The sequence below is a fragment of the Phocoena sinus genome, chromosome 18 (genome assembly GCF_008692025.1).
Source record: "Phocoena sinus isolate mPhoSin1 chromosome 18, mPhoSin1.pri, whole genome shotgun sequence".
Taxonomy (NCBI): Eukaryota; Metazoa; Chordata; class Mammalia; order Artiodactyla; family Phocoenidae; genus Phocoena; species Phocoena sinus.
In genome coordinates this window covers 47,861,959-48,438,674 of record NC_045780.1, presented here as the reverse complement: position 1 = coordinate 48,438,674, position 576,716 = coordinate 47,861,959, and the positions used below count along the sequence as shown (strand labels likewise).

Below are 576,716 nucleotides of genomic sequence, written 5' to 3'. Positions count from 1 at the left end.
TGTTCACTTATAAAACGATACCCTTCCTTGCCAATTAAATTAAGCCATTGTAAAATTTGCAAAGCACCACAAAAAAGATCCAGATGTTTAAAGAAATAAAAAGCGTGGGGTATTATGTGCTTGTTGCCTTCATTTCTTGGATTATTTGCTTAAAAATACTTTTTTTGCTTGTTAAATCAACTGGGGTTAGCAGTTTCTTCTCTAGGTTTTATAGACCAAGAAAGCTATTTCTAAAAACAGGATTCACTTTTGTTAAATTCAACTGTTGATTCACTCTATATTGTTGAGTTCTTAGTCTGTGCCAGGCACTGTGCTAGTTTTGAGAATATGTTCAGGAACAAGACCAACATGATTGCTGACTCATAAAACAACATATTTTTCTTTTTACTTAGTTACAAACAAATTTTACACTTGTGCAGACTTTATACACTACTATTTTATTTGGACTATCAATTTTTCTCTTTTTTAATTACTACTATTTTTTTAATGTTTATTTATTTATTTTCTTACTAGTCATTCACTTTATACATATTAGTGTATATGTGTCAATCCCAATCGCCGAATTCATTCCACTCCCCCCACCCCCCACAACTTTCCCCCCTTGGTGCCCATACGTTTTTTCTCTACTTCTGTGTCTTGATTTCTACTTTGCAAACCAGTTCATCTGTACCATTTTCTAGGCTCCACATATATGCGTTAATATACGATGTTTGTTTTTCTCTTTCTGGCTTACTTCACTCTGTATGACAGTCTCTACAAATGACCCAATATCGTTCCTTTTTATGGCTGCATAATATTCCATTGTATATATGTACCACACTTCTTTATCCATTCATCTGTCAATGGGCATTTAGGTGGCTGGCTATTGTAAATAGTGCTTCAATGAACATTGGGGTGCATGTGTCTTTTTGAATTATGGTTTTCTCAGGGTATATGCCCAGTAGTGGAATCGCTGGGTCATATGGTAATTCTACTTTTAGTTCTTTAAGGAACTTCCATACTGTTCTCCATAGTGGCTGTATCAATTTACATTCCCACTAACAGTAAAAGAGGGTTCCCTTTTCTCCACACCCTCTCCAGCATTTGTTGTTTGTAGATTTTCTGATGATGCCCATTCTAACTGGTGTGAGGTGATACCTCATTGTAGTTTTGATTTGCATTTCTCTAATAATTAGTGATGTTGAGCCGCTTTTCATGTGCTTCTTGGCCATCTGTATGTCTTCTTTGGAGAAATGTCTATTTAGGTCTTCTGCCCATTTTTGGATTGGGTTGTTTGTTTTTTTAATACTGAGCTTCATGAGCTGTTTATAAATTTTGGAGATTAATCCTTTGTCTGATGATTCGTTTGCAAATATTTTCTCCCATTCTGAGGGTTCTCTTTTCGTCTTCTTTATGGTTTCCTTTGCTGTGCAAAAGCTTTTAAGTTTCATTAGGTCCCATTTTTTTATTTTTGGTTTTATTTCCATTACTCTAGGAGGTGGATCAAAAAGGATTTTGCTGTGATTTATGTCAAAGAGTGTTCTTCCTATGTTTTCCTCTAAGAGTTCTATAGTGTCCAGTATTATATTTAGGTCTCTAATCCATTTTGAGTTTATTTTTGTGTATGGTGTTAGGGAGTGCTCTAATTTCATTCTTTTACGTGTAGCTGTCCAGTTTTCCCAGCACCACTTATTGAAGAGACTATCTTTTCTCCATTGTATATTCTCGCCTCCTTTGTCATAGATTAGTTGACCATACATGCGTGGGTTTATCTCTGGGCTTTCTATCCTGTTCCAGTGATCTATATTTCTGTTTTTGTGCCAGTACCATATTGTCTTGATGGCTGTAGCTTTGTAGTGTAGTCTGAAGTCAGGGAGTCTGATTACTCCAGCTCCGTTTTTTCCCTCAAGACTTCTTTGGCTATTTGGGGTCTTTTGTGTCTCCATACAAATTTTAAGACTTTTCGTTCTAGTTCTGTAAAAAATGCCATTGATAATTTGATAGGGATTGCACTGAATCTGTAGATTGCTTTGGGTACTATAGTCATTTTCACAATATTGATTCTTCCAATCCAAGAACATGGTGTATCTCTCCATCTGTTGGTATCATCTTTAATTTCTTTCAACAGTGTCTTATAGTTTTCTGCATACAGGTCTTTTGTCTCCCTAGGAAGGTTTATTCCTAGGTATTTTATTCTTTTTGTTGCAATGCTAAATGGGAGTGTTTCCTTAATTTCACTTTCAGATTTTTCATCATCAGTGTGTAGGAATGCAAGAGATTTCTGTGCATTAATTTTGTATCCTGCCACTTGACCAAATTCATTGATTAGCTCTAGTAGTTTTCTGGTAGCATCTTTAGGATTCTCTATGTATAGTATCATATCATCTGCAAACAGTGACACTTTTACTTCTTCTTTTCCAATTTGTATTCCTTTTATTTCTTTTTCTTCTGTGATTGCCATGGCTAGGACTTCCAAAACTATGTTGAATAATAGTGGTGAGAGTGGACATCCTTGTCTTGTTCCTGATCTTAGAGGAAATGGTTTCAGTTTTTCACCATTAAGAATGATGTTTGCTGTGGGTTTGTTGTATATGGCCTTTATTATGTTGAAGTAGGTTCCCTCTATTCCCACCTTCTGGAGAGTTTTTATCATAAATTGGTGTTGAATTTTGTCAAAAGTTTTTCCGGCATCTATTGAGATGGTCATATGGTCTTTATTCTTTAATTTGTTAATATGGTGTATCACATTAATTGATTTGCATATATTGAAGAATGCTTGCGTCTCTGGGATAAATCCCACTTGACCATGGTGTATGATCCTTTTAATAATGTGTTGTTGGATTCTGTTTGCTAGTATTTTGTTGAGGATTTTTGCATCTATATTCATCAGTGATATTGGTCTGTAATCTTTTTTTTGTAGTATCTTTGTCTGGTTTTGGTATCAGGGTGGTGGTGGCCTTATAGAATGAGTTTAGGAGTGTTCCTTCCTCTGAAATTTTTTGGAAGCATTTGAGAAGGATGGGTGTTAGCTCTTCTCTAAATGTTTGATAGAATTCACCTGTGAAGCCATCTGGTCCTGGACTTTTGTTTGTTGGAAGATTTTTAATCACAGTTTCAATTTCATTACCTGTGATTGGTCTGTTCATATTTTCTATTTCTTCCTATTTCAGTCTGGAAGGTTATACCTTTCTAAGCATTTGTCCATTTCTTCCAGGTTGTGCATTTTATTGGCATAGAGTTGCTTGTAGTAGTCTTTTAGGATGCTATGTATTTCTGCAGTGTCTGTTGTAACTTCTCCTTTTTCATTTCTAATTTTATTGATCTGAGTCCTCTCCCTTTTTCTTGATGAGTCTGGCTAATGGTTTATCAATTTTGTTTATCTTCTCAGAGAACCAGCTTTTAGTTTTACTGATCTTTGCTATTGTTTTCTTTGTTTCTATTTCATTTATTTCTGCTCTGATCTTTATGATTTAGTTCCTTCTGCTAACTCTGGGTTTTATTTGTTCTTCTTTCTCTAGTTCCTTTAGGTGTAATGTTAGATTGTTTATTTGAGATTTTTCTTGTTTCTTGAGGTAGGCTTCTGTAGCTATAAACTTCCCTCTTAGAACTGCTTTTGCTGCCTCCCATAGGTTTTGGATTGTCGTGTTTTCATTGTCATTTGTCTCTAGGTATTTTTTGATTTCCTCTTTGATTTCTTCAGTGATCTCTTGGTTATTTGGTAACATATTGTTTAGCTTCCATGTGTTTGTGTTTTTTACGGTTTTTTCCCTGTAATTGATTTCTAATCTCTTAGTGTTTGGGTCAGAAAAAATGCTTAGTATGACTTCAATTTTCTTAAATTTACTGAGGCTTGATTTGTGACCCAAGATGTTATCTATCCTGGAGAATGTTCCGTGTGCACTTGAGAAGAAAGTGTAACCTGCTGGTTTTGGATGGAATGTCCTATAAATATCAATTAAATCTATCTGGTCTATTGTGTCATTTAAAGCTTCTGTTTCCTTATTAACTTTCTGTTTGGATGATTTGTCCATTGGTATAAGTGAGGTGTTAAAGTCCCCCACTATTATTGTGTTACTGTCAATTTCCTCTTTTAGAGCTGTTAGTAGTTGCCTTATGTATTGAGGTGCATATATATTTATAATTGTTATATCTTCTTCTTGGATTGATCCCTTGGTCATTACATAGTGTCCTTCCTTGTCTCTTGTAACATTCTTTATTTTAAAGTCTATTTTATCTGATATGAGTATTGCTACTCTAGCTTTCTTTTGATTTCCATTTGCATGGCATATCTTTTTCCATCCCCTCACTTTCAGTCTCTATGTGTCCCTAGGTCTGAAGTGGGTCTCTTGTAGACAGCATATATATGGGTCTTGTTTTTGTATCCATTCAGCAAGCCTGTGTCTTTTGGTTGGAGCATTTAATCCATTCATATTTAAGGTAATTATCGATATGTTGTTCCTATTACCATTTTCTTAATTGTTTTGGGTTTGTTTTTGTAGGTCCTTTTCTTCTCTTGTGTTTCCCACTTAGAGAAGTTCCTTTAGCATTTGTTGTAGAGCTGGTTTGATGGTGCTTAATTCTCTTAGCTTTTGCTTGTCTGTAAAGCTTTTGATTTCTCCATTGAATCTGAATGACATCCTTGCTAGGTAGAGTCATCTTGGTTGTAGGTTCTTCCCTTTCATCACTTTAAGTATATCATGCCACTCCCTTCTGGCATATAGAGTTTCTGCTTAGAAATCAGCTGTTAACTTTGTGGGAGTTCCCTTGTATGTTGTCATTTTTCCCTTGCTCCTTTCAATAATTTTTCTTTGCCTTTAATTCTTTTTTATATTTTATTTTATTTTATTTATTTATTTCTTTTGCGGTATGCGGGCCTCTCACTGTTGTGGCCTCTCCCGTTGCGGAGCACAGGCTCCAGATGCGCAGGCTCAGCGGCCATGGCTCATGGGCCCAGCTGCTCCGCAGCATGTGGGATTCTCCCAGACCGGGGCATGAACCCGTGTCCCCTGCATCAGCAGGCGGACTCTCAACCACTGCGCCACCAGGGAAGCCCCTGCCTTTAATTCTTGTCAGTTTGATTACTGTGTGTTTCAGCGTGTTTCTCCTTGGGTTTATCCTGCCTGGGACTCTCTGCGGTTCCTGGACTTGGTGGCTATTTCCTTTTTCATGTTAGGGAAGTTTTCAACTATAATCTCTTCAAATATTTTCTCTGGTCCTTTCTCTCTCTCTTCTCCTTCTGCGACCCCTATAATGCAGATATTGTTGCATTTAATGTTTTCCCAGAGATCTCTTAGGCTGTCTTCATTTCTTTTCATTCTTTTTTCTTTATTCTGTTCCACAGCAGTGAATCCCACCATTCTGTCTTCCAGGTCACTCATCTGTTCTTCTGCCTCAGTTATTCTGCTACTGATTCCTTCTAATGTATTTTTCATTTCAGTTATTGTACTGTTTATCTCTGTTTTTTCTTTAATTCTTCTAGATCTTTGTTAAACATTTCTTGCATCTTCTCGATCTTTGCCTCCATTCTTTTCCAATGTCCTGGATCATCTTCACTATCATTATTCTGAATTCTTTTTCTGGAAGATTGCCTATCTCCATTTCATTTAGTTGTTTTTCTGGGGTTTTATCTTATTCCTTCATCTGTTTCATAACCCTCTGCCTTTTCATCTTGTCTATCTTTCTGTGAATGTGGTTTTTGTTCCACAGGCTGCAGGATTGTAGTTCTTCTTGCTTCTGCTCTATCAAATTTTCTATGTGAGTGAATGTCAAATCTCTCCATGTCTATCTGAAATTTTAATGCAATTATAATCAAAATTCCCATATGACTGTTTCAGAATTATCCATTGATTATGAAGTTTTTCTGGAAAATAAGTGTGGGCAACTAACTAAACTATTTTGAAAAGGTAGAATAATGGGAGTAGACATGCCCTATGATATCAAAATACAACACAAAATTCCAGTAATTAAAGGTGTGGTAGCGGTGCAGGCCCTGATGACTAGAAATATCTAGGAATAAAGATTCCAGAAACAAATTTGTGTACTTTTTATAAAAGATAGTGGGATTCAGATACTTACTCTGCTCTTTCCTATGAAAATTACCAAAACATCTGAAAATCAAAACCATAAACTATTTGAAAAAAAAACAAACTAAAAATATAGAGAGGGCTTCCCTGGTGGCGCAGTGGTTGAGAGTCTGCCTGCCGATGCAGGGGGCACAGGTTCGTGCCCCGGTCTGGGAGGATCCCCCATGCCATGGAGCAGCTGGGCCCATGAGCCATGGCCGCTGAGCCTGAGGGTCCGGAGCCTGTGCTCCGCAACGGGAGGGGCCACAACAGTGAGAGGCCCGCGTACCGCAAAAAAAAAAAAAAAAAAGAATAGAGAGAATATTTATCCAAACCCAAAGAAAATACCACAAGTTAACTTCCTGCCCTCCAAATCTTGGTTAAAGTATAGATTTCTCTAAAAAGAAAATTAGAGCACCCCAAGAGGCTAGCCAACATTTTTTTAAGTGTAACTACAAGAACTGGGATAATGGGTGGGGGAGGGAGAGAGTGAAGGTCAAATTCTACACTGTCAAGTGATGGGGGGTCATAAGAGGATAAAACCTATGTAGAAATACATATGAAATACCACGTAGACACCCATATTAATTCTCTCTGTACTCTCACCCAACTAACACTAGAAAAATAGCTTTCAGGTGTGGAGAGGTAAAGCAGAGAAGGGAATCAGCAGGCAGAATTAATTAAGCAGAGAGAAATCACCACATAAATGACCTGTGAGCTATAGGGCTTCACAGTGGAACTTGGTGACCTCCTACCTCTGTGATCTGCCCATCCTGAAACGTAAGCTCCTGAAGTGAAGAAGTGAGTGGTGGGGTCCTCAGACAGAGTAGACTCTGGCAGAAGATTGTTCTGAAACAACAGACCCAAATTGAAGCTGTTTCCTAGTTTCCCAAGATCATGCTCCCCGGAGTTATAGTATCAGCCGATAAAACTGCCCTGCCTCTTTTCAGTGCTCAGCATGACTAATCATCAGGGAAATTCAAATCAAAACCACAATGAAATATCACTTCATACCTGTTAGAATGGCCATCATCAAAAAAATAAGAAGTAACAGGTGTTGGTGAGGATGTGGGAAAAGGGAACCCTCAGGCACTGTTGGTGAGAATGTAAATTGGTGCAGCCACTATGGGAAACAGAATAGAGATTCCTCAAAAAATTAAAAATACAACTACCATATGATCCAGCAACCCCATTTCTGGGTATATATCCAAAGGAAATGAAAATAGGATATTGAAGAGATACCTGCAATCCCATGTTCACCGCAACATCATTGTTTACAATAGCCAAAAATATGGAAACAACCTAAGTGTCTATCAACAGATAAATGGGTAAATAAGATGTGATATATATACATATATGAATATTATTCAGCCATGAGAAGGAAATCCTACTGTTTGTGATAACATGGATGGATCTTGAAGGCATTAGGCCAAGTGCAATAAGCCAGACAGAAAAAGATTAATATTGCATGGTACCACTTATATGTGGAATCCAAAAAAAAAGGTCAAACTCTTAGAAAAAGAGAGTAGAAATGTGGTTTCCAGGGACTGAGGGATGGGGAAAATAGGGAGAGGTTGGTAAAAGGGTACAAAGTTTCACTTATAAGAGGGTTAAGATCTGAGGATCTAATGTATAGCATGATGACTAGAGTTGATAACACTTGTGTAATTCAAATTTGCTAAGAAGGTAGCACTTAAATGTTCTCACAAAAAAAATGTGTGAGGTGATGGATGTACTAATTAGATGAGGAAATTCTTTACCAATGTATACGTATATCAATTCATCACAGCTTATGCTTTATCTAACAACTTTATTTATCAGTTGGACCTCAGCAAAGCTGAAAACAAAACTTCCTCTTTTCAAATCTAATATTGACTCCATTAATAGACCCAGGCATATAAATGAGACCTAATAACCTGTTACAATATAGAATGTAAGTGTTACAAACCATGAGAACTAAAAATATATAAGAAAAAAATGGAGGACTAGGAATGTGTAAGGAAGAATAATTGTGCTAATTTCTTCTTTTTTATGTTAGAGAATTAATGATGTCCTGTAAAGTTTATATGTCAAGGAAATTAGGTTTAAATAAATTAGTGTTATAAAAGTAACATTAAAGACTACATTACAGGCTGCAGAGTTTCCAAGTGACCCAAAAGGTGGAGGAGGACTAAAAAGAAAAATAACACATAAACCAAATAAGAAAAAAATAAAATCAAAGGAAGCATTAAAAACAGAAAATATAACATTATATTTTTTTTAATGACTATATGTGTTGTATAAGCTTTCAGTGATAGCAGGTTACACAAATGAGAAAAACTGAGATAAAATATTTTAAAGAATCTTTTAACAAACGGTATTGGAGAGGTAATAGTATAATGACTTGCTTTCCAGAGAAATCTAGAATATGAGAATGCAGAGAACTAAGGAAAATACTCAAAGCCATTTTTCTACACTATAATCAAAATTAATAACAAAGCATGAGTTCACCAGCAACTGAAACATAATGAAAGAAAGACTTATTAGCCCGGAAGTTTCATCAAAAAATTACCAGAACAATGCATCGAGAGACAAAAAGTTGGAAAACGCAGAAGAAAAAGATATAAGACTTATAGTGAGAAAGTTCCAGAATAGGAGGAAGTTGAAGCAAATGCAAGATTTAAGAGATAATGACTGAGAAACTTCCAGAACTGATGAAACATGTTGGATTTAAGAATCAAGTTAAAAAAGAAAAGAAATCCACACTTGAACACATTTGAGTGGAACACATTTGTGGAAAACCAAAGAGAGAATGCTTGAAAGCAGCCAAGGAAAATAGATAGATTACCTTCAAAGAACAACTTAGACTGAGAACTGATTTCCCAAGAACAACAATCTTACTCAGAAGACTGTAGAGTATTTCCTTCAACGGACTAATCTGAATTCTATCCACAGCAGAAATATCATTCATTAATAAATTGAAATAAAGACAATCTCAGAAAGTTAATAGACAAAGAGTAAAGAATTTTTTTAAAAATTTTAATGTAAAATGTACTCACCCATAATTCTCCAATCCTAGAAGTTCATCTTAAAGTAATAATAGGACAAACATTAAAATATATATTTACAAGATGTATATACATTTTTATTGGTTTCCTTATTTTATCAAAAATATGGCAACAAGTGAAATGTACATTAATAGGGAACTATTGAAATATAATATGATGCATTCATAATTTGCATTAAGATTTCACAGATCTTTGTGTATTCACGTGGAAATATAATCTCAGTATTACAATAAGTAGGAAAAAAAGAAAAAAGCATACTATGGAGAAGCAGCTTTCATATGATTCAATATAGGTTAAAAATTATAAATTTCTATTTGTTATAAGTTTACATATCCAGAAAAGTCGAAAAAGTTGAAAAAGGCATATATATATATATATATATATATATATATATATATATATATATATATAACTATTACTGGGGTGTGGAATGCGAGGGAAATTTTTCACATTTTGTTTTATTCACTTTCTTTACCACCAACATTTTCATTTAGAAAAACAAAGAACAAAAGCTTTTCAGGAGTATCACATATTTATTGAGACCTTTACTAGAAACATTACATTTATGCAGCTAACGGCACGGTGTTTTAGAGCTAGCCTCGTTCTCTCGTTTGGGTAGGCCACGATGGTAATAAAGCCTACTCTGAAGTTTGCTTCCTGTGTAGGTCAGTTAGCTCTGCACACAGAACAAAATGACTCTTGCGCATTATCCATCAACCAAGGAGGCAGGCTTTCAAGTCCTTACTTTTGTCTCATGGTAAGAGAATTTGTGTGGATGTTACAAACCATAGAAAATGGAAAACAACTCAAACCATGTGAACCCAGAAGGGGAGCAGTTAGTGTCACTTTCACCTACAAAGAAGGACTCATATCTTCCTTTGATATTCCCAGACCACTGCGTTTCCCAGGTTACAAGTCCAATCAAAACAAAACTGCATTCAGCAAGAAACTCTCATTTTTTAGAGCTCCCTTTCCATTTGCCTCATTGCTTTCTCCCACTTTCTCTGCTCAAGAGGATTTCCCCATATTTACCATATTCATTCTCATAACAAATGACCTCAAGAAATAGAGGCTGACCTAACCACTCTCCATGGCCTCAAAAAAGAATTCTAATTTTTTTGCATTATGGTGAGGAACACCAACAGCTGGGGGATTCTAATCTCACCATTTTCTGGCCTGCAGTTTTACCCCTCAACTTTACACCAAGTAAATCCTCGTAACAGTTTTTGGAGGTTTACCTCTTATGAAACCTGCCATAGAAACATACAGCTTCATTCCAATCTGAATGTATCATTGTCAGCTTATAACCCGAATCATGGAAGGAATTTGAGCAGCTAGTTGGAATGTTTATACTAAATACCTGGAGAGTTGGGCTTATACATTCCAGCATATCATTGTAAATGATGTACTAGGTAAAATTCTAAGCAAATCATTTTAGAATTCTGAGTATTGGTTTGTTTCACTGGAAAGAATATTGAGGATATGGATACATTGTAAGGAGGAAGGAGATCTTACTACATTATCCATGTTCCTTTTGTAACATGTCCTGGGCCTTTTGTTAGCAACTAACAACTTTTCAGTTGTCTTTATTTTATGAAAGGTGTTTTACACATTTATAACAGTCATACTACCAGTAGTGCTTGTAGGGCAATGTTTTTCTTACAAAACCTATTTTCTAACATTGATATTCTGATAACCAAGAAGAGAAATAAATAAGTTCCCAGAAATTTATGATTTGGGTTTTTCTCTTAGAAATCCCTGGGTATTTGTTAAACATTTTCTTCTAGGGAATATGGAAGAAATATATATGGTAAATAAAATCATTGTCAAGGTATTTTTTTTCAAATATTCTGATTGCTAGCTAGATAATTAATATAAAGCCATAAATTTCCATAGAAAACTACTCCAGAGATGAACGTGCTAAGTGAATTCATTGTCAATCAATCATATTTATTTTTGAAACACTTCCTGCTGTCAAGATTGGTTAAGACTTCTTGCTACAGAGGATTTTAATTAGGGTGAACATACATCTGGCTTCTGGAACAGTCCTGATTGGTTTAAGTCCATTGCCCCTGTGTGGGGGCACTAACTGTTGATAGTGTCCCTTCTCATTTTCAGAAGTCGGAAACAAGAATTACATGATCACTCTATTTTAAGAGTTTGATAACCCATTTTTACAGCTTTCCCTTCATTACGTCTCTTGATGTACACTCCTCCGAGAAAGTCAAGATAAATGAAGAATGCAGAAGCACTACTACCCACCCTGGTCCTCCGCCTAGGGCATCTGCTGAGGCTCAGTCAGGCCTACCTTGTTGCCCAGTTCTCAGGGGTGCCCTTCACACCATGATCTGTATGACCAGTGGCCCCCACTCCTTTTCTTGGACTTATCCTGTTAGGGGAAACATGTATTTACATGGATTCAGCTAAGTTAAATAATCGTTAACTCTATATCTCTTTCTTCTTTCTCTATGTGCAACTGTGCCCCAGCCCTCAACTCGATCCCATGTGAACAGAGTTTATCATCTCTTTTTAACTAATCTCATTTTCCAAATGAAAAAGCCTTTCCAAATGTCATGTTAATGGTAGAATCTGGTGTCACGTGAAAAAGTCTGGTGTTCGTGTTTGGCTATTTTTTATTCTAATTTCAGTCCAAACTAACACTGTTTTGTGTACATAGACTATGTTCCTCCATTCTAGTGATATTTTAGTAATCACTTACTTAGGTACAACATTATCTTAAATACATGACTGAATTTCGTTGTATGAGAAAATCTGAATAACATATTTCTATATACATAGTACAAACAAGGTTTAACTACGGTATCCTCTTTCTAGCACACTATATATGGATAAAATAGTCGTAAAAGATGTCTGTATAATGTAATACACAAAGTTCGTAATAAAAATTGTCATGGGGCTTCCCTGGTGGCGCAGTGGTTGAGAGTCCGCCTGCCGATGCAGGGGACACGGGTTCGTGCCCCGGTCCGGGAAGATCCCACATGCCGCGGAGCGGCTGGGCCCGTGAGCCATGGCCACTGAGCCTGCGCGTCCGGAGCCTGTGCTCCGCAGCGGGAGAGGCCACAACAGTGAGAGGCCCGCGTATCGGGGAAAAAAAAAAAAATTGTCATGGATGTTTCTAAATTTATAATTTAAAATAAATAGGGCTTCCCTGGTGGTGCAGTGATTAAGAATCTGCCTGCCAATGCAGGGGACACGGGTTTGATCCCTGATCCGGGAAGATCCCATGTGCCGCAGAGCAACTAAGCCCGTGTGCCACAACTACTGAGCCTACACTCTAGAGCCCACGAGCCACAACTACTGAAGCTCGCGTGCCTAGAGCCGGTGCTCCACAACAAGAGAAGCCACCGCAATGAGAAGCCCGCACACCGCAGGGAAGAGTAGCCCCTGCTCGCCAAAACTAGAGAAAGCCCACGTGCAGCAACGAAGACCCAGCACAGCCAAAAATAAATATGTTTAAAACAAATTTTTTTTAGTAAATAAATAAAATAAATGAACATCTAACTTGTGACCAGTGAATGAGCAGGCAGGGGCCAGGTTATGCGGTGCCCTTTAGGCATTGTGAAGGAAGTTGGATTTTATTCTAGGTGCCAAGGAAAAGTATTGAACAGTTAAGAGTAAGAAACATAGTTTGACTCACACTATTGGATTCACGTGGGCCAAATACATAGCAAGGAGTTCATTTAGGAGGTTGTAGCAGTAATTCTGGCAAAAGAAGATGGTGGCTTGGGCAAAGACATGGAGATGGAAAGTTTTGGAAGAATTGGGATCTTTTTTGGAGTGAAAACTGGCAAGACATGCTAATGGATTGGCTGAGAGCGGGGAAACTGTGGAAGGACAGTTTATCTGGCTGTTCCTGAGTTATATTCTTTCATAATAGAGTGATAATCTAGTAAAAAATGAAGTAAAATAAATGAGCATCTAAACATCACACACACACACACACACACACACACACACACACACACACACATCAAAGGCAGAAGCCATAAAGGAAAAGGTTTATATGTTTGAATAAATTGATTTAATTCCAGTTAGACTTGGCCAATGGAACAAATGCATTTTTTAAGTACCCAACCCCCCTGAAAGCAGATTAAATGGATTTTCTTTAAGGTATAAATCCATACATACATAAAAGAGAGAATGACAAGGACTTAAGAGTGTAAAAGAGACCGTAGAGGGAAGGGGAGGGTTCTGCAACAAAATAGCCAGGTCTCCAAGAGCTGGCCCCATCAGGCAGCAGGTTCTAACCACACACACGTGTTCAAGGCCTTTCTTAAATATAAAGTTTTAAAGCTTTTCTGAAATTTGAGGAAAGCATCTAATTTCATAATAAACAGAGACCCAACCGTACAAAAAGGAACTCAAAGGAAACAAAGATATGATAGGATTAAAAAAAAACATTAAAGGTCCTAAAATTATTATCCTCAGAGTTTTAAGGAAAGATATTGCATCCGTGGAATAATTACAAGATACAAAAGAGGAATAATCAAAGAACAATTTTATTTTTATTGTAAAATAAAAATAAGGTTGCTAAAATTAAAAAGTCAACAGAAGTGTAAGGAGATAAAGTGGGTCCCAGAAAACATAATAAAAAGACAAATATACGAAATATTGGAGTAGAAAAATAAGGTAATTTAAAAAATGGTTTAGGAGATAAAATACCCAATAACTTGAGTTCAAGAAAGAGAATATATCTGGGGGGAGGGGGGAATAAGAGAGAAAGACATTATCAAAAATTATTTCAAGAAAATGTTTCCAAAATTTTAGAATATGAGTTTGCAAAATGAGTCTCAACAAAATAAATTTTAAAATACCCATTTTAATGTGCATCTCCTTGAAATTTCATCCAGAGCACTAGAGATAAGTAAAATACTATAAATAAATTTTGAAAAAAGTTTCTGCGATCAGAATATTACCAGACAACACTACAACCACATTTGAAGCTAGAAGATGATGAAACAATGCCTTCATATTTCTGAAAGAAACTTTTATTAAACCTAAAATACTGTTCTCAACCAAACTATCAGTCTATGTCAAACCAGCAATCAAGTATAACAGTATATTAAAACATTTATAGGGCTTCCCTGGTGGCGCAGCGGGGGACGCGTGTTCGTGCCCCGGTCCGGGAGGATCCCGCATGCCGCGGAGTGGCTGGGCCCGTGGGCCGTGGCCGCTGGACCTGCGCGTCCGGAGCCTGTGCTCTGCGACGGGAGAGGCCACAGCAGTGAGAGGCCCGCGTGCCGCAAAAAAAAACATTTACAGACATGCAAGCCCTAAAAAAAATTATCTCCCATGCACATCATTTTAAGAAGTTCCTGGACAATGAGGACATAAACTAAAATAGAGGAAGAAACCAAATCTTCAAAACAACGGACTCAGAACAGGAGAAAGGAGAAGTTCCAGGTTGACAGCTTTGTGTTAGCTCTGAAGAGAAACTAGTCCATATTGGAGCAGAAGGATGAAGAGCTCCAGCATGGACGCTTCCAAGGGCTGGGGGTAAAAATTGATAAAGCACCACATGTTTTTGACCATATGGAACCTGGAAACCAAAAGGGTCTTATTGATCAGTTGGAGAGTGTGATATAATGATTGTGATACATATATAAACCTAGGCAAACAAAAATAAAAACAAAGTTATTATTAACTCTAGGTAAAACAAAAATTGCACAAGACGGAAAATATAATTATAATATTTGGCTCAGCTCTGAACAACACTAACATAGTCATAGTAAGATAAATACTGATCATGAATTCAACAAAACTAATTGATAAGACTATGTATATTGAGACAATAGAAAAAAATATGAAGTGAGGTAAGAGCTCTAAATCCTCATCTCACAAGAAAAGATATATAATAACTAAAACTGACAAGTTAAGAAACAACACTATATGGGCTTCCCTGGTAGCGCAGTGGTTGAGAGTCCGCTTGCCGATGCAGGGGACACAGGTTCGTGCCCCGGTCCAGGGAGATCCCACAGGCCGCGGAGCGGCTGGGCCCGTGAGCCATGGCCGCTGAGCCTGAGCGTCCGGAGCCTGTGCTCCGCAATGGGAGAGGCCACAACAGTGAGAGGCCCACGTACTGCAAAAAAAAAAAAAGAAAAAGAAACAGCACTGTAAAATAGAAGAAATTAAATGCCAAAAGAAATAGCCAGAAAGTTTGTGAAGGAGAACACAGGAATAGGAAATTTGGGGCTTGGGGAACTATTTTTCAATATCAATCTTGTAAAGTTATTTGACTGTTTAAACTACTTATGTTTATTACTCAGAAAAAATAAAAACAATATTTCAAATAGAAATGATTTAACTTAGAAGGAAGGAAGGAAAGAAGGAGAGAAGGAAGAAAGAAAGAAAGGGAGGGTGATTCCATCCATGTATTTCATTGTATCAATCAGTTAAAAGAGATAATATGAATGGTCCGTTCTATAGATGCTGAAAAAAAATTGATAACATTCTGTACCCATTGCTGATATAAATAAAAGAAGTCTCATAACAAAATAGCTTCCAGAAACCCACAGCAACTGCTATGATATTAAAATGACAGACAAATGAGAACAGTTGCTCTCAACACTAAAATTCAACATTGTACTCACAATCATAGCCAATGCCACAAAGAAATTTTTCATGTTGTCATGAAAAATGGCCATAGTAAATTGTTAAATGGAAAAAAAAGCCTTAGTATGCTCCCATTTATATGTGTGTGTGTGTGTGTGTGTGTGTACATAATATTAAGAAGAGATATGAAACAAAATTTAACAGGTTATCTCTGGGTAGAAGAATTGTAGGTGACTATTAGCTTTTATTTGCTGATATATGTATGCATTTTTTCTACTATCTCAGTGTTTTCTAAATTTTCTACTATGTGCTACACATAAAAATTACATTTTACACATACAATTTTTATTAGTACCACCCTCATTTTAATTATAAAAACTTTCTTATTTTATTACTTTCTTGAAAAACGTGTTCTTATAACCAATCTCCTTCTTCTCTCTTCTTTCCATGTTTGTTACTAAATAACTTAGGATTATTACCAAAACATTGAATTAAAATATTTATTTTTACATCAGTTCTTTATATTGTTCTGCATTTTGGAGAAGGATTGATCCTGGGAGTAACTGTAGAATAAGAGAAATTTGTTTTCAGTGGCTCCCTATCCCCCCTTTATTTCTGTCTCTCTTACCTCCATTTCAGTTTTCCAGGGTTCTCTTGTACTCCCCACTATTTCCTCTCCCATCCTAACTAAGCAAGACCAATTCTACTAAAGCTATTATAATTTCACGTTTCGTTAAGCTTGTTGTTGTTTACACTTAGTTTTTTAAGTCTCTCTCATCCCATAGTTGATGCCTCCGAAGGTTCTGACCTGAGCCCTACGTAATCTAGTATCAATTGTTCTGAGACTCTGTGCCCATAACATCTCATGCATACCTTGGTTTTAGTAACGAGGAAGTTTTCTCAATGAAACTCCAATAATATACCTAAGCTAAATGATTGATATTATGCATTCCTTTGTCAGATGTAATGGCTGATGTCCAAAGCATGCTAAAATCTCCCAGCTTTCAGCTGTTCTCCAGTATAACCACGAACTTCTGTTCCTACCAGTTGGGTTGTATGTTTCCAAAAACTTGATAACATTTCTTCCAAACCAGTCATCTTTGCTATTTTAATTACATAATTAAATTTGATGTTGGAACTAATGAAATACTCTATGAAAAGAGAGTTGTTTTGTGATAACATATGTGCATACTTTTAAAAGACTGGATAAAGTTGAGTTGTTAAAAAATAATACTGTTGAATTAAGTATTAGCAAGGTAACTCAAATACTCATTTACAAAACTAATACAACCCCAGGAGGATCTGTGCTCATTACTTTGCATGTTTGTCTAGTTTCTCATTCCACTTTAAAAAATACAAACATTAAACCACATACCTTGCATTATGTATATGGTTTATATAAGAAAAATCATGAAAAGAAAAGGCTTTGACATATCAAAAGATCAGTGAATGTACAATTTTATCTTTTAAATTAAAATATTAAAAGGCACTTTAAAATTCCCTCCTACAAGCACATTTTTATTTGGTTAATAAATCAATTTCTAGACCAAATTGCATTAGATAAAAGAGCTTCAACTGAATATAAAAAATCACTTATTTGTGTATCCGTCTCCCCTAGTGGAATGTTAGCTCCTTGAGAGCAAATATCACAACATCTTATTATTCTTTGTTCTCTAGGACTAATGAAATGCCTGGGCAATTAATAAATGTTTACCTCTTAAAATTTTTCAATGGATCTTCCTCAAATGAATACTGTGAAATTTTTTATTTTTACATTCAAGCGTCCCATGAAATTTTTAAACTCCATAACCCAAATCGAAGCCCATAGGCCAACAGTTTTTGCTTGACTTCCTTCAAAAATAAAAAATTTAAAAAACAGCTATTTATCTGCCTCTCCTCATGTGGTTCTTCTACTTGGAATGCCCTCACCAACTTCAATATCCTATCCAACCCAAACCCTAATGGAGACAATCACCCAGAATGAATGATTCCTCCTCTTAGAACACTTCCTTGACTCCTTCCAACTGACATGATGGTTGGCTATTTTCATATTTTAGTATTGAAGCGAAAGTCATGATAAGTCAGGACCTGTAGAAAATTTGGGGACTGGCTGATGACCCAAACACTGGACTGAGAGAACCGACTAGGCTCAGAGCTAAATACAGAAGTTCAGAGATGCCTGGCAGCATTATAAGTTAAATCATATTTCAGACAAGAACCAGCCCAAGATGTCCAAAAATCCCAGAGCATAGCAAAGACGTTCATAAATTAAGGAACACAATAATGAACCTGGATGGAAGGCTGCCGTCATCCCTTCGTTGCCTTGTGAGCTTACAGACCTCAGTAGGAACTCAGACCCTGTGCAGGCTACAGGACCACGTAAGAGGTGTGACCTCTCTCCTCCCAGCCTTCACTGGGCAGGGTTACCGGCCCAACTTCGGTGCTTAGAGAGCAGTGCAAAAGCCAGATCAAAATTAGCTACACAGGGGCTTCGCTGGTGGCGCAGTGGTTGAGAGTCTGCCTGCTGATGCAGGGGACACGGGTCCGTGCCCCGGTCCGGGAAGATCCCACATGCTGCGTAGCGGCTGGGCCCGCGAGCCATAGCCGCTGAGCCTGCGTGTCCGGAGCCTGTGCTCCGCAACGGGAGAGGCCACGACAGTGAGAGGCCCGTGTGCCACAAAAAAAAAAAAAAAAAAAAAAAAAAATTAAGCTGCACAGGCCTGTGAGCCGGCAGACAGCCAGGACTTGAAGGTAACATGGACACATAGTGGGATCCCAAGGGAACACTGGATTTCAGGTCTGGAGCCCAACAGAAATAACGATTATTATAAGAGCTCAAACAACCAACCAGATCACCAGGTCCCATGTGTGGAGTAGTGACTAAAGCATAAACCAGAAAGAATGGGGAACTAAAAAAGAGGCACTGAAGCTATAGATACTACTCTCTGTATTGGAAAACGCACAGGAAATGGCTGGAACATACCTTGCATGGAAGGTATCTGTCCTGCCACATTTTATGACCTTGGAAGAGATGTAGATGGGGAAAATAGCATTGCCTCACAGTTAAAAACACTTTAACCTAGAAATGGCTGATGTTATTTTGTAGCATAGCTAACCCAGAGATTAATGGGCCAGTCTTCTAAAGTATATTTTAAAATACAGAAGGTTTTAGAACCTTTGAACAGGTTTTGGTGGTAAGAAGTTGGGTAGAGGGACGCATAATTCTACTGAGCTGAGCACCTTTCAAGAAGTTTCTTGATTCACCAAAATAACTTTTAAAAATTTGTCAGTTACCAAACCAGCAGGTTTTAGAACCACGTGTCTGAATTCCTAGAGAATGTCGTTTCCTGTGACTTGATAAAAACCTAAATCAACCACTTTCAGGTTCTTTAGCTATTAGTTAAGAATGGGAAGGCAGTCTTTCTAAACTTATTGCACTAATGTTTTGAGTTTTTTCATTCTCAATTTTAGAATTTTGTCACCCCAAGTAATTTAGTAAAGGATATATTTTAGCACAATTCTTACATATACAGCAAAAACCTACCTTCTTCCACAAAATACTATCTGGTTTGAGGCATGTTTTTAAGACCTACAGATCAATTTCACTTATTTAATCAAAGAATTGGAAAAAATATATCAACACTACAGCTTGGTCCTTATCTTTTTATCTTGGTTTTATTATATCTGTTGCTTAGTGTTAGTTGCCTCAAATCTTTTTAAACATAGGCGGGTGGCAAATAATAATGTAGTTAATAATTATTGGGCATTTATGTGCAAGAATTTATGCTGGGCACTTTACATTATTAAATCTAATCTATACAAAATTTCATCAAATACACACTCGTACATCTGCCATTTTGCAAATGAAGAAACGAAGGTCCATGTAGGTTAAGTAACTTGCCCAGGATCACACAGGTGGTAAGAGGTAGAGCTGGGATTTTTAACGCAGGTCTCAAATTTTTAACTTGTACATTTAACCACCGCAGTGCATGTGCGTGTGCGTGTGCGTGTTCAAGATACTAAAATGTTCTCTCTTTCCTTCATTTTTTTATGTAAATTTTATTTTCTCTCACAGAAGTTTACTGAGTATTTTGTGCACTAGCCAATATACAGGGTATTCAATAGGAGTCAGAAAAGGTTAAAAATCAGTCTCAGTGCTCAGAAGCTTATAGTAGATATTAAATATTTTCCAATTAAAATGACAGCTTTTTAGTTGGAAAAAATAGAGAGGACTGAATGTTTGGCCTTCAGAGTTAGCCTAGGAGATTCAGATATCACAGGAAGGAAATTAAGTGGCTCTCACTGCAGTTCACAGAGAATAACTTGAACATTGTAAAGAGCAGAATCCAGTATCTATTGAATACAAATGGGGTTTGTGTCATTATCCTTGGCTGTGGAACATATTTTTAATATGTTTGTGGGTGTGATAAGATTGTAAGTTCCTTAAGTGTTGAGCCTCTTTTTATACTTCCACACTGCCACAAAGCCTGGTGTGCTGTTGTGTCACTCAAGATTGTATTTAATTAAATTGAGATAGGATCTCTTATCAGTATTTAGTGCATTTTCATGAAATACTTGGGAAATTTTTCATCTTTCTTTCTTCCACAGCACTTAGGCCACTGCAAAGATAACAAAGCTAGAGTTTGCCCACAATTCTCCTTCCCAAGGCAAAATTAAACTCTGCCCCTTCTCTCTTTCTTAAGGAAGTGATTCATACACTTTTTTTTATATGACCCTTTCCCTGGATTATAACGGGCCTTTTCCATTACACTGAGAATTATGAATCCAAAAGATTTTCTGACAACCCATTTTGATAAGAAAGTAGACGTTTGAAAGATTACTATTTGAATTTAGGGACTCTGCCTTTCAACAAGATGATATATAATCTCCTTACTGTTATAATATCACTACCAAAAATATTAACATTAGAAAACTTCTCAGACAAAATATGCATCATTTTTTAAAATATACATTCAATTTTGTAGTGCTTTATTTTTCTTTCTTTGCTAATTACACATGATTGGTGATAGATTGGCCACCAAGAGTTCAAATCCTTGAAGCACCATATTACAGCACTCTGAATGATCTGTTTGCAAGATTATGTTACAAGGTTTTAGAGCCAATTCTCTCTTGAGATTTCAACGGTATACTTTGGACAGATTTTACAGCAAAGAGACAATCTCTTTAATGTATTTGATTCTACTAACCGAAACTTGTAGGATCACATTATTACTGTGAAAAATATATATATATACATATGTTTTTCAATGTGTCATACCTCTTGACCTAACCAATGAGGGTCTTGAATTTGAACATTCATAATGTCAAAAGAGAATTAACTTTTTTGAACTTAACTAATAGCTGCATTTATTTCTTTTTCTTTTTCTTTTTCTTTATTCTATAAATTCTTTATCCTGTGTTTTTGTTCATTGAGCTTAAGGTAAAAAAAAACATCCGATTTGGGGGTTTGGGGATGGCAAAAGTGGGTGAAAGGTCAAAGGTACAAACTTCCAGTTATGAGATAAATAAATTCTGGGGGCATAATTTACAGCACGGTGACTATAGTTAACGATACTATACTGTATATTGGAAAGTGGCTAAGAGAGAGAATCTTGAAAGTTCTCATCACAAGAAAAAAGTGTAACTATATGAAGTAATGAATGTTAACTAAACTTATTGGGGTAATCATTTTGTAATATATACATATATCAAATCATTATGCTGTATACCTTAGACTAATTTAATGTTATATGTTAATTATATCTCAATAAAATTGTAAAAAAAAGAATGTCTAATTCAATGCGGAGTCAAGATCTGTAAATACCTCCGACAAACATACTTATAATTCACTTAATCTCTTGGAGGACAACAGAGCCGCATAGCAGGAATTATATTTTCTACTTTTCACCATAGGCTCAGATGGCAAAGTGAATGACTTTGAATTAAGAGATTCTTATAAGATAAGAAAAGAAAAGTTAAATAAGCATATGCCCTAGTGGTTTGAAAAGTAAACAGGCTGTCACTTGATTTGAGGATGCATGGAAACCTCTTTCTAGCATTTCCTGCATGACCTGTCCTGAGGAACGAGGACCATTGTACTTCCCTGTCCCATACTGTGTGCCGTGTATGATATATAAGGTTTGCAAAGCACAAAAGTTCATTAGTTCGTTATATTATTATTGGCAAAGAGGCAGATGCAAAATGTTTAGAAACTCTTGAAGACTGGCTTTAGATTCTTAACTGTTCTGGGTTTTGTTCTAACGCACAGGGTTAAATGAATGACCAATGTGCTGTGTTGTACTTTGTTTTGTTTTCTGTAATCCTATGCATGGTGAGCCTGCTGTCTCCCAAAAAAAACAAAGTATAGCTTAAACTACCACTTACCACAGACTCTTTCATTCTCATTCTAGAATCAACACTTTATATTTTCCTTGTTAGAAAATTAGCAATGCAGGTCCTATCCCTTGGATCGGTGGATGAAGGGAAGAGAGTATGTGTATAGATTACTCAGTTTCCTGTGGGGGAATGCAAACACAAAGAGAAGTGAAGGATAGAGAAGGAAAATACCAGAGCAGCCAGAAATAAATGGGCCACTCAAAAGTGGTTGCCTGGAACGTGGGGAATGAAAGCCTGTGGTAATTGTTTGAAACTGAATAAGTCAATTGTTTGATACCATTTTAAAATATTTGAAAGTTCATAACCTCTAAGTAAAGTCAATGTTTTTATAACCAGAGTAGTGCAAAGCCAACACTCTTTCTAAAAACATTTAAAATATAATTATTATAGTTAGTTTATAAAATATGTTGTGTAAAGCATCCATTGTCAATTTTTTAATGTATTCTAAAATAGGAAGTGGCCTCTAATGGGGAATGAAAACAGGTGAGACCTTCTTTCTTGACAACTATATTCTTAGGTTGTATCATGGTTGGCTACCATTATATAAACTTGAAGATCTGGGTAATGAAATAGATCATAACCAAGAATAGGAAGAAAAGAAAGAGAGAAAATGATCTCTTCAGTATGACTATTTAATTCAGATGTCCTATGAACAAACCTGTATCTTGTGTCATCTCATATAAGACACTACCTATGAGATAACTGGGAACAGAGTTCACATTTGACAGCTCTTTCCCACTACTGTAATATTAAAATCCCTACAGTCTGGAGGAAAGACTCATCCTTTTACAACCACCATGGCCCTTCATCCTTAGTGTAAGCTTCAAATGCAGCTAAGCGTGTCCTCGCGTTCTGAGACCAGAGTTTCAGTCTCTAGAATTGTTTCAATTCTGTTCAGTTCTGCTATAAATGATATATAGAGAGAACCAAGGCCTTTCTCTCTGTCCACGTGAGGGTCAGGAAAGTTACATGGGCAGGTCAAAGGAAGTTAATCCTTAATCGTACATGGTTAGCAAAGCTTTGTGTGTTTGTACGGGTCCAAGAACATGTTTGCTGAGTCAGAGCCAGTCAACATAACTTTTTAGGTAATTTTTTTCTTTACTCAGTACACTTGGGTAGAAAGAAGGTCTCACAACTCAGAGCCCGCATGACTGACTGGACCTCTCAAAAACCTCGGTCTACATGTCACCTTCCCCCAAAGCCTAGTAAATCTCAGACGTAAGCATTCCAGTTGTCTGAAAGAGTTACTTTTCATTTCACACCATATTTGTTCATAAAGAACTTCATCTGACAACATTTTCTGATGCAGTAAAATCTGCTGGTTGTCTTAATTATGAATTTATTACACTGGCTTAATTTGACAAACTGTATTTACTGTATTCATTCCACTCTGAGTAAATTTGCCGTCAGTCTATGCCCCCCAGGAATTTACCCTCTAGCTGGTGTAGATGACCACGAGGGAAACAACTTTATAGGATATTTACACAGCAAAATATAACCAAGGACCAAAAACTATAGGGCAGCTATGTCAAGGTCAAGGGAAGTTCACTTTCTAAATATAACAATCAAGGATAAATGGGAAGATAACTCGATGGTCATTTTCTGTCATCAGTGTATGCCCAGTGATTTATTTTAGACTGGCTCTGGCTTTGTAAAAAGCCCAACAGTCAAAGGGCTGGAGAGATTCCTGAAGTTTGCAATAGCAGTAATAAACTTTAAAGAAGTTGCTAGCAAGATGCTACAGAGACCAAAGTAGCCCAAATATCCCAAACATGCAGCAATGGTGGTGTAATCATCCACCCAACCACAAATTCCTGAAGTTCCTCCAGATGCCACACAGAAACCTGGGTTTCTGAATCATCCAAGTAATAGCCAGCCTCATAACACAAAATAAGATCTTCAACGTGTTTTTAAATCTGAAAATTGCTTAAGATTTAGAGAAAAATGGAAGTCATTCAATTTACTCCTCAAAACTACAGAGAATTCACCACAAATGGTAGGGTGAGATTTCTAAAAATCTAAATAATTTTAGTGGGAAGGATTTTGTGGTTGACAGGCTTTCAAACTCAAGGGGAAATGAATTGAGAAGAATGATTTTATAATCACTTATAAGAAAACCAAGAAGAGTTCTTACAGGTATTTTTATATTTACTAACAAAGTGTTTTTGAAATGATAGCTATCATTTCAATGTTCTCCATGTGCCAGGCACTTGGCATACATTTTCTTGGTTTTTACAATGACACCAAGCAACACCGCTATTGTCTGGATGAAGTTTTAAAACCTGCCCAAAGTCATACATACAGTAAATAATAAAACTAGGGTTGTATCACTTCAAAGCCCATTCTACAGGAGAGATGATGGGAGCACTGCAAGATTTCATATAATATACTTCCCATAATATCTCCATGCTCTTCCGGAGTTTCTTCCGTAAGCTTTTCAGAAACAACGTCCATGTCGTCTCCATGTCTTCTTTTGAACGTCTTTCTGCATCCAGTCATTCAAGCTTTGCTTCTTCTGAGGCTCCACCTATGTGCTGTTCAAAGTAGAGTCTTCAGGGACTGAATATTGATAAAGATGTTTTAAAATTGGCAACTGCCTCGTATATCGTTCAGTGGGAATGGCTGGGTGATACTGCAGCTCTCTGCCCCTGTAACCTGACTGCTGGGTCGGCCCTCTACCTTGCAGTCGAGTTTCTCTGCCATAATTAATGTCCTGGGTCCTGTGAGTAGGAGAAGGGCATTTTAAATCTTTGCCAAGGAGAGTCACTTCCTGCTTATACTCCACCAAGCTGAATACAGATTCTCACATTGCATAGAATCATAACACTTCCTGTTTTTCACCATCATACATCTCAATGGCGGCTGCAGTTTATCAGCATTACCTTTAACTACCTTATGCTAATAACCAGGTTGCTTGGATCCTAACAGGAATCACAGTGAATCATAAAGGTCTTATTAAAAAACTTTTTGTTGGGGAATTGAGCCTTGATTTTTACTCTTGGTGCTATTAATTTGTAAATCTGAGGAGGGAAAAATCTCTCTAAAAAGAAGTAGTGTTCCATCCAAAATTCATTTTGTCACCGTCTTTTTTATTAATGTTAATTGCAGTATTGTTTAAAACAGCACATTATAGAATCTCAATGAATCCTAATGAATCAGAGGATTTATTTCAGTCTAACAATGGCTAAGTACTTTTCTTTAAATTGAAGTATAGTTGCTGTACAACATTATATAAGTTACAGGTATACAATATAGTGATTCACAATTTTAAAGGTTACACTCCATTTATAGTTACTGTAAAATATTGGCTATATTCCCCGTGTCGTACAGTATATCCTTGTAGCTTATTTTATACCTAATAGTTTGTACCTCTTACTCCCCTACCCCTATATTGTTCCTCCTCCCTTCCCTCTCCCCCCTGGTAACCACTAGTTTGTTCTCTATATCTGTGAGTCTGCTTCTTTCTTTGTTATATTCACTAGTTTGTTGTATTTTTTAGATTCTACATATAAGTGATATCATATAGTATTTGTCTTTCTCTGTCTGACTTATTTCATTTAGCACAATGCCCTCCAAGTCCATCCGTATTTCTGCAAATGGCAAAACCTCATTCTTTTTTATGGCTGAGTAGTATTCCATTGATTATACCATATCTTCATTTTTTTTTTTTTTTTTTTTTTTGGCGGTACGCGGGCCTCTCACTGTTGTGGCCTCTCCTGTTGTGGAGCACAGGCTCCGGACGCGCAGGCTCAGCAGCCATGGCTCATGGGCCCAGCCGCTGCGTGGCATGTGGGATCTTCCCAGACCGGGGCACGAACCTGTGTCCCCTGCATCGGCAGATGGACTCTCAACCACTGTGCCACCAGGGAAGCCCCCATATCTTCTTTATCCATCCATCTGTTGATGGACACTTAGATTGCTTCCATATCTTATTTTTACACCATCTTTTTGCATCTGGTCTTATTCCAGGGTGGAGAGAGCAGAGGTTCTCGAGCAATAGATTGAAATCTGCAACCTATGAACAATGACTCCCAAGCCAATTTTCTCCAGCCAGATCTTACCCTCAGCTCCAGATTTGCGTTAGTATTTGCAAAGGTGTATCATCTCCCAGATACTGCCATGCATTCTTCAAACTAAATATACTGAGAAATAAATGCCAAAATCAACTAACTACCTCTTGGTGTCTTAATAGAACCTCATCTAACCTATTCATGTGAACCAGAAATCTAAGTGTTTAAATAGATCATTAAGTTCTATTCTGTCATTCCCATCTCCTAAATAGCTTTCAGTTAAATCCCTTCCTACCTTCTGCCACTTCTTTTGTTGGCAATATCATTACCGAACATGCGAGTCATGCTGCCTGCCACGCCCACACAGACTTTTCCCACCCTGCCTCTTTTATGAAAGAGGTATTAGCCCCTTTTTTGAGCAAGGGCTGCCAGTAAATGGACCAGAGCAGACACACCTGTGCCAAGAGTCTAGCAGGTGATTAATGAGGTCACTTAACTCAGAACATTCTGTTCAAAAAGAGGCAGCAGCATCTAGCAGATTAGTTCCTGCCATAATTTGGATGTGGACCCTGGGAGGAACTGACCTATCAATAGAAAGAGGAGGGCAGAGCAGACATTGCTGAGTGAAGCCAAGAATTTTGTGTCAGAAGAACAGAGCGAGATATTGGTCCTTAGAGGTGCTGTATCATAGACAGATTGACGATTGCAAATCTGGCACACAAGAACACGTCAATGAGCACTCATTTGTATTAAGGTAATTAGTCTTTTATTAAGGAAATAGTTTCTCTGCCTTGCAACCAAAAGAAAGTAACTAACACCACAAATAGAGGGGTCAGGAGTATCCTTGCAGTCACAGTCCCTTACAGGGGGTGCGGATCTGTTGGTAGGGCTGTGGAAGACTGGACAACCTGTTCCAGGATGGAGGAGCAAGCAATCCATGTGTGGCAAAGGTAAAGTGGATTCTGTCCTGGCCAAAGCAAGGCTTGGTGCTTTTGCTTTGGAGAAATTCCAAGGAAATGGGAAACGCAGGTGAAATTCTTCCTCTCTCTGTATCTTTCTCCTTGTACTGACCTTTCTAGAAGAATAGGCACCAAGTTGTTAAAGGTGGTTACTTTTGGATGATGGAAATATAAGAGGCTTTTAAGATCTTTCAAGTTACCTGTATTTTTCCCCAACAATGTACATGCTCTGATTTTTGATAAAGAAATAAGAAAGAAAAAATGAAAAAAAAAAAAAGAGAGAAATGAAATTCAAGAATCCCAGAGCTGGACGACCGCCTCTCATACGATTAGACGGTTGCATTGGGAAAGCACATGCTCTGGTCCAAGGTTGCCTGGTTGAAAGCAGATAAAGAAACACAGGGCCACCACATGACTTGGCTTCAGGAAACCCTTTCTATGTGTAATCGGTATTCTGAGACCACTTAAAATCAGATCCAAAACTAATAGTATCCACTGCTGAATTGCAATGTCAAGCTGAATTGTCTGACTTGCCAGGTTTCTATGGTTAAAATTAATGCCCTGCTTGGCAAAGACTGTCACACTAGCAATAGGAACCATCTGAGAGGAGCCAACGCAGTCTGGATTTCCCGACTCCTGGGTCCCTTTGAATTATACCTCTGCATTCATCTGCTTCCCCCAAGAGTGGAATGAGGTAGAGGCCAGTCATAAGGATTCAAACACAGCATTAGATCCAGTGGTGTGCTAAATCCGAGTGTGGGAAATAAAAATACTATCAAAACTATTATAGGAGTTGTCTGAGGAGTATGGGGGAGAGCTTCATGAGAATACGTAGAGATGCATTTTACATTTGCTTAACCAAGGGGTACAAAACATTGTCTGAGAAGATCTAGCCAAATTCATTCCAAGCTTGAGATGAGAAAGGAAGGGGATGAAGGGAAAGCAGAGGCAAATGGTTTCACCTCTCCAGGCACATGTGGAGCTCTGTGGTAGGTTGTGACCAACACAGACAGAGGGCTGAAGTACGCTTGCAGACAACAGATCTTTGGAGGAAATGTGAACTTGGTTGCGGGGTTGTGGAAGACTGAGGAACCTTGGGGACAGTGCCTACCAAACATTAGGTTGGGATCTGCCATCTATAGTCAATGACTCCTAAGTCAACTATCTCCAGCCAGACTTCTACCCTGAGCAAACTTCTGTGGTTCCAAAGGTTGCTGGGATCAGCTGAGACCCAGCCAGTAACAGTGAAAAGCCAGACCACCAATGGTTCGTGTGAAAAAGGTTTACAAATGATGCAGAAGATAGGAATATTTGAATGCTTCTCTATCTTTGTGTCCTACTGAACTGCTCCAAACTAGGCTCCCCATTTGGGCTGGAAGACACACCCTTCTCCGAATCATTAAAAAGAGTATAATAAGAGAAACCATCTTGGCAGTGAAAACTACTTTCCTGATGAGGCTTCACAGACAGGGAAAGGAGACAGCTATTTAAAAAAACCAAATAGATATTGTGAGTAAATCTGCACTAAATAAAATAGTAGCGCCCAAGTAGGTATGGCATTCTGGTGCTGTAGGATGAAGCCTAAATCTCATTTGTCTATGCTTTGAGATCCAGGACTATGAAGAATCCAAATTAAAAGAAAGTTCAATGAAGATCATCCTTGTAGGGAAAAGACTAATATGCAAAACATCTTCTAGAAATTGGAGTAAAGAAAATGGGAAGAATGGGCTGTTCCATGGAGAGGGAGAGTGTATAACCACAGAGAGAAGGAGAAACTTTCAATGAGATTGAACTCATGTCACAGGCATGAGATTAGCCTGTCTTGATGGTTTCTGTGTTCAGTTTGCTTATTAAGACATCCCCCCTTTTTTTTTGAAAAAGATCTGAGTGAGTCTGATTTGGACAAACCAAAGATCCAGGCTAGCATCTGTCATTAGGTCTTATGTAAGCTAGTCTTAACGTTCTTTTATCTTCAGTCTTTTCCCACTCTACCTGCCATGTAACTTCTAGAATAATATTCATCAAAAATAAAAATCCAGTCAGGTTATTCTGCCTTCAAACCCGTCTATGACACTCAGTATGATCCTGCAGAATTTTCCCGTTCCTACTCTTCACACATCATCACAGAGGCTCTTGGCTCTAGTCACGGAACCATCTCAAATCGCTTAAGCGTATCAACTCTATTGCCTTGGTAAACTTAGACCTAGCTTTTCTCCTCTCCTGGCTTCAGCTCCTGCCTGATTCTCCCAGCCATGCTTGGTGCACACTGCATGACACAACACTCAGTCCAGAAGATCACTGCCTCCTTACAAAACCCTTCACCGACTAGACCTAGAAATAGATGTTTCCCTTCTTCTGTTCTTCTAAAGCTCCCTTCACTCTTGTTAATGGCACCAATTCCATTGTGTCTTTGTTTACCCTCGTGCTTCTCCCACTGCAATGCAATCTCCTTAAGAGTGGGAAGAATCCCTTTGAATCTGTAAATTATCTTTAATTATCTTGAAATGCCCAGCACTTGGCACAGTTACTAGGATGCTATAATGTTTATTGAAAGAATGACTAGTGATCATTACCTACCAGATGTCCCCAAAAGGCACAGGCAATGTCCTAGACAGAGCTTGGGGTTGTTAAGATGAAGTCTCTGTGTGGAGTTCAGGGGCAAGCACCCCACCTCAGCCCCGTCTATTGTATCCCATCCTTTTGAGAAGCTCAGTGACTCCTCAAAAGTGGATTAAATTTGACTTCCCTTTCCCAAGGCAGACTCCTGTGACTTGGAAAACTTCCTATCTGACCATTTACTCAGGGCTTGATTGTCAATCAACATGGTCATGACTCTCTTACCTAATTCATTTATTTCATCTATAATATTGGGCAATGGAACTGAAGTGCTTGAGCCACCAAGTGTGGAGCAGATTTGCAGGTCCTGTGCATCCTAATTCTGCTTATGTGTCTATTTTTGAAATGTGACATTTTTTAAAGCTCCCTTTAATATTTCAATAAGCCTTTATTAAGAGTGTACTATATGCCAGGCATGATTTTTATTGTCACAATTTATTGGGCATATGGCAGGGCCAATTTACGCACTACCAGTCAGGTGTGAAAGAAATGTAGTTTATTTTCTACATCTAACTTAATTTTGCTCCCAAGCTATCGCACTGCTGGGTACTGAGAGAAAACATGACTGTTGAATGACAGTATATAATCTCTTTGGGGCAGTCACATTAGAGTAAATCCTCGGTCCTTTTGTTCTCTACCCTCATTCCCAGGATGGGTTCTGAATGTATGGGGGATTTTCAAGGCCATGAGTTACTGGGACAGAAGACACTTTGAGACCACCCCCAGAGATCCCGGGAATGGATGACTTGTGGTCCTTATTGACTTCTACAGTAATGTCTGCCAGTCATGGGCTGTCCTATGGGCCCATGGTACTGATCTCCTGACCAAGCACACTTACTTCTGGGTTTCTCCCATGGCCCATGCATGTGGAAGGAGTTGGAGGAGAGTGAGGAGTCTGACCTCCAGCCCTCTATCTCACCCCTCGCTCAGCCACTTGTAACGTTTCCTTCAGGACATCACTCCTCAAACTATAGTGGATTCCCACCCCTGCCCCCAATCCACAGCAGACCCATATTTTTGTAAAGTACAATAAAAATCAATTACTAGACAAATAAAATAGTAAAAAGGCACACAATACAAGCCCCAGTTTTTAAAAATAATTATTTGAGTCAAGAGGTATAATATCAGTTGTCTTAGTACATCTGGGCTCCTAAAAGAAAAATATTATAGATTATGTGGCTTATAAACACCAGATATTTGTTTCTCACATTTCTGGAGACTGGAAGTCCAAGATTAGGGCACCAGGAGGGTCAGTTCTGGTGAAAGCCCCCTTCCAGGATGCAGACCTCCAGTGTCTCATGTTATCTTCACACGGAGGAAAGCAGAGTGGAAGCAAGCGCTCTCCTGACTCTTCCCAAGGGCACTAACCCCACTCATGAGCTCTCCACCCTCATGACCTGTCTCATCCTAATCGCCTCCCAAAGGCCCCACCTCCTAATGCCATCACATTTGGGGATGGGATTTCAACCTATGAATTTGGGGGGGACACAAACATTCAGTCCATAACACTAGTCTATCAAATTGGTATAAAAGTTTCTAAATGCTTACTCCCCATTTCAGAACTGATCTCAGTGTGGACTGGAGGCCAGCACCTTCTCAGGACCACACTTTGAGTAGCACAGGCCTAGAATGTGCCACGTTGGGCCAAGAACTTGTCTAAGGTGGTCTTTAGTCTTAGGCAGTGCCCAGGGAAGGGAAGAGCAAGTCCCACTACACCAGAATTCTGCACAGTTTCTCTGTTTTATTTTGTCTATCAGCCTTCAAGTGCCACGCCCAGCTATACTTACTTTCAACATGCCCCAGGGTTTAGCCTCAGGGGTAAGAGAGGACACCTTCTTTCCTGACCCTGGTCCCTCTTGGCATCTGCTTCTCTGACCAGGAGCCTCTCCATTTTCTCCCCTTGCTTTCCATCTGCTTGGGGATGATAGACAAAACCCTCTGTCTTTACTTTTGATATGTGACCAGTAGGGATTTTTTCCCCCTTCTCTTGTTCTTCTTTCTTTCTTGTTTTCTTTCTCTCTCTCTCTCTCTTTTTTTCTTTTTGGCATTCTAGAAAACACTTTTCAGTCTCTAAAAGGCTCAACCCTCTTGCTGGAATTTTTTTTTAAGTTGGCTTTGGAACTCAAAGCTGATCAATGCCCTCTTTGTTCCAGCTGGTACCCGCCCTCCTTCTGAGAGGACAACTGCCATTGACAAAGTGGGTGGGGAGCCTCGGAGGCAACAACAAAAAAAGTACAGGGTATGAAAATATTTCATAAAGTGCCTATTACACTGACATCTGGGTGATACAAATAGGAGTAATTAAGAAGGATTTTAAAACTCTTCATCAGATCAACATATACACACTACTATATATAAAATAGATCACTAATAAGGACCTACTGTATAGCACAGAGAACTCTACTCAATACTCTGTAATGACCTATATGGGAAAAGAATCTAAAAAAGGGAGGATATATGTATACGTATAACTGATTCACCTTGCTGTGCTGCAGAAACTAACACAACATTGTAACTCAACTATACTCCAATAAATTTTTTTTAAATTAAAAAAACTCTTCATCACTATTACGTGATACCTGATTGATAATTGCATAAAATGATGCTTTCGATGCAAACATTTATACATTCCTTTACTGTACCCTCATCTCACAACAAGACAGGAGGAGTTTTTAGGATACATATCTTTATATGTATGAAACCAAAAGTAATAGCACTAGTAGAAAATACAGTAAAAATTGTAAAAGTTATTCAGTGTGTGTGTGTGTGTGTGTGTGTGTGTGTGTGTGTGAACAACTGGCAAGAGAATACATTTTTAACTGAGGGATCTTTATGCACTCTTGGGATTTTAACTCACATACAAATTAACCTCTGCTTTACTCTCAGGAAAACTGAGTTGCCCAAAGAAAATTGGATGGTTCCTCCTGGATATTCTTATATTTCAAAAATTATAATTTTGTAAATATGCCTGCAAACTTACTTTATAGAATTCAAAATAACCATCAAAAGAAACTAGACAATCTAGACAGTGTTTGTACATTTTTTTCTTCCTATTATCAATTATTTATTATGACCACATAAATAATTCTAGTCATTATTTCTATTTCAATAGCTATTACATACTTGAAAATGTTGTAAAAACTAAATTCCAGTTTCCTGAGATCTTATCTCTTTAAGACTTAGAGATGAACACGGGTCTCATTCACTGCACTATTTGAAATTTTTGCTCAGGGCCTGGAATAGCAAAGAAACCAAATAAATCTTCACCAAATTAATTATTAGAAGTGAAAGCTCACCTTCCCGTAACTTCTACTGGAAACACTATCCTTCAATGTGTGCACATTTTAAATTAAACTAACATTTTAAAAGAGGTAGGAAACACAATTTTTTAAAAAAATTCTAAACAAATGTTGCTATATATATCTACAGTATCTTTCAATAATGGTATTAGTCAGAGTCTAGGTAGGAAAGAGATGGCACAATCAAACTGTATATTTGGGGAGAATTTAATTAAGGGATTACTTTCAAGGATGTGGTCTGGATTTAGGGAAACTACAAAACATAGTGCAGTACCACAGAGCTAGTTACCAGGAGCATTGCTACCATCCTCAAACTAAAGAACCCCAGGGGAGCTGAACCCCAAGACGGAGAAAGCTTCATAAACTGACCATCCTCTGAAGACTCCAGCAAAAAATGGAGAAACCAAGCTAAAGAACATAAACATACATTTCTGTTACAGATACAAGTAGCATTTTAAACAACATGAACATTTAGGTTGTTTAAAGGTCCATCAACAGATGAATGGATAAAGACGATGTGGTACCTATATACAATGGAATATTACTCAGCCATAAAATGAAGGAAGTCATACCATTTGCAGCAACATGGACAGACCTAAAGATTATCATACTAAGTGAAGTCAGAGAAAGACAAATAACATATGACATCACTCATATGTGAAATCTAATTTTAAAAATGATACAAATGAACGAATCTACAAAACAGAAACAGACTTACATATATCAAACACAAATTTATGGTTACCAAAGGGGAAATGTTGGGGGAGGGATAAATCAGAAGCTTGGGATTAATTTACACACACTACTATAGATAAGATGGATAACCAAGGACCTACTGTATAACACAGGGAATGCTACTCAATATTCTGTGATACTCTATATGACAAAAGAATCTGAAAAAGAATGAATATATGTATAGGTATAACTGAATCATTTTGCTGTACACTGGAAACAAACACAACATTGTAAATCAACTGTACTCCAATAAAATTTTAAAAATAAAACAAACATGAAGTTTGTTCTTCTTTCCCACTACTTACTGTCACCTCTCATTGACAATATTGTAAACATTATGTGCCTTTGGATCGAGGGATGCAACCAACCCAAAGTGATCCCTGCACCCTGCAAGAAAAGAGCCTGGGGAATAAATATCTGTCTTTACTCTCCTTCTTCCCTCTGATGTCCTGCTGAGGGTTCCCACTGGAAAACTCGACCAGAAGTCAGGTTAAGGAAGTTGCTACCTTCAGTCAAAGTCCTAGTCTCCAGAGATGGGTGGAGGAGAACAGAAAGTGAAGATTGAGGGAAAAACACAAGACGTCTAACACACTCAGTGCGCTGTCTTGCAATGTACACATGGTTGTGTTTGTGCTCTTTAAAATATTTTGTACCTGATATGTGCTTAAAAAGTGTGAAAGAGCTAACAGAAGGATATAGGCATACTTATCAAGAGTAACCTAATTTATCTCATTTTCTTTTCATAATACCTGTGGTAACAACAGTAAATACATTTCTTGAGCTATCATTAAGTCCCAGGTACCATACATTTTCGGATTGTAGTAGGTCTGTCATGCTTTGTAGTCACCAGCCATAAAAAAATCTCCTTAAATGTATGGACTTTCCCTCTTTGTGAGTCTTGTGGTCAAAGCCAGGGCTGAGTTTCTCAGCCTCAGTCATGGAGCCCAGGTTAGGCTAATCAGACTCCTCCAAACAAGACTGGGTTTGGAAGAGAGCAAAGAGAGAAGGAGACTGCACAGGCCGCCCCGTCCCCGGCGCTCATGGTGTGTCAGGGCACAGAGGCGAGAGGAACAGGGTTCATAGCAGTAAGTGTCCTTTGCTCAGCCTGGTAGCATGGACTGCTGGGCCCTCGCCCAAGCCGGGAGTGAATTCAATATTTTTCTTGGCTATGAGGCCGCCATGTCTGATTTTCTGGCCTTTCCAAAGATTCTGTAAACCATCTTTAATAACTTTCTTCTCTACTAAAACTAGCTACATTATGTTCTGGTTTTTGTAAATGTTTTTTTAAAACATCTGGCGGATACAAATTTTCAAAAACATTTTAATACAGTCTTATGAAATGTTGCTGCCAATAAAGAAATGGGAGCTTGGAAAAGTTAAGATTATACAACTCATAAGCAGCCAAAGGGCTGACCACAGAAATCCACTCCCCACAGTGGCCTCTTTGCCCCCTGTGCCAGCTAATTCACCTGCAGAGTCAACGACAGACTCCACAGAAGAAGGGAGTCCTGAAGGAGATGCTTTAGAGAGAGTTAAGGAAAGCAGATAATTAACAGTTGAGAGATCAACTTGTCTATGAAAAAGAAATAAACGAATCATTATTTTTCAATGGAAGTAGGAAAGGAATGTCATCCGGGAGTGACAGCCACCTCAAACTGAAAACATTAGAGTTTCTTTTGTCTGTTTGTTTGTTTTCTTTCCCCTCTCTTTGAGTATCTTAGATGTCATCCAGACTCCTATTGGCCCTTGGAGCATAACATATATTTGGTGTCATCTCCATTCATTCAAATTGGCAAAATTGTCCATAAAATTCTGTTCCATTCACTCTGTTCTGGTTCCTGAATTCATACATGCTCACTCTGTACACAGAAATCACCCCCTTCACCTGTTTTCACTACTCCTTTTGTTTAAAAAAAAAACTTTATTGGAGATCTGTGGGCACATTAAAGGGTTACATCGTGTATCACGCAAAATTTTCACATCTTACCTCCTTTATTTTTTTTTAATTTATTTATTTTATTATTTTTGGCTGCGTTGGGTTTTTGTTGCTGCACATGGGCTTTCTCTAGTTCCAGCGAGTGGGGGCTGCTCTTCCTTGAAGTGCACGGGCTTCTCACTGTGCTGGCTTCTCTTGTTGTGGAGCACAGGCTCTAGGTGCGTGGGCTTCAGTAGTTGCGGCACGCGGGCTCGGTAGTTGTAGCTCATGGACTCTAGAGCGCAGGCTCAGTAGTTGTGGCGCACGGGCTTAGTTGCGCCGTGGCATGTGGGATCTTCCCGGACCAGGGCTTGAACCCGTGTCCCCTGCATTGGCTGGCGGATTCTTAACCACTGTGCCACCAGGGAAGCCCCTTACCTCCTTCATTCTTGTCCTCCCTTCTTTCATCCTTCCTTCACAAATTGCCCCCAGTTCTCCAAATTATGTTCCCTTCAGGAAAAAAGAGAAATGAAGTCATTCCCTTACAACAAACATTTATATCCAGACCCATTAAAATGTTCAGCAGAACAAAAGATCGTCATCCACTTAACGAAACCCATGTCCTCAGAAGGCTAGAGCAAAAGTCAAAGAAATCAAGCTGAAGAACACAAACATACATTTCTGTTACAAATACAAGTAGCCTTCTCAACCATTTAATAAGGATGCATTAGCAATCACCAGGATTTTCCCTCAGACAGAAGAGACCAGAAGAAAGGGAGAGAATCGAAATCCTAAGGGCACTGGGGCAGCGGGGGAAGTGGCCGGGATTGGAGGCAATGTCTAAGCTTAAAATCCTGGCTTCCTTCCACATCTTTACTAGCTCTTTAAGAAGAAAGGTTCCTTAAAAGCGTTTTCAATCTGATTCTAACCTAGAAGCCTATCTATGTTGTGTGTGGGTCTGCGGTAACAACATTTGAGAGGTGACACCAAGTAGTGGGAAATAAGAATAAGCTTCATGTCAACAAAATTGGTTTTCTTTGAACATCTATGTATTTTAAGAAGTTTTCAAATTATATGGAGGAGTCTATAGATTTTTCTAGCTGCCCCAAATGTCCACGGCGTGAAAATAATCTCAACATCGCAACTTTTTTTAACGAAAGGCATCCAAATGCAGATAATAGCTTTGCCATTGAATTGGCAACTTGGACCCATTTTATAAGTGTGTCGAACTACAGAAACACAAAGTAATGAAACCTAGCTCGTGACACATATGGAAACCCACGTCATTACCTTGTAATTACATCTCACACTACGTGAAGCCGAAACATAATAGACATTCATAAATCATATTACAGAGCGTCGACACCTTACAAGTTCATAATATCTTTTTAACGGAGTCAGTGGGGTTTTTAAGATATGCAGAAAGTGATTTTTGTAAAGTAAAACTAGGGGCTGTATTAATACTGGAAAGGGAAGAACAGGCATCCTAGACTAGTTTAAACTGTAACTTCCACTCCTGGGAGTTTAACATACTGTGTTTTTTAAAATACATAATGTAGTTTGTAAAAGGAATTGAACTGGAACAACCAGTTAAAAGCAACCTCTGGGGAGGAGAGAGGATACTAACTGATTACTTGGTTTGAGTTTCTTGTAGGCCCAGTGTTGGTAATTTGCTACAGTTTTCCTTTTTCAAAAAGAAAGGATTTTGTTTTGTACACTCATTTTAATAGCAGCAGTGTTCACAATAGCCAAAAGGTGAGAGCAACCCAAGTGTTCGTCGACGGATAAACGGATAAATAAAAGATAAAAAGGAGGACGGTTTTTAAAATAAAAAAGAAATTAATCAAATAATTTTAAAAAATGACACTGAAAATAAACAAAGAAGATCTAACAGAGATAATGGGAAATCCCTATAAACCACAAAACCAAGTAAAGAGAATCGTGCTTAAAAATTATATTTCAAGAAATCTACCCTCCACCTAAAAAGAAAGAAAGGATTAAAATGTAGTCAATATCCCAGGTTCTCGTCTTGATTCGTTCTTCTGCTCTCTGGGGAAGGACACATCCCTCAAGTGCTCATCAGTTTGCTGCCTTCTGTTTACAAGTCTTAGTTATCAGAAGTTCGAGTGTGTCTGTTGAGGTTTGAAAATAGACAACGAACCGAAAAGCCCTGATGTCCAGTCAACATAGGTGATTTGAAGTGAAAGGGGAAAATCTCAAACCTTAACAATTTCTTTCAAAAACTGGAATCATAAAAATTCAAAAGAGGGAATTTAAATCATTTGTTTCTCCAGTGGAACTGGTGAAGATAAAAATTATTATTACTGGGGGAGTAATATTCTACAGTTTCTATATACCAAGTATCTGCCCTCAGTTGGCCAGTCTGACACTCAAAGAGGTTCTGTCTCAAGGGTGTTAAGGCATGACGCCCTGGTGTGAGTCAGGGGCTCTGCACCTCCTAGCCTGTCCTCTACACAGGCCTGTGGACAGAGCTGGGCAGCCCCCCCAGTGAGAATTTCTTCAGGGCCATCCCGGGAAACTCCGAGAACACTTGTCTCCTTGTAGCAAGAGACCTCCTGAATCCCAGATGCAGAAACATGTGCCTCTCCTTAATCTGAAAGGAATTTGGCTTTTTGTGAGGCGAGCATCTGCAGCTGGAGAAGCAAGAGCAGAAACGAGCCCCTCCCAGGACGGCATCACGAAGCTCGGGAGCTAGATTGTTAAACACAAGCGGGAAGAAAACAAATGTAACCCAACCGAAGACAAAGGTTTTCAAAGCTTTGGGTATTTCTCTCCCGTGGCATTACGAGTGGACAAGAAGAAGGAAAATTCTATCTTGTGATGAAGCAACAATAAAGGAACTTTAGCGGCGGCTGAGGCAGATAGGAAATGATAAATCAGACACCTGTATGCCCAGATGCCAAGCTCTTTGACTCTCCTTGCTAATTCCAAAACGGAATATACTGCTTGTCACATGCTTCACATAAAACCCTTTGAAAAGGGAATTCATTAGAGAGAGAGTTCACAATATAATGAAGCAGACATTTATTGCTAAAATGATTGCTGACCCGACTTTTCAGTTATTTTGGTTCACATTAAGATACTCCTGGCTTCTGGCTTCAAAAGCATATTGAGGGACTTTTCCGGTGGCACAGTGCTTAAGAATCCGCCTGCCAGCGCAGGGGACACGGGTTTGAGCCCTGGTTCGGGAAGATCCCACATACAGCAGAGCAACTAAGCCCGTGAGCCACAACTGCTGATCCACATGCCACAACTACTGAAGCCCACACACCTAGAGCCCATGCTCCACAGCAAAGAGAAGCCACCGCAATGAGAAGCCCGTGCACCTCAATGAAGAGTACACCTCGCTCGCCACAACTAGAGAAAGCCCGCGCACAGCAATGAAGACCCAACACAGCCAATAAATAAATAATAAATAAATTTATTTTTTTAAAAAAAAAAGCATATTGAGTATAAAGTAATGGGCAGTGGTGCCATATGCTTCCAGAGGTCACATGCAGAGCAACCCCAGACCCCGATAACACATCTGGGAATCCAAACATAAGTGGAGAAAAGGGTCTTTGAACAGTGAAGAAAACAGTTGTCACAAAGCTAATACCTTTTCTTCTGGAGGTAGGAGAGAGTTGATATGGCCATTGGAACAATGAATCCCAACTGTGCCATATATATATATAGCCTATCAGTAAAATTTAACAGTAACATGCAAGTCATAATATCTACCGCTAAGGTCTCTATAAAGATTTAATCAGGTAATGCATACACACATCTATCTGAAACACAAAAGATACTTAATAAATGGGAGCTATTAGAAGTTAGTATTTTGAAGTCTAAGAACATCTTTCATGCCCTCCTTCAGTTGATAAAATGTTAATTAAGGAACCAGATTAGAAGCCAAGAAGATATTCACGTACACAAAAAGCCACAGCTGAAAGAAATTAAGTAGCCAGAAAAACAATAGAGGCACAGTATTCAGAAACCAGTCCCACTCCTGGCAAAAAGCCTCTAGGCCTCACTACTCTTTAATGTATCACCGCATTAGAGCACAGAATTCTTGTCCATTATGATGACAGCTAAACGTCAAAGGACCATTAGAAGGATTAACCTGTATATAAGTTGTACAAGAGGGCTAGAGAAATATGCCATATATTCTTGAATGATTTCTGTAAAATTTTTTCAGTTAAAAAACCCTATTGCTTCTTCAAGGGATAAATTCCAAATTTATACTAAGATATCTTTTTCACCTATTAGATTTGCAAAGATCAAAAACTTTGGTACAGGGACTTCCCTGGTGGCACAGTGGTTAGGAATCCGCCTGCCAGTGCTGGGGACAGGGGTCCGAGCCCTGGTCAGGGAAGATCCCACATGCCGCGGAGCAACTAAGCCCGTGTGCCACAACTACTGAGCCTGTGCTCCAGAGCCCGTGAGCCACAACTACTGAGCTCACGCACCACAACTACTGAGCCCGCAAGCCACAACTACTGAAGCCTGAGTGCCTAGAGCCTGTGCTCCGCAACAAGAGAAGCCACCGCAATGAGAAGCCTGCGCACCTCAACGAAGAGTAGCCCCTGCTGGCCAGAACTAGAGAAAGCCCGCGCACAGCAACAAAGACCCAATGCAGCCAAAAATAAATAAATTAATTAATTTAAAAAATTTTTTTAAAGTTTGGTACAGTGCTGTCATGGGCGTAGGTGAAAGAAGAACTTTTAAATATTATTGGTGGGAGTGTGTATTGTTACAACTCCTGTTATTACCTTCCACAGGAAGAATTTGACAATATCTATGAAATTACTGATGCATATACTTTGACTGAAAAATGCTTTAAAATGCATACGGCCAACATACTCTCAAGGATGTGAGATGATGAATGTGACCAGGTTACTCTTTGCAACAATATTTACATACATACAATGTACATACAATGTACATACATACAATAGCAAAATATCGGAAATAATGATGTTAATCAGTAGTGTACTAGTTAAATAACTTATGGCACAAAGTGTTTGGTGGAATATTTTGCACACAGTAAGCAAAAAAGAATGTGGAAACTCCTCAGGGACTGGTCAAAAATAATCTCTGATATAACTTGCTAAGAGAAAAAAAAAAGAGGTGTGAAAAGTATTATAATAGACATTGGTGGGTGGAGAAAATATACATGCATATGTTGCTTGTATATTGCTGGAAGGATACACCAGAAGTTAGCAACATTAATTGTACCGGGTATTTGGAGAACTGACGTGGAAGAGGGATTTTTCACTCTTCTGTACCTCTTGAATTTTGAACCATGTAAATACACTACCTATTCCAAAACAAAAGCAAAACAACTTTTTGTTTCAATAGTCTTCTGTGTGAACAAGCCTAGAAAAAGAGGGTGACTGACATGGAGGAAGTTGAAAGGCAGCTGTTGAGTAGGGGTGGTTCCACATACAAGGTCAGGTCCATGGAGTAAGGGAGGTGCAGATGTGTCCGTTGCCATCGAAAGAAAGAGAGAGGCATCTCACTGCTATGAAGAAGAACATGTGTCAAATACAGACATTGTTTAGGAAGGAAAACTGTTGATCTCAGGTGCAGTTTTATTGTCCTTTCGTTCATCTTAACAAAACAAATGAAAAATTGGTTCTTCAATTTTTTTTCTCTTACAAGTCTACCATTGTCTATAATTCATTTATGCCCTGAAATTACACAGGAGTCTTGGCAAATATTTTTTTTTCCAAAATGTGTTCAATAAAACAATTGTCCAACAAAAGGATCCACTAGAAAGAGGGTTCCGTGATCAAATAGGTTTGGGAAATCCTGAATATTAGTCTTCATGCTTGGATATTCAGGAAGCACAGATATATTTTCAAAGTTATTTATGCAGGAAATTCACTTTTTGCTTTTAAGCCGAATACCTATTAACAGTTCATGGAAAATAATATTCAAAATTCTGGTTTAGAGAAATTGGCCCCTGTTAACTTTCTCAGATATTACCGTCATGTTTTTGACAGGCACGACAATTGAGCCACAATTTCATAGATACATTTTTCTAAAGGAATAATAACATTTTTCAATTATACTTACAATTTAGTAAAGACTATGGGATTTAGAGCCATAGAACATTCCATTATTGAATTTATCAACTTCATGGTATTTTAAGAAAAGTATTATGACACTGAAGTAATGCAATTCTGATGTAAATTTTCTGTTGTATAGTTGATAGAATTTTGATCTGTTTTGGTCACCAGTGTGTCCTCAACTCCTAGAATAGTGCCTGGCATATAGTAGGAGTTAATAAGTATTTGTCAGACAAATAAATGACAGCATGAATAGAATACACTAATTAATATACTTTTGTGATGCACTAATTATCTAACAATTAAGTATACAAAACACCAAAACTATATTAAACCACTTTTTCTCTTCCTATTTTTGTTATTCCAAAGATATTCCCAGACCTTCTGCTACCTCAGAGGGACAGCACTGTAAACATTGTGTTTGTTATATAGACTTTTTCTAAAGGAATTATTGTCATTTAGGAAGCTCATTAGAAAGTCACATGTATTGCATATTGTGAGCAATGTGAAATAACTGTATTTTCTTCTGGCTATGCCCCAATCTGCAGCGACTCTCAGCACCTTGGGACTGACCTGGCTTGGGTTTGTCAGTGTCTAAAACCATGAAATGTGTCAGAGTTGGGATCATGTCAAAGTCAGAGGGTGCCCAAGCGGCTTAGCATATCACTGTCAGATGCTGGAACGAGGGTTTGCTGAGTCATCCCGGCACCCTTCAGGGAGCAGGAAAATATTATACAACCTCTGTGGCCCCCAGTCATCCCTGGGGTAAATCAAACTTGGACAAATTAATTAAGTCGTATGTCTATTCAGTCATTCGTTAAATATTTACTAACTATCCACTATATTCCCAGTGGAATGCTGGGTATTAAATCATTCCGTATAAGCTCCCTACTAACAACAAAATTTCATCAGGGGTTACTATGTACCTAGACTTGTGCAAGAATTTTACATGATATCTCATTTAACCCCACAGCAACCCTCTGAGATCACTACTCTGTAAAACCCATTTTACAAATGAGGATAGGAAGGTACACAGAGGTTATATAGTTTTCACATGGCCACAGCTAGTAAGAGATGGCAGGATTTTACCCAGATTGACTAACTGCTGAGCCTACGGTCTTAGTCTCAGCAATAACGGACTCTGCCCTCCCTAGAAGTAAACATATACATCAACATTTTTTTAATTTTTATTTTATATCGGAGTATAGTTCATTAACAATGTTGTGTTAGTTTCAGGTATACAGCAACATTTTAACATAAGGGGAACTAAAATTTGTTAAGCATCTTCTGTGCGCAGTCCTGTGTTTTTCATTTTTTGTATGGTATCTCATTTAATAAACTTACACATTGAAACAGTAAAAAGCAGAAATTAAGAGGACGAGACCAGTTAGCTAAACTCCTGGGTTCAAATCTCAGCTCTTTCACTTACTGGCTATGTCCTTAAACAACTTCTTTCATCTCTCTGTGCCTCAGTTTCTTCATGTGTAAAAGAGGAAAGTGCATACCTTATAGAATCAATGTTATTAAATGAGTTAATACATGAAAAAAACACTTAGAACGTGGCTGGCTCAAAGTAAGCACTATACTTCTTAACTATTTTTCTTTTAATTTAGGTAAAATGTAATTTAAATAAACAAATAAAGGCACTTTAAAAAAAAGGTGGGAAATGCGTGGGTCGGTGGAAAACCAAAAGATAATTTCTCTGCTGTACACGCCACCATGGGATGCTGTGTAGCCAATGTCCTCAGCTCCGACATCAACTAGATGATACGTCTCTAAACCTCAGGATGCTTTTTGTCTCCATCTAATGCACCCTCCACCATCACCATCATCAAAGGGGCTGAGAATTTCCAGCCACTTTGCCCCAAGCTGTCCCAGGATCCAGGGATACTGCTTGGTCTTTTGGGGAGGACTCTAGCCCAGGACCCACCTATTCATTCTATCACATCTGCAAATAGGGCTCTGGTTAAGTCTTCATGGTCTCGTGTAAATATCTGGGAAGGGAAAGATGGCTAAGGAAGAAAAATTGAACCTACTAAGCTTTAAGTGAAATATTTTACAATTGCCACAGATTAAAATGAACGTATGCCAGCAAAAGAAACTGTTTACAAATCTTAAAGCATTGTAGTTTCTTATATAGGTGTCTCAAGGGGAATAAAACTTTTTTGAAAATATGGTCATCAGGATTGTGTTTCTGAGTTATTTGTTGTGTTCATTTTTTGAAGAGTCTGGTGATCGCTGTATGATTGCACACTTGAAAGAAACAGTATCAATTAGTGTGTATAAAAACCTCAGTACTTTAAAGTCCTTCATCAATCATGAGTCATAGGGGCTTCCCTGGTGGCGCAGTGGTTGAGAGTCCGCCTGCCGATGCAGGGGACATGGGTTCGTGCCGCGGTCCGGGAAGATCCCACATGCCGCGGAGCGCCTGGGCCCGTGAGCCATGGCCACTGAGCCTGCGCGTCCGGAGCCTGTGCTCCACAACGGGAGAGGCCACAACAGTGAGAGGCCCGCGTACCACAAAAAAAAAAAAAAAAAAAAAAAAAAATCATGAGTCATAGCAACAATCTTAGCTCATCACTTTTCTGATTACAAAACTCCAGGGGACCTACAGCAAATTCAAGAGGTCTTATGAGTCCAAGACATTAGTCTGGCCAGTGTTAGCACCGTTCCAAGCTGAAAGCTCCAAGGCTATCACTTGACCCTTGCTACCTCTTCCCACTGTTCTCTGCAACAGCTCAAACTTCTTTGGCCCTAAACTAAGCCTGTCAACTCACAATGCATAGTAAGCTGCCATATGAAGCTGATCAAGTCAGAAATAAATATTGTTGACTGACTGAAATGTTTACTGATGAACTAGTTACTGCATTTGCCAGCCTCACTCCATCCTTGGTCTCGTGCGTTGTTTTTGAGGCCTCTCTGATTTAAGTTTATTGCTCTAAATTCTGAGACTATTTAGGAACACTGGGGGATGAGAGAGAAAGATTTCAATAAGGAATTTCTTAGTAATTGACTGCACAGGAGCAAATATTTATTTTGTTGTATGTAGTTTGTTGCTCAGTGCAGCTTAAAAAACATATTGGCACACGTGTAGAATCTATTGGGAAACTTGACTCCATCTTGCCTGTCCTAGACTAGAATAGTAAAGATAAACATTACACAGTCGATAAGTTCCTAAGAGCATAGGGCCATATTTATCTACATCGCTAGTACCTGATTAAAGAGGCACTTCAGACATACTTTTTTATGATGGTGAAGTGTTTACGACAAATCACTATGTAAAATTCGCACCCACTTTGTACTTCAGTAGTAAAATATCCAATCTTAAATAAGTACAGTACAGTAAAAAATTACTGTATATTTTAGACAAATACTGTAGTGTTTCTACATAAAAACTGATTGCAAACTTAACTATTGTTTAAAAACAGAGCCAATAAAAATATTTTTATTTCTAATTTGGCCTTCTGGTCAACAGTATTCTATCGGTTATTGTGCTACTGAGTACTGTGTCTCCCAGCTCCAGTAGATTGTTGCAGCCTTCTGTGAACGCAACCATTAGCCTACTATGGATAACACTAAGCTTGCACGCTAATTACAAAGTCTCCAGTAATTACGGTTTATCTCTGCATACTTTTGAACATTTTATAATGGAGAAAATATTTGCTGGGGGAAGTTCTCATCCAAACATTATTTGCAAGAATGCTGCTTACACAGTTCTTTCTCAATGCATATTACTGTGTTCCATAAATAACAGTGTTAAATATTGCAGCATCCTTGGAAGGTAGTCAAATGGGAATATATTCATTTTTTTATGGTTTGGAAAAACTAAAACTTTTCCTGTTTTACCGTATTGAGTTAGCCACGCCCATTGCTGAGCTTTCATAGCAGTTTGTCATCCCTGAAAGAAATCATTATTATTGAAGTACAAAATTTGACATAGAAGCTTTTCTGATAAGATTATTCTTCAACTAATACGCTTTGTCTCTGAATGAATAAAAGAAATGTACTGCATAAGCCCGTTTTACCACTCAGCCTATTATGTATGTCTGTTATATGTTTGAACAAAATGGAAGAATTATTTTATCAGTTGGAATAGTATAGATAATTTAAATATCAGTGCAAGAACTAGAAATAAAATAATTTACTCTCATTTATATTTAACAAGATCTATTAAGTATCTACTACGTACCTGATAAGGCATTGGAGAGATAAAGATGGGAAATTATGGTGTCTGTCTCTATAATCTAGCAAGGGAAGAGCTTCAGAAATAAATGAAAGCAACAATGTAATAGCTGTGATGATACTGCGGGCAATGAGAGGGGGAATGATCCTTGCCTCTTGGGAAGAATCAAGAGTGATTCCAAGATGGGTGACAGCTCATAAGTAACATGTGGTTGACTGTTACGATTCTGCTATAACTCAGGCATTGTGCTCAGAACTGCCGGAAGTGGGATAGTACAATGGAAAACTTTAATATCTATTCAACAAATGTTTATACTTTATTCACTGTAACATAATAAGTTATAATCTCTCTGTTCTTTCTTTCTTTTTTTTTTTTTTTTGTGGTAGGCGGGCCTCCCACCGTTGTGGCCTCTCCCGTTGCGGAGCACAGGCTCCGGACGCACAGGCTCAGCGGCCACGGCTCACAGGCCCAGCCGCTCCGCGGCATGTGGGATCCTCCTGGACCGGGGCACGAACCCATGTCCCCTGCATCGGCAGGCGGACTCTCAACCACTGTGCCACCAGAGAAGCCCTATAATCTCTATTTTCAAAAAGTTACAGTTTAATTTAGGAGACAAGACATATACATCAGTGAGTGTGTTTGTGTGTGTGTGTGTGTACATTGGTGTTTCAACACAGAAGTATTTGCGTGCTAAATGAACATAGTGCAAAGAAGTGGTAAAGGAGGGAGGGAGTACTATGAACTCAGCTGACACAGGAAGGATGCAGGGTGATGGCAGAACTTGAGTAGGCCCTAGTCAGTGGAAAGGTGGCTATTTTCTTTTTTTTTTTTAAGAATTTAAAAAATTTTTTATTTATTTATTTTTCACTGCATTGTGTCTTCATTGCTGCACGCGGGCTTTCTCTAGTTGCGGCGAGCAGGGGCTACTCTTTGTTGCGGTACGCGGGCTTCTCATTGCGGTGGCTTCTCTTGTTGCGAAGCACGGGCTCTAGGAGCACGGGCTTCAGTCGTTGTGGCATATGGGCTTCAGTAGTTGTGGCTCGTGGGCTCCAGAGCGCAGGCTCAGTAACTGTGGCACACGGGCTTAGTCGCTCCGCGGCACGTGGGATCTTCCCGGACCAGGGCTCGAACCCATGTCCCCTGCCTTGCCAGGTGGATTCTTAACCACTGCGAAAGTGGCTATTTTCGTTGGAGAGAATGCCAAGGCAAAGACCTGGGCACAGGATTATATCACTTAGGATATTTCAAGCGCAAGAAACAGAAACTTAAGACGAATTGGCTGGAGCAACAAAGGAAATTTGTCCTCAGAGTACTGAAGAGTGAAAAGGTAGGGTAGGCTTTAATGCACTTGGTCCCAGGTCTTCGGCTCATTTCCTTGTGCTTCTCTCAGTTCTGCCATCCTCTATATCCTGCTTTGTTCTGGGCGGGGTTTTCTCAGAGTGGCAGAAATGGCTACCGTATATCACCAGGGAAAACATTCCAGGCATAATTCCTGAGATTTGTCCTACCTGGGCTGGCTCAGGCCATTTGCTGCTTCTGAACTTGTCCTTGTTCAGGGAGATGGAAGGTGCTGACTAGATTAACACTGGTAGAGCCAGCTTCCCAGGAAACACAAGAATTTTTTGATACAAAAATAAGGGGACCGTTGGCAAGTGAGGCATGGATATCAGATAGGCAGTCAATGAGTGGCAGCTACAGCTTGTTCACAGGATGCTTCCTTGACTTTGGGACACATTGTCACCATCCTTTGTGCCATCATTGCCAAGTGCCACGTTCATATGGCTTGGGAACCTGGAACCTGGTCACTCGCATTGTGTCTGGTTCCTCTGGTAGCGTGAGAACTTTCTGAGGGCGGTGACCGTAAGTCCTGCTCATCTTTGTATCTCCAGCAGCAAGCAGAGGGTAGGCCCTCAGTAGGTCCTCAATAAATCAGTGCTATTCAATAAATCAATGTACCAAAGAACTTTAATATGGCTTTGGCAGGCACAAAAAGAAAGAGAGACCAAAACTAAGAGCCCGTCGTACACTTGAGGCTTGAGTTGAAAATGGTTTGCTCAAGGGCAGCATTTTCCAAAGTGTGTTCCAAGAAATACAGTCTCACATTGTGTTCCTGGAAAAAGAGTCAGTGGTCAAAACAGTTTGGGAATTACTGCGTTCAAATTCCCACCCCTGCCCCAACACGCTTCCTAGGAGGCTTGTCATGTGTATTAAGGTATGGCCTACATATTACATCATGCGGAAGAAAATGCTTAACGCATTTAACCAAGCACTTCTCAAACTTATCTGACATATACCCATTCCTCATGCTTCTCCACATAATGTCTATTAATGTTTGTGGAAGCAGTATCTTGGTTTCTATAAGGAAGTTTGTCACTTGTTTCTTTACAGGAATGCCGAGAGCATTTCTTTCCCTGTGCATTCTTACCTGACAGCAAAAAGGAGGTGCTCTTCTTGGGTGCATAGTCCATCACAGTTAGAGGGGATTCTTGGCTTCCCCCAGTGGCTGGTGAAGACAGGGAGGGGCTCCCGATCCCAGGCATTCCTTCCCCTCGCCTTCCCCACCAAAAAAGGTAACAGAAAAGCATTCTTCCCCTCACATCCTCGCTGAGGTACCAGAAAGTGAAATAAACCCTGGCTCCTCCCCCGGGATCACTGCAGCCTGGGGCAGACTATAGTATATTCTAGGTTGCTTGAACAGATTCAAAGCTAGTGAAACAGTACTACGATTAGCTCAGCCTCTAATTGCGTGCTAACCGTGGACAGAGAAAATAAAATCACCCATGGACAAAAGTGACTGCAGCTTTATGCGTGGGTCTCTAAAAGCAACCCCTTACTAAGAATGCCTAAACTAAACAACTAATACAAGGAAAGGGAGTTCCCCATTCGTGTGTTTGCTCATTTCTAAGGCAATGAATTTAGATGATATTTTTTATTGTGGAAAATTTTCAAAAAAATAAAAGCAGAAGGACAAAAAAAAAAAAACACAGGACAGTATTAAAAAAAAACAAAAACAAAAAAAGTAACAAACCACCTTTGTACTCATCACTCAGCTTGAACAAATATGACATTTGTCAATTTGTTTTTATTTTTACCCTTCCACCCTTTTTGTTTGTTTCCTACACTATCTTAAAGCAAACTCTGAACATTAAGCCATTTCCACTGTAAATTCTTTTTTCTTCATCTCTGATTTATATAATTTATATAGTGGCGTGATATCTATCTCTCTATAGATAGATATCATGCCACTATTAAATCTAACATAATTAATAGTAATTTCTTAATATCATCTGATAGCTAGTTCATATTCATGACCCCCAGATTATCTCAAAGATACATTTATACAGTGTGTGTAGTCAAATCAAATCAAGTCCCAAACAAGGCTCTCATTCATTTGGTTGTTATTTCTTATGTCTCATTCTCAATTTTAAGTCCCCTTTGCCCTTTTTTCACCTTTGTCATTATTTTCTACATTTCTTTTATGCTAGATGCATTTTTAAGATATTTTTCATCACTTACCATTCTAACATACGTAGTCCAAGGACATGAAAAAATCAAATAGGTAGATCATCTTTTAAATTGGGGCAGAGAACAAACAAAATTAAATGGGCTTTATATTTTACCCTTTAGGTTGTGAATGTCCCTTATATATCCTCAGATATTTCCATGTAGGGGAAAAAACCAATAAGCTCAGGAAGCATAGTTTCTGAGTAATAGTTATATTTTATGATTTTACATTTATAATTTATTTTATGATTTTATATTTATAATTTATAATTAATCATTCCTGGAGGTGAGAGGAGACAATCAAACAAACAAATCTACTCATTTGTGGGATAACAACACCCATTCTTGATGAAATAAGACAAAATCTTGTGTTATTCTCAAAAGATTTGTCTATATGCACCTCAATTTCTTAATTTATTTTAAATTATTAGAGTTGTTTAACTCATGCATGTTTCAGCTTTCCTATGCCATGATTGGGAAGAAGCTCAAAAAACATCTGATAATGATTTTCAGAAACAGGATCCAGCCTTCTTAAGAGTTTTGCCAGTTAGTCACCTTTGTTTCAGAAAAGCTGCATGCTAAGTGGGTCACTTCATTGGCAAAGGCAGTCATTTCTGAAGCTTTATTTAGAAGAGATGAGGAAAGAAAGATAAATTGTGAAGAGAATTAGTAACACAATTTTTCAACTGCAAGTATTTCAATTGATTAACTGTCAGACCAAGCATTTCCCTAAACTCAGCAAACCAACTCAATCTGTCTTTTGACATATTCTTTGCAATTTGTTAAGGCTTTTGGCCCAATCAAGAACACCAACCACCAACTATTAGTTTAGGTTTGATTTGTAGGTTGGAATTATTTTCCTTAGAGAAATCTATATATTGCATGTTAATTGCACAACCCAGTTAATCAAAATTCTTATAACAACAACAGCAAAAAAAAAAAAACTCTTATAACATCCAAGGAATGTGCCAGAAAGTCTTAAAAAAGCATACCAATGATTTGTAAAGATATCTTTATTATTTTCTTGCCCATTTGTTGCAACTACGATACTCTTTCATGCTCTGAACTTTTAATAGAACAACTCCCCTGTAAGCCATTCCTTTCTAACAAGGGTAAGAAACTTTCTCCTCCTTTAAGTACAAGCTAATTATGTAATCATTCATCATTACCAGATGCTGATTTGGGGGACTTTTTGGAAAAGAGAGGTTGTATACCTGCAGTCTCATTGCTTAGGACGTATTAAAGTAATTATGAGTTAAAAGTTCTGTGCACTCACTGAAACAAAAAAGAGGGATATAGCGGTTGGTTTTCAAGTCACATGGAATTCTCCAGTGTTGATCTCGATAAAGCAACCTCAGTTTCATAAACCACTGAAAAACCAGAATTTAACTAGCTGACAGAAGAACCGTGGCATCAATATGTCTTTAAATGGAGGTCAGGGAGAAGTTAAATTATTGACCAAACGGGTAGAAATCTCTCCCCTGACATATAGCCTAATTTTTTTTTTTTTTTTTTTTTTTTGCTGTACGCGGGCCTCTCACTGCTGTGGCCTCTCCCGTTGCGGAGCACAGGCTCTGGACGCGCAGGCTCAGCGGCCATGGCTCACGGGCCCAGCCGCTCCGCGGCACGTGGGATCTTCCCAGACCAGGGCACGAACCCGTGTCCCCTGCATCGGCAGGCGGACTCTCAACCACTGCACCACCAGGGAAGCCCCTAGCCTAATTTTTTAGTACATCTCCAGGCAAGATTGTGTGGCTTCATTCATTTAAATCATTTTGCTTCATACTAAAAGGAGGATGGGTAAGATGTGACATTGGTGCTCAAAAAGGACAGTTATATGTAAGTAAGAGCACCTTCCCTGACACAGTAGTGTTTTCAGAGAAGCCACCATTTCTCCTGCAGGGCGGATACAACCAATCAAGTTGAATGTATACATGAGTCACCTTACGGTTTTATTCATCTCTGACAATAGGCATAGCTCTCAGCCTCTGCAGTTGTAATGGCACCTGTTCAAATGGGCTCTCACTACACACGTGAGGCTTTCTTGGCTCTCTCTTCCTCATAACCAGAGGCTTATGGGTCATGGAATCTAAAGTCTTTGGCAGGAGGGACCTGAGTGTTAGGTCTGATGGTCCAGACTGGCAGCCTAGGTTTGTGCTGTGCCCAAGGGAGATTCAAAGGACTAGAGAAGTTTGTAGCACATGGAGCATAGTAGACACTCAATAAATACTACTGACCAGCAACTGACTGTATATAGTATCTATAATCTCATTTTTTAAGAAAAAGGCAGAGGTTGTATTTTTTTAAATCAAAGGAAACACTAACTAAAGAGTAACAGATTATGTTCACAACACTCGTGGTGGGGCAAAAATGAGATACCAGTATTTCCAGTGGGTTACTAGTGAGCAAGGTATTGCAGGAAGACTCTGGGACTGGAGATGGTCAAGTGGAAGAACTTCCCCTCACACAGGGGTTGTCCTGGGCTCCGTTTCAACCTATAGATTGGGGTACATATAGGAATGAGAAAACTGTCTTAAAACTGAGGAGATGAACCAGCCTCTACTGATAAATAAAATAAACACTTTTATAGTGAGATGCTCTTTCTTCTGTGACATCTTCATTCGATTTTCTAAAATTTAATACTAACTCGAACCCTCTGTTCTTGTGAGTACCACAAGGAAGCACGAGGAAATCCTCTAATCTTTCTAAGGCAGAGATGCTCAAAACAATCAAGGTGTAAAGATATCACCTCCCTTGCTCTTTTTTTTTTTCACCGCGGGCCAGCTTCAGCCTGCTTGTACAGTGGCGGTACTTGCTCTTGTACTGGGTGCTATTCAAGCAGAGCCCTTGCTCTCATGCTCTGTGGATCCCACATTCCTTTGAGGAGCCTGTCAAAGTTGAGAACATCTTCCTGGAAAATTTCTCTCTCCACCGACAGTCATTCACATAAAATCTCAGGGGGATCCTGGACCCTCCAAGCCCATGCATGGCCTTGAGTTAAGAACCTTTGGATGGGGTAGGTGATGCCAAAGGGCTGGCCCAGCTCTGCCCTTAGTGGAAAGGTAGTGTGGGGCAGTGGTGTGAGCATGGCTCTAGAGCCTGCGGCTCGGGCTCCAAGCCCTGTTCAACCCATCTCCCTTTCCTAGATGCTATGGCAGACACTGCTAAGTGTTGCCCTCTCATGCTTGTTTGGCTCTTTTTCCTTTTAAGTGAACACTGATCGTTTTCTGGCTTGCAACGCATGTAAAGAAAACACTGCTTTTCCCAGTCACACTTGCACCAGGGGACAACGTGATGAAGCAACAGTCCACTGGGTGGAGCTTTTGGGGAACTCCGCACACAGGGACACAGTCAGCCAGAGTACATCCTTTGCCCTTTGATCCTCCTCTTTGACCTTTATGGAATATGCACCCTGGTTGGTGGCTCTGAGGTGAAAGCCATACTGTCTTATCCTGGCTGCTATAACAACATATCACAGACTGGGTGGCTTATAAACAGCAGAAATGTATTGCTTATAGTTCTGGAGGCTGGACGTCCAAGGTCATGGTGCCAGCATGGTAGGGTTCTGCTGAGAGCCCTCTTCCAAGTCGCAGACTGCCAACTTGTCGTATCTTCACATGGTGGAAGATGGGAGGAAGCTTTCTCAGGCCTCTTTTAAGGGAGCTAATCCCATTCTTGAGTGCTTTGCCTTCGTGACCTAATCACCTCCCAAAGGCCCCACCTCCTAACAGCATCACCTTGGGCATTAGGTTTCAACATAGGAATTTTGGGGACACACAAATGTTCAGCCTGTAACACATACATTAAGAAAAATTGCAGAACAGAAAGCCAGAAGGAACTGACAGGCTGGTGGCATTATAAAATGCTATATCATTAGTGATATAACAACTGACTCGAGCTTTCTTATGTTAGAAAATAAAAGTCCTAATGTATTTAAACCTAGGTTTTAGAGGTTTCTCTTGCCCACAGTCAAACACAATCCCCAAGTGTATTTCAATTGTTAATATAATGTACTGCATACATTAGATCATTAACATTTGATGATCTAAAATCCCCTGGGGTAGGAATTATTATTACAAAACCAAAGTGAATCACCTGGCATCAAATCTGTTAGTCATCTTGAATTTTTCTCTCTTAAATCATAAATCTGATTTCCCCCAAGTCTTTCTGGCCTCTCTTCTCCACCTGCACCATCACAGCCTTAGATCAGGCTTTCCTCACCTGAACTGCTGCAAAGACCTCTGGTTTATTCTCTCTTCTTCCAGTCTCATTCGTTCATTTACAACTGCAGCAACTCTTTATTAAATGTCAAGTGCAGTAGTAGATGCCGGGGGGAAAAGTAGTGAGGGAGGTGTGGCTCGTGTCAGTAAACATCTCAGATTCTTCCTACTTAGAGTCACCATTGAGCCTCCAAAAATGTATATATGATCACATCATTCCCTGTTTAAAATCCCAAAATGATTACCCATAACTTATAGGTAAAATTAAAACTTTATATTTCATGTAAGATCTTTCAGAACCCTGCAACATGCTAACTTTCCAACCTCATCTTACCACCTTCCATCACCTTTTTCTCCCAGGTTCCCTATTTTCAAGTTCAGTGAACCTCTTGCTAGGTAATGTATTTAAAGCACCTTATGCAAGGCCGTCAAAAATAGGCACTTAGAAAATGTAGCTTGCTTTCCTTAGCCCTTCCTCAAGCACACCATACGCTTTCACACCTTCTGAGTTTGCCTATAATTATGTCTGAAATTGTTCACCTTGTTCACTTTCCCTCCCAGAAGACTTTCTATTCAGAGTACAAGATTCAGCTTCAATACTATGAACTCTAGGTGTCCCTGATGATGTGGAGAATCAATTTTGATGCTTAGTACCTTCCTTCCACATCCTAGAACAGGAAAGTTATGAAAAATGTTTAAAAGAGTTACTGATAAGTATACTTACTTCGCTTCAAATAAATTTGGTATCGATCATTGGTAGTAAAGCACTGTTAGATCAAGGAAGATTCTTTAGAGTTGGCTATCGTGGGAAGCTGATTGTATTAGATTCCCAGTAACCCAAAGGTGGCTAAAATGCTCAGCTCTACTATGGTCTTAGGCAATGATATCATCTAATACAGGAAGTGCAACTAATTAATTCTATATTATTAAGTACCTAATGCGTGGACCTCAGTGGAGTTGTTGACAAAGTAGACAGATTGATATAAAGCGGGAGTTTTCCTGGAAAGTTGGGGAGGAAAAGGTGTAAGTATAAAGAGGCAAGAGAATGGAGAGTAAGATAAGAGAGTAAACTATCAGGTCCCCGAGTTTAGGTTAGATGTAAAAGAAAATGAACCTCCAAACAGACTGACGAAATTGGGAGAAAAATCGAGAGATTAAACACCTGAATGTCTGAATACAATCAAAGAATCCATTTAGTGGATGTAATAGGTGAAAATACTAGAAGAGGAGACAGTGATTAGAAAATAGAAAACAAACTTATGGTTACCAGGAGGTAAGGGGGAGGGAGGGACAAATTGGAAGATTGGGATTGAAATACACACACTACTATATATTGAATAGATAACTAATAAGGACCTACTCTATAACACAGGGAACTCTACTCAATATTCTGTAATGGCCTATATGGGAAAAGAATCTAAAGAAGAGTGGATATATGTATAACTGACTCACTTTGCTGTACACCTGAAACTAACACAACATTGTAAAGCAACTATGCTCCAATAAAAAAAAATTTTTTTAAAGAAAATGGGAAATCCAAGTTCAAGGTTTCAGTGCCAAAGCAGTCCCTGGGGATTAGCACTCAAGTGTTTAGAGTGGAATAAGATTGCCAGACGTTGACGTGAGGAAGACAAGGCACCATGACGTTAGAATGGTGGGCTTGTCCACATGGACCGCCAAGCCATCTAGAATAATGGCTAGACAAGGGGTGAGGATGAAGAACTTAAGTCGGATGAAAGCTTCTAGATCATCTGTGAGGAAACATAGAGGGTACACAAGCTGAATGGTTTAACCCTCACAGGACAAAGGGTATTTACACAATGATGGGAGAACAATGCTTTCCAGCCATCCTCGGGATTCCCTCCCCTTCCAATCACTCCCACGTATGCACCAAAGCCTAATGCTGAAAAGGAGGAATGATTGGTTTTAGTGAAAACGGCTAAGGGAAATTGTATTCTTGGGAGAAAACCAGGTTTAAATCAAATCAGGAAGGTGTAATGAGTCTTCTGTTGAAGATGATTAAAATGATGGAATTTTTCATCATCATGAAATGAGATTTCTTGAAAATGTAAAATATTACAAGACAGTTTGATAGCAGGGGGCTGGCCGGGGGAAGGAAACACAGAAAATCAGCAATATAAAAAATGTGAAGAGACCAGATGGCCCGAGGAGTTTCCTTTTTTTATAAGGGTGCTGGGTTGTGAGGCACAGTGAATTAGCTGGCGTCAAGGTTTTAAGGAAACAAGGGGACAGGTGCTTTGAGGGCTGGCTCAGGCTAAGCTTCATGTATGTCCTAGGACAGGTAGGGTAAGCCTTCCATGACTTTTGTTCTGGGTTCATATGTGAACATTATTGAGAAGTTGTGGTGGTGTCTTCTATAAGGAAATTCTAACCCAAGTGGTTTAGAACTGAAATCACCTAGGGTCCATATACTTACCTTCCAATGACAGGGATGGCTTAAGCTTTGGAAGGAATATTCTGTGGCCTGGATTGGATCTCATCTTGGGGATGCCCCCGGCAGCATCCATCAGAGATGAAATCCAGGAAAAGGAGATCCTCATTCTCAGAGACATAAAAAGGTCAGAAAATCAACTAATCGTGTGGCTGACACATGAGAAGAACAAAAAAGAATTTGTTGAGTGAATTAATATGACTTAATTTAACAGTAAGTTTTAACACTCTGTTAGAAAATAGAAGCTTTGATAGCACATTTTCAAGCTGTTTAAAAGGACAGTAGGAAATACTTCTCATTCTTTCTGGCTGCTTCTCTGCTTAGGGGAGTTCCCATTTTATGAGTTAGAGGTAGAAACTAATGACAGCTCCTCATTTATCCCAGCCTCCCTTGCAGGACAAGAGCATGCATGAGACCTAGGCTCAGCCCAGAGAGATGCAACGTCCCAGGCTTTACCCTGGGATCTGGAATGTGGAATAGCAAAGAAGTATTTCTTGTGGCAGCGGCTGTGGCAGCAGATCAACCTCCTAGAGTAGTATTAGTCAGTGTGGCAGTGACAGCACTGTGTACTCCATGCTGGTGACATCAGCAGGCTGAGCTGCAGGTTGTTTTCACCCAGCCAGTTTTGCATGTGCTTCATGCCGTTGTTCCTGATACACCCTCTCCTCCTGGTCTTGCATGCCCACATGATTCCTACCCACTATTCATTCAGCAAATTCAATTTCTCCTTAAATCGGATAGATCTGGTTTATTATTCTGACAACTAAAAACTCTACTGATACAGATGTTTGATCCAGAAGTGGGGTACCGAAAGCAACAGAACATAAAATGAGGAATTGGGTAAATGGTAGTGAGGAACCTGACTGGTAAGATAGTAACTCTTTTTATGAGGCTGTGAAGCAATAGGTTAAATTATCCATTGCTCTTGAACACAGATCATGGGCCTAGGGAGATTTCGGTATTAGTGGAAATGGTAGGAAGATCAATGGATGCCTTTCAGTGAAGTTCCATGGGAAAGAAACAAGTTAAAACTAAGGATGAACTACCTTAAAGAGGGAAGCAGGAGATTTAGCAACAGCTGGTAAATTTGAGCCAAAAGACAAGTGTAATCTGTCAGACCTGTCTCAAACAATTTTTATAAAGTTGTTTCTGCCTGATGAAGAGAAAAACCCAGATGGCCAAGACTGGATTTTGAAGATTGCCTTTCTACCCAAGGTTATTGTTTTAAACTGCCTCGGGGCAGAGGTCATTAATCTGAGGTCTAGGAGGACTGGCACCATGTAGAAGTCCCTGGCATGGAGTCACGAATTCTCAGGCTCACAATCTATTTCTAGAAAAGACCTTTGGCTGTGTTGTTAGCCCATGGAGTTGACTGGAAGCACCTGAAGCCTACTGAGTTCTTACAGGAATTGTATTACCAAAGAAAGTCCAAGGTTAATAAACAATGGCTTTATTGTTTATTAACTTTATTGTTTATAAACAGTGACTACTCCGTCTCTAAGGCAAATCCCTGAGCTCCTAAACTCCCACCAACAGGATATAGAATAATACACTGTGCAGCCCCAGTAAGAGCATTTTCCCCAATGTTCATCTCTAATGTCGCTGTAAAGGAGAATTATATTGGTACAGGTAGGGTGACTGCCATAATAAATAGACCCAATATTTGCCATAACAAATAGACCCAATGGAAATTTTATTTCTTTTTTTTTTCTTTCAAATCTTTATTGGAGTATAAATGCTTTACAATGTTTTGTTAGTTTCTGCTGTATAACAAAGTGAACCAGTTATATGTACATATATATCTCTATATCCCCTCCCTCTTGAGCCTCGCTCCCATCCTCCCTATCCCATCCCTCTAGATTGTCACAAAGCACCTGAGTTAATCTCCCTGTGCTATGCAACAGCTTCCCACTAGCCATCCATTCTACATTTGGTAGTGTATATACATCAATGCTACTTTCTCACTTCATCCCAGCTTCCCCTTCCCCCCACCCCATGCCCTCAAGTCCATTTTCTATGTCGGCTTCTTTATTCCTGCCCTGCAATAGGTTCATCAGTACCGCTTTTTAGAATTCCATGTATATGCATTAGCATATGGCATTTGTTTTTCTCTTTCTGACTTACTTCACTCTGTATGACAGACTCTAGGTCTATCCACCTCATTACAAATAACTCAATTTCGTTCCTTTTTATGACTTAGTAATATTCTGTTGTATATATGTGCCACATCTTCTTTATCCAGTCATCTGTCAATGGACACTTAGGTTGCTTCCGTGACCTGGCTATTGTAAATAGTGCTGTGATGAACATTGTGGTACATGTATCTTTTTTTTTTTTTTTTTTTTTGCGGTACGCGGGCCTCTCACTGTTGTGGCCTCTCCCCTTGCGGAGCACAGGCTCCGGACGCGCAGGCTCAGCGGCCATGGCTCACGGGCCCAGCCGCTCCGCGGCATGTGGGATCTTCCCGGACCGGGACACGAACCCGTGTCCCCTGCATTGGCAGGCGGACTCTGAACTACTGCGCCACCAGGGAAGCCCGGTACATGTATCTTTTTGAATTATGGTTTTCTCAGGGTACATGCCCAGTAGTGGGATTGCTGGGTCATATGGTAGTTCTACTTTTACGTTTTTAAGGAACGTCCATACTGTTCTCCATAGTGGATGTATCAATTTACATTCCCACCAACAGTGCAAGAGGGTTCCCTTTTCTCCACACCCTCTCCAGCATTTATTGTTTCTAGATTTTTTGATGATGGCCATTCTGACCAGTATGAGGTGATACCTCATTGTGGTTTTGATTTGTATTTCTCTAATGATTAGTGATGTTGAGGATCTTTTCATGCATTTGTTTGCCATCTGTATGTCTTCTTTGGAGAAATGTCTATTTAGGTCTTCTGCCCATTTTTGGACTGGGTTATTTGTTTTTCTGATATTGAGCTGCATGGGCTGCTTGTATATTTTGGAGATTAATCCATTGCCAGTTGCTTCATTTGCAAATATTTTCTCCCATTCTGAGGGTTCTCTTTTCGTCTTGTTTATAGTTTCCTTTGCTCTGCAAAAGCTTTTAAGTATCATTGGGTCCCATTTGTTTATATTTCCATTTCTCTAGGAGGTGGGTCAAAAAGGACCTTGTTGTGATTTATGTCAAAGAGTGTTCTTCCTATGTTTTCCTCTAAGAGTTTTATAGTGTCTGGCCTTACATTTAAGTCTTTAATCCATTTTGAGTTTATTTTTGTCTATGGTGTTATGGTGTAGTCTAATTTCATTGCTTTACATGCAGCTGTCCAGTTTTCCCAGCACCACTTATTAAAGAGGCTGTCTTTTCTCCATTGTATACTCTTGCCTCCTTTGTCAAAGATAAGGTGACCATATGTGCGTGGGTTTATCTCTGGGCTTTCTATCCTGTTCCATTGATATAGCTCTGTTTCCATGCCATCCATACGGTCTTGATTACTGTAGCTCTGCAGTATCGTCTGAAGTCAGGGAACCTGATTCCTCCAGCTCCGTTTTTCTTTCTCAAGATTGCTTTGGCTATTCAGGGTCCTATGTGTTTCCACACAAATTGTAAAATTTCTTATTGTAGTTCTGTGAAAAATGCCATTGGTAATTTGATAAGGATTGCATTAAACCTGGAGATTGCTTTGGGTAGTATAGTCATTTTCACAATATTGATTCTGCCAATCAAGGAGCATGGTATATGTCTCCATCTGTTTATGTTACCTTTGATTTCTTTCATCGGTGTTTTATTGTTTTCTGAGTATAGGTCTTTTGCCTCCTTAGGTAGGTTTATTCCTAGGTATTTTATTCTTTTTGTTGCGATGGTACATGGGATTGTTTCATTAATTTCTCTTTCTGATCTTTCGTTGTTAGTGTATAGGAATGCAGCAGATTTCTGTGCATTAATTTTATATCCTGCAACCTTATCAAATTCTACTGGTTCTACTAGAAAACTAGTTCTACTAGTTTTCTGGCGGCATCTTTAGGATTGATTAGTTCTACTAGTTCTACTAGAAAACTAGTTCTACTAGTTTTCTGGTGGCATCTTTAGGATTTTCTAAATCATGTCATCAGCAAACAGTGACAGTATTACTTCTTCTTTTCCAATTTGTACTCCTTTGATTTCCTTTACTTCTCTGATTGCTGTGGCTAGGACTTCCAGTACTATGTTGAATAATAGTGGCAAGAATGGACATCCTTGTCTTGTTCCTGATCTTAGAGGAAATGCTTTCAGTTTTTCACTATTGAGAATGATGTTTGCTGTGGATTTGTCGTATATAGCCTTTATTATGTTGAGGTAGGTTCGCTCTATGCCCACTTTATGGAGAGCTTTTATCCTAAATGGGTGTTGAATTTCTCAAAAGTCTTTTCTGCATCTATTGAGATGATCGTATGGTTTTAATTCTTTAATTTGTTAATATGGTGTATCACATTGATTGTTTTGTGTATATTGAAGAATCCTTGCATCCCTGGGATAAATCCCAGTTGATCATGGTGTATGATCCTTTTAATGTGTTGTTGGATTCCGTTTGCTAGTATTTTGTTGAGGATTTTTTCATCTATGTTCATCAGTGATATTGTTCTATAATTTTCTTTTTTTGTGATATCTTTGTCTGCTTTTGGTATCAGGGTGATGGTGGCCTTGTAAAACGAGTTTGGGAGTGTTCCTCCCTCTGCAATTTTTTGGAAGAGTTTGAGAAGGATGGTTATTAACTCTTCTCTAAATGTTTGATAGAATTTGCCTGCGAAGCCATCTGGTCCTGGATTTTTGTTTGTTGGAAGATTTTTAATTACAGTTTCAATTTCATTATCTGTGATTTGTCTGTTTATATTTTCTAATTCTTCCTGGTTCAGTCTTGGAAGGTTGTACTTTTCCAAGAATTTGTCCGTTTCTTCCAGGTTGTCCATTTTATTGGCATATAGTTGCTTGTAATCATTTCTTATAAACTTTTGTATTTCTATGGTGTCAGTTGTAATCTCTTTATCTCTTTTTTCATTTCTAATTTTATTAATTTGAGTGCTCTCCCTTTTTTTCTTGATGAGTCTGGCTAAAGGTTTATCAGTTTTGTTTATCTTCTCAAAGAACCTGCTTTTAGTTTTATTGATCTTTGTTATTGTTTTCTTTGTTTCTCTTTCATTTATTTCTGCTCTGATCTTTATGATTTCTTTCCTTCTACTAATTTTGGGTTTTCTTTGTTCTTTTCTAATTGCTTTAGGTATAAGGTTAGATTGTTTATTTGAGATTTTTCTTGTTTCTTGAGGTGAGTTTGAATTGCTGTGAAATTCCCTCTTAGAACTGCTTTTGCTGCATCCCACAGGTTTTGGATCATTGTGTTTTCATTATCATTTGTTTCTAGGTATTTGTAGTTTCCTCTTTTATTTCTTCAGTGGTATCTTGGTTATTTAGCAGCACACTGTTTAGCCTCCATGTATTTGTGTTTTTTACTCTTTTCTTCCTGTAATTGATTTCTAATCTCATAGCCTTGTGGTCGGAAAAGATGCTTGATACTATTTCAATTTTCCTAAATTTTCCAAGGTTTCATTTGTGACCCAGAATTTGATCTATTCTGAAGAACGTTTCATGTGCACTTGAGAAGATAGTGTATTCTTCTGCTTTCTGGTGGAATGTCCTAAAAATATCAGTAAAGTCTATCTGGTCTCTAGTGTCATTTAAAGCTTGTGTTTCATTATTTATTTTCTGACTGGATGATCTGTCCATTGGTGTAAGTGGGGTGTTAAAGTCCCCCACTATTATTGTGTTACTGTTGATTTCTCCTTTTATGGCTGTTGGCGTTTGCCCTATGTATTGAGGTGCTCCTTTGTTGGGTGCATACATATTTATAATTGTTATGTTTTATTCTTGGATTGATCCCTTGATCATTATGTAGTGTCTTTCCTCATCTCTTGTAACAGTCTTTATTTAAAGTCTATTTTATGTGATATGGGTATTGCTCCTCCAGCTTTCTTGTGATTTTCATTTGCATGGACTATCTTTTTCTATCCCCTCACTCAGTCTGTATGTGTCCCTAGGTCTGAAGTGGGTTTCTTGTAGACAGCATATATAAGGGTCTTGCTTTTCTATCCATTCAGCCAGTCTGTGTCTTTGGTTGGAGCATTTAATCCATTTACATTCAAGGTGATTATCAATATGTATGTTCCTATTACCATTTTCTTAATTGATTTGAGTTTGTTTTTGTGGGTCTTTTTCCTCTCTTGTGTTTCCCGCTTAGAGAAGTTCCATCAGCATTTGTTGTAAAGTTGGTTTGGTGGTGCTGAATTCTCTTGGCTTTTGTTTGTCTCTAAAGCTTTTGATTTCTCCCTCAAATTTGAATGAGATCCTTGTTGGGTAGAGTAATCTTGGTTGTAGGTTTTTCCCTTTCATCACTTTAAATATGTCTTGCCACTCCCTCTGGCTTGCAGAGTTTCTGCTGAAAGATCAGCTGTTAACATTATGGGGATTCCCTTCTATGTTATTTGTTGCTTTTCCCTTGCTGCTTTTAATATTTTTCTTTGTATTTAATTTTTGATTGTTTGATTAATATGTGTCTCAGCATGTTGAGTGAGGGTGTGTGGGTGGGGTTTAGGCCCAGCGTGTTGGAGGGGGTCTCCGAGTGTAGAGGTGGGGCCCTGGGTGGGGGGTTAGGGGTGGGGCTTCGGCTCTGCTCTGCAGGAGGGAGGCTCCAAGGGCAGAGGATTAGGCCCAGGAGCCCAACAGGCTCCCTGGTGCCTAAGTGGACAGGGAAAGTGCTGGCTGCATTCCGTTCTGTTCCTCTGCACCACCCCCATCTCTCCCAGGGTCTCTCCCATCACTACTTGGAACCCTAACAGTGTGTGGGTCTCACTGGGTGTAAGAACTCCTCCCCTCCCCCAGCCACCCCTCAGCGGTGCCAGTCCTGGAGGTCTGGCCTTTACATTTGTTCCCCCTTCCCTCCTTCTCACTCCCTCTGGACCTGCCTGGCTGGAGTGGGCCTAGGTGGGCAAAGGATCAGGCCTGGGGTCTCAGCAGGTTCCTGGGGGCCCAAGTGGGCAGGGGAAACCTGGCCATGCTCCCTTTTGATCCTCTGCCTTCCCAATTTCCCCCTTTGGGTGTGGGATCCCTTCCCCTCCCCCAGCCGTCCCCCAGAGATACCAGTCCTGTCCCACCTCCACTCCTCCTTCCCCTTCACTCCTCCCATGCCCCACGTCCTACCCGGTCGCTGGGGGTTTCTCCTGTCCCCTTAGGTGTCCGTGGTCCCCCACTGGTGCTTGGTAGGTGCCCTAGTTGTGCAGAGACACAAATTCCACGTCCTCCTAGTCCACTATCTTGACTCCACCCCCTGGAAATTTTCTTTCTTTCTTTTTTTTTGAATTTTATTATTATTATTTTTTTATACAGCAGGTTCTTATTAGTTATCCATTTTATACATATTAGTGTATATGTGTCAATCCCAATCTCTCTTCTAGGTGTTTGTTCTTTAATTCTTCTAGGCCTTTGTTAAACATGTCTTGCATCTTCTCGATCTTTGCCTCCATTCTTTTTCTGAGGTCCTGGATCATCTTCACTATCATTATTCTGAATTCTTTTTCTGGAAGGTTGCCTATCTCCACTTCATTTAGTTGTTTTTCTGGGGTTTTATCTTGTTCCTTCATCTGGCACATAGCCCTCTGCCTTTTCGTCTTGTCTGTCTTTCTGTGAATGTGGTTTTTGTTCCACAGGCTGCAGGATTGTAGTTCTTCTTGCTTCTGCTGTCTGCCCTCTGGTGGATGAGGCTATCTAAGAGGCTTGTGCAAGCTTCCTGATGGGAGGAACTGGTGGTGGGTAGAGCTGGGTGTTGCTCTGGTGGGCAGAGCTCAGTAAAACTTTTTTATCTGCTTGTCTGCTGATGGGTGGGGCTGGGTTCCCTCCCTGTTGGTTGTTTGGCCTGAGGCGACCCAACACTGGAGCCTACCCGGCTCTTTGGTGGGGCTAATGGCAGACTCTGGGAGGGCTCATGCCAAGGAGTACTTCCCAGAACTTCTGCTGCCAGTGTCCTTGTCTTCCTGGTGAGTCACAGCCACCCCCCCCACCTCTGCAGGAGACCCTCCAACACTATCAGGTAGGTCTGGTTCAGTCTCCTATGGGGTCACCGCTCCTTCCCCTGGGTCCCGATGTGCACACTACTTTGTGTGTGCCCTCCAAGAGTGGAGTCTCTATTTCCCCCAGGCCTGTCAAAGTCCTGCAATCAAATCCCACTAGGGGGCTTCCCTGGTGGCGCAGTGGTTGAGAGTCCGCCTGCCGATGCAGGGGACACGAGTTCGTGCCCCGGTCTGGGAAGATCCCACACGCTGCGGAGCGGCTGGGCCCGTGAGCCATGGCTGCTGAGCCTGCGCGTCTGGAGCCTGTGCTCCGCAACGGGAGAGGCCACAACAGTGAGAAGCCCGCGTACCGCAAAAAAAAAAAAAAAAAAAATCCCACTAGGCTTCAAAGTCTGATTCTCTAGGAATTCCTCCTCCCATTGCCGGACGCCCAGGTTGGGAAGCCCGACGTGGGGCTCAGAACCTTCACTCCAGTGGGTGGACTTCTGTGGTATAAGTGTTCTCCAGTTTGTGAGTCACCCACCCAGCAGTTATGGGATTTGATTTTATTGTGATTGTGCCCCTCCTACCATCTCACTGTGGCTTCTCCTTTGTCTTTGGATGTGGGGTATCTTTTTTGGTGAGTTCCAGTGTCTTCCTGTCCTTGATTGTTCAACAGTTAGTTGTGATTCCAGTGCTCTCGCAAGAGGGAGTGAGCACACGTCCTTCTACTCCACCATCTTGAACCAATCTATTTAAGTAACAGGACTGAGCAACTGAAGAAGTGGGTGGCACAGCTTTGACCTCTGCAGTAATTTGGGGATCCAGGTTGAAAGAGGTTCTACCATATTCAACATCATCTTTTAAGCTTATCTTCTCAGGTATCTCCACTTGAGATACTTGATAGTGAGCTGGAAGGAGGAAAAAAAAGACATGCAATCATCACACATGCTGGTGGTTTTATGAGCCCAGCCTGGAAGTGATGCATGGCATTTCCACTAATATTCTATGGGCTAGAATTCAGTCTACATGGCTACAACTAAGTGCAAGAAAGGCTGAAAAAGGTGTCCTAGTTGTGTGCCCAGGAAGAAGAAGAAGCAGGTGTTGGAGAGCAGCTAACCATCTCTGCCACAACAGAGAAAAGAAAGACCAGTCCTGAGAGTAACACTTGGGCTGTACAATTGGATGACCAAGTACCTCTCTCTACTGCCGGGATAAGAAGCCTTGCTACTCTCATCCAGCAGAATGTAAGCGCTAGGGACCAGTGACTGTTGTCAGGTGTTTCTACTCTTTCCTTTTCAGAATTGGAATTGATTTGGTGAGAGGATAAGGGGAGAATTAATTGTATTTTACGTTAGGGATTCTAGTGATGAACATTTGTTTTTAGCCATATGTGCACAGACTATGATAGAAGAATAAAAGTCTAGAAATCCCAGATGTAGATTGGGTGTATTGACAGGTGAGATTTTGGGCTGTCTCCCATTCAGAAAGTAGTGGGTATATTTTATGTAGGTCTGAGCATTTTTTACCAAGTCTGAATGGGACAAAGTGTATATATTTAGCTGATGGTTGGGCAAAGGGTAAACCTGAGGAGGCATTTTTTGAATTACTAGCCCACCATCAACTCCCCTGTTTCCCCCATTTTTTAAAGAGCTAAAATTTTGTTTGGGTAGCCCATTCTCTTCTTCTTTTTAAAAAATATTTATTTATTTGGCTGCTCCGTGTCTTAGTTGCGGCACGCGGGATCTTTGAGTTGCGACATGTGGAATCTTTAGGTGTGGCATGCAAACTCTTCGTTGCGGTATGTGGGATCTAATTCCATGACCAGGGATCAAACCCGGGCCCCCTGCATTGGGAGCATGGAGTCTTAGCCACTCGACCACCAGGGAAGTCCCTAGCCCATTCTCTTCTTGACTTCAATGAGTCAACTATGGTCATCTCATCCCCTTTTTCTGCAGTACAGCAAAGGATACGTGATGCAATTATAGTTGATGAAACATTAGGAGAAATCTTCTGAATGGCTTCAGAAAAAAAATTTTCATTACTAATAAAAGGAGACTCATGGGGAAAAAGAAGTCTCTTTTTCCATTTGACCTTGTTCTGCATGTGCGCAATACTTGGACCGATGCCAACACTGTGTGACCATGAAGGGAGTTGGACTGAAGCTAAGGCCACAGGAACAGAACAGAACCAAAAGATGGGAAGAACCTCAGTTGCAATCCCAATATCTTTAAGCTACTAAACTAACTGGGTTTGGAAACACCCAATAAGAGGCTACAGACTTCTTATTACAGAACAATACATTTTTATTAGTGTTTAAGATATTTTTGAGTCAGGTTTTTCTGTTACTTTTAGTTGAAAACTTCCTAACTAATAAAGATCCTTTGTGTTATCCAGTCCAAACATCTCTCATCATACATGGGGAACCTAAGGTTTAGTGTCTTGTCATAGAAAATACACTGTCTATATCTGATAAGTGTGTACTTTCCTCTGTAGACAAATATAGTCCTGGGAGCACATGTCAGTAAAGAATGTGTGTGTGTGTGCGCTCATGTGTTTCATGAGGGTGATAAATTTGGATGGGTCCGTCTACATTTTCTCAACCAGTTCTCCTCGTAACTGAGAACATGTATTTGATATCCAGTTGACTGGGGTCAATGGTAGAGTGCTTGGTTATGAAATGGATTGAAGTTATGTCAGCACAGAACACATTGTCCTGGACCCATTAGGATGTTGGGCTAAACGTCAGAAGTTTATGCTCACTCTGAAAGTAAAAGGAAAAAAACTGCATTATAAGCCCTGTAACATGGAAGGAATTGAGAATTCTCCTTCAGATTCTATTTTACACTCACTCTATTTCTTTTTCTTTGAATTTTATTTTATTCATTTTTTTATATAGCAGGTTCTTATTAGTTATCCATTTTATACATATTAGTGTATAGATGTCAATCCCAATCTCACTCTATTTCTTTGGACCAATAAGTAGCAGAAATAAAGCTTTGCACATGTGGGTGGTTTAACATGGTATTTTAGGATCCAGTGTTTGTGTTGGGGTTTTTTTTAGCAGCTGAACATTTCCTATGAATGTTTCTGAAGTTACTGCAGATCATTTTCTTCCCACTCTAGTATATTATACTCTGCTTCCACCTTTCAATTATTGTGAATATGTAATGATGAAAATAACTACTATAAAGAATGCCTTGACTTTTTATGTCTTCTTTCCAACAAAGAGAAAAATTCATGCTGAGCTGCAGGGAGAACAGGGTGACAGCTGCTGCCATTTCTCAATAGGCAAAGATGTATGGACCATTTGAAAAGAAGCAGTTTGTCCTCCTATTTCGGATGAAATGGGAGGGACTGTGGGTAGTAATCATCTCGTTCCACAACTGCACCATCACCCCCATTTTTAACATGGGGATTCTCCTAACTGAAGGTGTAAAAAGCTGAGAATGACAAAAGCAGTGTCCCTTTGCTTTTCCTTCTCTCTCAGGAGTTAAGGGTCTTCAAGAAGGTGATATTGGTGACAGCATGGATTTGCCCAGCCTTGGGCAGGAAATGCAATAGTTTTACTCTTTGAGGCAGGGCATTAATTGAGTACAATCTTAGCTCACCTTATTCTCAAGAGATGGATCATTCTGGAAGCAACATGGAATTTGGAATCAGGAGACCCGGGACAAAGCTCCAGCTCGGCCACGTATGAGCTTAATAACTTTGCTCGGGTAGCTTCACCTATCTCTGAAATTAAGACAATAATAGCCAAATTATTCTTTCATTCATTTCTTTATTTTCTCATATGGATCCTCTTTAAGAACATTTGAAGCGGATTATGAAAAATTATATGTGCAATAATCACCTGGGGCTGATGAAAGAGAAATAGAAAAGCAGAACAGAGAAAAAGGAGAAAGCGTTCTAACAATAAAGGTTGATATAATAGCCATAAAGATTCATTACATCAGAATCTGAGGTTCCTAGAAGCCAGGGCGTGAAGGGAAAAATGAGGGTACATATACTGGGTTTTCATTAAGGAAAGTGAACATCAGTTCCTCTGAGGACATACAGCATGTTCCTGGCACTGCATTCTCCAAGAAATTGAAACCGTATAAGGAAAACAGTGCCAAACTCCCAGGGTTGTTAAGTGCGCTAAGTATATATAAAAGCCTTTATAAATTGCAAACTATTATTTAACACTAATTAACACATAAATATTGATTAAACCTATTTCCAGAGATAAGTTGAAAGCAGAGAACAGAGTTTTAACATCTTACTCTTTTTTAGTGGAAAGAATTTCCATAACATACTCTATACTTTCCTATCTTCGTCTCTTCTAGAGCAGAACACACAGGGCATAATATCACTTTCAGAAGGGATTTGAGAGTTCATGGTTATAAATATCAATGATAGTAATTTGCAGTACATATAGGTATAAATACAGATGTGAGAAAATTATGTGGCATATAGGGATGAATGGAAAGGACTCCACCAATGAGTCTGACACTTGCTTTCTAGGGAAAACATCACCAATCTTTGTTTGCTTTTAAACAATTTGACTCTCATAAAGGTGGAGTGAAAAATGTGCAGCTGTTGACACTTTGGGCAGTGTAACACAGCTGCTTTTCTGTAAAACTAATTAGAGAACTAAAGTTGAAGCAACTTTAACTTTTGGGCTTTCTCCCCAGTGATTTTCTCACCCCCGCAGACAATCTTCACAGTCACTGTGTCTCTTCCTCCTCAATGACATTCAAAGCATCATTCTTAGTTTCTTGATCACAACTCTATGGTCCAGGAGTGTCTCCTTGTCAGCTCAACGTTCGTCTTTTACCTCATGTACCCAGTTTGAGGATGCTGCGGGTACAAGGAGCATATCTTAGTACTTGAAGAAGTTGTCCAAGGGCAAAGGGTATAGTCTATTCCAAAGCCTGTTGACAATATTAACAATACCTAACAGTTGTATATCAGTTTAATAGCTCACAGAATACTTCTGTTACTGAACTAAACATGGGTCCACTCGCCCAAGTGCAATGTACTGACACTGAGTTGTGTGTGGTGAAGGAAAGTGCAGTGTCTATTGTAAGGCGCCAATACAAGCAGAATGGGTAGCACAGTGGCTCGTGCTCAGAAACCCGAACTCCAGAAAGGGTTTCAGGGAAGCATTTTTAAAAGCCAGGTGAGGGAGGGGCATCGCAGGCTATGTGACCGGCTGGTGCCCAATTCTCTGATTGGTTGATGGTGAAGTAACAGGGTGGTGTCCCAGAAGTTAACATTATCAATCCTTAGGCTCCAGTAGGTCTGGGAGCTACATACTCACGGCCATCAGGTAGTTAACTTCTTCCATTTGGTGGTGGTTTTAGCATATGTAAAACAACTCAGGAAATGTGTATCAGATACTATTATCTAGATACTTCAGAGAGGAATTAAAGCAGAGGACCCGGGGGGAAGCGTCTGTCCCAGAAAGCCCCCATAGAACCCTACTCAGTTACACTTCCTTATACATAGTTCCATTTACTCTTCACAATTTCTCCATTTTGCAGATAGAGTAAGACATATCTGAATTTGAATCTTGTTTCTGCACCTTATTAGCTATGGGAGTTCAGGCAAACTATTTAATATTTTTATGAATCTATGTCCTCACCTATAAAACAGGAATAAAGACTGAATAAGGTAATATCTGTGACATATCTTCAGAGAGTCAGACATAGAGTAGGTACATAATAATGGAGATTATTATTGTTGTGTTTCCTGAACAGAACTCTTGTAGCTACAAAAAAATTATAAGTTACATATTAAAATGCTACAAATATTCTTGAAAGTCACAGTTGTGTTCTATTAAAATCTTTCCTCGGGTAATATAATTTTCCTAGTAATACTTTGATCCATAGTTTGAATTAATGGACAACACTGGTTTAAAAAGAGTCCCCAAACATAAACCTACTTCTTCAGAGTAAACCATAAAATCTTCTAGGACTCTTCTCATGAAGCTACCAAAAGGTGATTAAATCAGTGAGAATTCCTGTCTAAAGCCAGGGTTGGTTTGTGCTCTGTACTCAGTAAATACAAGGCAGCTACAATGCTCCAGGACTATGAATTTTAATCCCTAATATTTTCATATTATAAGAACCTCAACCATTGGTGCACAAAGATCTTTTCTTATTTGATTCATCCCAGAGACATCAGATTATTTTCTAGGTATCTTCTAGGTTAGAATTACCAAAATAGCCCAACCTCTTCAGGCTGGTAAATTGTTTAAAGGTGATTTCTTTGAAAACAAGTCACAATTATTTTTCAGCAGCTTCCTAATGTGCTAAGTCTTTGTCACTAGTTACTTCCATTTCTAATAGCACACCTCATTCTAAATGGCCAGCCCCAGCCTTGAGAAAGTGCACTAACTGTGGCCGCCGTGTCTGCTGATATAGCCCAGCTTTTCAGCCAGCACTGGGTCAGACTTGGGGAGTACTTTGATCTTTTCACTGAGAGGCACATGGTCTCTTTGTCAAATATCACCAGTGGCACTATTTCACAAGTTGTCGTGCCCAAGTTGGCATGAGGACTGGACAGGAGTTAAAACTCAGAGTCAGAGATAGGTGTACACAAGCAAACACAGAGAGCCAAACACGCCGGTGCCAAAAGAGTTGTAATACAGGGAGCAATATAAGATACAGAGTCCAGTCCAGGGTGAGAGAGAACAGGCTGCACAGCGGCTAACACTGCCATCCCCTTGCTAAAGCTGTTCATATTGGACCACCTGCAAGTACAGTGACTCACATAAAGGGGCCCACAGTGTCTCACAGACGCCGCTTACAGCAGAGATGGTTCAGGATGCAAAGAATTTGAACTACCGTTTCAAAGCCTTGCTATGTTATCAGGTAAATACACCTAAAACTCGTTGGCTTAAGGCCAACTCAGCCAATGATAAAGTCACTGATTTGTATATGAAATGAAATATTCATTTCATTTTTGATATAACCATTCCAACCAATTTTGGAAATTTTTGAATTCTAATAATGTTTTTTTAATTACTGGTTTTGAGTCATTTAAGGATGCTTAGCCAGCTTGTCTAAGCATTCTTTCACTTTAATGTCATATTTTTAAAACATACTCATGGTAACTTTATAGATGATTCATTAAATGCATCCTTTGTGAGTGTCTTGCATTCCTTAGTGAATACTTCTACAAACTGTATAAATTGATTAAGTAGATTAACAAATACCTTGCGTTTGCTCCCTTCTAATGAAGAATTGCTGTTTTGATGATAATAAAGAGAAGATCTGTTATGATTGTATTATGTAGATATCAGGAACAATGAAGTGCAATGGAGGATTAAATTCAATGGAGAATTAAATTAAATATGAGATGAAGTATAAAATCACAGTACCTGGCATACGTTAGCTACTTCGTTAATACTAGTTCTTTTTAGAGAAATGAGAAATTCATTCTCATTACCAAATTGACTTGGTTGAGATTTCATATACCTCAGACTCGCCAAATACTACTAGTCTTGTTTTTTATGATATGAAGAAGTGTGAAAGTAGATAAAGAAATATTTTTTAAAATCTGTGTGGTTCCAGTTTTTTTTAATTTGTTTCCCTAACTCCAATTAGAAACAGCCTCTGGGTAAAGGAGCTATTTCCACTTGACCCTATACTGGTTCCAATGTTCTTAACACTAAACCTCTAACCTTTTGTCTTCTCCCTGCTGGCCTCTGTGAGCAAAAACGGGAGGTATACCAGATGTTCCAAGGCTTGCCTCTCAAGGAAGCCAAATCAGTTATGCCCTAATGCATTCTTTGCTTGAGCACCTCTATGAGGTAGCTGGCCAGAGGACGAGTCAGAGAATAAAGAGAAAAGAATTAACAAGACACAGGCTCAGAGTGTGTGAATGTGGAAGAAGAAACTGGAATTTATTAGAATGAAAGCATTCAAGGTGTTCAAGAAAAGGATCAATACATAGTTCTAGTTTGGTGAAAGAAAAAAATATGGCTTTATTTGCCTACATTTGCTTCTGCATAATGACAAAGGCACGACATATCGGCCGCAAATATCTATGAAGAGAAAGCATGGAGACAATCAAAGTGTACGTTGGGCAGGGGAGCTTGGGTGATATAAATCAGTGAGATAACCTGGGCTTCAGTGAGAGAAGAGCCAACTGTTGGTGCATATATTTGAAAAAGGTTAAAGGCATGGAGGAATTCCAGTTAACTGTTAAGTATCAAAAGTGCAGTACTGTGTATTCAATATTAGAACAAAGTCAATGGTGAGTCAGAGTCTAAAGAACGAAACAAATCTGAAAGGTAATTAGTAGACACAGAAAAGTGGGGGGGAAATCAGTGCAGAAATAGGATTAAAGATAAAATAAATAATGGAAACAAATGTTGGGGGGAAAATGTATAAAAAGTGCCATAAAGAGGACTTAACTACTATATTGTTTTCTCCAACAGAGATGAGCTTTTAGTTTTTAAGAAGAAAGTTTTATACCTTCTCTAGATTTTGCCCATATAGGTCTCTTAGACGTCACAAGTCTCTCTGTTAGTTGTCGACCCAAAGGTCATTATGCCTTTCCTACATACTGAGAGAAACACCATTTTGAGTGGCAGAGATCTGATATCAGGCAAGGTAGTATCCTGACTTGGCCCCAGGGAATGAGCCATTATTGGTCTAGGTCATTTATAATAATCCCGTCCCCTTGTTAGTGGGTCTGGTCCCAAAGTGGCATGTGAACCAGTTCTGGTCAATGAGACATCAAGGGAAACCTGGCATTTCCCTTTTTGCCTCAAAAGTAGTGTACAGGAACTTATCCCTTCCTGTTTCTGATACCAATGTAAAGACATAATGCCTGGAGATGTGGCAGCTATCTTGAAACCATGAGGCTACAAATACAAAAGGATGGCAAAGTAGAAGGGTGGAAAAAGTCAGACTCCTGGCTGATCCCATTTAATAGTTGGGTCTATTTTAGCAACTGCCAACTACCAGATGTGTTACATGCATAAGCCATAATTTAGCTGGATTTTCTGTTATTTAAACCCCAAAGCATTTAGTCTCTCAATCACATCTGGACTGGGCAATCAAGCTATAACCTTCATTGCATCTTTTAGGCTTTAAAAGAACACATTTGTTTAGTAGTTCAGGAAAGTATTTAAATAAGCCATCTCAAATTAACATATTTAAAAATAATTTAGCACATTCTCTTGTTGTCCCAGATCCAGAGAACTTAAGCATGACGAGTTGTTCTACCTATTTTCATGTGTTATCACCTTCCACTGGGGATACAAAAAGAAATATACAAGAAAATTGAAATATGAGTAAATTGCAGTAAAAACCTAAGTATATGAATAAATACAGATAAATAAAATAACATTGCCATGTTGACTCCTGATTAATCAAGTTAACTAAAATTTATTTAAGAATATATAAAGTCTTAGAGAGCAAGAAGGCCATAAACATGCTTTTATTTTACCTTGGGAACAAAATAGAGGGTTTGAAAGATCTAGCAGTGATCATTCAACTAGACAGCAGCCAGCAGGACTAGAATGTAACCCTTCTTTCAGGCCGAAGCCTTTCTGCTCCATCATACTGGCTTCCAAAGGAGACATAGAAACACTGTCATAATTGTTAAAATCTGTTCACTAGAAAGCCATGGCCAGATGTGGCCTCTCCTGAAATGCACCTCTTCTTGCTCTTCAATTCTTTCCTTATTATTTCTTGCTCTTTTTCTTATGCGTCATGCTGATATTTCTTCTTTTTTCATTTTTCTTTCTTATCTTTTTCCTTATTTTGTTTCTTCTATTCGGATGACCTCAACTTTCCCTCCCCTCTTCTTCTGATTACCCCTTCTCATTTTACCTACTTCCTTTCACTCTTATCTCCACTCTTCCACCAAATCCTGGCATCAACTCCACTCATCCACTTTCTCTTCTGAATATAAACTCATAGGACTTTAGCAGCTCATTTACTTTCCTTGGTTCTTTTTATTTATTGTTGCCTGGTTTCTTTGGTATAATCTATTTTCATTTGGAAGCCCTTCTTTTACACATGCTTTTAAAAATATAATTCTAAATTCATAATTAATATTTTATCCAGTATACCCTGTCATTTTTCTATGTTAATAGAGCAGTAATAGTCATAAGGACCTGGACCTGGCACTCTAACCAATGCCACTGCTGACCTGTAATTCCACACTTGACCTGCAGACCTCTGCCAGGGATGGAAAATAAAGATTGAAAATGCTGACGAGGGTGGTGAGGAGAAGCAAGCAGATTCCAAAGAGGTAAGAGAGCAATGAGGAAGAGAAATAAAAGAGAAGAGCAAATAAACAGCGTTATACCCTACTATTTCAGAGCCCTATTATTTCACAAACACACACACACATAGGCAAGCTTCCAAGTTGTTAGGATGAACTTCAGGAGGAAGACACAGGGAAACCCAAAATTAAGCTTTGGGCTTATTTTACAAACCAGACCTGAAGAGGTCAGTGCTAGGGCTGAAAGAACCTGGGTTAAAAAGCTTAAAGATAAAGGAGACATTGGTCAAGGTCTCTTCAGCGTTGATCAACCTGTGTTGCCAAACTCGAGGGTTCTTTTGTAGTGTCATTCGTCTACTGTGTTTGAGGAGGAGAGGGACATTGGACAAACAGCCGGGAGAAGGAGAACGTTATTTTGTGAGATTAACAGATGACTTAAACACATAACTTACATCCTTTAGAAGAAAGGCTCAATGCTCCTAACTTTGCCGTGATTACATGTTTCATTGCTTTGCAATTTTATAGCAGAAAACTCTCTCTTTTGAAAATGGAAGTAATGTCTTTTGCTGCCACTTTCCCCGTGTTCACTCCACCATGGAATTTGTGTACCTTATTATAATTAATTCTACATGATAGGAAAAATATTTTCTTATCAAAGAAGTTGCCAAAATGATAGAAATGAAAACACGTTGATTTAAAGTAGAATAATTTAAAATTGTGTCTTCAGCTTAATCAGGGAATGAAAAGAGTTATTTTGAATATTTCTTATGACTCCTCCTGACCCTTGAGTCTTTATCTGTGGGTCCTTTTGGGTGTGTTGTTTGTTTATGTATCAGGAGTGCTTGAAGAAGGAGAAGTGAGGAGAAATGAAAACTAATCTCTATTCAATTGCTAAGCAAATAACTGTGCAGCCCATATTTCCATGGGCCACCCTTGCCCGGATCTAAAATTGAGGAATATGGTGATGTGTTAGTCTCCTAGGGAGGCTATGGCAAATTGCTACAAATTTGGTGGCTTAAAACAAGAGAAATTCATTCTCTCACAGTCTGGAGGCCTAAAGTCTGAAATCGTGGTGTTGGCAGGGTTGGTTCCTCCTGGAGTTTCTGAGGGAGAGTCGTTCCTTGCCTCTCTTCCAGCTTCTGGTGGCTCCTGGCAACCCTTGGCATTCCTTGGCTCGTAGCTGCATCACTCCAATCTCTTTCTCCACCTTCACATGGCTTTCTTCTCCTGTGTCTCTGTGTGTGTCTAAAGCGCACCTTCCTTTCTCTTATAAAGATACCAGTTTTCGGATTTAGGGCCCATCCTAAATCCAGGATGATTTCACCTTAGAACTTTAACTAATTACATCTGCCAGGACCCTGTTTCCAAATACAGTCACATTCTGAGGTTCTGAGCGTACGTGAATTGGGGGGGACACTATACAACCCACTACAGGTTACAACAGCAGTTCTTAAAATATGGCTCAGCAAAGACTAACAAATTTGCAAAAACTCCAATTCAACCATCTTTCCCAAATCCTGCTAGTCCAGTTTAATGAAGCCTCACCAGAATGCATCCAAAACACCCTGGAGAAGACATATGGGAACATATGTATATGTATAGCTGATTCACTTTGTTATAAAGCAGAAACTAACACACCATTGTAAAGCAATTATACCCCAATAAAGATGTTTAAAAAAAAAAAAAAATTTTTACAGCTGAGGAAATAAAAATTATAAGCCCTCCAAAAAAAAAAAAAAAAAAAACAAAACACCCTGGAATGTCCCAGACAGACGCACTCCCTCCCTCCCACAGACGTCTCCCATGTGAATGACGTGGCGTTCTATTCATCCTGCCACTTGTGGTTCCATCGAGGCTGCTGCCCTGCTCTGCCCTGATGGATGCCTTGGTGAAGAGGGTAAGAAGGAGCTTTTGCGTCCTCATGGTGGTCAGAACTTTAAAAATTTCCACAAACAGTGAGCTTTGTGTACTTGCACTTTAGGTTAATTAGAGCTGACCAAAACCTGACTGAAATTCAAACATTCTGGGTCAAAAGTTCTCTTGAGTCAACTACTCAAAATTAGTCCTCCCACTGACCTCATCCAGCGTGTCCCCCACTTTCCATTTCCCCCAACTTTCCTACGTTTCTTCGCTTTACAGTCCATATGCTTCTAAGACTAAGGAGTGAACCCAGTAACCTGATTTCTCAAGGTGGGGCTGCAGGGAAGGAGCCCAAAGCCTAAGTGACCCTCATCATTTTTTATCTCCCTCAGGTTCATTTGGCATTTACATAAAGAGATTTTGTTTGTTCTATGCTCTCTGCCCTCTGGAAAGGCCTGGGTAACTACATAGATTTAGGCTGAGACCTTCCATTAAAAAACAGAAACATCGCTGTAGACAGATGTCCTAGTTCTCTTTTCTCTGCAACAGAGAATATACAAGAATATATCCCACATGTTTATATTTAGGGAGCTTTTAGTTACAAGGTGGTGTAAATAAGATTGGTATGAGAGACCTACCAGCTGGCTATTTTAGACGGAGTTCCATTGGGTGTTAGTGTGTCAGTGGGGTCTCCATGGGTCCAGAGTTTCATCTTCAGTGTTCAGAAGGAAAATATACATGCAAAGAGTACGGGAACATGTGCCATCATGCCATGGTCCTACACTAAAGAAGACACTATGTTCCTTACATTTTTAAGTTCTGCAATCGGATTTTTTCCTATTCTTGTTTTTCTTTTTTTTTTTAATTTATTTTGTTGAAGTATAATTGATTTACAATGTTGTGTTAGTTTCTGCTCTACAGCAAGCTGATTCGATTATACATATATACATGCATATATTATTTTTCATATTCTTTTCCATTATGGTTTTTTACAGGATATGATATCACTTATATGTGGAATCTAAAATATGTGATTTTATATATGAACTTATCCACGAAAGTGGATGAACTTATCCACGAAACAGACAGACTCACAGATATAGGGAACAGACTTGTTGTCGCCAAGGAAATGGGGGTGGGGGAGGGGTGGACTGGGAGTTTGGGCTTAGCAGATGCGAACAGTTATATATAGAATGAATAGACAACAAGGTCCTACTGTATAGCGCAGGGAACTATATTCAATATCCTGCAACTGGATTTTTAATTCTCTCTGCTGAGCTGATCCACATTAATCAAATTGCAAAGCATCGATAAGCCAAAATTCCAATTTATTAATTTACACTGAAAAATGTTACTGCCAGGTGGATTGCAATACTCACTATGGCTAGTTAGAGTACTACCTTCTCAACAGAAATGTGTTCTTGAGAGACAAAATCAAAATTAGAGGATATCTTGGATGATTGAATGAGAGTAAAAGAAATGAATGACCTTAAGGCATATAGCAACTTCTCTACCTTGGGGTTACAGGCACCATGCATCAAAATTCCTCAGTTGCTCCAGAGTATGTGCAAGTATTAATGGAATGTATGCCTTATCCGGCTCTCAAGTTTCAGTGTTGTTCATTATTGTGCAAAAGTTTCTGTGACTAAAGTTGCACTTAGTGTCAGAATTTTCGACATTATTACATCCATATCTCCCCCCTTGATCTTCAGAATGTTTTTAGTTTCGGGTTTCCCTGATGGGAATTCAGGAAGGTCGCATTGCTATCTTACCTGTGACACTCTCATATGACTTATCTTAATGTGATTTTACATTTTTATAAAAATATCCTTTCCAAAAGGCTACACTCATTCCCTTGTGTGAACTGTTGTTATTTTAATCAGACTGAAGGGTGCACCCTTTTTTGGAATCTGCAGTCCTTTGTATTTGCCACACAAGGTCTCAAGGACACATGTGGACAAAGTGGTCTCCAATGTACTTAATTCCTAGAAAGAACATGGCCAGTGGGATGTGCAAAGAACTAAGCTTCAGGATATCTGGGTTCTGGTCTCAGCTCTGCCTCGAAGTGCCTGAGGCATAGGAAACTCATGCCTGTTTCCTTGTATTTAGACATAGAACTGGGGTAGCTCATTTTCCACTCCCTCTGACTAGCACACAATAGATGTTGGTTAATCAACCAATCATCTCTAATAGCTCTTTTAACTCTAAAAATTTTACTAAACCTTGGTGAATTAAAACCCAGATTGGTGAATGACTTTTTACAAATTTGTTTTTTCTCTAATAGATTTTCATTTATTCATTCAGTGAACATTCACTGCAGGCAAGATCCCTGACCGTGGAGAGCTTATTGAAATTAATGATTTCAAGCTTTTTTCCTCATATCCTACATCCTTCTTTCCCACACTCAATACTCAATGTCCACACATGATCTTCTTTTCTTTCGAATAATCTGATCATCTCTCTTTACAACCAACTCCCTCTCTCCTCCGTGTTTCCCTTTCCCACGATCTCCCCAAGATTTATTTTTCTCAGGGACTCACTTGCTTTGAACTCTTTTTCCTCAAGAAGTCTGCCGACAGCTTTGTAATCCAAGTTCAGAAGTTTAGGAAAAGCAGATTCTAACCAAAAAGCAGGCGTCTGAGTGAAGGATTCCAGTGGCCTTGCACTAACCTAATCCCGGAAGGTGAGTTGCTCACATCTGCAACACTGGAAGGTCACGCAGGCTTCTTCATCCTCGTGGAAGATTGCTCCAAGAACTCAGCACCTCCCAGGTCGCCTCCATCTTACACCCCCCTTGAAAATCCCCTACAGGGTGGCTGGGAAGGAATCCAGCCCCACATCCTGCGGCCACACATGTGTCTTCACTCATACTCCAGCCCCCGCAGGTCGCCAGCCTCCCAAGGACCTCCCAGACCACCCACAGGGCCCTCCCCTGGAGTCCTGAACGTCTCCTCCCTCGCTCTCTCATCTCGGCCATGCCTGAAACTGCAAGGTCTGTGTCTGGGCTCCACTTATTTCCACCAATGTCGTTATGAAGATTTTAAAGAGAAACACTATTTTAAATGTCATAACACTTCATATTGAATAAGAGCAAACCAACAAAGTGCGGCAGAGACAGCAGCAGCTCACACAGCAATGAATACGAGAATGAACCCACAACAACCTACTGTATAGCACACGGAAATATACTCAATATTTTTTAATAACCTGTAAGGGAGAAGAATCTGAAAAAGAATAGATATGTATGTATGCATAAGTAAATCACTGTGCTGTACACCTGAAACGAACATAATATTGTAGATCAACTATACTTCAATAAAAATTTTAAAATTTTAAAAAAGAATGAAGAGGGGAGAGGCACAGGAAACTAAAAGGGGGCTGTCCCTAGGGCAGGGAAGGGGGTTGACTGTGAGTTTACTTGGTGAGTGCCATCAGAGACAGCAGAATGTGTACAGACTCAGTAGGCATCTTCCCTCGTGACAGTTAACCAAGACCCAAGACAACCGGAATCCCAGATCCCCTGTTTAATGGTTTTCTCTGATCCAAAGAATTGGCCTATTCCAACATGTTGACCTTCTCGGTCTAGTATTTTAGGGCATGATTAATGACAAGTCTGGGGTAAAGTTCAGGATTTTGTAATGGAGCCACAGGAAGCCTAAGGGATCAGGCAGAATATGGCCGTAATTTGACTATCTCCAGCAACCCCTCTGAGCGCCTCGTTTGCTCTGTACTGGTATTTGTGTCCACCATGTTGTGGGCTGCTGCTCTACACCGGGGAGTGGGGCGGGGGGACGCGGTAAACTTCCATGCCCTCCCCGACAAAAGTAAAATCAGGGCTACAGGAAGCATGTTTTTAAAAATTCAACTGTTGTTTCTCTAAGTAATCAGCTCCTGAGCAGTAGAATAATGTGACTTTACAGATGCCTTCAGCCCTGCTCTGGGGCCCTTGGCTATAGAATCAGGTAAACCAGTGTTTGATTAGATGAGTTCTGCAAGCTCTCTGCAAGTTCTGCAAGTTTTTTTATGACAAGAAATCTGTCATAGAAAGACAATTGGGGGGAAAAGGGTACATGTATAAGAGTTTTATTACAGCATTTTATATATTTGCAAAATTTGATGGATAAACCAAATATCAGTTGATCCATAAATTGTCATGTGTACATATCACAGGACACTAGACAATCATTAAAAGTGTATATCTTTATTCACTGATAAAGAAATCCCCTGTGACTCACTGTTAAATGCACAAAGAAAGTCAAAAAACAACATGTATGATGCCATTTATGATAAGTTTGTACTAACACACCCACCCCACACAGATACAGAAAGATATTAACCAAAATACTGAACACTCCCTGAGATATCCCCAAAGTGGAATTTCAGATATTTCAAATGTTTTTATTCTATTTTTCTGTATTCTTTGAATTTTCGACAGTAAAATAAATAGTTTTTTAGGATTGAGGGAAAAAACTTAATTAGCTACCTGTATTTTGAGGATAAGAAAAGGGAAGTATATGGACTTTAGAATCAGACTGAGGTGATTTCAAATCCTGACTCTCATTTACTTGTTATATGACCCTGGGCAAGTTATTTGACTACACTGAGCCTCACGTGCTTCACTTATATCGTTAGTTATTCCCTACCTACCACGAGGGTTGCTTCAGGATAGTATGAGAGAGAGTGGCAAAATGTTTTGAAATATTACCCGATGTATCTTTCTTTTAACTCTTTTTCAATGCTAGAGCCCTTCCGTCACTCAAACTAGATGAGGAAAGCAGAGACTCAGGAAAAAGAGGACATAAAAGAAAATAGTGAGAAAAATATGTTGGAATCAGCAGTCACATTTTTGTCTTTAAATTCTAAAATTATTGAAATTTTTAGAAGAGACAAAAGACTTGAAAAGCAAAGTGCCATTTAAACAATTCCTTTCATGCTTTTTTAATGTTCTCATATTGCAAGTACTACTCTTGAAATGAAATATCTTTAATTTTAAAAGAAAATAGTTGAATCTCGAACCTCCAGACAAATCTCCAAATAAACCAAGTTCAGTTACTTGTCACAGGACACAACACTTCATTCATTCATTCAGCAAATTATTCTTTTCCAGGCATTCTTCTAGGCACTGGGAATGTAGTTGTGAGTAAAGCAAACAAAAATTTTGAATTTTTAAAATTTACTTGGTACAATAGGCAATATACTCTTATGATACATACACACATAAAGGGGAAGGTATAGAGCGGAGAGGACGGGAAGAAACTGGAACTGATGTATTGCTGATGGCTGATTCTAAATGGATTCAACTCCTGTGGAAGACAATTTAATATTATGCTGCAAGGTTGAATGTCTGGTACTCTATGACACAGCAGTCCCACTCCCAGGTATATGCCCGAGAGAGATAACTTGCACACATGCTGTCAGGAGACTTATACAAGATTGTCTGCAGCAAAGATGTTCACAAGAGCAAAAGACGGAAAGCAATCCAAATGTTCACAAACAGAAGAATGGATTAGTAAAATGAAGTGTTTTCAGACAATGATGAAAACAGATAAACCACAACTTACTTTGGAAAGGTAATTGTGGCAGAGGGTATTTTTCAGAAATGGCCACCATATTAGTTCTGGCCCCAAATGTTCTTCCAGAACCTTCTCCACCCTCCCCTCCACCTCCCATTAAGAGGTGGAGTCTGTGTTTTCTCCCTTTGAATTTGGGTGGGTCTTTGTGACTGCCTCGACTCATACAAGACAGAAACTATGTGACTTTTGAGGGCTGGTCATAAATAGGCAATGTAGTTTCCTCCTGGCCTTTGGAGCCCTAAGCTGCTCTGTAAAGAGTCTGATGACCCTACAGCCACCAAGCTGGAGAGACCCCATGGAAAGAATGCATAGAGAAGGAGATAGAGGTAGCCCGAGAAGCTGGGCTTGTGTTACCAGCCCAGGCAGCAGGAATGTGAGTGAAGATGTCTCAGAGATGACTCTGGCTCTAGAAATCATTTGACTCCAAAACACATAAGAGACTCTGAGCCAGAAACATGCTTCTCTCAAACTCCTGAATCCAGAGATAGCACGAGATGTCTGCTTATGTCCATCAACTACAAATGACATTTGTTGTTTTAAGCCACTGAGTTTTGGAGTGATGCATAAGGATAGATGACCAGAACGATGACAATGGGTGAAAACAAATAAAAAGTCCCAGAAAAGTTCTTACTGTATAATATCATTTTCTTAGTGCTCAAAAATAAGTCAAACAAAACAATAAAACTACTTTTTAAATAATTGAAAAAATAAATGCAATATTTTTTAGATTTTGATATTTCTGATTTCATTGCAGTTGAATCAGAGAATATTTGTATTCTTTCTACTTTTCAAAATTCATTAAGGTTTTCTGTGTAGCATAATAGGTGATCAATTTTTGTGAATGCGACTTGAGCACTTGAACGTGTGTTTGCTATTTTCAAGATACAACATTTGATGTATACATCTGTAGGTGTAAATCAGATCTACCCTACTAATTATACTATTTAAGTCTTTTAGTCACTTAATTTTGATGTGTGAGAAAGGTGAATTAAGGACTTGTAGTGCTAGTATGTTTCTGCCTCTTTTGTAATTTTTTAAATTTCTGCTTTATTGCTATTCTGCTTTTGTTTTGGGTGGAGCACAGATATCCATACCTCTATCTCCCCTGTGAGTTATAAAACTTCTTAGTTTCATTTAATGCTTATGGGCCTGAAACCCCATAACTGATACTAAGATCATGACTCTTGCTTTCTTTAATTTTTGTTTGTTGAAAGGTTGCCCAGCTTTTTATTTACAATCCTTTTTTTTTTTTTTACATCTTTATTGGAGTATAATTGCTTTACAATGGTGTGTTAGTTTCTGCTTTATAACAAAGTGAATCAGTTATACGCATACATATGTTCCCATATCTCTTCCCTCTTGCATCTCCCTCCCTCCTACCCTCCCTATCCCACCCCTCTAGGTGGTCACAAAGCACCGAGCTGATCTCGCTGTGCTATGCGGCTGCTTCCCACTAGCTATCTATTTTACGTTTGGTAGTGTATATGTGTCCATGCCACTCTCTCGCTTTGTCACAGCTTACCCTTCCCCCTCCCCATATCCTCAAGTCCATTCTCTAGTACGTCTGTGTCTTTATCCCCGTCTTACCCCTAAGTTCTTCATGACATTTTTTTTTTCTTAAACTGCATATATATGTGTTAGCATACGGTATCTTATCTATCGGATGAATGGATAAAGAAGATGTAGCACATATATACAATGGAATATTACTCAGCCATAAAAAGAAACGAAATTGAGCTATTTGTAATGAGGTGGATGGACCTAGAGTCTGTCATACAGAGTGAAGTAAGTCAGAAAGAGAAAGACAAATACCGTATTTACAATCCTTTTAAATCAGAATGTTTTAGGTATGGCTCACTCATAGCATAGCTTTGGCTTTTCTTCGAGATCGGTCTGAAATCCTTCTTTCATAGAGAATGAAACTTATTTATATTTATTAATGAGAGATATCCTAGTTCTGTCACTTATTCAGTCAGTTAACATTTTTTGAGTTCTTCTACTCCAGGTATATATAATAGGAGCTGGAAATACAGAAGTGATAGATGGTAGATAGATAGATAGATAGATAGATAGAGCCACCATTCCAGGCATCAGAAATGTGAGTGAAGGAGGATTATCTAACTATCTATCTACCATCTTTCTATCTACAGCCACTTCTGTATTTCCATTTCCATGTAGCTTGCAGTCTAATGGGAGGAGAGAGACTAAACATAATATCATGTTTTCAGTTTTATAGGCTACTTATTTAAACCTTTAACTCTATCGTCTGTATTCTTCATGTCTATGTGTTTGTGCAGTTCTTCTATTATTTAGAAATGTTGTATTCTTACACTAGTGGAACCTTATAATTATGACGATATAATATCTTTAGTTTTTCATTTCTTTAGACAGTCCCTGTTAACTTTCTATTATGAGCAATGATAAAATTAGCATGTTTCCTGTTTCCTCTCTCCTCTCCCTCTCTGTCTCTATTATCTTTTTAAATGTTTAATAGTATGGTTACGTGCTTACATTTCTATCACTTGATCTGGCAACTTGGAATGACATCTCCTCACTCTCAACTATTATAGACGAAGCAAACTGACGCTAACGCCCATTTCCCCTTTTCCTCTCCAAATTTTTATTAGTTAAATACTTTTTAAACTGTTAGGGCATATAACCCATATGTCTGTTCTGTCACCACGTTCCAACACATTTGGTTTAATCTTTGCCTGTAGTTAAACCAATTCAATGCTCCCTGCCATTGCATCAGCCAATGTTTCCAAAGTCCTCTCCAGGAATTTCATCAAGAGGCGTTAATTAGAACAATATTCCCTGTGTGCCTCATGTTCAAAACAGCCTGGACAGACTTTAGTCTTTATATTCGAAGGATAGTTTGGCTGGATATTTAATCTTTCACTTACACTTCCCTCTGGGAATATTGTAGAAGTATTCAAAATATTGACAGTTCGATGCCTGCTCTTTATCTGCTGGGAAGATTTGCTCTTCTTCTTCTTTTTTTTTTTTGCCGTACGCGGGCCTCTCATTGTTGTGGCCTCTCCCATTGTGGAGCACAGGCTCCGGACACGCAGGCTCAGCGGCCATGGCTCACGGGCCCAGCCACTCTGCAGCATGTGGGATCTTCCCGGACCGGGGCGCGAACCCGTGTCCCCTGCATCAGCAGGCGGACTCTCAACCACTGTGCCACCAGGGAAGCCCTGCTGTTCTTTTACATATTTTTCTTTCTTAGAATATCTTTTCATGATGCTGTAGCACTTGAGCTTTTTCCTGGAGGTCATGGAGTCTGGAAGGCTAGCCTGGAGGATCTTCCCAGCAGGAACATTTCTTCCCCTGTTCTAGCACAGAGGGAAGCTAATTTCTGCAGTTATGGCTCATCTGTGTTTAATTCTACCTTTTCTGTTTATCTGAACCACAAGGATCTAAAGGACCTCTACTACAGCCCTGCACACCCCAGTTCCTGACCCCTTCTTCTAAACGAATGAAGTAGTATCTGCACTTCAGGAGAGCCCCTTATCTTCAGGAGGTGGCTCAATCCGAGTTCTGGAATTTTCTGGGCTTCTTGTCTCCACCTCGTCCTGTGACTTTTGGTCATTCTTACATGATTTTGAAGTTAGCAGATTTTAGTGGATTATATGTGTAATTTCATGAAAAATTAAGTTTGCAAGGTCCATTTTTAATGCCTTAGGCTTTTGCCTTTTTCCTAGGAGAAGGGGCAAAAAGCTGACTTATGCAACCCTTTTTTGTGTCAATATTTCAAAGCACTTTTGGTTTGCCAGAATTGGACTTAATGAGAAAGAACTGTAATGAGAAAGAATGATGCAAAAGCAACAGCATTCCTCCCAATGCAGATTATCCCAGAAAAGAAGGAAGGACAGGAAGGGAATATTCAAGTGACTAAATATTTAACTTGATTCGGCCACACAAAAGTTGTAAATGACTGAGTCACCTTGAATTGCTCAGATTATCTTCCTACGACCTTTAAAAGGGGAGCTTTAGAACTGAATTAAGTGCAGTTCTAGAAAAATAAATACTATTAGAGATTTGCACCCATAGGTTAATGAGTGTAAAACTTTAAATCTGCTACATTTGGGGGCTTGCCTGAAATTCCAAGGAACATTCATGTAAAGCATACTTGCACCATGAACCTTAGACAAGAACTGGAGCAATTCAAGAACTGGTCAGGACCATGATGCTATGAGAGAACTGTGTGCAGAAAGCCAAAGTTTGGATCCCCAAACTGTGATATTAACTGTGACTCGGACACGCCAAAAGAATAAATCTCCTACTCATAGAAGGAAGGCTGATTCTAGGGATACCAGTCCTGACCATAAATGTGGTGATGGTGGATATTTGAAGAGTTTGACTTTGGAAGAAGAAACAAGCTGTGAGGAGAACTCATAGCTAGTGATGTAGAAACTCAATAAACTAGGGAGGGGGTCCTTGAGACCTGGAGAGTGGAGACACCATGATATTGCAAGAGCCAAGGATTGATTAGTCAGTGTCTATCATCCCTTTAACCAGATTGCCTGGACACAGTGATGGGAGAGTCACTACTCCCGGGAACCAGTGGGTATCCCAGGAGATTTAGACTGGGGGGTCCTACACATCATTTCATATAACCCTAAGCAGACACCTTAGTTATCCCAACATCATGATAGCACCTTTTGTAGTACAGACTACCTCGGAGCGCAAAGTGAGCAAAGAGAAATTCTTGGGAAAGCAGTGACGATCTTCCAGTGGAAACGAGTGACAACTTCACTCATGATCCACATGTAACTCCATAATCTCAGAGACTCTGGTGCGTAGATTATGGGTAAACAAAATTTGAACAGGGACTTAGCTATGATACTCTTAGCAAAATATTTCCCTTCATAGGAATGCAAATACTTATTAAGGGGATAAAAGAAAGAAGATAATATTTTTGAAAATTTAATTAATACAATTTATGTTTGTAGTCATTCTTTTTTTTTTTGGATGTTTGTATTTTATTTACATTTCTAGAACTGTTTAAAATACAGAAAAACACAAAGGATTAAACAATAAATACCTATATTCCTATCATCCAGAATTAAAACTTTAAAAAAATTTTTTTTAATTTAATTTTATTTATTTTTTATACAGCAGGTTCTTATTAGTTATCTATTTTATACATATTAGTGTATATATATCAATCCCAGTCTCCCAATTCATCCCACTGTAGTCATTCTTAAGTTCTCAATAGTCTCAAGACTTTATTTACTGAATAAATAGTATTCATTGCTGTAGGAGGGGACCAGATCCAATTTAGAAAAAAAAGTCACCATTCCATTTGCTGGTAGAAACTTAAAAAAATCCCAGGTAGGCAAGCAAGAGGGTAAATTCAAGAGGATCAGTGATGTCTAGAAACCCAAGATGGGGGGCAATAGGTTCAGGGGTGAATCCTAGGAGAGCAATAGCTTAGCTTCGCCAGGTAAAGCCCACACACTGAAAATTTTCTAGAGGTTTAAATCCAACATCAAACCGAATGCTGTTAACTAACAGTGGTTGAATAAGATCTCTGAGTTCTTGGGCCTTTGAAGTCCCTGACCTGAGTGTGGTGTGGAGAAGGCCATTGGCAGCTTGCGTTGAGAGAACTGGTGGACCAAAGGACACCTCGTGTTTGGAACAAGGAAGGTGAAGAAAGCCTGGTTTGACAACTGGGGGCCACTGGAGGGATATGGATCAACAGTGGACATACAGATACTTAAGTCCAGGCAGGACCGGCTATAGCTTACTGGACCAAACAAGCACAGAGGATAACACCTGGATCAGATGACTCATCCCTAGGCCAGAACATCTTTACCAGTGTCTCCCTCGACCTCTTTCTGACCCAGGTCTTAGTTCACCCTCTGTCTTCAAACAGAATGAGGGAGAATCACTGATTGACTGATTTGAAGCTTTCAATTGACCACATTGAATTCAGGAGATCACTGAGTAGATTTGAATTGGCAATACAAAAATTTCCACATCAGAGAGACCAGGAATTCTCAAGTTTAAGTAGTTTCAGTTATGGAGGAAAGAAAATCACTTTCATATTTAACACCCAGATTTTGTGACTATGTGAAAATTAAACCCAATGTATATGTTAAGAGTGACAGGTATATAGCAAACATTTAATAAATGATAGCTGCTAATAGTTATATTATTACATCTTTCCATTGTTATCTAAAATTTATGCTTTGGTCCTATCAACTTTTAGGTCTTAAGAGACTTCCATAAAAGCAAACATCTTTAAAACGTCCTGTTAGTGTATCAGGCGGCACAAAAGTACTGGCAAATAAAATCTTTGGTTCTTAGGGTGGAAATACAATTACGGGAACGGGGTGGAGTAATAAAAGGCAGAAGGTAAAGACGAACGTCTGAGAGGGGAGCATTCTAGAAATTTTGCCTGGATAGGAAAACAAGCTCATCTGGCCCCCAAGTCACACATGAATCATTTGTACCAGGATGACATTTAAATAATTAATAATGAGAAACTTAGCTTAATATTCTGGCCAACCAGCTGTATTGAGAAATCAAAAATTTTTAAGTGGCTCGCTAAATCTGGGATCAGAGTAAATGTGTTGGGTGGTCTTGCAGGCTATTTTCAACACATTGTAGGAGCCCAGTGGCCTGCTTTTTTCTCCATTAAAGGACTGTACCACAGCATCTATTTATATTCCAAAGTCAAGCCACCCGCTTTCTTGGAAAATGCTGCCAAAAATGGAACACTGCCATTATGAATTGCCTCTTCTTATACTTTAAGAGTGCCACCGCTTCTCACTTTGTATTTGTTCACCTCATCTTTTTATTTTCAACATGTATTTTTAAAACACTGCAAATTAATTACAGATTTTTAAATTCCTAATATTTTTGGTTGGTTCCATTGATCAGCAGATATAAAGAGCTATCTTTATTCTTCATGTTGTAACTCCAAGCCACCCTGGTGGTAGATTCCTTCTGTCAAGTCAAGCTCCTGAATCATGTATTTATAAGTTTCAATCATTTCCTGGTCAGAATTTCTTACTATTCCTTTGACTTTCTCCTAGGTTTAGGGATTCTCCTTAGTTTGGAGTTTGTAGAGTTTGGCCTATTGACTATAAATGCCTAATCACATTTTATCTAGTTAGGATTCCAACTTTAAACGTAAATTATGATATGAAAATGCCCCCATTTTTTTCCTGCTCTCAAGACTTATTTTTCAGAACTATTAATCTTCAGTCTTCTCTCAGACCCTAAAGCCAATTCTCTATCCACACTTGTAATCGCCTAAACAAGTTTATATTCATGGAACTAACTGTGAAAAAAAAAAAAAAAAAAACACCTCACCACCTATTATAAATCCTAAAATTAGTTGTCAGGGATGGAGGACTACTATTTTCTTATGTTACAACTGATTCATAATGATAACAGAAATTTTGTCTTTTAATTCATGGAAACAAATCTCTCTTATTTAAAATACTAATGCTCCGTGTATGAGTGTTCATGGATGGTGATATTTGGGTGGGAAGAATTCCTTCAACATGTATTAGAGAGGTGTTCATTAGTTCGTTCAATAATGAATTCAATAAATATTTATTAAGTGCCAACTATATTCCAGGCACTCTTCTAGCGAATACATTAGTGAACAAAATAGACACAGATATCTGTCCTTCCTGAGATTACAACCTAGTGGGGAGGAGAGAAAAAATAAAAAATGAATGAATGAATGTTTACCATTGATGTTGATATATGGAGAGAAATAAAGCAGGGAAGGGAGGTGGGACAGGGTGGGGAAGAAGTGCTGTCGTTCAAAAGGTGGTCTGGGAAGGCCTCCGTGACTGGGTGAGCAGACACCACAGGTGAGAATGCTCACCAGGCACAGATCTCAGGGCAGAGCGTATCAGGCAGAGGGGGTAGCAAGTTCATGGTCCCGGGGCAGGGAGGCCTGGTGTGTTCAGGAACAACCAGGAGACCAGAGTGGGTGGAAAAGTGTGAAGGAGAAAAGTGGGAGATGGGTTTTGGAGAGGCAGCAGGTAGCCCTGACATAACCACTTTGGAAGCCTGTGTGAGGACTTTGCTTATAAAGAGTGAGAGGGGACACCACTGTGAGGGCATTGAGCCATGGAGTGATAAGATCTGACTTATGTTTTAAGAGGTTCCCTCTGGGTAGTGTCCTGAGAAGTGTCCATAAGGAGGGGAGGATGGAAGCAGAACGTCCATTTAAGAGGCTTCCACAATCACCTGGGTGAAAGGTGAAGGGTAGTAACAAAGAGGTGGTGGGATAGAACTTGAAAGAAGAATCAGTAGGACTTGCTGGCTGATCATACACGAACCCTAAGAGAATGATTCAAGAATGTTATTAAGTTTTTTACCCTAACAACTGGGGAATAGAAGTAATTGCTATCTACTGGGATGAAGAAGATGACTAGCAATGGTTAGGGTTAGGGTGGGGACAGGTAAGATCTGGAGTTGAGTTTTAGGTAAGTTAATTTTAGGTATCCATCATACACGTGAGTGTAGCTATAGAATAGAGAGTAGACTATGTGAATCTGGAGTGAAGGGCACCCTGAGATATACATTTGAGAACAATCAACATAGAGATGCCATTTAAAGCCATCAGGACTGGATGAGATCGCCAAGGGAGTGGGCAGAGACAGTTGAGAGACTGAACAGCGAAATGTGGGCACTCCAACACGAGGAAACTCAGGAAAACAAAAAAAGAATGAGATAATGTGGTGTTCTGGGAAGCAAGGGAGGAAAATGCTTCAAGGAGGAGAGGGTGTTTTACTCTCTCTTTCACTTTTGGCTCGTGTTTGTGTTAAACTTCATCTTCTTGACCTCTCTGTGCCACGTGCTGCTGATGGGTCAAGATGATGCAGACTGAGCATTTACTACCAGATCGAAACACCGGATTTAATTTTTGTTGACCTTAAATGCAGTTTTGGTAGAGCGGTGGGGATCAAAGCCTTTGTGACCGCCTGGAGGAGGTGGGATAGGGAGGGTGGGAGGGAGGGAGACACAAGAGGGAAGAGATATGGGAACATATGTATATGTATATAACTGATGTATATACATATGCATCACTTTGATTCACTTTGTTATAAAGCAGAAACTAACGCACCATTGTAAAGCAATTATACTCCAATAAAGATGTAAAATAAAAAGTCTTAATGGAATTGTTTTCAAGAGAGGATGGGAGAAGAGAGATTGAGTACAGAAAAACATTGAGCACTTCTTGGCGGGCTTTTGTTCTAACAAAGAATAGAGAAAGGGGGTAGGAGCTGGAGGGGACTGCCAGTGGTCACAATGGTTTTAAAATTCATTTAGAAAACTTGGTAAATTACAGGACGTTGTATGCTAAAGAAATTGATTCAGCAGAGAAGGAAAAACTGGTGATGCAGAAGTGAGGAAACAATTAGGGAGCAATATACATGAGTGGGTGAGAAGAGAAGGAATTTCATGCTAAAGGGGGAGGAACTGGCTTTAGATATGAGAACCATGGTTTATCCATGGTACCAGGAGGGAAGGTGGAGCTGTAAGAAGATGGGTAGCTGGAGCGTGTAAGCCTATATGAGGAAAATTCATTCCTGAGGGCTTCTGTTTTCTCAGGGAAGTAAGAAGCAAGACTCACAGTGGAGGGTGAGGATGGAAGAATAGTATTGAAAGAGGTGAGACAGGAAGTGTAAACAGTCAACGGGCCAGGAAATGTCCTAGGATTGGTGGGCAGGACTTACACCCCAGAGGAGCATTTTGGAACTCAGGTTGCTTGGGAAAATATTCCCAGAGTATTAAAAACATGTTTGAAAACCAAGTGATTAAATATTTTGGAGAACTACTGTATGCTCTGTCGGCCCTGTCTTCCAAAGTCACGACGTCAGTTACGAGGTGAACAGCAACTACAGCATCCTCTTCAAAGAAAGATGTTTAACACTGTATCATCAAAATTTTCCCAAATGTTTGAGAGCACAGAACTCTTTGTGTCCCATTACCTATCAGCATCCTTCAGGACAGTGTTCCATGGACCCCAGTTTGGAAAAATCACTGTCATAACTACAGCATCACCAAAGGTGTTCATTAATTCCCCGAGAGAGGCTCTCGCAGTCACTGCTATGCCACCTATAAGGGGCAACATCTGAACCAGATGCAAAATTTAAGAGACTCCAGGTAGGGAAGAGCTCATTAACTTTTTCTGAAGTTCCTCACTCATGAACCCTAACGGGGTATAGAAAGCCTTCAAGGACAATTCAGTCTAACGGGAAGAACAATGTGCTGGGATCCAGGAACTCAAAGCTGAAGTGCATAGACTTGGCGATTTCGGCAAGTACCCAGCACTCGAGTATCTAAATGTCGACTAGCAAGTTTCCTCCACCAGTTGTGAGTACAGAATACACAGTGATTAAGAAGACTCATCTGCCATCCGTCAAACCAGGGACAAATCTTATTTCCATCTCCTACTAGCTGTGTCACCTTGGAAACAAGTTAATATCCATGGATCTCAGTTTTCTTCTTTGCAAAACAGAGAAGACGATATCACCTACCTCACCGGCTCTTATGAGGATTAAATGAGAAAAAAACACCTCACTTAGCACATTGAACTTTTACCTGTATATTGTAACAAGCAATAACTGATAGGAAGCACTTTTCTAAATTAAAAGTATTGTAAGGCAGCGTTAGTTCTGTATTAACAGTGTGGCAAAGGAAATTAAGAATGTTTTTAAAAGAAAACATATAAGTGGCTGGTTTTGTTCTGAAAAGTATGAAGTCAACACACTGCTCCTTCCTAGTCTGTTTTCTCTTCAGTATTTTAACAAAAGTCTACATCAGAGGTTTATTGAACTTGTACTGCATTATTGCAGAAAGGAATGGCTTTTCTGTTGGGGATAATAATAGTAATAAAATAATATTATTTTAGATTTGTGGTCTAGCATTTCCTTTACAAGCAGGTATTGTTCCTAATGGGAAAATAAAGATTACGAAGGGTTAACTGACTTAGTAAAGGTCAACAAAAAAAGTCACAATTGGTCCACTCATAGAGCGGCAGGAAAGTCTGTATTTCTGACATATTTATAACTCTATGGTTAAGATGTTTGTTTAATGTTCTCTTTTATTCAAAGGTCTCTGACCATTTAAACCTTTCCCCCCTTTAACTTAGATGTGCTTTGTTAGTTATTAGCATCCTTTAAGTACCTGCTTCATGCTCACTTTAAGATCTGGACCTACCAATTTTCAAAGACTTCTACTTTGACAAAATTCCAAGATAATTACAGCAATTTTAAAAAACATGTTCTAGTGAAAAATAAAACCTTCCTTTAGATTTGAAATTTCAAAGAATTAAGTTTGCTTGCTTCTTGTAAGAAGATAATTCTTAGACTTTGTGATACTAAGACTAAAAAATACACTATATTTTGCATATAGGTTTAAAATGTGTTTGAGTATGTTTGCTTTAACCATGGAACGTGATCCAAGACCAGACTCAGAAGTAGGAGCTAAAAATCTGAAATCTAGGTTTTATTGTCAAATCCATGGAGGATTGCATATCTCCTTTCTAACTGATACTTCTAGATAAAATGGCAAAATATTTCATTGCCGCTTGATTACATGTTACTAAATAAAAGTGGTATTTATAAGTATCGTTGGGGTGAAATTATATAAATATTTTTATTAGCACATGATTGTAAGAGATACAGATCCCAAATGTAGATGTGCATGAATGACACAAGTCAATACACACACACAAAAAGAGATAGAATTACGAATGGTGTGCGTCTAGATTTTCGCAGCCGACCCAGCCATATGTTTCTTGTCTAGGTGGCTGCCCAGGGAACTCAAGCATGTGGATAACAGTTCTAGCGGGCAAGAAGCCATATAAACAATGAACATAACTCAAAATGAAACAAAGAAGCATGCTAATAGCAAACTGTATCATTGTAGAATACTACTTAACCAAACTTTTTTGATGAGTGATAAATGGATAAATGATATAGAATCATCCCAATGAAAAAATAATTGTGATGGAATAACCACATAGCATTTTGTGCTGTAAGATGTGACAGTCCCATTCTCTCTCTGATTTTTGTCTACACTTGCCTTCATTGTAACCTCCCCGGAGCCAGCCAGGACAAACACAGTGCCTGATACCCAGTGGTTAAATTCTACGAAACATTTTGTTTATTTTGTCACTGTGATAGGAAAGATCTGCTTCCAGCTTCAAAGAAATAAACAATGGAATTTAAATTCTTTTTCTTTTTATGTAACAAATAGAATGTATACTTTCTGTTAGTTTGTGGGTGGGGTGGGTAGTGTAATAAAGTTATAGGATTTCATTCACGTGGGAACATTTTGATATATTAAGAGTAAGCCTTATGTTTTACCTGATGCTTTTTCTGAGAAAATAGTCACCCTGCTTAATTCAATGAGAAAAATACTTAATAATTGATGAGGATTTGTGGAGTTCAAAGTTGTAAACAAGACAGTATTTCAATACAACAGCTCTAAAATAACTAAACAGACTTCCTCTGTTGAATTTATTTACCCTTTCTATAGCACTTATATCTTAATACTTAGGCATAAAAGTACCAGGCATAATGTGAGAATGAAAATATTATGATTCTGTCTAATTTTTCTCTCTCAGTGAGTTAAAATACAGTGTTCAACCATACATTTATTCCCCTTTGTTACACTGCTTAGTTCCTGAGACTAAGGAATTCTTTATATACTACAAATATGCAGTGATTGGTGTGAAAGAGAGATGAAGGAATGACACTGTCTATTCAAAAATCAGTCAGTAGTTTAACTACAAATAGTGTACAAAAATGCAGGTATAGTAGCAGTACCGAATGGCCATGTATTCATTTTTTTCTGTCCTGGTTTCATTCTCATTTTTGAAGAAACTCTCTCTCATGATCTTGTGATAACCAGTTAAGTTCCTGAGACCAATATTTATCTGCTGGGTCTGTTGAGAGGTTATCAAGCTCTTTCATGTCAACAAGATATATGGGAAGGATTTATATCATGACAATTAATGACAAATTATACATCAAACTTATAATAGTTTTAAAGACAAAGTGATACTAAAGCATCAGATGCCTCAGAGTTCTCATCTGTGCAATGGGAATTGTGTTGATACCCAAATATTTGCTGAGTGCCTACTACATTCCAGGCACTTTTCTAACCCAATGGGCTGCAACAGTGAACATGTGAGAAAAATCCTCTGCTCTTGTGGAATTCCTACTCTAGTGGTGGGGCAGATAGACAGTAAGCAACAAAAATAAAGCAAAATATGTAGTGTATTAGATGGTGATAAGTGCTGTACAGAGAAAGATAAAAGGAGAGGAAGATCAGAGTGCTCCGTGGGGCTTGCAACTTAGTTGCAATAGTTGGTGATGCTTGCCCTGAGGAGGTAAAAACAGTAGTAGAGGTTCGTAGAATTCTTGGTTAAGATTGAATGAATTATATGCAAAATGCGTTGAGCAGTGTATGGCACATAGTAGAGGGTTAATAAATGTCAGGTTGAAAAAGAGGGTGTGATACTTAGGGTTATCTTGAGGAAGGTTTTTGTTTGTTCTGCAGACTTTCCTTTATTGGCCATGGCCATTTTTATCTGGAGTTAAGAATGGAATTGTATTTGACTTTTGCATAAACATTCATAAAGCTAATTTGTAAACTGGATAAAAGTAAAGAACTGGAAGACCTAGGTCTTCATGGATCAGTTATCCACATTTTGTCCCTGTCTTAAAAAGAGAGAAATAAGGAGGAAGGAGTGGGGGCATGGAGAGGGAGAAAGCGAAGGGGAGAGGGAGAAGGAAAGAAGGAAGGCAGAAAGGAGAGCAGGAAAGAAAAGTTCTTTAAGAGTCCATCTTGAGAATAAAATTGTTTTAAGTCATATAGTTTAAATTAACTTTATATGTGACTAACTTGAAAGATGGCTCAGTTAAAACAGGTCTAGGGCTCCCCTGGTGGCGCAGTGGTTGAGAGTCCGCCTACCGATGCAGGGGACATGGGTTCGTGACCCGGTCCACATGCCGCGGAGCGGCTGGGCCCGTGAGCCATGGCCGCTGAGCCTGCGCGTCCGGAGCCTGTGCTCCGCGACGGGAGAGGCCACAACAGTGAGAGGCCCGCGGACCGCAAAAGAAAAAAACAGATCTAAATCCGAATCTAGGAAAGTACCAATCTTTAGTAATTGGGTTCGAACATTTTATTGAACTATATAAAATCTATAGAAATCTCATATATTCCTTAAGATTATTTTTCTTGACAAACAACTTTATTATTCTAGAAGGTGACTATATTTAGGTGTATTTTAATAGTAAACAAACAATGAGTTGTTTGTATTAAAGAAGTTAACAGTTCTAGCTAATAGAAAAGAAAAATAAATACTCATAGGGCACCCACAATGTGCTAGGCAATTTGGAAGTTACTTTCATTTTTCCATGAAAAAGTTTTGAGGACTTATGTGTTGGGTGCTGAGTGAGGCATTGGTGGGATAACTAAGAAGTGGTCACACACAATTCTTGCCGAGTTTCAGAGAGCTTACAGTCTTGAAGGAGGAGGTATATAAGACCTCATTCGTTCTCCACATCTTTGTAAAGAAGATGCCATCCCAGTTGTACAGGGAGGAAAACTGAAATCAAGAAAAATGAAGCAAGCTGTCAATGGTCACTCAATCAAGTGATGAAAACCCATAATCAGTTCAGGACTTTTTGGTTAACAGGTACAAGCTCTTTCGCTGCTGATTCACTAGTATCTGAGTATGAAATACGAATGCAGTTTATATTTACCTTTCCGATTGTGACTTGCTTATCCAACTTTTAAAAATTAATGTTCATTTCTCAAAGACATGTAAATCGATAGAATAGCAAGATGAGCCACAACCAGACTCTGTTACTGAGTGAAGCTAAACTGGGATTCACGTTTGCCTTAGGTAAATCACACATGGATTAATCTTAAATTGGCTACATTATGGTTTGTGTACTTGAATGATTTTTTAAAAATCACACTGTGGGGAAAAGTATATATTAGGAAATATCACAAAGTCTTTTTTTTTTCTCTTTTATGAAATGGTGTCCTTACAATGACTGTGTCAATAACTTGTCAGCCTACGATATGTTTTTCCTTTTTTAGCTGTCAGCCAGCAAGAATTTGATAGTCTCAGTAATATAATGGTTTGCAATTTAAAACATTATGCGAAATTATATAGCAAAAAGGTAGAGACTGTCAGTTGACTGTCCCAAATTCCACCTAAGATGTTCTCTGTGTCCACTTTCCTGTGGTGGATCTCTGGGAAGCCATGTGACCCAATCTTGGCCAATGAGATATAAGCAGATGATATGGGTAAGGCCTTGGGAAAAATTTCTAAAAGGAATAGATCTGACCTTTATCTTTAGCCTTTCTCCCTCTTCCTCCTGTGGAGGGAAAAAAGAGTTACACTTCAGAAGGCAAGCAGGAAAAGAAAATGGACTTGGAGGCCCTTGGACACCAGAGAGCAGCTTCACAGCCTTGAGCTCTTTGGACTTCTTGGACTTCTTGCTTCCTTGCAAGGGCATTGGGTGGGGCGGGCGGGGCAGGGGGAAGGGTATGTATCCTAAGCAGACATTAGTTGGGTTTTCTGTTGTTTGCAGATGAAAGCAAAGTACTACTGATCAGTACAGTGATGTTTCTCCCTCTGTTTCCTCTTCCTTCCCTTTCTCTCCCCCTATTTTCATTTCGTGTTATTTTATTCCCAAGTTTCTGGCTAAGTTTTAATTCTTTCTTTCTCTCTCTTCTTCTCTATCAGCTATCTAATTTGTTATTTTAGCTTCCAGTGTGGTAGAACTAAATATCTATTTAGATGCCTTACAAGTTTATCAAAAGTAAAAACAAGTATGAATTTCATAAAGACACTTTTTTTCTCTTATTACCAGGACTTGAAAATTGAGACAAAGTTTCCTATTTTCTTTCCTTGGTACCCCTTCCCCTAAATACGTAAGTTGTTGAATTTCAGAGTCTGAATTTGTAATGCCAGCTGTTCCAATGCTGATTTCCTATTGTAGACGGACTGGCATCCTCTTAGTCGGGCTGTGGCTACAGCAGTTTGACTCAGTCCCAGCGTCCTACCCACCAATTTCACATTTATATTCCTAGAGTAGAGTTCAGTCTCTACTAATCAAACAATTAAAATTCAAGCTATTCTTGTTTACCAACCTAAGGTTTTTTTAAAATGTCAAAACACCACCCAATCTTAGCAAGAACACAAGAAAATAGCACTCTCATATATATGGTGTCATGGTAAACTGGTAAAATACTTTTGAAAAATAATTCAACAATATGTTTCTAGAATAATAAAAACAAATTCATAATCTTTGTTTCAGTAACACTATTGAAACTAGGGGAAACTATCTAAAAGTTATTTTTAAAAGAAAGAAGCCAAGGCGTTTACTCTAAAGTAAGTACAATTGCAAACATTTGGAAAACTTCGAATGTGGGAGGGACAGCACCCTAAATAGGTAATAGCAAATCACTATTAGGAAAAATAATGATCTGAAGACTTTATGTCGAGATCAAAAATATTAATAATAAAAAACTGCAATGAAATTTTTCCCCCAAGTTGAAAAATAGTAACCCCTGAAGGGACAGGAGAGCGATGCAACTGGGATGACCACAGTGGGTGGCTTAGAAAGTACTGGAAACCCTATGTTTCTCAAGTGCGGGAGAAGCCACATGTACCTGATATATACTATTTTACATACATGACACACTTCATGTTATTAAGAAATAAAAATATCCTTTCCATCTTTTAAGTGCAACCTTCTCCACAAAGTTTCCAAACAGATATAACTTTATCCAGAGTATTTTAATTGTACCTCGTGCTATTGTTGTTCATTAGTTTTATCTGAGCTCATCTTCATAAGCTTATAATACTGAGGCTAGTCCCTTGCATTCAGCATGAAATTAAGTGGTATTCTGTAAACGATCTATACTTTAGCTGAGCTAAATTGTTTCCATGAGGGTACAATTTTCATTTATAAAATTTTAAAAGGCAAGGATAACTATAGTTCAAATCTGATATGCCTCAATTTGTTATATTTAAAATTGTAGATTATCTCTATTACAAAAGTATAGCTCCAATGTTTGCAACCTAAAAAGTTGCAAAGTGCCATTTTAAAAAACAAATTTGTTGTGAATTTCCTCTCTGATATTGAAGAATTGAATTTTTATTCAATACAGTATAATTCTAATGCTAATAACACAGAAAAGTAGTATAATTGATTGGATAATTTTTAAATGATTACATATGATAGGGACAATGGAATTAGGTAAAAATGGTTCAAATTTAATATATTCCTTTATGTAAAAACTTCTAACTTAGAAGAAAGTTGATTGAAGAATGTTGCCAGAATTAATGTTCAGAAGGTATTTCTCAACATATGCCAGAATTTTATTTTCAATATATGTACACAAATGGAAACTCAGGTTTCTTCTATATTGTATTTTAATGATGTCATTCTAACTTTAATAATTGTTTAATAGATTCAACTAGTACTCATTAATTCCCTACTATGTGCAAAATAGTGTGCCGGGTGAAAGGAAGGCTAAATAAATGGTTCAGGTACTGCTCTTGTTCACAAAGGGTTATCTGTGATAGGACAGCCAACAATATTTAATGAAAGCAGAAAGGTGTAAGTACCTTAAGTGAGGGAATTTACATTTGCTGGATGCCTGCTCAGGCTAAATATATCTCACATCGGTCCAAATAAGCGTACAATAAACGTTAATCCTTCAGTATGAGGGAAATATTATTTAAATAGGTAGAAAAATTGAGAATCAGAAAAAGGATGAAAAAACCATCTGGTCAGTGGCTGAGGCACTCTTTCCATTATACCAGAAGAAGCTCAAAGAAGGGAAAGATGAGTTTTTGGTGAGGGAATAAGAGATGCATACATGTGTATGGGGTGTCATGGCATCATTTGGTGATGATTCCACAGGAGGAAAAGGAGGGGGACTATTAAGCAAAGGTATCCAGGATGGATGGGGCATTGTAAGATGTCCACATGTGCTGGGAGGGGAAGTATGAGATATGAAAAGCTAAGTGGGGCCCTTAAGTGTCACTGTATTGTATTGAAACAAATTTGTGCCACTTTGGGTTTCTAAATATAGGTATGCTATAATCAAGGTTTTGCTGTAGGAGAGGTGGACTGCATATGGGAGGAGGGGCTAGAAGTTCAGAGTTGGGGTACCAGGAGGGCATGTGGTAGTGGGAGCAGGGGGAGACTTGAATGAAAGTGACTATGCAGGATCTTGGAAAAGAAGAGACACATCTGAGGATGTGAGGAAGATATTGAAGCTAGAAGGACCAAAAACCGTATTGACTACAACAAAACAAAGTTATGAAATGTCGTTTTCCCCTAATTTCTAGATAGCCCCTCACTCAAATCAAAAGATGTTGCATGTAATCACATAATATCACCAGCTGTTTGCATTTGTAGTAAGGCTTTTAGATGCCTTTCTCATACAGGAAAATTTCCCTTTGCTGCACATTATGGCCAAAATATGACACAAGGGGAAAAAAAAAACAAACAACAACCAGGCATTGAAAACCTAATAGCACATATTCACTTCAGGCCCTAGGAAAAATCAAGGTTATATTTTTTAATTTCTTTAAAGCACTGCGAATCACCTTTCATTTTCACTTCTAGTCAGTTCTAGTCTTTCAACACAGCTTTTACTTCTGAAAATGGACTTCATCGCCCCCCGCCCCCGCCAAATTATACTAGTGTTAAATCATCCATGCAATCTTTGGCATCATGCAGCCAAAGGCTTAAGAACTTTACATGTACATAGATATTGAAGAGAGTCTTTACCTTAGAGAAATCAGGCTATGGGACAGGTAATACTGTAAAAGAGTTCCTGTCACTGACATTAATTTTTCAAAGAGTATCACAACTGGTAAAGTATAAGAAGATCTGGCAAAAAATTTCTGGGTAGGTAACATTTACATTAACAACTTAACATCTCTAGTTGTAAATTTAGCTGTGTATTTACATTGAATTAGGTATATTATTTGCTTCGAGGGTGCATGTGTATGTTTTTTTTTTGTTTTTCTTTCTGGCCAATATGTTAGGGAAAAGAAATCCAACGTGTGTACTGTTTATGTGTATAAGAATGTCAGAATAAAAACCTACATCCTCTTTAATTCAATCTTCTGGTATTTGCAATAATAAAGACTAAATAAATGAAGTATATAAACTTAGGAAGACAGGTCATTATCTTTGACCCAAATCATCTTGCTTTGAAACAGAACTATAGTATCATATAGAATTGGATTTGACAGATACTTCCAACACTGAAATTTTATGATTCTGTAATTTCAACACATTCTTTTATGCAGACAGAATTATGCATTCTTGGTAAAATAACTTTGCCATCTTTAGATTTTCTGCTTTTTCACATCCCTGCATACACATGGAGGTAGAAGAGAAAGGACTAAACATAAAGGATGTGCACATACTTTTGCCAGGGTATGTGGACTTCTTTCCTACCTCCTCCCAGCTGTTCACACCTTACTGTTTAAATCCAAGTTCTATGCAGAGATAGAATTATACAAACTGAATTGGAAATGTATGCCTGTACACAGACACACACTCACATACAATTGTCTCCAGTATCCTGAGTGCCAATAATACCTTGCTTCTTTATTTTCTTACTGTTTTTGCCCTTCCATATCCATCCCCAGCTCACACAATGAAGTGATTCTCTCTCTTAAACCTTTTCCTGTTTCTATCTGGGGAGTTGCCTTAATTTAACATTTCTATTCTTTCTTATGTCAGCAATTTAACAAACTTTGCTAGTATTTTTTTTTTCTAATACTTGATATACTTCTCTCTTTTAACCACACTATACAGTTTCTAGATATTAACCTTGACCTATCTCTATTTTCGTCAACCCTCTGGAATGGATTCTTGTACTTTGTTTTCTTTTTTTTAAAAATAAATTTATTTTATTTATTTTTGGCTGCGTTGCATCTTCATTGCTGCATGCAGGCTTTCTCTAGTTGCAGTGAGCGGGGCTACTCTGTGTCGGTGCACGGGCTTCTCATCGTGGTGGCTTCTCTTGCTGCGGAGCAGGGGCTCTAGGCGAGTGGGCTCAGTAGTTGTGGCTCCCAGGCTCTAGAGCACAGGCTCAGTAGTTGTGGCACACGGGGTTACTTGCTCCGCGGCACGTGGGATCTTCCCGGACCAGGACTCGAACCCGTCCTCTGCATTGGCAGGCGGATACTTAACCACTGAGCCAAGAGGGAAGCCCTGTACTTTGTTTTCTGTCTTTCATCATTCTATTAACATGCCCATGGCTGGAGCCACAGGAAGGAAGTGCAGTCTGGAATACGTTTCCACGTGCAGAAGCACTTGCTCTAGAATATATTTATGGTAAGTCCGCCACTCAGCTCTCTTTGAGAAAGAGCTGTTAGTACAAGAACTGCCACGATGACATGTCTTGTAGCATCCTTCCACTCTTGCAGTTAAACTCACTTCTTTCACTCCCTGCCCCACCTAGAGGAAAACTTTAGTGTTTCCAGTAGAGGCAAGTTTTTCATTTAAAGGCTGTGCATCTGTTGATGGTCTACGGTTTCAAACTTGTCTTTTCATGTTGTTTTGATCCAGATGTAGAGGAACGTAAAGGGCTGTTTACCCGGCGCCCAGGATCAGGCCAGCGGGTGGGGTTCGGGGCTGCTTTCTCCGGAAGAGACCCCACCCCAAGGAGGGCCCCTCAGCCCCCAGTTTCCATCTTCCTTTGGGCTTCCTGATTCCCTTGCCGCACCCACGTCTTCGGATGTGGGCTTCCAACGCCTTCCCGCTCGCGCTGCTTTCCTAGTCTAAGGATACTTCGCTTAAGGAGTGGGGCACAATTTTTGGCCACCTTCACTTATTTGTTCTTCGACACCCTAACACCAGGACAGACCCCTCCTCTTAATCCTGATTTCTCAGGCGCAGGCCCACTGATTCATCCCGTCAGGACCAGAAGTGGGCTGTGGAATCCTGCTCCGGTCTGGACCACCTTGCCCATCTTCCTCACCTACAGAATGTGGCAGGAGGTAGAGAGCACACCAGGCAGTGCACTGCCTTTGTTTTCATTAATAACGCACACCGGGCCTCTAGAAGTGTTTGGAAAATGCCACAGAAAATGCAGAACATGGCTTTTCCTGGCTAGAACTCGTCCCTTCACTCTCATTTCCTGTTTCTCGGCCTCTGCCTCCTTTTTCTTCCCACCGTACTTCGTGCCACACTTGCGAATCTTCCTTCCCTTAATGTAAACTTCCCCTTCGCTGCCTTCCCACGGCCGGGGCGGTTTCCCACGCGGGTCGGGCTCAGGGGCGCCGCGCCGGGGTGTCCGGCGGCCTGGGCGCCCCAGCGCGCTCACGCAGCTTTGCAAGAAAGTGGCGCACGCAATCGCCACCTCGGCCGGCCGCGCCCGGTCCGCCAGCTCCCAGCCCCGCGCGCCGGCTTCCGCCCCCGCCGACCCTCCAGCGCCGCGCTGACCCCGCGCCCTAGGGGCCACCGCGGGAACGCCGGGCCGCACGGGCTGCCTCCTCCCCCTCCCGCCCCAGAGTCGCGCCGATCCGCTCCCCCGGGCGCGGAGGCGGGGAGGGAGGGGTCCCCGGGAAGGGCGTGAAGGACGCGGCTCCTGGCTGCCCGCATCTCGGGGCGCAGGGCGAGGTGGGGGTGTGCTGGACTCCCCTCTCCCGCCGCTCCTCGCTCCGGGTCTGCAGCTTCTGCTTCCTGCTCCTCCCGCCCGCAAGTCCGCCCGCCTGCCTAAATTCCGAGCGAGGGCGGACGCCCCTTCTCCCCGGGCTCCCGAGCCGGCCGCGCGGCTCCGCCTCGCCCCCATTCATCCCGCCAAGGTGAACCGCTGGGAGGGAGGACGCCCCCGCCTAGCCCGCAACTTGCGTCGCTCCAGAACCCAAACAATGCTTCCCCCGCCTTCCGCGTGCGGCCCTCCGCCTAGCCCAGCCTCGCGCGCAGCCCCGCGCGCAGGGAACCGCCTGCCCGGGCCGGGACCCCATTGTTGCCCGGCGCGGGCGATGCCCGGCGTCCGGGGGCGGTCCCCGCGAGCGGTCCCGCAGCCTCCGCCGGCCGCCGGAGCCGGCTCCGCCCACACCTTTCCAAGTTAGCTGGTGGGTGAGCCGCGGGGACGGCTCGGGCCCCCGGCCCCCTCCCTGCACGCTTTCACCCGGGCGGGAGGGGAGGGGAGAGGAGCGGCGGGGGCTGTGGGCCGAGCGGGCTCCGCGCTTTATTTGTCTCCGAATTCCCTTCCTAAGGCTGCCTAGCGCGCTGACACAAAAGAGGGGACTTTCTCGCGGCTCCGCGCGAGTCCTCCCCAGACGAGTTGAAATCGGGGGTTCCTCCCGCTGCGAGGCCCCGCGGGCACCCCTCGCCCCGCGCCTCCCAAAGCGGCGTTGGCCATGTGTAGGTTATTTTGGGTGCCGCAGCAAGGTGGTGCAGGTGATCGGGAGGCTCCGCCGCGGCCGGGGGCGGGGGCAGGGGTGGGGCGGGGTGGAGGTTCCGCGGACCCACCCCCCAGCCGGCGGCCCGGGCGCCGAGGCTAGGGCCGGGCAGTGGGTGTTACCTTCTACCTCTGCGAGCGGGGAGGGGTTAGTTTCCCACAGGGGATTTCAACCATCACACTCAGAGCCCGCCTCCTAATCCTCGGGCGGAGCGGCTCGGGGGCCCCATTTTATGGCAATAAAGCGACTTAGCGCCTGCTGAGCGAGCCCCTCCCCGCCGCCGCCCCCGCCCTCGGCCCCACCCCGGGGCTCGCCCGCAGCGGCGGGGCTTTGTTTCGGGGGAGGAGGACTCGGAGCTCTTTTGTTTGGGGGTTTGGTGTTTTCACCTCCCCCCCCGCTCCCCCCAACCCTCCCCCCCCTCCGCGCCTCTCCGGTTTCCTGAGCTGCGGGCTGCAAGGGAGGAGAAGCGGCGTCTTGCAACCCCCTCGGCTGGGCCCCGGGGTAATTCGATGCGGGCCTGGCGAGGCTCCCCCAGCTAGACCCGGGCTCGCGTCTCGGCAGCCTCCACCCACCGGCCCACCCTACATTTAGCGCATCATGTGATCCGGGTAAGTCATTTGCAAGTACAACAGTTCCCTGGGTTGCCCCCCATTCATTTCCTGAGAACTGCAGAGAGCAGCTGAGAGGCTCTGCCCGTGCGTGTGCGTGTGCGAGTGTGCGTGTGAGTGTGCGCGGGTGACGCCGTGTGTGTGTGTGTGTGAGTGTGCGCGCGCGCGCGTGTGAGAGCGAGAGAGAAAGGGAGAGAGAGAGGGGGACTCTGTGTGAGGGAAAGAAAACAATTTCTCCTGCTCTGCAGCTTCTGTTCAGGTCTGTGCCGATTCCGTTTCTTATCAAAATAAACAACCCCCTCCTCTTTTTTTTTTTTTTTTTTGTGCCATCCCAGATCAGACCGTATTCTCTTAACATGTTTTATTTTTCTTCTGTCATCTGCTCAAGTTAAATCATTTTGGTTGGTCTGTGTTCGTAAAGGGGGAAAGTGTTGGGAAGCGGGAGGGGGCCGAGGGAGGGCGATGCTACTGCAGAGCAAGTAGCGTCGGTTGGATTCGTGGAGAAGAAAGAAGGAGGTTTCTCCCCCTCCCCACCCCCGCCTCTCAATTTTTTTAAAAAAGAACTTACCAAGTAGCGTGAATTAAGCAAATGTTTTTCTACCCCTCGTGGAATTGTTGGTTGCAGTGCTTGCCTGACAGTTGCCAAGGATGAGAAATAAAACACCAGGGCTGAATTGGGGGGGGGGGAGCTTGTGGAAGTAGTGTGCCCCCAGGAAGAGAGCGAGTTGGGTGAAGAGCTGCCGCACCGGGCCTTGTGGGCTTGGGTGTGCACTGGAGAGAGCGGAGGGGAAGGGGTTAAGGCGAAGATGACACTGCTGGCATGAATAGTGGTCCTGGTGCTACATTCATTATTGTCTCTGGTCGTAATGATGTGTAACTGTCACTTGCTACAGTGCCTGGTCCATGGAAGTAGCCAGGGGCTGGCCCGTGGCTGTTATTTTCAATTACGGGGGGCCTGACCGGAGTTGACAATGGGCAACTTTGCAGGGCCACCCGGGCCGGGAAGCCCGCGGAGACGGCCTGGGAGCCACTTCTTGCCTTAAGAGGCTCGCTCCGAGGACTCGGACTTGACCTCCGCGACATTAGTTGGTGTTCGCGTTAGATGCTTCCCTACGGGGAGAATCAATCCTGCTTTTGTTGGGTAGAGAACTGCCTATTAGAACTTTGAAAACTTTTATCTTTGGGGAAAAGGGTGGGGTGCACTCAACAGTTCTGTTTCGAAGTGCATTTGAGGCAAATGCTTGGAAAAAGTACCAATTCCTTTGTTATATGCCCTGCAGCTTCCCAACCCCCTTCACCCTGCGCTTCCAGTTTTGCATACTTTAATAGTAACAGCCTTTATTCAGCTGATAAAAGCTGACTGTGTTGAGTTAAAGAGTATTAGTACAACGGAATGTGTAATCTGGATAAACAGTTTGTGTGGTTAGTATTGTCGGCTCTCTAATTTAACTGTACAGATGGTTTAAGTGTCGTGCTGTATGGATTGTTTTAAGCAATTCCACTGGCTAATAGAATCCTCCTCAGACGAGCACTCGAATATTTTATTTTAAATCAGCTTTAATATTCTCTGTTTCCCTGTAACACCAGGGAGAGGAGCAGCTCTATTTACGTTTAGTGCGTGTGCATCTAGTGGCTTCGGTAGACATCTGCCAATCAACGCACGTCATTCTGCAAATCCACCTAGACGCCTTCATGCCCTTTTCTTACTGGAGGATAGAGTTGTTTAGATAAGTTAACGCTTTGAAATAAATTTGGTGGCTTTTAACAGGCAGCAGCTTGTGATGGGGAATAGGGGTGGTCACTTTGAAGGGTGAGTGTATTCCATCTTCTAAGAAATGCTCTTTGGAATTGGCATTCAGTAAAAACAGTGACCCCTCACCTTAAAAAAAAAAAAAAAAAGCCTGGTTGTGCTATTTGCAGACCTCATTCAGATGTTGTTTACATTTTTGAAAACCACATAGAAATTGGTTGTGATAAAGGGGTATACTTTTAGGCTAGAAAATGTTTAACTTTAGAAGCTTAGAAATAGGTTGTTGAAGGACAAACATTTGGTTGCATAAGTTACATCTTTATGGCTGCAGCCTGGTCAATTAGAGTCCGAGGTGGGGAGAGAGGGTTTTGAACATACAAGAATTGACAGAAATTTATAATGTAGTTAGGGAAGAGGTTTGTTATTTTTACCTTCTAATTCATAACTATTATGAAATATACTTGCGCTGGTAAAAGTTGGGATGTTTTCACATAAAATTTTGATCACTTATGCACTAAAACTACTATAGCTGTGTGAGGTAAAGAAACATCCTTGAGGGGTTTCAGTTTATTTTTGAAGTGCTTCAGTTATTTATCTATTACTTCGTAATGCATATTTAAAAGAAACTTCTGTCAGATAAACTTTATTTGGGAATGCGTTGAATTACTATTTACTGAATGAAAATGGTTGCACTAATGGGCCCTTAATATTTTCTTTTTCTCCAGAAAATTCCTTTTCCACAACTGAATGTCATTTTGGGAGAAAATTGGTCCTGGTGTAGCATTTGAGACCTTGACCTTAGCAGCAACTCTTGGCTGGCGCTTGTTTACTACAGCTGCAGCCTATGTGTGTACAGAAAGGGAGGGACTGCAAACACTGGTGCGCTCTCTCTCCCCAGACCAAGGGAAAAACAAATCAGAATGCTTGACAGTCATTCCGAAGAGCACCCATCAGGCATGTAATAGCATTAGTGTTCTGGTCGTTTTAAAAAAAATCTGTGTTCCTCGGGGATTACTTTCCGGCCTCCTGGGAAAGGTAAACATGCACTTCAGCAGACTCAGAGTGAGTTTTAGATGTCATATCATGAAGCAGGCTGCTATCAACGTAATGAAATAATTTGTTCTTAAATATAGGTGTGTCTTCTATCCCCATAAAGATGGCATAAGTGCTTAGGCCTCTAAGCCCATATGAGGGCATTTTGAACTCAAGCCAGTGTTGGTTAATCTAGAGTATTGAGTAACTTGACCAGTGAGGTGATGTTGTTAACTAGTTGAACATATAAACGTCTTGGATATTTTCATCATGGTACAAAATGGAAAGTGTGGAATTTCATATTTCTGCGAATTAATATGAGACTAATCACATTAAATTTAGGGCGTCAAATGGTTTGTTTTCTTTATATTGTGAGAGTAACAGTCCTCTTAGTGTCAACTTCATAAATCTAGCTGTAGATGATCTGTGTATTAATACAAAGAAGTTTGTGTTCTGCAAAACTAGAAGTGGCACAAAGTTATTGGAAAAGTTATTCTTTTTTTGGATAAATAAGTTTCCTCGCTTGTGCTTCCATGTTGATTAATGAACAAGAGCTAAAAATCTCCAAAGAGTTTTATTCAGAATCAACGCCATGGTTATCTTTTTCTTTTAGAAAACAACTTTCATTTTTGTAAATAACTCCTAAAATAGATGACAGTGGCTCACCTTTGTCATTTACATTTTGAAAATACCACGTGGTACTGGAGTGGAAATATCTGTATTTTTGCCCAGTGTTCGTTTCTTTTCCATTTTAAAATTCACGTTTATTTATTTTTTCAGCCTACACATTATGCACGCCTTTCAGTCTTAAGTATGGACAAAATGTAAGGGTGAAAATATTAAGATTAAATCCCTGGCAACACCTATAACCACAGCCTTAAGTCATCCACCGCAACCAGGGGTCCCCAAATCAAAAGGGAAGTAACCAGACGGACCTCCCCTGTGCCCAGAAGGGCAGCAGCCTTAGGCTCTGTGAGACCTGCTTGGTTTCTAGATCCCAGGCCCTTCCAGAGAACTGTCTGACTTCAGCTGGCCAGAGTTCATTGTCAGGCCGTAGAGCAGCGACACCCCATCTGATGTCAGCTTTTGAGTTCTTGCGGTAGGGAACACATGCTGTGGATTAAATGGTTACTTTCTCTCTATATTCTCAGTAATTATGTTACAGAAGGGTTTTTCGCTTTGGGGTGTTTATTGTCATAAAAGTGGCTACTCGAGTAGTCCTGCTGCTCCAGTGAAAATTTGTTTTGGTCTGGCAGTAGATTACAGGACATTCACTCAAAGAATTCTGCTCTGGGATGGGCTTTCCTCCTGTCTTTTTTTCCAACTCAAAGTCATGCTTTTATTTTGTGGCTAATTTAATGGTATATATTTTTGAATTTTTACTAAGAGCATAGTAATTGGACTGGTCCAAACAGTGTTGCTTTTTAGGTACAGATGCAGTAGCAGAAAGCCCTTGCTGCTGTATTCGGGCGTGGAAGACGAGAGGAAAAACTACAGAGCTTTGGGGTAGTTTTCCACCCCCATCAGAGGCCATAGAAGCTGCCACTATCACAACTTGTTGGCCTCCACAGCCAGGAATTGTGTTTCACGTGCTACATTCACCGTGCTTGACAGTATATATGGCTTTTCACAATAATTGCTGGCATGATGTGTACGTATATACCATATATAAAAATATAGCCACTATTTTAGGTATGTACATATATATGTGTACATACGTAGTCTTTATATTTATGAATGTGAGTTTTTATATTCTCTACCTGTAGAGGTACATACCCCATACATAAACCGTGTACGTTATGACCACGAATTATGGTTAAAAGGCCCCTTCCCACTTGCATAAAAGAGGAGAAGAACAAGCCGAGTTTGTTTTTTCAAATTCTATGTTTAGTAATACTATTTTCACTTTAGTTTAACAAGCAGACTTAAAACATGAAAACAGTCCTGCCCCAAAGAAAACAAACCAACAGACTTACGTGACAACCAAGGTAAATGATTGTAAAAAATGAAATAAATAACTGTAAAGAAAACCTCCATTCATTTCATAATCGGGTGTCTGCCAAGATTATACATCCTGAAATCAGGACTGATTTAAGCAGAGGTGTTGCAGTTTGAGCCTGGCTCTTTCGCTTACCAACTCTGGATGACCTTTGTTAAATTTCTTAACACCTCTGAGTCTTTAAAATGGGAGAAATCATATGCAGTTTACAGGGCTGTGGTGAGGGTAAGATGAAGTAACGTAGGTAAGAATCACTTTGTAAAACTGTAAAGCAGTGGTGTGTCAACTGATTTGACAGGAAAACCACTACCTCCCCGTCCCCGCATCCCCTGCCCTAAAAGGGATGAACTTTCCAGCCTCTCAAAGTGAGCATATAAATTACGCTTATGGAGAAGGAATTTCCGAGTGTGGGTAGAAAACTCCTGGCAGTCAAAGGTCATGAATTCCATTCCTGTCTCACCAGAGATTTGCTCTATGACCTTGAGATCAAGTCACTCTTAAAAAGTTTTTATGTAGCTGGTATAAAAGTTACTGACTGTTAACATTTATATAATGCAGGTGAAGTATCTGAGCTTTTCCAAAGGAAAATACATGAAAATACAGTTTCCATGATCATTTATAGAAAATAGAAAATAAAGATCAGCAAGGATTATTTAGAGATTATAAACCTCCAGGCTACTTCTTCAGTGAGTCAACTGAAACCTCTATCGACGGGTCATTGAAAATGCCCTTCATGTTTTTTTTTTTTATGGAATCATTAAATTTGTGCTGTTGTACTATAATTTAGAACAGCCTATTGAACTTCAGTTCCCTAGTTAAGCCAGTATTCTGTTGATTAAGTTATGTCTGATTTATGGTTTAGTCTCTTGGTTAGACTCAGATGTTGCAGTACAACGTGTGAACAATAAAGGAAGGTAGATGATGGGGATCTTAAATGGGAATTTGAAAACTTATTGCACACATTTTTTTATATGCACACATTTCCGGCCGTGTACATTTTTTAAACACACACACGTTTTTGAGAAAATTAAGAACAATAATACTTTACATAATTTCTCCCCAGCTACACTTCCTCCAGTTAAGAAACAATTTTTTTTCCACACTCTGCGCACTGCTATGCTTGCAGTAGCAAAGAAACAGACTCAAACTAGCTCATCAATATAACTCTTTCCGTGTCACACATACACCTTGCCTACCTCCTGTTCATGTTACAACTATCACTGTGAACATCACTTTCTGTGGGACTCTTATTTATCATCCCTTGCTTGAAGAATACACCAGGTTCCAGTCTGTAATCTATGGCCCCATAACACACGATGTTCCTTCTGGTGTAATTGCTGGTTGATTTGTCTTGTCCCTTCCCAATAATAAGCCCCTTGAGAGCAGGAAGTGAATCTTCTTCATAGTTACTTTCATGGCTTCTAACATAGTGGCTGATCATATAGTGCTAAAATACTTAATGAAGGAACAAATTGAGGAGTACAGTCCATGTGACTGTCCTTTCAGTAGCTAAGTGCCAAATATCATGGTCATTTCCCCTTGCCTTTTCATTTCTAGTCAGTATATTCATGTCTATTAATCATTCCACAATTCACTACATTTTCCTGAAAAATTTTTTCTTCTTGCCAAATGAAGCCTTGCAGTGGAGTTAAATACTACTGGATTTGAAACTTTAAGCTACCCAGTTTTTAGCCGTCTAACTGGGCAAGTTGCTTCTGCAAGTCTTAGTTTACTCACTGGTAAATAAAAACAAAAACAAGAACATATAATGTCACCATTGCAGAATGTTTTTGAGGATCAGAATTGTGGTAATGCCTGCAAAGCATCAAGTATATAGAACCTTGTACATACTTAGTGCTCAGTAAATATTAGTCTGCTCAAAAGGTACAAACTTCCAGTTATAAGATAAATAAGTACTAGGGATGTAACATACAACATGATAAATATAATTAATACTGCTGTATGTTATATAGGAAAGTTAAGAGAGTAAATCCTAAGAATTCTCATCACAAGGAAAAAATTTCTTTGTCTTATGTTTTTGTATCTATATGAGATGTTGGACGTTTACTAAATTTACTGTGGTAATCATTTCATGGTGTATGTTATACTTTAAACTTACACAGTGCTATATATCAATTATATCACAATAAAACTGGAAGAAAAAAACTTTCATCTCTTCTAGTATTTTTTTTTTTAAGATGTTGGGGGTAGGAGTTCATTTATTTATTTATTTTTGCTGTGTTGGATCTTCGTTTCTGTGCGAGGGCTTTCTCTAGTTGTGGCAAGTGGGGGCCACTCTTCATCGCGGTGTGCGGGCCTCTCACCATCGCGGCCCCTCTTGTTGCGGAGCACAGGCTCCAGACGCGCAGGCTCAGCAGTTGTGGCCCATGGGCCCAGTTGCACTGTGGCATGTGGGATCCTCCCAGACCAGGGTTCAAACCTGTGTCCCCTGCACTAGCAGGCAGATTCTCAACCACTGCGCCACCAGGGAAGCCCTCTTCTAGTATATTGATGGCCTCTCTTAAAACCAGCCACTGAGAATGAATAGCAGCAACAAAACAACTACTCTTTATTGTGCAGCTACTATAATACAGAAATTAGGCACTGTGCTTTTCATTTCTTAGCTTATTTATTTACTGTAAAGATTTTCTTTGGACGTGGACGATTTTAAATCTTTATTGAATTTGTTACAGTATTGCTTCTGGTTTATGTTTTTGGTGTTTTGGCTGAGAGGCATGTGGGATCTTAGCTCCCCGACCAGGGATCGAACCCACACCCCTTGCGTTGGAAGGCGAAGTCTTAACCACTGGACTGCCAGGAAAGTCCCTTAGGTTATTTAATATGTACTGTTTAGTAAACAGGCATGTCTAGTTGACTTTCAAATAATTGACACTTTGAATACTCTATGTGGAGACCGCCGAAGTACCTTTTTGTACACTGGATTTTGACTTACGAATATCATCAGTTCATGAATGAATGAATTTTTTTAAGCTCTTGTAAGGTGGGGCCACGTAACAGTCTTTCCCCTCCCCCCAGCCCTGATTTTGCCATTTTTGATAATAATTTCGAAAATTATTTGTGAATTTTACTGTTTTTATGCCTTTCATTAACAAACTGAGTAGAAGAAGGGGAAAATGAAAATCTTGATTCTCGTTTTGAGGAACAGGGCTTATTATCTAGTTGAGACAAAGAACTCATTAGGTGTGCTGAAAATTGGTGAATCTTTATTGAAAGTGCTTAGTGGAGGTAAGCTAATGAATTGTAAAAAAATAATAAGATGACAGAACATACAAAATGCTATACATCTGTTTTTAATGACACTAATAGATTGTGTATAATTACAGGTTTTGTAATATTCCTTTGTCTCTGGGAATAGGTGTCCTTTAAAATGTAAGTCTAGTCCCTTGACTTACACATATTTGAGTTTTGTACAAGTTTGCTGGAGTGCATTATATATTAGAAACATGAGATTCCTTCCTCCCTTCCTTTATTAAATGTTCATTGAGTACATGTGTATGATATTATGGTTTCTATTTAATAGATGTGGAAACTGATTTTCACAGAGTAATGCCATCATTATCAATAACCAGTTAGCTTTAAAGCAAAGAGTTGAAGGCTGGAAAACCTTTGAACTGTCCTCTGTGTTACTCTTACCTCCCTTCAGCATTAAATATGCTATTCCAATTAGTTTTATTGTAGAGAATTAGAGCAAAAGAATGGGAGATTGTACAAATAAATATTGTCTTTAGAGACTGTTTTATTTGTAGATTATATTGATATACATTTACTAGAATACCTTTACTAGAATATTTACTTCAGTGTAGAAGCCAATTCTGTGTTTAAGAGACTTAATCCAAAAAATTATTTTAGGCGGCAACTGCTACAGGATGTTCCATAATGTTAATAGTAGACCAATAAATTCTGGCCAGTATACTTTCTGTTTGATAAAGCTATTGAAGTCAGAGGCATAATAAAATTAATAAAAACATATTATCTGTATAAAAAATGCCTTACTTTCTCATTGGATTTATGCTTATTTAGCTCCTACCATGTATCTGGAATTATATATGAAAATGGGTAGGACATCACCAATGAGCTGAAAATCAAGTAGGAGAAGTAAGACTTCTGTAGAAAATTATAATTCAAAGTAATTTGTGATACATGGATCAAGTGCTATAAGTTGCTTAAACAAAAGGCAGGGGAGAAAAATTGCTCCTAGCTGGGAAATCAAAGGTTTCAAGGTTTGAAAGTGGATAGGTGGCACAAATCCTTCATGGAAAAAGTTTTACGTTTTATAGAAAAGAAACAGCAAACCTGCAAGCGGAAGAGAGCAAATTAAAAAAAGCTATTTTGGCATCTGTGGTGAGTTCACACCTCTTTTTCTGTTATCTTTTAGAGCTGATGGCTTTGTGGTGTTTTGGCGAACTTCTGTCATTTGCTGTATCACCAGAAAATTTTCTTTTCCAAAAATAGATCCCGGCATATGCTTGGCTAGTAGGGCACACAGTGTTACAATGAATTTAGAGAAGGTTTATTTGGATAAACAAAAATAATGGTGGTTGATTAATAAAAATTTAAAAGTACACTTTATATGAAGTTATCTAATAAAAGTTTTGCATATTGCTGAAGAGGTTTGATATATGTTTTATTTATAAATGTTGGGAATTTTAGCCTTGACCAAAAGCCTTTACATATAGGAATAAAATCTTTTTTTCCTGTGTAAGAAAAATGGAAGGGAAAACTTGAAAATCGATCAGTTTTACAGAAGGTCAGAGTCAGTTGAAGGAACTTTACAGTAGAGTGGTTGAATATTTAAAGAGGGATATCCTCTGGAATGTGCATTAGCTTTTCTGCTGTAGGTAGAAATACAGGACACTTAAGCAAACACACGAGATACTTCATTTTGAGAGACTGTATAATAAGAAAGAAATGAACTCTTAATGAGTCTATAAAGAGCATTGACGGTATTTTTATTATACACTGATCTTTCTGTTGAGTATATTGGGACTCTACCAAGGCTCCAGGCTGAAGCAGTTGTGTTTTATGTATAAGTAGCTTTGTAATTAAGACAGTTTAGAATTCTTGAGAAGTAGGGGCCAGCAAAAAAAGAATTTCTTAGTGCTTGGTGGTTTACAGAGTGGTTTTAGTTTCATCCTGACAATCCTATAATGTAGATTGGACACAGTGAAGGTAAAATAACTAGAAGGTAGCCAAGTCAAAACTAGAACCTTGATTTCCAACACCAGTAAAATAATTTGTTCCCATTTCATTCCACTGCTGTCTTCCTAACTTTCATTTAGTCTTAATAAGCCAACATTCTGAAAGTCCACATTGCGCAAAAGAGGTGCTGCTCAGTGAATATGATTGGATGAATTCTTATCTCCTTCCAAAACATACTTTAAGGGGGTATATAAAACCCCAAATATAACAGCTCGGAGGGATCAACCCAATTAATCCTAGAAGAGACTGTGCAATTGGAATGCATCCATACTCTGAAGGAAATTAGGGAGATGCTTCATCACTTAGCACATAGCAGGGCTTATGTTAGGTGCTGAGAATACTAAGATAAATAGAACATGGGCTTTGTCCCAACGTATAGGCAGATTGGGGAAAATGCAGCACAGTTAAGCCCAAAGGAAGGGCCATGCTAGTGTATTCTGCTTCAGTTTATATTCTTCATGTAGATCTTTTATGTGCCTAAAAATAATACACTAGATATTCTTAGATTTATGTTATAGTCTCTTTTAAGTACTTTCAATCTTATCGGAAAACCTTTGGAAAACCTTTTTCCATTTAGACATGGTTTTCTAAGTGTTTTCTCTTTCAAAAATTATGTTGCACATTTACTGTACATAAAATGTGTATACACGTTTTAAAGGTATTATTTAATGTTTACAACCAACTCAAAGCTAGATATTTATAATATTTACATGTGAATTTATTCTTACCTTTATGACTTAGTTTTTCAAAGGATTACCCCTTAAGATCTATAGGAAATAAGCTGTGTTTTGCAGAAACTCACTTGTTGGGCAGGGTTTACACATCTCTCTCTCTGATAAAAGTAGGTACACGTGTGTGGAGACTTTAAACTTGATTTTATAGTGAACTCCTTTCTCTTTTTTTTACTTAGCTTCCCTTCTTCCTCTAGCCAACAGTAGCATTATATTCCCTCATAACCCTCATCATAACCATCAGTATTATGGGTCTTAGTATTTTTCTCCACAGCCATAAGTGTTATAGATGCATCTGCACACACGGTTTTTTGATCACGTTTACAAAAGTGAGATTATTTTTTGGAGACTTTTTTTTTTCATTTCGTCCTGCCTAAGGGAAATCCTTCCACTTAGCTGCAAGAACTCTAATCCATTGAAAACAAAACTGTTGAATATATTGCAAGGTATGGTTATTTTATAGTCTGTTAACTTACTGATGGGCAATGCTTTGTTTCCAGTTTTTGCTACTAAAACCAGTATTGTAATAAATATCTTTATATTACAGACTTGTGGGATCGATCACCAGGGTGGCGTTATTGATTCAAAATGTTGCCACCAGCAATGCAGGGAAATACCCTTTCCCATAAACTCCATCAGCAATAGATGACACTTTTCTAGTATGATAGTTGTGTAGTGGTATCTCATTGTTAACTTCAGTTATTATTTCCTGACTTCTAGTGACCTGGAGCATCTTTTCCTATGTTTGTAGGTAAATTGGTATTCTTCTAAGAGTTGCCCTTTATTCTTTGTTCATTTTTCTATTTGGTTATTGTCCTTTTGTGAGAGTTATTTATATATTACAGCTATTAACCATTTGTCTGATGCCTGCATTGCAGATAATTTTTTCAAAAACTAATCTTTGGCCTCTTGTCTGTTTAAGAAGTATCTTTTGATGTTGTTAACATTTAAATTAAAAAAAAGTTATTTATTTTTGGCTTTGTTGGGTCTTCATTGTTGCGCGCGGGCTTTCTCTAGTTGCGGTGAGCAGAGGCTACTCTTCCTTGTGCTGTGCAGGCTTCTCATTGCGGTGGCTTCTTTAGTTGCGGAGCACGGGCTCTAGGTGCGTGGGCTTCAGTAGTTGTGGCACATGGGCTTAGTTGCTCCGCGGCATGTGGGATCTTCCCGGACCAGGGCTTGAACCCGTGTCCCCTGCATTGGCAGGTGGATTCTTAAGCACTGCACCACCAGGGAAGTCCCTAACATTTTAAATTTTAATATAATCAATTTTTTCCCCTCTCTGTTTCTCTGGTTTCCTGTTTTTAAGTTTTTAAAAGACTTTCTCCATTGGTAAAATAAACATGTAATGTCCTATACTTAGATTTAATTTTTCTTTCCACTTTGATCTTATCTTTAGTCCATTTGGAATTTTTCGTTGTATATGTGGCATGAGAGGGGAGGGAGGGGGTCCACTTTTACTTACTTTCAGGTGCATATCCAGTCCATTGTATCAGAACCATTTTTAAGGTAATGTATCCCTTTCCCAGTAAATATAAATTCCACAGTTGTTTTCGTATATCCTATGGTAGTACTGGGTTGTTTTTTTTTTAACATCTTTATTGGAGTATAATTGCTTTACAGTGGTGTGTTACTTTCTGCTGTATAACAAAGTGAATCAGCTGTATGTATGCATATATCCCCATATCCCCTCTCTCTTGCGTCTCCCTCCCACCCTCCCTATCCCACCCCTCCAGGTGGTCACAAAGCACCGAGCTGATCTCCCTGTGCCCTGCGGCTGCTTCCCACTAGCTATCTATTTTACGTTTGGTAGTGTATATATGTCCATGCCACTCTCTCACTTCGTCCTAGCTTACCCTTCCCCCTCCCCGTCTCCTCGAGTCCATTCTCTACGTCTGCGTCTTTATTCCTGTCCTGCCCCTAGGTTCTTCAGAACCGTTTGTTTTTTTTTTTTTAGATTCCATATATATGTGTTAGCATACGACATTTGTTTTTCTCTTTCTGACTTACTTCACTCTGTATGACAGTCTCTAGGTCCATCCACCTCACTACAAATAACATAATTTCGTTTCTTTTTATGGTTGAGTAATATTCCATTGTATATATGTGTCACATCTTCTGGTACAGGGTTTTTTTCCTTTTAAAACTGATTTTCTTAGATATTCTCAGACATATAACTAGGGTTCATATCTTAGGAGTATCGTATTCATTGTCCACCTCCCCTGGGCAAAAGATACATAAAAACCCTATTGTGATTTTAATTGCACTAAATTTACATATAATCTGGGGACAATTAATATTTTAATGTTATCTCTATTTCTAATGTTATTTCATTTTATCATCCTAATTCAAAAATATGGTTGTCTTTCCATTTGTTCAATCTTACTTTTTATACTTCAAATAGATTTTAATATATTTTTGTAATGATTGTTTTCTCTTTAATTAAATTTAATTCTAAGTACATTATAGGTTTTTGGCTATTTTATATCTATTGGGATAATATAATTTCTTAGTTTGTTGATACAGTGAATTAATTGCACTGCTTAAGTTTTGAACGTTGTACCAGACATTCCTTATTCCTTGTATAAGCCTTACTTGGTCTTGATGCATTATCTTATTATGTATAGCTATATTTGATTTTCTAATATTTTGTTAAGAATTTTTTAAAAGTTAGCTTTTATTCTTGTAGTGTCTTTATCTGATTTTTCTTTCAGGGTATTTGTAGCCTCCGAAAATAACTTGGGAAGTGTTCTGTCCTGTTCGTTTTTGGGATACTTTGTGTAGAATTGGTATTTTTTCTCCCTTGGAAGTGTGGACGAATTCACCAGAGAATTCATGTGGATTTAGAGGCTTATTTTTCTTTCTAGGAAGGTTTTCAATTTATTTAATGCATATAGGGCTATTCAGATTATAAATTAATTTTTCAGTGAACCTTCTTAGTTTGTGATTTTGAAGGAATTTGGCTTTTTATATGTTATAGAATTTATTGGCATAAGGTTGTTCATATTACCTTATTCTTTTAATATTTGTAGGATCTGCACTGATAACACTTTATTCCTAATTTTGGTGACTTGTGACTTTTGTATTTTTGTCTTGATCACTTTGTCTAGAGGATTATCAATTTTATTGATGTTGTGAAAGAACCAGCTTTCGGTTTCATTAATTTTTTCCTCTGGTATTCTACTTTTTTCTAATTCATTGATTCCTGATCTTTATTATTTTCTTCTTTCTGCTTGTTATAGGTTTACTTTTTTCTTTTTGTAGTTTCTTAAGATGGAAGCTTAAAATATTGGTTTGAGACCTTTTTTCTTACGTAATGTATGTAATGCTATACATTTTACTCTGAGCTCTGTTATTTTACATTTTTATTCAGTTCAAAAGATTTTCTAATTTCCATTGTGATTTCTCCTTTGATCTTGGATTATTTAGAATTATGTATTTTAATGTTCAAATACTTGGGCATTTTGGGATATACTTCTTATATTGGTTTCTAGTTTAATTCCATGGTTTTCAGGGTATGTATGATTTGGGGTCTTTAAAAATTTGCTGAGATTTGTTTTATGGCTCAGAATGTGGTCAGTATTGGTGAAGGTTACATGTACAATTGAAAACAGTGGACCCTGCATTGTTGGGTAGAGCAGTCTATATGTATATTAGACCTATATCCTACAAATGTCAGTTTGGAAAGTTGGTTAATGTTCTTCACGTCTTCTACATTGTTAACTGATTTTTCTTTTGTCTCCTTGTTCTGAAGGTTTTTGGGAGAGCAGGCTTTAAGTATTTAAATTCAATTGCGAATTATTCTAATTCTCTTTTCAGTTCTATCAGCTTTTGTTTATGTATTTTGAGCTCTGTTATTAGGTGCAAACAAATTTAGGATTGTTATGTTTTCTCCATGAATTGACCCCTACATCATCATGTAGTATCCCCCTTTTTCTCGTGTAGACAACGTATAATTGGGTGTTACTGTTTTTAATACAATCTTACTGTCTCCAGCTTTTACCTGGAATCATTTGATCATTTACAGTAAACATTTTGATGTGATTAGGTTTCTATCTCCTAACTTGCTATTTGTTTTCTATTTGTCTCATATGTTCTTTGCTATTATTTTCATGCGTCTTGCCTTCTTTAGGCTTGATTATTTTTCAATATTCTATTTTATCTTCACTTTTGGCTTTTTAATTACAGCTCTTTGTTTTATATTGTTAGTGGTTACTCTAGGGTTTACAACTTACATCATTAACTTCTCACACTTCCTGTATGATGTCAGAATTTTACAATGGTATACTGTCATTTTTTCCTCTCACTTTGCTTATGCTATTTTCTTAATATATTTTACTTATACGTGTTATAAACCATAATTTCCTAGATACTATTTTTGCTTTAAAGAGTCAATTACATATATATACATATATATATATACACATATATATATATATTTGTGTGTGTGTGTGTGTGTGTGTGTGTGTGTGTTTACTGATGTCTTTTCTAGTTCCAGCGTTCTTTGTTTGTTCTATGTTTCTATCTAGTATCATGTTACTTTTGCCTAAAGAAATTTCTTTAGTATTTCTTGTAGAGCAGGTCTGCTGGCAATGACTGTTCTCAGCTCTTGCTTGTCTGAAAAAGTCTATCTGCCTTTGTTTCTGAAATATTTTATTTGGGTTTTGAATTCTAGGCTGACAGTTTTCTCCTCATTACTTTAAAGATATCGCTCTATTATCTCATAGCTTACATAGTTTCCGAGAGATGTCTTTTATTATTCTGATCTTTGTTCTTCTATAAGTAATATTTCTCTTTTTCTCTGGCTGCCTTCAGGATTTTTTTTAAACTTTTTTTTTTTACCCTGGCGGTAAAGTGCATAGGTGTGTTATCGTTTATAATTGTCCTGCTTGGGGTTCTCTAAGCTTCTTTGATCTGTAGCTTATTGTCCTTCCTAATTTTTCATCCATTATCTTTTTGAATATTTCTTCTGCCTCCTTTCTGTTGCTTCTTGTGGACTATTTTGACAAGTACATTAGTCTAATTGATATTGCTTCATAGGTCTAGGATTCTCTGCGCCCCCCCTTCAGTTTTCAGTCAGAATAATTTCTATTGATCTGTCCTCAAATTTACTAATTCTTCCTGTTGTGTCTAGTGTTTTGTAAGCTCAGTGAAAGCATTCTTCATCTTTGAGATAAAGCAGTTTGTCTAGTATTTTCATAGAACTTAAAAAAGTTTTCCACATCTTTGCTGAATTTTTGATTATTCATGTTGTCTATCTTTTTCTCTAGATTTTTAAACATCTTAATTACAGAGTCTCTATTTGATAGTTTCAACATCTCTGCCATCTCAGGGTCTGATTATGTTGATAGCTTTATCCCTTGACATTGGGTATCCTTGCTTTGTTTTGGTGTCTTGTAATTTTTGATTGGCTGCATGACATTATGTAAAAGAATAGTACATAGTGAGATAAAAAGTTATTATGCTAAGACATGGATGTGCCTCTTATTCTGCAAGGTGTTAGTGTCTGTCGAGGCGGGTAAATGAATCAGTTTCTTCAGTATATGTGCTGAGTTACTGCTTTGTTGTTGCTACTGAACTGTCATATCACCAGAGACTTCAAGTTTCTCCAGGAATGCATTGCTTTACCTGGAGACTTCTGTGAGACCTGGAGTGCCACAGAATTTTTCTTCTCAGTGTTCCTGCTATACCCTCAACTTTCTGCTAGTCCTGAACTCCAGTGACACAAGGGACCCCTTTCTGTGCTTTTTGCGTCTATCTTGGAAGTAGTCTGGGTGAAGTTGTGGATGGATAAGTGTGTGGAGTCTTAGTTTCCCTACACCAGATGCAGTTTTAGGCTGGCCTGGATGACTGAGTCTGAGCTGGGACGTTGTCAGCATGTCTGTCCCTTTCTCTTGTGGTAGCCAAACTCTGCCTTGTGTCAATGGTAGGCTTTTGTGCCAGTGAGTTTTCTATTCTTACATCAGTATGGCTGATGTCTTGTTTGTATCACTGTAGAATTCTGGGCCTCAGTGAGTTTCTTGCCTTACCCCAGGATCAGATGAGTTTTACCTAGTGTTCAGTGCAGGGCAGTTGTGTTCATGATTTTTGTTTCTCACTCAGTGGCTACTATCCTTTGAACCTCGGAAGAGGGCTAGGCAGAGGGTCTCTCTCTCTCTCTCCCAGTGGCAGATAACTTCTTCTCCTCCTCTAGCACAGTCCACCTTTGCCTGGAGGGAGAAGGAGTATTTACTGTCCCTTCCTCTGTGGCAGATGGCTTTTGCTTCATTTGATGTTAGAGTCTTGGATGAAGCCAGTTTTTATGCTTGTCCCCCAGTGGTAGCTGATCCCTACCCGCATGCCAACACTTCCAAGAGTAGCTCTTTTAGGCCTCCTGTTCTTTTTCTAGTCTTTTGTCTTAGCACCTGGAGGAGGATTATGCAGAAGAGTAGGTGAGTGGCTGTGGAGTGTCCTTGCATCTGGCGCTTCCTGGGATACTAAGTGACTTTGCTAGCCCACATTCAGCTTTTAAAAATTTATTACTATTTTAGTGGTTTTATATTGCTTAAAAATTAAAAGAAGAATTTTAATTGTAGTAAAAACAAACAACATAAAATTTACCATCTTAACTATTTTTAAACTCACAGTTCAGTCGTGTCAACTGTATTCACATTGTTGTGCTTCGCATCTCAGACGCTTTCATCTTGCACAGGTGAAACTCTGTACCCACTGAACAGCACCTCTCCATTACCCCCTCTCCTGGGACCCTGGCAACCACCCTTCTGTTTGTGTTTCTTATCAGCTTTTATGACTGTTCACTCTTTTTCCATTATCATGGCCAAAGGCAATTCCTATTTCTCTATGAAGGGTCAGTCCTATGAACTGGAACCTAGTTCACCTGGTTGCCTTGTGACTTAAACTTTTTGGTCTCAAAAACATTATTAATTTGTAGGGTACTCATCTTACGAAGTAGTTTCTTTCTATATCTGCTTAGCTTAAATGTGCTTAGATTTCATTCTTTTCTTTTCCTCTGGTAATACCTGTTGGAGTGTGTGTGTGTGTGTGTGTGTGTGTGTGTGTGTGTATGTATGTGTATATAATCTACTGATGGAAAATTTCTTTTCTCCTTTAGTTGACTGTTAGCAAGCATTGGAGGATTTGCTAGTATTGAACTATCCTTGCATTGGGAGCAGACCCTTTTAAAAAATAATTTATTACTTTTTATAATTTTGCTTGATTCTATTTGATAACTTGGAAAGATATTTGGAATATGTATTCACAAGTGAGATTGGTCTATAATATTTTTCTTGGTGCTGAATCAGATTTTTGTATAATAATTTTGGTGGATACATAAATTAACTTAGAAAGTATTCATGTCTTTCCTTGCACTGTAATTGGAACTGTCTCTTAAAGGCTAATACTCAGGTGTGAACCACTGGATCATAGTTGGTTTTTTTTTATGTTCCCCCAGTGGTACATATGTAATCTTTTTTCCAATTTCGTCTGTATATCTGTCCATTGAAGTTTTCAGCTTCTTTTCGGATCAAGTTTTGGCTAGGAAATATTCCATTTGCTTTTTAAAATTATTTATTTTATATTGAAATATAATTGGCATGTATTACATTGTATTAGTTTCAGGTGATTTCCGAATTGATTACCACAGTAAGCTTAGTTTACATCTGTCACCACACATAGTTACAATAGCTTTTTTCTTGTGAAGAGAACTTTTAAGATCTACTCTCTTAGCAACATTCAAATATCTGATACCTTACTGTTAACTGTAGTCACTATGCTTTACATGACATCCTCGGGACTTACTTATTCTATAACTGGAAGGCTGTACTTTATGATCATTTTCACCCATTTTGCCCACCCCCATACTCAGCCTCTGACAACCACCAGTCTCTTCTCTGTATCTGTGATCTCTGGATATCTGTATGTACCCATTTGCTTTATAGGCTTTTAAATTTGTTACCTTGGGATAACATGTATTATAGTATTCCCTAATGCATAATTACATTTCTACTGTAACACACTTTTTTCTTATTCCCAATATTGTCTTTTTTTTTAACTGTTCTTTCCATAAATGGGCCATGTGTTACTTCGCTGTTTTATTAATTTTCTTTTATAAAAATTATTTTGGTTTTTTAAAATCATTTCTACTCTGTTTTTTCCTTGTTTTCTTTTTCATGACTTTTTGCTTATATTTTTTCAATTCTCTGTCCTCATCTGTTTCTTTTTGCTTTGTCTTTTTTTCAAAAAAAAAGAAAAACTTTAACTATGAAGGCATTGACATTAGAAATATTGTTCTGAATATATCCTTTGCTATATTCTATGTGTTCTTATTGAGGAATTACTTCCCTTTTCATTGTTTTTAGATAGTTGGTAATTTTATTTCTTCTTTGAATCAAGAGTTTCTAGGAATGTGTTTTTAAATTTCTGATTATTATTTTTAGGTCTTCAATTTTGTATTTCCATCTGAATTTTGATTTACATTCAGAGATTGTAATCTGTAAAACAGTCTCATTTTTAAATCACTACGTTTTTTTTAATGTCTAAGTATATGATTTACTTTTATAAATATTCCCGAGAGATTTGAATAGCAGTATCTTCTCTGTTGAGGAATGTGATTTTCTATTTTTCATCTGCTAAATTGTTTGTTGATTTATTTTACATTATTTTATGGTCTAACTTATATCTGTTCTGTTAAACTTGATTAATTCAAAAAGTGTGGTGTATTGAGTTTTACATTCTAATCATAGTTTTACATCTTCATTAAACTTAAAATTTAGTTATTTTAAATTGTTGTGAAATATAAGTGACATAAAACTTAACCATCCCCCTCCCCACAGCCCTTGGCAATCACCACCCTACTTTCTGGTTTTTTGAGTTTGACTATTTTAGATACCTCATATAACTAGCATCATATATTATTTGTCTTTTTGTGTCTGGCTTATTTCAATTAGCATGATGTCCTCAAAGTTCATCTATATTATAGCATGTGTCAAGATTTCTTCCTTTTTTTGAGATTGAATAATATTACATTGTATGCATGCTACATGAAAATGGATGTTTGAATGTCTTTTGAGTCCCTGCTTTAAATTCTTTGGGGTATATAACTGGAAGTGGAATTGCTGTATATTGTTGTAATTCTTCGTTTAATTTTTTGAGGACTTACTATACCATTTACCACAGTAGTTATACCACTTTGCATTTTCATCAGCAGTGCACAAGGGGTCCAGTTTCTCTGCATCCTGGCTAATACTTGTTATTTTCTGGACTTTTAAAAAAAGCCATTCTGATGGGTTTGAAGTAGCATCTCATTGTGGTTTTCATTTGCATTTCTGTAATAATTAGTGATGTTGAGCATCTTTTCATGTGCTTACTGACCATTTGTGTATCTTCTTTGGAGGAATGTCTAAGTCCTTTGCCCATTTTTTAGTTGGATTTTTGTTGTTGTTGAATTGTAGGAGTTCTTTGTATATTCTCTTCTGGATACAAACCTCTTATCAAATACATGATTTGCAAATATTTTTCTCCCATTCTGTGGGTTGCCTTTTCACTCTGTTGATAGTATCCTTATGATACACAAAAGCTCTCAGTTTTGCTTTAGTGCAGTTTATCTGTTTTTTCTTTTGTCGCCTATGCTTTTGGTGTCATATCCAAGAAATCATTGGCAAATCCGTTATCATGAAGCTCTTCTCCTGTGTTTTATTTTAAGTTTTATAATTTTATGTCTTCATTAAATTTTGGTAGATTTGCTTGTATATTTACCTGTGTATTGTTAGGGACATACAACTCCATGACTCTTTTTAAAATTATCCTTCTTCTTTGTACTGAATACCTTTAAAATTAAATTCATCCTAGACTGATGTTAATACTGCCATTCCTGTTCTTCTTTTTGAGAGAGACTTTAAATATATATGATTTTACTGGACTAAATGACTTATTCTGTCATTAACTTTTCCTTTTTAATTTGTTTTATAATGTAAAGTAGTGTTTTTCTTCAGCATTTTGCTTTTTCTTTTACCCATTTTATTATCTCAGCTTTTTAATAGTCACATTAACATAATAACTGTCCCTGTGTTTTTCTTAATTATGATTTTTATTCATTTCTTCATACTTTTGTGAATTTAATCAAATTGATACTTATATTCTTTTATTTCCTACATGACCCCAATCAATTTGGAAGATATGCTTCACTGTGCTGTTTGACTAATAGTATTCCAATCCCAACTTCATGTTTATAGCTCGTGTAGTGCTGATGTCTGAGAAAGAACATGCACCATTTCCTTAAGACCACTCTGTTTGACAAAATTTTTTTTTTTTTTTTGGTAATGTACTGCCATTGCCAGAACATTTTAGTAACCGACATAAAAATCTCTGGTGTCGACAGTGTGAAGGGCCCCCTCTTAGATGTGATGCCATTGGTTGCCTGTTGCTTGCTGTGATAAGAGTTAGGAAATAACTTTTCCACTACATCTTACTGCAAGGTGATTGCCATTTTTCTTAAATTTTCTCCTTTGTGAGTTTTCATTATATTGGCATCCTGATATCGTGGAGTACGATATCAGGGATGTTTTATTCTAAGGTTAGGAGTCTACGCACACATTGTACTGCTAGCACTTTTCATAATTTGCTAGAGGTTTCTATTTTAAGAGTAGTTCATTGATCTCTTCAAACCTTGGGCAGAAAAATTACTTTAGCCCTAATTTAGTTTTAAAAAGATTTGAGATTGTTATCCCAGTTTCTAACCTTAACTTGGAAATCATAACAATCTTTGATCTCCATATAGTTAAAATATTTTCTGAAAAGTCTTGTTGTGAAGTCATAAACTTTGTTCCTTGTACTGGGAACAATCACAGTCATGAAAATCAACTAATTCTCACTGAGTATGTATAATGCGCACGGGGTTGTGTTTAGATCTTGCCTTAGTTTGGTTGGGCTGCCTTAACAAAATGCTACAGACTCAGTAGCTTAAGCAACACAGATTTATTTCCTCACAGTTCTTGGTACTGACAGTCCCAGACCAGGGTTGGTCTGTAGTGAGGACTTTCCTCCTGGCTTGCAGATAGCCATCTTCTCCCTGTGTCCTCACATGACAGAGACAGTGTGCACTGGTGTCTAAGGACACCAGCCCTATTGGGTTAGAGCCCTACCTTATTTAACCTTGTCACCTCCTCATAGACCATATCTCCAAATACAGTCACATTGGGGGGTTATGCTTCAACCAAAACATTTTGGGCAGACACACACATTCTGTCCGTAACAGATCAAAAGCCTAAATTTTTGAAAAATAAGGCTTTAACTCTTGGTTAAGTTTCCTATCAGAGTGAGTTAATAGTTTGACTTTCAACCACTCAAGTAAAATTACACATTCATGTCCTTATATAAATAATTTGAAGAGATCAGAACCTCACCCAGAGAAGATCTTTGTAAAATTACCATGTGAACAAGTATGTTGGTTTGTGAGAAAGGATATATAACTGGGTTTTTTTCCCTCAGAATAAAGATATGGTCTCCAGAGATTTGTTGCTGGCACTACGTAGAGTAATTCTTAGGGATCAGCAAGAAAATGCTGCATAGGCTTCTGGCTGTGCCTCAGTGGTTGCTTTTCGAGCAGGACATTAGCAAAGAAGGGAACAAAGTAAAGGCTATTCTTTATCCATTTTTCCTCTTTTTGGGAAGATGTTTATTTCATTTGGATCTAAGGCAAGAAAACACGTATCTACTGAATGCCTACTGCAGTGGGTTGAATGGTGGCTCTCAAAAAGATCTGTCCATTTCTGAAATTGTCAAACCTGTGAATGTTACCTTATTTGGAAAAAGTTTTTGCAGATGCACTCAAGTTAAGGACCTTGAGATGAGGTCATTCTGGATTACCTGGGTGAGCCCTAAATCCCGTAAGTGTCCTTATAAGAGTCAAAAGAGAGGAAGGCAGTATAAAGACAGAGCCAGGTATTGGAGGGATGCTGCCGCAAGCCCAGAAACACCGTATAATGCCAGCAGCCACCAGAAGCTTGAAGAGGCAAGGAATAGATTCTCTTCTAGAGCCTTCTGCGTGGTGTGTCCCTGTCACCACCTTAATTTTGGACTTCTGGCCTCCAGAAGTGTGAGAGCGGAACTTCCGTGTTAGCCACCAAGTTTGTGGTAATTTGTTAGAGCAGCTTCAGGAAACTAATCCCCGCCCCGCCCCCCTGCCATGGGGAAGGCATTCTGCTAAATGCTAGGGGTGCAGAATTGAGCAAGACAGGGTCCTTGTCACCAAGAAGTCAACGTTGTTTGAAATGTAAACAAAAGCCTAGTAAAACATTACAGTAAATTGTGTAGTAGAAGTTTGTACAGAGTGTACTGAGAGCATTGAAGGGTACAGCTAACTTTGCTAATTTGGAGAGTTTGGAGATTCATTGAGGATGAAACTTTCCATCTGGGTTTTTTTTTTTTTTTTTTTTTTTTTTTTGCCGTACGCGGGCCTCCCACCGTTGCGGCCTCTCTCGTTGCGGAGAACAGGCTCCAGACGCGCAGGCTCAGCAGCTATGACTCACGAGCCCAGCCGCTCTGCGGCATGTGGGATCCTCCCGGACCGGGGCACGAACCCATGTCCCCTGCATCGGCAGGCGGACTCTCAACCACTGCGCCACCAGGGAAGCCCTCCATCTGGGTTTGAATGAGGAGTAAGAGTGTGCCTGGAAGAAAGGGGATGAGGGAGACATGTGTGGGAAGTATCACGTCCTGCTCCTTTAACCTCCATCTGGGAGACAAGCACCCCATCTGAAAGCTCAGTATTTTCAAGTATTGAGAGGAAAGCTGTTTCTTGAAGTGACATTGTCAACTTGAAGCTGCCGGGCTCGAGTAGTTTGTCTCTGTGATAAATGTAAAAGATATTTAAAAAAATCAGTCCCTTTGGCAGCTCAGAGAGTGTATGAAGTCAGTGCCCTATGTGTCCTGAGGTCACAGTGATAAAGACTCTCTATGCTCTGTGACTGGGAGTCTGCAAACTTTTGCATCAAGAGCTAGAAAGTAAATATTCTAGACTTTGTTGGCCATGTAAGGTGTCTGGTTGTGTGTGTGTATATGTGTATATATATTTATTTTTCCAAACACACACACACACACACACACACACACACACACACACATATATATATGTTTACAGCCATTTTGTGTGTATATGTGTGTGTGTGTGTGTGTGTGTGTGTAGATATAAAAGAACCCTTTAAAAATGTAAAAATTATTTTTGGGAAGCAGACCTTACAAAAACAGGTCATGGGTTCTGTTTGGTCTGCTGACCCTTGTTCTATGATATAATAATATCTTAAATTAGGGGTCTTTTTTTCTTTCAAAAGGAGAGTCAAGTATTTCTGCTATAAAGAAGAGATATTAAATATGAACAGCTTAAAATCTGAGCCAAGGTATGACTGATTGAACTTTATAGCTTTCTAACCTCAAACAAAGATTGAACGAGTGTAGAAACAGCCAGATAAATGCTTAAGTTTTATTTAATACCTTTGCTTTTTTTTAAATAAGTGGAACTTAAAAAGTATATATTTCAAAGATCCGAAAAGAAGAGGAAGCTTGCCATCTTGATGATTTCTTTAATAATACCACTTTAAAAGACTGCATTTCTGTTTAGTAACTGACAGCACTTTTAAAAGACCATTTCTTTTTCGTCGGCACAGATGTTTCTCTATGTGAGATGTATTGTACTTTTCAAGATGCTTCAACAAGGTTGTGTTCTTTGGGATGAATGATTAAATGGACATTTCAGATCATCTTGTGAAAGGACTTTATCATTAGATTGTCTTCTCTTTTTTCACTCACAGCTCCTGAAACATCCCAGACAAAGTGCTTTTATCTTTAGAAGCTATCAACAAATTATTATTTTGAATTCTTTCAAGGTAAGCTTGTATAGCTACCTCAGAGATTACTTATTTTTAGTTCCAACAAAACTGTTGCAAATTAGGTGTTATAAAAACATTATACTGAGCTTAAAATGAAAAGAATATTACGGATATTTCAAAGGCTTGTCTTTTCAAAAGCTCAGACTTTCTTTCAGACTATAGTACAGTTCCCATTTGTTCTTTCCCCCACTGACTACATAGAGTTCAACTGAATCAATAAATTTCTAAAGCAAAAGGTAATTTTGGATCCAAATTATAGAAATCAATTTCAAATACAGAATTAGAATACTTAGTAGTCAGGCTTGTGCTTCATGTGGTACTCATATCCTGTTTCTAGGGTACAAACCCCTCCCCTACCAACACCACGAAGTCCTAACCTCAGTCTCCTTTTTCTTTTAGCCATTATCTCTCACCCTTTCCTTCTTTCAGAGGAGAATACCAAGTCAGTTAAATTCAGACCAACTGTGATGTAGTTGGTGAAATCTGGCAAAAAGAATTAGCATCCTATTTCTTCCAGGGCCTGTTTAGTTATTTACACCCACTCATCTGTAAAACGGGGACAGCGTTCATTCTGCATTTGTTGAGAGGATTATAGAAGTTGTGTGCAAAGTTTCATCACAGCGCTTGGCACAGATATGGCCGATAGATAGTAGTACATATTATTCTTAGACAGTGTTCTACTCTCCAATCTAGAGGAAGAGAGAGAGAACGCATTGAATAACTTGTAATGTTAAAGCTGTGATAAGAACTGCAGTAGGGGGAAATAATGGTAATTCCTTCTAGAGATTCTAAGAAGCTCTGTAGAGCGATGGCCTGTGAGCCACACCTTGTTGGGTGGGTTGCTTTGAATGGGTGGAGGGAGAGGAAAGGGCTGTCTAGACACAGGAAGCAGCTTGAGCTCAGGGTGAGGCAGGAAGTGCTGGGTGTGTATAGGGCTGAGGTCCACTGTAGCTGATTTAGCCCACAGCAATGCTTTCTTTGGAAATATACAATGCTTTCAAAAATTTAAGCCAACAGAGTAACCTGAGAGATTTCACTTAAATCTACATTTCCAATTTTTCTTGAAAAATTTGTTTACAACTGTTGGTTGAAGCTTATCTCCATTTCTTAGCCTCACATTGTTTTAATTAATATATTTTAGCATTTTAATATAGTTCAAATCTTCCATTATTTTCAAAAATGTCTTGGTTATTATTGCTGCTTTATTCAGTGTGTTCTGGTAGGCAATCTCTGTTGGCTTGGATTGATATTTTTATCATGTTAAGGAAGCATTCTTTTCTTTCTTCACTAAGAATTATCATTAAGAATAGACTTTGAATGTTATTGAGTATTTTGGGGCATGTTATGTTATGATTTTTCTTTTTGACATGTTGATGCTTTGCATTATAGTATGTTTCTTTTTCTGTAGTAAATTAGTAAGTGTCCCATGTTTTTCTGTACTCTACAGCATCAGAATGATCTTTTCTTTTAAAAGTTACTGTAAAATATATTACCTGTTCTTTAAATGTTGAGAAACTTCATGTTTGTATATATCTTTTTAAAATAATTTTTTGTTTCTTTTCCCCCTGCAACCCCACTGAATCGGATCTGTAGTTATTGATTCAGTCAGATTTCCTACTTTTTTTTTTTTTTAGTATTTATTTATTTATTTGGCTGCACCTGGTCTTAGTTGTGGCATGTGGGATCTTTTAGTTGCAGCATTCAGGCTCTTAGTTGTAGCATGTGGGATCTAGTTCCCTGACCAGGGATCGAACCTGGGCCCCCTACGTTGGGAGCTCGGAGTCTTAACTACTGGACCGCCAGGGAAGTCCCCCTGCTTCTTTTAGATCAATGTCGTCTAGTAGCCTTGGTCACCTCCAAAATTTAGTAGCATAAATTTAAACATAATATATTTAAAAAGTTTTTACTTGGTAGTTAAAAGCAATTCTTAATTTCATGATTTTTTATATCTCATATCTTTGAAATAAACTAGTTTATGATTTATTCTTTAATTTTTTCTTCCTGTTTTATTGAGGTGTAACTGGCATACAGCACTGTATAAGTTTAAGGTGTACAGCATAATGATTAGATTTACATATATTATCGTTATCACTACAAGTTTAGTGAACATCGTTTCGTGTAGATACAAATATTTGCTTGTAATGAGAATTCTTAGGATTTATTCTCTTAACTTTCATATATAACATACAGCAGTGTTAATTAATCATGTTGTACATTGCATACCTAATGCATATTTATCCTGTAACTGGAAGTTTGTACCCTTTGATCACCTTCATCCAAATCCCCCTCTCCTCTCCTCTTATCTCTTTTTCTGTGAATTTGTTTGTTTTGAAGTATAATTGACCTACAACACTATGTTAGTTTCTGGTGCACAACACAGTAATTTGATATTTATGTACATTACAAAATGATCACCGTGATAAGTCTAGTTTCCATCTGTCACCATACAAAGACATTACAGTACTATTGACTGTATTCCTCATGCTCTACATTTCATCTGTGTGACTCATTTATAACTGGAAGTTTGTACCTCTTAGGCGACCACCTGTCTGTTCTATTAATCTGTTTCTGTTTTATTATATTCATTTGTTTTTTAGATTCCACATGTAAGTAAAGTCATATGGTATTTCTCTTTCTCTGACTTATTTCACTTAGCATACTACCTTCTAGGTCTGTCCTTGTCACAAATGGCAGGGTTTCATTCTTTTTTATGGCTGAGTAATATTCCATTTTATATATATCTTCTTTATCCATCCATCTGTCAATGAGCACTTAGGTTGCTTCCATATCTTGGCTATTGTAAATAATGCTGCTGTGAACATAGGGGTCCATGTATCTTTTTGAATCAGTGTTTTTGTTTTCTTTGGAAAAATATCCAGAAGTGGAATTGCTAGATCACATGAGAGTTCCATTTTGAACTTTTTGAGGAAACTCCATACTGTTTTGCATAGTGGCTGCACAGTTTACATTCCCACCAACAGTGCACAAGGGTTCAATTTTCTCCACACCCTCCTAACACTTGTTTTTGTTGTCTTTTTGATAATAACCTTTCTGACAGGTGTGGGGTGATAGCTCATTGTAGTTTGGATTTGCATTTTCCTGACGATTAGTGATGTTGAGCATCTTTTCATGTGTCTGTTGGCTGTCTGTATGTCTTCCTTGGAAAAATGTCTGTTCAGGTTCTCTGCCCATTTTCTAATTGGGATTTTTTTTTTTTTTTACTGTTGAGTTGTATGAGTTTCTTTATATATTTTGGATATTAGCCCCTCATCAGATATATTGTTTGCAGATATCTTCTCCCATTCAGTAGGTGGCCTTTTAATTTTGTTGATAGTTTCCTTCACTGTGCAAAAGCTTTTTAGTTTGATAACTCATTTTACCATTAAAAAAATATTCAAGTTTAGTACATTTTTTTTCTGTTTTCTGTTGCATTTTCTAATTGGTTATTTCCAAGTGTTTGGATTTTACATTTAGTTATTTTTTAGTTAGAAAATCTGATTTACAATTTCTGCATTTTGGTATTTATTTAAAATTCTTCATCATGGTGTATATGCTTAATTTAGGTAAAATTTCTCTATATATTAGAAACAGAGTGTTTTTATTCAGTATAAAATTTGACATAAATATGCTAACTTTTGTCTTTTGCTCTTGAAGAGTTCTACTTAGCTTCTTGAAGAAAGATAATATGTAAATGAACATTATTTAGAGTTGCTCAGAGTCGTACAGCAATTGGAGTCAGTAGGAATTTGGTGAAAAAGTTGATCCCAAGAGATCCTAAGGAAGCCCAAATGACCTAGACATGGGCAAATTATTATTGCTATTGCAGAGAACATAAATATATATATATATATATATATATATATGTATGTGTGTGTGTGTGTATTTTCAAGGAGATGAGGGACATACGTTAAAGAGCCTTTTTTTTTTTAATCTTTATAGATTATTATGCATCTGTAACACATTCAGTTTCTTAGGTGAATAATGCCATGTGTGGGCATCTTCACTTTGGTTCTTTCTCTTTGCTCCTGCTCTGTAGGTGCACCATGTTTCAAGTACAGGGCAAGTCTTAATGTCTTAGCTTTACTTGATTTCTTGTTTCTGATATGTGGTTTATTTCTCTAATCTGCTTCTTATTCTTTAAATTGAGATATGTATACATATACCCAGAGACCTCAAATTGAGATATATATACACACACACACATACATACATATATATAATATACATATACCTAGAGACTTTATACTTAAAGAAGTAGAACATAAAACGATCTAAAAAGTGATGAGTTAACATTTCTTTTTACTCTTATTTCTGTCGTGATATGATTATCTTGAAATTCAGCTTATTACTTTATTTTCGTGTAGTAACACTGTGATTTCAAATTTTGATTGGGAAGTTTGAAGAAAAATTTCACAGGGACTCTACCCAGGATATTTGCTCTTAGAAATTGAATCCTTAATACACGTGTGTCCCGTAGAGGCGGCTTTATTCCTTTTTCCTTTGAGCTGTTTTGAAGTGGAACTAACTCCCTTGCCAGGACTTTACTATCACAATACAGAGGAAGAATAGGAAAGACTTTCTTGAATTGTTTGACTTGGCTGTATTTTGTGGTTAGTGGGAGATAGATTTGAGTTGCTAAACACCTTGCTATCTTTACAGAGAAAAATACCTAACAATACTTGGGTTGGAGCTGGCGTCTGAAATCATCTGTTTCACATAACACAATCATATATTTTCTAGGCAGTTACATTTTTGAATATAATTTAATTTATGGTCATGATGACCCAATGAAAAAATGCACAATTTCTATCAGCAGTTTTGTTGTGTTGATTTTGGTTCTCCAGAAAATGTCACTATTTTTTGAATGTGAATGTTTAGAAAGATTTTGAGAATTTGATAATTAAAAAAAAAATTTATGTATTGAAATGTATTGTTGAGTAGGAGAAATGGGAATTCAATTATAAAGTACCCTAAATTAGTCTGTTTTATTATGTTAGAAGCCATTAATTTCCCCTTATAGTGAAGTATAATCATGATTTCACCAATATTTAAAATAATAAATGAACTTTTCAGATAATTATGTGAAAATTCTATTTTAAGTATTTGAATTCAATTTTAATGTCTAAGATGTCCAATTTAAAACAGAAATTGGTCCAGACAGCTGTTGAAATACCTGTATTGTCAAAACAGTCCTAAATATCAGTTTCGATAGATACCGGTTTACGCGTCTGCGAGCATTTCCTGTCTACAGGTAAAGCACAGATGAAGCGTTTAATAGCTAGGAAGCACCAAATGTGATTATGAAATATAATTGACTGTGAGTGCCTTGAGGACAGGGACAATGCTTTATAAATAGCCTTGAATTCCCAGTAGCTGGGGTACAAGCTACATAGAGTAGAGGCTCAACCGAGTGTGTAAAATTCAATTACATCATTTCTTTTTAAAGCTGACAAGAAATTGCTATCTTGTAACCACCTTAATTTTATTACAATAAGAGATGATGCTGAGAGCATCGGTGTCTGGGCTTGAGTCTCTCTTTTTTTCCCCCCCCTACACACTTTCTCCTTACACGTAGTATGAAAGTCATTTTCCCTGCCTTTCTCTTTGCGAAAGCCTTCTTCCTCTTTTCCTTTGGAGATCAGTAGGCACAATGTGTATTAGTTTTTCTCCTTTTATTGTCAGTGCTTGAATATTGCATTATTTGAACAAGCACTTCATCCTTTCGTGGAAAAAGCCCTTCAGGGGTTTCCCTGGTGGCGCAGTGGTTGAGAGTCCGCCTGCCGATGCAGGGGACGCGGGTTCGTGCCCTGGTCCGGGAGGATCCCACATGCCGCGGAGCGGCTGGGCCCGTGAGCATGGCCGCTGAGCCTGCGCGTCCGGAGCCTGTGCTCCGCAACGGGAGAGGCCACAACAGTGAGAGGCCCGCGTACCGCAAAAAAAAAAAAAAAAAAAAAAAAATCCTTCAGAAGCTCTGTTTCTGTTAACATATTTAGGTTGGAAGCCAAGTAATGCTGTCTTCACTTGTACACTGATGAGAGAAGCCAAGAATTCAGCCCCTGCATTCCATCCTGTATGAATTTACTCTTTTACCAAAGATCCTTTTCCTTTCTTTTCTAACTTCTATTCCCCTTTCTTGCCTTCTCAGTAATTTTTTTTTTTTTTTTGCTTTGTGGATAAACCTTCAATAATGTCAAATTATTCTCTGTGTATTGTATGATGCTTCTAATTAAAGTATTTCAAATATAATAATGACGTGATTTTATTCTTAGCTTTGCTTCCCCTTTTCCCTTCATCGATCAGATTGATATTTTCAAAAATTTTAAACAAAGAGCCTGTGATAAAGTTAGAGATAATTAGGAACAAAACTCAGTTCTGTTGGGGATACAAAACTCAGGTAATTGTATTTCTAGAAAATACTTGTCTCTTGAGAACTCTGAAATGGCTAAATCAGTCACTATTTCCTTTGACAGTTATCTCCTGATCTTTCTTATAGACCATCAAACTGCATAGTTTTGTCTTCAACTTTCTTAAGAGATTTATAAATACAGTCATCCAGTAAACCTTATATTTATTTAGTGAAAAAACAGATCTCTCTTATCAGCACTGAAATAATCATTGACTTATGTTGTGCTTGGCCCTGATGGATGTGCTAAATTTCATGGTGACCCAACCTGCTGTGAACTGTGCAGCTTATGGTCTTAAAAAAAAGACAATAAATGATTTCAGAAATTAATTAAATTAATGAAGGTGGCCGAAGAGCTATAGAGGAGAAGTATACAGAGCTACTGTGGAACCTATATGGAGTGTCAAGGGGGACCTAACCTACTTTAGTAGTGTTTACTCATCAAGTTTTAAAATATGAGAGCCTGTCTACTCCATATTTTATCTCCCAGTCACCGTGGTTTCTTAGGGCTCTTCTATTTCACATTGCTGGTCTATTGCTTCCTAAGCTAAATCTAATGAATTTAGAAGTTAATAGATTTAATTAGTGGCACTAATGGACTTATATACTAAACTAGGAAAATGTTTTCTTGATAGAACATGTTGACTCCTGAAATTGTATACGAGCTTTACTGTATTATGTTTTCACTCTGTGAGACTGGGAAAATGGTGGTGTCATGAACAGAAATAAGGAGAAGCTGAGAGGAGGGTAGGGGGCTGGAGATAAACACAGTAAAAACCGTATCTGACTTAACCAGCAGAGTGGGGTTCTGGTCATTCAAAACATCGGGTACGTGGATTCACTGAAACCATATGATATTGACCAAGCATTTAATCTTTAATGATTCGGAGGTCACGCAAGTCAGGAAATTTTGGTATCTTACTCATCTTTATGAATTTCAGTTGATGTGAATGTGCAGAAATGTCAGTTTGGAAAGTTACAGTCGAATGAATGTGGTATCACACAGTGCGTGAGTTCAATCATTCACTGAATATCTCTACCTGTCCACAGAGGAATAATGTACAAATCACTGAAGTAATATATTAAAAATATGTCCAACTGTGATGACTCACAAGCCCAAAAAGCACCTTATCTGGGAAATTTCCTTATCTGTATATGCCTCTTTATTTTTTGTATGATGTGTGTGTGTGTGTGTGTGTGTATTTTAATAACAGGATAACATCAGTTTTATGACCCAGTTTTAGAAAGGTAATTATTCCACTGGGAAAATTGTTCTCACTTTTCTTGTATTAAATTAACTTTTTAGGATCTATTATAGCGTCATATTTTAACTAATAACTTCACCAACCTTTAACAGAACTTCTATCGTCGTCTCTAAATCACAGTGTAAACTGTGATGCTATGATAAAGTATGTCTTACGTTGTGTTGATGAGTTATTTGTGTAATCATTGTACTTTATAGTATCATACTAGATTAAGCCTTTTGAAATTAGGCAGAATTGAATTATGGCTCATCAATACATATTCATAGTGATTTTGAAGTTGTCTTTTTCCTTTTGGATCATTTCAGTAACAATGAAACATTTCCTTAATTGTGATTATTTTTTTCCCTCAAAAAGATCTATAAAGCCAGATACAAATAGCACTTATAACTTAGCCAAATAATACCTCTAATTCAAGGTTGGACTTTGTTCTTCAGAATTCTCTGAGGGGTGTACTTGGGCCACTTTGGAGATTGTTTCTTGTTAGTGGCTGTTAGTTTTGATCAGCTGGTCATGTGAGTGTATGTCGGATTTCCCTTCCATAGTCACCATTCCCCCCTGTGTAATTGATGAGCGCTGTCAAGGGAGGTAATCTGAGATTACGCCAGGGTCCTTTCCCTCATCAAAGCACCATCCACCAGGCTTAGTCTCCATTGACGGCTCTGCCTGAGTCAGCCAACACGGTGAGAGTTGCCAAATGGTGATTTTCGTTTTCTGTCATTCCTTCTACTGGTAATCTCCTTTATGGAAGAGCTTTCCCTTCTTCCTCATCTTTTAATTTTTTTTTAATGTGTCACAGATTTCTAGTTTATTCAGGGCATTACGATTCACTATTATCCTTATTTATTTTGATGCTCATATCGTCCCAGATTTGGCAAATGGGGACCCCTTATGTGTCTCATCAATCTTGGAGCACTTCCTTATTTTGTGACAGAGTAAGTTGTTCCAGGCTCATCTTGCCCTTTCCCTGCCCCATCCTTGCAATACGCTGTATCTCTTAAGGCAACCGTGGTTCCTTTTCTGTATGGTGCTCAGGAACTAAGATCTGGGCCCTCCCAACAGACGCTAGGAAACACGTCCATGTATGCACGTATGCAAGCATTTTTACACACATATACACACCCATAAACACTTCATCTATAGCTATGCGTACATCTATGTGTGTGTGTGTATATATATACACACATATTAAATATATATAATATTATATATATTTATATAAACATATATATACATATTAAATATATATATATTTTAAACTAAGTTCTTAATTATACTTCCAGTTCTAAACCAACACGTCTTTCTAGCCATTGCCCTTTCTATGTTTGTAAATACTTGCTCCAGCAGTGAGAAGCCTGGCCCTGCGTAGCCTCAGCATACGTCCTTATTTGCTCATTCATTTTACCTATTTTCTCTATCGACTCTCTGTCACATCGTGTGCTGTCTCCTTACTGTCCACCTCCACTGCCCTGTGTCCTTAGTCACCAGTGGATAGCTGCCAACATGCATCAGCTCAGCTGCTCCCCTCTGCCCTGGGCTTTCCGGGTGCTCAGGGCCAGCGGGCATGCTCACCTGCATGTACCATCCTCTCTCCCCACCCCTGCAGCTCTCCATGTCCTTGGGTGCTTCTGGGCAAACAACACAGTAATATCTTATGGTCAGCTTTGTACCATTTCAGCACCTTTAGCACTGTTGTTAGAATGTGTTTTCAAAGAAATTTCCAGTTTAAATCAACACTTTTTTTTTTTTTTTCAATGAAGGCTTACCCTGTGTGAGGCACCACGCTGGGTGTATTACAAGAATGAAGGTAGACACAGTCTTCACCCATTATGGGACCATGACTAGCGGGTGAAACAACTGAATTAAATGTGATGAATTTTACAAAAAGGGAAGAACGAATGTTGTGGATGTACATTGAACGTGCTTCCCTAGTACCCCGTATTAGTGTCTTCTTTCTCCTCCAAGATTTACTGAATGGATTATTTGTTATTTGTGGTGTGGATATGATATGTGGCCAGGCTAGAGGAAAGGCTTGGAGAGTTGTAGACTCTGGGTATGAGACCAGCACCTTGGTTTGATGGTCTTTCATAGTCTTCCTCTCTTGGTCAGAGGAAAGGCTATTTTTATGACTCGTTTTCTGCTTGGTGGGAGGGCTCTAGCTGCAGTTTCTGAGCCAGGTAAGATTTGTATCGTAAAAGGTTTGTATGCTTATGGGGTTTGACCCAGTGCAAAGAGATTTCTCTAAAGCCATTTATAGAATAATAATTAGGATAGAAAAAGTCATAAAGATACCCTTTCCTAACCTTAGAAAGTAAACACCTGTTAATGAAACTTCACTCATTTGTGTTGTAAAACAAGACCTGTAGCATATAACATGTTGTCTCTTTAAGGGTTTGAAAATATTCAGTGTCCCATGTGAACTTGTTTACTTGTTCGCTTAAATGTAAACCTTTTTACATTTTGAACACAATTGCTTCATCATAGTTCAGTGCTACATAAACAAGCTAGCAAAATATTTTCTAAAAATTGTTAAGCCTATGATGAAGACTCCTTGCGTAAAAATTTGAAAACAAAGGTTACCAAGGTCTGATTTATATAATGGCTCTTTCCTGTGGTATTGACTAAATATCTGGGAAGTATGCATTCCTGCCTTGTGGCACAATCCATGTATGAGGTTTGATACAGCCATTCATTATTCAGTATACAGCTCTCCAGGGCATGAGGCCTAAAGAGTAATGGAAGCTTAAAGGAGTTTTAAATCATCTGTCTTCTGTAGATAAAGGTAAAGTGACTTGTACTAGGTTATAGAGCTTGAATGCAGTGAAGCCAGGGGCCCAGACAGAAATTCAGCTCTCATGGCTCTAAGTCAAAATCTATGCCTGAGATTTTAGTGCTTCTGGATTTGGTGGTGATGGTAGTGGTGATAATAATAATAACAATGCATTTTATGATCATAACAATTTAACATTTATATTTTTATAAATAACTATATAAATATAAAAATGAGTTACATAAATAATTGTATATCATATAATTATTATTTAAGATTAATTATAATAATTATTATTTGATTAGCCTAACAGTTTGTAACACCAAGCTTTTGCCAGAAGGTTAGCAATACCGATGGTTAGTAATTACCTGGACCATTTTTAGCACTTAATTAAAATGGGAGCAATGTTCGCTTGTCAATGTTTAATTTCAAGAATCTGATCAGTGAGTTCAGCTTTATCTGTGACTGAGAAGCTGAAAATCTGAATTGTCTTTGGTATTATGGCTGAAATGGTTACATTCCTGGGATCAGGATTTCTGGGCTATTAGGAGGTGAATGGTACAGACGGAAATGTAGAGCTGTGGTGTCTGTCATTTGGTAGTAGATGCTGAATGTGGCCTATGAAAGTTAGTTTAGTTAGTTGTTTCCATTTCTTAGTTTCTTTTTTGAATTTTTATGTATTTTAAAAGGGAGAGAAGAGAACATTGAATTTTGAATATCTGTGTGGTGGGCCAGTAGATGCACCTACAAGTCAAAAGGAGTATTTCAAACAAGTATTTGGAGGAGCATTTTGTAGAGTTGGGGCTTGGAGTATGGAAAAATACTAAGTTGCTGCTTTAGAGAAAAGTTGCTTTGCAATTGCAGACATTTAAATCATCCAAGCACATGAATATATGTATAACATTTTAAAGTATGCTGTGTGGTTAAATGTTTGGGAAAATACTTAAAAATGTGTTAAAAATGTTGGGATATAGTGTCTGAATCTTGTTAAGCAGCAAATCTTAGCAGCATATGTAGTGTTTGGATCTTTGGGCCAGGGTTGTGATGCCTTACACATACTGTGATTTAATAATGGCTTTTAGAAATTTGAAACTGTTTAAACAAGCTCTACAGTCGTGTTTAAAACTCATTTATGTTGTGATTTGTGCCTTAGTTTTCCTCCTGTATTTGGTTGTTGATTAAAGAAAAAAGTCCAGGTACTGTGGACCCAGCGAAGATGTACAGTAAATACTAACCATATTCTCAGGGCTAAAAAGTTCATTTGCCAATGTTTGTAGAAGTGATACTCCATTGTACTTTCTGTAAAGGCCATGTATCCCTGTAAACCCTTTAAGAGGAGAAAAAAAAAAAAAAACATCCCCCGCCCCGCAAAAAAAATCACACCCTTATTTAACAATAGCATAAAGACTTTGAGAAACTACCAGTTTTGCCTTCTTTGAATATAGCACTTGGAGACTCTTCAGAGACAGAATTGTTTCTGAACTTGGTATTTTGTATTCATTTTAAACCTAATTTATATTACCACAATATGAGCTAGGTATATTTCCTTTTTTAAGTTAGGAACCATAGTTCAGAGTAGTGAAGTAACTTACCCAGGTAAAGAGATTTGGAATTTGAACTCAGAAATGTCTGACCCAGTGTTTCTAATAAATCCAGGTTTTACACATTTTTTGTCTCGCCTTTCACACAGTGAGTTAAGCTAAATGCCACAAACTGTGTTGGGCACTTACTGAACTAGATCATAAACCGCTTTCCAGCTTTTTGGAGCTCTCTGGGCAGACTTTTCTTCTGTTTGTTCTTCCATCCACCCCAGGAGAAGAAGCAGGCTGGAAAAATGATATTCTAGCTCCCTTCTCATTTCATTGTGATTTCTTTGATACTGGAAGGTCATTTTTTTCTTCTAATAGGCAGTAACCACATATGTGAGCTGAGGATAAAAGGGAAATGACACTGGTAGAGTTTCCTTGCCTTTGGTTAACCTGCTGAGTTTCCTAGGAAACAGACATGATTTACAAATATTGATTTGGAAAAGCTTGAAGGAAATCCTAGGCCATTGTTTCTGCCTTTAAAATAGTTTTTCTGAAGAGAGCAAGTTAAATAATTGAATCTTTAATGATCACATTTTATGGAGAATGCATCTTGCATAATAGGTGTTTCTGTGAAATTTGCGTTGAGGCTTGTGATTGTAATCTTTACTGCCTGTGTGATTTCTTTGTTGGAGAAATGGGGGACCTTTTTTTTTTTTCCCTGTAGCTGAGTACAGTCTAGTCAGTCACCCTTTGATTTTCTGAGCACTGTGCTGAGTGCCAGTGTGAAAGGGGCAGTGGGTACAAAGGAAGGTAAACATAATTTAAGATGCAGCTTAGCGTTTAATTAGAATGATGAACTCTTGTAGTCTGTCTTATGGCAGGCACACTTTTGGAGTTGTTTGAACTTGGTACCGTTCTGTACCACCAATTCAGATGAAAACCTTTCGAGTTTTATAATTAAAAGGGGAAGAAGAAAACCTCCAGAAACAGCCTCTGAGCACTTGTCAGCAAATTGACATAACTGAAAGGAACTGCTCAGGATGTGCGTGTAAAAGTTGAGCCTCTTCAGACCAAAAGAGCGAGCTCGTGACATGATGGAAGATGGTAGGAATCTGGGTGGGGAAGCCACTACCTTCATTAGAGGATTTCATGAAGGTGTGAGAGATACCGGGTGTGTGTGGGTGTGTGTGTGTGTGTCGGGGGGGGGGGGGGAACTGTGTGTCCTTGATGGTATCACGATACCATGCTGAAGACAACCCAACACACCCAGTGCGATTCTGGAATCAGATATGAGGATTGGCAGAGGTCATCACTGTAACTCATGTTCAAAATGGTAACCCCAAGTCACTATGAATAGTTTTAAGTTTTCAGTACATTCTTTGTAAGGAATTGGAAATATGTAACGCAGCTTATAAACATGTCTTTTAAAAACTACAATAAAAAATAGAGGCACTGAAAATGTTCACTGTAACAAAAATTCAGTCATCTCGGAGGACTTATTCCTTGAGGAGTCTAGATAATTGAAGTTTCACTGAATGCAGTCATAACCCCCTGACACTTCTAATCTGAAATCCCACGTGGGGTTTTCAATCACATCTCAAGAAAAATATGGATTTGAAAAAAGGGAAATGAACTGATTTTTGTTCTACCTGGGGATTTGAAAAATGTGAACTTTTCAGGCTGGAGGGTATATGATCAGAGCCTATAAAATGCCGACTTAATTGATCAAATCTCAGAAATCTGTAATAGAACTGAGTTTTCCTCTGAAATCTGAAAGATATTTAAGTATAAAACAAGTGAAAGGAAATAATACTGTACACAGTGAGTAGAATAATCGTAGAATATATTATTTACGTGGGATATTTAACGCTGAAAGCAGTTAGCTTCAGAAATGCTTAAAAAATGTAGCCAAATCAGTAGAACAATAGATCTAAAAGCCTTTCTGGCTGTGGGGAAAAAAACATTTTTACTGAGTCCCTCCTACGTGCCAGCCCTGTGCTTCCTTCTGGGGACTCCTGGCCCAGTCCTTTCCCCTCAGAAGTGCACATCTGATGAAGGAGATGACCCATGTGATCTATAAGGGAAAGTGCAGAGCGCTGGGGAAGCCAGTTGTGCTCGGATCATTTCTTCCCCGCCACAAAGGCACGTGCATTGGCTTTTTAAAGCCAGGAGCTGTAGTTTTCTAAATCCGTATATTTTAGAGTTATTAATAATAAAACCAGTGTCCTTTACTTTCCCAGCCCTCAAGGGATTAAAGTATAAATAATTTGAATAAACAGGATTTTAAACTTTTTCTGCTGTGTGTGTATGTATTTGTGTGTATATGACAGATATTTATTAGTATACACGTGTAAGAGATGGGTCTAAAATATATAAAATTATATACATCAGAATCTATAAAACATACCGATTTAAATTTTTGAATACATGTTTGTGTAACAAATATGGACTATCCCCTAGCTTTTTAAAGAAATTGTTCTTTACTAGTACACCTAGTATACTTTGAAATATTTGGGAAAACTAGTTCTTCCCTAAGCGTTGAAACAGAGTGGTTTAAATGCTGAATTGCTATTTGAACCAAAGTAATGCTCCTTTATGTTAGTTTGTATTTTTCTTTGTTTTACTTATCTAGAGAAATGGGTCTGAGGCGAATAGTCCCTCTCACTGTATATAATTTTACAGTCGTTTCTTGACACTCGTGTGTGTGTGTGTGTGTGTGTGTGTGTGTATTTATATATATATACATATATACGGCATATGATGATATGTTTTCGAAAACCTTAGAATTATAACTTTAGAGCTGGGATACTTTGAAAAGAATTCTTTGAAAATTAATGTAGTCTAATTCTTTAAAGTTATTTGTAAGCAAATGATAATGATTATATTATGGTGATTTATAGTTTACAGAGTTCTTTTTCATTAAATGGAGCTCCAGCTTTGCCTAAATCTATGACCTCTGTATTTTAATTTCTTTATTCTTGTGTCATGTTATTTTGGACATTAGTGTCAGCAAAGATGACTAAAAAAAGAACAGTGGAATTTCCATGGGAAGTGGGAGACTTTTTCGATTTGTGTAAGTGTCCATGTAAAATATATTGATTAATAAAATGGGAAGTAGTTGTAAGACACTGGGTCTGATTTCTTCATACAGGTGGTGGAAAGAAGAGGAAAGACCTGTTTTTGATAACAGAAGGGCAGGAGCATGGGAAGTGAAGAAAATAATTGAATGTTTTCTTAAAGAAAAAGTAGGAGACGAGTGACCTTTCTTTCCCAAGTTTTGGGTTAACTGCCCCCAGTCTGTCCTCAAAGATGATTTAGCCACCTGTAAAGATGTCCATGGTGACTTTTTTGTACCTCAGCAGAGCAAATGAAACAGCCATTACCATTCCTACCACTATCTAGTTTAATCTTTCGCAGATGCTTAACTTGGGGTGGTGGTGGATTATGAAGCACTACTTTGCAGTCAGTGAGGGAACTTTTCGAGGAAGGCAGCAACATGGTGAAAATAACGTGAAAAGCTTAATCTGAGCAGCATGCGGATTGGGTTTAATGAGGAGAAACTAGAATCAAGGAGACTAGGTAGAAAGTGAAAATTGTGGTCTAGAGTGAAATAAGGGAGTTTTGGAATGCAAGAAATAGGTAGAATTAAGAGCATTTCGTGAAGGGTGTTTTGACTCCTGAGAATACAAACGAAGAGAAAGAGAGGGAGAGAGGAAAGAAGGATTCTGAAGTTTCAGCGTTGGGTGATTGGGAGATGCCATTCACATGGGGAGATTGTGGGAGAGTTGATCTGGAGTTAGATTCTGAGCTCAGTAATGGTCAGATTATGTATGAGCTGATGGTAGGCATTTGAGTGGACCTGTGCTCACGTGGTTAGAATTCAGGTACTGGAGCTCAGGTAAGATCTTTGAGCTGGAAAAAGTTTGGAGAGTAGAGTTCTGAGTGAAGCTTTGAGACATGATTCAATACACTAGGGGGAAACATAGTTTGCCTTTCTTCAAAAATAGCTGTTTCAGCACTTGCCTCCAAGATTATATTTCTGCTCCACTTATCCACTAGCATTTCTTAACTCTGTGATTTAGTCAATTAAGATGTGTTTGATTAGGAGTAAAGAAAATGAACTCAAACTGGCTTTGATAATAAAGGAGTCTTTGGTCTGATCATAGAAAGTCCAGAGGCAGGTAGGTCTTCAGGATTAGTTTGGTTTAATGTCTCAATAGTATCATCAAGGATGTATCCAGTTTCTTTCTGTCTTTCTGTGTCAGCTTTAACGTCATTCTGGCTCTTCCTCAAGTGTGCAGGAGTGAGAAGGAAGGTATCTGGTTTTTCACTTGTAGGATGAGAAGAAGTTGGCTCCTGGCAGGTCTCTTAGGTGAGGAAGCTTCTTTCTCAGATGCCACTTGTGATGAAGATGCTGTAATTTGCCGTGACTGTGGGATGTTTTTTTTCATTCATTCAGATAGTCTTTAATTTCTTTCAATAGTATTTTCTAGTTTTCAGAGTGTAGGTTTTGTACTTCTTTTGTTAAATTTATTCTTAAGTATTCTATTATTTTTTATGCAATCGTAAATAGAATTGTTTTCTTTTTTAATTGAGGTGTAATTGACATAACACTATATTAGTTTTAGATTTACAGCACAGTGATTTTGATATTCGTATGTATTGTAAAATGATCACCACAGTAAGTCTAAACATCCATCACCACACATAGTTACAAAATGTTTTTTCCCTCGTGATGAGAACTTTGAAGGTTTACTCTCTTAGCGACTTTCAAATGTGCAGTACAGTGTTATTAACTACCAGTAGACGCGTTTTTTAAAATTCATTTTAGGATTGTTCATGCAAGTATATAGAAACACAGTAGATTTTTGTATCATGGTTTTTGTATCCTGCAACCTTGTTGAGCTCATTTATTCTAATTTTTAAAATGAATTCTTCAGGAATTTTAATATACAGGGTCATGTCATCTGTGAATAGAGTTAGTTTTACTGCTTTCTTTCCAATCTGAATGGCTTTCATTTCTTTTTCTTACCTAATTACTCTGGCTAGAACTTGCAGTACAGTGTTTAAAAGAAGTAGCAAGAGCAGACTTTCTTGTCTTCTTCCTGATTCCGGGAAAAGCGTCTAGTCTTTTGCCATTAAGTATGATGTAATTTGTGTGTGTGTGTGTGTGTGTGTGTGTGTTTTGTAGCTGCCTTTTAGCATGTGAAGAAGTTCTCTTTTATTCCTAGTTTGTTGAGTTTTTATCATGAAAGGGGATTGGATTTTGTCAGATGCTTTTACTGTGTTTAGTGATATCATGTGTTTTGTGGGTTTTTTTAGTATTTTGATATGGTGTTATTACATTAATTGATTTTCATATATCAAACCAACCTTGCATACCTGAGGTAAATCCGACTTGTCATGATATGTAATTCTTTTTATATGTTGCTGGATTTTGTTTGCTTGTACGTTGTTGATGATTTTGTATTCATATGCATAAAACATACCAGCCGAGAGCTTTCTTGTGATGTCTTTGTTGGAAATAATTCATTTTTAAATGCCTAGTTTAGATTAGCTGGAATTTTTAACATGTCATTGATGACTAATACTTCTTTATGGGCTTATTTAAGTGCACACATTAAATAAAATGGCGTATGAATTAGTCTTTATTATCGTATTTTGAAGGTTTTTTTTTTTAGGATTGGAAAGGGAGCACAGTAGCACCTATTTTTGCAGTGGAATGACAGAATTTATTGTATTCATGAACCTAGTGTGTTCTCTCTCCACAGTTTATTTATTTGTTTTTTTGTTTGGTGAAAGTGTTTTTTGATTCTTTGTGTGTGTGTTTATAGGACTCATTTACCCCATCATTTACCTGAAAAGCAATGAATATATTATATTATGAATAAGATAAAGTTAATTTTATGGAGATTAAGCTTGGATTTGTATTTAGGGTTTTATTGCTTTTTTTTGATGATTAGAACACGAGAATTTTACAAATGATAATTGCACAGTTCCACTGCAGGTAGCAGGATAATTTATTGCACAGGTTTCCTATTTCTTAGGAGCTTGGAACACAATACAGTTGTTTATAATATAATCCAAAAAATGAAAGCTTATTGTCTTCAAACATCCCCATATGCGTGCAAGTTTGTTTCTTTTTTTTTTTTTTTTTTTTTTTTTAAACATCTTTATTGGGGTATAATTGCTTTACAATGGTGTAAGTTTGTTTCTTTAATCATAATTCCTTGTGAGTGATTTTAACACTTTAAAATGCTTTCACATTTGTCATCCTATCTGGCCATCATCAAAACCTTGTAAAAATGGTAGTTAATATTGTAATCTAAACTTGTCAGACAAATAAATTCAGTCATTTAGAGATCTTAAGGCCGCAGATCTATGAAGTGACATTAGAAAGATAGTAACCTAGATGTTCAGAATCCCAGCCATATGCTCTTTTTTATAAACCAAATTATCTGCATAAAAGTACCATCTAACGACCATCTCTGATTTCTGAATGGCCTTCGCCTTTTTCTTTTTGTCCTTGGTGTGCTAGAGCAGAAAGAAAGCCGCAGCCAACAATGTCACCAGTGCAGTAGTTTCTGTGGTAGATTAAATTCCTCTGAAGGATGGTATTTATCCTTAGTGGAATTTCTGAGCAGATGATTTACTAAGTAGTAAGAGTTGCTTGGCCTTTGGGCCTGATCTCACCATCTTTCATGGAGTTTTTAGCAGATTCCTGTTTCTTAGGGTCCCCTGATGTTGAGAGAGAGAGAGCCGGAGCATACTTTGTCCGCAGTCTGTAACACCCCCTCCTCCAATCACTCATCCCTGTGAAGTTGCTAAGAATAAGAGCATGTTGGTAAAACCACCCTGGATCATGCCCTCATGAGTGCTCTCCTGCTTGAGGATGCACCTGGGTGCATCCTTTTCTGCTCATTAACTCTTTGTGTATTTGGTGGGGCTTCCTTGATAGCCCAGGTCTGGCTTCCTCTGTGCAGTGCACTGAGGAACGCCAACTTATTATGTGTTAGTACCTTACACTTTACAGAGATTCTCGTTTAATGCTAACAGTGGAAGAACTTTCTGTCTCTAATTTACAAATAAAAAACCCCTGAGGCTCAGGAACTTGAATGACAGGACCAGAAGCTGGTACAAACTGGGTCTAGGAACCTGACTTCTCTCAGATTTTAAGCTTCCTGAGAACAGGGAATAACATTTTAATCAGTGTTTTAGCCCTAGCACTCAGCATGTATCTTGGCTCATACTTGGATCCCCCAGATATGTGTTGTATAAATGTTGAGCCCCCGCTCCATATTGTGTGGCTCCCCCCGATTCTGCTATTGTGAGATTGCTTATGCAGAAGATTCTAGACTCTTTACAGGGAACCTGAGGCTCTCTTCTTAGGGCCCAGGGACATCAGCTGCTTTCAGAGGTGAGAAAATCCTGCCAAGATTTTTTTTTTTTTTTTTGAAGCCATTCTGCTGTCTTGTCTCTGACCTACATAACTTCTGACAGAGGACCTGTGTCAACATTCACATCACGTGCTCTTGCTGGTGGCCAAGCTTCTGTGCCTTGTGCTACTGATGGCAGAATTCATGGAGCTGCTGCTTTGGATCTGAACTTGCATGTTGGGCCAGGCTTTCCGTTACTTACTCAACAAGTTGTGTTGTCAGAATTAACTCCAAGTGCAGTCGTTGCCAAAAACGTCATCGTTCTTCTCCAGCATCCTCAGGGGCACATAAGTAGAATGTTCCAGATAGTGTATGTTTTGGAAGATACAGGAGAGAGGTATAATGGGTTTACGTCTTTAAAACAAAAGATTACCTGCTGGCAGGTGATCATCAACCTCTCGCTGTGCTTAAAATATCAGTGATTTGTTTAGCTTATTTTTTGTTAAACAAAAACTGGTTTTTAAAATTTAAAGCACTTTTACATTTCTATAAAATATTAAAAGCTCAGTATAGTTTTCATAATTTTAATTCATAAAAAAAGAGAAAGCAGGCTGAAATGAAAATTTAGCCTGAAATCAATCTACTGCAGCTTTTCCTCGTTGAGGCTAATCATCCACTTCCAAGTATGGTTTTAGCAGGCACTGACAATCCCTATTCCAGTACAGATGCTTGGCTTTTTGCTTGGAAAATGCATGGGATTGCAGTGTTTCTCAGGGTTGGTTCCACTGACAGTTTGCACCAGACTTAACGAGAAGTATGTGTTCAAATGCAGAGTCCTGGGCCTAACCCCACATGACTAAATCAGAACCTTTTGGATGTGAGGCCCAGGAATGGGCATTTTTACGAGCTCCCCGTTGATTGTGGTGAGCTCTGAAGTTAGAAGCTGGCTGGCTAGTATATGGCAGCAACGGATCAGAGTCACGGAGATCTTGGATTTAGTCGCTGCAGCCTTTAAGGCTGCTGCCATATGTGTACGTGGAAATAGGGATGATGTAGTTACCTCAAGGAGGTGCGCGGATCCAGTGAACTCAGTGTCTGGTCCACAGCAAGTGCTTAAGAAATTCTGGGCAGGGCAGGCACAGCCATGCTCGTTACTGTTAGCATTGCACCCAAATGACATAATAGCTGCTAGGACTCATCGTCCCCCAAGCAAGGCTGTGAGAGTGTTACCAGAAAAATAACTTTGGAGAGTCATGAAGTCAATGCCGGACCCACGGCCCGTTTTTACAAAGAGCGTTATTGCTGCACGGCCACCCCGTTTGTTTAAGCATTGTCCGTGGCTGCTGTGGACCCTTTGGCTCACACAGCCAATGATATTTACTCTCTGGCTCTTGACAGGAGAAGTTCGCTGACTCCCGCTCTCCTCTCTGTGAATATGGTTTTTCCCTGGAAGCTTCATTGACGTTCATCCGCGGTGCAGAGGCAGTCAGGCCTTGTGATAAGTCAGGCCTGGTGGTAGCGGCCAATGCCCCCACCACACCTGCTGCTTCACGTCTTTACGCAGCGCCAGCCCTTCTTCGGGCCTTTTCTACCACCGCCTACTCACTCGGCCTCAAAAGCAGTGATGGGGTCCGGGGCCATTTCAGCATCCGGGAAGCTGGCTGCCTGAATGCTTTCAGGACCGCCCAGGACTCAGGTGTTAGAGTCCCCACACATAGCAACGTGGGAAGGGGAACCAGTTTCCAGAGAACATGCAGACAGTCGAGTCATGTGCCCTGGTGGGCCTTCTCGCTGCCAAGTTCGAGTTTACATTGAATTCTGGAAACGCGTTATCATTCATCTCCTACCCTTTCTACGTTAGAAACCACAACCAAGCCCAGCTATCAGATGAGAAGAAACAATCCAAAATTGACGTAAAGCTGTGGAAGAATATTTTTATGGAAACAATTGCGGTCTCATTCTCTAAACCTAAAAGTCCAAGTGAAGATACAGTTGTTGAAATGTGTGGTTATATTTCGCAAATTAAGGTCACCGCCTAGAACTTCTGTTCAACAAGTATGGTATCAGGCTCAAGCGTACGCGCGACCATTAATTTACAACATTTTGATATTTTCCAGCAGGTTTAATAACAGGGATATCTCATTTTTCCAAAAGTCCAAGTTCCATCCTTCTTGCTGGAGCCTCTAACGTCGTCACGGGCTTTAGTTGGGAAAGAACCTCTGCACTGTGGTTTTTACATTTATTCCTTAGCATAGTTCCTCATGCCCCTTGGGGCAGATGATGAGGCATCTCCATTTTTGCACATGTTCATGATAGTAAGACAGACATCTCTTAGTCGTCAGTAAAAATGTTTGGAGAGATTAGAATGCTATTCTGTGTTCATGTGGGTTTGATTATAGGTTGCTTTTCTCTCACATTTCTACTTCTTTGGTGTTTTGTGTCTTTCTCTGTGTGCGTCTCATTCCTCCTTTACTTGGTCCCCTAACTCCATTCTTCCTTTTGTCCCTTAACTACTCATGATAGGTATGTATCCCTTGGGTCTTGCTTCTCTAACTAGTCATGATATATAGTATACCCCTTGGGTCCAGTGTTTATGAAGTATAACTAGCATAGCATTAAATGTTGCTCTTAAAAAAAAAAAAGCTTCCTGCCAAACTATAATTAAAAGTCTTTTTATGTGTCTCTTGATTAATATTTTTATTCGCTCACAGACTCTCTAATAAGGAGAGTTCCCGTCCCCTGTTTTCTTGGCCTCTTTATGTTGCTGGCTCCGAGTGTTTGATTGCTTGATGGAGCCGATAAAATTCCCCTGATGTTTCCTACTCACTCTAAATTTGGAATACACCTACAGTATTCTTTTAGGCCTTATTGTTTCCTAGACCATCTATTTAAATACAGTCCTAAAGCTTAAATGGAACACTGTTATTGTGGCTAAGAATAATATGTGTAATGGAGCAGTAGATTAGATTTCATTACCACCCTCATAACCATGCAAAAGCCAGCGCTCCCACAAAGCACTCAGTAAGTTCTCGTGATTATTAAATTTTGCCGGTACCATGGCAAGTTTATAATGGTTACTTGCAGTTATTTGTGAGTGGAGTGGAGGGAAGAACTTGGCCTTTAAATCCAATGGGGCCTCTCTAAAACCCTGATGTTTGAAGCAGAAGCAGAGGTACCCATAAGGACAATAGTCAAGGGGAAATCTGTTGCCCATCACTGAACAGAAAACAGTATCATCTAATGCATTGTTTTGCTGCCTCTGAGGCAGAGCAAGGAGCTTTTAGTGTACTGTATTGTATTGAGACTTCTATGAACTTGAGAATGTTTGCAGCCCTTTTATAGGGAGTGACTGACTTGACGCCCTTATTTCAATTTCCTTTTATGGTTTATCAGAAAACCTTTAATTTGTTTCAGAATCCCAGATTTTAATTGGATTTTGAGACATAACGTCAAATTCATCAAGTGAATTGAATATAAATTATTTTTTAATAGTGAACCTTCTGTACATGTTCTGTGACATTAAAATACATGATTCTGTCATTTGAATTATTCTGTTACACTTTATGATCCTGTGTTTATGTTCTTGCTTTTCCTCAGCTTAAAATTCCCATCTGCTACTTCCCTCCCCACTCTATTCCCTCTTCTAACTATTCCAACTTTCAAAACCTGATTGCCTAGTTCATATGCCATCTGCTCCGAGAAGCTGTCCTGCTTTCCAAAGTCAAAAGTGAATGATTTCTTTTGTTTGAATTTTAATTTTTGTACTTTCTATATGTCAGAAAGAGACATTTTGCCTAGACTTCTATTTCACAGCTGTTTTGTTAGTTTTCACTGATAGGTATCATATCAGGCTGAACCATATGAAATTACCATTATTCAACTATTTTTGAGCTACAAAACATCAAGTTAATAAGGTCAAACCTCATACGTATTTCATCATGAACTGCACAAACTTATGAAAATAAATGATGATCTGAGTTACTTAAAACACATCTTGGACTTGGATTTACGTGTCTCTGTTCTAGAGCACTTGCTGAGTTATGGACATGACAAATGTATTCAAGAAATGTTTGTTGAAATGAAATCAGTTGGACTGTCTAAATCATTACTTTTTATAAACAGCTAATAATTGATTTAGAAATGAGACCTGTTCTGTGAGCCACACCCTTTTAATGCCAGCATATACAGGAGTCCACAGTATACTTTGGTGTACATTGTCCAAACCATTACAGTATTGTCACACACGTAAAGTTAAACTTCTTGTCTCAGTCACTGTTACTTATATTTTAGTTTTATATTGTTACCTTGGTTGAAATATTTTTCTTTCCTTTGCCTATAGTTGTCTTATTTTGCTTTACTTAATGCAAAAATAAGAATTCTTTTATTTTCTAATGTTCCTCTCAAAATTTTTTACCCACCTAACTCTTGGCTGAAGGTCTGTCAGTGTCCCCCTCCTCAGAAAATCCTCCCTGGCTTGCTTTATTTAGCCATGGGGGAAAAAAAAATCCTTTCCTTCCTTTGCAATATTTTTGTGCTTGCTAAAGGTCCAGTTAAATCACAGGAGATAAAAGTTGTACTGACAACCTTGGACATTCTCTGTCGTTTGCCAGAAATAGCAAACTAGATACTCATCTTGTACAAAAATATGTGCATGTTCATCCTCACTAAAAACATCTTGTATTTGGTAGAGGGGTAGAAGTCTAAGGCAGCTCGTAGTGTGGAATCTTGGGCTGGGGCCCATGAGGTGGGGTTGCAGGGGAAGAAAGGATTGTGCTGAACAAATGGAGAAAATTCTGCTTTTTCTCTTTATTGACAGATTCGTTAGTTTAATAACATGTAATCTCTTTCTTAGCTACTCGCAATACAGTGTGATTTCCTCAAGACATTTCTGTTTTAGCTCACTCACGCTTTTTTCTAGACGAAATTTTACATGAGAAAAGGTGATTCTGGAATTGGAAACAAAGCTCCGTCTGTAAATATATTGAAATATTTTACAGCATCATGCATAAATATGGTTTTGTGAATTTCTTTTGTTCTTGTATCAACAATTTTGTCATATAATACTTTTAGTTAGGGTAAAAATTCTGATGGGGCTTCCCTGGTGACGCAGTGGTTGGGAGTCCGCCTGCCGATGCAGGGGATGCGGGTTTGTGCCCCGGTCTGGGAGGATCCCACATCCTGCGGAGCGGCTGGGCCCGTGAGCCATGGCCGCTGGGCCTGCGCGTCCGGAGCCTGTGCTCCGCAACGGGAGAGGCCACAACAGTGAGAGGCCCGCGTACTGCAAAAAAAAAAAAAAAAAAAATTCTGATGGGCTCTTTTACAAGCTCTTGAGGCATGTATAGACATTTTTCATTTTTAGGCAGATCCCCATAGTTGAGGTTGCTGGAACATGAGATTCTATAATCTATATAGTTGAAATTAGTATAACAATTAAATAAGGTGAGTCATTCTCTGATAGGAGTGGAGTAAGGGAACAGATTATTGTAAATGCGTAGAAGGAAGCTTTCCATGCCTGTATACATGTATTGTTCCAATGAATAATTCAGTAAAACGCACTAGATCTTGTTGAGCATGGATTGTAAACTCAGGGGTAGAGATCAGTGTATGTCCTATGCCTAGGACGGTGCCTTGCACACGGCAAATCCATAATTATTACCTGTTGAGTGAATGGTTGAATTGATAAATAAAATACCTAGTTGCTTAATACCATATGATGAGCTCTAAGGAACATAGAAAAAACATATTAAACATGGTCCTTGAGGTTGTAATTTAGAAGTAGAGACAAAAATCGGTGCGTTCATGGAGAGTGATTTGTACTGAAATCTATAGTACTTAAAGTAATTTTTTTAATAAAAAAGGAGATGAGGCAACCGTAGAGATAGCGTCATTTACTAATGACCAAATACCTATTTTGCACTATTTATTGTGCTAAGTGGTTTACATATATCATCCCAGTGAATCTTCATAATAACTCTGTGATGATTATTCCTGTTACTCCTCCATACAATAATCAAGGTTCAGTATCTTTCTCAAATCACCTGGCAGTTAAGGGGCAGAGCTCGGTTGTGAGACCTATTTTGTCTGCCTGTTTTACTGCTTTGCTGTATAATTGCTTTTCTGCTTTTCTAGAACTGTCTGGACCAGGATTGGCCCACGATGGTAGTTGGGTACCAGGAGTTCTCTGGACACCACAGATGCAAAAGAAGACTTGGGGCTCTTCCTAAAGCAAAAGTGTAAAGCAGATACTGCTGTCAGTGGACCTGGGGCTCCACCCATTGGTATCAGTTCAGTGATGGAGAGAGGGACTGTTGTAGAGGGACTTGGCTGCCATTGTCTTTGAGTCACTTTCGGTTAGGAAACTGATAAAATTGATAGATCTCTGCTGGTTTGGGTCTCCCTCTTTTTTTTTTTTTTTTTAGCGGTACGCGGGCCTCTCACTGCTGTGGCCTCTCCTGTTGCGGAGCACAGGCTCCGGACGTGCAGGCTCAGCGGCCATGGCTCACGGGTCCAGCCACTCCGCGGCATGTGGGAATCTTCTCGGACCGGGGCACGAACTCGCGTCCCCTACATCGGCAGGCGGACTCCCAACCACTGCGCCACCAGGGAAGCCCCACATGCTAACATTTTAACCCAATCTCCGGAAAACCTATCAGTAGGTTTGTGATGGGGGTCAGGAAGTCTATGGATTGATTACTTTTAAAAAACCTTCTAACCCGGTTAGAGAGAGAGAGACTGCAGCAGTGAGAGGCCCGAGTACAGCAAAAAAAAAAAAAAAACAACAAAAAACCATCTGACCATTTTTGAACATACAGTTCAGTAGTGTATATTCACATTGTGCAACAGATACCCAGAACTTTATTGTACAAAACTGAAACTATATCCATTAAAACAACTCCCAGTTTTCTTCCTCTTCTTAGGTCCTGGTAACCAGCAGTCTGTTTTCTGTTTCTATGAATTTACCTATTTTAGATTCTTCATATAAGTGAAACATACAGCGTTTGTCTTTTTGTCATTGGCTTATTTCACTTAGCATAATGTCTTCAAGTTTCATCCGCGTCATAGCATGTGATAGGATTTCCTTTTTAAGGCTGAATAATATTCCATTGTATGTATATACCACATTTTGTGTATCTGTTCATCTCTCACTGTACATTTGGGGAGCTTTGACTTCTTGGCTGTTGTAAATAGTGCTGCCATGATCATGGGTGTGCAGCTATCTCTTTGAGACCCTGTTTTCAATTCTTTTAGATATATACCCAGCAGTAGGATTGCTGGATAATATGGTAGTTCTTTTTTAATTTTGTGAGGAAATGTCATACCGTTTTCCATATCAGTTGCACCATTTTACACATTTTATATTTCTACTAACAGTGCAGGGTTTCAGTTTCTCTGTATCTTCATCAAAACTTAATTTTATTTAATTTTTTTCTCTTTGTTTTTTTTTTGCATTGTGGCCTTCCCACTGGGTATTATGAAGTGTCAGAAAATCTTTTAAAAGCCCACTGGTGAGTCTGATGGTAGATAAACTGTGTAAACCACTATCTGAGCACATCTTTGTATTGCAGAGACTACAACAGTGCCAGCTTCAGGAATCAGTGTATAGAACTTTCTCTTTAGTCCAATAAGAGATGACTCAGTGTTTTTTCAAAAATAGAAGTTTTTCAGGAAGAGTTACCTTATCAAGTTAGCTAATTGGCTGGGTTGAATTAGGTACTTCCTAGCTTAAGATTTTCATTGTCTTGTGATTTTGTTTTGCATACTGTTTATTTCTTGTGGAGATATTTTTTATTATTATTGTTAATTGTGATAAAATACACATAAAATTTACCATCTTACCATCTTTTAATTGTTTAGATCAGTGGCATTAAGGATATTCAGATTTTGTGCAGTTATCACCGCCATCTTCAGAACTTTTCTCATCTTTCAAAACTAAAACTTTGTACCCTTAAACAATAATTCTCTGTTCCTTCCTTCTTCCAGCCCCTGGCAACTACCATTCTACTTTCTGTTGATGAGTTTGACTACTCTAGGTGTCTCATATAAGTGAAATCATAACAGTTTTTTGTGACTGGTCTATTTCAAATTTGAAAATATTTTGTTGCAACATTTAAAAAATGTTTCTTTAATTAACCTTTATTGAATCCTTTGGGAATAGAATGCCACGTATCTGCACATTCCCTCCCCCAGGATCCGCCTCACACACGTTGTAACATCTCTGAAGGCAATTTAGCATTGTATACTAGTTTAATTTGATAGGGGTTTAGTTTCTTGCACATAAAATAATGGTACATTTTACAATTGATGGGAACTTGTTTTCGATGATGGTAGGGTAGGTGATTTCCGTAAGGTAAAATGATTACCTAGAAAACATTCATTTAGGGGATGCTCTTACGATGCCCAGTAAATGTTTTAATTTAAAGAACAGAAAAGCTATCAGGTATCATTAATCAGTACATTCGAATCATTACTCTGAATGATTATGCTTCATTTATTTTGTGTCAGAATGTTTTCCACACAATAATAGAGAATAAAAGTGCATCATTAATTACAGTAGAGCAACTCACACCTGTGTGGGTATATGTATTTCCATATCCTCACACAGTGAGGGAAATTTAGTGTAAGAATCAGTCCTTAGCAGAGTTGAAGATTCAAGTAAATAATATTACATTTAGGACCATTTATAATTATGCCTTATAAAAGTTTTCAGTAATGCTTGAAAAAGTTTGTAGAAACATTTCCATATACTTGTGTCTTCTATTTGTAAGTGACAAGCATTTTTAATAATAATGTTCCTTCCAGCTCTTTCCCTTTCCCATAGCTGTCTGAACTCTTGTCAGAAAACCACAAAACAAACACACAAAACCCACTTGCAGTATATAATTGCACTATTATAAAAACACACAGTATTGTCCTAGGTCCAAAAGGCAGATGAAGGAAGTCAGCCCCTAGTTTGTTTCATCAGCTGCACGCACTTTCCAGAGTAGAGGACTTAATTTACAGTTCAAAAACCTCTTAAAAGACATATGTCTCTCTTTTAGAGATGAGAAGATACGTAGACAAGAAAAACTTAAGTAGTTTAAGTGATGCTACAGGAAAAAGGGGGTGGAGAACAAAGTTTGAAAGGTTCTTGCTGAAAGTTAGTCTCTTTCTGAACTCTGTCCTCTCTCTTTTTGTAAGAAAGCCAAAATAATTTCAACACTTTTTTTTTTTTTTTTTTTTTGAGGTACGCGGGCCTCTCACTGTTGTGGCCTCTCCCATTGCGGAGCACAGGCTGTGGACGCGCAGGCCCAGCGGCCACGGTCTATGGGCCCAGCCCGCTCCGTGGCATGTGGGATCCTCCCCGACGGGGCCACAAACTCCTGTCCCCTGCATCGGCAGGCGGACTCTCAACCACTGCGCCACCAGGGAAGCCCTGATGTATAATTTTTAAGGAAATTTTGAGTAATTTGTCCAAGAATACTCATCCTAGTCAGAGCTAGGATTTGGGACTTCTGACTCTTAGGACCATTTCATTTCCACCATATCACACTTAGTGATTCACTAATAACTTCATCACGCTTTGTTCCCTGCTCCCTCCCTAATTGTATCATTTATTTCAGTATTTTAATGTTAATTTTTATAGTTAAAAATTTTTGCTGTAGCCTGTGAGTTTGAAAAGCTGTTGAAGCCAAAATTCTTCCAGTATGGAATGTACCTGTGATTTTAGGAGAATATGAAAAAGAAACTAAGATTTATACTAATATTTTGTGGAATACCTATAGTCTGTATACAACTATGAAAAAACTCATTTTTAATGTAACCAAGAAAATAAGCCTGCTTAAAAAATTTCTCTTTTGTAACAGCTTTCTTGAGATATAATTCACATACCACATAATGCACCCATTTAAAGGATGCAACTCAGTGGTTTTTAGCATATTCACAGAGCTGTACAACAATAACCACAATCAATTTTAGAACATAGAATACCTACTTTTAAAAGTAGAGTGTTCAGGGACATCCAGGTGGTTTTCAGTTTTGGGCAGTTAAGAGTAGAGCTGCTTTAAAAGAAAAAGTATAGGCAATTTAAACAAAATAATCTTTAAATTAATGTCAGAATCGTATGTTTGAAAACCTTTAATTATATTGTAATTATTTCTCAGCTATTTAGAGACATTTTGTGCCAGTGTGCTGAGCTGAAAAACTTAAAAAAAAAATTTTTTTTTTTTTTTTTTTTGTTATATCAGTGACTTAGTGTTTCTCTATTCCTGTTTTTGTAAGTTTTTGGTCAGGAAGGTGAAGTGAATGATGTTTGCTTAAACAAATGACTTTCATATATTACTGTAGGAGCTATAAACATACACATGGTTAGATTTCTGTTTTAGCTTCTCAGGTTCACAGTGTATCGCAGGCAGAACATTTTATGTAGCATTATTTATCAGGCAGTAGTTCTCAATCTAATGCAGATTAGGATCACATGAGTATTTAAAAATACTAGCACCTTTATTTACTCCTCAGAGATTGTAATTGAATTGATAATTTAATTCAGCATGGGACCCAAGGGCCAGGAGCTGGCCAATTTTAAGTTTCCTATATGATTCTCCTGTATGGCCAGATTAAAAACCTGTTTTAGATTCTTGCTGTCAAAAACATTATTTGAAGATATTTTACCTTTTGTCTGTCTGAAGCCTAAGAAAAAGAACTGATTAAATCAAGGCTAGATTAGAAAGTAGGAGAGGGAACCCTGAGTAAATCACTAGGCAGCACCTCTGAAGCTCATTTGCCATGCTGTTGGTCTTTGCATCCTCTGTACTTAGCACATGCCTGCTCTGTAGAAGTTCCTTCCTTCTTTTCTTTCTTCCTTCCTTCGACATTTATCAAGTGCCTACTGTCTGTTCCAGCACTCTTTTATACCCTGAGGATATAAATACAATTTGGAGTCCTTCTTACATTTGCGTTGGCAAAAGATGCATGATAAATATTTGTTGAGTTGAATAGAATCACAGCTGAGCCCTCTTGGCGTGCCGCTGTGCAGTGCCTCAGATCCTTTGTAGAAATTATGCCTTTTTGATATCCAGGAACATTCCAAGCATTGTTTGTCATTTCCTCATTTGTCTGCTCAGGGATACCCCACATCTAGCCAGGCTTGAGTCATCAGGATAGAGTTGGTTAGGATGAGTAATTTAGGTCTCACTTCTCCATGTATCACAAACACATGGGTCCTACCAGCAACTGAGTTTTGGGGAAGTTTAATGTCAAGTTCGATGACGGAGACGGGGAACACGGACTGGGGGTTGTAAATGAGAGGAGTCTGTCCCTGGAGGACTTGGTCTTAGAAGCCAGGCTTCCATTCAACCCCATGACACATTTTCTTTTCTGAGAGCAGGGGAGGAAGAGGAATGGTGTGTTTCTGTAGGAGTTTATACGTTCTGACTGGGTTGATCATCTCTCCTGTGCTTCCCTATACAGTTGCTTGACTATTTTAGCGTTGACTTTACTTATGGAAAAAAAGAGAGCTTAGAACAAAATAGTAAAATGTCCATGTGTGTGCATGTGAGCCCAGCACACACACACACACACACACACACACACACACACACACACACATTTAAGAGTGAGAAAACAGAAGCAGATGGGGCAATAGTTTGTTTTGTTTTTTTTTTAAGCAGTGATTTTTTTAAACACTCAGTTATTTTTAGCTTTTCCAGCCTTTCAGCATATAGCAAATACCTTCTGAATAAGAGTAAGTGGGTGTGTGTTGCTGGCTTTTGTATCTTGCTGTGGTGCTCCTGATGGAAATATAACACATGGGAAGAAAGAAAGATTGCAAGGTTTAACAAGGCTTTCCTCCTGGTTGAGTCTTTGCTGCCACTACTGGCCTTATTAAATTTATATATGCAATAGTGAGTAATAATATCTAGAGTCATAGCATGTCCCATGTTTTTAGGAAAATATTTTAACAAATACATTCTGCTTTTACTTTGTAAATGAAATATTTAGTTGTTGAGGTTTTTTCCCCCTCACACTGCATTCCGCCCTCAACTCCTACACTTTTTATTGGGGCCGTTTTACTTGTTTATTTTGTTCTGCAAAGAATTTATTCTCTGGACATGTGTGGATTGGCATGTGCCTTTTAAAGACTTTTGTTTGTTGGGGTGCTAGACGTATACCAAAGGAGCTTCTGTGTGGCCACCATTCAAACAAAGCTTCCTAATTTCAGTGTCATTGAGTCAGCAGCTGGTGCAGCTGAATTCAGAGGAACAAGCATAGTTATCGACTGTTTTCTCTAAAAACAGCCTGAACAAAGCATTTCCTTAAGCAACGCTGAGCAGGATCTGGAACTTCCTATGCCTCAAAAAAGTCTTAGAAAGGTTTGCGGAAGTGCAGAGGTCAACATTACCGCCTGTAATTCCTCTCTTCCACCGCCCCCCCGCCCCATTCATGGTAATTGACTCCTTTAAAAAAAGTCTCGTATTTTAAAATCATAGGATCAGCATCTGTAAGCAAAAAACAAACAGAAAAACAAGAAATAATCAGTTAAGTACATGGTCGTATCAGCTAGATAATCGTTAGTAATGCCAGAGGAGTGTAAAACACAAATGCTGGTTAATTTAAGAAAGTTTCAAAAATTGTAGCTTAGTTGTAGTGATTGTGTGCTATTTTTACATGTTATTTTTTTTCTCGTAGATAGTTAAGGGGAGTAATCTTTTATATAATTATATTTCTTCAGTAGAGATCTTTGAAATGGTATAGATCAGGAGTTGGCAAGAATTTATTCATACATTTTATTTTTAAATTTTTAAAATAAATGTATTTATTTTTGGCTGCATTGGGCCTGTGTTGCGGCAAGCAGAGTCTACTCTTCGTTGTGGTGCACGGGCTTCTCATTGCGGTGGCTTCTCTTGTTGCGGAGCACGGGCTCTAGATGCGCGGGCTTCAGTAGTTGTGGCATGTGGGCTCAGTAGTTGTGGCTCGTGGGCTCTAGGGCACAGGCTCAGTAGTTGTGGTGCACAGGCTTTGTTGCTCTGCGGCATGTGGGATCTTCCGATCCAGGAATCATACCCATGTCCCCTGCACTGGCAGGTGGATTCCTAACCACTGTGCCACCAGGGAAGACCCATTCATACATTTAAAAAAATAATCATGCTTTCATTATTTTTTATCATAATCATGCTTTCATTAATTTTTCTTTTTAGTGAGTATCTACCATATAGCAGACACTCCATTAAGTACTCACAGGGACAAAAGAAATGCATGATAATATGCAAACAGTTAAGTAATAATAAAGGTGGAATATAATTTGGGGAGAAGGTAGTGGCATAGATCTGCTTTCATTTGTTTTATTTCCAGATAAATTTGTATTTTCAGGTAAAAGTTTTATTTTTTGTAGCAATAACTTAAGGGTTCATAAGGAGGTTTGAATACTATCCCTGCTTTCTGTACTTTTGTGATCTAAGTGTCTATGAGATATTGCCTACTTGTTCTAGGGGGAAGGAAGATTAGGAAGTGTTATTAGATTACATTGTGTTTTACATTTTTCTGGTAACACATGTAGAATTTCTCATTTTTTTCCATTGGCATCGATTTAAAATAAAAATCATTGTATAGGGTCAGACTCATGGCCAATCAAGGAGGGTCATGTTTCTGGGTTGCCCCTTAAAATAGTCCACTGACATCTTAATTTCTTTAAACTACTACTTGGTTCTGTTGAATCCACTTTAGTTTTCTATTCATTATTATTTTTTTTAACTTAATAAAATTTAGTCTCACAGATTAAGGGATTATTTTATGTAGGTCTCCTGCCTGCCTTACCTTACAAAATAATGACTTTTTCTTTCCTAAACCTTATGTATATTTCTCTCAGGTTTTAATGAGGTAGACCTGAGTGTACTGCGGCCAGGATTAGATGGACAGGTTGTGTTATAAAATCATACCATGGGGCAGGTATGATTCCACAGATTATTTGGCTTCTGTTTCTAGACCAAGACATCACATTATTTTTATATGGCCCTCCCACATTCTCATGATCATTAAATTGTGAGTAGGTATCGCCTTTAACATGCATTATTTAGTAAGGTCTGGTGGTTAACACTATGAAGGGCATCACAACTCTGTAAAGGTAATGTTGTATGCTTTATTTTTAGTTCTATTTGGGTCATGTTTAAATTTTAAAAATATTTTTGTGAGTTAAGAGTGTCCTAGAGAGATACCTTCGAGTTGTTCATAGTGCCTTTGGGCGCATTTCCTAAGTTTATTTATAACTTGCCACCCATGATGCTATAAACATCTAAAACTGATTTTTTTTTCTCCTCGTGAAATGAATTATCGGGGAAGTGTTACAGACCCACTTCCAGAGTCTCAGGAGGGCCCCTGCATTGCACACAGGGGGCCTTTAAGACTTTGTTGCCTTCCTTTCTCATTCCTTTTTCCCAAACAATGCCACTCTCACCCTCATAGGTAAAGTCTGTATCACCGAGACAGTAGGTCTCTGTGAGAATAACTTTCTCAGCTTTTCACTTGATCCATTTGTGGGCTTACCACAGCCTAGTTCTCTACCCGTTCCTTCCTTCCCATTCTGAGACAGGCGAGTTCTTTGAATTGGGGGTGTCCTGACATCGGTCCTCTTAGAATCTGGGTCCTTCCTGGCTTTTGGGGAGTTGGGCCCCTCACCTTGTCTCCCATGACTGTTTTCATCTCCTCCTCCGTTTATGAAAATCTCTCAGGTTATATCATCTGAAAAAAAACCAACTTCTTCCTTTATGTTTTTCCATTCTCTAAGAAGTACCTTCACTTTCTCTTTCACTTCAGGTGAAGGAATGTTTCTTAAAAGAGCTCTTTTCCACTTGATCTTCACACGCCAACTCAAGACCCTTGAGCTTATGTACCTGCTACCAAGCTCAAACTTCCTTTGCTAATGGTCTCGTAACTGCTAAATACGGTGGTGCCATGGTGATCTTATTTGACCTTGCTTTTGCAGTTGATGTGCTGATTGCTTGCTTCTTTAATTCCCTTCTGTTGGCTCCCATATCCTTCCCAAGCTCTTGCTTCTTGCTTTCTGACTGTTACTTCTAAGACTCCTGTATGGGTTTATCTTTTCCTTCTTGCCTCTGGAGTTGGAATTTGGAATAACTGTCCAGTTATTTCTAGCCAGCTTTTAATTAAATATCTCCTTTTGGTTATATAGTAGCGTTTCAGACTCATCATGTCCACAGCTACATTCTTTATTTGTTCCTTTAGAATCCTGCATTTCTTGTTTCTATTTATTTTTTTAAATTAAATTTTATTGCAGTATAGTTGTTTTACAATGTGTTAGTTTCTCCTGTACAGCAAAGTGAATCTGCTATGTGTATACATATATCCCCTCTTCTTTTGGATTATCTTCCCATTTGGGTCACCACAGAGCACTGCATAGAGTTCCCTGTGCTATACAGTAGGTTCTGAGTAGTTATCTGTTTCATACTTAATAGTGTATCTATGTCAATCCCATTCTCCCAGTTCACCCCCCCTCCCCTCCCCCCGTATCCATACGTCCGTTTTCTACGTCTGTGTCTTTATTTCTGTTTTGCAAATTCCTGTTTTTATTAATGAATCTTTGACCACCAGGTGCTACATCCATCCCTAAACCTGGGAACCATACTTGACTCACTACTTATATCTCTCATCAGTCACCAAATCAGGCTGATTTTACCTCCTCAATATTGTTCTTCTGTTGTTTTATTTTTTTTGATAGGCTGTTTTCATAACCTAGTGTCATGGCTGGTCTCTTTCTGTATTACCTCCATCCATTTGCTAAACTGGAAAGATAACTTTGCTAACATACAAGTATGATGGTGTCATTCTTTTGTTTAACATATAATGATTCCCCATAATTTATAGTCTGAAACTTAAATAACTTTGTCCCTCGTGACGCGGCTCCCACCCTCCCTTTCCAGCCTTTCCACAGTTTGGGAACTTTCGGTGTCTGGGACCTGTGGTGCTCTCTCATGCGGCTCTGTTTTGGCACACGGGCTCTGTCTGCGTGTGCCTGAACTCACACAGCTATAGCCTCACTGACACTATCAACTCACCCTACTGCTCTTCAGACTAAGTTATTTTCTTTTTGACACTTCATGTTTCTTTTCAGTGCTTGGTATAATGGATAGCTATTCTTCGTTAGCACATCCATCTACCCCATTAAATTGTGACTTACTGAAGGGCTGAAGCCTTCTTCTTCATTGTATTCTCAGCCCCTGCTATACTGCCTGGCACATAGTAGGCATACCGATAAGTACAGTAGAGCTTTCTCAACAAATGAAGTTAGAATCAATAGTTGGTCAGTTAGTCAGGAAAGTTATTAAAATAGAAAAACATAAAAATGATGTATACATATCTTAAATATTTTAAACATAAAACTTACAAATGCATTTTTTGGCAACCCTTTGATATAAGGCCAAGACTTTTTCTTCCAGTTTTAATTCACAGGTGGGATTCAGTGTTATCTTTCGTATCAAAACTATTAATGGATTATCTGTTATTTCCAATTTGTTTATTTTTAGAGTGAAACTAAAAACCTTAGAAACACTTTTGAAGATATTTTGGATTTATTTTTCTCATTGTACAATTATGATTGCCCATGCCTTATTCAATGGCTGCTTTAAAACTTAGTATTTTATTAGGTCTAGTCTTTGCAAATCTTGAAAGCGTTTAACGTATTTTTCATAGAAACAGATATTGTGCTTCTTTTCGTACTCCAGCTTCACTGCTTTAGGTAATATATCATTGAATAAAAATCACATTACTATAATAAAGTATAACTGCTTGAACAGGATTAGGATCAAAACTACTCTTGCTACAGATATGGCTCAGCTGATGGCAGCAGAGGCCCTTGCTCTGCTCAGGAAGGAGGCTTCTGGTTGGGAGCATTCCAGGTGCATCAGTCAATATGATTTACAAAGGGAGTGGAGATCATTGGTTCATCTGGACAGTTGGTTAAGTGGAAGTTGGTTAAAAGCATTCTACCATGTTTGTCAGATTGATGCTAAAAGATGTTATCTTTGTTACTTGGCATTTTGGTAACTAAGAGAGCTGGATAGAAACGTGCCTGCTTTCGTGTGCACTCTCTCTACGTCATTTATAAAAATGTTAAATAAGCCCACGGTGAGCACCTGTCTCCTGGACGTTCTCACGTTTGTGCGTCTGTTTCTCTGTCATTTGTCTCCTGCTTTAACCGCAGCAGAATGTAATTTTTAGAACTGTTCTTTGGTTTGTTTTAGTCTGTTGGTTGCTCTCAAGTAGAATGAGTGCTCAGCAGTATTCTACCATTAATTCCTGTTTGGTTTTGTCCCTCAACATGTTGTTTTCTTGACTATTTACAAGGCCTTCATTTTGAAAATTCTGCTTCGTCATCCTTGTTATCAACTGCATCCTTCTGTCCACTGGCCTGTCTAACTAGAATTTTACATTTGAGCCAACAGTTTACAAATTCCACTTTGAACCTTTAACTCTGTGATAATGCCGATCGAATTTTTGTTACATCTTGTTTAATAATTAGGTTTAGACCCACCTACGAACTAATGACTCTTTGATTAAGTCCTGCATGCCTATCTGTTTCAAAAGATAAGTTGATATTTGCAATATTCTTAATACTTTTCCCAATAAAGACCAAGGAAACAGTTATTCAGTTTCTGTCTTTCTGTCTCTCATCTAAAGTACATGCTTTGCAGAAGATCTTACTTTACTTCCTGAGGTTTTATCTTTTTAAGCAACATTCTTTTTATTGGCTTTGGAGGACTTTGTAAGGTTACTGTCAAATTCTTTCTTGGCAGGCCTGATTAGTAGTTTTTCCTTGACCCTCTAATCTTTGAGGGTTTCCCTATATCCCTTGATAGGGCTCTCATTTCGTTTTTTGAAAAGCGGTTAGCTATATATGTCGCCTCCGACCCTGTGCCTGTACCCTAAGCCTCTACTCAGGGCCTAATCGTTTTGATCCTTGGCAGATGTTTATCTTGAGCTATGGATAAGGTCTTTAAAATGGTCTTCAAAGTACCTAGGTTTATTTTCTTTAAGCTGCGTGTTTCCTTTTTAGGAATAATGCCCCATTTTTAAGAGTTGGCTAGTGACCTGTTATAGCTGTCTTCCAAGTCTGGAGTGATGATGCTTTTTAAAAAAAATTTTATTGAAGTATAGATGACTTACAATGTTGTGTTAATTTCTGCTCTACAGCAAAGTGATACGGTTATACATATATATATATATATATATATATATATATTCTTTTCCATTACGGTTTATCACAGGATATTGGATATAGTTCCCTGTGCTACACACTAGGACTTCGTTGTTTATCCATCCTATATATACTGGTTTGCATCTGCTAATCCCAAACTTCCCTCCTCCCCCTTGGCAACCACAAGTCTGTTTTCTATGTCTTTGAGTCTGTTTCTGTTTCGTAGATAATTTCATTTGTGTCATATTTTAGATTTCACATATGAGTGATAACATACGGTATTTGTCTTTCTCTTTCTGACTTACTTTGTATGATAATCTCTGTTTTGGCAGGACGCCTTCCCAGTCTTTGATTTTCAGTGTTAGGTGAAACTCTCCTGCCTGACACCCAGAGGTGTACACTCATGTTGCATTACCATTATTCTTGGTGTTTTCTTTTCACTGTCTTATTTAAAACTCTGAGACTGTTCTCTAAAAGGATCATAAAAGTAGGACCTGATAGTTGACTGTACAGGCTCTTTCAGTATAATGTATATATGAGTTGGAAATGGCTATATTTCATAATAAAGGAAAATTATTTTTGGATAAAGAAAAGCATGCTAGACTATTAGAGCAAGTAGCTTGAGAAAGCAAGTGTTCCAAATATTCACCATCTGCTTCAGTAGACATTTTGAGAATAATAGAGTGCAGTCTAAATCCCGCCCCCCCCACGGGCATTTCCATTTCCTCTTTACGTAAGTTTCACCTTCTCAGAATCACCTCTGTGTCCACTGGCCTTACTAGAGCGTGGATGTGGATGGACTGTATCATCCACAGCAGCTCATATTTCCTGTTGATGCACCTACCTGCTCCTGTAGCACTTCCAGTCTCCTTTAAAGTGTCCCCTAATCCTTCTGTGTCTGGGTGCCCAGGGACATCTTATATGTACTGATGAGTTATTCCGTCTGCTGGTTACCATGAAGAGTCTTCTCTATTTTGGTCTCTTGCCTGCTTACATCCTCTTTTCCTAAAATCCCTGAGAGGGCCTCATCATTGCTGCTTATAAGTTTTGTAAGAAAGAATCCTAATTCTGTATGTCTAGAGACATCATTCAGAGCTCTCTAGATTGTCAGCCCTTGAACAGAAGGGAGAATGTCCCTTCAGGTAGCTGGGGTCCTAAGCCATGTTGATTATGTACTTCCTTCATGTCACTCCTAACACTGCTTTATGGCGTAGAAACTGGGAATTTGTCCTAAAGCAGGTACATATAATACTGTTCTCTGTTGCTGGTTGCTGTGCATATCCATTCCTTACCCCATATGATGGACAACTACAACACAAACAATACGAATACCCTCATCCTCCAGCCAAGAAACAACAGTCTTCATGCAAATGGATAGGTATGGGCTCAGGGAGTTTCCATGTCATCATATTTACCTAGATATGTCTCTTTCTTTCAAGTTAGGAACTCCTATAGAGGTAAATAGGGTCCAGGTAAATTACGACATAGTATCAGTTACAGTAACTTTGAAATCATAACGTGAGTGTCTGTTTCACATTTGAACTTCTCACATTGAAAAATATGTATTTTGAATACGAACATGGTTTACTGCTTTAAATTTTAGTGTGTCTCTCTATATGCCAGTATGTAAGTGTGTGAATATAAATAACATACACAGTATTATCAAGGTGTGTATGTGTGTATGGCACAAAGTAGTATGATACATATGAGTAAGTTGTATGTACAGATCAGTGTGATTGATGCACATATGTGTATGTGTGTGTGTATGCATGTGAATCAAATGTGTAAGAGTCAAATAGAGTAGTGTAATATATATGTGTGTATGTGTATATATGAGTCCAACATAGTGATATAATGTGTGTGTGTGTGTGTGTGTGAATCAGACACAGAGTAATGTGTGTGTGTAAGAATCGGGGGCAGGCAAGCATGATACATATGTGTGCATTTGTATCTTTGTACAGGATTCAGACACATAGTAGTATAAAGTAAGTGTGTGTGGGAGAATCAGAGTAGTATAATTGGAAAAACACAGGATAAATAAAATTTATGATGATTCCAAAATGATAACACCTGCATGACTCTGTGAATCACACAACCTTTCTAGGCACGATTTAGGCGAGATTTTTACTAGATCTAACTGCAGTCTTTTATGGTTCTAAAATTTGATGGTTAGTGCAGTTATTATCTGAAACCACTTAGCCTGTTCCATCACTGTGTGAGTTATTCTGTCTATAATGACACTTATAACTGACCTTTCTGCATTCAGAATCTCTGTTGTATCTTTGTTTATTAGCTTCTGTGGGAGAGAGATACAGTAACCCTAATTTCACGGTTATTTTTCTGAACTATGCCCCAAATGGCCCCTGGTTTTATAATTAAGGGAATCCAACACTTCCTTGGATGTACTGTCAAAACCACATTTTCTAAGTCCTTGCATTAACATAAAGAAAATGTTGCAGCAATCTGTCTCATCTTGTTAAGGCTACCTGGCTATTTAATACCTAACTAAAAGGATTGAGTGAGTGAAAGCCTTGAAGGCAGTATTCATCTTTGTAGGCAGTACATAGATAGCCCTTGCCACATGCTACATACTCAGCATACATTGATGGAGTGAACAAATTATATGATAAAATACATTTAAATAATTCATTGTTATCTACGTGCCCATGTGTTTTCTCAAGATTCCTTTGCAATGTTTTGCTCGGAGATGGTGGAGAAGGGTGGTTTCCTACCATCATGGTTGCAAGATGGCAGTACTGTTTAGATGCTCTTGGTAACTGTGACAGACAGGGTGCGGAATTGAGGGATGGTGGGAGTAGAATGTTACTGCTTTTCTCTCTTTTGGGAACAGTTATTGCACCCCTTTTAGAGGAACCATCTTAAATCAGTGAACCACTGATTTAAGTAGCTCTGTGTCCATAGAATCATATGGGAGCTTTTCCTCTGGGCATAAATCTTGTGTCTATAGGGCACTGAAGCAGTTAATATAAATGCTGTCTTTTGGAATCCAAGTTCAGTGCGGACATAGCACTGAGTTATGGTACCGGAATGTCAGACAGTCCTACTTTTCTCTTAGAATATTCTCTTACTGCAAAGGGAAGTGAAAAACTCTATAAGGGAAAATTATAAACAATAAAAGAAAATTTGGTAACCTAATACAAAAGAACACCTTTTTCATTGCATGAAATGCCTTGCACTTTTTTTTTTTTTTTTAATTTCAAAATCCATTTGAGCATTCATCACTAAAGCTTGCTGTGATGGCAAAAAATGCCTTTAGAGGCCCTTAGTCAGCTTCGGCTGATTAGGTGTAGTGGTAATTAATTCTTACTTTGATACCTTGTCAGCCTTCTTATTTGTAGAAAAGGAGTAAACATGAGAAATTGGACTTTAAAAAATGTGGGTCATTATTAGCTATTGCAAATGTTCTTCAGGAAGCGATTTGGCCCTGAAATGAATGAAATGAGAACATGTTATATAAGGTTGGTTTCCCAAGCAGTTGTGATGTTCTTAAAGTTTAGCATAAAAAATACGAATAGCCTCTGGATGTCTCATATTGGCTATCGGTGAGCTCTTTTCCTTTACGCCTCCTTCCAGCATTTTGAAATTCTGGTGTTAGGTGTGTGCTGACTCTAACCTCAGCAAGAAGACTTCTTCCAGAGTCAAAATGAAACTAAATATTCATATTAGGGGGTGGTGGGGAAAGAAACACTGCCTTCCCCTCCGGAGCAGACTGCATGTGAGCTCTGCCAACTGGCCTGTTTGTGAGAATTAGTGAAGTCATCAGACCAGAGCTATTTTCATGCACTGACAGGGTGCTCCAAGGCAGCTGGAGGTGCTGCATAGAGGAAGCTCTGAGAGAGAGGTTTTCAGAGAAGCAGAAAATTTCCCTGCTAACTGACAGCATCCGACATCTCCAGGAAGCATGAGGGCTTGTGTAACAGCCCAGGCAGAAGGACGGGGAGCGTTTTCTAGCCTTTCCAGGTTATCTGAAGGGATGTCTCAATATCAAGGTGCCAGGATTGTCCGAAAGAATAGGTGGCCCTGGGTAAGGAAGATGGTGCTGGAGATGAAATCTTTTGTTTATAGAGCAGCAAGACAGATTCCTTTTCCTCTCCCTCCCTCCCTCCCTCCTTCCTTCCTTCCTTCCTTCCTTCCTTCCTTCCTTTCTTCCTTCCTTCCTTCCTTCCTTCTTTCTCTCTCTCTTTCTGTCTTTCTCTGCCTCCCTCCCTCTCCCCCCCCCCCACCTTCTTGCTTTCTCAAAAAGGTCAGAAATGCAAAGCTGCCCTTTTTGCTGGCACAGTCCTGTAGGAGATTACGAGCAAAGTAAAGGAAGTGGGACGTGCATCATGTATAATTTATCAGCATATTGAAAACAAGTTGGATACTATGCTGGACAGTAAATGACCCCAGAACAGCCCCAATGTGGGAGAAAATACTGTTCAGTTGTATTTCTTAAACGCTTAAGAAAAAGATCTATCACTTGGAAACAGTTTTTTTCTGTAACCTGAACTGCATTTAAATGTTTGAATTCTGAACTCTGCCTTGTGGGCTCTGTCTCTAAAGATCCTTCAGAAAAGCATAAATGAATATTTGATTAGAGAATCATCTACCGGATGCTGTTGTAACCACTTCCGAAATGATCTAAAAGTGTACACGGAACTCTAGCCCTTCAGAGACTTAGAAAAAGTCCAGGGACATCAACCAAATGGAGATAAATTTAGAGATAATGAGATACTAAGCCTGAGCGTGAGAAATTCGCTCCTGTTCAGCTTCAGTGATGCAAGTATTTTCAATTCAGAAAGCAAGAGGTGTCCTCTGATAAGTAGTTTCCTACAATAGGAGTGAATCAAAGCAGACACTCTTTAGCATGAGTGCACTCAGGGGTCATGGCTGTGCAAGCTGCCATGATTCAACCCTGTTGAGCAATGGGACGTCAGAGACAGAAAGCTGCCTTGTTTATTAGAAGTAGGGTAACCACAGTCTCAGGCAAGTGAGGAAGGTTTTGCTGGCACTTTCATTCTGAATAGCAAGCCCTAGTGCAAGGAAAAAAGAAAAAGCCAAAGTGTTCGGTATAGGTGTTTATATACTACTAAAGCTCACAGAGCTCTCGTTTACTTCTTAATTTTTTAAATTAAAAAGCACAATCCTTACATTTCTTATTCAGTAACGGGTAACAGCTTAGCAAAGCTCTCATGTAAGTCAAGGATGACGGTGCATGGCCTGGATTTCTACAATACTTTACGAATTCGAAGTTAATGAAACCTTTGTTTAGGTGGGTGTTTCCTTATTGCCTTAGAACTTCTGGGAAGGTCGAGGAGGGTTTGCAGAGTAATTTTCTATTATTTGATAGAATTGGGGCCATGCTTTGGAACATTTTTGATTACAGGTGAAGAAACTCGGACCCCCCCACCTGTCTTCCTTACCTGAAATCTCGTAATCTAGGAAGTATTAATGGAAATTAGATGAATGAGTCTAATTGAGGGTTACTTTATGTTCAATATTAGACTTGCTATTTGGGTGGAAAATTAAGGAAAACTGTAATATGCTTATATTAAAGCTCTCCTGGCTATAATTTATTCTTTCTCTGGTACTTAGAAGGAACTTGAGAGCCACGAAATTTGATATAGTTTTGAAAAGCCAGGCTTGAAATCTAACTTCCCCTTTATTGCTGGGACCTTGGGCAAGTGACTTATATTTGGGGCCTCAGTTCCCTCATTTGTAAGATGAACTTAATAAAAGAACCTACCGAAAAGGTTTGTTGTGACATTTTGAAAGAACAGATCTGAAATGCCTTAGTGTGGTGTCTGGTATGTAGAAGGAGCAAAATAAATCTGGCCTGTGCGGAAGATGACTAGTAATGTTATTTTGTTCTACAGTACCGCGAGGCCCTCGTTTGAGGGATTCAGTTTCATTTCCATCTGAGTATTGGACCCCACGAGGGACCAGGGTCTACATTTGCCCTCACCCCTGTATACTGGAAAATAATTTTCTTTCTGGTGGGCTGAAATGAATGCTCTATCAGTAATAAAGTTCAAGACATTAAAACCTGTGAATAGAGGTCAGTGAACATTTCGGAGTAGGTTGTAGGAACACCCCCAAGTTCACAATGGCAGGTCTCATTCACGGTCATTTTATATATTAAGATCTCCTCTTTTTTGCTTCCACTTCTTACTCATGACTGTATATGGGTATGCATTTTTATATGTGATTTTTGCATATATTATTTAAATGATGATGGTAAAGTTATGAGAGAGATTTCTTTGTACCTGTTCTATGGATGAGAAAACTGAGGCTCTGAGAAACTTGTGAAGAAGTGGTTACATTAACTCTGTTTCACTTTTTGTTTTTCTCGCCCCCTGTGTCTCCATCTCTCTCTTCATCCGATTCTTCTCCTCACTGTACTTTCTTGGCTTCCTTCCTTTTTACCCTTCATCTTATTTTTCTCCCTTTGTATTTTATTTTTATTTTTCCTCATTTTATTTTTCTGTTGTTTTGTCTTTCCTCATTTCTCTTGTGTATGACAAAAACAACTTTTAAGAGTTGCCGTCTCTAATGATTTTTGAATTCTATACCCATTTTTAAAGGAGAGAATACATTTTCTTTTAAAGCTGTTAAATTAAGTTGCACTTTGTGGCCAACAGTTTAACTCGCCTCCCCTGCATGTCCATGACTAGCTGACAGGAAAAGTAGTTTGTTATTCTTGTTTAAGAGATGGAGGCAACTCATAGATACATATCTTGAAAATTTTCTTTTTCATTAACAGCCAATTCTACTTATACTAACAGAGTGCTCTGGTTTTAAAAGGCATCCTATAGTAGCTACCATTTTGATTGCTTTAAATCTGTCTCCTCGGAGTAGAAAACCTACTGTAACCTATTCTTTGAGAGTCCAGTGAATTTAGTTGGACCCTTTTCAAAAGCGACGGGAGGAGGTCAGAGCTCCCTCCCGGGCTCTGGGGCTGGGCAGAGGCTAGGGACAGCTGGCCCCAGCCTGTCTCTGTCTCACTGTCTCGAACCTGCTATCCTGTTGCACTTTGTACCTCTTCACACAAGCACTCAACCCCTTGTCCTTGCTTTTTCCTTTTTATCAGAAGACCATGTAGAATTAACTTTATGAAGATAAGGGAAACTGAAAAGTTAGACCTCCAGAAACAAAAAAAAGCTTGGAATTGAATACTAGACCATATTTTAAAAGTTCTCTTGTCAGGATCCAACAACTTGTGCCTGGCCACCCATCGTTCACCTTGACCCTCCTTCTCTCGCCCCTTAATGGCTCCCAGTAAGTTGAAAAAATAATTCTGAGCTCTTAATGTTATGCAGAGCACTACAACTTTCCCTGACCCTGGTGCCCAGTTCTGAATCTCCTTTTGCTTATCTAAAGAATCATTAATAATTTCTAACTCCAAATCTTTGCTTTCCCCTTTCTCTTAGAGGCCTCACAATGAAAGGGGAAGTAGGCAGATTTTTTCCCACTGAGTTGAATTTCATCCCCCTTCCCTCCCAAAGAAGGCAGACATGGCTTTTATTTTTCCAGTCCTCTTTTACATGTAGAATTAAAGCCAAAACAAATTATGTTAATCTTGGCTTTTTGGTTGAGTAGATTTTGGATGAGTTGAAGTTTACTGTAACTTTAAAAAACGTTTTTCAGTTTGACAGTATCGTCGGGTAACACAGTTTTCATTTTCACAGATTACTTTTCTGAGCCTATTTGCAGACCAGAGCATGACAAATACACAAATAAGTTTCACTTCTTTTCTCTGCATAGGAAACTCTTCATGTTAAGTGGGATTCTTCTACACTCAAAGGGATATACTGCATAATTTTATACCTAGTGCCATATAAGTTGGCTTTCTTATTCATCACACACCATATGCAGTGTTATTAATCTTTACTGTAAGTAGAATGACAAGTGAGCAATAAAAGCAGGCCTTAAAAAACTACCACCAAACATACAGGAAAAAAAGTATCCCCTAACAGATGCTTCAGAAAGAAGTGACAGTCAGTGAAATTTGGGTTACATGTATGTTGCATAACTGATGCCCTGGTGTGTACCCTCAATACGGTGCATGGTTTTCACTTCAAATCCTAGCTTGGGCTCCATTCTTTTCTCCGTTTTCCCCTCCATCTCTCTCTTTTCCGTCCTCTCCCATACTTCCCACACCTCTTAACTCCTGTTAAAAACATCTTCTCTGGGTGGGAACCATTTGCCCCTTTCCTCTTCCTTCCCACTCTTCAGGCAGGTGTTCCATTTGTCTGTATCCGTGGCCCCAAGCATGCCCATCGTCTGTATCCGTGGTCCCAAGCATGCCCATCTTCCCTGCGGTGGGTTGAGAATAGCTTTTAAAGTGGTTGGGCCCCACTCACGCTTGGTGCTTCCTGTCTCTGTGTCCTCTGCCTTCCTTGCCCATCTGTACAATCCACTGTTGCTCTTGGGGTGGTGGTTTTGGCTATTGTTATTCATGCCTGCTTTGCCAACTGCACATTGGACTCATTCCTGGGCCTTACCGTGCCGCCGTTTATCCTGGTCCTGGGCTTGGTGCTTTATAGCCCTTGCTTCCTGGCCGCCTGCTGCCCGGAACAACTGTGTTTGGGGTGGATCGATGCTGTTGTTTTTCTTCTGTCACGGGTGCTTATCCATACCCTCCTACGTTAAATGAAAACCCCTCTTTGGATGCATCTTGACTGTTTCATGTGCTGGGCCACAGTGGGCTCTGCCTGCGAAGAAGTTAAGACCTGCGCAAAGGCCGAAGGGCCTTGTAATATTACCATGGGAAGTAGGTTAAAGAATCTTGATTGTGCCTACAGTCTGTTTTCGAGCTCTGGAGATGAGCATCATATGTGCACAGTGGTGTAGAACCACACTTAACTGGGGCAGCAAGCCTTGTTGCTTTCTGTTACATCTTGTTAAGAACCAAGAAAGTAAAATTTACAAGTATCCTCAGATACTTTAATGGCAAAGTAAATGCCTTGCATTGATTTGTTATTGTGGCCCATTAGCACAAGCATTGTGTATTCTTTGCTTCTAACAAATTGCTTTGCAGCCAGGGTTTTTCTTTTTAAAGTCATTTAAGTGAATGGAATGGATTTGAGAAGTAGAAGTCTAAACTTCTAGCTTGCTTGATGCTAAGACTGCAAAGCATTTTGGTGAGAGAGTAAGGGGCAGGATTTGACTTACTAAAACTTGCAGTTGACTTTTCTTTGGTAGTTTCTCTTGACATGACTTTCCTGGTGATTTTTATTCTAATTTTTAATTTATTATTATTATTTTATTGGAATATAATTGCTTTACAATGGTATGTTAGTTTCTGCTGTATAACAAAGCGAATCAGCTATATGTATACATATATTCCCATATCCCCTCCCTCTTGTGTCTCCCTCCCACCCTCCTATCCCACCTCTCTTGGTGGACACAAAGCACTGAGCTGATCTCCCTGTGCTATGCAGCTGCTTCCCACTAGCTATCTATTTTACATTTGGTAGTGTATATATGTCCATGCCACTCTCTCACTTCGTCCCAGCTTACCCTTCCCCCCACCCCATGTCCTCAAGTCCATTCTCTTATGTCTGCATCTTTATTCCTGTCCTGCCCCTAGGTTCTTCAGAACCATTTTTTTTCTCTTAGATTCCATATATATGTGTTAGCATACGGTATTTGTTTTTCTCTTTCTGACTTACTTCACTCTGTATGACAGACTCTAGGTCCATCCACTTCACTACAAATAACTCAATTTCATTCCTTTTAATGGCTGAATAATATTCCATTGTATATATGTGCCACATCTTCTTTATCCATTCATCTGTTGATGGACAGTTAGGGTGCTTCCATGTCCTGGCTATTGTAAATAGAGCTGCAGTGAACATTGTGGTACATGACTCTGTTTGAATCATGATTTTCTCAGGGTGTGTGCCCAGTAGTGGGATTGCTGGGTTGTATGGTAGTCTATTTTTAGTTTTTTAAGGAACATCCATACTGTTCTCCATAGTGGCTATATCAATTTACATTCCTACCAACAGTGCAAGAGGGTTCCCTTTTCTCCACACCCTCTCCAGCATTTATTGTTTGTAGATATTTATTTTATTATTTTTTTTGCGGTATGCGGGCCTCTCACTGTTGTGGCCTCTCCCGTTGTGGAGCACAGGCTCTGGACGCACAGGCTCAGAGGCCATGGCTCACGGGCCCAGCTGATCCGTGGCATGTGGGATCTTCCTGGACCGGGGCACGAACCCGTGTCCCCTACATCGGCAGGTGGACTCTCAACCACTGCACCAGCAGGGAAGCCCCGCTTGTAGATATTTTGATGATGGCCGTTCTGACTGGTGTGAGGTGATACCTCATTGTAGTTTTGATTTGCATTTCTCTAATGATTAGTGATGTTGAGCATCCTTTCGTGTGTTTGTTGGCAATCTGTGTAACTTCTTTGGAGAAATGTCTATTTAGGTCTTCTGCCCATTTTTGGATTGGGTTGTTTGTTTTTTTGATGTTGAGCTGCATGAGCTGCTTGTAAATTTTGGAGATTGATCCTTTGTCAGTTGCTTCATTTGCGAATATTTTCTCCCATTCTGAGGGTTCTCTTTTCATCTTGTTTATGGTTTCCTTTGCTGTGCAAAAGCTTTTAAGTTTCATTAGGTCCCATTTGTTTATTTTTGTTTTTATTTCCGTTCCTCTCAGAGGTGGGTCAAAAAGGATCTTGCTGTGATTTATGTCATAGAGTGTTCTGCCTATGTTTTCCTCTAAGAGTTTTATAGTGTCTGGCCTTACATTTAGGTCTTTAATCCATTTTGAGTTTATTTTTGTGTATGGTGTTAGGAAGTGTTCTAATTTCATTCTTTTACCTGTAGCTGTCCAGTTTTTCCAGCATCTGGTGCTTTTTAAATATTTAGTATTGTCATCAATGGTTACTTTCCTGGGGCATGAGAAGTTTTGTTCAGTGTTATCCATCCTGCTAGATGCCCTTGAGCAAGAAATTTAACTTCTCTTTCCCCACTTTTTTTTTTTATAGGGATGTCATGATGCTTTGGAGTAGAGTTCATGCGTTGATACAAAGTACAGTATAATGGATTTTTATTATTTTCTTTAAAGTCAATCTTTGCTCACTAATTTTTAATTAGGACAGCGGTGCATTGAAGATGTTAAAGCTCGTGAGTCATTTTTCCTAATAAGATAATAGGCATATTCCTTTTGCTTTTGTTTTTTTATTTAAAATTTTTTTACTTTCTGTTGCAGTATAGTTGATTTACAGTGTTGTGTTAGTTTCAGGTAAACAGCAAAGTGATTCAGTTCTACGTATGCATATATCTATTCTTTTTTAGATTCTTTTCCCATATAGGTTATTAAAGTGTTGAGTAGAGTTTCCTGTGCCGTGCAGTAGGTCCTCGTGTATTCCTTTTGTTTTTACTTTGGCAAATGAGGAACAAGCAGTTCTGTCAAGAATGGAAAGTACTGGACAGTGTCCAGAAAATGAAAGCCCCTGAGTTAATGTAGTCGGTAAAATATGCAGGCCCTCTACTATGTTCAGAACACCAAAAAATTCCATGAACGGTGAGTCGGCACGGCCGCGAGAATGGCCCTGGGCTCTGATCTTGAAGTTGACTCGCATTAGCTCTGTGCTGGTGGGTAAGTCATGAGGTATTTTCTCATTTGTAAAATGAGTCATTTCAGTTTGCCAGCCCCAGAGTTCCCTTGTGTTCTGTCATCTTGAAACCAAGTATCCACTTCCCTGCCTTTCCCTGCCCTTCCCTGCTTGCTCCTCCCGCCCGTGTCAGGTCTTGGACTTGGCCCCTGCAAGGGAGCTGATGCAGACCTCCGTGAGCTGAGTCTCTTTGGCACTAAAGTTGCTGACGAAGAAACTCCAGCTCCTGACAATAAGGCCCTCAACTTTTGGTTTTTTTTTTTGTATTCTGTATCATGTATAAATTATTTCTGGCTAAAGCGTCTAGAAGTTTAAATGATCACTCTGAGTTAGTTGCTTTGACTTCTTTTTATGAATTGTCCTAGCTGTTTTGCCTAGCCTGGTGGTTGTAAGTCTTTGGAGTTACGGATGAACTTTCTGTGTTTGGTTTTTAACCCCCTTGGGTCTAAGAATTTTGATGCTGCGAGTTGTCTGAAATACATGTTGAAGATAGGAGCAGCTTTAAATTTAACATATCTTAATCCTATTTTATATGATGGAATACATGGAAAAGTTTACTGGGATTGGGATATCATATAAGAAATTATAAGTTAAATTACTTTTTTTTCTTTGGAAGTTTTGAATTTTATTTTAATTATTTTATATAGCAGGTTCTTATTAGTTATCTATTTTATACACATTAGTGTATATATGCCAATCCCAATCTCCCAATTCATCACACCCCACCCCACCCCAGAACTAATAAGCCTTGAAATGTTCCTAAAAATACTCTGTAGTCACTAGTCCCACAAAATGAGTTTGTTCTCTCGTTTGTCAGCGAATATGAGTCTCTAGTCTCATTTACCCTTCTGAAGAGTCACAGTGATATGCCAAAAGATTTTCTGCTTTTCCTCTACTTCATCTTCCTTCTCGACAATGTAATAATATAATTTTAAAGCAATCTTTTTAGCACATTTTCTCATCCAGAGAGGTTCATGCAATAATTTAAGTTTTCACACATTCATTCTATACTTACTGAACATCTGCAGTGTGTGAAGTCCAGTACCCACGTAGGGAAGCTCCACTGTTTATATATATATATTTCTTTTGCGGTATGCGGGCCTCTCACTGTTGTGGCCTCTCCCGTTGCGGAGCACAGGCTCCGGACGCGCAGGCTCAGCGGCCATGGCTCACGGGCCCAGCCGCTCCGCGGCACGTGGGATCTTCCCAGACCGGGGCACGAACCCGCGTCCCCCGCATCGGCAGGCGGACTCTCAACCACTGCACCACCAGGGAAGCCATGTTCTGGCTGTTTTGAAGCCAGTGAGGGCAGTGTGTTGACTGGTGAACAGCGCTAGCCTCTGACTGCTTGGCTTTTCATCCTGCTCCACGGCTTGTGTCTTTGGCCAGTCTTTACCTTCTCTCTATGCTGGTTTCCTCCTCTATGAAACAGGGAAGTTAACTCTATCTCACAGGGTTGCTGAGTGTTAAATGAATTAATACATGGAAAGGACTTAATATGGTGCCTGACACATGGTAATCCTTATTGTTTATTATTATATTACTATCATTCATTAATAGTAGTAATGGTACTGTTGAAAGTGGTATTTCTTGCCATCATGATTCTTGCAGTTTCATGGGAAGTTGGGAGTTCTATTATAAGGAATATGTATTAAGTATAAATTCTGTTTGGAATACAGGTTTTTTAACATGTATTTTTAATTTTAAAAAAGTTTATACAGTGTGTTTTTTTTTACATCTTTATTAGAGTATAATTGCTTTACAATGGTGTGTTAGTTTCTGCTTCATAACAAAGTGAATCAGTTATACATATACATATGTCCCCATATCTCTTCCCTCTTGCGTCTCCCTCCCTCCCACCCTCCCTATCCCACCCCTTCAGGCGGTCACAAAGCACCAAGCTGATCTCCCTGTGCTCTGCGGCTGCTTCCCACCGGCTATCTGTTTTACGTTTGGTGGTGTATATATGTCCATGCCTCTCTCTCGCTTTGGAATACAGTTTTTCACCACAAATGGCAAATGAGATTTTTCTCTATAAATATTATATTTAATAGAATTAGGTTAGATAATAACCTACTTTGATACATAGTTCATCCTTAATTATTTTGGATATTTCAGTTTATAATAGCAAGTATCTGAAGATGCTCATTGTAAACATATGGACCAAAAAAATCTAGATAATAGAGTTTCCTGAAACAATGGCTTTCTACTGATGAGGTGTAAGTTAATATGCATGTGCTTTTAAAATTATTGCTGGTATGACTGTGGTGGATGGAGAGCACAGGGCAGCTGGGAAGACTGCAAAGATTTTAGAGGGAGAGCAAGGTGTTAATTGGCAGAGATGATGAAGAGAGGCCTAGCAGCTGAGGAGTGGAGCGTTTTGGAAATTTGAGGAAGAAATGAGCAGATTATATGCAAGGGAGAGGAGGCTAGTTGCCCTGCAGCTTTTCCTCTCAGCTGTGGCAATGGGAGAAAAGGACAGACACCAGGAAGGGTGACATTTTCTAGAAGGGATTATGTTTGATTCTTCTTGATTCTTTACTCTTGGCTATGAGTGGCCTACTCATGTCCAAGGGACACTGCCTTTAAAATTTAGGGAACTGAAATATAACGGAAACTTGCTTCGGGGAAAGAATTCTCCCATTTGAATTGTGTGCGCTGTGATCCAGGCCAAGATGATGGGGTGTGATGTTGGGCGGGGTAGGTAGCCTGCTTCCTTGGCTATTAATGTGATTCTCAGCTTTGATAAATGGACCCTTTGTGATTTCCTTTCCATGGAGTGTCAGAAAACTTATTTTCAGTAGAAGTAGTCTTCTCAAGGTGGGGACCAGTAGAAAACTTACAAAAAAACACAACAATTGATTCAAAACTGTAATTCTCAGAATTATCTACTGGGCAGCAGATGGGTACCACGAGACTGTTTGTCTACGGCACCGTATCCCAGAGATCGACACTGTATACCACATTTGTGATGCCACATAAGGGCCACTTTAAATTTGGACTGTCTTCCAGTTTCTGGGCTTAAAAGTAACCTGACATTTATAGAAAATTTTCTAGTTTAATTCTCACAGTTACTCTAAGCAGAAGTTACAGTATCTTCCTTTTTTATGCATAAGGAAAATGAGGCATAGAAGGTAAAATATTTATTTTAGGTCATATACCTAGAAGATTTGGGAGCCAGACTTGAAATCCATGTCTTCTGATTCTAAATCTTCTTTTTTTTTTTGTACTTGACAGCACTTATATTTCTCTCTACTTCATCCCAATTCTGTCCGTCTTTCTGTCTTTCTTTGGGGGTGGGGTTTAGTGTTGAGCAGTGATGGTGTTTTTGATCCTCTGCTGTAGACAGTTGAGTCCATTGTACTTTACCTCCCTTACTGCTACCTGGAAGACTCCTCTCCTGTTTCAGTCATTTCACTTCCTTTGTCTTTGACGCCCTCTTACACTCCTCTTCCCCTGGTCACGCCCTGCTTCTCACAACCAGCCAAGCACACATTCCGATGTGGCATATGTCCCTAGATGTGCAGGAGCCCTTGCAGAGTTGTCAGTGGTGTTTGTAAGCGTGTGTGGTTGATTTTCATACGTGGTTCTATGTTATAAAACTCATTTCTCTTTTTTACGGTTCTCACCTAACACTGTATTTTTTTTTTTTTTTTTTTTTTTTTTTTTTTTTTGTGGTACGCGGGCCTCTCACGGTTGTGGCCTCTCCCGTTGCGGAGCACAGGCTCCGGACGCGCAGGCCCAGCGGCCATGGGTCACGGGCCCAGCCGCTCCGCGGCATGTGGGATCCTCCCGGACCGGGGCACGAACCCGCGTCCCCTGCATCAGCAGGCGGACTCTCAACCACTGCGCCACCAGGGAAGCCCTAACACTGTATTTTTAAGTTGTATCTACTTTGGTATCAGTTCTTACTTCTGCATAGTATTCTGTAACATTCACCTATTATATTTTACTTTTCCATTCCCTAGTGTATACCTCCATGCCTTCAACTCCCATTACTACAGTGTTGCCTTCAACGTTTCCAAACATGTATCTTTAAGACGAGTGATCAGATAGGGCTTAAACATACTTAATTTCACTAATGACTGCCATATTTTTATTTTATTTTTTCCATAATGGCTCTACGAGTTTAAACATGCACCAGCTGTGTGTCAGATTTTCCCTTGTTCCAAATCACTGCAAAAACTTGATATTATTCTCCTTTCTCATTCTACACCATTCTGATAGATATGAAGTAATAGGTTGTTGTTCTGCTGTGTATTTCCTTGATTTCTAGTGAGTTTTAACCTCTCTCCTACTCTCTCTCCCTCATTATGCTATCCTTTGCTTTTTTATGGAAACTCATGCTCATTAATTCTTCTTGGACTGTTGAAGTATCGTTCTGACTGGCGCCTCTGCCTCTCATTCCCCAGTGCCCCTTGCTCAGCACTACCAGATTCATCCCCCTAAATGTGTCACATGGATCTTCTACCCCAAATCTCTTAATGGCTTTACATCCTCTGTGTATGAGGTCAGCTCTTCTTCTGTGAATTGCCCGCCCCAATCTGGCCTCACCACCACGGTGTGGTTGGTCCATGGTGTTTTCTTAGTCTCGGCTCCTACAGTCCCCCATGACCCCTGACACATGGTAGGGTCTCCTCACTGTGCATTACTCCACGTGGAACGCCCTCCCACATCTATCCGGGATCCTCATTTTGTTTCTTAGTTTTCATTAAAATTTTGTTTGCACATAGCTTAAACAGTCAAATTGACCAACACAGCTGGGTAAGAAGCAGCAGCAAGTCTTTGTTTTCTTCACCCTGTTTTTCTGTCCTCTGAGGAACTACTCTCTTTGTTTCCCTTAGTGTTCGCCCTTACCTGCCGACTTCCCAATGTGTAATACAGGATTGAGCCCTTTTCCTCTCCACACCCCCCTGCCTGCCCCCACCAAACCCACAGCTTTGCTGTCTCTCCAGTGTAGTTGTGTCAGCTTTGGTTCAATCCATATTAAGTGTTTACGTAATTAAACCTTTGGAGACACTACTCAAAGCTGTGCTGTGCTCAGCGTTTACTCTTCCTTTCTTATAAATTTTGTCTGATTGTTTGTTTGTTTACCGAGTTTTGAATATTCTTATCATTGCTCCAATCCCCGAGTTGTCTGATTCTCCTCTCTGTGCGTTTAGATTCCTGGGGTGTTATGTCAGATCCTTCTTCTTGGGGCCTATGGTGCTGCCCTGCCTCGTGCACAGCTCTGGTCCTGGGGCCCCATAGCTGTCAGTTCCTTCCCGTCTCTTGAGCCCTTTATTCCCTTATCTCATGGTTCCTCCTCCTTTGTTTACCTCCTTCTTTGCTGTGCATCTCTTCCTTCCTGAGAAGGGTCCTTGTAGGAGATGTAAATTTTTGACACCTAGCATACCTTTAATTTTATATTTCATTGACAGTGTGGTTCGGTCTGGAATTCAGGGTTGGACGTGATTTTCCTTTGGGATTTTGAAGGCATTCCTCCACTCCAGCTTCTGTTTGGATGCCGTCATGATTCCCAGTACTTTTGTTGATGACCTTTCCTCCCCCCGCCCCCCTTGCTTTTTCTCTCTCTCTCTCTGGAATCTTGTAGAAGTGTCTTCCTGTTGCAAGTGTTCTGAATTTCTCAATGGTGTGCCTCTGTGTGATCGGTTTTCATCAAATTTTGCAGTTTCTATCATTTGCAGCTGGTTTTATAGTTCTGTCAACTTTTAAACCCTTGTTTTAGGGAAATTTCTTTTTTCAAATGCAGAAATCCCTTGTTATCCAAATTGATTCATTTACTGAGTTCCCATAGCAAGCAACCAGAGCAGAACGTGTCAGAGGATCCAGGAATAGTGTTTCCTCCAGAGAGTACTACCTCAAAATTTATTTTCATTATCTATTCAGTTCCGGCAACCAGAGTTTGGGGAGCAGGACGGTTGTGTTTGTTTGATGCCGTCCTCATCTCCATTTTCTGTTTTCTCTTTAACTCCCATATTCCCACGTTGCACATCCTGGACTTCAATTCCAATTTTCTTCAATTCCAGTTATTGTTTTACTCCTCCTTTGTGTTCAGTTCTGCTTCTGAAAGAGCATGTCATCATCATCTTCCCATCTTCTTATTGCCTTTTTTTACCGTCACATTTTTTTTTTTTTTTTTTTTTTTTTGCGGTACGCGGGCCTCTCACTGCTGTGGCCTCTTCCGCTGCGGAGCACAGGCTCCGGACGCGCAGGCTCAGCGGCCATGGCCCACGGGGCCAGCCGCTCTGCAGCCTGTGGGATCTTCCCGGACCGGGACACGAACCCACGTCCCCTGCATCGGCAGGCGGACTCTCAACCACTGCGCCACCAGGGAAGCCCCCGTCACATTTTTAATTTCTAAAAATCGCTTGTTCTTATAGTAATCCTTTGTTAATGATGTCCTCTTGTTTTTTGAATGCATTTATAATCACAGTAATCTCTGGTTGGAGCACTCAGCAGCTTCCTGTAAGCTCTGTACTGGAATGTGGGCTTCTCAGCAGAGTCACCTCCCTGGGCTACTACTTGTGGAGCCCCAGATGGCAGGGAATATCTGTAGGCTTGATTCTAGGACCAATTAGGTTCTCAAAGAAAGAGCTTTCAGACTCCTGCCTACAGGTATGTATAGGCCAGGCAGCCATTTGCAACCTGACTGGGAAGAAAACTGGACATGACACCTCAGCAGTCTGCTCCCCCCGTACTCTGTTCTCCGTATGACTCCCTCACTCACACGGTGTCCCTGGACTCCTAGTAGAAGCCCCGTGTTTTCCTCTCTCCCGAGAGTGAACCACCGGTCTTCTAGGATTGGGGAGGGCGGTCGTCTGTGTTCAATAAGGTAGGGCATCTGGAGATCTAAATAATTCTTAGAGGGATTCTTGGCCAGTTTCCCTTGATATAGCTGAATTTTACCCCCTTTTCTAGAGTCAAGTGGAGCTGACAGCCTCCCAGATCCTGGAAGGTTTTGTCGGGTAAGTGAGATTGCTTCTCAGTTTTCCTCACAATTGGCTTAGCTTCATTCAGCTTTCTAGGGTCTGCTAAATCATTTACCTTTCTTCCATCTGCTTTCTGCCTTTCCAAAATTTTTTTTTTGCTGTGATTGACTCATCTCACATTCTATGCCAAAAGAAAAATCTATTACCTCTCATTTTATTTGAGTAGAGGAGAGAGTGAAAGTCAATGTGTATGATCAGTCTGCTCTTAATCCCAAAGCCATATTCTTGTTGGCCATTTTTGTTTCCCTTTCTGTCAATCACGTATCCATATGTTTTAGCAGATTTTTCTGTTGAGTCTCTTGTCTTTTTCTTTGTAGAATTTCTTTATATATTGTAGTGTTAATTCCTAATTGAATTTGTATCCTTATGTTAGCAACTTGGGCCACATGATAAAGCTCTACTCTCAAAATTTTGATTTTCTAAAATGTGAAATTAGATGCTCATATTGTTGGATTCTAAATGTGTCATTGTTGTGTGGGATTCCCAAAATGTAAGTACTGCAGTGATTTAATGCCTTAAAGTTTCTTGCTTTTAAATTACAGTCATTGAAAGAACACCTATTACGTAGTATATGATTTGTATAAGTTAAGTTGCCTTAGTTGGAAATTGTAGACACCCAGATTGGCAGGGACTGATTGTCCCAAAATCTCTGTTCTTTCCTTCTTCTGTGGCAATAGAATTTTTAGTTGTGTGCGTGGCTGCCCAGAAGAAAGGTGACTGACATTTTCTAGCCTCTAAATGCGTCCGAGTAAGTTCCAGCCAGTAAGAACTTACTGTAAGTGGCTGCTACGAACCCACCTGTAAAGTCACCTAGTGCATTCCCTTTACCTCACATCTTCCTCCCTTCTTCCTTTCTGTGTGTGACACGTGATGCAATGGCAGGAGGTCTAACTGTAGGATTAAACTCATGAGAGGGGGTCTGACTCTAGGAATGGTGATGCCGTGAGCTAGAATGTGCATGGTTCTGTAAGACTTGGGGGAGCAGAACTTCCATACCAGCCCTTGACTCTGCATTCTGGATGCTAGAGATAGAAATTGCAGTCATGTCTAAGCCACTGTCCTTTTAAGTTTGCTGACACTTGCAGCTAAACCCAATCTTAACTGATACACCACCTCAAACTTGCTTAATCAAAAACAGGTTTATGGTTTATTGGCTTACGGAATGGGTCCATCCAAGAGGTGAAGCTGTTTTTAAGTCGTGCCCCATGCAGCAGTTTAAATTATGTCATTAGTGCTCACTTCCTCTATTCACTTTTCAGGTTTGTCGCTTCTGCTTGCTTTATCCTCAGACGGTTCAAGTGTGGTAACTGCATGGCTGCTGGTTGCCTCTATCATAAAGACAGTTATATTCTCAGACAAAGAGCAAGCACTTCTTCTGATAACTTAACAGTTGTTCCTGTCACCTGTTCTCTAAACCAGTCAGAGGTGACCATGGGGGAGAATGCTCAGATCAGGCCAGGGTCACATGCGCATTCCTGGGCTCCAGGCGGAGGGACATCTGTACCCAAACACGCGGACTAAGCAGAATTTCTCTAGGATGAAGCAGGGCTGGTTCCGAGAAGATGCTGGGAAGAGAAATATTATATATGTCTAGTTGCGTTATGGATAATTAATCTTCATATTGCTGTGATTTAAAAAATATGTAAATTTCTTGCTTTTTCTGTTTTTCAGTAGTCCTGTCCAAACAATGCAAAATGAATGTTAAAATGAATGATTTTATTTATTAGGCAAATCGATGACAGTAAAGAAATAAAAACTGAATGCTGTAGTAAAGAAGTACGAAGTATTCTTTGCCTATATAGAATACAGTAGTAAGATGATCAGATGAAAATATCTGTGGTAAAAAAAATCATAATAATGTTTTCTAAATAGAGGTCATTTCTATTAGTGATAATTAAGCATTCCTTATTAGAGTGTTTACAGTATATCTGAGCAGACTGCCTCAACTGTAGTCAAGAAACAACCTTATATGGTTCAATTCCAATTTGTAATCTTTGCAAGTAACTCTTCTTTTTCTCCTGTGAGCCTCTCGAAAGGCCCCACGCAGTGTCACAGCTGACCCCAGTTTCTTTTTATCAGGTGGAAAAGCAAATCTCTAAGAGCCCCTCAAAATGAAACGGAATATGTTGTTTCTTTTGGAAAACAAATGGAAAAGTATAATTTTTAAAACATGTTTTAAGACTACAGGTGTTGTAGCTTGTGAACAAACTAAATACTTCTATAACCTTTTTTGTATGGCTTTATTGAGGTGTGATACACACAAAAAACTGCATGTATTTAATGTATATAATTTGATGAGTTTGAACATCTGTACACTCATAATACTGTCATTATAATCAAGGTAGTAAACATATCCATTGCCTCCCAAGAGTTTGTGTCTCTTCGTGATATTTTTTAATGGTTAAGAACACTTAAAATGAGATGTACCCTCTTAACATTTTTTATTTCCTTTTTCTTTTTGGCTGTGTTGGGTCTTTGTTGCTGTGCGCAGGCTTTCTTTAGTTGCGGCGGCAGGGGCTACTCTTTGTTGCGGTGTGCGGTCTTCTTATTGTGGTGGCTTCTCTTGTTGTGGAGCACAGGCTCTAGGCGCATGGGCTCAGTAGTTGTGGCATGTGGGCTCAGTAGTTGTGGCTCGCAGGCTCAGTAGTTGTGACGCATGGGCTTAGTTGCTCCGTGGCATGTGGGATCTTCCCGGGCCAGGGATTGAACCTGGGTCCCCTGCATTGGCAGGTGGATTTTTAACCATTGCCCCACCAGGGAATTCACTTAACATATTTTTAAGTGCACAGCACGATGTTGTTAACTGTAGGTACTATGTCGCACATCAGATCTCTAGAACTTGCTCATCTTGTATTACGGTAACTTTATATCCATTGAACAATAACTCCCCTTCCATAAACTTAAAAAAAAACTTAGCCTTGCGTAGAAGGTTAGTCAGGCATTTTTAAAAATAAACTTTATCTTTGAAAAACTTTAAATTTACAGAAAAAAAAAGGTGATGATAGTACAGAGAGTTCTCATACACCCACGCCCAGTTTCCCCTGTTACAAACACTTTACATTTCTATGGTATGTTTATTACAATGAGTGAATCAATATGGATACATTATTGTAAGTTCATACCTGATTCCCATCTTTGCAGTTTTTATCCACTGTCCTTTTCCTGCTCCAGGATCCCGTCCAGCACCCCACACTACATTTTGGGGTCATGCCTCTTTGGCCTCGCGGCTGTGGCAGTTTGTCAGACGTTCCTTATATTTGATGACTTTGACAGTTTGCGGAGTACTGGTCAAATATTTTGTAGAGTGAGTCTCAATTGGTATTTGTCTGATGTCCTTCTCATGGTTAGTCTGGGGTTATACCTCTTTAAGAGGAGGATCACAGAGCTAAAGTGCCATTGTCATGACATCAGATCAACAGTATATGCTGTCAGAATGATTTATCACTCTTGATGCTGACCTTGGTTACCTGGCTGAGATAGGGTTGGTCAGGTTTCTACACTGTAAAGTTATCCTCTTTCTTTCTTTCCTTACCGTTACTTCTTGGAAGGAAGTCGCCCTGTGTTCCCTACACTTGAAGAGTGGGGAGTTGTGCGCTTCCTCCTTGAGGGTGAAGTGTACACAAAGATTATTTGGACTACTTCAACTCATGAGATTTGTCTGTTGTACCTTATTTATCTATCTATCTGTCTATTTTTATCTATCTATCTAAACACATATTAATATAGACTCAAGGTTATTTTATACTTTTGGGTTATAATCTAATACTACTTATTTATTTATTTATTTATTTTTGCGGTACGTGGGCCTCTCACTGTTGTGGCCTCTCCCGTTGCGGAGCACAGGCTCCGGCCGCGCCGGCTCAGCGGCCGTGGCTCATGGGCCTCGCCGCTCCGCGGCACGTGGGATCTTCCCAGACCAGGACACGAACCCACGTCCCCTGCATCGGCAGGCAGACTCTCAATCACTGCGCCACCAGGGAAACCCCTAATACTACTTAATTTTGCTACTCAGATTGTTCTAGTGTTGGCATTGGGGACTCTTTTAGTTGGTCCTTGTATCCCTTTGACAAACCCCCTTATTGTGTTTTTGTGTGGTTTGTTTGTTTGTTTTAGCCATGCAGCACAGCTTGTGGGACCTTAAGTTCCCTTACCAGGAATTGAACCCGGGCCCTCTGCAGTGAAAGCGTGGAGTCCTAACCACTGGACGGCCAGGGAATTCCCTGTTCTTTTTTTTTTTTTTTTTTTTTTTGCCTTTTGTCTTTTCTTCCCTTTACCCTTGCCTTTTCCTCTCCCTCCTTTTCTTCCTTACTTTCTGTCGCTACAGATGCTACATACTCATTTTATGTATCTCCTGCCTCAGTCCTAGAATCAGACATTTCTCCAAGGAGACCTGGTTCCTGTTATTAGAGAATGATACTAGAAACCAAGATCTGGGTACACGGTGTGCTTGTTGCTGCCGGGGCGTTTTTATTATCCCATTTTACAGATGTAAAGTTGGAGATCCCAAATAAAAATGGTGGCAATGGAAGAGGGTAGAAGTAGTTGTGGTCACATTGTGGAATAAGAGGCCTTGTTTCTGGGTAGTTTTTCTTCCATTCCTCTGCAGTTGGGAACTAATAGGTTTTTCTCTCTCACTGATGTTTTTGTGAGGTGGTTTATTTTCCTGGGCCCTCTCATGAGTCATTTATCTAAGGGCAAAGTGTAAGAGGGTTTTTATTAATGTTCTGACTGGAGGAGTTATTCATTTATTGACCACATCATTTTTTTTTTCTTTTTGCAGTTTGCCAAAAAGGCATAAAATGAAATATGATCTGCTCAAGAGTATTGTTTATTGTTTCTGACAATAAGACTAGAATCCTTACAGGATTATTGGGAAACATGGAACCCTTTAGGAGTGTTTAATGGATGTAATGCTCTCTCGCTCACTTCTTTCAACGTAAACAGCAGTTGCTCTGAGGACTTGCCTAATGTATTATAACTAGATCCATAGCCCAATTTTTACATTTCAGTCTTTATTGAAAACATAAATATTATCTGGAGTAGAGAAATGCCAACCTTCCTCAAGGAACGCTTACTTAGAGAAAAATTTAAGCCCACTTCATCTGTCTTTGTACAGCACATACTACTTTTGTCCCTTTCGTTAAATAATTAATCAGTGCTCTTTAGAAATGGGAGAGTGGTAGCTTTAACTGGTTGTCCTGGCCGGGGACCAAGATACTTCTGTAATCTGGATTTACTGTATTTTAGTAAAATATCAAGAAACACTGAAGCCGTTATGGAAGTAGAGAGTGTACACACAGTCATGCACACACACAGGTTAATTTCCATTTTTCCATGAGGCCTTCTGTGTGTCTGTTAGGAAGTTGGAGTGAGTTCTTTTGTCTCAGTTTCCTTACTGCTGTGTTAGCCTGGACAGAATGGCCCTCCATCAGGCCACAATGAATTATCCTGTCCTTGTCCTCCTTCCACAGACCCATATTTAGTCATCACTAAACATATTCTTTTCTTTCCGTTCTTTTGAAGCATGTGAATGCATTAATTTTTTTTTTTTTTTTTGCGATACGCGGGCCTGTCACTGTTGTGGCCTCTCCCGTTGCGGGGTTCCAGACGCGCAAGCTCAGTGGCCATGGCTCCTGGGCCCAGCCACTCCGCGGCATGTGGGATCTTCCCGGACCGGGGCACGAACCCGTGTCCCCTGCATCGGCAGGAGGACTCTCAACCACTGCGCCACCAGGGAAGCCCAGAATGCATTAATTTTTGATGTTTGAAATGGTTTAATTTGTCAAAGGATGAGGTTCTTAATCTTATTTTCCTTCTGGCCATTAGGGGACTAATTAGAAAAGCTTGAGCAGTGCTAGACCCGCATTTCATACAATCTTTCACGTTTACAGAGGTAATGAAAAAATAATATTTCACAAAGGGAATCTCAGTTTAACCTTGTGGAGAGGCTCTTCAGTCAGTTAGTCGGACGTTGCTTATCATGCATGGAATGTTATTCATACTTTTCTTCTTTTCTTTTGTATTTGGATGATCTTGAGAAAGATCCTGATGAGTCTTTGCTGCTTTCTTGACACTCTGATTCCTGTTTTACACAGTTTCTCCCTACTTTGTTGTGTCTCCTGGAATATCTGGGTACTAGAAAGTCCCAGCCCATAGAGAGCATTGTGCTGTCTCGGTTTTAATTTGTGCCTCAGTTAATGCTTTTCTCATGTTCATTTAAGTGCTTTATGAGTTTCTTTTCTGTGAAGCATAGATCTAAACTGTTTGATTGAATGACATGTTGCAAATATTTAATGTTTCATATTTATGAGGTCCTTCTGAATTATTTTATTACTCTTTTGGACATACTTATCAGGTCTTAATTGATGTTAAGACTTGGCAATCCATTAAGGCCTCTTCAGTCAGTTCAAACTCAGGCTGTAGCTAGGATCCCTGTAGCCCTAACTCCTGCAGTGTTCAACATAGCTGAAGCAAAACAGAGATCCTGTTCTGGGTTTGCTTCTTTTTTAGCAGTCTTTTGGACCCTCTGACCTTTTGATTTCACTGTTACAGTAAAAAGCATGGAATATTGCCTGGCCCTGGGAGATGCTACCAGGTCAGATCCATTTTCAGGACTGGGTCCTTATGCTGTTAATTGCACGTGAGATCTTATCTATTAAGAATCAGCCAGTAGATAATCTCACTCTAAATATTTAAGTAAATTATTGATAAATCATATACATTCCGGAAAATAGTAGTAGCAAACACTTATATACTGTAGCACTTATTTAGCATATACATGCTTTATATGAAGGAGGTACTATGTCATAATCTTTATTTTGCAGATGATGAAATTATGGCCCAGGTAATTTATATACTTTGAATACATTCACACAGTAACAAGGCAAGATTGGACCAAGGCATTCTGACTCCAGAGACTGCTATAAAAGCTTGACTGTCCTGCCCTGAGGTCTACCCCTTTCTTGGGGATGGGGGCAGGTGGGGAGAGAGAGAAGGAGGGGGTGGGGAGAGAGGGTGTGTGTGTGTGTGTGTGTGTGTGTGTGTGTGTGTGTGTGTGTGTGTGTGTAATTCAGAGGCCTGGGGAATTTTATTGCCATATCTTTGATGTTGGATTCCTTTTTCATGAAGTTGAGCCGTGGGTGTTGGTGATTTTGATAATGAGTTTTAGGAAATCACAGTTCCTGAGATCACTGGAACTGCTGGAGTTCCTGCCTCCCCACTCATCAACATTTTAGCCCCATTTACACAATGCTTGCATTTGAGAAGAAGCCAGCATTTTAACATGAATGGTCAAGGTCAGTTCCATTTGATAAATATTTATCAGTCATCTCCTGTGCACTGTGTTCACAGGATATGTCCTTGCACTGGGTGGGACAAGGCAAGCCTTACCCTTACATAAGATACGTCCATAATAAATACTCAGGTGAGTAACTGCATTGCAAGGCATATGAATGGTACAAGGTATTCTGGGGGTTCAGAGATGGTAAAGAATTAGGACATAATTTCTTTGAGGAAGTTGCTTTCGAGCTAAGTTGTGAGATGGGATTTTTGTCAGATATTTGAGGTGGAGGGAACCAGGTGATCAGTGGCGCTCAGGAGGAAGGGTGTGCATGAGTAGTCGCGTGTGGTTGTTGGGTCCCATGTGTACGAGGTGGGGAATAATTCTGTGGTTTGGGGTCATGATGTGAATTTCATTTAACGGCACTCTGGATGATTGTTGTGGCAGTGAGAATGGAAGAGAAGGGATCAATTTGAGAGTCATTCTCAGGACCCCTAAGACTTGACAACTAATAAAATGGAAAAGATCTGGGAGGAGGAAGGGGGGTTCAGGGTGGTGTCAGGCTTTTAAGTCAAGCAGACTTGAGAGGGTGGATGGAGATCAGAAGAGCTGGTTTTCATTTTAGCCTGCTTGCTGAGGCAAGGATTATTTCGATATTCGGTATAAACATTTTTTGACCACCTCAGCTGTTGAAAACCTGGGTCATACGACCTAATATTGTTTAAAGGGAGAGGGGACAGGTCCCTAAAGGCGTCGTGGAGAAAATACCTCTTAATAACAACAGCTTTGTTATGTAGCACATTCACTGTTTCTGAATGAGGTATTCTAAGAGTCTCTTGTTCAGTCTTAAGTGGCTTGAAAATAAGGGAGAGAAGCTGTAGGCATACTGACTTTGGCACCGAGTTTATAGTACTGGAGTCCACTTCATTCCTGAGACTGTTCTTGGCTTGATGGAGGCTCCAGAGGTCTAGAGGTCTCTGGAATCCTGTGTCCCAGTCTAGGACTGTGGATGTTCAGTGCAGCCACTTGGAGCATCAGGTTTTTTTTTCAGGAGTGATGGGCGGTCTGCGCGCACAGCCCTGTGTCTCATGCACAGGCTGCGGAGAGCATACCTTTCTCGCTTCCTTGTAGATGCTCTCCATGATGGCATGAACCCTGTCTGCTTTGGATGGCTGTTGCGTTTTGGCACTTGGCTCCATGCCAGATACATGGTAGAAAAATAGAAGTGAAGAGATGATGAGTTGTTTCCCATAGTCTGTGGCAGATTAAGTTTTCAAACATGGTATTCTGATGGCTCTTTATTAGGGAAAGTGTGAATTAAGGAACCTATATGTCTGATTTACCATTTATGTATTCCAGTATGTGATACCTGTAGTTGAATTATTTCAACCAGAATATCTGTTTAACACTATACTCAATTTTTGACATTCATGAGTTTTTTTCCCGCCTGCAAGAGTGTCTTGGTTTTTATTGGCCCACTATACTTATGAATATATTTTTGATCAGCTTATAAGCGTCCACAAAACAAAGATAAATAAATAACCCTTTCTGGATTATTATTGGGGTTGCATTGAATTGATATGACATGTTTTTGGAGAGAAATGACATCTTCAAAATAAAAAAATATTTTCAGTCTCATAACTTGGTATCTTTAATCACTTATTTAGGTCTATTTAATGTCTTGTGATAATTTATTTTAGATAAGAAGTATTTTATTTAATGGAAACAGTAAAAATTCTGTAACATAGTAAGTCTTATTAATTTTGCCTGCATATCATTTTTTATAGTTTTATTGAGATATAATTGACAAACATCACTGTGTAAGTTTGTGTACAGCATAATGGCTTAACTTTATATATATTGTGAAATGATTATTGCTGTAAGTTTAGTTAGCATCCATCAACTCATGGATACAGTAGAAAGAAATAGCAAAAAAAAAAAAAAAGAGAGAGAGAGAAGAAGAAAGTCTTTTTCCTTGTTATGAGAACTCTTAGGGTTTGGTCTCCTGAGTTTGTTTGTTTTTAAATAAATTTATTTATTTTATTTATTTTTTATTTTTGCGTTGGGTCTTCGTTGCTGTGCACGGGCTTTCTCTAGTTGTGGTGAGCGGGGGCTACTCTTCGTTGCGGTGCGTGGGCTTCTATTGCAGTGGCTTCTCTCGTTGTGGAGCATGGGCTCTAGGCATGCGGGTTCAGTAGTTGTGGCTCGCGGGCTCTAGAGCTCAGGCTCAGTAGTCGTGGCGCATGGGCTTAGCTGCTCTGCGGTATGTGGGATCTCCCCAGACCAGGGCTTGAACCCGTATCCTCTGCATTGGCAGGTGGGTTCTTAACCACTGCGCCGCCAGGGGAGCCCCCTGAGTTTGGTTTTTGAACAAGCCGTACTGTGTACTTTATACAGTGACTGTAAGATACTGTTTTATATTGATTTTTTGGACGATAGGTCATGTGTGAAAGTTTCGGGGCAATGCAGGTGGTACTGTGTGTAAGTCAGGAGTTTTGTGTAGTCAGCATTGCCATCTTTGCTTCTGCCTCCTTGAGTCCAGTGATCATCCAAGCTGAGGCTAGAGAGATTGGTAGAATTTCCGTTTTTCTCTTAATTGTGTTCAGTTTTTGAAAGCTAATATTTGTCCTTTATTATTTTCTCCTATTTCCAAAAGTAAGATTTTTTGTAGTAAATCTTTAATAAGGCCAAAGCACAATAATGGCATTATTTCTTTGTTTAAAATTTTTTTACAGAATTATGTTTTTTTGTGTAGCAGTTTCCAGATATAATATTAGAAGTATGAGGGAACCCAAGGATTTGATTAGGCCAACTTGTGAGAGGGACTGATAAATAAAAGTTAAGATACTGACATATTGTTAATGGAAAATCAGAATCAGGGAGGAAGTACCTCTTAAATAAAAGATCATATTGATTTAAAGTGAAATTGTTTGCTTTTACAAAAGTTTTCCAGGAAAGCACGTAACATGCAAAGTGAATCCATAGCTGTGTTTTAAAGAATAGCAACTTCTATTCCAAGTTAATATTCTTTCTTTATCACCCCTCAGTTTTACATGTTTTAAACTAAGCTGTAAATTTAACTTGAATAATTTTAACATTTCCAAAGACATATCTCAAAAAGCAATTTAAAGGAAGCATTGACATTTTGAAGTCAAACACAACCCCCTTTCTTATGAAAGCAGTCAGCTTATTTTAACTGAACATTTATTTGCTCTTAAGATAGAAATACCTTTAGCAGAAACTTTTCTCCAGGGTTGAGATGTTTTAATGATGTGAACCTTACGTTAATATGACCATTTTATTCTGGTCGTACATAGTCATTTATTTTGTGAATGGAGTGGTGATTGGCAAATACACTTGCTTTCGTGTAAAGCTTGACTATGACGTGTACCAGCTGCAGACCCTCACATGACCTCTGCGCGTAGAGTACCGTTGTACCTTCTGTTCCCTCCATACCTTGCTTTCCTGGTGGATGACCAGGCTGTGAGTTTCTCAAGATCAAAGGTGATATCATTTCTGGGTCTATAGCCCTAGCATGTGCAGCAGTGCCAGGCAATAGTATGTGCTTGATAAATTGAATGAATAGGACTAAATGTATGTCTGTCTGTATAGCAAACAGTGTTTGCTACTGACAGGTTTTCTTTCTGAAAAATTTATTTTTAAATAATTATAGGTTCCTAGGAATTCTCCTGGGTCTTGTACAAAGCACATCTTGTATCCCTTTACCCAGTTTCCCTCGGTGGTGACATTTTGCCTGACTGTAGTGCAAAATCACAACCAAGACCTTGGTCCCATCTGCAAAGCTTGTTCAGATTTCACTAGTTTTACATGCAGTCATTTGTGTGTGCTTGTGTGTATAGTTCTGTGCAGTTTTGTCACATGTGCAGATTTATTTAACTGCTATCACAGGCAGAAGGCTTAACTGCTATCACAGGCAGAAGGCTTCCTTGTGCTACCCTTTCATTGTTCACCTCCCTACCCCCATGCAACAGGTTTTTAACAGTGCCGAGTTCTGCTTTGCATTCCCTTATGCATTAACTGTGGCACGTAAAAGAATTACATTTCTGTTCAAGAGAAGGGAGCAGCAGTGATAGCATTCGTGATTGTTCCCCAGTCTGTAGGTCATCTCTCACCCACGAACAGTTTACATCTTTGCTATTTTAAAGAAACATTACCTTAAAGTTGGCTTCCCCAAAGTTAGGAACCATCAGCATTATCATCATGGGGGTCTACTCCCATTTGTTGGAATTTAGAGACCGCATGGTATATTGATTATCCAGAAAACGTGTGAGGTTGCAAAACATAAATCGAATGCTAAACATGGGGATCCGCAGTGTTAATGAGTTAGATACTGACAGGTGAATCTTAGGAAATGATCTTGAGACCGAAAAACTGATGCAATCTCATGTGCCCTGAATGGGTGTGTCCAGTGGGTTTTCATTGGTGTGACCACGGATCCCTTATGCATGATGGAGGCTCTAAGGATGGATGCATGCAGTAGGCTTAGTGTGTCTAAACGTGTGCCTTTATGTGTTGAAAGGGAATCTGTCCCTTGGGGTGAATATAGCAGGCTGGTCGCTGATAGGACCACCTATGTTTATATAAGTATGGAGGAGACTTTTGGTGTAGAAGGGAAAAAACAGATGCTTGTGAATGTTTTCCTTTAGGAAGTAGCTTGAAATTTTGAAAATGAATCTCAATACAATAGAGATTGTATTGTATCTCGTGTCTGGGTATGAGAGAGAAGGCAGTGTCTCTCCTCCTTCCCTCGCCTACTTATTCTCTCGCATTTCATTTCATTATGCTGGAAGGCAAAGTGGTGGAAGTGGCTCGGGAGTTTTATCACTGGGAGTGAAAGGACCCTCCCCTGCTGACTCTTGCTTCTTGCCTTTCTTCCTTCTCTAGCCTCTCCCTGGAGCACCTGCTGGGCCAGGAGCTATTGTGAAAGACCTGTTTGGTAAAGAAAAGCCTCCAGGTGACACTCCCCAGATCTGGGATCAGAAAAGTACTGCCACTTCCTCAGGGTGAAAACCCTGCAACCTGTCCTGGGCACACTGAGCCCCTGTTGGGCGTGGAATGTGGGTTTGTGTGTGCGCTCTGAGCAGATCTGGGAGTCTGCAGGTGGGCGTGGGGATACCACGTCTGGGTTAGTGTTTGGCTAAGCCTTTAAAAATAGCTTGTTTTTCGTGTTTTGGAATATAACCTCCCTGTTCCAGTTTATTAACCATCAATTTTAAATCCTTACACTAGGTGCTGTGGGAAGTTTAAAAAAAAGCCTTTATCTTTGAGGAGCTAACAGTCTCTTCAGAGGATTTATCTACTAGTGGGAGAAAAAGAGATTTACCAGGAATGCAAAATAATAGGCCACAGACTATTTTAAGTTCTGAGAGAATACACTGTTAACCTGATGGCAGTGGTCTGGGTGCAATCTGTGAAGACTTAGAGAAGGGGCATTTCCAGACAGTTCACAAGGAGTGGATGACTGCTGGGCATTGAAGAAGGGGGCCCTCGGCTAATGTGTGCACTGGTGTGGAGGTGAGCAGGTGTCCTGGGTTCAGGTCCTGTCCCTTGCTAGACTTTTTAATTCAAGTTGAGTTCCTTCGCTGACTATAAAATCCCTGCTGTCGACTGAAAAAAAAAATAGGCACAACCTCAAAGTTAAGACTTGTATTTTATTTGGTGGACAGAACTGAGGACTTGAGCCCAGGATACAGCATCTCAGATAACTCTGAGGGACTGCTCCCAAGAGGCAAGGAGGGGAGCCAGGGTGTATAGGAGTTTTTGCAGCAGAGACCAGATAGTCGGAACATCAAAAGATTACTGTTAATTAAAGAAAACCAGATATCTCAGGTTAAAGAATTTAGCATTTTTCTATGTATGGGAAGATGCAAGAGTCTGGGCTCACTGAAATCATTCCTTTGCTATGCACCTCAGCTGTCTGTCGCCAGTATCCTGTACTTTCTCATCCTGAGTCCCCTGAGGGTGCATCCTCGGGGTGGCTGCAGCATTTGACTGCTAGGCGGCGGGCATCCTGTTTCTATCCTGAGTTCTCTCAAGGCTCACTGTTGGGGACACTGTATGTGATGGCTTGATGGCTGCAACATCCTTTGTTTATTGATATGGCAGGCAGTATTTTTCATTCATACTGTCCTCAAGTTGTGAATACTAAATAATGTGTACAAAAAAGCTCTGTAAACTGCAAAGCCCTACACAGATTTGAATTCTTGCTCTTTGATTATCAGTCTTAGAAATCAAAGGTTTTTTATTTCTTTTGTATACGCTTTAAAACTGCAGAGCATTGGAAAGTACACTGGTATTTACCTATATTTAAGAGCATGAAATGGTACTGAAATAGCCCGATTTAGCAGATCACTTAAGGATGAAATATGTTTTCCCCTTTCGACCCGTCAGGAATGAATTTTTAGAATGATGGTGCCCCTCTTCAGCTTTTCTAAATATGTGTGAGGGAAAGATGGATTACTTCCGAAGAAGGACTGTGGAAGGACAGCTTTTTGTTTGGCTTCAATCTGACTTTATATTTTTCCTAGAATAACAAATGCCAGCAAACAAGACAAAAAGCTATATGGAACTAAAGCTAAAGGAACTTCCCTTCCACCCTCGAGGACCTGTTTAGATGCCAGCTACTGCAGTGGGGATCAAAAATCCTCATCATCTCTGCCGTGATTCAAGTAATCAAATTAATAAAAATAAATGTATCATTTCCAACCGAGACCTACTGTAGGATAGAGGGAAAAATCCTGAGTGCTTTATAACAGGCACCTGTGAGGCCGTTCTCCCTGAGGAAGTAATTTGAGTACAGATGTGAAGTAAGCTGTGGGATCAACAAGCCTGGAAAGCAGAACAGAGGTATATGGATTGAGATAAAAATTAATTGCTAAAAATATGAAGCCACTGTATATGACTTGCCTTTTTGTAATATTCTGCTCCGGAAGCTTAGATAAAGCCGCTTCTATATCATCCTTAATACAGTGGTTTGGCTAAGCATTATGCTTTGTCCAACCTGAGATATTTTCAGAAATAATTCTCTAAGATTTCAAATACATCTTCCTAATACTTTGCTTCATAAAACGGAATCAGAGTAACGTATAAAAGGTACTAAAGTAAGATTTAGATGAATACTTTTATAAATCTGTATGGGTGAAGAATTTCTAAAGGATGACACTGAATCCAGAAATAATAAATTGGAAATGGATGGGTATATTTGACTAACATAAACACATCTTTATAATAAAAATTTGGTGAATTGAAATGACAGATTATAATGTGGAAAAAAACTATCTGAAATATATATAGCAGTGAAAATTCACATATATATATATATATATATATATATATATATATATTTTTTTTTTTCTTTTTGTGGTACGCGGGCCTCTCACTGCCGTGGCCTCTCCCGTTGCAGAGCACAGGCTCCAGACGCGCAGGCTCAGCGGCCATGGCTCACGGGCCCAGCCGCTCCACGGCGTGTGGGATATTCCCAGACCGGGGCACGAACCCGCGTCCCCTGCATCGGCAGGCGGACTCTCAACCACTGCGACACAGGGAAGCCCGAAAATTCATATTTTTTTTTTTTTTTTTTAACGGTACGCGGGCTTCTCACTGTTGTGGCCTCTCCCGCCGTGGAGCACAGGCTCCGGACGCGCAGGCTCAGAGGCCATGGCTCACGGGCCCAGCCGCTGCGCGGCACGCGGGATCCTCCCGGGCCGGGGCACGAACCCGCGTCCCCTGCATCGGCAGGCGGACTCTCAACCACTGCGACACAGGGAAGCCCGAAAATTCATATTTTTAAGGGAAGACATCTCTTAACCAGAATAAGGCAACTGCCCCAGTATAAAGATGGGAAAAGATTTTAACAGGGATTTTGCAGAAGAAGACATACACGTGACCAGTGAACTCATCAGTTCATGTTTAGTCTCATCCATAGTCCAAGAAGTTCAAATTAGAACCATTTTTTTTCTGCTGTCAGATTGGGTAAGATTAAAAAGATGACCATACCGGGATTTCCCTGGTGGTTGGTCCCGTGGCGAAGACTCCGTGCTCCCAGTGCAGGGGTCCTGGGTTTGATCCCTGGTCAGGGAACTAGATCCCACATGCTGCAACTAAGACCTGGCGCAGCCAAACAAATAAATAAATATTAAAAAAAGAAAGAAAGAAAAGAAAAGAAAAGAAAAAGACCATACCAGACGCTGGGGAGGATGTGGTAAATACTCAGGCACGTGCATTGATGAAGCATGAGTAAATGTGTACTCTTCTGTGGAAATATGTATAAACATTTAAAATGTGAGTACCCTTTGGACCAGAAATTTTACTTCTAGGAATTTATTCCAAAAATGTGATTATGAATATGTGCAAAGATCTGGCTACAATCATGTTCACCAGAGTATGGTTATCATTAAAAATTATGAAGCAATCAAAACGTCAAATAGAGATAGTTAAACAAATATGGTACATTGATAGAAGAAGCACTAAGCTGCTGTTAAAAACAACATAGTTTTGAATTTATTGATAGGGAAATTTGTCAGTGAAGTGTTGTCCACTGAAGGAAACAGGTTACAAAATGGCGTTTATGTCAAGGATATATAGTAATGTTGAAAATGTGCTGTATGTTAGAGCCTTTGCTAAGTGCTTTACATTGATTATCTCCCTTAGTAACCACAACGTTCCTCCTACTAAATATTATTGGCCCCATTTTACAGAAGCGTCCGGAAGATAAATAGCTCAAGGTTGCAGCAGTAGGAGGTGTAGAGCCAGGATTTAATGAGTAGCTTCCGGAATTAAACTTTTGTATGTGTATATGCATATATGAAAGGGCACAGCAAATATGGTAACAATGCTTCCTGTTCGTTACTAGTATGTCAAGTGATTTAAATTTTCTTATTTATACCTTTAGGCATTCTCTGAGGATTTTAGAATATGCACATTGTACTTTTCTCATCAGAAAAAGCAAAGCTATTTTTATTTTTTAATGTTTGTATTATAAGTAGCAGTTTTTAGATTTTTAGAAGGGGAGGTGCACTAGCTCTAATTTGTATACAATGTGTGCCAACTTTTACTTTAAGAGGAAGAGTTGAAGAAAACTATGAATGATGAGCATATATAGTTGGCATTTTTCATAACACCCATGGGACATTGCATATTAGGAAATTAGTCAATGATGTTTTCTGTGGTACTTTTTAGGGTAGATACAACAAAAATTGAGTTTTAAAGAATAAAAACAATTGAACATTGGACACATTTATCAGTTTAAAATTTTAAGTACTATTTTGAAAAATCAAAAAAGGAAAGAGTTCATATAAAGGTAATTTTATTTTTATCAACAAGCCGTTAAGTATTTACTGAATATGGAGAATTTCCAGGAATAAAGAAGAAGTGTAAGATGCAGAATTAACAATCTAGTTGTAGACACAAAATGTCAGAAACAGATAATCTGTATGTATTTAAAACAGTATGTTATCAGGTGGTAAATGATAAACTTCAGATGAAAATACAGAAATAAAACTGAGTCATAAGGGTAGGGTTGTATATAAATATATACTTGTATATAAAGTGCTATAGAAGTATGCTTATAAAGTGTAAGATGGATAGGGTTGGATAATACTCGTATAATAGGGAAGGTGCATGGAGAACGTAAGGATTGGGTTGACACTGAACACAGGATGGGTGGCAGGTAGCCTGAGCAAGTGGTCGAAGCCAGAGAGAGCAGGATGGGAGCAGGCGTTTAGTTCAGTAATGGTTGGCAGGAGGTGGGAAGTAAAGTAAGCCGAGGGCAGATTATAGAGATTCCAGTGTGAAGCATTTATGTAGAAAGTTTGACAGATTAAAAAAAAAAAAATTCGAGGGGGCTTCCCCGGTGGCGCAGTGGTTGAGAGTCCGCCTGCTAATGCAGGGGACATGGGTTCGTGCCCCGGTCCGGGAAGATCCCACATGCTGCGGAGCGGCTGGGCCCGTGAGCCATGGCCGCTGAGCCTGCGCGTCCCGAGCCTGTGCTCCGCAACGGGAGAGGCCACAGCAGTGAGAGGTCCGCGTACCGCAAAAAAAAAAAAAAAAAAAAAAAAAAAGGAGAATTAGTTAAGAAAGACATTTTGGAGAAAGGGAACAAGAATTTGAAAGCGCATAAATATGGACATTAGTGGACCAAGGCAGGTTTACATACAGAAGGAATGGTGAATTGTTGGAGTCTATGAACCCATCAAGACTTGGACTGTTTACCTAATCTTTACATTTCCAGGATCCAGCATAGTGCCTTGTACATATTGGTGCTCAGTTCTTTTCTTCTTCTCCGTCATCTCCTCCTCCTCTACTTCCTCTTCCTCCTTCTTATTAAATATAGTGCCTTTCAGGTATCAAAAAGGGTGGAAGGTAGATTTTAACAACTTGCAGTATAAGTTGGCAGTTCAGAATTCAGTTCGGAGTTGGAGAGATGGAAGTTGGCTCCTGCCTTAATTACTTGCTCCCATTTTGTGATGTTGAGCAAGTTACAAGTTACCTTCAAGTTACAGTTCCCTCAACTGTCAAGTGGTAAAGAGTACCTAACCACAAGTTCCTAACTTGTGATTTTAGTGAGATAAATCTTGCAAGCCTTTAGCACTGTGTTAGCTTAAATGTTAACCTTAAATAAAAGAGATGTGGGATGCGGCAGAATGCTACTTTTGTGGTTTGCATTAACATGTTAATGTATTCTTTATGGCCTGCCATAAGCTTCTAAGACGTGATGCTTAGTGGCTTGACTATTATCTGTAGAATATGATTATTTTCTTTTTAAATTATGTTGGTTGGATGTGGGGCATAAATAGGGAGGGTGTGGGTGGTGAGTAAATGATGGCCAGGTTTTGTTGTGGAACGGTGGAGCTGTTCAAACTTTTTGTCCCTTCCCCATGTAGGTATTTAAAAATTTTGTTAAGGCTCACTTAAAGTAGGGTGCGAGATCACTGTGCTAATGCAAGGAATTGGTATTTCCCTGGGCCAGAGGTTGGCATGAGTAAATACAGAGTCTGAAGCAGGGAGAGGAAAAGAGAGGCAGTGACATAGGAGGGCAGTCATACAGTGCTGGGCAGGGCCCTGCCCATTCCTCCCCAGCTCTTTCCCAGTGACTGCTTTTCTGATCTCTTAATGCTTTTTCCCGAGGGGTAGCCCTTCTATCTCCAGTAGACTCTGTCGTCAGACATCTTCTCTTTCGTCTCCTGTTTTCCAATAAACCCTCTACCCTACCGGGTAAAGCACAGCATGCCCTCCCCTCCCCCAAGTCTCAGCCCTGGCTCTGCGTCATTCTCCTCTGGGATGTCCACATCTCCGAGGGCATCCTGACTTTCATGTTTGCCTGTCAGCTTACTCAGGTAATTCAAGACAGATGATGACTTAAAACAATTTAAATAAAATATAAAAGATCTGCTGTGTAAATTTTTGAAGAAAATTCATGTCATAAGAAAATACAGAATTTCAGGTACCCTAAGACCCATCTGAGGGTGAATCATGTTCTACCGGAAGTAGCAACTCACTCCTTCTTTCCCCATGGGCTTTCACTTGGCCCTGGTTCTGCACTTAGCCATGGTCTAGAGGTAAGAGTTGATAAGGCAGTGCCTTTAGGAGATTACATTACAGAACTTAACTCAGAGGGAACCAGACATGTTGTTTAGGAAGGAGGTAACTGTTAAGGAGATGATTGAAGGAGCTGTTAATATTGGAATGCAAGGCTCCTTCTAGAGGCTGGGAATTACCTGGTGTTTAGAATAAGACATGCTTAGAAAAATACATGAGAACAAATTGGAAGAGTGATACTGGGTGCCCTAGATGCCCAAACCTGTTCACAGATCTTCCTAAATACTTACCTTAGAAATCATGAGTGACTTAAACGCCAAAGGAAAAAGTTAAAAACATATCTGATCCAGTGTATTCTGGCAAATTGTCCCCGGTGTAGCTAAGTCTGACCTAAACAGTAATATGATCAGGAAACATGCCTGTATTAATTTTGTGATCTTAAAGATAAAAATTCTATTTAGTTGGAAACATTTAATAGGAAACTTGTTGAAAATAAAGGAGATGACTAACCATGATGGATGAAGTTTTCTTATTGTATAGTTGAGGAGTTCTTCTATTTTAAGAAGAATAGATACGAACACCTGAGGAAAAAGCAAATCTAGTGGGATTATATAAAGAAATATAAGTAGGGCTTCCCTGGTGGCGCAGTGTTTGAGAGTCCGCCTGCCGATGCAGGGGACACGGGTTCGTGCCCCGGTCCGGGAGGATCCCACATGCCGCGGAGTGGCTGGGCCCATGAGCCATGGCCGTTGAGCCTGCGCGTCCAGAGCCTGTGCTCTGCAGCGGGAGAGGCTGCAGCGGTGAGAGGCCCACGTACCCCCACCCCCCCCAAAAGAAATGTAAGTAAAAGTGTTGTTTTTATATGGTTTATACATTTTTTTTCTTTTAAAGTCGTTGGAGAAAGCATGCAATAAAGGATCAGAACATGGTTCAAGTCCTAGTTCTACCCTTTATTGTTGATTGGATGTCCTCCGTATAAACTTGGCCAAGTTATAGTTCCTACTTAAGCTTCAGTTTCCTTATCTGTGAAGTGCATTTACTAAACTTGTCTAGTCGGTAGTGTTGTACTGAGTGTGAAATGATAAGTATGTAGAACATGTGGCAAGGTGTCTGGAAATTAGTACTCAATGAGTGATAACATTTTTTTTTTTCCACCTTGAAGTTTCATATGTAGGGGACTTACTGTACTTAAAAAGAAATAAAAGAAAATCCATTATAGTTTTCTTTTAATTTTTTTTTATTGGGGTCTAGTTGTTTTACAGTGTTGTGTCAGTTTCTACTGTACAGTGAAGTGGAGTTCCCTGTGCTATACAGCAGGTTCTTATTAGTTATCTATTTTATACATATTAGTGTGTATGTGTCAATCCCAATCTCCCAGTTCCTCCCACCCCCCCCAGTGATAACTATTAAAAATAGTAAGCGATAATTGCAAATTCCTTTTTTTTACGTTATACATTATTGCTGGTTGTTTCTCTAGAGTATTGTAATTGGTCGTATCATGTATGTCCTTTTTAAACAAACTGAAAAGGCTCTTTTTCTTTATTTCTCTCTTATAGTGTAATCTTTCCATAATGATGTGATTCTCTTACCTTCTTTCTCTTACACACTGTCATTTTCTGCAGCACCTGGCAAAATGCTTTTTGGTAATCCTGTTAACACGAAGACTAATTGAACGTTTTGAATCTTGAAGTGTTTTCCACTTAAGAGCCATGTTTATTGTATTATTCATCATGTTAAGACAAATTCTGGGAGTGACCTTGTTAATCTTTATAGTCTTTTCAATAAACACTGCTATTTGAAATCTGTTTATTAATATTTAAAAATAGTATTAGGAAATATACTTATAAAAATATATAGTGTATGTAGTTTTTTAAAAAAACATTACGAAGGTATGTCAGTAATGCAAAGGTAAGGTAGGGAAGAAACCTTAGACCACCACACCACATTTATTCAACAGATACTTTTGTGTATTTTACTAATTCTTCATGTGCACGTCATTTTTACTTAGTATTGCTCTTTTCCCCATCTTTCTTTTTTTTTTTTTTTTTTTTTTTTTATGCGTTACGCGGGCCTCTCACTGTTGTGGCCTCTCCCGTTGCGGAGGACAGGCTCCGGACGCGCAGGCTCAGCGGCCATGGCTCACGGGCCCAGCCGCTCCGCGGCATGTGGGATCCTCCCGGACCGGGGCACGAACCCACGTCCCCTGCACCGGCAGGCGGACTCTCAACCACTGCGCCACCAGGGAAGCCCTCCCCATCTTTCTTAAACGTAGTTTATATTGGTAGCATAATAGTTCATTACATTGTTTTACCATAATTAAGTCGGCCATTTCCTTGTGATGAACGGAAAAGAACTGGAACTGTTTTTAGGTTACAACTGGAGTTTCAATGAGCCTCTTATTTATTTGTTATTTATAACTTTATGTCATTTATTTACTTTTGGCTGCATCAGGTCTTAGTTGCGACACGTGGGATCTTCGTTGAGGCATGCGGGCTTCTCTCTAGTTGTGGTGCACAGGCTTCAGGGCACACGGGTTCTGTAGCTGTGGTGCGTGGGTTCCAGAGCACGTGGGCTCTGTAGGTTGGGGCACGCAGGCTCTCTAGTTGAGGTGCACAAGCTCAGTAGTTGTGGTGTGTGGGCTTAGTTTCCCTGCGGCATGTGGGATCTTAGTTCCCTGACCAGGGATGGAACTTGCATCACCTGCGTTGGAAGGCGGATTCTTTACCGCTGTACCACCAGGGAAGTCCCCCTCAATGAGCCTTTTATATGTGTAGTTTTCCTTCTTTTGTTTTTTTCCCCCTCCCTTCCCTTTTTTTTAGGGGGTAGGATTAATTCAGGAATATTATTACTGGGTCACAGATTATTGATATTTTGACTCTTAAAACACGAGTGCCTTTCAGAGGGTTCTGGTAGTTGGTATTGCCATAGGCAATGTACGAGTAAGATGGTTCTACCATTTTCTAACAATGAATATAATAGGTATTCGTTTTAAATTGGCTAATTTAATTGATGCTTAGTGATATCTCACAGTTTCTTATTCCTTTACAAGGGGCGAAAGTGACCTTGTTGACATGTACTTACTTTCTGATTTAAGACAAGACATCTGGTCATGTCTTGCAGCTTTCTGGAATTAGTTGTATAGTTGTAATAAAGCACATCTTGCTGGAACTAATTTAAAGAAAAACTCTTTAATGCAACTTGTTGACTTTTATATGATGAATTTGTATGCTCACAGTTGAAACTACTTATAGGAAAAGTCTTTGAAGTTAAAAAAAAGTACTTAAAAATGGTTTTCCGGTTTATAGATCGAATTACTGATTATTTGACTTAATGAAACATTTGCCGTAACCTCTTTCTGTCTGCAGTCCCAGTCACTAAATGTAGGATTGGAAACCACTGTTTTGGTTTCATGGGTGGTTAAAAATAGCCTCAGGGCATCCTTATCTTGAGTTTTACTCTTCAGGCCAACTGCTTACTCTTCTTAGCTTGCTCTCTTTCACCTGATTTGTAGGAGGACAGATCTTAGTATTTACTCACAGTACCCTCCCACCCCCTCCCCTCCCCTCCCCACAGCAGCTTGGACGAATAGACCTAGAGGGGCAAGGGAATGTCCGTGAGATGTACAATTGGAAGGAAATTTAAAAAAAAAAAAAAAAAGAAAGGAGGAAAGGGTGAGAACAAAAGAGGAGGACAAGGGGAAGAAACTTAGAAGGGAGAAAGACCTGCACATATGGAAGGGAATAGATTTGAATTATCATTGCCTTCAAATTTCTTCACCATTTCCTCTGTAAGCCTTACGATAGGCTCAGTTGATTTGTATTTTTGGTCAAGCTAATTCTGCATCTCTTTCCCTTGCTCTTTTTTCTTTACTTTTCAGATTCTTTGCTTTATTTTTAAGAAATGCACAGTCTGAGTTTCTGGATCTTTCTGCCCTCTTGTCAATGCACCCACAGCCCTGCCTCCATGTGAATTTGCACTTCAGGGGGACTGTTTCCTGTCAGAAGCCCAAGGCAGGCCCCAGACATTTCTAGGTGGCGATTCACACAGGAAAGGACCTGAGAAGTTTCACAGGGCACATGACTTCACGGTGGGACGAACTGATCAACTTGGTGCACAAATGGGTCCCTTCTATCCCACACCTTTTGGCCTCCCAGGGATCTGAGATTAAAGTGGCTAGAAAAGTTAAAAACTGATGTAACCATATTCCAGAATATAAAATATGGGAGGTTAGAGTTGATGTTTAGATTCACCTGGATTGAAATCCAGGTGAATGATAGTGATATTTGATTCCAAAATAAAGTGATTTTTTTTTTTGTGGTAGTAAAATTTGCATAACATAAAATTTACCTTTTTAATCATTTAAAAAACGTGTCACTTATATGACAAAGTTATAGCTTTTCACACTGTGCAAAGAACTTTTCTAAATTCAAAATGAACAGAACCTGATTCTTGCCTTCAAACAGCAGAAGTAGAGTTAAATCCATGTAGTTTCAGATAACTGTATCTAACTTGGAAATATGTGTATGCATATGTAAGCTACAAAGATGAAAACCATTCCTTCCCTATTTTATGAATAGATGAACCTCTAAATAGCACTTCATTTTTATTTTTTGATTGTGGTAAAATATGCATGACAATAAATTTGACCTTTTAGCCATTTTAAGTGGATGTTTCAAGGTGATTTTTATTCACTGTATAATTTAAGCATCAGGGGGAATTATATAAAGTTTTATGACAGAAGCATACTGCTAAAAAAGAAGTTGATTTGCAAATCTTTTACTTTTTTTTTTGAATTAAAATAACTGATTTTCTTTCCTCTTCCGCCTTTCTACATTTTTTTACACATATATTTTGGTAGCTGAACTATTGCCAAGTTATTTTAGACCTGTTTTTCCTCTAATGTGGAGATTTTTTTTTTTTTATTCCCCATCAAGGTCTAAAAGAAAAGATAATTTTTTCATGGGATGGGTTTGCAATCCATGTGCAGTTATTTACAATAATTTTATAATAGTAAAAATATGAAATCGATAATTTTGGATGTGTTTCTTTGGGCATGAATTATGTTAATTAATAAAGTTAAGCTTTGAGTAAGGTTACCTAAAATACAGCTGTTTTGCTGGGTAAACCTTAGCAAGTCTAAATTATTTAAGGAAGGTAACTTTTGCATTCTCCAAATAATATTTTCTTTGTATCATAAGGACGCTAGAGGTGTGATTATTTATGGCAGTAATCAAGTTAGATGCCTGACATATCTACTTGGTTTCTTCATTTAGCTGTATCTGCAGTCATTTGGTTATCTCATCAGATCAGTCTAATGCATTTCATTTCGCTTTATTGGTTGATATAATCTCTTATTTTGTGTTTATGACAGTGACTGTTTATATAAAGGCAGAGCATAAACTTTTATGATTGTGAATTCCCTTTTGTATCTTTCATGCTCAGTGTATGTTAGTAAATTATTATTATGGGCTTGATAGACCTAAGGCAATGAAGCACCAGAGCCTTTGCATCTACTTAGATTGATTTTGTAAAACTGTAAAAAAAAAAAAAAGAAATGTCCACCATGTATAATTTACTAATGTTCATAGCTAAATTAGTAGCACAATTAAGAACCTTTAAATCGACTTTGAAGCTACAGCGGTAGTTGGGGCATCAGATGTATTTGGACACTTCACCTGAGTGGATTAGCAACTCTTCTCAGAAAGTAGAAGTAGTTGGGAAGGAATGACATTTGCATAAAGGCACTTCCTTTTGCTACCTTTGGAATTTTTTTTTTTAGAAGTATGGTTTAATCTTACTCCGTTATTAAACCACTTTAAGCTTCTTTTCAAGTATCACAGCCAAACTGAAGGATTTATTTCCTTGCCTGTTTTTTAAAACACTGCTGTCAGAGTAAAAAAAGGCAAGCAGTAGAGATACAGCCCCCTTGTGTTTTCAGTTTATTTGCATTTGTTCATGACTTCTAAGGTATTCTACATTCCCAAAGGAGTTTGCTTGCTCTGTTATATATAAATTGTTACCTGAAAGGGTCTGTAAGAGATCAAAGTAAATGTCAGCCTAGTAAATAGAAGAGATTTTTTTTTCTCTCCCTGAGCTACATTATAAAGGGAGATTTCTTTTGCCTTATTTTTGTTTAGAACTTAAGGTAGTTAGGAAAACAGTGAGTTATTAAAGTTTGAAAGACGTCAGGAATCTCAAATATTTGAAATCTATTGAAAGCAAAAAACAATCAATAAAAATTTATTTGATTACTTGGAGTTTCTCCTAGTTTCCTACATTTTAGAGAGTTTTTGCTTTTTTCTTCTTTAATGTTGAAAAACAAAATTTGGCTGAAATAAATGATTCTGCCCATCTCCCTTAAAGTAGTATTTAAATGAACAGTACTAACTTGTTTATATTGCCAGTTAATTTATAGGATGCTTAAGGCCAAAAAAGATGACCAGGGACCAAACTAATTTGTGTCCATGGGCTAATGGTTTTCGTCAAAAAGTTTTTGCACTACATGTATTGATTATACCTTCTCACTCTCCTTTTCTCTCTCTTGGCAGAAGTCCAACTGATGGCTGCTAACATCGTAGGGGCTCTTCTTAGTGTGTCACAGAGAAGTTTCTGAGCATGACAAAATGACCCATATATTCTTTGATTTCTTTGGTTATTGGAAACAAAATGTCTGTGCTAACTATTGCTAGTGAGGACGATTAATATATAAACCATTTGATGGATAACCAAAGTGCTGAATCATGGAAAGTTTATTATTTTGCTGGGTATTTGTTAGCGTATGAAGTTGGAATTCAGAAAGTATTGTCCCTGAAACATGATTGGGTATGTGCTTGTTAGAGGTGGTTAATTCTACAAAGCACATTTCATCTATAATGCCTGCCTGATAAGAATGTGTTACTTCCATTATAACTCTCTCTCTCTATATATATATATGACAGTGTATGTCTTGGGAATTGTTTGAATTCTCATATCAATTTTTAGGAACATTGCTGTAACTCTGACAACAGAAATAAGGAAAGTTATACGTCACAGGCCACTTGGTATTTCAAAGGCTTGGAAGTTGAAAGGGGTTCCATTGCAATGGTGGTGATAAACTCTTAGGGCTTGGAACCCCTTTCCAGGTTATCTTTTAGGGACACTCTTAACTCTAGCTCTGTTTCACATACCTCTTTATTTTCTTCGAGATCCCCAGAAACTTGGCTGATCTACTACCTGTTTGCAAGCAACACCTGATGTTTCTGACCAGAGTTGCTGTTTTTTCCGCCTTTTTTCCTGCTGTGCTGGGTTGATTGGTGTCTCCCTAAAATTCATGTCCTTCATGGGACCTCAGAATGTGACTTATTTGGAAATAGAACTGTTGCAGATGTAATTAACTAAGAAGCGGTCATACAGGAGTTTGGTGGGCCCTTAATCCAATATGACTGGTATCGTTAGAAGAGATACAGAGACACAGACACACAGGGGGAATACCATGTACTGAGGGAAGCAAAGATTGAGGTGATGAGTCTTCGAGCCAAGGAGCACCGAGGGTTGCTGGCAACACCAGAAACTAAGAGGAAGGCATGGGACAGATTGTCCCCTGCAGCCTTCAGCGAGAGCATGGCCCTCCCGATACCTCTAGCCTCCAGAACTGAGACAATAAGTATCTATTATTATAAGCCACCTAGCCCTAGGAAACCCATAAACCTGCCAATAAGCTGCAAAGAATAGTCTCCGAGTTTATCAATTGCAAGTCTGGTTTTGAGACAAGTGCTTAAAGTAATTTGAAAGTTCCATAAGCGTTACTCCTACTGGAAATGGTACAAAAGTAGAACATAAAATAGGGAAACTTATAATAGTTGAAGGAATTCCAAAACAAAAGCTGAGGATCTCTAGTTGGAAGAGCATTACTTTAACCGCAGCTTCAGCTCAGTATCTTGTGGGAAAGTGTTTCCATGCCTCAGAGATTCTAATTTAGTTGGCTTAGGGTGGGGCTCCAGCATCTGTATGTTTAAGCTTCCCAAGGGAATCTGGAAACATGCGGCTTGCGTTGAGAATCACGAGCATAGGGCGTGGAGTAGGAACCATTCTGTCCAGAGCAGCGGTTCTCAGCCTTGGTTGCACCCTGGAATCACCTGGGTGACTTTGAAGACCCACTGATGTCCGAGCACGGACCCCAGAGATTCTCTGGTCATTGGTCAGGGATTTCGGTGGCTCAGAGGGACTTTAAAAGCTCCTAATGTATTGTGATGTGCAGGCAAAGTTGAGAAATGCTGGTCTAAAGGTCTTTTTATCCCAGTGAATAGCAGGGATACTTATTTTAAAAATTTTGAGATTATGGTGATGATGATTTTTGTTATGCAATGGATAGGTTTAGATTAATGTTAAGTTTCAAGAAGACAGAAACAAATTTAGTATCTGATTCTTCCTCACAATGCAAGATTTCCCAGACATCTCTGATAAAGGAGGCCAGTGAATTATGTGCTCGAAGGATTGGAATGGTCCCTGCTGGTTGCATGTTGGTTAGGGTGGGGCTTGGTGTTTTTTAGATGGACTCTTCTCTCTACCATTGCTTTTTCTGCTGTTTGAAAACCTGCTTTGGGCCCACATTAAAAGAGATGAGGATGAAAGTGTAGAGTTGAAAAAAGTATGGAAGATACTTTTATCTAGTGTCTAGTACTGATATTAAATCTAGCTAGGGAATGATTTCCTTTTGTGACATAGAAATGTGTACATACATATAGTGAATCACATTCCTTTTTCTGAAATTCTGTTCGTAGTGAATGTTACCATTGAATCAAGTGATGGTTTCATGAGACGGCATTCCTCCTGATCGTGTGATCCCCCTTTTACTGTGTAGACTTGACGAGCGGGTTGTGCCTTTAGTGTTACGGACTGAGAGCTGGTTAACACCTCTGATGCTTCCTACTGGCTTATTTCTAGTATTTCATTGTTGCCATTTCGTACACAGGGATGGTATATTTAAAATACCTAGGAAGACATAAAAGCGACAAATTTAACCTGGGTCTGTTTCATGTAGAAGGCTCAGAATGAACGCCTCTGTGTTGACTTCCCATTTTGTGCTGGTTTCCTTGTCAAGTGTGTATGCTTTGCTATTTCCCAGTGACCTTACCTGTGTTCCTTTTTGTGTATTTGTTTCTAAACTCCACTGCTGCTCTCACAGCTGCTCTTCAGCCACTGGAAGCCTGTGGTCTGAGCCAGCGCTACCATGAAGGAGACCTCATTAGGTGAAATTCTTTGAGGTTGCCTTCTGTGATGTATACTTGATGGCTAATTCTTGAAAGTAATAATAGTCATAGCTATCTGAAGTTCTTGTATGTCGTCTAAGCACTCTTGTATTATTGTATTTAATTTTCATATGAATTTTTTGAGGAAGATGTGAGTACTTCTGTTTAATTGGTAGGAGACTGTCACTGAGCATGGTTAATTTGGCATGGTATCAGATATACTGATAAATAGCTTTCTGAATAAAAGCTCTGGTTTGTTACCTTTGCTGATTTCCTTGATATAAATGTACTGACTGTGATGAATTCCAAGCTACGAGAGTGTAGTCACAGGGTTGTGCAGAGATGTACACAGTCAGCTCTCATGTGCCTCTGTGAGCCAGCTCCAGCTCTTCTCTGGCTCTTACACCAAAGCTAATGTTTCTATTGTGTTTTCTGTTCTCCCTCCCTCCCTTCCTTTCTTCCTTCTCTCCTTCCCTCCTTCCTGTTCTTTCTCCCTCCTTGCTCCCCCCAAGGCAGTTATTTTACAGAAGCTCCTGTATCACTATCTCAAGAATATCATGTCCTGTTTGTAGCTTCTTCTATTAAGAGTTTCTTAGGAACATGGAATTATCATCAAATGTCAACATCTAGGACCCTTATTGCTTTAAATTGAAGTCGAATTAATAGGGTTTATTATACTAAGTTGTCTCTTTTTTATTCTTGATAAGCAAAGTGTTTGAGTATGCTATCAAGCGAAATGCTTGATCATTCCAGATGTGAGCAACAATTTTATGAACTTGTCAGTAACAAATCAAACTGATTTTATTCACAATACCAACCGTTCTTTTTTAACATCTTTATTGGAGTATAATTGCTTTACAATGGTGTGTTAGTTTCTGCTTTATAACAAAGTGAATCAGTTATACATATGCATATGTTCCCATATCTCTTCCCTCTTGCGTCTCCCTCCCTCCCACCCTCCCTATCCCACCCCTCCAGGCGGTCACAAAGCATTGAGCTGATCTCCCTGTGCCATGCGGCTGCTTCCCACTAGCTATCTATTTTACGTTTGGTGGTGTATATATGTCCATGCCTCTCTCTCCCTTCGTCCCAGCTTACCCTTCCCCCTCCCCGTATCCTCAAGTCCATGCTCTAGGTCTGTGTCTTTATTCCCATCTTACCCCTAGGTTCTTCATGACCTTTTTTTCCCCCCTTAGGTTCCATATATATGTGTTAGCATACGGTATTTGTTTTTCTCTTTCTGACTTACTTCACTCTGTATGACAGATTCTAGGTCCATCCACCTCACTACAGATAACTCAATTTTGTTTCTTTTTATGGCTGAGTAATATTCCATTGTATATATGTGCCACATCTTCTTTATCCATTCACCTGTTGATGGGCACTTAGGTTGCTTCCATGTCCTGGCTATTGTAAATAGAGCTGCGATGAACATTTTGGTACATGACTCTTTTTGAATTATGGTTTGCTCGGGGTATATGCCCAGTAGTGGGATTGCTGGGTCGTATGGTAGTTCTATTTGTAGTTTTTTAAGGAACCTCCATACTGTTCTCCATAGTGGCTGTATCAATTTACATTCCCACCAACAGTGCAAGAGGGTTCCCTTTTCTCCACACCCCCTCCAGCATTTATTGTTTCTAGATTTTTTGATGATGGCCATTCTGACCAGTGTGAGATGATATCTCATTGTAGTTTTGATTCGCATTTCTCTAACGATTAATGATGTTGAGCATTCTTTCATTGCCAACAACCGTTCTTTTTGAGTTTGATTCAAAACGATTTTTTCTTTCCATGCCTCCTTTTCCTCTGCATAGCCTTTACCTGAAACCACTTTTTTTCCAGGATAGGATTTGCCTGACACAGCTAATGTAGGAGCAGACTTGGAAGGGTTCTGGATCTCAGTGGTCATGAAAACCCATGAGAAAAATCAGTCATCTTTCTCCATAATTGCAAAGGAAATGGCTGGTGTTAAAATCTCCTTCCCATTGCATATTTTGATGGAAAGTCTAAATACTTGTCTAATCTCCTTCCCCTTGTCGATTTCTACCTGATTATAAATCTCAGAAAACACGTGTCTTAGACTTTTCATTTATCCTGTCTCTGGCTGTAACACTGACTTTCTTAAAAACTGGAGTGTATTCTAAATCATTGCATTTTGTCAAATGCCCTGCCCTTGCTGAGACCTCGAGTTGGATGTATTAGGCGTTCGTGAAGTGCTGCTGCCATCTCTTTAGGATTTGCCCTGTAGTGATTAGGGTACCCATCTTCTTTCTTCAGCAGAGCTGTGATAGGTGGCTGGGAGTAGAGAGTCCTTGAATCCATCACTGGTATGGACTGCTTGCTTCTTCTTCATTACTTGACTATACAGAAGTTGCTTTAGTCCGTGAGTCCTGTGTTATTTGAAAAAAAAAAAAATCGTTAAACAAAATTTCTAAAATTGCTTCTTGAAGTTTTATCTATGCCTGAAAAAATACTTTAGTGAATATCAACACGAGGCTTGTAAAGTCTCCTTTATAACCAAATTCCGGGTAAGAATGACCTCTTTAAAGGCAGGCTGCATTTTTCTTTTCCATCATGTCAGACCCCTTGAAGACATGGCCACAGGCCATGGGATTTCCCATTCAACAGAATGTCATTTTATGTTTGATCCCCAAAGAATTTGGAATTGTTGAGATTTTATGGCTGTCTGACACTTGTATTTAACGTGCAGGCCACGCCACTGAGTGATAAGAGCAGATGGGCACGGGGACCATAGGCAGAGTTTATGTTACTGTAGTATTACAGAGGACTGTGAAAGAAAACCCCAGAGGGTTCCAGTGTGGTTTGCAGTGCGGGTAGTTTATTTTGCTTTTGTTGAGGAAATAAATAGTTAAAGGAGTAGATTTTATCTTCTTAAATATTAGAATTGGAAGCGTTTTCCACCAGAAAAAGAAATTTCCCAGAAAAGAAACAATTTTATTTCTCAGTCTGATTACAAGAAGAGATGGCAAAGTGAAATTGATCTGTTTCCTACTTTTATTTAAACATACAGATCTTTGATTGCAAGGTACTTCGAAGTTAAAAAGATCTATTACAAGTAAGCTTCTTGACAGTGAAATCTGATTTTCTATGCGAACACCGTGAATGGAAACTGCTTTCTCTCTGTGATAGTTCTTTAATAATTGTACTGATTTATGAGGAATATATTTGTTATCCAAAGAGAGTTATTTCGAAACGGAATTAAAATCAAATACTTTAGAGCCAAAGAAACTCTAGGTTTGAAGTCTTCATACGGAGCGTTAATAGTATGCGAATGGAAATACATACACTTTATGTAATTTCTGTTAGTTGAATAAAGCATGCCTGACATTTGTTGTTTGATTTCATCAGTAAAAAATAAAATCATGTTGTAGCTTTTCAAAGTAACAGGTCACCTATGACAAGACTAGGATGTTGCCTAAAAATTTGAATATTATGGAGTTAGACATAATTTTTAATGAAACAGAAATGAAATGTCTGGTAAAAACTACACGTGTGAATGTTTTGAACAGTGACTCCTTCCCGAAGGTGAATTTGCCTTGTTGAAATTGTATGTGTGGATCTATTTTGTGTAACTGTTCAACAGTGGTGAGCTCCCTCTTAGGGCATCTCTGCATCTTAGGTCATGTCTGCAGGAGATAATTAGCTGTGTGTTATGCATAAGAAAGCAGGATACCTGGAGAGAGTGGGGGAAGAGAAGTGGAGAGATACTGGAAAATTTTTAGTGAGCAAGGGTTTGAAATGAAGAATTCATTGTTTAGCAACATAATTACTGATTTAAAATTGCATTGAAGTTTTTTTCCTTCTTGGGGATGTTGCCTTTATGCTTTTTCTTTAAAAAAAAAAAGGAGTAAAAACAGTAATTATAAGGACTTTCAAATGTTTTCTCACGACTCTGGTTGTTCCAACCCTAATTTCTCACCTTCTCTCTTTTTTTTTTTTTCTTTTTTAACATCTTTATTAGAGTATAATTGCTTTATAATGGTGTGTAATTTTCTTCTTTATAACAAAGTGAATCAGTTATACATATACATGTCCCCATATCTCGTCCCTCTTGCGTCTCCCTCCCTCACATCCTCTCTATCCCACTCCTCTAGGTGGTCACAAACCACCGAGCTGATCTCCCTGTGCTATGCGGCTGCTTGCCACTAGCTATCTATTTTACGTTTGGTGGTGTATATATGTCCATGCCACTCTCTCACTTTGTCCCAGCTTATCCTTCCCCCTCCCCGTATCCTCAAGTCCATTCTGTAGTAGGTCTGCATCTTTATTCCCATCTTGCCCCTAGGTTCTTCTGACCATTTTCTTTCTTTCTTTTTTAGATTCCATATATATGTGTTAGCATACGGTATTTGTTTTTCTCTTTCTGACTTACTTCACCCTGTATGGCAGACTCTAGGTCCATCCAGCTCACTACAGGTAACTCAGTTTCATTCCTTTTCATGGCTGAGTAATATTCCATTGTATATATGTGCCACATCTTCTTTATCCATTCATCTGATGATGGGCACTTAGGTTGTTTCCATCTCCGGGCTATTGTAAATATAGAGCTGCAATGAACATTTTGGTACATGACTCTTTGCATTATGGTTTTCTCAGGGTATATGCCCAGTAGTGGGATTGCTGGGTCATATGGTAGTTCTATTTGTAGTTTTTTAAGGAACCTCCATACTGTTCTCCATAGTGGCTGTATCAATTTACATTCCCACCAACAGTGTAAGAGTGTTCCCTTTTCTCCACATCCTCTTCAGCATTTATTGTTTCTAGATTTTTTGATGATGGCCATTCTGACTGGTGTGAGATGATCTCATTGTAGTTTTTTTTTTTTTTCCCCTGTACACGGGCCTCTCACTGTTGTGGCCTCTCCTGTTGCGGAGTACAGGCTCCTGATGCTCAGGCTCAGCGGCCATGGCTCACGGGCCCAGCCGTTCCACAGCATGTGGGATCCTCCCGGACCGGGGCACGAACCCGTGTCCCCTGCATTGGCAGGCGGACTCTCAACCACTGCGCCACCGGGGAAGCCCTCATTGTAGTTTTGATTTGCATTTCTCTAATGATTAGTGATTTTGAATATTCTTTCATGTGGTTGTTGGCAATCTGTATATCTTCTTTGGAGAAATGTCAGTTTAGGTCTTCTGCCCATTTTTCGATTGGGTTGTTTCGTTTTTTGAAATTGAGCTGCATGAGTTGCTTGTATGTTTTGGAGATTAATCCTTTGCCAGTTGCTTCATTTGAAAATATTTTCTCCCATTCTGAGGGTTATCTTTTCGTCTTGTTTATGGTTTCCTTTGCTGTGCAAAAGCTTTTAAGTTTCATTAGGTCCCCTTTGTTTATTTTTGTTTTTATTTCCATTTCTCTAGGAGGTGGGTCAAAAAGGATCTTGCTGTTATTTATGTCATAGAGTGTTCTGCCTATGTTTTCCTCTAAGAGTTTGATGGTGTTTGGCCGTACGTTTAGGTCTTTAATCCATTTTGAGCTTATTTTTGTGTATGGTGTTAGGGAGTGTTCTAATTTCATTCTTTTACATGTAGCTGTCCAGTTTTCCCAGCACCACTTATTGAAGAGGCTGTCTTTTCTCCACTGTATAGTTTTGCCTTCTTGATCAAAGATAAGGTGACCATATGGGCGTGGGTTTATCTCTGGGCTTTCTAACCTGTTCCATTTATCAATATTTTTGTTTTTGTGCCATACTGTCTTGATTACTGTAGCTCTGTGGTATCCTCTGAAGTCAGGGAGCCTGATTCCTCCAGGTGCGTTTTTCTTTCTCAAGATTGCTTTGGCTCTTAGGGGTCTTTTGTGTTTCCATACAAATTGTGAAATTGTTTGTCCTAGTTCTGTAAAAAATGCCAGTAGTAATTTGATAGGGATTGCATTGAATCTGTAGATTGCTTTGGGTAGTAGAGTCATTTTCACAGTGTTGATTCTTCCAATCCAAGAACATGGTATATCTCTCCATCTGTTGGTATCATCTTTAATTTCTGTCACAGTGTCTTATAATTTTCTGTATACAGGTCTTTTGTCTCCTTAGGTAGGTTTATTCCTAGATATTTTATTCTTTTCGTTGCAGTGGTAAATGGGAGAGTTTTCTTAATTTCAGATTTTTCATCATTAGTGTATAAGAATGCAAGAGATTTCTGTGCATTAATTTTGTATCCTACTACTTTACCAAATTCATTGATTAGCTCTAGTAGTTTTCTGGTAGCATCTTTAGGATTCTTTATGTATAGTATCATGTCATCTGTAGTGACAGCTTTACTTCTTCTTTTCCGATTTGGATTCCTTTTTCTTCTCTGATTGCTGAGGCTAAAAGTTCCAAAACTATGTTGAAAAATAGTTGTGAGAGTGGGAAACCTTGTCTTGTTCCTGATCTTAGTGGAAATGCTTTCAGTTTTTTTACCATTGAGGACGATGTTGGCTGTGAGTTTGTCATATATGGCCTTTATTATGTTGAGGAAAGTTCCCTCTATGCCTACTTGCTGGAGGGTTTTTATCATAAATGGGTGTTGAATTTTGTTGAAAGCTTTCTCTGCATCTATTGAGATGATCATATAGTTTTTCTCCTTCCATTTGTTAATATGGTGTATCACGTTGATTGATTTGCGTATATTGAAGAATCCTTGCATTCCTGCAATAAACCCCACTTGACCATGGTGTATGATCCTTTTAATGTGCTGTTGGATTCCGTTTGCTAGTATTTTGCTGAGGATTTTTGCATCTGTGTTCATCAGTGATATTGGCGTGTAGTTTTCTTTCTTTGTGACATCTTTGTCTGGTTTTGGTATCAGAGTGATGGTGGCCTCGTAGAATGAGTTTGGGAGTGTTCCTCCCTCTGCTATATTGGAAGAGTTTGAGGAGGATAGGTGTGAGCTCTTCTCTAAATGTTTGCTAGAATTCGCCTGTGAAGCCATCTGTCCTGGGCTTTTGTTTGTTGGAAGATTTTTAATCACAGTTTCAATTTCAGTGCTTGTGATTGGTCTGTTTATATTTTCTATTTCTTCCTGGTTCAGTCTCGGAAGGTTGTGCATTTCTAAGAATTTGTCCATTTCTTCCAGGTTGTCCATTTTATTGACATACAGTTGCTTGTAGTAATCTCTCATGATCCTGTGTATTTCTGAGGTGTCTGTTGTAACTTTTCCTTTTTCATTTCTAATTTTATTTATTTGAGTCCTCTCCCTATTTTGCTTGATGAGTCTGGCTAATGGTTTATCAATTTTGTTTACCTTTTCGAAGAACCAGCTTTTAGTTTTATTGATCTTTGCTGTTGTTTCCTTCATTTCTTTTTCATTTATTTCTGATCTGATCTTTATGATTTCTTTCCTTCTGCTAACTTCGGGGTTTTTTTGTTCTTCTTTCTCTAATTGCTTTAGGTTTAAGGTTAGGTTGTTTATTTGAGATGTTTCTTGTTTCTTAAGGTAGGCTTGTATAGCTATAAACTTCCCTCTTAGAACTGCTTTTGCTGCATCCCGTAAGTTTTCGGTAGTTGTGTTTTCATTGTCATTTGTTTTTAGGTATTTTTTCATTTCCTCTTTGATTGCTTCAGTGATCTCTTGGTTATTAAGTAGTGTGTTGTTTAGCCTCCATGTGTTTGTATTTCTTACAGATTTTTTTCCTATAATTGATATCTAGTCTCATAGCGTTGTGGTCGGAAAAGATACTCGATATGATTTCAATTTTATTAAATTTACCAAGGCTTGATTTGTCACCCAAGATATGATCCGTCCCGGAGAATGTTCCATGAGTACTTGAGAAGAATGTGTATTCTGTTGTTTTTGGATGGAATGTCCTATAAACATTAATTAAGTCCATCTTGTTTAATGTATCATTTAAAGCTTGTGTTTCCTTCTTTATTTTCATTTTGGATGATCTGTCCTTTGGTGAAAGTGGGGTGTTAAAGTTCCCTAGTATGATTGTGTTACTGTTGATTTCCCCTTTTATGGCTGTTAGTATTTTCCTTATGTATTGATGTGCTCCTATTTTCGGTGCATAAATATTTACAATTGTTATATTTTCTTCTTGGATTGATCCCTTTATCATTATGTAGTGTCCTTCCTCGTTTCTTGTAACATTCTTTATTTTAAAGTCTATTTTATCTGATATGAGTATTTCTACTCTACCTTTCTTTTGATTTCCATTTGCATGGAATATCTTTTTCCATCCCCTCACTTTCAGTCTGTGTGTGTCCCTAGGTTTGAAGTGGGTCTCTTGTAGACAGCATATGTATGGGTCTTGCTTTTGTGACCATTCAGCCAGTCTATGTCTTTTGGTTGGAGCATTTAATCCATTTACATTTACGGTAATTATCAATATGTATGTTCCTATTACCATTTTCTTAATTGTTTTGGGTTAATTACCGTAGGTCTTTTCCTTCTCTTGTGTTTCCTGCCTAGAGAAGTTCCTTTAGCATTTGTTGTAAAGCTGGTTTGGTGGTGCTGAATTCTCTTACCTTTTGCTTGTCTGTAAAGCTTTTAATTTCTCTGTCAAAGCTGAATGAGATCCTTGGTGGTTAGAGTAATCTTCGTTGTAGGTTTTTCCCTTTCATCACTTTAAATATGTCCTGCCACTCCCTTTTGGCTTGCAGAGTTTCTGCCGAAAGATCAGCTGTTAACCTTATGGGGATTCCCTTATGTGTTACTTGTTGTTTTTCCCTTGCTGCTTTTAATATTTGTTCTCTGTATTTAATACTTGATAGTTTGATTAATTTGTGTCTTGGTGTGTTTCTCCTTGGATTTATCCTGTATGGGACTCTCTGTGCTTCCTGGAGTTGATTAATTATTTTCTTTCCTATATTAGGGAAGTTTTCAGCTATAATCTCTTCAGATATTTTCTCAGTCCCTTTCTTTTTCTCTTCTTCTGGGACCCATATAATTTGAATGTTGGTGCGTTTAATGTTGTCCCAGAGGTCTCTGAGACTGTCCTCAATTCTTTTCATTCTTTTTTCTTTATTCTGCTCTGCAGTAGTTATTTCCACTATTTTATCTTCCCGGTCACTTATCTTTTCTTCTGCCTCAGTTATTCTACCTTTGATCCCTTCTACAGAATTTTTAATTTCATTTATTGTGTTGTTCATCTCTGTTTGTTTGCTCTTTAGTTCTTCTAGGTCCTTGTTAAACGTTTCTTGTATTTTCTCCATTCTATTTCCATGATTTTGGATCATCTTTACTATCAGTATTCTGAATTCTTTTTCAGGTAGACTGCCTATTTCCTTCTCATTTGTTAGGTGGTGGGTTTTTGCCTTGCTCTTTCATCTCCTGTGTGTTTCTCTGTGTTTTCATTTTGCTTAACTTACTGTGTTTGGGGTCTCTTTTTAGTAGGCTGCGGGTTCCTAGTTTCCATTGTTTTGGTGTCTATCCCCAGTGGCTAAGGTTGGTTCAGTGGGTTGTGTAGGCTTCCTGGTGGAGGGGACTAGTGCCTGTGTTCTGATGGATGAGGCTGGATCTTGTCTTTCTGGTGGGCAGGTCCACGTCTGGTGGTGTGTTTTGGGGTGTCTGTGGCCTTATTATGATTTTAGGCAGCCTCTCTGCTAATGGATGGGGTTGCGTTCCTGTCTTGCTAGTTGTTTGGCATAGGGTGTCCAGCACTGTTGCTTGCTGGTCGTTGAGTAGAGCCGTGTCTTGGCGTTGAGTTGGAGATCTCTGGGAGATTTTCACCGTTTGATATTACGTGCAGTTGGGAGGTATCTTGTGGACCAATGTCCTGAGCTTGGCTCTCCCACCTCAGAGGCACAGCCTTGATGCCTGTCTGGAGCACCAGGAGCCTTTCATCCATGCGGCTCAGATTTAAAGGGAGAAAAAGTAGAAAGAAAGAAAGAAGATTAAATAAGATAAAATAAAGTTCTTAAAATAAAAAATTATTATTAAGAAAGAAAATTTTTAAGGCAAAAAAAAAATGGACAGACAGAACCCTGGCATAAATGGTAAAAGGAAAGCTATACAGACAAAATCATACACAGAAGCATACACATACACACTCACAAAAAGAGGAAAAGGGAAAGAAATATATATATCGTTTCTCCCAAAGTCCACCTCCTCCATTTGGGGTCATTCCTTGTCTATTCAGGTATTCCACAGATGTAGGGTACATCAAGTTGATTGTGGAGCTTTAATCCGCTGCCTCTGAAGCTGCTGGTAGAGATTTCCCTTTCTCTTCTTTGTTTGCACAGCTCCCGTGGCTCAGCTCTGGATTTGGACCCGCCTCTGCGTGTAGGTCGCCTGAGGGCGTCAGTTCTTCGCTCAGACAGGACAGGGTTAAAGGAGCCACTGATTCGGGAGCTCTGGCTCACTCAGGCCAGGGGGAGGGAGAGGTGCAGATGCGGGGCGAGCCTGCGGCGGCAGAGGCCGGTGGGACGTTGCATCAGCCTGAGGTGCGCTGTGCGTTCTCCCGGGGAAGTTGTCCCTGGATCACGGGACCCTGGCAGTGGCGGGCTGCACAGCCTCCCGGGAGGGGAGCTGTGGAGAGTGACCTGTGGTTGTACACAGGCTTCTTGGTGGCGGCAGCAGCATCCTTAATGTCTCATGCCCGTCTCTGGGGTCCACATTGATAGCCGCGGCTCGCGCCCGTCTCTGGAGCTCCTTTAAGCGGCGCTGTTAATCCCCTCTCCTCGCCCACCAGGAAACAAAGAAGCCAGAAAAAGTCTCCTGCCTCTTTGGCGGGTGCAGACTTTTCCCCAGACTCCCTGCTGGCTAGCCGTGGTGCACTAACCCCTTCAGGCTGTGTTCTCGCAGCCAACCCCAGTCCTCTCCCTGGGATCCGACCTCCGAAGCCCGAGCCTCAGCTCCCAGCCCCGCCCGCCCCGGCGGGTGAGCAGACAAGCCCCTTGGGCTGGTGAGTGCTGGTCGGCACCGATCCTCTGTGCGGGAATCTCTCCGCTTTGCCCTCCGCACCCCTGTGGCTGTGCTCTCCTCCGTGGCTCCGAAGCTTCCCCCCTCCGCCACCCGCAGTCTCCGCCCACGAAGGGGCCTCCTAGAGTGTGGAAACCTTTCCTCCTTCACAGCTCCCTCCCACTGGTGCGGGTCCCGTTCCTATTCTTTTGTCTCTGTTTTTTTCTTTTTTCTTTTGCCCTACCCAGGCAACGTGGGGTGTTTGTTGCCTTTTGGGAGGTCTGAGGTCTTCTGCCAGCGTTCAGTAGGTGTTCTGTAGGAGTTGTTCCACGTGTAGACGTATTTCTGATGTATTTGTGGGGAGGAAGGTGATCTCTGCGTTTTGCTCTTCCGCCAACTTGAAGCTCCCTCTCACCTTCTTTTATATATAGTGTTCTGGTAGGTAGCACAGAGTGGTCAGGCACCTCTGTATAATCCGGTTCCCCCTGCACTCTCCCAGTCTGTACGAGTCGGCAGTGCCCACGGCTCTGGACCTGTCTGCTCTGATGCTTTCTTACCCCCTCTTGCTTCATCCCTGAGGGTGGCCAATGGTTCATATGCCCAGACCTCTGCTTTTCTGTGTCTTTTCAGTGCCCTTTGCCAATTACTTTCAATTCAGACCATTTGACAGCTATGTCTTGCTATAAACATAAGTACATGGAGTGTGTGTATATCATTTCTATCTCTTGACAGTTGCCAACTTATCTCAGGAAAACCGCTTTCCTTCTTTTTCTTCCATTTGGAGTAAAAAGATCATGACCCCATTTCAGCTGTTCCATCCTTCTTTTTTTTTTTTTTTTGTGGTACGCGGGCCTCTCACTGTTGTGGCCTCTCCCGTTGCGGAGCACAGGCTGCGGACGCACAGGCTCAGCGGCCATGGCTCACGGGCCCAGCCGCTCCGCGGCATGTGGGATCCTCCCGGACTGGGCCACGAACCCGTGTCCCCTGCATTGGCAGGCGGACTCTCAACCACTGTGCCACCAGGAAAGCCCTGTTGCATCCCTTTTTATGGCAACGTTAAACCTGTGTATACATAGTCTATATTTAGCAAATAGGTTAAAATAGAATTTCCCAATAAAGAGAAGAGTTAGAAATAAGACCGAGATCTCAAATAGAATCAAGTGACTGGTCAGGCTTAGAGGATTTCAGACTTCCTGGAGTTGTGTGAATCATCTCTGTTGACTTTTATTTTTAAGGTTGAGTGCATTTACTTGTTCATTTATTTTTAGCTCACCTTTTCACCAGAGTGCAGTTCACATGCAGAAAAGTGCACCTACCGCTGGTGTACAGATGGGCGAACTCCCACAAAGTGAACATAACACACTCCACTGCCACTCAGATCAAGTCATGAAACATGACCAGCAGCTGCTCACGCACCAGTCGGCTGCTGTCTCACCTCCATCGCCATAGACGACTGTCTGTCCCTGATGCTGCACGATACACATGCTCTTTTGAGTCTGGATTCTTTTGCAACATTATGTTTTGAAGAAAAAAATGTTTAGTTGAAGTACAGTGCTGTACAGTATTATATGTTACAGGTGTGCATTATAGTGATTCACAATTTTTAAAGGTGATACTCCATTTATAGTTATTATAAAATATCGGCTGTATTCTCTATGCCGTACAGTATGTCCTTGTAGCTTATTTATTTTATACATACTAGTTTATACCTCTTAATCCCGAGCCCTCCCTAGCCCTCCCCTGTCTCTCCACCCTCCTTTCTCCCCAGTGGTAACCACTAGTTTGTTCTCGGTATCTGCGAGTCTGCTTCCTTTTGGCTGTCTTCGCTAGTTTGTTGTATTTTTCAGATTCCACGTATAAGTGACATCATACATCAATGTTGTCTCAACATTACGGTTTTAGATTCATTCCTATTGTTCTTTTTTTCATTGCTATATAATATTCTGTTATAGGAATTTATCAGAGACCTTCCACAGACTTATTTATCCATTTTACTGTTGATGGACATCTCGGTTGTTTCCAGGTTTCAGCTGTTAGGAATATATTGCTATGAATATTCTTGTGAATGCCTTTTGGCACGTGTATGTACATATTTCTGCATAGCATAGTAGTAGGAATGGAATTGCTGAGTCTTCAGGAATGTATTTTCATTTCAGTAGATACTGCCAAACAGTTTTCCTTAGTGACTATACCAATTTAGACTTTATGAAAGTTCCAGATGCCCCGTATCTCACTACTCTGTATTTTCTCACTCTCTTTTTGTCATTCTGATGGATGTGTGTTGATGTCTTAGAGGTGACTTTAATATACATTTTCTTAATAATTAATGATGGTGTATACGTTTCATATGTTAATGGCCATTTGGCCATCTTTGGGGAAAAACTTGTCCACGTTTTTTTGGTCCATTAAAAAAACTGGCTTATCTGTCTTTTCCGTTTTTGTTCCGTTTTTGTTCATTTCTATAATTGAACCACATCCTAAATCCAGTGTGACTTTTCTTGGGGAGGGTGAGGATCATGGAAAGGTTATTTCGGTAGAAATATGTATGTGTTCATTCATTTAACACAAGGTTTATTGAACATCTCTTATGTTCTATACCTTTACAATGGTATAAAGGTAGTGTCTGCCTTTGCAGTCTAGTGGGGTATTAAGGCATGTCAAAGACATCAGGAAGACTGAGGGTTAAGTGCTTTGCTAATTAGGGACAAGGAGAAAGCCCAATGAGAAAGCGTAAGCAGGGCACATAATAGACTCAGAGTTTTAAAGAAAAGACTTCCCATGAGAGAAGAAAGGGAACCAAAATTTAGATGAAAAATAAGAGTTAGCCAGATGAAAATGAAGATGGGGAATAGTGTTTTAGGTGGAAGAAGCAAAATCATGTTGGAGAAATGGCAGTGTCTGTGGAGAGGAAGGATGTGTTTGCATGTAGATAGGGGGGATGTTGAAAAAAGTATTCATTGATTTATTTAATTATTGTTTGCTGAGCACCTCTCATGTGCCAAACCCTGTGTAAGTTGCAAGGACACAAGGGTGGCTAAAATTATTAACCACAACAATGATAATATCTAATATCTCCTGAGTGCTTCCTGTGCTGTGCACCGTGCTAAGCTCTGTACCTGCATTGTTTCATTGAACTCCCATAGCCGTTCTGTGACATAGGCCCAGCTGTTATTCCTGTTTTATATTTGTTAAAACAGGGTCCTCCAGAGTTTAAATAACTTCAGTAAACCTAGAAAGCCTCTATGCCCACTGAAAATAAATCTGTTGGGGACTTCAGAAATTGCACAAAGAACTACACATACCAATTGTAATTGCATTGGAGGGTTACAGTAACAATAAGTTAGATATGGGTCTGTATATGATAACCAGAGTAGATTATAAGAATAAACATTTTTTAGTGTTTTAAAAAAATTATAGGTATATAATATACTATATGTATATTATATGTACTGTACTAATACTGTATATAAATTATTGTGTATAAAATATTTCTATCCACATGATAATAAACAGGTAATAAACTATACTACCTGAGAGCACAGACTCTGGAGTGGAAATCCTTGGTTTGATTCCTGACTCTGCCATTTATTATTAAACTAAGCATGGCAAACTCTTAACCTGTGTGCTTCACTTGGAAAAATATTGTCTTAAATCCCCACTATTAATATATTCATTTCAAAATTTGGTGGTCCTGTGAGGACAAATATTCAAATTTGCCTTTGGTCTTTTTCTTGAAAGTTTCAATGTGCTGCATGCTAACAAAAAGATCATTTGCCAACAGAGACCTTGTAAAGTACATTAGTTTGAGGACTGCAGACAATTTTTGGATTGAGCTGAAGGCACTGAAAATAGAAGGTTATAATTGAAATGTCAGCAAATATGACTTTAACAATTCTAGTTGATGCTCTTGGAATATTAAATATACCTGTTAAATGCATTTTTCCTTTTCAGTATTGAAATTTTAATATGCATCTCCTATTGCTGCAGCCTATTTCCTATATCAGTAGTCCCCTGTGGCAGCTTTATCTTTGAATACAAACTATTCTTGTTCAATATTTGAGTAACGATAATGAGTTTTATTCCGTAAATAACAGCCTTAGGTACTCTAAACTACAGCCCAGCATAACTTTACAGTTTGCAAGAACTACAAATATTTTGTATTTGTTCTGTGTTTTTCATTTGTTTTATTAAATGTTTTATATTCCAAATAGCCATTTTAATGTTTTATTCATTACAGTAAACAAATGCAGAACACACGAAGAAAACTGTTGATGAATGTACAATGGGTAAATCTGTTGTGTTTGTGGGGTACCCTCTCTCCACTGGGCTGGAAAACCTGAGATGCTGAAATGCAGTGTTCCAGGAGCCTTCTAGAACAAGTTGACAATATGAATTATATTTGAATTAGCAATCTAAGTGGCCCAGAGCTGATACACACTCCAAACTATGGAAGAGTCCTTGAAAAATCTTATTTTGTTCAGAGCTTGTTTAAGGGGTTCTTGTCCCCTCTGAGGGTTGCCCAGTAGTTTACTTTTCAAACTTTTCCTCAGAAAGGGAAAATCATTCCAGGTGTGTGGTTGAAAGTAGCCTGCTGCAAGCAGTGAATTTATTGACTCTCTTATTTTACATTAAATCATGTGATTTTTGAACTGTGCTCATAATATACTCAGTTTGTTTTAATACAGTTTCTCCAAAAAAAAAATCTAAAAGTGAAATTGATGCTTCCGTTAGAAATTCCATGTTTATTATGTGAATTTATGTTCTTCCTGGCACCCCGATGCAAAGGCCCAGACAAATCTAGGGTGTCCATAGTTTGTAGTTTCCTTGGCCTCCTAGATGTTTTGAATCTGAAGGTCAGGCCAGTGCAGTACATATCATGAACTGATTGATGTGTGGATGGTGTTTTGTTTGTTTTTTGTCAGTACAGCAGTACTGTGTTTATAAAGTAGGAGATCTCGTAAACGGGTATAGAGGCTTCATTTGATTTGAATATAACTACGAGGGAACCACTGTCAGCAGTTGAGGACCAGCGGCCCTCTGCAGAGAGGACATCCCTTCTCTGTCCCGCTTCCAGCCGCCTTTTGGGTGGCTCCACTGTTTCAGCCTCTTGGCTCCTGGGAGCATGGAGATTTGTAGCTCCCTCAGTAAATTAGCCCAGAGCTGCCCAGCTGATGTGCTGGGGGTCGGTTCCTGGTGTGTTGAGATACTGATTTCCTTAAACAGTTGAGGATGCCCTGAAAAAGGTTGGGAAGCACTGAGTTAGCCTTTGGTAACTTCATGTGTGGCCTGGCACCTCCACCCCTAAGATGCCCTAAGGGTTGTGGGTTCCGGGAGTTTTTATACAGGAGGGCCTCTCTGTGTTTATACCACCATGTGGAGAATGGTCAACTCTTAAAGACCCTCTGCAGAATTAGAAGAAATAAATGCATGTGCTCGTTATCAAGCAGATCCTCTCTCTCAAGTCAAAGGTTTTATTGCCAGTGAACCAGTGTCTTCTGAGTCTAGCCCTGCTCACATTGCCTGGTATCACACTTATTCATAAAGTTAGCATCTGGCGGGAACTGACCCAGCAGGGATATTTGGTAGAAATCATACGATTGAAAACATGATTTCACACGTAACTCCATGAAAAAAATGAGGGATGGTATGAGTTATAATATGTGATTGTTTTTTAGGTATTGCTACTTGTCAATAAAAGTGCTGGGAAAATTCCTTAAATGTACGATGAATTCTTTCACCACTTTTACACATTATGAAAATGAGAAACTCTGTTAATCAAATTTGTTTACCCGGAAGAATGCCTAAGGAGAAACATAAAGAGCAACATCGAGACACAGAATGAATGAAAATGTTATTGTCAGTAGTTTTGACATTTAGAAATTTCGGAGGATTGTTTGGCCTGAGTTTCCAAATGATGCTGTAACATAATATGCTTGGCTGTGTTCAGTTTAATGATGTATATATTGTCCAGTGTATTTCCCATCAGCAGCAGAGTGGATGGATATGTGATGCAGAATACGTTACATTTTATTTTATCAATTTAAATACAGCTATGCTTCAGGACACAAAGTGAATGTTGGGTTGTATTTCTGGTCCTCTGGGGATCTTTTAGTTTTAATAGGCTATGAGGATTAAGGAAAGCCCTCGACACTTGAATTCAGGCATGGCTGTGCGTGAATGACTGTGCCTTTGGAAGATACACACGACACTTTTGAGATCACTTTGCAGAGTTTTCAAAGATCTGAAGATTGATAATCTGGTGAGATAAAAATCAGGTACCAACAAGCATCAAATACATTCTTCACAATTATTGCTTTCCAAGGAGCTGAGGACTGTGCTCAATTAACAGTACATGTTGGGATATATTCACATCCAGATACATTAAATGCTAGATTAAACAAGAAAACATATCTTTGGGGAATTCAGTGGAAGAGAAGTCATTATGGTCTCTATAAAATACAATTAGAGGCCAAGAAAATTCCCAGTGTGTTGTACAAGGCTTTGAAATGTAGGACCTTTGACCGGTGCTGTTTAATAGAAATATAATGCGAGCTGCTTCAGTAATTATAGAGTTCCTGATTGCCATGTTAGAACGTAAAAAGAAATAGGTGAAATTAACTTTAATAATATATTTTATTTAACCCAGTATGTCCAAAGTGTTGCCATTTCAGTACATAATCAATATAAAATGATAAATGAAGTATTTTAAATTATGCTTTTTGGTAAAAGGTCTTCAAGTGTATTCCACACTTGTAGAGCAGCTTGATTTGGACCAGTCACGTTTCAGATGCTCAGCAGCTACAACTGGTGGCTATTGGAGCAACCACTAGGAATGCGTGGCGTTTAGTTTCCCTAGTACTGTGAGTAGAGATTTTATGCTGTTCCGTTGTATGTCTTCATGGTAATTAAAAACAAAATTCTGAGGGGCTTCCCTGGTGGCGCAGTGGTTGAGAGTCCGCCTGTCGATTCAGGGGACGCGGGTTCGTGCCCCGGTCCGGGAAGATCCCACATGCCGCGGAGCGGCTGGGCCCGTGAGCCATGGCCACTGAGCCTGCGCGTCCGGAGCCTGTGCTCCGCAACGGGAGAGGCCACAACAGTGAGAGGCCCGCGTACCGCAAAAACAAAAAACAAAATTCTGAAATCAGTGCTTTCTAAAACCTAGAGCCTCCTTTATTTTTAACTCGACGAGGGATTTAGTTGGAAAGAGGAGGAAGGAGAAGCAGTACTTGTTGATCCCGTGAAAGAGTGATTAACGTTCATAGGACAGAGATCAAGGTGTGAATTTCCGAATAATTACAGGGATAAGGTGGACGACATTAGAGAGGCAGTAAAAGAGAGGGTGTAGGAGTTACTGAAAATCAGCGTCTCAGGCTGGAGTAGATATAATATTAAGTTGTTAAGTTTTAGAAGATGGAGCCAAATAATCTCCATAAACAGGAGTTCTGGATGATGGATTTTCAGAATGATCTTCACTTCTGTGGGTTTTAGTTTATTTGGGTCCTATTACTATGAAAAATTGGAAACCCATCTCCTGTTGCCTTGTTCCCTGTAGAAGAAGAGTATGGCATACGCGTGCCTGTTTTCTGGAAACCTGGCTGTCTTCAGTAACTCTTTCTCTTTTCTTAAATTAGTATCACTTAATAATACAGGATACCCAGAGAAGTTCATGTGGCTTGTTTTCTCATCTCTTTCTGGCTCCAGCAGGTTCTGTGGCTTAGTACTGTGTTTTAAAACCAAAGTAGTACTTATAATTATGAAAAATAATAATTGAATAATAACTACTCTTTTTATCGAGAGCCTTCTGCAAATTGCACTTCTTAGATTCTCTAGACGTAACAAACATGCTGCAAGGTAGGCATTACTTTAGCCATTCTTGTGGATGTTGAAAACCTGAATTCTAGAAAGATTGTGATCGGGCCATGGCCGTTTAACTTGGAAATAGAAAAGCTGAGTTTCGAATTCAGGTCTCTAGGATGTTAGATGCCATCCAGCTCTGAGGAACTCTGCAGTTACTGTTCATGGTCTTGTAAAAATGGGAGGGTTAACTTTCCAGTAACTTCTGAGGCTCCTGGGACTTCTGGTTATATGGGGGAGTGTTCTTGCATAACATCTCTGAGAAAAGCTACATTAAAAACAAAATGCATTGGCAAAAGGAGCTCTGATGTCCTTTGTTTAATATAGACCCCATTCCGTCCACAGAACATACATGGAGAAATGCTGCCCAAGTGTAGCAATAGCAACACTGGGGCCATCAGTGGCTCCTGATCATAATTGAGAATGGGAACAGCAGTGTCTTCAGTGGCTGCCCGGATCCACAAAGTGAGTGTTGCAGTGCCTGAAAGCTGGCCACATCTGTACCTGGATAAATTTGTCCTGGCATAGTGCTTTCATCAAGCTCACACCTCAGGAGCTTCTAGTGAGGGGCACTGTGGTGTGAGGAAAAGAGTATGGACTTTGGAATCAGACAGAAGAGTGTTCAGATCCCCACTGTGCAGTTCAGTAGCCATGAAGCTTTCATCACTGGTAAAGTGGAGGTTAATATCCCTCCTTCATGGTGAGGACTCCCTAAGATAATATGGGTATGAAGTACCTGCGACACTGCCTGGCGCGTGCCTGGTATATAGAGTACATTTCCAACAGTACAACAGATACTGTTGGAAATAATATATTCCTTTAATTTACACAAAACAATGTCGCAGATATGTTCCTGAGCCTTCCAAGTGGCCATCGTAAAACCCTAGGGAAAGAAATTACTTATAGTCACAGATGAACACTACTGTAATGCATTGCGTCACGGAACTGTGCTTAGAAAAGGAATTCTCCCTCTTCACCTTTGGAATTGTTCAAGACCACCTCCAGAGGATCTTTCAGCTACTGGTGTGTCCACAGGCTCAGCTTTGGAAAGAGTGAAAATATTTCACTTCATGGTCCCCTCTTTACCTCCTAAGCATTTCTCTTCAGAGCGCCACATAGTAAAGAGATGTGGTGTGCTAAGTTACCACTGACCTATTAGTCATCCATTATATTCTGCCAGGTTAGGAGCCACTGGGAAGGAGAAGTTTTGATAAATTTCACTGAGTTCATCACTTCAGAGATAGAACTCAAACTCTGTTAACCAATATTAATGTATTCCAGCTCATAGCATATGCCTTGCAGGCTTGTTCATTTTTTTTTCAACAACAGCTGTTTATTCCACTTTAAAAGAATTTCAGAGAATTGGACTCTCCAAATAATTCCTGTGTTCTAATATAAATACCTTCTTTTACAGTAGGAACTCAGTAAATTGCATTCCATAAATTATTTTTGGTGACTTCGTATGATTCTTTTCTTTCTCATTTTTTGTGCATTTTTAAAATAGAGGATTTGTAGATTCCACAACTTTATAAGTGAAAGGAAACTTGAAGACGTTTCAGCCCCTTAATTTCATAGATAAGGGAGCTGAGGCCCAGATCGGTTAGCTAATCACTAGCACACAGTTGATAATGGTAGTATTGCCATATACTGTAGTGTTGTTTACTCTATCTAATGTGACACGAATCTCACCAAATAATGTTTAGTGGTCAGCTACAGGAATTCAGCATATTGCTAAGAACCATAGAAACTCCAAACAAAATGTATCATACAATTTGCTTGCATTAAAAACTGATGCTGGGTAGAAAGGGTTGTTCAAGAGAGCTGGAGCATTAGATGTGTTTCAAGTTGCTTGCCCTTCTGTAATCAAGAGTAGCTCGTGTAGCCTCCGCTTGATAACTGATTGGTCCATGGGTGATAGCTAGCTTTGGAGTGACTCATGCATACACTGGACATGATTCTATAATATCTATGTGGGGAAAAAAGTAGAGCAAGATTTTAGCAAGAGTTTAGGCTTAGAGATCTTCATTTGAGAGGTAATAATCAAATCTCTGGTGGGTGAACTTCCTAAGAGATCAAAGCCCATTGTAAAATTAAGGAGAGTTTTGGAAGATACCCCTTTGTAGGGAGGTAGACTATTTAAAAGACATCCAATGGTAGTAGAGAGACTGGAGAAAAGAATCAGAGACCTCATTGAAACGGGGGCGGGGAATTTTCTTTCCAGGCGCAGGTTATCTATAATGCTAAATATACATCTGTCATCAAAGAGACCACTTCATGGTCCGGGGCAGGTGGATCAACTTAGAGTTAATGAGTTGTGATCCCATGTCTGAGGAAGGATAGAAATTGTTCTGTAGTTACCTGAAGTTACATCCAGTAGTAGAGCTGGCTGACTGTTAGCATTGAGACAGAGATTATCTGAATATTTTGAAGGTAGGAGAGAAGATGCATATGCCGGAGAGGAGTACAGAATGAGAACCCAGATGTGGTGAGGGAACTTTAAAGCCCCTCAACCAAATAAAACACCTTTAAAAAGGATAGCTAGGGTAGGCCTATATGTCAAAGCATTTTGTGAACCTGAAGGTAGAAGCATGTTGAAGTTTGAAGCTTGTGAGCAAAATTTAAATAAATGTTCATTATGTAAGTTAGCAACCAGCAACCTGTATGATGAAGGAAATGAATATGTTTTGGACAAAGGCTGGCATCCATAAAGCAAATAGTATATGGCTTGCTCTTATGTGACACTTGTGTTCACTTAGATGCTAGTTGAATGCTCTTTTCAAATTCAAGTTGGACAGCAGATTCACGTGTATACTTCATAGCCCTCTTCTTGATTACTAGCAAGTTGTCATCTATCAATACTTGGTTCTCACGAACTGAAATGCAGTTATTTTCATTCTCCAGACCATGGCTTTCTGCAGAGGTGAGGTATGTGTCAAACCTCAACACCTGGTTTTACCAATGTTTTTTTTAGCAGGCCCAGTAGTTTCCCAAATAACAGCATGCCACCTCCAGCCTTTTGTTAATCTTAAAATATATGATATATGGGGTGTATTTAGACATCCTTTTGGGAATAAAGTTAAAGAATTTAAAAGACTGTCCTTTTTTGTTTTGCGGCACACGGGCCTCTCACTGTTGTGGCCTCTCCCGTTGCGGAGCACAGGCTCCGGACGCGCAGGCTCAGCAGCCGTGGCTCATGGGCCCAGCCGCTCTGCGGCATGTGGGATCCTACCAGCCCGGGGCACGAACCCGTGTCCCCTGCATCGGCAGGCGGACTCTCAACCACTGCGCCACCAGGGAAGCCCAAGACTGTCCTTTTAAAATCAGATGTTTTTTGATATTATATTTAAATTAAAGTGTAAAAATACTTGCCCATGCATATTGGGGATATTTTTAAGGAAGGAGAGAAGATGCATATGCCGGAGAGGAGTACAGAATGAGAACCCAGATGTGGTGAGGGAACTTTAAAGTCCCTCAAGCAAATAAAACACCTTTAAAAAGGATAGCTAGTGTAGGCCTGTATGTCATAAAGCATTTTATGAACCTGAAGGTTGAAGCATGTCGAAGATAGTATACTTACTATCTATGGGCATATTTTCATTGCTTTGTATTTGATTAATAAATATTTTGAAATATTTGATCCATGAGAGTCAGAAATGTCAGAAATACCTTCAATCATGGAACATAGCACAGTTCATGAGAAAGCACTTTTAAAGTCATTTTTTCCATAGAATTAGCTTCTTTAAATCATATTTTAATGTTCTTGGTTTAGCATATATAATATAAACCCCTTTATACTGTAAGGCAGTTGTGCACCTAAGACACTAGAAGTTACGCTTTCACAATTGTTTTGATCATTTATTTGAAATGGACCTTCTCTCCACATTACAGATTTCTATATTAGAGCCCCTCGTTGGGTGACATGGGCTGGCTGGGGTAGGTATGCTGATTCTTAGGACGCTCGGTCATATATGTGTGTGTAAATTATATGTGTCTGTACATATATGTGTGAGTGTTCTCAGACTCAGATTTAAATGTACTCATTCCTAGTACATCCCCTTTCCCTGAAATGTCTTTTCTTCCTCACTTTTCACAACTCAGCTTTGTCTCACCTTGCTGTGGATTCCCTCAACTTCCTGCTGTACTTTATTCTTTTCACCAGACCTCATATGATGTTATTAGTTCTTCAACTTGATATAAGTTAGAGAATATGGACTTTAATTACAGTTACTTTCATTTTAAAATGTGGGTATTAATTCAAGGTCATTAGAATAGCTATGCCTTGTACATGCATTTATTAACTAATATATATAATAACACCTACTTCATGTTAAACGTATGGCAAACATTCAATAGATGGTATCTATTATTGTTATAATTATTTTATGTATTTATATTTGTCTCACCTTTGTTGTCTATGAGCTTCTTTAAATTAGGCATTGTGGCATATAATTTGTAATGCCCTCAATTTCTGGCATATGGGTGATTCACAGATGAATTAATAACAGAATATATGTACCATGTAGTAAATGTCAGTGGGCCTTCATCAGTAAACTGCTTGGATTGTACTTGAGTTGAGGTCCAGTTTCAGTATTTTTCAGTTTTTCAAGTGGTCTTTTTGATCCTTCTGAACAAGAATCAACCTAATATATCATTTGTCATTCTCAACAAAATAGTTATTTTGATATTTTGGTATTAATTAATTATGAGAGAAGCATAGGGTTATGTAATACATTTGACAGTCTACTAATTTGCTCATCATTGAGAAATACTTATTGATTATGTACTTGCCATGACAGCCAGCTATCTCTTATGGATCAGATTATGCACTACATGGGGCAATGATTATGATGTCTGAATATGCACACTGGATTAATGAGTTCAGCTGGTCAAAACTATCGTTCAGTAAGGCAAGATTTTCGTTAAAAATATCAAATAAACCCTCTTGTTTCTGTATCATTATGTCAAAATGTCACAGAAACAAATCTACTTACTTCATTGATCCATCTTCAAATTATATTTTAAAATCTGCCTGTGTTAAAACTTCTTTGCGCCCAGTTACGTGAAGAGATTGAACATAAAAGTATCCTTAAAATACCTCAGGTCTGATGTTTTCTAATTCTTGTTAAGTATTTCGAGATTGCAAATTTCATTTAAGTGTCAACTGTAATTGTGTGCCGTTTGTTTTTCTACTCAGGTTTTACAGTTTGATGGAATGTTTTCCCCACGATTTAATAAATATTTGTTTTATTTCACGTGAATTAATTCAAAACTGGATAAGAGCAACATATTTTAATCAACTATTGTTGTGATGGACTAGAAAATAAATTTACTCCGTACGCAAAGTTTACTATGCCTTTGAGTGGGATTTATCTTGCTTAGCATTGGCAAGCTAAACATAGAAAGCAATAATTAATAGGAAAGCCAAATATGTATACTGAATGAGGCACTTATTTATTTATATTTTAAGTAAATTTATTTATTTATTTTTGGCTGCGTTGGGTCTTTGTTGCTGCGCGTGGGCTTTCTCTAGTTGCGGCGAGTGAGGGCTGCTCTGTCTTGCGGTGTGCGGGCTTCTCATTGTGGTGGCTTCTCTTGTTGCGGAGCATGGGCTCTAAGTTCGCGGGGTTCAGTAGTTGTGGCTTGTGGGCTCAGTAGTTGTGGCTCGCGGGCTCTAGAGCACAGGCTCGGTAGTTGTGGTGCAGGGGCTTAGTTGCTCCGCGGCATGTGCGATCTTCCCGGACCAGGGCTCGAACCCATGTCCCCTGCATTGGCGGGCGGGTTCTCAACCACTGCGCCACCAGGGAAGCCCGAGGCATTTATTTTTCCAGACTATGTCATAGCTCTTTAGTGTATAACATTTTAATTACCCAGTAATATATACACCCAGTTATGTCCAGATAACACCCATTGAAGTAAAGTAGTGAAGAAGTTCTTAGACTGTGTGAATTATGCATTTATAAGTGGTACCAAATGTGTGTTTACCATGATTTTATTTTCATTGGTTTTCAAAACTTGAAGTTTGCTTTTCTATATGTAAATCACACAGCCGCATTATATTTAACACAACCGCATTATATTTATAGAAAGTGCTAGGAAGTGAACTGGAGATTAATAAGTAGCTGGGTACCCTGTGACTCCTTTTCTCCTACCAGCCTCTTAAAAACCCCAAAGATTTTTAACATCTTTGGCATGATGGTTTAAGACACATCCTGACAGAGGGTTGGGGAAGGATGTTAGGGTCCCCCACGTGGCGGTGCAGACTAGTGTGTGGCCAAGTTACTTTTGGCAGAACGTCGTGTTACATGCGGTAGCTTTCCATGCAAGTACAAATTGCACATGCTCATATTTGTGTTGCAATCTAAATCACATAAATTAGACATACGAAGACAAGATTTAATCATCTTGTCAGTCCTTTGCAATACAAATCAGATTTTTGACTACGCAGTCCCAGTAAGATGGCAATTACACTGGAAGACGAGCATAGCATACATTACTTTTCAAACCATTATATTGAGCACAATATGTGTAAAAGAAAGGCTTAATTCATTTGCTATGGTTGCTTTCTTTTAAGGGTTTATTTGTTCTCCGTCTGCGCAGAATGATGGGGTGTAACGGAAGCCGCAAACAGATTGAGAGAGTAATTTCCACGTCAGTGTGCTTTGGCTCCGCCTCCTCCCTCAGAGAATGGGCTGTTTATTCAGAGAACCCTGTTCTTTCTTTCTTTCTTTCTTTCTTTTTGCGATACGCGGGCCTCTCACTGTTGTGGCCTCTCCCGTTGCGGAGCACGGGCTCCGGACGAGCAGGCTCAGCGGCCATGGCTCACGGGCCCAGCCGCTCCGCGGCATGTGGGATCCTCCCGGACTGGGGCACGAACCTGTGTCCCCTGCATCGGCAGGCGGACTCCCAACCACTGCGCCACCAGGAAAGCCCGAGAACTCTGTTCTTAAATGATTGTGCAAAGCATACGTTACTCCACATGGGACCTTAGTTCTTAAAGTTTGCTCTTTCTGTATTGTCTGTTTTTCTTAATAGTGAAGAATTCCTGGGTGGAAACATAATTTCAGAGAAACGTAGAGCTGGAAATAGGGAAGAACCGTTTTGTAAATGGACAATTTTCAAATGATTTGTATGTAACTAACAGAATTCCAAGGGGATTATTATGGGATATGGGTTATTAATGACCTTGAATTCCCTTTCTCCTATTTCTGTTAGCTGTTACATCATTGAACTCTCCTAATGGGTGCTGTACTGTGATACCCTAGAGTGGAGATCCTGTCGTCTTTGTATTCCCAGGATCTTCCTGTAAGAGACACACTCTCATGGTTGAAGGTGGTATCGAGGAAGTAGAACTTGGGCCAGAGTAGGTCATTGCTGGTTCCTAGTTCTCAGGAAAGTTTAAGTGGAAATAGGAGATTGGACACTTGATGATAAACGTAGCGAGTAGGGGCGGGACTGACATTTGCTGAGTAACTAGTATGTGCCAGGTAGTGTGGTAGATACATTGTCTACATTCTCCTTTTCAGTGCACCCCACAAGGTTTTATGTTACCAGTTTAATAAATTCAGGAAAGGGAGTACATAAGGTGAAGCAACCTGCCCCAAGTTATATGACCCCAGATGTTAAAGCTGGTGTTCATTCTGTCTGGCGTTCATGCCTGGATCTTTTTCGTGACCATCAGTACCACCTTTCTAATGGGAGTGGAACATACCATTCATTCATGTGAGGTCCCAATTCTGGGCATAAAACCGTCCTTGGCGTTTCCATATCATCATTTGGATTGCCTGATGAGTAAAGGAGGGGTTGGAACTTGGTGCCTGGGTTTTTGTCTCAGGAAGGGAGGTAATGCTACAAAGTTAGGTGTGTAATTATAAAATATGTCCAGGAAATAATCTACATTGAGGCTTTTTGTGCTTTTCTTTTTGCATTCATCAGATCTTTGCTATGATGTTCTTGTATTAATAAATTTAATACAAATTGGGTTCCTTTTTATCAGGATATGCTTTCTCTATGGATTCTGCCTACCCTAGTTGAAGTGATCTCTATGAAAAGTGTGAAAATTCCGAAGTGGGATACAAAGAAAAATTATCACTCTTTAATCTTTATTCACGAGTCATGAAAATTATATGTATTTCATATGTAGATGTTATTTAGATTATAGAGCCACATCTACTCAAAATGGAAAATAAAGAGCTATCCTTTTCTGTTTATTGTGAGGGGCATATCTAAAATCACATATTCATACAGATGTAATTTCCTGACTACCTGTGGCCTATATTTAAAAATACCTGAACATTAGTTTGCTTCTCTACAGAGAATGATGTGTGTGCCATGGAAATCCGTGTGTCTTTTCTCAGCAGTAAGATGTCTCATGCTGTACAGGTTCAGAAGAGATACTGTAGGTGTCACCTGTCACCTAGCAACAAGCTTACTGCTTTGTGTCTTTAGTGTCTCTTTTCATTTTAAGTCAAAATAGTTATGAAAATGTAGCGCTTAGATTTGCATTTATCTCCTGAAATATTTAGATTAACCTTCAAACATTTTCAGTTCCCAAGATAACTCACCACGACAGATGAAACAGAGATAACTTTCAATAAAAAAAGGCAACTTATATATCAGAAACCTTGGTACAGAGTAAGGCCAACATGGATCCTGTTATATATCTCAGACTGAAATGTACAGGCCTGCCAGTGAGTTCCCTAATCAGCTTTAAAAGTTGTGGTAACTGAATTGAATAGGTATATTACACGTTTATTACTTGGCTTTTTTTTTTTTTTAAATCAGCACTTGAAAACACAAGATCACAACTAATGAAGTAGTGATTTGTAAAGTTGAATCCAGAAGACGGAATTCCAAATGGGATTGCTATACCGGCATCAGGATTCAATTATTTGAAACAGAGCAAACTAAACTACCTGTGGGCAGAGTGGTATACCCTGACTAGTCAGATGTCTGTAAACACTTTTAAAATGTGTTTCTGTGTCTCTGCTTAAAGATACATAAAGGGATTATCAGAGGAACCAGCAACAAGTGTACTTATGGGTCCTGAAGTATTTTGAATGTGTTAAACACTAGCCTTTAAAGATTGAGAACATAATAGATCATTTAAGATGTGATGAAGAGCCTGTTACTAGAGGGTAATGTAATGCCTGTACTCTGAGGTAGTTATTCCGAAGTAACTCCTTATTCATTAAGGAGGATAGCATCCACTTTCATTCCGGCCAAGGTCATTTCTGTTATCCAGGATACTCTCTTTGAATTCTTATGGAAGCTGGCTGACCAAGTGGAAATTTTAGGGAAGAAAACAAGAGTTAGAAAGTGAAGAGTTTGGACAATCATTCTCTATTGCTTATAGCTACTGAAGAGAGAAACAGGTGTAAGTAGAATTTCTCCAGACTATCCACTAAAAGAAAAACAAACCAGTATTTACCAGTGGTTCCAGGCAGCAATATTTTTGTTTAAAAGTAAATCTAAAATTCTTTCTAAAATACAATATTTTATGCCTTTTGTTATTTCTAATGTTTTTCATATTGGAATAAGTGACTACTAACTAACCCTTTGCTTTTCTTCACCTGACAATTGAGAATCATTTTTGGAGCCAGGAAAGTGAGGACCAAAACACGTGTGATGAGTTTTTTGATGAGGACTCTGCCCTTTAGAACTTCGGTACTTAGGGAAGATTTACTGGATAATTTCACAAACCTATTTGGCAGAGTTAAATAATCTTTTAATTAGGAAATTGATGATAACTGTTATTGGAAATGTGCCTATTTTATATCGTGGTTTGGTTTTGATGGGAATTTGGGGAACAACCCAAAGGTCCCTTAGCATGAATAAAATTGGAGCTTCATCTATTCTATCTTGTGGTCTTAATTTGGGGAAATTCTGTTGTTTTCCTGTTTAATATCTGTCCATTGATTAAAGAGTGATAAAACTTACGTGTGCTTACGTATATGTTAGTGCAGATTGTTGTATAGACATTACTTCAGTTAGGGTATATCGGGTAGGTAAAACAGGTATTATCCTTGCTTCTGTGGAGACGGAAGTTGGGCCTCAGAGAGGTTGATTGAGGTTTTTAAGGTCACAGAGCCAGTAGATGACAGAGGTGAAACTGGAGACAGGTCTTCTCAATCCTAAACTGTGTCTTCATTTTCTGTGGGGTGGGTGCTACAGAGCAAAAGATGACCTTGAGTGCTTTGAACAGCTTCAACTGAATGGAAAACAGAAGTTAGCATTGTACCAAGCTGTCCCCAGGTTTAAAACATACTGAGGTGTACATTTAAATTATAGGTAGTTACAGAGATATATTTTGAAAGAGTGAAAAAAGTTCATATTATTACGATCCAGTAATTATACTTATATAGCTATATTCTAAGGCAATTAAGGTAATTAAAGGTGCAGACAGGGCAGCTAAGTACAGTGGTGTAGGATATGGATGCTTGGCTGAGGGGTGAGTCGTGGAAATCTACACTAGGCTTCCCTGGCCAGGCCCCACCGCCTGATTAGAGTCTGTCTGTGTCTTCCCAGAGAGGGCATCCTTTCTAATTGTCCAAAGGCATCCTCCAGGCTAGCAGAGGTCCTTGTGTCCAAGATTTACGTAGAAGGATGTGTGTTATCAGTAATAGTAAAACATAATAAACTAGTAGACAAAAATGAGGGAGTAAATAATACTGTATCCCTACAATGGAGTATTATGAATTTAGGGAGAAGCATTAATAAGTTGAGTGTCATGTAAAAATTCTCATGGTTTATTAAAGTGTGAAAAAAAATTATAGAACCAGAATGTAAGATTGAAACCAGTTTTGGAGTACCTGGTACATTCTGCTGAGAAGTGGAAACTGATTGATTGAGATATATTTTGAAGAACAGAAAGGACAAAACGTATTTTGATAAGAACATGATGTTTTAGATGACTTTTTAGTTCTTTCATGGGGTACCCTATTATGGTTTCATAATGTAAAATAGAAGAGTTATCCTCTGAATTTCAAGAGAATATTTCACCACTGTCATATTAAAATATTGTATTTATGTTCCATTGCTTCTTAGTGGCATTTCTAGTACTGGTGAAAGCTGTACTATATTTTAGGGGATGTGTTTTGAGTCGTAAGAGACATATCTATATCAATATAGACATAGAGGGAGAGATGGAAGGAGGGAGGGAGGGAGGGAGGGAGAGTCATTGACTGACTGATCAATTGATTGGGTTGAAACTGGAATAACTTGAAAGACCACATCATATTACAGGCCAAGCCCATGGAACATGTACATTCTGGTACATTTCATTTAAGGCTTTATGAGTGAGTGAACTCTTTTTTCTGTTCAAATGTATGGAAACACATACAAAGGAGACCTGGCTGGATACTGCCTGTGTAGACATTGGCACAGAATGGGTGCTGCTGAGAACTCCAAGGCGTGTCCCCTCTTGAGTGTAATTCCAAATGAAAAAAAAAAAGTCAACTGTGCCTAATAAGCTGGCTTAACTGAATGCCAAAGAAAATTTGCCTCATGAAATGGAAATTCTGAAGCAAGTTACATAATACTGAGAGAGAATAAATAGGAGGACTTTTAAGATCTATCCAAATGGGGCAAATGGTGTATTGTAATCAGAACTCTCCAATACAGCAATATTTAATTCTATTTGGTGAGATCCAAATGGTGTTGGGGATTTGGAAGCTTTCAGAAATCACATAAATATTTACTTGGTATTTGTTTAATTTTTGAGTGACATATCTTAGACCAATTTCTAAAAAGTTACTTGGGTATTGGATAACATGGAGCCACCCAAAAGTATTCATGTTAGTTGTTCTGCACATTTGTATCAGCTATAAAGAGGGAGAACAGCATTCCTTTAACAATCTCTTAGTTGCTAAGAATAATAGAGCCAACTGCTCCAGCCGGAACATTTGTGACTTCTCTTTCTTACATTAAATTTACTTCTAAAGCAGTTTCTGCCATTTTCTCCCCAGCCTTCTCTCCCTGTTGCATGCCTTTCTTTTTCTCCCCTCCTTCCCTTATCTTTATACAGATTTTCATATCTTGTGCCCAGGATCTGTCATAGTGTCATAGCTGGAGTTTCTGCCTCTGTTTCTTCATTTCTCCATTTTGCCCTTTACATGGCTGCTAAAGAGGAAGCAAAAACCAAAACTGTTCATCAGCTATTACTTTTATTGTGTCACTCCACTAATCAAGAGCTTCAAAAATTGCAGAATTAAGGTTTTCTTTTTCTTTCCTCCAGTGGAAGAATGTTACCAACATGTGGAACTTTTTTCTCATTTTTTAAAATTGAAGTATAGCTGACGTATGATATTACATAAGTTACAGGTGTAGGATATAGTGATTCACAATTTTTAAAGATTACAATCCATTTATAGTTATAACGTATTGGCTATTTTCCCTGCGTTCTACAACATATCCTTGTAGCTTATTGTATACATAATAGTTTGTACCCCTTACTCCCCTACTCCTACGTTGCCTCTCCCTACTTCCCTCTTCCCACTGGTAACCACTAGTTTGTTCTCTTTATCTGCGAGTCTGCTTCTTTTTTGTTATCTTCACTAGGTTGTTGTATTATTTAGATTCCACATGTAAGTGATACCATACAGTCTTTCTCTATCTGATTTATTTCACTTAGCATAATAGCCTCCAAGTCCATCCATGTTGTTACAAATGAAAAAATTCCATTCTTTATGGCTGAGTAGTATTTCATTGTGTATGTATAGCCCATCTTCTTTATCCATTCATCTGTTGTTGGACACTTAGGTTGCTTCCATATCTTAGCAATTGTAAATAATGCTGCTATGAACATTGGGGTTAGCGTATCTTTTTGAATTAGTGTTTTTCTTTTTTTTTTTCAGATATATATCCAGGAGTGGAATTACTGGGTCATATGGTAGTTCTATTTTTAGTTCTTTGGGGAACCTCCATGCTGTTTACCGCAGTGGCTGCACCAATTTACATTCCCACCAACAGTGTATGAGGGTTCCTTTTTCTCCACATCCTTGCCAACATTTGTTATTTGTGTTCTTTTTGGTGAAAGTCATTCTGACAGGTGTGAGGTGATATTTCATTGTGGTTTTGATTTGCATTTCCCTGGTGATTAGCGATGTTGAGCATCTTTTCATGTGCCTGTTGGCCATCTGCATGTCCTCTTAGGAAAAATGTCTATTCAGATCTTCTGCCCATTTTTTAATTGGGTTATTTTTTGATGTTGAGTTGTATGAGCTGTTTATATATTTTGGATATTAACCCCTTATTGGTTCTAATTATTTGGTTTGTTTGTGTGTGCTTTTCTTGCAGGATCAATGTGACTCTAGAAACAAATGGATGAATGAATATCCATATGAAGAGGAAAACAATAAAGGTTGGTTAGTCAAACTGTATAATTGCAGTGGCAGTCCTATTTTGAACATTAATTTTGGGCAGTTATTCTCATTAGAGCACTTCTTTGTCTGACTGTGAGACAGAGGTCAATGGTTAGAGACATTCATCTATCTATAAAGTGTAATTTTTTTTTTTTTTTTTTGCGGTACGCGGGCCTCTCACTGTTGTGGCCTCTCCCGTTGCGGAGCGCAGGCTCCGGACGCGCAGGCTCAGCGGCCATGGCTCACGGGCCCAGCCGCTCCACGGCATGTGGGATGGATCTTCCCGGACCGGGGCACGAAGCCGCGTCCCCTGCATTGGCAGGCGGACTCCCAACCACTGCGCCACCAGGGAAGCCCTAATTTTTGTTTTTAAACCCTTAAATATATTTAAAAAAATTGTAAAGAGGCAGCCCTTCTTTGTGCAAGTCTAGCTGTTGTCAGTTTCGGGAACTGAAGCTGGTTTAAGAATCAACTTTCAGATGATAATTAAAAAATGGAAAACCACTTGATACAACTGATCACTGGGACAAAAAAAAAAAAAGCCAGATTTTGTTTAATATGTATCAATTCCTACCACAAGCCTAAGCCTAATCCTAGTGCTCTATGGTATATGATTGCTGTCAGTGCTGTCCTCTGCAGCTGCAGTCTTGGCTTTCATCAAGGGCATAGGCTGATTATGAAAGGCTTTTAACTTTGGTTTTTCACAGACAAATACTGGTGTAAGTTAGAGGGTAAGAAAATCCTGGGAATTTCAACAGTAATCAAGTGCTGGCTATCACTTTGTAGTATTTATTTGAACTTTTTGTGTACTTCATACTGGTCATAATATAAACATCATAAATTAATACTAAGAAAATGACAATATGTTAAACCATTTCTATTTCATAAAGTCTAGTACAGAGGCGTGTGCCTCATAACTCTTTATATAGCTGCACAACACATACAGTTTCATGTTTTCCTTCCCCCATTGCTCCTGCTACCTTCAAATAAATGTACATCATGTCTTTTTCTGCGAGCCCACCTTCACAGATACTTACAAATGATTTTCCAGATTATATCTTTCACTTGAAATTGCTTTCTTCCAATTCAGCATCCATTCATGATAAAAAGTCTTAACAAGTTAGGCCTAGAAGGAACATATCTCAACATAATAAAGGCCATATGTGACAAGCCCACAGCTAATATACTCAATGGTGGAAGTACAAAAGCTTTTCCTCTAAGATCGAGAACAAGACAAGAGTGTCTGTTCTCACCACTTCTATTCAACATAATACTGGAAGTCCTAGCTAGAGCAATCATGTAAGAAGAAGAAAAAAGTTATCAGAATTGCAGAGGAAGATGTAAAATTGTCTTTATTTGCAGATGGCATGGTTTTATATATAGAAAATTTTAAAGACTCAACCAAAAAAACTGATAGATATGATTAATGAATTCAGTAAAGTTGCAAGATACAAAATCAACAAAACAAAAATCAGTAGCGTTTCTATACGCTAACAGCAAAGTTTCTGAAAAAGGAATAAATTGATTCAATTTACAATAGCATCAAACACAGTAAGGTACTTAGGAATAAATTTAAGGAGATGAAAAAGAATACATTTTAGGAGATCTCTATGCTGAAAACTACAGGACATTGATGAAAGAAATTGAAGAAAACACAAATAAATGGAGAGGTACCTCATGTTCATGGATTGGAAGAATTAATATTGTTAAAATGTTAATATGACTGAAAGCCATCTGTAGATTCAGTGCAATCCATATCAAGATTCCAATTATGTATTTTACAGAAGTAGGAAAAAACATTTCTAAAATTTATATGGAACCACAGACGACCTTGAATAGCCAAAGAAATCCTGAGAAACAAAAAATGGGAGATGTCACATCACACTTTCTGATTTCAAGCTGTACTATAAAGTTATAGTCATCAAAACAGTATGGTACTGGTAGGAAAAAAACCAACAAATAGACCAATGGAACAGAATCGAGAGCCCAGAAATAAACCCAAACATATATGGTCAACTAATATTTGACAAGGGAGCCAAGAATACTCAATGGAGAAAAGGCAGTCTCTTCAATAAATCGTACCGGGATAATTGGATATACATGTATGAAAGAATGAAATTGGACCCATATCTTACACCACTTACAAAACTTAAGTCAACATAGATTAAAGACTTAAATGTAGGACCTGATACCATGAAACTGCTACAAGAAAGTACAGGAACAAAGCTTCTTGACATAGGTCTTGGTAATGATGTTTTGGATATGACACCTAAAGTACAAGCAACAAAATAAAAAATAAACAAGTGGGACTACATCAAGCTAAAAAGTTTCTTCACAGCAAAGGAAACCATCAACAAAATGAAAAGACAACCTACAGAATGGGAAAAAAATATTTGCAAACTGCGTATCTGATAAGGGGTTAATATCCCCGAGTAGAAGGTGCTCGTACTACTCAATAGCAAAAAACCCCAAATAACTGAATAAAATAATGGCCCTAAGTCTGAATAGACATTTCTCCAAAGAAGATATCTGAAAGGCCAGGAACATAAAAAGATGCTCAATATCACTAGTCATCAGAGAAATGACATATCACCTCACACTTGTTAGAGTGGCCACAATTAAAAAGATAAGAGATAATGCTGACATGGATGTGGAGAAAAGGGAATCCTTGTGCACTGGTTGGTGGGATTGTAAATTGGTGCAGCCACTGTGGAAAACATTATGGAAGATCCTCAAAAAATTACAAACAGAACTACCATATGATCCAGCAGTTCCACTTCTGGGAGTATCCAAAGGTAATGAAAACACTAACTTGAAGAGATACCTGTACCCCCATGATCATTGCAGCATTATTTATAGTAGCCAAGACATGGAAACAACCTGTCTGTCAACAGATGAAAAGATAAATAAGATGTGGTATATATACACAGTGGGGTATTATTCAGTCATAAAAAATGAGGAACTCCTACCATTTGTGACAACGTGGATGGACCTTGAAGGCATTATACTAAGTGAAATAAAGACAAAGGCAAATACTGTATGATTTTACATGTATGTGGCATCTTAAGAAAAAAAATAAGCCTTTCTTTTTTCCTTGCTAAAATTTCTCCTTTGTTGTATTTGTTTCTGGAAAGTTTTTAGCCCTCTAGAGGGAGTTTTGATTCAGAGATGATACAAGGTAGATTTCTGGGTAATGTTCTTTTTTATGATCTCAGTATTACCTATATGGGTACATTTACTTTGTGAGAATTAATTGTACTGCGTACTTATTTGTACATGGATTAGTGGTGTGCTAGTAAACTGGCTCTAGGGCGTGGGGTGGGGAGGCCTGATCTGTAATATTTGTCAATTCCCATGGTGTAAATATTCCCACTACGGCTGGTTTCAATGGTTTAACAAAGAGCTTGCAAGATTCCTTAAAATTTAACAATTGGCTCTCATGAGCTGGAGATGAGCTAGCTCCAGCAAACCATTGATAATTTCATGTATAATGTAACGTTAAGCAATTTTCTATACTTCTTAAGACAAATAGGGCAAATGTAGTAAATTCAAATTTTCCTGACTCATTGCTGTGTAAACATGGAAACCTTCACTCATTATCATGCAGAAAGTACTTATCCCTTTTCTTATGTATGATGTTGATCTTATATTTATGTTTTTGTTCATTTGTAATTAAATTTTTATGTTTGAATGGATCAGTGTCAGCTTTGTAAGTTTATACATTTTGACAGTGTCATTGCTCTGTAACTAATTTTATGACAAGTGAAGATTATCGCAAAGAGAATCTTTGTGTTAATACTTACCCTGAGGGTAGACTGAAAATATTATCTTGATTAAGTATAATATATTATGTGTGATTCATTCTAAATGATCGTGCCTCATAGCTCATAATTCATGAGTTCAGAAGTCTTTATAGAGGAAGGAGCAGTGAGTATTTCACTTAATGTGTTTGTCCCAATGAATTATGTTTTTCTTCTTGCTGTTCCTTATATTTCTCAATCTGTGTTTTCAGTTATAGATGCCTTAGAACAAAGAGTACATTGATGCTTGTTTTTAAACCTGCTTGAATCAGGTGTTGTTAGTTTTAGTAAGGTCTGGTTCAGAGAGAAAATTGCAGTTTGGAAATTTATCTCTTCTATATTTCACGTATATTCCCAAGGTCAGTTTTAAGATGACGTTTTTAGAATGTCAGCAGTGGATGCAACATTGCCACTGTCTACATAACTGAAAAGGGATTTGAATATGGCTCTTAAAACTATTTTGTACATTTCCAGTCTGCCAGCGGTGATAAAATCTTGCCAAGAGCCACAGAATATCATGCTGTGCCTTCTGCTTGTGCTCTAATATTTAAACAGCCTAAATAGCATTTGTAAAATTTACTTTGTGGCCATATCAATAGTCTTATTTTCAGGTGCTGTCTTCATCTCCTCTTTCAACCAGTCAATCAATCAATTAATCAATAATATATAAATACAGTATATAAATATATTTATATCAAAATATGTGTGTGTGTATATATTCACACACACACGCAGTTTTTAAGTTCTTTCTTTACTTAAAAAAAAAACTGAGTTCTTTACTCAGTTTTTAAGTTCTTTCTTTTACTCCATTTCATTGCACTTGAATTTGTCGCTTTACCATTTGCCATTAGATAACATTAAATAAGTTCTAAAAAGATTCCAGTTATCCATTATTTTCTATTCACATATATCGGCATAAAACCTTGTCTATGTGCTCTTTAACATATTTTAGCAGTTGCTCTCATTGTGAATGTTTGTGGACCTGACTCCGCAAACCTGGCTTTGCTCCATTGTTTTCCATCCATTTCAGTGTGTTTCCTAAGTGCTCTCAACAGCTGGTTTAGAGCAGGTGTCCAAAACATATGCATGCATATACATTAGTCCAGCTTATCAGAGTTCATGTTCAAACTTTTGCTCTGTGACTACCTCTGATGAACAGCTGCTTAAACCATTCAGCGTTAACAGTGGGTAAGTTTTCCTTTTTTGGATTTGGAAAGCAAGGGGACGATAGCAGGCCTTTCTGGGACATCTTTAATTCCCTACAGAAAAAAAGTTTGCTTCATAGCGATGGGCATATATAGGGTGGTTACTTTAAATTTCTTTTCCATGAAGTTTCAAGGCTCTTTCTTCACTCAAGGTAGAAAGACTGTAATAGCAACAATCCAGCCTTTCTTCCATTTTGAGCTAAGTAGGCATAGTTGTTGAGAAAGCCCCAGTTGATGTAAGTGAAATATATTGTCAGCGGTAGGCCACTATGCATTTATGTAGAGTAGCTGCCTGGGCAGTAAACATGGAATCACAAAAAGTCAAGTCTTCGCTCTGCAATTCTCTGCCTGTATGATCTTGGACCAGTGACTTCTTGCTGAATTTTAATTTTCTCAAGTGCCAAGTGGAACTAATAACACCTGTCCTACCTATTTCAAGAATTGTTATGGGGTGAAAGAAAATATGACATATTTATGAAAGTAATTCAGAGCTGTAGAGTTCTAAAAGTATGGGTCGTGCTTGCTACTATTATTTATACAGCATAAGACAGAGATTCATGACTTTGTTGTATGACGTCACATCACAAAGTCAAGTATCTTCAGAATTGGAAGTGCCCACAAAGGTCATTGACTCCAATCTGTGCTTGGTACATGGCTGTCTTTCCATAAGAGTTGGTTGGTTACTTCAGCGCTGTATCTTGAGTACTGCTTGGAATTTCCTACTGCATGTGGCAGTTCATCCTGTTTCCAGGCATATCTAGTTATATTAAAAGTTATTCCTTTTATTGAGCCTAATCAGTAGATGTGATAATGATCCAAACTAGTAGGTGTATAGCATATTTATTAAAATATAGTCCTGCGTGAGGTCATTCTTCGGTCAAGTCCCATCATCCTTGGGTGTCTGATTTCTTAGACCTGGGATACGAGAACAAAATGATATACAGGGATTTGAGAAAGATTATGCAGTTATGGAAGTAGAATAATGGCTTTATTCTTTGAAAAGATGATGTATTGCTCATTTTAAAACATTAAAGCATGCAAAGTCCCATCACCTCCCTGTCCCACACCTATTAGCATTTGGTGAGCGTTATTTGCAGCATCTCTGTGTACGTATATACAAGTAAAGAGAGATGGTTTTACAAAAATAGGATCATATTTATACTTTGTATTTCTAATATAGAGTTATTTTTGTTTGCTTCTGATGTAATGGAAGAAATAGAAGCTGAGTTTAAACCAAAGGAATTTATTATTTTCAAGTTAACGTCCTTTCTCCAAAGTGATGCTCTCATTTGAGAGTTGAGAGAAAAAGAAAATAAAAAACTTTGAGTTCTGATAATTCTGTGGTTTTTTTTTAATGACTGAATTTAACTTCAAACAACATCTTTTGACTTGTTGCTATGAAAGATGGGTAAATTAATGACATTTCTAACTCTTTTCCCTCTTCTTGTTTTACTATCTTCTTAAAACTTAGGTTTATTAACATTTATTTTCTGATTGTTAACTGTAATTATCAAAGCCAATTAGTATTAATTCTTATTTTTCTCAGAAATACGGAAACACTACTTTACTGTCATCTGGTATTTGGCGTCACTGTGAAGGCTGAAGCAAACTGGTCTTTGCACTTGTTCTTGTCTTGCTTTTTGTTCAGATGTCCATGGACTATTTTTAGTAAGCTAGAAGTTCAGTAACTTCATCAGTTTTGCTTCTTGGTTTTTATCATTCTGTGTCAGTTTTTCTTGGATCCTCCCATTCAGCTCTGAGAAGTAGACTCTGTTTTTATGTCTTCAGATTTAAATATTATATTTAAGGTGTCTTTTCTATTTGTTCTCTTGTTTAGTAACCCTGAAGATAGGTATAATGTTTCTCCTTGGCGTTTTGTATCTGTGGTCTTCACCTTTAGCGTTTTTATTTCACTTAACTGTGCTTTCCCATTCAACATTTTTTCTTACTATCTTTTCAGTCAAATTCTTTGTTACTCTTTAGTTCCTGGAGTTAATTATCATCTCTGTAGTATCTCATAACTCTGTCTACTTACTTTCATCTGTTTCACATGTCCTGTATTTTATCATTTGAGCCCTGTACTTTCCTGAATATTATTTTCTTTTAAAGCAAGACCCTTTTGTTTGAACCATTATTATTTTTGAGCCTGTGAAGTGGTGCTATTTATCCAAATTCTTCATCTGTTTCCTTGGGTAATTCTTCCTGCGGTGTTTGTTCTTCACTGGCCTCTTGCTTACATTTCTCTCTGGCTTTTAATATTTGCTGCTTTCATGCACAGTTCCCTTGTGGCCTCTCTCTGGTTTTTACCCATCTTTGAATGGGGCCGGTAGTTTCCAGTATGGCAGGTAGTATTGTGGACGGGGGCACCAACAGTTTTGGGCACGTGCTAGATGAGTCCAAATCTTTGTCTTGCGTTTCTTATTTCAGATACTCTAAATAAAGGTGTTACTTCCAGAGTCCTCCCTCAATTGCCGTTGTACAGCAGAGCCTCTAGAGACAAAGGCTCCTGTACTTCTGGCACTTCAGTGACCCCCTGGATGATGGAGCTAGACTCTAGAAAATGCTGCATCTGTGTGTTTGCTCTCTTAGCACCGCTTTCTCTGCTTTCACTGGATAGGCCTTTCATCGCTGTGATTTTCACTTTTAGGAAATTGCTCCAGGTCTGAGGAGGTATGTATCCGTTCCCCGAGGACTCCGAGATTTCACAGTCTTTGATGAGTATGTTTTGATTGGCAGTCTGAGTTTCTGACTGTTTTTACTTTCACTTAAGATGGAGTTCTTCTCTGTTTGTTTGTTTGTTTTTTCTAAATTGGCTTTAAAAGTTTTCAGCGAGTTTTAAAGGAAGGGTATAAAAATGCCTTAACATCACCGTTTCTAATAGGTAGTATTTTAGGTACATTTAAGGGACCCATGGAGACTGTTGAACTTGCTGACGTGTTTAAGAGCTTGGCTCTGTATGCAGGCCTCCTGGCTTTCAATCCCAGCTCTGCCAGGGCTTCACCTGCTTCTGTAGCTCATTGTCACGCCAGTGCTATGTGGATGATGATGATAGTAGTGTCTCGTCCATACAGTCGTCATGAAAGTTAAGTGAGTAAAGTGCTAAAGCGTTCACATATTGTCTGGTAGTTACCAAGTGCTCGTTAAAATAGCCATTTCATCATTTTAAGTCACGTTAATTATGTCCATTTGGCTTTAGGAAAATTTGCTGTTCAGACCAGTAATTGTATCTATATCGTTTCCTTGGACTGAGGATACTGCTGGAACATACCTGCATACCAGGGTGTACTGGGTCTCTGACTTAATATGTCAGCTTCCAGTTTCAGGATCTGACTGGGGACTTCTAAGTTGTTGCTCTGTATTGATAAGAAATAGATACCTCTGGCTTTCTCTCGGAGGATATAAAATCCTTGCACTCACTGGATATGCTCCAGTGGTTGGTACACATGCTATTCATTTCCCTCACAGAATGTTGACAGCTTATTTTGTATTAGGCAGGGTTCTCCAGAGAAACAGAACTAATAGGAGATATATATATATATATATATATATATATATATATATATACATGCATACACACATATATATGTGTGTGTATATATACATATATATATAATATATGTAATTTATTGTAAAAATTGGCTCATGTGATTATGGAGACTGAGAAGTCCCATGATCTGCCATCTGTAAGCTGGAGACCTGGGAAATCCAGTGGTGTAGTTCCAGTTCAAGTCCAAAGGCCTGAGAACCAGGGGAGCCGGTGGTGTGAATCCAAGGCCAGGAGAAGTCCAGTGTCCCAGCTTAAGCAGGTGAGAAAGGACTAATCCTCCCTTTCTCCACTTTTGGTTCTATTCAGACCCTCAACAGATTTGACGATGGCCTCCCACACTGGGGAGGGCCATCTGCTTCACTGAGTCCACTGATTCAAATGCCAAGCTCGTCTAGAAACACCCTCCCAGGCACACTCAGAAATAATGTTTAATGTGGGCACCCTGTGGCCCAGTCAAGTTGATACATTAAATTAATCATGACACCTATGCTGTAGTCTGATTGAATCTAGTAATCTTAGAGTATGTTATTTGTTAGACACAGGCCTACAAAGCCAAATTATATTTAGACCCTGTTTTCAAGGCTTCTTCATCTCAGGGACAGGCAAATGAGTTACTACTATTTGATATGATTAGTGCTACAATATATATAATGAAACCTAGGGAGCCGGTGATGGCTTCACTTGTGAAGTGACCTTTGACCTGGGCCTTGAATGATGGTGTCACATTTACTGGAAGAAATAGGAGTAAAAGTCACCATTTTTTTGTTCAAAAAAAATTCTAAGTAAACACAAAAGTATATTTTCTTTCTCTTGGTCACAAAAGTGCCCTGCAAAATTTCCTTTTGGAGTTAAGGATAAATGTAATACTCAGTGATACCATGAAATATTTCAGCTAAAATCTGTTGAGGCTCGTTTATGTGTCCAAATGATTTTCTCTTTGCTTCCCCCTCTGTCTCTCTCCCCTTTTATGTCTCTCTCTCTCTCTCTGTCTCACATGCTCTGGTGTACTTTTGTGTTCTCTCTCTCTCTCTCTCTCTCTCTCTCTCTCTCATTTTCATTCTCTGGCCCTTTGATTATAGTGGATCTTCAGCTAAGCTTTATGTCATCCTATTTAGAGTACATTACCAAAGTAGTTTATATAATGTGTTTTACTAGAAATTTTCAGGAGTGATCATAAAAATGATATGAGCATCTTTTAAACATAACCATTTTAGTTAACCAGTTTTGATTTAATGAGAACATCAGAGTATTAAAGCAACGTAGTGATTGATTATTAAAAGCATTTGTTGAAATATATCTGTCTGGTTAATTTTGTTATTAACAACATCTGTGCATTAAAAAAAAATTGTAACCTCTCTCACCTCTCTCCAGTTGACGTTAGCTGAGAATTAATCTCTTACTGTTCTCTAAAGAGACTTTTGTTTAATAAAATCATGAATGATTATTGACTCAACAATGAGTATGATTCTTTATCTTATAGTTTAGTCCTTAGTATACCTTAAGGCCTAATGGAAAGTAAAGACTCACAAATATTCCAATTTAAGAATCAGTTGGTTATTCATATTCAAACATGCTTTTTTCCTGGAGCTGGGGTTGGCTCAGAGGAACAGAACCATGGAATGGTAGAGAATATGGAATTTAGTATCAGGATTTGACCTCATCTGATTTTAGGAGCTAGTTAGGCAAGTTAGGTGTGGTTGTTGCTTCTGTATTTTGGGTGCTAGGCCTGACGTCAGCAGGGCACGCAGTCAGGAAGAAAGGGTGGCAGGAGGTGCTGGAGAGCAGGGATGACCGGGAAGCCGTGAGGTGAGCTGAGTCCACACAGACTCCTCACTGCTCACCAGCCTCCATCTCCTCGAGGATGCCGCGAACTGCAGGGGAAGCTGGTGCCTTCTCTGAGTCACAGGTATTCCGTGTGAGAATCAGATAAGCTGATGGAGATTTTGGGGCTCGTTCCACCCTGAGCCAGCATGGTGTGCAAGCACAGAGTGACAGCGGGCACAAGCTGCACCCGCCCCTGAGCCCTGCATTGATCTTCTGAGTGTGGTGAGAACACGAGGGCTGCCGCACTTCTGCCTTCTGAGTCTCACCACGGTGTCCCTTATAACCCAGGAGCTGTGGAACCCTGCAGGGAAGACAGTGCTGGACCATGCAGGTGGAGCTCAGCTAAGCTGTGACAGTTCATACCCAGCACTGAGTCCCACGTTGCCTGTTCTCCCCATTTTCCTGCAGGAGTCTCCTTCCTCACCCTTCCCTCCACCTGAGTGTTGTGTGTCGTACCTTTTCTGATCCATGTCCTCTTTCCTTGATCCTTCCATTCCCGTCCGAGGACGGAAGCACTGTCTTTGGGACCCAGGCTTGTAGTGGAGATGATGTCCCACACAGAGAAGTCTCACCCGCTCTGGACAACCACCTGCCTGGATTCACTGTTTTTGAGCTCTGCTCACCTCTTGAGGAACGGCAGGATCGTTTGTGGCCTCATATGGTACTTGACTCGTCTTTGGTGTCAGTAGTAGCTGAGATCACTACGCTCCCTGGATTTTGACTGTCCATCTATAATGTAGTAGAACGGTCAGGCTCAAGCCAGGGCCGTGCGGCCATGGGGAGCTTTGAGAGCATAGGAAGATCGAACATAGCATGCGAAGAGGGGAGATTCTGATATAAAATGGTGGAAATTAGGTGGGTCATCCGGATGTTAGGGGCTTATCCAGCTAGTAAAGTTCAGAATAAAATTATGAGCAAGAATGAGATTGAGAGATTATATCCAGAGTAAGAATGAATGATGTCAGGGCCAGCGTACGTTAGAGGTGAGGGTGACAGGCTGTAACTGAACAGAATCGCTGGAGAGCAGCTAACGAGGAGGCATATGTTAATTCACGACCGGCTCCGGACAGGAGGCGCTAATACTGGAGGGGAGGATTGGGGGCGGGGGGGGGGGGCCGTCAGAGGGCAAAGGGCAACACCAGCGGGACTGCCGAAGTAGGAGCATGCTGGCACCAAGAAAGGTGAGGCCTGTGCAACAGGCTGGAAGGGCAAGTGGCTCTTTATCTCACAAGTCGACTCTCCTGTGCTGGGAGGTTTCCCGGAGGTCTGTGTTGAGCCCTGGTGCAGGACCAGGAAATCCTGTATGATGGGCCTTCCTGGAACAGAGGTAAAGGAGAGCATTTGGAGAGGTGGGTGAAGGTAGACAGGGAGAGGGTATTAGCCCTTGACTGGGTTTGGGGGGAAAAAGAAGAAAAGCTTTTGAAGGTAACCTGCCTTCAGTTCCCAGAATTCCATCCATAACCCCAGAAAGGACTTGACTCTGATTTGTGATTTAGAGTAAATTCAGAAATAGCATTCTAATCAGATAGAGAGTAAGAACAATTAGGTTGCTAAAAAAAGAAGTTCAGACACTGGTAGAATATGCCAGTTTATATTTTTACATTTACATGGTGTGTGTGTGTGTGTGTGTGTGTGTGTGTGTGTGTGTGTGTGTGTGTGGAAGAGAGAGGTTGATTGATTCTAGTTTATGGGTAACGCTTGCTAGATTTTTCTGAGTTTTAATTACTTTTTAAATTTAATTACTCCATTCCTTTTAAATTGAATTGCAGATCGAATTCACAGTCCATAAACACCAGGGTCACATGAATTGAGACACTTTATCTGGTTATTCCCTTTGTGGACTCAGTTCTTTCCAGTGGTGACTACTTTTCACGGAGGTTAATGTCGCCAACCTATAGATATGAAGGACAGAGTATCTTATTTATGCTTGTAAACTCTTCTCTCCTCCAGAATATACTCATTCTAAAAAGGAGAAAATGATGGAAATAGGCGGGTGTCTGGCTTCTGGCTAGATATGTTATTTCCATCCGTGACAACCTTTATCATTCTCTGAGATCCTGAGGGACTTGCGTAAGGTTGCACTGCAGTTAGTAGAACGGCGTACATTTAATCTTTGTTTCGAAACATTTATTTGTACATCATTTCTAAAAGTGCCATTTAGAAAGGCCCCAGTAGAGAAATAATTGTGGAGGAGCTACTTGTGACGATATTTGTGTGGGAGGAGAGGTTGAGTGATTACAGGTAGAGGACAGTAAGCAGAATTTATTGTTTTAAGCAACTAAATGATTTCCATTTATAATTTCTTCTGGTTCTACTCTAGGACATTTATGCATCTGAAATGCTTGCTTGTCTAACTAGGTAATCATTGCATCCCCACCTCACTTCTTAATTCTCCTCATAGAGTTTGAAGAAAAACTGAGATATCAGCTATTCAGAGGTGGCCCCGGGCATGCAGTCTGGCAGTTCCCCAGCCCACTTCTGGCCAGCTTGGTGTAAATAATCAAGGGGCAGCAAAGAGAGAAAAGGCCAAGAGATTTCTGTGTTGCAACTCAGTGTGAATTGAGGTCTCTTCCCTGGTTCTAATCAATTATGCAACAGCATTTATTTTTTGTTCTGCCAGAAACAATATACATTGTTGTATGTAAGAATTTAATTACAGTGGAGAAGTCTCTAGTGCTTTTTGAATGAGAAATTAAGTCTCCATCTTACTTTGCCTCTAACTGTGAAACAGATACTACTAAAGCCCCAGCAGAAACTGCTGGTAACGTTAGTTGCTCTTTCCATGTTGAAATATGTTGACCGGGTGAGAGGGGAGACTAAATGGGACCAGTGGGTTAGCGAATTGTTATTCTTTTTATGTTGGCTCAGTCTTGTTCAGTAGTTCAGGATGCAGGGTCTGTGCTTCAAAGGGATGATGTTACTGCTGCCCTCAAGAGCAGCTTCTTTCCAAACTCACAGATGCAGAGAACAAATTAGTGCTTACCAGTGGGCGGGGGGGCAGTACAGGGATGGGGGAGTGGGAGGTACAAACGATTGGATGTAAGATAGGCCCAAGGATGTATTTACAACATGAGGAATATAGTCAATATTTCATAATAACTGTAAATGGAAAGTAACCTTTAAAATTATATAAAAATTAAAAAAATTAAAAAATAAAAAAATTTAAAAAACAGTAGCTGTTTTCTAGATTTTTCTTCTCAAGCAATGCTGAAAATTTCAAACATATATCTTAGAAATGTAGAAATTTGGATGTTTCTATAAGAAATATCTCATTCAAGTGGATTAATGTAAGTAGGAGGAAAAAATCAATAAAAATGAAGCAATTTGCTCAAGGTTACGTAGCCCAGTGTAGAGGGGTAGGTTTGGGAGAAAGGAAGGCTAAAGGGAATGTGGTGACCTATAGTTCACGGATTTTTAAAACCCAGTTTAAGCAAGTAGGTTTAACTTTTGCCTATTTTTGATTTTAAAGCAAAATGGATGGATATCATTTTAATGGACGTTTGAATCAACGGATGGAGGATGAATGAGGACAAAAGAAAGAGAATGAGAAAGAAAATGAGTCTGATCTCTCACTTTTTCCTTCTTTGAAAAAAGTGTTAAAGAATGTCATCATGTGATCATGTGCGATGGAAGAGTGACAAAAATGAGGCCCTGAAAAGTTGGCAGATGGGTCACACAAAACCTGAAACACTGAAAATTTATTAAGGTTGACTTTTCCAGTAAGTGGAAGAGTGGTTGAGGGAAAAGGTCCGGTTTACAGGAGCTAGCTATGTGGAAAATGTCAAGGCAGGATTTTCCTAAACAGTTACCCTACACAACTATGCTGATGACATGGCAAAAATATTCTGAATTTACTGCTCAGACTATGGTTAAATAAAATAACAAATATGAAGAGGGTACTTTCCTATACTAAATATTTATGATTATTAGTCTATGCATCTGTGGTAGCCCCCAAATTTTATATTAATGTATCTAGCAACATGATTTTTTTTAATGGATAATATGCTTTTTTTTTTTTTTTTTTTTTTTAGTTTGGTAAGTTGTTCTAAGGATTTAGTTTGGTAAGTGTTCTAAGGATTTCCCCTCTACTCTTCTTCTTATGCTTTGGTGTTGCAAATTAAATTTTGATTCTTAAAATAATTGCTTGTGTTGTGTGATGACTATGTAGTCTTAACAAAGCAAATTCTAGCTAACAGTCATTTTATTTCAGAATCAATAACTTTGAAAATTCTTATTTAATCAATTTAAACAATGTGTTTCTAGTTGAAAGAGTAGGGGTAGATGCTTTTTTGAAGTTATGAAGTTTTTGGTAGATGTAAAAGAATATATGTGATGGATGTATATGTAAGTTATTAAGACATAATGATAAAGAGAAACCCAACTTAAGAAATAGAATGTTTCCAATATTTTTAAAGACCCCTTTTAGTTCCAGGCATGAGCATTATCCTGCATTTTTTATTGTACTTTCCTTGCTTTTTATAATGCTTGTCATCATATATAAGTATGTATTCAGGAACTACATATTGTTTACTTTTACTTGTCTTGGGACATCAGATGAGTAGTGCTATACTCTTTTCCTTTGTAACTTGCTTTTCTTACTCAAATTTTGTGTTTTGATATTCATCCACATTGATACATGTAGGTAAAATTATTCATTTCCACAACTGAATAGAACTATATTATATGACCATACTGTAATTTATCCATTCTTCAGCCATAGACACTTTTATTCTTTCTAGCTTTTTTGCTATTTTAAACCATACTGCTGTGTACAGTCACTTAAATGTGTCCTGGTGCACAAGTAGAAGGGTTTCTCTGGAGTATATCTCTAGGGGTAGAATTGCTGGATTGTAGAGTATGCACATTTTCAACTATACTAGATAATGCCCCGTTGTTTTCCCATATTGTTGCAACACTTAAATAGCACTGTTTGATAGTTCCATTTCTCCACATCCTTACTGACTCTTGGTTTCTGCTGACATTTAGAGTTTTATCAGTCAGGTGTGTGTTAAATAGTGTTTCCTTGTGGCCTTAATTGCACTTTTCTGTTACTAATAGTTTATATGTTTACTGGTTATTTAGTTTCATCTGTGGAATTCCTTTTCATGTGTTTTTGCCTATTTTTCTATTGAATGGTAGTCAACTTTTTTCTCGCCTTGGAGTAGATATTCAGGGCTAATTAAATATGTTGAAAATATTTTCTCCAAGATTGTGGACCGACTTTTCACTTTTATAATATTGCTTTAATTTTTGATTTGGCTGAATATATATTTATTATATGGTTAGTGTTTTTCTATGCACTTTGTCATGATAATTTTATATAGGATGTTTGTATCTACTAAGTGAGATTGGCCTGTAGTTTTCTTTTCTTATAATATTCTGACTGGGTTTTGGTATCAATATTAGGATCTTTTTTCTTTATTCTTTGAGAGCATGTGAATAACTAGAATAATCTTATCTTTACATATTTGGTAGAACTCACTTGTAAAGCTATTTGGGACTGGAGTTTTCTTTGTGGGTAAAATTTGAACTTGAAGTTCATTTCCTTTAGTGGTAATAAGACTATTTAGGTTTTCAGTTTCTTCTTCAGTCAGTTTTGGTAAGTTGTGTATTCTATACAGTTGTTTGTTTAAGTTTTCAGATTTATTGGCATAAAGATTTTATTAGTTTGCCAGAACTGTCATTACAAAGGACCACAGACTGGATGGCTTAAACAACAGAAATTTATTTTCTTACATTCTGGAGGCTAGAAGTCCTAGATAAGGTGTTGATGGAGTAGATTTTTTCTGAGGCCTTTTTCCTTTGCTCATAGATGGCTTTCTTCTCCCTGTGCCTTCACATGGTCTTTCCTCTGTGTACCAGTCATATTGGATTAAAACGTACCCACTTGACCTCATTTTACCTTAACTACCTCTATAAAGGCTCTGTCTCCAAATACAGTCACTTTCTGAGATACTGGGACTTCAACATAAGAAATTTATGGGGGACACAATTCAGCCCATAGCAAGGATGTTCACAGTCGTCCATTAATTATATCTTTAATCTTATTGTATCTGTACTTATGTCTCTCTTTTCATTTTACTTGTTTCAAAATGATTATTTTTATGTTTTTTACTTCTCTTTTTATTTCCTTTGGTAAGTCTTGTCAGGGATTTGTCAATTTTGTAGTCTTTTCAAAAGCTCCTTTTGTTGTTGTTTCCTTCTATTGTATTTTTGTTTTTTCTTAGTTTTTATTTGTCTTTAATTTTCTCTTGAGTTTCTTCTCATAGTGGCTGTCTGATAAATTTAGTTACTGAACTAATTAATTTTTAACTTTATACTCTAAGGATTTCAGTATAGAATTTCTCTCTAAACACGGCATTAACTGTATTTCATGAGTTTTGATATGAAGTATTTTCTATATCATTTAGACCTACTTATTTTCTGTATTCCACTATAATTCTTTTCTGAGAGTCTTGAGTTATTTACAGATGTTCTTTGACTTATGATGCGATTATGTCCTGATAAACCCATGATAAGTTGAAAATATCCTTGGCAATTCCCTGGCGGTCCAGTGATTAGGACTCTGCACTTCCACTGAGGGGGCCCGGGTTTGATCCCTCGTCAGGGAACTAAGGTCCCACAAGCCAAGTGTCATGGCCAAAAAAGAAAAAAAAAATACCCTAATTCAAAAATGCACTTAATATATCAATACCTAACTAACCAAACATCATAACTTAGCCTAGCCTACCTTAAACGTGCCCACAACACTTAACGTTTTACCCACCTGGGCACAGACGTGCCCAAGTTGGGTAAAATCATCTAACACGAAGTCTGTTTTATAATAAAGTGTCGAATGTCTCATGTAATTTATTGAATACTGTTACTGAAAGTGAAAAACAGAATGGTTGTCTGGGTACAGAAAGCTTGTGTGTTAATTGTTCACCCTCCTGTTTATGTGGTTGACTGGGAGCTGTGATGGCTGCCACTGCCCAGCATCACCAGAGTGTCATACTGCATATCACTAACCTGGGAAAAGATCAAAATTCAGAATTCAAAGTACGGTTTCTCGAGAATGCATATTGCTTTCACACCATTCATAAAGGTGAAAACTCGCAAGTTGAACCATTGTAAGTTGGGGACCCTCTGTAGAAGTTTTAATTTCCAAATGTACTTTTAGTTAATTTTAAATTACCAAACATTAGCTTCATTGTGTTGTATTTATAGCATGTTGTCTGCTTGATATTAATTATTTATAGTATTACTATACGGCCTACTTCAAGGACAATTTTTGTAAATGCTTTGGATTTGGAAGGAATGTATGTTCTCTTATTGTTAGGTATATTGTTTTATATTTGTCCAGTAGATAAAGCTTTTAAATTATTTTGCTCAAAATCTTTGTAGCCTTACTGATTTTTGCTTGGCTAATCTATCCATGACTGAAAGAATGGGTTATAATCTCCATTTCTTGGCTAATCTATCCATGACTGAAAGAATGGGTTAAAAATCATGACTCTCTTAGTTTCTTGTTATTTCTATAAATTTTGGCTGTGTATATTTTGAATTATGCTAATAGATGCATACGCGTTTAGCATTTTTTAATACTCTTAGGAAATACATCCTGTGTCTCATTACTTAGTCATTTTCCTTTCCTTTCATAATGCATTTTGTCTGTATGCTTCTTTTGTCTGAATTTACATATTCCAGCTACTTAGTTATTACTGTCTTTCAGCATTGTGAGGACATTATTCCATTTCACTTTAAATGCAGTCAGAGTCTTTGAAAGATTGCAAGCAGGAGGTTCATATGGTCGAGTTCTGCGAAAATGGCATGGACTTCTGTATGGAAAAGGCATTGGAAGGTTGCAAAAACCTGGAGTTGGGCTATTATAGGGCAGCATGAGATGGTGGTGGCTTGGCTTGGAGTCTTAGCACCTGAGATGGAGATAAAGAGAATGTGTACGATTCAGAGGGAGAATTAATTGACAGATGTTGGTGATGGATGTCAAGGGTGATGTGAAAGATGATGTATGAATGATGGAGCTTCAGTTTCTACCTTGAGCAACTCATTCCTTGAAATTATCATTTATCAACTTTAAAGTAGTAGAGGAGTATGCTCCTTCAATTCATTTTTGTACATGTTGCATTTATCTTTCAAAAAAATGTTGAGGGTCTTTGAAGAATAATTTTCATACTTGCTGCTTTAGAAAGAATAAAAATAAGTCTATTCGTGTATGGGGATGCTATGAAAGAGCTTTCTGTCTAGTCCTATTTATTAATTCCTTAACTTTTTTTTTGATGATTCAGTGTGTGCCAGGCACAGTGCCACTTTTTCTGGGCTTGCAGCGGTAAATACGGTGAGTAGAGTGTGTTTCTGTGCTGAGTTTAGTAGTAAATGCAGATCAGCACAGACTCATGTATCAACACAATGTGGGAGGAGCTTTGGTGAGAGAAGTGTTCGGTTCTGTGACAGTACGTGGCAGGGACACCCACCTAGATATGGTCCAGTAAGTATGGTGAAGATTTTCAAATGAAAATGAAGCTTAGACTAAAAGAGACTCACCAGAGAAAAGTTAAGAACTTTGGAGAAAGAACATAGGCGAGAAGGAGATTTTGACAAAGTTGAGGAACTGTTAAAAAAAAATAAATCATTAGGATTTGAGAGTAGGGTGCCAAGAGATATAGTACCTGTTTGAGGAAAGGAGGACTCAAATTATGTTAGTGCCTTATAACTTAAAAGTTTGGTATTTATTGTGAAAACAGTGAGGAGCTTGTGAAGAGGTTTAGGAAAGAAATTGACATGACCAGCTTTGCATTTTAGTGAACTCTTGAGTATATATAAAAAGGAGTGGGTTGGGAAGTAAGGGTGGACCACCAGATAAAGGACTGATGATGATACTGTCTTGAACTGGCTTTAGGCTTGGCTGTGGAGGTGGAGAACACTGGATAGATTCGGAGGATATTTAGGAGATAAAGTGATAGATTTAGTTATTCAGTGTATGTGATGTTGAAGAAATTAAGGAAGTCAGAAATGGTAGCAAGATGGGGCTTGGGTCACTGGGTGGATGGTGCTACTGGGAGGATCAGGTTTGCAAAACATGATGAGATCTTTTAAACTTTTGAGATTGGAATGTCCTGGGAGAAATCCAAAGGGATTTTCCAGTGCGTATATTTGGGCCTGTTGCTCAGGAGAGAGTTCTGGGCTAGGAACTTAGGAAGTCAGTGATATATTGATGGCACTTGAAGCGGTTGGAGTGAATGAGATCATCCAAGTAATGTTTATGGAAAGAGAAGAGAAAAGTGGGAGGGTCAGCATGGAGAGAATTGATATAAAACAAGTACAAAAGGGTATAATAAAATAATATGATGAAATGCAGTAAGAAATAAACCGTTGATGGGATTTTTAAAGGGGGTGGTTGCTGTTAGGAGAATAGGAAAGTCTTCACGTGAGATGATCATTGAAGAATGATGGCTAATATTGAATAATTGTGAGAGAGAATGATTCAACCAGAAGGAGTTATACAAGCAATCACGCAGAGGGAGGAAAAAAAGAGCATAACTTTAGAAACGAAAGAATAATTTAGTTTAGGACAGAACAGAAAGGTCAGTTGGGGCCATTTTATAAAATACCTAATGCATTATAATGTTAGAGTATAGTTCAAGGTATTTGAATGAATTCCATTAGTGTGCCTTGTAAAAATGTCTGTCTCTTATTTATTTTATTAACCATGAGGTCACAGTTAACAGTTTGTAGGTGTTTTTTATTCTTACTGTATTTCCCCTTGATGTGATTAATTGAAATTCTTTTGAGATGCTTTTTGAAAATCTGTTTCTTTTTTAAAAGAAATACTCAGGTTGTATTTAAGGAAATTTATTAACACTGAATTCACTCATCTGATTTCACTCATTGTGTTATATAAGTAAGCATGCACTAATTATTAAACTCTAGTGTTTAGAGGGAAAAAAAAGTGGTTGAAATGATGAAAGGTAATTTTAGACATACCTGGGTTGGCAGGTCTCGAATAGTAACAAAAAATTGAGGGTGAATAAGTGAGATAAACTTTTGTCTTTCCAAAGTTTCTGCATACATTTTTATTAGGACTTCTAGAGTTAAAAGTATACTTTTGAATTACAAAGTAGATATGTAGGTGATTGGAATTTTAGATTTTTGGATGAAAGCACTTGTTTTATTAATGGAAGAATTAATATTTTTAATGAGTATACAGTGATAATGTTGCAGTTGAAAATTCAGTTCTTAAGTGTCAAGATTGCCTTTTACTGAATCAGTTGAACAATTAGCAAACTTTATCGACTGTGTAGAGCTCTCTACCTGAGCCTCTGGAAAAGTAGGACACCTGTACTGTGTTCTTAACAGTTCATCAACTAGTTAAGCAGCAAAAGATTTAAATCAGTTAAATTAGTTTGATGTTCATCCTGGTCCTTTTCCATGGCTTTTTCATCCTGAGTTGTTTCTTTTAATTTATCTCTTGGTCGACTAGATTTCATTGTCAAGTAATTTTAAGAAAATATCATAACACCCTGCATTCCCTAAGATATTTTATGTTTGAGCACATTAAACAGCTGCTTTTATACCCTAAGGTCAGATTGATTTAATAAAAGAATTGGACCATACTTTCCCTCAGAACTTTGTAAAACGAGTGCCGAAGTAGTCCTTTTGCCATAGCATCTGTTAATAACTTGTTTGGCTAGATTCTATTATTGAATAGTTTATTTTATGAAGGACTCATGGATGCTGTGTTCCCTGACTTCTTGCATGTTTCAATATCTGTTTCTTTTATATTCAAAGGATATTTTGCTTTGTTGTAACATTTTGGGGTCCTACTAAGAAATCTGTAGACATGGCTTCTTTGTCTTCCGGCATTGAGTGTTCCTCCTATAGAACAGTGAGGCTAGTCTGACCTCCTCACCACGCCATGGGAGTGAATTGCTCTTTTCTGCCTGAACACCTGCAGAACGTTTTTACTTTATCTTGAAGTTCAGTGACTCAAGGATATAATTCTTTTGGATCGTTCTGTATCAATTTTTAACTGTTATTGCAATCTGTTCTTCCTTCATGTTATGGTAAATTCATACTATCATTACTTGAAATATTTCTCTAGCCAGTTTTTGGGTTCTTTTCTACAGAGTCAGCAGTTTTCAGTTTGTTTTTCGTGCTTATCTTTTCTCCATTAAAAAAAATGTATTTCTCCTCTGTATTCTTTGGAATTAAGTCCTTTTTTAAAAGATCAATAATTCAATTTTTAGCCATATCTTCTCATTTCTAGCCATGTCGCCTCATTCCCTTGCTGTTTTTATTAGTTCTGAATTGATAAATTTTTGATCTTCTGTTTGTTTTGATGGCTCTGCAACATCTTTTTAATTTCTGTTATTTCATCATTTCATCTTTGATCCCCTCTTCACTGATAATCCTTTAAAAAAAATCCTGCTATAATGGGAAGCTTTTTGTTTTTAGGTTGTGTTTTCTTTTGGAATGAGTGCTTCCCCTCCTTTCCTCCCCTTCCCTCCCATTCTTTCTTTTATTACTTCCTTTATTCTATGATATGTTTCCATATTTCCTGTTTTGCTTCATCTTGTCATGTAAGCAGATAGTCTGTTTGCTGAGATGCAGTGTTGGTGAATCTTTCTTTCCTTCTTTCCTTCTGTGGTTGAGACCTATCTATTTTCCCTTGGTTGCTACGTATTGAGAATTAGTTGTCCCTTTTACTTTGCTCTAATTCCAGGTGAGGAATGGGATGGCCTTATTGTGGGGAATGAAAGAAGGGAAGGGCTTGGCAGTGTGAGCTGTGTCAAAATGTTCTGTGACTTCTCTCCCCAGATGGCCGTGCGTACACAATGATGCCCTTCAAAGGAGATCTCAGATATAATACTTCCTTACGAAAGCATGCAAACTATTTCTGCACCTTTCAGCTAAGGGGCACGGAGCTAGTCTTTAGGGAGCGTGGTGGTGTTTTGTTTCATCCTGTGGCTTTCCTGTTTACACGTATGAGCCCTGTTGCATACATCTTTACTTATTCAAGAGCTGAAAATCTCTCCACATGGTAATTATTTTAAGTATTTAAGATTACTTTGGGCCCTGTAGGAACATCATCAGCTTTAAATAACAATGCCATCTTATACATTTTCTAGAGCAAAACATCTTCAGAAATACTGAAAGGGCTTTGCATTTCTCCTGTATGTATTGCTGTTGCACCATTTCCTGTTGCCAACATAGAAACAACTTACTCTAAAGTGCATATCATTTTAAATTATTAGCTCGTTAGGCATCCTGGTTTTCTGTCATTCTTGGTGTTTCAACTTAAAATGAAGTATTTATAAAATAGGTACATAAGCTGTATTAAATCACTATGTCCGGCACCTCGTAGAAACTCTATCTCAAGGAAAGGGAATGATCCCTTTTTGGTGCTGACATAAATCCATTCTCACACGGGCAAAACACAACCTCCAGTGTGCTCCTGGTGATTCTTTAAGTCTTTGGAGTGCAGAAGGGCAGTGGTGGGTTACACTAGGGTGAGATTTTAGCTGGGAGTCTGTCACCTCCTATCGATCTACTAGTTATTTGTTTCATTTATGTTTGAAGATGCTCCACTGCAGCTGTGATGACTGTGAATTCCATATGAGTCATACAAGATGAGAAAATAAACTGAAATGTATACAGTTTACCAAAAAAAAAAGGAAGTCAAATCAAGCTTCATGTGCAGCTTATTATGGTTTCATGCAATTGATGTTATACTCCCTTCTACTGAGATGGCCCGTAAGGAAACTATTTGTCATCTGTCATAAAGATCGACTATCTGTGACTGAGGAACCACCATGCTGTTCTAAATGATTATTACTAATCAATCGTATTGATAATGTTATTGATTGGATTAATTATAGGGAATCAAACTTTGAAGACTATTTTAAAGACTGTCCATACTTCTTTAAAGGTACATTCACAATGAAACTGTATCAGCATAATGGGGAAAATTTCATTTATTGTCAGTGTTTCTTCATCCCGATTACTCAAAACTCAGTGTTAGAACAGTCGTAAACTCTCAAGCTATAATTATATTATCTTTAACAGGTTGCTGTGATTTTATATACTCATGCATTTAAAATTTTTTCTCTTCTTTTTCTCAGAGTAAAGATTTCAGAATTTTAAAGTTTTCTTTGGCATCATAACTTTACATCATTCTTTTCCCGAAAGTATTTTTTGTACCATTAACTTTGATTTAATAAACGTTTATTGATTGCATAATACCAAAAAATATGATTGATTTGGCCAGTGGAGTTGTGCAACCAGTTAATTTGTGAGTGGGAAACTAGCAAACAGACAAAAAAACTTTTAAAACTCCTGTCTGTTCAGCTAGGAAAAATCTATTAGCTGTATTTATTTGTAGTTCATATTGCCATCACGAACGTATGTCATCAGTAGTTATACACAAAATCTAGAAAATTGGTGGTGATGAAACCTATTTAGCCACTGTTAATGAAGAAGTTTCTTTGTTTTGAGTCTCAGGAGAAATATTTGTCATGCATTTCTTAATCTGAGGCCTTAAAGGAATCAACTTCATAGTTTACAGTTTAGTAACTTTTTCTGTCTTGGAGCATATCATCATATAGGTGAACTAACCTGGAAAAGGGTGCTGTAGCCCAGATAAATTATATATGCATCACAGTGTTGCCTAAGAACAGGGGTCAATAGTTCTCCGGTCTCTTATGGTATATTATTGTGTCTTTATGGAGTCTGGCAGCTTATCAGAGCCTCTGTCTAGCTTTTGGTCCCAGAGTTTTATTTTGTTAAGGAAGTGTATGTATTTGGATTGCATTATGTCTCTCCCCCAAATTATTAACTTCAGTATAAGAACCCTTAAATGTGTTTGTAATTGATTGTTTATTAAAAAGATCTGGCAAGTGAGTGGTTTAATTTATAATGCTTATTAACTTCTTGACTCCCTGCTTGATTTTATCTTTCTTTGGCATCTATTTTTATTGATATATTACATATTTTAAAAAATAGCCCAGTTTTTTATCCCCTGCCAAGTTCTGGTAACTTTCTCATTTTGTGATATTAATGTTTATAAATTTCTACCATTTGCAGTTGGTATAAACTTAACTTTGAAAACCACTAACAACTCTTTTGTTTTTCATGGATGGACGCCCTCCCACAGTTGACATTAACCTTTTTTCTGCAGCTTATGAAATTTTGTTTAAAAAAACATTCCCTGCCCTTCTGCTACTTCTAGCCCTTGATTTAACCCACTAAAAATGGGTACTTTTGATAGCATCTGTACTGGGAAATGATTTCCAAGCAAAACATTTGTTAGAACACACAAACGATTTATTTAGGTACATCTCAGAGCGTAAATATTCGCTTCAGCTGCCAGTATGTGCTTTATTGGCTAATGTTTCTGCAGTGTTTCCACATTTTTATAGGCTGGCGGCCAAGTTGTCCAATAGTCTGGTACCTCTCAGGGAGTGGAAGTGGGTGTGTCTATGGGGAGTTGGTGGCACTAGAATGCTCTTTTGTGTAGCCAGTTGGCATATGCTAGAACCAGCAGAAGTTGATCAGAAGGAACCTGGAAGCATCTGTCTATAACCTGGAAGCATATAAATACTAATGAGCTTCCTCTACCTGTCCAAAGTGGCTTGAGGAAGCCTGCTTAGATCTGCTGTGATGTTGATCCAAGGAAATCAGAACTCTTAGAGCAACTTGTTCAGTCATGTTGGATCTAAAGTAGTTAAAACATTTAGTACAACTGAGGTCTAATATGTCATTTTTGTACAAAGATATATTATGGTAAAAAATACTTCTGTAGTGCTCTGTGGTTTATAAAGTGCACTGTCATGTGTTTTCTCATTTGATCACCCAAAAAAAAAAAAACAACTTGTGAAGTAGATGGTGTTATACCCATTTTACAGATACGAAATCAGTCAGTCACACAAGCTGGAAATGCTGACATTGTGGGTTTAAATCCTTGTCACTGGATCCCATCTTCTGTGTTTTCTCACTGTGCTACACAGGAAATAAGGGTTGGCCAATGGAAGATGGACTGAGCTAGTATAATACAAGATTGCGTCAAATAGATATCAGATTAAGGACCCAGGAATGCTGCTTGTACCACCAACCTCCGGTGGTCAATTGGCAACAAGGTGTTTGTTGTTGATCATAACTAAGCACTATGGGATTTGTAAAGTTTTGATTGGATGAGATCTAAAACTATAAGTAGGTCTCTATATGATAAGAACAAAAACTGGATGAGTGAGGATGCAGATTTGTATCTATCTAATAGACATAAATAATATGTTTTCTGGGTGTGTGTGTCTTTACTGCATTAAAAGGAAGAAGATTTGATATAATCCCTTGAGGAAAGTTTTGAGAATGGCATATTGTTAGTTAACTGGGATCAGTGGAAGAGCTTCTGTCCCGTGTATGCACTGAGTGCTTTCTATGGATGTGCTTGGTGTCAAGCAATATGCCGGGTACTGGGGTTACAAAGATGATGAATACATAGGGTTGAGGAAATGACTCCTTCACTTTGGTAGATGCTGTGGACTGAAATGTCTCCCCCAAATCCACGTGTTGAAGACCTAATCCCAGTGTGACAGTATTTTCAGGTGGGGTCTTTAGAAGTTAAGTAGATTATGAGTGTTGAACCCTCATGATGAATTAGTGCCCTTGGAAGAAGAGATGTGACAGATGAGCAATCTCTCTTCCCATGTGCGGGCACAGCCAGAAGATGGCCTTTTGCAAGCTGAGAAGGGAGGCCTCACCAGGAACCAAATAGACCAGCACCTTGATCTTAGACTTCTCAGCCCCCAAAACTATGAGAAATAAGTTTCTGTTGTTTAAGTCAACCAGTCTGTGATATTTTGTTGTAGCAGCCTGTGCTGACTAATACAGCAGAGTTAGCGCACTCTTTATAGACCCACATTTGAACGAGGGCTTGAAGGATGAGTAAAAGTTCGGTTGCCAAATGAGGAGGAAAGGTATTCCTCCCAAGATATGAACTAAGTGTGGGCATGTCCTAATGTGTGGAAGGGAATGTAAAAACTTCTAGTGGTAGTATGTTGTTGGGAGGATTGAAGGAGAAGTTAGAAGCTAAGCGGGGGCCTGTTTGCCAGCTGTCCTCTCGAATGTAGGATGTACTGGAGGCCATTGCACATAACATCCAGTCTAGTGACTTTTACCCCTTTTTTATAATTCTGTATCTTCATATGTTCGATTTACTGCAGGCAGTATAAAATGTCATTATTCACAGTAGTTGTCTATGATATGTTTTAGAACCTCTGAGAGGATAGGTTTTGTATTCTGATCCTTCATCATTTTGGATCCATATTTTTTGGCTATTATGCCTCCTCCCTCTTTTTTTCCTACACATGCGCGTGTCTGTGTGTGTGCGCACACACACGCACACACACACACAGACACGTTCACACACAATGTGAGGCCAAACTCAGCAGCAGCCTAGTATTTCCCTTGGATTAGTATCATTTAGCGCCAATATGGCAGAAAAAATTGCAAATAGGTGTCATGAACAATAAGAAGATATCTATATATAGATATAGATATGTATATATATATGTATATACATGTACGTTGATGGTTTTTTTACATATGTGTATATGTATACATATGTAAAAAAGTCAACCTGTATGTTTTATAGAAATATAATTCATAGCTGATCTATACATAGACTGGAAGGGAAACTGTTGGCAACTGAGAAGGCAGTTAGGGGCTATTTAATAATCATTAAGAGATGATGACCTGAATTAAGCCTGCAACAGTAGAGTTAGTAAGCATGGGTGGTGTGGAGAGGTCTTTCAGAGGTGGCATCAATACAACTTTGTAATTGATCATGAAGTCAGAAAAAGTGGGCTCCTAGATTTCTCATTTGGTGCATGTTGATTTTATTAACATGGATAGAGAATAATGGAGAAGAAAGTAGGTTTTTGAAAGTATGAGGTAGGGAGAGAAATAAGTGAGATGAGCCTTTATAAACTTCCTTGGACACTTTTTAACTTATGGCAATCCAAGTAGAGGTTATGCTAGGGAATAAGGATCTAGAACTCAGGAGGTGGGAGCTGGAGATGGGTCACCCATATAGAGATGGAATGATGGCGGTGAGCATGACTTGGATTACTCAGGGAAAAATGTGTAGAAGGAGAAAGAGATAACAGACTGAGGTATGGGTTTTTCAGGCTCCTGATGGTGACACTGAAGTGTGTAATAGAAATCACGTGCGAGGGACTCCTGAAAAATAAAAGATGAATAAATTACTTTCCTTTGCGTTTGCAGAAATATCCTTTACATTTGCACTTTATTTTATATTAAGTGTTTTCACAAAACCATCTTTTAGAAAGCTTCCTAAGTAATTCTGTCATCCAAACACATAAGGCAAAGAAAGTCTCAAAACTGAGTACTCATTTTACAGTTAGTTTACTGACAGGCATAGATGATGACGTATACAGATTCTGCTTTTGGGTGACCTGAAAAAGAGCCCTCTCAAATAAGCAGTTATTTGCACTGAGAATACTAGGCCAAGTAGAGACATATGGAAGTATAGTGGCGTATCATTGGTAAGGTCTTAGTTATCCAGAAACCATAGCTGTACTAGACCCCACCAACTACTGGGAATTATATAGTAAGACATCTGAGAAGACAACTAGACATTACAAGGTATATTCACTTTGCTTATGTGAGAGTATATTGCACGCTTAAGTATCTGTATTACTTTCCATCTAACTTCAGCTGGCTTATTTAAAAAATATATAAAACGAATGAGAAGCAGCAAGTTTGCATTAAGCATTTTAGCAAAGAAAAGGATTGAAAGAGTTACCTAGTTAAATTTCCTCATCTTAGGCCCAAAGATGTTAAGTGACGTATCCAAGGTCATTTAACTAAATAATAACCTAAATCAACTTAACTCTTAGTCTGATATTCTTTCTGTTCTACCATAGGGCAGAAGGAGCATTCATTTTTACTAAAAAAAAAAATAATATTGAGAAGTAAAAGCCTGACAGACTATAAAATGCAGGTACAAGAACTCAAGGAGCACAGGAGTTTCAGGTCATTTAGTGTAGACACACTTCAGTGGGCCCTGAAGCTATGTCTTTATGCAGCATTGCATAGTCATTGAGGTTCATAGTTATTGGTCTGAGTCATCAAGAAAATGTTATATCCCTTATTACCTTCTACGTAAAATATATTAGGAAGATTTCCATCCCAAGTAGTTAGTATTTTTTCCTTTTAAATTTGAAGTTAAAAGAGATAGACTCTCGGGCTTCCCTGGTGGCGCAGTGGTTCAGAGTCCGCCTGCCGATGCAGGGGACACGGGTTCGTGCCCCGGTCTGGGAAGATCCCACATGCCGCGGAGCGGCTGGGCCCGTGAGCCATGGCCGCTGAGCCTGCGCATCCGGAGCCTGTGCTCCGCAGCGGAGAGGCCGCAACAGGGAGAGGCCCGCGTACCGCAAAAAAAAAAAAAAACACAAAAAAAATACAAAAGAGATACACTCTCGCCCATCCAGGAAACGAAACTCTCCAGAACACAGTATTCTAAGAATGCTGTGTAAGGGAGGCTTATTGATGAAGGGATAGATCTTTCTTGCATTGTGCTTGCTCTCTCATTAAAATGACAAGACTTACACGTTTCGTGCAGAGAGTAAAATACCTTAAAGAGTGCGTGACCTTATTTAGAACTGAAGCCTTCAAATATTTAGAGGGAAGGAGGGATCTCTGTTAGATGCCTTGTTTACCAAGCTCATGGTTTAAGGCTCATTCTGGGCAGGAGGCATGAGAACCTCAGGAGAAGGTCTCGCCCCCCTGCCCCCGACCTGAGTTTGTCTTACAAACTCCCATCACACATTAATTACCTCATTCTTCTGTCCTTGAACACCACCATGCTTGAGTTGTGTTATGTGGCTGTGTATTCCAGTCTTGGCTGAGTCCTTCATCTTGACATTTCTGTGGCTCTCTCATTGATTCAAACTCATTTTCTCAGTTTTGGCGACCAGCATAACCCTATTTTAACTGGTCATTCTTGGTTCAACCCTTCCACCTTTGGCTGTCAACCTTTCCACCTTCTACCCCTTTCACTAGTCTAGGAAACTGATTCCTGAGACAAAAATGCATTTAATTATGGGCTTGGGGAATGTTACATTTGTCTTCATAGAAAGTTATCAGAAAACAAAATTAGTGGCCTTTCTCAGTAAAGGAGCTTGTCAGAATTGATCATTTTTATTTGTCTTTAACCATATCCTGGCATTTATTTTGGTCATTATTTATAATATTTTTGTCTGTAAAAGTTAGAGGGAAACACACATGAAGATTTTAAATAGAGCTATCATTTTCTTTGTCTCAGTTTGGCATATATGAGTGGTTGAAATTAGAATTAAATTAATGTGGAAAAGTCAGAAGTTATTTGTGCATTGCCGAATATTAGCTAACATTTTACTGTACTTCCTGAGTAAAGCGCTGGCAAGTGGCTGGGCGTGTAAATTCAAGGTCATTGGGTGTCGGTGCTGGGTGTAAGACCTTCGGGGTTAAGTTCCCTTGAATAGGGTAAAGGATTGTGGGGGATCAAGGGCATTGTATGGAATGGACTACTTTGTGTGTCACCGAGTGCAAATTGTATTTTGGCTCAATCCTTTTGCACATGGAGGCGCAAGAGGCCACGGAGGTTACGCCTGCATTCAAGCTGTCCTCAGATGAAAGTTGGCTACCCTTTTCTTACAAATCCCCAAGGAAAAGAGATTCCATGACCTTGGTTGACTGCACATTTCAGAGCTTCTCAATCACACTTGTAAGGAGTTCTTTCTAAAGCACATTCCTAGTCCTTCCTCTTTCAGTTAGTTTCTTTTCTCTGGCATATTACAAAAAAAAAAAATCTTTTACTGTTTTCTGTCCCCCCTTTAAGTTTCTCTTTATCAAAACAATACATATTCTTTATGTACTCATTAGAGAAATAGCAGAAAACGTAAAAAGAAGTCAGAGACAAGAAAAGTAAACCTACGTAGTTTTCATTACACTGGAAATGAGATAACTTCTTATATGCTATTTGTATTTTGATTTTTATACTTAAGCATATGTAGTACAAATCTTTGTGTGTCAGTGAGCATATTTCTACATCTTTTGAAATGACCCTTTATGGTATTTTATTTTACAGCTCTGTGATAATTTATTTAACCACCATCCTATTTTTGGACATTTAGTTTGGTTCCAAGATTTAGTAATTACAAATAGCAGAGAAATAAATATTCTTTTGCACGCTCTTAATTATTTCCTTAGGATGAATTCCAAGAGTTAGAATTGCTAGAACGAAAGGCATATGCATTTTATGGCTTTTAATATTTTCTGCCAAATTGCCCTGTAGTTAACAGCCCCACCCACTAGATTATGAAAGGAGCCTGCTCTTAATTAATTTACGTTGCAGCTGTATTCAAGAAGTTGGAAAAGCTAGTTTGCTGGCCTGAATGGTCATTTTCTAGGTTGAAGAGCAGGCTATATAATAGGTGCTCAATAACCATCATCCCTTTTTTCTACTGAAATTCCTGTCACCTCATGCCTTTTGGTCAGAGTGGGAGATTTTAATATATTCATTCTATTTTAAAAAGGAAAGATGAGGGCTTCCCTGGTGGCGCAGTGGTTGAGAGTCCGCCTGCCGACGCAGGGGACACGGGTTCGTGCCCCGGTCCGGGAAGATCCCACATGCCGCGGAGCGGCTGGGCCCAGGAGCCATGGCCGCTGAGCTTGCGCATCCGGAGCACCCTGCAACGGGAAAGGCCACAACGGTGAGAGGCCCTCGTACCACAAAAAAAATGAAATAAAAATAAAAAGGAAAGATGAGTAGTAGAAAGGGAACAGGAGTTTTGGAGCAATGTGCAGGTGTGTGCGTGAATGGTCTTTGCATTTCCTACCCTAGGGACATTGAATCAGCTTCCAGAATATACCTTTGTGGACTGTGGGCAGTGGGATCTTAAACAGCCGCATAGATATGAGTGCAAGGTCTCCGAATGGGTGACAACTAGGATTCCCATCTATTCCATCCCGATCTGCGAACCCGATCAGTCTCTCTCTGTATAGGACTGAAACAGAGGTAATTAGAGACTGGAAGCTCTGTATATGTTAGAAAAATCAGGCTAATATTACAATTTCCAAATTTTGTGGAAGAACAAAGAAATGGCCTATCAAAAATAAATTGTGCTTTTAAACTACAGTATTTCTTATGGAGACTTTATTAAAATACTGTCCCCTAAGGAGTCTTTCATCTGAAGTAAATATGTTAGAAATTAATTTTCTTAGGAAATGGACTTTTAATGGTGGCAACATTTATCTATGTAGATATCTATAATATCTACAATATTAAACTGTAAAGATGTTGATGGTGCTTTGATTCCTAGCACTACTTTCTTAAATTAAAAAAGTTATTCTTTTACTGAGGTGTAGTTGCTGTACAGTATTATATGAGTTACAGGTATACAGTATATAGTGATTCACAATTTTAAAAGGTTATGTTCCATGTATAGTTATTATAAAATAGCGGCTATATTCCCCGTATTATATAATGTATCCTAATAGTTTGTATCTGTTACTCCTCTACCCCCATCTCGCCCCTCCCCCCTTCCCTCTCCCCACGGCTAACCACTAGTTTGCTCTTATATCTGTGAGTCTCGTAGCACTGTTCCTTTTAATTTTTTGTTTTGTCTATAACCTAGCCATGCTGAGGGTATTTGATCCTAAGGCAAACCCTTTCAACTAGTATGGTATCAAGTCACAATGGTATGCCACAGATGGGTTACAGGTATCCATCCCTTGAGCGTTTGAGACTATCTGCCAAGGCCAGCCTTGTCTGATTAACTCGCTGTGCGGTAGAGCCATGAATTGTGACTTTTGGCTTCCTTGGAAGACTATATTCTAGGTTCAGATCAGCACAGACGTGTCTGAGCATCCTTATTGAGTCTCCTGTAGATTACTCTGATACCATTTGGGGGAGAATTGAGGGATCCAAAAACTTTTGAGGTATTCACTAGAACTAGAGTAGAACGAGAGTTACCTAAGATTCTCATAGAGTGATGCTGAAATTCAAGAGGTAGTTTTGGTATCTTCAGTGCCCTTTGCCCTGGAAAAATGACCTAGATAGGCTTAATTTTGCAGTCCTGTGTTCTATGAACTGTACTACAAACAGTGGGAGTTGCAGAGATAATCAGTCATGGTTAAGAGCTATTGAGGAGCTTACCACTGCACAGACCTTCTTCTTAATGTCAATATTTGTACTTCCTTGCAGACTGTGTATCCCTGCATCCTTGGCTGTAATTTTTGTAGGTGTGAAAAAGTACTGAATACCTAGGCTTGCTCTTAAAAGTTGTACCATAGCACAGATCACATTCTCATTGTCTAAGTTTTGAATGGAAGATTCTGAATGGTATAAAATTAGACGTTAGGCATTTGTGATAATACTTTAGGAAGGACCTATCAGCTCTTTCAGCCATATTTGTTGGCTTCACTGGTAATAAATTATAAAAATAGGCCCATAAGTTGAACCTCAGACTCTTTTATTTTCTGAATTTTATTTTATTTTTTTATACAGCAGTCTCTTATTAGTTATCCATTTTATACATATTAGTGTATATATATCAATCCCAATCTCCCAATTCATCACACTACTCCCCCCGCCCCGACCCCGCTTTCACCCCTTGGTATCCATACGTTTGTTCTCTACATCTGTGTCTCTATTTCTGCCTTGCAAACGGGTTCATCTGAACCATTTTTCTAGATTCCATATATATGCGTTAATATACGATATTTGTTTTTCCCTTTCTGACTTACTTCACTCTGTATGACAGTCTCTAGGTCTATCCATGTCTCTACAAATGACCCAATTTCGTTCCTTTTTATCACTGAGTAACATTCCATTGTATGTACGTACCACATCTTCTTTATCCATTCGTCTGTCGATGGGCATTTAGGTTGCTTCCGTGACCTGGCTATTGTAAATAGTGCTGCAGTGAACATTACGGTGCATGTGTCTCTTTGAATTATGGTTTTCTCTGGGTAGATGCCCAGTAGTGGGATTGCTGGGTCATATGGTAATTCTGCTTTTAGTTTCTTAAGGAACCTCCATACTGTTCTCCATAGTGGCTGTATCAACTTACATTCCCACCAACAGTGCAGGAGGGTTCCTTTTTCTCCACACCCTCTCCAGCATTTGTTGTTTGTAGATTTTCTGATGATGGCCATTCTGACTGGTGTGAGTTGATACCTCATTGTAGTTTTGATTTTCATTTCTCTAATAATTAGTGATGTTGAGCAGCTTTTCGTGTGCCTTTTGGCCATCTGTATGTCTTCTTTGGAGAGATGTCTATTTAGGTCTTCTGCCCATTTTTGGATTGGGTTGTTCTTTTAGTATTGAGCTTCATGAGCTGTTTATATACTTTGGAGAGTAATCCTTTGTCCGTTGATTCGTTCGCAAATATTTTCTCCCATTTTGAGGGCTGTCTTTTCGTCTTGTTTATGTTTTCCTTTGCTGTGCAAAAGCTTTTAACTTTCATTAGGTCCCATTTGTTTATTTTTATTTCCATTTCTCTAGCAGGTGGGTCAAAAAAGTCTTGCTGTGATTTATGTCAAAGAGTGTTCTTCCTATGTTTTTCTCTAAGAGTTTTTATAGTGTGCAGTCGTACCTTTAGGTCTTTAATCCATTTTGAGTTTACTTTTGTATGTGGTATTAGGGAGGGCTCTAATTTCATTCTTTTATGTGTAGCTGTCCAGTTTTCCCAGCACCACTTATTGAAGAGACTGTCTTTTCTCCATTGTGTATCCTGTGTCCTTTGTCATAGATTAGTTAACCATAGGTGCATGGGTTTATCTCTGGGCTTTCTATCCTGTTCCATTGATCTATATTTCTGTTTTTGTGCCAGTACCATATTGTCTTGATTACTGTAGCTTTGTAATATAGTCTGAAGTCAGGGAGTCTGATTCCTCCAGCTCCGTTTTTTTTCCCTCAAGACTGCTTTGGCTCTTCAGGGTCTTTTGTGTCTCCATACAAAATTTTAGATGTTTTGTTCTAGTTCTGTAAAAAATGCCATTGGTAATTTGATAGGGATTGCATTGATTCTGTAGATTGCTTTGGGTAGTATAGTCAGTTTCACAATACTGATTCTTCCAATCCAAAAACATGGTTTATCTCTCCATCTGTTTGTGTCATCTTTGATTTCTTTTGTCAGTGTCTTATACTTTTCTGGGTACAGACAGGTCTTTTACCTCCTGAGGTAGGTTTATTCCTAGATATTTCATTGTTTCCATTGCAATGGTGAATGGGAGTGTTTTCTTCTCTTTCTGATCTATCGTCTTTAGTGTATAGGAATGCAAGAGATTTCTGTGCATTAATTTTGTATCCTGCAACTTTACCAAATTCATTGATTAGCTCTAGTAGTTTTCTGGTGGCATCTTTCGGATTCTCTATGTATGGTATCATGTCATCCGCAAGCAGTGACAGTTTTACTTCTTTTTCAATTTGTATTCCTTTTATTTTATTTGCTTCTGTAATTGCCGTGGCTAGGCCTTCCAAACTATGTTAAATAATAGTGGCGAGAGTGGACATCCTTGTCTCATTCCTGATCTTAGAGGAAATGCTTTCAGTTTTTCACCATTGAGAATGATGTTTGCTGTGGGTGTGTTGTATATGGCCTTTATTATGTTGAGTTAGGTTCCCTCTGTGCCCACTTTCTGGAGAGTTTTTATCATAAATGGGTGTTGAATTTTGTCAGAAGTTTTTCTGCATCTATTGAGATGATCATACAGTTTTTATTCTTCAGTTTCTTATTATGGTGTATCACACTGATTGATTTGTGTATATTGAAGAATCCTTGCATCTCTGGGATAAATCCCACTTGATTGTGTTGTATGATCCTTTTAATGTGTTGTTGGATTCTGTTTGCTGGTATTTTGTTGAGGATTTTTGCTTCTATATTCATCAGTGATATTGGTTTGCAATTTTCTTTTTTTGTAGTATCTTTGTCTGGTTTTGGTATTAGGATGATGGTGGCCTTGTAGAATGAGTTTGGTAGTGTTCCTTACTTTACAATTTTTTGGAAGACTTTGAGAAGGGTGGGTGTTAGGTTTTCTCTAAACATTTGATAGAATTCACCTGTGAAGCCATCTGGTCCTGGAGTTTTGTTTGTTGGAAGATTTTTTTTTTTTTTTTTTTTTTTGCGGTACGCGGCCCTCTCACTGTTGTGGTCTCTCCCGTTGCGGAGCACAGGCTCTGGACGCGCAGGCCCAGAGGCCATGGCTCACGGTTCCAGCCGCTCTGCGTGGCATGTGGGATCTTCCCGGACCGGGGCACGAACCCGTGTCCCCTGCATCGGCAGGCGGACTCTCAACCACTGCACCACCAGGGAAGGCCCCCGATCAAATATTTTAAAATGAAAAATATATCTCTTGGTGCTTATTGTATTATAGCAAGGACTAAATCATCATAGAACTTTTCCATATAGAGAAATAGAATTATTTTGTTTAACTGTTTTTAAAATTAAAGGATAATTGGTAGAAAGAAACGTTCTAACCATAAGCTCTTTTAAAAAAAAATTATTTATTTTTGCCTGCTTTGGGTCTTTGTTGCTGCGTGTGGGCTTTTTCTAGTTGCGGCGAGCGGGCTTTTCATTGCGGTGGCTTCTCTTGTTGCAGAGCACAGGCTCTAGGCATGCACGCTTCAGTAGTTTTAGCATGTGGGCTCAGTAGTTGTGGCTCGCAGGTTCTAGAGTGCTGGCTCAGTAGTTGTGGCACATGGGCTTAGTTGCTCCGTGGCATGTGGGATCTTCCCAGGCCAGGGCTCGAACCCGTGTTCCCTGCGTTGGCAGGCGGATTCTTAACCACTGCGCCACCAGGGAAGCCCAGAAAGAAACATTCTAAAAACATTGTTGAGTGACCTGTCCTATTTATTAGAAGTAGTAAAACTTACTACCTAAAACTGTTTTTTTCATGTTCATATAATACATTCAAGAATTGGAAACAGATTGAAAAGTTAAGGTTAGTCAGGGCAAAGTGTTGTGACTGAAAATCTCCAGTTGTTTTTCCCCCTGGACATTTTTCAGGGACATGCAAATCAAAGTCATATATATATATATATAACAGATATAACTTATATACAAACACACTCAGACGTACATATACTTATATCCTTCTATCTTCTGGCATAATAATGACAATTTTATTGCTTTATTCAATTGCATTTTAGTCTTATATGTAACAAATACACTGGGTAACAAATTTCTTTACTGCCAGGAGAAAAATGATTAGATGCAGAATGATATATTTGCCCACATTGCCTCATATTTCAGATGATTAACCAATCCCTTCTATTGGTCTTGACAAAATGTGTTTATAATTAATGTAAAGTAATAGACTAACATTTGAAACACTGCTATAAGTATGCTTAACTAATATAAAATAGTGTTGGAGACTGGTCTGTTTCTTCACAATTCTTATGATAGTACCTTGCAACTTTTGATAGTTTTATAGACTTGGTAGTAATGGTTGCCTTTAGGAATCATTATTTTTTTCTATGTATAAATATTATTTCTGATGTCCTCTGAATGAAGTAAGAAATGCGTGTTTGAGTTGCCCATTTATTTTTTAACTGCTTTTTGAGACCACTTTAAAGAATGTATTCTTTTTTAATTAAAAAAATGGAATTTGTGATTAAACATACAGCAGAGAATTTTTTTATTTAATAAACTTTTTTTTAGAGCCGTTTAGATTCACAGCAAAGCTGAGCAGAAAGTATAGAGTGTCTGTGTACCCCCTATCCCCACTCATGCACAACCCACACCACAAGGTATATTTGTTACAATAGATGAACGTACATTGACACGTCATCATAACCCGAAGTTCACAGTTTACACTAGAGTTTGCTTTTGGTGCTGTAAATCCTGTGGGTTTGGACAAACATATAAGTTCCATGTGTCAACCACTGTAGTATCATACAGCAATAGAATAGTTTCACTGCCCTAAAAATCCTTTATGTTCTGCCTGTTCATTCCTCTCTCCTGCTTAACTCCTAGCAATCAGTTATCTTTTTGCTGTCTCTGTAGTTTTACCTTTTCTGGAATACCATATAGTTGGAATCATGCAGTATATAGCCTTTTCAGATAGCTTTCTTTCACTCAGTAATATGCATTTAAGTTTCTTCTATGTCTTTTCATGGCCCGTTAGCTCTTTTTAGTGCTGTTTAATATTCCATTGTCTGGATGTAGCACAATTTATTTATTCACCTACTGAAGGACATCTTGGTTGCTTTTAAGTTTTGTCAGTTATGAATATAACACTACCGTAGACATCCGAGTGTAGGTTTTTATATGGACCTAAATTTTTAATTCATTTAGGTGAATTCCAAGGATTGTTATTGTGGACACTATAGTAAAAGTATGTTTTGTTTTGTAAGAAATCCTTAAACTATCTTCTAAAGTGGCTGTACCACTTTGCATCCCAAACAGCAATGTATCAGTGTGCTGTTGCCCCACATTCTTGCCAGCATTTGATGTTGTCAGTGTTTTAGATTTTGGCCATTCTAATAGGTGTGTAGTGGTATCTCATTGTTTCAATTTGCATTTCTCTAATGATATATGATATTGAACATCTTTTCGTATGCTTCATTGCCATCTGTATATCTTCTTCTGTGAGGTGTCTGTTAAGGTCTTTGACCCATTTTTTTAACCAGGTTGTGTATTTTCTTATTTTTGAGTTTTAAGAATTCTTTGTATATTTTGGGTAACAGTCTTATATCAGATGTGTTTTTTGCAAGTACTTTCTCCTATTCTGTGGTTTCTCTTCTCATTCCCTTGAAAGAAACTTAATGAAGTCCAACTTATGAATTATTTCTTTAATGGGTCATGCCTTTGGTGTTATATCTATAAAGTTATCTCCATACCCAGTGTCATCTAGGTTTTCTCCTGTCTTCGAGGAGTTTTATAGTTGGGTATTTTATATTTAGGCCTGTGATCCATTTTGAGTTAATTTTTTGTGAAGGGTATAAGGTCTGTATCTAGAGTGAATTTTTTTTTTTTTTTTACACGTGGATGTCCAGTTTTCCAGTAGTGTTTGTTGAAAATACTGTGTTTTCTCTGCTCAATTGTCTTGCCTTGCTCTTCTGTCAAAGATAAGTTGACTATATTTATGTGGGTCTATTTTTATGCTGTCTATTCTGTTCCATTGATCTGTTTGTCTCTTCTTTTCTCTTCTTTTGCCAGTACCACACTTTCTTGATTACTGAAGCTTTATAGTAAGTCTTGAAGTTGGGTGTTGTCAGACCTCTGACTTTGTTCTTCCCCTTCAATATTGAGTTAGCTCTTCTAGATCTTTCGCCTCTCCATATAAATCTAGAGTCAGTTTGTCGACACCCACAAAATAATTTGCAAGAAGCTTGATTGGGATCGGGTTGAATCTGAAGATCAAGTGGGAAAAACTGGTATCTCGACAATATTAAGTGTTCCTATCCATGAACATGGGGCATTTCTCCATTTATTTAGTGCTTTGATTTCTTTTGTCAGAGTTTTGTGGTTTTCTTCATGTAGACCTTGTACATCTTTTGTTAGATTTATATCTGTGTTTAATTTTTGGGAGCACTAATGTAAATGATAATATGTTTTAAAATTCAAATTGACTTGTTTATTGCTGGTATATAGGAAAATGCTTGACTTTTGTGTATTAACCTTGTATCTTGCAACCTTGTAATAATTGTTCATTAGTTTCAGGAGTATTTGGTTGATTCTTTGTAATTTCTACATGTAATTTACGAGCAACGATAGGTTTATTTCTTTCCAGTCTGTATAGTTTTTATTTCCCTTTCTTATCTTTACTAGATCATGGGCTTGGATTTCCAGTATGATATTGAAAAGCAGTGGTGAGAGTTGACATTCTTGCTTAGTTCCGTATCTTAGTGCAAAGCTTCTGGTTTCTCATCATTAAGTATGATGTTAGGTGTAGGTTACTTGTAGATATTTGTATAAGTTAGGGCTCTCCAGAGAAATAGAACCAGTAGGATATATATATAGCTAAGAAGATTTATTATGAGAATTGTCTCAGACAATAATGGAGGCTGAGATATGCCACAGTATGCCATCTGCAAGCTGGAGAACCAGGAAAACTGTTGATATAATTCAGTCCATGTCTGAAGGCCTGAGAACCAGGGGAGCTGGTGCTGTTAAATCCTGGAGACCAAAGGTCGAATAATGAGGATCTTTGATGTCTCAGAGCAGGAGAAGATGGATGTCCCAGATGAAGGAGAGAGAGAGAGAATTTGCCCTTCCTCTGCGTTTTTGTTCTGTTTGGACCCTCAATGGATTGGTTGATGCCTGCTGACATAGGTGAGGGTGGATCTTCTTTACTCAGTCTACTGATTCAGATGCTGATCTCTTCTGGAAACATCCTCATAGGCATACCTAGAAATAATGTTTTCCCAGCTATCTAGGCATGCTCTTTAGTCAAGTCAAGATAACATATAAAATTAATTATCACAATGTTCTTTGTCATGTTGAGGAAGTCCCCCTCTAATTCTAGTTTACAGAGCGTTTTTATCATGAATGAGTGTTAGATTTTGTGAAATGCTATTTTTGCATGTATTGGTATGATCATGTGATTTTTTTCTACTTTAGCTTGTTGATGTGAGGGATTGTTTTCATTGATTTTCTAGTTTTGAATCAGCCTTACAATCCTACTTTTCTGTGGTGTATAATTCTTTTTATACATTGTTGCATTCATTTTGCTAATGTTCTGTTGAGAATTTTGACAGCTGTGTTTATTAGAGAGATTGGTCTGTAGTTTTCTTGAAATGTTTTTGTCTGGTTTTGGTAATATGGTAATACTGGCCTCAGTGAGTTAGGAAGCCTTCCCTCTGATTCTGTCTTCTGGAAGAGGATAGAAAATTCGTGTAATTTCTTCTTTAAATACTTGGTAGAATTCACCAGTGTACTTATCTGGACCTGGTACTTTAAGTTCTGGAAGGATAACTATTAGGTATAAAATAAGCTACAAGGAAACATTGTACAACACAGGGAATATAGCCAATATTTTATAATAACTATAAATGTTTTATAGTTTTATAATAAAACTATATAAATAAAAATTTATTAAAATTAATTAAATTATTAAATTAAAATTTTAATTATAAATTATAGCGTTTTATAACTATAAATAACTATAATAACTATAACTACACCTTTAAAAATTGTGCAGTCACCTGTAACATATAATATATATGGCAAGTATACTTAAATAAAAACCAAAACCAAAACAAACAAACAACAAAAACCAGCAAAACATTTTTTTCTTTAATGGATACAGGCCTATTCATATTGTCTGTATCTTCTTGTGTGGGTTTTGGCAGATTGTATCTTTCAAGGTAGTGATCTATTTCATCTAGGTTATCAAATCTGTGGGCATAGAATTGTTCATAATATTCTTTATTCTTTTATTGTCCATGGGATCTGTATTGATGTCTCCTCTTTTGCTTCTGATATTATTAATTTGAGTCTTCTCTCTTTTTCCCTTAGTTAGCCTGGCTAGAGGTTTACCAGTTTTATTCATCTTTTCAAAAAGCCAGCTTTTGGTTTTGTTGATTTTCTCTATTGATTTAGTTTTCCATTTCATTGATTTCTGCTCTAATTTTTATTATTTCTTTTCTTATGCTTACTTTGGATTTAATTAGCTCTTCTTTTAGTTTCCTAAGGTGGAATGTTCGATTATTGATTTTTTATATTTCTTTTTATATAATACATTCAGTGCTATAAATGTCCCTCTAAGTACTTCTTTTGCAGCATCCGACAAGTTTTAATAAGTTGTATTTTCATCGTCATTTAGTTCAAAATGTTTTAAAATTTCTCTTGAGATTTCTTTTTTTGACTCATTTGCTGTTTAGAAGTGTGTTATTTTGAATTCCCAGCTATCTTTCTGTTACTGATTTCTAGTTTAGTTCTAGTGTGGTCTGAGAGTAGACCTTGTAAGATTTCTTTTTTAGAAACTAATTAAGGTGTATTTTATGGTCCAGGGTATGGTCTATTTTGGTGAATGATCCGTGGGAGCTTGAAAAGGATGTGTAATCTACTGTTGTTGGATAAAGTAGGCTACAGTATGAATTATATCCAGTTTATTGATGGTGCTTTTGAGTTCAGCTATGTCCTTACTGATTTTCTGTTTGCTGGATCTGTTCATTTCTGATGCAGAGATGTAAAGTCCCCAGCTGTAATGGTGGGTTCATTTATTTCTCCTTGAAGTTCTATCTATGTTTTTGTTTTGCATATTTTGACATTTTGTTAGACAAATACATATTAAGGGTTGTTATGTCTTCTTGGAGTATTGACCCCTTTATCATTGTATAATGTCCTTCTTTATCCCTGATAACTTTCCTTGCTTTGAAGTCTGATCTGCTTGAAATAATATAGCTACTTACGCTTTCTTCTGATTAATGTTAGTATGGTATATCTTCCTCTATCCCTTTACTTCTAATCTATATGTCTTTATATTTAAACTGGGTTTCCTATAGACAACATATAGTTGGGTCTTATTTTTTTGATCCACTATGACAAACTCTGTCTTAATTGGTGTATTTATATCATTAATGTGTAAAGTAATTATTTCAGTTGGATTGATATCCACCATATTTGTTATTATTTTCTATTTATTGCCATTGTTTTTTGTTCTTGTTTTTCTCTTTCACACTTTTTCTACCTTTTGTAGTTTTAACTGAACATTTTATATAATTCTGTTTTCTCTCCTTTCTTAGTATATTGGTTATATCTCTTTATTTACTTTTTTTAGTAGTTGCCCTAGAGTTTGCGATATATGTTGATGACTAATCCATGTCCACTTTTAAATAACACTGTCCTGTGTCATGGATAATGCAAAGTACCTTATAATAAAAAATATATTTCTGATTCCTCTCTCCTTTGTCTGCCCATAAAAGGCATTCCTCATTTCTGTTACAATGTTTCTGATCACTTGTATTTCTTTTTGGGTCTTTCTCAGCATTTCCATTTCTCTACTTACATTACTCATCTGTTTTTCCATGTGTCTACTTTTAAAATTGAAGTTCTTAGCGTATTAATTGTAGTTTTTAAAATTCCTGGTCTGGTTATTTCAACATTCTGTCACATCTGACTCTGGTTCTGATGTTTGTTCAGTCTCTTCGAACTGTGCTTTTTGCCTGTTAGTATGCCTTGTAATTTTTTGTTGAAAGGTAGACATGAGATACTGGATAAAATGAACTACAGTTAATAGGCTGTTAGTAATTTAGTGGTAAGGTATAGTGCTATGGTCAGGTCTTAGTCTTTTGGAGAGCCTATGCCTCTCAGCTGTGTAAATCACCAGTGCTTCTGAGTCCTCCCCATCCCCTTACTTGGGACAGGATGGCTAGAGGGGGCTGGAGTTGTGTATTCCCCTCCCTGCAGGTAGGTTAGGTGCTTGTAAGACCCAGCCGGTTAGGCTTTGGTAAGAGTTTCTCCTAAGGGAAGTTCTTGTTAAGAAGAATTTAGTGCTCCAACATGTTTTTCAAATGGAAATCCTCCCCCTGATGGAAGTATTAGAGGATTTTTCTCCAATATTCACTGTAAGGACATGGTACAACTCCCAGAGAATAAAACTCAAAAAGTGTGTGGACACCCTATAAATGGAGTTTTTAATTCTCCAGTTTGTCTATCCTGAGCATTCACTAATTCTTCAATTACAGTTCAGGTTTCTCTACCCGAGCACTGCTTCCCAAAGAGGTTTTGGTTCAGGAGCTTTTGCTCTGGCAAGTTGGGGTTCTCTGCATCCTCTCGTCTTTCCAGTTTTTGGAACAGCAGTTTGCCTTATGACCTTACTTCTCTGATGGATCTAACAAAAGCTGTGGTGTCTGTTTATTGAGCTTTTTACTTGTTGTCATGGTGGGTTGATGACTTTAAGCTTCTTACATGGTGGACGGGAAACTGAAAGTCCCTGAGGTTATTTTTAGTTCTTCCAAAACTGCATTGTTTAGAACCTAGTTCTTTTATTTATTTTCCTCATAACTCTCTAGGAATTTTCTCAAATAACAATTCCAACATTGTTATGTAATCAGAGAATGGGGCCTTAACATTTAAAGGTCCAGGGAAGTGGGAGATCTACACAAAGGGCAGAGAGTATAGTAGTTTGTGGTTATTATAAGGTAGAATATTTTGTTTAAAAACCTGACACGTATAAATCTTTTCGCTCCAGTACTTTTTCAGACACGGACAGAAAGGATTGATTTTTCCATAAGAGTAAAATCTTGTAAAATATACTCACCGACTGCTCAGTGTAGTGGAAAAAACAAAAATATTTGGCATTTAGTTTCCTTTTTCAGGATGCTAAATTCTTAGCTCAAGACAGTAGTATAATGTGCCCATTTTTTTGTGTGTGTGGAATTGAATTGAACTTAAAAAAGATTATAGATTTTGCAAATTAGATAACGATGTATCATAGCTCTTTGCATAATAAAAAATATTTGCAAATATCAGTTGATAGCCCACTTGAAGCAATATAACAGAATTCAGTGAGTCAATTACAAATATAACTTAGACAGTAAGTTCCTTTCAATTTCACCTACATATTTCTTTTAGATTTGTAGTAGTTAAATTTTAACTGCAGCATAAATATACATGCAGCTCTGTGTGTGTGTGTACTTTCCTTGTTCAAAAATTGATATGACTTTTTTATACTTTATGAAAGTTAATCTGGATTAAAAACTCATTTCTCCCATCTGTTTTTCTTTTAACCTGTTTGGCTCTTTTTAACCTCAAAATTTGAATGCCCAATTATTTCTTTTAATTATACAGATAATATATGAAATTCATAAAAAGTGAGAAAATTGGTCAAAACATGTGAAGAAAATCAGTCAGTGTCTTGTCAGGTCCAATTTTGAAATGTATATCCTTTTACCTCTCTCTCCTCCCTCTCTCCTTCCCTCCTTCCCTCCCTCCCATTCTTCCTTCCTTCCCCCCACCCCACTTTTCTCTCTCTCTGTCTGTTATAAGCATTGTTTTTAAAGATACAGGAACATATTCTTCTGTCATTTCTTTTTCGCTTAATTATGATCATTCATCTACTTTAAGATAGCAAGCTGCATATCATAAATTCAGTGAATAAATATTATTCACTGGTTTGTATGTCCCATAGTCCATTCAACCAATTACCTGTGGTTTGGCATTTAGATTGATTCCTTTTGGTTCTTTTAATACTATAAGCAGGGCACTGTTGTACATGCTTAAGTATGTGCTTGTTCAGTCATTTTCTTAGAATAGCATTTTCTGTTAATTTCATTATTTTTTACCAGGATACTAGTAGGCCTTGATGTTTCTCTTCCATTTGTGTATCTCCAGCTTTTTTCAGTTTAGTAGGCTTTCAAGTTAATGTTAAAAGAAAAACCTACATTTTGCAGTATCTGAGGCTGTTGTTCCAGTAATTTTATGCATTCAAAATGTGGTTATGGGTCATCATGGTCCGATATTTAGGAATAAACCATGTAGTTATGAGCAAGATAAACTTTACCATTTTTTTTGTCCTTTTAAAATCTAGCAGAGATATTTTTGTTTTTAAAGATAGCATTTATCTGATATTGTGTTGAAAAATACTGTGCCTAAAATAAATCTCTTTATTTTTAGTCCAAATAACCATACATGCTAATTATATATTATGTAAATTTATTATATATATTATACATTTAGTACATAATCATATACATGTGTTATATATAGACACATATAGAATATGTAACCATATGTAATCATATATAATACTTAAAATACTTTATAAGTCACTTTTAATTCTTATGTACTAATATACTTAATTTATTATTTTTCCCTTATTTCACCCTTTTTGCTTAAAATGAAGTCAAATTTTGTAAGGCTTACTTGTGACCTTAAATTTTATCTACCATCAAATATCAGGGAAATTTTCCCTCTGATCTGGCTAAGTTTAAGTTAGTTAAGCCTTAGACCTAGTTAGGGGAATATTTCCCCTCTGTCTCAAGATGTCTCTGGCAACAGAGTAGAAGAAGGGTGTAGCAAGACTGTCACTTATTGGACAAAGAGTAATGGGAACTGAGAGTAAAGGCTGGCTGTGATGGCTAAGGATTCTGGTAGCACGGTTCATGAAGGGTTTCTAGCCTGAGAAGCAGGGTTGATTATGAAGTCATTCCTTGAGGGACAGTTCATTAAGCAGAGTAAGATTTTCTGTTCCTTCCCTCCCTCCCTCCCTCCTTCCCTCCTTTCCTTCCTTCCTTTTTTTGGGAAGGGCTGTATGGAGGTCAGAGACACTGTATTTGGTTTGGATTTGTAAATCATGGCCTACTCAAGGAATGTCCAGTTGGAGATGTTGACCAGTCAGTTGGAATATAGTCTTAAGTAAAAGAAGTCAGAGCTGAAAATACAAAGTTGGGTTCCAGCAATTAGCTGCTGCCATTTGGCTGGCCGATTATATCACCTGCCCCTTTTTCAGTGGAGACACAACTGTAGGTAGGTGAATTCTTCATTTTACGGGGATGACTTCTGCACTGAGGAATTTTAGCATCCCCGGGCATTAAAGGCCAGTGACACTCCTCCAATTCTGTGACATTCAAAACTTCTCACTTCTCTACCCACCCTGCCCCTACCCCAGTTCCCAAAAGGATTGGGTAGAAGCTGGAGGGAAGACCATGATCCCAGTAGAGGTTGAGGTCTATTGAAGTGATGGCATAGAACGACTTTGTCCAGTAGGCATGGAATGAAATCCATATGTGTAGTTCTGAATTTTCTACTAGACACATTAAAAATTTTAAAAATAGCTTTAATAATATATTTTATTTATCCCAGTGTAACCAAAATATCATTTCAACATGTAATCAATTAAGTTAATGAGATGTTCTACATTCTCTTTTGCATAAGAAGTGTGTATCTTATATATAAAGCACCTCTTAATTTGGACTAGTCACATTTCAGCTGCTCCATAGCTGCATATAGCTAGTGGCTACCCAGGCATTATAGGTGTAGACTGTGTGTATCCTAATGGAAATGAATTTGTGGTTTGCTTTCCAGCATGTTCTCCCACCTTCTAAAAAGAAGTCCTTCTTTTATTCCTGTGACTCTGAATCAGCAGCGAGATGCTCTAAGAACCTACTAGCCCTCAAAAATTTTCATTTTTCAGGAGAAGGCACCCTTCCTCTTCTTCTTTAGCAGGGACACTGTGGCAGTTTAATTTACATAACCTTGGTCATGACTTAAATTTGTTTGGTCCGGTACAACTAGATGGAACTAACTCCTGTATTACCACAAGGGTATATTGAATTGTTACTTAAAAGGTAACATTACTAACACAATTGAGAAAATATAGACAGGTTTATATTTCAGTTCATAGTCAGCATATTCATTTAGGTGATTACAGTTTCTTACTTTTGGGGTTTTCTAGGCTAATTTGGTAGATACTCACTGGCCATGTCTAGGAATGAGGTGAGAGATCTTCCTTGAGTTGTTATATTAATATTGAAATCCCTATAGGTTTCTTTCAGTTGCCGTAGGTTGAACTAATGAGCAAATTCTTGCAGCTCCTTTCTGGTATTTTTGCCCTTGTTTAGCGGGAAAATTTAGATATGCAGAAAGAGGAGAAGAAATTTGAACAAAATAGTAAAGCCATCTTGTTAAATGTTTCTCATTTCCCAGTTAGGTGTATTTTAAGGTAAACTGTAAATATTCTTTATAATCAGATATTATTTTCTTTTAATATTCAGGTTGTATCTATACTCTTGGGCAATATAATTCAACAGAAAATTAAGATTCTTTTCTAATGAACTCATTAGAAAAGTGCTTCTTAGGTGGGGCACCCTCCTTTGCTTCTCCTTCCTCTGCCCCTCTCCCTTGACATTTGGCCATTTCTCACGGTTTTTTTTTTCTTTGCCATACCCCGCAGCATGTAGGATCTTACTTTCCTAACCAGGGATCAAACCCATGTCCCCTGCATTGGAAGCACGGAGTCTTACCGCTGGACCACCAGGGAAGCCCCTGATGGCATTTTGGATTGCCACAACTGTGGGGGTGAAGGAATGTTCCTGGGATCTAGTTGTAGAAGGCAGGGATGCTGCTGAACGTCCTACAATGTACAGGACAAGCCCCCAGAACAAACAGCTATCTGGTCTAAATGTCGTAGTACAGATGTTGAAAAGCCCTGGTCTAAAAGAATACTGGAGTTATGACAATGGACTTCCTTAACAGAACCTATTTCCTCTCTCTATGAGCAGAATTTAATTTAGACATATTGACTGTGAAGTAGCAGAAAAAGGTAATAGAAACTTCCTGGATACAGTAAGTTATACAGGTTGAAAATTATACTGTTTCTGGTTTTATGGGGCAGGTTTATTAAGAGGCTGGAGGAAGTAACAAAGCCTAAGTAAATGCCGTGTAGTTATTTAATTCCTTAATAAAAAGTGTGCTTCAGATTTCTGTTGAATAAATTTTCCTTTCTGAATTGCATTGCGTCGCATTTTAGAATTTTAGAAGTACTGCTTATGGGAAAAAATAGCCCTAGATTTAATTTTTCTACACACACACCCCTTATAGAAGTTCTAAGAAGGCATAAAGATGGTTGATAAAATGAGGGAGGTGCAGAGATGGAGGAAAGTCATTCAGGGTGACAACAGCATGGGTAATGGCATGGCGGTGTTAATATCACTGGCATTGTATTGCCCTGAATACAGACAGATTTTAAACTTTTAGCCCCTTGGATTTATTTTACCTTCTATGTAGTTTTTCTGTTTTCCTCAAATAATTTTGCAAGTTTTCTACAGCTCAAATAACAGGGCACTCTGTAGGTATCTTCTCCCACAGAGAATATGTTGTGGTAGTGAATATCTTTCTTTAAAACAGTGTATTTGTGGGTAATCATGTGAAGGGGAACCATAGAAAAGGCTTTGAGCACTGCATCAAATAACATTTGATCGCTAGGAAGGGCTATCAGACACTTCACGGCTGTGCCCGGCAGTCGGAGAATATTAACTGTCCTAGAGATGTCCATGGAGAGGTGAGCTGGGTCTCTGTTATTGGTGTTCATCCTCACAGTTTTAAACAGACAAAATAGTTCACTGTTGCCATGCATCATGAGAAATATGTGTTAATTGTGTAGATCAATCTTCTATCAATTCCTTTCATTAGTATTTTTATCAAATCTACCATTTCCATTCTAGTTCTGTAATAGTTCACATAGAGAAATCTCACACATAAAACCAAGAGGGTTCTGCAAGGAGTCAAAAATCAGATTAGGACATCCATTCTTAAAAGTAAGTTTAGTAGAATGGGTGAAATAGTATAACCATTACTACTATTAATTAAAATTACTTAATATTAACAATTAATATAAAATACTTTGTGCTAAAGTATCTTATGTGCATGAACTCATCAAATCCGTAAAATAATTCTGTGAGATAGAATGTCATCTGCATTTTACAGATAAGAAAACTGAAACCGTGAGAAGGTCATAACCCATGTTATGGACCCATGTTCTGGGCAATATTCTATTCTAACTTACACTTCTATATAGTCACGAAAGTGTACAGAAAAAAGCATAGACTTGGAAGATAGAATGCTTTTAAAAAGGTAAAAGATAAAGTAGTCAGAATTCTTGGAAATGGTATTGGATAAAATGGAAGTAGATGTGTAATAAGTAGCATTGCCCATAAAAATGTCAAATTAGTACAGGATTTGGATTATACATAAAATTTAATTATTACAACTGAAGACATCATTTGGGGAATCTGGAGAGGTCACAGCTAGAGGTGGGTATACTTAGAAGCTGACAGATTACATTTTGGGTTGAGCCAATGCATTTGGCCATTTGGCAGCCAACTACTTATGTCTTTCTCTCCCGCAGTCCCAGGACCCAGAGTGTTGAGGAACAAAGAGAGGGGAAAGGCCATTCCAGTGATGTGTCTTACATGATTGTCCAGGCAGTGCAAACAATTGCACCTTTGTATTTCTGATATAGTCTTTTTAAAGCACTTTTGTTACACCTTTTAATAACAGGACGAACACTACCTAGCGCTTTTACATGCTTTGACAATCCTTCTTAGATGAAATAAACTGTAAAGGTCATTTGTTCTAGCTTTACTTTTTCAAAACATACATTAAAAACCAGTATCATGCCTAGGATTTTCAAGGAATATGATATTTTATATTTGTTACAAAATCTTAGCTAAATAATATGTATAAAATAGGAAGGCATTGAATATAAGACCCAGTTTACCAGTTTACATATTTTTCTGGCCACTGAGGAGACCCATGAGGTTGATCTTTTCTTTTTGTTTTCATTAGAATAGTTCTAACTAAAAAAAAAGTTAACTTGGATTTTTATTTCTCCTCAAAATTTTTTTGCGTATTCCCAACTCTTCAGTGCTATTTCTTCAGGCTGTACAGGAGACAGATATTCAACAGCTCGTGTTCTAATAAGATAATCCATTTTGGGTGTGATAAGGAGCCACTTGACATCATTATAGGTCAGGAAAGGTGGAAATATAGGTCAATAGTCATTTCCTTTGTTTCCTACAGAAAATAAATGACTTTATTTTTGATAGTAATCTTCATTGTCTCCAGGCACAGAGGACCGGTGATGTTACTTATTTCATTACATATTCCATTCAGTGTTCTGCATATTTTTTTCATTACTATCCAAATGACTTTTCATAAAGGGAAACAGCGATGAATATGTTAATGTACAGTACTCTTAAACTCGTACTTTGGCAAATATTTATTTTGTTTTGATAACCATGGAAGTCTGTAAAATGATAAATCCCCGGTAGTGATAGTGAAGACAGAGTTAATTCTTGTCTTGAAAATGCAGCTAAGAAGATGACTTCTTTATTTATAGTTTTTTCCTTATTTCAACCAAACCTGTGTTTCCAAGTTTGAATAAATTTGACTCTATTAGTATCTGTTATAATATTCGAATGTACTCAGCTTGAGAGAAATTTTCTTCGATGCATAACAGATCCTGAGTAAGCAAAAATGTATTGAAATTAAACAATATACCGAAACATTCCATGTATCACCAGAGTGCAATAGGTCCTTTACGGGATATTGGAGGAATATATGACACGTTTGGCTTTTCCTGCTGGCTTCCTGCCTCAAGGCTTCATGTACAATGTAGGAAATCGATGCCCTCCTTGACAATCCTCTCAGCTCTTACCCCACACTTCCTCCTTCTTGTCAGTCATCAAAAGCTGTTCATGGACTTCCCTGGTGGCGCAGTGGTTGAGAGTCCGCCTGCCGATGCAGGGGACACGGGTTCGTGCCCCGGTCCGGGAAGATCCCACATGCCGCGGAGTGGCTGGGCCCGTGAGCCATGGCTGCTGAGCCTGCGCGTCCGGAGCCTGTGCTCCGCAACGGGAGAGGCCACAACAGTGAGAGGCCCGCGTACCGAAAAAAAAAAAAAGCTGTTTATTCTTCCTGTGTACTCTCTTTCAAATAATTTTCCTCCTCTTTATTCCCACTGCCACTGTTTTGGGTCAGGCTCTCCCCAGCTCTCCCCTGAGTTGTTGCAGTAGCCTGTGAACTGGTGACTCTTACCTCTGCATCAAATTCTGTTTATAAGATATCTTCCAAAGCAAGCCCAGTGCTAGCTTTCTAAACACAAAGCTTAAACACATTATGCTTTTGCTTCATGCTGCCCCATCACCTGCTGTGTGATACCCAAACACATTTCTTTCCCATTTACCTCAAGTTTTCTTGGGATAGGGAATCTTTCTCTCTTATTCACTTGGGCCCCTAGCAACTAGCCCATTGCAGGCATTAAAGAAACATTTTTGCATGAATAAATGAATTACCATAACGTATAAGACCTTTTGCCCCCTAACACCAAGTTACTTATATGGTCTCATCTCCAGTTTCTCCTCCAATAAATCCTGTGTTCCAGCCACATGAAATCCTTTATTATTGTTCACAAACATGGAGAATTTCATTGCCCTACGATTTTGCTTATGCTCTTCTGGCCATCTGTTTCTCAACAATCAGTTATTATCACCTGGGTCAGGTGAACCCAGGGAATGAACTGATTTTAGATTTATTTACATTTATTCTTTCATCAGCCCAACAAACATCTACTGAGCACATAGTATGTGTTAGACACAGTTATAAGTTTGGGGATAGGGACTTATGAACAAAAAGACAATGTCATGGCCCTCCTGGAACTTACATTCTAGTGTAATAACAGATAGAGACTTTGTCAGGTAGTGATGAATACAAGGGTGGAATCGAATACACAGAGGCCTGGAGGAGAGAGCATTTTTCACATGGTTGAGATGTACCCTGAGCAGAATGGTGGAAAACAGGGTTGGGTAACTGGTTAGAGGCACATTGGGTAAATAGTTAGAGGTACCCACTATAGGACAGGGTAAAGACTCCATAATGACCTTAACACCATCTCCCTTCAGTGTGTCTGTGATCAGCCTGCCCTTGCCTTGCTGCTCCCACTTCAGCCCTGGTTCCCAGCCTTTTGATATCACAGGAGCTTGAAGTACACTAGCCAGAGTGGCTTGGACACTTCTGGGCTCATCCAAACTTGGCAGCCAATGTCAGAGTACCGAGCAGTTGAGAATCTCTATCCCAGGTAGCAATGGAAAATAGGTGTTAGCCCCAGAGTTAGACTGCCGATCATTTTCATAAACTTGGGCAGATTACTTAATCTCTCTGAACCTGAACTTTCTTGTCTGAAATGGACATAGTAAAAAAGAAAAGAACGAAACTCTGTAAGTTTCCCCATTTTGTTCACTGATGTTTCCTAAATAGCGAGACAGTGCCTGGTACTCAGTAGGTATTTTTTGAATGAACGAGTGATATAACAAATGTAAAGCCCATGAAACAACACTTGGTACGTAAGTGTTTAGTAAATAGTAGTTACTGTTATTATCATTGTTCGAATGTGGTTATATATATATTGCTATTATAATTGTTGTATAATTATTTTAAAAATTTTGAGACCCTGTGGTTATATTGTGGTTGTATTGCAAGTGTCATTGTCCATGTGTGGGTCCTGTGTACTGCATTGGCCTTTCTGCCCAGCCTCCTGGTGCCTGGTTTTTGTGCCCATGTGTGTGCCTGGGCTTGGGCACATGGCTAGCTCTCTGATTCTTGTCTGCATCTGTTACCCAGTTCTGGCTTCTCCTGGGGCTAGGCGCTCAGAATTAGTTTCAGCTAGCCCTGCTCCCTTCAGAGAATCTTGTTTCTGGCTTCCTTTTCCAGGACTGAACTCACTTCTCTCTTTTCTTTCTCATCCTCTTTTTTTGGGGGGAGGTGGGAGCCATAATTGACATATACTGTTAATAGAGTCACCATGCTGTATATTACATCCCCATGACTTATTTATTTCATAAATGGAAATCTGTGCCTTTTGACCACCTTCACTCACTACACACACACACTCCTGTGGCAATCACCAATCTATTCTCTGTATCTATGAGCTCTCTCTCTCTCTTTTTTTTTGTTTTTGGTATTTTGTGTGTGTGTGTGTGTGTGTGTGTGCGTGCATTTAAGATCTTACGTCTAAGCGAGATGTGGTATTTGTCTTTCTTTGTCTGACTTATTTCATTTAGCATAATGCCCTCAGGGTCCATCCATTGTTGTTGCAGATGGCAAGACTTCCTTCATTTTTATGACTGAATAATTCCCTTATACTTTACCTGACATCCAGACCACTTGTTAGCCCATCCTGATACCGGTTCCTACACATTTGATCTCTCCCTGGGATGTTAATATCTGCGCAGCTGAGCTGAAGTTTTGTGCTCCCTCTCTAGGGTTTGGTTGGTGGTCAGTTGGCACGTCTCTTGCCATGATAATTGCCTGATTTTTTGACCTGGTTTCTGTTCTCCAGTCCTGGCTCTGCCCGTTATCTCCTGTAGTGCCTCATGGTTCATGAATGTGTCACGGATAGAATGAGATGACTGCCATAGCAGAGACCCGTCACTGCGTGTTTAAGGAGAAATTTGGCCCACTCATGACCCCCAAGTGTGTGCAGCTCTTCAGAATATGAATGACAAACTAATTTTTATTACAATCTGTATTAATGCTGGGATGGAAGACTTATTTAGAAGCTCAGTTGACATTTCTAAAACTATTAGTGTAAACGATCCATTGTTGTGGTAATTTAGCATTTTACCAACATAGAAAGCAATGATTTTTTTTTTTTTTTTTCCCCTGCGGTACGCGGGCCTCTCACTGTTGTGGCCTTTCCCGTTGCGGAGCACAGGCTCCGGACACGTAGGGTCAGCAGCCATGGCTCACGGGCCCAGCCGCTCCGCGGCATGTGGGATCTTCCCAGACCGGGGCACGAACCCGTGTCCCCTGCATCGGCAGGCGGACTCTCAACCACTGCGCCACCAGGGAAGCCCGAAAACAATGATTCCTGCTATCAGGAAAATATAAGTTGCTGCATTGCATGTGCAGTTTTTACCAATTCTTATGAAAGACACAGTTCCATGTTTCAATGTGAGGTGATTATGCAAGGGTTTTGTTTTTGAGACTGATGACAGATATTTCAGAATGATGTGTATATGGATCGTTGAAACCACTGAAGGGGATTTAAGTTGCAAGTCCCAGTAGGTCTATAGTTTGGATTCTAGTTCTCCCAGTAAAATATGATTATCAGTGTGATATCCACTCTCCCGTGCTGCAAAGCAAGGGAAGATGAAAGCCTGGGCCAGAATGGCAAAGTCAGCATTTCAACTGATGTTTCTTTTGTACCATCAGAGGTACTTTAATTACACATATGCCCTCTACAAAATTGACTCACCAGTGTGAGGGTATGTGAGTTTAGAAAAATATAATTTTACACTTAATCTAAGCACTTATAAATTGAATGTGAGGCCCGAATGTATCTCTTTTGAGTATAAAAGGTCGAAGATGAAGTTCCTGTATAATCCAAGTACTTGACACTATTGTGAAAATATCGAATGAGCCGTCTAGGATATGAATATTTTCATAACACTGGGTAGCAGATGAGATTACCATAGATTTTTCTGGATGTTCAACTCAGGATGGGACTGACTTCCTAAATTAATTCCGAGATGTTTCTAGGATAGGAATGTATAATCTTATCAAGCTAAGGAAATATGTTGAAAGATTGATTTAAAGAAAAAAAAAAAGTGAACCAGGGGCTTATTTGATCTCTTATTGTTATTCCCCAAACTGTTGATACTCACCCGTGACCAGAAGTTGCGCATTCCTTTCGGTGACTAAATCAGTTCAGCCCTGAGAGGAGCCATCGACTGAGATTCCAGAGCTCCTCTGTTGGGGCCTTCAGTAAGGTGCTCATGTTTTTTTCCACGTCGATTTAGGGAGCGCACAGAGGAAGATGGAGAGAGAAGGAGAGGGAGGGGAAGGGAGAGAGGGATGTAGTGGTTGGGAGCTTAGCTTGGTTAGGCTCAGGCTCCTTTGGTTTGGAATCGAGCTGCACCACTTACTAATCGTGTGACCTTGGACAGTTTAACCTCCTTGTGTCTCAGATGCCTCATCTTCGGATAATAAAGCCTTGACCTCTTGGGTTGCTGTGAGGACTGAATGAGTACACGTCTCGTAGCACAGGGTCTAGTCCATAGTAAATATGCAAATAGTAGGTGCTGTTATTACGTTTGTTAGCAAGATAATAATAAAATGGTAGTTGTGTTATGCTACCTATTGTTGCATAACAATAGATAATGGAAACTGTTGTCTGGGCATAATTCTAATCTCTTAGGTGTGTCGATCCTTATGAAGAGCAGGGATTCACTCATTCTTTTGCATTTCAGCACAAATTTGGGGGTAGTATAAAACACTTATGTTTTCTCTGAAGAAAGGACCTATTGGTTGAACCGGCATACAGGCTTGGAAAACAATTGTTATTTTTGTTGGTTTTTATTGTCGTTATGGTAGAAGTGAGTCAAGAAAGGGGAGAGATTGACTTCTGTATGAAGTGGTTTTCAAGCAAAAGGCGAATTTCCTTATAATCTGATGCTTCTGCTTTTTCTGTAGGAAAAAGTACTCAGAGGATGATACTTTTAACCAGTTGGTATGCCTGCATTATAACCCGTTAAGAATCTTTTCCGAACATGCCTTAATCAACTTGATGCAGTGAATCCTGAATTGCTTCTCATATGTCCCTTTGATCACTGTTGAACATAACACGGGTAGGGGTGAGGGCAATTCATATTTTTCATTACCTGTAGCCAAACATGGAGATTCAAGATGGAAATATGTTTAAGTGAATATGTCCTGTATCTTGAGAAATCGGAACAAATCCCAGTAGATATTTTTGGCTTATGAAGGGAAGCTTTGTTGAAAACTTTGGTCTGTTGAATGTTGACTAGCTGGCTCTTTATTACCCCACCTGTGCAAAGTGGATGACGCACAGTCTGGAAGAGGGAGAGGAAAGAGACCTGCATTCTGGGAGTAGGAGGGCGGATTGTAGTAGTTGCCCTGGAAAGTCCCCCCTGTTCTATGATTTTATGAGAGAGGATTATTGAGCATCAGTCCTTTTCCTTCCTGCAGGTTCCATTCAAAATATTGTGAGATGCTAGGATTGATGACAGTTGTGTTTACATGTAGATGTATTTCTGATGTATTTGTGGGGAGGAAGGTGATCTCCGCATCTTACTCTTCTGCCATCTTGAAGGGCTCTTGACAGTTGTGTTTATACTGCTTTTGACTGGGAGAGCTACTATCAGCTGGACTGCTGTGTTGCCAAATCTTATTTGGGAAATAGGAGTATCCAGAGTACCGTTCTCATCCGGTGCACGTGTAATTGATCAACAGCCAGCTAATAAATCTGATGATAAATTTGGCTGTAATTGATACAGTTTACTCATATGAAGTAAGTAACATAGGTGTATAGATACGTGTACATGAATATAAACACATATACATAAATTATATAGGGTTGTATAATATCAAAATATTTGTTACAACATAGAGAGTACCATGTTACTAAAATTGATGACTAATCTTATTTACCTCTTGGAAATCAATTGAGCTATTGGATTCCCCAGCAAATGCGTTTTGATCAAGATCACGACAAGATATGTTTGACAGCAATTTCAAATTATTAGAGTTTATTACATATTTAAAGTCTGAAGTCAGTTGAGATTGTATGTATCTGATTTTTAGCGTAGAGAGATAAATCTATCGATATTTTGTTCCAAGGACTATGTCCTCAATGCTGTATAATTACCATGGGCTCCGTAAAAACCACACACCTTCTTGGATGGTCTGGAATATGGTGTGATGCTCGGCCCTTCTCTTTAGGCTAAACAAGGTCAGAATCAGGAATGCAGAGATTAATATGCTTCATGTATATACAGTATAACTTTCAGGCATATGTACTGATCGAATCTGCACTAGTTGCAAGAGTTTAATAATTAAGGATTGGGTTCCTTAGCTGTGAACATTGTTATTTATGGTGTTTATTATGGGTGTGCTACGCTGATCCTGGAAAAATCAGGGAAAGAGAAATATTTGCCGGGCAAACTTCATTTCTTAAAAAAATGCTTGAAAATGTGTTTAATTATTTCACTTTTACATGAAACTGAAGTGTAACCCTGTCTTTAACGATCTAGAATTATTCCAGTACAGCAACAGCAAAAATTATAACGAAAACAGTGATATTTAAATGTACTAAATTGCATGTGGACCCAGTCAGCGTTTTATGATTTATCCGTTTTTAACTTCAAAGACTCTGGTTAGCTTGCTTTTTTTTTTTTAAATGAATGGGTTGATCACAGCCAGCGAGGAAAACGGCTGAAGTCTATCAGCTGTAAATTGGTACAAAGCACTAAAAGGGACATTAGCCTCTAATCAGATTCTAACAGTTCATTAAACCTGCCTTTCCAGAATCGCTCTTTGTCTTTTCCCCTCCTTTGCAAGGCATCTTCTTCCCTTTCCATCTGGGCAAGACCTCCTCCGGGGTAGGAAGCAGTATCAACTCATCCTTCATTGTCTACCAACCAAACAGCCTACAGGAGGCTTTGTTAGGGTGGATTCCATGCTGCTGTGAAAGGCCGGGCAGTTGAGGGCTGCTGGCAGCAGGAAGGCTTTCCTGAGGTTGGGAGGTAGCAAACCAAGCTGGCTGCTTCCAAGCATGGAAGCAAGTGACACATTGGGATTTGAGGTCCATGCCTGATATGTAAACAACCCACCAGCCTCCGTGAAAGGATTTTAAGCTTGGAACAAATGCACTGAGCTCACCAGTAATGCCATAGTTCCTTCTGTTCTAAGCTATTAGGATGCAAAAATCCCCCCAAAATATGGACAAGTCAAAAGCAAACATGTAAAAACAATGATGTATCCTGCCAGCTTTAATAATATTGTACATTTCTAAGAAGGAACATGACAGTAATTTTTCTTCTTTTTATTACCTAACAGACTAGGTAGCATGGGATTTCTAAATGCTCATTAGTTAGCTCTAGAGTAAATTTGCTTTTTCTTCTTGCCGTTGATTTCTCTGAGCAAATATTTGTGATAAGAAGCCCCATACATTTTATTTCTCAGAGTATTTTTTCTTAAACAAAAAGGAGAGTCAAGAAATGGGAGAAATAATTAGAGCTTCACTATACTGCACTCTGTTGGTATTATTTGGTAATAAAAACGTTTAATTTATGATGTGTTGAAGTGAGAGTTGTTTTTATTTAACTGTCTGTTGGGGAGAAAAGCAACTCCATGAATGGCGAAAACCTGAAGGTTTAGAAGTGATATTTAACCTTTGTCACCATGTAGGCAAAACATTTAGAAATGTCTCTTTCTTTTAATAAGACCACCTTAGTGTCATGTGGTTACATTCTGTAACAGCAAAGACACTAGTCTAAAAACTCAGTCAAACTTAGTCATTTTAATTTCTTGGTTTAGTCAGTGTTTGAGGGTAAAGTTGGCATTCTCTACATCTTTTAAAGCAGGAGCCTGATTTTGGCCTGCAGCAAACACTGATGTGTGGCTTTCTGACTCCCTTCCTAGGTTGTTGACTTCAGAAAATCCCCGAAGCTGTGGAAATTAGTCAAAAAATAACCCTGATTTAATCTTTTTATAGATGTTTGAAATTCTATTGCACCACAATAGAAGTAAGGTTTTCCCTTCAAGAGGTGTTAAATGGAGGCAAACATATACCGGAACAGAAACCAAATTGTCGTTTATTCTTTGATTATGACTTCAGCTTAAGAATTCACTCTTAATCCAAGATTTATGTTAGTTGTTTTTAAAGCAGATGTTTGCCGTTGAAAGGTAGAAAGAAATTTTCATTTGATCAGATATACCATGATACCGGAATTCACTCTCCAGCATTATAGTATCTTGTATTTAAAGTTATTTCCACTTTGACAGTAGTATGAGAGTATATAAATTATTTTGATCTGTCTTTTCCTTTATGGATTTCTGTATACAGTACAACCTCCAGAGCTAAGGAAGAAAGAAACTTGCCTGGTATTTCCTTCCACGATTGCAAGTGTGATGAGTTATTCCGGCCCCGTATAAATTAACGTAAGGTTGCCTTACTCCAGTTTATTACCGTCTGACCTCCAACCCAGGGGTCATAGAATCAGACTGATTAATTCAAGTTCTTGGTCATTATTTCAAATGAAAGTTCAGCATGGGGGGATAATTGGCTATGCTGATGTTCTCCTTTAATTATACTATATTGTTAAAAAATTAGGTTAGCAGTACTAAATGTACTACAATGAAGGCAGACTCTACTAGCTCTCCTCTTCTGAACGCTTTGTAGCTGAATTTCCCTCTCTCTCTTTTTTATTCTCAGAATATCAACACCCTTGAGAACAGAATGTTAATGCTTGATGGGATGCCGGCAGTCAGAGTCAAAACAGAGCTTTTGGAATCTGAACAAGGGGTAAGCAGAAGTTTCCGACGATGCCCCACCCCCTTCTCTTTAAGAGAGTGGCAGTGTTTAGTGTTCTAAGGTTTGCAGAACACTTCTGATTTTTCACTTGCTTCAGCTTTTCTCTCTTGAGTAAAAATCATCTGAGACCATGGTTGATTCTCACCCATTTGCAACCTCAAATATTACTAACTTAGAAAAGATAAGTTCTTGAATTTAGGAAGGCATAGTGACCATACGGCTTTATTTAAATTGGTGAATGTTTTGGAAAACGAATTCAAATCCAACTCGCAGAAGAAGTATTAAAAAAATAAGATGGGGCTCTAACCTCAATGTCAAGATAGTTTGGTTCTTGCTAAGTTAGGAAATTACAGAGTACGGTTATGGGAATGTTACTGTTTTTGGATGGATTTCTCTTTTGACATTTGTTTTTACCCTTTTTTATAGTTGATAGTGAGTTTGAAAAGCACATAAAAGCAAAAGAAAGCTTATCGAGCAATAATGTAGCCAAATTGACAGTTTACGGCTACTGAAAGTGTAAGGACTTAAGAACACAGCTAGATTTTTTAAAACGATGTGGGTGATTTTATAATTGTTAACATCTATAGCTTCACTAGTAAAAATCATAATCACCGCGATGTGATTCCTTGCAGCATTGGCTGACCACCTTTTGTATTTAAGGGAGAAAGCACTGCCTACCTGTCTTACTAAAACAGCATCACAGAGGCAAGTACACGTGACCGCAAAAAGGACATCAATTAAATACATATTTAATCTTAGTCTTATCTGTGTATCCCTTATTCAAAACAACCAAAACAGAACATTAGCAGGGTTTTGTAATTGAGCAATCAAATTTAAGTGTTAATAAACTCTCACTCTTACAACAATCAGTACGCATGAGTTCCTCTGGGACCCCATTCAAGAGGTTAGGATACTGATGTACCAAGATTATTTTGTAGTGAGGACACTCGAGGGCAGGGATCTCGATGGTTGCATTTAGAGGGTTCTCCAGTAACGTCCCCGTTCCTGAGCACTATGTGGCAGGGTGTATGGCATCTCATGATATATTTCTCTTCCGTGTAAGTCAGTGTCTGAAACAGACCCCATCACGTAGAGCATATCATTTCATCTTTATGTTCAGCGTAGACTGTGGTAGCTCTGAAATGCACATTGTGGAGAACATAACCCCACAGTCTGCGTGACGTAATGAGTGAGTCACAGAGATCCAACCCCAAACTTAGGCAGTAGAGCATCACGAAAGAAAAGACTATGTGTTGGTTATTAATAATTGCTTGTTCATTGTAGACAAACCTTCAGAAAAAAATCATGTGTTCACCTGGATTTTCTAGCCTGACACTCATCAAGTTAAACTCTATATCCTCCAAACGAAGTAGTTCTTTACCTTTGTTTTTTTAACCAAACCACAGAAGGATGTTTTTTATTTCTTAGGAGTTCTGTTTTCTTAATCTAAATGCGTTAGCATCAGTTTAATAAAATAAATTCCTACATACCCCGTGTTGAAGTTTAACAAAACATACAGACTGTAACATCTTATTTGGAGAAGGCAGCCTGATGGAAAAGTGAAAACGGGATATTTCACAAATGTTGCTTTTATTTCACAGTATGTCTTCAACTTAAATAACAGTAAATCTGTTCAAGTCATACATGTTGGAGGGAGGCAAAAAAGTACAGAAAACCAGTCAGAATATGTTACCTGGGCTCTTAGGCAAAGCCAGGAATAGTGCATTGTTGTCACCAGACCTGGAGTCTGTAAGAACATCTAGGTACTTCTCTCTCCTTTACTATCATTTTTCAGTTTTAAGGTAAGGTTTTGCATGAAAGGTTTAAGTATACAAAAAACAAAAGCCAATATTCTCAGGGGTTTTACAGTGTGAATAAGAAAACTCATGTCACGTTATTTATGGAAAGTATTTTTCTGTCCTCAAATAGGGACAGGAAAAATTGTAGGTTCTAGGTTTTACTTAATGCCTGTTCATTAAAATCCATTTTCTTCTTTGTGAAAGGAGATGACGTTGGTACTTTAACCCTAATTTAGAATGTGTGTGTTGGAGGGGAATAGAAGCTTCATTTATTCTTTTCCTTAGTCTCGTATATACTTTTCTTAAGTATATGACACGCAAACTTTTGTTCTCTTTTACAGCAAAGCTTTAAGAGAAGCAGACCACAGTGTTGAATGAAATGTATTATGATTTAACTATCTATAGAATACAATTAATTTGTACGTAGTCATTTGTAATGCTTCTAAATCAACTCTTCTTTAAACAGCTGAAATCTTGAATTTTACGTGAACTTTATTTTTGGTCCCCTTTACTGGAGTTTTTTATTGGGGGTGATGGGATGGGTGATTAATACTGTGTAATTTCAGAATCTCAGAACTACTTTTAGATAAGGAGTGCTAAAATTCTGAAGATTTCTTGATTTCCGTCTTACAGAACTCTTTCCTCATTGAGAATTAAAGGCGGTTTGAAGTTTGATTCTTCATAAGAAAATGTGAACATTACCGGTGACATTAAAATCATCACATGTGTGATTATGGGCTTTTGAACAAGATGAGACGTTAGTTACAGTGAACAAAACGTTATAGAATGTATCTGTGCATCACAACAATGATGGGAAAGCCTGAAGCTTGTGCATTAGCGGGATTCCGTAATCACTGTGGAAACCTAGTTCTTGAGACTCCTCCATCAGCCATTGAGGGGAAAAAGAGTTAGTCTGCCTTCCAGGCTACAGGCAAGTATTGTAAAGATCTGCTACTTTACATGGACCTCCTGTCTCAGGGCACCATGAAGGCATCTGCTCCTTCCCTCTTTCTTGTCATAAATAGTCCCTTAGGTCTTCGGCTGTCAGCTGGTCTCTGCATGTGCCCCCTCCTCTCCAAGGAATCCAGGACTGGATGAGCACATTTCAGAGCTTAAAGAAAGACTGTGGAACAGGCCGAGGCTGGCCACTCTGCTTTCTCTTCTCTGAAAAGTCCTGGCTGCCTTGCCTCTTCCTCTAAATAGTTCTGTGGCGTGTGTGTATGTGGTCCCATCTCTTTAATCAGATTCTAAGCTCTCAGAGGGCAAGAACTATTCCTTTTGTTTTTCTCGTAGTTCCTGGCACATGGTAAGTGCTCAGAAAATACGTGCTCTATTAAACTTGTCCAGGCACTGTAACTGGCACGGTGCAAAATATAAAACTAGTCAATAGCTACTTATAAACCTGCTCTGTCTACCTCATAGGGTTGTTGTGAACATAAAAATAAGAATCGGAAATATTGGAAATAATAGGTTCCCTTTGGTGGCAGTCTTCATCTTGTAGCCATGTGAACTGGATGGATAAGAGTGGCTATTTCAGACCGTCTCTGGGTGCCTTACTTCTCTTTGGAACCCTTAGTTTTGTGGTATTGAAGTCGATCATTATTGCAGTCTCCTGAAATGTGACTTAAGTTTTCTTCAGCCTTCTTGGTAATACAGCACATGCTGCTACGTGGTCCATGGCAAGGTCATGTGCTCTTGTGATATACTTCAGGGGCACAGCGTGGAGTGGTGGAGTGACTTTGTGACCTTTGGTGCTCGTGTCCTGCTGTTATAAGAGCTTCTCAAGTGTGCTCTCAGCCTTGGGATGTTCTAAGGTGTTATTAAGCCCAGGACTAAAGCAGGAAGAGGAATGCTAGAATTTGTAAACCCAGAGATAAGACGGTGTGCAGAGAACAGGCACCACTTCAAAGACATAAAACGTGATTTTATTCCTGGCCCTGCAGCTCCCTAGCTGGAACGGCATTGGGAAGGAACTGCCCATCTCCAGCCCTCTGTGTCTTCATCTGTGCAGTGGGGATGTTAGAGGCGAGACCTTCCAAATTCAGTCTGACGGTCTTTGATTCTGGTCACAGGCATGGAGTGAGAGAAGGCATTTCCAGTGTTGAGTCTAAGAGTGATACTGCAATGAAATTGCCTGTGTGTGGAAGTAGAAATGCACAGACTTTAAAATGAGACAGACCTGAGTTAAGATGCTTCCTCAGCCGTCTCTGTCCACCTGTTCCTCCTCACCTGGGAAGTGGAGCGAACCATCTAGCCTCACAAGGGCCTGACTGCATGTGGTGGGTGCTCAAGAAATGTCCTCCTTTTTAGGAAAAATAGGATTATAAAGGGCCCCATTGCTTCACTTTCCGTTGCTGCAGTTCTCATAGGTACTTAGTAGAGGTTCCAACATCTGCATTAATTTATAATCCTAAGAGAGGACTTCAGGTAAATCTTAAATCTTAAGCTTTGTTTTTTTTATTTTAGTTTTTATTTAAGCCTATCTGGAGGAATGTTGCAAATTCTGCTTAGATTTTATCATGTAAAAAAATAGAATGGTGGGGCTTCCCTGGTGGTGCAGTGGTTGAGAGTCCACCTGCCGATGCAGGGGACACGGGTTCGTGCCCCGGTCCGGGAAGATCCCACATGCCGCGGAGCAGCTGGGCCCGTGAGCCATGGCCGCTGAGCCTGCGCGTCCGGAGCCTGTGCTCCGCAGTGGGAGAGGCCATAGCAGTGAGAGGCCCGTGTACCGCAAAAAAAAAAAAAAAAAAAAAAAAAAAATAGAATGATGAAGCCAGAAATCAGTTATTATTTTAACACGGAAGTGATACCGCTTGGTGTGATAATGCTATTTGGCCATAATTTTTAAAAAAAGAGTCTGAGTTCGCATACTTTAAAGACTTGTTGGTATATTTCCAGATGAAATAATTCGATGTCTGGGATTTGCTGCAAAATAAAAGGGGAGGGTGGAATGGATGGGGATAGAGATGCAGTAAGATTGGTCATGGTTCCATCATTACTGAAGCTGGGTGATGGATGCAAGGGGGCTTGTTTAACTCTTCTGCCTAATCTTATATATGTTTGAAATTCTTAAAAGTAAAATGTTTAAAAAGCTCTCTCAATAAAATATGAAAAATACGTAGGTGTCAGAGGGAGACGGGAAAGAATCATTCCTCACTCAGTCACCCTCGCTCTTCGTGTTCTAAGGCCTGAGGGGTCTGCCACAGAGATGGAGCGGACCTGAGTCCCTCCTCCAACCACAAGGGTGTTGGAGCCCTTGGTTTCTCCTCCTCTCTCTCCTCTTGTAGAGGCAGGTGCCGTCCTGGTCCGCGGGCTTGTAGGCACAGGGAGGTGGCAGTAGCGTGGCTGAGAGAGAGAAGGAGATGGGATGTTCTGCCCATTTTAAGTGTTCCGAGCAGTTGGTAATTGGGTGATAAAAGACCCCTCTGTGTTACACTGTGGGAGACAGCCTAAGGTCGCTTTACCACAGCCCGGGGAGCTGGGGAGGTGACAGGAATGGCAGCGGATAGGTATGGTTCCATGGCTTCCTTGCAGAAAATATCAGCCCTGGTCGGACCAGAGATCTCTGAGCGCTCTAATTTTAGAGGTAGGACAAAAGAGAATAATGGTTCTTTCCCCTGGAGGCTTGCAGTGCTTTTGCAAACCGTTCAGTAGGACATTCATAGCAAGATGTTGAAGACATTTCTGTATCAAGGAGAAGTAGTGCCGTTAAGGCGACTATATTGTCACGTCCTTAAGAGCAGAGCTAATGCTTTTTGTTTCTCGTTATTCCTCATCCTCCCAGCGCAGAGAGCTGATGCTTAGGCAGAGCTCAACAAAGAGCGATCAATTCAGATGCTCTTTATTGTAAGTGGGAGCCAGTGTCAATGGCAGAATTGAGATTTCGAGACAGGTGCCATTTTGGAAAAGCCGCCAATCCTTAGGTTTGATAAACAAAGAGAAACAGGTGCAAGTGTTGTAGCTGAACCTACATGTGTGCTATGCAGTGCTGATTGGAGACAGGCAGTTACATTAAAATTCAGTGGCTTTAGAGAAAAAAACTCCACAACACGTCTAACTTCTTTTTCCTCAGTAAACCACTATGTTTAACTTAACATAGAAGATTTAATATACATTAGTGTGTCAAGGCTTAGTAAGACAGTGTTACTTTAGTGACTATCAGAAGAGCACGAGAAGGCATTATAAAAATGCCACTTGTGTTTGCCTTCCACAGTGCCTCATTATTACCCCCTCTACCTTGGGAACAGGGGCCAGCATAGCTAGTAAATCGGTAGGATTATCTGAGACATACGATGTTGCTTTTTACTTAATATTCGCTGATGAGCCACTACTTGAGATCTTTTGATCCGTAGTCCAGTCTTTGCATGTCACTACCTGGCTTCAAAGAAAAGCATACACAGAAGCGATGTTATTGCTAATACAAGAAGACCATTATTTTTTTTAAAAGCAGGAAAAAATATCTGCACTTGCAAAACTCATATTTTAGGGAAGAGCTGTCCTCCTCTGTAGAAGCAGAGTTGGACTGATTTTAATAATGTCAGAATGGCCAGTAAATGTATTAATAGAAAGAATTGAAAATCAATGAGCTGTGATAGTAATTACAGATGGTACCCAAGGGAAATACAGCAGGCAGCCAGACCCTTTCCCTCGGGGCCTGCCCTGGGCAAAGCTATGAAGCTGATAATTCTGCCCCCTTTCTTTCCCATTAGCAATGTACTTTCTCCTTCAACTTTATTCCCTTCCGCCTGCCATCCAGACACCCGTGACCCTCTGTGCAGTGTTAGTTCTTGGTATCCACAGATGACCGGTTCTAACTGCAGTCGTATTAATTGAGGAGAATGTGAAATGCTATTCTTTCCAAGCATTATTTGCATTTGCACAGGGTCAGTGCTTTGTAAAAAGGAACATTTTTTAAAAGAAATTTCATGCTCTGAGTAATTTTGATTTGGGAGAAATTAACCTTTCCAAAATATTTCAGCTTATGAACGATCGTGTTCTCCTTCATGTACCAGTCTTTGTAGTAGAATCAGGAAAAAAAAATCTGGAGCATGAGGTGTATATTGCTCTATGTCTAGGTGTGTTTTCTTATACTAATATTTATATGCTGATTCATAGTCTATAAAGTGCCTCACAAAAATATCTTATGTAGCCCTTGGAGGACTTTCTGCTCCTGACTGTTAGGGATTAACTGCTGTGGGTATCAACCTCCCACCATAAACACTAGAAAACCAGACAAAATACATGAAATGTTTTTCACGTATTGGACAATAGGCAGTTAAGGACTGTGATCCTTGGGACGTGGGACGAGAAAGGGGGTGATGCTACTATTGCCTCATCCTCCTGCCTAGAGGCAAACAGGGAGGGCGGACCCAGAGAGGGTCTAACAGTCACACCGAGCTAGGCGGGCAGGGCTTGGAATTTGGAGAGGTCAAAGCAATTAATTTTTAAAGAGAACAATAACGGAGAGGATGGGGTTGTACAAAGAGAGGGCTCTGAGGCTCTTCAAACTGGTCCCTTTAAGGGTTTTGCTAAGTAATGATCTGCCTATTTGAGGAGGAAGGCAAGGAAAGAACAAGGACGGCAACGGTTGGAGTGATTCTTGGATTTCACATAAAATTCACAAAAACCATATGGGAGAGACCTCTTCATACATGGGCATTTGGTAGAGGTCTCAGAAGGGCCACAGCTTAGTAATAGAGCTGAATTAGTTCCATAATAGTCTGGTCTGGACCTTTCCATGACAGAAAGGATCAGACTGATCTGCAGGTTACTTAGTTGTGCCAGAACAAAATCCAACAGTCTCAAAGGAAGACAGATCTAGCCTTCAATAATGTAAAAGTAACAGTGTTGTGGCATTTAATCAAAATTGATCATATAGAAAAAAAATTTAAAAACTGAACAGAGTCTCAGTGACCTATGGAACAATCCCAAGTTGTCTAATATATGTACAATTGGACTCGCAGGAGGAGAGGAGGCCAGAAAAAATATTTGAACAAAGAAATGGCTGGACATGATCCAAACGTGATGAAAACTATAAACCCACAAATCCAAGTTCAGCCCCAAGCAAAAGAAATCACGCCAAAGCATATAATAATCAAATTGCTGAAAACAGGTAGTGAAGAGTAGTCTTAACAGCAGCCAGGAGAGAAGGAGGAAATATACCTGCCATACAGTGGAACAAAAATCAGACTACTTATCAGACACCATTCAGGGCAGAAAGAACTTCCTTAGGTAGCGGTAAAAGGACACTAGGTAGGAATTTGGATCAACACAAGGAAATGAAGAGCACTCAAAATGGCAAATACCTAGGCAAATATAAAGATTAAAAGAAATTTTGGAAGAAAAATTGCTCAAAGCAAACATAATAACAATACATTATAACATATATTGAAGGAAAATGAGTAACAACAGTAGCACAGAAATGGGAGGATGGAAGGAAGGATACTGTTGTGTGTGTGAAGAGTTGTGGTATCATTTGAAGGTAGTCTGTGTTAAGTTAAAGGTGTAACGCTGTAAATCCTAGAGCAACCGCCCTACACACACACACACACACACACACACACACACACACACACACACACGAAAACAACCAGATAGTAGCTAATAAATCAATGGTAGAGATGAATTGGAAACATTTGAAAAGGTACTCAACTGTATTTAAAAGAGAGCAAGAAAAGAGGAAAAATGAACAAAGAACAGATAGGAGAAACAGAAAACAAATAGCAGGGTAGTGCATTTAAACACAACACCTTGATTATTGTGTGAAATGCACATGGTTTAAGCACTTCATCTAAAAGACAGATTGTCAGATTGGAAATAAAAGTAAGACCCAACTACATGCTATCTACAGGAAACTCCCTTTAAAAATACAGATAGGTTAAAAGTAAAAAGAATCAAGAGTAGTCAGAATTATGAAACAGAAAATGGAATGGTGGTTGTTAGGTGTTAGGTGGAGGTGGACATGGGGAGTAGCTTGCTGAGGAGAGAGTTTCCGTTTTGTGAGATGAAAAAACTGTAGGGCTGTGTTACAACAACAGTGTGAATGCAGTTGACACTACTGAACTGCACAGATAAAAATGGTTAAGAGGGTAAATTTTATAGTATGTATTCATTACCACAATGAAAAAAAAAATTTAAAACTCCAGGGAGCTGATGTTTACAATTGTCCAAGGGACAGTTTAGTATGGATTACTAAACTGAATGGCTGAAGGAGAATTTCAGCAGAAATAGCTTCAGGTAGTTCAAATGGGAAGTGACTTTTTAAAAAATCTGTTTGTTATAGCAGCAACTATGTGTGAGTAATGGCCCTATTTTTACTTAAAACGGCCACTTCTTCAATGAATGTTGGCTTTGACAACACCCTTCTTCTGACTCTGGGGGAAGAAGTTTTATGTGAAAAGTGAGGTTACAGTTGAGGAACCAGGCAGGGGTTGTTATGAGTGCCAAGCCTCTGAGCTGCTGAACATTTAAGTATAGCTTGTATTCAGCCCTCCGTATCTGGCGTTCCTCCATACCTGTGTTCCGCATCCGCAGATTCAAGCAAGGTGGATCATGTAGTATTTACTGTTGAAAACAGTTGACGCGGAAGAGGACTCATGCTGTTCCAGAGTCAGCTGTGTCTGTGTTTCGTCATCCCAGTCCTGTAGATTGCGGGTCCTGTCGATCATCCAGATCAGAAACGTAATTCTTATGTCTGGTAACATTTTTATCATTGAAAAATTCAAATATATAAAAAACCCATCGAGAAAAAAAATAAAAGGCATGATCACACTACCTTGAAATAAAAGCTGTTAATAGTTTAGAATTTTTTACTTCCAGGAAATTTATAATTCTGTAATAGACATTCTTTTAAACAAACAAAAAGTAAAAGGATAGGAAAAGATGCATCATGTATACACCAAATAATTACAAAAAAACAAAACTGCAGTGCCTGTATTATTGTTAGAGAAAATAGACTTAGGGACAAAGGGAACCAGAGATAAAATAAAACATCTCATAATATAAGAGAGTCAATTCATTGAGAGTCAATTCAACAATCCAAGTTGCTTTTTTACCTTAGTAAACCCTTGAGTCAATATAATATTAGCCCTATTAGTCATTAAAATTGCAGAGATATTGTACATCCAAGGTCATATCACCAGTAAGTAACAGGCATGTAACTGGAGTTCATGTATTCTGAATCAGAATCTTTTCATATTGCAAGCTGTCCTTGACAGTATTATAACTAGTCATCACATTGGAAATGATCTGATTTCAAATAATTTCCACTACAATATTAATGTTTAAGAAAAATTTTAGATCTTATGAAAAGTTTTAATTCACTACTCCAATAAATGCAGATTTACCAACAGAGGTTCAATGCCCAGTGCACACAGTAGCATGAAATAAATATGAACTCTTGGAATCTCTCTTTTACCTTAATTGCATAGGATTAAAAAATATTTCACTACTTAGTGTATGTTCGTTTTAATATAAAATAATGTTTTCAAAAATTTAACAGTAAGTAAAAATGTGCAAAAAATACTCCCTGCTCATCACATTGGCAAAATTTTATTTCACTGTGTGTCTATCAATTTTAGAAATCAACAAATTGAGCAGAACTGACAGCACACATTAGATGCACCTTCTAGAAAACTCTGTCTCTCTGTCATAGTATTTTGAGAACCCAGAATTTCATAAATATGTAACATCAGAATGTCAACAATTGTTGTTTTTTCATTGCTTTACAAATTATGTCAGAGTCATCACTGAGGAAAATATATACTTTGCCACCAAGGCACATCCGACCTGGTGATAATTTTGATCAATTTAACGTCTTGCTGAATGGTCGTGTCCGTGGCCTGTGGAAAAATGAATTTGTCTCTAATCTACTGGTCAGTCCTTTTTCTTCTCTTAAGGGCATATTGTCCAAAGATTTTCTTAACGAAGAAATATGTACTTCTCGTCAGTCATAAATGAGCTGTGAAGTTCAGATGACTCATAGTCTCCATGACCAATTCTATTTCCAATTTTAATTTCACTGTTATGCTCTTGTCATGACTAATTATATCTTTTTCAATAAAGCCATGCAAATAATGATTGAGTTTATTTAGTCTTAAAGCCTATATCCGCTAAACAAGACAATCTTATTGTTCTTTACAATTAAGATAAAGAATGTGCTGTTCTTAGGTTTGTTTTTTAAAGACCTCAGTTATATACTTTTTTTACCTTCAGATTGAAAGAAATTAATACAACTGTGGGTTTAAAATCTGCAACCTCCCTTGGCTAAGTCAGTTATAACAAGGTAGTAGAATAAGTCTCTTGGGTCACTTCAAGTGATAAATTTCATATAAAGATGAGTATTCAAACCATTTACAGAGGAATCATCAATACATTACTCTATTTACTGAAAAAAATAAAGAGGCAAAGTGTTTGAGGTGAAGTATTTTCTATGAACAATGCAGTGGTTACTGGCACCTTTTAGGGACCTGACAGTCTGGACATTATTTTCCCACCCATATGTATGACCTTCTCAGGTATAAGATTATATATTTTTTTCCCCCAGTGAATATTGTACTTACTAAAAATTTATATATCTTGCTGAAAATTTCTTCAGTCTTTACCATCAACTATTATGCAAAGGAACGTAATTTTCATACCCATCTTCATTATTAATATGGTAAATAAATACCCATGATATGACAAAACCCTTAATGTCTATTGTTTTATCAAGTCATAAAATAGATGTAGAGACAGTTATCTCTTTCCATTCACCTTGCGTGACTGTATACCCTCAATTTGCTCTCATTTCCCTCCCACCAAATTTTATTTGCCACAGTGACTTCTGATTTCCACGTTGACATTCCATAAATATGTAAAAGTGGAGATTTTGCCTTTGTCCTCTTTGGATTATTGTTCTTGGGGTATATTCACATTTCTGTGCAGTGTTTTTGAATGACTGAAATGTTTCTGAGAAGGATGTGAAACATTTTCCTATATTTAAATTTAGGTGTAATAAAGGGTATAGAGTTCAGCTAGGTTAATGAAATTATTTTATATACATAATGCTTAGCATAGTACACTATGTATTAAGTAATCAATAAAAAGCAACTGCTCTTGGAATTGTTAAGTCTGAATTTCTCCTTAATTTCATTATGTAAAGTACATTGCATATGTAAATTAAAATATATGTTCATTTATTCACATGGATTTTGGTGACGCTCCAAAGTCACACTGTTTCATATGAAACCGTTATCAATTAAAAAATGGAACTGTCAATTTATGTTTACACAAGAGAAATAATATAGTGTTATTAATACCTGCCTTTATGCGTAATTCACATTTAAAAATAAATCTTTAGTTCTGTATTCTTGAATTTTACTCTGAAATGCTGTATCTTATGTATGCAGCTAACTTTCCTTAAGCATAAAGAACAAGAAACAATTGTCACTGTAGAAAGCACTTGAAATTTTATTCAGAAACATTGTGTGGCCATGATAGCTAAAGGAGTAGTGGTTTAAAAATAACTTTCTATTTTGTAAAACAAAACTAAACTAACTCTTTTTTAGTGAATATTTATAAAGTATTTTATTTCAAACTCCTGTTTCCACAAAGACTAAGTTATATTGCCACCATTCAAAATCTCCATTGTCTTGGAAAATGTTTCTTCTACAGAAGTATGGGAGAACTATAAGAGGCAAAAATAGTACATGCTATGGAATGTGAACAGTTTCCTAAATTAGTATCTTTTGCTTTTTCGTATAGGAAAAATGATACATATTGTTATGCTGTAACATTCTGAAATCACTGGGGGAAAACAGTCACCAAGTAGTTGGTATTATTAGTTTTTGAATTACATGAGTTATTGTCTTTATGTCTTGTGAAATGTCTTGCTATTATAAGAGACCTATGGCCTTTGTTAGAAAAGAGTAAATTGTTCCCAAATGAAATGACGTTTTACCTACATGATCTGACTCTCCTTTATGTAGCTGACATTATTCATGAAAACTTCTCAGCCTGCCCATTATCAGAGTGTGTAGTGGCCCTTTGTGATTGCCTGACATCTTTTGTTTATCATCTTGACTTCCTGTTAGCTTCCCATATTGTGATTCCAATTCCCCTGATAGAATCTTTAAAAATAGCAGAAACACAACCCAAACACCCTGCAGTTCCTAGACTCTCTTGCAGCTACAACTTGTTGCCAGTGAGTTGCACCACCCACTAGAGGGACACGAGAAGAAGGCAGTGCAAGGCTGATGCTCTTTGGGTGAGTGCAGTGGCAAGAACTTCCGGCTCTTGGGGGAGGTTGTAACAGACTTTTGGGCATCAGATGCTGGAGGACAGTTGTTGTGGAATTTTCACTGGAGGAGACCTGAGGTGTGGTTGGACTTTCTTCCACCCACATTGTTCCTGGCTATGTAGTATTTAAGCCTGGTTCTCTGACGTACCAGAAGATTTTATGAACTCATATTTTAAAAAATATATTTCTCTCCACTGAAACAACTCCGAGTGGGTTCTGTTTACAGCTAATACAATGAGGTCTACTCACTTTCCTGCTTAAATATTTTGGGACTTACCTTGGTGACTCTCTGTGGTTAAGTGTGTGGGCTCTAGAGCCAGACTGGCTGTACTTATGTCCTGTCTCTAACATTTTTCCTGTGACCTGAGCAAGCTACTTAATCTCTGTCTTATTTTCTTCATCTGTAGAATGGGGATTATAAGAGTACCTACCTACTGGAGTTTTGGGGAAGATAAAGGAGTTAATGTATATTATATCCATTTGCTGCCAGCTGTTGCTTCAACCTAATACCCTCTCTGTGCCTGTAGTTTGTTTAGGTCATGGTTATCCTCCAGGTCCCAGGACAAAAATCTCTCTTCCATAAAGCATTCCCATTGATCTCTCTCTTCTCTGCACTTTTACTGAATCTATCTGTAGTCACTACCCACCCAATTTAGCACTTAATTGAGCTCAAATTGCATGATGCATATTGACTCTCAGCTTGATTTCAAGCACATTTATTTGTTAACTCAGTCTCAGAACAATCATTTATGGTGCTGGTTGTTAGGGATCTAGGTATATAGCCTGACTTGAAAGAGCCTCATGGTTTATTAGGAAGATGATCCTAGTATTAAATTTCCCCAAAAGACTAGTTGTGGAGGGTGCCATTTACGGGTACTTCTGAGGGCCTGGTCCTTTATATCATCTCGTCTCACATTCCTGGTTGTCCACAGTGATCATCTCCACTTCACCAGCGAGGGCAGAATGAAAGAGGTATAATTCATCCCTTTGTTTGGACAACAGAACTCTGTTACTTGTACTATGAAGGAAGGATGCTGGTGTAGTACTGATTTTGGGGGGTGATCCATGCTCTTTGGGACTCTCCCACTCTTAGCTGACCTACTGGCTTCTCTCCTTCTCTTCCTCACCTTCTCATTTATGTTATTCCCCACTTTTGCTGTGGTACTGGATTTTCAAGCCTGTTTGGCTGTGCCAGATGAGATAAATTTGGAATTATCGGTACTCGTTCACATAAAAGCTGTGTTATAGTTAAGTGGCTAGACGTTTGAGTTCCATGCTTCACACCCTTTCAAATTCTTTATGCCATTTCGTTTATCCAGTATGATTTCATTGTAATTCTGTGTAACACTTTGGGAATCATCTATGGGATTGCCTTGGGCCCATTATTTTTATGGACCCAGAGTACTGCTCTGTCATGTTCTCATCTGGAGTCTTAAAATGGTGTGAGTGTGATTCTAGAGACGCTCCTTTTTACCGAAATCATACAGTACTATAGACGTGCAGTGAATTTAGCCTGATTCTGCAGAGCTACAACTACTTGGGTAATTCAAGCAGAGAAACCACACGCGCTTGAAACCGAACCATTTGTTGTGTCTTTCACGAGTTAGAGTGATTTCGTTTGATTAGTTTTGCAAAATAAGTTACCCTTCTGCAACATCTTTGGTTCTCAGTTATTTATTTATTCGTTCATTAAAAAAAAATACTGGGGGAGGGTACTGAGTAGATATACCTGGGAGAACCCTGAAAATATGAAGTGAATGTGTATATATCAAGTTTTAGGAGATTACACTTTGTTAGGCACTGATGTACTTTGCTGTTTAACGAGCTGGTCATGCTATCTCTGAGTACCACTTCACATCTGTGAATGTCCTTTTCATGCTTCAGAGCCGTTTCCTGTGCATTATAGCTTGATGTCTGTATCAATTCAGTGAGAAGGTCAAATAGGAAGAGCTTTGCAATCACCATTTTTCACGATGGAAAACTGAGAAATTAAGTTGGTACACTCAGAAGCAGTGTGGTTTGTTAATCCCAAAGGACGGCCAGAGATTGCAGGGTTCTTGTATGACACTGGGTGAGATTGTGAGCCGTGTTGAATTGGTGGGAGGTTACGTCAATCTCTGGAGTCAGAGAGCTAGGGCACGGAAAGCAGCATTTTTCAAAGTGTGGTCTGCTGCCCATGGCTTCAAAGCCTCCTGCGTTCCTACCCCAGACCTACGAAATCAGAATCTCTGGAAATAGGAAAAAAACAACCTGGGTGTTCAGCCGATTCCCCAGGTGATTGTTAGGCTTTTTTTTTTATAGCCTTTAGAGAACCGCTGATACAGAGTGAGGTAATAGGGTCTCTGGTTCATTAGACTACTTGTGACTATGACTTCTGAGGTGCTACCATCTAAATCACAGAACCACCCTTTGTCTGGGAGCGAAGGAAGGCCTCAGATGGTTGCTGCGACCCTCTGCGAAAGTCTGCCTGGCTGGTGCACTGGGTTTGTTAGAGAAGCCAGTGGGTGTTGCAGTCTGGAGGCAGCTTAGGGATTTTTAACACCTGCAGTTCATTAGTGGGTGCATGTAAACTCTGAATGGCACAGATGATTCCTTTAAAACTCAGTGAGGGTTGTGAGGACGTTGCTTAAGAAGTATAGTGAGCAAGATACGGATAGTTCTGGGCCCACTTTCTCCAGCAGCCTTTGAGTTCCTGTGGAGCCAGTGAATTCCCACTGTCAGGTTCCAGCACTGTGTTTTCAAGTTCTAAGCCAATTACTGTTGAATTGTGAGAAACGTACTTAACTCTCTTTGAAGAAGTAGTTCATGTTTCAGGCACTGACATTTTATTTTACATCTTCTCTACTAAGAGAGTGAATGACTCATTTGGAAGTTAAAAAATATTTGAACTTTTAAAAATATTGATTTTATAAGTGCCATAACTTAGAAGAGGAGGCATGAAAATTGGCCTTTAAATGATGTCTCCAAAGATTCCACCTCTTTTGTACAGCATGGGACTCGCTATTGGAGTGAAGCTGCGGTGTCACATTCTGAATTCGCCCCTGAGAGCCTGGTGGTGGGGGCTGCAGAGGCTGAGGGGCTTCACATAAAGCCACCCTGCAGAGGGGCCATGGGTTAATATTCACTCTGTGCTCTCCGGGCCAGTCAGGAGCCCCAGCACATGATTTTTCTAGGGTAAATTTTTCTAATTACTCCTCTGAATAGGTGTCTTTTTCTGATTTTTTTCCTCAAACAACAAAGGGCTTTGGGTTTAGCCGAAGTCTTGCACAATACTTACGATAATGCGTGAAGTAGGTTCTTGACAAATGTTTCTTTCGCTTTATTTCATTGAGCCTGACTAGAAGTCTGAGATTCTGTGTTTATGTTCCTGTGACACGGTTTTCGAGGTTTTGCTGTGTAGAAGCCTGATTCTGTCACCTCTGACATGGATGGTCCAAGGGTCCGCCTTTCTCTTGGCTGTAAGAAGAGATGGATCGCATCCCCCTGACCTGAACAAATAAATGAACAAATTTTATCAAGTCTTAAAAGACCCACGTCACACTATTCCCCTCTCTCCCTTTCCCTCTCATTTTCTAAAATCCAGTCTCGGATGTCCCTTTGGCAGAGTCCTTAGCAATCAGAGATGAGTGTAGGTGACAGTTGAATGTTAGCATGAGAATCAACACAAGTACCCCAGTGTCTGTTTTTTTAAGTTGACGTTTTATTTTTTTAAGATGGAAAATAATTGTCTCATACATACTGTGTGTGTGTGTGTGAGAGAGAGAGAGAGAGAGAAAGAGAGAGAGACAGAGAGAGAGACAGAGAAGTCTAGGACACTTAGCTAAAGGAAAGGAGAATAATGACATTTATTTCAATAATCATGGTTTCAGAAAAATCTGCCAGAACTACTGAGAACATGGTCGTTTTAACTTTTCTGAATAATAGAAATAATATTGATAGTAATAGCTTAATTCTGTATTTTCCTTTTTCTTTTAATACCTGGCAGGTGACTTTTTGTTTAGCCACAGTAGAACAACCCTGACTTGTGAACACTCTTTGGAGACATGTGATAACTGGTGAACTATTTCTCTTGTTGGCAAAACGGCAACAGTCACTTATAATTTCTATCACTGGTGTTAAGTCTGGCTGAAATAATCTTGAGGTGAGAACAGTACTGCTGTTGTCTGGAGTTTTTAGGAAAATTAGAATCATTGAAGAAAAACCTGGCAAAGCCTTTGTTAATCGAATGTCTCAAAACTTTTTACACAATAGGCTACCTTCTTGATTTTTCTGGGCCTTTTCCATGGATACAGAGATGTTAAGCTCATCTTCAGACCTGTAGTGAACTTGAAATACACAAATGATCTATTTATGACACCAGGAGAGTATCTGTAGGGTTTCCAGCATAGCCCATTGAAGAGGGAGGAAAGAAAAAGGCAAACACAGCTTTGACCCTCAATTCATATGTAAAATCTTTAAGGCAAAGACAAGAATCAAGTAATTTTCAGTATACATAGAATATGATTTACTCCTTGGAGGTAATGTCAATATAAATGGAAAACAATTCAGTTGAAACTAGACAATAAATTCATTCAGTTAAATGGAAAGTAGGTGCCAAAAGACATCATCCAATAGTAGAAATTAGATTATTTGTACTGCTCGAAGCATAGGACTTCCCTATGAAAAAAAAAGAGATTTTGTGCAGTGTTATCTATTGGTCCTGCGAGCGCACAATAGCACGTCCACAGATTCCGAAGCTCCTGTTTCCTTTATAACTTTTGGGTGTGACAATAGAGTTTTAATATTTCTTTTGATCCGTAGCAGATGAAGAGGATTCTTCCTTTTACCTGAAAGTAGGGTACGGAAGATAACTGAAATAATTTCAAAAGACACGGTATCCAGAAAACTTACCACATGGTTTTTCAATACGTGTGCTGTGGTATTTATTTACTCCATAGGGAGGTACTTTTAAAATACTTGAGTTACTCTAACACTAATCAAGCTAAAAAAAAATTGAGTTTATCTTAGGAGATATTATTGAATTGACAGGGCCGGTGAGACCAGTGTTTATTAAGATATCTGTTTTAGTCTTTTAACGTGTATGATTACATTTGATTCTTACAGTGACATCTTCAGTTGAGGAAATCAAGTCTCCGAATGTATGTGTCCCATCTAGCATCAAATCTTAGGAGTGTTCTTTCAACTACACACAGAAAATGAAAAAGTGCTATCTTAAGTGTGTTCTCTGATAGACATGTAAGGAAGGGAAACATAATGTGTAAGTATTCATTGCCTCCCCTTTTTGCCAGCTTCTTTTTTGTTGTGGCCTTTATTATACAAAATCTGGATGAGCAGAGAAAGAGGACTTTTGGGGGTGTGGGTAGAAGAGATAGAACAGGGAAACCAGCATGCTTTCATTTATTCTGGAAAGGTCAGAGCATTGTTGCTGAGGGAGAGAATAATTGATTTTGAAAGCGTGCGCAGAGATCAGGGTAGGGAGATGGGGCATAAGAGCCAGGAAGAAATCTTTGGTGAGTTTGGATAGAGAGTTAAAAAGTAGTGGGCAGGGAGGGATAGATCTGCCAAGTGTTTCATTTTTTGAAAATGGAGGAAAGGGCATTTTGCTAGTTTGTGTATTATGATCACATTTTTTTTGTTTTTGTTTTTGTTTTTGTTTTGCGGTACGCGGGCCTCTCACTGCTGTGGCCTCTCCCGCCGCTGAGCACGGGCTCCGGACGCGCAGGCTCAGCGGCCATGGCTCACGGGCCCAGCCACTCTGTGGCATGTGGGATCCTCCCAGACTGGGGCACGAACCCGCGTCCCCTGTGTCGGCAGGCGGACCCCCCCAACCACTGCGCCACCAGGGAAGCCCTATGATCTCATTTTAACTTTTTTTTTTTTTTTTTTTTTTTTTTTTTTCGGCACGCGGGCCTCTCACTGTTGTGGCCTCTCCCGTTGCGGAGCACAGGCTCTGGACGCGCAGGCTCAGCGGCCATGGCTCACGGGCCCAGCCGCACCGCGGCATGTGGGATCTTCCCGAACCGGGGTACGAACCCGTATCCCCTGCATGGGCAGGCGGACTCTCAACCACTGCGCCACCCGGGAAGCCCCACATTTTAACTTTTAATTTTTTTGTCCAGAGACTTGACTACACATCTAACTTGTTTATTGAATATTGGATTGGAATTTCCTTAAAGAGCAGATTGCCATGCCTGGCCCATGCAGTAGCTCACCTCCACATGGGTTACAATGTATATTTAAAAGTAAACGCACACATGTCCACACACACACTCATACACACTACATATATACATGTATGTATATAGTTATACATATGTAAATATATATTTATGCATACACACAGAAAATACAAATATGTGTACATATTTGTATATGTATTGATTTATTGAATATTTATATAACTTATAGTTATTTTACACATCACATAAATAAATTCGTATGCACAAACACCAAACTCTTCTCACAGTATTGGCAGTGTTGTATTGTTTAGAACAGGCTTTTCAACCTACTTTACATTTTTCCAAATTTGAAGGGGAAAAGGTGCCAACATTGGAGACCCTGATGGGAGATGGAGAAGACCCTGACAGTGAAAACCCTCAGTGGAATCCAGGGTAACTGCTGCTGCTGGCTGGACTTCCTTTCTTGCCATATAGTGAGAAAATTTAGGGGAGAAAGATTTGTAAGAGATAAAGCATTGAGAGTAGCAATCAGCTTGGATGTCTCTCAGATGAAGTTTGAGTATCTAAGGATACAACAAAGTCAGTTGGAGGGCAACCCTGATGTACCAGAATACGCCTCATATGAGGAATGAAAACATGTGCTTTTCAACATTGCAAATCCTTGGGGAGTTATTTTGCTTTTCATGGTGTATTGATTATAATACCCAGAATTCGGGATGCATTCAAATGGGATGCTAAGGATTAATTCATGAGAGCATGGTGTATTATGTTAATATCGATAATGTAGTTAGAAATTGAAGATTAGTAAAATGCAACAATGAAATAAGCAGGATCATTTGACCCATTAGGACAAACTGCAGAGTAATGTAGCCAATTTTTATTTGTTGAGGGAATTTTAAATGTTTATGCAATGTAGGCAAAAAAAAAAAAAAAGGTTCATTTAATTTTCTATCTGCGCTGTTCTATTGATGGATTTAGGATTTAGAGAAAGACAGCTTTCTTCCGTATGTCAAGATAAGCAAAGTCGACAGAGAAAATCCACGTTACCTCTGTGCAGTCTAGAGAGATCATACCCTTGAGTCGTCACGGTAGAGTCAGTGCTAGGTCTTGCTGTCACAGTCAAAATTCTATCGTGGGGGTCAGCAGATTTTCTGGGGTATTGATCCCATTTGTGTATAACCATTCTAGAAATGTTCATGACAATTCTTGAGTGGCTCAAATTTTAGTTAGGAGCTCCCGGCATTAGAATTCTTGAAGAAACACCAGGACTTATTCTTTGAGTTCTGTATCAATTTTGAGGGATTTTAAAGCGCCCGTTTGGCATCTGGGGGCCTCCTTCAGCCTGGGCTGCACTCCTGGGGTAGTTAACAAGGACTTCTGTTGGCTCTTGAAGCCCAGGGTAAGACCTGCTCTATGAGTTACTACCCACAGTTTGATCGCAGGGCATCCATTTTGCTTGCGGCATTTGGCGGGTGTTCTCCAGAATCTGACTGGTTTTCAGAAGAGTCAAGTTGACCGTCCATTCAGAGGTAATGGCGTGTTTCCGACCTTCAGGACTTTGGCAGCACAACTCTAAACAGAGGAATTAAGAGTAAATTAGGCAACATTAAAGAGTCTAATAGGAGTAGGGTTTAGAGCACATCAGCAGAAATGCTCAATAGCAAATAGGGTTCCCTTAACAATTCTGAGGTTCTGGCAGGAGAAATCCAGTGTCTAGCCAAACTCAGCATCAGGTGGTAGGAAACAAGTCCTTGATGAATAATTCTTTTACTGGCAGTCTTTCTTTTTTTCTGGTTTTGATTGTTAAGTAGCTCTCTAAAGGTTCTCTTTGCATCGGGTAAAGGGTTTAAATCTGAACAAGCTTGGATTCTATGCAGTTCATATTACAGAGTCTGTGTTTGTTTCTTTTGTTATCAAGTATTAAAATGTGTCAAGTATTGCGACTTCCGTGGCAGTCCAGTGGTTAAGATTTCGCCTTCCAGTGTAGAGGGTACGGGTTTGATTTACTGGTGGAGGAGCTCAGATCCCAAGTGGCCAAAAAACCGAAACATAAAAAGAAAACAGAAGCAATATTTTAACAAATTCAGTAAAGACTTTAAAAATGGTCTGCATCAAAAAAATCTTAAAAAATGTATGAAGTATTAAAAGTATTATTGTAGTCCTATGTAAGAACTCTTGTGTAGTACAAAGGGATGAGATGAGAAATGTGCCTTAAGTTGGTAGACACTTATGTAGCTCATCTACATCATAGAGGGGAGAATTGGGCTTTTCTAGGAGCAATTTAAGAGAGAGAGCAGTAGAAATACTGTAGACTGAATGTAGACATTCCAGTGATGGAATTTCAGGGTAGAAACATATTGCCATGGAAACAAAGATTTGAGTAGGAGTAAGAAGAGGTTAAGGATTGCAGAGGGAAGTATATTTGGAAAAAATGAAGTAAGGAAAAATAAGTTTTCAGTTTAACGCACTTATAATTGTTTGCTGAGCCAGCACTCGTTTTTGTACTGCCCGCCCGTTCCTTTTCACTCACAGTCTTGTATGTAAAAAAAAAAAAAAAAAAAAAGTATATACATACACACATACGTGTATATGTTTAACTAGACTAAACACTTAAAGATAACTGCTCTTTAACTAGACTCAGCTTTTTTACTAGACTCCGTTTTTTCACTAGGCTAAGCCCTTAAAGACGTAAATAAAGGTCAGGAATGATGTCTTTTTCATTTCTTGCTGTGCCTTCACAATGGGAAAGCTCAACAAATGTCTGATCACTATTTTTCATTTAATTTCAATGTAAAAGTGCCTTCTGACCACCAGTTGTGTATAAGGCATTGTCCTAGGTGCTGTAGGCACACCAAGTACATAATACATAATCTCTGATATGCAGAGAGAATGAGGCTGTAGCAGGAAGAAGAATATTAGCTAATGTGTATTTATTACTGATGTGCTAGATTTAGCACTTTACATAGATTATTTCATTCAGTTCTTCTGGTAAACCTGAGGGTTAGATATTATTAACCTCTTCTTCCTTAAAGAAACTGAGTCTCAAGGAAGATATGCCAATCATTGTGATAACTACAAGTAAATGGCAGGGTTCACCTTGGTGCCTGGTGTAAACCAAAGCCAGGCTCTTAAATATACCTCTGCGGTGCCATCATATATGTATGTGATAAGCAGTATGGGCAAGTAGAAACATGGGTTTTAAAAACTATTAAGAGATTTCTGAGCATGGAGTGATTATTTCTAGTTTAGAAGATCTGGAAAAGCTCCAAGGTGATGACAACTGATATGCACCAGGAAAAGGTTAGTACAGGCATGAGAGGAATCAGTCTCAGTAGCGGGAACAGCATCAAGAAGGGTGTTGAAATTTATTAGTGTAAGTGTCTGCCTCTGAGTACGAATGATATGTGCCAACTGTTTTAGTATCTCTTATAAAAAATAATCATTTTTCTAGCATATAAAGTGGACACTAAGAAAATGGAGTGTTCTCCCAAGTCAGGGCCAGTCAGACACTTAGTATGCAACACATACTGGACCTCGGATGGTGTATGTTTGGTGATGCGTACTCAAATTTGGTTTGAGTAAGTTACAGAGTTTCATTTAAAGACATGATTGTTGTTTGACTTAGCTGGGTACGGTAGTGGCCCAGGGAATACCAGTGTTCACGTTCCTACCTTCAAAATAATTGTTTACAACATTTTATTGCCTTGAAAGTGTTTTATACCTGTTAATTGGGGGCAGATGAAGTTAACAGTTAAATAAAAACAGTTATATCACTGTAAGATCTCAAAGCCAGTCAAAGAGTACTAAGAGCAAGATGCAGACATTCTGCTTCCTTATCTCCCATTTCTTTGTTAAATATTAATACATTAATTTATACGACCGCAGTCAGCCACTGGCACTTCTGCTTCATCTCCCCATACATCAGAGTTACATGACAGTACTTAAACCTTCATTTACAAAGTAACTTGCACATTCTGGCTAATTCGTCAAAACACTTCCTAACGGTTCTCATTTAAATATTAGGATTGCTATTTTATAGGCAGAGAATAGGCAGCAATGACATGGACAGTCTTTATTTACATTGAGTATAAAGCATTATACCTAGAATGTTTCGTTCAACATAATGACATTAACTGCATTCTGGATTTTTTAAATTTTGGGGTTCTGCGATGGTTGAAGGGTAGGTTATTGCAGAGGAGACAGTCTGTTGTGGCTCTTCTGCCATAGGCAACTAGAGATATTGACTAGATTTGACAGCTCTGGTCCTTGTGGTCTGTGTCAGTTCTGGAGTGAAATAAGTCCATAGTTTAATTAGTCGTTACTTCTCTGAGTTACCATAAAAAATAGTAGCCATTATGTTAGATTATTAACTTTTTAAAGCCTTTTTTTTGTGTAAGTAACAGATCGTCACCAAATTGGAATGCTATTTATTTGTCAATTTCAACGGGATTTATACTTCTTAATTATCACAGTCACATCATCTAAAAAAAGTCTATGCAGATCAGCAAGAACAGATGAAACTGTAAAACCTCATGCTTTAGACGTAATAGGGAGACAGAACACTACAGACTTCAAATTATCTGCAGTAGGAAGGTAAACACCAATGTCTAGAAAAGATATTTCTTATTTCCCTTATCAAGCCTTTGTGGAGGACTGGGTTTTTCGCAAAATTGTACAGAAAAGCGAAGATGTAATTGAGCTACAGTCAACCCTCAAGAGAGAAAATCAGTCCTAAATTCAAAAACACTGCACAAGCGGCCTGGGTAGCTCAGAGCACTGACTGCAGGGAAAGGATTTAAAATGCGGGTGACCCATGCCAGCAGTCTTGGAAAGGCAACGCATCTGGGGAGAAGAAGCGGGAGGCTGAATAATGGCCCCTAAAGCTATCCATGTCAGAATCCTTGGAACCTTTGAATTTTACTGTGTTTTCTGAAAAAGGGACTTGTAGATATGATTACATTAAGGATTATGCAATGGGGAGATTATCGTGGATTATCTGGGGGGACCCTAAGTGACAGCATGAGTGCTCTTATTAGAGGGGGGCAGGATGGGATGTGACCACAGAAGAGAAGGCAATGTGAGGACACGGACCTGGAGTGATGCCCACGCAGGCCCAGGAACACTGGCAAACCACCAGAAGCTGGAGGACTAAGAATAAATTCTCACCTAGAGCCTCCCCAAAAGCACCCAGCTCTGCTGACACCTTGATTTTAGCTACATATGACTTATTTTAAACTTCTGGATTCCGGAACTATAAGAGAATATAAATTTCTGTTATTTTTATGCCATTAAATTTCTGGTAATTTGTTATAGCATCAAAAGGAAATGAATACAGAGATTAAATGGGAAATTTGCCTTTGGGAACTCCCTGGTGAAAGCATGAAGAGCAGAGGGGAATTTAGGCCCCTGAAAGACACAACACACCAGAAAGTAGATGGAAGGCACACAGCTCCCACAGCCCATCATCTGCATAAATGATTTCTTGGAGAAATGTTTGTATGTTTTACAGTGTACACGTTTTGTACAGTTTGTACAAATTAAAGTACATTTTTGCTACTAACAGGAGAGGGCACTCTTAATCTAAAATTGTATTAATCACCCCAAACTACCACCATCGTTCATGGAATGGAATTATAAACAGCCTTCAGAACTATTCCAAGATGAAAAAGTGAGAATCAGAACCTGTTGGTTGATGAAAATTCCCCTCATAGTGCCAGCCGTAAAGTAGGAGAAGACTGGAACACAGCACTGCAAACTGAATTAAATATTCCTAAGCAATTATTTGGGACTATAAGGGGGAAAACCTTTATGTCAAAACTTTAAGAACAGAAGTGGACTAAAAACAGGAAGAAGTGAAACACAACTTAATTGAACCTAGGAAAGACACAGAAATAGGTAAAATCATAAGCAATATTGTAAAGACTAAATTATAAGATGTGCAAGGTGGGGAATGGATTAATATAGGAAAACTTAATAAGGAGCACTGAAAACATAGGCAAATAACTAAGAGAATGAAAATAAGATAAAGGTAAAATTAGTCTCACAGAAAGCTGTTGAAATAGACAGGCAGAGAAGATCTAGCCTATGGATAGAGAAGAGAAGCAAAACAGTGACATAGAACTAACATTTAAACTATAACCCAAAAGAACTTTCTTGAATTGAAAGATGACCTGAAGGTACACATACTGGAAGGGATTTCCAAGTAACTTGGGAATTTGACAAAGAATGATCAACTCTTATGTATTTCCTAGTAAAAGTAGTGAACTTTAAAGCAAATAATCTTATAATCTATAGCAGGGGTTGACAAACTACATTTAATGGCCAGTTTTTATGTAGAATTCAAGCTCAGAACCGTCTCTGGGTGTATTTTCAAAGGGTTACAAAACAAAAATATGTGACAGATAACGTATGTGGCCCACAATGCCTAAAAGAATTTATTACTTGGTTCCTCACAGAAAATGCTTGCTGACTTCTGGCCTACAGGCAAAAACAAGCAAATAAAAAATCAACCAAATAATTCAGAAGTAATTAGGAGGGCATCAGACATCTCTAAAGAACATGCAGAAAGTAGTAGCAATTCAAGAAATTCAAGTGTGAATTCAGAGTGTGAACCATGAGTTTTATATCCAGCCAAGCTCTTCATCAAGTATAAAGCTATAGAGAAACTGTTCTAAACATGCAAAAGCTCAAGGACTTCAGCATCCAGTGAGCTCTTCTTGAAATGTTGAGAGAATGAGTTTTGGCAACCAAGAGATGACTGGGAAAATTTTGGCAAAATGATGTGAGAGTGAACATTTATATTTACTTTGTAGCTCTAAGCCTGGAAAAAAAGGTGGGTCCACGAGTGGGAGAATAATACATAGATGTTCTGGCAGTGTTGAAGGAAAGCGTTCATTAAATTTGAACATGGACTGTGGATTAGATGCAATTATTGACTTTGATAATTAGATTATGGTTATGTAAGAGTGTACTCATTCTTAGTGTATACATGCTGACATATTAAGGATAAAGGGGCAGTATATCTGAAACTTACTCTGAAATGTTCAGGAAAAAATGGATATGTTTGTACACACGTATGTAATTGTGTGTGTGCGTACTTGTATACACATTTATGTGCGTGTATGTCTGCAAATGCTTTTAGTTAGATATAAATATATAAAGAGATGGATGGTTAAGCAAATGGGTATAGTCATGCACGAATGCATGTAAAAAGAGTGACATTTTAAAACCCAGGTTGAAGGGTATATGGGACTTTTTTTGTATCTTGTTGTAATTTTCATGTAAGTTTAAAATGATTTCAAAGTAAAATGTACCCAAAAAAATGACACAGAGGGGGTCATGAGAGAGTGTGCTCTCATAGCCTTGTGTAATGTCTCCTGCATTTTTTTCCCCTGGAAGAAAGAACATGAAAGTGGAGGCCCTTCTCTGTGGCGTCTGCCAACCTTATTCTGGTTTTCCAGTCTCACGCTTATAGTCAAAAGCAAGCCAGAGAATTTAGCTATTTTCATATTTATAACTTTGTAGATGCTCATTTCTCTTTGGAGGAAAAAATTCATTTGCTCATTCAACATATGTTTATTGGGTGCACTATTCTACGTGCATTGGAGGTAGGAGTTAGTGAAAATGTCTCATTTTAGTGAAACTCCTAAGCCTGGAACATACCCTACAACCCTCCAGCAGTGAGGGTCTGTACCACCGGGCTTAAGGTCCCAGAGGATGAGTGGGTGGGTCTTCTCGTGGCTGCCAGGACTCTCAGGAGGATAAGCTGCACGGGAAAAGTGGGCTTGTGAGAGGTGGATAAAGAGGACACAGCCGGGGCTTTGTGCTGGTGGATCTAAGAGAGTCATCACAGCCAGGGTGCAAGGGAAAGACCTTCAGTGGGAAACCCAAGGGGTGAGGAACAGCTATCAGACGTAAGTCAAAAATGGCATTTAAAGTTGGTTGAAGTAAGGTGGTTTGGGATATTCACAAGGAAAATCAAGGTCCGTGGGCCATTTGTTGATGTTGGCAAGAACAAGCTAGTCGGCTTACAGACCCAGGGCTGGGCTGGCCAGGGACCAGCAAAGATGAAAAAATCAGTTCATTTAATTCATAGAGATGCAGTGCAAATGGTTTCTTACAAAACACTTGACTGCGCTCATCCTTTTTCACTGACATTTTTCTTTCAACAAGAAAAATGCTTGTAAAGCTGTTTCAGATGCCATTATAGTGTGTATTGCCCTGTTTAGAAGTTTGGCATATACTGCTTATATTGTATCATTTTTAAAGTGCTATAGTTAAAACAAGAAGAGATGAAAATATGCTGATGGTAATATTCGTTTATACATAAAAGTGCTTTTAAAATATAAATAAATGTTAACAACGTGTGTTTTATTTGAAAGGTATGAAAAGCTTCTTTTGTTTTTGTGTGTGCTAAGTTCAAATCTGCTCTTTTGGTCATCACCAGCACCAGTGCTTGCTTTTATTTGCGGAGCCATCCAGTTCCGTTCCATCACAAAGGGTGACAATCCACACGTGGTCGATGGAAGGAAAGGATGGAAGGAAAGGGTCCTCGTATTCGTGCTTAGACTCGCATGGTGCTGCTTGTGCTGGTCTGCCTGCTGATCAACAGGACAGAAAGCCAGGCTGGACGGAATGCAGACCATGACTTACAGGTGATGATGAAAATGATGGCAAATCTGAGGAATAGCCCAGGTCCCTGTAGCTGGGCTGTGGCTCCCAAGTGCCGCATCAGCTGGTTTTTTCCTAGAATTGCATCTAAGGATTTTCTCGCCGGAAGCCCTAAAATTACCTGCTGAATTCTAAGTTGAGGATTACGTGATGCATGAGCCGAAGGGGATCTAAAGAGAGGAAAGCGTAGGATAGGGCAAGATAGGAGTAGTTCAGCCGTGCAGCAAATACTCTGAGCCTAGTACTAAGTTCGGTCCTGGGGGTGCAGTGGTGAGAAGCAGTCAGTGTGAGTTCAGAGCCGACAGTCGTTGGGGAAGGCAGAGGTGTGTCACAGATTTGTTTGTTATGCTTGGGGGAAAGAGAAGCTCAGCACAAAACCCAGCCTGGGAAGAGATTAGGTGAGGTTACGTGGAGAAGGTAACTCGGAGATGAGTTTGGAAGGGACGTTAATGACATGAAGAAGTGTGGGGAAAGAGAGTCAGGAGAGAGAGAACGTTACAAGCAAAGAGGACGAAGCGTAAGGCTGCATGCCGTGAGTGAGGGCAGTGTACGTAGCTTGCGGTATAGGAGGAATACAGCACACTGAAGAAAGAGAAGAAAGATTGACTTAAGAAAGACATGCGGTATATGTCAGGTTACCACAAACTTTGTGTCTTCCAATAACAGAAATGGATTCTCTCACACCTTTGGAGAAGTCCAAAATTAAGTGTTGGGAGAGCCATGGCTCCTCCTCTGAAACCTGTACGGGAGAATCCTTTCTTACTTCTTTTAGCTTCTGGTGTTTGCCAGCAATCCTTGGTGGTCCTTGGCCATTTAGATGCGTTACCCCAATCCCGGTCTCCTTTTGTATTTCTGTCTCTGTGTCTCTTCTTCTTTGAAGGACCCCTGTCATACTTGACTAAGGTCTCACCCTACTCCAGTACTACTTCATCTTAACTAGTTACATCTGGGACAACCCTATCTCCAAATAAGGTCACAGTCTGAGGTTCTGGAGGTTAGGACTTAAACATATCATTTTGGAGGACACAGTTCACCCAGAACAGTATCCACAAAGGAGTGTTCAAGTTTCTGTTTTCTCCTGGGCGTTGCTTAAAGGAAGGCCACTCAGTGGGAACCTACACCTGTGGCCTGATAAACTGTGGTGATTTTTTAAAACAACATATGTAGGACAAATAAGCAAACTTTGACGTAATGAACTTAGAAAAAGAGCAGTAACCATCAAATTAGCTCTAGTAGCCCTTGTTAAGTAAACAATCGGTAGCATTTTTCTGAGAAAGTATTTTATTTTATTTTTTTTGTGGTACGTGGGCCTCTCACTGCTGTGGCCTCTCACTGTTGTAGCCTCTCCCGTTGCGGAGCACAGGCTCTGGACACGCAGGCTCAGCGGCCATGGCTCACGGGCCCAGCCGCTCCACGGCATGTGGGATCTTCCCGGACCGGGGTACGACCCTGTGTCCCCTGCATCGGCAGATGGACTCTCAACCACTGCGCCACCAGGGGAGCCCTGAGAAGGTATTTTAGAACCTACCTTCTGGGAGCTATTGTGAAGGAGCAGTAAGTAGTTAGGCCTTTAGCAGAGCCTTACCTGGGGCAAAACAAAACAAACCCCAAACCACAAAACCCTGGACGCATCCTAACCTAAATCATTGTACCTTATAGAAGCATAAAAGGAGCAGAAACATTGGAGAAAACCGTGGGGAAACCATGAGAAAACTCTGGCCTACAAAACAGTTTTATTTAAAAGGTTATGTTTGCTTGGAAATAAACAGAGTCACAGAACGAAAGCACAAAGACACCGTGTACATTTCTGTGGTTCAGAATACAGGGAATGTTAAGTTTTGGTCTAATGTTTGTACTGTTTCTCATCTGAATATTTTCTCATCTGAATATTCTAGGTACATTAAAATAATTCTTTGATTAGAACAAGTGAATATATATCCTCTGCTTTATAGAAATTTGTGCATTTTTCAGGAACACGTCTTTTCTGTGAACTTAAAAACCACTCTTCTGTGTTTCTCTGTTGCTGACTGTAGGAACGTGTTTGGCTGTTAATCTCCCGGGTGCATGGGCAGTATTGAGGTTTTGAATTGCACTGAATTGTATCTTTAAAGATTATCCTGAAATTCCACTAAATTTATATTTTTAGATGGGGCCATTACTTCATATCATCTTTTTTTTTTAATAGATCTTTACTGGAGTATAATTGCTTCACAATACTGTGTTAGTTTCTCTTATACAACAAAGTGAATCAGCCGTATGCATACATATATTCCCATAGCCCCTCCCTCTTGACCTTATGAACAAAAGCTGAAATAGCTTCCTAATGTGACTTTCTCATTTTAATAAGCCAGGAGATTTTTAAAAATTGTTTTCATTCACTCATATACTACCATACCATATCCTCTTGTCTCATAATTATTGTAAGGTTATTTTTTTAAGAGTCATGAGTTTGAATTCATTACTATATAGCTCAGTATTCCCATTAGCTAAAAATTTTGTGGCTAAGATTCAAGTTGCCTTAATGCAGGTAGCAGAATAATCTGTAGCTTTAGTTTATTATATAATGTTATTACAAAATTCTGTCCAATATATTTAGGTGTTTTGTCTGTTAGAACACATGAGGACTGAAAAACAGGATTAAATCTGCTTTTATTTCTATCAAATGTTCAACCTTTCAATATAGAGCAAATATATAAGTGCCAGAAGCTATAGAATGCTACAGTAATTGTAAAACGCCCCCCGCCTCCAATTTTTTTGGAGAATATTAAATAGATTGTTTGTGTTAACATGGAGTGAACATGGATATTTCCTAAAAGCAGAGCTCAGAAGCTGGGCAGGGTGCAGGAGACCTAGTACAAATGAGGAATCAAAAGCGTTGGTATTTAATACCAGCCCTACACCTAACATGCTGCAGGCTCTGCGCTCCTGATTACCCTTTTATAACAGGGGCTAATAATTGCTATTCTCTTCATATTGCTGAGCCATTGGATGCATCCAAAAAAATTAAGGTTGGAAATTATTGTAAATTTAAAAATTTATAAATTATAAGGAACTGTACCACTCTAGGGTGATGGTGTACAAAATAACCTAATGGTAAAGCTTATTGGAATAGTGGATCAAGGAAAAACCAAAGACTTTTTTGATTTCAGCAATTTAAGAAAATGGTAAAGGAATCTTCCATTAAGTTATTTAGATAAGATGGGAAAGCGTGGACTGAACGAGAGTAACGCAGAGTAGATTCATAGGCAGTGAAACATCAATATTCAGAGATTTTTTTTTAAAAACACACTTAAGTCATGTCTAGGACATAATGGATGTTCACATAACATCCATTGTAGATTGATGGTGAATGGCTGGCTGGATATCACAACTCTTAAAATTTCTTTGACTTTGTGCTGGAAATGCTGCACATGTCCTATTAGGGCGACAAACTTTGAGAAGATGGAATCTCTTTAGATGCAAGTGGTCAGGATGGTGAGAGATTTGAAGTCATCCCACATAAACATAACTGAGGTAGCAAAGAGAGATTTAGCCCACAGAGCAACAGACATAGGAGGAGATTCAATAGACTTTCAGATTTTTGAAAGTTTATTATAGATGACGTATCTGTAATTAACTTTAGTTCAGAAGGTGGTGTTAGTACAAACCAGAAGTTATAGGAAGTCAGGATCAATTATGAGGAAGCAAGAGCTTAGTAACAAGTAGAATTGTTTGAAAAATGAGATCCTCTTTCTGATGAGTGCTTTGTGCCCTGTCACTGGTAGTGTGGGAACAGAATTTAGTTGAATACTTGGCGCAGATTTTACTTGGGATTTCTTGGTCTGGGGAGGTTGATCTTTATCTTCCAAAGATTTTGTAAATCCATGAAAGATCTCACGTATAAGTCATGGGTCTACTGATCAATTGTAGGAAGTTGAGATGAAATAATTGTGGGGAAAGAGGTGCCTGATTTTAGGTAAGTTAATTTAAGTTTGGGGGGATGATGGCATAATGCAATGAAAATTTCATGAAGAGAACCCATCCTTATGAACATTAAAATTTTTTCTGATGTTTAATCTGAAGAAAAATGTATTACACAACCACAAAGATTTATTTTATTATATATTGAGAGTTAAAATGATCAGAATCACTTTTAGTACAGTATTTCAGGATGTTCCCTGCTTTTATGTATGTATTACGAGGATATGATGAAAAGGAGACAATACAATGTAAGATCAGCTACTAAATTAATTGGGAATTAAATCTCTGGAATTGACATTTTCTTGTTAACACAAAGCAATAATGGCAAGAGTACAGGAACTAATGCTTGGACTTGGGCACAAATATGCTGATTTTACTCTGAAATGTGTAATTTTAAAGCTATTGTACTGTTACTTACCCAGGGTACTAATTTAGCAATGGAATGATTAACTATGATGATAACATTTCAACAGAGTCTCACGAAAATTAAAAATGGTCATTGCTGCCTCAGGTTTCAGCGAGGCAGAATAAACCAAAAACCTTTCACTTGTGCAAGTAAAACAATAATTTCAAAGTTAAGAGGTAACTGAAGAAGAAGAGTAAGGGCAAACTGCAGGTTAAATATGAGTAATGAAGGGATTCTTTCTAAAAAAGGAAAAAAAACTTCAATACCTCTAAAATCGTATATGATTTTTTCTGTTGTTTATGATATTGCATTAAATAGATATATCAGCTTGGCCAAAAAGTGCGTTTGGGTTTTTCTGTACGCTGTTATGGAAAAAACCCGAACAAACTTTTTGACCAATCCAACAGTAGCCATACAAACTAAACAGATATGCAGGTTAAATTGACAATTCAGAAATCTATAAACTTCAGATTAATTTCCCATCTGTGATGGATGATGATATTTGCTGAGTGTGTCAATTGCCATCAATGTGAATGGCTTCTGACTGCTAAAGCCCAGGTGTTTTGAGTCTGGCAACCCTGATCTACTGAGTTCTGGGTCTTCTTGCTATGTTTCTCAGTTGGAACTACCGGGTAACCATCATCATGACTCCCAGCGCTGCCATTTCGTCTAAGCTTGAGTCACAGGCATCACTACTAAGTCCACCTCCATTCCTTTTCCACTGCATTAGCCCAGGATGTTAGAGTTGTATCTTAGAGTGTTGCTATTACAATGTTAAACACAGGTACAGATGCAGACACTGAAATCACATGATGGTCCTATAATAAAATGATCCAGAATATAGTTATGTTAATTTTTAAGATGGTCACTGAAATGAAGTGACAGAATTTCTTAGGGATAGCTAGGATTTCTGATATTGTTGTGTCCTTTGGCCTGTTTGGACCTAAATTTCACAGTGAGCTAATGGAATCAAAATTCAGTTTGTAATTTAAAAAATACACATGAGAAAATACCTTTCCATCTCTTAGTAAAGTTGATAAAGTTAAATAGTGCTTTATTCTGTTCTCTAATGAAAATTGCATTTGCTATATATCGAATGATCCAAGGAAACAGAATTCAGAGATTTGGGGGAAATGATTGTTACGTAAGTCAGCCTATACATAACAGAAAACAAATTTGTTGCATCAGTGTTAGGAGGAACCATAGGGTAGTAGGTTTTATTAATGACCCTCAATAGCTATAATTAGCATATAGAACCTTTGAACCTGATTGGGGTTTTTTTCCCTGAAGTCTGTGGTTGAGATGACTTTGATTGCTTATTTCTGATCTATTGAGTATGCATTTGTAGCCTTGTCTTTGCCTGTAACTGCTACCCAGAAGTTTACTTTAAGGTTGTTGATTGCCATTAAAAAGTATTTGGTTATGGTCCTCCTTGATGCAGACCACTTTCTTATATTCTCTTGTATATCTTTAGCTTGGCTTTGTTGCAGACTAAGTGCAAGAGCAGAGGAACAATTTGAAACTTCTGGGGCATTGACTTTCTCCCATGCCCATTTATTACAATTCAGTTGATCTACCTATTTGAAATGCACTTGATATGTGGATAGGGAAGCTTTCAGAAAAAAATTACACAGTCCTATTCTTAAATTTGGTTTTAGATTCAAACCCTGTTATTCTTCATAGTAATATGAATTTCTTAAAAGATGGCCAGATTTTTATTCTTTTAGTATATTTTCAAATATCATGTCAAATTTATCAGTCCCTTTTATTTTCCTTGTACTGTTGAAGTTACAGGCTTATCATGTATTTGTGGGTTGCCATAATTAATAAGACTTTAGACACTGTGGTTAATTTTAGTGTTTATTGCCCATCTCCTGAGGTGACGATCACTTCGTCACTGTCTCAGCATGTTCTGGCACACACAAGTGTCACACACAGACAGCATCTTTATTAATAAAAAAATGGTACTGCTTTAAAAATTAAGCTATCAATTAGACATAGACCAAGTGAGATGATATCTTCTATTAGATCACATTACATAAAAACTCTCGGTAGCGCATATAAAAAAGTATAATGTCTTGATTTGTGGGCTAACCTTTTAGTTAAAAAATTATAAAGAAAAACTTTCAGTGGCACATGCAGAGGCAGTGATCTGAATAAAGCAACTGTATCCTTTTAGGATAAACTAATGAAGACTGTACACGTTTCTCCAAAAGAACGGCATAGAAAAAAAAATGAACTAAACCCAACTCAGTGTCATATTGCTGGACAGCACTTATTTTTAGTCTTTTTAGTAAGACTTTCACTAATCTTAGTTATATCATCATCTCATTGAAACTAACAGGGGGCTATTGATGGATTGGATCTTGAGTACTTTGAGAATAAAAGGATAGAAAGAAAGAAGCTTTAATATTCTTGATTTAACAATGAATCATTACCGTGTGCTGAGAATGAGTACTTTGAGAATAAAAGGATAGAAAGAAAGAAGCTTTAATATTCTTGATTTAACAATGAATCATTACTGTGTGCTGAGAAAGTTTCTTCATTGTTTGTGCAAAGAATATTTTAGAATGTATTGTGTGGCTACTGTGCTACATAAAGTGACACCGGAAGTAATACCATAATGAAGTGTTGGAAAGCTCCCTGGCTTTCGAGTTACGTTTGCTTCCTGGGAGCCCTGTGAAGCACGTCTGTGAACTTGGGCAAATCATTTAATCTTCCTGAGCTTCGGTATCCGCCTCGGTAAAGATGGCAAGACATTCACTCTTCTGCCACCTCCTCCCTTGGTAGTATTTTAGAAATAACTGAGAGAACAGATGTCAAAGGGCCTCATCTAATGCCAGGAATTCTTGAATTAAACAAATTGCGTATGTAAAGTGACCAAGAAATAGAATACCTACCTCAAGGTAGTTGAGCATTAAAACTTTTTGTACCCCTCTCTGCTGCTTCTGAATCTCTTACCCTTCTAACACACATCTCCATGCCTTCCCTTCTTACCTGCTCCCTGATATACACCATAAGCATTTGGGGACAGTAGAAGTCCAAGTAATTACATTTTTGTAATTTTACTTTTTAAACTATCCTCCATATTTAGTTAAGATTTTGTGTTTAAGTGGCCCTATAAATAAGCACATTAAAATATAAGCAATAGAGGTGACTAAATTCTGTCTCGTTCCTCTGGTCCCAAATGGTATACTATGGATTTCCACTGAAAGTTATTTACAGATACATGAAATGATCGTGTACTTTTAAGCCATTAATATGCCTCAGGGAAGTTCATTTGATTCTTTTAAAAACAACCTTTAAAATAATTTATTAAACGGTATTCCAGGCTCCCCACCCTGAATTAATGATTCCTAAAATGTTTTTCATGTTTGGGTTGACATGGTGAGATTGATTTCCCCATTTCAAGGCAGCTGCTGATACCTTTTCTTTCGGAAGCCACTGACCCCAGAGCTTAGAATGAAGAAAGGGGATACAGAGAATTATTTGCTGAATTATTGCTTTGCTGCATTATGGAGGTTTTCAACTGAACCAAGGGAGCAAGAACCCATTAATCAGGGACTGTTGTCACTGAGAAGATTTGTGTTCTCCATTTTGGGAAATGTTTTAGAACTAAGGACCACATATTATTTATAACCATCAGGACAGGGTAAATTATCCTCTAATTTGGGCTAATATATGCCCCCAACCCACCCCAACACGTGTGCGTGCACACACACACACGCACACACACACACATATACACATGCACACACGCCATTAATAGCAGGCTAATGTGAAGGTGATGTTCCATGCTGAGGACAAGGTGGCTTGAAGATATTTCTGTGGCAACAGAAAGGCCCCTACAGATATCTGTCTTCTAAACTTGATGCTGTTTATCAGAGGCTGCCTGTTTCACAGACTGGAATTATCATTAGGTAGAGAAAGGTTGTTGAACGTGGGTGGACTGCTTGGCTGAGGCTTTCTGACTGATTTACTTAGCATAGCTTTGAAAATTTTCAAAGGAATATTAAGAACCTGAGATCATTGTGCTCCTTGTTTCTGGAGGTGAAGCCATAGCTAATTATAGGATGTTTGCTGAATGTGGATGAAGTTTTTGAATCGACAACATAAATAGCAACACAAAAGCACAATTAAGAGTGATGGGTCTGGGCTTCCCTGGTGGTGCAGTGGTTGAGAGTCTGCCTGCCGATGCAGGGACACGGGTTTGTGCCCTGGTCCGGGAAGATCCCACATGCCGCGGAACGGCTGGGCCCGTGAGCCATGGCCGCTGAGCCTGCGCATCCGGAGCCTGTGCTCCACAACAGGAGAGGCCACCGCAGTGAGAGGCCTGCGTACCGCAAAAAAAAAAAAAAAAAAAAAAAAAAAAAAAAAAAAAAAAAAAAAAGAGTGATGGGTCTATGTTAAATGATTTTAGTGTGTATGCAGTTACACTGTTTAGAGAAGTCTATTATTTCTTCACTTCAGTCAAAATGGCCATTGAATTAATCAAGTTGTCATTGGAGTGTTTTTCCAGTCTATGATTCCTAATTTATCTTCTGTTTTTACAACTGGGACTCAGAACTTCCAAGATTTTTCTTGGTTCTTGGCATACAATTTAAAGCAGATGGGCCAACAGGAATCCCACTCTGATTGGGATGTGTGTGAAGTGTTTAGTATGCCTGCATTTATAGCCATGAGCAGTATACCGAGTAAGCCAATACAGTGTTTTTACAAAAGGAAAAACGTGTAGAAATTTGGCTAATTTTGGCGACACAATTGAATGTTTTCATTTTTTTTTCAAGCATGAGATTTCAGTTGTAGTGTTGCAAAAAACAGTTTCTTACTATGTATGATTCGTTTTTTAGAAGTTAAAAACTGTAGTTTTCAATTACAGTTTGAGTCCTTAGTCTGTGTACTTAGTGAGATTTTTCATGAGTAATAATGTAGTTGCATAAGACTTTATTTGGAAATCATGTAATCATCCCGTTAAGACGTAGAACTCTGAATGAATTTCACTGACGTCTGCATCGTTCGATAATGTATTAAATTGAAAAAATGTATTAAAAGGCTTAGGATAGGTTCTCGTATTTTGTAAACACCTATTTTGCTAGTTACTGTAACTAGCAGTTAATAAAACTTATTGAAGATAGAGGTGGTTAGGAACAGAATGATTTGTCTATTGGGTATTATGGAATAGCTTAAAAAAATTTTGTCCTTAATATGTAGTCTAATTAGGTGCCAGTTCTACTCTAGCAAATTGTTGTCTCATTTGGATGGTTTTTCTTGTATGATGACTGAGATCGCTCATCAGTTTATTGAAAAATCTGAATTTGGTAAAGTATAAACTTGAAATTTTATATTTTTCCTGAGTCTTTAGAAGTTCCCATTTGTATCCCTTAATTGACATCTCATCTCAAATGTTTTCTATACCTTATTAGTGACTTTCGGTCATTTAAAGAAAAACTTTCAGTCCAGCTTCATACTTGAACCTCATATCCAACTGTAAGCTCTTGTGCAGATGGCTCAGAGGAGGGAAAGAAATTCTGTTTTTGGTTTTGTTTTTTAACTTCATCGTCTTCTTCCTCAACTTGGAATGTGTCTCAAGGAGTGGGGAGGAGGGCAGTATTGGTTTCTGGGTCATTTTCCTCCCCTCCTTCTAATAGGTGAGAATAGGAGGGGAGAGGGGAGAGAAGACAGTAATGAGAGACAGTCTACAGTTTGATCTGGCTTGATCTAGTTCTTTACCACTGGTGGCCTCAGTGATGCGGTGTTCTCCGTATAGATGGCGTTCACTTTTATTTCACCTTCTCAGAGGACCTGTCAAAGCAGGGCAGCCATGTTTCCTTTCAGTCTTCCAGTGGTCCATGCCTCCATCCCCCTCTCTGGGCAGGGTGCCCCTCGCTGGTAGCCTCCTGGGCAGCCCCATTGTACGGTTCCCTAATGGGGGACATCTAATGCTACTAGCGTGATCTTTTCTCACCCACCTCCCTCAATTGTTGCCATCAGAAGCATACCTTATGGCTGTTTTCTCTTGCAGTTGCCTTTCATTGCTAAACATTCTTTTGAGGTACGGGCCCAAATTCCTTCTGCAGTGTTCCTTAATTCATGGGACTCACCTATTACAGTGCCAAAAGGTGGGAGTGTAGTCTGTGTGCTCATTCCTCTACGTTTCACTACCTGTTGGTCTCTAATTTCTCTTTTCACATTTTTGGATAAGTAGAAGGATAATAAATGTATTGCCGAAGTACATGTCTAGCCAAGGGTTGAGATATAAAATTTCCTCTTCTTATAAGTATTATATTCATAACAGACTTGGTCGCTGTCCATCGCATTCACCTTTGGTTGGGGTAAGCTCCTAATCCCCCTGGTCCCCTGTCCCGACAACCAGGCAGAGGACACATGATTCCACAGTTCTCTCCTTTTCCTCCCTAGTCTCTTTCTTAAGGACTTCAGAAGTGGGCCAGACTTGGATGATGGTCATGAGTAGCAGAGCTTTTTTCAGCTACAATTTTAAAAGTCCCGAGGGAATTGTCTGGTGTTAGATATTTATGAACCTCTTTAAATATTAAGTGGTTTATCTCTCTGTCTTCAGCTTTGTGCTAGTGGATAAATTGAGGACAATTGAGAAGAGCCTACAAGTCTCCTGCAATAAGGTTTTCTTTAAGAAGGAAAGGGCTGGGTGGGGGGGGGGGGCGGATAAAATATGTATTGCTGCCCTTTGTATCTGAAATTATCAACCTGAAGATCACTTTCTAAGATGGGTTAATTTACTTCTTGAGCATTGTTTTAGGAGTTTATTGTGTGTCAGGCAGAGAAAGATTTTAGTTAAGAGAAAGAGAAAAGCTTTAATAGGAAGCTGACAGTAAGGAGGGTTGCTTAGCCCAGAATTTTGGAAGTTGGTCTCTCTCCTGCAGGAAGTGAAATCTGAGTAAATGATTAAAGGAGATGTAGGGATTAGGCAGGTGACAGGAGCAAGGGAAAAAAGTGTTCCCTGACAGGCATAATAACTATCTTTACAAGGTCCCAGAATGAAGAGAGGACTTGCAACCTTGAGGTCCTGAAGGTCTAGAATATGCAGTACTTATAGGCCAAGTAGGGACTGATTGGAATGGTCTTACATGACTGTAGAGAAATAAACAGAAAACAGATCATGAGAATTTTTTTTAAAAGGTATCCTAAGTGGGCTTCCCTGGTGGTACAGTGGTTAAGAATCCACCTGCCAATGCAGGGGACATGGGTTTGAGCCCTGGTCTGGGAAGATCCCACCTGCTGCGGAGCCACTAAGCCCATGCACCGCAACTACTGATCCCAAGTGCCACAACTACTGAAGCCCGCATGCCTAGAGCCCGTGCTCCACGACAAGAGAAGCCACGACAATGAGAAGCCCACGCGCCGCAACAAAGAGTAGCTCACCGCCACTAGAGAAAGCCCATGCACAGCAACGAGGACCCAACGCAGCCAAAAATAAATTAAAAAAAAAAAAAAAAAGTATCCTAAGAGAATTGGAGAACTAGTGAAACATTTTAAGTGTGGGCCTGGCATCATGAGATTTGTATTTTAGAAGGACCACTGTTATGTTGGGTTCAACGAATTGAAGAGGGCATGAGGAATGCAGGTAGATCAGTTAAAAAGCCATTGCAGTGATCCGTGTAGGATATGACTGATGGTGGCCTGGAACAGAGTGGGGTAGCTGGTGTGAAGAGAAATAGACAAATTAGAGAGCAGTTTGGCATGTGAAGTAGTCAGCATTTGAAGACCGATGGCAAGTAGGGGTTGAAGAAGAGGAAGGAGTCAAGAAGAAGGTACCAGTGTCTGTCCTAAGATGCCAGGTAGTTCGATATTGGTCTATCCTGGTATAGAGGACACTGGTGGAAGGAAGACCTGATCAGGATGAAGAAGATGATGGATTGAGTTTTATACATCACCAGGGTCTGAAGTGCCCAAAGGCCAAAAATATGGAGAGGTCAGGTAGGCAATTGAGGTATCAGGAGGTATTTGGCCTGCAAGCGCAGATTGTGTTTGGAATGCTGAATTCATTTCCTAAGCTGTTAGCTCATTCAAAGTGAGAATAAGCAGACTGCTCTATCGTTGAGTTGCAGTGCTTGGGTTAGCAAACTCAACTTTTTCATTTGAGGCTGTTTCCCCCCGCCCCATGAAAATGATTTATTAAATGTTTTCAATATACTATAAATTTTATATTCCCTCTTTCCACCATAACTCGAAGAGTTTAAGGTGATTTTTGCCATGGGAACCAAATTTAGAGCACAAGTGTGTGTGTACATAATGTGGCTACCATGTCCAAGATAGAAGTGCTGGACCTGGGACTTCCCTGGTGGTGGAGTGGTTAAGAATCCACCTGCCAATGCAGGGGACATGGATTCGAGCCCTGGTCCGGGAAGATCCCACATGCCGCAGAGCAACTAACCCCATGCGCCACAACTACTGAGCCCAAGTGCCACAACTACTGAAGCCTGCGTGCCTAGAGCCTGTGCTCCGCAGCAAGAGAAGCCACCGCAGTGAGAAGCCCATGAACCACAACGATGAGGAGCCCCCACTGGCTGCAGCTAGAGAAAGTCTGCACACAACAGCGAAGACCCAACATAGCCAAAAATAAATAAATAAATAAATTCATTAAAAAAAAAAAAAAAAGTGCTGGACCTAAAAGTAACCATTAGTTTTGCAGGCCTGTTGCCTGGTTGAGACTGGATATGAAATATGACAAAAACCTTTGCCCAGGAAAAGAACTGTTAATATTATGAGTTTAGAATTTTTAGCATGATAAAACACAGAAATAATAAAGCACAAGTCTTCAATATTCCAGTCTCTCATTCTCTTGGAGGGGACCAACTGTTAGCCGTTATATTACAGCAGAAAACCTGAGTCCATCATTTAGCGCTCATACATATGGATTTAATGAATCTCTATCAACAAAAAAAAATTTTAAGTTTTAGGGTAAAGGACAAAATATGAAGAGAATTGCTAATTCTGGAGAAGAAAGCCTAGATTTAGAGAATAGACATTAAAACACTTCAAGGAAGAGGTGAATTAGGTGGGGATGAAAACTCAGACCTAGTTTATGCTCCTCTGATGATTTTTATTTTTATATGAGCTACTCCTTCATAGATGAAGCTGAATATGCCACACTGTTACTGTCAGCTTGTTATTATGTCCTGGGGAAAGACTGAGAGGCTCCCCGACACTGTAGCTGACGTCAGTGGTCACCCTCAGCATACTGCTGGCACATAGTGGGCCTTCAGAAAGTATTCATTCCCTTCCCTCACATTTGCATTGCTTTTGGGAAAAAAACATAGTTTTCAATGTGATTTTGATTTCATCAGAAACTTTCTTATCCAAAGATTTAAAATCAGTTAATTGGGGCTTCCCTGGTGGCACAGTGGTTAAGAATCCTCCTGCCAATGCAGGGGACATGGGTTCGAGCCCTGTCCAGGGAAGATCCCACATGCCACAGAGCAATTAAGCCCGTGCACCACAACTACTGAGCCTGCGCTCTAGAGCCTGCAAGCCACAACTACTGAGCCCACGTGCCACAACTACTGGGCCCATGTGCCACAACTACTGAAGCCCACGTGCCTAGAGCCCCTGCTCACTGCAACAAGAGAAAGCCCGTGCGCAGCAACAAAGATCCAATGTAGCCAAAAATAAATAATAAATAAATAAATAAAATAAAATCAGTTAATTGGGAACTCTTTGTTCGACATAACTTACTATCTGAGTTACAATGAACATAAAAGAGGCAGTGTGTCTTGCTTTATAACAGATAATTTTGATATCAGCTTCTTCTGAATGTGAAGCATGCTTGGGACAGGATTCCTCAAAAATTCATCTTCTGTCGTAGCCACTTTGTTTTCTTCCCATCTGTAGGACCTGTGGTGGTTTCTCTTTGACCTGTTCATTATGATCAAACTTCCAATCTAGGGCAGCAAAACTTAAACCTAATATCAAACTGCCTAACTGTCCATTCCTTCCATTCCAGTGAGGTCAGTCCTTTGTTGTTCCCCATCATTCGTTCCTCCTGGTGTATCCCCTACACTCCTCTGTGCCCTAGGTACTGCCATCCACTCTTTGACATGTGGCTCGTAATTCACTCTGTAACCTTCTGTTCGATGTCAGCATCGCTAACCACCCACCATGAAGATATTAGAGTGGCTGGCATAGATCAAAGCCCATTTCCTTTTCTGATGTTTCAAGTCTTAAATATAATTTCATATGGGAAAAGTTCTACCCAAACCAAATGGACAAGAGGAAAATTATGGTAAGTGAAAAATATGTTACCTGGTTGGCAGGCTGAGATCTTAGCCTAAGATTAGTAGATACTTCTGTATATTCTTGGAAAACATTGCTTAACTCTCTGGGCTTTAGGTGATTGGTTTCTTTGTTTTCACTGTTTCTAAGTTCTTTAGCAGTTCTAAGATCTATAAAAATAAATTCCTTTATGACACAGAAGTTAGGCCTTACATAAGCTCAGCCATCTAGAATCTGGCAACTGGATAAAAACAAGGATTTGGTGGAAAAGAAGTTTCTTGTTTTCCACCCATGATAAAACTAGTGAAGAAATGTTGAACCACAGATAGAGCTCAGACTGTGATTGTGTGGTTCCTGAACAGAGGAATAACCACAGAGAAAGAAATACTTTTATTGGCTGGCTTTTTTATAATGCCAAGGCATTTTGTGTATAAGCCAAGAAATATAGGAGGTTTAAGAGGAAAAAGAAGATAGAATGAATAAAAAGGAAATCTGTTGTTAAATATGAAGAACTATTACTCTGTAATCTTCTCAATAAATTCTGACATTTAATAGAATTCAACTGCCATTCCTTAGAAAAATACTAAAAAATAAAACTTAATAGGTATTTCTTCTAACCAGTAGTCAACAGTATATTTAACGGAAAAAAAAACCAAGAGTTTCCATTAAAATCAGAAAAGAAGCAACCTGCTAACACAATCATCATTATTTTGTTTTAGAAAATCTACTCAGTGTGTACCTGGAACACAAATAAAAAGAGTAAGCACTAGATAAACTTAGATAAAAACAGTATTTCGAGAGAGTGTGATTGAATACCTCAAATTAGAGAAAAAGGTGGTTAAGTTAGGATTAAATAACTTGAGTTTAGTAAAGTAAGGCTGCTAAAGTAAATATCATATCTATGCTTCATTAATAACTAAATTAAAAATATAATGGCATTCATGGTGGCAACTTATTATGAACTACCTAGAGATAAATTGTGTTGATGAAAGAATGAAAAAGGCAGTGAGACTGGGGGAGTCAAGAGAGTCTCTTTGATCCCCAGGCTGTGCTCTCTGTATACTTATGGGCATCATTTCATTGTCATTGTGACTGAGCACATATTATATAGCGCATGTGTGCGCTGGTGTGCATGTGTATGTATGTCTGTGGTTTGTGGACATCTGGAAAGTGAAACGTTTTATAGACTAATTAATCGTTAAGTAATCATGACTGAAGTCTCAGTGTCTCTGCATTATCCATTCTCTTGCAAGCTGTGTTTTCCAAATTCCCTTACCCACTGGCTTGTCAAGAAGTTCAGCTAGTGGGAAGCATTAGCAGACAACTACGAAGGTTAAAGGAATGGGGAAAACCAGGGTTTTAGCTCTCTTCTTAGCCATTTTCCAGTGGCTGTGTCTCTTGTACCCAGCTCCTCAGGCAGCCCTCTCTGTGGATCTAGCTGCCTTTGGATGGAGCCAGCCTCGATTCTTATAACATCCTCTCTGACCTTTGTCTTTCCAGTTCTAGAGATGAGAGGGGCTTTTGGAGGTTTTGCTGTTGCCGTTACTTCTCTGTTCCCCTTTTGGCTTCTCAGTCACCTGTGTTAAATTTCCTCTGTTTGAATATCCAGCATGGCACCTGTTTCTTGACTGGGTCCTGATTTAGAGAAGCCCACGGTTTTTCTTCCTGCCTCCCTCCCTCCGTCCCTCCCTTCATTCCTTCCTTCTTTTCAAAAAATCTATATAGAACAATATCTGGCACATAGTTAACACTCAATATTGTTGACGGAACATATTCTAAAACAATGAGGCTGAGGAAAAATGATCAAATTATTTTCAGATATTCAGTCAACTAAAGCTAATGAAAAGATCTGCATCACTCACATAATTAAATTAGATCACATGGATTGTGCTTTTTTAGTCATTAGAGAAGAGATTGGAGGGTGCCCCCTCTCTCTGACCCAGTGCTAGTTGGAAGAGTAATGCAGAGGGGTGGGTCATGGATTTTTTGAAGAGTGCCTTTTCAAAATATGATGTTAGGGCATCAGGTTTGGGGCTGATAAGCAGTCAGCAAAACAGGAAATGGCTAGGGCTTTTCTGTTTTTGTCTTTACTTCCAAAGCTTTCTTTCTGAGCACAGTATATTATCATCTGAACACATTTACATTGCCGGCAAAGTGGTTGATTTTAATTATCCTTTATTTTTATTTTAACAAAAGTGATATATTCTTGTGATAAAAAATATTCACAGAAGGTTGTGGCTAAAAAGTAGTAGCTTCATCCCACTCATCTCCATCCCTATAAATGTAGCCTGGGTGAATGGTGCATTGTAGCCACCATACAGTGGTCTCTGCATATATTAAGAATATGCAAATTGCATTTGCAAGGTATACTGTTTTATAGCTTCTTTTCTTTACTAAAGAGAATAACTTAGACATCTCTCTCTAGCAATCCGGAACTCTTTGCCTTTCATGTTAATAGCTGCATAGTGCTCTGTTATATGGATGTAGCCTAGTTTAATTGTCAGATTCCTTATTGGTTGGCATTGGATTTTTGGCAGTGGCTTCTACCCTAGCAGATAGGCAACTTTTAACAAAATAAGAAGAGTTTGACTTTTTTTTTGGTCCATATTCTCATAATGTTCCTGTTTTATATAAACATCTGTGAGACTTGATAAAAACCATAGTAGCTGTGAAATTTCTGCAGCTTTCAAATACACCTGAATATATATGTGGACCTCTGATTCTGGCCTCTTTTAAAATCTTCACTAGAAGTTTGTTATTACTTGGGAAGAGGAATACTGTTCTATTGCTGTAAGGAGTTAGAGTTCATCCTGAAGAAGTGAGATCACTATTTAATAGTTTGCTCTCTTTACTTCCATGGTTGTCCTGTTATTTTCATGGGTTATTACAGAGTAATGTTTAGATTACACAATATTTCAGGAGAGATTTCTGATGATGAAGAAGAATTTTTAGATTTAAAATAAGGCCTTTGTAAAACATTCAAATCCAAAGTCTTTGAATTTATAAGTTAATACCATTAAAATAACAAACTGGGGCGATAAGATAAATTCTTGTCACAAAGTTTCTTCCTGTAGTAACATAGAAATAACATTGTGAATGAATGCTGTTGACGAATCAGCCATACACAGCAGTAGCGAGGAAGGTTGGTGACTACTTGGGAAATTATATTACTTTGGCTTTTGAATCAGTATTTTAATTCAGTAATTCAATATTTTAACTTTCTGTTGGAAGATAGTCATATTATATTGATTAGGAGTTTGTACATGACTACTCTGCCTTACTAATAAGAAAGAAATAAATGATCTACAAATGCAAGCTTATTAGCAGAAACTTCTTTAGAAATAAAAATTATAGGAAAACTGTAGAGTGCGTCAATTTCTGTGCAACAACTACATCTTTAGAAGAAGACATAAATTGATGTAGGCTCTGCCCAGAAAAGATCGTAATATCTCCATTTTGGTTAAGAAGGTAAGGAAATGCATAATTATCTTAGAAATGTTTTTTCCGAAACCAGCTTTGATTATAACTATTTTGAAAGTATACTTGTCCAGAACTCATTATTCCCCATGGTTCTTGAAAACTATATTTATGGACCTTCATTTAATTTTTGTTTCATTTTTAGGGCAGAAGTAATTCAGTTACTGAATGTATTAATATTAAAAATTTTATTGAAAAAGTGACCTTTATCTGTCACAACTGTAATGCATTCAGCTGTTCAGAGGAGAGGAGATGGTTCTTACTCTAGGTCATTCTAGACACATGGGATTTTTGTCCTTATATAGCAAAAGTGTGAGAGGCAATCTACATTTTTGAAATACATGAAAATATATTTTAAATAACATTTGATTTTTAGTATAAAAATGTAATTTTTTTTTTTTTGTGGTACGCGGGCCTCTCACTGTTGTGGCCTCTTCCGTTGCGGAGAACAGGATCCGGACGCGCAGGCTCAGTGGCCATGGCTCACGGGCCCAGCCGCTCCGCGGCATGTGGGATCATCCCGGACCGGGGCACGAACCCTCGTGCCCTGTATCGGCAGGCGGACTCTCAACCACTGCGCCACCAGGGAAGCCCTAAAATGTAAATTTTTTGACCAAAGTTTTTTCCTGTGGTCTTTTCTAACTTAGCCATACTCATGAAAATTTATTTGTACATATGTGCATATCTCCTAATAAAGTAGAATGCCGTAGCACAGTATTTTCTGCTTTCAGCTTTCTATTGTAAATACTTCTGTTTTTTTGGTTTTGTTTTTGTCCTTTCAATTTTTTTCCTTATTCAGATGAAAAGAAGTGTTGGAATAGCCGAGGAAAATTCATTCCATATTTTGAGGTTTCAGCTAAAAAGTTGGAATTCAGATTCTTTGAGACGTTTACAGAGGTTTTAAGCACATTCCAATAAATGTGTATTTTTGTTTGTTTCCATCTTCAACATTTACATTGTCTTTAAAAGTATAAAATAATTAGTTTCTTCTAACTTCTTTATATAGAACAGACCATTGGATTATACATGGTTAAAATCTATTGAAGTGTGTGTCTGTTAATTTTTTAAAGCTCTCACTAGAAAATTAAAATTTGTTCCCCTTTAGTCATCATTGTTTCAAATTATACAAAAACAACTCCACTTACAAGTATGTAAAGTGATTTTTAAAAATAACACTTAATGGGATAAAAAGGATTATTTTCCCTTATGGGAAAAATCCTCACATTAAATGAATTTATTTTTGCTTTTTTTTTTTTATGGTAAGAGTATTTGGGATTTCTGATCAGAAAGTTTAAGCAAACACAAAGAACCTTTATAAGGTTAATTTCTCATTCCTTGGTAGAAAGAGGCATTTTGGGTGATAATTTTTTGAATTATAGCCCAAAGTAAGGCTTGTAAAATTCATGACCCTTAACACTTACATGAGGCAGAAGATAAAGGATACAGTTTAGTGGGTGGGAATGAGTCAAAGGAATTTATCATTACTTATCTGATAATAAACTACGAATAACACTAGATACTCTCCTACTATGGATATGTTTAGTTTAAAGACAATATCCTTGTGTGTTCTCTGCTTCAAATATATTTAAGGTCAATATACGTGTGATAAATCAAATTATATCTTAAGAATATTCTGAATTTAGTCTCATAAACCATTACTTAGAGGAAATCTTGTAAAACGTAGGCCCAGAAATTCACTGTTTTAATTAATTCTTTCCTCTTTTTATCTGAAAAAAATTCAAAACCTATCTTGTACTTGAAAGATATTCTCACAACTTACTATTTGAAAATGTGATTATATTTAGTTCCTTTTATCTTTGCAATATTCTACACAAAAGTGATATTTTGCTTAAATATTTAAAAAAATGATTTACCCAACCTTTCTAGATTTTTTTTTTTTTTACTGTATAAACCCCTTATTTTACATTATCCTTGCTCATACATTTAAATGTATAAAATGCTTCAGAGGTCTTCCCTGGTGGCGTAGTGGCGATGCAGGGGAAACGGGTTCGTGCCCCGGTCCGGGAAGATCCCACATGCCGCGGAGCGGCGAGGCCTGTGAGCCATGGCCGCTGAGCCGGTGCGTCCGGAGCCTGTGCTCCGCAACCGGAGAGGCCACAACCGTGAGAGGCCCGCGTACCGCACCCCCCCCAAAAAAAAATGCTTCAAAAACTTAGTGATACTCTTGGGTTCTCTTAGATGAAAACTAGTCTTTCAAAACTGGATTTCTAAATGCATGTATATATTTATTTTTTTAACAAGAGAAAAACGAATAAGTTTATTAACATGTATACTTTGTGTATATATGGGAGATGCCTAGGGAAAATGAGTAAATTCCTCTTTTTTTTTTTTTTAGATTTAAACCACATATCTGTCATTGGGTTTTCTATAGATATGCTTTCGTAATCAAGCATTAAAATCATAGTACTTGGGACTTTCTATATTTTTATCTATGTCATATCATGTGCAGATAGTGACAGTTCTACTTCTCTTTTCTATTCTGTATTATTTGCATTTCTTTTTATCTGATTGCTGTAGCTAGGACTTCCAAAACTACATTGAGTAAAAGTGGTGAGAGTGGACGTCCTTGTCTTATTCCTAATCTTAGAGGAAATACTTTTCAGCTTTTCACCACTGAATATGATGTTGGCTATGGGTTTGTCATAGATGACCTTTATTATGTTGAGGTGTGTTTCTTCTATACCCACTTTGCTGAGACTTTAATGTAAATGGATGCTGAATTTTGTCAAAAGCTTTTGCTATACCTATTGAGATGATTATATGATTTTTATTCTTGCATTTGTTAATGTGGTATATCACATTGATTGATTTGTGGATATCCTTACATAAATCCCACTTGATCATGGTATATGATCCTTTTTGTGTATTTTAAAATTTGGTTTGCTAGTATTTTATTGAGGATTTTTGCATCTTTGTTCATCAGGGATACTGACCTGTAATTTTCTTTTCTTGCAGTGTCCTTGTCTACTTTTGGTATCAGGGTAATGTTAAAGGCCTCACAGAAAGAGATTGGTAGCATTTGTTCCTCTTCAATTTTGGGGAATAGTTTTTTGAGAATAGACTCTTCTGGAAATGTTTGGTGGAATTTACCTGTGAAGCTGTCTGGTCCTGATTTTTGTTTGCTGGGAGTGTTTTGATTGCTGATTCTGTTTAATTACTAGTGATCAATTTGTTCAGATTTTCTATTTCTTCCTGATTCAGTCTTGGAAGATTGTATGTTTCTAGGAATTAGTTCATTTCTTCTAGGTAGAAAGAAGCATTTTTGGGGTGATAATTTTTTGAATTACAGCCCAAAGGGAATGTAAATTTGTGTAGCCACTAGGGAAAACAGTATGGAGGTTTCCTCAAAAAATTAAAAATAGAACTACCGTACAATCCAGCAATTCTACTTGTGGGTATTTTTCCAAAGGAAACAAAAACACTAATTTTAAAAGATATTTGCACCCCTATGTTCATTACAGCGTTATCCGCAATAGCCAAGAAGTGGAAGCAACCTAAGTGCCCACTGATAGGTGAATGGATAAAGAAGATGTGGAATATTAGCCATAAAAAAGAATGAAATCTTGGGCTTCCCTGGTAGCACAGTGGTTGAGAGTCCTCCTGCCGATGCTGGGGACACGGGTTCGTGACCGGTCCAGGAAGATCCCACATGCCGCGGAGCGGCTGGGCCCGTGAGCCATGGCCGCTGAGCCTGCGCTTCCGGAGCCTGTGCTCCACAATGAGAGAGGCCACAACAGTGAGAGGCCCGCGTACCGCAAAAAAAAAAAAAAGAATGAAATCTTGCCATTTGTGACAACATGGACGGACCTAAAGGGTATTTTGCCGGCTGAAATAAGTCAGCCAGAGAAAGACAAATACCATATGATTTTACTATAGTTGGAATCTAAACAAAAACAAAGGATCAAACATAACAAAACAGAAACAGAATCTTAGAAACAAAGAATACACAGGTGGTTGCCAGAGAGGAAGGGGTTTGGAGGGGAATGAGTGAATTAGGTGAGGGAAATTAAAAGGTATTAACTTCCAGTTACAAAATAAATGAGTGATGGGTATGAAATGTAGAGTGTGGGGAGTATAGTCAATAATTATGTAATGTCTATGCATGGTGACAGATGGTAACTAGATTTATCGTGGGGGTCATTTTTAATGTATAGAAATAATCGAATCACTATGTCGCACACGAGGAACTAACGTAGTGTTGTAGGTCAGTTGTACTTCAAACAAACAAGCTCGTAGAAGAAGCGGTCAGATTTGTGGTTACCAGAGACAGGAGTGGGGGGGAGAGGAAATTGGATGAAGGCAATCAAAAGATACAAACTTCCAGTTATAAGGTAAATAACTACTAGGTAGGCAGTGCATAACATGATTAATATATTTAACACTGCTGTATGTTACGTGTAGAAGTTAAGAGAGTAAATCCTGAGTTCTTATCACAGGAAAAAATATATTTTTTCTTTTTCATTTTTTTTGTGTCTATACGAGATGATGGATGGTCACTAAAGTTACTGGGATAGTCATTTCATGATGTGTGTAAGTCAAATCATTACGCTGTACACCTTAAACTTACATAATAGTACCTCAATTATATCTCAATAAAACTTGAAGAAAAAAATCCTACTACATGGTCATTGAGAAAAACAAAGCATGATTGCCTGGATTCTAAATTTATATGGTGGGAAATTAAAGGTAACCTCTCAGATTTCCAGTTTCTCAATGTGTGTAGTGAACATAATAATTCTCACATTATAGATGTTAAGAGCTATTATACGGCTTGTGTGCCTACCCAGGTGTTCAAAGACACTATTATCACTGCTTCTTAGTGTAATTTGAACTTTAGACTCATAATGCCATAAGTCACTGTAAAAGGAGGGGAGGGAGGGAGGGAGGGAGGAAGGAAAGAAGGAAGGAAGGGAGAAAGGAAAGAAAGGAGATTTGACTTGAGTACATATCATATGTGCATAGGTATGCGCATTTATATGCATATATATTTTATACATAAATGTAGCTTCTGCCTAACCTACAGCATTCTGTGCCTTTACCCAACCCTCCAACTCCCTTCTAAAAGTAGGGGAGAGGTGCATACATTTGGATTTCATTAGACACTAGAATGAAAGAAGACTCATGATATGAAAAGATTCTGGCAGTTCTAAGTAAATCAGTCTGGATCTAAAATAATCTGTAAAGACCCATTAGCTTACATGATCAGTGTGGTTCCTATCCTGCAGGAGATTTATAGGAACACAGTTCTAGAATTTTTAGTGGTTTCTTAGATGTTGACCATATTTTCTCAGTGACTCTTCCAAATGCAGTGCAGCCTGCACAGTTAAGCTCTTTGAAGATAAAGGAAGAATACAAAGCATGACAGACAGTAGCAAAGAATCAAGTTTTGAGTCTCACAAGTCCCCTAAAATCTGAGGAGATTTCTTACTTTTCAAATGACATTTCATTCTTGGAAGAAAGGCTCATAAGCATACAAACACTGATTTTCTGTAGAATGATTGTTTCTTTCTTGACAATTTCTATAAGATATGTGCTTATCTCTTTTCCGTTCTCCTTTTTTTTGGACAATTACTTACCATATTGTTTTTAAGAAACTGAAGCACAATAACCTTCTCTTTTCAACTAACACAGGTGAAAGGCAAAGAGTTTTCATGAAATAATGAAGGATAGAATTATGCATGCTGAGATTTGGCGTTAGATCTTGATGCTATTCAGAGCACTAATGTCCCCACCAAAAGCCTTCATAATTAAAAGACAGTCAATGATTTAACAAAACTTTTATAATGAAAATATTAAAAGAGGTAACCTAAATTCATTTTAGTCTAAATTTTTTTCATCTAAAAGTTATAAGGTTTTTTTTTATCAGATATTTAAATGTCATGATCAATAATCAGTGTTTCTCTCATAAATAAAGCAAACTTAGAAACAGCCATCACAGTCTTATGTTCCGTCACTTCTTGTCATGCAATCCTTTATCTTGGTTTCCCTAAGAAAGCTCATTCAGGATTCTTTTTTTTCTTTTAATTCATGGGGATAATATTGGACCAACTTCAGATAAATGTTTATTTGGAGCTTACAAAAATTTTAAAAGTGCTTCATATGAATAAATGGATAAGAAGTTTTTTTAAAGAAAACAGTTAAACAAAATGAACTTTTTAAAGAAAATGGTACTTTTATTAGCTTTGCTGTCTTTAATTTTTTTATATTATTTATTGTATTTATGGATGGCTTGAGCAGTATATCTAGATTAGACTATGTAGATTAAAATTGGGCGGTTATGCTTACTCAGTAGCACATATGCACATAGCACGGTTTCTATTTTTGAAGATATTTGATGTTTCCAATGATGATTAACTGTGCGAGTGTGTTGTGTGATCAGAGCTAGTGAGTGAGCAGTTTTGATCTGACTGTATACATTAACAACAATTATACTTTAATTTTTAAAAACATTTTGATATTTTTGACATATCCAATAGATTTGATTCTCTGTCTTGTGAGATGGCTATGCCCTTTTACAAAAAGAGCCCTTGCTGTGTGCCACATTGCTACTTCCTAGTTAACTTTGTTATTTGTTTATTACTGAAGTAGCACAGATCTTCTGTCACTGAGCACAGATTTCACGCAGAATTAAAGGATGTCCTGGATGGCAGCTGGAGAGAATCAGAGAGATTCTGTGTGTTCCATGCTCATGAATAAAACTGGCTTCTCTACTTAACTAGTAGGAATGGCAAACCTCTGGTATACAAAACATCAGTGGGCGTATTGTGGGTAAGTGGCACTGGAGGTTAGAGTTTTCAGGGTGCTATCTCTCCTAGATTCGTGCCAGCTGACCTTTGTTGTCCATCTTTGGAACCTACCTATGTGATGTCCCTGCAGAACCTCCACCACCAGCGTTCACCTAAATGGTGGGTTCCATAGTGCACCTTCCTTATCTCAGTCGGGGGCACCAATCTTCATCAGGTTTCTAAGGCCAAAGCCAAAGGAGCCAAAGCCATCCTTGCTATCCTTCATTCCTGCATCCTCCACATTCAATTAATAACTTCTAAATATGCCTTTTATCTGAATTCATCACCACCTCCCCAAATGCTCACCCCAGCTACACTAATAGCTTCCTAACAGGTTTCTCTAACTTCCATTACCACCCGTCAGCCCATTCTCCACATAGCAGGTTTCTCTTCCCAACTTACAACCTTTCAGCATCGTTTCATTTCCCTAAAAATAAGACCTAGTTTTCATTCATAGCTTAAGGCTCTTGCTTGTCCTCCTTTCTAGACTTCTCTTTCTCTAGGTATCTGCCTAGCTCACTCCTCCTTCTCTTATTTCAAGTCTTGATTCAGACGGCCACTGTCACTAAACCCTTCCATTACCACCTGTTTAAAAGTGCAGCTGCTTCATTGGGTGAAGAGTTGTAGGGATGGGTGGTAATGAAAGCAAACGTGGATGCAAGAAGACAAGTTTGCAGACTTCTGTAATAGTCAAGACTAGATGGGTGACTTGGAGTAGGTTTGTGGTATTAGAGATAAAATAGCGTAAACCAATTTGCGATGTATTTGTAGGTTTAGTCGAAAGATCCCACTTACGGATTGGATTTTGGAGCTGATGAGAGAGGAATCAAGGATAACCCCTTAGTTTTGTCTTGAGCTACTAGGTAGATGTCGATGCTATACAGTGACAGGGGGAAAGACTAGATTAGGAGATGTCTTTTTGCAGAAGAGAGAAATTGAGTTACATTTAGATGCTAAGTGAAGATTTCAGGAACATCATTGGCTCTGAGAATCTGTATTTTGAGGTGAAGGTTTCATAGTGATTGACATATTGATGTAAGAGATTACCTAAAAGATTGTAAATAGAATAGAAGGTACAGGACTGGGCCCTGAGGAATTTTAGTACTGAAAATTTGAGTACTCTAAGTGGAGGCAGCAAGGAAGCCTAAGAAGACTGCCAATGAAATAGGCAGAAAACCAGGAAAGTGTGCCTCAGAGGTCAAAAGAAGCAGGTACTTAATGAAGAGGTGATTGCTCAGCAGTGTTGAATGTTACTGAAACATCAAAGAAGATGAAAATAAACAAGTAAATAATAGATTGGCAGCAAGGTCATGGGTGGTCTTGATAAGAGAATTCTGAGCGGCCAGTGTTGCGTCTACTAGTCCCCTGTGGCTTTTTAAGTTTAAATGTACATTAATTCAAATTAAATAAAATTAAATTTTCCTCAGTCACACTAATCATATTTCATGTATCTAATAGCCACAGGGGGCTAGTATCTAGACATTGGACATTGTAGCTATCTAGCATTTCCATCGTTGCAGAAAGTTCTGTTGGATACTGCCAGACTAGAAGGCAAGTGCAGCTCTGAGTGAGCATGGCCTCTTTTGGCCTGACAGACTCCTCTCCCTGTGAGGAAGGGTGTGGCCAGAGAAAGACTGGAGAAGAGTCCTTGAGGCACTGGATCCGGTATGCCTGGTCTGACCTAAGGGGATAGTGCCCAGTAGAGTAGTGAAGATGAAAGCATGATTGGAGTGGCTCAGAAGAGTTGGAGAAGTGCAGACAGGCTGTAGATCTCTCTGGTTTAGGAGACAGTGGAAGCGATTACCGCAGATCTTTTCTTTTATTGACTATAAGTGTTACACTGTTTTGTGCAGTTGCACCCCTGGGAGGTCAAGGACACCTGAGGAGGTGATTGCGAAGCGTGTTGTCTGGGAAAATTTGATTCTGTAGACAGTACTTCATGCTAGGCTGAAGATGAATAAAACTCAGATCCACAAAGGAGTATTGATATGCCCTTCAACTGAGGGAAGAGAAGAATACAAGTGCGGTTGTGTTTTAGACATATTGACATATGGAGTCCTCAGAACAACTTTAGGAGTTAGGTATTGTTAATATCCTTGTTATCCAGATGAGAAAAGAGTTCCATTTTATTCTGACAAATGAGATTGATAGGAAGTCAACTGAGGACCTATTCTGTGGATCTCTGAAAACCAAGTAGGGGACTTAACTTTTAACATAGTGTACAAAAAAGACTTTGTTTTTTCAACTGTATTAAATTTGGGGAAGTTGCCCCAGAAAGGCTATTGTTTTCTCTCATAACTTATATCTGTAATTAAGTTGGCTGTCATTCCATTTTATCAGTTTGTCCTTTATAGTAGAATAGCTAGTCACCGTGGTACAGGAATGTGGTTTATCTCACACATTGTCATATAGCACATGCCCAAATTGTAACTTTTCTAACAAAAATTAACACTTTTTAAAAATATGAGTTAATTATTTTATCAACTGTCAGAGGCAAATGTCCTACCTTTTGTCACATTGTGCCTTACAGTGGGATTTGCTGTGTCCATGCCTGTTTTTCAGACTGGGTTATAAATTCCTTGAGGTAAAAATGGATGTGTATTTGTTTTACCCTGGAGTGCCCTGCTCAAAACTTTGCAGATAGTTAGATGTTGAATAGATGCAGGTTGGGTTGAATTAAGTACTATGTTACTTCTGTTGGATGAGTTTCCGAGCAGAATTATTTCCTATTCTCTTTCCTTTTGTGCTTGATCTTATGGTGCCCTTCCCTGTCACATCTCTCCAATGTACAATAAAAGAAACATCCCTAACTATACTACCTTGTAGTCTTCCCCACTGAATGTCATCCTGTTTATGTATTTAGCAAGTTATCAATGTGGCAAGGACATTTAAATTTATATGTTTTGTAGAGCAGAGGTCCCCAACCCCTGCTCTAGAACCGGGCCGCACAGCAGGAGGTGAGCGAGTGAAACTTCATCTGTATCTACAGCCACTCCCCGTTGCTCAAATTACCGCCTGAGCTCCGCCTCCTGTCAGATCAGGGGCAGCATTAGATTCTCATGGGAGCATGAACCCTACTGTGAACTGCGCATGTGAGGGATGTATGTTGCGCGCTCCTTAGGAGAATCTACTGCCTGATGATCGGAGGTGGAGCTGAGTCGGTGATGCTAGCACTGGGGAGTGGCTGCAAATACAGATTATCATTAACAGAGAGGTTTGACTGCACAGAGACCATAATTAACCGATTGCTTGCAGACGCGTATCAAAACGCTCTCAGTGAGTGGCAAGTGAAAACAAGCTCAGGGCTCCCACTGGTTATGCATTATGGTGAGTTGTATAATTATTTCATTATATATTACAATGTAATAATAATAGAAATAAAGTACACAATAGATGTAATGTGCTTGATTTATCCCGAAACCATCCCCCTTCAAACTCCAGTCTGTGGAAAAATTGTCTTCCACGAAACCGGCCTCTGGTGCCAAAAAGGTTGGGGACCGCTGTTCTAGAGGACTCTGCCACATATTCATAAGGCTTATATGATAAGAATTGGTGCTCTGTCTTTTTCAACAAAGAGGAACTTTTCAAACTTTGATAGAATCACTCATTTTTTTCTCATGCAAGTAACTTAGTTTTTAATGAATTTACTGCTTTACTCATTAAAGTTGCTTATTTATAAAAAATGTGTAATAAGGCATAATTGAATTTTATTTAATAGCTAACAACAAACTTCAGAATGTGTAAAAATAAGGAGGCAATATAATCTAGATATTAGCCATAGTAATTATTTGAAAAAGGGTCTTTTTTTTTTTTTAGAGAAGGTATTCTTAATTTAGCAGTCATCAAAATTACTGGGCTAATAAATTTCATATTCAGGGATGATTGTTTTCATTGCACAGAAGACAGTTTACAAAGGCACCAATGTGACAATTCACTGAAAAGAAAAATGAAGAATGAGTATGACTCCATCCATAAATGCTGTTTGCCGAGCATGAGATAGTTCCCTAAGCCAGTCTATACGTGGTCCTGATATTTGTCTCCTTTGATAGTTTGCTTTATTGTATGTAATGATGGACTCTGTTAATGTATATTAATTTGTACTGTTTCTGTTTCAAAATAATTGCAGTTCTTTTAAAATGCTTATAAGACAAAATATCAGACATTAGCAGCATTTGTTTTGGGTTTTAGTATTGGCTCTTATGATTTAAACACAATAATTTTTATTTGAGTCCCGTCTTAGCAATAAAATATGGGCTGATGGAATATGATTACCTAAATATCCTTTTTTTTTTCAACATCTTTATTGGAGTATAATTGCTTTACAATGGTGTATTAGTTTCTGCTTTGTAACAAAGTGAATCAGCTATACATATACATATATCCCCATATCTCTTGCCTCTTGCATCTCCCTCTCTCCCACCCTCCCTATCCCACCCCTCTAGGTGGTCACAAAGCACCGAGCTGATCTCCCTGTGCTATGCGACTGCTTCCCACTAGCTATCTGTTTTACGTTTGGTAGTGTATGTATCTCTGTGCCACTCTCTCACTTTGTCCCAGCTTACACTTCCCCCTCCCCATATCCTCAAGTCCATTCTCTAGTAGGTCTGCATCTTTATTCCCATTTTTTTTTTTTTTAGATTCCATATATATGTGTTAGCATACAGTATTTGCTTTTCTCTTTCTGACTTACTTCACTCTGTGTGATAGTCTCTAGGTCCATCCACCTCACTACAAATAACTCAGTTTCGTTCCTTTTTATGGCTGAGTAATATTCCATTGTATATATGTGCCACATCTTCTTTATCCATTCATCTGTTGATGGACACTTAGGTTGTTTCCATGTCCTGGCTATTGTAAATAGAGCTGCAGTGAACATTTTGGTACATGACTCTTTTTGAATTATGGTTTTCTCAGGGTATATGCCCAGTAGTGGGATTGCTGGGTCGTATGGTAGTTCTATTTGTAGTTTTTTAAGGAACCTCCATACTGTTCTCCATAGTGCCTCTATCAATTTACATTCCCACCAACAGTGCAAGAGGGTTCCCTTTTCTCCACACCCTCTCCAGCATTTATTGTTTATAGATTTTTTGATGATGGTCATTCTGACCAGTGTGAGATGACATCTCATTGTAGTTTTGATTTGCATTTCTCTAATGATTAATGATGTTGAGCATTCTTTCATGTGTCTGTTGGCAATCTGTATATCTTCTTTGGAGAAATGTCTATTTAGGTCTTCGGCCCATTTTTAGATTGGGCTGTTTGTTTTTTTGGTGTTGAGCTGCATGAGCTGCTTGTAAATTTTGGAGATTAATCCTTCGTCAGTTAATTCATCTGCAAATATTTTCTCCCATTCTGAGGGTTGTCTTTTGGTCTTGTTATGGTTTCCTTTGCTGTGTAAAAGCTTTTAAGTTTCATTAGGTCCCATTTATTTATTTTTGTTTTTATTTACATTTCACTAGGAGGTGGGTCAAAAAGGATCTTGCTGTGATTTATGTCATAGAATGTTCTGCCTATGTTTTCCTCTAAGAGTTTGATGGTGTCTGGCCTTACATTTACGTCTTTAATCCATTTTGAGTTTATTTTTGTGTATGGTGTTAGGGAGTCTTCTAATTTCATTCTTTTACATGTAGCTGTCCAGTTTTCCCAGCACCACTTATTGAAGAGGCTGTCTTTTCTCCACTGTATATTCTTGCCTACTTTATCAAAGATAAGGTGACCATATGTGAATGGGTTTATCTCTGGGCTTTCTATCCTGTTCCATTGATCTATATTTCTGTTTCTGTGCCAGTACCATAGTCTTGATTACTATAGCTTTGTAGTATAGTCTGAAGTCAGGGAGCCTGATTTCTCCAGCTCTGGTTATCTTTCTCAAGTTTGCTTTGGCCCTTCGGGGTCTTTTGTGTTTCCATACAAATTGTGAAATTTTTTGTTCTACTTCTGTGAAAAATACCATTGGTCGTTTGATAGGGATTGCATTGAATCTGTAGATTGCTTTCAGTAGTAGAGTCATTTTCACAATGTTGATTCTTCCAATCAAAGAACATGGTATATCTCTCCATCTATTTGTATCATCTTTAATTTGTTCATCAGTGTCTTATAATTTTCTGCATACAGGTCTTTTGTCTCCTTAGGTAGGTTTATTCCTAGATATTTTATTCTTTTTGTTGCAATGGTAAATGGGAGTGTTTTCTTAACTCCACTTTCAGATTTTTCATCATTAGTGTAGAGGAATGCAAGAGATTTCTGTGCATTAATTTTGTATCCTGCTACTTTACCTGATTCATTGATTAGCTCTAGTAGTTTTCTGGTATCATCTTTAGGATTCTCTATATATAGTATCATGTCATCTGCAAACAGTGACAGCTTTACTTCTTCTCTTCCGATTTGGATTCCTTTTATTTCTTTTTCTTCTCTGATTTCTGTGGCTAAAACTTCCAAAACTATGTTGAATAATAGTGGTAGCAGTGGTCAACCTTGTCTTTTTCCTGATCTTAGTGGAAATGGTTTCAGTTTTTCACCATTGAGGACGATGTTGGCTGTGGGTTTGTCATATATGGCCTTTATTATGTTGAGGAAAGTTCCCTCTATGCCTACTTTCTGCAGGGTTTTTCTCAGAAATGCGTGTTGAATTTTGTGTAAAGCTTTCTCTGCATCTATTGAGATGATCATATGGTTTTTCTCCTTCCATTTGTTAATATGGTGTTCCACATTGATTAATTTGCGTATATTGAAGAATCCTTGCATTCCTGCAATAAACCCCACTTGATCATAATGTATGATCCTTTGAATGTGCTGTTGGATTCTGTTTGCCAGTATTTTGTTGAGGATTTTTGCATCTATGTTCATCAGTGATATTGGCCTGTAGTTTTCTTTCTTTGTGACATCTCTGGTTTTGGTATCAGGGTGATGGTGGCCTTGTAGAATGAGTTTGGGAGTGTTCCTCCCTCTGCTATATTTTGGAAGAGTTTGAGAAGGATAGGTGTTAGCTCTTCTCTAAATGTTTGATAGAATTCGCCTGTGAAGCCATCTGGTCCTGGGCTTTTGTTTGTTGGAAGATTTTTAATCACAGTTTCAATTTCAGTGCTTGTGATTAGTCTGTTCATAAGTATCCTTTGTTAGTAAAACAAAAATTTAAAGTTTATAAGATTGTTTTGCACTTGATATTCCTCATACAGACTGTACTTTGAAAATTAAGGTTTTATTTGTTAGTGATTTACATATATCTTCATGCTTACTCATGAAATTCATGTACTTGTTTTAAAATTCAGAATTATTTAAATCCACATCTCTTGGGTATAATTAATTAAAATCTAAGCACAAATTTCTTTCCCTATTTTAGTATATTCTGTATGTGAATATATTCTGTATGAGTATAATGTGGATAAAATTAATAAATGACCTTAATGATAATGACATTGGAAGATGTGGTTCTGAGACAGTGTAGTGTGTTTGTGTATACATAAGAATATTGTTCAGTCATAAACGAAGGAGGAAATCCTGCTATTTGTGACAATGTGGATGCAGCTTGGGGGCATTATGTTAAATGAAATAAGTCAGACAGAGAAAGACAAATACTGTGTGATCTTACTTATATGTGGAATTTAGAAAACCGAACTCATAGATGAAGAGAACAGATTGGTGGTTGCCAGAGGTGGTGTGTGTGTGTGTGTGTGTGTGTGTGTGTGTGTGTGTGTGTGTGTGTGTATGCACGCATAGTAGGTGAAGGTGCTTAAAAGGTACAAACTTCCTGTTAGAGGAATAAGTTCTGGGGATGTAATATACAGCATGTTGACTGTGGTTAACAATATTGTATTGTATGTTGGAATGCTGCTAAAACAGTAGATCTTAAACGCTCTTATCAGAAGGAAAAATAATTGTAGCTGTGTGAGGTGATGTTTGTTAACTAAGCTTATTGTGATGATCTTTTTGCGGTATATGTAATACATATATAAAATCATTACCTTGTACACCTAAAACTAATACAGTATTGTATGTCAATTATATCTTAATAAAACTGGGAAAAACATAGAGTTCTGCAAACTCCAAAAGGTAGGTCCTTCAAACGTTAAAGAACAGGAGCTTTTTAAACTTCAAGCTTTATCTGCAGCAGTCAGTATTTCTCACGCCTGCGATTGATATGTAGGCCGCAAAAATCGGAAAGGCTTTATTCCCATCTTGCCCCTAGGTTCTTCATGACCTTTTTTTTTTTTTCTTAGACTCCATATATATGTGTCAGTGTACGGTATTTGCTTTTCTCTTTCTGACTTACTTCACTCTGTATGACAGACTCTAGGTCCATCCATCTCACTACAAATAACTCAATTTCGTTTCTTTTTATGGCTGAGTAATATTCCATTGTATATATGTGTCCCACCTTCTTTATCCATTCATCTGTCAATGGACACCTAGGTTGCTTCCATGTCCTGGCTATTATAAGTAGAGCTGCAATGGACATTTTGGTTCATGACTCTATTTGAACTAGAGAATGGACTTGAGGACAAGGGGAGGGGAAGGGTAAGCTGTGACAAAGTGAGAGAGTGGCACGGACATATATACACTACCAAACGTAAAATAGATAGCTAGTGGGAAGCAGCCGCAGAGCACAGGGAGATCAGCTCCGTGCTTTGTGACCATCTAGAGGGGTGGGATAGGGAGGGTGGGAGAGAGGGAGATGCAAGAGGGAAGAGATATGGGAACATATGTATATGTATAGCTGATTCACTTTGTTGTAAAGCAGAAACTAACACACCATTGTAAAGCAATTATACTCCAATAAAGATGTTAAAAAAAAAGAAAATTAATGACATCCATATGAAATATAAATATATAAACATATTTAAAAACCCAGTTAATTTTTGGAACATCCTAAAAAAGAAAAAAATCGGAAAGGCTGACCAAGTAAACAACAAGGAGAGTGAAGCAGCTGCTGTTCTAGTCAAGCAGAACACGCCCTCACTTTACCTTTAAAAATGTAGTGAAAGCAAGATTAAATGAGCCAACAACACATTCCATAAGCCCTTAGTTTTTAATTTTTATTCACTTGTTGGACAAAGCCTTAAATCATGCTGGTTATTTCAAGTTATACTGATGAAAAAGACCTGGTTACCTGACTTATTTTTATAATGAATTTTATTAGTGTCATATAAACAACGTAATGCCACATTACTCGAGTTAAGATTTCATTCCACCCCTTCATTAGCACTAACAGTAAAAAATGGGAGTAGAAAATTCATGATCTTGTGCCAGGCCCAGATTTCTAAGGTTACTAATGAACTGGAATGGCAAAGCTGGTGTGGACGCTTGTTTTAAGTTTGTCAGTCTAAACCAGGTCTTGTGTGCAGTGGATTCTTTTTAGCTCTATCTATAAACAACATAGTTTGCTTTTTTAAAAAATCATAAAGGAAAAACACCATGGTGTGCCAAAGGCAAACAAACAAAAACCCACCTATCCAGTGTCTACAGAGGAGGAAAAGTTTATATGAGAGCAAAACTCTGTTTGAAAAACTTTTTATATGGGACAGTAGTTCTGTGCCAAAGCTTAGAAAATGAAATTCCCTCGACCTTGCCAAACTATAATTATACCTGTATTATCCTATTTTTGTATTAAATATTTTGTTTCCTTAGATTTATAAATTAGGAGAACTTTGACTAGATCTTAGTTGTTTTGTGTGTGTGAATAAGTTGGCTGAAATTTTTTTACCTCTCATACTAAATATAAGAAAGTAGTGTTCGTTGCTAAATAGATGAAAGCAGTTATTTTACCACTTTAAGATTTTAGGAAAGTTTAAAGAGAAAATGTTACTTTATGTGTTTTTTATCTTCTATAAAAAAAAATAACACTTACTGACTCTATGTTGGTGCCAAAATACAGACATCAAAATGAAATCTATGGCTTTGTAAATAATGATTTATAAGTCTGAGTTATAAAAATTGAATTGTTTCCGTTAATTTGGCCTTCATTTCCAAAACTCCGTCCCCTTAATTTCTGTTTAGTTTTGCTTGGCAATGACTCCTGAACTGTGATTTTTGTTTCGTTGTCTCTAGAGAGCATGTTTAGGAATTAATGACTGTAAATAGGTACATAAAAGAGTTCTAATCTGTCTTGAGCGTTAACATTTTTAGGTGTCAGGCTTGCTTAAAGTAGGGTACATGCTTTATTTTTTAACAGAATAATAATATAACATTAAGTTTACTCTTTGTAAAAGCAGTAGGTCTTTATAGATTTTTTTCTTTAAATAGGTCAAGGTGTAGTTTTCCATTCCATAATAGTTAAAGTAATTGTACTAAGTTTCTGATTCAAGAAAAACACCCATTTAGAACACAGCCAAGAATCTGGAATTTAGAAAAATTATCTTTGGAAGAGCAGCCCTGTTCATGCACCTGTAGGAAAAAAAAAATCCCATAGATCCTTAAAAGCCTATTTATTCTAATTTTGGATACCAGTTTTACCCCATGTTTGTTTTGTTTTCCAGCTCTAAAAGTAGTTTTAAAGCAGCAAATTAGGAAGGGAATGGTTGAGTCATGGCTAGAGGCATCTGGAAGCCACTGAATATGACAGAGGAACCTTCATCACAGGTTGGAAGTAATTCCTCAGAAGGACCAAAGTCCCTACATATACATTTTATAGGAATAATCCTTTATAAACATTTTTCCTAAACTTACAGCATGTGACAAATTTACCATGCTGACTCGTAGGATGAGGCAATAAAGTGAATGTGAATTTCTTTCTGGCCCATTTAACTCTCTCTCAGTCTGGGTCTAATGCCAACCACCTAAGTTGTTGAAAAGTTGAATATTTGTTCATTTGGAGAAGAAATGCGAAGTCCACAAAACATTTCCTGTTCTCAACCATCTGATATTTAATTAGGGTGGCAAGGATATAAATAATGAAAATCAAAAAAGCTATGTGTGAAGTTCCAGGTATGCATTAGTCAATAGGGACCTGAGAGGAGGACTCTTAGCATGTTGGACAGTGAAGAGCCTTCTGTTAGAGAGATGGCCTGAGTTAAGTCTTAAAGGAGACATGGACTTAGCCAGGCAGAGGAGGTGGAGAACCCTGCTCCAGGCAGCAAAATTAGCACTGACAGTCAGTGAGAACCAACGAAACAACCAACGAAACAGGGTTTATTTGAGTAGTACCCTAAGTCTTGAGGAGCTTCTGGTGAAGTGTGTCAGAGCAGGGGTCAGCAAACTCTTTCTGTAAAGGGCCAAATAGTAAATATTTTAGACTGTGCAAATCTTATGGACCATATGATCTGATGCAGTGGCTCCATAGATAGTATGTAAATGAGTGGGCATGGCTGTCTGTGTTCTATGATGACAGTTTCAAAAATTGTCATGTTGGATTGGCCCTAAGGCTCCAGCTTGCCAGACCGCTGGTGTAGAGGTTGTGTAAGCACCACAACCCTCTACTGCTTTGAGTAATTTTCTCGTTGCTTTTGTTAATACCTTCATAAGATTGGTCTGAATGGCATAGTGTAGATAGAATTAAGGAAAACTTTTATATACTTCCCCTTTAAAACTTTTTTTTTTCCTTGTGTTTTAAATATTGTAGTTTTACTGTGTGTTTTAGTATCCGATATTTGCTTTCCATTCTGGAGATTCTAACATTTATTAGCATACTTACATATAGTAATTGCTCAGAGTGTCTCATTACCTTCATATCTTTTGTTCTGTTTTCTTTTTGTTTCTTAAGTTTGTGTCACACTGAAAGTGTCACAGTAGAAGAGTAGCAGAAAACACATTGAATATCCAAGGGTCATAGACATAGGCTTTACAAAGCAATAACATTGGAGCTCGCCCTTGAGGGATAAGTATAATTTTGCCAAGCAGTGAAAAAAAGAAACGATATTTTGGGCATGAGAAATAGCATCAGCAGAAATAAAAAGTCGTGAAAGGCAGTGCAGTACTCAGTGAACATAGTCCAGAACATCAGAAAACCTGGAGGGTATAGATCTATCCTCTGTTTTAAAGTATCTTAATTGACTGTCTTAGTTGTTTGGGTTTTTCCTGCAGCCTGTGGAATGTTCTTGCCCTTCTGCAGGGTCTGTTTTCCCTCTCACAGCCAAAATGATTGCTTTTAAATGTAAATCAGATGGTATCACACCTCTGGTCAAAGACTTTCCTACTCAAAAAATAAAATAAGAACTCCTTGCCATCTCCTAAAAGATCCTCCATGACCTGACTCCTTAATCCCCTGCATGAACTCATTTTCTCCCATGTTTCCTGCTCTACCTCCACGGGCCTCCTTGAGATCTCTCAAGTGTACTCGGCACACAGCTGGCTCATAGATCCTCTGGAGCACTCTTCTCAAGGATGTCTCCCTTATTTTATCCGGGTTTCAGTTCCAATCTCACTTCATCAGACAAGCCTTCTGTGAACACCCAATCTAAGTAGAAGCTTCTTCCATGAAACTCTCTGGCCTCTTATCTTGTCTCTTTCTTGACAGAAAATCTCTTAAAAACGTAACTCTGATGTCACTGTGGAAGTGGGACTGCAAAATAGTTGAAGACCTTGGCTGAGGAATTAGGAGAAAAATGTAACACAGAACAAATTCTGGATATTCCAGGCCAGAAATACTTTTAAGTAATTAATAGAAGTTTTGCACCTTCTTTACCAGTTCTTCATTCCTTTTTTAATTTTGCCTTCTTAGAATAGCTCCCAAAGCATGTAAAAATGAGAAAGTCTATCTTTAGGTGAGAAACATCAAATTTCTAAGGTTAAATTTTATGTCTATGTGGCCTCTATAGGAAAATGTAAAAAGAACTTTCCCTTTTTATTAGCCTCTGTATAATTTTAGGTCATTATTCATATAGAATGTAATTTTCTATTGTGAATAGAATTAGTACATAATTTAATTAAAGTTACTTTGAGTTTATGCTTTTCCAAAACCAGCTATAAAGTCAGTGTTACTCTTATAGTCCATGAAGAGTCTAACATTCATGAGAGATATCCATTAGCACCTTTTCAAATTTGAAGGTCAAGAGAAAATGCCAGTAGAGTTATTACTATATTATCGTGAGGTTCTTTATGACAGCTAAAACACGAAGAAAAGTACAACTAAATTGTATGTAATAAGGATTTATTAGCTAGATACACATCTCTCTGGGATAAAAGTACTCCAGATCCAGGAAAGGATACATCAAAAAACTATTTTATATCAACTGAGCTGTTATATGTTCCATACGAGGCTCCCTGACTTTTTCTGGGGCACAGGATAAGTTGTGAGAGTTCTTTAGGGAGAAGTGAATAAACACAGGAGTATTCGTAGTCATTCCTGGTTAATAGCTTAGCCAACATTTTCCCTCCCCTCCCCTCTCCTCCTCCTTGCCCTGTGGCTTGTGGGATCTTAGTTCCATGACCAGGGATTGAACCCAGGCCCTCAGCCGTGAGAGCGCAGAGTACTAACCACTGGACCACCAGGGAATTCCCAAACTCTTTCCTTTTTTAATCTCTATCTCTATTCACGTATCAAACAGTGAACCATGATAGGGAAATGTTTGAGGGAGAATATGTCAGCAGTGTATCACTGAGCATGAAGTAGTCATTTTTTTCCAATTTTATTGCCTAAATTACATAATTATGCCTAAAGAAAAGTACTCTGGTCATTTTAGTTGTATGCAAATGTTGCTCTGATGGCCTATTTAACTCTCTCAGGTGAGATTCAGTGTGCTGGGTCACCTGGATTTTATATTTGGCATGCACTTTATTCAAAATATGGGACATAACTTAGCATTATAAGAAATTGTATTACTTATGATGGTACAGGTTGTAGTAATAAAACAAATGTCCAAGAGCAATGAAGGAAACAACTTAAAAAAAAACATGATTAATCTAAATGATTTGATGTTTTGTTCTTTTTTTTTTTTTTTTTTTTTTTTATGCGTTACGCGGGCCTCTCACCGCTGTGGCCTCTCCCGCTGCGGAGGACAGGCTCCGGACGCGCAGGCCCAGCGGCCACGGCCCACGGGCCCAGCCGCTCCGCGGCACGCGGGATCCTCCCAGACCGGGGCACGAACCCGCGCCCCCCGCATCGGCAGGCGGACCCCCAACCACTGCACCACCAGGGAAGCCCTGATGTTTTGTTCTTTATAGACAATGATACTTCCAGTAGTATGGAGGAGTAAATACTCTGAAAAGTCATCCTACTGCAAAACAATTAGAGAAGAGAAAAAATAGGGCAGATTTTTCAGGTCCTTCCACCATTCCTAGTTGTTCCCTTCCCAGTCAACACAATGACACACACATACACATGTACACTAAAATATCAAGAGGTCATAATTGGAATTACCCTGGGAACAATGTCAGTATTAGACTAGGGCTGACTGAGATCAAGAAACAAATAGAATTGTTAAAAATAAGAAGTATAATTGACTCAATGGATAAACTACAACGTCAAAACTGAAAAAAAGACAAAGAAATTCATAAAAACAGCAAGAAAAAGATATCGCTTACAAAGGAAATACCAATAGAGACATCCAACTTCTCAGTATCAACAATGGCCGCTAGAAGACAGTGGGATAGTATTTTCAAAATGCTGAGAGAACATGTCAACATAAAGTTGTGTTATCACTCACTATAATTCTGTGAAATAGCTTCTGAAAATATGAGCAAAACTCAGGACATTTTTGAGTGAACAAAAACCAAGAACCTAAAGTAAAGGACTTCCTAAAGTATTCAACTAAATGATTCTGACATATTAATACTTGAGGAAGAAATAGAATGATCCCAAAAGGATGATCTGAAATCTAAAAAGGAATGCTGACCAAAGAAGTTGGTGAGCATTACATAAATTTATACACACATTTTCTTCTTGAGATACTACTACTAATATTTAATTTGTAGGATTTTTATATAATGACAGAACTGAAATGTTGGACTATCATAACATATAAGTTTAGAGAGGATATTGGGAATTAGTTTCCTAAGGTCCTTATGTTATATCTCTGTGACACTGTTAATTATACTTGGTAAAAATTCAAGAGTAACTACTAAAAGAATAGAAGTGCAGTACATAATTTCCAAACCCAATAGAATGGAAAAAAATGTATAAGACAAGAAGCAAACAAAGAAGTATAGGCATCTTTTTTTTTCTATGTGTTTTTTTAACATCAGAAATGATCACAAGTAGGTAAGAAAGGCAGAACAAATGGAAAGCCAAAAGTAAGATGATAAAAATAATGCCACATATCACTAGTTATAATAAATGTAAATGAATGTGATAAGCTGCATTCTGGCCAACCTCCAAGTTTTCCTGTCTGCCCCACCCAAGGGTGCGTGCTAATCCAACCTCCAGAAAAGGACTTGACTAGCTGAAATCTTGATTTTAGCCTGTGAGACCCTGTGCAGAGCACCCAGCTAAAACGTGCTAGATTCTTGACCCACAAAAACTGTGAGATAATAAATTTGTGTTGTTTTGAGCCACTAAGTTTGCAGTAATTTGTTATTCAGCAATAGAACACTAATACATTGAACTAAGCATGAAAGTCAAAAGATGGAGATTGTTAGTTTGATTTTAAAAGTGTAATTATATGTGGTTTACAAGAGAAATGCCTAAACATATAAAGATTAAAAGTAAAGGAATGATGACAAGTTTATCATGGAAATGTATCCATTTTATTTTAGATCATTCAGACTTTACAGAAAATATAATTAGGTAGTGATAGAGTTTCACTACATATATTACATGTTATCAGGATTATATAACAATTATAAACTTGTAGGCAGCTAAAAAAAGTAGCATGAAAATATATAAAGCAAAATTGATTTAAACATAAAAAATGGAAAGTTCTCATACAGAGGGAGATTTTAGTATACCTTTGTCAATTATTTTCATGTCAGAAAAAACTAGTAAAGATAATGATGAATTCTAAAACATAATTCATAAGGTAACTGGAATAGAAAATATAGACCCTTGCATCAATAGTTTAGAAAATAATCATTCTTTCAAAATTTTCAAAACTGTAAAAATGTACCAAAAAAAATGCCATAAAAGCAAGCCTCATCAAAGTTCTGAAATTCCTATCACACAGCCCACATTTTCTGACCACTGCATTTAATTAGGAGTCAATAATGTAAAAAAAATTGAAATTTAACATCTTTATAAATAACTCATGAATCAGGCAAATTATAATGGAAATTTAAAAAATAATTAGAATTATATGATAATGAAAATACTATATATCAAAATTTGTAGGATGCTGTAAAACTGGTACTTATAACCTTAAAAGAGAATAAAGACATATATTAGACAAGAAACTAATTATGGATGTTCGTTTTCTTATGGTTCATATAAATTTTATATTTATTATGCCTACCTATATTAATTGCATTATTTTGCATATTTCAAATATTATAAAAATAAATCTACTGATACAATTCTTTTTTTTAATATTGAGTGGTCTTTCTAATTTGGCAATAATTACTGTGCTCTCTTCTAATAAGTGTTCTTTTGCAGATGATATATGAAAAATTAAGATGACCAGTGTTGAAACAGAGATGACCAGTGCTGTTGAAACAGTGTAGTAAACAACATTTAAGTTGCTCTTAATCATGTTTTTATTTTATATCTCATCATTGGAGTTCCTAATTACAATCTGATATTTAGCAATGGCTAGATATTTGCAACATATTAAGGACAAGGAGCTATCATTCTTAAAATTTCTCTTTAGATAATATTTAATCCAAAGGATAGTGTTTGTAAGTTCTTACTTAAAAGAAAGCTTTCACTGAAAACTTCATTATAAAGAAAATAAAATAATATAATTACTAAGTTGTGACAGTCAATTGTCCCATGTCTCTTAGTTCTGATGACTTGAACGGGTAATGGTTTCACTTGAGGGAGGCTATTGCCAAGTTGGTGGGTGGTGTAATAGGATGTCCTTGTCTGCTTCCCAAGCCTGTACAAGTACTTACTTCACTTTGGTATAAAGTCAGTGCCCTGTGCTAAAGAAAATACAAATTCATTATTGGGCATATTATAATTCAGAATAGACTGACATTGCTGCAGTTACATTTTCCTAAATAACTGAATTTGTCAGTATTGAATTTTATTGTGAAAAGGGCATCATGTCATTTATTTTACATGACATTATGGTTTCTAGTAAGATTGACTGATTTATAATTTATTCTAATTTATTGTAGTGCATAATTGCTTAAACTTATTGAACAGGCATCAAATGTTTCACAGGGGATGTTTCCCCACTTTTCTCTTTCAATAATCTGAATGATTTACCTTCATAGAACTGCCTATTTTCCCCTATAAAAAGCAATATATCTAGTGTCCATTAAAGTCCCAAGGTCAAATATTCAGAGAATTCATAAATAACCTTATCTGAAATCATCAGAGTATGAGAAAAGCTCAGTAATAAAAATTCAGAACTGCTACTTCCTTAATAAGTCGTCCGCAGCTCCAAAGTCTGCACTTGACCTCATCAGAATTCTCCCCAGTGAACAGTCCTCAACCTTGCCTTTTCCACTTCCATAGTAACCTTTCTAACCAAGTTCACTTGTATTCATTTGCATTTTTAATGAATTATTTGCTTCAATGCCTTCTTTTGAGTGGTGTCATATGTTTACTACCCTCATTATAAATTCTGAATGCCTTCTTAATTTAAATGCTATAGTAAAGCTTTTGAAAACATCATCAGTGTGAATTATGTTTAGATATTTTGAAACATATTACTGATATTTCATAACCCTACGTTTTTTTCCTCTGAGAATTATTAAAGAGTATTAAATCTTTTCATTTCCATATTTTTACTTGGAGCAGAAATAAAACACATTCAAGTAAATGTATTATTACAATTTTTAAAATAGTTCACTAAAGAGTTTAGGCTGAGCAAAAGTTTTCAGAAAAATCCACAGAAACAAATACGGACATAGGGAAAGAATAGTAAAGTTGGGTTCTAATAGCTCATTTCCCAGTGCTTTGATCATATCATATACTTTTGTTTGGGAACTTACGATGTAAGTTGATTTTAAGCTGTGTTATATATAAGTTGCATGTTGTTTCTAGAAGTAAAAACATAGCAGTCATACCAAAAGTAAAGTAAAAGAAAATTTGACAAACAATATTTTGAGCATCGTCATCTATTTAAAATTAGGCTAATGGTAAAATGATAGAAATCTCAGACCACATTTAATAAAGCTTTCTTAGGAAGCCTCTCTCCTCAGTGTCTGACAGATGATTCTCTTGGCTCATTTCATGTTCAGGCTTATCCTCCCTTTTATTTATTTTTAGAGGTTAAATCTACTAAAGTGATTTCTCTGATTATTTATGGAAGTTCTTACTTAATAGGGAAGCAGAGACGAGAGCAAACCAGGTCAAATTGATCATTGATTAGGTTGTTTTAACAGGCTATTATCAAATGGCCAAAGCTAATAAAATCACTCATTTAGATCAGTTGCTGAATTCGTTGTAATGTTCTATGGTAAAATTAGGTGATTAGTTTTTCACCTTTGATTTTAATGTGATTCAGCTTATATTTGTTATTACCCATGTGCAAACTTGACATAAACGAAAGTATAAACACACAAACTTGACGTAATGAAAGTCTTGCTTTAGGCTTAAAACCGTGAAAATATGGTAGGTGCAATGGGCAGTTCTCAGTGACCAAAGGAGATTCCAAGAGAGAAATAAGCAAATGGGATAAAGGAAAGCATGTAACAGCACCAGCCTCATTCCATTCATTTATTCAGCAAACATTCCAGATATTGGGCACATATCAGTGAAGGAAGTAAAAATCTCTACTCTCATGAAGGGTCAGTCATTTCTTCTGATTATTTTGGTTCCCACAGCTGAGCCTTGAGACCTCTACTCCTAAAAGCTTGACTCTGTTTTCCTGATTGTTTCAAAAATTTATCAGACAATACTTAACTTCCCTCTTTTCCTCATTCCATTTACCTCTCCCGTACCCACTTATGAGGATATCTTAGCCAAGTGAGATAATCAGAACTATTTAAGAACAGGTAGAACAATGATTGATCAGTCAAAAAGGGTTCTGGCCGTAAAGAACCAACTACTCTACTAATCCAGAGCTTGGCAAGATCTAGCAACGGCTGGTGGCTTCCTAGGTGCTCCCAGAGTTAATCCCCTTTCTTCTAATCAGTGGAGTCTGACTCCCATTCCCTGTTCTGTTTTGGACAGTGGTCCAGGTTCCTGGCAGAGTCCATCTCTCCAGTCCCAGTTCTAGCATGATTGCCTGCCCGCCTTACACCTATCCTCAGGTAAGGACTGAGGAGTCTCAATCCATAAACTGTCTGCAGACACTTGAGTTCAAAATACTGAATGAAACTTCTAGTTTTTCATTTCTATTTTTGTGTTTACATATATCATTATACTGAAAGGGATTTGAAGACCTAAGTGAGAAATTTTGGCCACTAAATGAGTTTATACAGGGTGAAGGTGGGTGATGCTGACATAAGGTGTGTAGATTAAATTTTGAAATGTATTTTAGTGTGACAGACATAAAATCTGGACAAAAAAATGCCATCATTTACTGCACGTAGGACTTGTTAGAATCGTTTCCCTTTCTATAGGGTGCAGGACCTAAGTACGTAGTCTCCCACGCTTAGGGAAATAGCTTACGGGGAGAATTGAAAGTTTCTCTGGGGAATCTTGCTTTGACTCAAGCCCTGATGAAATCCATTCCATAGATTTTTCCTCATTCCCTTTAAAAACTGAACCCTACAAAAATGTAAACTTCCACTGTACCAAATGGGGGATGTATTTTTTAACTGATATAATTAGCCTCTTCAGGCAGATAGAGCAATGAAAAATATAGAATCAGTCTCTCTTTTATTCATTTGACAAATATTTATTGAAAGTAGTCCCACACTGCAAGGACTCAACAGTCTTCTAAGAGGGGCAGATACATGGGCAGATAATTTTAATACAGCATGGTAGGTGGAAAAATAGGTTGGACACAAGAAGAAAGCTCCTAGTGGGACTAGAGTGAGTTTCAGAGAAAGCTTGCTGGAAGAGGGGACATCTGAATTTCATCTTAAAGATGTCTAGAAGTTAGGGAAAAGTTGAGGGTGGAGAAAAAGTGGTTGGGAGAGAATTGTGTACTTCTTTTCAGAGGTAACAGAATGTGTGAAGGGGCCCAGAATTTTCAATAATGTGAGGAAACCCCATGCACTTTGAGACGGAGAGAGTGGAGGGATATGAGAGGTGGGTGTGGGACTATCAAAGGTAATCATTTATGCTGTGTTAAAGAACCTAGAATGCATATGCGTGGTGACAGGTAACTGTGCATTTTACACCTTCCTTTACATTTCTTATCTATATTCATATATTTTTTTCTAATCTCCTAACAGGTTTGCAGACTATAACACAGGAAATGGTAACCACTCTAGGAATTGAGTGGAATTTCAAGCAGCCAGGAATTTAATGTAGAGAATTAGATGTTTATGTAATCCATTGAAGAGAGGGAGGGGTTGAAGGTGGGTTTGCCTCTCTATCATTGATTTCAGGACACACCATCATAGCTGTAAAGCAGAGACTGGGAAGCTCCTGGTATTGCCATTACTGCTATGGACACAAATGCTTCTCACACAAATTATTCAACCCTACAACGTGGAACATTGTTGTCAGCAGCCACCCCAGCCAGAAGATGACCTCCAGCTCACTTCTGACTTCTAATACTTGCATGAGGGCATCTCACTGGCAGAATCTAGAACTTTACTATATAAGAGAGTTCGATGTTCCACCCCTGTGTTTCAGGGAGATATAAGTGAGCAGTAGTAATAGATGATAAGCAAAATCTAATCACATCAAATACAATATTCGGTTTTGTACTTGTTTATAAATATAGTGTGTAAAATGCTGAATATGGTTTTTCCCCGACCCCCTAAAGAATCTACCTTTAGTATGAAGGTGACCAGAAAGGAAATAAAAAGGTTATCAACAAGGGAGTGAAAAGAAGTCTGGAGAAGAAAAGACTCTGGCTAGGATAGTGGGGGAAAAAGTACATTTGACAGACCAAAAGGATGGCAAGGTTTAGAGGGAAACCTTCTTTGTAGCTAATTTTAGGTGGTTTTCAGTGAACATCCCTTCACACTAATTTCTACTTTAACCTTATGTTTTTCTCTACTGAGACCTTCTCAGAGCTCTGAAGGCAAATGTTCTGACGTTATGCATTTCATAAAGCTGAATGATCATATAGGCATGAGGACAAAGGATCACTTTAAGAGTGTGTTTAAGACCACTGATCTACACACACACACACACACACACACACACACACACACACACACACACTTCTAGCTACCTTTAAGTACTTTTAAGAATATCTTTCCTCTATACCAGAATAAAAAGCAAGCTGTGGACTTCAAAATGGGAAATATTTGAAAAGTGATGACTGTAGAATGGAACCAAATTTGTGTTGACATGTGTTTTACAATGTTATTATAAAATCAATGATATAATGTGTAAATTGTTTAACTCGTATAAGTGAAATATTATCGGAGTGTAGTGTTAGGACATCTGGTAAATCTCTGACTTGCTACAGTTATAGGAAAAGGAAGCAATGAGGTGAAACTGATGATGCTCTGATTAGGTTCTGAATAAAAAGGGATGTCAAAAAGATGGCAACCTGGGGAGAATGGAAATTTATATTGAATTTTGTAAACGTTGGAAAAGAAATACTGGACATGGTAGTGGGGGGAGAACGTAGGAAAGCTGGAGTTTTAGGGTGCTGCAAACAGCAAAAAAGTTACTCCGGTTCAAAATAAATGAGAAGTTCTATGACTCATAGAGTAATCAGTATGGCTCTACTAGGAGCTTTTTTATTTCAGTTATAAAAGATAAGTTAGTCAGGGACAGGGAAGAGATAGAACTGTTCAATACGTGTTCCATCAAAGAAGAACTCTCTAACTTTTAGAAAGGGAGGGACCAGTTTTCTTCAGAGGTAATTGAAGTCTTCAATGGAAGATAAATTGTTAAGAGACTGTCTGCTTTGTCATGAAGTCCATTCCTTCATTTAATGACTGTTAATGAGTACCTGTAAGGACAAGGTGCCAGGAGCTATGTTAAGTGCTGAATACATTACATATATGTATACTGATAAATCTTACCTATGTAATTGCAGGATGATTATGGAAAATCTAAGAAAAGTGGAGGAGAAATTGGACAGAGGATTGGACAGATATTTCTTTTATAATTTTCAAAATGTAAAATTAAACTCTGGAAAGGTGTACTGCTATATTTGTTGAAATTGTATTATTAAACACATAGTTTAGGTTGGTGTTTAGAAAGAATATTGATATCCATATAAACTTAAATGGATTTCCTGAGAAATCACATCAAATGTTATTTTTCACATTTTTGACATTGGAAAAATGCCATCAGTGTAGTTGGGTTTGATTTCAGCAAGGCATTCTCTTTTTCTTATAATTGTTTTTCATGGACATGTGCAGAAAAAATACTCTGAATGCTAGTGTATCAAGGTAACAAGTTTATTCTTCAGACAATTCACACGTAATGTTTTATGGATTATTGTTGACCTGTAGTGAGGTCTAGTCTAAGGACTTGGCTCTTTCATTTATTTTTCTAGGTATGTTTCTTCTTTTAAATTTGATATATAACATACATACAGAAAAGTTCACAAATTACAAGTGTGCTGTTTGTGAAATTTTCACAAAATGACACAGACACGTAACTACCACCCAGATCAAAAAAGAGGAATTTATGTGTCCCATTGATGTTGCATCACAGCCACTACCCAATTTCAAAATAATGACTATCTTGGCTTCTAAAGCTATAGCTTAGTTTTGCCTGTTCTTGAATTTTGTTAGGTTTTGATCACAAGTTTGCCAACCTCATAATATTTAAAATGTGTTCCTTTTTTTTAATTCTGGAAGATTTTGCATATGATTTGGGTTATTTTTAAATTATTTCATCATAATATGTTTGAAATAATTCATGAAGCAAAATCTGGGCCTAGAGTTTTTAAGTCAGAAGGTTAAATCAATTTCTGAAATAGAAATAAGATACTTTGATTTTCCTTTTTTTTTTTTTTTTGCGGTACGCAGGCCTCTCACTGTTGTGGCCTCTCCCATTGCGGAGCACAGGCTCCAGCCGCGCAGGCTCAGCGGCCATGGCTCATGGGCCCAGCCTCTACGCGGCATGTGGGATCTTCCCGCACCGGAGCACGAACCCGCGTCTCCTGCATCGGCAGGCGGACTCTCACCCACTGCGCCACCAGGGAAGCCCTGATTTTCCTTTTTTTTTGGTGTCAGTTTTGGTAAATTGTACTTATTAAACAATTTCTCTATTTTATCAGAATTTTAAAATCTGTTAGCATAAATCTATCCTTAACATTCTCTTATGTTTTTAATTGAGACATCCCCATTTCTTAATCCTGATATTGGTAATGACTGCCTTTTCTCTCTTTTTTTCTTTAACAGTTTTACTGTGAGTTTATTAGTTTATGGGTCTATTGAAATAACAGGTTTCAGGTTTTGTTTAGGTTCTCTGTTGTGCATTTGTTTTCTATTTAATTAATTCTAGTATACTAAATGTTTTCTTCCTATCCTTTATTTAAGATAAATTTGCTTTCTTTTTCTAACTTCTTTAGATAGATATTTAAATCATTGATTATCAACCTTTCTTCTTTTGTAATTATGTTTTAGCATAAGTTTTCATCTAATCACACCTTTAGCTATATGCCACAGATTTCACATATCATATTTGAATCAAATTATTTTCTTTTTATTGTGATAGTTTTTCAACCCACAGGCTGACTTTAAGGTGTACTGCTTAATTTCTTAGTGTTTTGGAATTTTCTAGGTATCTTTTTGTAATTGATACCTAGCCTAATTCTGCTATGGTCAGAGAACATATGCTGAATAATTTTAACTCTTTGGATTTATTAAGACTTAGTTTACAGCTTGCCCTGTGGTCAAATTCTGGTAAAAGTTTCAGAGTACTTGAAAAGCACTGTTTATTGGGGAGATACCAGGTATATTGTAAACAGATCAACTAAGGTAGTTTTTTTAATTGTGTTGGTTTTTTTTTTTTCATCTTCTATACTTTTAGCTCCCTGTTTATGAGCTATTAAGAGAGGTGTGCTAAGATCTCACACTATAATTATGGATTTGTCTATTTCTCATTTTTAGCCCTTTATGTTTTTAAGGCTGTTTTCAGATGGTTATAAATTGAGAACAATTATATGTATTCCTGTTTGTGAGGTCATTTTGTCAAAATGAAATGTCCCTCTTATAGTAATTATTTGAGTTTACAGTATACTTTTTCTGGTATTCATATAGCTATGTGAGTCTGTTTTCATTCTTTCAGTTTCAACTCCTATATTCTTATATTCAAGATTTGTCAGTTTTAAGGTATTAACAAAATCTAAAATATTAAAAGATTTTAAAGCCATAAAAAATTAGTCTACTTAATTGCAGAATGTAGATCTTTTACATCTTTTACATGTTTTTTGTTACCTTTGTTCTGTTACCTTTCCATTTCATCTTGGGGAATTATTTACAATCTGATATAGTTTGTGTGTATTTGTAGGAAAAGTGTAAATCAGTGTTTTCTCTTAAGACCCCTCCCCCTTTTCATATGGTATTGCTTAGGTTCTATCTCATCTACTGACCAGGGAAAGTATCAAAAATGTTCCAGCATATTAAAATTCAAATCTAATAATTTAATCTAGCTAACCAGCAAAGTATAATGAAAGAAATCAATTCCTAATTGAAATAAGGGGAAAAGGATAATGCCATCTACATGTCACCTTTTTGCAAATCAGGATATCTGCCATATCCTTTACACAATTAAGGAGTCATCATATAAGCTGGAATTACTGTTTAGAGTTGCACTAGCAAGAAATTATCCAGCACCATTTTATGCAAACCAAGGGAAGGATTTTTTTGTTCTTCAATTATCTTAACCTATAACTCTGTGATATGCAACACAACTTTAATGAAAAAATGTAGAATTGATATTATCAGTATCATTTAATCCAGTTTCACAATCTCTTATCTGTTAAAAGTTAGGAAAATTTAACATTAAAAAAAAAAACTCCTTTAGGGCTTCCCTGGTGGTGCAGTGGTTAAGAATCTGCCTGCCATTGCAGGAGACACGGGTTCAAGCCCTGGTCCGCGAAGATCTCTTGTGCTGCGGAGCAACTAAGCCCATGTGCCACAGCTACTGAGCCTGTGTGCCTAGAGCCCATGCTCCGCAACAAGAGAAGCCACCGCGATGAGAAGCCCACGCACCACAATGAAGAGTAGACCCCGCTCACCACAGCTAGAGAAAGCCCATGTGCAACGATGAAGACCCAATGCAGCCAAAAATAAATAAATTAAATAAATAAATTTTTTAAAAAATTAAAAAAAAACTCATTTAGAATTAAAATCTGGACCTAACCAATGTGCAGATGTTTATAGTCCTTATTTCTAATTCGATGTAAATGCTCTTTTGTTTTACTGCCAAAATATTAATATGTCTGAGAACGCAGTTCCACTCCGAACCCTCTTGGCGATGTGCTATTACCTTCCTAAAATCCTCAAAGTTTTAACGTATATGGCCCCAAGCGTTGAAAACAAGAAATTGTGTGTTTCTAGTATTTTCCATGTGGCTTTGGTAGTTATATCATAAATATGTCCAGTTGTCTTCTGCAGAAGGTAATGAACAAATTTCAACATTTGACCCTATAGTGTGCTAATATAATTTATTGAATAATCAAGGCAGTGTCATTTTATGGAAGCTAAACTGTTACAGACTATCAGATATAGTCATCTCTAGCTTTAGCACTAGAGTAAAATAGATAAAAATAATAGCTACAGCAAGAAATACAACCACAATTTTAATTGAGTACTTTGTGTCAGGCAGTATACCTTCAATAATTTAATCTTCAGAACTCCTTTCAAATGTAGGTAGAAATATTAGCACCATTCGTAAGTGAGGAACTGCAGTTTAGCAGATAAGCAACTTGCTTTGTGGTCACAGAACTGGGGCAGAGCCAGGGCACAAACCTAAGTCTATTAGTGTTTATAGCCCATGCCCTTTACACCTCTGCTATAGTGTTATAATATATCCTTTTTAATTAATCATTATAAGACATTTAATAAATATGAAATGCAATTTCACAACCAACTCTTGATTATCTTCATGTCAATTACCTATGGGAAAAACATGCTAATAGCAAATCAAGTTCCTTTTGTCATCCAGCATGTATCTGGGATCCTCCCTTCTGCTGACAGTTGGCTTGTGCTCAAGAAATACAAATGAATTTTAATATGAGCCTGAGAAAAAGAATATAATTATGGTGGTAAATCTGCTAGAATCATATAATGAATTTAAAACCCAACATAAATGCTTTTTGGATTATCTGTCATTTGGGATTACTTATACTGCGATCCCTTATAAGACGGTAGATAATTGAACATTGGCCATTTTACTGCAGCTGAAGGTACTGATGCTAAGGAGAAAATGAACTATGTAAATGTGAGTTTGCTTATTTATTTAATAATGTGCTTGAGATTTCATCACAGGAATCATTTAAAGCCAGAAACACAGAGTAACTTTATCTCATGGGAATTAAAGTTCTATTATTTAAATCAAAGAAGTGATTAATATGCCTGATTCTTTTCTTTTTCTTATATATTCAGTAATGCATAATTGAATAATGTACAGGTGTTTTCTTAGAGATATAAGGAAACCAATGAAGGAAAAACAATTCTGTTAATACATGTTTGTGAAGTCCATGAAAGCTTTAAAAACCTTTTTAGCCCCTTCTTTATGAAACATAGTCACCTTTAAATTGCATGAAATTAAAGGAAAATGTTCTATGGCACTGATACAGTGATTTCAGTCTTTCCTGATCCGCTGGAGGCATACAGTATAGAATCAGACATGGAGATCAGTGTTACATTACAGTCGAGGCAATGGGTTTTGTTGTCAGGGATCACTCAAAATTGTGTCTTGACATTGCCACTTACCACTGTAGAGCCACTGGCACATTTCTTAACCTCTCCAAGTCTCTATTTTGTATCTGTGAAGTGTGATTGGCAGTAGTTTCCTATATTGGGATGTGAGGATTAAATGGATATATCACAATGTGTACACATGTCGGTAAGTGTTAGATACATGCCATTTCACCTTTAAGTGTGGTGAAGATGATTCAGGTTTGAGGCCTAGACAGGGTAGCCATCCTTTGGCTGATACCAAAAGCCTCAGTAGAAAGGCAGATGCTTAATGGAGCTCAGATCATCAACCGTACTTGTTACTTCAGCTCTCTGACTCAACCCCAGTCCCCCTTGACTTTTACACAAAACAAATATATCTGCCTTCTTCTATTTTTGCACCTAAGCACAGATATGAGAGGTAAACAGTCAATACTTATAAAATCAAGGCAAGTGAACACACACACACACACACACACACACACACACACACACACACGTAACCCTCCTGTAATTTTTAAGTGTACCGTATGGTAAAAGTCACAAGAATGTATGCATGTTAACTAACATTCATATTAATATATAAACCATACCCAGTTCTAACTAGCATTCATATTAATATATAAACCATACCTAGTTGCCCACAGAGATGCATCTACTGATGTTTTAACTGTATAGATGGATTTACCCGATTAATACATATGGAGAAAGTTGAGGAGGGAAAAATGAGAGGAAAATAATATAAATTATTTTTTAAAAGGAAAAAATAGGACGGTAGAGGGGAAAAGATAGAAGGAAAGGGATGGTAGCTCAGTGCATGGTTTCTCAACCTCAGCCCTATTGATCTTTTGTCTTTGTTGTAGAGAAGGGCCTGTCACCCTTGCCTTCAGTCGTGATAATCAAAAATGTCTTCGGACATTCAGTGCTGTGTCCCCTGGGGGAACAATTACCCAGGCTGAGAACTGCGCCCTTAGCTGTAAGAAAGAATGTCAGATATGCAGATGAAACTGTTCTTTTGTGAGAGGAATTAATAAAATGGCAATCAATTAAATTCTTTTTAAAGGAAGGAATGGGCAGATGGAAACTTACAATGCTAAGTTTCATATGTTACAGTTAAGTTAATAAGTATATTTACTGTTTGTTAAGTTTCATAGATTTATTGAATTTTAGAATTAGTAAGGGCTTCAGAGAACAACTGGGGCTTGTTCCAGGGACTCTGAAAGGTGTTGGGTGACAAGAGTGTAATAAAAGTGGTGTGGGCTCACAGCCTGGTTAGAGAAAAGACACATGAGCCTGGAGTGCTTTGGAAGCATAGAAGAGTGGTGTCTCATCAGGACAGGTAGAATCTCGTAAAGGTCGAGGTGGTAACAGACACGTGACTGTGCAAAAGCGTAATCGAAGTCACTTTCAGTTAGAAATTAAAGGAAGAGAGATGGTGAGTAAGCTACCTGCCTAAAATAGAACCTCTCCTAAAACTCAGGCAAGCACTCGTTTTACAAAACCGTGTTGCCTCTCGCTTAGTGTTCCGTTTACCAGATTTACACTTTATTACGCTACTTTTATCGAGGAACATGCATCATTGGCCAAAAATGAAGCATTTTTTTTCATTTCTGAGTGTCTGGTTTACAAGAAAAGGAACAGAAGAAGTTAAATAGATGGTGAGCTGGTTGTTTTTTCACTTACATTTCTAAGGTGTTGCTTACAAATCCAATTAGGCTTTGGTTTTTCCCCCCATCTTTTCTCATTTCTTTCAAACTTACATCACATACAGTTTGGCCAGAGCACCAAATGCAGGATGCTGTTAGTAAGAATGATGATTCTAGTTATGGTTATCCTAAAACTTAATGTGAAAACAAATTGGAAATAAACATGAAATAGACGTTATAATGTGGGTTACTGATACCTGCCTCCTGCCCTTAAATTTGCTGTGTGCTAGGTATGTTGGGAAAGTGAGTTGGTGCCCACCAGACAGCTATCCAAGCAGCGCTCATTTTTATACTCTCTTCAGTTTAATATTGCCAGGTACTAATTTCACATGAACTGCAAGAAAACATTTCTCAAAGGCACAGGTTCTCACTCTTTTTCCGTCTTTCAGGGCTGATAAGGGCCGCATGGGGGTAAGTTCAGTCTTAGGAATCACTCTTAGGTTTAGATCACAGATCCATATTACATTGTGGCCCTGGACAGTTCTTTCAAATCCTGGGAGATGATATTTCTTTCTTTATAAAACTGGAGGAGAAAATTCTACCAGATAATGTTGTCGTAAATATTAAGTATATTTACTTTTTCTGTATTTTAAAAATCAATCATTGTTATTCAATTAATTAGTATTGAATTAACTAATTTATGATTGCAAGTTCTCTGTAATACTTAATTTGAATGTTTACTTGTTGATTTAAAGAGCACAATTTTGTTTCCTCAAATTCATTTAAAATGTCCTCCATTCTTTATAGCACAAGGTTGAATGAAACATTCCCCATTGTTCATACCATTTCATGTTTTCTGAATGCAGTTCACTAGAAAAGTGGTGAAACTATCATTAAAGCTCTGGGGGACGGGGGTGGGGTAAGAGTTGCTTCTATCATGGTCAAGATTAAAATCCTTTTGCAGTATCCTCAGATTTTGGGTGAAAGCTTTTCATCAGAAACATACAAAGCTTTGTAGTACCCATACATTGTTATATAATTGTTGACATCAGCTTCTCAAGTATGAGAATGTTTTCCTAGTAAACTGTTGCGGAAGCTTGAGGTTTCCAGAAGAATTCATAGTTTTAACCCACTAGGGTTACTACAATTGAATACTTTTAGTTACCAGTTACATTTAACTTTTTTCTTAGTTTAATTGCAAGATATATAGGTAGATACGTTAATTTATGTAGAATAACCATGCCAACAATCTATGACTGATAGTAGTAACACCCTTGGCAAATTGAGATTTTAAGAGAATTTGCTGTTTTCTTCTAATAGCAGTATATTATAGTGATTTGCTTCTAATAACATTACGGTTCACTAGAATCTTGGAAAAGCCAGACTGAAAATTATAAAGCACCTCCATTCACTTTCTAGGTTTTCTTTCTTTAAAATATATTTTGTACACTACTCATTTTTATCTTTCTGAAAATGTAACTTGTTTCTTTTTGTTTTAAAAGTAGTGGGACTTCCCTGGCGTTCCAGTGGTTAAGACTTCGCCTTCCAATGCAGGTGGTGCAGGTTCGATCCCTGGTCAGGGAGCTAAGATCCCATATGCCTCGCGGCCAAAAAAACCAAAACATAAAACAAAAGTGATATTGTGACAAATTCAGTAAAGACTTTAAAAATGTTCCACATCAAAAAAATCTTTAAAAAAAAGAAAAAGTAGTAGATTCACTGTAGAAAATATGGAAAACAGGAAAGAAGTAAAAAAGGAAACATGTCACCCAGAAATTCACCAAATGGAGAAGTTATTATTACCATTCTGGAGTATTTTTTCTAACCTTTTTTTATTATTTTCATGAATAAAAATATTTTGGTGGAACAAAGTTAAACTCATTTATTATAGGCAGTTTTATATCCTAACGTTTTTAAACTTAACATTACATAGATAATAGTTCCCCATGCCACTGAGTATTGGTTCTCAAACTTGGCTGATCATTGTAGTCTCATGTGATGCTTTTTAAACTATTGGCGCCTACACCACATCCCAGACCTATTTCATCTCTGGCCTGTGTACCTTTAAAATGTTCCATGTATGATTCTGGTTCATAGTTAGGGTTAAAATCATTGTTCCAAATTTTATTTTGTTTTTATGACCACTTTGTTGTTTCTAACTTTTATTCCTGTAGTGTATACATCTTTGTCAAAATCCCAAATTGCCCTTTATGTCTAAAGGCAAGTCCCTGCGTTAAGTTATGCCCTGTATCCCAGAAGGAAAGTTTTATAACCAACTTGAATATATAAACTTGTAGATAATTTAACTTTAATAGTTATAATATTTTAATATACTAATTAGTTGCAAAACAAATTCAAAATCACATTTTATGTAAAATGTACTTATTTGCATAAAATTGAAATGGTTGATACATATGTCATCTCCCTAACAGAATGACCATCTTTTGAAAGCTTCTTCACAGTGCCAACGCTTAAAATTATGAGGTCATTTCACAGGAATCATGACTAAATCTGTGTTAACATTCCTTGACTTTTTTTTTTTTTTTTTTAAGCATATTCTCTTTGGTGATTTCTAAAAGTCAACACTGGTGTTGATTGAGAATTTGCTTTTCAAAAGAGCATTTTGTTTTTCAAAATAGAATGATTTGAGTAGACGTATATACATATATATGGAGAGGGGAGAGAGGGAAGAAGAGAGAGAGGGAGATGGAAGTGCCCTAGATTCTTTTTTTTAAAAAATTTTATTGGAGTATAGTTGACTTATAATGTCGTGGAAGTTTCAGCTGTACAGCATAGTAATTCAGTTATACATACACATATATTCATTCTTTTTCAGATTCTTTTCCAATATAGGTTATTACACAATATTGAGTAGAGTCCCCTGTGCTATACAATAGGTCCTGGTTGGTTAATCTGTTTTAGAGATAGTAGTGTGTGTATGTTAATCCCCCAATCCTAATTTATCCCTCCCCACCTTTCCCCTTTGGTAACCATAAGTTTTGCTTTTGAAATCTGTGAGTCTATTTCTGTTTTGTAAATAAGTTCACTTATATCATTCTTAAAAATGTTTTAAGAATTTTTAAGACTCTTGAGACACAGCTCACCAGCATTCCTGAAAGTGTGTATCCATTTACACTGCTGTCCTGCAGCATAATAAAGTGTCTGTTTTACTACAAGCTTGTCAGCATTACTAGTATCGTTTTTTAAATCTTTATTTCTTAGAATTCTGTGTCCCGGCCAGGAGGAATACTGAGCTATTTCCCCTGTCACTGTAAATCATAGCTGGTTAGCAGGAGTCTTGTCTGGCTGGCAAGTCCTCTTTTTCAATCAGATCAGTTGTCCTCCGTCTGCCTCCCTGTTCCTGCCTTTGTCTTCCCTGAGGCTCTAGCCTGCCCCTTCTCCCCTTTTGCTCAGACGCTCATCTCGATGGGTAAAATCAACGGGGGCTCGATTTGTACAGTTAATTCTACACCTAAACGTATTAATCACGTACGCCTGTGTGTGCCTTGTGGCAGTTGCACCTAAACAGGACCACTTTAAAAAACCTTTAGACAGTTTCACCCTCTCAGATCCTTGGAAAGGCCTGCGTGCATCTATACCCCCTTTACCAGGAAGCCAAAAGATGAAGCTCAGAGAGTTGGTTTGCATGAGGGCATTTTGCTGATTTGTAGGGGGCTGGGATGGAATTAAATCCACTGCTTGTGAACAAGTTCTGGAGCATTTGAACACTATTGCTTTTCTACTTCTGCCACATTTTCATGGTAGCTCCCTCTGATTTCCAGGGGTAGGTGAGAAAAGGTGGCTTTCTCTCAACTTTGCTACTTGTCTTGTTTTGGCTTGGTTGTTGATCTCTCTTTAAAGACATTTTCTATGAGTAGAGAAGCATATACAGGCTTCTCTGGACTACTTGCTTTCTTTAAATATCCAAAAAGTAAAACCTACATTTTGCAAATATACCTCCCTTTACATAAAAAGATTGCGTTTTTGCTTTATATGTTTGTAATATGTTAGGGTTTCCAGTTGTATCATTTGGGTATCTCAGCCTCTCTGAGGTCATCTTCTAATCTCTGAAATTTGATGTATTCCAGTACTATGAAAAATATCATTATAAAACTAACTCTTTATGGTGAGTATTTTGTGAAATCAAAAGCACAGTCCATCTGGTAGCAGACAAGATTAATCTGTTTGAGAATGGTAAACATTATTGCATATTTTAAAATATGTAACTAGCACAGAACATTTGCCTCAGGCGTTTGACTAAGACTGTGGCTTAGGGTGAAGATTCAAATGAACTTTTTATCCCTAAAAGTCTGTAAGACATGTTCCTCTCACGTATAGTGAAACTTTAATATCTTACATCAGTCACTGAATAATAATACCAATTTAAAACCAAAAGAAGAAGAAATTTAACCATGATGTAGTCAAGATAAGTCTATAACAGTTACCTCTTTTTAAAAAAAATTGCAAGTGTTATGATAATAGTTTTGGTTTATGAATTTTGCAAAGAATTATAAACAAAATAATAGATAAAATTGAATCTTATCAGTAGCATTAATATTACATTCAAGTTAATTTAAAATCATTAGGGGACTTTACTTTTTCAGTAGAGATTTATACTTTCAGAATAACTCGGCAGATTGTACTTAAGAATTCCATATACCCACCCTACCCGCCCCCTTCTCAGTCTCCCCTATTATTAAAGTCTTGCATTAGTGTAATACTTTGTTAGATTTAATGATTTAATGAACGTATATTGATGCATTATTGTTTAGTATCGTCCATAGTTTACATTAAGGTTCATTCTTTGTGTTGTACACTTCTGTGGGTTTTGATAAATGCACAGTGACATGTAACCACCATTGCAGTCACATACAGAAGAGTTTCACTGCCCTAAAAATCCCCTGTGCTTCTCTTTTTCATCCCTCCCCTCCCTTCCCCCAAGCCCCTGGCAACTACTGATCTTTTTACTTGTCTCTATAGTTTTGCCTTTTCCAAAATGTCGTATAGTTGGATTCATAAAATTTATTTTTAAGACATATTTGTATGCTTTTGTGAAGTTCAGTTTGACAGTAATTATAAGAAAATAGGAACAAAACTACCTTCTTATACTTCCTTTTTGGACATTTATTGTTGTGACACTATTTCGTTATCTCATTTGACCAGGTAAATTGGATTTAAGTGGCTTAATATCTTGAGCACAAATATTCTCATCTAACAAATGCGTTTGAGTCTTCAATGATTATGTTATGTGGTAAAACACAATAGTAATTTACATGTAACACATTATATTCATGTTCAAACAAGTTTGTTAGTCTTTTCGTTGGTTACGAATGTCTATTAATTTTTTAAATGCACAAATAGAAATGCCTCTGTCCTCTACCACCCTGTAGGAGAATCCTCCCCACCTCAGGTATGACCCTAACTTTACAACACATAAGTGCCAAACCAGAATTTCAGATGTGCAGTCAACTGTTAACATAAATTCTGATTGCTTTGGGTAAATAATATGATTCATGAAAGCCCTGGGAAATAAATAATAGGTCATGGAAAAGTATAATAACTAGGAAATAAGGAAAATTTAAGATAAATTTAAATGCGTATATTGAATCCTTTTAGAAGCCTGGCATTTTCAATTTGTGAAAGCATAAAAACATAAATGTAAAGCACAAAGAGTCCATTATGTTACGCACATGTTCTGAATTTTCTTAAGGAATCAATCATCTCTTAAACCAGCACTTGAGAGATTGAGATAAAGCAGTTGAATTAAATATGCATTGAAAATCTTCCTCTTTAACTCATTCAGTACTTCTGAAACCAAGTTCCAGATGGTAAACATAGGCTATTTCTACTTGTTGCCTTTTATTCTCTCATCCGTACTTTTAGAAAAATTACAATTTGTTTTTCCTTTCTTGAGTATACTTTGCTTTAATTTTTTCTTGGTCAGGTTTACAGATTCACACTTGTACAGCAACTGTAGTTAAGAGTTTGCTCTTAACATGAAGAATAAAGAAGAAAAATCACTAGGCTTGAAAGAAAGGTGAACGATGACCATCAGGGCCCATGCGAGACAAATTTTGAAAAATTTGTCTTTGAAAAAAGGCCTTCCTTTTTAGTAAAATAACACAATAGAGAGGAAAGCAAAGTACTTGTTTCTTCACAAATTGATGTTTGGTGCCTTTCACACTTCGAGCAAAAATGACCTGTCAGAGTTGAGCAGGTTGCTTGCTTGAACCATGGTGCTCATATTTTTAAATTTTCATTTACTAATGTGGAAAACTAAGACATGTACCTATTGTGCATTTCATGTACAAAGAGGAATCCTACTCTTCAAATAAAGTGTGTTTGCATTTAAAATAATGCAGTATAACAAAAGTTCAATGATAACAGGATATGGAGTCATAGTTTATTCCCTTTTTTACATGAAGTGCACAGTAAGTTTCTTTAAGTACCTCCCGTAGAAAGTGCACATTCAACTACTCACCAAGTCAGTGAAACTTACACAAACTAAATTTCTACCGAGACACAAGAAATAAATAAAGCTCTGCTATTTCATCTCATGATAAGACTGTTGAAGAATAGCCAACATCCCAAAACAATTATTTTAATATATTTATGTATTATTGTCATAATGGATACAAACTGAACTATGGATTGATAGGCGATATTTATATAGTGGAATTAACAAATCAGACCAGTCAATTAAAATGTATTCTGTCAACTATTACATGCTCATCCTGTGGGCCAATCTAATTAAGCTAAAAAATAAATAGAGAAAAAAAATTTGAATAATGTCAAATGACTGTCCTTGTGCATTTTAAGAGAAGATGTGTTTGTTTAAAATTTTATGTGGGACCTGAAAATGCTTACAATGTTTCTACATGTTCAGCTTACTTTTGTAACATATATCTGTTTGGTTGTTTAGCAAACACTGCCCCTCTGCAGTGGCTGTATTATGCCATCCTGCCTCAGAATATATCTTATGCTGAGTTCATGGAGCTATAGTAATAGATCAGGTTCTGTTTGGAATTTTAGTTCTAAAAGGGGAGTCTCATTTACTTCTGTCCCACAATTCTCAGTATTACTTAAAAGCACTCAATGTCCTAAATTCAATCTTTACAGCAGTTGTGTGAGTTTGGAATTAATATTACTCTTTTATCGGTGGATAAACGCAGACCTAGAGAATCTTCATGATGATACCATGACTGTACAGCTAATAAGTAACAGGGCAGGTCATGAATTCAAGTCTTTTGTGTCCAAATCAAATTTTCTGTCTCTAATAACCACATAACAGGCTATAAAGCGTGGATTCTTATAACTGTGAAGCCATGAGCTTTGTAACAGTAGGCAAGTCACTCTACAATCTTCTAAACGCAGCCGTGAAATGATTTCTCAAAAAACTTTTATAAAGTTGGAAAGATAAAATTAAACGTAATCTTTTTATGCTTTAAATGCTGCTTGCTGACCTGCTGGCTCCCTGGCTGGCTGGATGAATAGATGAATGGAGAGATGGAAGGATGGATAGATAGATAGGCACATCCTTTTTGTGTGTGTGTTTGTGTGTGCACGTGTGTATATGCATAAATATTATGTTAGTTCTCTGACAATCCCTGATGCCATTAAAGATGAAACAGCTTATAAACCTTGGATAACATTTAGCAGAATATTACCCAAGTGGTCCTCAACCAAACGTAAGAGTCTCTGGAGGGCTTTCCAAAGATGAGGTGGTGTTCATATATATTTTTTCTCCTTTTAAGATTGCCAGGTGATCAAAATACATGACAAGCCTTAAAAACCCATACTCACTTGAGGACTGTAATAAGATTCAGCTGATGGCAATGGCTGACTGTAGGAAACACATCAGGTACTCTGAGTGCTCACACAGAGAAGGTTTTAGATACATTTTTGCATTTATTCAACAAAATGCCTAAAGCTGAAGTTACATTTTAAAACGTTTATTCAGGAAAAAGATGATCTCATTAGAACAGCTCACACGTAATCCCCAGATCCACTGAAGGGAATATGTTCACTAGAATATTGTGCATTATATTTTATTGAGTGGATTATTTTGAATCAAACTGGCCTTCAGACTTTTGAAGAAATATTATTATGCAGCAGTATAATCCTGTTTATATTTATCTTTATGTTTTTCACACACCTTTTTTTAATGAAGTATATTGTAACATTTACCTTGTCAGACTTCTGTGTGTGTTTATGCATTTATTTCTTAAGGTATGTATGAAAGGCTGAAAAATTACTTTATTGTGGACCCCCTCCAAGAAAATATTATATCATCTCTTGGAAAGCGAAATTAATTACTCTCATTCTCTTTGACAGAAATGCAGCGTGCCCTTCAATCTTCACATCCTTAGAAGGAATTCTGTTTCTGTTGATAATATTAAATATAGTTTAAGTGTTTGATCATCTTTTCCACCCCAGGGTCATCAACAGCAAAAATTCAGCTAAAGTCACTGCTCCCAGGCAAAAATCTTGATGGGCTTTTATTTAAAATAAACAAACAAACAACAAAACAACAGCAATGCTTAGAGGATGCTGCTGTGAGTCGTCCATCAATGTTGTATCAAGAATTGAGTAGTTAGTGACCAAGGGCAGAATTTTAGTATGAAATCCTTTCTTTGTTCCTTTTTAGAAAATTTTCTTGTCCTAATTGTGCATAAAACTTTTCTTTGTGATATCTGGTCTTTTCAGTGTCCCTGCCTCTTAGAGGTTGTTTCCTGGTAACATAGCCATATCTTTTCTCACTTTCTCAAATCTGTGTAGTCCTTTTATTTAATTTCTAACTGCTATAAGTGCTACTTGTTTGGTGTTTTCCCGTGGTTTCCCCAGCTTTCCTTCTGTCTCTTGGCTGCTCTCCCATTGCTACACGTTTATGGATTCATATCTCGGAACCAATGTGTTTCCATTTTCCACTGTCCAAAAGCCAAGAAATGAATTCTAATAATGATTTCAGGATCAAGCCTTTCAGGTCTTTTCTTTTTCCTAAAAGGAGGAGGAAGCGTATACCTCAACTGTTTGGGAAACATATTTATGCGGTATTGCTGGTCTTACGTGTACGTACGTGCAGCTTGAAGCTGGAATTATGGATGGTTTACTGGCCACATTATCACAGTAGACGTGATTGGTATGGGCTATGAGAATATATTATGTCAACACTGTAAACGGATGAATGGTATGATCAGGGTTTTGTCCTCCTTAGACTGATGAGGCATTGTTCTTGGATATGCTGGTTGCATTTCAACTGCTACGTGTGAAATAGGAACCAGCGTGTGCCTCTGTGATGTTTACACTTACAAATTCATGCATAACATGTCTAACGCTCCCAAATAAGATATGTCTGTTGTCCAAAGGTTTGGTTGATTCTTCCTAATTTTTATGAGCATTTTCTGTATTTTGGTTTGAGCTCATGCAAAAGCTATGTAGTTCTCAAGTATTTGAAAGCACCTAGGGGCTCTTGGTATTGGGTCTTCCTAGCTTTCTGGTATATACAGCAGAATTACAAGAGGAGTGCTCTTCCTCTGTTGTTGTGAAACAGCTTAAGGAGTAAAATTTTTTTTAGTGAGGGATTAAGCAGATACCTACAAAGTATGGACTCGTGTTCATAATCTACAGAAGTCTTAAGCAGTTTGCAAATCTCAGTGAAGCTTGATGCCTCAGAAACCATCTATTTACAGATAAGCTCCGTGTTTACCTACTCTATTGTCGTAGTCTACGAAAGCACTCTTTCATTTACTTTATGAAATGTTTCTACAGTGATGAATTGCACCTCAGCCTTTGGTTTATAAACCTATGTTAGAACCTTGTGTCTAAGTGTAATTAGGAAGAAAGAAATTCGTGATGGAAATAGTCACTATTTCCAAAATTAGAATTTTGGAGAGAAATTAATCAAGGCTACATTTGAAAGCAAACTATGTTTGAGAATTTGTGCTTAATGACATATTTTATAATGTTAATGACAAGCCAACTGGGATATTTTATGAAAGCAGCCTCAACAAAGAATTTCTATATGGGTATGACATACTAATAAGAAACATCCTACGTTGTTCTGCAGAGAAATTAAATGATAATACTGTGTGCGAATTGAAATAGTGTTCTAGTTAGAAGAGTAGATAATGCTAATAGCTTTTTATAAAAGTTGCTCTGTTTATGGTGTTTCTTTTCTTTTGTTTCTTAATATCTGAGAATATTTAAATTCTTACTTCTCAATTTCAGCACATGTAATGAAATCTTGTCATTTAGAATTTTATGCAGTAGATATTTGGATGCTTCATTTTGATATTTTCTAATTCTTTTCTTTTGGTGGGTAAGTAACCATGTTAGCTTAGAAGCAAAAAAAAAAAAAAAAAAAAAAAACCAATAAAACATCAACCCATTTTCCTGTTTATTGATCTGGTGCCGTTGTTCAGCTTATTTTCTTTCTTTTCTCATTGTTGCTAAATAAAATGCCCTTGCACTATTGTATTTCCTGAATGGAGCTATAATTTATATTCTATAAAGAAAGACTTGAAGAAGCATGTTTTGTTCCTTTAAGTGTATGCTCAAGCTTTGAGGGGACTAGCAAACCAAAATCTTTTATTAAACAAAGAATGAAATGAACCAAATTAATATAATTTTAGGCATTGTTGTTCTCATACCATAGTGAGGCTGAAAAAAAAAAGGTTTTGGTCTTCATATAATAGAACAATAATGTCTACATTAGCCTGGTCAAATTAGATATAACCAAAAATAATCTTTTGTAGTCTAACTCTCTGTTAAGGCTAGACGGACACCTGCTAATTTGGGGGCCATTTTAGGCCTTGGAAATAGACATTTAGTAACTATTTCTTGAATTTATGAGTGAATAGGTATAAAATTAAATTATATTCGTGCTCAGTAATAACACACGGAGCCCATTAGTCTGGGTGGAATCTTGGATTCTTTATTATTATTTATTATTAAATTTTGCTCATTAAAACTTGAAAGCATGAATACAAACTTGGACAAAATTATTATCATTGTCTTAAATTACACAGCACAAGCATAGGCAACTTAAGATTTACAGAATAAGCTTTTCCTAAAATTATTTCCTAAAAATACCTGTTGTAGTATTTCTGTATATTATTTTGAGAAAAACTTTTTCATTGCTATGAGCTCAGTTATAATCCAGTTATTAGAAATGGCTTGTATTCAATAATTTAGCAAACGGGTGTGGGAGGTTGGAGAATTTTATGCCCTGTTTTAGTGTATTTCCCTGGATTTTGACAATGATGTCTGTCGCCCTCCCAATCGTCTTACTCTGTTGTGCTTTTGTACTCCCCACTTTAATTATGACGACTGTCCGAGCGGTTCTTCAGATATTTGGAGAGCGAATTAATGTTCTGTAGCAATAAGAGAAAAATTTAAAAACATTCAAGTCATCAATCATACCTCTATTTTTCTCCCCACAGTCTCCAAACGTCCACAACTACCCCGATATGGAAGCTGTTCCCCTGTTGCTAAATAATGTGAAAGGGGAACCCCCGGAGGACCCGTTATGCGTAGATCACTTCCAGACACAAACTGAGCCAGTGGACTTGTCCATCAACAAAGCCAGGACATCCCCCACAGCCGTTTCCTCCTCCCCCGTTTCCATGACAGCGTCCGCCTCCTCCCCTTCTTCAACTTCAACCTCTTCGTCGTCTTCTAGTCGTCCAGCCTCATCCCCAACTGTTATAACATCAGTATCTTCAGCATCATCTTCGTCAACGGTATTAACTCCAGGGCCCCTTGTTGCCTCTGCCTCCGGTGTGGGAGGCCAGCAGTTTTTGCACATTATCCATCCCGTTCCGCCTTCAAGTCCCATGAATTTACAGTCTAACAAACTGAGTCACGTTCACCGCATCCCCGTGGTGGTCCAGTCGGTGCCTGTTGTCTACACAGCTGTGCGGTCACCTGGAAATGTGAACAACACTATCGTCGTACCACTTTTGGAGGATGGGAGAAGCCATGGCAAAGGTAAGAGACACAAGCAAGCCTTGATTTATTTCAGCAGTAACTCTTCAATTATTCAGTGAGCGGACCCCAAGTCGTAGGCAAACACACTACATCCAAGGAAGTTCTGTGCAGAACGACAAAGGAACCAGCTGATCCACTGCTGAGTAGAGCACAGTTTAGTAGAAACTAACCTCATATTTATATAGGTATATGCTTCAGTATTACTTAGTCCATATTTCTATGTATCAAGTCATTTAATGTCAGAATTCAAATACCTAAATTTGCAAAATATTTTTACCTTCAAGTGCGCAAATAGAAAGTTCAATCTATAGTCAGCGTAACTGCTTGTGAGATGTAAATGTGTAAATCCCTCGTGGAGGTTAACCACTGTGAAATTTTTACAAAGTGTGTCAGGATGTTTCTTCTTTCAGTTGTTCAGGCTGGAACTTACTTGTCTGGCAATAATATAAAATTCCAGGAAGTTCCAGTGGTTGGAACCTGATCATTCACTTTTGAGTAACTTGTAAATTAAGTCGCCATTAAAGTAATTCTAAAGTTAGGTGTTTGGCTACAAATGTGTTATGTAGCTTGAGTTCTTATCTTCATACAAGTCTAAGTTTTTATTTTAAATAGCAGGAAGCCTCCATATGATAGAAATAATTCAAAATGCAGTATTAATATTTCCTTCTGGGGGTTAGAAGGCAGAAAGATACTTTGTTACATGACTGTATGTAATAATACCAAGTTAACTATATATGCTAGTTAACTGATCATGAAGTTATTTTTCTTCTTCTAAGTTCTTTTTGTTTCATTTTTAAATAGAAGGAATTGTAATAATATCATGGTGTTGATTTTTTCTTCCCTTTCTATGAATCTAAAAAAATAAGCCACCCTTCTATAGAGATGTAAAATGCCTATAATCATCAACTCATATGTGTGTATTTTGTCTTCAGAGCCTAGAAATGATGATGGATTAAGACTTAGATTGCATTACTTTTTGCTTTGATACCATATTACTTCCGAGGCCCATAATTAAAATACGATGGGTGAATACATAAAACACTGCCTTCGTGTAAAATACTAGTAAGCATAGTTGTTTTGGTTCTTATATAAGGTGGGATTCAGTGCATAGGAATAACATTTGGTCGTGAACCTGGAGAAATTTTTGCAAACATACATTACAGAATTGTGCATTCATCTTTTGCAAGTTACTATTTTATCTGCAGTGAGTTTCTTCATAGCACATGACAAGTTTCATCTTCCCAGTTTTACCACCTGAAAAATCTTGTGCTTTACAGCAGTCAGAGGTTTAAACTGCAAACTTGAGATCCAGATGCTCTGCTTACCTGACAACCTATTTTTTCTTTTGGTGCTTTTATGGGCAAAGGCCAGGAAGTAGTCCCACCACCATCTTTGTGAGCAGGTAGAAGAAAAAGAGGAAGAAGTGAGTCTTTACATAGATTTTTCTTGAGTCGACCCTTCTTTGATATTACTAATACTTCTGATCCAAGTGAGCTAATTGATTCAAATAATAATAACATAACTAAAGGCCACATTAGGTATTTATTTTCTTTTATAATTTACAGATGTGCTTTAAATTTTTTAAGAATTAGGAATTAACAACTAGAAAAATTATAACCTTGCGTATTACATTATATATGTGTATACCATAGAACCCAATCTTTTTACAATAACACATGAAAAATATTGCTTTTATTGTGAAGGTGATTCATAAGGATCTTAACACTGTTCATGACGTGATTTTACAATTTCCATGCTCTAATGAAGGAAACAAAAGAGATGTCTCTTTGATTTGCCATTATTTGATGGGAGAGATTACTTTTATTTAAAGTTTGCTGCCAAAATTTAATTTTCTGGAAAATTTATCTTTGCAGAAGAACTGTGTTAAGTAAGACTCATGCTGTAATTTGTTCTCTACATGAGTATATCTGTTAGTTTCATGCAGTGTTTTCTATTCAGTAGTTTCCTCATATCAAGAGTAAACATTTATATAACCATAAACACACCAAACTATAATGTGGATGTTAACAGCATGAGATTTGGGATCAAGGTTGTATGGGTTAGCATCCTAGTTCCCTCACTTCCAGCTTTGGACTGGGCAATAACTGGGCAAAGTTATTTAATTTCACTAATCTTTATTTTCTTCAGTGATAAAATGGGAATAAAAGTATATATCTTTGAAGATTATTGGGAAGATAAAGTAAGAGCTTATGTGTAAATGTCTAGCACTGATCAACTGTCAATAAATGTTGGCAGTTATTTATCATTATTATATCCCCCCCAAAAAAAATACCTGAAGCAATAATGTTCAGAAATTTTTCCTCTGTCTTATAAAAACAGAAAGTTGGAGGAAAAAAGACTTATTGAATTTAAAAGTGAAAAACTGTTTCCAAGAAGTTGGTATAGAAATGCTTCTCAAAGTTGTTACAACAAATTATAAGGGATGAGTGTTTAGGATGAGAAATTGTCTGGAAAATCCCATACTTTCTATGTTTATTAGTTTATATTAAGTTTTTATACTCCCCACATTCTACACATATTGCTACACATTTTATAAGTTTTTTATTGTTTAATTGATTAATTAGATGATGGTAAAATTCTCTAATGGAGGAGATCTGCCTGCCTCACAGAATGAATAAAGGAAAGGGCATTTCAGTGATTCCTCACGTCTGTATTTTGCACATATGCACTGGGCACTGGGCCAGCAATGAAATGGCTGGGTGATAAAGGGAGCCCTATTTCCACTCTCAAATAGGACTTGTATATCTGGTGTGGATGAGCAAAAGAAAATACAATGGGGGAGTTGGTTTTTCAAAATGCTACTAATAAAAATACAAAACGAACTCTTATAAATGTAGGTGATTGTACTAGCTAATTACCTTTAAAGGTGGTAGAACATATCTGGTCTGTGGTAGAGAAATAGATTACCTTACGTCACACTACACAAGGGACTGTGAATGAATACATCTGTATCTAAAATACCATGAATTGAGTCATTTGTCCATTCAAGTATTTATTGAGCATCTCTTATGGATCAAGCATTTTATTGGCACCAGAGACATAGTGTTGGGCAAAACAGATGCTGTTTCTATCTGAGTGCTTGTAGTCTACTGGGAGACTTTGACCTCAGACAGAAAAATCGTACAATTAACTGATAACTGCAGACAGAGTTGGGTTAAAATGTAGACCAGCCATGGATGTGCCTAGGGCAAAGAGTTTAATTATAACTGCAGAGAGAGAAAGTTGTATATGACAAAAGTATTTTCATACAGGGTGTTATATGTGGTTGGAAAAAATGTTTTTGCTGTTATGCTCAGAAGCGGGTGTTCGGGGCCTGGGAGCGTGGTGGGCTGGAACTTCCGCACGGTATGCTTGGATGTGAAAAAGCATTCTCATGAGGAGAGGACTCCAGCCTATCCAGTATCTATGGAATATGGTCTAAAGGAATGGCAAGTTGTCAGCTAGCCCAGGGCACCAACAGATCTCAGTTGCGTCTTGAATGTGATATGAAGGAAAATGGCATGATGTTCTGGAAGGCACAGTAAACACAGTGTAGACTAGAGCCATCAGAGGGATGCTGTCAGAGAAGTTCTCCAGAGGAAGACATTTTTCTGCTTGATACAGGACAAAGTAGCAGTTAGCCCTTCGAAGTGATAGTGCTGAGGGGTAGAAGGCTCTCAGCGGAAGCTGAGACCTGTTATTTATAAACAAGACCCTAAAGGGATTATTTGACCTTGTAAAGGAATTTCATTTCAGCCTGGGGAAGTTTTTGGTAGATTTCCCAGGAGATTTTCATTAGGTTTTACAGATATTTAGCAACAGGAAGCATAGAAGGTCAAAAAAACAAATCACAAGCAAAGTGATTGGTTTGTTACTGCCTTGATGGAGAAGTAGGCACTTTTATGGTTCTCTTTTCCTTCCTTCCTTTTGATCCACTATTAAGGTGAGGGAAAGAGTGTTTAAGAGAATGCAAGTGAAGAGAGCGTTTTACCAAGGGACTCATGAAATGTATCAAAAGCTTCTAAGGGGCCACATAAAATAAGGACTAAGAATGGAGCATTTTGGGAGGATGGAGTTTACTGGTGACACTGTGTCAGTGGAGTGGTGGGGACAAAGGGCGGACTGAAGTGAGTTCATGTTCAGATGGGAGGTGAGACAGGGGTGACAAAGTCTAGACAACTCTTCGGAGTAGTTTTGCTGGAAGAGTTTTGGAGAAATGGCATGATAGCTGGAGAGGCATTTACGCTCTCAAGGGAGGAATTTTAAAAGAGGCAGAAAGTATAGTATATTTGCTATAATGATGAGATCAAGAATGAGATCAAGAATAATCCAGTAGACAGTTGAAAATGGGTAATTCTAGAGAGGGAAGAATTACAGAAGCAAAATTGTTAATTGCACGTTAGTTGCTTATATAATTTTGTGGAAGTAACCTGCATCTTGCAGTAATTAACCCAAATTCTAACGTCAATTTATTAGATTGACACAAGTTTTAGGAAAAAAGATACATAATGGAAAAGGAAAGAAAATGCAAAAAACAGCAGATAATGATCTAGGATTGATAATGAAAAGCAAACAGAAGTTCAGCAAAATGTGGGTTCCACTGAGAATTATAAAAACGATACCAGCATTAATAGGAATATAAGGTCAAACATTTCTCATTCACCACATACTGGAATGTACAGAATAATTAAAAGAAAAAGGTAACCCCCAAATAATTTGTTGTTTAAAGACATTTTTATAATTGAATATTAATAGATATTACATTTCAGAAACGCAGAACACTTAAAGAGCAAGGCCGTAACCAGTCTGTGACCATCCAACTAAAGAGCTAAAAAAGAAAGGATTTACTTTCTCCCTCCCATATGTGAGCTAGTCCTTTCTCCATGTAGCTAGAGGAATAGGTAATATCACCTTGATGCCCAGGAATGAGGCTCGAGCCAAGGTGTGATTGACCGGTGGCTTTGAAACAGCCAGAACTGAAAAGCCAGCTGGGTATTTCACTGTTGCCCAATTTTCTTCCCCGACCACTATTGCATCCTTCTTCACTACGTTATATAGATGGTCTGTTGGTCTGTCTTCTCCCCCTTTCCCCATATTGTCTTCTCCTTAGCCACCCAAACCCACCGGATGTCCCCGTGACTGTAAAATAGGAGATTGCCCAGCGGAAGAAGCTCAGCTCGTTTCCTATGCAGCCACTTTTCTTTTTCCTGAAAATGCAACCCTGGCAGCCCAGCCTACCAGAAGTTTTACAAAACATATTTCTTGCATCAAGACTTTTTATTATAATGGTGTCATACTTGAAAAATAACTCATTATGGGTCATAAGTGCATTATTCCTGCCCATATATTTATAGGATAAAGTCCTTGAGTTTAAAGTACTTTTTCCCCCAGATGTCTGACTAGAGCATGTTGTTACCGCTGCTAAGAAGCCAGCAGCCATGTGAGCATGTCATTTCTTTCGTCATCTCCTTTAATAAAAGCGTGTTGTTTTTATATTATTTGTAGATGAAGTGAGGAATCCTCCAAAACTATACCTTTTTCCCATAGCACTGGTTCAGGAATTTCAAAGGGCCGTGGCTGCGAGCAAATCTGAAATACTCAAACCCCATTTCTTCCTATAGGCTTTTGCTTTTCTCAGCAGCCCACAGAAAGAAGCCACAAGTGTATTTTTAGTCCTAGGCCATTTATACTTGTGAAGGGAAACCTGGTCATTGCAGTGATTGCTGCAGAGCTGGTTGGAGGTTGTGACTGTAGCTCCTGACCGTCTAATGCAGCTGGAGTTTTGCTCCCATGAAACTCTGCATTTCAGATCTCTTTGTGTCGCCAGTTTTCTTCTGCTGTCAGCTTTCCCAGCGTTGATGTTTGTGGTATCTTTTTTCAGGTCCAGGTTCATTTTGTCACAGACTTGCTTCTCCTGTCTACCTTACACATGACTGTCCTCTTTTAGTTCACCATTCAATGGATTCCTGGTGTCATCTGTCCATAGGACCAGAATAGTCCAGGGCAGCTGACTTATGCTCATGTATATGGTTGTCTTGGCTTCTTGAGTGATTGAACTACCACAGCTCCCTTTGGTAAATGTATTCTTCTACTTATGCTTAATTAAGTATGATAACTACTAGATAGAGATTCCTATTTTAAATCTGAATTTAATGTCTATTGACAAACCATCTAGTTACTCAATCTTTTATTGTTAATTTTTTAATGTTGCTTATTGGGAAGCAGGTCTGGATAGTTGCTGACTTTTTATTATTATTATTCTTGAATTTAGACTTTGATAGGACGTGAGTGTTTTATTACTGTCATTATAAGACAGGAACATGTCAAATAGAAAGGCAGCCAATATTTATGAAAAACTGAATTTTAAATAGGAGGTCAGAATATTTTATATAGATAACGTTGGTCATTTGTTGTTTGTTTTTACCTGACTTTCAACAAGGAGTAGAAACTTATCTGTATTTTTTCACTTCTGGGCATCCATAGGAAGTTGAATGGATTCCATCCAAAAAATGGCTTCTTATGCTCTTGTTTATCTGAAATACCCACAATCTGTCGACTCCTCTGTTTTATCTGGCATAGACTGGGTTGGGTCTAAAATTTGATGATAATAACTGTCTTGAGAGAGGAGACAGAAATTGTATGTTCTGTTCTAAGAGAATTAGCAGAAAGAGAAAACTGTAAATGTAAACTGTAAAATGTCAAGGAATGAGTTTGGCTTTTCCCCTGCGCAGTTAAATAGTAAATAAAATTACAAAGGGGAAAAGAAGAGCAAAAAGTATGGCCTGCAGAGGGGATCCACATTAAGAGAGAGGTGATACTTCATTCAGAGATAGATATTATGTAAGGAAGCAAAGATAATAGACAGGAGACAAACCCATTAAATAGATAAAGTAGCTAAAGCAAGGGGTTACCAAAGTGGAATTTGTGTCCATTCTGTTATAAAGTGATACCTAGCACACCATTTTAATTTGTTAGGTCGGGTGCCTCCTATGATAAAGTGGTCTAATTTATATTTAAATAGATGCTTAAATGTGATATATCACTAGTATTTAGTCTAAGGTTAGTCTCTATGTTCATTTTTCACCACACCTGAAAAGTTTTCTCTGATAATATTTAACACACTGAACATTAACATACTGGATCTTGAAATATAATACCTTGCCTTTCCTCTATAGTTTCCTTTTTTAAGAACAAGTTTTTTCTCTCCTGAAGTGATGTTCTATTTAAATATAAAGCTTCTAATTTCAAATAGTACAGGTGCTGTTAAGCTGCAAGGAAATTCTTATTTTACATATCAGATTGCAGGTATTTATAGGATTCTTTTGATGATGTTTGGACTTATATACTCATTGCAAGAAACCTTTGGGTACTGGATGGATATATCTATATATGGAGAGATATAGATATCTATCCTTATCTGGATATATCTATATAGATATAGTTATTTTTTGCAAATGGGCATTTTACCTAGTGACTCTTAAGACCTGGAAAGAACAAATGAAAGAAGGAAGAATGTAAGATCCAAAAGGGAAACTTGGTCTTAGAATCCTTGCCAGCACTGTTTTAAATTGGCTTTTTAATTATTTATAACCCTCTGGCTGTGGGTTCTGTCTCCCGATTTTTTCTCACTCCCTCAACAATAACTCTTTTTCTATTCCAAGCTCTGTTACTATTTTCTCAGCCCCTTCTCTCTGCCCGCTCTCCATTGTTAATGGAGAATTTGATTAACTGTTCTTCCACTTTGTGTTCTTTAGAAAAGAACAAATTGATATTTGTCTTTCTGTCTAATAAATAAAAGAAGAGCTACCAATTTACAGAGTTATCATTACGTACTCCATCTTTCCTCCAGCCACCTTCATGTGGGGGAAATGCTGCTTTGATCATTGGCCAGTTGTATGTGTTTTTCATGACCAGGGGTCTTCACCATCGTTTTTCTTCATTTTATCAACAAATGTCTTATGGACCAGTTACATGGCCAGAAATGTCACTATGGCGATTTTTAAAATAACTTCTCTCAAAAGCCTGCTTTTTAGTGTACAATACACTAAAATGATACTGTTCACACTGTGAGTCGTTTTCCTGTTGATGAATCTTGAAATCAGTTTATTAGCTTATAACCAGCATTTTAAAGAAATTAAATAGGATGGAATTGATTAAGAGATATGAGAGTATCACCCAAATAAGTATTATATCATGAAACTTTTACTTCCATACATGCAAATGCAGTACTGTGTGTGTCTGTATACTGTCTGTGTACTGAGTCATATTGAAATACGTATTTCTTACTGTAGTTCCTGTCTCAGAAGTTTGAACGACACTACATGGAGTTCCGTCACCTTTAATTCAGATTTTTTCCCCTCTTCCTTTCTCTTTTTTTCCATCTCCCTCTCGAATACCCTTCTTGATTCCACCTTCTTTTCTCTACCCTCTCACTCTCCCATCTCCCCTCCCTTTCTGTCTTCTTTCTTCTCCCAGGTGTCCTTCTCCATCTCCCTCTACCCTTCACCATTCTACCTTTTCTTGAAGCTTGATTCTTCTTTCTCTTCTATATGTAACCAAATCACCTATCCCAGAAGTGATGTATTATGGAACTAAGCAACCTATATTGAAAATGATAGCCTTTGTACTGCCATCTAGTGGTGGGATTTTAAAATATTGTGAACGGAAAGAGTTGGAGGAACTCTATGGAATCAAGTTATTTCTTCTATGATTGCTCTCGGGTTTTCCCAGCTGGTTTAGGGTTGTCAGGGAGTTCAGTGAATATGCTCCTTTAAAGTGAAACTCGAACATGAATTCGAAACCTAACTTATCTCCTTTGTTTTAAGAAGCATCCCTTCTACTCACTTGTCCTACTTCCCATCCTGCACATTTGTATGTGACTTCTGTTTAGTAGAAATGAAATGCTACTTTCTATGTATCTTTGCTTAGTTTGTTTTTGTAACTATGGATTGTGTTTGTTGGGTTAGTGGGCGCACGTATATGCCGACTTGTGAACTATTAAGTTTTATTGAATGTCACAGAGAAAAAATAAAAAGAGAGTTATGTCTGGGAGAGCAGGACTGCAGGAAGACAGAAACTAGGAGAATTCGGTGAAACTGGTAACTGGGAGTAGCCCTTGGAGAATTCATCAGAGAACTGCCTTCTCAATAGCTAGGGACTTAGGAAAAGCTCAGTGGAAACGGAGTAGAATTCGAAAGATATTCCCGTGGATGGTTTTCTCAGATTCTCAGTGTGAGAAAGATCTAGTGGGACTGGGATGACCTACAATAAGAATAAACTTTTCTGTTGACAAAAACTGTAGTTGCTTATATAATGCAGTATATATTATTATAAATCCTCACTCACAGGATGAAATAGGCTGACATCTCCCAAAATCCATCTGGGCCTCATTAGCTACAATGTTTTCAACACATTGCATTGTGCCCGACACTAGTAAATGTTCAATAAATACTTAGTGAATGAACAAATGAATTAATTAATATAGGTGCAGTGTTTTATATGAGGTGCTCAGTTAGAATGCCATGGCCAATGTTGGTCTCTAGTCCTAAACCCTAAACATAAAAGGAACCTTCCCCTGTATGGTGAAGTAGAAGAAGCAACAACATAAAGTGGAAACCGGCAGGGTTCTCATATCCTCACAGCGTGGATCCTAGCACCCCTCCCCGCCAGGCTGTTGCCATTCCACTGAATATGTCTCATGTCTCAGCCACCATTTCCATGGCTTTTCATGATGACAACTCTCCCTTTATCCATGTAGTTTCCTTTTCTTGGACAGCCTGTTCTTTCTCTGGAAAAAGACCTGGTTCAGATGCCTTCTCTTCTAGAAAGACACATACCAAATTGTATTACAATTGATGCCATACATATAAACATATACATACACATACACATAGATATACATATATGTAAAATATATTCTCTTGGCTCAGTATATGTGGCTCAAATATATATAATATAAAATTTTATTATAATATCTATATCGTGGCCTTACTGCTTTGTCCAATGTCTGGCACACAATGAACAATAAATGTTTGCAGAATGAATGAATATCATTCCCAGAGCTGTTGCTCTCTCATGTCAGTGGGCCATCTGTAATTCCCTGGTGTTTTTGAGTGTATTGTTTCTACTGTTTCCCAAGTTTGTTTTATTTCATTTCATTTAATACTGAAGAATAATATTTGGTGGTACATTATAGATGCTTGATATGATTTAGGTTTTAATGGTTTCTGGAGTTGAACCCCTGTGGGTGAGACATATTCTTATGGCTTCTGAACAGTCTTAATGAAAAGATATCGCTGTATGAAAATTACAGCCAGTTCTTATTTATTGTTTTACTCTCAGGTAAAATAGTTTGCCTGTGAAACTAGGATAAATAATGGCTTTGATTGGATCCAGGCAATTAATAGAGTCTGTGAGGTTTCTTATGTAATAGTAATGCCAATTTCATTTCCCAGTCAAGGTGAAACAAATTACACCTCCTATCCCATTGCAGTTAACTGTGTCAGCATCACAGTACCATAAAATCTCAATAAAATCTGAAGACTGTGGAGTATGGATAATCCCACTATAAATTGTAATAAAAATTACCCCTCCAGACTCTATATTGAACTTCTCCATGAAGTTCATAGACACTGTCTCTTTGTACATAAAGTTTTATGAAATAAATCGACCAGTTCTCCTGTCCTTACCAGATAGCAAGCTGTTTTGATTTAAAAGCTGATAACGGTATAATCAGTTTTTGGTGTTTGCAGTGCATTTTAAAAACATAAGTTTCATCTAAGGAACCTTAAGTAGAAGGAAAATGCTACTTTTATTTGCACTATGCACCGAATGTCTCTTTGTGAGAAAGAATAATGACATTTTTACCATGGTGGGGCCCGTTTGCTGCAGCCATAAAACAAAGATTTCGTTTCTTTCCACCAATCTCTAATTTTAAAGGTATATTAAGCAAACCCAAGCACAAATCTAAAAGAGCTTTGCTAAATTGCTTCAAATTTTCTGCATTTAGAAGGATTTGTCAATTTCATGATTACATTTTTGTCTCATCTGTGCTAAATCCAAGAGCTCCCTAATCATCTCTGGTGTGGCCTTTGTTAGGAGTAGATGTTTTGTCAGTCCTCTATAAACACAGAGCCCTTTAAAACAGAGGAAACCTTCCAGAGACTTAGGTTGTAAATCTGCAAAGAACATGAATTAGACTCTGGAGGAAGTCATATGTTATAATGAAGGTAAAGTAGGTAGCATTTGACGTGGAAGTTAAAGAAGCATAAGGCTTTGCTACTTGGAGTAGGCAGAAGTATTCCAGCCAAGGAAAAGAGTGAACAATGAGGACAGAGAATGAAGGGTATGTAAAGAATGAAGAATAGTGGAGCTTTACTGAATCTTAGGCTATAAGGCACACACACACACACACACACACACACACACACACATACACATGGCATAGGGTATAACATATACATTGCATACGTGATATATACTATGAATTACTTATAGAGGAGGACCTGAGATTCTCCTTCTCTGAAAGAGAAAGCCTTTTAACTCTTAGTTTAGATGTACTTCTTACATCCTTTGTGAATATGACTCTTCTTGCTGTGGGTAGAGAGGAAATAGTGAATAAAAATGGCAAAAGAAAAATATAGGAGAGGTATATTTCTCAATTTTTATTTTTATAACTCATGTCCCCTGAAATGTTGTCTCAATAGATTTTTTTATGTATTCCCAATAGCCACAAAAACTGTAGCATTTCACTTTCTGTAGTTTTCCTTAGGAAAAGAAGTTACTGATTTTGCGTTACCAATCTACAGATGCTCAAAACCCTCTGAGATTCTCATCTGCCAACCCCCCTGTCAAAATAGGAAATTCCCTTCATCTGTAGGTGGACTTAGGGCAAAAGTGTGGCAGCTAACAAAGGAGGTGTCAAAATTATTATTAAGATAAGAACTTGAAAAATCACAGCAAGGTCTTTCGGGATTGCAGTAAATAGGCTTACACAGCTCTTGAGTCCTTGGAGGTAATACTTTATTACAGCATAATAATTGCTTTTGAAATAATGACCATTAGTAATGAAGGAAGGGCTGAATTATGGTCAGTCTGTTTGAAGTAGGAGACAAAGTATGTAATAAATATTGTATTTACTAAAAATCATTTAAATAATTAACCTTAATTGAATGCTTATATGTTCTTTGTGCTTTACATACATCAATCATCTTTAAGTCTTACAGTATAACCAGTGTATAGGTATTATTGCTTGTCTTTTACAGATAAGAAAACTGAGACTCATGTACCTTCCTCTACTTCTTATAAGGTTACAGCTTATTAGTGATAGAGCCTCGAATAAAATCACAACTTTTTAATACTTTTGCCATACTTTGCCATAATTAAAAAGGTATGCCTTAGTTATCTAGAAAATTTGTCAATATTATATAGCCCAATTTCATATTTTTTCAAATTAGGTACATTGTATTTTTAAATCATTTTATTTCTGTCAAGGTGTAAAATATTGCATATGAAATTATCTATATATAAAATCAAGTATGGGCTTCCCTTGTGGCACAGTGGTTGAGAATCTGCCTGCCAATGCAAGGGACACGGGTTCGAGCCCTGGTCTGGGAAGATCCCACATGCCGCGGAGCAACTGGGCCCGTGAGCCACAACTACTGAGCCTGCGCGTCTGGAGCCTATGCTCCGCAACAAGAGAGGCCGCGATAGTGAGAGGCCCGCGCACCACGATGAAGAGTGGCCCCCGCTTGCCACAACTAGAGAAAGCCCTCGCACAGAAACGAAGACCCAACACAGCCAAAAATAAATAAGTAAATAAATTAAAAAAAAAAAAAGACAATGCTATACACTCTTAAACTTTAAAAAAATAAAAAATAAATAAATAAAATCAAATATGTATATGAAATGCATGAGGTAGTTCCATGTTGCTAAATATTGACATTATGGTACCATACTATGTACTTCCATTTTCTCCAGCATCTCGCAGCACTGAAAACAACAGCCTTGAGCTATAGGTTAACATTTCCTAGGTGCAGGGAAATTTTGTCAAAGTGTGGCTCACTGAGTTTCAGAGATCGACATCTGTGTCATTTTTCGACATATCTGGTTCCTGCCTGGAGCTCTCGTGAGCAGGGAATTGCTTAGACAGACATATACAACACAGATGTGCCTGTTCTGTCTTGCCTCGCTCTGGTAGTGGTTATTTTCTGAAAAACACAAGGGGAAACTACAAAATAAAGATACAGCCAGCGTTTATTAGTATCGTTATAATTATATTTATTTTTCTTAGATTAATGAGTTCAATAAAATTCTGAGCACTAGTCAATAGCAAATAATCAGGACAACATTACAGCTTTAGAATTATCCTAGCTTATGTAGCAGATGTTCCAAAATGCCTTCTTTAGAATTGGAAAATAAATTCCATAAAATGTGTGTTTGGTTACAGAGAATAGCTTCAGAGTAAGATCTGACATTTTCCAGTTTTTGTGTCAGTTTCTCTTCAGAGTCTCATATACTATTTTTCTATGTTTTTGTTTCAGTAGTTCTCTTACTATTTTTATGAAGTTTAGCAGAGAGTAAAATATCTTGTATGCTTTCCAAAATTGATCCGTACCATGATACATGATAGCAAGTAAATATTTTCCAGTATATTCTCGGAGTCATGGTTGTCACGGAACATGACCCATTTCTCATCTAACAAATGGGCACTAACTGGTGAGCCCTTGCTTCCTGGCATCGTTGTGCCCATTGGTATGATCTACAGTAATCAAGGTACTATATACCTCCCATTTACTACCTCATTATTTACCTTGCAAGTAGGACAACTTATTAACAGGCCCCTTTATTTCCTTCCTCGGCCCGTTGTGATCATTTTTTATGTTAATCACCACAATAAGCCCCTCACACTTAAAAAGTAAACCCTTTTTCAGCTGTAACTTAAACTAGTTTTACCTGTAGAATTTTGCATTATCTGATATAAGTGGAAAGTTACAACTTTTTCAGTTCATAAGTCTAAGTAAGCCACTGAACGGTTTATAGTGATCTTTCAGTGTCATGCTCTGTATTTTTTATTATGGTAAGCACTGAGACTAGAGTTATGCTTAATTGGCAGGAGTAAGCTGTCACACTTAGACTCTGCTTGTTAACACTACTTATTCCATACCTCAGCCAGTGGGTGGTTTATTTAGAGGGTCTCTGCATATTTGTAAGGTACAGGGTGCAGTGGTCATGTCTTATCTGGGCATGTTAGAATGCACTCAAAGAAGAGCTTGGAACTGTACCTTATTTAAGCATGTATATATAGATATAAATACATGAGACGTATGTATGTATATATACTCATATTATAAAATGATACCACCTAGAAACTGTTGTATTTAATATTTTGTAAACTAAATGAAATTAGTTGACTCATTATATAAACTTCTTGAATTTTTTTCCCTATGTTGTGCCATTTAAATAGGGGAAAAAGTCTTCATATTTATGAATTATTGACTGAACATGATGAGTATAAAAACCATTTATTTTCTTTCTTGCTTTCTTATTCTTTTACCAAAACTAAATAAATTTGAACTACCAGATTAAAATTTTAAAAAAATATTTAATTCTTTTTTATTTAAACTTTTGCCTTACCCAGGAATTATCCAATGTATTCCTTTCCGTTCACTTACTCATTTGATTAATGTACATTTATTATTCAGCCACAAGTTCAATGCACAGACAATGCCCGCAAGAAGTGCATAGTCAAGTGGATGAAGGAGACAACTATAGTAAGACGAGTGCTGTAATACAGATAAGTGTAGACTCACGGTGATATATCATAAAGGAGCACGAAGCTGGGGAGTTGGAAGGGGGTGGTTGTGACTTCAGGAGAAGGGCGTTTCTCAGAGGAAAGTGTTACTTGTATTATCCACATAAATGAGGAAGGAAAGGCAATTGAAAAAAAAGATGCAACGTCCTAGAAATATGAAAGAGCATATACTGCATCCTGGTAGATAGGGAGATTATACAAGTAGATAGGTTGGTATGGTTCAAGTGAAGGGTATTTATCAGAAATGGAAATGGGGTTCCAGGGGTATCCATGGATCTGGTCATCACAGCCCTGGTATGCCAAACTAAAGAGTTTGTATTTACCAAACACTATAGGGAGAGAGACTTGTAAGTAGATGGGAGTGACATGGTAATATTCAAATTTGTGGATGAAGGACTGAATATAGTGACAATAAAGGAAAAGAGAAAAGTTAGGAGGCTGTTTTGGGAAGCCAGGTAAGAATTCACAAAGGCCGTTGCAGAGGCAGTATGAATTGGACATCTGATGGACAGAACTCATTGCCCAAATGGATGTCAAGGATGAATGAAAAAATAGGCTAGTTCCCAGGTTCTTGTTTTGGCAATGTTGAGAAAGTTCTTCAGTGGAAGAATATATGAATTGAAAGACTGTACTGAGAATTTTACCCAGAAAACAAGGCAAAGTAAAAAAAAAAATTGACAAAAATAGAAAAGTTATGGGCATGAATTAAAGTATTCCAACATTTATCTAAAACAACTTCCATAAAATAGGAATAGATAGAGTACGATATTCAAAAAAGCAGTATTCAGAGGAAGATCTGAGAACTTTGGAGAATTAAGGGATGACATGAATCCTAGACTATAGACAAGTCAGTAAAAATAAATCCACATCTAGACACATCGCAGGGAAACTGTCAAGCATGAGTTATAAAGAAAATCTCAAAAGCTTTTCTACAAAGGAATTAAAGAATGACAGAGGGTGTCAACAACAACAAATGCTGGAAAGCAATGCCCGTAGTCTCTTCAAAGCACGGAGTGAGGGATCCTATAATTCTATTCTCAACAAAAGTCAATTCAACTGACAGTAAAATGAAAAAAAATTTCAAACATATATTGGCTAAATTTACCACCCACACAAATATGCTGAAAGAACTAAAGGATATGTTTTTGAAAGAAGAAAAGAACCTGAAAGGGAAGGTGAGCTTAGAACTGGTTTTTAAAATAGAGATAAATGTCTGCAGGAAGAGAGAAAGTTTAATTAACTCCTAACAGTGACACGAACCAGAATTTTGGACTATAATGAAAAAGAACTTGGGGAAGGCGGGAATGTTCACTGGGCTGAGTCCTTCTTGTGTTTGGGAGAAGATATACATGGAATGACTTTAGACTAGCAGAATTTTAAATGAAAAGACTATAAATAAATCTCAAGTGTAATGTGAAATTGTAGAATATGATATTATATACGGTTTTTATAGAGCAAAACTGCATTGGTGGTTGTTCATTGATATATACAGAGTAGAGTTACAGCATTAAAACATATACACTAGGACACTATGGAAGAGGGAAACAAAATAGGGGAAAAAACGGAAAGAGTCAACTCTTTCTGTGATATTTTACTTTTTTTAATGATCTGAAAGATATACTGTGAATGTTGAGATTTTTTAATCTTTTGGGAGAATAAATAGGTGATTATCATATATGTGTGTGGAATTTCATAAATAAAAATGGCATCAAAGAAAAGCCGTAGGGGCTTCCCTGGTGGCGCGGTGGTTGAGAGTCTGCCTGCCGATGCAGGGGACGCGGGTTCGTGCCCCGGTCCGGGAAGATCCCACATGCCGCGGAAGGGCTGGGCCCGTGAGCCATGGCCGCTGAGCCTGTGCTCCGCAACGGGAGAGGCCACAACAGTGAGAGGCCTGCGTACCGCAAAAAAAAAAAAAAAAAGCCGTAAATAATTTAACTCAAATTTTATAAGTAAGTGTATGAGAGCAACTGTTGGGTCATATGTGAGATGGCACTTCCTATTTTATCTTCCTTTTAAAAAATTTTTTTTCTTTCTTTTTTTTTAACATCTTTACTGGAGTGTAATTGCTTTACAATGGTGTGTTAGTTTCTGCTGTATAACAAAGTGAATCAGCTATATGTATACATATATCCCCATATCCCCTCCCTCTTGCGTCTCCCTCCCACCCTCCCAATTCCACCCCTCCAGGTGGTCACAACGCACTGAACTGATCTCCCTGTGCAATGCGGCTGCTTCCCACTAGCTATCTGTTTCACGTTTGGTAGTGTATATATGTCCATGCCACTCTCTTACTTTGTCCCAGCTTACCCTTCCCCCTCCCCGTGTCCTCAAGTCCATTCTCTACGTCTGCATCTTTATCCTTTATTCCTTTATTCATCAGAACCATTTTTTTTAAGATTCCTTATAGATGTGTTAGCATACGGTGTTTGTTTTTCTCTTTCTGCATTACTTCAGTCTGTATGACAGACTATTTGTAGTGAGGTCCATCCACCTCACTACAAATAACTCAGTTTTCTTTCTTTTTATGGCTAATATTCCATTGTCTATATGTGCCACATCTTCTTTATCCATTCATCTGTTCATGGGCGTTTAGGTTGCTTCCATGTCCTGCCTATTGTAAATAGTGCTGAAGTGAACATTGGGGTGCACGTGTCTTTTTGAATTATGGTTTTCTCTGGGTATATGCCCAGTAGTGGGATTGCTGGGTCGTATGGTAGTTCTACTTTTAGTTTTTTAAGGAACCTCCATACTGTTCTCCATAGTGGCTGTTATCAATTTACATTCCCACCAACAGTGCAAGAGGGTTCCCTTTTCTCCACACCCTCTCCAGCATTTATTGTTTGTAGATTTTTTTGATAGTGGCCATTCTGACCGGTGTGAGGTGATACCTCATTGTGGTTTTGATTTGCATTTCTCTAATATTGAGCATCCTTTCATGTGTTTGTTGGCAATCTGTATATCTTCTTTGCAGAAATGTCTATTTAGGCCCTCAGCCCATTTTTGGATTGGGTTGTTTCTTTTTTCGATATTGAGCTGCATGAGCGGCTTGTATATTTTGGAGATTAATCCTTTGTCAGTTGTTTCATTTGCAAATATTTTCTCCCATTCTGAGGGTTGTATTTTCATCGTTTATGGTTTCCTTTGCTGTGCAAAAGCTTTTAAGTTTTATTAGGGCCCATTTGTTTATTTTTGTTTTTATTTCTGTTTCTCTAGGAGGTGGGTCAAAAACGGATCTTACTGTGATTTTTATGTCAAAGATGGTTGGATGGGAGAGACAATGGGAGGAAACAGTTTTCAGGATTTGGAGTGGTTGAAGGAGAAAAATGGAATAACAGTACCGACTAGTTGCTTTGGTCCTTGACATCTTATTTAATTTATCGTGTGAATGGGGTAGACACAGAGGAAGAGCTCTGTTTTTAGCATACTAATGTGCATGGATTATAATGAGCCATCCGGGCTTCTCAGCTCTCTGCTTGGCCTCAGGGCCAGCTGATGCTTAGTGCTGAGGAGGTGACTTTGGCAGCTTTGGTGAAGGGAATCTGGGTAGATGATGTTCAGAATGCACACTGTTACAGCATTATACGTTTTAGAAGTCATCCACACATAAATGTCAGTAGTCTTTACCAAAAAGAAAAATCTATTTTTCTTTATTACTATATTCAAAGAAAACAATATCGAATATTTGTGTTTGTTTAACATCTAAGCATACTGACCTCAAGCATGATGCAATCTACCAGACATTGGCTTGGGAAAGTCTGAGACCTCACCCTCTACGATAGCCCTTATCTTCTTCTCCTCACAGAACCGAGATGGGCTTTCGTAAACAAGTTAGTGTAAACCCAGTTGAAAGTTAAGAAAGCTAAAAAGACAAGTGTATGCCTTTTACACCCTTTTCCAATATAGCATGTATTAATTAGCATATATTGTTTCACCTGGCCTGTCTCTAGGTAGAATTTTGAGTTTGACCTTGTTCTTGGAGTCATTTCTGGAGAGAGCGCCACCTGCCTCTATGGGCTCCTTCCCTGACCATGTCTCTAGGTAGAATTATGAGTTTGACCTTGTTCTTGGAGTCATTTCTGGAGAGAGCGCCACCTGCCTGTATGGGCTCCTTCCCTGACCATGTGCTCAGGAAGGGGTCTGTGCAAATGAGCCCCAAAGTAGTGGTTGTACCCGAAGCCAAAGGAAGTTATGATTCCATTTCCAGATGGTGGGGATCTCAGAGGCTAGGTAATTTATCATCCCCAAGGGGGGCTTTTTGGCAAAGCATCAAAATAACATCTCTTTAAAAACAAACAAAGCCCCCAAACAGAGAATGCATGCTTCTTAGGGGTTATGGGGAACTAATAGAATTGTCCTTTCTTCTAAAAGCATATCAAACATAGAATTGATATGGAAAACACCTTTAATCCAGTTTTGCAGAGCAAATATTTCTCTTTGGAGCTTGCATAAAATGAGGATGTGAGCAAACACATCCTTCAGCCTAGGTTGAAACAGAGGAAGAAATCGTAACAATACTTGCTTTTTGGCCCAAAGATATTTACAGGTCATTTTCGAGTAGTTATTCATCCCAGGTTAGGATGAAGCCAAACAATGCACTGCAAAGAGAAGAGTTAGCACTGACTTTTGCCCTCGTAAAAAAAATTATTTTTCGGGATTTTAACACAGTAGACCCTGGCATTGACAGGTAGAACATCTAAGATGTTGGCTTTTCACAAGTGTCCCTACAAGTCTGTTATGTAGTACCTATATTTTGCTGAGTCATAAGTTAAAACTTTTTCTAACAAGTCACGTCAACATGGGAGTCAGTTCTTGCCTGAGCCTCCAAACTACAGGACTCATTTCAGCGATGCTTTGTGCTCTCTACCTGTGGCCCACACAGTAACGCTAGTGAGTTGCTGCGGGGAGAGGCGTGTGTGTGGGTATGTGGGTAAATTGCTAAATGAGAAAGAAAACTTTAATAAAATTTTTAAAAATATGATGGGAAGGTGTGCACAAGAGGTATATAACTCCGGATGGAAATGTATTACAGGGTATGTGGAGAAGTGTGCCCATTCCCAAAGCCAAGGGTGGAGAGAGTTTTAAGAAGAGGATGGAAGTGAAAGTGAAGAGGCGTAACCAATCGTCTTGAAAGCTGTAGAGAGACCCAACAGCGTGTGTCAGTAAATTACAAATTTGAGGATTTTTACTAGTCTTGGAACAAATCTTCAAGAATTCCAAAGGTCTACTGTATGTCTAATAGGATGAATTAAATCACTGTTACATATCATGACTTACCGCACGCGGGCCTCTCACTGTTGTGGCCTCTCCCGTTGCGGAACACAGGCTCCGGACGCGCAGGCTCAGCAGCCATGGCTCACGGGCCCAGCTGCTCCGCGGCATGTGGGATCTTCCCGGACCGGGGCACGAACCCGTGTCCCCTGCATCAGCAGGCGGACTCTCAACCACTGAGCCACCAGGGAAGCCCCATGACTTACTTTTAATCTGGCAGGTTTAAGTATATTGTAAAATGAGGCACGGAAAGCAAACCATTTAAAGAGGGGTAAGAAGCAATAGCAACATTGATTCGAAACATGCCATGGTACTTTTATGTGCCCACTTTTTTAACCTTTTTACTTTGAAACTAGCAAAAAATCTTTCTTTGTAAGTGTAAGTCATTTCCATGCCAACTAACTATACAGAGCTTAGTTGATATAGAAACAGAACTCTTAAGTTCAAGGTAGATTTTCTGCCATTTCTGAAGTATTTCTTTTCTTATATCTAAGCACCTTATATTTAAATTGAGGATTATGATTTAGTGGTATTAAAATCATTATATCAGATCTCGATCTGTTTCTTGCAAGATTCAATTGTACCCAGGTGACGAACCAGAAAACACAGAGCAGAGAGACCAACTAAGTGAAAGAAGAAAAGTGAATTAAAATGCCACAGATTAATGCCTAAAATCATCTTCTTTGTGCCTTACAGATGAAACTGAGTTTGATGATCTCATTATGCACCATATGTACTCACCACAAATTCACTTTATTATTAAGTATTCTAAATCATCTCTGACTAAAGTAGATTCAGTTTTGAATAAATCAATTGGAGCTGGTTAGGTTGGGTTTCGAGCAGTTGTAATGAATTGAGAAAATGGAAAGGTAGTGGGAAATAGTGGTATAGTGATATCTCAGAGGACTCCTAGAGTTCAGGGCTCTTGGCTGACTCTGGAGAGTTACATAAGGTTAGTGTAAGTAAAACCCCACTTATTAATGGAAAATTTTATGAATTCTTTTTAATCACAAAAGCTTTTTATGAACACAAGACAACTGTAAACCTCTATTCATTTTCTTGTTATAAATAAGAAAAGTAGTTTTAGTCATGATTCTTTAGAAAATGAAACCCTAGTTGCTGTTGTGATGATCTCAACAAGCATTAATTTTAAGCTGTATTTTACAGCATTGAATTCCTTTTTTGCAGTTTCCAAGCAGTAACTCATATTATAGAAATGATAGGTATGTTGATGTATTTAAAATATTTTCCTGGGAGGAAAGAAAAGCCTGTTAAATGTAATTTAGCTTAAAAAGTGAAGAAAAACTAAGAACATTTTCATTCCCATGTTACCCTGTGACCTATACAAACCAAAAAATATATAGAATTATCTAAGACTTCATAGAGGAATAGAAATTTAATGATTGTGACTTTCCCCCCACAAATGTTAATATTAGAATATAAGCCAGAATGTAATTTTTAAAATAAAATGTGAAATATACACTTTTATCATTATACTGCTGAATCTTTTGCCAGCTGGGAACCACTGTGATCATTTCAAGTAGAGATCTGCATTTATTACCATCATCTTCATCAGTAAATGTTACTTTTGACTGTGTACAAGGGAATGTAATCAATGTGGTCTCTCCTTTCAAGGAGTAGATGGAATAAAAAGGGATGTAAAATAAGTACATGCTTAAGTATAATTCAAAATGGGAAGTGCAAGAGTGCCATGAAAATATTTAAGTACAAAATATAGGTATTTTTTAAAAAGGAAAGTTTATATTTTTTTAGAAAATGAAAAGAAGGTTGATGAAGGAAGGTTTTTTGTTGACTGAATTGTGGTTAGAAGGGAATACCCATATGTAGCTGGATTCAGGGGCCTTGCAGATAAGACACATAAGTGTTCCAAATGAAAAATGAAATTGTAGAATGGTTAGTGGGCGCTGCTGTACCTTATTTGTTGACGTGGTGGGGAAAATTCAAGGCTTTCAAATGAGTGATTTGAGGAAAGTCCTGCATTCGTTTAATTACTAGAGAAATACTATAGAAGACAAATTTATGTAGCAGTACTTTGAGGGAGATATTGAGTTTATTATGAAAAGAAAGGAAGGGGCTCGAGAAAAATTGTGGGGTAAAAGCAATAGCAATTAGCAGCTGGTTGAATGAAGGGACACACATGAAATGATGAGAGCTCTGAACCTGGGTGACCAGGAGAATGATGGGTCTTTCCATTGAGACTTGAAAGAGGTATAGGACCGGAGTTTGAAATGACTTTCCGACAGTCAGGTGAAGTAGGATGCTGGAAATATAAATGTAAATAAACTGGGGTTTAGGGCAGAGGTTAGAGACAGGAACATGAATTTGGTGTTCATCTCCACTGAGATAGTAATTGAAATTGTGGAATTGTCTGGAATTACTGAGAAGGTCACCAATAAAGAGAGGCAGAAATAAGAAGGTAGGTAGTGGAGTCTGAAGGGGTAACTAACATTTAGGTATATGCAGAGAGAGGAGATGAAGAAGGTAAGAGGGAGAGAGACCCAAGAGAATTAAACAGTCTACAGCAGAGTCAGCAAATGCTTTCTCCAAAAGGCCAGGCGGTATTTTATGGCGAGCCATATGGTTTCTGTGACAACTACTCAACTGTGCCGTCTGAGCCCTAAAACGGCCAGAGACAAAATCATGAGCATGCTGGAATAAAACTTTATTTATAAAAGCAGGTGGAGGGCTTCCCTGGTGGCGCAGTGGTTGAGAGTCTGCCTGCCGATGCAAGGGACACGGGTTCGTGCCCCAGTCCAGGAAGATCCCACATGCCGTGAAGCGGCTGGGCCCGTGAGTCATGGCCGCTGGGCCTGCGCGTCCACAACGGGAGAGGCCACAATAGTGAGGGCCCGCGTATAGCAAAAAAAAAAAAAAATCAGGTGGCAAGCCTCAGTGTGCCCACTCCTGAAATCAAGGCAGGAGAGAGATTCAAGAAGAGGCCGCAAGTGAAAAATGAAGAGAGATAACCAACAGTCTTGAAAGGTGCAGAGAGGTCCGATGGCATTATCACTGAGAAGGAGACCTTGCACTAGGGGATTATAAGAACATTATGAGGTTATTTTTTAATATAATGGGGGCAGAAGCCATAACACTGACACATGTGCAGAGAGGAATTGGGAAAAAAAATAAGTTGCGTATTGTATCTGCAGAGTACCAACATCCCAGGATTTGCATAATTGATTGGATTTTTAAATCTCCATTGGGGGTTATCTAAACAATCACAGTTACTACTATGTAGAGGTATAGTTACATTAGCAGTAACAAAAGTAAAGAAAGTAAGAAGCAGAGCGTAGTGGAAACATCAGTAAGTAGAGTGGGACCCAGGAGAGCTGGTTCTAATCTTGGAGTCCACCATCCTTTGAGTCAAGCTTTATTTACTTATGTGTTTTTCTCTCATCATCTATCTTGATATGCTAGAAAAATCAAGTATGTATTTGAGCAACTGATACTCTGAAACCAAATGAGGTCAGAACATCAGTTGTACAAATGTATTATGAAAAGCGTGCTTCATAGCCCTGCAGGTAATAAAGTTCTACCTAAGTTTTAATTGACTGTGTGTGGCCAGCATGAGGTGACCAAAGAGAGAAAAGCTAGTGTAGTTTTTAGGGAATATTAATATCTCTGATGATTCTCCGGCATGTATCTCCATCTGGATCTCCCCCTGTGTTTGTATAGCCAGGGTGATCCTGATCAAATGACGTAACTTAGATCCTGTCATCCTTTTACTTAATCTTTCCCAGTGGCTTCCTTTCCCACCCAGAACAAAACTCAAAATCCTTCCACTGGCCATCAAGGCTTTCGTGCCCACCCTCCTCTGTCTGGCCTCATGCACTTTGCCCTCCGTGTCTCAGCTCCAGCTATAACCTCCTTGCAGGTCCTCAGGCACGTAAAACCTGCTCCCACCTCAGAGCCTTTGCACCTATTGTTTGTTCTGCCTGGAATATCCTACCCCATCCACCGAAATAAATAAGCGACATCTACAAGCGTCCCTCAGCTCCCCCAGGTCCTGGCTCAGGTGTCGCCTTCTCGGTGAGACCTTCCTGGCCCCCCTGTCTGAAATTGTCAGCCTGCCTCTCAGCGACCCCTACCCTCCCTTCCCTGTTTTATTTTCTCCATGGCACTGTCTAACAGAGGATGTGGTTTTCTTATCTATTTATTTTTGTTACCTGTCTCCCCCGCCCCGGCCCCAGAACGAAACCAGGAATTTTTATCTACCTTATTCTCTCCTTTCTCCCCAACACTCAGAAGAGTGCTTGGTACCTCATAGGTACCCAATAAATATCTGTTGACTGAATACAAATCTTCCTTGACTTAAGATGGGGTTACATCCCGATAAACCCACCATAAGCTGAAGATATCTTAAGTCAAAAATGCATTTAATGCACCTTACCTACTGGTCATCATAGCTTAACCTTGCCTACCTTAAACGTGCTGAGAGCACCTACGTTAGCCTTCAGTTGGGCAGAATCATCTAACACAAAGCCTACTTTATAATAAAGTGTTGGATATCTCATGTAGTTCGTTGAATACTGTACTGAAAGTGAAAACCAGGATGGTCGTAAGTGTATCGGTTGTGAACAGTTGTGATTGGGTGGCTGACTGGGGGCTGGGGCTCACTGCCCTGCACAGCATCATGAGAGAGTCTGGTAGGGCATATTGCTAGCCCGGGAAAAGAGCAGAATTCAAAGTGCAGTTTCTAATGAATGCATATCGCTCTTACTCCATTGTAAAGTTGAAAAATCGTAACTCAAACCATCTTAAGTATGGAATGTTTGGATTAAAAGAAGTAGTGGTTTTAGGTATTATATATTTAGGTATATATATTCTCTAGTAGTATTTTCAGCTTAGGTACATTTAAAAAGAAAAATGCTTGATTTGAATAAGTCCAGGGGAAGATGAGGGCTTTGTAAATAGTATTGTATCGATATAAGGGAAGGCTGAAGTAGTAGTACTAAACTTACTGCCAGGATGAAACAGAATGATGACTGACTCCTAAGTGCAGGGCAGGGTACTAAACACTTTGCATATATTATCTCCTTTACTCCTCACAGCGGCAATGGCAGGGGAAGAAAACTGAGCATTAGTGGTGGGAAATCAATTGCCCAAGGCCAGATGGCTGTAAATGATGAGTGGCGGGGCCAAGAGTCTCACCCATGTTCTCTGAAGCCAGAGCCATGTTTTTATTCTAAAAACCCTCTATGACTGTCATTTTTGGAGCACTCCTACATTGAAAGTGCTGAAGGAGACTCTCCTACTCTGGGATGCTAGGAATTCTCCCCCCCATACATTCATTTTCCATTTCCCCCCCCCTCATCCTCCCACTGCCCTTGTTTCTAGGGAAGCAGCGGCCCTCCTGGAAACCAAGGTTTCTGTAACTGGGGCACGCTTCAGCCTTGGCAGGGCGAGCAATGAGGACATCTGCAGGTAGCAGGCAGCCTGACAGTGGCCAACAGGGGAAGAGAAAGGCTGGCAGCACGGCAGCTGCCCATCTGACTGCCTCACCCCGCTTCCATCCACGTGCACCCCTCTCCCCTCCAGCCCTGATGGGCGGAGGTGAAGGCAATTGAATGCATTCCTTCTGGTTAGGAAATGTTCGTCTGTAAATTTCCATGTGTGTTCAAAGATGATTGTATTATACATAGTAAATATGGTGACTTAACGGGAAAGCTTCCTTTCCTTTAAGAATAGCTGAATGGACCAGTTCCTTTCCAGAGAAGTTAGAAGAGCACCTCGCCTGAGGTGACGGAGGTGAGAATGGATGCTGATGCCACTGCGTCTGTGTCAGTCCACTGTTATGTGGGGGGAAAGTAAAGTTTACATGTTTCATGGGAGTTCTAGAAAGGCAAACATAGGGAGTGTAGCTTTGGGTGATCATGTACCTGGGAGTTCTGGCCATCTGAGCCTCCTGTGAACTATGAACTTGGGTAGAAAAGCTTTGTTCACCAGAGCAATAATACCAACTCATGGCCCCTTTCCCATAGAAGCCTGTATGAGGCACGGTCAAGGTTCAAAGAAGACACTTTTAAAGACAAAATACCTGTAAATCCATTTTGCACATTTTGGATTAAGACGTAAATAATGTAAAATCACATGTGGCATTTATTTTCCTTTATTGTATTAATAGCCCACTTAAATATATGCCACTGGAGGCCAGATTACCTCTTGGGAGGGAAAGAGAGAGGAGTGTGATAGGCTGACTATAATTGTAGCAGAAGTCTTTCCACATCGTTGCCAGGAAATCACTGGAAGGAACTGGGAGAGTAGCTGGTATTGAAACCGTGCACCTCAGGTTGGGACTTGAACCCACATGCCGGGACTCGAACCCATGTGGCCGGGACTCGAACCCGGCCAAAACCCACAGTCTTCCAACTGAGATCACACACCTGGTTTCAGGACTTAATGAAGCAGGTTCTTGAAGTCTCATCGCAGAAAGAATTCAGCGAGAGACAAAGTGATGGGTAAGAAGTGGATTTATTTAGAGAGAAACACACTCCACAGACAGTGTGGGCCTTCGCAGAAGGTGAGAAAGGCACCAGGGTATGGGGGTTGTCAGTTTTTATGGGGGAGGGTAATTTCATAGGCTAATGAGTTTCCCATTAGCTGGGAGGAGTTTCCCAGCTATTTTGGGAAGGGGCAGGGATTTCCAGGAATTGAGCCACCGCCCACTTTTTGATGCTTGTGGATCCTTGGAACTGTCATGGCACCCGTGGGTGTGTCATTTAGCTTGCTGATGTGTTACAGTGAGTGTATAGTGAGGCTCAAGGTCTAGTGGACGTCGACTTGTCCACCATCTTGGACCCATTTTGTTCTAATCAGTTTATGTCATGTCCTCGGCGTGTGTCATTCTTTCAAATGCTGTGCCCTGCCCCCCTTCCCTCCTGTTTCACTACATTGATTTTGTATTGCTGTGTAACAAATCACTCCCAAATTTAGCAGATTAAAATAGCAACTATTTTATTTGCTCACAGTTCTGTGAGTCAAAAATTTGGAATGGGTTTAGCCGGGCTGTTCTCACGCGAGTCACTCCTATGAACGTGGTCATCTGGTGTCTGGAATGTGTTCAAGTCATCGAGCCAAGGCCAGAGTCACCGTGGGAAGGAGGCCCACGAGAGCCTGGCTACAGGGAGACACGACTCATTGGGATGATCTTTACAGTAACGTTGACTATAGGTGGGTGTTTGAAAGGGTAGATAGGTTCAACTTCAGGTATTGGGGGTTCTGCAGTTATCTTCCAGAGTTTGTGTGACATGGAGTGAAGTTCACACCGCGTTCCCCAGTACCTCCACCTCGGGGATGACACTTCCACCAGCAATGAGCTGGAGTACCCACCCGTGTCTGATCCCTTTTTCATTTAAGAGGAATAAAGTCTCAAATGTAAATTCTTTTCAGGTGCTTATAGTTCTCCGGCTGCTCTCTTACTTCGGGAAGTAGGTACGTTTTTGGTTCTGGTGCCCAGGTAACTTATCCATTTTCTCTGCATGGGCACCCCAAAGAATTGGTGTTCCCTAAATGAGCTGAGAAACTCAAAGACTATTGGAGGTTAACTAGGATAAATGTCCCTACCCCACATTTAATAAAAATAGAGTGGAATTATGCGAGTATGTAGGTAAGCTAATCATCTGACCTAATCAGCAATGCACGTTTTTTTTTTTTTTTTTTTTTTTTTGCGGTACGCGGGCCTCTCACTGTTGTGGCCTCTCTCATTGCGGAGCACAGGCTCCGGACGCGCAGGCTCAGCGGCCATGGCTCACGGGCCCAGCCGCTCTGCAGCATGTGGGATCTTCCTGGACCGGGGCACGAACCCGTGTACCCTGCATCGTCAGGCAGACCCTCAACCACTGCGCCCCCAGGGAAACCCAGCAATGCACATTTTAAGAAGCTTTTCTAATTACTTCCTCGACTTGGCTGAAGGCACGGTAAAAAGAGTTTCCCAGCATGATGGCAGCAGATGTATTTCATAATATTTATTGAAACTATTGGAAAGAAATCCTCAATTATAATGTTCCTGAAAAGTACATCGAAAAAGACATCATATTTAACATATTTTAAACTCTCATTAAGATAGCAACATAATTTAGATGATCAACTCTCACACCAGTTATTTGGAATCTCATACAGCGAGACTAACTTTCACAGCCAAATTGCTTATTGGTTAACCGCCTGTGTCTTCCTTGAGTTGTATTACTTACCTGTGAGAGCTCTAGTTGTCTTGCTAAAGATGGGACCAAAATATTCTCTTTTCTCTGGCTATCTGTTAATTTGATATCTTGGCAAAGGAGTCTTCGTGCATGGTGTTTCAGGAACTTGAAATGTTAACTTGTTGATGTTTACAGGTGTATGTAACACCACACAGTATGAGATTTGGCAGCCTAGATAGGTCTATTACTCATTTTCTTGGTTGAATTTGAGCAGTTGTGAACGATTGTTAAATGAATCATTTTACAGTGAGATGGGCCCAGAGGAAACCTATCGATGAATTCCTGGTTGAAATGCCTGTATCATCTCTGTTTCTTGGGCTACTTGAGTGCTGGTTGTTCAGCTTTACCTTCCATTCTGTGAGCTGCCCAGTATCTTTCCAGTACATTCGTTTAATATAAGTTAGCCTGAGCCAGTTTCTGTTGCCTGTAGCCAAAATAAATCTTAAATGGTCTGATGCCTTCAGTGCCTTTGGAATGACTGAATACTTAAGTAGCTCTGTATTGCATAATTGTGGGACTGGTTACTTTCCTCTACAAAGAGTTTCTCCAACATCCCTCTCCTAAGAAATCTCTAGAGATCAGATGGAAAAGAAAGTCTTTGTCCCACCATGTGATAAAAAGACAACATTCAAGGACTCTTAATGAGCGTCACTGCATAATTCATTCCTGGCGTTGGAGTGAGTGAGTGCTGTATTGGTGGAAGTTATGAGTGCCGAGTCACATAGCAGTGAATTGTTTTATTTGAGGATAGAGCCAGAAAAGATGGATAATCGAATGTGTGATTTAATTTCGTCGCTAGTGGCTTTGAAACTGGAACATAGTTATGCAATTGAAAGTCATCAGATGTAACACCGTTATGTCCAAACTCTTAAATCTCTAGGTCAAAGTGTCTCAGCCTGGTGCTATTGACGTTTTAGACTGGTTCATTCTTTGTCATGGGGCACTGACTGTCCTGTGTTTTGTAGGATGTCTAGCAGCATCCTTGGCTTCTGCCTTCTGGGTGCCAGTAGCATCCCCCTTCCTTCAAGTTATGACAAATCAGTGTGTCTCTAGGCATTGCCAGATGTCTTTTGCGGGGTGGTGGGGGGGGCAAATTTGTCATCAGCAAAGGACCACTGCTTTAGATTAGTTTCATTATTTTCTCTTTAATTTAGCCAACATTTACCAAACACTTCTACTATTCAAAGTACATTTTCGTGTTTATACTTACAGGCAGAATGTATGTCAAGTACACTCACACCCTAGGTTCAACAGATATTCGCTCCTTCCTAACCAAGTTTAGTTAGAAATATATCAGAACTCTCTAGGTATAGTTTTTCTATTCATATGGTAAGTATTAGGTAGAATCATGAGAAATTGTCTTTCGTGGTTTAAAAAATGGGAGAATATCAGCATTTCCCTGTGGCTCTACCTAATGTATGATGTACGGTAACAACAAGAAAAAAAAATGATTTGAGAAAAAAAATGAAACTGTAAATGTACCCAAATGTCATTGTAACCACGGTTTTAAGTGTATTTTGCTTTTCTTTACAGCTAGTGGTGGTTTCAGAAATCTTTTGTAGGCAGCTTGGAAGAGCAGGCTGAGGGAGCCGGCTGAGGGTTGAAGTCATATATTTTAGCAATGCAATTATGTAGCTAGCGCAGTACTTTTCATTTAGAAGGTGTGCTTCCTCCATGCCTGAGATGAGAGGGCTGATGGAAATCCTAGGCGGTGGTTGCTGAAGCTGTTCATAAAGAGAAGGAGGTGGGAATGAAATCTATTTTTTAAAATATACATTAGTATATTAAATGTTGATGGCGATCCTCTCATTTAAAAGGATCCGATGGTCCCCATCAACAGGAGTCAGAACATCAGGCTATGTCCTGCTTTGGCCAGTTTGCAGCGGAAGGAGGATCTTATCTAGAAATGCATTTTTGGAAAATGAGATCGGCATAGAGATGAAGGGCACTTTCTAGCACATGTAGACACAGTTAAAATGCTACTACTTCAGTCATCTTCCTGCACTCAGATCTCCACTTAGAGCAACAACGAGCTGTGAACAAGGATTCACTGTAGTATGAAGAATACCTAAACCTTTATGTTAGTCTTGTAAACCTTGTCGTTCTTTAAGCTTCTGATGGGAGCCCTAAGCAAATAAAACCTTCTCTCCCTCCTGCTCTCCACCTTCCAGGGAAAGTGCTGATGTGCAACGAAATGGCCAGAGCTCTGGTTGCAGAAGCAAGAAGCAGCCAGAGGGTAGAACAGGAACTCGTGAGCTACCTAATCAGCTTCTCAGAAGTTGGTAATATTGTAGATTTTACAGTTTCTATTCCATAATCATCCCCTCAAACTACTGAGAGCTGATGGAGGTTTTATAAATCAGACGAACAAGGGATAAGAGTCAGTGTGTGCTCAGTCCATAAAATACGTCGCTTTCACTAATTCCTGGGATTTCTGGAGAATTCCATGTGTGTGACATACACAGAGGAGACATTCCATGCTTGATGTTGGTCCAGGACAAGGTTAACTTTCTGCACACTAATTTTAATTCATTATATATGCCTTTTTTTCCCAGCACAAATGGACCCCCGAGGCCTATCTCCCAGACAAAGTAAAAGTGACAGTGATGATGATGACCTGCCAAATGTGACCTTAGATAGCGTTAATGAAACTGGATCTACGGCCCTTTCCATAGCCAGAGCAGTACAAGAGTAAGTATCACATTCTCAGGATGAAATAAGAATTGCCAAGGTGTTCAATGGATAATGGAAACAGCAGCATCTCCTGTTCCCCAGACCTGTCATTCTAGCTCTGAACGGGCACATGTGTCAGCATCTTTCCATTCAGCCTTGTGTTCTTTGGGAGGAGATTAGGGGAAACATGGAGTGTTCTGCGTAGTTGAAAATTTGTATTTTGAATAGAAATGAGACTTCATTTTTAATACTTCCCGCCCCTTCTCCTTAACTCTGAAAAAAAAAACATTGTTCTTTTCGAGTGTCACTGTCTAATTATCATCGTTGTTTTCATTATTCATATAGAACAGTCAAGAGAGGTAAAATATGACAGGCAGTATTATCTGTGTTGATAGGAAAGTACAGAACAGCTTTTTGAAATTTAAAATTTGGAAGATACTATGTTACCCCTTTGAAACATTCAAATCATATGTAATTTTTAAAGGGATCGTTTCTCCTTTAACTGTAACACAGGGTTAGAGTTTAGCCCTTTTTCATTGAAAATAGCTGCTTCTTCATCATTGTCAATTCTGTGTCTAGAATTGCACGTATGACTAGTCCATGTGTATTTTTTCTCTAGCATAATTTTTAATAACATAATTTTAAAGAAGAGGAAGATTTAAATTAAGCCCCTGTTACTGCCAACACAAAAGTTAATTAACACTTTACTTAAAATGATCTTAGTTACCTCCCATATATTAATTCTTTTTTCCCAGGTATTGACTAAATATCTACTCTGTTTCATGAATTAGGCCTTGAAATTAAAAAAAAAAAAATTAGTAGGGCATTTTAGAATTTAAAGCCTATGTGTGTGTATATGTGAGGGTGTATAAAATGAATCTCTATGATAAATAGGTACTAGGTATATTATATATTAGAGGAAACAGGATATGGAAAATCTAATGAAATTGCAGTCAGAAAGATTTGGATTCAAGTTCACATTCAGTCACTTAATAGCCATGTGACATCTGGCAAGTTAACTAACCACTCTGAGACATTTCTTCATCTGTAGTAAGAAAGAATACGTACTTTATAGGACCATTGTGAGGGTGTGATATAGTTACAAGGCATGAAAATTGAATTGCAAAGTTTTGACAGATGAGAGCCTCAAGGGTGAAATTAATATTATTATTAGTGGTAGTAGTAACAATAATGGTAATAGTGTGTAGTATAAGTACATGGCAACTAGTAAATATAAATATTGCAAGTGTCATGCTGATTTTACAAATGAAGATACCGAGGATGATAGAGGTTCAGTGTCTTCTCCAGAGTCATATGATAAGTGGTGACGAGACAAAGTTTAGGACTTCTAACTCCCCAAACATAGCTTTTTCTCAAGAGTGCCTGTAATGTCTGTTACCAGTCATATTCTTCCACTTGAACATGTATAAAAACACTTTTTTCTCTCATTTGTTCCAGTAACTGGTTGTAGTAACTTAGTTTCTCCAAAGCGTTGGATCAGAAGGATGGCTGAAATCATATTTAAGTGCTAGCATGCCCGGTCACTTCATCACTAGTTCGGTGATCAGTGCAGTGATTGTGGTTTTGTGGGAGCTAAATCTTAAGATCAAGGATGCCATGTTCTCACCTGCAAAATTAGACTAAATGATGACAAAGTTCAATTCTGAGATGAATCATAAGTTTCATAGACATTTTAATCACAGTTTTCCTGCACCATATAATATATACATAATTTGTGTGTGTGTGTTATAGATATGTGTGTTTCTGTAAGTTTGGCACTGTGATTACTAAAATCTAAGTTATGCTTACTCCATTTCGGGCTTATTGAGCAAATCATGGTATTAACATCTTAAACATAACCATTTTTTGTGCTTTTAATATTACGTGCTGAGAATATAATAGTATATTTTAATATGAAACTTTTAATAGCAGCCTTAGGAACTGGAGCTTCATTTCCAACATAACCTCTCCGATTTGCTTTGTGAAAACATTTGTAAGCCCCACAATATTTTGTTCTGACGGTGCATACGCCTGCCTTTATTACTATTGCAAAAGTTGCATGTGTATCTAGGCAAGTGCCAGATTCATTATTCATGTAAGTGTTTTCATTAAACGATTAGTAAAGAATACTGAGCTGTCACTTGGGAAGCCCTAGAATGCCAGGACCCATCAATAGTTAATTAACCATCATTCAAGAAGGAGTATGTGTGTGTAAACACTGAGAAGTGCTAAGATACTGTTAGATGAAGCGAAAAGAATGTTCTGCAGAGACCTCTTAAATATAGGTGTATTTCAAAACTTAAAACAATATGTTAAGGAAAATTTTATTCTGGGACAAATAAGTATATAGTCCTTGTTAGAGAATTTTAAAAAAATCTGTACTTAGGTTTACCCAAAGTTAACTCTCGGTGGATATGTCTTCCTGCTCTTAATTTCTCTGATTTTTAATGCATGTCTCTGTTTCAGTATTAATTTCCCTTTCCTCTTTTTTCTGTTTGCCTTTGGATCTTGATGGCTTCCATTAACTCAAAAGCTGTCCAACAAACAAAAAAATTCCAGTATACTATGATCAATAAAATAATGCTTCAAATCGTAAGAGGATTGAACATCATCTTGGCATGTACGAGATGAGAGGATTTCAAAAGACATCCGTGCATCTGTTTCTGGCGCTTGCAGAACTTTGAGTTAGGTGAGAAGGATGCCTGCAGGTAGAGAGGTGATAAAATCAAGGGTTTATGTGCAATAGAGGTAGCACATTTTAGAAGCCCTGGGCAACCAAAACACGTCTCTCCAATTAAAGCCATGGTTTAGGAGGGGTTTGAAGGCATGCCTCTTATCTCATTGGCCACCAGTGCAGTGTCAAGGAAGAAAGCGGGAAGATGGGCAAGGAAGCTATTAGGAAAGACTGACACTAGAGAGGGGCGAAACTGCCTTGTCCTGGGCCAGCCCTTCAGGCAAGATCCTAACCCACAAGGTGACTCTCTCCAACTGAATCTCTTCTTTGTCTCCTTTCCCATTCGGGTTCATAGCCTTGCCTCATGCAGTCATCACCGTAGTTTGAATTTTTAATTTGGTGGCTTACTTTGCTGACATTATTATATTTACATAGCATAAACCTTAATATGCTAATAAATGCTCTTTTTAAATATTTGGTATTATGCATTTTACTGGTTTTTAAAATGAACGTTTATTAAATCTTCAGTTCAAGAAATTTTCCTTTGATTTGAAATGCAGAAGTTGTTAGCCATTGCACCTCTCCCCACCCCAATATATAATATTCAGATACTCTTGTCTTTGAATAAAAAGGAACAATGCTTGGTGGCTAGAGCTGCAACCTAAGTTCACTTCCATTTAAATAGATTTTTATAACAAGGCTCCTGAACTGTGCTTGAACCAATCATTGTAACTATTTTCATTGATTCACTTGCTTCTCGTTTATCAGCTCAGCCTCAGTGAATTCAGATAAATGGGAAGAACCGGCCAGAGCGAGGCCTCCAGACAGGCTCTAGCCTTCTTGTATTTCAACTGTAGAGATACTGTCCGAGCCAGAGACAGTGTATTCAAGTAATTCTGACAAAGCCAACTTCCAGCAATTCATGGAACATCTGTTTTGCTTAGGTCTGGTTTTTTTTTTTCCCCCTCTGATGCTATAATAGGATCATTACCCTTAACTACTTGACAAACATAATTATGAAATAAGTGTTTGGAAAAAGAGAGGTACAGGCACATGATTAGAGCAAATTATTATAATTAACTCTAACCCTAGGCAAAACAATGATATTTTTTAAATAGGTAAAATTTGGCTCTCTTACTCAGAGCCTCTAATTTCTGTACCCCTTTTTCTTTTTTCTCTAAGCTCCAAACCTTCCTACTCCTCATTTGTTGATGCTGGTAGAATAATCAACTTCCTTCAAAGTAAAGTGTAAATGAATAAGAATATCTGAAAGCGGGCCCTCCTCAGAGGAATTAGTGTTTAACCAGGCGCAAGCCTTAAACTGAAAGAATAAAGGTCTAGACATGATACTTTCAGTAAGAGTGAAGTGGGAAAGGGTGGAGTAGAGGGTGGGAGAAGGCGATGAAGATTTTAAGGAGATGGACCAGCTTTCCTCAGTGTCAGTTTTCGCAGAATTGGTAAATGCACGTGATTGTTTAACTCACACCATATATGAGTTCTCTGCCCTCTCTGATCTTGATTGTAACCGTCAGAGTGGAAAAGAAGCAACATGCATTAGTAGCTTTTTGCTTTGGTTAGCATCCCTAAAATTTGAACCTGTTAAAAGGATATTCTTTTTAAATAGTTCCTTGTTAAGTACATTTAAGCTAATTAAAACACTGGCTTCCTCCCCCTGTTTTTATTATATTGCCTGTGTCAAGTGCCCTTCTTCTTAAAGGAAAACAATTTGTGAATTCTGGAAATGAAGAGTCCCATCTTTATTTGCACTTAGATGCTCTTTGAAAGAACAGATATGGTAGCAAGTTGGATATCCTATTCCTTCAGAGTCTGCCGCTGGCTCAAACATCATGGTTTTTAATTTAGAAGGTTGCATCTGATGATCAGAGAAGGGTCGGAAATCTTGGAGGTTTTTGGTTTGGGTTTTTTGTGTGTGTTTTTCATTTTCCTTATTTTAAAATACTTGATCCTTATTTCTGAATCTCCTCATGCATAACTTTGTTAATGTCTTTTAAATTACAGTAGAGAACAGTCCTAGAGATAAGGAAGAAAGAGAAAACAAAACTGTTACTGACTGACTTCTTTCAGGCAGATTCTGTGAGGACTTACATAGTTTTCATTTAATTTGCCCTATGCTCCTGTTTTTATGCACAAGTAAACAGAAGCCCAGAGAGGTTTACTCTATCCCCAGAGGTCCTATAGCTGATAATTTGCAGAGCTCATATTGAAATCAGAGTTTGTCTGACTATAAACCCATATTCCTTTATGAAGGCAGCTCTTGTTTTTATGTTGTGGCTTTAATATCTCTAAACCATAACTTTCTAAAATTAGCAAAGTTTTTTGACACCTGAATCCCAATAAGAATATAACTTTTATGAAATAATTTCAGATTTTTTTCATCTTTAAACTCGCTGTCACTTTAAATATAATCTGACTTAGGGAGAGATAATTCTATCAGATGCCTTCTCAGAAATAGTTCTTAAAAAGGTGTTCCACTTCTGTAAATCGCACACAGCATTATATTGATATGTGAAGAAATAAAGTACAAATACATTAGAGCATTCTTTCTATAAACTTCACTGTTGCTATTATTTTAAGAAATTATTGTTTCAGTATATACATATGTGCTGACGTTCCCAAAATGAGCATCCTTCTTAGAATTGCTTTCTGTCAATCTATAAAAGGAAATGTTTGTCCAAGGGTTGAAATGGTACTGTGTCATCTAATTTTGCAGCCCTTGACTGAAAGATTTGAGGGTATTTGGATCATGCCTCTTCCCTTGTCTGCTGATTAGAACGAACCCAGCTGAGCTGATTGTGCCCAGAGAAGAAGCCAGAGAGCTCAGTATGTCAGACAATTTCAGGGTTATTTTTTCTTTTAAATCTTTCCCAGATTCTTGTCTCATTAAAAGAAGCTCTACTTTTATTTAATAAGCCTAATGTGTTTGGGACGCCTTCAAATCCCTACTTCATGCCTTAACAAAGAAATAGCTTTGGGCTTCCCTGGTGGCGCAGTGGTTGGGAGTCCACCTGCCGATGCAGGGGACACGGGTTCATGCCCCGGTCTGGGAGGATCCCACATGCCGCGGAGTGGCTGGGCCCGTGAGCCATGGCCGCTGGGCCTGCGCGTCCGGAGCCCGTGCTCCGCAGCGGGAGAGGCCACAGCAGTGAGAGGCCCGCGTACTGCAAAAAAAAAAAAAAAAAAAGAAAGAAATAGCTTTGATTCAGTTCTGTAGGTGGAAGTCTAGCTCTCTAATAGACTAATAATAGACATCATGGCTGATGGGTAAATCTGAGAGGCGTTCGCTGTCTTGCCAAGGAGATAAACACTTTTACGTTGCTCTTCTGCTAAAGGAGGTCAGAAAAAGCTCCTGATTTGATGTGAATGAACATAGGTAGAGTCTAAAGTGTATACTTAGCCTGCATCAACCCAACATTCTAGCAATATTAAAAAATATATATATATAATGATCACTGAGTAACTCAGTCCCTGGGTATTTAATAGCAAAGATGAAGACTGTACACCCATACACAGTCATTTCTATCGCTTTGATGGGACCATGTTGGTCCCACTTTCGTTTAAAGTCTGATCCGTTTTTGATAATAATTTGATATTTGAGCTGTCTTGTGAATTAGCAAATTAAGTCATGTCTGTATTTGGTGAATAATTAATTCATTTATTTAGCCCTGTGTTACATGCTGGGGATACAGGATGAATGATTCATAGAACCTTACCACAGGGAGCTCAGAATCAACATATATGAGGCAAATCAAAGCCCAATGGGATAAAAGCATGAAGGGCTGCAGTGAGGAAAGGGGGGAAGGTCACATAGCTCAGTCTGGAGTAGAGGAAAGCATTGACATGCGGTAGGAATGTGTGAGTTCATAGTAACTGGCACGGAAGTGAGTGTGACGGAGAGCTGGGAGATGCAGCTGCTTGGGGAGGTGGGTAGGGACCTGATCAGGAAGGGTGAATTTATTCTGTAGACAATGGGGAGACATCAATAGGTTTTAAATGGCAATGGCGTCATCAGCTTTGTGTTTTACAGATTTCAGTCTCAAGGAAGCTTTGTATGGTGGTGAGGGTTGAGCACTGTACATCCCAAAGGGTGCCATTTATATGACTAGCACTGCCTAGCTGTCCACAGCTAGACACAGGAGCTTGTGGTATGTGTGTATATATATATATATATATATATATATATATATATATATATATATATAAATCTTTATATATATGTGTATATGTACACATACATACACATATATGTATATGTATAGACACCCCTGTGTCCATACATGTCAGACTCTCCAATATATTGAGCTGTTCAGAGGGTAGATAACATGTTCTAGTCTTCCATGTATCTCCAGGGCTGCTAGCACAGTGCCTGGCCAGGTACTTTTTTAAACACTAGAACAGCATTGAATAAAATAGACAAAATCACTGATTTCATGGTGCTTATATTCCAGTGGAGGAGGTGGGAGGGAAACAGACAGTAAGCATATGGTACCTCTGAAGAAGGTAAGTGCTCTGGAGGTGAGAGAGACAGGGTGTGGGTGCTGAGTGAGCTGCCAGGGTAGACAGCATTTACTCTTTCACGTATGGCATTTAAAGAACTCTGATAAGACTGTATGTTAGGAGAGACCTAAAGAGGCATGAGGTCAGGTCCCCAGGATATCTAAAGGAACCTCGCTCCAGGCAGAGGGAATAACAAGTGCAGAGACCTTAAGGCAGGAATATTCTGGAATGAATAAACAAACTCACTGACCAATAGAGAACATTAATTTTACAGAAGAAACTGAGCTCTGTTGATGCCAAGTAATGATTCTCCCATTACATCCCTAGGGAGAGGGATTCAGGACTGAATCTCTTTATCCACTCATACTTTTCCCTCTATGCTGTGTTACAAGTTCTTTTCTTTTTTCTAAGGGAATCTGCAGTTTTTTAACCCACACAAGAATCAATAAACAAAAACAAAAAATAAATGCAAAACAAAATTTTTCTTTCAAAATTTCTTTCAAAGAAGTACTTACTTCTTTTGGGCCTGGGTTCTTGAAATCTAATTTTGTATCCCCTGATAAGTCAAAAATATTTATTATCCTAGAAAGTTTTTTTTTTCGTATATTGTTACTGTATCTTCTAGGATACAGAAACATTCGTACTTTTTCCCTAAAAATGATGCAACTGTTGTTCCAAGTGAGACCTTACCCTCAGAATTTTTTATGCCTGATTCTTTTTGATCATCAAAAAGTAAAATAAAATAAAAGGCACCAGAATTCCCTGGCGGTCCAGTGGTTAGGACTCCACGCGTTCACTGTTGAGAGCCCGGGTTCAATCCCTGGTCAGGGAACTAAGATCCCACAAGCCACGTGGCACGGCCAAAGAGAGAGAGAAAAAAAAAACGAATACAAGTAATACAATTTGTTCTAGAAATGCCAGAAAATACGAAAACCAACAAACAAAACAAACAAAAAAGAGCAAAGAAAATAAAAGGCACCATATATGAAAGCTACTACACAGGTGTTGCTGTTTTTTTTTTTTTTTTGCCGTACGCGGGCCTCTCACTGCTCTGGCCTCTCCCATTGCGGAGCACAGACTCCGGACGTGCAGGCTCAGCGGCCATGGCTCACGGGCCGAGCCCCTCCGCGGCATGTGGGATCTTCCCGGGCCGGGGCACGAACCCGCGTCCCCTGCATCGGCAGGCCGACTCTCAACCACTGTGCCACCAGGGAAGCCCAGTTGTTGCTGTTTTGAGAGTGATTTATATCTTATCTCTTTGGTAGGCATTTGATACTCCATACATAATGCTAAACAGTGAGTTTGACCTTCTCCCTCCCCAACTGAATTGAACATCATCTTTCTGTATACTACAGATATAAACAGATTATTTGTTTAGCCTTCCTAACCACTTGGAAATTATTGTCAACTGAGTGTTGATTTGTTTTCAAACTGCCATGCCTCATTCTAATGTGAATTAATTACTTCTAGGTGATCAATTTAAAAATAGATAGAAATCAAACTTTTTAAAGCCAAACTTTTGTTTTTATATTTATTTTTAAACAAGGGGATTCCAAAGCTACATCATAGCCAGAGTGAAGAGCCGCTTTTGAGAGTGGCTACTTATTTTTGCTACTTCTATATTTAAAAAAATTTTAGTGCCAGTAATTACTGAGATGACTCATAATTTAAAATAAAGTGGTATTTCATGTGGTCATACAGTATACTCCAAACTGATTGCCAGTATTAACTTGCTGCCAATTGCTTGACATACTTCTCTGTGTGAGATCTTTGTGTAGCTTTTTTCTTTCTATATGTTCTACCTGTAATTGCATTGCAAATTTATGTATACCATTTATATTTCTCATCCATATATTCTTAACGAGTGTAACTAATGAGTACAGGTAGTCATTTCTCATGCATTTTTGATGTGTGTTGACACAGATACTCAACGATGATGTTGAAATATTAATGTTTCGCTACAAGTTCCCGGAACTATTCATCACTCTTTCATTTATTAATATAGTCAAAGAGAGTACATATGACAGAAAACCATTCTGTAATATATTTGAAATTAACTCAATTCACCAGGATATAATCTCTTCCATTTGCAGTCAAATGCTCTAGGCACTCTCTTCTTATTACTCTTCATGAGTTATTGCCATTGTACCATAATTTTCCTTCACTTTATAGCACTCTCCCACACTTGAATCTCATTGAATATGTTTACTTACATGTGTCAAATGAAAGTAGAAAATTGAAGGTTACGTTTTCATGGAGAACCTGCTGCTATAAAGAAAAATCTGACATAGATAGAAAAAGATAGCTTGGATCAGAACGAATCTTATCAGGTTGACATTTTACCATGATTTTGTGCCATCTACTTTCACAGTCACAAAGTTGAAGGTTGCCCTCAGTTGAAATCTAGTACATCACACATTATGGCTTATCCTAAAAGTTAAATCCCAAACCATGTGCAGTTAGTGTAGTAAAAATGCCAGCAAATTTCTGGGTACAATTTTGGATCTTTTTTGTTAATTTGAATAAAGTTCTATCTATTTACCTATCTATCTTCATATCCTTTCAAATATCGATTAATGTTACTTTTGGTTGCAAATAACAATAAATGTTACAAGAGAACTTAAACATGGAATTATTTATCTGGGATAATGAGAAGTCTGGAGTAAGCAGGACAGGCTGATGGAGTGTCCTAAGGTTCGTCCAAGGGTTTCTTCTCTCTTCCTGTTTTGTTGTCCTTCAGTTGTGGCTTTCCAATGGTTATATGAAGTCAACTGCATCTCCAGGTATCCCGCCCTTATAATAGTCAGAAGAGAAGGAGTAAAAGCAAAACAAACTAACCAGAAGAACATAGCAACCAACTGTGTCACTTTTAAAAAGCTTTCCCAGGACACCCACCATGTGATTTCTGCGTATATCTCATTGGCCAAAACTAATTTACATGTTCCCAATTATTGGAGTATGGCTAAGGAAAAGAAAAACATGGACAGGACTGATTCAATTAATCAGTAATGTCCGCCACCAAATATTAATTTAATACCTAAGAAAAATATGGCACCACCCCAAATTCAATATCAAGGTGTTTGTTTGTTTGTTTTCCTAATCATATATTGCCGCTATAATGCTGTGTAGCCAGTCATTCCGGAACTCAGTGGAATACCGTCATAAAACATTTACTTCTCTTCCATGTATCAGCTGGTCATTTGGAGCAGGTCTGCAGGTTCTTGGAGCAGTACTGTTCACTCATTTTTCTTAACCCAAAGGGCAGCCCAGGGCATGTATATCTCACAGCAGTGGCTAGAACACAAGAGGACAGGCCCTATAGTACAAACAAATTTTAAGCCTTTGCTCACTCACATCATTCATCTGCTAGCATCCCGTTGGCCAAAGCAAGGCACATGACCAAGCCCAGCATCAATGGGGTGGGGAAATATATTCCTCCCATGGAGATGCAAAGCTTTAGGAGAGTGATGACTAGTGTACTAATATTTCGGGAAAAAATGGCTTTGTTTCTAGAAGCAATTGAAATTAATTTACCTATTTTTGAAATCTTATTTTCTAAGTTTTAGCAAAGTTTAGTCATGTTCTCATGAAATTTCTAGATGGCCCTGGTGGATCTCATAAATTCCTCTTTCTATATCTACTTAATGATGAATGTTTTAAAATTAATAACAAGTACATTTATTGAGTCTTGATATCTGGATTTCATAGTGTAAACTCTTATCTCCAGGGCTTACACTCTCAGAAGTGTTTGATTTTGCCAAGTGTAATAGAGTGGTGTTACGAAAGATGTAGCACGTAGGAAGAGGCTGATTCTAGCTGAATAAGCAAAATCTGTGAAATGTAGTTATGTTCAGTCTCTAAACTCAAATTAACATTGATTAACCTCCTATGGTGCACAAAGTGACAAAAAAATTAACATTAGCTAATGTGCCTGTTCCCCTGATTTCTGGAATTAGATAGCTGTGGACTGTGAGAGTGACAAAACACAAAACATCAAATTGAAACTATTGCACAGGTAAGAGAAGATAAAATCTTTGAGCTAAAATTTTGTGACCTTTCAGCAAAAAGTGTTTGGGTCTTCGTTTCTACATCCCTTCTCTATTTTGTTCTGTATATGTAATCACTGTTACAAGTGATAGAAAACGTGCAATTGATTCTTGTAGTTTCGATTTTCTAATGCAAATATAAAACTCATTTATTTATTATTATTATTTTTTTTTTGCGGTACGTGGGCCTCTCACTGCCGCGGCCTCTCCCATTGCGGAGCACAGGCTCCGGAAGCGCAGGCTCAGCGGCCATGGCTCACGGGCCCAGCCACTCTGCGGCATGTGGGATCTTCCCGGACCGGGGCACGAACCCATGTCCCCTGCACTGGCAGGCAGACTCGCAACCACCGCGCCACCAGGGAAGCCCTAAAACTCATTTTAAATTGTACATTTAGAGAAACTTTTCCTAGTGTATAATAGTAAAGTGCAAACGAGGAAATTGATTAGAAAAAATAAATGTCTTTCTTAAAATCAAGAAATTAGAATATCTTCTTCTCTACTTGGGTGGATTACATTGTTGGGGTTAAGATATTAATTTTTCACTGTAGCTTTTTATGAGGCTTATTATTCAAGTAAAGTCAGTAGACCAGTAAAGGTTTTACAATATGAGAATATCCAGCAAAAGTATTGTCAAGAAAACAAACAAAGTAATTGTTGAATTAAAAGCATGTAATCTCTTCATAGACTAAAATCAACCTGGTTTTTTAAAAATAGATTTATAGCCTTGGCTTTTTACTCCTACATTTTTACCAAAGCTTCCAGATTGACAGCTACTTTGAAAACAAATCAGGAGTTTCATAAATCTTGCCATATGTATCTTTAAAAGATCAAGATTATCCTAGTGTTTTAAAAGGGATTGCATGATAAATTATTAGTCATGAAAATGAGTAACAAGTTGGTCACATGCCCAAAAAACTCAGGAAGACAATATTGGAAGTTATTGAAGTAGTTCAGACACGAGCACCGCTGGGCCTGGGCCAGGGCTCCAGTGGTGGCTTTTGAACCAGTAACAATAACCCTAAGTGTTGTATTAAAAATATAGTGCTTTATAAGTCTCAGTTTATTTTTATTATGTATCTCACCATGTTCCTAATGTAGCAGTGAATGAATTATCTCATTTTACAGATGAGGACAATGTAACTCAGGAAAGTTAAGTACTTAGTAGGCATCATAAAACTAATAAGTAGTGATGCTAACGATGCCCGATCAGATATATTTTACAGTACATGTTAAAAGTGCTCCTTCCTGCATTCTGTCTTGAAGGGAAAGGATTTATGATTTATGGTTTAAAGGAATAATTGACAGTTTTAGTGATAACTAGACTCTAAAGGATAAGATAAAGGCAAAAGGAATGGCCATCCCTTTGAACTGAATAATGTAATTGAGTAGAGTGGGTGGAGTTTGATAAAATGGTGAAACATACAAACAGAACCATCCTGTTGGAATTTTGAGATCTGGAACTGGAACCGATTAGAGAAGGCTGGAAATATAGAAAGGCAGTCATTGGCATAAGAATGATTATTGAGGTTAATTTTTTTTTGAGGTATTATTTACATACAATAAAACACACATATTTTAAAAATACAGTTCAACAAATATCATATATTAACGCATATATGTGGAACGTAGAAAAATGGTACGGATGAACTGGTTTGCAGGGCAGAAATAGAGACGCAGATGTAGAGAACAAACGTATGGACACCAAGGGGAGAAAGTGGTGGAGGGGGTGTGTGGTGGGATGAATTGGGAGACTGGGATTGACATATATACGCTAATATGTATAAAATGGATAACTAATAAGAACCTGCTGTATAAAAAAATAAATAAAATAAAATTCAAAAAAAAAATACAGTTCAAAGGGTTTAACAATTGTATATACAGTTGCCTCTTGGTATCCGTGGGGATTGTGTTCCAGGACCCACGTGGATACAAAAATCCGAGGATGCTGAAGTCCCTTATGAAAATGGCTTAGTATTTGCATATAACCTACACAACATCCATCCTTACACTTACTTTAAATCATCTCTAGACTGCTTATAATACTAACACAATGTAAATGTTATGTAAATAGTTGTAAATACAATGTAAATGTTATGTAAATAGTTACCAGCTCCTGGCACATTCAAGTTTTGCTTTTTGGAACTTTATGGAAAAAAAATTTTTCTTTTTTTTAATCCACAATTGGTTGAATCCACAAATGCAGAACCCTTGGGTGGCGTGGGCATGGGGCCGGGGTTGGGTCTGGGGGGGAGGGGGGCGACTGTACTCATACACCTGCAACTTTTTTTTTTTTTTTAATTAATGTTAGAGTAGAAGTATGTGTATGAGATGGGTAGAGAGAAATGGTGGTGGGGGGTTGTTGAAGATGCCCTGCTTAACTAGCTTTATTTTTTAAATTTATTTATTTTTGGCTGCATTGGGTCTTTGTTGCTGCGTGCAGGCTTTCTCTAGTTGCGGCGAGCTGGGGTTACTCTTCATTGCGGTGCGCGGGCTTCTCATTGCGGTGGCTTCTCTTGTGGAGCATGGGCTCTAGGCGCACGGGCTTCAGTAGTTGTGCTGAATCAAGATACAGAACGTTTCCATCGCCTAAAAAGTTACCTTCGCCCCCTGCACCCACCAGTAAATTCAGTACCTCCCCCTAACCCCCAGCCAGTCACTTTCTGATGTCTGTCTATGGAGTAGTTCTAGACCTTCCTTTATGGAATCGTATTCTGTGTATTCTTTGATTTCAGTCTTCTTTCACTCAGCATGATGTTTTTGAGATTCTTGCATGTTGTTACATTGCTAAGTAGTACTCCATTACTTGGATGTAATATAATTTGTTTATTCTTTCACTCATTGATGAACATTTGGGTTGTTTCCAGTTTGGGTTTATTATATTAGGGCTGTATGAACATTCTGTGCAACTCTTCTGTGGACATGTTTTCATTTCTCTTAGGTAGCTACCTAGAAGAGGAATTGCTGGGTCAAGGGAACATGTATGTTTATCTTTGTAAGAAGCTACACAACTGTTTTCCAAAGTAGCTGTGTCCCTTTACATTCCCGCCAGCAGTGTGCAAGAGTTCCAATCAGTCCACATCTCCAGCTACCTTTGGTATTCATAGTCTTTTTTTAAGGCATTCTCTTGGTTACTTAACCTTTAAAAGAAGATCTATTCAGTCCTTCTCAGTGAAGAACAAGATGCCAAGGACCAGTTTTGGAGGAAGACCCGTGGTGAGGAGACAGATAAAGAAAGTTACACGGACAGAAGTGCTAAGAGAAGCATCAAGAAAATAGGGAGGAGTGATTTTCAGCCAGATCCTGTCCCTTTGAGGTTTCAGGAGAGTGAAAAATGAGAACTCTAACCAATTTAGCAAAAAATGAACTAGAGACAGTACAGATCTCATTGAGTTGTGGAAAGGACTTATAGGCCTGGATGCAGCAAGTTAATAGGAAGGAATCATGAGTGCTGAAGTACGGTAGGAGCCTAAGATTCGAGGAAGCAAACGTATACACATAACTGTGAGGGAGATGAGAAAAATAGGATGACAGCCAGAGGAGTGATATTCATTTCTGTAGACCAGAGATCAACCCAGAGTGAAAAGAACTAACACAGTTATTATTCAAATAACTGTGTTTGGGGGAAAACAAACAGACTTAATTACAACACGTTTTTGTCTGAATATATAAATTTGATTATCTGATAACTATCGGAGAAATCAATGTAGGTAGCAATTATGAACTTTTATCCATTCAAAATATACTGATTAAAGGCCCAGTAAATGCCATAGTCATTGGTATCTCCCCCTCTCTGTTTTCATTCTGGGTACATCTTTGTCTTCTTATCCACATGAACTTTGAAATTCTTCCTCTGATCTCTTAACTTCAAACGTGAATAAGTATTTGTAAGCCTTAAACCCCAGATGAGGTTGGGTCTTGGTTTATTCCAATGAGAAAATAAGGAGCTTTTCTTTTAGTAATAGCTCTTCCATTTGCTAACTTCATAATAGTTTATAACTCTCCAACCTTCCCATTTCTTATCCATTAAAGATAGGGAGAGTCTCAAGCATTTTCCAGATTTCTGTGCTTGTAGAGTGCCCAGGAACTATAGTTACCTCTTTATATTACATAACTAAAATTATAAAGTCAAAATTGCAGGTGAATATTACTGATTCATCCAGATACTCCTACCACGTCATTTGAATGACTGTTTATTGTTCTACTTAATGACGTGACAGACATCAGGAGGGGATTACTTCCTTCTTACACTTCATTCATTCAGTGCTTATTGAACGCTTGCCATGTGTAAAGACCTCACCCTCAGCTTCGTGAAGGAGACAAGTAGAGAACGTCATCTCTAACACGCCACGAGTGGTTTCGTTTTCTGTCCACCACAGTATCTAGGATATTTGTAGTCAAAGAAAATTTCCAGTGAACTTAAGTTCTTCCACGCATTGCAGTAATTTCTGTTATCTTTCATGGAAGCTCACATTTCTTGAGCATCGAATATATGCCAGAAATCACCAGTCATTGGGGAAGGTCTGCGTGGGTCAGGCAAACCCATCTTTATCACAGGGGAAAAAAAAGATTCAAGATTGTTTCACATGTCTTCCCAATTTAAGGGGGGGAAAAAGTGTCAATACTTCCTTTTTTGCAAATCCGATGCTTGTAAAACCCAGTTGTTATTGATTTTAAAACCAGTTTAAGAGGGAGGAGATAATGGGGATATATGTATACGTATAGCTGATTCACTTTGTTATAAAGCAGAAACTAACACACTATTGTAAAGCAATTACACTCCAATAAAGATGTTAAAAAAATTACTTGAATTTAAGTAATCAAGTAAGAGTTTGGAATTTAGAGTTTTAGAATTGAAACTTCAATAAGATTTAATGTAATGATAATAGATGATTTATACGAGATCCAATAAAAAAATGTCAAGAACCTGCTTTACATATGAAAAATATTAATCACGAAGACAGTAGTTGTTTAGGAAAGGAGTCCTAAGCCAGGAAATTCATTCCCATCATGTCTCCAAGCTTACTCACTGCTCTGCGGGCTAAGGAAAGGAGTTTGTGAGCTATAAACTCTTCGAATGAGAAGATATGTATCTGGTGTCAGAAAAGTTCCTTTGATGATGCTTTTCAAGATGACACCTAGAGAATGCTAGATTTTAAATGCTTAAGGTTCATTTTAATGAAATTCAGTAAATTTTAAAATTGCAGTTATAATACAATCACGTATAAGAGTTGCCAAACAACTTTTTTTTTTTTTTTTTACAAACTTGGAGCCTATAATTGCATTAATTTGTGCTGCCATATTATCTTATTTTAGGGGCAGATTGCAAAACAGATCTCCTGCCGTCTCTCTGTTCATATGTTTAAAAATCCTGTAAATGCAATTCTTGAGGTGCTGAATGCAGGAACTCGGCGCAGTGCTTGTAACGTAGTAAAACCTCAGTAACTGTTAGTTGTTGCTGCTTCTCTTTATGACCCTTTTTATCATACATTGCTAGTTATACAGGTTGTCACTTTGCACGAATTCTTTTCAAATTCATGTCTACAGATGTCCACTCACATAAAATTGCACAGCTGAGTACATTACTAAAGCACACATGTGCCAGGCTCAATTAAGTGTCAGGCAAAGTCAGGCATATGTGTTCAACATGTGACTTCACCATGGCTTAGCAGTCACTTGTATCAAGTGAATCTTTATAGCATGTGTGGCCAAGATAATATATTAGAAATCATTTTGGTTCTTATTTTCTAGCTCTAATGATAATGACATTTTTCTTAACTAACTTAAAAACAAAAGTTTACTGTTTTTCAGGCTTCTGGGTCATTGTTTTATTATTAAGATGTGACATGTACATTGTTAAGTATACAGATCTTAAGTGTACCACTCAGTGATGAACACACTCATGTGACCTTCGTATAGATCAAAATATAGAGTATTTCAAATACCTCAGAGGGTTCCTTTACATCCTTCCACTCAGTACAAATTTAAATTATTCAAGTACTTCTCCACCCAGTGAAAATTGACATTATTCTAATGGCAGAGGATTCGGAGATTGCAGAATGGCCTGTTAAACAGTCTCACCATTTTTTTTTTTTTTTTTTTTTTTTTTTTTTTTTTTTTGCATTACATGGGCCTCTCACTGTTGTGGCCTCTCCCGTCGCGGAGCACAGGCTCAGCAGCCATGGCTCACGGGCCCAGCCGCTCCGCGGCACGTGGGATCTTCCCAGACTGGGGCACGAACCCGTGTCCCCTGCATCGGCAGGCAGACTCTCAACCCCTGTGCCACCAGGGAAGCCCAGTCTCACCATTTTTAACTATGAATTTCAGTGGTTAGACTCACTCCCTGGAACGAAACGCAAGGTCATGTGGATGCCGCCACTGATCTTAGAAAAACCCTCACATTTTAGTATTTATATTAAAACACATAATTGTTCTTTTCATATCCATTTTGTAATAATTATTAAGAATTTCTATTCATAAAATAAGTTTATTATAGCTACATCTTGCTTTTGTCTCTTCTACGCTTTGAGATTCTGTGTTCAATGTCTTTGCAAAAAGGCTTCTTGTAGCAGTTTTCATCTAAGATGTGGATACAAATTGGTGGGTTAGGACTCACTGGTATATTGTAATCGGTTCAAAGAGTGGAGCTGCAGCTAACTGGAAATATCATTTCACCTGCTGTCTGTACCATAGCCATAATGAGCAACCTTCAAAATCTGGGTTTATTTGTGTCTATTTTCTGGTGTCTTTTTGACTCTGTATATAAACATGAGAATTACATGTCTATGAATATTGGGGGAAAAGCAGTTAAAAACAGCTGATTTAGGTTGGTGGCTTGCCATATTTAGTGCATTCTGCAGACCAGGATAGCACATTGTGGGGAATAATTTTTGAGACTACTCCAGCACGATGCCAGTGAACTGGATTCCTGTTTTGATGATTGTATTCTTTGGCCCACAGGGATCATAATCCCAGAACAGAAGCCATGACAACAAGGCTGAAAATGTATTTCTTTACTTATTCCCTTTCCCATTTCAAAAGAAATTTTGCCATAATCTATACAAATGTACCTAGTATAGTGTAATTGAAAAATTAACAACTGGGCTAACGAATCAACATACAGGAAAAATAATGCAACAACAGTTAGATAAAGCTAGGGAACTGTTAATACCTAGATACGCAGAGCATGAGATTCTGCGTAGTAAATACAGGTAGGATGCTGGTGTCATCCATATATACTTAAAGGTCACTTCTATAATAAGGTTTTATTCTAGGAGAATAGCCACAGAAGTATTGCTCTTAAAGAAGACAGTGATTTTTTTTGACCTGACAACTTATCTGGAATGACAAACAGGTAATGTGGCAGAAAAAAAGTGGCAATTCAATGAGGAAGAATGACAAATTGCATTGAAATTCTGCTACAGTATTATTTATAGAAAAATACTTTCAACTGCATCATTAGATAATAGTGTAATAATGATTTTTAGCCTTTACTAGGTCTAAGTAGTCACATGAATATATACTTTGACTACTAAATCTGGTAAACATTTCTACTCTCGCGTCTTTATAAAATGTATAGACTGCACATATCTGTTCACTCTGATTATTGTATTTTGAGTCCGTTTAACTTTCAGATAACTTTAAGAAAATGAAAGAAGTCCTAGGAAGCTTTTTTAGGGATCTTGAGAGAAATGTAAAAGAATTTTTTTTGTAATTTATTTCTGGTGAGTTTGAAATGCAGAACATGTTTTCCAAGGGTTAGTTCCCCCTATTATCAAAAATTTCAAGATCAGAATAGATAATGTTCTGTTCACTCAATGTGTTAGTTTTATTTCCTGGAAGGACAGGAGGGGCTTTCATGGAAGAAGGAGTATGATTTGTGGAAGCCCAGAGCTGTGAGTCCTTGGTCCTGAATTTCACTTCCCCTCTGTGTTCTGCTGGCCCTGTTTTCAGGTTGCCCAGCCTCAGCACTCACTCACATCTACAGAATGGAGATGAGGAGACCAGCTCCCTCCTCTGTTATTAGACCAAGAGGACGGAAACACCAGGATTAGCTGGAGAGTTCTTGCAGCTTCTTTGTAAACTTGTTCCTAAATGCGCTGTGGCATCCCCAGAAAATTCTCTAAGGATGCTTTCTAAGCAGTATTTTGACTCCAGGACCATGCCCAGCACTGCATGCGGTAGATAGGATGCAATATAAAATTCTATGCATGTCTATTAATTGGTTTTGAGTGCCACCCTAGAGAGTCTTGACTTATTGCTGCAAAGTAGTGTCAGCATGGGTCACTTCACAAAACTTGATCACTGGAAGGATTAACTTCCATTCTAAGCGCAAAACAGTGTAATTTTAAAAAGAAATTACAAAAATAAATATAAAACAAATGTATTGTCCAGAGCAGACTGATGTGGGTTTTGACTTACATTTTTAAATAAATTATAATAAGAATAGTATGCTGTTTGGTCTAGTATTTTAAGGGAGAGGAATGTATATAATAAAGATTGAACAATTAATTAAAAGAAACATAAGGATTACCTGCAAAAGTCAGAAACAGATACATTTAAAACCAGTTTTTGTAAGCAACTGGACTGCTGAGATGTTTAGTTTATGAAATAAAATGTGAAAGCTGAGTACCATTATGTAAACAGTGAGTTGAAAAGAGGGCAAGAAAAGAATGTGTTCTGAGCAGTGGTCATGAGACAGGCACACCACATCTCATCTCTTTTCATTCCCACAGCTACAGAAAATAGGTGTTAATATTCCCACCTAAGCAATGAAGAACCAAAAGTCAAATGAATGTAGGTCACTTGCACAAGATCACAGAGAGTGTATTTTGGAAATAGGGTCCAACCTAGCTATGTCTGACTCTGAAGCCTTCCTTTTCATTACATTAGGGAAGAACAAGGGCCTCCTTAGTCCCTGTGTGGCCAGAGTCCCACTCTGGGCAAATTGTATGGTCTTATCCTCACCATTGGGGATGAGGGAGATCTCCAAATTGCTTTCTGGCTCTGAGTTCTGTCTGGGTAGTAGAAAAAAGAAACGTTTAGAATTGGTGCTCATTTCTTACTGACTGGTACCATGGTGACCATGGTGACACCAAGCAAGTCCTCGAATGCCATAGGGTGCTCATTTACAGAATGCAGATATAGTAATGCCTGTGTTCCTGCCGCAGGCTTTTGTGAGGATCGAATGAGACAGCAGTGTTTTGTGCACTCCAAGGCACTTCCCAAATGAAGAGTATCACTGATCCAGCATTCATGGCCCCGCTTAAAGACCCATGGATGAAAATATTTGTAGGAAAACAAAGGTGCGCAAACCTTCCCTTATAGGATGCGATTTGTGAGACCAATTATGTGTCCCCAAGAGCGTTTATACTCTTAACTCACCAGAGTAAAAGGAAACTTTATTCTCAGTAGTTTTGAGTTTTATTAATGACTCAAATTGTTACAATTCGGAAAAAAAAGTGGAGTCTCTTAATAGCTTTCAGAAGTAACAAACTATTTTGAAATGTGTACAGAACTCAGCAGTTTGCTTAGATGACAGGTATATAGGACTCAAGGCAGGAAAACTAGTCAGTTTTCACTAGACTATGACTTTTATATCATAATTAGCAGAATGTGTAGGTGCAAGTTTCACACTTTATAAGAAAATGAACTGCAGAGAACTCCATTTGCCCAGCTGTTTACTTAATTTGAAAGTTAATATGTAAGGTTGAAATGTTCTGAAACAAAAATGCAAAAAGATGAAAGCAATTTCATTTTAAACATAACTAGAGAGCAGCCATGTAAACAAAGCGAACGTGACATGTGTTTGATATAAGAGCAGAGAAGTGGTTTCTGCATGCCCAGTGCAGAGCTGTCCTTTACCGACTTGCTCTTAGCAGTCACTGGGAACCACCCTGTATTACTGAACTGAAGGTTTGCTCCTGAGACAAATCTGCTTTCAAATGTATTTGACGTGTGGGTGTACTTGTCACTTTCTATAGGCCATCGTTTTACCTCTTCACTGACTTCCTGAATGACAAATGAATGTGGAGAAAGGAACAAAAAGACCCTCATGAAAGGATGACAAATTTGGGTTGAACTAGAATTACCCGCTCAAATTCAGTTGCTTTGAAACCCAAGATTTGAAATAAGTTATATATGAGTTCTTTAAAGAAATAAAATTATGCGCATTTGCCAAATTTAATATGGTGATAATTTTACAAGGGAAAAGTATTATAAAAAACTAATAGATAAACTACAAATATGCGTATTAAGAGTAAGTTAACATAAGGAAAGAATCAGTCAAAGAAGAGCATCTTATTCAGCAAGGAGACTTATCAAGAGAACCCTGAGAGATTTAGTCAGTAATTATTTTTTTTAAATAAAATATATGTGGGCTACTATGGGGAGGACTAACATGTTAGGTGACATCCTCTCAGATTTTGAGATTATATTTCCTCAGGTTATTCTTTTTTTTTTTTTTTTCTTGCGGTACGCGGGCCTCTCACTGTTGTGGCCTCTCCCGTTGCGGAGCACAGGCTCCGGACGCGCAGGCTCAGCGGCCATGGCTCACGGGCCCAGCCGCTCTGCGGCATGTGGGATCTTCCCAGACCGGGGCACGAACCCACGTCCCCTGCATCGGCAGGCGGACTCTCAACCACTGTGCCACCAGGGAACCACCCCCCAGGTTCTTCTTGCCCTGCCTGTTCTTCTCTTTTCCCTGACTTTTCAATTTTCAAATGTTAGGCTACTTCCATGTCTTGCAAACTAGAAGATTTAAATTGTCACAGTAATCATGACTCTTGTAATAAAGAAAATGCGCTATGATATACCTTATTTTTATTATTTTTTTGCTTAAAAACAAAAGATTTCATTGAATGGTCTCCCAGTCAAATCATTGTATCCTTCCGAACAGAAGTGTTTGTTCTAAGATGCAACGCATGCATTCTGGAGTCAAATGCTTGGGTTCCAAGTGCCATGTATTGATCTGCACTAAGATCTTGGGAAGTTACTTAATTTCTCTCGGTAGCAGTGTGTTTTTTTCATCTTTAAAACATGTAAAGTATCTATGTCTTGAGGTGGTTGAGTGGATTAAATAAAACATCACTTGTAACGTTGTGCTCAGCGTAGAGCATGGCAAATAGTAAGTGCTCAAGAAATGTTCCTTTGAAAAAATAATTTCCTGATTATTCAGTTGGTAGTTGGATAAAATATCTATTGAACATCATCTTTTCTCTAACTCCATGACCCTGGACAAGCTATATAACTTCCCAGAACTTGTTTCTGTTTCAGCATCCATTAAATGAACAAGGTTGTCACGTGGTGGGTGTCCACGGATGGGACATAAAAAGTGCCTACAACAGCACCTGGCTGTAGTAGGTGCTCAGTAAATTAGCTATTTAGTTGTTATTGTGGATGATATAATGTAGGTTCCTCATGAATGAATATTAGAGAGAGAAACCTTATGAACTTGTATAAGAAAATTATCAAGAATATACAAAGCCATAAGTAAAAAATATATAGTCTGACAATATAATATGTCCTGTCTGTCTAGACGAGGCAGAAGAGAAAAATCACTCCCGCATGAGGTGGTCAAGGAGGGCTTCAGGGAAGAGGTGGGGCTTATTCTGTGCTTTGAAAGTTAGCTAGAGTTTATGTCAGAGACAGGAAGAAAGGCATTTCCAGTAAATGAAATGGGGTAAGCCCTATAACAAAAAAACAGAAGCCTCGACGGAAAGGTTCTTACAGAAAGTCATGTGAAATAGTGCCTAGTGGGTCAGGGCCAGAATATCAAGGTCTTTGATGTGATGATAGGGAATTAGGGCCTTATACTATAGACATTAGGGACCCCTTTGATAGTTATTGAACTGAGGGTTGATATAATGAGGAGAGTGGTTTAGGAAAGTGTTTCAGGCTTTTTAGTTGCTGATAATAGAATCCACTCTAACAATTTATGGTGAAAGGGAGTTATTAAATGATACACCAACAGAGCAACCAGAGGGCACTTCTAGCAAAATACCTCCGATACTCCCCACCCACCATTTGCACCTTTAAAGTGGACCTGGATGCCAGGATCTCCTCCCAGCTAGCCCAGAAGAACTTATGCCTCTACTGTTAGACTTGTCGGGAGACAAGCGTCTCTGCCCAGTGTTGCTTCCTTAAATTGCTCACATCTGCCTTGTTCGGGGACTTGGTGGAAACAGCTCACACACAGAAATGTAGTGACAAGGGCCTCTGGGAAATGTCGCTTTTCTCTTTCTAGACTCTCTTCTTTAGGAAGTCAAAAAACAAGAGGCTGGCACAGTGCTGAATGAGCCAACGTCCGTATCTGCCCAGATAGCTCATCTCATAGCAGGATGTCACATGGATTAGCAGGGACAGAGATTGATGCATGCCATCCAGTGGAAACAAATGTGCAAAGTGTAAGGTAACAACCACCCGCCTCATTTAGAGGGGTTGCAAGAACATAGAAAATAAAGGCCAGTGGAGACAGTTCAATCAACAACGGTTATTGGCTATAAGGGGTAAGAAAGGAGATCAACAATACTTACACAGCTCTGAACTCTGGTATCTTGAAAAACACTCATTTTACTAATAAAAATATGGGTGGAGAATTGATAATGGAGAGAAGATAAATGATGAGTTTGTATTAATAGTGAGATATAACAAGTGGGCAGATCTAGTAAGGAGTTGGAAATGCAAAATTAGAATTTGGGCAAGGTTAGAACTAAGAACGTAACCGTGAGAGATACCAGCATGATCTACCTTAATGAAGTCTATGGAAACTAAGGGGAGAAGCAGGAGAGGGGGAGCAAAAGAAGGTGACGGGGGTGTGTCAGTGGTGTCATGAGACGTGGCCGTCAAGAGAAGTACAAGTTTCTGTTGATGGGAATGGAAATCGGTGCAGCCACTGTGGAAGACAGTATGGAGGTTTCTCAAGAAACTAAAAATAGAGCTAGCATATGATCCAGCAGTTCCACTCCTGAGTGTATAATGAAAAAAATGAAAACACTAATTCAAAAGGATACATGCATCTCTATGTTCAGAGCAGCATTATTTACAATAGCCAAGATGTGGAAGCAACTGAAGTGTCCATCGACAGATGAATGGCTAAAGAAGATGTGGCTAAAAAAAAAAAAAGATGTGGTATATATACAATGGAATACTACCCAGCCATAAAAAAAGAATGAAGTTTTCCATTTACAGCAACATGGATGGACTTAGAGGGCATTATGCTGAGTGAACTGTCAGAGAAGGATAAATACCGTATGATATCACGTATGGTTACCATGGAGGGAGGGGCGGGCAACATAGGGGTGGGGATTAAGAGGTACAAACTATTGTGTATAAGATAAGCTACAAAAAATAAATAAATAAAATAAATAAGCTACAAGAATACATTGTACAACACGGGGAATATAGCCAGTATTTTATAATAATATAAATGGAGTATAACCTTTAACAAAAAGAAAAGAGAAGTGCAGGGTTCAGACCTGGCGTGAGGGAAGTGAGGGCTCAGCCAGGTTAATTACTAAAGTGAATTTATACTGACTTAAAACCAAATCCAAAGTAGTGGAGGTAGAAGCCAGATCACAAGAGGTTAAAAAAGAAATGTAATGCCTAAGAACTAGGGTCAGATGTTAATTAACCGCTTGTCGCAGAGGGTAAGTTGTAAAGAAGCAGCAGAAGTTGTGTTTTTTTCCACCCTCTTTTTATTTAATAGAAAGCCTATTCTGCGTATTCTTGAGGTTCAGGGGAAACAGGGTAATACAGACATACTTCATTCCGTTGTGCTTCGCTGTATCGTGCTCCACAGATGCTGTGTTTTTGCAGACTGAAGGTTTGTGCCAACCTGACTCAAGCATGTTTGTTGGTGCCGTTTTTCTAACAGCATTTGCTCACTTTTGCCTGTATCGCATTTTGGTAATTCTCGCAGTATCTCAAACTTTTTCATTATTATTGTTATGGTGATCTGTGGTCAGTGATCTTTAATGTTGCTATTGCAAAAAGATTACGACTCAAGACTCAGATGACGGTCTGCGTTTTTTAGCAATAAAGTATTTTTTAATTAAGGTGTGTACATTGTGTTTCAGACATAATAAAATTGCACACTTAATAATAGACTACAGTATATTGTAAACATAACTTGTACGTGCACTGGGAAACCCCAGAATTTGTGTCACTCGCTTTATTGCAGTGTGAGGAACCGGATGGCATAATTGAATTTAAGACTGTGCAAATATATTTCCAAGCTGTGTACTTGTGGATTAATTCATGGTCAAGGTGAAAAAAAAAGTAGGGTGTATACAGGCTCTTACGTGACTTACAGCTGGCATTCCGCAGTAATTCACATTGGCAAAATAGAAATATTCTCTCTTTGAAGCCCTTGAACCCTTATGTTGGTAATGCTGTTACCTTAAAAAAAAAAAAGCGTAGTTTAATCAATCCATGATTTGCTTCCTGTAGTGTGAATGAATCCAATGGGGGAGCAAGTGTGTGTTTAGCATAATGATACATGTCTGAGCAGAAGAGAGTCTCAGGATCCCTGCTCTTCAGCACTACTCAGCATACAGAAAGCAGTAAATCAGTCCAACTGACTGTACTGTTTTGCCCTGCCCAGAATGATGCTGCTTTTATAAACACAGCCACAATTAGTAGATGACTTAGCAAATTAGAGCCCCTGGCACCACTACAGTAAACTTTCTTGACTCCCACGACAGCCATTCCTCTGATATGCAGTCAACACCAAATTTGAATATGGATAAACTCAGAATAAACTAAAGTCACCTCACAGCCACTGGGTCATACTTCCTAATCAGCAGAGAATTTGTCTAGTTAGTTTCACATTTAATTTCCAAAATACCCTTTACTCTGGGATTCTAACAGAATGCTGTCTACTACAGCTATACTGATTTGAATTTGTCTTGCTATATTTAACAGGTTGTCGCAATACTCTGGTGACTTTTTATTCAAAAATTAAGCTTTTACATTTCTTCATGATGAATTTCCCTAGTTATGGACAAATTGAGAGCTGGCTGTTTTGAGATAGTCTTTATTGTTGTCTCCTAGCATTTAGACTGTACCTAATACCCAGTGACATACATCCTCTTATTATTGCCCTTGCTTCAGAGGAAAGTGAGACACAGAGACATAGGGCAGCCCTGAGCAGACATCGACAGTGCAACGTGGGACTCTCCTAGGGAAGGTCAGGATAGTCAGGTAGCTAAGAGTTGTCCAGCACATGCTGTGCTCCAAGTATTGTTCTGAATGAGAGGATGTAATTACCCTCACTATAAAGATGGGAGAACTGAGATAGATAGATATCTAAAAGATTAGATATCTTACCCATAGACCAAACAACCAGTAAGTGCCAGAACCTCATAGTGGTTGAACCCAGGCAGCCTGGTCCAGAGTCCGTACTCTTAACCATGCACTATGTAACCCTGCTATGAAATTTCTGTGATGTTTGAACTCTTGAGCCTGGAAAGTTTTTCAGGGCAGGAGCAATATTTTATGGATTTGTACATCACCAATGTCTAGCACAAGGCCTGGCAAACAGTAGAAGCTAAGAAATTCTTTCAGTTCGTTAATTATTATTTTCGAATGTTGAATTGTCATTTTATCCCTTGTACAACTAGCTGAATCGTATTGCTTTCTTTCTCAGATCTCCAGGGCAGGAATGCAAGAGTGAAACCATCAGCTGATTCTATTTCAATTTTATCAATTATTTAAAAAAAAAAAAATCACGATAGTTCTGTTTTTTTGTTTTTTTGCAGTATGCGGGCCTCTCACTGCTGTGGCCTCTCCCGTTGCGGAGCACAGGCTCCGGATGCGCAGGCTCAGCGGCCATGGCTCACGGGCCCAGCCGCTCCACGGCATGTGGGATCCTCCCGCACCGGGGCACGAACCCTTGTCCCCCGCATCGGCAGGCGGACTCTCAACCACTGCGCCACCAGGGAAGCCCAGTTCTGTTTTACTGTTTGTTAATATGCAGTTTTTAGGCCTATATACTTTGTGTGGTATTGTTTAGTACATGTATGGAATTTTTTTTTTTTTCTAGGTTGGTTCTTCTCATTTCTGCAGACTTTGCAGGGACTCTGTAAAAACTCTTGCTTTCTTTTATTCAAAGCAAAAATAATGCTAAATAGTAAGGATGCATTTGTGAGCAGTTTCCAGACCCAGCCTATTTTGCATAACACCTGTATTTAATCAGGGACTACAAATTTAAGCAAACTGCTCTAATCATATTTTGTAAATTCAGTGTGTCTTGATTATTTAAGAGACTATCAGGATTGGTAGATTTAAATATGGGTTAATTCTGTTTAATGGCTATTCATGCTTCCACATTTTCTAGTAAGGAGATTGAGGGAAAATAGTCCCCCAAAATTTTGCAGGATTTTTAAAAGATCGTTTAACTTACAGACTTAAAATCATAATTTCACTTTTTGACAATGGCATTATGTGCATTATTCTCATGTTTGGCCAGACCACGTGGGAAATTTAAGTACTATGAAAGCTCAATATAAAATTGTTTGAGGACTTCCCTGGTGGCGCAGTGGTTGAGAGTCCGCCAGCCGATGCAGGGGATATGGGTTCGTGCCCTGGTCCGGGAGGATCCCACATGCCGCAGAGCGGCTGGGCCCGTGAGCCATGGCCGCTGAGCCTGCGCGTCCGGAGCCTGTGCTCCACAACGGGAGAGGCCACAACAGTGAGAGGCCCGCATACCGCAAAAAAAAATAATAATAAAATTTTTAAAAATAATAATAAAATAAAATTGTTTGAAATATATATATACATACACACACACACACACACATATATATAAATTATATAGGTACCATGTCCCCTCCAGGCACACCACCCTCCTTACCCACTGTTGTGTTCACCAGCTTGGTAGCTCTCTGAATCCCATCATTTAGGGGCTTTTATGGCGGTTTCATTACATAAGCATGATTGCTGAAATTGTTGGCCATTGGTGATTGAACTCAATCCCCAACCCCTCTCCCCTCCATGGGGGTAGGTCTGAAAGTTCTAACCCTCTAATCATTGCTTGGTCTTTCTGGTGACCAGCCCTCCTGCAGAAGCTACCTGGGAGCCTGACCCTGAGTCACCTCATTACCATAAACTCAGTTGTAGTCAAAAGGGGCTTGTGGGGGCTTCCCTGGTGGCGCAGTGGTTGAGAGTCTGCCTGCCGATGCAGGGGACACGGGTTCGTGCCCCGGTCTGGGAGGATCCCACATGCCGCGGAGCGGCTGGGCCCGTGAGCCATGGCCGCTGGGCCTGCGCGTCCGGAGCCTGTCCTCCGCAACGGGAGGGGCCACAGCAGTGAGAGGCCCGCTTAACGCATTAAAAAAAAAAAAAAAAAAGGGGCTTGTGAGGAATAACAAGAGACACGCTATCACTTAGGAAATGGCAAGGGTTTTAGGAGCTCTGTGCAAGCACCTGGGGCAAAGACCTCTTATACCGAGTATATGTGGACCACTGTATATATTATAAGCAATATTTTGAGGTTAGATGGTCATTTAAAGAGTTCAGGACTACTTCATGACTACCTTATAAACATAATCTCAATTTCAAGCAACACTGTTTGGTAAACACGAAACTATAAGCAAGAAAATTTTGCAATATGTTCTATTCTAGCTGTTCTCCACTTGACATTTTTTTAAAAAATAGAGTTACTTCTTTGCTCATAAAATAAACAGAGTGGGACATTGTTTAAGAGCGTGGCGTGGAGTCTGTGTGGCTTGGACTTGAGTTTCAACACTGTTGTGTGACCCTGAGCTAGGTATATCACAGCTCTCTAAGCTTGCCTTTTCCTTACTACAAAGTGGGAATGATGACGTCTATGTCATGGGCTGCTGTGTGGAGAAGTGAAACTGTCCAGTAAAACTCTGACCATGTACCCAGTTCACGGTAAGCTGACTTTTAAGAAAATCTTTGTGTATGTGTCGCTGCTGTGTGTCAGGGACACTTTTTTTTCCATTGTGCTTTCTTCCTAACATACAGAATGATAGCTTCCCTTTTCTTAAGAGAAAAAGAAAACACAAATGACTTCTTTTGGTCCCTGCTGGCTGTTCCAGCTGTTTCTCTTCTTTCATGGGAAAGCTTCTCGAACAGAAGTTGTTTTCCAATATTCTTTTATCCCCATTTTTTAAACTTTTTAAAATAAGCTTTATTTTTTTTACAGAAGTTTTATGTTCATGGCAAAATTGAGTGAAAAGAATGAGAGTTCCCGTATACTCCCTGTACCCCCAACCTCCTCCGCTATTAACATCCCACACCAGAGTGGTACATTTGTTACAAGTGATGAACCTATACTGATACATCATCATCACCCAAAGTCCATAGTTTACATTCATGCTTGCTGTTGTACATTCTATGGATTTTGACAAATGTATAATGATATGTTTCCCCCATTGTAGTATCATGCAGAATAATTTTACTGCCCTAAAATCCTCTGTGCTCTGCCTATTCATCCATCCCTCCCTACCCACTGCAACCACTAATCCTTTTAGTGTCTCCGTAGTTCTACCTTTTCCAGAATGTCATATTGTTGGAATCATACCATTTGTAGCCTTTTTAGTTTGCTTTCTTTCTCTTAGTAAGATGCACTTAAAGTTCATCCATGTGTTTTCATGGCTTGATAGTTCATTTCTTATTAACACTGAATAATACTCCACAGTCTGGATGTACCAGTTTATTTATCCACTCACCTACTACAGGGCATCTTGATTGTTTCCAAGTTTTGGTAATTATCAATAAAGCTGCTATAAACAACAGTGTTCAGGTTTTTGTGTGGACATACGTTCTCTCTCGTTTTTAAAATTTTTATTGGAGTACAGTTGATTTACAAGCCTATATTAGTTTCTGCTGTACAGCTAAGTGAATCAGTTATACATACACATATATCCACTCTTTTTTACATTCATTTCCCACATAGGTCATTACAGAGTATTGAGTGGAGTTCCCTGTGCTACACAGTAGGTCCTTACTAGTTATCTATTTTATATATAGTAGTGTGTATATGTCAATCCCAGTCTCCCAATTTAGCCCTCCCCCCCATTACCCCCCTGGTAACCATAAGTTTGTTTCCTGTGTTGTGACTCTATTTCTGTTTTGTAAATAAATTCATTTTTACCATTTTTTTAGATTCCACATATAGGCAACACCATGTGATATTTGTCTTTCTTGGTCTGATTTATTTCACTCATTATGACAATCTCTGGGTCCGTCCATGTTGCTGCAAATGGGACCTAATTAAACTAAAAGCTTTTGTACAGCAAAGGAAGCCATACGAAACAAAAAGACAACCCACAGAATGGGAGAAAATATTTGCAAACGAAGCAATTGGCAAGGAATTAATCTCCAAAATATACAAACAGTTCATGCAGCTCAATATCATAAAGACAAACAATCCAATCAAAAAATGGGCGGGAGATCTAAATAGACATTTCTCCAAAGAAGACACACAGGCAGCCAAAAAGCACATAAAAAGATGCTCAACATCACTAATTACTAGAGAAATGCAAATCAAAACTACAATGAGGTATCACCTCACACCAGTCAGAATGGCCATCATCAAAAAAATCTAAAATCAAAAATGCTAGAGAGGGTGTGGAGAAAAGGCAACTCTCCTACACTGTTGGAATGTAAATTGGTACGGCCACCATGGAGAACAGTCTGGAGGTTCCTTAAAAAACTAAAAATAGAGCTACCATATGATCCAGCAATCCCACTCCTGGGCATATATCCAGAGAAAACCATAATTCAAAAAGATAAATGCACCCCAGTGTTCATTGCAGTACTGTTTACAATTGCCAAGACATGGAAGCAGCCTAAATGCCCATGGACAGAGGAATGGATAAAGAAGATGTGGTACATATATACAATGGAATATTAGTCATAAAAAAGAATGAAATAATGCCATTTGCAGCAACATGGGTGGACCTAGAGATTGTCATCCCCATTTTGAGGCTTTAACGCTCTAGAGCCTGACGCTCATTCCTTCTGTAGCTTTCCCAAGAAAAGTATTCTTAGGAGGGTTACCAGTTGACCATGTAATGGGCCTTTCCCATTTCCCACTCTCATTCCTTTTAGACAATTTGACAAAGTGGCTGTGTTTACTTCTCACAGGATCTTTTTATATTAGTTTTCCTCTTATCTGTCTTAGTCCTTCTAACTCCTTGATTCTTCCTTTTCCTCTTGCCCTCAGCCGTAAGGTATCTCAGAGTCAGTGCCTCCGAACTCCTCTGCCTTTGTAGCTTTCCTTTAGAAATCTCACCCACTTTTTCAGCTACAGTTTTCTGCACTATGTTTATGAAAATCGGATCCATTTCTGCAAGTCTGCCCTCCAGCTGCCTAAAATTAAAACCATGTTTCCCACCATTCCTCTAGTCTCTCAGAACTCGAGTCTTGCCTCTACCTTCCTTTATCCAGTGTCAACAGATCATGTGGATACTTCTTTTCTCCCTGTCCCCTCAGGACCTCTTTGGGTTTGACTTCTGTCCCTTTATATCTGAACGTTGCAACATATCCAGATTATCTTCGTATTAGTCATCTGTGTACCACGGGCAGATGAATTCTTATGTGATACCATTTCTCCTGTGAAATGAAATCTTCCATGAGTTTTGCGCTTCCTAGGGAGAAAAATCCCAAAACATCTATCACCAGTCATCAAAGACATTCCACCTTCTGGGCTGCACTCCCTTGCATGAACTCCTGCTTCTGCCTAAGGTAACCGCATCCTCTTCTCCTCTCCCACCTCTTTCTGTTTGTTCCTCTTTTATCCTCATCTGCACACCTGCACGCCTGGGGCCTTCTCCACGCCTGCTCAGGAGATGTAGACTGGGAGACCCGACCCCATCTCATACCCTTAGCTTGAAGTGATTTTTCTCTCCACTGCCCTCTTGAAGTAATCAGTGCTTCCATTTTTTCAGCATCTATTGTCTTGCGCCAACTCTTCTGTTTGGACAACTGGCGTTCTTAATCTTACATTATTATTTAACCTTTCTGAGGCGATCGTATACTCACCCAGTTGAACTACAGTCTGTTTCTAAGGTCAGAGGCCATATCTTGGGTTACTTTAATATCACCTAAATTGGTTGGCAGGTGCACAGTGCTTAATACACTTTAATCAGTTCTTTCTTCTTTATCCTTTTGTCAGTCACAGGAATGGTTGGGTGCTTCATAAGCAACCATAACAACGATGTTGCGACCTGTGTCAAATTCAGAAATAACCAAAGTAACGAAACTAGCTGTGCTTAGGTTTGCCTATTTTGTTAATATAATAATATCCCATAGGTGTTTCTGCAGGAAAACTCGGTAACCTCTTGGGTCAGTGCTACATGAAGCAGTGGAAAGAAAATACCAGTGGCTGGCGGTGGGAGAGGAGGGAATGGTGAATATGAATGCAATTAATGTAAATGATCGTGTTCAATTGTAGAAGGCCTGGTGCATTTTGGAAGTGCTTATATGGTGGCTGCATTGCTCTTTGTCTAATTCTGTTGGTAAGTGGGTGTGTGATATTTCGTATATCCCTTGCCGGTCTCCACAAGCACCTTTAGCCCTGTGGGTACTGATTGATGTGTTTGGCAGCTCTTGGCCTGCGATGCTAAGTTCTAAAATAATGTGTCTCTGCATAAGCCAGTAAGTCATTTCCTGGCTCTTTTGCCTTAAAGTCCTCCAAGCTTCTTGGCCTTCAGTTTTGGCAGTGAAAGGACAGCCTCTACAGCTGTCTACAGATCAGACTGTTCTCTGGTTCAGTACTGAGTCCATCTCTTAGATACCATTCCTTTTGATTTATTTGGTGTCTACTTAAAGAAAGACAAATCAGGCTTTATACACACATACCAATCCATAAATCCATTTCTTTTAAGCACATTATTAAAATAGAGATAGCAGTTACATTTAATTACCACGTTGAAGTTTTTCTAGCATTTGAAGTTTTACTCTAAGGGAAATGTAAGCTACATTTTCTCCTTAGCAATTGCTTATCACCTTTGGGGTCTACTTTATGCCATTTTCATTGTGCCTGTGAACCAAACGATGTAAAATTTTGTCCTATTCAAAGGAAAAATGGTGCAGCCCAGTGAGCTATAACCCCTTCTTGAGAGAACGCTGAATTGTAATAGGTCCAATTTGGGGTGACAGAATGCCCATATTACATACTTTAACTTTGCCTCTGTTTTCAGCCTAAATGAGGTATCATAAAATTAATGCAACCAGAGGCAGTAAAAGCGTTTGAAGTAATTCTTCCAGTACTCCAACTTCTCCACAGAGCGCACCAAATAAAAGGCATTAGCAGTGTGACTAATAGAATAACTACCAATCAGAATGTCTGTCAATTCATGAAATTTTCAGCGCCATCCATACTAACAACTAAATCAAAGTATTTCAGTTCACATATTAAAAGTTGGGAACCTTAACACACCGTATACTGAATGCTGAAGAATAATGTGTCAGACTTACGTAGATGCAAAATGAAGTAAAAAATTGAAGCAACTATCAGGGTAGCTCAGGTCAGAGCAGGCATGTGGAATCTATAATACGTGGATGAATGTCAGTTCCACAATATAGGTTGTTGCTGCTCTGTAGACATGATCTAAATCCCCCCCCCCATAGCATTATTTTTATTAACCTTTTATTTTTTTAATTCTTATTATTTTTTACATTTATTTATTTTTGGCTGTGTTGGGTCTTCGTTCCTTCACACGGGCTTTCTCTTGTTTCGTGAGCGGGGGCTACTCTTGGTTGTGGTGCGCGAGCTTCTCCTTGCAGTGGCTTCTCTTGTTGCGGAGCACGGGCTCTAGGCCCGCGGGCTTCAGTAGTTGTGGCACGTGGGGTCACTAGTTGTGGCTCGCGGGCTCTAGAGCGCAGACTCAGTAGTTGTGGCGCACGGGCTTAGTTGCTCCGCGGCATGTGGGATCTTCCCGGACCAGGGCTCGAACCCGTGTTCCCGGCATTGGCAGGCGGATTCTTAACCACTGTGCCACCAGGGAAGCCCTTTGTTAACCTTTTAAAATGACTTCATCTTTTTTTCTTCTACTCCTTTCTACCACTTCTTAGCACACCTGTTATTAGTAATTCTCTACCCAATGCATGGAAAAGATGATGGTGAAAGCATTAGAATTGTTGATTGATGAGTTTAATTACTAAAAAAAAAGTGTGAGAGAGAATATACACACACAGATATACTCATATTTATAAACTTATAAAATGCATGCTATCAACAATAACTAACTGTTGAAAAGCATGAAATAAAACAGGGAAAAAGGAGTTCCTAGAAGGTCTGTATTGCTTATATTCTTATCCCAGCAAAGAAATAGCACTTTAAGAATGTTTTATTTTTAAGTTATTTTAGTCTTAAATAATTTTCATATTTAAAAGTTGCAGAAATACTATAGAGAGTTCATAGATCCCTTTCACTCAGCTTCTGTATGCTTTATATCTTAAATAATAATAGTACAGTTGTCCAAACCAAAAAATTACTATTGGTTCAACACTATTTTTTTTTTTTTTTTTCGTTACGCGGGCCTCTCACTGTTGTGGCCTCTGCCGTTGCGGAGCACAGGCTCCAGACGCACAGGCTCAGGGCCAAGGCTCACGGGCCCAGCCTCTCCGCGGCATGTGGGATCTTCCTGGACCGGGGCATGAACCCGTGTCCCCTGCATCGGCAGGCGGACTCTCAACCACTGTGCCACCAGGGAAGCCCTGGTTCAACACTATTAATTGAACTGTAGACCTCATTTAAATTTCACTAGTGTCTCCACAGTGTCCACTAATTTTCCACAAATTTCTCCAGAGATGAGGAAGTGATAGACACATCTGCTTTAGCATCCTGGCCCTGGATGGGTCCTGTGCTCAGACTGTGTTGGGCCTGGGCTGATGCAGGGTCCAAAGAACCCATCTCCTGTGGGACCCAGGAGACAACACCCAGGCCCATTCCATTTTCATTCACCTTCTCTTCCACTTTATATTTTATCATATAAATACATATTAAATATAAAAATAAATGCATATTAAATCTGTGTATAAAATTATTATGTACGTTTACTTATTTATCTTTCCAGATTATTGCAAGAACAAATCTCAGGGAAAATAAAAAGGCTACTATTACTAATTCTCATCATCTCCTTCTCTTTAAAGAGCAATATTTAATTGTATCAGATGTAGGGTCCAATACGGGGCATATAGTGGAGAGCTAAGGAGAAAATCGTTTCTGCTTCTCATTGGATGATTGCACCTGTATATAAATAACCACAAGCCTGATGAGAAGGATAAATGCAGAGAATAATGAGTCTGTAGTATGGACATGATGTAGGTTGGTGAGTCAGGGAAGGTGCCCTGAGAGGAGCTCTTTGAGCTGAGAGCTGAGGATGAGTAAGAGTTAACCAGATGAAGGGGCGGAGGGCCTGTTGGGGCTTCTATAGAAAAGGAAGAACATAAGCAAAGGCACCAAAACTGAAAGGAGACCAGGGTGATGGGATCACAGAAAGCACAGATATTGTTGGAAAGTGAAGCTAGAGAGGTAGGCAGGGGCCCGATCGTGGGCATTTAGGCTGTGTTGAGATCTGGGTCTATTTGAAGAGCAATGAAAAGCCACTAAAGGGCTAACAGAGCGAGGAAAAAAACAGGTTTGCCTCTTAAAAAGATCACTATGGTGCTAGTGTAAAGAATGGATTGGGGGAGGAGGTTTAGGGAGTAGTGCTGGTAGGAGAGAAGAGTGGGTTAAAATGGATTGATGGCTGTGGAAGTGAAAAGTGGGTAGGATGTAGCAGACGGACCTGAAAATGGGTTGGATGTGGGGAGAGAGGTTCAGTCAAGGATGATTCCTGGGCTGCTGCGTTCTTTAACGCTATTGTGGTTGGTGCCATTTACTGCCCAAGGTGATACTGAGGGAGAAACAGATTATTTGGGGCTTTTCTGGCATTGAGGGAAGGGTAGAGACGATCAAGTCTCTTAATCTTGGTCGTGAGATCACATGAGCCTAAACTGAGTCATGAAACTCCAACTTCCCATCCATATGTGGGAATCTCCAGGGTTCCCTGTTATTACATAATCTCCTGCCTCTCCAGACCTGCCAGCCCTTGGCACCCTGAACAATTTGTAGTTTTGCTATGGCTATTTCTACCCTTCCATGCCTCTTCATATCTTTGGATGCCCCTTTCCTCTCCATAGCTGAAAACTTTTCCTTTAAAACTTACCGTATTTATAATTCAAGGAAAAGTCTTTGTCTGCTCCAAAGCTTTATCCTGATGACCTTTTTATCTGCTCCCATGGCCAGCTATCACACTGCACCCTGATGGCCAATCATTTGTCTAAACTCATGCCGTGCTGTACGCTTCCTGATGTCAGGAATCACGTTTTGATAGATGTAATATCCTCTCCCCTAACACAGTTCACCATGCTTAAGAGCCTAGAAGTGTCTGGCATAATAGATGCTCAAGTAATATTTGAATTCATGAGTAAATACTAGGTATGCAATAAATGTTGCTTAAATTAAAAATATACATGAAGTAATTATACCCCAATAAAGATGTTAAAATATATATATATATATATATATATATATATATATACATGAAGTATATACATTGCTTTGTCTAGTAGAGGAAAGATTGATATTGTCACACAACTGACTGTCCCAATTACTGATTCCTTTTCAGACATTCATTTATTGATCTGTGTTCTACACCTGCCTTGATATTCTAGCTCATCTTTCCCCAATTTTTCTAAGAAACTCTCCCTTCCAGGCATATCTTTTTATTCACCTCACACCTTCAATTCACGCTTCTCTTCCTGGAGTATCTTCCTACCGTCATTCACTTCTGATGATGAAATTTTTACTTTTCCTTCATGCCCAGCTTAAAGGTCTTCTCCTCAAAACCTTCTCTGTTACTTTACAGTTTGATTTAATTCTAACCTCTTCTTCCCTCCAATAAAACTTGAAATCCCTTTTAATTTTCCTACCCTATTTTATGGTAGTTGCTCCCTCTTTATTTCACCTAGACTGCAAGCTGCCTGAGGGCAGAGATCCTGTCTTAGCCCACAGTGCAAGACTTCATGGGTAGTAGCTGTTAAGGAAAATGTGTTGGATTTAGTTAATATTGATCAATTATTGAAGCTCTAGGTGCTCTGGAGGTGCTCAGTAAAATAGCTCAGATTTGTAAATCTAAAATATTTTATCCTTTTTCTGCATCTTATTGCTTAACAAGTATTTATTATATGCCTACTCTGTATTATGCATTTTGCTAAGCTCTGAGGATGCAGTGGTGACTTAGACAAAGCCATTGCCACCCATCCTAGAAGTTCTGGTCTAGTAGGGAAATAGGGCTAATGCTCCAACAGTTATTTATTGGGTGCCCACTTTGTGGCAGGTAAAGGAGTTAATGACAGTGAGTGAAAAGAGAAAAGCTCCCTTGTCCCCTTAGAACATATCATCTACTTGGAGAGGCAGACAAAATAAACTAAACGTACAAACAACTGTAGTCTTTAGTTAATGTGTGCTAAGTATCCTGGGCTGTGAGACCTTGGAGCAAGTTGGCCTAGACCTAGAGGTTTGGGACAGCTTCTTAGAGTTGAGCATTCCCTAACCAGGGGACAAGGGAAGAAGGAGAATCTTCAGTGTCACTGCCACAGAGAGAGCAAGTGGGGATGCTGGGAGATGAACCTGGTATTAATTAATGTGATGTAATTATACCAACCAAATGTTCCCATTTTAGAATTTCTCATTCTGTTGATGTGTAGCAGAAATACATGTTTTTCCTTTCAAAGCACTACATTTTTAACAAAATTTATACTGTTAAAGTGAACTGTGAAGAAATGATCACATTAATTCTGTATGATGTTTAAATTCAGCCTACTCTTCTGAAAATAATATCAGTGGCTCTGCATAGAGAGAATTAAATAATGGGAGGGAAAAAGAACTCTTAGAAAATATATGGCATCCCTAATGGTCATCTAATCAGTGACTTGATGAAAACTGAGAATAAAAAGGGCCCACTTAGTTTAAATAAGTGTCATGCTTATATTTTTATTTGGTCAAGTGTAGTGTAGTGTGTGTGTGTGTGTGTGTGTGTGTATTATGATAAAAACATCCAAACCAACCTGAATAATCATGAGAACTTGTATTCAGTACAACTGTGTGTAAGAAGGCAGCAATACCAAGAATTACTTTAAAATTATCTTTCATGTGATTCTACATAGGAAAATTCTGATTCTTAAGAATAATCGTGGAGTTATTTAGAGATTAATCTTTGCTTCCCCAAATGGAGTAAACTGAGTTGTTAAAGTGTGTATTTTGTCAAATAATTGGATCAATTTATGGATGAGAGTACAGGCTACTCATTTTATTACATAACAGAAAAAAGTGGATTTAAGAATAGGAAATATGTATATATAATAATTTCTTATGATCTTGTAATGAAAATCTCTAATCTTACTAGATGAGTAATTTGTTACAATAAATATTTTATTGGTCTTTGAAATAATAACTTATTCTGATTTTTCTCACTTAAGCAGCCTCTCTAACATATGGGGCATGAGAACATGAAACGGCTCAAATATTATTTCAGGGTTGCAACTGGTTGAATGAATTTTGAGCCTGGGAAGATAAGAAAAGGAACACCTTTTATTTTTTAAGGGAAAGGTTGGTCGGGGCTGAAAACCCTAAGTCTGGTGTTGATATGGGGCTAGGGCTGGAGATAGAAATCTGGGAGTCATTGTTATATGGATGGTATCTAAGGCCTGTGGATGGGACGAAATCATCAAGGGGGTGAGGGGAGCTATTTTGGAGACTCCTTTATCCAGGGAGTGAGCTGAAACAGGACAGAGAAAGGTCATGGGAAAATGATCCCCAGGCCATACCAATATTTAGAGCTCAAAAGAATGAGAGGAAGAGACTTAGGCAAAGGGAAAAAAAGAAGAGTAAGAAGGCTGGAAAAATGTCACTGATGCCGAGTAGAGATTTCAAGAAAGGAGTGATCAGTTCTGTGAGTCACTGTGGAGAATTTGAGAAGATATGGACTGAGACTTAACCAGTAGATTTGAAAACATGGAGACCATTGATGACCGTGACATCGATGGTTTCATCAGACACGTGTGGTCCCAAACTGGATTGGTTTGGGTTCTAGAAAAAATGGGAAGTGAGGAGGTAGATTCATTTTGCCATCAAAAACTTACATGTGTTATATTATGTGTTGAAATGGTAACACAAATAATGCGGAATTTTCATGAAGAGTTAAAGGGAGAACAAAGTATATGACTGTGACTCTATTTCTGGTGAGTCCCCGAAGGCTTAATATTTAGCCCGGTGCCAATTTTAGGCCAGGAAAACCAGTACATTCACTTTGCATCTATTTATACTATAGAATGTTCGGTCGGGCTCAAATAAATGCTAAGTCTTGTTAAGGCCCCTGGTGCTAATTCACTTTATTGCATCCTCTGGGGTAGTGGGGAGGGAATATACATGAGTTTATAAGTATTGGTTGATAATCTGCAGGAAGACAGGTCAGACATACCTGTGTCCGAGTTCTGAGTTTGCTTTTCTCCGTGCAACCCTGGCAACTTATCTAACTCTTCTAAACCTATTTTTCTCAAAGGTAAAATGTGGATACTAATGATATGAGGAGAAAATATGGTAATGTAGCTAAAGAGCTAAGCATGGTGTCTGGCACCTAGTAAAGGCTTAGTAATGGGGATGACTTTATTCCTATGGTTACTGACTTGCATGGGATACAGCTGAAATACTATCCAATTTAGTAAACGGAAGACAGGTCTTCTAATAAAGAAGACAAAATGAGGTGCCAGAGAGGAAGTCATACCTTAGAAACCAGAGTATTTGGTTCATGTTACTGTATGGGTGTTTATTTCTCTTTGCTATTTCCTCGCCTTCAGTGAAGTCATATAAGCATAGTAGTCGAGACTGCAGGCTCTGTAGAGCACATTTATCTCAACCCCCTGGAATTAACTGGATATTCCAGTTCCATCTTCCCATCCTTTCCGATCCAATCGGCACTGCTAATAATAGCTAACATGTATTAACTGCTTCCTGTGTACCAAGCACTGTTCCAAACACTTTAAAACTATGAACTCATTTAAATCTCACAGACCTAGGAGGTGGCCACTATCATTGCCTCCATTTGTGCAGAAATGAGAAAACAGAAGGGCAGACAGGTTAAATAACTTGCCCTAAGATGACACTGTTGGTAAATGGTGGAGCCGGAATTCAATCCCAGGCAGCTACACAGTTTGTACTCTTTACCACTTCATCCTGATTCCACTGGGGGCTATAAGATTGGATTTAAATTGTCACAGCTTTTCTGCGGTGGGGATAGTAAAAAGGTAGGATGGGTGCCCTTCCCAGCAGTTCATCCGTGATCAATAATTTGCGTTGGGGATGGAGATTTCACATCCCACCGCCGGCCACCAGCCATTCGGATAGGTTCAGGAAAACATTGGAAAAAACCAGACCGGTCATATTCTCTTGATTAACTATAAATGTTAGCCATTAAAACACAAGATTGGAGGGTCGGGTCCTTTAGTGCTTATACCGAAAGAAGGAAGAATCATTTTTGTATGAAGGTATCTAAAAAGTTCTCACATGCTAAGCAAAAAAGCTAAATTAAGCCTTGTGTTGGGTAAAATTATAAACATGCTGTCTGCCTCAGATGAGTAAGTGTATATAAATAGAACAGTTGGTGTACATGACCTTAATGTTATAGCTTCCTTTTTCTGTGTAATGTAAATTACCAAATGCAAGCATTTCCATCTGACCTAAACTGTCAGTCTCCGAAGAGCACATTGTAGGATTGAATACATGTTATACAACAACCAAGATTGCCCTTTTCTTCAGCCTGGTGATTTTTTTTTTCCTTTCCATATCCAGCGGTTAGTACTAAGGCCTGAAACCCTTACTTACAGAACAAAGTGGCTTAGCAGTAATCAAGCCTGTGTGAGGCTAAGAGAAGAATAATGAACATTCCCTGCAAGCTTCCTGCCTAGATGCAGGTGCAGGAATCAGGAGGTCATGAATAATGCATGACATGCAGATTAGATGGTGGTTTCTCCTACTGGGGTTTTGACTTTGCTACCTGCCTAGCTGCTATATGTGGAAAGAAGGTAGACGAAGGCAAAAAGTGCCACAATCTAAAGACAGAGCTCACAGAAACACTGCATATTCTTTTGCAGAAATGAAATTGGGGAGTAGCTGAAATGCAAACCTTTACGGTCTACTTTATCAGATAAAGTAAGCTCCAGGTTATCAATTTACTCGCTTTGGGAAGGGAAAAAACCTTTCTTGTTTTACCATTTCAAGAAACCTTATAATTATTTGGTCTTACATACACAATCAGGAATTCTTTGAAGACTGTTAAACAGTTAAGAAATTATCAACTTACAATATTTGATCTATGGATCAATGAAGTTTTGCTAAAAGATACAATTACTTAGAGAATATTGTAATTATACGTTAAACAGACCCATTTTTTCCCACTGATGTATGTATGCAGTGAGAAGCATCCGTACTTCTATATCATCAAACTTCACCTGGTGGAATTATCATGACTAGAAATAGGGTTAAGGTGGAAGCAACATGCCGTAAACATTTAAAGGATGCAGAGTGAATTAAAGAACTGTGAGTATGTGGGCTATTACTCCTGCACATTTTATTTAGGCCGTAGGATTCTGACACCCCATGGGGTATGCAGGCAAGGTTCACGAGGATTTCCTGTATTTTCCCTTAGGTCAGGGAACTTTAACTGGAGAGACAGTTTGGGGCTCACAATTCCATTTTGATGACTGTGTTTCAAACAGACAGACTGAAAGAAAAAAGAAAACAAAAAGAATGAGACTTGCTACCTTGTGTATAATTCTTACGCATTTTTATTGGGTGTTTGTTCTCTCTCTCCCCAAATTGGGGCACTGGAATATGAGCTGGCTTTCATTTCTAGCTGAGTCTGTCATTTCCGATAGGCCCCCCTGTGGCCGGATGCCAAGACCAACAGGTGATCCTTGTAGCTGCAAAACAGCAGGAAGTGGGCCGTGCTTGAAAGAGACAGTTCACCAGAGGGGCTGTCTGGCCTCTCTCCATCTTTCTGCATCATCAACAACCCCTCCCCCATACACAGCAGAAAATCTGTGCTGAGCGGCTCAGCTGCAGAATCCATTGAGAAGTGCTGTGAGGAAAAGAATGTTAATAAGGGATGTTGGAAGAAATAAGCCTCCTGAGTGCAAAGTGCAGCCTGGCTCTGGGTTTACGGAAAGACTGCATTTGGCCCTTCTGAGGGGCTAGAACTGTACTGTCCGGTTTTTTTTTTGTTTTTTGGGGTTTTTTTTGCGATACACGGGCCTCTCACTGTTGTGGCCTCTCCCGTTGCGGAGCACAGGCTCCGGACGCGCAAGCTCAGTGGCCACGGCTCACGGGCCCAGCCGCTCTGCGGCATGTGGGATCTTCCCGGACTGGGGCACGAACCCGTGTCCCCTGCATCGGCAGGGGGACTCTCAACCACTGCGCCACCAGGGAAGCCCTGTACTGTCCGTCTTGAAATGATTCTCACTCGCTGAACGACTATGGAGAACTGGGATTCTAATCAACCTTGGGGCTCTTGGTTCTAAGTGGACTTTAAGACCAATTTAAAATCCCCATTTTTTCTTGTCTTGTAAATAGAATAATGTCTGAGACATAAAGAGTAAAGATAACACAAGCTTAACGACTGCCTAGATCTCACAGGTACCTAGTAAAGAAAGATGGGTACTTTATTAGGAAGCGGGAAGGTGTCCACAAGGACAGGAAGTAGAGCAAATTGTGCTGCCAGTAAGTGACCCACAGAGAGGTGGAGGTTCATGGAGTTTCAGCAGCTGTAGCTCCTGATTGGAAGATATTAGCAGTTCCTAGAAATTTCAACTATTTCCAGTGGAGGACTCCAACCCTGGAAGCTTGTAAAACAATATAGTCTTTACTATCTTTTCCCCATAATTTAGCTAAAGGTTTGAAATGACTGTTTTCTTTAAAGCCCGGCTGGAGAGTATCACATCTAGAAGACCTTCCTCCTAGAAATAACTATTCACCTTTCCTTTCTCCTCCATTCCCACAGATTCTGTGCCTGGACATTTGGATGAAGTTATTGTAGGGGAGGAAAAAAAATTTTTTTCCTCCACCCTCTCCTTGTTTAGGGTCTGGGGGCCTGCAAATTAAACTGACAAAAGATAGATTAGCAAGAGGAAAAACAATCCAAAGTTTATTTACACATAAAACATGCATGCATACATGCATGCAGGAATACTCAGTGGTGAGTAACTCAAAGGGGTAGTTAAAATTTGAAGCTTATATACCATTTTAACAAAGGGTAATAAATTGTAGAGAAGTGCCTTGTCAAAAGAAAAGGGGGTCTGGACGTTTAGCGGGGGCTAAATTTTAGGAAGGTGACTAGGAAATGTATGGGGGAAACTAATGGTAAATAAGGGTTGTTTATGCCGTCTCATCTCAATACCATTTTTGGTGTTAAGAGTTGTACATTGTACTCTGCTTCCTGGTATGGGGCGGTGGGGTGGGGGGGGCAGGGAACGCCTTTAAAAATGAAAATTTCCTTTACAAAAGGGAAATGTATGCCCTGCTTTTAGGCATATAAAGGGAAGGTAGAGAGTTCCTCCTCCTGTTTGTGTCTGTGGTTGCCTTCAAATGAAAATAATCCTTATGCGTCAGTAGCATATTTTGGGGTGACGTATACTGATCCCCTTCATTATCTTGCTTTTCAGGGCTTTAAATCTGGAAGTTGACTGAGGGAGTGTATACTTAGACTGTATCTTCGTGTCCTTCTTACGGAAACAGGTAGCAGAAAGGGCTCACTGAGGGCCAGCACCAGACCTTACATTACCTTTATGCACTCCTAAACCTGGCAAGGATTAGGTAGGCAGCAGTAACTTTTTGTTGGACTGAATGAATGAATCAACTTACTAAAACTGGTCCTACCTTTGGGGGGTCTTCACAGTGAACATCGTGACAAACACTTTGTATGTTAAAAGTGGTGCAGAAGGAAAGAGAGACTGACTGCTGGTCTGTAGGCATAGGAACTTAACTGCATCCATTTACTAAGAGGTGCTCAAGTTCTGGGTCATTTTATATTCAGCAAATCTAAAAGAGATCATTTATCAGCCAGATCACTTTTTGTTTGTTCATTTATAATCAGGAAAATGCTTTTTCAATGACTGGATTACTCTCATCTCTTACAGGGTACATCCGTCCCCAGTATCAAGGGTCCGGGGAAATCGAATGAATAATCAGAAGTTTGCTTGGTGAGTATAGAGTCTATGTGATGAGAATTTATAAGTCTTATGGGAATTTTTAATAGGACTATGTTAAAAGAGAATTATTCCTGCTTTCTCTGTAGAGAATACATTTCTACTGACTGAACTACATTATTTCCCTTTCCTTTGGAAAATTCTAAACAAACACGAATAGAGTTCCTTTCCAGCCAAATCGTCTTCACTCACCAAAAACTGAGTGCAACGTTTTTTTCCTAACAGATATGGCATATTTCCAAGGATTATCAACTGTTACATTTTTAAAGAATGTTTTCCATTTTTAGAAGACACTCACTTTTTTAGTAAGATTTAGACAACAACTCGGATTTTTCTCAGGTACCAGCTTCTACTTCTCATGAAGATTTTCATAGTAAATTAATCTATTAAATTAATTATGATGATTACTGTTTAGATGCCCTTTTTATGACCTTAGCCTTAAATATCGAGGGATTTGTCCTTTAATTTGGGGAATACAAAGATCTTCTTTCACTGACTAGTTCTTTTTTTTAAAACATCATTATTGGAGTATAATTGCTTTACAATGGTGTGTTAGTTTCTGCTTTATAACAAAGTGAATCAGCTATACATATACATATATCTCCTCCCTCTTGCGTCTCCCTCCCACCCTCCGTATCCCACCCCTCTTGGTGGACTGACTAGTTCTTGAACAAAAAGAGATGGAACTTATCAGATATGACCTGAAGAGTTATTTCAACCACAGAACATTGATTACTGATTGCTTAAAGAGGGAATTTAAAGTGTTTCACAAATGTTTCGTATGAAACAAACGAACAAAAGTCAATGTAGATTTAAAATCTATATTTGTTTACGTTACTCCATTCTCCAAAATTAACCTTTCCACACATAGTGTATCTTCAAAAAAAGGAAGGAAGGAGCAAAGGAAGGGAGGGAGAGAAGTAGGGAAAAGAAAAAAAGAAAGAACTGATCTGTGTACTGTCTTACTTCAAAGGTGAATGGACATTCACAGGTCTCCATTCTTTTACTTCATTGAATTGCGCTTAGAATGGGATTTTGATTAAAAACTATGGCATTGGGGCTTCCCTGGTGGCGCAGTGGTTGAGAGTCCGCCTGCCGATGCAGGGGACACGGGTTCGTGCCCCGGTGTGGGAGGATCCCACATGCCGCGGAGCGGCTGGGCCCGTGAGCCATGGCCACTGAGCCTGCGCGTCCGGAGCCTGTTGCTCCGCAACGGGAGAGGCCACAACAGTGAGAGGCCCGCGTACCGCAAAAAAAAAAAAAAAAAAAAAAAACTATGGCATTTTTAAAAAATTTTAGGTATGGGAAGATGATTACCAAAGATTGAGCTTCCAAATTAATTTTACTCCTAAATCAGGATTATTTTTAGACACAAAATAATGAGTCTTTGAATTTGAATAGTGCCTAACCAGCTTGCCTCCCTTCCCCCATTAAATCTAATTAACCCTCACAGTAGCTTGGTGATGTTAAATATTACGCTTTTCTTTTTCACAGAGTGGGAAATGGAGTACAGACAGAGTGGGAAATGGAGTACAGAGGAAACAGCCATTTGCTTACACACTCCCTAAAAGCTGGGGCGTCCCTCATGGTTTCTCACAGTCACTAAAGCATTACCGTTCCCTGTCAAACCTGGAAAGCTGAGAGGATAATAATGCTGATTACCATTACATAAAAGGAAAGGGAGAAATCAGGCCCTTTTTTGACTTCATGGAACTGATATTCCTTCTTAGTCCAAAGCATATTGTGCTAAAGAAACTTTATTACAAATAGAGAATAGGAGCTGTTCAAGTGAGTGACATAAGCTAATGGGTAGGGTACCACGCTGTCAGGTATGAAATCCAGTTTCTACACCTTATTTCTCAGTGGCTAAACGTGGAACACTGAGTACATAACACATTTTCTTTCCTTCACTTTTCCTTTCTGGAGTATTAGAATAACAGTAACTTGTTCCTACATAATTCATAGCACAGTATTTGGTTAGTAAGTTTAAACCACTTTTATCTCCAGAGAAATAATCCATGAAAAACAAACGGGATCTTTACTACTAGGCTTGAGAAAATTCAACATTTATTTATTCAGCAACATTTATATACACTCTCAGGCACTAGATTACAAGGATAAATAAAATATGCTTTCTGTCTTTATGGGGCTCACTGTCTTGTAGGAGAGGGGTGTGTGTGATGCCTCACATATATAATATACAATATGACATCATATAAATAATATTTAATAAAATGTGGATAATGCTCTAAGAGATACATTCATAGTATAACGTTCAGAGGAGAATGTTATCAGCTCTGTTTAAGACTAGTTTGGGAGTGAGCAGTTGGGAAGGGGAAAAGTACAGGGGAAGGAAGAGGATTGTCAGAAAACCCATCCCCAAGAAGAAGGTTTTTGAGCAAAGACCCAGAATTAATAGGAAAAGCAGAGGGTTGGCACAGCACTTCCTTTATTGATTGAAATACATATACAAAGACCTGGAGACATTTCTAAATTATTTGGTCATGTGTTTAGTTAAAAATCCTATTGCATATGCTACCTTGAATTTTTTCTTATGTAAATACTATGAGGCTGGTGTATGGAAATAAATCACCCAGCTAGGAAGAAGCCCAGTGAATCACCCAGCATCTACGTCTACTTAAGTGATAAACTCTCGCTATTTCTTTGTGAAATATTGACTCTGAAAATCCAGAAGTTTTAAATACTCATGCTAGCCATGGATATGAAAGTGATAGTTGCTCTCCACAAAATAGAAGTTTGGGATAGTTTATAGAATTAGATGGCAAGTTCAGCACTAACTTGGTTCCGGCTTGAGTTAGATCCGCAGACATTATATGTGAGTGATGTTGGGTGATTCTGTGAAGCCAGCAAGTGGTGCAATCAGTTAAAAAATATTGTTCATCACATAAAGCATTAAACCTCAGTAAAAGATGAAAAAGCTTGAACTTGTAAGTTATGCCTAGGAAATGCATGACAATTGGTTGTAAATGTCAACAGCTGTGGTTGAACTATCAAAACCACTGTTTATTATTGAGTAAAGATGGCTTAAAATTGTAAGTAGTGTTTTTCTTTGCACAATGTCAGTACAAGAGGCAGCATCCATCCACTGGCCTCATTCCTGTGGCAGCATTTCCTTTGGAGTTGAAGAAAGGTGTGGAAAAGAATGTCTGTTCAAGACAAACAAACCTGCTGGAATGGAAAGAAAATGTGGTTAAAAAAATATACATAATCAGGAAGGAGCTGAAAGCACCAGACTGTAAAGGGTCCAATGACAGATGTTAGGATAGAGCCAGGTCTGTTATAACTATCTGCTAACTTTTAGGATTAAGAAATGGCAGTAAGAACCTCTTGCAAGATCTATTAGCACCCCAGTAGAGAACACAAGATCACCGGACAACTCATTTAATATTCAGTTAATCAGAGGTAGTAATCCAGACCGGACATAAACTCTATCAGAATGGCTCTCCCCTGACTGCCATCCCGCTCTAGTAATATTTGTTGATTGGAGGATTGATGAAGCCTTTGAGGTTCAGCACATGAACTTCATTCTCTATGTCACGTGTCACAGCTCTCCTCTTTTACACCTTCCTTTGTCCAATGTGAACCTTTTCAAGAGCATTTGGTATTTTTTCTTACATATGATAATGACAGGAAAAAAATATACTTTGCTCCATGGGGGGGCAAATGGGGCAAGTCTTATTAGAGAGTTGAATGTACAGATAGGCTTTTCTTCTTCACAGATCTTTTTGCTTGAAGCTCTTGTATTCTGATACCAAACCCACAGAGAGTGGCTGTTTCCAAGTCGTCTTTCAGCTCTTTTATTCCTAAAGCTATTCTAGAAATCTGGAACCTGTGTTTGGTGTGTAGGTTGAACCAGGACAGGGAGGGGCTTGGTGGGGAGTATCTCTGAACTGAACGTCGAAGTTGATCTAAGGCTCCAAGCTTGCCAGGATCAGTGGGAGGATTCCAAAAACATACACGTAGTATATGCTCATTTATAGCTTTTCTTTCGTTCTTCTCTTTATTTCTCCTTCCAGCCTGCTCCAGTCCCAAAGTTTTCAAAGACTTGGGTGTATATGGTTGTTTGATGATGGTGTAGTCATGGTTGTACTATGCACCCAAAGCATCCATGTAGGGCTATTATGTGGCAGAGAGAGGTATGTGTCACGTAATAGACACTGTGGACTATTTATACGATAATGGAGAAAATTAGGCATTGTGAATAGGAATTGCCATTAGTAAAATAGGATTAATTTTCTCTAACCAACCGGCTGCTGCCACCACCAGTCTCAGTCATGATTCCTTTCTTACCAACATGCCTGAAATGTTACGTAGCTGTCTACAAAAGAAGCTCCAGTTTTAGTAGCCTATCCATGCAAATTGTGACACGTTCTGGGTGTGAATCACATTTCACATTTGGAAGTGAAAAAATTCTGTGTCACCAGTTTTGGGGAGGGCAGGAAGAGCCTTTGCACGCTTTGATGTTTTATTGTTTGATACGCTGTGCTACAATGAACTTAAATATTTATATGCATATAGTTGCAAATGTTAGACATGACTTCATTGAGACTTTTTGAAGGGTATAACCAGTATGGATTTTTGTCATAAAAATAAGGACATTCCTTCGTGCTTAAACTTTTTGCCTTAACAGAGGAAGGTGCTCAAGTTGTTGATATTGGAAACCTTTCAGAAAGCTGAGGTAGAACTAACCCGTGTTCTACATGTCCAAATGCAGTAGTTATCAACTGTGGGGCTGAAAAGAAACTGTAAGCATTATCAAGTTCAGTTCAGCCTCTCACTTTTACAAACGTAGAAATGGAGGTCCAAAGACAGAAATGTGTTCCATGTCAGGTGTAGGCATAAAACCAGTCCACTGCACTCCTGTCCAGTCAGCTTTCTGCTACGTGGCAGTTAGTTACCTGTGGGCAGAGCAAGAGAAATGCTAGAGATTAAATCAGATGGATGTTTAATTCATTACAAGCTAAGCAGAAGGCTTTTGTCTGGGAAATTCCCCTGAGATTGATGTGACGGGGGAGAGAAAGCAGGAGGAGAGAGACGCCTGATAAGGACGTTGCTTTCCATTCCAATATGTAGCAGTTGCTCCCTGCCAAAATGTGTACTCATCATCCTGCAGATCCTTGCACGCTCATTATTTATAGATAATATTGACTATGTTATTTTAATTACCAGAGCATTTCACTGCTTCTTGTTTTGTTTTTTTTTTTTTGCGGTACACGGGCCTCTCACTGCTGTGGCCTCTCCCGTTGCGGAGCACAGGCTCCGGACGCGCAGGCTCAGCGGCCATGGTTCACGGGCCCAGCCGCTCCGCGGCATGTGGGATCTTCCCGGACAGGGGCACGAACCCATGTCCCCTGCATCGGCAGGCAGACTCTCAACCACTGCGCCACCAGGGAAGCGCCTGCCTCTTGACTTACGGGGCAAAAATTATGATACTGTGTCTGAATTTTAATATGTGAAAATTCCAGTTCCCAGGGTGCCTGCCTGGCCTTCATTTTTTTTTTTTTTTCTTTTTAAATCCATACGTGTTGGCAAATAAATAACAGCAGGTTGCCTTTAGATTTAGTTGGGAAGCATGGTCTCTCCAGTGTTTGATAACAGATTCAGAAAATGGGCCGTAGTTTATATAATCATAAACCGGTTTGCGAGTTCTCTGTATCCTGAATTACAATGAAAAGTACTTCCACAGTGTTGCCACATTTAAAATCCCTCCAAATCCATATCTTTTCTTATGTTATAATCCAGTGTCAGCTAGTAAATTCGTTACTTCCACCACCTCCTCAAGTTTAGCTTGGTGACAGTTATGTATACTTTAAACTTATATGCTGTCTTTCAGATTGCCCTTCTTAACGACCTTTGGTCTAATTTTCTTCAATTCTCTATCACCCAGAATTTCAGCAAGAACAGTCGATAAAATTGTTTCACATTCCTGTAATATCAGCTGGTTTTTATGTCTAGTATTACTTCAATCACAATAAAGATGATTTGGGAAAAAGTTAAAGTAAGTTATTTTTCTACAATATTTTCTAATTATGGGAGAATTAAGGCTATAAGATCATGCCGAGATAAAGGTCACCACTTCTGAGACATTTTTCAATGAAAAGTTCATTAGTAATTTGTGTTTTACCACCCCGCGCTCAGGACCATATTAGTGTCTTATTGGGCATGCCAATATATTCCTTGTTCTTTGTGACATCTTCTCAGTGCCGTAGCTAGGTGTGGTACTATTGTGTATTAAAACATCTCTGTTGTATTAACTAATTTTAGCATGACCAAGAAATATTAGTTCAGTATTCAAAAGGACTTGTTTGGAAAAATCTAAAAATATACAGAGACTTAGCAACATACTTATGTAATACAGGGGTCAAAGAAGAAATTTCAAGAGAAATTTAAAAATACTTTTAACTACAGTTGACCCTTGAACAAGCAGGGGTTGGGGGCACTGACCCTGTGTAGTTGAAAGTCTGTGTGTGACTTTACAGTCAGCCCTCCGTATCCATGCTTCCCCATACACGGGTTCAACCAACCTCAAAAGACCTGCATGTACATGGACCCACACGGTTCAAACCTGTGCTGTTTAAGGGTCAGCTGTGAATGAAAACACAACTTATCAAACTTTGTAGGTTGCATCAAAAAGCAGTGCTTAGGAGGAAATTTATTGCACTGAGAGCATATGTTAGAAAAGAAGGATCTAAAGTCAGTAACCTTTTTTATTTTATTTTATTTTTTTATACAGCAGGTTCTTATTAGTCATCCATTTTATACATATTAGTGTATACATGTCAATCCCAATCGCCCAATTCATCACAGCACCACCCCCCGCCACTTTCCCCCCTTGGTGTCCATATGTTTGTTCTCTACGTCTGTGTCTCTATAAAATCGATAATCTTTAAGTTTTTACCTTAGGACACCAGAAAAAGAAGAGCAAATTAAATCCAAAGTAAGCAGAAAGAAAAAACAAAATGACTTGTTTGTAATTCTGGGATTTGTAGCATATTTTTTCATATAATTGTTTTTCTTAGCTTGGTTTATATAGCTTAAGGGTATTTAAAATCCACACAATCAGGAATCATGATTTTACTGGGAAAGCTACTTAAACTACAGCTTTTTATAGTTTTGAAGTGTGTGCAGTGTACATTATCCTCCATCATAATCCCCTCCCTGTTAAACTTGTTCAGATGTAGACCTTTAAAATAATGGTTGTGTTGTAATGAAACAGGCAGAATAAGGGGATTTAGGGAATCATTAATGAATAATGCAAGGAAAAACTGTCCCAATATGAAAAAAATGATGTACCTACTGTTAGCACCAGTACAAGTTCTGTTATAATTAATGTATGAAATTAAAACAGTGAAAGATCTTATTTTATATATCTCTAGAGGAGCCTCAGTCTTTCTTAGCCTTTTACAGTATTTTTCAGTGGAGATTTTTGGGCTAAAGAATTAGCTAACCCAAAGCTGACTTCTAAATGTATATATTTAAAAGAATAATGACTTAATATTGGGGACCCAATCAGAAATCCTAATGTGTTCTTGAATGTGCTGGGAATACCACTCAGGATCATAAATCTTAAGAGAATGCTTGGGGTACCAGCGGTTTTGTTTTGATTTGCGTTTTTCAGTCATATTTCCAATATAATCGTTCTAGCCATGGAGATTTATCTGTATACACATGGACAGTGAACTAGCAATTTTAAAATTAAATAATATATCCTCATCTTACTATAATTTTTCTCAGCTGACCCCTAGATTTTCATAGTTTCTTAACAATTCTTAACAATTTCATAAAGTTTCTATTTATTACGTTTCTTGGTACCGTACTAGATTACCTAAGGAAGGACTGATACCCTCATAATGAATATATTTCTTTTAATCGGTTCTAAGAGAGCAGTAGATAGCGTGTGACCTATTTACCCCCCCAATTAAAACCAACCCATATCACACGGGTTTTAGTCACAGCTGCTGCACATAAACCCTCAGCTAATAAGTAGCAGGAGAGCGGAGGACCCTGCAGGAATCCGCTGTCTGTAGCCATTACCTGTGTCTCAATTTTCATTCAGTTTAGTCTCCTTTATCAGGTGAGTTTCTTTTGTCGGAAGTAATGGAAACTGAGTCTGTTTACCTTAAGCAAAAGGTAATTTTGTCGAAGGACATGAGGTGGGTTACGGGAGTCAAGGGAAGAAAGAGGAGCCGGGCCTCAGGACACACAGGGAGCGGGACAGCACCCAGGAGCGAGATTGAATGAGCAGGTGCAGGCCCAGAACGACGGGAGCTGGACTTGTTTTCCAGCTCCCCGATCTCAATCAAGGAGGTCAGAGTCTGATGAGCCCCGGCCTGGCACAGGTGCCCAGCCCTTGGCCGAGGTGGTTGACTGTCCTGTTATGACCACACGTAAGGAGGAATGTCCCAAAGGAAGAGGAGCTGCTAGTACCAAACAGTGATGGGAAAGACGGTGCTTCATAAACCAGCACCGTCCACTTGCCCTGTTATTCCGAGAACTAGAAGCGACCAGTAGAGGCAGTTACTGAACTTCACTGTTATGCCTTGGAGGCAGTCTTTTCTTATATTTTGGATGATGGAGGCACCCCTGCAATTAGTAACTAGAATAAGTGGCTTCTCTCCGGCCTCACTCTTGAATGTTCAAAGCCCAAGAAGAGTGTTTAGTCAAAATAGACTTCATTCTTGAAACTTAACAGTTTTTGATCCTGATCCCCTCAACCTCTCCATTTTCCCAGAAATCCTGCTTTAAATCATGTATTTTCCAATGCAGCTTTTAAAACCAAACACACTGGGACTTCCCTGGCTGTCCTGTGGTTAAGATTCTGCGCTTGCACTGCAGGGGGCGTGGGTTTAATCCCTGGTCAGGGAACTAAGATCCCTCGTGCCACGAGACGCAGCCAAAAAAGTAGAAAATAAACAAATAAAATCAAACACACTTAAGGGCTTCCCTGGTGGCGCAGTGGTTAAGAATCCGCCTGCCAATGCTGGGGAAAACGGGTTCGATCCCTAGTCCTGGAAGATCCCACATGCTGCGGAGCAACTAATCCCATGTGCCACAACTACTGAGCCTGCGCTCTAGGGCCGTGAGCCACAACTACTGAGCCTGCACGAGCCACAACTACTGAAGCCTGCATGCTCTAGAGCCTGTGCTCCGCAACAATAGAAGTTACCGCAATGAGAAGCCTGCGTACCGCAACTAAGAGTAGCCCCCGCTCGCCGCAACTAAAGAAAGCCCGCGCACGGCAAGAAAGACCCAACTCAGCCATAAATAAATAAATAAATAAAAATTTATGAAAAAAACAAACACAGTTGTGAAAAGATATAAAATAGAGGAAGCTCCTCTGAAATCAATAGGGCTTGAAGTCTGCAGGCTTGGGTTCTAGTATAAATTTGTCACTTACACTAAATCGATCTTTCTGCTCCTTTCACCCCAGTATTTCTGTTAAGTGAACGAATGAATGGTGTTTCACCCAGACTATTCAGATTCGGTCTTGGGAAGAGTGCAACAGAGATAATACTCGTCATAGTATCACCTTGAAAGAAAGTGCTTCATAAACCCTAGGTATTAGCCCACAATTGAATGTCAACTTCACATAAAAGGAATCTTCTACCACCTGGGTGATTTTTTTTGACATACCCAGTAGTTATTATAATCTCAAATGAGGCTATAAGTTACTTCGACACTCCTGGGTCCTTCTTAACTGTAACAGTTTAGAATCCTGAGCAGGTGAGTATAGGTAGGTAGGACTGTGGTTTGATACATTAGGTGAATACATGTTCCAGGAAGGGCAGGTGGTACATCCAAGCAGAAATGATAGCTTTTTAGGTTACAGATGGAGCCACTTTACTTCAATTTCTGTGAAGGCCAAATAAACAGAAGGGTAACTAACACTCTGTATGTTACTAATTCTGTGTGACTAGTAATTATTCTCTTCCACCCTATATTTGGAATGTCTTCATACATAAGACATATTGGGTTATATCCTTTAGAAAGCAATGATTTAAATTACCCATGGGATTAAATTAATGTTCTTGTAAAATAGAAATCTCTCCAATTCCATCTATTTTCCCATTCCTCTACTCATTGCCTTCTTTCCTTAGAGGACTGTAAAGAAAAAGAAACATTTCTTTCCTTAGATTTTGTAGTTGATAGGTCTGGAGAAAGAAAGAAAATAGCTTTCTATTATTTTTCACTTTAGACCTGAATTATTTTGTACTTTTTTATTTTTTTAACATCTTTATTGGAGTATAATTGCTTTACAATGGTGTGTTGGTCTCTGCTTTATAACAAACTGAATCAGCTATACATATACATGTGTTCCCATATCTCTTCCCTCTTGCGTCTCCCTCCCTCCCACCCTCCCTATCCCACCCCTCTAGGTGGTCACAAAGCATTGAGCTGATCTCCCTGTGCTATGCAGCTTCTTCCCACTAGCAATCTGTTTTACACTTGGTAGTGTATATATGTCCATGCCACTCTCTCACTTCGTCCCAGCTTCCCCGTCCCCCTCCCTGTGTCCTCAAGTCCATTCTCTATGTCTGCATCTTTATCCCTGTCCTGCCCCTAGGTTCTTCAGAACCTTTTTTTTTTTTTTAGATTCCATATATATGTGTGTGTTAGCATATGGTATTTGTTTTTCTTATTTCGTACTCTTTGAAGAACCCTGTAGCTTAACCGAAAGAGTTGACTGATTTCTTACAGTGCAAGTGGCTTACAATAATCTTCCCCAAACTTTACAGGCTGTGAAGTGTTTTTCTGAGAAAGAGAAGGAAGGGTGGAATTGTATTGAAGGTAGGAAGCAAAGGCCAAAGGCGAGGGTGTTGAGAACAGAAGGAAGTTGCTGCCACCTAGAGGTAGAAGTTGGTAAATGGAGGGTGTACTGTGAAAGCTCATGGAGTGATCTTGAGAGGAGACTGAAATGTTGCCAGTTGACCCAGTCTCTGCCTCTAAGTGGGACTAGACTCATTCCCTCCCCTTCCCGTTGGTAGTGCGCCAATATTTCCTATGAGATTTTGCTGACCCTCGTGGATTTTTCTATTTTTGTGGACAGTAGCCTTGTTATTGATCATGAAACTGTCTGTTAAGTCTTTGGAAGTTACTGGAAGTCCTCTGTACCATGTAATCTCAATTATTTGGAGGAGTCCTTATTATCTTGGCTAATAGAGAATGTCTTTTCCATAATCTATGCCATGTATTTCAAATGTTACCTTGGAAGCTTCTCGAAGACTACATTTTCATTGAATTTTGTGGCTGACGCTCTCCTGTGTCTCAAGAAAGCTCAGGTAGCAGGGAGACCACTGAGATGGGAGCAGAGAGCCCCGGGAATACCATTGAGAGGAAGGGACCCGGAGATTCCCCTGAGTTATGACTAAACCTAAAACCAATGCAGCACCAGCCTCAAGAATAATATACAATGTAGCCCATTTTCATTTTGGTTATTAGGAACTCGTTGTACATAGCAGTGACAGTTTTTTTTGTCTCGCCAGGACATTTTTAACGGAAAATCCTCCCTCATAAAGAAGCCTAGGCAGGCAGGAATGTACTGCCACGCTTGGCTGGCGGTTCTCTCTTTCCAGGACGGCCATATCGCACAAACCCAGGGGGCACTCTTCCTATTGTAGCCTATGTGGAGGGTACCTCCTGGGGCACTAAAGCAAAGCATATTGGCATGGAAAGGTGAGAAAAGATGAAGAGAAGATCTGTGTGAGTTTATACCTCAGCCCCTCTCTCCTCTCCTGAATGGGAGACTCGATTGAATGTTGTAGATCATTGTGATGACGGTTTTCAGGGGGAAGAAAAGGCTTCAGAAAATACCAGAAGACATCAGCGAGACCTTTTAGAAAATGAGGATAGCAAGCAGAGTGTTCCTGTGTTCCTTGTTTATTTTAAACCCGACTGCTGCCCTAGAACACATTAGCTGAACACTTTTCTGCCTACCTGCCTGGTGGGGCTTGACGTACTTGCTTTCCATTTTTGTTCTGTTTCTTAGCTTGAATTTAATTTTAAGTTACAATTTAAGTATTTACATTCAATGTCACTTGCAAACCTGATCACTTTTGAAACTGCCAGAGGTTTTGTGGGTTTTTTGTTTTGTACTCGATAGCATCATCGCTTTTCTAGAATATTTGTGTTCATTCATTTGTTCCCTTATTCAGTGAAATTATGGCACCTGCAATGATCTGGCCACTTTTCTGCACTCTGGGGACACTGTATGTAATAAGACAAACGGGCCTGTGATCTCACAGAGCTTACCATGGAGTCGAGTAAGATAGATAACTAACAAATGTCTGGAGGTGATAAGTGCTCTGATGAAAGTGTAACGGGGGGATGATTGGAAACGACTGGAAAGCCACCCCAGGGGCTTGGTCAGAAAAAAACCTCTTGAAAGAAGGAGACACACAAGCTGGAAGATGCATGAAAAGGAGCCAGCTGTGTGGGCCTCTGGGGGAAATGGTCCAGGTGCTCGAAACAACTCACACAAAGGCCCTAAGATGGGAACACATTTGGAAAATCCAAGGAACATAAAAAAGTGAGTGGGGAGCAGGTGAAACAAGGTAAGGGCAGAGAGGTTGGCCGGGACAGAAGCCTGCAGCCTGTGGTCTGAGTGTAACGGAACCACGGCAGGAGAATGAAATGACCAGATATGTGTCTATCTGCAAGGCTCTCTCTGGCTACTCTGTGGAGAAAGGATTATTAAGAGTGAGTAACCACACACACCCACAGGTAAATCAGACAGAAACTCTCACGGTACACCTAAACGGAGCCTGCCGTGTCCTCGGCGTGCAAACTTACTACACCTCTGTATGCTATCAACAGCCCATCATAAAATGATGCCACCTGCCCCGGTATATGTCCAGCCCAGGGCTGCTTGGTGAGACACTCAGCCTCAACTAAATAAATAGATCTTAGTACCCAAAGGCGTCTTTTCCCAAAACACCAAGTACCCTGACCCCTTTCTTTCATGGAAAGACTTAGCACTGGAAAAGAATCTATCTGTTCAGCTCCTCCAGGCCCAGTTTTCTTCCTGTTCTCCACCCACACAGTCACCCAAGCCAGAAGCCTCACAGCAACTTCAACTCTGTCAAAACCAACATCTATTTGATCACCCAATCTAGCATTCCTCTTTGTAAATCTTTCTTGGCTATGTTGGTTCTTCTTCATCCCACCTCTTGCCTGAAGTATTAACCTGAGCTCCTAATGGCCTCCTTGGATTCTGATTCTTTCTACTCCCTGCTGTACTCAGCCTTCACCATGCCTACAATGATGTTTGTAAAATGCCAAGGGGATTGCCCTTCTGTACAACTCGGCCAGTGCCTTGCCATCGTTTACATGTCCCCCAGAGAGTTTAAGGAATGTTGTCCAAGTTTGCACAGCGAATTTGAGCTGGGATTAGACCTTCTGTCTCCTGACTTTGATGGTTTCCCTTCCACTTTTTCATGGCTGTTTCCTGTTCTTTATTCAGTATTTTTTTAAAAGTAGAAATACTCAGATTCAGAGAGCAACAAGAAATGTGTTCATGTTAGAAACATCTTGAGACATTACTTACATCATCTCTACCGTTCCTCTGCTTATAATTGTTATACTCAACAAAATAGTTGAAGGATGATTGTAGAATACTGACCTGAATTTCAGAGATTGGGGGCCTCATCTGTCACTCTCTTAATTATCTGATCTGGGGCAAGATTGAGTCCCTCATGCCTGCTCTTGCCTATATATTTCACAGAGATGATACGAAAATAAATAGAAGAGATTTTGTAGGAAAGGACTTAATGCTCTGGAAGGCAAGCTGCTCCAAAGTGCCTCGGTGGTATTTTTTTGGTCACTGTTCACTTTTCTCTTAAATGTAACCTCCTATATTGGTACTTTAAAAATACATATGTTTGACAGCTTTGCATTTCTCTTTTTGTTTCCACAATCATGTAGTTTTATAAAGGATTAAGATTCCAGTTGTTACCTCCACCTGACTTTTCCATTTACACCTTTCCCTCTGATCTACTTGATTCTGAATTTAATTATTAGGCTTACGTTAACACCCTCTTTGCTTTCTTCCTGCCTAGTAGTTCTTCCTGCCTAGTGAAAAGAGCTTGATTAATAAAAGCTTGCCCTTTTATATTTCCTCGTAATTAGTCTAATAAAAAGGGGTCATCTCCTGGATGAGCTTTGTGTAGGTAATTTTTTTTAATTCGTTGTCCTTTGGGTGTGCTAATTCCATGAATTCCATGACTTTTTTGTGCCTTGTGTATATTGATGGATTTGAAAATCAAGCTTCTGGTTTTTATTGCCACACCTTCAAAGACGCAGACACCCACAAACATCACAACTCTGGAAATAGGATTTGGAACGAGATATAAGTGGTGGCTCTGTGGTTTAACAGGATTAAGGCATGGGACATTGTCAGATGAACAAAGAATACATATCTTTTCTCTTTTTAATCGATTAGCTAACTCAGCAGGTCCTGCATTTTAAGTGGCACCGTGCAAGAATATCAAATCCATGTTGGTGTGAAGAGTTAAACCACTTATCTTCCCAAGGGCTAAGAAGCTGGACCTCCCCAGGATCATAGCAGTTGTGGACCCATGGTCCCAGAGCGCACACCAAAAAGGGCCTGCTGATGATAATAAGGGAGGATCGTTCACTCTATAGGAAATGTCCATCAAAGCAAATCTAGGGCTGTAATTGGCCACAGAGGGAGATGTGGCCTCGGAAGTACTGAATGTAGATTTCTATTCTCCAGTAAGTTTTTAAGGCCTTTAAAATTGACCTGGGATGAATAAATATAAAAATAAAAATCCAGGCAACTCAATGGATAAAAAGCACAGGCTTTAAGATCAGGGGATGCTAGTTCAGGTCGTGTCCTCTGCATTTATTGGTTGTTTGGCCTTAAGCGACTCATCAGATTCCTCACCACCGTTTTCCTCAGGGGTAAAAATATAACAAAAATATCTCTTTTCTAGAGCTCAGCAAGTTAAAATTTAAATGTGTGGATTCAGGTTAACGATCCAGCTGGAACAGGATTGTGTGTGTTAGTTATTATTTTTATTAAATGCCAACTCCTAATTATGTCCTCCCTCAAAGACAATCGTCTAAATATCATTTGTGTCTGACTCTGCCTTCTATGTGGGTTATGTACTACCTCCTGACCAAGGGAACCTGATACAGAATTAGAAATGGGCCCTGAAATCAATAATTTGCTCTCAGGCATGCCTGGTTATATTGCTGGTAAATAATTCATCCTTTTGTGGTAGAAGGTAGGTCTCCAAAGCGATTCTCCACAAACTCCTCATTTTTAACACTTCTCTCCAAACGGGAACAATGAAGCCTGATTTCCTCAGGAAATGGACTGTGTAGTTGGTTAAACCACCTTTCAGTGATATTTTACATTCTTAAGCTTTTTAGAGTTTTACGCATTTTCATACATATCATTCCACTTGTTCTTCATAACAATTCTGGGAGATATCTTAAAAGATATTACTATCTTCATCTTTAAAATGAAGAAGGGCAGAACAGAGTGGAGATTAAAGCATTAGTCTACTTATTTTCATGTTGCAGTTACCACATACTAACTGTGTAAGCTTAAGGCAAGTGTTTTAATAGCTCTGTGCCTCAGTTTCCTAATCTATAAAATGGGACTTGCTGTCAATCCTTGTGCCGTGGTTATTGTGAGGACTAAATGTTGTGAGGACCTAGAGAACTGTAAGAACAGTGTTCGGCAGACTCAATAAATATTGACTATTAGTATTTTAAGGGAAAGCAAACCTAATTTATGCAGGACCACAGCTAATATATAGCTAGCATTAGTTATCTCATTAATGTCTAGAAAGTATTTTGACCCTCTTACAGATAACAAAATGGAGACCTACGTTAACTGATCCCACTATGATACACTCAGCTGACCTCAGTATTTCCACTGCATCCCTCCTGTTCACTCTTCCCTTACCTCTTTTTAAATGTTCATGTTTTCCAAAGTTCCATCTCATTTTGCATAATCTTTCTTAATGATAACAGCCTTCTCCACGGTTTAAGTCCCCACCCTTTTGCCAGTGACAGCTTGGATCGACCACTTCCTCCTCTGTGTGCCCACCAAGTCTTTCTGTCAAAACCCTTGAATGTGTGTGTGCTCGAGCGCGAGTGTGTGTGTGTGTGTGTGCGCGCACGCACGCGCGCCTCTCTCTTTTAGACTCGAAGTCTCCGGTACCTTACAGAAGGTCTGGCCCATACATAGCAGGCACTCTGGAAATCTTAGAAGAAGGAAGAAGAAAAGGGATGGGGCATGGTTTTAAACTGAAGTGTTCTAATCCTCCTAGAATACTTCCCAGAATATTCTGGAATGTTTTAAGAGTTTTCCAAGATTTGCTCAATTAAAATAATCTGCTTATCAGAAGTCTGACTTATCTTGAGTACATACTCTGTGCTAGTCACTGTGCGAATCCCGGGACTATAAAGGTATCCTCAAGGAATGTCTGTCTTTGGGGGAGATTTCAAACTCTCAAGAATGAGTTAGCAAAATTACGTTGTTACTGTGTGTTGATGGTCTTTTGTAAAAATCATGTCTACGCCTCAGCAACTTAACATGTTTAGATATCGCATCATGAGTTGGCCCTGGGCGTCAGCACTGTTTGAGCTAGTGCAATTCATGCATAGAAATTATTTGCACTTTTTCGTTTCATTTCAAAGTTTTTTAAAAAGTGTCTCCATTGTCTCCTTTTCCTAGTGTGGTTTACCACGTTTGTAAACTGAAAAAACAATTGAACTAATACAGTTCCATCACTGTTTGCCCACGTGCACATATACACACTCCTGATGGTGGTAATGCAGTATTTTTGTTTGTGGGTTTTATCTGTGGATCTTTGCCAGCCTGATACTTCTCCACTCTATTGACATTGGAATGTCATTAGAATGCTGATTTCTCTCTGGGTTTAAAGACCCATTTTGAAGGTGTCAGGCATTCAGTAATAGACTTTTGCCTGGTGTAGACTGCCTGCGTTACCTATGTAGTCGGACATTACTATCCTTGAAACGTAAAAACGATACATCATTTATCTCATGACCACTAATGTTGTTCCGCTGTTATTGATTCAGTTGTGTAGTGGCATGCCCTTGACTTGCATGCTTTCAAACTGTTGGGCGTCTTGAAAATAGCATTAAGTGAAAGCAGAATCATGGCTGTTATTGCCCGGAGTTGTCTGAAACAGCATTTGCTTTTACAAGTCGGTGCTTATCAGTAGATCGGGAGGCCTCTGATGGTGGAGATCGTAGATGTGAAGCACAGGTGTTGACAAAGGAGCATTTCCTTCTCTTCTTGCACTTGGTACTTCGGCTTAGTGTGTGAAATATAGTAATTCTTGCATGCGATACTTTCATAAAATATGGAACCACTCGTTGTCACAATCTGGGCATAATATGTCCTTTGTTAGATACATGTTGGGGATAATAATAATTACAGTTAATATGTATCAATATGCATGATTAGGATTAGATTGGTCAGAGATGTCCTTCAGCCCTCATTCCAGTTGACCTGAATGTCACATGATTTAGTCACTGGAAGAGGAAAACCAAAGCCTGCTCCCTGGCTCCTGACCCAGACCCCTTCATGGTGAGCTCCTTCACACCTTCACGATTTTAGTCACAATGAGGCAAGAGTAGTGACTTTCCTACATGAAACATATCCTTTAAACGAGCGTGCATTTACAGTGTACATTCTTTTATGTCCCCAGGGGCTCAAGAACACATGTCCAAAAATAACTCCGTACTGCAGATGATTTATGGTAATGAGCCATATTTTTAAAATGAATACAAATGTAGTGACCGCAACTTCTCCTAACTACAGAATGAGTAAAATGTTTATTCTCATTGATAAATAATAACTGTCATTTTAAGTGTTCCTAAAAGTGACTGATTCTATTATCAGGCTTTGGTCCAAAGGATGTAGCCGGCTAAAGCTAGAAGGCTCTGTGCCTCTAGGTGCAGCTGTCATCTCTGGATTTAACACCAAGATGTAGAAACATCAGCATTCTTCTTTCTTTTTAAGTAATTAATTTATTTTATTGAAGTCTAGTTGATTTTCAATGTTGTATTAATTTCTGCTGTACAGGAAAGTGATTCAGTTATACATATATATGTTCTTTTTCATATTCTTTTCTGTTATGGTTTATCACAGGATATTGAATATAGTTCCCTGTGCTATACAGTAGGACCTTGTTATTTTTCCATTCTGTATATAATAGTTTGCATCTGCTAATCCCAAACTCCCGATGCTTCCCTCTCCCACCCCCCTCCCCCTTGGAAACCACAGGTCTGTTCTCTATATCTGTGAGTCTGTTTCTGTTACATAGATAACAGTGTCATATTTTAGATTCCACATATAAGTGACATCATATGGTGTTTACTTTTCTCTGTCTGACTTACTTCACTTAGTATGATAATCTCTGGGTCCATCCACGTTGCTGCAAATGGCATCATTTCATTCTTTTTTATGACTGAGTAATATTCCATCACACACACACACACACACACACACGCACACGCCACATCTTCTTTATCCACTCATCTGTTGATGGACATTTAGGTTGTTTCCGTGTCTTGCCTATTGTAAATAGTGCTGCAGTGAACATAGGGGTGCACGTATCTTTTTGAATTGTAGTTTTGTCTGGATATATGCTCCGGAGTGGGATGTCAGCATTCTTTATTTCTGAAACACTAGCCTTCGTTGAAGGTAAACCTCAACCAGCTACATTCAGGAAATAACAAACTCTAATAATGTAGAGGGACACACGCACACATTCACATATATGTGTATATCCATACCTGTATGTATATCGATCTCACCCTGCAGTCTTATTTCTTAATACCCTGGTACAGGTTTTGCATGTGATGAGCATCCTGTCGTCATGCTAGCCTTAAGCAGCACATGCTGCTGTACTTTCCATTCTTGCATTGCCCTTCGGTGCCTACACACCTGCTCCTGCAGCTCTGGGACGTAATAGCAGTTCTTCCTGTGCTCCCTGCTCTGGTGTAACTCGCATTGCTGCCACCACCCCTCCCCATACTGGACGAGCTCCCGTGTAGCTGACTCAGGCTCCAGGTGGTCCAGCACAAAGACCCCCGTCACCGGGTCTCCTCTCCTACCACTGATTTGCCAAAAAGGGTTTTATAAAAACTTGTCTTGAGAAGATCCCTACTGGAGGGGGCCTATGCTTATCCTTTTAAATCCTTTTTCACCCATTCTCTCATGGGAAACTCACAGTCAACCTTTGGGACATTAACATTCGGTATCACTGAGCACATTTTGTCAGTGATGAAATTAAGGGTCCAAAATAGAGATTCAGTGATTCGTTCTCTGTAACAAGCCACTGTGGAACAGAGCTGGCACATTGAGATCTCAGTCCAAATTTAGCACTGGATCTCCTAACCCATGCTGCCTAGAGTCAGCTGGAATTCTTATTTGTGGAAGGAGAATTTCAAAGCAGACACATCAGCTCTATTTTATTTCAGTACAAAGATGCCACAGATCTTGGCATTTGGCTTTGTTTGAAGTATGGAAAAATATTTTGTAGAAGTGGGAAAGATGAGCTTCCAGATAAACATGAGAGGTCACAGAGGTTCTTGAAACGGATTTTCAAAACCTTTTTAAAGGTATAGATTAGTTTTCTCTCTGAAATGCTTGACATACAATCCTGCCTCAAGGAACTAGGGAATTACAAGAACTCTCAATGTACTCTGTAGTCGTCTGATTTTTCTCCTTTTTTTTGGACACCACAACTTCCTAGAAACCACCATCATGGTTTTTCTCATCAACACAATGGGACTTTAAAACTAAGGTGAGGACTTCCCGGGTGGCACAGTGGTTGAGAGTCCCCCTGCCGATGCAGGGGACACAGGTTCGTGCCCTGGTCTGGGAAGATCCCACACGCCGCGGAGCGGCTGGGCCCGTGAGCCATGGCCGCTGAGCCTGCGCGTCCGGAGCCTGTGCTCCGCAACGGGAGAGGCCACAACAGTGAGAGGCCCGCATACCGCAAAAAAACCCACACCAAAACTAAGATGATTATTCTGAAATTATTCATGATTCCGCAGCACACTGTTACCAAAACGATTTTTAAGATGTACTTCTTGGATCAACTTTTTCTAAATAGAAATAAATGCACATAAACCTATGCATATAACAACATACATATCTCTTGGTAGTTTTTCAGAAGCCATTTCAAAAGAAGTTTCCATGTAACTTTAATGGAATGAGACAACATTTTTTCTAGTACTTCTCCCCCGCCACCCCTCTTGATTTCTAAAAATATTCAGCTTGTTAAATAATCGTATAGTAAGTCTTTTGGCAAAGCTAAATTCTCGGGTGTTTTCTGGATCTTAAAACAGGGGGCTATTTTAAGGAATATAGCACTGATCAGACAACAGAATTTAAGACTGCATAAGAAGAGTTGGTCCTGCAGGAAGTCAAGATAAACCCCTTCCGCCAACATTCGGCAAGAGGGAGTGGTAGTAACAGCACATGCAGTCCTTAGATAATTCATAGAGGAATATGCATCCTCCAAATTTGCTCATAATCTTTTTTTTTAATATCTATCTATCTATCTATCTATCTTGGCTACGCCGGGTCTTAATTGTGGCATGCAGGGTCTTCTTTGCCACGTGCGAGATCTTCATTGTGGCATGCGGGATCTTTCAGTTGCGGCATGTGGGATCTAGTTCCCTGACCAGGGATCCAACCCGGGCCCCCTGCGTTGGGAGCGCAGAGTCTTAACCACCAGGGAAGTCCCCATATCTGCTCATATTCTAAGCTCAGATTTTGGAAATGGAGCGTAGCCAGAGCTGAAGAAGTCAAGGCTGATGTCCTCAACCCATCTGAAATGTAACAGGCTACTTCCTGCCTCGTTCAGCAACTCTTCTTGTAAGTGGAGAAACTAATGGAAAGATGTGGGATTTTCTTATGTAAGAGAATGAAAGACCAGAGGAGGGTTGAGACTCAAGGCTAACTTTTTTCTTTATGCTCAGGAGAACATGACTATACTATGGCTCTCCCAGACTTAAGGTGGTGATGGAAAGAACTGAGAAACAGTCACTCCTTTGAGCAGGGGGAAGCTGAGCCATTTCAGTCCCTCACCGGGAGAGGTGACTATTGTTTCTTCTGGATGAACTGTTTTCTTAAGGGAAAAGCAGATTGGAATGCTGAGCTCTCATTTGAAAGTATACGCGCTGCCATTTCATATCCTCAGTGCTAAGAGGGTTGATGTTACTCACGTTCTACTGTTTGACCTCTTTAAGGTTGTTTAATCTGCCTGAGCTTTATTTTACTCATCTGTAAAATGGGAGTGATAATGCCATCATCTTAGAGTATTGGAAGAACTAAATAAAATTATACACGTAAAAGAATTAACAAAGCATCCGGCAAACCTTAATTTGTTCTATAAATGTTAGCTATTGTGAGCTATTATGATTTGAACACACAAAAGTTCAGTGAAAGGAAAATTTCTATTTGTGATGCTCTAAGTAGAGACTAAAATCCATATACTCTGTCTTTTGAGCTCAGGTTTGACTGGAGTAAAGCTAGCAAGTAATTTCAGAGATTTGGTTCCGTTCTTAAAATTTTCTGCTTTTCCAAGTGAAAAAATGTGCATGTTCCAAAGAATGCCTTAAATATTCAGAAATATTCCCTGAGTCTAATGACTGTAGCAAGAATCTGAAATAATAAGCACTGCCTTTGCTTCTGTCACTTTTTTTTTTGCTTCTCTTATACCTGTAAATATCCAGCATTTCATTAAATTGACCCTGTTGGCTCTGCTCAAAATCCACAAAATGAGAGAACCGTCAGCAGGTTGGGCTTGAAACTCACCATGTCAGTAGGCTTTCCAGCCACTTTTCAGAGGTCAGTGTGCATGGCCGCAGGAACATGAAGGCTCTTGTCCCTTGGTGGCCTGCGGTAGGTGTGCAGCAGATGACAGAAGGGGACTGTCACAACCCCACTTGCTGCTGAACCCCCAGAACTCAGAGCTGTGCTCACACATAGTAGGTGCTCAAGAAACGTTTGTGAAATACTGAAGAAGTGACTGATCTCACAATGACATCTTGAGATTTTTTTCAAAGCAACTAAACTGTACTTTTTAAAACTTTAAAACTAAACTTCATATGGAATATTTAGAGAGAGAAGAGTGGTAATTGGTTAGTATAAACATTTTCAATAAATTTAGATTTCTTTTTTTAAAATTGAACTATAGTTGATTTACAAAGTTGCATTAGTTTCTGTGTACAGCAAAGCGATTCAGTTTTATATGTATATACATATATATTCTTGTTCATATTCTTTTCCATTATAGTTTACTACAAGATACTGAATATAGTTCCCTGTGCTATACGGTAGAACCTTATTGTTTATCTATTTTATATATAGTAGTTTGGATCTGCTAATCCCAGACTCCAAATTTATTCCTCCCCTACTTTCCCCTTTGGGCCTATTGGCCATCTGTGTGTCTTTGGAGAAATGTCTGATTTCTTGTTTTAAAGTCAACCCCTGAGAACAATGAACTTGTTGAAATTCATCACTGGAGGGACAAAGGTGAGAGTTTAAGTCTTATTATATTAGCCGTACATACTTGAAATTAAAATAATTCGAAACAGTGACACTGAAGCTCTTGCAGATTCCATGGTACATGGTTTAAGACAACTGTCATGGAGCTAAGAGAGAATGTGGCATTGGCCTAAGGATTCTAAGAAGAACTGTGATCCAGGAGATCACAACAGAAGTCTTTGCTGTTACTCCTTGTAAATCTGAAAGCAAGATTCTTATCCCACAAGGAAACCGGAATTTACGGCTTTGAAACCCCAGCTATGTCTGACCAACCCAAAGCTTTTGGGGGTCTTGGGAGCACTGTTGGTGCCACCCAGTCCTGTGGGCAGGGACCAACCCTGATAGGCTCTCTTGTGCTTGGGAGGCATCGTGGCTCCATGGCAGAGCACACCTGAGCTTTTGTCGCTCTCCTTCTGTGCTCGACTTAACGGTGCTTTGCTCTTTCTCTCCTCTAAGATGCAGGAAAGTTTCTGTTCCATGGAAACATTGTCAGGATGAACTGGAACTTTAAAAATGAATAAAACATTTTTAGAGGAAGTTTAACTGCTCCAAGGAAAGATGCTATAGGAATGGAAGGAGTTATTATAAACTTTTTTAAAAATTGGTATGTAAAAATGCTCTTAGCACTTTGAGGAGAATGTGTCCCATTTTACTCCTTATGTTTTGCCTTTGCTCCTGTAATTTTTAGGCCTGTCTTCTGGATGCGAAGATCACATTGGGGGGCGGGGCGGGGGGAGGGCTTTTCATACATGAGTTGCACTGTCTGTCAGAGCAGATTGCTCTGTTGTTTCTCCTGATTTTCCTCAAAGTCTGCCCCACGCCGGTAGACCCACACTTAATATATGCCAGAGCATATATGCTTTCACCTTGGCACACGTAGAGGGTGTATCAAGAATACTTTCCCTGATTCCTGCTTCTTGAGATAAAAAAACATATGGCAAAGAAGATCTTAACTAGTTGCTCTGAAACAGTAAATCAAGAATTGAACTCATTTAAGCAAACTAAAGGATGCATGACATGGCTAGTTCTAAATCATCTCCCATGACGAGGCTTAAGCAGGTTTACCCTGCGGCGCTCAACTGTGATTCACTCTCTCCTGTAACTATTTCTGGGAACGCTTCTTGGTACTTGGAGAGCATGCAAACAGGTCACAGGCTCTAGCTCACACAGTCCACAAAATTGAATAATTTTACAAGGTCTGTGCCCTTGCAGCCCACCAGATCAGCTCTGAAAAAATAGCTGAGTGCATATTCCGGTGCACCACCTTTTTAATTGTCACACCTCACAAGGTGATATGTTTCTGCTAAAAGGAGAAATTATTATTTGGATTTGAAAACTAAACAGCTCACTTAAAAAATACAATTATCCAAGAATGTGCTAACCCCAGGTAAATTTACAAATGTTTTGATCATTGTCAAAGAGGGTGTAATATGTTTTCTGATTATTTATCATTATCTCTATGTAAATGTGAGAATGATTCAGAAATTATTAATAGTCCGCAGTGGTGCAAAAGTCTCTTGAGAATATCAGATAACCATAATGAAAAGAGGCATAAGTGGTGTGTTCATTTCCCCAACCTCTGCCCCTGAGCACTTTGAACTTTCTTAGAGACTTAAACTTCTTACTTTTTTTATTGACATTATGCCTTCACTTCTACATCCTATATGGGCTATGTGACATACATTTTGTTACTTTTAATTGAGATGTAATTGACATATATTAGGTGTTGGTTTGATACATTTACATATTGCAGTATGACTACCACCTCAATGCTGACACCGCCATCACATTCCATAATTATCTTTTCTCTTTTTGCGTGAGAACAATTCAGATCTAGTCTCTTAGCAACTTCGAAGTTTCTAATACAGTATCGTTGACTATATTGACATGTGTTTTTCTAACTGAAGTTTGTTTGCACACTTTTGTTATTGTCTTTGACGTTAACAACAATACTTAATCCATTCCCAGCCCAAAATTAGGGGACAGCGTGAGGTAAGATTTATTGAGGCTAACCCAGTAGCAAAGGCTAACCAAGTAGTAGGCACTGTCTTAAATGCCTTACATGTATGAATTTATTTACTCCTTATAACAACCCTGTAAGTCTGCTTATTTGTCCCATTTTATAGAAAAGAAACTGAGGCATTGAGGCCTTGTCCACAGCTGTACAGTTAGAAGAGTGAGGCTGGGTGATCTGACTCCCACATAGCCCCAAGCACTTAACCACAGACCTTCTCCCATAAGGGATGGCCAACAGACCAGAGTTTACAAATAATATAATCATAAGTGAAAGCTTCATGAAATCATCTTGGCTATGTTTATCATGGTCTTTTCAGCTATGCAGCCCTTTAAGGGTAATCTTAACACCCTGGTTAACTCCCTCAGCACTCGTCGATTCTGTTTTAATCACTCCATAGCTGCTTACATTTGGTCTTTTGTTGTTGTTTTTTCATAAACATAATGCACATTGACTTACCCATATTTTAAGTTCTAAAGATCAGAGACAATGTCTTTTACTATTTGTCTATTTTCCACAAGAAAAGACATGGAAAAACAAGGATAGAGTAAGCACTGAAAAATGTATACTGAATGAGGTGGATTTAAGAAAGTTAAATAATTTGGTTTTTATTCAGCTATTTTTTACATCTGCCAAAATGTGTAATCTTCAGATAATTTGGTATCATTGGTTTTCAGTCACATATTAACGCGAACATGCATTTGGCCAATTTGGTCATCTTCTGAGAGACTCACAGAAATTTCTCCAAAGGAGATGCCTAATACGTTCTCACTGATAATATACATATTCTTTAACTAACTTCTTGCTGAAAAACAAAAACAAAAACAAAATCCCAGGTTCCAGATAAAGCTAAATGAGACAATTGCAGATATTTCCACAAATGCCTAATATTAATGCACAGAATTAATTAAAAAGTCAAAGCCTTGCTATTCTACATTAAAGTATATCGTTATTACCCAATAAACAAGGAAAATTAAGCTGGTAATTAGTTTGAACTTTGTATCGGATTCACAGATGTCTTCTGATAACTCATATTTAATCCTGCAATGTCGTTGCCAGTAATACATTGAATACTTATTAGGTTTATAGGCACATCATCTTTTTGAAGGGTCTCAGAAGTTGTCCTCAGGTAATCTAGATAGGAGTCAAAAGAAAAAATACATTGCGTTGTTTTGGAAATAGGATAAGAAATCTTAGAACCAGTGATACATAATCCTTTTTGTTTAGAACATGAATTTAATCTTAGAAGTTAGTGTGTAATGAAGAGAACTAAAAACTCAAACAGATAATGTTTCATCTATTGCTCTAAAATTTTTTTAAGAAATGAAACTCTAAATGTCATATGCTGGAGTATAGCTATTAATATGTAATTTTCCCCTGGGAAGCCCTTCTGTTTTGGTCACTGTCTTTATAATAAGCAGCAACACTTTATGTTTCTGCTTTACTTTCTCCTTGAATGAACCCAAACTTGCACCAGTGATCGTCAAACAAGTCTGAACAGTGGATCACAACATACCAGTTAATCCCGCATGGCAACAACCCATCTGATAACAGCCCCTACTATCGTTCTTCGGAAGCCGTAATACACATCACGTGGAGATTTGCACCTTCCCTGTAAATAAGCACCACTAACGCTTAGAAATATATAAAGTTTCTGCTTGACAATGTGATCTTTAACATACAGGCACTCATATCACCTGGTACTATGTAAACCTGTGGAACTATGAGATAATGAGAGAAATCTTAAAATGGTGAATTTTCTAGTGTTTTGAATCATTTTACTGACTCTTGGAAATCAGACAGTCTTAAAGTATTACAGTTTATATTGGCAGCTGGAAGAATCAAATATTTATTATATTGATAATTAACTCTCTGAGTTAGGAGCAATAGATTGTAATTCACAGAAACTCCAGGCTTTCTGGAGACATTATCCTTAATTAATATCTCTAGATTATGAAAACAGTTCTCACACTACACATCCATTTTCCCTATACATGAGTTGCATTATGTAGGTTTTGATGGCTGAAAGTAGGTCCTTGAATGGAGGATCAGGGGACGTGTTAGGGGCAACTAAGGAATTTCAGTTAGTAGGGCCTTAAGTAGACTAGCAGGCTAGTAGACTTGTCTTGATGCTATGCATGCTTGGAAGCATGCGTCATGTTCAGGATAGCCTTTGGGAAGAGTGGAGGTGATTTTTAAGTAGCACCACTGGTGGTTATTAAGATGGGAGTAGAACTTCACGGGGGAGGGACCCAAAAAACTCGGTGCATACAGACCAAAGACAAGTAATTTGTCTTAGCATTCAAAATCTTTACCAAGACTGCCTGCCCATCCTTACCTCTTACTATGCGTCCCTACCTCACCCTTAGTCTCAGTTTTCCCATCTGTTAAATGGGGATAGTAGTGTTAACCTCATAGGGTTGTTCTGAAAATTAAACAGATAATCCATACATAGTACAGTGCTTGCATCGGTTATTAAGTGCTCGATAAATATCAGCCAGCATTCTTCTTCTTCCACTCCCTGCAGAAGTAAACTCTGAATTTCTAGTAGACTGCTTTACCCACGTTTGACCAAATACCCCTCATTCCTTTTATCCCTGGGCCAATGCTCAGGTGATTCATCCCGTCCTGGAGTGTGACCCTCTCCACTTCACCCTACGCCTCCCTTCTCGCATTCCCACTCAAAGTCAGGGTCCTGCTCAAATCTCAGTTTCCCAGGACTGATGTCCTAACCACCACAGCCCCCAGGGGTGGCTCCCATCTCTGAATTCCTCTAATGACCACGAACAGTCTTTGGAACACCAGCTCTGTTGTCCCTTACATTGTCGGGTGTCTTTTAAATTATATGTATAGATATGTGCCTTGTCATACCATTACTAAGCCTTAAGTAGAGATTGTTGCATCTGATGCCCTTGGGCCCCCAAATCGCTGAGTAGGAGGTCTTGCAGAGTGGGCCTAGTGGAATAAGTAATCGGCTTTGGAGCCAGACCAGCACCTGGTTGGATTCCTGGCCTGCCACATCCTTGCCGTGTGATCTTGGGCAGTTTTACCTTTCCTGAGCCTTAATTTTCTCTTCTGTAAAGTGCAGACACCCTATAGAATTTTTTGAAAATTAGTGGTAATATGAATCAAGCACCTAGCACAGTTCTGGGCACAGTAAATGCTTCATGATATTGTTGTTATTATACAGAATATATATCAGTAGCTACTGCTTACCTGAGCAGTAGAGAACAGCAAATGCCCACCCTTCTCCCCGCCCCCAAAAGAGGAAAAGACATATATGTTTGAAATTTCAAAGAATATTTTGCCATTTCTAATGAAAATAACAAAACAAGTAGATTAAGCTTCTTTATCTTAACTATCCCAAAGTATTAAACCTCTGTGAACATATAACCATGCATTCCTTCAATAATTAATGCCATGATTTGTATGGCACTGTTGTAGGTACTTCAGATGAAAAAGTGATTAAGAAAAATCTAAAAGACACAGCAAACTAGTGAATATAACAAAAAAGAAGCAGACTCACACATATAGAGAACACACTAGTGGTTACCAGTGGGGAGAGGGAAGGGGAGAGGGGCGAGATGGGGGCAGGGGAGTAAGAGGTACAACTATTAGGTATAAAATAAGCTATAAGGGTATATTGTAGAACACAGGGAATATAGCCAATATTTTATAACTATAAATGGAGTATAACCTTTAAAAACTGGGAATCACTATATTGTACACCTGTGACTTACATAGTATCGTACAGCAGCTATACATCCGTTTTTTAAGTCTTTAATTAAAGACAAGAAAGAAAAAGTCCCCACCCATATCTCTGCTGAGAGAGATGGATGATAGATAAATATACTATATAATATATACTATATAATGTTAGATAAATATACTATATAATATATACTATATAATGTTAGGAGTGATAAGCGACACAAAGGAAAATAAAGCAGTAGACAGTGAGAGGGTGGGGGGAAAGGGGGTGGGAGGGGACATGTATGTCCTCTCTGAAGAAGTGACATTTGATTAGAGCCGTGAATTCAGTGAGGCCAGAAGCCATATGGGGAGAAATAGTTCTAGGCAGAGGAATAGCAAGAATGAAGGCCCTGAGTTGAAATGAGTTTGACATATTCCAAGAACAGTTAGAAGGCCACTGTGGCTGGAGCAGGAATGATAAGGTCTGAGAGTTCCCAGAGGGGCCTTGTGGGTGATAATAGACTTCGGGCTTTGTTTTCAGTGAAATGGGAAACCGCTGGCGTTTTGATAGGACACTGTTTCTTTATTAAGAAGACTATGAGAGAACATTTTGCAGCCATTAGGATGGCTATTATTAAAAAAAAAGTCAGGTGTTAGGATGTTGAGAAATTGGAATCCTTGTGTCTTGCTGATGGGAACGTAAACTGATGCAGCCTCTGTGGAAAACAGTTGGACAGTTCCTCAGAAGTGAAGCAGAGAGTTACCCTATGATCCAGCAACTCCACTTCTGGGTATAAACCCACCAAATTGAAGACAGGGATACATGTACACTGGTGTTCACAGCAGCAGTATTCACAATGGCCGAAAGATGGAAACAGCCCAGATGCCCCTCAGTGGATGAAAGGATATACAAAACGTGGTAACTACATGCAGCGGAATATTATTTGGCCTTAAAAAGTAATGAAATGCTGTTAGTGCTACAAAGTAAATGAATCTTGAAAACATTATGCTAAGTAAAATAAGCCAGACACAAAAGGACAAATATTGTATGATTACACTTATATGAGATACCTAGTTTAGGCAAATTCGGAGAGACAGAAGGTACAGTAGAAGTTACCAGGGACTGAGGGACCAGAGGGTGGGTTATTGTTATATACTGGGAGCAGAGTTTCTATCTAGGGTATTGAAAAAGTTCTGGAAATGGATAGTGGTGATGGTTGTACAACAGTGTGAATGTACTTAATGTCACTGAACTGTACACTTATAAGTAGTTAAAGAGTAGGGCTTCCCTGGTGGCGCAGTGGTTGAGAGTCCACCTGCCGGTGCAGGGGGCACGGGTTCGTGCCCCGGTCCGGGAAGATCCCACATGCCGCGGAGCGGCTGGGCCCGTGAGCCATGGCCGCTGAGCCTGCGCGTCTGGAGCCTGTGCTCCGCAACGGGAGAGGCCACAACAGTCAGAGGCCCGCATACAGCAAAAAAAAAAAAAAAAAAAGTAGTTAAAGATTAAATTTTATGCTACATATATTTACTATAATAAAAAACAAACAAAAAAGACTATGGGGGGAAAGGGTGTGGAAGCAGAAATTCCAGTTAGATGCTGTGGCAGTAAGCCAAATAAGGAATACATGGCTGTGGAGATGGTGAGAAGTATTCAAATTCAGGATGCATGTTGAAAGTAGAGCCAGTAGGACCTTGCTGACAGGTTGTAACTGGAAGAGGATAATCACAAAAGACTCGTAGTTTTGTTCTGAGTCACCAGGAGAACAGTGGTCATTTCCTGAGATAGAGAACACTGGGGAAGGAGAGAGTTTGGGGGAAAATATCACGTATTCACCTTTCAACATGTTAAATTAGATATCTAATGGACCCATGAGTGGAAGTTCAAGATGTATGAGTGTGGAGCTCAGGGAAGAGAGCCTGCAGAAATAAAAATGGTTGGGTGACATGCAAAAAGATGGTCCATGCAGCACACTCTATGAAGCATGGGGGCGAATGTGATCACCCAAGGAGTTGAAAGAGAAGTGGTCAGAGGCCTGAGCTCAGGGACCCTCCGGCATTCAGAGGCACATACATGTGAGGTGCTTTTCACTAGTATTAGCAAGTTTCTATTAAGCACCTTCTCTACCAGGCACTGTTGGAGGTGACTGGGACAGCAATGCCTAAAATAAGGCAGCCCCGCCCCCGCTAATATTATCTATTGCTCTTGGGCGAGTTACTTGACTGAACCCCAGATTCCTCATCTGTAAAATGGGCTTAATCATTGAGGTTCACACAAAGTGAAACAACGGTAACTTGAAACATTTCCTGATTATCCACCTGTTTATACAAGGTGTTTTATTTTCATAACTAATTCATCTTATAACCCTGCAAGGTAGGTATAAAGTTTAGGGAAGCTGATAAATTTTTCTAAGACACAGCTAAAAATTCATTTTCGTTGGCAAGATTCTTACCCGGGTAGTTCTGAACTCACATCTTTCAGTCCATCCAATATTTCAAGCCATTCTAATATGTAAAATACTCAGCAAGCTGCCTGAGGCGATAGTAAGTGCTTCAAAATGCGTTTCTTTCATCCCTTCTTTGTCCTCCCCTCCACTTAAGTGAGTCTCTTAAGTAAGTCCTGAAAAACAAACTCCTATAATTAAAACCAATCAGAAAAGCAATCACTGAGGTCATCAATATGTAAACTGCCAACTGTAAACTTAGTAATATCCCAAAACGAATTTAATGAATGTTAATTGACTGAATAAACAAAAACTGTGCATTTGTAGTCTAATTTTCTCTACAAAGTACCTGGCCTTTAGAATTTACAGATTGGACAGCATTTAATGAAATTCCATTACTATTAAATTAATTTTATGAGCTTTCTTTTATAAACTGCATTCAAGATATCCCTGAAAATACTACCGTAACTTTGTTTATACCACCCTTTTAAATTATTGCTTGTCTGGCAAATGAAAAGAAAGTGCCACTCGGCTGTCTTTTTTTTATGATCATTATTTATTTATTTTTTTGGCCGCGCTGCTTGGCTTGTGGGATCTTAGTTCCCCGAACAGGGATCGAACCCGGGCCCTTGGCAATGAAAGTGTGGAGCCCTAACCACCGCCAGGGAATTCCCTCTGCTGTTTTTTAAACATAAATCTATTGTTTATACGTAGATTAATTTTAATCATTAGTGCCTCCTATCTTGCCACTCTTCCTGGGGACTCTAGGATGGTTAAGGACATTATTATTATCCTGGTCACCCAGGCTAAGCTGCTGGGGTCATTCCTCCCTCTCCCTTATCTGCCATCATCCAGTCAGTTACCAAGAACTGACAAATCTACTTCTGAAGTGTCTTGGAATTGGTCCCCTCTGATTCAGATTTAAAGACAGTACTTTGGTTCAGCTTAGAATCCACTGATTAGATGATGGCAGTAAATAGCTCTCTAACTGATAAAGGCTGATTCACTAATGAATCCTATTTTTATAAGCCAGAAGTTTCCTCCTAAAACTAAAAAAACAAAAAAAAATCCTGACACTTCCAGGACCTACAAAATACGGTTCCTTATAAGGGAACACTTAAAGCCCGTGGTATCTGGCTCTGGTCATCCTGTTCTTGTCTCTTCTGCTTTTTCTTTACCACTCACACATTCTTTTAAGACCCACAAGTCAGTGTCCTACATTAAGCTTGCTCTGTTCTTCTCAGAATTAGACACCTTCTCCCTTTACTCCCATAGCGCTTTATTATTCCTCTCTTTATCACATATCATTTCTACGGCTTTTATAATTATGATTCACATACATAAGTTGGAGCAATTTTTTATTATCGTAACAGATGGCACCAAGTTCCTGCAGGAAAAACTCCTTTGGTGTAGAAAATGTGCTTTTAGGAATGCTTGGAGGTAGACTGACAGCTGAACCCCACTCCTATTTCCCAGCCAAGGATTTGGATATAACCTTAGCCCCAGGGTTTTTAGTAGGGGAAATCTGCCCCGCGTGTGCCAAGGGAAGGAGTTTGTTGTTTTTCTCTTGAATAAAGATGAGATGGGGGTAGAAGAAACCAGAGAAGAGATGAAGGAGAGAGAGAGTGCCAGGAAGATGTACACTTGCCTGAGGCTGGAGGGGACCAGTAAGCAGCACAAAAGTACCCCAAAGCATTTTATAAATACAGGAACACTAGGAAGAGAAAGACAGAGCTCCAGGAGTGCCTCGACGTCTATAGTAAAAAGGGCTACTGAACTCTGATGAGCGTTTGTGGTGGTTCTTGATGTGAAGATTGAAGAAGGTGCTGATTTTTACATCCGGATTAATGATAAGAGGCCAAGATAGCCCTGAGAATATAAACCTCCCAGAAATTTACATACATCTTTTGGGAGTGAGGGTTGGACTTCCACATGTCATATAATGGGTAAATATTTGAGTCCTTTGTCACCTGTCTGAGGCAGATAAATATCCAAATCCTACACCTCACCAGATTATAAACTCTCCGAGGATACTTTTGTATGCCCACTTGCTTTCCTATGGTGAACCCACAGAAAATATTTGTTGTTTTATTTGATTGAATAAGTAGTGTTAAGATGAAAAATACCTATACACCTGACTGCTATTTATTTAAACTCTCATCTTATGGATTTTCTCAGTGGGAAAAAGCCAAGTAAAAAAATAGCAACAGTGCAAATGATATTTAATCATCAATGAATATGGTGCATGAGACTTAGTGTTGTCATCTTGATATATTATAGGTTTTCCATCTTACTCTAGGACTGATGTGATGTAGGAGGAAGTGTAGACTGGAGGTCTTGAGTCTGTCATTTCCCAGGCATTTAACCATTCTTAGCATCTATTTTCTCGGCTGTTTCTCAGCTCTTAGACTGCCAATAACAATATCTACCCTGCCAAGCTTTCTGTAATTTTTGTGATGATCGTCTAAGTTTATGTATGGTGATATAAAAGTCATTCTTATGCCATCTGCAGTATTTGATAGTACACAGTAAGTTTACTATAAACAGCACAGTACACGTTGAGAGGCTACCAATCGTATCTAATAATACTCTGGTCCCGAGAGCTGTGGACAGCGTTTTACCAATAATGGAGAAGAGTGAAGTTAGGAAAGTAAGTGATATTTACATGATGCTTCAAAGCTTGCAAAGTTTTTATCTAACCCTTCTTCTTAAGAAAGATGGGCCAGGGCTGTACTCTTGGTGGATAGTCTGGCTCCGAGATTTTAGTGATATATGAAATTCTAGGTGAGAAGTTCTAGGCAAATAGCATAGAAATGACAGAAACATCAGCTCCATAGAAGCAGGCTAAGAGCAAAACTGAGGTTGGAAAGAAAGTGTAAGTATCAGCAAATAGGAACTTAGTAAGGAATGGCTCTTGGTATAAACATGGTTTCATGGAACCCAAGGTAAAGAAGGAGCTCAAAACGCTTCTCAACCTCTTCTATGAGACCGTCATTCCCCTGATACCAAAACCAGATAAAGACAAAAGAAAACTACACAATATCCCTATGAGTATAGGCTCAAGAGCCCTTAACAAGATACAAGCAAACTGAATCTAGCCACATATACAGAAGATTATATACCATGACCAAAACGGATTTAACCCGGGAATGAAGCTGGTTTGACACGTGAACATCAATCAATATAATACATTATATTAATAGACTTAAACACAAGACCACGTGATTATCTCAATTGATGCAGAAAAGGGATTTGATGAAGTTCAGCATCTTTTCATGATAAAAGCACTCAGCAAGCTAGGAATAGAAGGGAATTTCTTTAACCTTATAAAGAACATCTATGAAAAACCCGTATCTAACATCCTTAATGGGTGACTGAATAGTTTTTCTAAGATCAGGAGCAAGACAAGGATGTTTATACTCACCAATTTCATCCAACATTCTAGCCAATTAAGAAAAAGAAATAAAAGAAATCCAGATTGGAACAGAAGAAGTAAAATTATCTCTATTTGCAGTTGACATGATCTTGTATATAGAAAACACAAATGAATCCCTTCAAAAACTATTAGAACTAATAAACGAGTTCGGCATGATTGCTGGGCATAAGATTAATATGCAAAAGTCAACTGTATTTCTATCCACTAACAATGAACTATCTGAAAATAAAATTCATAAGATAACTCCAACACAGCATTGTAAATCAACTATACTTCAAGGAAAAAGAAAATAATTCCATTTACAATAACATGAAAAAAAAGAAAAATGCCTTGGAATAAATGTAGCCAAAGCAGTACAAGATTGGAACACTAAAAAATATAAAGCATTGTTTTTTAAAACAATTAACTCTTAAAAGAAAAGACATTCCATGTTCATAGACTGAAGGACATTGCTGTGTAAAATGGTAGATTCCACAAAATGGTAAATAAATCAATGTAATTTCTATCTGAATTCCAACTGCATTTTCTCTTGAGGAGATTGACAAACTGATCCTAAAATTCATATGGAAGTAATCTTGAAAAAACAATCTTGAAAAAAAGAATAAATCTGAAGGACTAACACTTTGCAATTTCAAAGTTCACCTCAAACCTATAAAGTCAAGACAGTGTGGTACTAGGCCGGGTATGCACATATTGATCAATGGACTAGAAATGAGAGTCTAGAAATAAACCCTTACATTTATGGTCAGTTGCTTTCTTCACAAAGTTGCCAAGACAATTCAATGAAGAAAATCTTTTTAACAAACCATGTTGGAATGACTGTGTATCCACATGTAAAAGAATGGTATTAGACTCCTTCCTTTTTTTTTTTATACCATACACAAACACAAACTCAAAATAGATCATAGATCTAAATGTAAGAGCTAAATCTGTAAAGATCTTAGGAGAAAGCTATAGGAGTAAATCTTTGAGCCTGAGGTTAGCTAAAGCCTTCTTAGATATAACAGTAAACACACATACAACTAAATAAATATTAAATTGGACCTAACCAATATTTAAAACTTCTGTGCTTTAAGGATACGAGAAAGTAAAAAGACAACCCATGGATCGGGAGAAAATATTGGTAAATTTTATATCTGATAAGGGACTTGTATCCAGAATATACAGAAATTTTATAACTTAACAATAAAAAGACAACACAATTTATAAATAGGCAAAGTATTTGAATAGACATTTCTCCAAAGAAGATATACAAATGGCCTATGAGCATATGAAAAGATTCCCAACTTCATTAGTCATTAGGGAAATTACAAATCAAAACCACAATGAGATACCACTTTACATGCACTAAGATGGCTAAAATCAAAAAGACAGACATAATGTGTTGGTGAGCAGAAAAAGAAATTACAAGTTTCTCACAGTGCTGGTGAAATTATAAAATGGTGTAGCCACTTTGAAGAACAGTTTGAAAATTCCTCAAATATTAAATATAAAATTACCATATCATCTAGTAATTCCGCTCCTAGGTGTATGCCTGAGAGAATTTAATATATATGTCCACACAAAAACTTGTACAGATATTCATAGCAGGATTATTCTTAATAATCAAAAAGTGGAATCAACCCAAATGTCTGTCAACTAATGAATAAAATGTGATGTATCTGTTTAATGGAATATTATTCATCCATTAAAAAGAATGAAGTATTAATCATTTCATGATGTACATAAATCATTATTCTGTACACCTTAAACTTACACAGTGCTGTATGTCAATTATATTTAAATAGAACTGGAAGAAAACAGGAATGAAGTATTGATGCATGCTACAACGTGGATAAACCTTAAGGACTTTATGCTTAAGTAAATGAAGCCAGACACAAAAAGCCACATCTTGTATGATTCTGCTTCTGTTAAATAACCAGACTAGCCAAAGAGAGTTGGATTAGTAGTTGCCAGGAGCTGGGAGGAGGGGGTGTGTGGAATGACGGTTAAAGAGTATGGAGTTCCCTTTTGGGGTGATGAAAATATTTTGAAACTAGATAGAGAAGATGGTTCCACAACATTGTGAATATAATGAATGCTACTGAATCGTACACTTTATAGGGTGATTTTCGTGGTATGTGAATTATATCTTAATAAAGTTATTATTAACCAAAAAAAGGAAGAAGGAGCCCAAGGCTAAGAAGTGTTGGTGGTATATTGGACATTGAGTCAGGTCTGCATTACTCTAGGTTAATCTTCCTGACAGCTCCACATTTAAAATATGGGAATCTGAAAATCCAAAAGATTAAATCTAAGATACCATAACTAATAAATTATAATAAGCTATAATTCATGCATAGATTTCAGATTACAGTCTATGCTTTTCTCTAGGGACCACAACAAAAAAGAGGATTCTTGTTCTCTTTTTTTTCTTAAAGATAATAATATGAACTTATTGATCACAAAACTTTAATTTAGAAGTCTGCAGATTCAAATTTCACATGTTTTTCTCCATTTTTAAGATCAGCATGTTCTGGGGTTTTTTGTTTTGTTTTGTTTTCCTTGTGTACCACGAGTACTTGACCTAGTTCAGAAAGAACTTTATGAGACATAAATTTAAGAATGACTTTATAGGGCTTCCCTGGTGGCGCAGTGGTTGAGAGTCCACTTGCCGATGTAGGGGACACGGGTTCGTGCCCCGGTCCGGGAGGATCCCACATGCCGCGGAGCGGCTGGGCCCGTGAGCCATGGCTGCTGAGCCTGCGCGTCTGGAGCCTGTGCTCCGCAACGGGAGAGGCCACAACAGTGAGAGGCCCGCGTACCGCAAAAAAAAAAAAAAAAATGAATGACTTTATAAAGTTAAAACTGTATTCTTTTGGGTTGAGAGTTGTATAAAGTGGAGAATAAACACACCAGATCCTAGGCTATTGTGGCTGAGTTTCCTGGTAGCCAAAGCAAAAAAGTAAATAGGGTGGGGATTTTACTTCTGTCTGATGAAAAAAACATATATATACATCAGCGTTACCAAGCACATTTTCTTCCATACCAAATAGAAAATATAACATAGCTCTTTCTCTCTTTCTCCAATGTCATTGGAGAGTGAAAGAGTCCTAGCTTGAGGGGTCAGGAAATAGTGTCTGGTTCCACCTCTGCTACTGTTTAGCTGTATGGGCTTGGCATAGGTTAGTTCAATTAATTTTCTGAGCCTTGGTTTCCTCATCTTCTTAATGTCTTTCAAATATGAATTTGGGTCACATTAATATACCTTCCAACTTTTCCAACATTAATTTCGCAAAGTATTCAAAGATTAAGTTGAGTTTTCAAGACGGAAATAAAAAACAGGTAAAATATTCCCTCTGTTAGATGGGAAGATTTTTGGTTTTCTCTGAAATTCAACCACAACCACAGTTTATGGTGGGAGAAATGCCTATTTGTGGCACCAGATAGCCCTTCTGGTCAACAAAAACTCAAGTGGGACATTACTAATGAGCTCTATTTGGCCTTGTTATTTTTTTTCTTTTTAAAATTTTAGATGTTTTTCCAAAAATTCAAGTGAATGGTAACCAAATTATTTCAGATAATAGTCACTTTTAGGTAAGAATGGCTAATGATACATTTTGGTTTTGAATTTTTGAATTTTATCCATTTTTTTATACAGCAGATTCTTATTAGTTATCCATTTTATACATATTAGTGTATATATGTCAATCCCAGTCTCCCAATTCATCCCACCACACACACCCTCCACCACTTCCCCCCCTTGGTGTCCATACGTTTGTTCTCTACATCTGTGTCTCTATTTCTGCCCTGCAAACTGGTTCATCTGTACCATTTTTCTAGGTTCCACATATATGCGTTAATATACGATATTTGTTTTTCTCTTTCTGACTTACTTCACTCAGCATGAGACTCTCTAGATCCATCCACATCTCTACAAATGACCCAATTTCGTTCCTTTTTATGGCTGAATAATATTCCATTGTATATATGTAACATATCTTCTTTATCCATTCATCTGTCAATGGACATTTAGGTTGCCTCAATGACCTGGCTATTGTAAATAGTGCTGCAATGAACACTGGGGTGCATGTGTCCTTTTGAATTATGGATTTCTCTGGGTATATGCCCAGTAGTAGGATTCCTGGGTCATATGGTAATTCTATTTTTAGTTTTTAAGGAACCTCCATACTGTTCTCCATAGTGGCTGTATCAATTTACATTCCCACCAACAGTGCAAGAATGTTCCCTTTTCTCCACACCCTCTCCAGCACCTACTGTTTGTAGATTTTCTGATGATGCCCATTCTAACTGGTGTGAGGTGATTCCTCACTGTAGTTTTGATTCGCCTTTCTCTAATAATTAGTGCTGTTGAGCAGCTTTTCATGTGCTTCTTCTTTGGAGAAATGTCTATTTAGGTCTTCTGCCCATTTTGGATTGGGTTGTTTGTTTCTATAATATTGAGCTGCATGAGCTATTTGTATATTTTGGAGATTAATCATTTGTCTGTTGATTCATTTGCAAATATTTTCTCCCATTCTGAGGGTTGTCTTTTCGTCTTGTTTGTATTTTCCTTTGATTTGCAAAAGCTTTTAAGTTTCATTAGGTCCCATTTGTTTATTTTTGTTTTTATTTCCATTACCCTAGGAGGTGGATAAAAAAAGATCTTGCTGTGATTTATGTCAAAGAGTGTTCTTCCTATGTTTTCCTCTAAGAGTTTTATAGTGTCCGGTCTTCCATATAGGTCTCTAATCCATTTTGAGTTTATTTTTGTGTATGTGTTGGGGATTGTTCTAATTTCACTCTTTTACATGTAGCTGTCCAGTTTTCCGAGCACCACTTATTGAAGAGACTGTCTTTTCTCCATTGTATATCCTTGCCTTCTTTGTCATAGAGTAGTTGACCATAGGTGTGTGGGCTTTCTATCCTGTTCCATTGATCTATATTTCTGTTTTTGTGCCAGTACCATATTGTCTTGATGGCTGTAGCTTTGTAGTGTAGTCTGAAGTCAGGGAGTCTGATTCCTCCAGCTCAGTTTTTTTCCCTCAAGACTGCCTTGGCTATTCAGAATCTTGTGTCTCCATACAAATTTTAAGATTTTTTGTTCTAATTCTATAAAAAATGCCATTGGTAATTTGTTAGGGATTGCATTGATTCCGTAGATTGCTTTGGGTAGTATAGTCATTTTCACAATACTGATTCTTCCAATCGAAGAACATGGTATATCTCTCCATCTGTTTATATCATCTTCAATTTCTTTCATTAGTGTCTTATAGTTTTCTGCATACAGGTCTTTTGTCTTCCTAGGTAGGTTTATTTCTAGGTATTTTATTCTTTTTGTTGCAGTGGTAAATGGGAGTGTTTCTTAATTTCTCTTTCACATTTTTCATCATTAGTGTATAGGATTGCAAGAGATTTCTGTGCATTAATTTTGTATCCTGCAACTTTACCAGATTCATTGATTAGCTCTAGTAGTTTTCTGGTGGCATCTTTAGGATTCTCTATGTATAGTATCAAGTCATCTGCAAACAGTGACAGTTTTACTTCTTCTTTTCCAATTTGTATTTCTTTTATTTCTTTTTCTTCTCTGATTGCCATGGCTAGGACTTCCAAACTATGTTGAATAATAGTGGTGAGAGTGGACATCCTTGTCTTGTTCCTGATCTTAGAGGAAATGCTTTCAGTTTTTCACCATTGAGAATGATGTTTGCTGTGGGTTTGTTGTGTATGGCCTTTATTATGATGATATAGGTTCCCTCTATGCCCACTTTCTGGAGGGTTTTTTTAATCATAAATGGGTGTTGAATTTTGTCAAAAGCTTTTTCTGCATCTATTGAGTTGATCATGTGGTTTTTATTCTTCAATTTGTTAACATGGTGTATCACATTGATTGATTTGCATATACTGAAGAATCCTTGCATCCCTGGGATAAATCGCACTTGATCATGGTATATGATCCTTTTAATGTGTTGTTTGATTCTGTTTGCTACTATTTTGCTGAGGATTTTTGCATCTATATTCATCAGTGATACTGGTCTGTAATTTTCTTTTTTTGTGGCACCTTTGTCTGGTTTTGGTATCCGAGTGATGGTGGCCTCATAGAATGAGTTTGAGAGTGTTCCTTCCTCTGCAATTTTTGGGAAGAGTTTGAGAAAGATGGGTGTTAGCTATTCTCTAAATGTTTGATAGAATTCACCTGTGAAGCCATCTGGTCCTGGACTTTTGTTTATTGGAAGATTTTTAATCACAATTTCAATTTCATTACTTGTGATTTGTCTGTTCATATTTTCTCTTTCTTCCCGGTTCAGTCTTGGAAGGTTATACCTTTCTAAGAATTTGTCCATATCTTCCAGGTTGTCCATTTTATTGGCATAGAGTTGCTTGTAGCAGTCTCTTAGGATGCTTTGTATTTCTGCGGTGTCTGTTGTAACGTCTCCTTTTTTGTTTCTAATTTTATTGAGTCCTCTCCCTCTTTTTCTTGATAAGTCTGGCTAATGGTTTATCAATTTTATTTATCTTCTCAAAGAACCAGCTTTTAGTTTTATTGATCTTTGCTATTGTTTTTTTTGTTTCTGTTTCATTTATTTCTGCTCTGATCTTTATCATTTCTTCCCTTCTATTAACTTTGGGTTTTGTTTGTTCTTCTTTGTCTAGTTCCTTTATGTGTTAGGTTAGATTATTTATTTGTGATTTTTCTTGTTTCTTGAGGTAGGCTTGTATTGCTATAAACTTCCCTCTTAGAACTGCCTTTGCTGCATCCCATATAGGTTTTGGATCGTCCTGTTTTTGTTGTTGTTTGTCTCTAGGTATTTTTTTGATTTCCTTTGATTTCTTCAGTGATCTCTTGGTTGTTTAATAACGTATGTTTAGACTCCATGTGTTTCTGTTTTTATGCTATTTTTTTCCCCAGTAATTTATTTCTAATCTCATAATGTTGTGGTGGGAAAAGATGCCTGATATGATTTCAGTTTTCTTAAAATTACTTAGGCTTGATTTGTGACCCAAGATGTGATCTATCCTGGAGAATGTTCCGTGTGCACTTGAAAAGAAAGTGTAATCTGCTGTTTTCGGATGGAATGTCCTATAAATATCAATTAAATCTATCTGGTCTATTGTGTCATTTAAAGCTTGTGATTCCTTAATTTTCTGTCTGGATGATCTGTCCATTGATGTAAGTGAGGTGTTAAAGTCCCCCACTATTATAGTGTTACTGTCGATTTCCTCTTTTATAACTGTTAGCATTTGCCTTATGTATTGAGGTGCTCCTATGTTGGATGCATATAACATACAATTGTTATGTCTTCTTCTTGGATTGATCCCTTGATCATTATGTAGTGTCCTTCCTTTTCTCTTGTAACATTCTTTATTTTAAAGTCTATTTTATCTGACATGAGTATTACTACTCCAGCTTTCTTTTGATTTCCATTTGCATGGAATATCTTTTTCCATCCCCTCACTTTCAGTCTGTATGTGTCCCTGGGTCTGAAGTAGGTCTCTTGTAGACAGCATATATATGGGTCTTATTTGTGTATCCGTTCAGTGAGCCTGTGTCTTTTGGTTGGTGCATTTAATCCATTCACGTTTAAGGTAATTATCGATATGTATGTTCCTATTACCATTTTCTTAATTGTTTTGGATTTGTTTTTGTAGGTCCTTTTCTTCTCTTGTGTTTCCCACTTAGAGAAGTTCCTTTAGCGTTTGTTGTAGAGCTGGTTTGGTGGTGCTGAATTCTCTTAGCTTTTGCTTGTCTGTAAAGTTTTTGATTTTTCTGTCAAATCTGAATGAGATCCTTGCCAGGTAGAGTAATCTTGGCTGTAGGTTCTTCCCTTCCATCACTTTAAATATATCATGCCACTTCCTGCTGGCTTGTAGAATTTCTGCTGAGAAATCAGCTGTTAACCTTATGGGAGTTCCCTTGTGTGTTATTTGTTGTTTTTCCCTTGTTGCTTTCAATAATTTTTCTTTGTCTTTAATTTTTGTCAATTTGATTACTGTGTGTCTCGGCGTGTTTCTCCTTGGGTTTATCATGCCTGGGACTCTCTGCACTTCCTGGACTTGGGTGGCTATTTCCTTTCCCATGTTAGGGAAGTTTTCAACTATAATCTCTTCAAATATTTTCTCTGGTCCTTCCTCTCTCTTCTCCTTCTGGAACCCCATAATGTGAATGGTGTGTTTAATGTTGTCCCAGAGGTCTCTTAAGCTGTCTTCATTTCTTTTCATTCTTTCTTCTTTATTCTTTTCTGTGGCAGTGAATTCCACCTTTCTGTCTTCCAGATCACTTATCCCTTCTTCTGCCTCAGTTATTCTGCTGTTGATTCCTTCTCGTATATTTTTCATTTCAGTTATTGTATTGTTCATCTCTGTTTGTTCTTTAATTCTTCTAGGTGTTTGTTAAACATTTCTTGCATCTTCTCGATGTTCGCTTCCATTCTTTTTCTTTGGTCCTGCATCATCTTCACTATCATTATTCTGAATTCTTTATCTGAAAGTTTTCCTATCTCCACTTCATTTAGTTGTTTTTCTGGGGTTTTATCTTGTTCCTTCATCTGGTACATAGCCCTCTGCCTTTTCATATTGTCTATCTTTCTGTGATTGTGGTTTTCGTTCCACAGGCTGCAGGATTGTAGTTCTTTTTGCTTCTGCTGTCTGCCTTCTGGTGGATGACATTATCTAAGAGGCTTGTGCAAGCTTCCTGATGAGAGGGACTGGTGGTGGGTAGAGCTGGCTGTTGCTCTGGTGGGCAGAGCTCAGTAAAACTTTAATCCACTTGTCTGCTGATGGGTGGTGCTGGGTTCCCTCCCTGCTGGTTGTTTGGCCTGAGGCAACCCAACACTGGAGCCTACCCGGGCTCTTTCATGGGGCTGATGGCGGACTCTGGGAGGGCTTACGCCAAGGAATACTTCCCAGAACTTCTGCTGCCAGTGTCCTTGTCCTCATGGTGAGCCACAGCCACCCCTTGCCTCTGCAGGAGACCCTCTAACACTAGCAGGTAGGTCTGGTTTTGTCTCCTTTGGGGTCACTGCTCCTTCCCCTGGGTCCCCATGCGCACACTACTTTGTGTGTGCCCTCCAAGAGTGGAGTCTCTGTTTCCCCCAGTCCTGTCGAAGTCCTGCAATAAAGTCCCGCTAGCCTTCAAAGTCTGATTCTTTAGGAATTCCTCCTCCTGTTGCTGGACCCCCAGGATGAGAAGCCTGATGTGGGGCTCAGAACCAGTCCAGTGAGTGGACTTATGTGGTATAAGTGTTGTCCAGTTTGTGAGTCACCCACCCGGCACTTATGGGATTTGATTTTTTGTGATTGTGCCCCTCCTACCGTCTCACTGTGGCTTCTCCTTTGTCTTTGGATGTGGGGTATCTGTTTTTGGTGAGTTCCAGCGGCTTCCTGTCGATGACTGTTCAGCATTTAGTTGTGATTCCAGTGTTCTCACAGGAGGGAATGAGCGCATGTCCTTCTACTCCGCCATCTTGAACCAATCTGGCCTTGTTATTTATGAGCAATAAATAACTATTTATTTATTATTTTTAATAAACTATTTATTTATTTATTTATAAATAACCTGTATGAGCAATTAAAAACTATTTCAGGGGCTTCCCTGGTGGCACAGTGGTTGAGAGTCCGCCTGCCGATGCAGGGGACACGGGTTCGTACCCCGGTCCGGGAAGATCCCACATGCTGCGGAGCGGCTGGGCCTGTGAGCCATGGCCGCTGGGCCTGCGCGTCCGGAGCCTGTGCTCCGCAACGGGAGAGGCCACACAGTGAGAGGTCCGCATACTGCAAAAAACAAAAAACAACTATTTCAGTAATTTATGTAAGTACCAGATAGTTAACTGATATAATTTCAGTGCTCTTTAATAAAACAAATCTCTAGTGGAACATAGACCTGGTTAATGACAAACATAAAATAGATGGAGGCTGTGTGGATGGTCATTTAAAAAGTTTATTTATGGTTCCCTTACAATATCTCATTAGAACTGTATATTTGGAACAATTTATATATGTTTTAATATTTAAGACACAGAGTCTTATTATATACTGTCCTTGCCTAGGGTATATCCAAACAACTACCTTAAGACTGAATCTGCCTTATAAGAAGATCCTTCTGATATGGAAAAATTAACTTGTTTAGATCATATTCTGCCCTAGAGCAGTGTTATGGTGAGACTCCAGTGTGTGCCCTTGGGAACGTCCTCATGGGGTAGACTGTGTTTCCCAAGCTCCTTTCTCTCTCCCTTTCCCATCACCCTTTCCAGCACCTACTGATATGCCAGCTTCTAGAGAGGCATGCAAGTGACCACATCTTCATTCTTGAGGAGTTTAAAGTTTATCTTTAATGAAATAAGGAGAACTTATTTTTCTAACTTAGCACAATTCTAGAGGGTCTCAAAATCAGATGGGTTCAAGGGCCACACCAATAAGGTAAATGCATAGTGCTGTCCTTATAAGGCAACAGGGAGTTTTAGGGCTCGTGCCAACCTGAGGAGGACAGCGCCTGCCTTAAAGGCATTCTGATTAATTAATCCTGTTCAGACCTAGAAAGTATTTTTTTTAGGTTTAAATGATCCATCAAGCTATATCTCCTGGTATGAAACATAATTTAAACCCCAACGTTTCCTGAAGAAATTCTGTGGAAACGTTTTTCTGAATATTTCAGTAAGTTATATGTCTTCTGTTCCATGTCCAGTGTAATTCAGAAATCCACACTTGTGGGAATTCCCTCACATCCAATGGTTAGGACTCCGTGCTTTCACTGCTGTGGACCCAGGTTTGATCCCTGGTCGGGGAACTAAGATCCCACAAGCCGCAAGGTGCAGCCAAAAAGAAAAGAAAAGAAAAGAAATCCGCACTTGTTTCAGGACCCTTGTTCCATTCGGCATTATGAATTGATTTTATGGGGAAAAGTCTTTACGATGCCTACAGTGTTCCCCCAAAAGAAAGTTTTGAATAGATATTGCCTATCTGAAATGGATCTTTTTTGTTAACAAATAATCCTCTCTCAATTTGTAATATCAATTCATCATGAAAGTTTGATAGTATAAGGAATCACAGCAAATGCCATTAATGATTCATTTTTGTCTGTTTATCTATTTTACTTTTTGCTTACACAGTTTATGATTTTACTTACTTGCTAAAATATGATGAATTAGGAGATTCTGAGATCTGTAACAGAGCCTGTAACAGTTCTGAGTATTTTAATGGTCCTAGATAGTAGTGAAAAATACTTAGTAGCAGCTGTTATTTTTAAGGAAAATCATGATATACTATGAATCTATCTGCAGACCCACCTAAAAAAACTTCGTTTGTAAACCCATTATATTTTAATTAGTAGGATATTTCATATATTAGAATAATAATTAGAAATACACTTTGACACATTCTGTTCATATGAAAAAGTGTCAAATTCTAGTGGAATGTATGCCAGGATTGAGCTTTGGGACATGTTTCAGCAAATGTATTACTCTTGATTTATACATTTTGTGAAATGGATTTATTTTTATTGGATCCAGATTTCAATGTAAAGTGGTGTATAATGTTTTAGGCACAGCTTCTGGAGAGATTGGCAACTACTAATCTTACAATTTCAAGTCTGCTCGAAAGTAGTTTTCTGTAGGAAACTATGGGCTGGAATGAAAGAGGTGAATCTGTGAATCGGTGAATCTGGGCTGCCTTGGAATGTAGCTTCTGGGGACTGGAGGGTGAATGCATCTAACGCCTTCTCCCCAGTTCATGTCATAGAAGAGGCACTGACATGGTTTGATAGAAGCTAGATAGAGTCTGTGATAGTATGGAAGAGAAGTATAAAGATTCCTGCTTCTGAGAGCCATCTGCTGGCTAAGAGAAAGCCTGCAAAAAACCCACAAATGTCTGGCTTGTCCACGTGAATAGAATCTCAATTACAAAGATTTATGGAACTCCGGTTTAACTGAAATTCTCATCAATTCTTTTTTTGGCATGTGGCCTCGATATTTTTTTGTGTGTATTTATTGGAGTATAACTGCTTTACAATGTTGTGTTAGTTTCTGCTGTACAACAAAGTGAATCAGCTATATGTATACATATATCCCCATATCCCCTCCCTCTTGAGCCTCCCTCCCACCCTCCCTATCCCACCCCTCTAGGTGGTCACAAAGCACTGAGCTGATCTCGCTGTGCTATGCAGCAGGTTCTCACTAGCCATCCATTTTAATTTGGAAGTGTATATATGTCAATGCTACTCTCTCACTTCGTCCCAGCTTCCCCGTCCCCCGCTGCGTCCTCAAGTCCGTTCTCTACATCTGCGTCTTTATTTCTGCCCTGCCACTAGGTTCATCAGTACCCTTTTTTTAGATGCCATATATATGCATTAGCATATGGTATTTGTTTTTCTCTTTCTGACTTACTTCACTCTGTATGACAGACTCTAGGTCCATCCACCTCATTACAAATAACTCAATTTCATTCCTTTTTATGGCTGAGTAGTATTCTGTTGTATATATGTGCCACATCTTCTTTATCCATTCATCTGTCGATGGACATTTAGGTTGCTTCCATGTCCTGGCTATTGTGAATAGTGCCGCAATGAACATTGGGGTGCATGTGTCTTTTTGAATTATGGTTTTCTCAGGGTATATGCCCAGTAGTGGGATTGCTTGGTCATATGGTAGTTCTTTTTTTAGTTTTTTAAGGAACCTCCATACTGTTCTCCATAGTGGTTGTATCAATTTACCTTCCCACCACCAGTGCGGGAAGGTTCCCTTTTCTCCACACCCTCTCCAGCATTTATTGTTTCTAGATTTTTTGATGGTGTGGCCTCGATATTTCATTCTCAATGTGGTGTTTGATTTACTAACAAGGAAGTAGTTCTTGCTTCCGTCTCTCCTGTGGCAGAAGCTGATTCAGAATTCCCGTAGGTGATATTTATCTCCTGTGGAAAATGATTTTAAAGCAAACTTTGGAAAACAGTACAAAATATACTCTTAAAACTGAATGTTCCCCCTTCCCTTAAGGTAACTGTGTCATGCAACCAACTCTAAATGCTTTTTGGTACAATTGTAAATAAACTAAAATGGCAGGGAAGGAACTAGTTCTGTGGTCTTGATGGTCAAGGAAGACTTAATCGCATACCACTGCCAAACTCAGTCTTCTAAAAACATGTCCCTGGAAAGAAATATGTATTTTACAACAACCTGAAGACAGTATTTTTTAAGGTAGATTAATAGTAAGTAGTACTGAGTACCTCTACAAATAAAACAGTTTACCTTAAAATTCTCAAGAGAAAAGTACATTATAGCAGGCTACGTTTAAGAATGCTTTTATGTGCTGTTGTTTTCTATAATAGGATTAGAGGGGAAATTTAAATGATACAGATTATTTTGTTGCTTTTTCATAGTGTGTTATATGCTGGTTTATATTCCTGTTTACCTGAGTCAGTAGAACATATTAACTAGGATTGGGTTCTGGAGTCAATCAACCACTTGGGTTCAAGTTCTGGTGTGGTCACCAACTTTGTTTTGGCCTCGGTCTTAACCTCTCTTTGCCTCAGTTTCCTCATCTGTAAACTAGAGGTACTAATAATATTGACCTCCGAGAGTTGCTTTGAAGCTTAAGGCATTTAGAGCGGCGCCTGGAACATGGTAAGCATTCTGTAAATGTCAGCCGTCATGGTTATCCTCGGCCATACTCCTTGGCATTCTGTTGAGATGATATATGTGAATTTGCTGAAGCACCTTCTATCCCTCTGTTTTCTGCTCTTGTTTTAAAATTTAGGATGTGTGTGTCCTCCCTTCCCAACCTTAAACGAATGTCCTGGCTTCTTTTTTCTAACTCCTATAGAAACTCCAATTTCAGTGAAGGGCGTCTCATCACACTCAGGTCACACGTGACAAATGGCCTTTTATTACGTGTTGATTACAGTTAACCTTCATTTCTTTCATGGCAGCGGCGTGGTGCCTTCTATTTAAATAGAGCTGTTCCTGGATATGACTTTTCGAGCCTCTCTGGGTTTAATTCTAATTTAACTTGCCGTTCCAAGTGGGACTGTTGTGTAACTGAAGGCGTGATGCACTCATTTGTTTTCTCTACGTCTAATTATCACAACGCAGTGCCCATGAGGCCCCCTCGGGCATTCATTCACTTTTCTAAATGGTGGAACCTTCTGGGGAAGGGAGTGGGCCTTTAGTTATTGTTCTTTTGAACTGCACGGATATGTTTATTAGTGCCGTGTCTGGGAACACACTAGCAACTCTTTTACCCTGACCATTTTCATCATACCGGGCTTATTACCAAGGATTATTGGAAGAATCCTCTGCTGGGATAGGCAGTAGTTTCTTTCGCATTTCCATTCTTCAGAACAAAAGGCCAACTTTTGAAGCACACAAGCCAGTGTGTGTGCATTTGAGGATACCTGAAGTGCTTTGGAAACGAAGGGCACATGGCTTTCAGAAAGCATAAGAAGGGCAGGATAGAAACACCCAACATGTAATTATAGCTGTTCTGTTACCAAATACCATGCTTTTAAGCCCCAGGGTGAGACGGGACAGGATGAGTTAGAATCAGTCCTTCACCCTTTTGCACTCACCTAGATGCTTACCTAGGATCAAAGGGAAAGCTTTTTCTTTCATTCACCAGTATCTTATACGTGTTCAGAGGGGTCTCAGCAGTCTGCCACTGAGAATTTTAATTGTAAGCCGTGCTTTAGAATGCCATTCTCTTGAACTTAGAGTAAAGAACCAAGGCACTTTTATGTACATGTGGTTTTAATGGTTACCCAGAATCCCAGATATTCAGTAGGCCACTTTGTATACTATCGCATTTAAACATGAAATTTAGGGAAATGAGAGTAAGAGTGAGGAATTGAGTGGACCATTATTGGAAGATTTGCAGTCAAGGATCCTGGTAAGGATTAATTAACCAATTAAAGATTCATTAATTAGTTGATTATACTAAATTAAAAATTAGGAATACCTGACTTAATACACTCTTCCATTCATCCATCTATTCATTCATTCTATTTAGCAAACATTTCTTATATGCCCACAATGTTCTAGGCTCCAGAGACACAAAAATACTTGGTACCTAAGCGCTGTGACTATCGATTTCCTGCCATGGACTTGGCGTGGCCAAACACCCACCCACAATTGTCTTCCACCTACAGTGCCCCCTAACTGTAAGGATCATGCCGTGGGCCCCAGTACAGCAGCAGTCCTCTGTGGAGTTGGGTTGTCCTCTCCTCTTCCTGTGTTCTTTAAGCTCTTCTCCACTTTTTATTCTTTTTCACTTCAGCCCCACTTACCTTCCTGCCTTTCCAACGAAGAGATCAATAAGTTCTGAAAGGTACAGGCTAGCCTAAGGTTCTTTGATGTCTTCTGAGGATGTCTCTACCATTTAAAAGGGGAACCAGGGAAAATTTTACCCACTGAATATCATTTTAAAGCTAGTTTTTGCTCGGTCCAGCTATTCATTGCACATACCTTTAAAAATTATTTTTATCATCATCATCATCTTTACACATATACCTTTAGGTGGTTGTTTCTTCATAATGTCCTAAAAACATTTCACTTTTAAAATGAGGATAACCGGGTATGAAGTTTTGTAGAACATTAAGGCCGTCCACCTAACCTGTCTTCATTTAATGTAAATTCAGAAATCTGAGTGCAGTAATTTTATACCATTCTATAGCCCTTGCTTCCCCTTCTCTGCCTGCCGTATAGTTCAGTAGTTGATTGACTATATAGCAGCATTACTTCAGTCCCTTAAAGACCTACTTAGTAGTTACTCAGTTTTTTATTTCAGATTTATTTTTCACTTTTCTCTGTATACATGTATACATAGCAAGATAAATAGCTAAAGTCAACTATGGGCAAACAATATGTGTGTGTGATTTTGCTTAGTTACATTTAGACTTCTGTGTACTAGTGTGTAGAAATTATTGTACAAAACAGAGGGTTCTTATTATAGACTTTAAGTTATAATTTGAAGGAAAGAAATACCATATCATATTCTCAATTTGAAAGATGTCAAACATACCACAACGTGCAAGTTTCTATTTTTGAGGGCCCCCAGTGACAAGATCCATATTTGTTTTTATGACTAGATATTCAAGAATTGAATTACTGTTGCCCTCTTATCACACACACACACACACACACACACACAGTCTTAATTATTTGCAAAAATCACAGCCTATGCGAGAACATACCTTGTTAGGAGTGCCTAAAGCTGTTCTCTCATGGGCAGACCTGTCACACTATTTTGACTCTTTTCACAATAGGCTCCAATCCCTACAACTGAGTCGATGGTGTGGAAAACCACAAATCCGTATTGAGTGATAAGAAGGCTGAAAAAGTGGCTTAGCTCTCCCGTATGTTCTTTCCTTCAACTACTAGAAACCTTGCACAAAACTGTTTAAGATACTAGTAGATAAACATCATTTATATTTGATCTTATCTAATAATATGAAGCTTTGGCTACTGAATCTGTTATTTGTACAAGTGAAAAGATGCACTGAAAACCTAAAAGGCAAGTACATGGAAGGAGACATTCAAAACAAGTTCACTGGAGCAATGTTCTAGTGAAATATTAGAAATAATTTATATGTCCATCACCTAGGAAATGGATTTTAAAATGCTGAGATGATATTCTTTGGACTACTCCCGTATTTCATCTGAGTCAAGTATCAAGCAACTACAGCCCGTGGATCAATTACAGCCCACTATTTGTTTCATAAATAAAGTTTTATCAGAACATAGCCATACTCATTTGTTTATATATTTATCTATAGCTACTTTCATGCTACAGTTGCAGGGTTGATTTGTTACAACATAGACTGTATGACTCTCAGTCAAAATAAAATATTCACTTCTAGCCCTTTACAGAAGCAATTTACCAACTCCTGATCTAGGTTAAAACACCATCTATTGTAAAATACACCATTACTTTATATACCACGAAGAAAGAAAAAAAAATCTGTCAAACTATGACAAGCTGTCAAATGTCAGAAGCATCCTGCTTTTAGAGACATTAAAATATTAAAATATTCATCTCAGAATCAATGAACTGTGGTATATAGCATTGCAAATAAACAATGCAGTGTATCCATACGAACAGATCTCAGATCCTCGGTGTCAAGTGAACAAGAGTCAAGTGTAGAACAATTTGCAGAATCATGTGAACAGCATATTATTTATTTGTCTCTTAAGAAACACCAAACAATATAATGAGTTTCCATGAATGCAGATATATATCAGTAAGCATGGTTTAAAAGAATCGGAAGAATTTAAAGAAAGCTGATGATAGAGGTTTTCCCTGAGAGGAGAAGGGACCAGGATAATGATAGAAGGGGGGAGGGGTATCTTTATCTGTTGAGTTCAGGTTTTTCAAGGATTGATTTATTAATAGAAAGGAATTTTAAAAAGCATCAAAGCATGGAAAACCTGGAAGAAAGTAATGTCAAAGTATTAATAGTGGTAAGTTTTTTATAGTAGGAATATGGGTGATTTCTTTTTTTTAGTGTATTTCACTGTAATTTTCAAGAACTTCATGAATAACTAAAGAAGATGAGTCATGCTCTTCATTTCTATCTCAATCAAAAGACATTAAGGTTGGAAGCAGTACGTGTTAATCGGTTACCTGACATTACAAACTAATCCTGTTTTTCTACTGTGGCATTAAGGTTAAACAATGTAAAAGTCAGGGCCAAATTTCATAGTTAAAACTTTTGTTTATAATGTGGTACAGCTAATCTTTCAATACAGTGAACTTTATTCCTCACCGTGAAAAACCACCAACGAGAAAAGTCAAATGTCAGGTGCATTTTACAGAACTGAAATAGCTTGTCATGAGTCATGTTATTGAGGTACTGGTGTCATTTCTTTCAACCCGACCTTACTTGTTTTGAAATTACGTTGTGATTTTACACGATTGTGTATGTTGTCGTGTGCAGTTCAGACCCTCATGTTACTTATTAAATGCATTCATGTTGTCATTTGTCTATGGCAGGTCTTCCTAAAATATGCTCTGTAAGTGTCTTCACAAGTTCAAAACTTTGAGAGATAGTTTTAACACCGCCAGATTATTTCTTTTGATGATGGGGATCTACTCACTCACCACCGCTTTCATTTAGCTTTTGTTCTTGTCATTTTGTTGTTATTTTAAGCATGTCTTTCTCTCCCTAAGAGTGTTTCCTCAAAAATAGGTCTAGCTGCCTGCCTTCAAGATTAAGAAATGAAATGTGTCCCAGAAGGTGACAGCGGGAAATGTGGACATGGGACCTTGAGTCTATGAAGCTGCAGGCTGTGAGCCTCAGGTGTCATGGCAGTGGAACCAAACAGAGTGCTGTATTGCTCACCATTTAAATCTACTTTTTCTTTTTCCAGTTCAATCTCACCATTTAGTATTGAGAGCACAAGACGCCAGAGAAGGTCTGAATCCCCAGACTCCAGAAAACGGCGTATCCACAGATGTGATTTTGAGGGATGCAACAAAGTGTACACAAAAAGTTCTCACCTGAAGGCTCATCGAAGGACACATACAGGTACAGCTCTGCAGGGCGTCTCCCCTGAGGGTCGCTGAGAGTCCAGAAAGGGCCAGCTACTTGGCTGTGGAGCCATGAGTGTGCTGGAATGTTCTGTGCTCACCCATCACATGTGCATCATATGTTCCTTTCTGAGTGGAGTACATTCCCTCTCTCAGTTGAAAAAAGGCCTAAGTCTTCATGAAGTTCAGCAAGCAAAGAAGTATTTCTTTTGTGTCTTAAGGACTTTTAAAATAATAGTGTGAACACGGTGGTCTAGTCTTTTTCGTAATCAGCGTTACCACTTAATCGTTGTCTAGTTATTAGGTTTTAAAATGTCCACATAACATACCAAACAAGCTGAACAAAATCATTCTCTTAAAGTTATCGTTTTCACCACCACTTAGATCATGTTTTTCTCCCCTTGATCTCATCCCCCAAATAACCAAACAGATAACCCCCCCCCCAAAAAAAAATGAAATAAGGTTGACATATACATAGCACCGTGGGGAGTTTAAAACAATACTTCCACATGATTCCATTTGATTCTCACTGGTATTTTTTTGTATAAGAAGAGGATTTTTCATATTCACAGTTTGCAAAGAAGGAAATTGAGATCACAAGTGATCCACTGACTTTGTCACCATCCGTTCACCCATGCACCTACCCAGGAAAGAAGCCAGTGACTCTTCACTTAGCTCCCTACCCACCCCATCAATCCTCTACCCTGTGTGTCCCTCACCTGGCATCCCCTGGCTTCCTTGGCTTCTGGATCCCATTGGGTACCATCAATGGGAGGCTCTGGGAAGAGACCAAAGGTGGAAGGAGGGACCCCCAATTACAGAACTTTTTGGTCAGAAAAGTGACTGGTGACTGGAATGTGTGAACCTCAGAGAAGCAGAGAGAAGAGAGAAATTCATTCCCAGGCATTCCTGGTAGCAACGTGCTATAGAGCCAGTAACTGTCCTCGACAGGAGTCAGCCTCCGGCACCTGCCTCTATCTGGGAGCTTCACGTGTAACAGACTCCTGTGGGGCTGCGTAAATCGTGCTCCCATCTCACATACATTGAGAGACCACACTGTATAAACTGTTTCTCAGCTGAGGTAGCAAAATCATTTAAATCGTCATTCTTTGCCATTTATTGAGCCATGTTCTTATATCAGATTATTTGAAAGCTGCTTTACAGAGACTTTCATGACTCTGATCGTTAAGATGGGGCATCTTTTTGTGTGTGTGATGAAGTTATAGCACGGGAATGCTTGCCTGAAGTCAGAAAAGCTTTATAGAATCCGAAGTTTACCTCTGCTTATATAATACATTAATACTATTACTGTTTCTAAGGGAATTCAACGCAGTGTGAAAACTGTCGCTTCCATCTTTCCTCCCTATCCCCAGTCCTTATCCCTTTTCTACTTAATTCCAAATTCTTTCCTCTCCATTGATCCAGAGCTTTCCCAGGAGAGGTTTTCATCTATTTCTTCGGCACTATTTCTTTTTTTTTTTTTCGGTACGCGAGCCTCTCACTGTTGTGGCCTCTCCCATTGCATCGGCATTATTTTTGAATCAATTTTCTTTCTTTCTTTTTTTTTTTTTTTGGATCTGAAAAATTAAGCCATTTAATATTTAAGTTAAGTTTTTATTGAAGTTACTTGATTTATAATGTTGTGTTAGTTTCAGGTGTACAGCAAAGTGATACCATTTGACATACACATATACCTTTTTCTTTTTCAGATTCTTTTCCCTTAAAGGTTATTACAAAATATTGAGTATAGTTCCCTTGCTATGTAGTAGGTCCTTGTTGGTTATCTATTTTATATAGAATAGTGTGTCTTCGATTTTCTCATTAAGGCCAAGAATGCGTGTAGAGACATGCAAGTTGAATAAGCATGTTTCATCAGTCAGTAGACAGTGAACACAAATCAGAGGAGTAAGTATGATCAGCTCATATTACTGACTTCTTATGGGAGCATTTCAGTTAAAGGAAAAACAGAATGACCTTTCTTCAGTGAATCCTTGTATATTTTGAGTTACTTCTGTTTTCCTTGAACTTTCCAAAATACTTATTATCCCCATTTTCACATACGCACCCTCTATTTCATTTATGCAAGTGATGAACAGTGAAAGAGAGGAAAAGTTTTAATGAGGTACTATTAAAGGATTGAATGTTATGGCATGATAGGATTGCATCTTATAGGTTTTAATATAGATTGTGAAAGTGGGGGAGATGTGATGTGTGCATTATAATTCAAAGCAATATAAACCTTTAATGCTGAAGCAGAAGTAATTAGTTTGGCTTATTAATAAGATGAAATCGTCGACTCCTAGGGTCCAAATGGACCTTATATGTCACCAAGTCTAGTTCGTTTCCTAGTTAGAGGGATCCTTGGGTGTCATCTTTCACAGAGACCCAGTCCCTATACTGTGCAGTATTCTGCACACTTAACATATTTTTTCCTTCATTTGATCCACACAATAACCAGTGTCATTACCTCCTTGGTATGAGTGTGACTCCCGGTCAAGTATTATTTCCCATCTCTCCTTAAGTGCCTCGCGTGACAGAGAGCTTTTTCTTGTGCAAGACAAGTTGGGTGACATTTCTGAGGGCGGAGTCCTCGTCTCTTACAGCATTGAATTGTCTCGGATGGCGTTGTTTGGCTCCCGTTGTCTCGTTGTCAAAGGGAATCGCTCGAGCCATCACAGTGTAAATTTCACTTCCGGCACCCTGGTGCTCTTCTCAGCACTGTCATGAACGGCTGGTATCTTCATCTCTCCAAGCTAGACACCCGCTGTTCTCTCAGCCACGTTTTCCTATATGCCAACATATCACAGTATCTTTTAACGTTTTCACACCACAAATTGAGGGAAGAGCTCTTGTTAATGGACGTCTCTTAATAGACGTAAAGATAATGATAAGTCTTTTAGCAGTTGACTCTGTTAGGTCATCTAAATCAAAAACTGCTGAAAACTGGATCTTCCCATCCCCTGTACCTATAACGGATTTCTTTTCAACTTAAACGCGCAGTGTTGTATTTGTCATTGAACCTGTCCCTCAGATGATGGCTCCCTTGGGAATAGTGGGTTTCCCGTCACTAAGGTGTTTTGCCCCAGGCTGGGTGACCTCTTGTGGGAGATACAGGACAGAGTCATTACTATGGGGGCTGCACATACCCTTTCAAGTCTGGGAAATAATTATACTGCATCCATTTTATTGACTTGGGCTCCTTATTCTAATAAATTGAAAAGATTTTGGAGCGCTCCCTGCCCACCTTGCTTTTACTTTTTTAGCTTTCTCCTTCAGCTTCTCCATTTTTCCAAGTACTAAGTAGAACAGGTTCAAGGAAAAAGCCCTGAGATGTGATGTTGGAGACTTCCATCCAAGTGGGTCTTAATTTATTAACTTACAGCTAAGAATCCACTTAGTTGTCCTACTCCAATCCATGTTTCTTGATCTCACAGCTGCATCCAAAAGTCCTTGTGAAATTCCTGCTCCAAACCCAGATATGCCAAATTCATCCATCCACTTAGCAGAGAAATACTCACTCTGCTCAAGGCAGAGTCTCCTAAACCACCAGTCAAATAACAGTACTTTTAAAAAGAAAGAATGAAATTTGCTTGATTTGCTGCCACTGGTTCAAAGTGAGCCCATACTGGTTTCTGATTTATAATTACATGCAAGATTTCATAACTTAGGGTTCAAAGTAAAATCAACACTAGTTCTATAGGGATTCGGGTTGACTTGCTTTGATTTTAATAAATATCTTCTTAGCCTTACCTTTGCTTCAGGCATATTGCGTAAGTTATTTGTGTGTGACCAGTAATAATGAATGTGAAGTTTGGGATTATAACAGATGACTTATGAGAACTACACACGCAATGGGAGGTGAGCAAGGGACAACAAGACACTTTCTTTGAGAAAGTCACGTTGATTCTACCTTTAACACTTGATCTTTTGTGCTTTATTAGTACATGATCAGTCATCTGTTTAGGACTTATACGTACAGTGAATTAAACATATTTGTAGGAGCGTGAAAGAGGATCATTTTCTATATATTAACGAGGAATTTAGAGTAAAAAATAAAAGACATGCTGAAGAGTACCTTTTAAAAATAATTAAATATCGTTTCATAAATGTGCAGTTTAGATAATAACATAAAGGTTTGGCCAAATATTTTTAAATGCCTACTAACACCTGTCTGTGGTAAGTTGTTTAAGGCACTTTCAATAGAAGGAAAAAAATATATGTCGGTCATCACATCCGCCCCTTTGTCAGCAGGTACATTATTCCTATCACTGGCCTAAATTGTGTGTTTCCTCTGCATGAAGCTGTGTGCAGTGTATTTAAATGAATATGCAGTGTATTGAAATTAAAGGTCATTTAAATCTGTGCTAAACATAACTACTATGTATTAATACAATGAGTTTCCCTCACTTTAAGAATTTCATTACTTATTAAGTGATCTAAATATGAATTTTAGAAAAAATGGTTTTATGAGTTTGGTATTGCTGTTTAGAATTCTTATTCCTTCCTAAAAATGTATGCCATTGTGTTTTCTAAAATGCAGTTCAAGCAAATAACGCTCAGGCACCAGTGATTCTTACCACCACTAGATGGCGAACTACAACCAGATGTTGGGTCTAGTCTAAGAGGGTCCAAGGAAGAGTCAGCTAGAACCCTCTAGTGGTACGTTTGACAGGGCGTGATGATCACTGCTCTGCAGAATATTATAATTTAATGATGAACAAGGAAACGGCAAGATAAAGATTTAAAACCAGATTTTTAAATAAGTAGTTTTGACCTATAAAAATGTTGTTTCAGATGAATCTGAAATTTTCAACTTGGTATCCTGCTCTCTAATAAATCTGAGGCTCATTTAGCCAATCTTGTCTAATAATCATTTGAATTCATATGAAAACGATACACCAAAGTTTTAAAAATTAGTAAATATAGAGAAGCCCTGTGTCTTATGTCTGGCTTTAGCAAAAATAATTCATATCTGAATTTTACACATCAAGGAAGTTAGCTCATATGGATGCTTTAAAAATTTTAACCAGTTTTGATTTAAACGTCTCTAAAATATGTCCTTCCCTACCTTTACAAATGAAAGAGATGATGTATTATTTAGCCCTTCCCTTGAGGAATGAAGACTTTGTAACTAATATCACGTGCTATAATTAATATCAGATAATGACTATGCGTGCGCGCGCGCACACACACATACACCCCAGTCCAAAATGCTTGTGGATTCCATGCTTTTTCACTTTCTTTCTTGTCTCATTAATTCTCATTGCTATTCCTATATTTCTTGCTTCTAATTTGACATCTTATTTTATTGGATGACATTCTGAAATGATTTGATGATATCCTACAAAGAAAATCATGAGCTATGTGACAGCTGTGCATCTTGGTGGCCTTTTGTTCACAAGTCTTGGGGTTGCTAGATCTTACCTTCAGGCGATGGGGTGCTACGTATACTTTCACATCTATCTTCATTAATTAAATAACTCGTTCCATATAAAGCTCCACGTCAGACCCTCTGTCTAGATTCATTGTTAGATAAAGCATAGGGCTTAGGGATGCCAGGATAATGAATCACTTAAGAACAAACTGACGTTTTTCAGGTAAAAATCCTCTGCAAATAAGCTGTTTGCAGATCTTGGCCAGAGAGCTCACAGATAGGCTCCATATTGGTAACTGTGAAGAAATAGGAAACTATCATAGAAATAGCACTAAATTTGAAGTCAGGCAACAGAAATTTGTCTGTGGCCCCTAACTGGCTTGTGAACTTAGACAAGCTACTTAACTCTATGTATCTCAGGTTTTCTACTTTTTTAACTTTGAACATAAATATAGCAAGTTGTTGCATAATTACCACAGGGGGCCTCATTGTTATATCCCCAGTGAATACAGCGACTAACACATTGTAAGGACCCAATCATTATTTGTTGAATTGAAATTGTGTATGTCTGGATATTGACGTGGATAGGTATTATTAATATGAGCAGTAGGTTCAAGGCAAAAAAGTTTGGATAATTTAATGTATCGTCACAATCAGCTGTAATTATATAATCTCTTTACTTCAGACTCAACTAATTTAATATTTATATAATGCAGAAAAAGTTGGAGTAGAAGTATTATTTTATCAGCCCTTTGTCATCATTTTTATAATGATAGTATAAATAATCTTTTCAGGAACGTATTTTAAGTGCTTAGTAAAACGTAGTCTTTTATTTGAAAGGACCTATTCATAGACAGATTCAACAAGACAGATATTTATTGAGCATTTTCCATGTCTAAGGCACTATAGATTTTTCTTGAAAAAGGCAGAAAGAGGCAGAACCCCCATCTTCAATGAACGTCTCCATAAGTATACTAGGTAAGATGCATTGAACAGTCACAACGAAGGCCGGTCTACAAAGTCATATAATAAAGATACAAGCAGAATAACAAAAGAACACCATGGGCGTTGTCTGTTATGGCCAGGGAATTCGGGGACACCTTTCTAAGCTGGGCATGCAAGGCCCTTCTCATCTGACTCCTTTTCATCCGTCAAACCTCATTTGCTGACCCCGTCCCAATTTCCCCCATTCCCCACCCACACAAGTGAAGCAACCTCCAGACATGCCCAGCTGTGTGGAGTTCATTTGTATGTTCTTGCACCTACCTGAAATGGCCTGCCTGGGCACCTCCATTTTTGCTTCTTGAGTTGGTAAACTCCTATTTATTTTTGGAAACTGCCTCAGTGTCACCTTGTCTGTGAAGCTCTCTGACCACCCTCCTTCCCTAGGCAGGTAGAATTTTTTCCTCCGTGACCCTGGAACACTTGGACGTTTCCTTGTTGCAGCAGCACAGTGGGCAGAGAGGAAAGCATGTGGGAAACAGTGGAGCAGTAGAGACAGGAGGGCATGGCATCTGCTTGGATGTGAGGGCAGGGGAAGGGGAGACTTTGAGGACATCTGGGGTGCATGGTTAGGAAGGAATGCTGTGAACAGACATGGAGACCAGCAGTGAGAGAGAACTGATATTTCCTGAGGACCTTCCAGGTCCCAGGCACAGTGCCCCGCTCTGCTAGTGCTTTACATATTTTAATCACATCTGTAAATCCCCTGGAAGGTTAGAGCACTTGTCCACTGTCATGGAATGAACAAGGAAGGAGTGGAGCTGTGATGCAGACTCTAGTTTCTCTAGAACCTGTGCTGCTGTCATTACACCTGGTCTCAGACAAGTTTGCTAATAACCTGCCAGTCTCTCCCACTAGGGCCACACTCCATGCAGGTCTAGCTAGCGGTTCCTACCTGTTTAGAGTTGGTCATTAAGGTACTTGGAAGTATCAAGATAGCAAGTGATTGGTAAATGGCCTATTTTTAAGGATTTTCATCATAATGTGAACTGATCTTTTTTTGTTTGTTTTTTGGTTTTTTTCGGCCATGCTGTGTGACTTGTGGGATCTTAGTTCCCTGACCGGGGATCAAACCTGGGACCCCTGCAGTGGAAGCATGGAGTCCTAACCACTGGACCACCAGGGAATTCCCAGTCTTTCTTGAAAGTCGACTAAAGTTTTGCTTTGTTAGAAAGCCAGTGAGAAGACTGGCTTTCTAACAGGAGCATTAATAATTAAACTGGAGGTAGCAGGACATAAGACAGGGAAACAGAGCAGTAGAAGTTGAAAGGTGAAAGGTGGTGAAACTCTAAAAAGAGGCAGACCATCTTCATAGAGATGAACTGGAGGGGACATTTGGAAGGCAGAACTGGCAAATGTAATAATCGGGTTGGGGCAGGTAGAGAATAACCGATAGTAAAGAGTCCAAGAAATCTCGCCAACTGGAGAGATGTATGACTTGCTACCTGAGTAGATGGGCTTGTCTTTTTTCCAGATATCAAAATAGAAGGAGGAACATGTCCCATCTAAGTGGTAGATGCTGAATAACGTTTTGGTCACATGGGGTTGCTTTCGGGCTGCCAACTGGAAATGTTGTCTCCTCTTCCATGGTGCTTGGGTGAGAGACGGAGGCGTAGACACTTGGGAATCTTTCCCTTATAAGTTGTGGTAGAAGCTGTGGAAACCAAGGAGAACCTATGCAAGTGAGAAGATGTCAAAGCCCAAATCTCAGTAAACATTTATGTCAGCGTCCCCAGCCTTTTGGGCACCAGGGACTGGTTTCGAGGAAGATAATTTTTCCACGGACCAGGGCGGGGGATGTTGTGGGGATGATTCAAGCGCATTACACTTATTGTGCACTTTATTTCTATTATTATTACATTGTAATATATAATGAAATAATTACGCAACTCACCATAATGCCGACAGGAGGCGGGGCTCAGGCAGTAATGCGAGGGATGGGGAGCGGCTCTAAATACAGAGGAAGCTTTGCTCACTCTCCCACCACACACCTCCCACTGTGTGGCCTGGTTCCTAACAGGCCACGGACCAGTACTGGTTGGGGGTCGGGGACCCCTGATTTATGTGACAGGTAAAGGAAGGCGTCTACAAAAGAAACTGAGGAAAAGGTAACCAGAACCAGGAAGATAAACGTTGTCCCTACATAGAAATATAAGCTCAGCCACATAGAGTATTATCCTTAGACCTTGAACTTTTTACTTCCAGTAAAGTACATTTTTATTATAGGGTATTTTTTTTTTTTTTTTTTTTTTTTGCGGTACGCGGGCCTCTCACTGTTGTGGCCTCTCCCGTTGCGGAGCACAGGCTCCGGACGCACAGGCTCAGCGGCCATGGCCCACGGGCCCAGCCGCCCCGCGGCATGTGGCATCTTCTCGGACTGGGGCACGAACCCACATATGTCCCCTGCATCGGCAGGTGGACTCTCAACCACTGCGCCACCAGGGAAGCCCTATAAGGTATCTTTAACTTCATTTACATTTGACTTCTAGAGGAGAGGGGCTAGCCTCTGGGTTAACACAGTGTTTGTCCTGTAAGTACTAGCTCATATTCTGTCAGTGTGCTTGGCCAGTTCTGACTGGATATCTTGGTTTACGAAAGCAGTGATTTAAGGTGTTGAGAGGCATTGTAGGGTAGTGGTTAGGATTGTGACCTTGGGTGTCAGGCTCCCTGGGTTGAAATCCCCCCTCCATCCACCACATACTAACTCTGGGTGAAGTGGGGTTGGTAACAGCAACTACAGTTAGGGTCGAAGTTAAATGAGTTCAGATCCATAAAACTCTTAGAGCTAAGTGTGGTAGATGGAAGACGCTATATGCTGTAGCAAATATTATTTTCATCAAAGAAATCCACTATATAATTGCATGAAAAAAAAGCCCCACTTGGTCTTGTTTACACATAATGAAAAGGAGAATTAATTCAGTCCAGACAGTTCCATAGGGCAGATACTAACATACTGATCACTTGTTCGATTGAATTGACAAGACCAAACGGATCAAACAAATTATAGAATAGGTTGGTCTACTTGGCCTGTAAAGGAGTTTTATACTTAAAACGTTAGAAAAAATCAGGATCAGGATCGGCATCCATTTTACCTGCAAATCTTAATTCCTTCCTTAAAAATAACAAATGGGGGCTTCCCTGGTAGCGCAGCGGTTGAGAGTCCGCCCGCCGATGCAGGGGACACGGGTTCGTGCCCCGGTCCGGGAGGATCTCACATGCCGCGGAGCGGCTGGGCCTGTGAGCCATGGCCGCTGAGCCTGAGTGTCCGGAGCCTGTGCTCCGCAACGGGAGAGGCCACAGCAGTGAGAGGCCCGCTTACCACACACACACACAAAAAAAAAAATGGGATTTATTTTTAACTTTATGTTATTTATATTTCTTAGCAGAAACAGAAAAACATTGAACTCCATAACTATAGAATTCAATAGCCTTTATTGAGCACCTGTCATTTGCCAGGCACATGGCATGTGTATTTCTAAGTTTCACAGTGGGAACAGTGTTCCCATTTTACAGACGGGGAACAGAGTTTCAGAAAGCTTAACTCTCTAGCCTGAGATCCAGTCGCAGATTGGAGACTGAGCCTCATTTGACCGTGCATTCCGCTTGATTTCAAAGCCTGTGCTGTTTTCTGCCCCCTTAACACCAGCAAGAAGGAAGGCAGCCTTGTCTACCCCTGGACAAGTCAAGGGCCTTGTAATCTCAGCTCTAGGTTTCTGTTTCCTCATTTTCAAAGGACCTAATTTCCTTCCAGATCTAAAATTCTGTGAACTTTTATGAACTAATGTAACAGAAACCAGAAAACAAGATAGGAATCTTGATTCTGGGGTTTTTTTTTCCCCTCATATGCAAATACCATTCCTCAAGTGAAACAGATTGTCACAGCAAATATGTTGGGCCTTGAGTGTAATGAAGCTCATTTGTCAGTGTCTGGGGCCCCCTGACTTTATAAAAGTTAAACAGGGACACATTTCAGAAATGCACTTCTGAACTGAAGAAAATGCCTATGTTTCCTGTTGCCAAAGGTGTTTTTTTTTTTTTTTTTTTTCGGTTGCTTGAGAAAATAATAGAGAGAAGCTGATGTGAGGACATGGGCGTTTTGTTTGACGGGGAGCTTTTGCAAACTGCACATTCCTTTTCTGTTGTTGCTCACACGTCATTTTAATATGAAAGGGCACCTGTCTTTTGTCTCAGGACACATTTACCTTTCAGCGTTTCAGATGGTGAAATGGGAGGTACCCGAAAAAGTTATTTTTGTTTCCTGGGTTTTGGGAATCCATTCAATACCTGATGTTTTCTTTAGACTTTATTATGCCTTCTGCTGGGTAAATGTCATGGAAATGCACTGAGTGACTCTTAATCCTTTTCTTTAACCAAAATTGAAAGAGGCAGCAGTTCTCATAATAAATCAGTTTCTTGACTGTTTCAAGAAAAAAACCCTGATGAGAGTTTTCATTTTCCCAGGATACTTAATTAGAATACTAGAATACTATTTAAATAATGCCTGTGAATACACACACACACACACACACACACACACACACACACGGGCCAGTGTGCATATAAAACTGTTTCTAACATGAACCCCAAATGAGGAGTTAAAAAGAGTGTTTTCGAACAAAAATTAACAAACCCTCTTTTTTTGGTATGTTCACTTTTTAATCTTTACAGGACTCTTTCACTTTAGAATAGGAGGGCTTGCTATTAGTTTCAGTTAACATTTTTCTTTTTCAGAGGTTTCATAGTTTAGTTCAGGTTTTATAAAGACCTGAAAGAGGACAGATTGTGCTGAAGAATGGTCAAAAGGTGGAAGTGGCTTACGGGTTTTTCATGGGACATAGAGACCTTCACTTCAGAATTGAAAGTCTAAAAGTTAATAACTACACTCCGAGGTGAGTGTAGTGTTAAGCTACCAATTACCCAGCTCAGGTCCTTTGATTTTTTCCTATACATTAGCAACTTGATGTCTCGACTCAATCACTTACTAAGACTTACTGGTAAGGACGTATACCACACCATTCCCTATCATTTTTTTATTTCACAGGATTAACATAAGAAACAAAAATCAAAGGTGATCTGATGGTGGAGTCAAAACTTCTGATTATTTTGAAAAATATTTAAATACATTTTCAAATACTTTGCTACTGAGGATTCTAAGTGTAATTGTGGGTTAGACCGAACAAACAAACAAAAAAGGTGGGCATGCTTTTTTTATTTTTAGCTTATTTCTAGTGAAAACAGTGTCGAATAACACATCTGCAGAATTCTAATTCAAATGAGTTTAAGGACCATTCGCTATTCCTGAAGAAATCACTGGAAACAGTGTTTACTGTCACCCCCATTCAGCCTGACACAGAGCAGCTGTGCACAATAGCCGCCCAGACCCTGGGAGATGCTTGACTACTATTAGTGTCCAAGCCAGCTCTTTCCATAGGAAAATGTTCATGGAAAATTCACCTACCGTTCTGTCCTCACCACTGACTTCTTTCACTTTAAAGTGAGCTTTCTGTTTTCTAGCAAGATTTAAAGGAAAGAAGGGGGGATGGAGGAAGGATTCTGTCCTTTATTATATCCTTTCAGGGCTCATTTATACATATTACAGTGTATCTTACAAACTTATTTATCATCTTAATTAGTTTTTACTCACATCATGAAGTTAGTGTCTCTTATCTTAACTTGTTTATAAGATTGTACCCTTTAAATAGCTTCAAAGCACAAGCATAAAATATAATGTTCAGTTTTAACATAATGTAGTAGCCACTAGCATTGTTCTTGTATCCACTTCTAAAACTTAACTAGTCCAATGAGAGAATTTATTGACTTTTTTTAATGAAATGCTAGGCACTAGGTGGATATAATGGAAACCGAGGTCCCTCTTGAGGGAGGGGCAGAAGCCTGCTCTCTGCCTGGTCCAAGCAGCCATCTCATCTCCATAGAGAGGAGCCACCCCTATAGCTCAGCCTCTAGCTGTGAAGAGAGATTTGAAGGTCTTATTTTCTTTTTTCCCCTCTTCTTTCTCCTGAGTATGGAGAGAGAATACCCAAACTCTGGTTTTATTCGTGAGGAAATGGGGGCAAGAAATATTATACAAGAAATATTTGGGTATATTAAAAAGAAAGCATATATTTTTGTAAGAAAAGCTTCAAGGAAAACTCATCGATCACTCAGATAATTAAGTTTATTATTTTCTGATCTAGGTCCTCCCTCCCCCCACCCCCTAGATGAGAATGTGTTCATTCTTTTTTACGTGCCTTCATTCATCACTTAGCCCCTAATGGTTTATAAGCTTATATATCATTTTCACTGGTTTTACTCATGAAGTAGGGACGTATCTGCATCTTGCATTTTGGAGGCACTTACTGTACCTGATTTCACCTCGCAGAATACTTTTCAGGTTCTGCACTGAGTTTCCTGCTGCACGTTTGTGGGCCCACAGAAATCCTCGCCATAGTTGTTGCTTTCTCTGCCTCTCCGCCCTTAAGACATCCACCTTAGAAATGATGCCAAACATCTGAGCTCCTCTTTTCTGATCCTTCCTTCCCTATGTCCTCCTCAGACTAAGAAGAATTAATCGCAGCTCATCACTGAGCACGGTGGCCATGGTAACACAACCGTATTGAAAGGGTGGGTTGGAGTGGAGTAGGGCAGGGTCGGGCTCCATCACTGTAGAATCAGTGCTCTTTTGGTTAGCGGGTAAAGTGTATAGAGACGTTCCTGACCCTTCTCACCCTCATAGCGAAGGCCTTACTCATTATTGTGCTTTTATAATGAGCAGAGGAGATCCCGAAGGCTTTTAAAACCCTGACTGAAATGGGTGAGCCTTTTCAGAGAATCCCTGATTCCTCCTTGTCCAGAACTCTCTATTTAAAGCATCGGACATGAACTGTCACGTGTATTCATTACCAAGAGGACAGTTAGAATTTTAATCGAGGAGCCTGAGTTAAGAATAAGTGATTATCTTATAGCCAAAATATTCCCTCACCCACCCATCCCAAACTAACAAGGTGTGTTATATATCCTGATTAAGTTAACATAATCAGGAAGCCTGACAAAAGCTGAGGTGCCCATCCCTTACATCAAGAGTTGGCCAGCCTTCTATAGTAAATGGTTTAGGTATTGCAGGCCATGCATTCTCTATTGCAGTGTTCAATGCCTCCATCCCTGGAAAACAAGCCGTAAACAATATGCAAACAAATGAGTGTGGCTGTGTTCCAATAAAGACTTATTTATGGCCACTAAAATTTGAATTTCATGAAAAGTATATACTTTTCACATGCCACGAGAGAGCCCTCTTTTGGGTTTCTTTTTTTTTTCAACCATTTAAAGGTGTGAAAACTACTCTTAGCTTGCGGCTTGCACAGAAAACAAACCACAGACTAGATTTGGCCTGGGGGCCACAGTTTACCACCCCTGCTATAGATTTTCAAGTGAAAAGGGCACAGCTACCGTTATTAAACAGCCCAAGTGAAAGTAAAAGTATGTCTACTATAATTTGGAAGAAGAAATTGGAGAATATTAAATGCCGAAATTGGATGTACAAGGAAATTCAGAGAACCCCTGAGACAACAGGACGTCCCTACGGTGGCCATACCAGCCTCCATCATCCTTCTTGAGGTGAGACTGAAGCCCTGTCTCCCTCTATTGCCTCTCTTTACTTCCGGGCCCATCCCAGTTATGGAGCCCCTTCCTGCCTCTCCATCTGCAATGCCAAGGTGAGGGTCCAGCAGCTTTTCTAACCCCAGTCATACTCAGATGACACTTCCCCGCCAAGATAGAAACAGACGTCCTCCTAACACACAACTGAACAATGCTTTTCCCCAATTAAGGAAATCTTTTATTTTTTCCTTCTTAGGCCTATGCTCTCTGTGGCTGGTTCCTTAGTAACACAGGAGATAACTAGGAGATACCTGTTGGTGACAAGGAGTCAACTGGCTGAGCTCAGTGCCCCAAAGATGGATGTGTTTTTGAAGATATGATTTGTATCAAGCTCAGCTTATTAAAACCCATGCTCATGTTGTAAATTTCAAGAAAAAAAACCATATGGTGATGACATGTAAATAAAAGCATTTTAACAGTTGCCATGGATATACTGTATAGTGGATTGCCATTGTTTTTAAGTTAGGGGTTTTGCTGATTTTTAAAAATTTCTGTTAAACTCTGATCAGTAGACACCTGTAAATGCAGATTTTTGTCTCCATAGGACATCCAAAATGAGTCAGAAGTTGAGGTTTTGGATTAATCCAGTCAGTAGGCATCTACCTGACAGGAGCCCTTTCAGAGTAACCTGGAGCTTTCTGTGGGCCACAGTTAGTGCATCTGTATTTCTAGATTTAACTGGGCTGTACTATTCACTCACTTCTGTGAAAGGGCCACTTGATCCTAAAAGGACCCCTATGGTTAACATTTATTTAACAGTTGAACAAAAACTGCTGGGTCTGGTTCATCACCTGTACTTCTCCCATCACCTGTACTTCTCATTCACAGGGCTTAGTAGTTTCCTGTGTACACACCTTTGTGTGAACATGTCTGTGTGTGCTGCAGTTTTATTAATTTATTCAAACACTGTTTGGCACATACTTTTAAGCTCTGAGGATAGTAGAGGCGTGATTCTTCATCTCTGCATATTCAGAAACTGGTAGAGGGGAAAGACATCTAGACAAAATCTGTATGATCTATTGTGGTAGGCGACTTAATAGAAATAGGAGTTGAATAATTTGAAAGTATCTAAGAAGGTGGAATCAATGTTGTCTAAGGATGTGACAGAGTTTAGATGGGGAAAGAATTATCCACTCCCCTAGAACACAGTGAAAAGCGCTGCATTTGGAACCAAACACATCTATTTACTGGCCTCAGGCAAGTTACCTTACTCCATTGAACCTCAGTTTTCTCATCTGTGAAGTGGATTTAACAAAAGTCACTTTGCAACTCTGTACATTGGGATCAGCAAACAGCTCCTTTTCCTGTCTTAGGCCCTTTCGCCAGACACCAAGCAGCATTTAGTTGACTATTGGATGGAAGCGGCAGAGGAGAGATCAGTTCTTGTGGGGTTGCATGAGGACAGCGCTTCCATTCTGAATGAGAGCCAGGAAAAAGCACACCTAGGTCAACTATTGTCCCATTCCCCCAGGGAGCTCTTTTGGACAATGGATAGCATATCTTTTCCCAGCAAAGCCTTTGCATATTTTACTGTCCTTACGAGTTGACTGAGGGATCTGGTCAAATTACATACTTCTTCAGACTGTTTTTTACTGTGGGTTTCAACACTAGGACCAACTTGATGATTCCTTAGGGCTTGCCCTAATTCTTAAGTCACTGAAGAAGATGTTGAAACTTGCACTATTAAGGTATCTAGGATTCTTTCCCAGTAGACAAACAAACAGTAGATGTTTATAAATAATAAGTACTTAATACCTAATTTCTGGGGGTGGTAGAGTGCTTACCTTTTAATGAAATTTTGTGTGACTGATAAAAGGACATTGTACCCTAAAATAGCCTTTAAACATCTAAGTGATACACTGTTTGGAGGAATATTGCAACAAAACATATAAATCACTACCCTTTATAATTCTTTGTGAGTTTTAGCCCTGGAGTCAGTCAACCTAGGTAGAGCTCCCTAACACGCCTTTCCAGTCTACCATGGTGATTACATCCAGTAGCAATCAGTCTATACCTTTTGATATTTTGACTGCAAAGTAACTTACCCATAACTGAGGATGCAAGTGTTAACTAACCTGCCCAGTGTCACAGCAAGAGAGACGAAATTGAACCGCCACCTGTCTGGCCCAACACCAGCTGGTGGGGTGATTAGGTTTCCCAACCAAAGGATTACCAAATGGAAAATCCATTGAGAACAGTCATTTCCCCAAATATCACGTTGGGATGGTTTTTCTGGAGAAATGATGGAGCACCAAAGTGTGTGTCCCCTTGTTTCTTCCAGGAGAGAAACCCTACAAGTGTACCTGGGAAGGCTGCACCTGGAAATTCGCTCGTTCGGATGAACTGACGAGGCATTACCGCAAACACACGGGAGTGAAGCCATTCAAGTGCGCAGACTGTGATCGCAGCTTTTCCCGGTCAGATCACTTGGCACTGCACCGCCGGAGGCATATGCTGGTGTGAGGAAGGCTACCTGTCCAGCTGAGTGTAAGAGCTGGATCTCTTAGCGGCACCCAATTCAGCAGGGCTGAATCCCCTTCACAGTGTTAACACAAAAGGGCATCACCATCCCACGATGTCTGAAAGCAGAGCAGGAAAAAGAAGTAGTAACACTTCTCCTTTCGGTCTGAAGGTAACCCCCATCATGACTACACGAGAAACAACTTCATGTTGGCCTGGGAGATCGGTGACACAAATGCTGAAGAGACAGGCATTGTTTTCCGTGCTGTGTCCTCTGCCATTTCAAGATGTTTGTAGTTTGTACATTTTCTGAGCTGTCAGACGTTTTGTTATTGATACTTTAAAGGTCATCTACCACAAATTGATGGCTAGAGCAAGACCTTGTAAATTTGAATTATTCTCCCATCATCCCACCCCTGAACCCGTTTTTACAAAAGTTTGAGTTACTGTCTAAGTAAGATAGAACCCACTTCCAATCTGTTACCAGCAAGCAGCCTGAAAGTAGAAAAGAAGAAGCTGTTGGAGAGGTTCCATTACCTGAAAAGAAAGGAGCGCTCAGGCAGCCCTTTGCAATAGTGATGGCAGCCACTAGATATCACCCGCAACTTGTCATTATGCCATCCATGCCCTGGAGAAAACCAACATTGATTCTTTCATTTGTTTGTTGTTGATCGTTTTTGTTTTGTTCTGCTTCTGTTTTGTTCATCTGTTCGAGCAGAGGGGCAGCGACATTTCAGTTGGAGTCTAGTCCTGGTGTCTGCCCTGGCATGGACGGGCACAGAGCTGTTCTGTAGTTGAATAGGAAGAGCCTGTCTAAAAAAACTACTGCCCCACTTCAAATTGCAGTGTTCTGTCACCTAGGCATCATCTCTTCCTGCCCCTAGTATTTGATTACAAGGAATCGGGGGGAGGGGGGAAACTTTCTTAGACACACTGGCACCAAGGTAAGAGGTGGGGCTGACCAGGCAGTCAGTGAACATGAAAAAATCAGACAAAGCAGAGATGGAAATAATGCGCCTCTTGAGGAGAAAAGCAATAACGAATAAAAGGACTTGCCTACAATAACTTCACTGAGGACTCATGTTACCGATTTTCATACTTACTAAAGGGATTGTAAAAAACACCCCAGCATTTTAGAGGTCTTGGTTACATTTGCAGCACTGAGGTAATCTTTCTGCTGTTTGTTGTCCTCCTTGGTTGAGTACCACAATTAAAGATTATGCTCCCCCTTTTCTTGTTTGAAAACAGTTATTTGGTGACTAGAAAGGCCACGGAGGCATAGCAGGGAATTAACTCTTGGGTGAATGGGTCAGTTCTTGGAACCAAGTCAGTGGGAAAGGAATGCTCCCCAAGGAAAGCCTGACACGGTGCTAGTTTCCTCCCTTGGAGAGCCAAGGATAAGTGACTCTCCAATGGGTTCTTGTCTACGGATTTCATTTTCTAAACTGTATTAGCACCCAGTGGTTCTGCAATGGCATCTGCAGGGATATTGAACCCACTCATCCTGTGCTGAGGGTGAGAGGAGATTATAGTCCCGTCAGCCCCCCAAAATTACGAGCCTTTTTTTGCAACTAGCAAAGTCTATAGTAAACAAAGCAATACATCACCAATGAGCATTCTTTCAGAAAAATGATCATATTTTTTCCCCACTAAAAGCTGGGTTTTTTCAGCCTTCTGTGGCTAAGGGGCTCGGTGAGGTGTTTTTTGTCGTCGTTGTTGTTGTTATTATGAAGATTTTTTTTATAGCTTAGGTATAAGAAGTTGCCAGCATAGACCTTTGCAATATATTTTAATTACAAACACTTGATTTGGAGAATTGCACAGATCAACCTCACAATATTACTAGCTCATTTTTAAAGGTGTGAACATTCTGAAATAATTTCTGGTTCTAGAATTATCCTTTTTAGGATTATCTTCTAATTCAGATAATCTTATTTTGGTGAAGCAAAAACTATAAACATTGAAAAAGGATGATTTGTGTTGGATGGCATTAAAAGGATTTTTTTTTTTTTTTCATGTTCAAGCAACAGCATAATGATTTTCAGGTCAAATTCTATCTTTAAAAATATGTGCTCTACATTTCCTGCCAGGTCTGAAAAATTCATTGGCAGTTTCCCTCCAACAAGGGCTGCAATTCTACGGATAAATAGCTTCTTCAGCTACAACAGTGTACTACCCACCAAGCACTGGGTTTTTGTGGGGTTTTTTTACCAGCTGGAAAGTTTTTTATCTGTACTGTATGCAACTCCTACTTCTCATTGCCTGTGACTATTTTGAATAGAAAGGCCAGTGTTGGTTACTGGTCAGTGGCAAAGAACACAGCATGACGAACACAGAGCATGGCGAACACAGCTGTGAAGCCCCCTATGCTAGTCCTGGAACCAAGTTGGCAGATAGTAGGTGAATCACTGAGGTGAAGGGCAGACTTGATTTAACTCTGCCTGCTCTCGTAAGAAGGGCCAATCCTGTTCTCTGCTGAGAGATCTTGAGAGCGTTACAGGTAGAAATGGTTTTTAGAATTCATAGAACTGACAGGCAGTGGGAGCCTCCTGAGTGACAGCTCGATTTAAATTTAGCACAGAACGAAACGAGCTGCTCCTCTGTAATAACATAGGAAAAATTCAGGGACGTGAGCTTGTCTGCTCACCCCTCGAAAGTGGCAACCCAACTGAGACAGTAATTTTACTGATAGAGCCTGTCAGCATTATGCCATTTCCCCCCTTTGATGTATTGATACTTCTAAGGAGGGATCCAAGCACAAATAGTGAACGAGTTGCTGATCTAGTCCAGGACTGAAATTTACCTGGGGCTTGCCTTGGGACACAACAAATTCTCCTTGGTGAATTTTCTACAAGTGTTTCCCTGTGGAAAAGAAGGTGGTTTGGGAGAGAAGGAATTACATTTTTAAGTAAGATATCTTCAGGCATAGAAAAGCCTACTCTATTTTATCTTATGTCCATTCTAGACTCTTTTTAAAAGCACAGTAGATGATTAACAACAGAAAAGGAGTAGAATCCAAAGGACTTCTCAGTTGTTCTCTAACTAGAAGCATTCTTTGGTTTCAAATTTGAAGCTATTCAGTTTGCAGCTGGGCGTACGTGCATGTTTGGGAACTTAGACACAGGTAGCTGCAATGGCTTGAGAAGCTACAGTTGACCTGTCTCTTCGCATTTTAGAGATTGATTTCAAGGAAGTTAAGGTTATTTGAAAAGTTAAGAGGTACAGACTTTGAGGTTTCAATAGATTCCCTCCTTGTATCCTGATCTTAGGTTGTTTGGGAAAAGATTCACACTTCCCCATCCACTTCCAGCCCCATCCCATCAATTGCGTGTGGACTTTGAGAAGCCTGCTTGATAACTTGTCTTAAGTTCTATTAAGGCATTTAGACTGAAATTGCTAATGGCTTTACCATAAAATTTATACTGTTGCCTGGCATTACTTTTACAAAACACTATAGGACATTTATTTTCAAAGGCAGTTGAATAACATAAACCACATTTTTTTAAAAAAAGAGCACTTTTTATTCACTTTAAAGTTTAAGTGGAAAATAGGAAGAGGAATGTCATGGGGGAAAAACTTGCAAAATGCTACAGTGTTTACAAATGCCAGTTCTAGATGATTGGAAAGGCCCTTCTCATAATGGTTGAAATTTGGAATAGTTTATACAAAGATTGTGTTCATTTTTATACAGCTGTTTTAACTTCAAATTGCTATTTGTGTTTTAAACATATAATTCTGCACTTTGAAATCAGTTCATTAGAATGATAACATGTATATGGATAAAGATGCAGTATTCCTTATTCTGTACTTTATTATACTTATCAAAGCTGCAATTGAATAAATCTGGTGAGGTGAGGCCTTCAAATGTATTAATACGCCTTTGTTACATTGTTACAACTGCTTAGAAATGTAGCCATGATGTTGTTATAAAGGTGTCTTAACATTTACAGTAAGGATTGACAGAATTTAAGCAGTGTTAAGAATACCAGCATTCATTATACGTTGAGTTACAATCTTTGTGTAAAGGATTGAACGTGAGATAACTCTTGTGAATCATAATAGGCCCAGGAAGCCTTAATACACCTAGTCCATAATCCAATCTCAGATTTTGCTCCTTACTAATTAATGCCTATAAATTTAGGAGGTAAATGTATTCTGCAACTTCACTGATCAGGTCTCTGCCTTCCACTTTTCTGAGGTAGTGCATCTCATGAAAAAATCTTTCAACTTGATTTGGTTTCGTTTTGAAAAGGGGTTTGGTAAGCCATGTGTCTTCCATATCGCATTTCTCCTTATCTCCACACTGCCTTCCACTTAACCTGTACAGGCCACCCCCCCCCCCGACAGATGCACACCTGTGTACACACCTGTATATGCAGCAGCCAGGGGGCTAATAAATATCAACAGAGAACTTTTCTAAAAGAATGAATTTGTAATAATCCATGCTGTCTAGAAATGTAAGTTATTTACCTCACTAGGGAATCAGCTTATAATGCTATATATGACTTTGCCTGCATTTTATAGTTAAGAAGTGTACATAAAAGTTTAAAATGCTATATTTTCACAGTTTCATTATAGAATAATGTCTGTTTAGCAACCCATGTCCATTGGTACTTTAAATATGCTAAATACTGTGTAACTGCAATAGAAATACAGATTTGCGTAAGAAAATGAAACAGGAGGATACTGCATCTTAAAGAAATAGAGTGAAGATATTTTACTGTATTCGTGACATGTGTGATAGTGGAAAAAGTATTTTCAAACTCACAAATTTTACAGAGGTTGTAAATAGTTTGATGAAGTATGTTGGGAAAAAGAGCTTCTAGTTTTCATCACAATAAAAAAAAAAACTTGTTCAGATATGCCTTGTGTATCTTACACACGATTAGTGATATTGCCATGGGGACTCTGTTCTGCTTTGTCAGAGCACAGCCCTTGTGCTTCCTGACAAAATGGAGTGGCCACTTGTCTCGATTTAGCCAGGATGGTTTAGAACGCAATGAAGTCATTTTAAGTTGCAGCCAACTGATTCCAAACTCAAAACGTCTTTGCCTGAAAAGAGAAAAAACAGCTGCAAAGGATTTTACTTGTGCTAAAATAGAAGCATCTAGCAATCATTCTCTTTTCTCAGTTACTTTCCTCCTCCATGAAGTAGTTCTCTATCAAAAGAAACAAGCACCCTCTACAGGTGTTTATTCTTGTTGAATCCCAGAGGGAATACTTTTAGCAGTAGCTACCTGTTGACAAGATGAGTGCTATGGATATGGCCACATGTGAAATGAATCTGTGCTGGCAATAGGAATAAGCTAATGCCAATTTTCAGAAATGAATTAAAAGCTGAAAGTGCCTGTCAATAAACATTATGACCAATGAGATATTCCTATACTCTTACACAGCAATAATTCTTCATCAGACTGGGTTTTTCCTCCACCTTTGCTAAACACGTGCACACAGAGTAAATATATGCACACAGTAAATTGAATCTGTTCATATACCCCCTCAAAAATTATTTGGTGTGTTTTAAATATACCTAATCTTGTTTATGTTAGCATTTCTTAATTTAATCTTTCTTAACTACAGAATGTAAGAATGCAAGTCTGAACTCTATGATTATCTCCAATATATACTCTGGCACACGGCATTTATAATTTTGAGAGGAAAACTTCACTGTGATTTGCCCCAATCTTATGAAGCGCTTGTGTGTGGCTCAAAAAGTTTTGCTCGGTTAAGAAAAGCCAGTTTATTTAGAACAAAACACTAGAGATATTTGTTTGTTTTCCTTTATTTTATTCACTGATATCAACTGCACAAATCCATCTTTACATTTCTTCATATCCTTTTCCCCTAATATTTCCTGTTATCATCTAAGAACCATTTTGGAGTGAATACTGACACAATCGTTTCTCCCCAAAAAGCCCACAAAGGTATGACTGACATTTAGTAGGCCTAGTCTTTGACTAAGCTTTACAGTTAGTCCTGGAAATGACCAGATTTACATTCAGAACTTCACAATATTTTCCTCTCATTATTTCACTGCTAAAAGTGGAGTCATGAATAGAAATATATGAGTAGATGATATGAATAGACAAGAGCCCTGGAAATTCACCAGCCTTACCATCTCAGAGCACAAATCCACCCAAACAAGCTATCAGTAAAATCATATTCTTTCAGAGCCAAACATTTGGTAAGAGCAATTTTAAAAGTATAATTGTGATTAAACACTCAGGCTTTAGACAGTGAAGACCTCCACGATGGACAGTGTTCTCCAGAACCAGATCATAGGCCTAGAAAACCATCTCCCGTTTCCTCCTCTGCATTTCAGAAAAAAAGGGAAAGAAGGAAATATGCCAGGATAGGGTGTAAAATAACCATTTAAGTGTCAAAGGAAAGCTGCTGGGATCCATAATCTCACTGAAGGCAAGTCTTCTGACTGGGCTGTTTTCTGCAAGTTGTCTGAAAGAACTAAAAGAACTTGAAAGGTCAAAAGTTCAGCAAACCATGAAAATAATAGCTGTTCTTTAGTAAACCCTTACTACGTGCCAAGCACTATACTAGGCAATATTTAGACATATTACCTCTGATCTGTACCACAGTACCAGATTTTATGGGTGGCTGAGTTGTCCACAAACAGAAATAGTGAGCGACAGAGTGGGAATGTGACATTACCTCTCTCTGGCTCTGAAGCCTGTATTCTTCCCAGTGCACCACAGCACGTGTGTTCCCAGAAGCCACCTTTCCATATCTAACTCTTAAGTAGTTTTTTGTTGTTGTTGTTGTTTTTTGCGGTACGCGGGCCTCTCACTGTTGTGGTCTCTCCCGTTGCGGAGCACAGGCTCCGGACGCGCAGGCTCAGCGGCCATGGCTTACGGGCCCAGCCGCTCCACGGCATGTGGGATCTTCCCGGACCGGGGCACGAACCCGTGTTCCCTGCATCGGCAGGTGGACTCTCAACCACTGCGCCACCAGGGAAGCCCCTTAAGTAGTTTTATTATGAATGTGTATCATCTATTTTCCGAATAAGATATAGGGACATGATACAGCACGTGACTTAACCGTGGTACATAATATTTGAAATCAGTCTTCTCCTGGAAAGTCACACATGGAGGATTATTACAAACAAACAGCACCAGCCAGCTGTCTCCCTGAACTTGTCACTTGCCTCTTAAAATGTTTGGCCTGGAGATCCAAAATCATTAAAACTCTTCCCTCCTTTGTAGCATTTTTGACAGAGCAGGTTTTCTCGATTCTGCATATTTCTTTGTAGGTTAACTAGAAGGCTTTCCACCTGTATAGACCTTCTAGAGTATGTTTAAGTTACATTTGAAATGTTCACCTCCATGGAGCTAGTCGTTAATAACAGAGCCCACTCTTGGCGGTGGTGAATGGGGAGACCATCTTGAACATTCAGATGATCAAGAAGAGAGAACGGACAATTCCTTTTCAGATTTCTCACCTAACAGGACCACCTTGGAATGTTTTCAGTAGCCTTATAAGTAATTTGTTTTTAGTATTGTTGTTAGGTTAATTGAATTTTATGTAGGAAGCTGTCCAACCTCAGAGAAATGACCCCGACCCCCGTTTTCTATGTAGAACAAGGTCTCTGACAGTATTGATTTATGGAAATACTAATGGACTTTTAGAAAACATTAAGAGAATGTCATTTCTCATGGTATTTCTTTTTCTGAAAATGAATCTCCTGAATTATGATCGTTTTCCATGTTACTTGGCTGAGGGAAGAGATAAAACCTGTATAAGCAAATTCCCTTCCATGCTGACAGCAAGTGTTCCGTGTGCACACAACCCACTGCAGAAAGGGGCTTTCTCCTCAGTGAATTGGGTTTCACAAGCAATAACTTCTCAACAACAAAACCACAACTTCAAGTGAGTTGAAAAGAGGTGAATGGTGAAAATAGTCACATCGGTACTTTTTCTTTCTGGATTACTTCTCTAGAAATTTTAAATGTTTGAGGCAACAGTCTGCCCTTTGTGCAAAGCAAGAACCAATGAATGGACTCCTTGTGTGAATTATTATATCTTGCTTTTTCCAAGTGAGGGTGAAGAGGAGGGTAGAATTTGGGTCAAATTCTAGTCAAAATGCTCAAGTAATCAAAAAGTAGGGTATTTTAGGGATATACCAACATCTTCCCTTTCTGCTAAGTTCATACTCCTAAGCTATAGCGTAAAACATTATAGGAAATGCTTTTGTCCTACTTGTGTTTGCCCCGCTAGTTTTTCCATAACAGAATTTTGTAATTACATCCAGACTACAGGATATATTTCGTCCCTCAGACTTGATTACATTGGATGGGTATCGTTGAACTGGGGCACTGGTGCCTATATTCAAGGCTCTTTCCTATCAACTTGTCTGTCCACACTTTGTTGTGTTTAAAACTTCATTTTAAATAATTACCATCACCGCCCCCGACACATGGAATGGTGGCTGTATTGTTTTGTTCATGTCTGTGTGGGACACATTGCATCACGTGGCAAACCAACTCCCCGTGGATGTGAGATAACTACTTACAAAACCAGCTTGAAAACATCGTCTTCTGTATTATGTCATCCTGTATCATAATGCAATTATGTGTATCATAACATGCTCATTTAAAAAAAAAAAAAGAGAGAGAAACCAGCAAATTCATGTTTGTCCATAGAAGAATGTACTCAGAACTTTGTGTTGTGAAACGATGAGAACAGACCACGTTTAAGATACCCACCTGCCACTTAAAATGACTTAGTTATAATTAGTAGTAGTCTAGACGTTGCTCTTGGTGTGTGGGATTCAATTCAAACGTCATCTTCTTTTGAATAAATCTCTTGGTGGTATTTGAAAAAACACATGAGAATAAAGAAAAATATCATCTTTGACCAAATCAAGCAGGCATCTTTTTCCTTTTCCTTGACACTTAGCTCATTATACATGGTGATTGGATTACAAGAGCTGTGTAAAAATACAAAAAACATCCTTTCGTTTACAAAACAGTTATTCTAGGCTTGAAGCCTCTGAACAGCAAATTGAATAGATGTGCTGCGCCTGATTCACTTTACAGGTGTAATTTTACAAAAGGCTCCTGGGTCTCTGACCCCAGAGAGTTAGAATGCCCAGAGGAGGTCCTCCGAATTAAAGGATAAACCCGCCGCCCCCCCCCCCCAATAATGCTGGCAAGCAAATGTGTTAATTTCTTAAATCTTCATTTAGTTTTCTGTTCAGAGTTTTAATTGCAAATGAATTTATTTCTCCAGCTTATCTAAAGATCTAATTTCCCAATAGTTTCCTCTGCATTTATATACTCTGTAGTGTTTAGGCAACCCCTGTTATAAGTTTATTAATATTATGTAAGTGTTGTTCTTGTATTTATGTATAGTGTATGTATTGTAAATATACTCAGAGCTTTTTTCCTTTTACTGTAAAATGGTGATTTTTTTTTTTTTTTTTTTTTTGCCCTATGATAACGTAAAGGGAGACCCTCCTAATGAGATTCTCTCAGAGGATGATTATTCCAGTCTATTCTCAGAGATGTAAATGAACAAGTGTTACCGTTTTTAATGGTGTCTCAGACATATTCTGTTGGTGCATTGCTTTTCTGTATTCAACTTTCCTATGAATTGAGCTGTGAACCGAAATAGAGTTTAAACCTTTAACTGTATGCATTTGTATAATTATCTGAATGAAGGCATGAAGGTTAAATAAAGCATTTTGTATGGAACGAAACTCCCTAATTATTACTAAGGCTGATCCAGACACTTTGGAAATCATAGTTATTAACCATTCTAATTAAACCTTTGTTATGAAAAGTTTTACCATTTGTGTATAGTAATTTAAAACACAGAACAAGATAGCCTCTATACTAAAAAATGGACAGGGTTTTATTTCATAACACCCAGGACCTAAAGAGGGATTCCTAACAATATTTTAATGAATGTAAAACTAAAAAGTGGTCCAGAAATATGAAGTGATACGAAAAAGAGATATTTTTCAGAGCCTAAAATTAAATCTCTATAATTTAATGAATTATAATATTTTTCAGACTTTGTGGCTCATTTAAGTGTAGAATGATCCATTTAACACACGCCAACGCTAGTTTATTTCTGTAAATTTTTTAAGAAAACAATTATAAGGGTTTTGAAAATAAGACCATTAATGAGTAGACTATCTTTTAAATAATTGCTAAAAAAGCACGTGAGAAATCTAAGTTACAGTAAGTCCCCTACATACGAAAGAGTTCAGTTCCAAGAGCACGTTCATAAATCTAATTTGTTCTGAGTCCAACAAAGTTAGCCTAGGTACCCAACTAACACAATCAGCTATATAGTACTGTTCTGTAATAGATTTATAATATTTTTCACACAAATAATACCAAACAAACACAAAAAATAAAACATTTTTAATCTTACACTACAGTACCCTGAAAAGTACAGTAGTACCAGCTATATCGCCTCTGCTTTCACCCATGCTTCCAGATATCCTGGGTTTGGAATAAAGATACTGTACTACTGTACTCTATTCAGTACTGTACAATAAAGTACACAAAAGCACAACCACTTGTAGAGAACGCACACACGTGACAATGTACGCCAGACACGGTGATTCGACATGCGAACGCGTGTTCGCATCTTTGAAAGTTCACAACTTAAAGGTTCATATGTAGGGGACTTACTGTATCCTCCTGTTAGTGTCCTTCAATTGGAGACCTACTAGAAGAATCCATTCAACAATGAGAATGGTAGTAAATGCTACTAACAATTATATAAGAAGATGATAAGTAAAACAATATTTGAGTACTTCCTAGATGCCAGGCAGTGTTCTAAGTATTATATTTGCTCCCTTTATTCATTACAAAAATCCCGAGTTAGGTTCTGTTATTATCCTAACTTTACAGAGGTAAAAGTAAGGTAATGAGTTCAGGCAACTTTCCCAGTCAGTCTGGTTCCAGGATTGGTGTCTTAGGCTACTGAAGGGTTACGAGTTAAGGGGATGGAGAAAGGATGGAAGGTGGAGAGCAGGGGGTCCAGGTGATAGAGAGAGTAAGTAGTGATGAATATCACAGAAATGTTCGACAAATACCTTTGATTATGTATGTACAAATAAATAAAAATAAATCCAATAAATGCTATTCTTCATACTTGGCAAACCGTAGTGTAGTTTAATAACTCATAAAAATCAGAGATTGAAATTGATTTTGACTCACTTTATTCCTGACTCAAGTCCATTTGTAAATGAACTTTGAGTTCTGTCAAATCACTGGGTTCCACTCAGAGACACTGTGCAAGGAGAGCCATGAGGGCTGCACATCACTCTCCACTCCGTCCAGGCCGCTCCTTCCATGTAGGTTGGAAGCTCAGTGCACTGTATATTTGACTTTTCCAAGCCTGGTTGCTTTGAGCATCTGAAGGGGTCCTAAGAGAATGATTCCTCTCCCAGGGCGAGCTTCCTTGGCACTTTCATGGTGATCACAACACCAACTCTACAGAAGAAATCACTCACTAAATGATGATAAGATTCTTTGACAATTGAGGCAACAAACTGTAAGTACATTTTTTTACTAAACTGTTTATGAATATTTTAGTCGTGCCATTTTAGAAATAATCCATTCAGGCAAAAGCCAGTAAATTAGGATAGTCTCTGTTGTTTAACACTCTGGTGAAGCATGGTAGTAACTTGTAAGGCTGAACCTAATTCATTCACTTACTTCATTTTTGGATGTGACTTTGTAACCAAGTGGGAACTTGGACATCAGATTTACATGTCTTTGGCCTGATTTCCTGAGCGTTCTCTTTAGGCCACACAAGCAGCTAAGCCAGCTCTACAGCTTTGTTCTTGTTTGTTTTCCAGTCTGCCTTAGGAAACTTGGTCATAAGCATAGACCCATGAAGCAAATCTCATGGAATAGATCACCCGATACTATCCTACGTTCAAGGTAATTTATTTGTCAGTGTTTCTTCTCCCAAGTGATTGCGGGATACTTCAACAGTAGGTGGAATTATATGGGTGCTGGATAATTCTGAAACTTCCTCAGCTCTTACATTTCCTCTGGATGTTTTGCCATAGCTGAGATTTCTAATCTGAACATTGATGGTTTCACTGTTTCTGTTTCTCTCCACGTTAATGGCTACAAAGCAACAGCATGAAAGAGTTAAAAGTATAGAAATAGCAATGTGATTAAGATGAGAATACCTTGGAGCTTTATCAAAAAACAGAACTATTTCAGTGCTAGAACAAAATTATACTCCCTAAAAAACTGTTTCAGTCCCAAAAGGCCACTGATGGTTTTCATACCATATAGTACATTGTCTTCCCACCAAAGTTGCATGATTTCTTTCAACACAATGAGTTCCCTGTGCTTTGTCCAAGTGCTGCCTGGATTTAATATATTTCTCTCCCAGTAGTGTAATAAGTATAATTTACGTCACTTCCTGTTTAGTCTAAATTCACCAATGAACACCTACACAGCCCATACACTTGAATGATTGTCTATTTCTAAAATAAAATACATTTTCCTTCTACAGGAACAACTTTTACATGATCTTTCCCTTTTATAGTTTCACTGTGGTAAATTCATGTGTGTGTGTGTGTGTGTGTGTGTAACTCAGTTTTATGAGGCCATGATAATATCAACATCAGACTTAAGCAGGTATGCTAAAAACAGGTTCACTCAGGGAATACTCCAGAATTGCTTAAAAATATGTATAGCCATCATGATGCCCCCTTTTATTAGAGCTACAGTTTACATGCATATATTGTAATCTGTTACCTTGGAGAGGATTGCAGGGCACTGTAAGTCTGTGCCATGAGCTACTGTGATGTCCAGATCCCTTAGAGCTTTCAGACTGCACCAAAGGCTCAGGTCAGTTCAAACATCTCAAGGGCAGCCTTGCTGTGCCCCAGACTCCTCTGAGCTCTTCAGCTTGACCAGAGACCAATTCATGAGGTAGATGTGGTCATGAAGGGTTAGCATAATTGATCATCCTCAGGGCCCTTAGAGCTTACATTAGTACAGACTGTCCATTCCATTGCTGAACCCTACCTCACCTTTCATGGCTAATTTGGAGCCACTACTTTGTAATATGTTCAGCATGAATCCATACAGTCACTTGGGCATTGATGTTGATTCTTTTGTTTTATATATATATATATATATATATATATATATATAAAACAATATTTGTAACTTAAGTGAGAAATTATATTTGCTATATCTAAACCATAGGAGAATGGTTAGGAGATTTCATACAGTTTATTTATTCAGCCACCCATAACAAGTCAAGGTTATTACGGCTACTAGTAAAAAGTTTTATATGCATAAGATAAAGCACACATTGGGTTATTACTCCGTGTAGGTATTATACTAATCAATATGGGATATAAAAATTGTACCTCAGACATGATCCCTGACTGAAACTAGGTTACAACCATTGGAGTAGATAAATACACAGTTTCTATAGTATAAAATATAAACGGATAAGCACAACCAGAACTGGCTGAGGTGTTGTGAAAGGTTAAATGTAGAGAGAATAGCTTCTGTTAACACAGGTAATCAGCGGGGCTTCCATGTCCCCTGAGATCTCTCTTGCATGCAGTTGCCCAGATCCCTAATTCCACGCCCAGTGAAAGACCAAAGCCCTCCCCAGGATTTCCGTGAACTTTGAGGGCATGTGCAGCCCCGGGGGTAAAGGAGGCAAGGCTGCTCGCATCATCACAATCACCTCATTCTCTTGGTTTATGGATCATTTCAAGGTCTAAAGTGTGCTGTCTCTGTTTTCTGACCTGTCAGCTTCTTCTTTGATTTACTACACACATGCATGTGTGCACGCACACACACACATGTAAATTATACATTCATTTGTTTGCACACTGAAGTTTTGTGATCCATTAGTGGCAATGAAATCCATTTACTGGGTCAAGATGAAAATTTTCAAAAATTAAAGAATAGAATGGGATGGTATAGGACAGGATGGAATGGAGTGTAATGGAATGCAAGAAAAGGGAAGAGAAGAAAGAGCAGAGGAGATGAAGCGTAGCTTTTGTTTCAGTTATGTACACAAGAGCATGCATGTGACAAGGCACAATGTAAAAAATACAGTTTGAAAGCCTCTAGTTGACTGATCTCTCTCTCTCTTTTGCTCCTGCCCATCTCCCATGGCAAATCCAGTTGCGCTAATTTCTCACACTGAGCAATTTATCCATTGTGGTGGTTGATTTTATGTGTCAACTTGGCTGGGCCATGGTGCCTAGATATTTGGTCAAACATTATTGAGGATGTTTCTGTGAGGTGTTTTTTGGGTGAGATTAACAGTTAACTAAGTGGACTTTGAGTAAAGCAGATTAACCTCCATAATGTGGATGGGCCTCTTTCAATCAGCTAAAGGCCTTAATAAAACAAAGACTGTCCCTAAGAAAGAAGGAATTCTGACAGCAAACGCATTTACACTTGAACTGCAACTTTTCCCTGAGTCTCTAACTTGCCAGCCCACCCCGTCAGATTTTGGATTCACCAAACTTCTACAATCCTTTCATCAGTGTCTTTTCTGACTACAGGTCTTTTACCTCCTTGGTTAGATTTATTCCTAGGCATTTTACTCTTTCTGATGCAACTGTAAATGGGGTGGTTTTCTTAATTTCTCTTTCCGGTAGTTCACTGTTGGTGTATAATTTATTTATTTATTTTTTGCTGTGTTGGGTCTTTGTTTCTGTGTGAGGGCTTTCTCTAGTGTGGCAAGCAGGGGCCACTCTTCATTGCGGTGTGTGGGCCTCTCACTATCGCGGCCTCTCTTGTTGCGGAGCACAGGCTCCAGACGTGCAGGCTCAGTAGTTGTGGCTCACAGGCCTAACTGCTCTGCGGCATGTGGCATCCTCCCAGACCAGGGCTCGAACCCGTGTCCCCTGCATTTGCAGGCAGATTCTCAACCACTATGCCACCAGGGAAGCCCCACTGTTGGTGTATAGAAGCACAACAGATTCCTGTATATTAATTTTGTGTCCTGCAACTTTACTGAATTCATTTATTAGTTCTAATGGGGTTTTTTAAATATAAATTTATTTATTTTTGCCTGTGTTGGGTCTTCATTGCTGTGTGCGGACTTTTTCTAGTTGCGGCGAGTGGGGGCTACTCTTCGTTGTGGTGCGTGTGCTTCTCATTGCGGTGGTTTCTCTTGTTGCAGAGCGTGGGCTCTAGGCGCACGGGCTTCAGTAGTTGTGGCTCATGGGCTTTAGAGTGCAGGCTCAGTAGTTGTGGCATATGGGCTTAGTTGCTCCGTGGCATGTAGGATCTTCCCGAACCAGGGCTCGAACCCGTGTCCCCTGCATTGGCAGGCAGATTCTTAACCACTGCGCCGCCAGGGATGTCCCTCTAATGGTTTTTTGATGGTGTCTTTCTATATATAGTATCATGTCATCTGCAAATCGTGACAGTTTTATTTCTTCTTTTCTAGTTTGAGTTCCTTTTATTTCTTTTTCTCGTCTGATGGCTGTGGCTAGGACTTCCAATACTATATTGAGTAGAATGAGTGAGAGTGGGCATCTTTGTCTTATTACTAATATTAGATGAAATGCTTTCAGCTTTTCACCATCAAGTATGATGTTGTCTGTAAGTCTGTCATAATTGGCCTTTATTATGTTGAGGTATGTTCCCTCTATACCCACTTTGTTGAGAGTTTTTCTCATAAATGGATGTTGAATTTTATCAGAAGCTTTTTCTACATCTATTGAGATGATCATATGATTTTTATTCTTCAGTTTGTTAACATGGTGTAGTGTAGCACATTTATTGATTTGCAGTTATTGAAACATCCTTGCATCCCTGGGATAAATCCCACTTGATCATGGTGTGTGATCCTTTTAATGTGTTGTTGGATTAGGTTTGCTAATATTTTGAGGATTTTTGCACCTATGTTCATCAGTGTTATTGGTCTGTAATTTCCTTTTTTGTGATATCTTTGTCTGGTTTTGGTATCAGGGTGATGTGATACCTTGTAGAATGAGTTCAAAGGCAATACTTCCTCTGAAATTTTTAGAATAGTTTGAGAAAGATAGGTGATAACGCTTCTGTAAATGTTTGATTGAATTCACCTGTGAAGCCATCTGGTCCTGGACTTTTGCTTTGGAGGAGTTTTTTCTTTTTAATTAGTGATTCAATTTTGTTACTGGTAATTAGTCTGTTCATATTTTATGTTTCTTCCTGGCTCAGTCTTGGAAGATTGTACATTTCTAGGAATTTGTTCATATCTTCTAGGTTGTCCATTTTATTGCCATATATTTGTTCACAGCAATCACTTTTGATCCTTTGTATTTCTGTGATGTTGGTTGTACCTTTTCCTTTTGCATTTCTGATTTTATTGATTTGGGCCCTCTCTTTTGTTCTTGATGAGTCTAGCTAAAGGTTATCTATTTTGTTTATCTTTTCAAAGAAACTGCTCTTAGTTTCATTGATCTTTTCTATTCTTTTTTTAGTTTCTATTTCATTTATTTCTGTTCTGCTCTTTATAATTTCTTTCCTTTTACTAACTTTGGGTTTTATTTGTTCTTCTTTTTCTCGTTCCTTTAGGTATAAAGTTGGGTTGTTTACAGTCCTAAAGACTCTCGAATGTGATGATTTTTTTTTCTTATAATCATTCCTATCTAGTAGGGTCATAGTCCTTACCAATATTAAAGTGATTATGTGGACACACAAATCTAAGACAGTGATTCTCAACTGAGGACAATTTTTTCCCCCACATGACATTGAGCAATGACTGGAGACACTTCTGATTATCACAACTGGGAGTGAGGATGCTACTGGCAGCTAGTGGTTAGAATCCCAGAATGCTACTAAACATCCTACAATGTTCAGGACAGTCCCCCATACCAAAGAATTCTGTCCAAACTCTCAATAGTACCAAGTTTGCACAACTCTGGTCCAAGGTCACGTCATAGTTATTAGGCTCCCATAAGCAACCATCATCGTCTACTCTAGTCTGCAGAAATGGCAAGATGAGCCATAAACAAAGAATTTCATGGATAAATGGCATTTGGAAGATGGTGAACCCCTGCACTCTTTGTTCCAGAAATAGTCAAACATCTGTACTTGAACAGATCTACATTCCTATCTCAGACTTGTGTGCCTGTGTACAGAGCATCATTTTCTGTGTGTCAATTTGGTGAATTCTAATTTACTCATTACTCCCCCTATATAATATTCACCAAGTCTGTTACCTATCCAGCCAGGAAGTGACTGGCATTTCCTTTTGTGCCTTTAACACACGTCAAATATTGCACTTTTAATACTGTCAGTAGCTGATTACGTATCTTCTTCTTTGCTAGACTGCGAGCTGTTTGAAAGTAGAAATTGTACCTTATTGATATTTGGGTCTCAAAGCTTGGAACATGGTAAGCACTCGATAAATATTTGATGGCTACATAAATGATCCAGTTTACAAATAGGATTTTAATGAGGGAATAGAAACAGTAAAATGGAAAGTGTATTTTTGAACTAGATCACAGAGGGCCATAAAGGCTAAATTGTGGACTTTGGCTTTATTATTTAGGCAATAGAGAGTAATATTATTATTCCTAAAAATGAATGTTTTGATAAATCTTTTGAAAATTAGGTCATATTTTAAATGCACTCCCTTACACACACTTCCACACACACAAATATATTAGGTTTTCCATTAAAGAAGGAGCATAATAAAATAACTGATAATTTAAAACTTATTCACGTGTTAAAATTAACATCAGTGGAGGCTTATCAAATTGTATTCTGTAATCTTTCACTGGAGTTTATATATATATATAGGCTTATGGTAAACTATAAGTATAAAATTATAAAGCATAAAATTCCTTTTTTCAATAATTAGAAAATAGAATTTTATCAACTCACCAAGCACTTTATAGGGAGAGAATATTTTGAAATTTTCAAATATTGTGAAAATTACAAGGTGCCAATTTACCTAAAAGTTTCTGCTGAGACTCTGCCAGTGCCCACGCTTATTAGCATCTGATTACCTTTTCATTATTTCAATCCACAGAGTCTTATGACAATAAAAAAAAGTCTTTTAATTCTGTGACTTTAATACTTTTGCATCTTTCCAAAGAAATCCTTTAAGAAAATGCACATTCGGTAAGCCCTAAATTGATACCATACCTCATATATGAGTCTCTGTTTAGAAATAGCTTTCACTCGATCATTTGATTAGGGTTGGGTTTTTAAAACATATTATATAATAAAGAATTTTGAAACTCGGAATGACAGCTGGTATACAGAATTCACTGCAATCAAAAAATAAATTGTTTTCTTCAAGTGAAAAAAAATGTGTTGACTATAATGCTTTTGCTGAGCAGGTAGAACTGTAGCTGAGAAACAATTTTCTAGTCAGAAATGTTGTCTACCTTCAAGTCATAGCATTCAGGTGGCTTGGTAGCTTGCCCCTGTGACAGTAGACAACTCAGGAGCATGGAGGCCCGAGCATACACAATACTTCCTCATAGCCAGGGCAAGTAGGAACAGGCCACCTCTTCACATTGTTAATGGATGTTTTCTTTCTTCTTCCAATATTAATGTATTTTATGCTAACATTGTCATTTCCTGTCTTTTGTGAAAGATTCTGTAATATTAGAATCATTCAGGCCAGATGGGGTCTAAAATTTTTGCATTTCCTTTGTTAAAAATTCATTTTCTACACTGATGTGGCTGTCTTTATTCACATAAAACCATAACCATAGTCCCTTTTTTAATGACATGTAACTGTGATATATTATTTACCAATATGCTGACTGTATCATATAAAGTATTTAATTTGATTTTGTGCCTATGCAGTGAATTGCTAATCAGGGACTAGTTATTTTCCACCATAACCTCGGAGAGCTACTATTTTAACATATTCTTTACCTTTATTTGTGGGGACAGATTTATGAAAATTTTGTCACCCATGCAGGGGAGATGGGTGGCATTTTCTATGGATCTCTAACTGGTGGAAGGTGCATCTCTCTATCAAGACCTTTAAGACATCAAAGATGACAAAGGAAACCTTTTGACTCCTTTTCACTGCTTAATCTCTTGGCATTCTGTGTATATAAAGACTATCACTGGACAGAAAGCAGTAATAAAATCCAGAAGTAGATAAAAGCACAAACAGTGAAACCAAGGTATTTGTAAAGCTCTATAAACCTGCTAACCAGAAATTGCAGTTTAATCTTTACATACAGTGAAGTCTCAAGGTTAACTGCTCCGTAAAGCTTCACATAGGCACTGGTGTTTGGCATCTCTTCACTTCCTTATCAACTAAAGGACCCTCCCATCATATTTCTTAGAGTTCTACTTCTTTTGAATGTATTATCAATGAAAGATTCCTCTACCTTAGATTGAAAATAATGCCATTGGCTGTTGGAATCAATTCACAAATAGGACATGTTTGATATAAATGTAAAGAAGACTGAGATTGGCCTCAGTTGGTTGTTGATAAATGGTGTAATGATAGCATTTTCGATTCCATGATGAGAAAAAAAAAAAAAAAGACTTCCTACCAAAATTGGATGAATTCTTCTCCATTTGTGCCAGAGGATCTAGGTAGAAGTTTGGAACTGTGAGTGTTTTGAGGACAGAGGTTAAGAAAGAAACTTTTGGTAAAATATACTGGTGGAGCTACGAACTTAGTCTTTGTTACAGAAGGTTGAAGGCTTTTTAAAATTTATTTTATTGAAGTGGAGTTGATTTACAATGTTGCGTTTACTTCTGCTGTACAGCAAAGTGATTCAGTGATACATATATACACACTCCTTTTCATATTCTTTTCCATTATGGTTTGTCACAGGATATTGAATCTAGCTCCCTGTGCTACACAGTAGGACCTTGTTGTCTATCCATTCTATATAGAATAGTTTGCATCTGCTAATCCCAAACTCCCAATCCTTCCCTCCCCTCCCCTCTTCCCCTTGGCAATCGCAAGTCTGTTCTCTATGTCTGTGAGTCTGTTTCTGTTTTTTGTTTGTTTGTTTTGTGGTACGCGGGCCTCTCACTGTTGTGGCCTCTCCCGTTGCGGAGCACAGGCTCCGGACGCGCAGGCTCAGCGGCCATGGCTCACGGGCCCAGCCGCTCCGCGGCACGTGGGATCTTCCCGGACCGGGGCACGAACTCGTGTTCGGACTCTCAACCACTGCGCCACCAGGGAAGCCCTGTTTCTGTTTTGTAGATAAGTTCATTTGTGTCATAGACGTTGAAGATATTTAAAATATTGGCACGGTGGAAAGAGTATTCGTGTTAAGGTCAGACGGGAGTGTTTTTAGATATTGGTTATTCGGTTTACCGGCAGAATGATGCCTGCAAGCTCCTTGCCTAAGGAGACATATCTTAACACTGGGGGTAAAGAAAACACCGCCTTCTCGGGTGTTGTGGGATATAAACAGGATCACATATACAAAATGACAGTGCAGAGCCTGCCCAAAGTCAGCCTTTGTTGTCATTCCCCGTTCCTCAAGTTCATAAAGGGAAGAGATTTCCACTTGACTCCACAGGAAGGAAAGTTCAGCAAGATCGACCCCAGCCATTCTCCACCCCTCTGTGTTTCCTCTCCAGAGGAGTGGGAGTAACTTATCCGTTTTGTGAACTTTAAAAGAGCGAACACACGGTGGCTCAGTCCCTCTCCCTCTCTCAGGATACCCTGCCCTTAGAACGCCCATGTTCTCAACCAGACCTACAGCAAAGATCCCTTTATCATTATCATTGTCTTCTGCAGAGTTTGGGGCCATCTCCCTGCGATCTCCAGGAAGGTAAAGGCGATATTTTATTTTGTGAGTGTAGGCTTTAAATGTTGGAACAAAGGAGATCACAGCTACTTAAGTATGAAAGGGTATCTGCCTTAAGCATACACAGATTATTAGCTACTTTATTTGGGGGTCAGCTAAAAATACCCCTTCTAACCCCCCTCCTCAGTAAGTATATTCTCTACTTATGCACTTGGTGTTTGAAATTACCCATTAGACTTCATTTATTTCCCTAAGGCTTCTAATCACTTACGAAATAAGCCTGAAGAGCAAAAGTGGTAGCCTTATCAACAGTCACACCTTAATATTAATGAGCCTGGAGATGTATTTACAAGAGCAGGTTTAGATTAAGAAGGAGAATGAAGTTAGTACAAACACCTCCCTCGTGTGATTGTGTGCTTTTTGTGGTGTTCATTGTGGTTGCTTGCGGTGGCTGGGAGCTACAGAAGTGGCAAGGGGTAAGGAGAGAATTGTGCAGAGGTTCATGAAGGAGAGACAAGAGCCCTGGAAAATAATCTTTTTCTGGCTTATAATTTTACTCAGGGTGAGTCTGCCTAAGAAGTAAAGAACGTGTCACTCATCTGCTTAGTCCCTGTTGAGTAGGGGGATTTGTCAAAATACACTTTCATGCACTGGAGTCCATGCAATCTAATACCCAGGTGGGTTATTCCGTCCAACACACAGATGGAAAATGTTTAGAAAAACAGTTTTCTACAAATTACTTCACTGACGGTATGTCTCTTATTTGAGAGTTCTGGGCAAATCAAATCTGATTTGATAGTTTTCACTACTCAGTCTGCTATTTGATTGCAAACTGCTATCAAATGCCATTTTTTTTTTTTTAACAAAAGAGCAAATGGGAGGAAGACTAGAAATGCAAAAGCATAGGTTAGGAGAACTGTACTTTTTTTTCCTGTAAACTCCCGTTCTTTTTTCTAGGAGAATTGAATGTCCCGCAGGGGAGTGGTTGAGAACTGGTCAAAGCAGCAAAAGGATTATTAAAAGCTTTTTTAAAAAACTTGCTAATATCGTGCCAGGAATATTTACATTAGGAATGTTGCATCACAAAACAGATTTCAGATTTTATATATATGAAGAATAAAGTCATATTTATGAGCTTATGAATAAATTCATTCAGTGTCCTTTTTAACTTCTTTAACCACTCAGTGTCTGTCATTTGGGAAACACAATTTTTTTTTCCATCTTGAACAGAATGTTCAGTGTGTTAATATTAATAAGCTGAAATTCAGTGGGATGAATTTTCATGCTGTAGAGCTGTAGAAAATATTTTCAGGTATGTCAAACACATTTATTCAGCGTACAAAATCCAATACCCCCAAACGCCTCTTCTCTGTATTTAAAAAAAAGATATTGAGTTGTACGATGAATAAAGAAAACACATACTCACAACATTTTTTTTTCTGAAGAAACAAACAAAAAAAATCACATTATAGAGGAAAGCTCAGGGTTTGACAAGGCTGAATAACCCAGTTGGTGACCAGCCCTGTGGCTTGCTAGCCATGTGAGTCTCAGGCAGGTGAATCATACTTGCTGGTCTTCAGATCCTTTATCTGTAAAATGGGGATAACACATAGCATCATAGGATGCTAGATCATTTAAATAAAATACGATATCTGAAGTTCGGGGTTCTGTTTATTTTCACCTCACTCTACTTATCCCCTTTTACCCACTATATTCACACAAAGGTACCTCTCTGTGGCTCTAATGAAAGCTGAGGGCACTATTTAGGGTATTGTTTTTGTTGCTATAGTTGCTTGCCTCATTGAAATGTCTGATTTTTTTATTTGCAACATGAGAAGCCATGTCTTGTTCGGAGACAATGGATTTTTAAGAAAATATTGAAATAACTTGGTATGTACACACTTGGCAAAACTTCCCATCCCTCTCTTGTTTTAGATTGGTTCCTGATTTTTACCAGTGACCTTTTATTCAACATAAGAGTGAATAAGCCCTGGACTTTCCCAGATTAAAGATACACATAAACCTGGAAGCAGCTACCACAAAATATCACTGTGTAAACATGATAAAATGCAGAAGTAGATCATTTACATTCAGTGAGTAACAAGGTATTTGCAGGAATTAGCTGCCCTTGACCAGCCCAATTCTGTCCATACAGTTTATGCTTTCACTTTATTAATGCCTATAAATAAACATTTCTTGTCTAAATGTGCCCTGGTTCAGCATTTAACACACATAGGGCTATATTTTATAGCTGTGGGTTACACAGCTCAACCTCCAGGTAAATTGTGATTCCTTTCCTCCTACATAGGCTGGCGTCTGTTGTGAAGGTCTGCATTTCTGGGACTTTCAATTAGAATCATAATCCGTTGCCTGTGGGCCAATCATCCACAAATAAGCCCTCCCATCCTTCTGTTCCTCTAGGCCATCTTTTGGGGGTTTTCATTACTTTTTTTTGAATTTTTTTTGGAGTAGAGTTGCTTTACAATGTTGTGTTAGTTTCTACTGTACAGCAAAGTGAATCAGCTACACGTATACATATATCCCCTCTTTTCTGGATTTCCTTCTCATTTAGGTCACCACAGAGTATTGAGTAGAGTTTCCTGTGCTACACAGTAGGTTCTCATTAGTTATCTATTCTATACATAGTATCAGTAGTGTATATATGTCAACCCCCATCTCCCAATTCATCCCACCTCACCCCCCTTCAAGGGAGTTTTCATTACTTTGTAATGCAATTATTGTTCGGGAGAAAGAAGTAATATCCATAAGAGGATATTTGTGAGGATGGCCGGGAAGGATTAGGTGTGGAAACAGTTTCTGTTTTTTCCCCTGGGTAATCAAGAGTTCAATATAAAAGGCAAAGATTCTCAAGAGACCAAGCTTATATTTGAAAAATAGTTTGGTCAACAAAGATGGCGCCAAACTCTACCCACAAGTCTAAATGGAATTTAGAAATACCCTCTTAACTCTTAGCTCCCACTCATGGAGCACTTATTATGTACCAGGTATTGTGCTACGTGCCTGAAAAATGTCTCATTTAAGCTTTCCATAGCCCTGTGAGGCAAACATTACCCATCTTAGAGGTAAGGACTGTAAGGCTTAAAGAAGGCAAGCAGCTGCCCAGAGACACACCATGAGTAAGTGGCCAAGCTGGAATTTTCTGCCCCCAACCCAGCTCTTAATCACATCGATGCTGTATGTAGTCATCATGGTAATCCAGTCTTAGTCAAAAGCCACATCCCAGGCCCATTGAAAAATAACTAATTTTACACAATGTCCAGACCTCATTCAGCAGTAAATCGATGGTGTTAACCATGTTTCCCTAGTTTTATTTTCCCCTAGTTTTCCTACATCTGTAGCATTTTCTATTTGGAGGCTTTTAAATGGAAAGAGTTCCTTTAAGAAGTAATTATAAAAATTCTATAAATATTTTTTTGTAGAGCTATGACCATCACCAAGGAAGTTGAAGACAAAATTCCTGCCCTAATGTGTATTATTCAACAAATGCTTATTGAGCACCCATTTTTGTGCAAGGTCTTGTTAAACACAGGAATGAAACGGTGTCTATGGCTGAGTTACTGCACTCAGAATGACTGCTAATTCCATGAGGAAGATAGGTCAGAAAAAACAAAGTGGACTACCATGTGAGAATTGCTCTGGCTGTCACGTAAGTATATGGCCAGAGCACTTAATCCAAACTTGGCCATCAGGGAAGTCTTCCTGCAAGAAGTGATACCTGCACTGAGTTGTAAAAGGCATATACAAATCAGTCAGGTAAAGAATGGAAAGGTGAGATGGGAGAAACAAGTGATTTGGTTCAGCAAAAAGAAAGTTTTGTGGTTTTGGAGAAACAGCAGAAGTAGTTCAGTATGGTTAGAGTGTAGATCAGTGGTCTCAAATTTGCTGAAAATTAGAGTCACCTGGGGAGCTTTGAAACCTCCCCAATGGCCAGGTTGTACTCCATATCTATTACATCAGGATTCTCTGGGCGTGTCATGCAGACATCAGTAAGTTGTAAAGCTCTTTAAGTGATTTCAACGTGCAACCAAGTTTAGGAAACAGTAATGTAGACCAATAGTTCTCAAAGAGCGGTCTAGAGACAGACAGTATCAGCAACACCTAAAAATACAAATCCTATGCATGGTATTGGAGAAGTGACAAAGTCATTAAAACACATATTGCTGGGAATACCACCCCCAGAATTTCTGATTCAGTAGGTCTGGGGGCCTGAACATTGGTATTCCTAATAGGTTCCCAGGGGATATTGATCCTGATGCTGCTGGTCTGGGAGCTGCACTTTGAGAACCACTGGCAAAGGCAGTGCTTCTCAAACTCTCATGTGCATATGGTCACCTAGGAAAATTATTAAATTGCAAATTTTGATTCAGTAGGTCTAGGGTAGGACCTTAAATTCCCTATTTCTAACCAATTCTCTGGTTATACCAATGCTGTTGGTCCTCAGATGACACACTGAGTGTAAGAAGACAGATAAGAAGAGGTGAAGGTGGAAAGGTAATTAGGGACTAGGTCATGAAGAGCCTTATAATGTTTAGGATGATTTCATATCAGCTTTAAAAAAGTAAGTTATAGTATGTTCATGGTTGGTTGGTTTCTTCCATCATTTTGCTTTGTCTTTCACAGCATCAACTTTAGCCTTTTAAGATGGCAGCCAAGAGTAATCAAGGTTATATCCTTTTACTGTTTACCTCAATATGGGAAGAGAGAACTCTCCTATTTGTGGAATAAAACTTCCTCACTTCAGTCTTAGAGTGGACCAACTTAGTCACCATATCCACAGCTCCATCAATAAATGTCACCAGTGGAATGTCCAGCATCAATTACCTCAGCCCTCGGTTCCAAAATCCATTATTGGCGAGGGGGATGGGATCATCGTGACTGGCTAGACTAAGCAAGATCTGCCTCTGAAGCAAATGTCAATTCCTAAAATTATTTTGCTGCATAGTAGGAGGATAGGATTGGGAATGGATGGGGTCAATCACAATTAGCACTACGAACCATGAATGTCTTCCTAAAGTATTTTTTTCTGCAGATTTTCAGGAATCAATCATTGAAAAATTTTAAGTAGAAAGGTCGCAACATCAGATGTGCCTTTGAACAAGAACACTAGATTTTGGAGGTAAATAACTTGTAGTGTAGTGCAAGAAAGCCAATGAGGAAGATATTGCATTCATCAAAAGTTAATGGTGGCTTCATCTTAGGCCATAGTAAGGCAAATGGGAGAATCCAAGAGACTAGGTGATGATTTGCCGTGGGTTAGGGAAACAGAAGACTTGAAAGCCACTCACATGTTTCTGGTTTTGATAAGGAACATATAAAGAGGAGAAGGTTTTGGCTTGGGATAGTGGAAGAGGGAGGGGGTTGGATCAAGGAGTAAGGTGAGTGGAAGATAATAGGTTTAGTTTTAAGCATATCATTTGAAGTGCCAAGAAGATGTCCAGATAAAATTGCCCAAAAGCAGTTTGAACTACCTGTATAGGTCTGGACCTCGATGGAAAGGACAGGGCTGAAGATATAGAACCAGGAATCTCTATTTGGCCAAAAAGTTCGTTCGGGTTTTCCCATAATATCTTGCAGAAAAACCTGAATGAACTTTTCAGCCAACCCAATAGATGGTGGTGTAGAGTATGAAGAGAGGTCAAGATAGAGCCATAGGGGAATTGGGGAATCCTGACATTCAGGGGGAGGGCAGAAAAAAAGATATTTATAAACGAGACTGAGAAAGATTAGGTTGATTATCAGACCACAGAAGAATGCGGTATTGCAGACTCTAACGTTCATGATAGACACAAAATTTCATGGTAGAGATTACTCCAAAAGTACAGGAAAGTGTTCAGGGAATTAAGCTGCCACAGGCTAATTAGATAATATATATCAGAGTGTATGGACTTAGAGCAGAGATGAAGAATGAATGATTTGCGGTGGTGGGGTTAGCAGGTGTAGACAATCCTTCCATGAAAATCATCTGTGAAGGGCTGTAACTAAAGGGGAACTTGGGATTTTTTTTTTCTTTGTTATTGTTAAGGGGAAATCAAACTTATAACAATCGTTATACTTGTTGCAATTTTGTCCAGGAGCAGGCTCATACCAGCTCTTGAGAGAGGATTGAGTTCATCACTTCCCAACTCTATGTTAAGAAACATCACAGTGGTAGCTTTAAATTTGTTATAGTGGGATACATACACCCCAGAAATTGACAAATGCTCCAAATCAATGCTTCTTCCCCCTGGAGTGCCAGTTAAATATTTACTAGCATGCTACTGCCTTTAGTTAAATTTTAGAAGCTACAATGAATTTTTTCATGTTTTTGGCTGCTCAGCATCTGAACTCCCCTTGCTGTTTGGGGAGTTTCTGATTTCAAAAGTTCTGGTGAAGAACAGACCCCATTTTCCACTTCCAAAGCTGAAAAGATCCATGCCCCTGGCAGCCAGGATTCAAACACATGACACTCCTTTCTGGACTTTAATTCTGAAAAAAGTGATATGAATTAAAAAAAAAAAAAAAAAAAAAAGAGCAGTGAAATCCATATGAAAGAGGAAAAGTCTAAGAATAGTCAATTCCAGTTATAAAAAAGAACAATTTAACAGAAGCTGTGGAGCTGGAAACTGAACTTAGGCAGCATCACTCAAACCCCACAAGTTTTAAAAACTAGCAACACACTTGGAGAAGATACTTTGCACATATAGAAAAAAGATTATTACACAGAATATATTTTGAACCTCACCTATAAATCAATAAGAAAAAGACAAATCACCACCAGAAAAATAGACAAGCAATATGCGCAGGTAATTTACAGAAGAAAGAACCAGGATGGAAAAATACACAAAAAGATGATCCAACTTGCTAGTAATTGGGATAGATCAAAATAAAAATAATTTGAAATCCAATTTCATACTTGGATTGGCAAAAATGAAAAAGTCTGGCAATACCACATGGTAGCAAGCAAGAAGAAAAAAAATCTTACCATACTAGTAGGATAGAAAATAGGTACAATGACATTGGGAAGTAACTGTGCAATATGTAATAAAGTGTAAAGTGTGCATACCTTCCTACCCAGATTTTCTGCTTCTCATTCTAGAGCTGTAGTTCTCAACTGAAAGCTGCTCATTAGGATTATCTGCAAGGCTTTTAAGAGACAGGCTTGGAGATCTTATTTTAATAAGTCTGGGATATGACCCTTGAGGACCATTATCCCAGAGAAACGGTCACACTTGTGTGCAAGGGGACAGGGAAATGTTTATACAGGCAAAAATTTGGTAACAAACTAAATAGCTATCAACAAGGGAATGTCTAAATACAATGTGACATATGTGCTTGTAAATGTAATAAAGGTGTATATACGTGTACAGAGACACACAGACACACACATCAAAGAAAGCTGAAGCATGTTTCCTTGTTAATGGAAAAATGCAAATGTAACAGAGAAGAACAAACTTGACTCCACATTGGATCTACTCCTTCAGCTCTAAGCCTTGTGCTCTGTTGCCTGTGCTTAGTCGTGCTGGCTCTGCACCTTTTGTAAAAGAATGTTGCCTCTAGCCTGAAATATACATGATAGTACATACTCAAGGCTCTGACCTTTAAAGGTATAACACTTTTCCATTCACATAGAGATAAACAGTTGCAGAACAGAGAATGACATTTGTCTTGTTGGAGGTTTACAGGAACATGATGAACAGGCCTACATGGACAGCTGCAAGAACAAAGGATCCCTGCACCAAGAAGTTTGCAGCAACCAGCCACACCCTGTCCCCTTTTAGTATAAAAGAAGCCTAAATTCTACCTCAGGTAACGTGGTTCTTTGGGACACTGGTCCACCTTCTTCTCAGTCTGCTGGCTTTCTGAATAAAGTCACTATTGTTTACCCCAACAACTTGTATCTTGATTTATTGGCCTGTCATACCACAAGCAGTATGAGCTTGGACTTGGTAATAGAAAGATCCAGGAGGGATGGAAGGTATATAAGAGAAGGATTGACTGATGCAGCCAGGTAGGTTCCTGACGAGGGAGGATCCAAGAACTTCTTTGGAGGATGGAGCCAAAAAAACAGGAGGAGGACTTGGTCTTCAGAAGGCTTAGTTAAGTAACAGGAGAGGATCTCTTCTACTTGACAAAAGTAAAGGAGTCAAGAATGAAGATCTGCACTCATCCATCCATTCCTCTCCCAACAGCCATTCATGAAGTACCTGCAGGTAAGTGTGCAGTGAAGTTTTGGGAAGTGAACTTGAAGGGATTCTGCCTGGAAATTGAAGGGATGGTCTATTTTCTCAGTGAAGGAGATAAATCATCTGCTGAGGGGTGGAGAGTTAGACAGTAAGGCAGTTAGTAATTGTATTTCTAGAATGCGAAAGTGTTTTGAATAATCTTTATTGTTTTTCAATTTACTTGTTGGCTAATCCAGTAAAAGTGTTTTCATTTTTAGAATTAACCGTCTGTTTCTAATTTTTCCAAGTCCAGAGCCAAGTTTTTAAAAAAATTTTCTCTGGTTTTCGTTTTTGTTTTTTACTTACGCAATTGGCATTTTATAAACTATTGAAAGGACAATGATTTACAAAGGAATCCATTTCTGCATGTGGCTTATCACATCAGAGACAGATCTTTGAATAACGCTATTCAACTAGACTTTATAATCCTAATACAAGGACTTCACAATTATTTGTGGACAAAAATAAATTTATTTTTGGAACACTATTGATATTTTCAGCTTTATTGGCATTTAAAAATTGAACCAAATCAATTGAACATAAGTCAGAGTCAAGTTGAGAAACTGCACTTCCTGATTACAAATTGAGGCCACACATCTTTTCCCAAGGGCATACACAAAGGTTTGAGCTCTCTGAATAGGCCAGCCAGCAGCATATGGATAGAATGTATTAAACAAAAGAACCAATAATGTGACTGCAGTTTTTGAAGGCTTCCAAAAAGAGCAATTGAACTAATTTTGGCATTAGCTATTTCACAAGAAAAGAAACTATGAGAAAATGGAGATCTAAAAATGTTCTTTCACTGGAGACCTATTATCAATTGCACATATAGTTATTGAAGTTGGTCTTACATTCTACACCTGCAGCACTGTGTGAGATAATTATTTTATTCTTTGCTCATTAGAACAAGCAGACCTCCCAGAAAGTAATGTGCATTCTTATTTTTTTTTTAATGGATTTATGGACTCAAAGTATTGAATACCAAATTTTCTGTGGGTTACTAAAAAGGCACAGAGGGATTCTAGAACAGACTGGTTGTCAGAGTCCAGGCGCCTTGTATCCAAGGAAATGGACTTAATTTAATCCAGGTGACTGGCTATTCAACACAATCTTTTCTTAATTAGTGGTACCTTGACCTCTTCTTGTGGAGTCCCTTTCATGATCTACATTTCTTGCAACTAACTAGTCTTATTTTCCCACATGACTTCCCACAGTTTAATTGTCATAGAAAATCTTTTTCTTTTTTTAAAATTCCTTCAATTTGAAGTATATCCAAGTAGCTAAGAAGAGGCAACTGTTCTTTGCACTAGTTTTGTGGAGGTAATTTTTCTCCCCAAAAATGAAAATTGTGAAAGGCAATTCTTAGATCCTCAAGAATCTTAGCAGCAACACTAGTGATAAGAGATATTTAAATAGGGATATGTTTTCCATTTCAAGTGTGGAAAGCAAAATTCTAAGAGAGCCCCAAGATTCTTCACTCTAAGTATGTACATTATCCCAGTTATTCAACCAAATGATAATCTAGGGTACTGCTGTGAAGGAATTTTTTAGATATAAAAAAGTCCCCAATCAGTTGACTTTAAATTAGGGAGATTATCCCACACATAACTTTACCAGGTGAGCCCTTAAAGAAGTCAGAGAGATTCTTCTGTCAGTCTTAAAGAAGCAAACTGGCATCATACGGAGAGGGCTTTGTGGCACGGAACTGTGGGGGCTCTAGGTGCTGAATGCCTCAGTCCTAGACCCACAAGGAACCTAATTCTGTCAATAACCAGTGAGCTTGGAAGAGGACCCAGAGCTTCAGATAGGATCAGAGCCCTGGCTGACACCTTGATTTCAGCCTGGGGAGACCCTGAACAAGGACCCAGCTAACTCTCCAACACTTGAGGTAAAAAATTTGTGTTGTTTTAAGCCACTAAGTTTTTAGGGTTTCCACAGGAAATGAATACGCTAAGGGAGTGCTGATCTAGCGTCTTGACTTGAAGGTAGAATATTAACTTTTTACTTGTCTTCTAGTTTCTAGAGCATGGGGATCCAGCTTCTGTATGAAATACAGTTTTAGAGAGTGTAACTTCCAGTTGTTATTGGCATAATCCTTTCAAATGCCCGAGTGAGAGAAATGGTAGAGAAGATAATCTAAAACAGAATTCTTCACCTTTTTTGACCCTCATGCACTTGCTGGATGAAGCTCACCTTAATGATACTCTCCCATGACTGTATCCTGTTTAATTCCCATTCACAGACTGTAACTATGTCCCTTTCTCTCCACGGTTAACAAAGCAAATGATTGAAAGTGACACTATAATAGTGATAATCGTGAATCCACTCTGATTTATTTTAAAAAGCAATTTGCTTTCAATATTTGGAACTTTAGCTACTAATACACTTGTGACAAACCTCACTACTAGTGTTTCTTCATCAAAGAGGAAAGCACCTTCCTTTTCTTCCCCTCCCCTTCCCCTCCCCCTCTGCCTCCTCCTTCTTTTTCTTCAGATTCAGTGAAGACTGATTGAGAATTTATTGTGTAAAAGACAGTGTAAGTATTATAAAATCGGCTTCCTATGTCTGCTACTCCAAAGTAATTCTATTAATTGGATCAAGAAGATCTGTGATTACCAAGTCTTCTTCCACCTATCAGCCCCTGACTATACCTTCCTTAACTTTCTAGTAAGTACCATACTGTTTTGATTACTGTATCTTTGTAATATATTTTGAAATCAGGAAGTGTGATGTCTCCAGCTTTGTTCTTCTTGTTCAAAATTGCTTTGCTATTCAGGTTTTTTGTGTGTGTGTGTGGTTCAGATGAATTTTGAATTTCTTTTTCTATTTCTGTAAAAAATACAATTAAACATTTGATAAGGATTGCATGCAATCTGTAGAACACTTTGGATAGTATGGACATGTTAACTATATTAATTTTTCCAATCCATGAATATGGGATAGCTTTCCATTTTTGTGTCTTTTTAAATTTCTTTCATCAATGCCTTATAGTTTTCATCTATAAGGGTCAACTATATAGTTTTCCCTTTCTGAAAGACCACGAAGTCTCTCCCCTTCCTGGTTAAGTTTATTACTAAGTATTTTCAGAGATTTCTGAACAGGGAAGAAAGCTGGTCATAACCTCTTCATAGTTTTCTTGTAAAACCAGAGTTGAAAATGGAAGGAGTAAGGATATCAGAATAATCTCAGAGCTCAGGCTGCAACCAGAGGATCAGTTTAAGTGCAGCGTTGTCTTGACAGGTCCTAGATAGCAACAGGACACTAGGTGCCTAGGAAAGGTCATCTAGCAGAGACTCAGGAAGTAGAGATGTGTGCTTACCCTATGCATCTGCTTAGGATTTAAGGTCCACTACAGAGCTGGAAGGAACACACATTGGGTTAGGAAAGATGAAACCTGGCTGGAAGGAACATGGTTTTCATGGATATGAAAAATCGCTGGATAAAACACAGTCCACAACCCATCCACCACTGTCCGCACTGACTGATGAAGTTGCCAATCAAGTGGTCGTCTTTGGAGCTGGGAGAAACCCGAAGAAAGTCATTTTTTAAGCAAGGGTCATGGGTCCACAAGCCTCAGCTCACTCCATGAATGTCACTGGACCTAAGCTCTGGTTTGAGTGGGTTTCTCAGGAGACTCTGCCCCCTACAGGGTTTTGGAGAAAAACAAGGCATGGCCCTTTACAGTAGGGCTTGAGCTGGGACAGAGCTCACCTACTGTATATGTGTGGCCAGGACAGATTGCAGGGATATGGCATTGATGAAGTGGGAGGTGGTGGGTGGGGAGAGAATGGAATGGTCCTGGCTGGAGAAGTGTGGCAGAGACTAGGGAAGGGGCATGCTGATTGAGAGAAGCACTACCAGGCCAAGTGAACGGGATGTGATTCTGGTGGGAGGGGAGTGACCATGGACTAACACAGGGCCCAACCAGCAAAGTGGCCTTGGAGGGAAAGGAATGGTGGGTGAGGGAGGAGATGAGGTTAGAACAGAGTGTATTTGCCAAGACCCAGTGGATAGAGGCATGGCCTTGTGGAAGGGGTGTGGTGGATTGGAGGGGGCATGGTTACAATGGAGCACAAGGAGTGAGGCCCAAGGGGCATGGGTATTCAAAGGACCCAGTCTGGCCACAGGAGAGTAATAAAAGTTAGGGAGCATACTGTAAGGAACAAAAAGAACTTCACCTGGGAGGTTGTGGCAGAATCAAGGCAAAGCACAGAGGACTGGTCTGGAAAAGAAAAGCACAATATACAGGAGAGAAGGAATGTGTCCCGCCAGAAAACACATGGCCCTGTGGAGCCAAGAGACATGGCCTCAGAAAGTTGGGTGTGGCCATAAAGAAGCACCGGGGCATGACTGGCAGTGGCCACGCCCAGAGGGGAGTAGAATTAAGGACATGAGGGAGCATGGTCTAGAGGGAGTGCGGAGGTGGGCGTAGGCATAACTGAGGGGATATGCCTCCTACCAGACCATGAGAAGCACAGAAGTCCATTAATTTGTATCTAGCACAATTCCTTGTCTCTCCTCAAAGCCCTTCCTTCTTCCATAATTCTTTGTTCTTATTGACAGTTCTCTCCCACAAGTCTCTGTTCTCTTCCACAGTTCTCTCTTTCCCCAAAGCCTCTGTTTTCTCCCATAATTCCAGGTCTCAAGTACAATTCTCAGCAGCTATGATGGAGCCCTGGATATGGCCATGGGTAACCACTGTGTGTGGCCCCAGCAGGAGTTGTGGGGCAGGAGGGGGAGGGTCATGAAGGAGTAAAGGTGGCTTGGCTTCGGAGGGAAGGGCTTGACTCAGACAGACTGTGAGGGCAGTGGCCAGAAGTGACGGGGGTGGACCCTGTGGGAAACGCTGGTGGAAGAGCAGTTGTGAATTACTTCTCTCTCCCCGCATTATCTTCTTTCCAGTAATTCCCTCTACCATAATTT

The 576,716-nt window shown here is 38.8% G+C and overlaps 1 protein-coding gene across 7 annotated transcripts; it reads left to right on the top strand.

Annotated features, from left to right (window-relative positions):
• Positions 1-104,328: 104,328 nt before the first annotated feature.
• On the top strand, positions 104,329-547,715 carry KLF12 (Kruppel like factor 12). Of its 7 annotated transcripts, none has more exons than XM_032610838.1 (9): positions 104,462-104,779; positions 185,460-185,506; positions 245,575-245,638; positions 304,757-304,846; positions 397,679-398,225; positions 429,080-429,215; positions 473,637-473,699; positions 526,207-526,364; positions 542,677-547,715. In XM_032610838.1, exons 3-9 carry the CDS (start codon positions 245,606-245,608, stop codon positions 542,856-542,858), a joined length of 1,209 nt encoding a protein of 402 aa, XP_032466729.1. In that variant the 5' UTR covers positions 104,462-104,779; positions 185,460-185,506; positions 245,575-245,605; the 3' UTR covers positions 542,859-547,715. The 7 variants fall into 7 exon arrangements, with proteins under 7 accessions (XP_032466731.1, XP_032466729.1, XP_032466733.1 ...); XM_032610839.1 differs by lacking the exons at positions 104,462-104,779; positions 185,460-185,506 and adding exons at positions 104,979-105,038; positions 129,311-129,385; XM_032610840.1 differs by lacking the exon at positions 185,460-185,506 and having other exon boundaries at positions 104,329-104,779.
• Positions 547,716-576,716: the final 29,001 nt, after the last annotated feature.

What these genes read in the sequence shown, in the direction of transcription:
- KLF12 (XM_032610840.1), top strand. Translation starts at nt 245,606, where the DNA reads ATGAATATCCATATGAAGAGGAAAACAATAAAG. An exon ending in AATAATCAGAAGTTTGCTTG is followed by an intron (nt 473,700 to 526,206) that starts GTGAGTATAGAG and finishes TTCTTTTTCCAG; the next exon opens with TTCAATCTCACCATTTAGTA. An exon ending in TCATCGAAGGACACATACAG is followed by an intron (nt 526,365 to 542,676) that starts GTACAGCTCTGC and finishes TGTTTCTTCCAG; the next exon opens with GAGAGAAACCCTACAAGTGT.